This window comes from Leucopleurus acutus (assembly GCF_964270905.1).
Source record: "Leucopleurus acutus genome assembly, chromosome: 3".
Taxonomy (NCBI): domain Eukaryota; kingdom Metazoa; phylum Chordata; class Mammalia; order Artiodactyla; family Delphinidae; genus Leucopleurus; species Leucopleurus acutus.
In genome coordinates, this window is record NC_139145.1 from 123,857,698 (window position 1) to 124,357,367 (window position 499,670).

A 499,670-nucleotide genomic window follows, 5' to 3' on the forward strand; every position below is an offset into this window, starting at 1 on the left:
TGATGGTATCCTATAAGTCCCTCAGGCTCTCTTCATTTTTCTTCATTATTGTTTCTTTTTTTCTGTTCTGCCTCAGTAATTTCAAAATCCTGTCTATGAATTTGCTGATTCTTTCTTTTGCCTGGTCAAGGCTGCTGTTGAGTCCCTCTAGTAAATTTTCTTTCAGTTATTGTATGCTACGTTTCAGAATTTTCGTTTGATTCTTCTTCATTGTTTCTCTTTGTTGATATTCTCATTTTGTTCATGCATCATTTTTCTGATTTTATTTAGTTGCCTACCTGTGCTCTCTTTTAATTCATTGAGCACCCCTATAATGATAGTTTCGAATTATTTGTCTGGTAATTCATGTATCTCCATTTCTTTAGGGTCACTTTGTGAAGATTTCATTTGTTCCATTAAATGTGCCATGTTTCCTTGTTTCTCTGCATGTTTCTTGTTGGGATTTTGGCATTTGACAAATCTGTCACCTCTTTCAGACTTGCAGTTTGGTTCTGTATAGGAAGGGCTTTCTCCATTCAACCTGGTTAGAGATTCTGGAGACCTCTCAAGCATTCTCTGTGGATGCATTCTCTCTGGGCGTGTGTTTGTAATCTCCTAAATGAAGAGTTTAGCTGGTTTCTACTCAGGAGTTCTTCCTCTTGTCTGTCTGCACTACTGGGACTCTCTGGTGCTACAGTAAGCAGTCATACCACTGTTTACTGGAGCTCCACATGTCTATCTGTGGTACTGCACTCTGGTGTATGATAATTGCCTTTGTTCTTAGAGACCTGCAAGTATGCACCTTGTTCCTGCCTGTGCTTGGATTCAGGCAAGACAGAAACCAGTCCTTCATACAGCACCCACTAAAAGTCAGAATTTTAGATGTGTGGGCTTCCCTGGTGACACAGTGGTTGAGAATCCACCTGCCAATGCAGGGGACATGGGTTCGAGCCCTAGTCTGGGAAGATCCCACGTCCCGCGAAGCAACTAAGCCCATGCGCCACAATTACTGAGCCTGTGCTCTAGAACCTGCGAGCCACAAGTACTGAAGCCCACACACCTAGAGCCTGTGCTCCACAAGAAGAGAAGCCACAGCAATGAAAAGCCTGCGCACCACATTGAAGAGTAGCTCCCACTCGCCGCAACTAGAGAAAAGCCTGCGCGCAGCAACAAAGACCCAACACAGCCAAAAATAAATAAATTTGTTAAAAAAAAGAATGTTAGATGTATGTCCTACCCCTTTCTCTCCCCAGAGAGTAGATGGGAGTTGGGGGTTTCCTCCCAATCACACTGCACAGCATGAAGGGCTCTGGCAAAATAAAGTGTCCCAAATTTTCCTACCAGGATTTGATATGGTTGCTTTTGCACTTGCCTGAGGTGCAGGAATCTTTTAACTGGTTTCTTTCTCTCTCACATTAAGTATTTGACCCAAGAACTGTTGTTAAATCTGTGTCTCCACAGAGGCATGAGGGTCTAGGGCTTCCTGTTCCACCACTTTGCTGATATCATTCTGTGCTTGACCCTCTTTTAAAGGTCTTATCTGATTAGATTGGGTCCATACAGGATAGTCCCCCTTTTGATTCATTCAAAGTCACCTGATTAGGTATCTTAACTTCATCCACAAAATCCTTACAAATTTGCCATATTCTATTGGTTGGAAGCAAGTCACAGGTTCTACCCATATTCAAGGGGAAGGGATTACACATCAAGGGTCAGGAATCATGGAGACTATGTGAGAATTCTGCCTACCATACTAGTCCTATCTTAGTTGGTGGTATGGGTACTTACAGAGAGGCTAGAACCTAACCTCAAGTGCTTCCAGGACCTATATTAAATCTTGGCATAGAAGTGTTTTGACTCCACTTACTGGTAAAAATGGGACTCTTGTTCTGATGCCAGCCTCTTCTCTCATTAGCTAAGGACCTGACAAAGGCTAAAGGTACATGAGGTAGGCTCTTATCAAAGATTTTATTTTCCAGTAAATGACTACATTTAAATTTCCTGGTGCTTCACAACCCAAGAGCTTCACTCATTGTTCCCTGAATGTTCCACATCTTCTGAGCCTTTGTTTGGTAAGTCTTAGGTATCACTGAGTGGTACAAAACTCAACTGAGCTTCAGAAAAAAAATGAGAGGATTTTTAGTGTGGATCTAGAGGAATCGCCCAGAATCCAAGAATATTAATTGGGCTTTATCAGGAACTGAAACCAATAACTGGAAATCTCTCAATCTCTGTGTAATGTTACCTTCTGGAGCTACTTCATTCTTTCTACTTTTTCAGCTTCTCAAAGCATACAGTAGAAAATGGCTTTGTTACAATAGAAATTTTAGTACCTACTTACCATGTTTATACAAGTCTAGTACCTGCTCTTGTCTAGAATCACTACCCCGATTCCAAATTCTTGAGAAAGAGAATCTAATTAGTCCAATTTGAGAAAGAGGCACAATCAATTATGACCAAGGAGATAATGGTCCACCAGGTTGATTTCAGCTAAAGCCTCTTATTAGTTCTGTAAAAGTTTTGTTAAATACATAAATAAATAATTTTCTACATTATGATGTGTGGAAAAATAAATTTGTTCTCTATTTTTCAAATATCTATATTACATTTATTTACTTATTTATCTAATACTTTATATCATGTTAGGTTAGCTACAATCCCACTACAGTACTGAGTAGTGGTGGTAATGATGGGTATCTTCATTTTCCCTGTGTTTAGTGGGAATGCTTCTACAATTTCACCAGGATGTCTTTTTGATTTACCTCCTGACCCATTAGTTGTTCAAGATTATGTTGTTTAATGTCCACACATTTGTGAATTTTCCAGTAAAGGTGTTATCAGCTTAAGATAGACTTTATATCTATAAGATGTTTTATGGGAGCTTCATGGTAAGCACAAAACAAAAATATACAGTAGATTCATAAAAGATAAAGGAAATCAAAGCATACCACTATGAAAAACAATGAATTCCAGTGGTACTAGAGCAGTCTTTAATCTACGGCTAATTGTTCCCCATTACTGAGGCAAGACTATTCTATGTACTCTACCTGATGCCTGTGACTCATGAGGTTTTCCACATTTGCTGATGGAAATGGGCATTTTTATTCATTTTTTGTGAGCACAGGGCACTGTTACCTCAAATCCTTTCAGGCAATTTTTTATCCTGCCCTGAGGACTTTCCACACACATGTGCTGATCAGTACTCAGCTGAATTGAAAACGGGGACCCTACACAGATCTCTGGAGTTCTTTCTGTGCAGCTCTCTCCACTTCATTATTCTGCCCTGTGAACTACACCTCCCTTGCTGTCCTGGACTCTGAGCTCCATCTCCTCAATTTAGGGAGTCTGCCAGGCTTGCCTGGGCTCCCCTTCCATGATCCATGGCCTGGAAATTCTCTCAAGGTAGTAGTAAGCTAGAGACAATTGTAGACTTCACCTCTTTTTTCCCCCTTGTCCCTCAGGGATCACTGTCCTTCACTGCCTGATGTCCAGTATTTGAAGATCATGATTTCTTATATTTTATCTGTTTTGGGTATTTTTAGGAGAGAGGATAAATCCATCATGGCCAGAATAATCAGTACCAACAAACTTACTCTGAAACATACATGGAAAAATAAAAATGTACATATACCTGAGCCAGTTTTGAAAATAGGAGCAAAAAGGGAAGATGATTCTCTGAGTGTTATCTCCATACCATAAGCATCAGCATCACCTAGGAACTTGCTAGAAATGAAAATTCGTGGGCATCAACCCAAACCTACTTAATCAAAAGCCCTTTAGGTGAGGCCGAACAAGCCCTTCAGGTGACTGATGTGGCAAAGCTTGACAATCACTGATATATACATATATATATATATATATGAAGTTTTAGTTAAAAAAGAAACATAGTACATAAAAGCAAATATAGAAAAATGTTAATGGAAGACGCTAGATGATAGATGTTCCTTATAAAGCTTTCAAATTTGCTGAAAAAAAAGGTATAGGTATAAGAACAGAAAAACAGATCAAAAGAACACTATAGAGAACTCAGAAAGTCTGTGTATACAGAGGTATTTGATATACAATAAAGATTGCATCACAGATCAACAGAAAGAAGTAGGCCTGTTTAGTAAATGATGTAAAGAAAACAAGGAATTGATCCCAACATTAGGCCATAAACCATGGTGGACTCTAAATGGATTAAAATCTAAATAATAAATATATATATCTAGTAGAAGTAAATGTGAGAAAATAGCTTTTTGACTCAGCAATGGGGAAGACTTAAGAACAATAAAGCATAATGATATACTTTATTGTTGACAAGTTGATAGATTCATCTTCATCTACGTTAAACTTTTTTGTAAACAAAATACACCATAAACAAAGTTAAACAGACTGGACCAGGAACACATATTTGCAAATGTCCAAAAGGAAAGGAGAGTAATATCAAGAATGGACAAGGAACTACTAAAAATCAGCCTTGAAAACATCAGAAAAATGGGAAAAGGGAATAGGACAATTACAGAATGGTAAACCTTAATGGCTAACAAGTATATGTACTTGTCAAACCACGGGTAATTAAAGGAATGAAATTTAAACCAATGTCAAAATACAATGTTATATTCATCAAACATGCAAAAGTTAGAAAGTCACATAGTACTATTTGCAAATGTGGAGAAATGAGATCCATGTTTAGCTAGTGAGAGCATAAACTGGTGCAGACTGTGGAAAAGTATTTTTACTGGTATTTTGTGAAATTAATAGTATCTATGACCTAGCAATTGTACTCCTAGGTACATATTCTAGACAAATTTTCACACAGGTTCAAAAAAGTGAAATAAGGATACTCACCACTGTGGTGTTTATGGCAACACGGGGTGAAGTGGAGGCATCAAAAGTGTTCATCACTATAAAAATGGATAAGTCAAATGCAGTGGAGTCAACTATATGTATACACATCATTGTGTGACCAAAAAAAAAAAAAAAACCCTAGAGCCTGTTGCATTTACTTGTATAAATAAAAAACACATAATACTGAATGTCTATTCTTTGTATAATCATTATTCACCACATGAATTCCAACTTAAGATTTTTCTAATATTTTACATCCACATTATTTATCAATACTAAGGACATTTATTTCTGCTCTACAAGTGGTTTTGGTCACATTATTTCTTGGATCCCAAATTTACTTTTGAGATTAAATTTTCATTTTATTCCAATATATCCCCTGGTACCTCTTCTGGAGAGGCTATATGGGAGGTAAATTTTGAAACCTTGAATTCCTGAAACTGTATTTTGCTTTCAGACTTAAATAACCTTAAAGTTTTGGATATATTGCTTTACTGTATCCTTGCATCCAATGATGCTGATGAAAATTGTTAGTCAATCTGATTTTATTCACTTTGCAAGTAATTTCCTTCACATTTTGGAACTTTGCATGGTGTCCTGATCTGAAATTTCATGAAGATCTATTTATAAGTGTGTTCATGTTACAGTTTTTGTTATGAATGGACCCACTGATCTGAGGACCTATGCTGTTCTTCAGATCTAGGACATTTTTTTGAGCATTTTTTCTCATTCTGTATCTATCTCCTGCCTTCTCCCTTTGAACTCCTATTGGATCCAAGTTGGAACATGAAGACTATTCCTGTCTCACTTCACACTATTTCTTAGTTCTTTTGCATTACATTCTATGGAATCCAAATCTAAGAGAGAGAGTTGATTTGCTCTTTAGGTGTATACTTCCTACTTAGCACAGTTGTTGAATTTGTGACAAATTCTACTTTACATTATGAAGATATTTAAATACTTTCATAAGTTTCAGAAGATATTGCTTTTAAATAGTGATTTCTTTGGTGATATTCATGGTGATGCTTTTCTTCAATTGTTCAGTAACTCTTGTTATCATCGTAGTATGAGCTTGACTGCAGTAAGCGAATAACCTTCTCAAACTACCTGCACTGATGGTGAGTGAAGGCGATATTACACTGGGTAGGCCACGCCACTTCAAAATGGCCGCACTATTTTTTTCTAATCTAAGCATCCATACGCATTGCTCCTGCCTTGGGCCAGACATCTCCTGCACATTGCTTGGCATAAAAAAGGTGGTTGTCCTAACCAGTTTCTCATGATGCAGCACCCAACCATCACTAGAACTCCTGCTTGATCCACTGTCCTGTCTCTACTTTTGAGGTATCCCTGAAGCCAAATTCACCTTTTGTGGTAGAATCTTCTGGCCCTACCTGCCCTAGGTCTTCCAACAATTCCTTGAAGTTTATCCAGTGTACACCTTTATTTTCCAAAACTTTGGAAATTAAATACTTTTACCTATCATAGTATTAAATCTTCTTTTGTCACTTCTAGGGATATGGATGGGAAGGGGAGCATGAAGGATGAGCCAGTGTACAACCTTGAACAATTTACTTTGGGAGATAAGCCTGCACATGGTTCTCGGGAAAACAAATGCTCCTTTGAAGGATGATCCAAATGTGAAGGAAATGTTTTAATATCCATTCTGGGATGGCATTAGTTCTGAGTATTAGGTTTGGCCCTTCATGAAGATGGGGAGTCCTACAATCATCTACCCTAAGAACTCATGCTCCACATACTAATTTTTCTTCAATTTTATTTCTTCATTTTTAGCTTATTTTTCTTTAAGTTTCCTGACAAGGAAATTAGTTGGGAAGAACATATTAAAAAAAGATCCTTCTAAAGCTCTGCCTTGGAGGAACAAAACTGGTTTGATTAGATTAAAGCAAGGCCAGTTGAGGAAAAATATTTATCGACAATGTTCTTCATACAAAACAAAAATAGCTTTATTGAATCACAGGACTGGGGGCAGGAAAGCATACATGAGCTTTTCATATTTCATCCTGAAATCAGATTGAGGGCTGACTGAGAAGCTAGGTTGGCCAGATGAAATCCCATGAAAGTTTGTAACTGTCCCTAGTTGTTATATTTGAAAAAGGGAATTATAATAGTAGCATCATTTTTCAGTCTCTTTCTTAAAAATTCTACTGAGGTATTTTTTCCCCAAATAAACCTTCTCAGTTTAGAATGCTGCTTGGATTTTAGGACTGTACATTTTTGGAGACCGTAAATTTTAATTCTGCAAATTGCTTCACAAAGAGTATGCAAAGTCCTAAAAAGAAAATGGCATTCTCTTAAGATTTTTCCAAAACTATAAATGACTGTGTTTGCTACCCTGCTGGGCTTAAAATTCTGCAGAGGTAAAGAAACAGCAGCTTTAGATATAAGATAGTCAACCTTTTCTGAATTCTATTATTAGAAACAAAAGGATTACCTAAAGGTTTGAGCTGGCTACTTATATAATCTAGACTACCTTTTAAAAGTAATTGCTTGTTCCCTTGTTCATCATCAATTATGTGTATTCATTAACTCTTTTAATGAAACAAAATTGTTTTAATTTTGATTTCAATATATCGTTCATAAGAAATCTATTTACTATACATTAAACCAAAAGTATAAGCTAATAAGAACTTCAACAAAGAATGAAAAAAATACCTTTTCAAGTAGATGTTACTGATCACCAGTCCTGAACTGAAAAACATTTCCATCCCAAAGGCTTCCTTCAGAAGTAAAAAATAAGGTAAACCTACACTTCTTCCATACCCAGAAATACGAGGGATTAAATGTTCTTAAAGAATTTTTCAAGTATATACACAGCTTCAAGTCCAAAGAGGTCAGAAAAATATTTACAAAATAAATGTGTAGGGAATTTTAGAATTTCATGGACTCAGAGGAACCAGTGATTCCTTAATGAATCAGCATAAAACTTTAGTTTGTGTAAACAATTTTGTGCTGGACGTATAATTTTTAACGGTTTAAAATTTTAGGGTGGTCAATTTTAAATGCTGTTACTAAAAATAAGACAGTTTTGGTTTTGATGGTTTGCTACATAATACTTATTAAAAATAAGTATATCAATTATGGGCATGGGCCTTAACTACAGATTACTCAATAATATATAAACTAAAAATGTCTTTTCTATTTCCTCAAAAGATTTAAATTATTACTCTTTTATTCAAATTTTGAAATTTCATCATTACCAAAACAAAAATTCTAATGAAGAATTCTTGTTATTTAATTTTAATTTTCCAGTATTTTAGGAGAAAACTTTGGCTATTTAAGTGCAAAACTATTTTGCTATTAGTTTTTTAAGTTATGTGTCATGTTACTCATCTTGTAACAAACTTTCTTACTTGACTTTGTGTGTTACGAGAACATTAAAATTTTTTTTAATTAACTAGAATAGAAGAAAATACTAGTGTATATAACATTTGTTGTACTTGTAATATTTCAATATAATGTGCAGACAACTAATTTAAGGTTAGATCATTGATGAATCAATTGTTCTTTGTGGCTTATTTCCTTTTCCAAAATCACAGTCTGTGTATCTGATTCAAGGTAAAGAAGTTGAAAATGTCAGAATTATACCTATTTTTTGTATTCCTTATTAAAAGCAGAATGTGACTGTGAGAAGTTGACCGAAACCAATAAAAAATGATGGGAGTAATTTTAGAATGCCAAAATTAATATTTTAAAATAAACTATGAATAAAGGGAACACCAAGGCTTGTCTTAAAGAAGCTGTTTGTCATTTTTTAGAGATTACAACACACATACAATAAATGAATTTTATCAAAATACAGCACATTTTGTCTACTATATCCATAAAAATCAATTCCTATGTAAATAGTACTGAAAATCAACTAAAATGAGTTAAAATTTACAAAGAGTTGTTAAAGGGCTTCAATCAATATTATTAAAACTATACAGTACAATAACCAATTGATAACATCTTGAAAGAAGTGCAGTATTGGAGTTCACATCTTTTTAAAAGTACTGCCTATTTACTCTGACTAGCAAGAAACAAACGAGTCCAACTCACTTTTGCAAAAATAATGCAGATTGCTGTTTTTGCTAGTCTTATAGAAGACTTAACCTTAAAACAAGGTTGAAGAACAAAGCGTAACAGATTCAAAATTCCAAAATTATATTTCTTAGTAATTAAAAATGAATTGCAATAACTGAATATTGCTCTAATGAAACGCTCAGACTAGCCTCGACTAAAAACAGTTATTGGTCTTCTATGGCACTTTTTTCTGGTCCAAATAACCATGCATTAATTCTTACCATTGCATGTCACTCAAATTTTATTTGATTACATAGACAGAACAAAAACAAATAAAATTAATGGTTTGAACAAAATTAATAAACCTCTATCAAATAATTGTTACACTAACGAGGAACAAAGGCAGTTGGTGGTAAAACACTATTACACTGATACACTTAGAAACCCTTTAAAGACTCTGAAGTGTCGAGTTCACATTTAATGTTACCTGTAGGAACAGCCCTTTATCTGAACACCATTACACACTGGTAGGCCTCCAGGACCCATCCCTTTGCTCTACAACTCTCCACAGCAATTCTCTATCACTGTGCCAGTTTCACAAACTTGCTTTGGTTTCCTAGCTCCATGCGTACTGTTTCCTTTTACTTTACCAAGGCAATGTTGAGGCCAAACAAAATCAAGAGGCTTTCCTAAATCTTACATTTTGTGTTACAGCAACACAATCTTAAAACTGGCCATTTCAGTTTCATTTGTTGCTTAAAATAAAAATTATAAATTAAGATTAAAATGGAGTACTAATTATAAAACAAATTGCAAGTACCACCATTTGCAAAAAATCAAGGAATTTCTGCATCACGGAAAATGCATGGACCAAAAAAAAAAAAAAAAAAAAAGGAAAGAAAATGCATGGACATGCATCTACAGAAGAGTTAAAAATTTCCTGTGACTACAAAATTGAAACTTGATTCACTAGTAGCAGATGTAGAGTAATGGCTATGACAAGAACAGATCCTGAAGAGCTCATAAAATGCAATTATTGTCTTTTTTATTTCTTTAAAAAGACATCACATTTTTTATTGCATTATTCTATTAATAAAAACACATTAACAGCTGTTTTTTTTTCATTCTTTGCTTCCAGATTTTTATAGGAAATAACTGTTTTAATCTGGCCTTGGAAAGTGAACCCACCAGCACCACCTTCACCTACTCATTCTTCAATTCAATATGCACATAGCAAAAGCCAACACTTTGAATCTCTTGCCCACATAAAAAAAAAAGTTTCAGCAGAAAAACATTAATACCAGTTGAATAAAAATAAGGGCATAAAAGCTATGAGATAGATAGCTCTGCCATCTGTCTCTGGGCTACAATCAAGGCTAACTAGAGCCTTGCACAGAGTTCAATCATGTGTATGAAATCCAAAAATAAACCTACACTCTATACAAAAACAACATACATTTGTTTTTGTAGCCTTGACTGCTATGTTTAAAAACCTAAAAGTTTTATATGGTATGAATTCAACAGTCTCCCCTATATACTGTACAGTGGTTCTTTCCCTCTAACCACAAATTCCATTATTTCATTAATGTACAAATTTGAACATATTTGAGTTCTTTATATATAAAAATAGTCAAAATATTAATTTCCCCTGCAAGTATCTTCCAATAAATCTTGCTGTCTCTCCATTTTTTAGTCCACAGCTCTTATGAGGAAACCTCTCGTACAATGATGAGTTCTACTGTGTTCTGGAAAGTTTTTAGCAAGGACACTGCTTGTCCATGTTCAATATTGATAAAACTGTAGCCATTAGCCTAGAAGAAAGAAGAAAAAAGCTTAAAAAAAAATTTCATAGTCATTTATTTGCATTTGTGCATTTGAATTTCTGCCAGCTCACAAACCTGGCAGAAAATAAGCATCATTTTGGCAATTTAAAACAACATCTAGACTCCTGGGCCCTACCCCATCTCTATGGAAATAAAATCTCTGAAGGTGGGACCCAGGGCCTGTATCTTGCCCACATTTTCAGATGATTCTTACATAGCAACCTGACATTAGGAAGCACTTGTCTAAGACAGTGTCAGACATGGTGTTGTGTGTATACGCTAAGGTACAACTGAGGTCACCAAGCTGCAAGGGTAAAAGAGGTCAAGGCCTAGTCTTTCCATTGCTTAGGAGCCACCAGATCAAGGACACTACACTTCTTATAATTTAAGCTAAACATCTAATGATGTTTTACTATACATCAGACACACAGTTCTAAGTGCTTCTTGTGAATTAAATCCTTTAATTCTCGTAACACACAGGGGAGATTCTTTCATCATCTTATTTTAGAAGAAGTTAACATTCGTAAACTTAAACAAAAGGCTAAGATATATTCCAAAAAATGCTAAGGTTTATTTAAAAATATCAGTATGATCTTCCAAGGTACAAGGTGGAACTATTTTAAGCTATGAAAGCACTGGAGAGTAGCCTATAAGAAACGCCACTGTTTTCATCCACAAGTATTTAAAGATATCTTCATAAAATGCTTACTTTCAAATCTGGCATTTAATAATCCCTTGATGAGGAAGGCAGATGTTATAAAACAAAAAGTAATAAAAAAAAGTATCTTAGTTACCTGAATAATTTTATCACCTGGTTGCAGTAATTTTGATGCTGGCCCTTCAGGCTGTACCCTTGTTACAAATATACCCTTTAATAACAACAAAAAAGATAATTATTTGATGGAAAGCAGTATGCATAAATAAAACAGTACCAAGGAGCAATCTTTTTTTTAATAGTATGCAAATATTTGAATTGTGGTGCAAGTTTTCTCCCTGTCTCCTCTGAATAATATTGTGACCACGCTATGTTATTTGTGCTTCTGGTAATTCTTACTTTAGTGATTTTTATTAAAGTGATAAAAAAGTTACTTCTATAGATGTGAAGAAAAGTATTAACAATTAAAAAATCACTTCACAATATAATGAACATTAAAAATTTTTGGTTAAATTTGTAGCCTTTAAACAATTTGAGCTGATCACATTTCAAAACAAAAAGCTGAACAATACAGGGGGAAATCACAAGGTGATGTCTGTCTATATCTATATAAATATGTTAGATTTTTACTTATACATAAAAGGTACTAATTTAGTGAATAAAAATTAATGAGCATTTCAAGGATATATAAACAAAACTCACATCGTCATCAGGTCTGAATGGGTTTCCTCTTCCCCCAACCCCTCCTGATATGCTAAATCCAAGTTCTGGATCCTTGTCAACTCTCACTCGAATCTGAGTTAATATGGAAATAAACTTATTACTAGTATCAGAAAAAGCTATAATACAATAATAACCACACTGGTAAATTAAGTTCAAGAAAACATAAATATGTAAGAATTCAACTAAAATAAATATTTGGGCAGATGAAATGAAACTACAATGTGAAATATTATGTTAATGAGTTAGTGAGTTAAAGGCACAGCTGGGATTATAAAGCATAGCTCCTAAATTAACCTATTGCTATCTTATGAGGATATGCAACAAGTTAATGTTGACTTTATATATTTTGGACAGCACGGACTTTAATGACATAGAGCATACACACAAAACATGTATTTTATTATCAGTTTCCATTTGTAGAACATCTAAATTACATAGTATTTCTGACTACTGGATGTTTCATAAGACATCTAAAAGATCCCTGGGTGGTTGTTGGATATTAACTCATTTCCTAAATCTGTTTATATGCTTCAAAGGAGTTGGGATTGATGATCAATCAATACTATTTTTTACAACCAAGCTATAGAAAAAGATGCAAGAACTAAACTTTTGTTATAAAACACTCCCTTTCCCCAGAGACCAAAACAAAATGAATGAAGCATTTGTTCTCTAAGTTTCTAATAATAATATTTTATTAATAAACTATCAAAATATATGAATATATAACTGTTGACTTTTTAAGTACTTTGTAAGATTTAATTCTCAAAGTAGTCTGGAGACTATAGGCCAGTTTCAAAAGCTAACTATCAAATAACAATTAGCAAACTATAATATGCCATTCAAGTTTAACGGTCTACTATTTTTATTCCTGAAGAAGGTCTGATTACTGGAGTATCATCATCAACCAGTTTTGGAAATACAACCACCTTAGGAAAAAAAAAAATCATGCCCTCAATACTATCCTATATCAATTTATCAGAACAGGGGGGATCATACTGTCAAGTTAAACCACAAAGTTTAATACCTTATAAACTTAACATGAAACCAAGCCATTAAACAAAACAGTAAAAACTATGTTAAAATTCTGTATGGATTTATTGCTATAATTAAATAACCTATAAAATACATTAAAAGCTTAGTCTCATATTCCAAATATTCTTGATCATTCTTACCTCTTGCCTTGCCAGTTCATGGCCTTGTCTAGGAGAACAATGGGGCTGTGTGTATGGAGGCTGGTGGGCCACTTTCAGCATCAAGTAATCAATTAGTTGTTCTCTAGAGGGATGCCTTGCCACAGATGCCTGAGGAAGGGGGTGATGTATTTGACTATAATTTGCCTGAGGCCTGAGAGGCTGGCCCATCTGTCCATTACTCAAAGGCATCTAAGAAAAACATGAAGTCTCTTAAAATGACCAATAATAATGCCTTGTTACAAATATTTGGATGTTCTTCTTGGAGCAATACAAAAGCACTAGAGTTTAACATTCTAAATCACACAGTATCACGCCATGTGTGCCATTTTTTCTAATTTTACACTTTTAAAAGAAAAAAAACTGTTAATGTCTTAATTCTAAGCTTGTCTGAGTGCTCGCTGATAGATTCACTCTTCAAAAGTTTCAAATTAAAGTACATCATATCTACATTTAAAATTATTTGCTTTTCTGTAAGTTTAACCCAATGTTAAAATGGTAAACAGTATGTCAAATTTTAACATTTAAGTAAGCCCATTAAAAGGGCATCTCTTCCCATACTATACTTAATCTCTCACATACACTCAAAATATGCATTTGCTGATGCTTTTCTTTAGAATGAAAGTATAAGTAGTTTTGTGGTAGAAGTTTTTCATAATCTGAGTATATTCTTCTACCTCTATTCCTTCCTCTCCAGAATTAAAAAGCCAATCTAGCTATGCAGTAGAAAATTGATTTATTCCGTGTGTGTGTGTGTGTGTGTGTGTGTGTGTGTGTGTGTGTGTGTGTATCAAGTTAGGAATTTTTAAACTCTCTAAGTATTAATTCCATAGAATGTTAACCACAAAAATTAAACCATGACATTTTATTTTGCTTTTTTCACAAGCTAAACAAAAACTCCAGATTATTCTGTTGCTGTTAAAGAAATATCTTTGTCTTAAAGTCTCTTGTTTTTTAGATTTAAAAATAACCTTTATGGAAATGTGATAATAGCTTACTTCTGTTAATGTGAGGAATCTATCTGAAAAATAAGAGGTTATATTTACATTACAAATATTTGCATATAAAGAAATTTTTGTGTAGAAGAAGAAATAAGTACATTTAAGCGATTCAGTCATTTAAAACTTCATTGTTAACTATTAACCCACAAGGAAATTAGAGAAAAACTGTGATGATTTGCGTCCCATTTCCCTAAAATTATCCAAAGTAGAAAAGTTTGGGAAAACATTATGGCAATAGTTTCAGAACTATGTATTATCTTCTTATGTTCATCTTGCTGAGGAATACGAAGTTTGGTTTTGGTGAATAATATTTTTACTTTAAAAAAAAGTTCTCTTTTTCATTTTATTATACTTGAGAACTTAGTTAATTCTGAGGCCTGGGAATATACATGAGTGTTTCATGACAGGGCACAAAGATATTATTCTCTCACAAATTTTATGTTGGTTGGAGAGAAGAGGTGCTATATTATCTCTTTTTTAAAAATATTGTGGTTGTTTCCCACTTGATCACTGTAGATTTGAAGCAATTAATCCTCCTAGGAGTACTTAAATAGTTGTGCAATTATTTTATTACTTTTGCATAACTCTGTAGACAGCACTTACTTTTCTTCATGTTAGCACAATTTATTCCTACATGCAGATTTAATACCTTTCTCCTGGGGAGAATACTCTGGACAATAACTACTTCTGACCCATTCTTAAGACTCCCTGACACCTAGAAATTAGACATACCTGAATGTGTAGAACACATTCTACATCAGTGTTAAACATAGCCATGGAATATACTAAGCTATGATTAGCAGATAACTCAGGAGAATAAAAAGCATAAAACAAACTCAGTAACCCAAACCAGAAAATGGATATTAAAAAGAAAAAAGAAATTGGATAGCAGAAAAAGAAACTCGACAGCAATTAAAAGAAAAACAACAAAAAAAGGGTAAAATAAATAAATACGTACAAACTTACATGGCTGGATTCCTACTCTCAAGAACAATGTAGAAGTTTATATAATACATAACTATGCTTCACAATTATAACTGGTTATACTAGGGATATGGGCTTAGTTAAGATGAAGAACAGCTGAGGAAAATACTAAAGAAAAGAATTATCTATCCAGCATTGGTGACAAAAAAGTAAACTCTCTAAATGAGTGATGCTTTAGTTATAAAAGTAGTAAGAATACAACCATCATCTATTCTACCATATACAAAAGTCTTTCAAGGTGATTTCTAATTACATTTAAAGTATGTTAAAATGCCTTCATCCTCCAATGAAGAATTTAAGACGGGTTCATATTTAACTCTCCAAACAGTTTTACTATCAGGAATGCCAAAAAGTAGGAGATACTACAGAAATCCAAAAATAACAAAATGATTCTTCAGTGTGGAAGAAATCATGGAATAAACTAAGAAACAGCAGAGTGAAATTTCATTTCATATTTCTCAATTATTAAAAAAAAACCCTTACTAATCAAGAGGTGAAGGCCCTCAAAAAAGCATTTTCAGCGTTAAAGCATATATGGTATTTCTTAGTTCAAAAGCTGTAAAACACAATAAGCTCACAGATACTACTTCATTCCCTGAGCACCTACTTTCATCAAGCTGTCTGGAAGAACATCTTTGTGACTAAGTGTAGCTGACGGGTAGTTCTGCTGTCCTGAAATGAATATATCATCTTGACAAGGATCTCCTGCACAGGATGTCTGGGGATGCTTCAAATGAGGGGGAAATAAAAAATAAACAAATAATGATCTTTAAGATGTGAAACCAAAATGATGATGACACTTGAGAGGAGATACTGCTAGACAATGGAAAGATGAAGAACCAAATCAAACATTACCATCATAACTACCATCGATATTAGCACCTTTATAATGGGTGTTAACTATATTTATTTATTATTGTGGTAATCACTTTGTAATACATACATATATCAAACCATCATTACGTATACCTTGAACTAATGTAATGTTATATATCAGTTATATCGCAATAAAACTGGAAAAAATATTAGTACCTTTAACAGTCTTTCAAAGTTACATGGCAAAATGTTTGTTCTTATAATGTGTGAAAAGTACATACGAACATATACTGTTAAGATATTCCTTTATAATACTTTTAGTTTTATTTACAATAATACCTAGCTTTTAACACTTTGAGCAATAAATTTAGTTATTAATCCAAGTTATTACCCAAATTTTAAGAGAAACTAAAATATATGCACTCCTGTTGAGCACAGCAAAAAGTTTTTTGGTAAAAAAATTAACTGCTGTTTTTTTTAACAGCACAGTATCACCCAGGATTTCCTTATTAATGATGAGCAATATCAATAAACATACAGTCTTATAAAACTTGCTTTAGCCTAATTGTATCATACTAATATTAGCTCAGTATTTTCAAAAGCACTGCTCTGATGAAATGCTTTTAAATTTTATTAGAGTTCATATTTTTATATATCAAATAACATCCTTACATTATAGTTTATTTCACTGATACCTTTAGAGAAAAAACAGACTCAATATCTCATTATCTCTGAATATTTCTTATAAATATGCTGGGAGGCAAGATGCTTATTTTTCATCTTAATTTAGTTCTAAACACACCTAGCTATATTTTAGAAAACTACAGAGACTGTGATAAATAGCAGTACTGTTACCTTCAAAACAGTGTATGGCTGGCAACACATATAAGCAAACTATATCATCATGTTGAAAAATAATCTGAAATCCAGTTCATTATGATATGCCATAGGATACATGTAAATCTAAGGGTTTATAATTTAGTCTTAGGAACCATATCTGCAACAAAGCTATCATGTGCAGTTTGTTGCTAGTTCAAACCATGGCTTAGCATTTTTAGATGTAGTTTGATCTAATTTTGTTTATTTATACAATGAATACTTTATTACTTTATTTTCCTTTTCCGTTTTTGAGATGTGCTTTCAGAATGCATAATAATCAACTCAGCTCACAGCTTGAAGTTTAAACTCAAGCGTGAATGTACGACTATGTCTTTAAATGAACAAGTGCATTATGGATGAAAAAGTTACTAAACGCAACAGACTCAAAGACTCTGACTTGAATAAAAACAAGCAAAAGATATTACTGTTCAAGAATTTGTAAAGAACAATTGTTCCACATGATTATAAAGATTATCCCTGAGTTAATAAAAGCCCCTGGTCTTTACCCCATGGCTTCAGCTGGAATGAGTGCCAGAAATGCAGGGCTTACTTGCCATCATCTCCTCTCTGTTTCAAACTGCTAAGTTACAAAACGATGGTTGCCACTATTATGTAACACAGAAACCAGGTGGTGGCAGGTGACAGAAGGCAAAGCAAGATGGGTGAGGCCCAGCCAGAACAAAGTGAATCGAGGATACTGCTCCTATCCTAGAACAGAGTTAAGCCAGGAGTATATTAAAAAGTAGTAGGAGATTGGGGGTGGTGGGGAAGGAGACACTCAGGAAAAAGCAAAGGACCCAGAAGCAGGGTCACTATGGAAATAAAATTATGGGGGAGAGAATGCAGCTTTACAACGGGAGAAAGGTCTTTTCAGGATGGAGGAAGAGGGGCAGAGGAAACATTTACTTAGAGGCCATGCTACCACCTCAGTTGTCACGGAAAGAAAAATCTTAAAACAGCCACACAGAGTTTTTCTGTTCTTTCTCCGTTTCTGTCATTCTTATCCCCTACCCTTAACTTTCATTAAAAGAATAAACCTTTCTTCTTCCCCACTAACGATTACGTGGGTAATAACGGATTTGGGTTTTGCCTTTTCACTGGTACTTAATGCAATTTCTCCAGGCTCACATTTAATCATATTCTGCAAATTATGATTAAACTTAGTTCCAAGTATTCATTTGCCAACCCTCAATCACTAAAGTGAAAATTATTCTTTCCCACAACCCCTCTTTGTATTACACATGGCATAGCCTTAAAACCTTGAGTTAGGGAAAGGAAGCTAATTTTAAGAGAAAGCATTGCGAAGAAAAATAATTTTTTAAAAAACCTCTTAGATTCCTATCGCTCACCCCTTTTTATATAAGAGCTGACTACATCCTTAGTTATGACCACAGAAACGTAAGAGATAAAAACTAAATCAGCTTTGCAGAGTTTTAGAACTAAGCCATGGAAGAACTGGGAGGTAAACAAGATATTTAACCCACAGCACAAATTTATTTTCTAGAATTGTTAAAACATCAAAATGTGGGGTTTCTTCCTCTTCTATGTACTAAAGGTACTGATCTACTACAGGTACTCACTCGAAAAATGTGCCCACCAGAATCTCTTCCGTCTGCAATACTCAAGGCAAGACTGCCTTGGCTGCCATGCAGATCCCTAGAGCTGCCATAGTGACAGTGGCTTACAGCAGTAAAATTGGAATTAAAGGACCTTGACAGCATGCTCTGAATAAAGAGGGGATAGATTTAACAGAGATTAGTGTAGCATGCAAAATTCACAAGACATGTTATGTACATAGACATATATACAAGTAACCCCAATACCACGCAGAAATATCAGGCAACACTGAATTTTCAGTGCCACTGAAAGAAATTGGCACTATTTACCATATATTTACATGAAAACATACATGTACACACATAATTATATGTAAACCCAACCATTCGCATGTTTAAACACCAAAAAAGAAAGTGCAAACATACAGCTGCTTTTATAATGCGATTATTTCTTTTACTCCTAACATATTTTACTAGAAGGTTGTCGGAAGATAGGAATTCATGTTATACCCAGATATACCTGTACGTATATAGTTACACACAGAACACAAACTAGTTTCTTTATAAAGATAAACTTTACCAACATTCAGTTATTTCTAAGTCAAAATGGGTTTCTAGAGAGTCTGCTTCATTTTATAGAAATTAATTCTGTCTTATTAAGTAAATGGAGAGTTTAGACATACATAATACAGCACAAAATATATTTGCAAAAAAAAATACCTGGCTCTTGGCTATTGCAATTTCTAATAAAAATTATCTTCCACATTTAGGAAAATGTCTTAACATCAGAGAAAAGTTTAACATACACACAGAGTTTTAGGATATAACATTTAAAAGGCTCCTACTGCTTTACAATTACCAGGAAAAAAATTTCAATAAATCTAGAAAATGCACATGTAAAACTTTTTTTCCCATTCAAATAGATAGGTATTAAAGATTATTATATTTTAGTAGTTAGTAGTGACTTTGCTGCTTAAACTTGAAGAACCCTTCAAGTTTCACTGATGGAATCCTTCCACGACTGAGTTTACTATAAATGCCTAATTGCCAATCCCAGAGCTGCCTGAGAAATGTACTTCAATAAAAGCACTGCCTGATTCTCATTGTTCCTGCTTGCTTATTCCCAGAGTTAACTACTGTTCTTTCACACGTGGATGCTTTTAGTCATGTCCCTAAACTTTAAGGGTCTGATGGTCAAACCGAGAGAAACCATATTTTGGGCATGACTTATTAGTAAGAAATGCACAAATCCACAAATACTTGTTATGACATTTACAACAAGCATTTATATATATGTTATGACATATATAATAAGCATTTCTGTATTACTCTTAGAAAATACAGATTTTCTCCAGATTATGAAGTTGATCTCTAATACCAAGAAACATTAACATGACATTCCAGAATGAAAAGAATCTGTAAAATTACAATGTACACATTTAGTTATTTTGTGGATTCTGAAGTAAAGACTAAAGAAAAAGCTGAATTTAACAGACCAGGCCTGTACTTTCCCAAACCATCTCACAAAGAATAAGAATTTGGCAGAGGCAGTTCAGAGGTTCCCCAAACACCTCATTAGAATGTAAAAATAAATTATACACATAACCACACACACAGAGAAACATTTCAGCAACACACCCTCACGTGTTACACACAGTTTTAACGTGTCAACTAGAGTGGTCTGATTGACCCTTTTTAATAATATGTTGATCTTGGAACAAAGCCTTTGCTGTCATCTTTGAACATACATGAGGTTTTTGTAAATATTTCACTGATTAAAAAGGCTAAAGTTTGGAATAGGTCTGACTTTGAATTCAGGCTTGTACAGAGACAGCCACATAAAACTGCACTCTGTCACAACACATCAACACATTGTGCAAAGCTCAATTAAGTGCTGGGCAAACGTCCTGGGCACTGTTTTTCACTACATGCTAATAGCTGTATAATAGCAAGTGAACATGGAAATCATCATGTTTTGTTAATCATATTCTGGTTGAGTGCTTATCAGTTTTTAATATAATAAGGAATATTGGCAAATGCTGATATATTAGAAATAATTTTAATTTTGAAATAAATTTTTATTCCTTTTCAATCTCTGTTGATTAGTTTAATTAAATAAGTCTTGAGATTTCTGAGGTGGGATTTATTTTATACATTTGTGTTCCAGGTACAGTTTGCTGCAGCGGTTGGGAAGGAGGGGTTACTACTACAAGGTTAAAAAAAACCAAGTAAGCTTCAATAACTTATTTCTTTGTGTGTTACTACTAAACTCCTCAGCTGGGCAAAGTAGCAACTCTTCCTCTAGAGGTACGGCAGGCATTGTGAAATCCCCTGAGGAAAATTTTCAAATGTCTACCACACCATTAGAATTATGTTTAAGGGAGAGAGGAGGAGATGCAGAGGAGCAAATAGAGATCTTCCATCACAGTCTAAATCTTGTTGCCCTGTGTCCTCAAACGGCTTTTCCAAATTTCACTGAATTGATTCTCACCTATAAATTACCAGTAAGCACAACAGGGAAACTACTGTCATGCATTCTCTAAGCAATCATACGGTAAATTCTAAACATGAGGTTTAGAATTTAGAGAGATACAGTGAACAATGAGATGGCTGCTACTTGCTTCCTATTTACTAAAGTCCAGGTGTGTCTGTGTCAGACAGGAAAGTAGTGGAGAATAGCCATCTGAGACGCCAACTAAAAATATAATGATAACCAAACTCATCTCTTCCTCCAAACCTGCTATTCCTCTTCAATATCCAGTTAACAGCAGTCCCAAAAAACAGTTATTCAAGGTACCAATCTCAAGCTTAATCCCTTTTCCTCAATGAATGATTACAGGAATATTCCCATCAGAAGTAAACTCTTATAATCTATTTCAGAATTGACTCTTGAATTTGTTCCTTTGCCTCAATTCCACTGATATATTTTTCATTCCATTTATTTTCTGGACCATTAGACAGCCTCATAACTCAATCAATTTGACTATAGCCTCTTCCTCCTCAAATCCAGTTCCACACCATCACCAGAAATTTATTTATAAAAGTTATGTTACCCTTTACTTAAGAATTTTCCAAATTCCATAGATAAGGCACACAAATTTAAAGAGCCTCAACAGTATGTAGAGAATTACAGCCGAAACAAAATGGAGAGCTGACAACAAAGTCGCCTAATGCTATAGATGCTCAGCTATTTAAAGCTAAGAACAGAATTAAAAAGAGCTAACAATTACAGACAGAGGTTCAATGTGAATTGACATAAGGTATTAATCACATTTTAGACACTGATTTCTGAAAAACTTAAAGAATTTTTAAAAAATAATGATTAATTGAGGTTGTATACGCTCAGCTGTTTTTAAAAATATCTTATATCAATAAACAAAGTTAAAACAATCCTTGGATAAAATCCACTGAGAGATATGAAGCTAAATCTTGAAGAACGAATATGCCTTATATACTTGGGCCATGGAACTGCCCCAAAGTATCAGTCTTAAGCATAATTAAAAAAAATTTTATCTCCTGTCAAAAAAGGAATATCTATACATAAGGTTATAAACTGAACATGAGCTTATTTCCAAACTACATTACACTACACTAGAGCCACAGACACCTGAGTTCAAATAGGTCAGAAATGCAATTCAGGAAAGTCAAGAGTAAATGCCATGCCAGAAGCCATCTGAGTCAGTGACAGTGTTAGTCATACAACATGAACTGAGGAAAAAAATCTTAGGTGAAAGATATACATTTACAATACATTTCTTGTTATTCTGTTAACTATATGGTAAATTGCTATTTCTGTAAACATATTTACATAATTAATTATTAATAGAGAGCAGGAAGCCAGAAAATAAGAGGTAAACATGTATATATGTGTATTATTTGTAGTATGACACAATCTAAACAAGATACACAGCTAAATATATAAAATGAAGGTAAGCCCATTAGAAAACACTAAGGAGTAAGAGAAGGGAAAGAAGTTTATATTGACATCCCAACTGTTTTGAGACTGGCTAAGTCTAAACTTGGACCTCTAATCTCACTACCAAAGAAAAACTTCTAGAATATAGGTATATATTCAATAATTCAGAGTATCTTGGTTCATCAACAAAGACTGCCAAATATTTTAAAGGAAAATTAGTAAATTCATAAATAGGAGATTGAAAAATTCATGTTTAATTACCTTTTCTAACTTTTTGGCCTCAATGTGTCGTAGTACTTGTTCTCGCCAATCGTGAGGAACTTTACTTTTTCCTGGAGGATCTAATAATGAATGTTCAGAACCAACCCTTGCATTTGGTCTTTTTGAAGGACTAGTCCGTGAATAATTGAAATCACTAACTGACATAGTTCTCTCTGGTATTTCACTAACAGAGGGTCGAGCACTCTGAGGCCTTGATGCATTTGGACCATCAATGCTGTATGTTCGTGCAGAAAGAGGTCTCTGTGATCCTGACATTATTGGAGGAGTTCTTCCCACTGAATGTAACTCTCTGTATGATAAATAATCTCCTTCAGGAACTTGGGCCCGCCTCGTGGGACCTGGCTCACCAAGATTTACAGAGGCTGTAGAGGACACACTACTCTGTCGCTGAATCGTAGTTCGCGATGCTCCAGGAATGAGTCGGTCATTTGGTGAGATGGCCCACATTTCCCCATGTCTTCCTGGACCAAGTCTCTGATGTAAATGGTATCCAGTATTAGCTCGAACATTGTTATGATTAGAGAAATTCATATTGGCAGAATGTTTAGCATAACTGTGATTTTCTGTACTCTCTGATCTAGGAAAGCGCTGCAGAGGAAAATTGACATGGTCTACTTGGGGATTTTGTTTGGAGTGCCACAAAGTGTCCTTGACTGTAGCACTGCTACTGTACTGGATATTATACTGTGGAGGACCATATATTTGAGGCGTGGACTGTGGGCCACTTGTTGTGGGGCCTCTTATTATATTTGGTTCTTCAGGATTATAATTTGAATCAAACTTGAAAACTGCCTTTGTACCTGCTATTAAATCAGAAGATGAAGAAGAACCAGTAAATACTTGCAATGGTTGATCATACAAAAGCGTAGCTGACTTGCTCCTGACTATGTTTTTTCCATCAATAGTAGATGTTACTTTAACTGTTGCACTTGGCTGCTGAGGTCCATTATCACTAAGTATGTCATAGATTTTTAGCCCGCCAGTCTCCATATTAGTTATGCTATGAGATTTCACAACAGATCCAATTGGCCCACTTCTCTGAGGGGAGAGATCTTCAGTGCTTTTGGAAAGACCTGCATCAACAGAAGAACTGGTGTCATGTGGTTCAGTCCTCCTAGGAGACTGTGGAGTTCCCTCAGAACGTCCATTTACCTTATTTATGCATTCAAGAGTAGGATACTTGTTTCCATTATCCAAGTGCTCAGCCTCTCCTTTAGCATTATTGCTTAAAAAGCCTGTTTCAAGCACTGTATCCTCTGTCTTTGATCTTTCCACTATCTCTGGTTGAAATGTATCATTAGTTACAAGTTTATTAAGATTCATATTGATATGGTCTAATTTGTGAGATTCATTAGATATGGCTGTTGAGTCAACACCTTTTTCAATAAGAACTAATTGCTCTTCAATATTCAAATCATATTCAGGTAAGTTAAAATCTTTTTTATCAGGAACCTCGGTTTTTTCCTCTGTTGAATGATTTAAAATATCTCCATTTTGTAAAAGGCTGTTAAAATTTTCATCTTCTTGCCTAAAACAAAGAAAATTTTATCACAAACATCATAAAGCCCAGTTTTCTTAGTAATGGGGAACATTAACAACTAATTAATTAATGTGTAGGTACATAAAGATAAGAGCATTGATGGGAGTTACAGATAAAAGGCCTTTATTATCAAGCATGTAATTTAAAAATATTATTGTAACAGTCAAATAATATAGATTTATATTAAATGGAGACAAGGTAAAGCATACTAATTAAAATTCATAGATAAGATTAATTTTCATCAATATCATCAATCTATCACAATAGTTTAATAGAGCTAAACAATGAAGAAAAATGTGATTATGTAATGAAATAATTCTCTTCTACTTCTGCATCTTTTCATGACTGTGTTAAAACATGAAATGCTTGAAAGATGGGCACATACATGGAGGAAAGGCAAGTTGAATAGTTAAGTAAAAAGCACACAATATTTATACAAATGGTTCTGAAACCTCACATTATTGATCAGTTAATCATATTAACTAAGTAGGTATTATTAGATTCAAATATATATAAGGAAATTATACAAAAAACTAAACAATCACTCAAAGATCTACAAAATATGAAGAAAGATCAAAAGAGAACCTAAATCTAATCATTTTTCTGTGACTACACTGTATTTGGCAAATATTTATAAAATGTACCATTCCAAAATTATAGAAGATATTTTATTTCTATTTGGTGATATGAAAACATATCTGTGTCCTCTTTGTAAATATTCAAGTTACGTTTCAACAAATTCTTTAATACTGATCTTCCCATTAGGTAACAAAAAATATTACTAGAAATACAACAAAAAAGGTGTGGCTATATCCCTTTCTTAGCCTTTATTTCATTACAAAAAACATGACTTAGACTAAACTACTTCCCAACAATATCAGTAAAATTTTACTATTTGACAAATTAATCATTATCTTAACCTCTAAGAGGTTTTAAAATTAATATTTTACCATACTGATCTTAGCCTCAAATTCAGAGGATAGATATAAATGATTAATCATAACTACAACTACATAATAGTTAAGCTCAATTTGAGACATAAAATTCATCTTTCTTTTAAAGCAATGCAAATCAATGCATAGAAAAATTTGACTTAAATATACCTGGAATTTAAGAACTATTTAACTCTAAAAATTAGTTAACAATATCCATACAATAAGCTTTAGATTCAGTAGTAACCCAAATCTTTCTATTAAGCACTCTAGCTGATACAATAACATGAAAGTAAAATGATATAGTCTCACTTTGATAACAAAACTTCTTGAGAACCCTAGTAATAAATTTGTTTTAAGATTCACCCAAATTCAAGCCTGTAGGAAGTAAATCTTGTTTCAGTGAGTTTGACCTACAAATTTAACTCTAAACCAAAAATACAGCACTAATCAGAAATATCTGATTGAACCCTTTAATGATAACCCCCAAAGTGACTCTGCATTTCTAACTCTAGAAATACCCCTTTTAATTTGAATTATTCCGAACAGGCTCTTTATGTTGTAATACCTAGAAATATTATAAAACTGTTCAACCTTTTAATGAAGAGAATTAGAATATATTTTAAATCTTTTCTCCCCCATTTAAAAGACTGATTTAAAATGGAAATGTATAAAAGTTAAATAATTAGTAGTAAAGTGGGGAAGAAACCATATACACTGCCTGAACCATTTCTATAATATTAATTTGTAAAATCTTTTATGTTTTAATAATATATATTTCTTTGCCTTACCACTTCTATTTATTGTACAAATAAATTATTTTGTTAAGATGTTCACAAACCTGATTTTGGAATTAATACCAATATGAGTTTGTTTCACTGGAGAGCAGAGTGAGGTATCTTGACTACTATCAGTATTAAGAGAAACTGAATCAGACATCCGAGATGGAGAAGAACAGTTGCTGTTATTCTGATTGCTATTGTGTGTAACTTCATCTGATAAAGAATCTGTATCCTTTGTATCATCTGAAACAAAAAAAAACCTTAAGCTATTGATAAAGCCAAGAAGAATTTCCAGTGATGACATATGGCATTTATATTGTCCTGGTTCAATATATAAGGTAAAGAATTATATGGTTAAGAAGATAACCAGAGGCTCACCTCTGAAAACTCAGTCCTAATACATAAAAAGATTAAAGAATTTAGAAATAGTGATACCTTCAATTAGTTTGTTTTTAGTAATACCTGTAGTTTTTTAAAAAAATATGACCAATGTTAGTTACCCAGAATTTGATTTAGTTTAAACTACTGACAAGATGATATCACACAATGTTTAAGGCCATCAATTAGTTTTAGTGAATATGCTTTTCCACACATCTTTAAACAGTCATAATAGTAAGAAATACATAGTACAGTTCATAACCTTGGTAAACTTTTCTGGGGTAGAAATTATTTCATACATGTATGGAATTGTTTTCATCTATTCTGATAATAAAAATGAGCAGCACAATCAACCAAAAAACAAACACCAAACAAATTCAGAAATTTTCACAAGGTCAGTTTTCCACTTTTTAAAATCATTTCAAAGAATTGTATATGAATAGTGAACTCTCAATATGTGAGATGGATTTGTAACAACTATATAAACAGAAATAGATTGTTGTAAATATCTTTACAACCCTAAAGGCTGTTTTTAACTAACTCAATTCTAGCCAAATCATAGAAATAGTACATACAGACATGTAGTCATAGGTGATTATATGAATTTTTTGCTGTTCCAAATATCTCAGTTCAAGTAGTCTGGATTGTGTTTACAGTTGAAAACAGTAGCACATGGGGCTCTGTAACTTCAACTTTAAGGTATTTGGGTTTTGGATTCTGAATTTTTAAAATACTGTTAAACTATATGGCACTTAAGTTCTCTCCTAGACATATTCTTCTTCTTCTACCTCCTTATCATGGGGCAATTGTGACAATTAGATAATAACATGTATACTATTTAGCACAGTAATTAACAATTAGTAACAAATATCAGTACCATTATTATTATGAAACCCCAAGCTATCCTCCAAAGGGCCACCCTGATAGTAAGTTTCATTAATGCCATAAAGGTAAAGGCTGGATAAACCTCTAGTGGAGATAATGTAGAGATGTTCAGACATTTGGTGGAGAGGAGTGAGGGAAGGATAAAAGGAAGGGATAGAGACTCTTCAAGTTCTCTTTCCTTTCCAAGAGTCTGAGATTCCGTGTCAGGTGGGGGTGGGGGTGGGGATGTTAAAAAGAAGTACTGGGAGAGAGAAAGTAACAAGCAGCATCTGTTATACATCAGGTACTATGCTAGGTCTGAGGGCACTAATCCGATATATTTCAGAGTCACAAAACCCTTCATTAGCCTTATTGTATGTCTAATATATACACACACAAAACTAAGGAGCGCAAAGATCATACAGCAAATAAGTGGTAGAGATGGAATCATAATCTAGGCTTATTTGCCTATAAAATCTATGACATGTAAGTAAACTTGCACAAATGAGGGAAGAGAAAAGATCCATCAAGATTTTTCTTTAAAAACGAGAGGTAAGGAATAGACCTTTTAGAAAGGCATGTTTTAAAAATTGTTTCTAAGAAGTGTTTTAAATAACATAATGACATTTAGTGAAATTTATGTGAAAAAATGTATAAACTTATTCAGCCCATTTCTATTCTTAGTGCTTTCCTTTAACACCTAACCTTTTTTGTTATTACTAAGTGCTACCACTTTGGGCTGGTTAATAGAGGTTTCAATTAATGGTGGTCGCATCTCTGCCATTTTCATCTCTTCATCAGAAGAAAGTTCTTCAGATTCCTAATTTAAAGAAAAAAGAGAGAAAATATTTACAAAAATAAATTTTGGTTTCTTTAAATATTAAGTCATAAGAACTTCAGAGAAACGAATACTTAGAACAGGTAAAAAAAACCTTTGTAAGGTAATAGTGAATAAAACTAGTATATGACTTAAATTTTTCAAGACATGGCTGTAAACCTATGGAAATTATTAACAGTACACCAAAGTGCCTAAGGTATAATTTTCTGTGCAGTCCTTAATCCAACTGTATTAATGATTGGTATGTACCTGGTAATATGTCAAGTGCCAGAGAAACAAAAATGAGTAAATAAAACACAATCCCTGCCATCGAAAAACTCAAGTTTAGTGAAGGTACTCTAATAAAAAGTCTATTCCTAACCCTCAAATTTATTCCCTCAAGTATCACTGGGTTCCAATGGTAGACTGTCCCAGACTATCTACCATTGAATGCTGTTAGCACACAAAAAAGACCTTGTCATCAACAAATATTAAAAGAAAAATTTTAACACTGTATATAGTGTATATAAAATCAGATCTACTACAGGTTAAATTATTCCTAGTTAATATGATAAAAATAAATAAAAGCTCTTAAAAGGGTGTTCTATTAAAAATACTAAGATTTCTAGGTGCTTTAAGAGTGCCATAATAAGACATGGACTGGAGTCAGAAAACTTGTTTCAGTAAGAAGGCCAGAGAGTAAATATTTTACACTTTGAAAGCCATACAGTCTCTTGTTTCAACCAACCAATTCTGCTGCTGTGGCACAAGAGTAGCCACAGGCAATATGTAAACAAACTACCATGGCTGTGTGCCAGTAAAACTAAATTTTATCTAATTTTTCACATTTCACGAAATACTTTCTCTTTTGAATTTTATTCAACCATTCAATAATGTAAAAGCTGTTCTTAGCTTGCAAGCCACACAAAAAGAGGCAGTGGGCTGGATTTGGGCCATAGGCCATAGTTTGCCAACCCTGTTCCAAACTGCACTACAACAGATTTAGACTGCTAAGTAGATTAGGGAGAGAATGTAAATTGGATTTAGTCTTGAAGGGTGAGTTAAGAGGGAAATGACATTCTGAGTAGGGGAAAGCATGGAAGTAAGAAAAGGTATGCCAAGTCAGCTCCATGCAGCTGGAACTTAAGATAAGTGGCAGGAGACAGAAAAGGCAGACTGGAACGGATCGTAAAAGGTTATGCTCTGAGTATGAACTCAATTAAGTATGTATTGGTCATTACTGAAAGTTGACAAGCCAGGAACTCACAAGATCAGATTCTTTTAAAATAGTAACTCTGGTATTAAAGATGTATGAAAAGAAAAAGAGACTGGCAGAAAAGAAACTAGCTATACTGATAGTCCTGAAGAAAAAAAGACTACATCTGTCCTGCAATGGCAGTGATGGATAGTAAAGAAAAAAAGAATTTGACAGAAATTTTGCAATTAACAGGACTTGATTGATAGAATGAATGCGAAGAATGAGATAAAAGGACAAGGAGGTCTGTCTCAATCTTTGACATCTGCAGCATTTAAACTGCTGACCAGGCCTTCTCCTTCATGAAATTATATTACACCTGGGCTTCTGGGAACTGTAGTCTCCTAAATCTCCTCCCATCTTTCTGTTTCCTTTGCTCATCTCAATTAATCTTCCTGCAGTTAGCTTATATTCTTTCCTTTCTTACTCTTTCTCCCTGGATATTGCATTTTCTCCAATGATTATGTTTAATGTAGATAATTCTGCTAATAAGTCTTCAGTGGCTCCCTAAAGATTACAGTGTAGAACATCAAGTCCAAACTTCTTAGCAGAGGTATTAAGGGCTTCAGAATCAGGATCCAACCTACCTTACTAATTTTATTCATATACTATAACCCCTGACATATTCAGTCAGATGGAACATGCTCTTTTCTACATTTTCTAAATACCATGCTTTTGCTCTCATTATTCCTTCCATTTCATTCAATTCTCCTATTTCTGCTAATTGAAACACTTCAAAATACAGGTTAAATGCTTCCTTCACTTAAAGCATCCACGGTTCTTCGTAGCCAGAAAATATCTCCTTTCTAAATTTCTGTAGCACTTAATATCTCCAGCAGTGTATGAAGGGAATATAAAATGGTGTAATCACTTTTGGAAAACTGTCTGGCAGGTAAACATAAAGTTACATACAATCTAGCAATTCTACTCTGAGGTATATACCCAAGAGAAAAGAAAATATATATCCACACAAAAACTTGTATACAAAGATTCAAAGAAGCCTTATTCATTATAGCCAAAACGTGGAAATAACCCAAATGTTCATAATGGATGATTACAATGAAATATTATTCAGATATTAAAAAATGCAGGAAGTACTGATTCATGCTACAACATGAATAGTCTTGACATTATGTTAAGTGAAGGAAACAGTTACAAAGACCACATATCAGATGATTACATTTATATGAAACGCCAAGGACAGCCAAATCTAGAGATGCAGATAAAGTATATTACTAGTTGTCTAAAACTTGGGGGGATGGAGAAGTTATAGGGAGACGACTAAGAAGTACCGGCTTTCTCTTGGGGTAATGACAATGTTCTAAAAGTGACTGTGGTGAGGGCTGCACAACTTTTATTAAACTGAAAAACCACTGAACTGCACCCTTTATTTAAATGAGTGAATTGTATAATATATGAGTCATATCTCAATAAAGCTGTTTTTTTAAAAAAAAGTTACAGTTTTTATTGATCCACGGGAAGAATCTCTTTAAAAAAAGTCTCAGGGGCTTCCCTGGTGGCACAGTGGTTGAGAGTCCGCCTGCCGATGCAGGGGACACGGGTTCGTGCCCCGGTCCGGGAAGATCCCACATGCCGCGGAGCGGCTGGGCCCGTGAGCCATGGCCGCTGAGCCTGTGCGTCCGGAGCCTGTGCTCCGCAACGGGAGAGGCCACAACAGTGAGAGGCCCGCGTACCGCAAAAAAAAAAAAAAAAGTCTCAGATATTCAAGAAAAAAATTACTTCATAAGCAATGATACATGCCTAAAGAAGTCAAATAATTGAAGTACACCTACAGCAACTTTTCATTTTTTTTTAACATCTTTATTGGAGTATAATTAACAATGGTGTGTTAGTTTCTGCTGTATAACAAAGTGAATCAGTTATACATATACATATGTCCCCATATTTCTTCCCTCTTGCATCTCCCTTCCTCGCACCCTCCCTATCCCACCCCTCTACGTGGTCACAAAGCAGCGAGCTGATCTCCCTGTGCTATGCGGCTACTTCCCACTAGCTATCTATTTTATGTTTGGTAGTGTATATATGTCCATGCCACTCTCTCACTTTGTCACAGCTTACCCTTCCCCCTCCCCGTGTCCTCAAGTCCATTCTCTATGTCTGTGTCTTTATTCCTGTCCTGCCCCTAGCTTCTTCAGAAGCAATTTTTTTTTTTTTTAGATTCCATATATATGTGTTAGCATACGATATTTGTTTTTCTCTTTCTGACTTACTTCACTCTGTATGACAGACTCTAGGTCCATCCACCTCACTACAAATAACTCAATTTTGTTTCTTTTTATGGCTGAGTAATATTCCATTGTATATATGTAACCTTTTCATTTTTAAGTTACAGAAATAAAAGCAATTGCCGTTATGAATTTTACAGAATTAGAACAACACTGCCACAATCTGATTTACATAGTAGGGACTTCCCTGGTGGTCCAGTGGGTTAGACTCCGCACTCCCAATGCAGGAGGCCCAGGTTCAATCCTTCCTCAGGGAACTAGATCCCACCTGCATGCCGCAACTAAGAAGGAGTCCGCATGCCAAAACTAAAGATCTTGCATGCCACAACTAAGACCTGGCGCAACCAAAATAAATAAATATTTTTTTAAAAGACATAATTTACATAGTAAAAATTTTATATCCACTGTACTCCAATTTTTAAAGTGATAAATTAATGGTATAGAAAATATTATGAGATTTCTCAATGACAAATGCATTAGCATATTTTCTGCTACCAGTATCAGGTTTCTCCTATCTTTATTTGGCAACAATATTAAATTCTTACCATTTATCACTACTCCAGAATAATCATAAAGCCATACCTCAAAAACATCATCATGATTAACAATATGCTTCAAGTTCTCAGAGGCTTTCATATTTGCAGTCACTGGCGGATTCCCAGGACTGACCTCAGCTTCAGGTTCACTGGTCTTCGGTATAGAGTTTCCTATCATATACTTTTCTCTTTCATCAGCTTTGCTTCTTACTGGAGTAATACTTTCTGAAGTCTAAGTAAAAGAAAAGATAAAGAATTCACATTCTTTATATCTATTCTTGTATTAAAGTTCAGATGAAATTTTAACAGTAATTTAGTATCTTCCTATTCTGGATAAACTGAAGAAACTTTAAACATGGAAATCTGTAGGACTCACAGATAAAATGCTCATTTGGGGAACAGGTGGTCCCAAAGGTCCACGAGCCACATTAAACTTTACAATTTAGCTGAGGCTACATTTCATCCTAGAAGTTGCAAAGCTGGTATTTATGAGTGAGTCACTTAGCTCAGCATGCTCAAAATCAGGATGGCTAGATATTTTCCTGCTCATTGTGGAATATATAGTAACTCTAGTGACTTCTGTTTCTGTGATACAATGGCAGGGGGGAGGAGGGGTGTCAATTAAAGAACACACAATTTAGGGATTAGTGTAGGTTTCAGGAACATCCCGAGGAAATGTCAATGGTCTGTCATAGCAATTACATTTAAAATTAAAACTGGGTAGAGTGAATCAATATTACCAGGGGAAAAAGTATTTCTATAAGAATGAATTTTCTGACATTTGTTATCTTATTCTTTGTTCAGGCAATGATTTTTCAAAGGCTACGCTGACACTCCCCTGCCCATATGGACAGTCTGTAACCACACTGAAGTGGTAATAATAGCAATTAGGGAGTTTGCTCACTATTAAAGCTTTTAGTTCAGATATTTGAGAACACTGCCCTAAGTTTGGAAGTACATTTTCTTGTAAACAAAAAGGATCATTATATCATTTATCATTTAAAAATTTTAAAGAACCTGAAACAGGTTTTGGTCAATGCTTTTGAATTTTCTAACCTTTACACCCACATCATTATTTATAACTTGCTGATCTTCATGTGGTTTCAAATCTTTTCCAGAGTCTTCATTAGTCTCTTCATCTTTTAATCTATGTACAATGGTTTGAACAGTTTTAACCATATTCTTAAGCTCATCTGGGTATGGTGTTGGATATCTCTTTAAATTTCCCTCCTAGAGAAATAAAATAAGCACAATTTAAAATACAGATAAATATTTCTTTTTTTAAACATTTTTATTGGAGTATAGTTGATTTACAATGTTGTGTTAGTTTCAGGTGTACAGCAAAGTGAATCAGTTATACATACACATAAACCCACTCTTTTTTAGATTCCTCTTTTCCCATATAGGCCATTACAGAGTACTGACTAGAGTTTCCTGTGCTATACAGTAGGTCCTTATTAGTTATCTACAGATAAATATTTCTAATGTCAATCTCAAAATTTAATCTATAATCCATCTTAATTACATTGCTCATAGGGGTAACTGTGAAGACAGATGATAGGCCTTTGAAAGCATTTTAGACTCAATAAAAGTATGGTTTTATCGATAATCGAAAACTTCACAGTTACAGATTTCAATGTTTTAAAAGCTTTTTTTTTAGTAGACTTAAATATATTCCATTTGGAGATATATGGTGTGGATATTGCCAACACCACCTCTTGGCTTTGAAACAGATATACGTTTTCCAGCTAGATGTTTATGCAAACATACATAAAATTCCTAGATTATTATGACTTATGTGCTGGGAACCACACACTTCTAAGGTTAATCCAATTATCATTTTCTGGGATTCAGTTAGTTTTATTATATAAGGGGAAAAAATTACATCCATAAGTAACTAGGAAATGTGTATTTGCTACTTCTATCACTGCAACACAGTCTAACAAAGAAACAAAATGTTCATATCAAAGAGTTCTTTATCCCTATAAATCACTAAAGAAAGGAAAGGGGGAAATAATAACCTGTTTTTCTCTTATATTTATACACACTATGAAATTTGGCTTTTAATTGCATAATTTTATATTGTTCTCGAATACTTTCACATGATAAATGTATTGGATTAATAAAATTTCAAGTGCCTTGAGGGCAAAATAGCACAGATTAGCTATATAGTACCCAATAAATATCAGCAGACCTGTTCAAAATTTGAAGGAAAAAAGAATAGACTCACTCTAGGAGGTGCTTCCCTTTCATCTTTGTCTTCATCACATTCAAATGCCACTTGAGCCCGCTGTTTTCTCTGTTCCTCCCACAATGAAGGATTAAAACTTTCATTATCTGATATGAACATAACTAGAGAAAAACAAACAAAACCCCACTGTATTTTACTATAATTATGAAAAACTATTACTTGCTCATAATTTTCTTTATGAGGTATGTTCATTAAGATAAATCAAGACCGGTCAATGTCAGCAGCTATAAATGCTACACTAACAACTAGGCTGTGTTTCCAACATTTCTTCACAATATCAATGACATATCTTTTCTTCCTTAAAGCTGATTTGTCTTGTTTTGTTACCAGAAGGATTCCTGAAGAGAATATAACAATTAAGACACTATAGATATGTGATTGTGTGCAGTTCCCTACAAAAAGTAACATGGTAATATATAAATTATTTCATCCAGGTTCTGGCATTCAGAAACCTTCCTAATTCCAACATTGTTCATTATGTACTGGGGGAGGGGTGTTAAGTCAGAAAGAGGGAAATATTTTGGTAAAAAATGACTACCCCGATGGCATGTAAGTACATCTTTGCATGAAACATTATATATAGCTTTACTATGTAAATAAAGTAATTACAAGATATTCTCTATCAAAACTAAGGAAAATTGAAAATTTAACATAACCTCAATACTTACATATCCTGCTGTCTGATATTAATATTAAAGGTGTGACAACTGTCACATCTTTTTGCTTATTAGGCAACTAAAAAAAGCTTAAAAATTAATCCACCTATTATATATCACCTTATAGAAGTTTGTGTAGTACAAAATAAAGCCACAACTTATTTTCTGCCCATTAGAAGAAAACAAAAGGGATTAAAAGCACCTAAAATTAGTTAATATAAAAACTGAAATTCCTGGAATACCCAAATATGGTAAGTTTGATTATTTATGCAAAACTAGCCATAATTATCATTTATTTTTAGCCCTTATTTTGGGCTTCTTAACCTTCTTTAATCTCATATCCAAAGTAAGAATGCCATGAAACCAAATACTAACAACAGGAATAAAGCTTTGAGATGCACCTTTTTCTTTGTTTTCATTACTTGACTCAAAACTTTAATTGCTTTGTGTTGTTGCTTAATATTAAATGAATTAGAGTGTTTGCTCTTGTTTGTTTGTCCAACGTGGTTCAAACTCCTGGGAAACCCTATTGACATACTTTTTGTGGTATACTTGGAAAGGCAAGCAGAGTCAACAGTTTCCAACAAAGTCTATTTCCAGGATCGAGAAGATTTCTCCTCCCAACCTCAGGCTTTTTTGTTACCAGAAGGATTCCTGAAGAGAATCTAACAATTAAAACACTATAGATATGTGATTTTGTGCAGTTCCCTCAGTTCCCTACAAAAAGTAACATGGTAATATATAAATTATTTCATTCAAGGTTTGGCATTCGGAAATAATCTTCCAAATCCCAATACTGTTCATTATGTACTGGGGGTGGGGATGGGGGTTAAGACTCCACCAGCCTAGCCCAGAAATCTCTAAGAGTTTTAGATTACATCAAAGCAATTTTACACCAGAATTTTTTCAGAACCCCAAAGGAAACTTTTACCATGCCTCTCACTCCTGTCAACTTCTGGTCACCTACACTTTCTACCCTTTAGTGTAAATCTCACATCTTTTGCGATTCAGGGCATCAGGTAGTAACATCACTTTTTCTGCATTTCAGATGCCACTAGATCTGATCACACTGGCATATTCATTGAGGACTCTAGTATTTGCCTAAAGTGTTTCTCTCTACCTACGACCTGCCAAAATCCTGAATGATGAAAATGTGCGATGAACCCACCTCAACCCTATAATTTCGTAATTCCTCGATGCCCTCAATTCCAATGTCCATCTGCATTTCACCCATGTGATTCACAATCACGGTAATACTCAAGACCTTAGCTTCTGTAATACTTTTCCACCTCCCTGACCACTACACTTGTCCTTCTAAATCATTCACTTCCTTATTATTGCTGGTAAACATCAAGTTCCTTAACCTCATTTCTTTTTCTTCCTGTAAAAGCACTCTAGGTTTTATTTCCTTCTCTATTCACCTTAGATTTCATGATATATTATTTGCACCATTCTCACCTTTCTTGCCCCCTTTTCATACCTATGCAATAAGTCTGTAACGTGGTACTTCAATCACCTACCTTCTTTGCCCTGGAATTTAACCAGAGAAAAATGACATAACCTTGTTGCTTAGAACCACTGCAAATTTATGGTATTCCCTCTTCCTTGCTCCATCTTCAATGCTGCTCAGGAATTCTATTTATTCTAAGTCAGTCTGCTCTGCCACTCCAAATCACTACCACTTCCCTCAAATGCCTTTTCCCCAGTCTTTAGAGGCAATTTTCTCTTTGACTTCACTGAGAAAATAAATGCAATGAAAACTCTCAGACTGATATTGCTCCCCGATACCTTGTTTCCCTCAGTTATGAATTTATTGTTAGGTGGATCCATACTTCGCCTTTTCCTGTTTAAGACTGATTCTTCTAACTAGGCTCAAGATACCATGCCTTTCTTTCAAATTTATTCATCATTATCCCCTTCTTACATCATAAGCTTCTTGAAAGCAAGGATTTAAGATCTTAAATACTCAGATCTGAGACTTCCCTGGCAGTCCAGTGGTTAAGACTCCACGCTCCCAATGCAGGGGGCGCAGGTTTGATCCCTGGTCGGGGAGCTAAGATCCCACATGCCATGCGGCACGGCCAAGAACAACAACAAAGACCAAAAACTTAGATCTAACACAATGCCTAGCACATAGGTGGTAATAAAAATGGAATGAACTAAATGTGAAGCATCTACTCTCGAAGTATTAAAAAATTCCGCCTCAAGGACATTGTTTTCTGACTCATCTATTTCTTAGAGACACTGTGATAAAGGAAAAAGCTTTTCTTGCAGTTGAAAGGAAATTCACCTGCCTGACCATACCAAATGTAGTTTCTGATTCAGTATTTTAAGTATACTACTTACAGTGCTCTCCTTATAATACCCATAGTGAAATACTTTAAAAAACACATGAACTCTAGAAGGACTCAGAATATTATAAACTTATACTTTCCTGTTGAAGCCTCTCCCACACTAAAATGCATCTAACAAAATCAAAGGAGTCATTTAAGGAAACATATGGTATACACATACTTCTAAATTCAACTATCTATAATGCTGAGATATTGCCTCTTTTTCCCATTTTCAGAGAACTTCATTAACCAATTCTCCAAATTTTCTTCAAATTAGTAAAAGTCTTTGAGACTTAAAATTCACTTTACACCTTTGCTGTAATTTGTATTTATTTTTTAAAAGAAAAGAGATTCTTAAATTCCTACCATCCTCAGTCCTTGGCTGCTGAGGGAACATGTAGTTAGTAAGCACCATTTTCTGGGTCTCTGAATCAGTCTCTTTTTGAAGAGGTATCAGGGGTTTGGACTAGGGAAAGAAAATAAATGTTTAGTTTTCAATAATCCTAAAGCAAATACATATCCAGCAATACCTCTGAATAAGTACTCACCATTTTTTCTATAAAGTATCAATGTGTAGGTTACCCCCAAAAATGTTTTTAACATACATAATAAAACTTTAAGATTTGAAACAATATACAAATCTAAAAAATAAAATTTAGCTTTTAATACAAAGCAAACTCATACTGTATTGCAATTATCACTGATCACCAATACAGTTTTAAAAGTTCTCATATATTAAGTACATCCAGAGTCCAATAATTACTTATCATAGTGATTTTAATAACACCAAAAACTAAGCCTTTCCATTTTATATTATTTTGCCCCTTCTAGTATTCCCCTTTGGGAAGATGCTTTTGTAGAAATGATTTAGAAGGTTTAGTCTAGTTATCTGCAGGTTTATTTTAGCTGAAAACAGAGTACTTAAACACTAAGTTGTAACCTCTTTTCTGCCCTGTGTCTCCTTTCTCCATTAAAGACACAAGTTACTAAGTGGCAGAACTAGAAAACCCAATTATTTTGGACCTCATTTTTCCTTACGACTCTTTTCCTAACTGGTTATTGTTTTCAATTTACTTCTTAATATAACTCATACTTTTTTGCCAGCCTACTGACCTAACATCCTACCAATCCAAGCCTCGGCTAACTCCAGACAAGCAGGAACTACCAAATCCTCCCCTCACCTGCCACCCTATCAATTAATTCTTTGGACTTACTCTTGTGAAAACTGTGCAGCTAGTTAATGCCATCCTATAATCTTACTCCCATTCAAACATTTTCTCTGTGCCCCTATCCTTCTTCTACAGTAGAGATACTGCCCTGCATCTCAAACATCTTCACTGAAAACTTTCCTTGACCTCCTCAGATAATGAAAATGGTAGATCTACTCCTTTCCCAAGGACAGCACTTCCCTGAAGCCTTCTCAGATACAGGTTGCTTCTTCTCCCACACCTCATTAAACTCTAGTTCAGGTGGTAGAGTTAGTGTTTACAAATGCTATGAGATCATTACTCCTCTCTCAATTATAAACACCTCTTCTTTTGAGGGAGATCAAACCCTGCCCCAACCATTCTAGCTCCTTTCCTAATATCCACTGACCTCCTGATAGTATCCAACTATTTCTGACTCTTTTATGCCAAATCTTTCCACAGTAATGGGTAATTCCACAGATATAAAATGTAGATGACATAGCCATACTTTTAGCCCAGTGATTTCTCAGTAGATGAAGAGTGGGTTGGAACGAGGAAAGAAGTCTACTTAGATAGACACAATAATCTGGGAGGGAGTTCCCTGGTGGCCTAGTGGTTAGGATGCCGGGCTTTCACTGCCATGGCCTGGGTTCAATCTCTAGTCGGGGAACTGAGATCCTGCAAGTCACGCGGCATAGCCAAAAAAAAGAAAAAGAAAAAAAAAAGAACATCACTAAATATAACTACATAGGTAAATATAAAAGTTAAAAAAAACAAAAATTATCTGGGAAGGGGAATTCCCTGGCAGTCCAGTGGTTAGGGCTCCAGGTTCGATCCCTGGAACCTGGATCCAGGGATAGTTGGGGAACTATGATCCTGCATGCCATGCGGCACGGCCAAAATAAATAAATTAATTTTTAAAAAATTAAATAAATAAATAAATTAATTAATTAAAAAAAGGAACGGTAAATTCTATGTTTTTTTAAAAAAAAAAAAAAAGAATGGGGCTTCCCTGGTGGCGCAGTGGTTGAGAGTCCGCCTGCTGATGCAGGGGACACGGGTTTGTGCCCCGGTCTGGGAAGAACCCACAGGCCGCGGAGCGGCTGGGCCCATGAGCCATGGCCGCAGAGCCTGCGCGTCCGGAGCCTGTGCTCCGCAACGGGAGAGGCCACAACAGTGAGAGGCCCGCGTACTGCAAAAAAAAAAAGAACTGCTAAGAGTTTGGAAACTGCGACATTCTAAGAGTTTTACCATGTAGATTATTAGCCCTCCCTCTCACAAACTTCATACCCAGGATCCCTTCAAGAACGTTAAGAATCCCTGCCAGAGCTTTTGATTCCATCAGCTTCCATTCCAGTTATCCATCACTCTCTAATATCCTTAATCTCATTCTCCATAGAGCCTCTTTCCAACAACCTATAAACATGCTCTTATCTTGTGCCTAGCTACCAATTTATGTTCCACTCCTGTTCTTTCTTATCCAATCTTCTTAAAAGACTAATCAACATTCATATGTCTCCATTCTCTCATTTATTTATTCCTTAAACTACTTCAATCTGGTATTTGACATATACTTCTAAAACTGCATTAGCTATAGTCAAGATAAGTTGGCAAGATAGGTATAACTTGCCAAAATATAATGGATATTTTTCAGACTTCATTTGAATGAACCTCTCATTGGCATTTATCCTGTTGCAACTCCTTCCTTTAGGCCAGTTGCTTCACCCTTAACGTAAAAACACCATCATATAGTTTTCCTTGTAAAGAGCAGCCATAGAGGTATGGCCACTCTTTCTAAGCCTATTAACCCGCCTGCCACTTAAATGTTAGTATTCCTCAGGATTAATCCATCCCTAACATATAAAAATATAATCTGACAATAACCCCTTTTGACAAAATAATAAAAAGCTATGAAACCACTTTCAAGAAAAAGTGATTAAGATGATGGACTGAACACACATCTCATGCTACAAGTCTTTTAAATACATTTTACAAATGAAAGGAATATATCTATAATAGTACTGGGGAAAAATCATGCCTTCAGGAGCAATTTTGAGAACCCCTGGAGGTTAAAAATTTAGAAAGTGGAAAAACCAAGAGCACAGAAACCACAGCCTAAAACAAGGCGATGGGTGTGGGTGCGGGTGGGGATGGGGGTGGTCCAAGGCCACCTGAACTGTTCTATGCGTGCCTACCTGGATACACCAAAGGTACTTCAAACTCAATAAACCTAACCAGAACTTCACATCTTCCCATAAACAGATTTCTTTCTCTTGTGGTTCTCTATCTTGGTTATGGCAACAATATCCACCTAGTCACTCAAGCCACATCTCTGAGGCTCATCTTTGCTTTTACTTTCTTCTCACATACATGCATTCCTCACATGTTCCACTGATGTGACCTTTTAAGTTATGCCCTAAATAGACAGTATTTTCCTGGGCCCTGTTATCATTACTCTACTTCAGCCAACACTTTCTGTTGCCTTGAGTATGGCAATGCCCTCCAATAGGTCTTCTCTGGCCTTCCCGCTTGGCACCACCTCCTGCTAAATCCATCTTTCATAATGCAGCCTGCAAAGCCTTTCTAATGTATCAGTCTGATCATGCCACTTGCCTGCTCATGTGTTACACAGCTTTCTTACCTCCTGTAGTAGGGTTGACATGTAATCCCAGGACCACTTCTCTTAAACTGATAACATATATGAATAATTGACCATGACAATAATGACCAAACATCCAGGTTGCCTGGGACATTCCCATTTTACACCTGCTATTCTGACACTTATCAAAGAGGCCCCTTTCACTAACAAGTATCCTAAAATAGACAATAAATTAGTCACCCTAATCACAACAATTTTCCACTGAGCCTGAATATGACCTTAGAATCCATTAAAAAAATCATAATTTATCAAAGTTGACATGCAAGATTAAAAAAATCTATTTGCCATCCTTGAAATATAATGTGAGTTCCTTTGTATGGCATATGTGATCCTCCATGACCTGATCTGTGTCCACCTCTGTGGCCTCACATCCCACTCTTCCATCTCACAAGTTATGCTCTAGTTATAAAACCACTTGTAGAGGTACTGAATATACTACACTGCTTCACTAATAAGTGCTTAGGCTCATGATATTCCTTCTAACCAGAACACTCTTCCCCTTTCTTTAATCCTATTACTCTTTTTTTTTTTGAAAGGAGCTGTAAGTTATTTTATTTTTTAAATAAATTTATTTATTTTTGGCTGCGTTGGGTCTTCGTTGCTGCACGTGGGCTTTCTCTAGCTGTGATGAGCGGGGACTACTCTTCGTTGCGGTGTGCAGGCTTCTCATTGCGGTGGCTTCTCTTTGTTGCAGAGCACGGGCTCTAGGCGCGTGGGCTCAGTAGTTGTGGCTCACGGGCTCTAGAGCGCATGGGCTTAGTTGCTCAGTAGTTGTGGTGCACGGGCTTAGTTGCTCCACAGCATGTGGGATCTTCCTGGATCAGGGCTCAAACCCGTGTCCCCCTGCATTGGCAGGCAGATTCTTAACCTCAGCGCCATGAGGGAAGTCCCAGCATGGCTCACTCTTAATTTCAGTTGAGAATCTGCTTTACTGTTCCCTTCTTCAGACAGATACTTCCTAAATCACTCTATCTAAAATAGGATGTTTACTCCAACCCTGCTATCAGGGTTCCAATAGCAGGGTTGTTCCAATGCCTATCAAACTTTATTTTTCTCTGTAGTTCTGAAACATTATTATGTAGTTACTTATTTGTCTCTGTCTCCCATGAGAATGTAAACTCAATGAGAATGTAAGAAGATTCTATTTGCTTCATCAGTATAACTCCAGCTCCCAGAGCTGTAAGCTTTCAATAAATTTGTCAAAGGGAAGTCCAAGGAACAAGTCTAAATTCCTTAGAAATACTTTTTCAAGGTTTGTCAAAGTGCTTGATTAGAAGCATAACAATCAAATTTATACAGATATAAGCCACAGAGAGTCTCTATAAAAATGTTAAAAAGTTAGGGAGAATTCTGTCCTAATCTATCTTTTTACAGATACAGAAGTTAGACAAGCCCCAAAGGACTTACCGTTCATGAATCTACACATATTTCACAAAAAATTATCTGTATCTAAGTATTTTCCAGTATTTTCCTTATACATGTGTCTTTACATGTGTACCAGATTAGAACTGCTGTTAAATAATCCTAAGTAAATTAGAATGCATAATCATATAGAATAACTGGAATTCTATCAATTTACAAAATCAGAATGTCTACCTGATTATCTGAGAGCCACATAGCAGTCAATTGCTGTAGCTTTGTAAAGCTAAAGGGCAAATTTTTTAATCTGTGGGAAAAAATACAAACAAAAATTAAACTTTAAAAATGAGAAATGTTAAAATGAGAGCTAGATCTAATGGTCTTCTAAACAATGTTATATTATTGCATATGAAAATAGGAGAAAAACATTTAATTCAGGAGAAAACCCAGTAGAGGTCTTTGAACAGGATATAAGACAAAATACTATTCAGTTTTATAAGAATTAATTTTAAAAATATAATTCTTCAATTGAATCAATTTTACTGGGGGAAGAAATGGATAATCTAATAACCTCAAAAAAAATTATCTGCCAAGAAAAACTAGCAACTATCCCTACCTTACTGCAAAGGCAAGGACAAATTAAACAATATCTCATAAAATTGGTTTGGATGTTTTACTTGCCTTTACAGAGAACAAACTGTTATAGGAACCACTCTGAGTAAGAGCTTGTTATAAATACTGCACTCTTTTTATTTCATTGTGACCCAGCACTTTCATACTCAAGAAGACTATTTTAACACTATAATGAGTAAAAACAAAGTAATAGCAATACTCAGTAGAATGCTAAATTGGAACAGCACCCTACTTAAACCTTCTGTCTTATGCCTATCTATTCTATGCCTAACTTTCAAGGAACCTAGGGCATCTAGGTCTCTAGAAACCTAGGGTGCTGGAACTTAGGGATCTAGTTTTAGGGGACAAAGTATGGGCTGAAACAAGGATTTAATTTTAAAAGGGATTTAATTTTAATGATTTAGTTTTCAACCACACTGGATAGCTATAATTAATAATTTAAAAGGAGGGGCAGGGACAGTAGTTCTTCTTAAATAAAATGGAACAGTCTAAATACCCTAACTAGTCAGAAAACTGAGTTTACATTAAAGCTCTATCTTACAAGCTATGTGAATCACCTTAAATCTGAGTCTTAATTTTCTCCTCCATAAAATGGGAATATCCATTTATTATTTTATAGGGCTGTTTTGAATACTTTGTAAGATACTACAAAAGCAAAATGTAAAAATGCCATTACAATGTTCTTTTATCACTATTAGTATCTTTACATCAGAAAAAATTATGGACAATCTGTTAACTTAAACACTGTTCCAGTTTGTGATCTATTTTGCTCTATACCTTGGCTGTGTTGTCCAAAATTATTTGAGTGGGTGTCTAATCACACCTTTGCCCACATTAATACAAGGAGTAGATTAGATTAAAAGCTGCTTTGTTCAACAGCAGTATTAAGGTGAAGATCTGACTTTAGAAATAAAAATGGCTACTATAAGGAGATAATTAACACTATATAGCTAAAGTCAACATAAAATGAACTGTGACAAATAACCACAGTACGATAATTAACATCAGGTAAAATTAAATCATTCTTTCAAATGAAAATTCTACACAAAAAACCAAAAATATATATGAAAAGAAAAACATGCATTAGATTTTCTAACACATATAATGAAATTTTAATTTCATCCAATAGATGTCTTCTACAAACCAAATGATGAATTACATTGTTACAAACCTATTGTCACTCAAATTAATGACTTTTAATTTTTGCATATCACCCATTTCCTCTGGAAGTGTCTCAAGTTTATTGGAATGGAGAAACAGCACAGTTATATTTTTCCAGCTTCCAATCTGAAAGAGAAACAGACTTGTGGATCAAAACTTCGCCTACTGCTTAACAGACATTAAGTAAAGTATCATTTTCAAAAGTTATAAAAAATACTCAAAAAAAAAATACTCTTCTCATTTATAAAAGGAATTATATTTTCCCTTTTCAATTATTAACTTCCATGTATGAAGAAAAGTATTTAGGTATCTCTTGAAAATCAATATAGCTAATTATTATTCAGAAAATAAATAACTTAGTTACAAAATTATTTCTGAAAATAAAGAAAACCACACTGGATAGCTATAATTAATAATTAGAAATACAAAAATTCAAAATAAATTTTAAATACAGTACCTCTGGGGGTAACTGTTGTAAGTAATTATGATCTGCAGCAAACGTTCTTATATTAGTAAGCTGCCCAATAGATGAAGGCAAAGCTTCAAGTTCATTGAAGCTACAATCCAGTTCTTCTATTGACACTAACCTTTAATTAAAAAAGAAAGCACATATTTTAACAAATGATTTCCTGTATATCATTCAAAACTTAAGAACATATGACTATTTGAACTTGACTTTAACAAACGTAGAGAAAATCTACTTCCACTACAGTTCACCTATAAAAAAATCAGCCTGTCTTCATTATAAATAAACCCAACCTGCCACCAACTGCTTATTTAAATGTTTTTGGAATCTCCTTTAGGTGTTAACAATTATCTGAAAACAATATATGGCATGCTGAACCGAAAGAAAAATCTTCTAGTTCTATTAATACACAAAAATCTTACCCTCCTATAGAATCTGGCAGATACATTAACTGATTTTCATCTATTTTAAGAGTTGTTACATTCTTCAATGAACCTATTGAGGGAAGAAATAATATACAATTTTCCATCTTGAACTAGAATCAAGTCAACCAACAGTCAATGTGAGCACATATTACATTTGACATGAATCATAAAGAACTTTTAAAAACCAACATATCTAAAAAAGATACCACCCCAACCCCACCAATTCTCTATTCCCTCACCCTGTATTTACAATTTTCACATACATACTACCTCTTAACAGTAGTGTATATTTATCGATTTAACCCTCACTAAAATGTAAGCTTCATAAAAGTATGTACTTTTTGTCTCCCTTTGCTAACTGTGGTAGCCATGCTCCTTAAAACAATGCCGTGATGGCACAGTGAAGATACACAATACAAACTTATGGTATCAATGGATTAAAGAAGTGGTACTATGACCATAGTTTTCTTAAGTGTATAACAAACTATTCTACATATTGTACATATACTAAATACTAAAACAATAAAAACGGAGTTTAATTTAAAATTAAAAGTGTTGAATAAATTATGGTAGAGTTTGCAAAATGAAACCTGAGCTAAAACAGTTATGTAATTCAATTGAAAAATATGTAAAAATAATTCTGATTTTTATATTTAAACAACGTGAAGATGCCAGGATTTAAGTTTTTGGTTCTTTAAGATAATTCAATTTCCTTGATGCATCATCAGACACACAATTACACAAACACAGTTGACCCTTGAACACACAGGTTTAAAGTGCACGGATCCACTTACATGCAGATTTTTTTCAATAGTAAATACTACAGTACTACATGACCCACAGTTGGTTGAACACATGGATGCAGAACCATGGATAGGGAGGATATGAATGCAGATACAAAGGTGCAACTATACATTATATGAGATTTTCCCACTGCGCAGAGGGTTGGCCCCCTAACCATCGTTGTTCAAGGGTTAACTGCATAGATTTTCGTAGGATTTTGCTTATCTGGCTGTCTTCTTGTGAGTCTAAAATGTAGGTAAGATTGAAAAAAGTTACTAGATAATGGCCACGATCAAGAGTTAAACCAAATTTGGGTAAATTAAACTCTTTTAAAGAATTTAAACTTTATTGCAGTGATAAAAATGACATTTCCTTAAAGTAAAGAAAAACAGTAATGTCAACAAAAGCGTAAACTGTATAACTGATCGCATCAGAAAAAAATTCAAATAAGATCTATGACTTCAGAGAACAGTAAAACTATCTCATAACAAATGAAATTTGATATATGGAAGGTCTGAATCAAACAATGGCATTAAGTTTCTCATATTTTATATTAGCAAACATTAATTACATGATTTAGAGAGCAATACAAACCAACAGTCTCAGGCAGTTGTTGAAGTGAATTGCTTGATAATAGGAGGTCTTGAAGGTTTTCACATGCTGAAATTCCTTCTTCAACCATTTCAATATTATTTTTAGAAACATCCAAATATGTGAGCTGTTTCAAGCTACCGATAAACTGTAAGTAAAAAAAAAAGGAAATCTAATGACTCCATCAACAGTAAGTGGTGAAAAGTTTAGATAATAAATCTAATGCCAAGTTATAATTTAAAATTAAGTATTTATATGAGAGGATTCATAATTTTTTTTAATGCTATTAGTAAAGTATTCAGTAATAAAGCTAAGAGCTCCTACTAATGTTAGCCCAGCAGAGTGACAACAGACATATACTTTTCTTTGGGAACTTAGCTGCCCATCATTTGAAAGGGGAAGAGCAAATATGGGGATTCGTATGTCTTTAGTTCTGAGAATGAACACAATGTCAGCTGCTAAGAAACTACATGGAAAATAGCTTACTTCAACAATTCCCTGGGCAAAATGAAATAAGATATAAAGTCAACTGCAACCGCTAGGCAGGACACACTCCATGGCATTAAAAGAGAGTGACAGTTGACCCTTAACAACACAGGTTTGAACTTCACAAATCTATTTACACATGGATGTTTTTCAACAGTAAATACTACAATACCATACTATTTGTGGTTGGTTCAATCTGTGGATGTAGAACCGCAGATCCAGAAGAGGAACCCCATAACAATGAAGGAATCTTGGATAGGGAGGGCTGACTATAAGTTATACACAGATTTTTTTTTTTTTTTTTTTTTTTTTTGCGGTACGCGGGCCTCTCACTGCCGTGGCCTCTCCCATTGCGGAGCACACGCTCCGGACGCACAGGCTCAGCAGCCATGGCGCACGGGCCCAGCCGCTCCGCAGCATGTGGGATCTTCCCAGACCGGGGCACGAACCCGTGTCCCCTGCATCGGCAGGCGGACCCTCAACCACTGCGCCACCAGGGAAGCCCTATACACAGATTTTTGACTGCACAGAGGGTCAGTGCCCCCAACCCCTGAGTTGTTCATGGGTCAACTGTGTTTTACAAAAATTTATTACAGAAATTTTAAAATTTTAATCAAGAATGTGTTTGACAAACCCAATCAAAAAAAGGGTGGAAGATCTAAATGGACATTTCTCCAAAAAAGACATACAAATGACCAAAAAGCACATGAAAAGATGCTCAACATCACTAATTATTAGAGAAATGCAAATCAAAACTACAATTTTGATTGTACAAAGCCATTTCTACAAAACCGGTTTTGATTCTACAAAACCGGTCAGAATGGCCATCATCAAAAAATCTATAAACAATATATGCTGGAGAGGGTGTGGAGAAAAGGGAACCCTCCTACACTGTTGGTGGGAATGTAAATTGGTACAACCATTATGGAGAACAGTATGGAGGTTGCTTAAAAAACTAAATATAGAACTACCATATTTTGCTCTATAAATATGGTATAGATCCAGCAATCCCACTCCTGGGCATATATCCAGAGAAAACCATAATTCAAAAAGATACATGGGGATTTCCCTGGTGGCGCAGTGGTTAAGAACCCGCCTGCCAATGCAGGGGACATGGGTTCGAGCCCTGGTCCGGGAAGATCCCACATGCCGCACAGTAACTAAGCCCATGCGCCGCAACTACTGAGCCTGTGCTCTAGAGCCCACGTGCCACAAGTACTGGAGCCCGCGTGCCTAGAGCCTGTGCTCTGCAACAAGAGAAGCCACTGCAATGAGAAGCCCACACACCACAACAAAGAGTCGCCTCCACTTGCCACAGCTAGAGAAAGCATGCGTGCAGCAGCAAAGACCCAACGCAGCCAAATAAATAAATTTATAAAAAAAAAGATACGTGCACCCCAATGTTCACTGCAGCACTATTTACAATAGCCAAGACATGGAAGCAACCTAAATGTCCATCAACAGAGGAATGGATAAAGAAAATGTGGTACATATATACAATGGAATATTACTCAGCCATAAAAAAGAATGAAACAATGGCATTTGCAGCAACATGGATGGACCTAGAGATTGTCACACTCAGTGAACTAAGTCAGACAGAGAAAGACAAATATCATATAAGGACCTACTGATTAGCACAGGGAACTCTATTCAATGCTCTGTGATGACCTATATGGGAAAAGAATCTAAAAAAGAGTGGATATACATATAGGTATAACTGACTCACTTTACTATACACCTGAAACTAATACAACACTGTAAAAAAAAAAAAAAGGAACATGTTGACAATTTTAAAAAATGTAATTTGTTTCTATCTAACAGTATTAAGAATTAAGTAATCATTTTTAAACTAATTAAAACTTATTTGAAAATGTATAATTCATAAAAATGCAAAGGATAGACAGCAATAAGGAAAGTCTTTAAAATTTGATATACGTACCCCTGGAATAAAAGTCAGTCTATTACCATCCATCCAAAATTCTTTCAATCCACTTAGCTGCTCAAGTACTTCAGGCTATTTAGATTGGGGGGAGGGGGAAATATATTAATTTACTTGAATATATTTATTTGGCAAAAGAAGCTCCCCTGGGAATTTCTAATGATAAGTTTCACTTTAAAAAATGAGGAAAAAAAAAGCAGAGCCAAGACTCAAGCCTTTCCACTATATTATAGCTATCACACAAATATTACTCAATAGATATTCCATAACAGATTACAGAAAACTCCTTTAAGCTTTTGATTACATAACAGGCTCAAGTATTTATACAATTAATAAATAAAACAAGACCCATTACTTTCAAGAATACAATAAAAAGATACTCTCAATCATTATCTGTAAAAAGATGTAGACTTTTAGGGACTCTTAAAAAAAAAAAAAAGATATTCTCTGATGACCTAGAGGGAGGAAAAAATAAGGCAATATACATCCTAAAAGTCCAATAATAAGCGAAAGGTAAGTAAACCAAGGCATAATCATATGATAAGTGTATTGTGTTATTTTCAGCTTCCAGCAATTACATGGTAGAATACTGTTCATAACATGACGTTGAGGACCAAAAAATTAAAAAGATGTAGTAGACTCTGGCATTCAGGCAAAATTTGCTCTTAGGTATTCACCCTTGGAGGCTCTTCTGAATGCATCATTTGAAGATATTTCTGTCATCCCACAAACCTGTGTCCAATCATTGACAGTATGATGGCATGGAGTGTCATCATATCTAATCACCATAATAACATGAGTAATATATAAAAGGCATGTCATTCAGATTTACTGTTAACATTAAGTATAGGTAAGAATTCTAGGCTTAAATTGTATTAAAAGAAATCTCTTTCTGTGCTTTACCTGTTACAATTCTAACAGTAATTTTTTTTTAAATGTGTAATGTTGGAAGATGGAAATGGTACAAAAATTAATGATGCTGTATGATGCTCTGATTCATAAAATAAATAATTTAGAATTTTCAAATAGTTAATATGGAAATAGATTAACACATATAAGACAAATATTGAGAAAATGTACAACAGTTAGATAATTTAGGAAGCAAAGAATATTCATTTTTTCACAAGGAGTAAAAACTTCTACAACACAGAGTAAAAGTCATCATATACCAGCTTCAATTAAAATATAATAAAGAATATAAAATAGCATATTTTAGAAAAAAACATGTGATACCCAAAACCACCATGCTCCTCCAGTGACTTCAGCTGAAAAGCTGTCTATTTAGTGAGCAAATGTACAATACAGTATCCAAAGGGCAATCATGCAGCTGGTGGTGCTGAGAAATTCTTGTTCTTAAGACTATCACTTGTAACTTAACAGCAATTTAAAAAAACAAGCTTGTAAACATAATGTAAAAATTTTAATGATGATGATATTGTTAATGAATTCCTCTTCAAAAGAATATCTAGCTTATTTTTCTGAGTTCTCTTGGAGCAATGACTGAAGACAAAAAACTGCTTACATACTTCTTTCCTTTTTGATTTAGCATCATACTCCTTTGCATACAAAGCAAAAACACGATCCTGAGGTCTCATTACCAACTCAAAAATAATAGTTGTTTCACTCAATGTTTTCCTTTTAGCTATTAAGTAAAATTATAGAGAAGTACTTTATCACTGAGTAAATTCCTAAGCAATACTCCCATGGAGTTATTTTTGACTCACAAGTACTTTTCCTGATGCATTCTAGTCTGATGAAACTTTTTCCCTTATAATCTTTCAAAGTTTCTACTTCCTGTGCCTAAAAACTTTTCAATACCTTTTCTATGGGTTTCCCATTAATTTTACATTTTTACCCTCACTCCTTTCAGATGTTATCTGTTTAATTTTCCCTGTTAAAAATTTTCATATCTTGTCTCCCTAAAATATGTGTGTATCTTTACCCAATTTTATACTTTACAAATGCAGAGAAATAAACACATTAATTTTCACATTTTGCTCTTGATCAAATGAAGACTTATGGATAGTGAGGTTGGTGAGAACTTACCACTTCTGTGAATTCATTACTTCCCAAATCCAGTCTTTCCAGCTGGGTCAGTCTATTCATGGTTCTATGCACAATGGATTAATAAAGAATTAAGTACACAAAAATATCAATTACATGGAATCTTTTAAAATTTATAGTGTAAAATATTCTTATGTATTATCTAATAACATACAAGCTTTCAAATGTTGATAAAATAAAATTTTTCTAAGAAAAAAAGTCATATTTAATTTCTAAATAAAATGAAATAAGTTATCAATTATTCTCTAATTTTGCCTTCTCATCAGGTTATTTCTATTCTTAAGAAGTAATTGCAGTAAATTTAAACCCCCAGTCCAGAATACGAGTAACTGATTTTCCATTTTTTCCACAAAATAAATTTTCAGATAGTATAAATTAACTAATGATTAGATTGTTTGGCAGCTTCATATGAATTACCATTTTTCAAGACTGGTGATATATTTGTAAAACTTTAAGATAATTAACTGAAAATTAACATTCAAAATTCCAAGAACAGTAAATATTACATTGTTCCCCACATTTTCAAATTAAATTCAATACAAATCAAAATAAAGTTTTAAATGAATCACAAATATAATTCGTAGACTGCATTTATTTTAAATTAAACTACAATATACCATTTTTAACTTCCAACTTAATACCAACATATCTCTGCAACTACAGAAACTTGAAGAATGTACAAACTGATTTCATGATGAAATAAACTAAGTTGTATTTTTATAGCTCCTTCAATGAAGGCACTTTTTAAACTAAACTAATTTCTAATTAATTCAAACACATATTATTTTTAGAAAAACCTATTATTTAATAGGTTGAGGTGCTACCAGCTACCCAGATAAAGAATTACATTAATTTTTTTTTCTAATTTTTAATTTTTAAATTTTTTTTGGCAGTGCCACATGGCTTGCAGGAGTTCCCCAACCAGGGATTGAACCTGGGCCACGGCAGTGAAAGCACTGAATCCTAACCACTAGACCACCAGGGAACTCCATAGGAACACATTAAATTTTTTTTAGGATATGGCAAAAGTATGGCAAAATACAATCATCATATTATCAATATTAATTAGGAAATTAACACCATTAAAACCCAACAGACTCCTTAAATTATGACACAAGAACACAGATTATTTTTATCTTCTCTTGAAATTCAACAAATTAGTAATAATAAGTAAAATAAAACTTGATTAAATTTATCTGGCTTTTTAGTGAAAAAAAATAAGAATACATATCATAATTGTAATGTAATTATGTTACTGACCTACCATTAGAGAAAGCTAATTTTCCCTAACCCTTCCATTTAAAATATGCCATTCTATCAACACTAATTTAATTCATCTCCCAACACCAATTTTTCTCAAAGCTGCTTTATTTAACTCTGATTTACTGAGTGCCTATTCTCAGGTTCTACGAGGTACTATAATTCTACCTCCCTTACTCACATCTGTCTTTGTCCTGAAAACCTGTAAATTAGTTCCAATTTGCTTTGTAACAAAGCAAAAAGGTGTTTCCAGGATCTTCCTCAAGAAAGATTAGATACTAACTTCTATGTCCATAATACTATACCAGGTCGACGTTTGAGAAAGGTAAAGAGGGCTGTGAGGAGGGGGTAAGATTGAAAGACGAAAACATGGTCTTATTTTTCTTAATTCAGTATTCTTATAATGACAAGATAACAGAAAATTCACATGCAGCAATTAAACACTTTATATCAACAAGGGTAACTTATTTTTTAAAAAGGGTACAAAAAGAAAAGCAGTGCAAGGCTTCCCTGGTGGCACAGTGGTTGAGAGTCCGCCTGCTGATGCAGGGGACACACGGGTTCGTGCCCCGGTCCGGGAAGATCCCACATGCCGCGGAGCGGCTAGGCCCGTGAGCCATGGCCGCTGAGTCTGAGCGTCCGGAGCCTGTGCTCCGCAACGGGAGAGGCCACAACAGTGAGAGGCCTGTGTACCGCAAAAAAAAAAAAAAAGAAAAAAGAAAAGCAGTGCACTAGAAAATTCAATTACAAACAATATCGTTAGAAATTTAAGTTTTAAAACTGATTTAGGAAAATGTGAATGACACAGATATGTAATAAAAAAGAGGAAATACATTGGTAAATTCTAAAAGCATCTCCATCACAACTTGCTGTAGCTAACACTGGCAACTCTGGTCCTACTCATACACCTGAAAAATCTAAGACACAAAATTTCATCTTTTCATTTTATTTTTACATCTATTCATTTAAGATCCAGCTTCCTACTTCACGGAGAAAGTAAAAACAATATCCCTCAAATTTCATCCTGTTTGTCTCTAAAATTCCTTTGTATCTAACTCATTTTTACCTTCTCTTCTGTCTCAGAGGAAAAATATACATTCTTTGTGTTCTTTGTACTGTGCTCTCCAGTATTAAGACGGTATTAAATTTCATTTAACTGCGTATTTAAAACAGCTTTCCCACTGTTCTAATCCTGGATCATAAAAAGGTCCACTCATATAACCTGAATGCACATGACTTTCCTAACACGTAAAACTGTGGCCTCTTTACAGTTTGTGAGGCCTCAAATATTTTAATCATGTCTTAAAAAGAAAGCAGTAAAGAATTATATTTGCAAATACACTGAGAGAGCCCAATCTGAAGTTAAATAAAGACTTAAAATAGAAGGAGTTAAAATAAGTGAATTACCTATGATATCAGAGACACCATATTAATTGTAGGCTTAGATGTTTCAGTAAACAATTTACACCTTGTTTATTCAAATCTCTTAGCAGTCAAGTTCTGAGCTAAGGAGTCATCAATGCCAATACCAAATCTGTAAAAATTTAAACCTTTTTGAATTTCAATATGGAGAATTCCCACTTTATACTCACAACCATTACCATAAACTCTAAGCAATCCAGTCTTTTGGGAATCAAAACCAGATATGCTCCTTGCCCTCAAAGCCTTACATTCATGGGGGGGTGGGGGTGGAGGTGGGGAGGAGGAAGGACCAAGTACATGTGCCAGTGGGAATATGCTGGCCAGGTAAGATAAGAGTAAAATGTATTTTAAAAATTAGGCTAATGTAGTAAATGTCATAACAGATATAAGTAAGATGCTACAGAAGTTGAGTAAACAGAACAACTAACTCCTGGAGAACTGAAGATGCTTCTATCAAGAGGTGACAACTCTTGACAAATAAACTACAACAGAAGTCTGAGAAGTTTTCTGTAAGGGTCAGATATTTTAGGCTTTGCATAAAGTCTCTGTCACAACTACTTGACTCTACCACTGTAGAGCAAAAGCAGCCACAGACAATATGTAAATGAATGAATGTGGTTCTGGTGAAACTATTTACAAAAAGTAGTCTCTGGGACAGATTTAACCAGTCTGTAGTTTGCCATTACCTAAACTGTAAAAATGGACCAGTGAATCAGGGTGTTTTAAGACGTTTCTTTAATAAATGGACATAGACCAGTGCATTTTGAGTTTGTATATCTGTTTTAGTTTTATCTTATTTGCTCTTGGACTGCCATCTCCTCTTGATGTTAGCTTACCAGTAGGGGGCCCTCCATCCCATTTCCAATTTACAACAGACTAAAACCAAACAAGTTCTGAAAACTTAAAAAGAGTTACCAGACTTTACATGAAGACCTTATGAGTCTCTCTAATGAGTACTATGTAAGAGCTCTACTATAGAAACGGGGATCTTAATTTGGGACTCAGGTGGGCTTTACATACTTATTATTCTGACTTTTGTCACACAAGACTGAGTTCCAGAGAGCTATGAAATCACTACTAAATACCAACAGATATACAGATTTTTATATTGAACACCACTAATTAATATACAAAGACCACAAATGTCAGTCTTTTAAAATAATTTGCACTCACATTTTAGATATTAAAAAGTTAATATTTCTCTAAGGATTTAAGAATTTAAAATTCTAAACTAAATTTCACAAAGGATAGCACGTTTACTTACTTTGGCAACATTTTCAACTGGTTTTCTCTAAGTTCTAATATCTGAAGTTTAGTTAATCTGCAAAACAAATAAAATAAATCAAGCATGTATAACAAAGATAAAGAATTTAACAAATTAATGCAATCCTCTAAAATTTTAAAGCAACCAATATTTATTGTGTAATTACAACGTGCAGAATATTGTATTAAAAATTACACAGAAATATAAAGGAAGAAAAGACTATTTTTGCTCCTCAGAATTAATGGGGGGGGGGATAAACACTTCTTGACATATCCAAAGCACAAAATAACTGCCCCAATATCCATCCTAACGAATTTCATGCATTTTTCTGAAAAAACCTCCCCAGATTATTAGTCATTAGTAGATTAGAGAACAATAATTTAACTCTAGGGTTGAGCTCTGAGAGAGAAAAATAAAGAAACACAAGGGGACATGGAAAAGGAGAAAATCCTCTGGCACTTCAGTGACGCACATTCCAATAAAATTAGAGGATAAATGAGCAGATGAACTGGTCCAGAGGTGCTCACTAATGCTACAACAGCAATCATATTACAACATACAACGTATGAAGTCAGCAGGCTGTATACTTTAAACTTACACAGTGTTACATGTCAAATACATTTCAATTTTAAAAAGTGATCCAGATACAGAAATCTGACAAGTACACGACATGCATATATGTATACACATACATACACATTTGTGTATATACATATATGTGTGTACATACATACATACATATGTGTATGTATGTAAATATATAAAGCACTATAATGTGGTTCCCATAGGACAGAATTCTTTTTTCTTTTTTGAAATACAATTGACAAACAACATTGTTAGTTTCAGGTGTACAACATAATTATTCGATATTTTTATGTACGGTTGACCCTTGAACAACATAGGCATCAGAAGTCCAATGGGACAGAGTAACCGCTTGAGCTAAAGCCAGCCCATAGCTGACCCTTGAAGAACATGGGTTTGAACTGTGCGAATCCACTTATACACAGATTTTTTTCAACAGTAAATACTATGGTACCACACGATCTGTGGTTGGTTCAATCTGTGGATTTGGAACCTTGGATACTAAGGAACTACAGATATGGAGGGCCAACTCTAAGTTATATGTGGATTTTTGACTGTGTGGAAGATCAGCACCCCTAATCCATGCATTGTTCCAGGGTCAACTGTATTGTGAAATGGTCACCACAAAAAGTCTAGTTAACATCTGTCACTATACACAGTTACAAAATTTTTTTTTTCTTGAGATGAGAACTTTTAAGATCTATTCTCTTAGAAACTTTCAAATACCACACAATACAATATGGTTAACTATAGTCACCATGCTGTACATTACATCCCCATGATTTATTTATTTCATAACTGGAAGTTTGTACCTTTTGACCACCTTCACCCATTTTGCCCACCCCCGCCCCCTCACCTCTGGCAACCACCAATCTTTTCTCTGGTGTCTATGAGCTTGGGGTTTTGGTGGTTTTTTTTAAGATTTCACATACAAGTGAGATCATATGGTATTTGTCTTCAAGACAAGAAGATGACTACCATATTAACATGTATTTGGATAGCATTTTCTCTAGCAATTAATCTAAACACAATAATAATTTGATACCTATTGTTCACTTACTGATTCATTTTTCCACTAGAAAAATTACTCAGGGACTACAGTATGACAAGAATCGGTCTAAGTTCAAGCAGGGAGCAATGGGGTGGACCCCAGAAACACATTTTTCTTTTCTCCAGAACTTTGATTCCAGTGAAGACAGATAAACCAATAATTAGATCATTTTAAAAAATGTGTAAGTGCTAAGTGCATTCTATCTCAAATATGCAAAAATTATCCCGATTTAAATAAACTCCCTATTTTTACATACTTTAAAACCAAGTGTTAAATTACATTTTTCTTTTAAATTTTCACTGCTTATTTCTACTTGGGAAAATAAATTCCAAGACAAAATAACAAGTTCTAAAGAAACTATAAAAACTACAATGCTTGGAAATAATTACAAAAGAAGAGCCTATGAAACTGTAATTAATAGTATTACTAAAGCAACCTGTAGTTTTGTAAACTTTACAAGAGCTAACAAGAGAAGGTTTTAGAAGAAACTGTAACTTACCTGCCAAAATTAGCTGGCAAGAACTCAAGGAAAGCGTCATTCAGATATAACTGGGTTAGGTTTAACAGCTGAGAAAATCCATCAGGAAGCCTATGTAAAATAAACCAGAATTTAAATTTAATTCATATACAGAATTTTAGTTTCTTATTAAAATCTGTCTAAGAAACTGTCTAACCAACACATGTTAACAGATAACAGTCACCTCTTCACTTTTATGAGTGATCCTCAAATTGAGATTTGCTTTTTATAATAACTTACCTGTTTCAATGTTTACACCTTCATCATTTTTTAAAAGGAAGTGAGGCAATATTTGTCTCAATAAGATAAAATCTGCACATAACAGTCAACTATGAATGAGCCACAACACACAGAAATGTATTCAGGCCATGACTATGATATATCAGCAGACACTCTTGAAATTCACCTTATCTAACACCAATCCAAAGGACTAGACAAAGAATTCTAAACTTTGACAGTATTGACTTTTGGGGCTGGATAATTCTGTGTTGTCAGGAGGCTGTCTTCTGCATTGTAGAATGTTTAACAGCAACCCTAGCCTCTGACCCACTAGAAGCCAGCAGCACTGTCCACCACCACAAGTTGTGAAAACCAAAAAATGTCTCTAGAATTTACCAAATAGCCATAAGAGCAAAACAGTCCCTATTTGAGAAACACTGGTTTAGATTATTTTCAATTTCAATATTTGGTCCCTAAAAAATCAAAGAAAGATTGTATAATTTTATAATGACCAAATGGAAAGAAATAACATTAAAAGCTGAATGACATTTAAGATCATATAAGAGCCTGTAAGTAGCTTTACTTTTATTTCCTCTGGCTTACAAAAGAAATTACAAATCTAGAACTTGATGCTACAGCAAAATTTTCAGATGAAGGTAAAACATCATCTTTACATGTTTGTCCTTTACATGTTTGCCTATGTTTGGAAAAACTCGTTAAATACAATACTGTAATATGTGAAAGCTGGTTTCAACTTTCAACTTAGCTATACTAAGCTATGCTTCACACTATTCACCTTTTGCTTCATCATTCCATTTTTGCAAAATTTAACAGCTTTGGTGCTAAGAAAGCATTCTGCTTAAAGCCATTACCATCATAAAAGAATATATGTGACCTCTGGTATATAGTACAACCAATCACATGGCTTTTCCCTTTTTTTGTTGTTTTTACCTTTTTGACCCTTCGGTTTCTTTTATTCTTTTCAAAAGTTTGAGTGTGCCACATACATTGGATTTGCAGGTGAAGACATTTTTATATTGTTCAAGTAACATTGAGCTAGGAGACCTGGATTCTAGTCTCATTTCTGACATTCACTATCTGTGAGATTTGGGGAAAAGCACTTGCCTTATCTGTATGGACGTCAAATTTACCTCTGTAATATATGGAGTTAGAAAGAGTAATTAAAAGGCTCCTTTTTAATCTAACTAAAATTTTGTGCAGATTTCAGATTGGTATTAACTGTTCATTAAAATGTAGAAAGTAATATTCTACTATATCATACTTGCTTTATTCACAAAGGTAACTTTTAAGTCAACAGAGAAGAACTCACTTGGAAATAGGATTTACACTGGCCTCCACAATTGTCAAAACTTTACAATTTTTTATATTTTCTGGAAACTCCTGTATTCCTAGAAAATGAACAAATAATCAATGATCAAGTGAAAAGAATCTATTACAAAGGAAAAAATCATAATAATATTAATAATTAATGTACACTTTTCAGATTCAAAATTTACCAACTGAGCAGATTCTTGATAAATTGACAACACCAACGTCAAACGAACAGAACCATCTGCACAACAATTTCTCTTCGCTCTTTTGCCTCTTTATGACTACTGCTAATTATCTTGTTTAGTTCTGCCTTCCTTTCCTTCTCCCAGCTCTTCTGAAAATCAGTGCCTTCTCTATGTGGTATTAAGGACACAAAATTCAAAACAATTAAGCATTCTTTGTTTTTTCACATAAAAAGATGCATTAATTTTTTTAAAATTTTTATTGGAGTATAGTCGATTTACATGTTGTGTCAGTTTCTGCTGTACAGTAAAATAAGTCAGTTATACATATACATATATCTACTCTTTTTTAGATTCTTTTCCCATATAGGTCATTACAGAGTATTAAGAAGAGTTCCCTGTGCTATACAGTAGGCTCTTATTGGTTATCTATTTTTTATATAGTAGTGTGTATAAAAGAGGCATTACTTCTTAATTGCTGGGCTCCAGATTGAGCTGGTCCCTAATACATACAGGACAACAAAGCTGAAAGCAAAGCTGAAGATAGAAGAGGTAGAAAATATGTATCAGATATGCCAGTGGATATGCCTGACGCAGTTGTACACCAATACTTCTGTAAAATACAACACAAATGTGACAAGTCAAATTATGGTAGAAGTTTCTTAGCACTTAATCTTATCTCTTCAACTTATCTTAGCAAAAATATAGCAACAATAATTTGTGAACTAGCAACAATCCATAGAGAAACTTTAAGTAGTACTGTTCTAATCTAGACTAGGAGTGCGAATTAGTAACTTTTAAAAATATTCAAAAAATTCTGTGTTATAAGACTCATTCCTCCACTAACATAACATGTATATCAAAGGGGCTGACACTAAAGGATCATTTAAGGCTCTTTCAACTTCATTGATGTATGATTCTAAGCAAGTTTACTACAGTGCCCAAGTACAGAATTTCAGATCATGAAAAATGAATGATACAAAATCATCAACTGGCAAATATTACAGTAATAACTGATCAGTCAAAACTCATCAATGGATGCTAAAATTAGTGGGTTAAAGAATGAAGAAAAACAGTATACATTTATATAGTCTCAAAGTTTCTCTCCCCAAAATACTTATTAATTTTAAGAGGGGGAAAAAGTGAAGAAATCTCATACGCACCACTTAAACTGTTTCAAAGTTAGCATCAGCAGTTAACAGCATCATCACGGGGCAACTAATCTTAAGACACACTGACAAGGGGTGCAGCATCTACTGTCGTGTTCCTGCCCCAAACACCCAACCTGAATTGAATCATAAGCAAACATCAAACAAATCCAAATTAAGGGAAATCCTATACACCTGGCCAGTAATCTTCAAAACTCTCCACGTCTAAAAAGATAAAGACAAAGAAAAACTGAACAACTACCCAGGTAAGAGGAGATCAAAGAGAACTGACCGTGGTAAATATCCAAATCTACTTCACACACACACACACACACACACACGCGCGCGCGCGCGCGCGAAAAATCTGAGTAAGACTGGGGGGCTGTATTAATGTCAATATTATTACTGTTCTATAATAACTGCAAACATTACCATTGGGGGAAACTAGGTGACAAATACAAGAGTACCACTCTGTAATGTTTCTTAAAACTGCATGTGAATCTACAATTATCTCAATAAAAATTTCAATTTAAAAAATCTGGGCTTAATGATCCTTAAGGAAAGGTTTTATCGTTGTTTTTTTAAAATTCAATTTCCCTAACAGTTTCAAGATGATTCTTTTTTTTTTTCAATTTTAGTTTAAGGAACTTTTGCTGGAATTTACAGGGTTCATGTAAAGCTTCAAATCAGAAAATGTTAACATTGATGGATATCTAATGATATTAAGGAATTACTGTCAGCTGGTTCTCTTTTTTAAGTGAGATAATAGAGAGTTTCATCTTAACATATTTATACATGAAAGAGGTTGTCTTATTTGCCTTAAAACAATCAGAGGTGGCAAAACAGGAGGTATAAGTGAAACTATAACATACTGATAAATTTTGAAGCTGGTTGGTAGGCACATCAGGTTTATTGTATTATTCTCTCTACTTAGATAACAAGATTAACAAAAAAAGGACTTTAAAACAGCTATTGTACTTAAAGGAAAAAAAAATGAACAAAATGGAGAGGAAAAGATTAAATGTAAGAAATAGAAACTTTACAAATGATAAATACAATATGTGAATGAAAAATCCAAAGGACAGGATTAAAAGATTAGTCACTGTAGGAGAACATGTCAGAGAGACAGGAAGACATGGCAACAGAAAACAGCCATTCTGAAACATAGAGGGGAAAAAAATATATGAAAACCCAGGGATACATGGGACAATGTAAAGCAGATTAACATATATTTACCTATCTTTAGAAGTTTGCTTATCAGGCACCACTAAGAGTACATGCTCTGTGAGGGGAGAATCTTTGCCTCTCTTGTTCACTACTGGAATAGGACATGGCACATAGTTATCAGTATCACTAGATAACGTCCAAATTCTTTTCCAGGGTGGTAATATCAATTTTCATACTACAGTACCTATTTATATTCTTGTTGACATTTGATAATGTCTTTACTTTTTGCTAGTATAAGGGGTTGAACCTCACCAGAAATAATAGAAATATTAATTAAAACTAGATATTTTCCTGATATTTCCTAGAGATGCTGAACACATTTTCACGTGTTTAATGATCTATTTAAATTGAAGTACAGCTGATTCACAACATTATGCAAGTTTTAGGTGTACAGTATAGTGATTCCGTATTTTTTTACAGATTATACTCCATTAAAAGTTATTACAAGGCAATGGTTATAATTCTCTGTGCTGTACAATGTATCTTTTTTTTTTTTTTTTTGCAGTACGCAGGCCTCTCACCACTGTGGCCTCTCCCGCTGCGGAGCACAGGCTCTGAACACGCAGGCTCAGCGGCCATGGCTCACGGGCCCAGCCGCTCCGCGGCATGCGGGATCCTCCCGGACCGGGACACTAACCCGTGTCCCCTGCCTCGGCAGGCGGACTCTCAACCACTGCGCCACCAGGGAAGCCCTACAATATATCTTTGATGCTTATCTATTTTATACATAGTAGATCATATTTCCTAATCTCATGCCCCTATCTAGTCCCTCTCCCCTTCCTGGAGGAATCAAGCTCCCTGACTTCACACCATACTACAAAGCTACAGTAATCAAAACAGTATGGTACTGGCACAAAAACAGAAATACAGATCAAAGGAACAGGGGAGAAAGCCCAGAAATAAACCCACACACCTGTGGTCAATCAATCTACAACAAAAGAGGCAAGAATATACAATGGAGAAAAGACAGTCTCTTCAATAAGTGGTGCTGGGAAAACTAGACAGCTACATGTAAAAGAATAAAATTAGAACATCCTCTAACACCATACACAAAAACAAAATCCAAATGAATTAAAGACCTAAATGTAAGACCAAATGGTATAACAATCCTAGAGGAAGACATAGGCAGAAGACTCTTTGACATAAATCACAGTAATATCTTTCTGAAACCATCTCCTAGAGTAATGGAACTAAAACCAAAAATGAACAAATGGGACCTAATTAAACTTAAAAAGCTTTTGCACAGCAAAGGAAACCATAAACAAAACAAAAAAGACAACCCACAGAATGGGAGAAAATATTTGCAAACAATACGACCGACGTGGGATTAATCTCCAAAATATATCAACAGCTCATACAGCTCAATGTTAAAAAAACAACAAACAATCCAATCAAAAAATGGGCAGAAGATCTAAACAGACATTTCTCCAAAGAAGACATACAGATGGCCAAAAGGCACATGAAAAGACTCAACATCGCTAATTATTAGAGAAATGCAAATCAAAACTACAATGAGGTATCACCTCACATGGGTCAGAATGGCCATCATGAAAAAGTCTACATAAAAATGCTGGAGAGGGTGTGGAGAAAAAGGAACCCTACTCCACTGTTGGTGGGAATGTAAATTGGTACAGCTACTATGGAGAGCAGCACAGAGGTTCCTTAAAAAACTAAAAATGGAGCTACCATATGATCCTGCAATCCCACTCCTGGGCATATATCCAGAGAAAACTATAATTCAAAAGGATACATGCACCCCAGTGTTCACTGCAGCACTATTTGCAATAGCCAAGACATGGAAGCAACCTAAATGTCCATCGACAGAGGAATGGATAACAATGTGGTATATATATACAACAGAATATTACTCAGCCATAGAAAAGAATGAAATAAGGCCATTTGCAGCAACATGGATGGACCTAGAGATTATCATACTAAATGAAGACAGATAGAAAGAGACAAATATATGATATCGCTTATATGTGGAATCTTTAAGAAAAAGAAAAAAGATACAAATGAACTTATATACAAAACAGAAATAGTTTTGTAAAGCTACAAGGGAAAAAATCTGAAAAAGAATATGTATACACACACACACACACTTACACATAAACACATACACAAATGTATATGCATAACTGAATCACTTTGCTGTACAACTGAAACTAACACAACACTGTAAATCAACTATACTTGAACTTAAAAAATCTTTTAAAAAAAGGACTTCCCTGGTGGTCCAGTGGTTAAGACTCTGCGCTTCCACCGCAGGGGGCATGGGTTTGATCCCTGGTCAGAGAACTAAGATTGAGCTAAGATCCTGCATGCCGCATGTCACAGAAAACAAGAAACAAAAAACAAAAAACTCTAGCTCCATCCACATTGCTGCAAATGTCAGAATGTCATTCCTTTTTACGGCTGATTAATATTTCATCATGCACACACACCCACACACGTATAAAACATGTCTTCTCTATCCATCTGCTGATAGACGCTCGCATTGCTTCCTACTGATCATTTTTATTTCTTCTTCTTTGAATTCTCTGTTCACTGCACATTTTTTATTGGATTTTTTAAATTATTGATTGTAAGCATTCTTTAGAAATACTAGTATATCAAATGTTTTCTCACAGTCTGTCATGAATTTTTACTTTATATTTTGTCATGTAGAAATTTCATTCCTTTACTGCTGTGCTTTTAATATTTGAATAAGACATCTTTTCTACTCCAAAGTCGTAAAAATAGTTTTCTACATTTTCTAATAATAGTAATTTTTGTTTTTCATATTACTTAATCTGCAATTTATTTTAGTATATACTGTGAAGTAAGGCTCTCTTTGTTTTTACTATTTCCCATATAAAAACACTGTGCCAACACTTATGAAATATTTGTTTTCCTTATTCCACTGATTTGTAGAGGCATTTCTGTGTGTCATATTCCATTTGTAGAGGAATTTTTGTGTGTCATATTCCATGGTTATGCTTCTGGACAGTCTTTTCTGTTACCCTCTTCTACTGATCTATTCCATAGTTTTATGTCTTCCTGTTTAGATCATGCTGCACTTTTTTTTTTTTTTTTTGCGGTACGCAGGCCTCTCACTGTTGTGGTCTCTCCCATTGCGGAGCACAGGTTCCGGACGCGCAGGTCAGCGGCCATGGCTCAGGGGCCCAGCCGCTCCGCGGCATGTGGGATCTTCCCGGACCGGGGCACGAACCCGTGTCCCCTGCATCGGCAGGCGGACTCTCAACCACTGCGCCACCAGGGAAGCCCATACTGCACATTTTCTGTTAAGTTTATTTCTAGGTATATGTGATAGATGGATTACATTAATGACCGCTCACTACTCCCTATTACCACTCTCTGAATGTGATGTACCAGCTCCTCCCAACAAAATGCGAAGTATAATTTCCCTAATCCTGATTCTGGGCTCAGCCATCTGTTTTGGTTTGGCCACTAAACTGTTAACACAATTGATGAAATCAAGGGTTTAAAAAAGCCCTGCCTAATTTCCACTAGATCTCAGGTTCCCCTAACTGTCCTATGAGGACATGCCTGGGATGCCTGGGCTAGCCTGAGAGAGGATGAGATCTACAGCAGAGCTACTCCTGTCATCCCAGCAGAGAATTTCCAACATTTTAATTTAGACAGTCTTTATCTATTTCTGTTATTAAAGTTTTATTACCCTTATAAGTTGAGTCAAGTACTTTCCTCCCTTTCTAATCTCTAGAATAGATTTTATAAATTAAGGATTATCCCATTCCATGAAGGTTTGGTCCAACTTTTCCCTAAAATTAGGTCTAACAGTTTTTCTGACCACTAATTTGATTTAGTATTTTCAGTTTTCCATTTCTTCTTAAGTTGATTTTGGAAATTTTTCATTTCATGTAAGTTTTAAACTTCAGTGGCTTTATAGCATTCATTTTCTTTTGAGTGAAAAGTCAGTTTTAAATAAAATTATGGTAATAGGAATGAATGTGAGAGATGTTGCTTTTTGGAGGGAATGAGGGATAAGAATTTTCTTAATGCTGAAATAAAAACTTGACAACCCTGTTACAAGTCCCCAAAATGGAACAACTGATCTACAAAGCGTTCCTTTACCTGCACATTTAATACTTCAAATATATATTTTAGGGCATTTATACAATGAATTACTTAATAGTATCTGTATGCTTCTTATATTACTGCTAATAGGTCTTATTTAGGCTGACTCAATTCTCTATTCTAAACACATGTAACTACTTAGTATACTGTACTTTTGTACAACTCGTTAACTTTGACTTACCCACTAATAATAACATTGATTTTTTACACTAATTTTTCTTCTTTCTTTTCTCTCATTTATTTACACACAAAATATTTAGTGTTACTGAATCCTATAAATTTAGGAGTTAAATTCTTATCAGTTTTTCAACTAACAAATAATTTGCCTCAAGTGATAATGCTACTGAGGATACATTAAAATAACTCTCCTAGGTGGCAGGCCCTAAGGAATATCTGGTAGCAGCAGGGCGCCCATGGTAGATGTGGGAGACACTGAAGAATAGGGCAAAAAAAGGAAGGAGGTTTCAATAATTATGAAAAAGGTATAATGAACTTAAAAAAAATCACTGTATTTAATTTCAAATGACATGTATTTCATTTCTCTTGAGTAAACACCAAGGAATGGAATTACCAAGTTCATTATATGTCTATTGATGTGTTGAATAACACTGATTTATTTTCAAATATCAAACTTGAATGCCCAGAATGAGTCCCACTTGGTTGTGGTGAATAATTCTTATCATATACTTAAAAAAAAAAAAAATCCACATCTAGAGGAAAGGTGGGAGGACATTCTACACTGTCCTCATTAGAGCCTGACTTCATTTTCATACTCAGCTTTACATATCATTTCATTGGTTTTTATTAAAGTCTATAATGTATCTTGAAATAGTCTACGTAAATGACATTATTCCAAGAACTGTAATATTTTTAGTACATAATAAAGTCTATCTAAGGAGAAAAAGACGAAAGACTACAGTATGTTCTACTGACCTAAAATTTTATATGGAGAAAGATAATTTTAAGAGTTCTAGGACTTCCCTGGTGGCACAGTGGTTAAGAATCTGCCTGCCAATGCAGGGGACACGGGTTCGAGCCCTGGTCTGGGAAGATCCCACATGCCGTGCAGCAACTAAGCCTGTGCACCACAACTACTGAGCCTGAGCTCTAGAGCCTGAGAGCCACAATTACTGAGCCCGTGTGCCACAACTACTGAAGCCTGCGCGCCTGGAGCCCGTGTTCTGCAACAAGAGAAGCCACCGCAGGTGAGAAGCCTGGGCACCACAACGAAGAGTAGCCCCCGCTCGCCACAACCAGAGAAAAGCCCACGCGCAGCAACGAAGACCCAACACAGCCAAAAATAAATAAATAAATAAATTTATTTTAAAAAAAAAAGAGTTCTATGTTAGACTTCTGCAATTTAAATTTTTAATGGACAGTAATGGTTATAACATCTTCCACAAATACATATACTTCATATTTTTTAAAGTACTTTATTTCATAGCATGTGGTTTATAAAAATTAACCAACCAGTATCTATGAAATAGTAACTCTAATTTCAGATACATCGTAGTAATTTTTTCCTAAGCAAGTAGTTTTGAAGTACTCACTGGTTTCCTGCTTTTACAAATTGCTAGCAATGTATTCACTGTGATTTCAATTCTTACCATATATATGTTCAGGTTCCAAATCTGTATCTCCGGTTCCCCCCTCTCTCCTTAACTCCAAATAAGAATTTTCAAATGCCCTTTAGGTACTGGTTAGGTACCTTAAATAAAACATGTCTCGAACTGAAATTATTTATTCTCTATATTATTCAGCAAATATGTACCCATGCTATGGACTGTAGATACTGAGACATAGTTCCTTTTCTTGAAAGCTAAAATGTAGCAAGAAAAACAAATATTTTCATTCTATTGGCTTCCTTCCTTCCTCAGTAGTGTTCCTTCTCAGTATCTTTTGTACCTTTCTCTCCTTCCTCCAGATCTCTTAATGTTGGGTTGCCACCAGGGCTCATTCTTTAGTCCTCTTTCATATTCATGGCCTTGTTGACTGTATCTAATCTCAGGCTCTATATACCATCTACATGCTGGCAATTCTCAAATATGTATAGCTAGCACATTTCCCTTTCGACTGAACTCCAAACCCCTATGAACATCTGTATATCTTATTTTAAATGTAACATGTCCAAAAATGAGCCCCTGATTTTTTTCCACTAAAAATTACGAGTCCCAGAGATGTCCCCATCTCAGCTGGCAGCACTCTATCCTTCCACATGCACAGACCAATACCACTGAGATCATTCTTGACTCTTATCTCACATCCCACATCCAAACCATCATGAAATCTTGTTGACTCAACCTTCAAATGTATCTAGAGTCTGTCTACATCTCACTACTTCCACCACTATCACTAGAGGCGACTGAAATAGCACCTAAACTGGTTACTTTTCACCCTTGTACCATACTGTTTCTACACATAACCAGAGTAAACCTTTAAAATGCAAGTCATTTCATGCTCTGAATGACCTGACTCAAACTCTTCCAAATGATTCCATTTCACTGAGAATAAATGTCAAAGTACATACAAATGCCTACCAGGATCTACATTACCTGCTGCTCCATATCCCTACCTTTCTGACCTCTACTCCTATCACTCTCCCATCTTGCTCACTATATTTTAGCTACCATAGCCTTCTGTTTCTCATACATGCTATGGATACTCACACCTTATAAACTTTACACTGGCTGTTTCTTCTTTCTGGTACATTCTTACCTTAGAAATCTACATGGCTAACTTCCTCAAGTCCTTGCTCAAGCCACTTTCTCAATGAGGCCTACCCTCAATGCTTGTAGGCTTGTCTCCAAAGAGAACTCTTTTTATCCTTGTACATAAAGTATGCAGAACCTGAATTTTATCATGAGTTACTTCTTAATTCTCTGACAATTTCAGCTACCTGTTCCTTTTTCATTCTCCCTTAACTTCAATAGTGTTCCTTCTTTGTCATATACTCTTTTTATAAGAATTTGACTCTTGCTAAAACTCAGTAAAATGAAGATACTATAAAACATGGCTATCCTTCTCATATTAATCTATTTTGGTTACAGAAGAATTCTCCCTATACTGCTGAGAAAGAGAAAATACCTCCTGAAATCTAGGAACTGGTCTTGTACTATCAGCTAGTCCTTGTCTTACTATGAACAAGCTGCATTCAAAGGGAGGCCTTGGCATTTTCCTGTTGAACTAAGCAATTTCACTGAATACCAATATTAGAAAAGGCCATTCTTTAACCATGACAGATCAAGACAAAAGCAAATTTGTAATCATGTCTTGACAAAGATAAAGTATGAACCTTGTCCAAGCCACCCCTTATCCTAATGAGTGACAGCTGCTTTTTTACTGATTATAGTTTTAGCCTTGCTCTAATCTGCCCTCCCTATAGATGAGATTTATTAATATTCTCAATCACAGAATTACTCCTACTTCTTGATGGCATTCCATCCATAGCAAACCCTCATATTCTTAAACCTTCTTCCAATCACCAAGTACAAGCCCAAATCCTATAAGTCTTTTAGCACCCCCTGAGACTCCCCTTCCACCCCCATGGCTCAATCACATGTAATCCTGGTGATCTCTGTTTGGAGGGCATCAACACTCCTCCAATGCCCTAAATGTACAATATAAGTTAATAGTGGCTCCTTACTTAGTGGTTTATGTATTTTAAAGGCTAAGGTAATTAAATAGTACAGAATGTAACACTGAGTTCCAGTCAAAACAGGCTAAAGGAGGAACTGCAAACTGAGATGATTATATTGGCTAGGGGATAACAGGTGTATGGTTTGGATCAGTTATAACACAGTGAATGGTAAGGCCTATGGCAAGGCACAGTGACTGCACACCCCACTTATAGTCTTCATTAACAACACACTTAGCAGTGACCAGTGATCACCAGCCTACATTTTTTAAGTTCCATGTCAGTTTAACACACGGTTTTTCTTCTTTCATTATCTTAAATAAGCTAATTTATTAAAACAGCTGAACTTAAACATTAACTATTAAGCAAATTAGCAATTTTAGAAATTTTAAAACACAGAGAAAAATAGGGACTTCCCCAGCAATCTATAATTTCCCTTGTAATCAATATAACTTCTTTGAACTTAAAGTGAAGAGGCTTTTCCAACATTTTGTCCTCAATCATCAGATTTTCTCAGGTTCAAGGAACTGCTTTCTGTACTGACCCACAAACTTTCAACCCATTTTTTCTGGACTTTTGGACTCGATTTTTAAAAAAGGCCTAATTAACCTCTCTAGCATTCCCATATCAGACAGAAAGATCTGAGCTACTCTTTCTGGTTTCTTTGCCTTACAATTCCTAACTTTTAATCAGTGTGCTTATATAGAGAATTAACAACTAGATAGCCTTCATTTCTTTTTTCTCTCCTCTCCATCAGCTTTCTCTATCAACCCCTTTGGCAAATTGTTTTAATCATCATCCCCTACTGGTCTTCTCAAGAAGACAGGCCATTTGAACACCACGGATGATAATTTCTCTAACACCAGTTGCCATCTGCAATGGCTTGGAATAGCAGCTTGGTGAGCTTTTCATTTCTTTAAAAAGCTAACAACAAATCAAAACTTTAGACATGAAAGGAAAGAGCAAATTAAGACTCATAAATTAACACTCTAGTTTTATCATAGAATATAAATGATAAAAAAAGAATTCCACACAAAATGAAGACAAATATTAATACCTCAAATTTATATACATCCTATACATAGACTAGTCCACAATTTGGTCACCAGTCTCATGAGGCAAGACAGGAAGTGGTAATATTGATAATGTTATGTATAGTCTAACCGAGAATGAGATTAATTCCCCAATATAACAACAGGGCAAATAAACAGAGAAGCATCGATTAGAGTACAATTCTTCTTTTTCCTAAATAAATGTTTTAATCACTAAACCATGTTACTTGCCAGTTGAAAAACACTGGAAGAAATATGTGAAAGATCAGAAACTAAGAAAATGTGAAAGTAAAAATCCTAAAACAAGTGCTTTTAAATAAATACAGCTTGCTGAAACACTAATAAAGTATGCCACAATGTTTCCTGCCTCCTTCCAAGCAGGGCATGTAGATAATAAATATGAAAACAGCATCTGGTATATTAAGATAAACTAGAATATTATTAGACTGAACTGATAAAAACACCTAAAAGGAAAAAATAGTAGAGCTTGGATACAAGATTAAAGCATCTTATGCAAGATTTAACATGATGAGATGTAGTAACAGAGAAAAAATTTAGGGACAGTTCAATTTTCTCATTCAGAATATAAGATGAAACTCCCATCCTTCTCTAATATAGTGGTCATCTTAATACTAAATGTAATTTTAATACTTCCAAAATCTGATAAACACTACTTTCAGTTAGTGTGCTATCCTTTCTTTTAAGCAAGTTGTTAATCAAATACGCAACTAGCAAAACTCAAATTTCTCATAACCAACCACATCAACTATAATATGCATGCTATTTTCTTGTTTTCAGTAACGTAGCTGGAGTTCCCTGGTTGCCTAGAGGTTAGAATTCTAGGCTTTCACTGCTGTGGCCCAGGTTGAATCTCTGGTCGGGGAACTGAGACCCCACAAGCCACAGCCAATAAATAAATAAATAACATAGACTTGTATAAACATACACTTTAGGGTTACATATTACAAGTTAATTAAAATAATCTCAACTCTCTAAAAGTAAAGTGGGTTAATTACATCAGTTGTAATGATGACTATCAGATTAAGAATTAGGAATACAAGAATTTTTATCAGTCAAGGTAATGGTTCTGACATTATCATAGTTTCTTGTCTCTCCTCACTAGCTTTTTTCACCATCAATGAAATGCGGTTGCATTTAGACATCAGTTTAAGACTAAAAAGAGAAAAAAAAAAAAACAAGGAAACAAGTAAAAGGCAAGGGACTGATTCTGCCGTTTAAAAAACAGATGAGATCACACAGAAAGAGAAGAACAGATAAATCAACTTAATTTTCAATGAAAATAAATTGTAAGGTTTTGTTGGCAACAATTATTAAAGCCATTCTCTTTCAGGGCAGAATATTTAAGTGCTTATCCTAAATCTTTTGGTCACATAGAAATTATCTCCAACTCCTCAAAAACACAAGCTGACACAGTTGTACAAAGCAGGTTTTCAATATAAGCAAGAAGGAACTGCTGAAACTAGAATGAAAAAAAGAAACACTACAGTTCAATAGGTTGTCTTAACTCAAACACATTATTCTTCAAGAAGTTGCATGAAAGTCTAAGATATTAATTTAATGATGCTACAGGGCCATAACTGCACCATTCTCAATTTAGAGTAATAAGTCTGGAGTGAGTGCATTTTCAGGAGGATATATGTAAGCGTGTTCATTATTGAGCCAAGTAATAGTTTTATATCATGAAGACTAGTTACGTGGGTTACTAGCCTTTCCCAGGTGCATAGAGTTTTATCAATAACACCCAGATTATTTCAGGTCTCTTTCCTTACACCTTAACATCTCTCATTCTAAAAGACCAAAAAGTAGAAAAGATACCCCTTTGGAGTGGAAGGTTACACTTGATGACTTCTAATGTCACAACAGTTCCGGAAGTTCTATAACGCTACTTAACTGTCAGCATATGCAGAGCACAATGTAATGGATCAAGTTCATTTACTTTGGAATTTATCAAGCAATACTTGCCAATCTATTAAGCACAAGGAATGGAAACAAATTTCAAACTGCCCTTAAAGAGAAGTTTCAAGCTGAGGAAATTTATTTAACCTAAAATAAAATCATGAGAAGAAAACTCACACAAATTAAAAACCAAATGACCCGAACTCCACAAAAATGACAATGTCACAAAAACATGGGCAAAGTATTCTTGGTTTTGAAAGATCAAAGAGACACAACTGAATGCTATATGTGATCTTTAACTTGAAGGTGGGGGTAGGGTGAGCAAATAGCTGAAAAGGGAAAATGTGATGTCAGATTTCTTGAGCGTGATAATGATATTGTGGTTATGTATAAGGATTTCCTTGCTCTTGGGAAATGCTTATTCCAATATTATTCCAATATATTGGAATATATGCTCATTCTAAAATTTTCAAGTGTCTACTTCTCTCTCCCTCCAAGGTAAGCACTTAACATTTTGGAATATATCTTCCATACTTTCTTCAACGTTTATCAAACTAAACAAACAAAACCAAGACTGTGTGCCCAGGAGAACAGTGACCATGTCCTTTTACTTTTCATCGTTAATTGTAATCCAACTCCTAATAAAATATTTGGCACAGAGTGGTCTCTCAATAAATATTTGTTGATGTTCAATTCGTTTATGTTGCACAACTTTTTTTTTTAACCTTTACCACTACACTGTGAATATTTTATGTCTATTGATGGAGCTACATTACACTCCACTCTTACGGATGCATCAAATTATGTAATCAACAACAGACATTAGAGTTAGTTGTTACTAGTTTCTCACCATCACAAACAGGGCTGTAAATATATATAAAAAAATAGATATAAGGATATATAAATATATACATGCATTTACCCACAGCATTTTAATTAAAGTCATTTAAAATTGTTTATACTTACTCTCTGCCTTTAAATTCTCATAGATCATTTATATATATATGAAAGTTAATTATGGTAGTACATTACAATCTAACTTTTTAATTCTTTTTATTTGCTAAAACACAATAGAAATTTTAATAATATAACATGTTCCCAAGTACAAAAAGTTAGGGGGAAAAAAATCTTACCATTCTTGCTGACATCCAGTTCCCTGAGATTAATGAGATTTGCAATAGATGCTGGTAATGTTGTTAAATCATTATCTGGTAAACTCAGTTTATGTAGAGATTGACAGTTAAAAAGTTGCTGTTGAAACAAGGTAGAGAAGTATTTTGATTATTCCTTAAGTTTCCTTAAATATTTCATTTATTAACCTTTACACAAACAAATATTATTAATATCATTAAAACTGAATGAGTTATACCTACACAAATACCAGGGAAGATCTCTTATTCTTTTACGCTATTATGGATCTGAACACAATTGGACTACTCAGAATGATTTATATCCTCACACTTCTGCCCTGGGTGAAATGCACTTAGTGAAAATAAGCATATGGTGTATTTTCTGCTAAGGTCATAAAAAATAAGTGGCTGTTAAATATGGTAAACTTTGGATCTTGTATTCCAAGCATCCTTATTCCAAAATGAAAGTTTATATAAATTAAATTCAAATATGTACAACTGATTTTAAATGACTTAAAATATAGAATTCTGATTTGGGAGCACAAAATAAATAAGGGAGCAAATATACTGTTATGCTAAAATCACAATAATGAAATGTGATCAAAATATATTTAACCAAAAGCAGTAAGTAAATGGGCTACTTCTAAGCCCCATACCAAAAAACTGTACAGAGCATAGAGGATTTTTAGGGCACTGAAAATACTCTGTTTGACAGCATAATGATGAATACGTGTCGTTATATATTTGTTCAAACCCACAGAATGCACAACACCAAGAGCAAATCATAATGTAAACTATGAACTTTGGGTGATTATGATTTTTCAACATAGGTTCATCGGTTTTAACTACTCTGGTGGTTTAACCACTCTGGTGGGGGATGCTGATAAGGGTGGAGGCCATCCATGTGTGGGGACAGGCTATGTATTTGGGAAATCTCTGTACCTTCCTCTTAATTTTGCTGTGAATTTAGAATTATTCCGAAAAAGAAGAGTCTTTAGAAAAAAACAAAACTATGCACAGGATGGCACTGAATAAGTCCTATTGAAGAAGAGCATTCTTGGGGCTTCCCTGGTGGCACAGTGGTTGAGAGTCCGCCTGCCGATGCAGGAGACACGGGTTCGTGCCCCGGTCCGGGAAGATCCCACATGCCGCGGAGCAGCTGGGCCCGTGAGCCATGGCCGCTGGGCCTGCACGTCCGGAGCCTGTGCTTCTCAATGGGAGAGGCCACAACAGTGAGAGGCCCGCGTACCGCAAAAAAAAAAAAAAAAAAAAAAAAGAAAAGAAGAGCATTCTTCCAAAAATGGAAAATTGCTAGGCATGATAAGTGATTCAGTTATTTTCACTATCATAGCAAGCCTCTCTTTTCAACACAGTCCCCAGACTGAGACCTTGCTGGTGGTGATTAGAAAAAGGGACTAATTTTAGTCTTCCATTTACTCTAGGAGAACTAGCTAAGGAAGATAAATTACTTGCTGAAAAACAATATACAAGGGAACAGTCAATTACAAAGCACCCTATTACAACTTAGGGGAGAAATTCATGAACATGCAACCCACAACCTTTAATATTTTATCCACATCTATACACAGATTTTTTTTATAAGACAATCTTGGATAGCACTACTTTCAAAATGATTTTACTACTGGCCACCCAAAGAAAACCTTTTTCAAAACACTGCTGCCGGGCTTCCCTGGTGGCGCAGTGGTTGAGAGTCTGCCTGCCGATGCAGGGGACACGGGTTCGTGCCCCGGTCCGGGAAGATCCCACATGCCGCGGAGCGGCTGGGCCCGTGAGCCATGGCCGCTAAGCCTGCGCGTCCGGAGCCTGTGCTCCGCAGCGGGAGAGGCCACAACAGTGAGAGGCCTGCATACCGCAAAAAAAAAAACCCCCAAAAACCAAAAAACCCTGCTGCCATCTGGTATGTATATGTACACACACACAAATCTAAAACAAATACTTTAAGTTACGATACATGCAACCCTCTTTATTTTCTACTCTATGACAGTTAAGGTTGCCAGATAAAATACAAGATGCCTGATTAAACTTGGATTTCAGATAAACAATAATTTTTTAGTGAAAGTATGTCCTATATACTGCATGAGATACACTTATACTAAGAAATTATTCACTGTTTATCTGAAAAGTGTAATTTAATTGGGTATCCTGTATTTTTTATTTTCTAAATCTGCCAGTCCAAATAATAGTTCATTATTTGGAAATGCCCCATATATTAAATTGATTTTTATGAGCCACTAATGAGTCTTCACCCACAGCTTGAAAACCACTGCTGTGTGGGTGGTAAAGCTCTCTGACAAAACTATGGTAGCTTTCCGCACAACAATAAGAAACTGAGGGGCTTCCCTGGTGGCGCAGTGGTTGAGGGTCCGCCTGCCAATGCAGGGGACGCGGTTTCGTGCCCTGGTCCGGGAAGATCCCACATGCTGCGGACCGTCTGGGCCCGTGAGCCATGGCCACTGGGCCTGCACTCCGCAACGGGAGAGGCCACAACAGTGAGAGGCCCGCGTACCGCAAAAAAAAAAAAAAAAGAAACTGAGTAGAGGATGAAGACAGGTTAGAATTTAAGGGAAAAAAAGTAGCCGCCACAAAAAAAATTTTAGCAAAGAAGTTGTTAATGTGAGATGATGTTTCATGGCAACAAACCTATTTTCTCCTGCTAGTTGCTCCTACATTTCAGAAATGTTAAGTCCTCCAAAACTTTTCCAAATAAACTGAAATGGGGAAAACAGAATACTACCTCTACAAAGCTGTTAAAAAGCAAAATTCTGATGTGATAACCGAAAAGACAATTTATCCTCAATAACTATAATGTAGATCAATGTCTCAGGAAAATCAGAAAAACATTAATTTCAATTCTTTGTCTAGTTAAATCTATTGGCTGCAGAAATTGTGCAGTCTTATTGTCTACCTTAGTGCCTAAGGTACTGGAATTAAATACAAAATTTTAAATTATTTGCACAAGTATTTAAGCAATTAACTTGAAGAGATAAAGGTTAAAAATTCTATCTAAAAAAATTTGAGTCATGTTGCACACGCTAAGGTGAAATTAAACCAAAAAAACGGGAAACAATGCACACATATATATATATATATATATATATATATATACACAGCATTATGGCAACATTGGGAATATCATATTTCTAGGCATAAAAATAAGCAAAGGCAATTCTTGAAAGACTGGATTAACATACCTTTGGAAGCTCTTCAATCTGATTAGCATCTAAGTAGAGCTCCTCCAGAGTTTTTTCAAAAGTAAAAATCTCTTTGGGAACCTGTTCCAAACTGCAATGAGAATAATCAAGAGTAGTGACGGTCTCCTCTTCTCCTCGTAGACAACGACATGGTACCAACCGCACAAACAAACTTCGTTTTGTAGTCATTTTTAGACACTGCAATATACAAACAAAATTAAATTTAGTGAAAACATGTATTATAACAATTTTTCAAAACAAATTATTCCAATTCAATTCTCACAGTTTACATATCACAGATAAATACCTCCTCCCCAACACATTAAATAGAATGCATTTAACATTGCTTTATTATCAAATTTTATATATAGTGAAGTTCAAATTAAACTCAAGCACTTCTGTACTTCACAAAGTGATCCATTAAGTAACCAATTATATGCTTCTATAAGCATATAGGCCCACCTCCCAGAGTAATGAAAGTAAAAACAAAAATAAACAAATGGGACCTAATGAAACTTAAAAGCTTTTGCAGAACAAAGGAAACCATATCGAAAAGACAACCCTCAGAATGGGAGAAAATATTTGCAAACGAAGCAAAAGACAAAGGATTAATCTCCAAAATATACAAAACAGCTCATGGAGCTCAATATCAAAAAAACAAACTAATCAAAAAATGGGCAGAAGACCTAAATAAACATCTCTCCAAGGAGGACATACAGATGGCCTAGGGGCACGTGAAGGATGCTCAACATCACTAATTATTAGAGAAATGCAAATCAAAACTACAATGAGGTGGGACTTCCCTGGTGGCACAGTGGTTAAGAATATGCCTGCCAATGCAGGGGACACGGGTTTGAGCCCTGGTGCGGGAAGATCCCACATGCCGTGGAGCAACTAAGCCCGTGCACCATAACTACTGAGCCTGCGCTCTACAGCCTGCGAGCCACAACTACTGAAGCCCACGGGCCTAGAGTCTGTACTCTGCAACAAGAGAAGCCACCACAATGAGAAGCCTGGGCACCACAACAAAGAGTAGCCCCCGCTTGCCACAACTAGAAAAAGCCTGTGTGCAGCAACAAAGACCCAATGTAGCCAAAAATTAATTAATTAATTTAAAAAAAAAAAACTACAATGAGGTTATCACCTCACACTGGTCAGAATGGCCATCATCAGAAAATCTATAAACAACAAATGCTGGAGAGGGTGTGGAGAAAAGGGAACCCCACTGTGGAGAACACTATAGAGGTTCCTTAAAAAACTAAAAATAGAACTACCATATGACCCAGCAATGCCACTACTAGGCATATACCCTAAGAAAACCATAATTCAAAAGGACACATGTACCCCAATGTTCACTGCAGCACCATTTACAAGAGCCAGGACATGGAAACAACCTAAATGTCCAATGACAGATGAACGGATAAAGAAGATGTGGTACATGTATACAATGTAATATTACTCAGCCATAAAAAGGAATGAAATTAGGTCATTTGTAGAGATGTGGATGGACCTAGAGTCTGTCTTACAGAGTGCAGTAAGCCAGAAAGAGAAAAACAAATATCGTACATTAACACATATATGTGGAATCTAGAAAATGGTACAGATGAACCTATTAACAGGGCAGGAATGAGACAAAGACGTAGAGAATGGACATGTGGACATGGGGGTGGGAAAGGGAGGGTGGGATGAATTGGGAGATTAGGATTGACATATATACACTACCATGCGTAAAACAGACAGCTAGTGGGAACACGCTATAAAGCACAGGAAGCTCAGCTCAGTGTTCTGTGATGTCCTTAGATGGGTGGGATGGGGGGTGGTGGGAGGGAGGTCCAAGACGGAGGGGATATACATATACATATAGCTAATTCACTTCGTTGTACAGCAGAATATAACACAACACTGTAAAGCAATTATAAGCTAATTTAAAAACAATTTTTTTAAAAAGAAACATGCTTTATTAGTCTGCTCATCCTCAACAAGAAAAACCCTAATACAACAAAGATATTTCTTTAATTTCTGACTAAGAGCTGTTTCTCAATTAAGAACTTGACTCTATGTAGTTCTGAGTAGAAAGTGGGAGTGCAAAGATATTTTCAGGTCTTCTAACCAGCCATTAACTTTCCTGTAACTCTCCCACATCAAAATTCCAATCTAAGCCAAGTATATTTTGTTTCAATTAATATTGTTCTTTTAATTTTTCTAAAGTTTATAGGTCTTATATGTGTATAAGTTTACACAATAGAGAAGAAATTTGCTCCAGTAAAGTGCAGACTTCATTATTTCGATCTAATTGGGGGGAAAGGCTCAATTCTGAATTAGTGAAAATTCTCAAGGCTAATTTTATTAAGAACACAATGTTCATACAGCGATTAATTCCAACTAGGAGGCTAACATTATACTACCAAAGAAAAGCCTACATCAATAAATGATTGCTAATTAATGTTATCAATTCTTTGTAAAAGAATAATAAATTCTTGCCCTAAGCAGAAGACTCTATGAGAGTATTAGATTACTTCTACCCAGAGCCAAGGCTAGGTTGAAGCCAGTGCAGCAAATGCCTCAGGCGCACACACACACACACACACACACACACACACACACACACACACACACACACAAACTCAGTAATCAAGTTCAATATCTTTTAAAAAAATCCAAATCACTGAAAAATAATCCATTAATGACCAAAATGGTAAATTTAAAAATAAAGACAGAATCAGTATGACTAATTTTTTTTCTTTTGCCTCAGGCTCCAATGTGGCTCTGCAAGGCACTGCTTCTAACTCTTCTAATTATATCATATTCTTAAAGAGTTTGACAATAGGATAAGTATTTCCCTTGCAATTAAAAAAAAAAATCTGACTATTCTTACCATGTGTGCCAGGCACTGTGCTAAATTCTTTATATAAACTGTATGTTTCAGGACTTTCCTGGTGGTCCAGTGGTTAAGAATCTGCCTTCCAATGCAGGAGACATGGATTGATCCCTGGTCGGGAAACTTAAGATCCCACATGCCGTGGGGTAAATAAGCCTGCGCACTGCAACTACTGAACCCACATGCCACAACTAGAGAGCCCTCATGCCTCAACAAAACATAAAATAAAATAAAATATTTAAAAAAAACTATGGGCTTCCCTGGTGGTGCAGTGGTTGAGAGTCCGCCTGCCGATGCAGGGGACACGGGTTTGTGCCCCGGTCCGGGAAGATCCCACATGCCACAGAGTGGCTGGGCCCGTGAGCCATGGCCGCTGAGCCTGCGTGTCCGGACCCTGTGCTCCACAACGGGAGAGGCCACAACAGTGAGAGGCCCGCGTACCACACACACACACAAAAAAACCTATATGCTTATTCTCATTTCATCCTCGTGTATCTTTCTAAGGCATGTATTATTATTATCCCTATTTTTCCAAAAAGAAACTGATTCTGTGCTTGTAGTGCACTATACTGCTTCTCAATATATAATGATATACTTGAACTCAGATTCATGAAATAATTCAAATATCAGTAAGTCTTTACTACATACTTTTCCTTTAGGGTTTACAAAAACAAGCTACCGATGGGGTTCAGGACAAACCACCCCAAAATATGGCACCCCAAAATATGGCATACTGAATATTTTAAGCTAAAGGAGTTTGATAAAATAGCAGAAGCAGGAAGGTCACTCTGACCTTCCACGCCGTTCTCCCCTGAAACAGGTAATAAAATCCTCCTGTGAAAGGTGCCCTCCCTATACCAGGAGGTATCTCTGAAGACAAAGGAAGAAGAATTCTAATGAACAGGACTTGTTAAATCTCCCCCAGTTTACTACAGTTACTTCATACTCTTTGATTTAACGTATTTCTACACAACTGTCCACTTCATCAAACACAGCATAAAAATACTCAGGTTTAACTGTTTCTTTGGGTCTTCCTTTCCTTACAAAGGCTCCCTGTGTCACTTAAAACTTACATTAAATAAATGTATATATTTTTCTCCTTTTAATCTGTCTTTGTCAGTTTAATTTTCACACCCAGCCAGGAACCCTAAGAGGGTGAAGGAAAAATTTTTCCTCCTTTACACTATGATGTCAAACATCAAATGATTCTATCTAAAATTTTTGTCTCATGGGGATGTAATGTACAGCAAGGTGACTATACTTAATAATACTGTACTTTATTTTTTAAAGTTGCTAAGAGAGTAGATCCAAAGCTCTCATCACAAGAAAAAAAATTGTTACTATGTATGGTGACGGATGTTAACTAGACATACTGTGAGGATCATTTTGCAACATATACAAATACTGAATCGTTACGTTGTATTACTTGAAACTAATACAATGTTATATGTCAATTATTACCTCAAGAAAAACAAAAAATTACTTTGTCAATAAAGTTTACTGAATATGCTTAATCTATGTTTATATGAAGGTGTATTTTACTGATAAGAATAAGCAGTCTTATTGATCTAATAAGAATTTAATCCCTAAAGGGGAATTTAGCTTATACTTGTGTTTAATGAGATAATAAAAAATATTCTAAAAATGAATATACACTTCCTTTTTCAAGAGATTCTAAGACTTCAACTGATAATGAGTTAGGGGGACACTTAAGAAAAACGGGAAAAAAACTCTATCTGCTCTGTCCAATCTGGTAGCCACTAACCTGAAAATTCAAGTTAAATCAGACAAAATTTTAAATCTGGTTTCAGTCACACTGACCATATTTTAAATGCTCAATAGCCACACGTGGCTAATGGATACCATACTAAATAACAGAAGATACAGAACATTTCTATCACTGCAGAAAGTTCTAGGAGGCAGCACTAATACAATATTTCAAACTATTATTCTGGTTCATATTATAACTACTGTATGCTTATATTTATATGATAGTATGCAATAACTTGCAAGATATGGCCTAAAAAATCCATTTTCCAGAAATCATAATGGATTTGGAAGTATAACTCCCAGCTGAGAATAAGGGACATGAAATGTTATTACCAAATGTACATGGTTTAAGAGTGTAGGGACTTCCCTGGTGGTCCAGTGGTTAAGACTCTGCACTCCCAATGCAGGGGGCACGGGTTCAATCCCTGGTCGGGGAACTAAGATCTTGCATGCGGCACAGTGTGGCCAAAAAAAAAAAAGTGTATTTATTTTACTATATTTTTATTTTTATTTTTTTGTGGTACGCGAGCCTCTCACTGCTGTGGCCTCTCCCATTGTGGAGCACAGGCTCCAGACGCGCAGACTCAGCAGCCATGGCTCACGGGCCCAGCCGCTCCGTGGCATGTGGGATCTTCCCGGACCGGGACACGAACCCGTGTCCCCTGCATCGGCAGGCGGACTCTCAACCACTGCGCCATCAGGGAAGCCCCTATTTTACTATATTTAAGTCATCTGTGCAGGGCACTTGAGGTAGGAGGCAATTTACAAGGCAGAATTGTTAATAAAGGTAAAAAGACTTCCAAGACTTTTCTGTAGTGGTAATCATACTGCAGAACTTCTCAGAAGAGACCATGAATTCAGAAAAAGATTAGACACTCAGCTCTAGGAAACTGCAAAGAGTTTACATCTCAAGTGAAAACTTCCTCAAAAAAACAAAAACAAAATAAAACTTCCCCCCCAAAAAACAAAAGAAAACAAAACTTCCTGTGGACAGAGACAGTGGAAAGAGCAACTTAGACCTCAGAATTCAGTGGGCCTGAACCAATACAAAAATGGATCCCAATTTAGACTAAAAACTTCTGATTGATAAGAAAGGAGGGGGACCTTAATTATTGAGGTCACAAGAGGAAAGCACCATATGAAAGGGAATGAATAACAAGACCCAAAGAGATCCTCCCTTACACAATACTACAAAGAAGTAATAAACCAAAGGGAGAAAGACTGGCCTGATAGGAACAGGAAGTGATCAACATGGGACCGCTAATTAGAATTTTAGTGCTGTGATATAAGAGCCACTTAGAAATCAGACTTAAAACGGCAGACACAAAAACATTCTAATCAAATGGAGGAAGAGAAGCCAACCAAAAAAAAGGCATAATAACCCAAACATTTTCTAACAAAAGAAATTAAAACTACTTACCACTGGGTTGAATTTATCTCCCTGATGTTTCTTAATTGAGCCAACATTCTATGGAAACCATAAAAAGAAACAAAATTAACAATAAAAATAGATCTTTATGACTTTAAGGAATATCTCTTCTAATTTCTTATTTACCTCAAAATGTAAATTAAAATTCTCAATAATTCAGCCCCATAAACTGACACACACAAATTTGCTAACTTCTAAATACATGGCTACCTTCTCAACCAGTCACTGGATTTACTGTTCATCACACATTTGTAAACTATTGAGAGCCCTCATCTATATCAAATAATAAATACCTCTCTATCTACCATTAAAACCCCATTTATTTGCCCTTACTGAAAAATAATAAAGTTTTCCCAAGCAAATAAACTCTAATCACCAATTTAAATTTAGTAATTTTTGATGGTTCTATGCAGCAGACACTGTTAATTGCTTACCAGTCTTTTCCCCCTTTCCAGAATTTTCCTTATTCAGGGTGGTAATAGACCCAGCTAAAAACCCACTTTTGAGCTTTCCAAGAAGGGTGAACAGGTAATGGATGACACAGTTAAGATCAACGACATATACTTAGAAGTCTAATTTGGGGGTGCGATGGGGGTTGGCCCTGGAAAAACATTTGCTTTCCTTATCCAGGGACAGATGTGAACATGCCTACTTCTATCCTATGACCATGAGTCAACAAGCATGAGGATTAAAAACCTACCAAAAAGGCTAACAGAGTAGAAAGACAAAACAAGCTGGGGGTCTCTAATAGCACACTTGAGTAGCTGAACTACAATATCTGGATTTCTTGGTTTATAAGAAAACTAAACCCCTATTTGCTTAAACCATTGCTAGGTTTTCTGTACCTGTAACCATTCCAAAATAAGACAGCCCAAAACCCAAAATAACAGCATTAATGTATATACATCATAAATAATCTTTTTTTAAAGATACTAATAAGTGTGTTTCAGAATTTACAGGGTCACTTTAAATATATTGGGCTATATGTCTCTATGTTAAATTGTTTAGGACTGCTGAGTTGTTTAACCTTCTCCACAAATTCCACCCATAGTACATGCCACAAAAAATACCTTTGCATATATCAAGCAAAGATGGCCACTTAATCTGTCACTCAAGGTACTTCCACATACATAGTTGTCTGGTAAAATGGCATTGCCAATGAACTGAGATGGAATAAGGCTACAGAAGGAGCAGGTTAGAGAGAAGAGAGAAGGAAGTTTGTGTTTAAAGACTTTAGCTTGAAATACCTGAAAGCTTTCCTACTGCGATCCTACATAGGCAGTTGGATATGGGTATTCAGAGATGTGGGGAGAAATCCAAACTGAGGATATAAATTTGTAAGTTATCTGTTTAGAGATGATATTTAAAGTAATGAAATTAGATGAAAGAATCAAGGGCATGAATGTGGACAGAAGAGTACAGGTTCAAAAAAGAAAGAAAAGAAGAAGGGAAGGAAGGAAGGGAGGGAAGAAAACAGATTCAATGACTGAGCCCTGAGATATTATAAAAATAGGTCATAAAGAAGAAATAGAACCAGAAATAGAACATTGAAGAGAAGCAGTCAGTGAGTCAAGAGAAACTACCCCCCAACCACCCACCCAAAGTGTGATATCCTAAAAGCTAAGTGGAAAAAAATGTTTCAAGGAGGAAGTTATCAACTATCTTAGTAAGAACTTAACTGTCACTGTGTAATAATGTAAAGGTCATTGATTATCTTACTGGGCAGTGGTAAGACAAAACACTGTTTGGAGGGGATTCAAGAAATAGGAAGAGGATAATCTGACATAGCAAATACAGGCAACTCGGGTAGTTTCGCTAAAAAAGACACTGGAAAAATAGAGCAGTAGAGAGAGCAGAATGTGAATCAAGAGTCACAGCAGTGGATTTGTAGGCAGATGCGAATAATCTAGCAAGAGAAAGAGATATTTTTATAAAGAGATTTGGAAAACCATTCATAGACCATCCTAACAAAGTTTCCCATCAGTTTCCAAAAAAAAAGCTGCTCATGAGGAAGAGAACAAAACGAAAGAAACCTCGGGTGCCATGGTACAACTAGCTGAACGATATTCACTTAGGGTATTTTTAAAATTACTACTAGATTACCGTAGCTTCTCCCTAGAGATTCTGATTTAGGAGATGAGATATAAAACTGAAGATTCTTTATCATACACAAAATGCTGATGTGATACTTTTTTCTAACAGTTTCAACAATAATCAATCCATAGTCAATATTATTTCATCTATACTCAAACCGCCATCTTTTCCCCTTTCCATCCTTTTTTGATAAACTCTCATTTGGGGGATTACTGTACCAACTGAAAAGTGAAATCACTATAAAGGTTTTCTAAAATATAGTATGTTATACTTCCCTATGGATCTGAAGAGATCACAAGTTATACTTGGCTAGATTTAAGAGAAATCTTATGTTGGAACCATCTTTTTAAATGAGTTCAGAAGTTGAAATGCACAACAAAGGCTCCTCAGGCATGCCCATAGCCATTAGATGGTATTTAGTGGTTGTGTACGATCATTTTAGTTTAATCATGGCTATCACAGTATTTGTTAATCTGTATTTGGTACAACCTGTGCTTAATTCTAAGGCATTTTATGGACATTATTAACCCGTTACCGGTAAGTACATGAATAGTAAACAATGAAAATAGTTATGTGCAAAAGAGCAAAAATAAAAACGTAAAAAAAGCTATGTAATGAAAAAAACAAATACTGTATAGGAGCATTTGATTGTGAAGGACAAAAATAACTGAATGTATAAAATGTGCTATGCCTACAACATATACAGCAAGAAATGAGGAAAGGAGGCTGGTGAAATAGCTAAATTTCACACTTACAAGGTCAATGTTGCTGTCTGACCCCTGCTAGCCTAATTCTAATTCAGCAGAAAGCTGAGAGCTTCTTCAATGTCAGCACTGTTAATCAAACTTTCACATCAAACCATGGTTAGCCTAAATATGCCAAAAAAAAAATCTTAATGTGGAATAAAATAGTTGACATACATACTAAAGTTATACGGAGTTCCCACATTTGCAGAAACTTCCACTTTATATTTTTACAAATAACTTAACATAATAAAAAAGACCTTTAGAGTAAAGTTTGGCAAATGCATACATCCATATAACCAAAAGCAACCAAGACATAAAATCTTTCTATCACCCCAGAAAGTTCCCATGTGCTAATTTCCAGTCAACACCCTGGCCAAGGCAACCTATCCTAAATAAGAGTGCTATGACATTTGTGTACAAGTATTAGGAGAATGCAGGCTTCAGTTCTTGTGGGTAAATATGGGAGTGAAATTGCTAGATCAAAGTCTATAAGCATGTTTAATTTTATTTTTTTTAAAAAAAGGAATAAACAAACAAGTCATTTTACAAAGTGGTTTTAACACTCCCAGAGTTCCAATCAATTCCTCACCAACACTCGATATTCTCAGTCTTTCTTAACATTAACCTATGTAGTAGGTGCAGACAAGTAGCTCACTGTATTTGTGTTTTGCATTTCTCTAATTACAAAATGGCATAGCAGAGCCTCATCTGTACTTGGAACTCAGTGAGATGATAAGATACTGGACTCAAGCCTTACATGACCACTCTACTGGGAAAAGACTTTTGTAGAAAAGAATGACGAAATTTTGTATACGGGAGGATTGCAAATTATTGTACAAGAGGATGTACTATATTAGAAAACAATTCTCCATGAACATCTCACATTTCTGCATGGTCTGGGTCCACTGAGCAATGTCATTTACAGCCAATTTAAGATGTTTATACAAGGATACATTCCAGATAATAACACTTAGCAACACTGAGACAGTTCAATGTCCTCTCTCCAGAGACAATTTGTTTAAATTCCAGAGTAAAAATAAGGTTTCTATCTTCCACTCTCCTGAGGAGAGGACAGACAGGTCATAAGTGGTCCTATGAAAGATCAGAGTTTTCTAATTTGGGGTTCCCCTTCTGTAATGCACACTACTATCTGTGCAGGTACCATCTGACCCTCACTGTGAAGCCCTATGAAGATTTCGGCTCAGGTAACTGACACAAAATATTGCCCTGGTTGCTGATTTTCAGGGAGTAATAAACCCTTTGTTTCTGGTCTAGAAGTCTTGTGTTTTCTGGCAAGTTAACATTTTAGATTGTAAGTAGGGTAAAACCTCAGACTCTTTACTGTTTCTGATTTAACCAGCATAAATTAAGAAACATGGCCACAATGTTTTATACCACCTGAGATCAAGAGATGCAGAGTCTATTTCCCCACTCTTTGAATTTGGGCTGAACTGTGACTTATACCAACTCAATGTGGCAGAAGTTAGGCAAGTAACAGTGCCTATGCCTCAAGAAGATTTACAACTTCTGCTTTTACCTTCCTTGAATGCAGCCCTGAGGACATGATGCTGTAATTCTTTATAGGATAAAAGACCACTTGCTGATTCACAAATTTAAGAGCTATATAAATTGCTGTAGTTTTAAGCTTAAGTTTACCAACTGTATTGATTTTTTCAAAGAGAAAACTTCATAATTTGTTCATTTACTTATGGGACATTTTCCATTTCCCTGATTTCACTTTTCTCTATTTTTTCGGCCTTTTATTTATTTTGAATTTGTCTTTTTCTGACTCTTAGGGTAAAGCTTATTAAGTAATTGATTCTAATACTTTATTCTTCAAGATTTAAAGCTATAAATTCTGAGATGCACTTCATAAAATTTGGTATGTTGTCTTTTTGCTGGATTTGTTTAAAATGCTAATTTCCCATTTGATTTATTATTTTACCCATGAGTTATTCAGAATCACCTTAATTTCAAAACATTCAGGGATTGGGAATTCCCTGGTAGTCCAGTTGTTAGGACTTGGAGCTCCCACTGCCGAGGGCCCCGGGTTCAATCCCTGGTTGAAGAACTAAGATCCCACAAGCTGCGTGGTACAGCCAAAAAAAAAAAAGAATTCAGGGCTCTACTAAACCTCATTTTGTTACTGATTTCTAATTTAATTCCACTGTAATCAGAAAAAATAATATTATGATTTCAAGTCTTCACAATATGTTGAAGTTTTGACAGCCCCACATGAGATCTACTGAGGTGAGTGTTTCATGTATATTTAAATGTCACATTCTGCATCTCTTGGGTTTAGTGTTCAAAAAATGTCAGGTTAAACTGATTGAGAGTGGTGTTCAAATCTTCTGTACCCTTACTAATTTATGGGATTCTTTTTCTACTAATTACTGAAAAGTACTGCAATCTCTAACCGTAAGTGTAAATATGTTTTATTTCTGTCAATTTTTATTTCATGTATTTTGAATCTCTTATAAAGTATCAATAAATACACATTTAGGGTTCTTGTACCTTCTAGAGGAATGGATCCTTTTATCATATAAAATGTCCTTTCTCTCTGCTAATAATCCTTGTCTTGAAGTATAGTTTGCCTGATATCACTATAGCCATAGGAACTTTCTTTTGGTAAGTGTTAATGTATATTTTTCCAACTATTACTTTTAACCAAATTTGTCTTTAAATTGCCTATTTATATGAAGCATATAGTTGGGTCTTACTATTTTATCCAATCTGACAATTTCTATGTTTTGATGGTAGGCGTAGACCATATATATTTAATATAATTACTGGTGTGATTTAATTTAAGTTTATTACATTACTATTTATTTATTTGTTCTTTGTTCCTTTTTTTCCTGCCTTCAAATATAGTTATTTTTCCTATATTATCTCATTTTATGGACTTTAAGCTATACATATTTTGTGGTTGCTCTAGGAATGTACAGTATGTATTCTTAATTCATCATAGTCCACCATCAAATAATATTATACTATTCTAATTATACTATGTAATTTTATATATGATGTAACAAATGTAAGAGCATAATTTATTTACGTCTACTCTCGCTCATATTTCATGCTATTGTCATAAACTTTACTTCTACATATTATAAATCCCACAATTTCTTTTTGTTTTACACTATTCAACTGTCATATACATAAATTTAAAAACCAGAAAAGACTTTCATATTTATTCACACATTCACCATTTCTTAGTCTATTTCTTACTACTATCAAGCCCATTTGAATAGTTTTTTTAAAAGATACTGCATTTTTCAGTTCTAGAAAACATCTGGTGTTGGTACAAAGTTCCCAATACTCTCCTGAAATACTCAACCCCTCACATGTTATCCTGTAAATTGTTTTAAAATCACTGTCTCCTAACTCATTGACTTCTAACTCTGGGTCATCTAATAAGTCTGGTTTTCTTAACTGTTTTCTCTTAATTATACAATCATATTTTCCTTTTTCTTTGTATATTTCATAATTTTTCACAGTATTCTAGATGCTTTTTATAAAATAACAGTTGAGAACTGAATGTAATATTGTTAAGTTTCACTTTTTACCCAGAGAGTCTATGCTCTTCTCTCAGTTAGGATGAGTGACTGATAATTCAGTTTCCTATTAGAACCAATTTGAGCTGGGACTGGCTGCAGCTTTAATTACAGTGAATTCTTCTGTGATCAATTCAACCGCCAACTTCCCATCTTCAACCACAGCCATATCTTTTTCATCTTGTCAAAATCTGAGATAGGAAGAATTTGGGCTGCAATTCCAGATATTTTTGGTTCGGTTTACCTTTAGATTCAACCCCAGCAGTGTCCCATAATTTAAGAAACATTAGAATTTGCAGAACTATACATTTCTATAGGTATTTTTCAACTAAGCTTCTACTCCTCTTTACAGCAAAATTCAAGGTGGATAAAATTATCAGGTTTAATGATTTAATTTTGCCTTTGGGGCTCTGTCAGATTCCAATCCCTTCACAAAAGCCCACACTGTCACTTGAGGACTGGATGATTTATATTCATCCCTTCAGTCTTTCCATTTATGGTAAGTCCTGCTTCATCCTATACTGAAATCTGGCTGCGAAACTGCCACACTCTTGACTCACCTATGAGAGGTTCATGTATCTATGGAAGTCAGTTCACTAAGGCTTCCCTGATTCCATTGATTTTTTGCTAGCTCTATTTTTTTTTTTAAGTGTGATTTTTATTCTTTACAGGTTTTTCTTATTCTTACCAGGGGACAAAAAATTTTTGTGCCCTCCTATATGCTAACTAGAAGCAGAAATACTAGGAGAAAGTGCAATAAAATTTCTGGGGAAAAAAACAAACAAACAAACAAAAAGAAATACTAGGAGATTGCCAGTGTAGATAAAACAGTTCTGTTTATAGAAAAGATACTCCCATGGAAGACATCCAGTCTGACTCACCCCTTTGTGAAACAAACTTGGTCAAGGTAGAAGACAAATCTTCAGAATTCTCCTCCATCTTAGTTTAGAAGGAATGACAATTTATGGGACAAAAAGAGGGCCTAAGTATTTTTACAGAAAAATCTTTCATTCCACAATTAGAAATAAGACTACAAATGCAAACATCCCAGCTAGAATTGGTTTATTTAACTCTGAAAACCTAACATTAGATCATTCTATAATCAGAGGGAGGAAGCAGAGGGAGAATGAGGAAAGAAAGCAGCTCAGTATGGCTCATAACCAAACTCAGAGAAGGTGAAACTGTGCCAAAAAGGAATACTGAAGGTCTGTGAGTAAATTTCAACTTCTTCTAACACAGAGTTATTTCTGTTATTTTCAACAATAGGTCAATAAAGCTGTGCAAAGAGACGTTTGTTGGCAATATGCATCACAAACATATATTCACAATGATGTTGTGCTTAACATGGTAGGAAATTAAATCTTGGCATTATTTCAAACTTAAAAATACTTTCTCATACAGTCTTACCCGGATTCTAAACTATTCCCATAACACAATCCAGCAGTAGGACTAATTTCTTCGTGTGTATTCCCTTATTTCTCTTTACTTCCTAGTATTCATCTCTATGCCAGAGTAAATCCCAATCTTCTTAGTTTCTGCTAATGACTTATAACAACTTCTTTTCCTCCATGAACTCATCACAGATGATTTGGGAAGCCTTGATGGGTACAGAACAAGATGCTCAAATAAACCAAGTAGAGCCCTAGTTCTCTAAGATATTCTAAGGAACAACTGATTTTGATCATATGCAGAAATACAAGACACAGAGTGGTGTTATTTTTCCTCCCTTAAAAAGGACCTCTCCTGAGGATATCTCTCCAGTTACTAACCCATTTCTCTGCTCCCTTTTACAGCAAAATTCCAAACAAGTTGTCTATATGCACTGACTTCAATTCTTTCATCAACAGTTCTCAAACCCACTCCAATCACACTTTTGTCCCAATCACTTCAATGGAAACTGTTCTTTCTAGATTATTAATGGCCTACCTATTGCCCAATCCAACAGACAATTCTAAGTTCATCTCTCACTTTACTTAGTAGTAGCATTACTCCCCACTACTTTACCCATTTTCTTCACTTAGCTTCCAAGACACCACATCCTCCTGATTTTGTTCCTACACCACTGGCCAGACCTCAGTCTCCTTTGCTAATTGCTCCACTTTATGTCAACCTCTTAACACATTATAGTGACTGAGAATACAGATGTTGGCCCTCTTCTCTATCTATACTCATACCTTTGGTGATCATCCAGTTTCAAATCTTGAAATATTATCAACTCTTTCAATACTAAGTACTCTACCGACACCTGTCTTAGTTTGGGTTCTCTCAAAAACAAAGGCTGAGGTAAAGACTTGAATGCAGATAGTCTGTCTAAGAAATGACCTGAGGGAGCAGTGAGAGAATGAGATACGGAGGAAAAGCCAATATAAGAAATGGTATATTATCAAAGTCATCCCTAAAGACAACTGGGGTTCATTCTACTTAAACTCCCTGAGACAGGCACACAGGAGGTCTCAGAACTGTCTGCCTATGGGATGAGAGGCAAGCTGTTATCCATCTGCTCCTGTCTCCCACTAGTTAAGGACTGCTTCTATGGACATTAACTTTCCCAAACCACCAGCCCATGCTTGCTTTCTGGTATAGATGGCCTCCTACAGCAGAGAAATCACTGGGGCTCACTTTCACTAAAAAGACAAATAACAAAACTTAACAATGGGCAAAGGATTTGAAGAGGCATTTCTCCAAAGAAATACCAATGGCCAATAAGCACATAAAAAGATGATCAACATCATTAGTCATTAGGGAAATATAAATGAAAACCACAAAGAGATAAAACTTTACACCAACTAGGGATGGCTACAATAAAAAAGGTAGGTATCAAGACAGATGTGGAGAAATTGAAACCCTCATACATTGCTGATGTAAATGTAAATTGTTGTAGTCACTTTTGAAAAACAATTTGGCAGTTCCTCCAAAAAGTTAAACATAGTTACCATATGACCCATCAATTCCACTCCTAGGTATAAAACCAAGAGGACTGAAAACACCTGCTTTCAGAAAAACTTGTAACTAATGTTCATAGCAGCATTATCCATAGTGGCCAAAAAGTAGAAACAATCTAATATCTATCAACTAATGAATGGAGAAACAAAATGTTTTATATCCATACAATGAAATGCGTATTATTCAGCTATATAAAGAGATGAACTACTGATAAAGGATATAACATGGATGAACCTTGGAAACTTTATGCTATGGTAAAGAAGCCAGACACGAAAGGCCATATACTGTACGATTCCATTTTTATGAAATGTCTCAAACAGGCAAATTTATAGAAACAGAAAGCAGATTAGTGGTTCAGGGTCATGGGGCAGTGGGAAACAGGAGTGACTGCTCATGGGTATGGAGTCTGGGGAAATGATGAGATTTTTTGGACTCAGATGATGAGGATGGTTGCAGGGCCCTGTAAATGTACTAAAAATTACTGGATTGTACACTTTAAACAGGTGAACTTTATTGTACGTGAATTAGAGCTCGATGGAAAAATAGCTTAAAAACAAGAAAAAATATCAGGACATTGGTTAATGCCACTATGATGTATTAATACAAAAGATTCCAAACTGATTTCCTAATCCCATTCAGTTAGCACCTGACTTTTCATTTCAATTTATTTTACCACCTTCCTTCTCCCTTTAAAACCTTAAAATAAGTTACTTATACCCAACCCCATAATCTAATCCCAACTAAAGTTTTACAACTTTACTGAGCCAAATCCTTTGCTCAGGTGAGGCCCTTTACCTTACCACAGACTCCTCCTTTCCACCTAACACTTCAATATGCTAATTACTTCTTTGTTCTTTAAGTGGCATTTTAAATGAAGCTGTCTATCAATAAAATGTTTTTATGCAGCATGTACAGTGCCCTAGAAACTGAGCCAAACCTGTTGAAGAGCATGACCTGATTTGCAAATCCTGGACACAAGGGCCCTAGTGCTTGAAATTCCACCATTATTTATTTTGGACACTCTCCAAACAACCTCTATTAAAATGCAAATCCACCTGGTGAAGACAAGGCCCTAATTTCTTAAGGTAAATTTCCTTACAGTATTTCCTAAGTTCAAGAGAAAAGGAGCTATAGAGAAGGAACCACGAGCAAAGAGCAGAAAAAGATAGAAACCAGCAAATGTGAGCACGCACGCGCACACACACACACACACACACACACGCACGCGCGCGCGCACACACACACACACGAGGCAGGTTTGAAATCATCATTTTTCTGTACAGCTACTGTGTTTGTTTTGAGGTTAACTTAGCCTAATTATGATTATAAACACCACAAACCTTCCAAAGGAAACCAGATCAATCTTAACACCTTGTTACAGAAGGATTTTAAAAGCTTAATTAACACTTATAAGTAAAAGCTTAAAAATACCACCACTTGATCAAAGTCTTATGTATAAAAAGTTTCACTTTTAGCAGGATTCAGGTTAATATTTTAGGTATATTTATAATTTTATTAACTCATTCTAAAAATCCCTTAGGGCTGAAGACATTTATTTTTTAAGTAAAATAGCATCATATATGTAGAGAAGAGAAGCAAACCCAAATTTTAAGCTGCTTCTACTTCTAAATGTCCCACCTATACCTAAATCCTCTTGTGCTTATCTAATAGACAATGTATGGAATTAGCCTTAATTTGTCAAACATTACTTCTGAAAGTACTTTTTTTAAGTAACAAATTTCTTTAAAATTCTCTGTAGAAAAGGAAGTGGGAAAATTTGAGAACAGCTAAGAACTGCCAGGTGCTTTGTGCCAAATTCATTCACATACTGAACTCTGACATCCCTCTAAATTAGCTATTATATACACATTTAAATATAAACAAAGATCACAGGACAAACAAGAGGCAAATCTTAAAGCTCCAAGTATAATAGTGTTCCATATCATCAATGATTCTCAATGAATGAAAGGACACCTTAGGTCCAAAAACATCAAGAACCAACATGATAATAATTACACTTTCAATATTCCTGTTGAGAAAACATTTATAGGCATATGTATGAATCTGGAAGTCTCTCGCAATAAAACCCCATGGCGTATGGGTGGAAACAATTCTAAAATTTCAACAGAGATATTCTATCTATCCCAAAATGGATGACAAGGAAAAATGACACAGACACCATTAGAATAACTTCCCAGTTCACAATGACCCTTTCTTTCTCTGAGAAAAAGTGACCGCAAATCCAAAAAATATTACAGTCAATGCAATTTTAAAAAATATAGCCCTTAAGGCAATACAACAGCACTAAACACAGTCTTCTCAACAGATGGTGCCAGAACAACCAATCACACTCAAAGGAATGAACCTCGACACTGAACTTATACCTGTCACAAAAATTAACTCAAAATTGATCACAGGCCTAAATGTAAAACATGAAACTATAAAACTCCTAGAAGACAACATAGAAGAAAACCTAGATGACCTTGGGTATGGTGATGATTTTTTAGATACAACACCCAAGGCACAATCCATGAAAGAAATAATTGATAATAAACTAAACTTTGTTAAAACTATAAACCTGTTCTGCAATGTAAAGAGAATGACAGGCAACAGACTGGCACAAAATATAACCGGCCCTCCATATTTGCAGGTTCTGCATCCTAAGATTCAACCAACCTTGGATCAAAAATATTTGAAAAAAATCCCAGAAAGTTTCAAAAAGCAAAACTTGAATTTGCCACAAGCTGGAAACAATTTACATAGTATTTTCATCGTACTTACAACTATTTACAAAGCATTTACATTGTATTAGGTATTATAAGTAACCCAAGGTGATTTAAAGTACATGGGGAAGGCTTCCCTGGTGGTGCAGTGGTTGAGAATCCACCTGCCAATGCAGGGGACACGGGTTCGAGCCCTGGTCTGGGAAGATTCCACATGCCATGGAGCAACTAAGCCTGTGCGCCACCAACTACTGAGCCTGCGCTCTAGAGCCTGCATGCCACAACTACTGAAGACCGCATGCCTAGTGCCCATGCTCTGCAACAAGACAAGTCACCGCAGTGAGAAGCCCGTGCACCGCAACGATGAGTAGCCCCTGCTCGCTGCAACTAGAGAGAAGCCTACGCACAGCAATGAAGACCCAACGCAGCCAAAAATTTTAAATAAATTTTTAAAAATAAAAAATATATAGGCAAGATATGCCTTGGTTACATGCAAATACTATGCCATTTTACATAAGGGACTTGAGCATCATCAGGTTTTGGTATCCTGGGACAAGGGAGGGTCCTCGAACCAATCCCGCCCCCTCCCCCATATGTGGGAGCACTGTGTTTGCAAAAGATACATCTGATAAAGGACTGTTATCCAAAATACACAAAGAACTCTGAAAACCCAACAAGAAAACAAACAATCCAATTAAAAAATTGCAAAGATCCTAACATTCTCACATCACCAAAGAAGATATACAGATGGCAAATAAGCACATGAAAAGATGCTCCACATCATAAGTCATCAGGGAAATGCAAATTAAAACAACAAGATATCACTGTAAACCTATTAGAATGGCCAAAATCTGGAACACTGACAACACCAAAGGCTGGTGAGGATGTGAAACTCTCACTCAATGCTGGTGGAAATGCAAAATGGTACAGCCATTTTGGAAGACAGCTTGGCAGTTTCTTACAAAACTTAACGTACTCTTACCATACAATCCAGCAATCATGCTCTTTGGTATTTATCCAAAGGAACTGGAAACTTATGACCACAAAAAAACCCTGCAGGGGTATGCTTATAGCAGCTTTATTCATAACTGCCACTACTTGAAAGCAATCAAGATGTCCTTCAGTAGGTGAATGGATAAATAAACTGTGGTACATATTCAGAGATTAAGAAGAAATGTGCTATCAAGCCATGGAGGAACCTTAGAGGCATACTGCAAAGAAGAAGAAGCCTGAAAAAAACATACACACATATGTGATTCCAACCACATGATATTCCAGAAAAGGGAAAACTATGGAGACAGTGAATAGATCAGAGGTTTCCAGGGGTTGGGCGTGGAAGGAGGATGAACAGGCAGAACACGGAGGATTTTTAGGGCAGTGAATCTACTCTGTAAGATACTATAATGATGAATACATGCCATTATACATTTGTCCAAATCCATAGAATGTGCAACACCAAGAGTGAACCTAAATGTAAACTATGGACTGTGGGTGATAGTTATGTGTCAATGTAGGTTCACTAACTTCAACAAACATACCACTCTAGTGGGGGATGATGATAATAGGAGAGGCTATGCATATGTGGGAACAAGGTTGTATATAGGAAATCTCTGTACCTTAGGCTCAATTTGGCTGTGAACCTAAAACTGCTCTGGAAAAAAAAAAAAAAAGTATATTTTAAGAAAAGAACTAGTCCTGATATTTTACTTATTATGAAAAAAGAATGGATGCATATGAACTGGAAGACTTACAATCTCTGTCAGTGGTACTCATATTTCAACATGCAACCACTTAGTTTTAAATAATACCTCAAAGTCACCTCTTTTAACTATCTGAAAAAAAAATTTTTTTAAGCTAACTCAATCAAGCAAACCGGGGACACCATGCTGCCCAAAATTTGACATTTCCTGGGACTATGAGGATTTTTTTTATAGCAGACATGTGATTGGTTATACACTTGGAAATCCTGAAAATCTGTTAAGCCAGAATCATCTGTACCATATTCTTTGGTATTTTAGTGGTCTCAGTAAAGCATTTGCATTAGGTGCCTATTAACAGCTCTAAATCTGCCTCCTGAGGAAACTACAAGCTTTATAATAGCAAGTACCCCTGCAGAGAAGGAATGCTTGGCTAGTCAGACATAAATACTTATCACTTTCTTAATCTGACAATAAACATACCATTCTCTCAACTGATTTCCAGAGCATCAATAAGCAAAATAGAATTCTGATATGCCGTTCTTTCATTAGAAAGCAAAATCCTGAAACTGCCTGCTACTCGGCTAGATAAACTCCAAATTAGAACAGTGATGGTTAGAGGAGAATAAAAAATACTATCTCCATCCATGTCTATTTTACCCTTAGATCAAGTAAGAGTACCAAAAAATATATATATATATATGTGTGTGTGTGCGTGTGTGTATACATATATGTGTGATATATATGAATATATATAATATTTCGAAACACATTAGCCTACCCTCATGTATGATCCATCTTTGCTGAGTTTTTTGAATATTATATCATCCTATTTTTATTAAAATACATATATATTAAAAAAGAGCCTGAGAGCCATGGAATATGTGTTGTTAAATTATTGTCAACAATACTGTCCATTCATTACTCAACAGCTCTTATATAAGGGAATTTACATTTTAGAAATCATTTAGAAATTAATGCAAGGAAAATCTTTGAATCCTTTGGAGAACTTGATATGTATTTCTTTATTCAGGGTAATGAGAACCTTGGCTCCCAGGAAGCTTAGCTAAATCTGATGTTCTATCATAGCTAAATTACTTTAACGTTATACATTTCCTCACTCCTTTCCTTGGATCTGATTTTGTATTTCTATTAACTAGTATTCACATCCTATTAAAAGTCATCTCGAATCTTATTTTTAAGAAGAAATAGTTAAAAAAAAAAAGTCAAACTGAACACACAGGGATCTTAATAAATAACTCTATCATATGGTGAAAAAAATAAAAGAAAAACTGTTAAGGCTGCCCTTGAATTATCATTTGAAAATATCTCCAAATAGACCCCCAAAGTGCTAGAAAGTTACACAGAAAGCTAACTGCATAAGTATAGAGGCTGAATGGCATAATAGATCCTGGCAAAAGAATGCCTATGTGTCTCAGCTTATTCGTTTATCAGAATAAAGGTAGGGCTACTTATAGACTAGGAAAGTAGGACCTCAAATATTTATTCTTTGCCCTCACTTGAGCCTAGAACAGTTCTTAGCACAAGGTAGGTGCTTAAATGCCGTTGTTATATCTAACTTCTAAGCTAGAAGAGAACAGAATCTAGATTCTACATTATCCTCCAAAAATCTACCTCCAATCCTTGCTCCTACATGGTAAGCAGACTATATAGGTGAGATACTGTAGTGCAGGAAAAAACTATACTCCATAAACTGATACACTGGAACCTCTTCACCTTGTATACAATTCAAAGAACTAAACACTCTACTCTGAAGAAAGTGCCTAATACTAGTATATACGCCAATGCACGGCAGAAGATAGCAGATTAAAAGTAGAACTTTGTTTCGTCTTTTTAAGGTATGATGAGTAGGTCTAAATTAATTTGTCAAGTATATGCTGAGAATCTATTCATTATGTGTTAAGTACTATGCTATGAAAATAACAGATGGAATCACTATAAAATCCCATCAATAATAAACTACAGCAGAGCTACATAAAATTACAAAACCATGAAAATGCTATCTTTTTATGCAGAAATGGATAACTGCTCATAATAAAAAGAGGACAAAGAACAATTTTTTTAAACAAAAAGTAATCTTATGCATATATACACAGGCTTAAGAAAAAACTAGAAACACAACAAAATATAACAGTAATTATCTCAGAGGTGGAACTGCATGTAATTTTTATTTTCTATTTTGAACCTCTCCTTATGTTAAAAAAATGTCTACACACACAAATATTCCCAACTGATTTTCAACAAAGATGCAAAGCAATTCAATAGAGGAAGAATACAGCCTTTTCAAGAAATGGTGCTGGAGCAGCTGGATACCCAGAGGCCAAAAAGATATCCTTGACCTAAATCTCACACCTATACAAGAACTGACTCAAAATGGATTACAGATTTAAATGTAAAATGATAGAACTTTCAGAAGAACACACAGAAAATTTTCAGAATACAGGGATAGGCAAAGAGTATTAAGCACCAACCATAAAGAGTGATAAATTGGACCTCATGAAACTAAAAACTTTTGCTCTGCAAAAGACCCTGTTAAAAAAATATTTGCAAATCGCATATCAAGAAAGGATCAGTATCTAGAATATATAAAGAACACTCAAAATGCAACTGTAAAATACATATATATATATAACTAGAAAGTGGACGAAAAACAAGAACAGACATTGCAGTGAAGAGATATACAGATGGTGAATAATCATATAAAGGATATTCACCATCATTAACCATCAGGGAAATGAAAATTAAAATATGATGAGATACCACTATGTACCAAAAAGAACGGCTAAAATAAAAAGTAGTAAGAAAGTAAGAAATAGTAACACCATCAAATACTGGCAAGGATATGGAAAAACTGGATCTCTCATACACTGCTGGTGAGAATAATGCAAACTAGTACGGCCACTCTGGAAAGCACTCTGACAGCTTCTTTTAAAATTAAACTACACGACACAGCATTACACTCAGACATTTATCCCAGAAAAATGAGAGCTTATCTCCACAGAAAAACCCGTACATGAATGTTCATAGCCCAAAACTGGAAACAACCTAGATGTCCTTCAACATGAAAGAGTTAAACAAACTGGTAGTACATCCATACTGTGGAATATCACTCAGCAATAAAAGTCAATGAGCTATTACTATAAGCAACAACTTTGATGAATTTCCAGCGAATTAGGCAATTAGCCAATCCCAAAAGTTATATACTATATGACTCTATTTACACAGTTTTGAAAAGACAAAAAGGGAGGGAGGGAAGTATGGGAAGGAGATGTTATTTTAGTAATAAAAGGGCAACAACAGGGATTCTTGTGATGATGGAACTATTTTGTATCCTATCAATTTCAATATCCTGGTTGTGATACTGTACTATAATTCTTCAAGATGTTCCCTCAAGGGGAAAAATCTCACTATATTATTTCTTAAAACTGCATGTGAATCTACAATTATCTCAAAATAAAAGGCTTAGCTCCAAAGAGAAGCCCGAAATGCAACATTAATAAACTAGGGGAAGAGAGAAAAATGCTAGCATTTTTAATTTTTACTTTTATTTAAAAAAGAAAAAATTTAGTTAAGCTAACCAAAATATCCAAAAATAATTAAAAGAGTTTATATATTTAAGTTTTAAATTAAATAGCTAAGCACTTTTTAAAAGTTACAATCCAAACTAAACTCTTAGAAGAAAACATAGGGAAAAATTTCATGACACTGGATTTGGCAGTGAGTTCCTGGCTATGACACAAAAAGCAGAGGCAACAAAAGAAAAATTAGACAACTGGATTTCATCAACATTAAAAAAATTTTGTGCCTCAAGTCACTATCAACAGAGAAAAAGGTAACCCACGAAATGGGAGAAAATATTTGCAAATCATATATCTGGGTAAGGGATTAACATCCAGAATACAGAGAACTCCTAAAGCTCAACAACAACAGAACAACCAGATTCAAAAATGGGCGAAGACATCTCTCCAAAGAAAACATATAAACAAGCATACAAAAAGATGTTCAAAATCACTCGTCATTAAGAAATGTAAATCAAAATGATGAGATACCACCTTCACAGGCATCAGGATAGCTACTATCCAAAAAACAAAACTAAACAGAAAGGGAGTGTTGGCAAGGATGTACTGAAATTAGATCTCTCATTAGACCACTTGGGCTCTGTTGGTGGAAATGTAAAATAAAATAGTACAGGTAACTGTGGAAAACAATATGGCAGTTCATCAAAAAACTAAAAATGAAATTATCATATGTTCCAGCAATTCCATTTCTGCGTATATACCCAAAAGAATTGAAAGCAGGGTCTTGAAGAGTAGTATCTGTACACCCATAATTATGGCAGCATTATTCACAATAGCTAAAACATGGATGCAACCCAAGTGTCCATGACAGATGAATAGTGAAGCAAAATGCGGTTACATACAAAGGAATATTCAGCCTTAAAAAGGAAATCCTGACATATGCTACAACACAAATGAACTTTGAGGACATTAAGCTAAGTGAAATATGCTGGAAGCAAAAGGACAAATATTATACGATTCTATTTTTATGAGGCACTTAAAGTAGTGAAAATCATAGAGAAAATTAAGTAGAATGGTGGCTGCCAGCAGCGGGGAGGAGGAGGAATGGAACAGGGAGTTATTGTTTAATGCGCAGAATTGCAATTTTGCAAGATGAAGAGTTCTGGAGATGGATGGTGGTGACTGATGCACAACAATATGTACTTAATACCACTAAACTGTACACTTAAAAATGGTTAAGACAGTAAAGTTTATGTTATGTGAACTTTTATCATAATCTAAAAAAAAATTTAAGTTATAAATCCAAAGAAGGGAAAACTTCTCAAATATTTGGGGAAGCTTCAGTGGAAACAATGGGGTTGGGCTGGATGGATGAGTAGAAAGAGGCAAAAAAAAAAGTATATTTTTTAAAATGTGAGATTACAAATTGCATGCTGCTTTAGTACAACTCTTTCCATGAAACTTCTTGGCTCAAATATTGATGCTTTTTTTTTTTGTAAACTGAGCTGTATTCCAGTTATTTCTAAAATTAAAAACAATCATCTATGACAAACTAGAATGTGCCAAAGGAAAAAGAAAAGGTGTATTAACTCAAGGTGTCCTCACTTACATGAACCCAGAACTTTTTTTCTATAACACCTATTAAAAATATTTGGAAAATAGTGCTGTTCTAGCTGCAGTTAGAAGTATAGTTCTGGGGAGGGGGGGTGACGAGAAACAAAGGAAAGAAGGATTTAGATTTAGGGATCTAATGCACAGCATTATGATTGACTATAGTTAACAAGTATTATATACTTGAAAGTTGCTAAGTGAGTAGATCTTAAATGCTCTCACCACAAAAAGGAAAAGGTGAGTATGTGAGGTGATGGAAGTGTTAGCTACCCCAAAGGTAGTAATCATATGGCAATACATGTGTATCAAATCAACCCATTATACACCTTAAACTTACACAATGTTACATGTCAACTGTATCTCAATAAAGCTGGGGGAGGGGTAGGGAAGATGAGAATTGAAAGGAGGCACAAAATAAACATTCAGCAAATTTTTAAAAAAATAGTGCTATTCTACAGAAACTATCCACTTCAGAACATACCAAGTAAAATTCTGGTATAAGGGAAAAAAAAGCCAGAGTCAGGAAACCGAGATTTTTTTTTTTGGCCGTGCCACGCAGCTTGTGGGATATTGGTTCCTCAACCAGGGATCAAACCCAGGGCCATGGCAGTGAAAGAGCCAAGTCTTAACCACTGGACCACCAGGGAACTCCCTGGATTTATTTTTTGAATCTCACTTATGTCACTAATAAACTAAATGACCTCTAGGATTTCACCTCTCCCTCTGGGCCAAAAGTTTCCCCTTCTGTTAACTGAAAAGAAAAGAGTGGTTACTTAGACTAGACTGTTTCTAAGTCGCTTTCAGTGATAAAATCCACTGAATATGAGGAAAATATCAGCATTCTGGGGAACGTCTTTCATGTATACCAAATTATCTATTAAATATATTAAAAGGAAGGATATGATCAAGGTCAGTGAAACATGTAAATTGACAAAAATAAACTAGGGTGTAAGCAGTGGCAAAGATCTCTTGGGAAACATTTACTATGTGTATGAACTACATAGCTAGAAGAGTTTACTATTATGATCAAATAAAGGACCAAAATAACTATCATTAAAAGATATACAGGGGCTTCCCTGGTGGCACAGTGGTTGAGAGTCCGCCTGCCAATGCAGGGGACACGGGTTCATGCCCCGGTCCGGGAGGATCCCACATGCCACGGAGCGGCTGGGCCCGTGAGCCATGGCCACTGAGCCTGCGCATCCGGAGCCTGTGCTCCGCAACGGGAGACGCCACAACAGTGAGAGGCCCGCGTACCGCAAAAAAAAAAAAAAAAAAAAAAGATATACATAATACTACTGTGCGTCACACTAAATACTAAGAGTTGAAGGAAAATGTTTGTAAGTAGTAGCATTTTTCTCAGAAATAAATCAAAAAGCAGTGAAGGAACAAGGTTCAAGAAGTCATTCTCATACCACTGAAGTCACCTTCGAGAGACAGTTACGGGGCAGAATAGTGATAGAAGGAACCAACTTCTACTTAAATCAAGCTCAGAATTTAGCAAGTTTTCTTGTTCCCTTTCCAATTCCCCCAGCCAGACAATGCTAGAGAAAGATAGTATGATTAAATGAAAACTCCTGGGCAACAATAAAAATCCCCTCGTTGAAGACTAAATTAATCAGACTGCTATCCTAATGTTGGAGGATGATCTCAAGCAACAAAAGGAAATGAGGAAACAGACATTTCTCCAAAGAAGACACACAGATGACCAAGAGGCACATGAAAAGCTGCTCAACATCACTAATTATTAGAGAAATGCAAATCAAAACGACAATGAGGTATCACCTCACACCGGTCAGCATGGCCATCATCAGAAAATCTACAAACAACAAATGCTGGAGAGGGTGTGGAGAAAAGGGAACCCTGTTGCACTGCTTGTGGGAATGTAAATTGATACAGCCACTATGGAGAACAGTATGGAGGTTCCTTAAAAAACTAAAAATACAATTACCATATGACCCAGCAATCCCACTACTGGGCATATACCCTGAGAAAACCATAATTCAAAGACACATGAACCCCCATGATCACTGCAGCACTATTTACAACAGCCAGGTCATGGAAGCAACCTAAATACCCATCGACAGATGAATGGATAAAGAGGATGCAGTACATATACATACAATGGAATATTACTCAGCCATGAAAAGGAATGAAATTGGGTCATTTGTAGAGACGTGGATGGACCTAGAGACTGTCATACAGAGTGAAGTAAATCAGAAAGAGAAAAACAAATATTGTATATTAACGCATATATGTACAATCTAGAAAAATGGTACAGATGAACCGGTTTGCAATGCAGAAATAGAGACACAGATGTAGAGAACAAATGTATGGACACCAAGGGGCGAAAGCGGGCAGGGGGTGGTGATGGTGGGATGAATTGGGAGATTGGGATTGACATATATATACTAATATGTGTAAAATAGATAACTAATAAGAACCTGCTGTATTAAAAGAAAAAGGATATGAGGGAAGAATTTTACAGTTGAAAAGATAGGTTACTAAGTACTTGTCAGGATGCATATTAAATTATAATACATGACTATACAATTTAGTATATTTATAATTCAATTTTCACAAAGGTGCTGTTACTCGTTCATCTATAATTATAAACCTAGAAGACATACCACACCATCTAAAAATCTATTAGCAATTTTTAAAAAGTCCTCAGTAGAATGCAGTAGGTAATAAATATGAAAAATCAATCTCTTCCCTCCATTTAAGTATCCAGATAAAAATACAATGAAAGAAATAGCCCCATTCATAACAGCAGCAGCTCTCACCTTCCCTCCATTAAGTTTTTTGGAAATAAGCTTAATGAAAAAATATACATAATTCTTAACAATAACAAAAAATATGCATACTAATAAGAAACATGGATATGACAAGAAGAAAATCATAAAATCCACTGAAGGGCATAAAGTATTCAATAAATGGAAAATTTACTTTCCTAGAAAGAGACATGCTATTGTAAAGGTATCAATTACTTCTTAAACTATCTATAAATTCAAGCACTCTCAATCAACATACCAACAAGTAGTATTTTTAGAACTTAATGATTCAAGTCCACCTGGAAAATTTTTTCAAAAGTAGAGTAATAAAGTGACACTTCCAGATATTAAGCATACTATAATGAGGAGAGGAGGGAAAATGAAGATAGCATAACAGAAACACAATAAATAAAAAAGAAGACTTTCATATAGATTAAGTATATTTGGGAATTTTCTATTGATAAAGATAGAATTTTAGAAGTAAAAAAGGTGATTTATTCAATAAAGGTGTTACAACAACCGGTTAGAAATTTGGAGAGAATCAATCTAGATAATTATTTCACTCCTTAAGCCAAAGTAAGAAAACTTAGGTTATTATTTTTATAATCTTGGCATTAATCCTTTCTAAGAATACCCTTAAGCCCAAAAATACACAGACTGACAAATATGACTACATTAAAATTTAAACTTCTAAATGGCAAACACCATAACCAAAGCATATAAGTAACAAGTCAACTAAATCCATGTAGAACACAAAAGGCATACAAATATGTAATATTCCTAAAAGAATTTTTACATTTAACTTGCCAACATCACAGTTAGTAAGTTGCAATCTGACTCCAAAGCCTATGTTATATATATACTACTATGCTGCCTGTCTCAGATTTGCACAAGTACTTTAGCTAATATCCAATTTGTTCAAGAATGCTCATAAAGAGGTACTCTCATATATAATTGGTGGAAGTATAAATGGATACAAACTCTTCTGAGGGAATTTGATTCTATCAATTTCAACTACACACATAGCAAATGCACTTTAGGTATTTATCCACCAGAAAAAATTCATACAAGTGTAAAAATTTACATGCAAAGAATACAAGAATAAACCTATATTCTGTACAGCACTGTCATGTATATGAAACAAAATTCATATTTATGGCAAGACAAGAGAAATTTAAATGTAAAATTTTTCTCTGCCCTCTCCTCACACTGTACATTGTGTATCCACATTATGCATTGACCAAGCCTCCCCCATCAGCAGGAATACCTGCTCAACCATAAACAGCAACATTCTGCCAGCATCAACACGACAACTCAAAGGATACCATTCCTTCTTGACCCTGTAAAGGGTCACAGGACCCACCACAATGGCACTTATATCTGGATTATGTAAACTGTCAATAATTTATCGTACAGCCCTCTGTCTCAAAAAAAACTTATATACTATGTGTTGACTTCTAATAGGTGGAATAGTTCTCAGAGCTTTCTGAGATGCTCTTCCCAGGTTATAATCCTCAAATTTGGCTCAAATATAATTTTCCAATTCTTAGATGGACTGATTAATTTTTCATCAACATGTATAACAACCTAGAAACAATTCTAATGCTAATTAACACATATACATACCTACTATATCCCCTTAAATATAAATGAAATATATCTTCCATTTTTGTTTAAAGATACTTACACATGTATGCACACTTACATGTTTGAATACATACAGAAGTCTTCAGAAGAATAAAAAACACACTGAGGATCTCTGGGAAGTGGAATTATAGGGAATTTTCATCTTCTATATTATAAATTTCTGTATTTGAATTTGTACAACGAGTAAAAAAAAAAAAAATTAAGGTAATTATTTTAGCCCTTTACCTAAAAAAAGCCTCTCAGTGCTTGTACCTTGTCCAGCCTTCCAAGCCTACCCTAAAGTATGTCACTCTATAGATACCTAAAAGACAGAATTGATAGAAATGGTACTGATTTCAATAACCAAGTTCAAAAAAGATAAAGAAGATAGACTCTCAGGGTTTCTAGCTTGGGAACAATTTTCAAAAGAAAGAGCATACAGAACGTTATGTTGCTATCAGGTATCTCTGACCCATCGAACTGCATCTACTATACAAAGTCTCTGATATTCTTCAGCTAGCCCCAGGACAATTAACTAAATCTTTTCAAGTACCCAGAGATTAACAGGGCACCCAAAGAATCCGTTTGTTGCCACCAGGATCCTTATCTTTTCCTAAAAGACTGAGAGTAAATCTATTCTAGCCACAAAAAGATATCCCAATATGCCTCTATAATCACTTCCAAAATCTTCAGGGATGGGGGAAGTCAAACCAACTTATTCTAGACTGGGTGATAGCCTCGGTAAGGAGATTCATTTTTAGATTACACGTTTCTTGTGTCGGCCCTAATACAAATGACACAACTTTCTCTTACCCCAGCCCACAGCATTCTAGAATTGGTCTAAGGTTTGAAATTCCAAGGACACAATTATCAAGAAAATAAGATACACGCTCCAAACTTTGGGATTATATAAACAATAAAGCCTTCATATGGAAAAATACAATTGCACCAAAATCACTGCATTCATACTAAAATAGAGCCCCAACATTATCTCCATAAGGAACCTATCCAACATAGACCATAAACGTACTGATTCATTCCATCCACCTTTCATATAGTAACCTGGAATTACTAAGGAATGAAATATTTCACCTAAGTATATTTTACCACGTGCTACATTTTAGAATTTTATCCCTTTAGAAATACGTCAAAAATTAACTGGACTACAGGGACTTCTGGCTGAAAATGTCTCATCAAATGTTTAACTCATCTCCCTCACCAAAAAAAAAAAAAAAGTACAGAAACAAAACTAGTTCTCACTATCAGAAAAAGTTACAAATATGGAAAGGGAAAACACTAGAATGAACTCTGTGGTGCTGGATTAGAACCAGAAGTACCACTGCAAAATCATTCTGTATTTATAGAAATATAGATGTAAATGTGAATGTGTACGTGTGCGCACATAAAAATATCCCCTACCTCTATATACTAAGAAGGCCAGGTGCAGCAACACTCCAAGAGCAATGAGCACAAGAAGTGCCCCGATCTTGGCTTCTAAGTACCATTTTCCACTAAAAATAACTGGCGCAAGTTTGAAGGTAAGTCTGGAACAGCATATTGTGCTAGATACAAAAAAGTGCTCAAAGAAGGAAGAGGTATGTCAAAAAGAAAATAAACCAGATGGAAGGGGTTCTACTAGCCTAATCAACAACAATTTGAGTACCAAAATAAATGATAGTAGATTATAACTCAGTGAATATAATAGGTAATCATGAATAGAGATGTAAATAAAGGAATACATTAAAAATCTGATGAGGAACAAAATATTTACATAGTTTCAACACCTAGCCCAAAAATATTAATTACAAATGAGAAAGGAGTACCTTGACATAGGTAATGTCTGGCACTTACAACCTTAATCACATAACCAATTCCTATCAATAATGGGACAACTGAAATTGCCTGGCACCTGGTAAGATACAGGAGAAGAATGCAACACCACTTCCATGATAATCCTGCCAAAGATCTAATAATGAAAATCTAATTAAAATGTCAGAGAAATGCAAATTAAGGGTTATTCTACAAAATAGCTAGAGCTATAATCTTCAAAGTATCAAGTCAGTCCCCTGAAAGTAAAGATAAAAACTGTTCCAGATTAAAGAAGACTAAAGAGACATGACGACTAAATGCAATACATGATTCTAAACTACTTTTAATCTAAAAGACATTGGGACGATTTGTCAGATTCAGATGTTAGTAATGTATTCTTGTTAACTTCCTAATTTAATAGTTATGATGTTATTATGTAGGAGAATGCCCTTGTTTGTAGGAAATAAACATTAAAGTATCTGGGGGTGATGAGGCATCAGAGGTGGACAGCTTACTATCAAATGGTTCAGGAACAAAAAAAATTCTTTGTACTATGCTACTAACTTTCCTGTGTATCTGTCATTGTTCCAAACTTTAAAATATGAAAAAAAAAATTACAAAAAAAAACCTATAGTGGCACTAAAAAACCTAGGAGGGGTACATCTACAGATAAGAACAGAAAGGAATTTGTAGAGAATAAAAAGTGGATTGGGGCGGGGTGGGGGTGGTGGTGGAGAGGGCGGATGACAACAAAACACATCTGAAGAACCAGATACACAAGACAAGTATAAAGTGGGATCTCCAAAAAGGATAAGTTTTCTTAGCAAGAACCATTGGAAGAAGTGTGTGTCCCGGGCGGTCAGCCAGGTAATAAAACCATAGTAGAACAGCTGCATGGCTAAGGCCTCCAGCACAGCTCTCAATACTGTGGGAGATCTGACATTTGGACAGTATAACTGTGAAACAAGGGAATATCATCTCCTGAGGGACAAGAAATATGTGTAAGAGGACAAGCTACCCTAAGGAGAAACCCATTAGCTAAATATACCAAAGACAGAAAAACTGGGATTCACTTGGGCTGGGGAAATACACTTAATTGACCAATACAGTACAGTCTGGACCATCATATAAAACTTTACAATGAAAAATCTAACATTTGAGGAAAAACCAAAAGCATGATGGACATACCAAGCACAAGAACAAACTTCCTATATTTTTAACAGAGCAAACAGAAGTCAATGTAAAAGTAATATATATCTCAGAGATTCAAGAGCTTATGTGTGGACCAAAAATACAACCAAAAAATAAAAATCAACTCCTATGAAAATGCAAAGCAAGAGTTCTTAGAAATTCTATTTTCCTTCCCAAAAAAGTAATGAAATAATTGAAAAGAAATGAAGACCAAATTAATGAGCTAAACAATCAAGCCTCAGGATTCTCCCAGAATGGAAAAAAAAAAAAAAAAAATCAAAGCAAGTAACAAAAGCTCCACAAATACCAACATCCAGCTAAGTTCTCAAAGTGTGGTCAATGGGCCCTGGAAGTCCTGGGAGACTTTCAAGGACTTTTCAAGGTCAATACTATTTTCATCGTAATATTAAAACATCATTTGCCCTTTCCCACTATACTGACAGCAACGGTGGGTAAAATCACTAGCATCTTAGCACACAGTGACATCAAGCTCGACTAGCACCATTACATACTCCCAGATTTCTTTTCAAATGCCACTTTCACTTAAGTATATCTTTTTTTTTTTTTTTTTTTTGCGGTACGTGGGCCTCTCACTGTTGTGGCCTCTCCCATCGCGGAGCACAGGCTCCGGATGCGCAGGCTCAGCAGCCATGTCTCACGGGCCTAGCCGCTCCGCGGCATGTGGGATCTTCCCAGACCGGGGCACAAACCCATGTCCCCTGCATCGGCAGGCGGACTCTCAACCACTGTGCCACCAGGGAAGCCCAAGTATATCTTTAATGAAGCAATAAAAAAAAAAATTTTTTTTTTAATTTGGCCGTGCCGCGTGACTTGCGAGATCCTAGTTCCCTGACCAGGGATCGAACCCCGGCCCTCTGCAGTGAGTCCTAACCACTGGACCGCCAGAGAATCCCCCTCCCAAAATAATAATTTTATTAAGTCTCAACTCTTCGATACATGTCTTCTTCATATTCTATGTGGAGAAATAGCAACCTTGAGGAAGAGCACTTGTGTAAATTACTTTGAGTTGTGAACTAAATTAGCCTTTTTTTAATGGAACAACATTTTGACCTTAAAGAGAGAATGAGAAATTATGGTCATATAGACTTAGGAATTTGGCAGACATTTTCTCAAAAATAAACCGAGTAAGCCTGTAACTTCAAGGGAAAAACACTGACAGTATCTGTTACTAATGATTAATATTCGAGCTTCCAAGTGAAAATTTAGAATTGTGGAAAAGTTATATCTGCCACCCTGAGCTTTACAGCTTTGTATTAAGGACTTCTGATGAGATTACTGGTGACATTAACAACTTTTTTGGTTTTGTTACTGCATAATGAAATGTGTCAACTTTGGGGAAAAAATGTGTAACTCAATGAACCTGTATTTCCCAAACAACCAATACACGGTGTTACGAAATCATAAACAGGTGAAAGATTCAAAGTGCAAGATACACCACGGATTTTCAGATAACAAGAAATGGAAAATTCAGTGATATGGTTTCAGATTCAACACTGCAGCTCTCCTTTAAAAAACTACCACTTGGGCTTCCCTGGTGGCGCAGTGGTTGAGAGTCTGCCTGCCAATGCAGGGGACACGGGTTCGTGCCCCGGTCCGGGAAGATCCCACATGCCGCGGAGCGGCTGGGCCCGTGAGACATGGCCGCTGAGCCTGCGCATCCAGAGCCTGTGCTCCGCAACGGGAGAGGCCACAACAGTGAGAGGCCCATGTACCGCAAAAAAAAAAAAAAACAAAAAACTACCACTTGTCAAATGTTGGCTAAAATACCTCTTCCTTTTCCAACCATGTGTCTGTATAATACAAGATTTCTTCATATACTTCAACCAACACAATATATTGCAAGATTGAATGCAGAAGCAGATATGAGAATCAAGCTGTTCTCTATTCAACCAAACACAAGAGACTTCCAAATACATATAACAATGCCACTCTTTGCTAAAGATTTGTTCTGGAAAACAGGTTTTTTTAAAAAAACCTAATTTAATTTTTTAAAAATATTTGTATTAAAAGAGCGTTATACTAACAGGCAATGGTTTATTATTTTTTAATTAATTTTTAAAATTTTGTAGTACAGGAAATATAATAAATATAACCCACATAAACTAAAGCTCTGTGGGGTTCTTAGTAAATTTTAAGAGAGTAAAGGGATTCTAAGACCAAAAAGTTTGAGAACAGCTGCCTTAGGGCTAGTTACTATTACTTGTAATTATACTATGCTATAATAGAGTGAATCCTCCTAAGGACAAATAAAATGTATAAGGCACTCATCCGCAAAGCAAGCTGTCTGAGACTACTCTATTTTTTTTTTTAACTTTTTATTTGTATACAATTTTTAAAGGTTACTTTCCATTTATACTTATTACAAAATATGGGCTATATTTCCCGTGTTGTGAGACTACTCTGTTTTCTAAGTTACTCAGTCTTCTTTTCCACTCTTCTATTCCCTCATTGTATTGGGTTGGCCAAGAAGTTTGTTTGGGTTTTTCTGCAACATCTTATGAAAAACCTGAATGAACATTTTGGCCCACCCAATATCATAGGCCCTAGCTTCATGATGCTGTCAGTGTGCTTCCTCACCTCTTCTAGTACATCAAAAAGGCAGGAAACAGCTCAGTATAATCAAAAACAAATGGGCGGGCTTCCCTGGTGGCGCAGTGGTTGAGAGTCCGCCTGCCGATGCAGGGGACACGGGTTCGTGCCCCGGTCCGGTAAGATCCCACATGTCGCGGAGCGGCTGGGCCCGTGAGCCATGGCCGCTGAGCCTGTGTGTCCAGAGCCTGTGCTCCGCAACGGGAGAGGCCGCGGCAGTGAGGCCCGCGCACTGCAAAAAAAAAAAAAAAAAACAACAAAAAACAAATGGGCTCTGAATAAGGATGTCCCTATGAATGAAGTCCCCAGATTTTATTACATCTATTTTGATTACTTAAATGTCTCTTTTATTATTTTCTAGTTCTTCTACCACACTCTATATACCTAAAGTCATAGGTAGATAAATAACCTCCAGATAAGTAGAATCTTCTTTTATTAACTTAATTTTTAGATATTCTTTCCTATTGTCTCACATACTATCAATTATAAAGCCTGGCGTGGCCTTAATCCAATGGTACCTGGAACAAAATCTGAAGTGAGAAGAATAAAGTGAGTGATAGAATTCCACTCTGTTTATTTCATAAAAACAGACAAAAGAAGGCAATTTCAAAAATTTAGGGACACTGACAGAGAAGACACCTAATTTGAGAGGTAGGACAGGAAGGAAAGGAACAAATAGAGAAGGGAGGTATAGAGGTATAAGCTTGTGTGTTTTAAGAGGCTGAAAGCATAATAAAGCAAGAAGGTATTGGGGGGAGGGTTAATTAATATAAGAATACATAACACCATGATATTATCTTAACAGGTAAATCTGGTGATATTAAAGAGAAAAAAAAGAATTGAAACAAAACATAAATAAAAACAAATACACTGATGAGTATTAGGTTAATACTGACATGTAAACTGAGTTGGAATGAAAAGGGATATTCAGAGTTCAATAGAGCTGAGCAAATAAATATTTTCTACTGTTTTAAACAACTTTTTAAGTGATAAGCATAGACTAGTAAAGTTCAAAAAGCGGAGAAGGGCAAAATATAATTAAAAAGCAAGAACTGAACATGGAGAAAATAGGGGAAGTAAATGAAGCTAACTATAAAAATAGGAAGATAAAGGAATTAGAAGAGAAAGCTGAATAACAGCTAGATTTCTTTTTTTATAAAGACAGAAAAAGTTAAATATGAAAAATGATGTAGTACATTTCAAGTGATGATAGGCACCAAGAAATAAACAAAAAATAATAGGGAGTAAATCACAGAAAAGTAGAAGGCAGAAGCGCTGAGCTTATTTCCTTAGACAATTCAAAAGTAGATATTATCGAGCATAATTCACATACACATTTTCATGGCAAACAGTGCGCATTTAAAAACTGAATAATCGGGACTTCCCTGGTGGCACAGTAGTTAAGAATCCACCTGCCAATGCAGGGGACACGGGTTCGAGCCCTGGCTCGGGAAGATCCCACATGCCACAGAGCAACCAAGCCCATGCGCCACAACTACTGAGCCCGTTCGCCTAGAGCCCAAGCTCCGCAACAAGAGAAGCCACTGCAATGAGAAGCCCGCGCACCACAATGAAGAGTAGCTCCTGCTCGCCGCAACCAGAGAAAGCTCGCGCAGAGCAACAAAGACCCAACGCAGCCAAAAATAAAAAATAAATAAAATAATTTAAAAAAAAGAATCCGCATGGGACACGGGTTCGAGCCCTGGTGCAGGAAGATCCCACATGCTGTGCAGCAACTAAGCCCACGAGCCACAACTAAGCCTGCGCTCTAGAGCCCGCGAGCCAAAACTACTGAGCCTGTGCGCCACAACTACTGAAGCCCACGCGCCCAGAGCCCGTGCTCCGCAACAAGAGAAGCCATGGCAACTAGAGAAAGCGCGTGTGCAGCAACGAAGACCTACCGCAGCCAAAAAATAAACTAATTAATTTTTTTAAAAAACTGAATAATCTATTATTAACAGCTAAACACGGGTACAATATATGTTAAAAGGAAAACAGAAAGGCATCTTTAGGACTTTATAACACAGGTGTTCCCAGAATAAAAACAAGACATGTGACAGAGAAATGGATGAGCAACAGAAAAAAACGTAAGCAACAAAGTCTGTTTAAAGAGAATCTAGGTAAGCAGCAATTACAAAAAAAGATTACTTTCCTATCCAACATCACTAAAATCTGCATAATCCCAAATACTTTGTAAACACTGCCATAATCTATTTCTAAGCGAAAAACAGCTTACACTCTAAACCATGTCATCTATAAGCAATTATTTAAAATAAATTCCCAAATATGCACCTAATTTTCTGAAATTTTCATGTGTTTCTTAAAGGTATCATTTACTACCAAGAGCTCAATACCAATATTCCTAAAATACCTGAATTTTAGAGATTTACCAATGATACATGCAAAATGTCTCTATAATTATCACTTCATTAATTTAAAAAATGCAATAAAAATTTGCTTTCCATATTTGAACCTCTGTAAGCTTTTTATACATGAAGTTTGTAATAGTTTGTTCTCAAACAGCAGGCAGACTTCATAACATAATATTTGAATTAATTAGTTGAAAGATTAAGTTTATCACTATGGAATACTCTTAAGTACCTTCAATAAACAGTGCCATTAAGAGAGCATTTTGCGCAAACACCTTGGACATACTCTAGATTTGCCAATTTAATCTAAGAAAACCCATACAATGTTAACAGTATCCAAAATTTGAAGCCATTTTAAAATATTTTAATTATCATCTTTTTTAAACCTCTTTTCACTGTCACATTTTAAACAAGACTTTGAAAAATATTTATAGTTTGACAATAGTATAAAACTTAAAATTCATTGCGTTAATTCAGTGCTAACCTAATAAAATTCTAAGTAAACTGAAAAGTAAATTTTGCCTTGTTAAGGGGAAAAAATGGACTCAAAGGCAACTACAAAGGTGAACATCTCACTTTTAAAAATGTGTTGTCTGCATTTAAACATACTATTGCTCCCTCAAGGAAAAAAAAAAATCAAGAGCTATATTTAAAAACAGGGATTTATTTAAGCAGGTATTTTCGAGGGCTATAATACTTTTTATAAGTAAAATTCACTAATGCAGAGAAACATTTTCGCAAAGTGATAATTCTCTATAAAAGACTTGCTCTATTAAGGTTTTGCTCCTCGGAAGCCAAGTATAAACCATATAAGGAAACCAAAGTTCAATGCCATTTATTTTGTTCCCCTCTTTCAGATGCCCAAGAATAATAACCTCTTTTGTTGCCTAATGATACGTCCCAAAATCATAAAGTAGATTAGTTATACGCTTTAAATTTCTGGATAAAGCCACTTTGACCTAACAGGAATTACCTGATGGGTCACAAATCTTACCAACAATTTAAAAAATTAAAAAAATTTTAAAAAGGAGCTCCAGAGACTAAGCTCTAGGGAAAAATTCAAAACAGTACAGGGTAAGACTTAAAAGATTCCCATTCTGAAATATACTTGTGAAATAATTTGATCCTGTCCTTTAAGACCTACATTTTCTCGTCTTTGAACTAAAGAAAGCCACCTATTTTTCCTTGAGGTAGGATGGGCAAATAAACATCAGTTTATATTTAAGATACACCTACCAACAAAATACCATATTTATTTAAAAGCACAGTACTATCTTTCACCTCCCTTTACCACAAAAGTACTGGGGGAAAAAACAACCTTAAAAAGACACACATTAAAACACCACTGAAGAAACCGTTTGTGTTTGCTGCGACCAAAACTAGTTTCATCTATACAGACTACGGACTGGTTCAGAAGTGTTTACATCTATAACTGACTGGTGGAATGTCCCCCCTGCTTCACTAATCCCTGCCCCCAAGGCAGATACTCATCACTTTCTGGGCGGCAGAACCGGCCAAAACACTTGGGCCAACACAAAAATGTAAATACTGTACTATTCAAAAAGCACAGCTGTTTATCACAATCAACGTGATGATGCCCATGAAAATTGTTTTAAGCGTTTTACTTCCCTTCCTGTATCTTCTGTTCTGAACTGCACAGAAGTCCTAACAAGCCAAACCACTTACAGGTGTTCACGTTTGTTTTTTAATTATAACTGTCTCTTTGTCCATAATACTTACTCCCTCCTTTTCCTTTCTACTAAGTCAGTGACAAGAAAAACCTAGACAACAGTTGCTTTCAATTAATTAACCCAACAAGTATTATCAAGTTCTAAATGTCTGAAAGGAACAAGTTATTGAAGAAATGTATTACCTACCTAGGAAAACGACTAAGAATGGAAAAGTTTTTGGCTTATAAGATCCAAATGAAATATACCCATAAAGGCTGGTACAATTAAACACAAAAGCCAAGTAATCGGTAACAGTATAAACAAATGTGGCAGCCATCTCAGCAGCAGCAAATCCCTCCCCGCAGTGACCTAACTTTCTTCCAAAACAATAAGTTGCCGGATTCAGCAACTTAATAAATCAGAAATATATACATCGTATATGTTCCGGGAAACTAAAACTTCTGGACCTTGTGCCGAACAAAGGCACTCCTTCCTCGGATTGCTGAAAACTTTTCGACCCACCGCACTCTTACAACCTCTTCTAAAATAACCAGAGTCCAGATGGTAGAAGAAGGAATAAAATCAGTTCTACTATTCAGCACCCAAAACACTATCCAGTTCGACATCAGAAAGGGAGAATCTAGGTGAACTTCAGAAAAAGTGAAAAACGCTAAGTTCCCTCACTTTCCTGGCCCGGGAGCTTTGTGACTCGTAGACACTTGTGAAAATTACCTTTCGGTCGGGCAGTGTCTCAGGGCCGCTTTTTCAAGGCTTCGCCTGACATGATTTCCTTCCCTTCATTAGTCACTTCGGATCCAGCCGAATTTCTCTCTCTGGTGAGAGCGGATGTGAAGTGGCCTCCCGCAGTAGGAAGAGTAGGTGGCTTTGGTGGGGGCTGGGACGCGGACTGGTTTCCTGGTCTCGAGTTCTGCAGGAGTTTCCCAGACCCAACTAGGATCTCCGCCGAAAAACAAAAACTTTTCACTCGTGACACCGCCCGGAATTACCGTGCGAAACTCACTTCCTGCCGTGGCGAGCAGCAGGATCCAACTCGGTCCAGAGGAACCCGGAAAACCAGCTCCACGCGCGCCGGGGAGGGGGAGGGCAGGGGGCGTCAGCTGCGAACCTGGGACTCCGGGCGACCCGCGCGCCCCGACACCCGACGGCGGCAGAACCTGGCCGGCGGGGGGCGAAGACGCGGCCGGTGCGCTGGGCGAGCCTCGGCCGCGCTAGGCCGCCACCTCCTTCTCGCCGCCGCCCCCGGAGCCGGGCGGCGGGGTTATTGTCTCGATAGCGCCTGCCGCGCCCTTCGCCTGCGCCGCCGCCGCGGCCGCCCCGAGCTAGAGCCGAGGGGCCGGACAGGCTCGATGGCGGCCCCCTCCCCGGGCCGTCCGTCGGGCCGTCCGTCCTTCCGTCCGTCACTCCCCGCTTTCCCTTCTCGCCCTCGAGCCCTCTTTTCCTCCCTCTCCCGTTTCCCCGCCGCCGTCCCCTCGCTCCCCTCCTCGTTCTTCTTCCCCGGCGGCGGCGGCTCCCCCGGGAAGCGCAGGGGGTGGGGGCAGGCGGCAGCTTCGTCTCCTCACGAGCTCGCGGGGCCGCGGCAGGGGCCGAGGCTGCGTCCCGCGCCACCGCGCCACATTCACTCGAGCGAGAGAGTGCGAGGGGCGGGGAGGGGAGGGAGGGAGAGGAGAGAATGGAGGAGGAAGGGGGCTGGGGCGGAGGGGAGTTACTGCCTCACAGGCCGCGGCGGCAACAGCGCCACCGCCCCGGCGGCGAGGGGGGAAGAGACTGCGCGCGGCGGCGGCTCCGCGGCGGGGGCGGGGCGGCCTCCCGCGGGCTTCGCCCCAACCGCCAACAGTCGGGCTGGAGGCCGGCGCGAGCCAGTCACCGCGCGCGGGGGCGGTGCGGGCCGACGTCGGCAGGGTGGGGGTGGGGGGGGCTGCGGGCCCAGGGCCGTGGGCCGGGGACCGGGGGGTGGGGTCGGCGGCGGCTGGGGGTTCGCTTTCGAAGCGCGGCATGAGGCCCGCTCAGGCCCAGGCCTGGGAGGCCTTCCTGCGGCTTCCCGGCTGCCCAAGGTGGGGGACTCGGATGAAGCCGACCCCGGCTGCCCCCGCCCAGCCTGGGAGACCGAGAGTCCCCAAGCCTCCTCCACCCCAGCCGATTGAGTTTCTTTGTACGACAGTAATCGGTGCGAAGGGTTCATGTCCAAACCGATTTTAAGGCTGCAGGTATCTTTTTCAACTGCAGCACTCCAACTTCCTCTAATGGCACGCTCAGTTTGCAAGAAACCACAGCGGCAGCGCGGTGGAGCTTCCCACGCCAGCCCTTGCTCCGAGCTTTCTCGGACAGCAACGCAGCTGAGGCTCCTCCAAGTCTCAACCTCACACCGGCGGGGAGACAAAGCTGGCACTGGGAGGGGGGAAATGGCCCGCGAAATTGCCTCGAGATAGTGCCTTTGTTAGAGGAAACATTGTATACACTCCGAACGCAACGTAGGCTTCCAACCCCGGCGGTTTCGGTGATGCAGTCGTTGAATTACGCTGGCCCTAGTGAAACTCAGCCTGGCAGGGTTTGCGTTTATTGCGGAGAGAGCTGCTTAGGCATTCCTATCAACACATATGGCATAAAACGCCTCAACCATAACATTGCAGTTTTTGCAGTTACCGCTTTAAATATGTTAACAGACAAGACGGCCTTGTTTTACCCCGAGAAGGAGCGCAGTAGATAACGAAACAAACCATTCCCCGCCCCCAGTCTCTGCTGTACTTAACCGTGTACAATGACGGTAATTACTCTCTGTGTCCCTGAAGTCACTGCTTCAGTTCTTCCGTCTGTGTTCCAAAGATAATTATTTATTACCAAGTTTGAATAAAGAGCTGTGTGCCCTACAGATGATTTTTGGCTTGCATCCAAAGGAAGGAGTTGATAAAGTCCATCAAAGAATTATTTACCAAAGTAAATTGTACGCTAGTGATAAACACTTGAAATAACTCCAAAGATATTCAAGACATTCTGTTAGGGGTGGGAGCTTTTAACTACTTCAGCACTGGTAGAATTAACGCAGGTAGTGCCTTAGCCTAGAGCAGAAGTTGAAGGTTCACAGACAGTACAAAGTGTTCAGGCTTATTCAGTGCTGAACTAGACGTAAAAGCATTAAGCTGGAAGTTAGAAGAAACGGCAGCCAGGTATACTAGTAAGCTAGTTATCCATTTTATGTGAATATGAATCTTGGCAATTGTATAAAAGCATATAAACTATTTTTAATCGACACAAGAAAGATTTCCTACCCCACTTTCAAAAACTGCTTTGAGTTTGACCAGAATCAGTGGTATATCTCTCTCTCGTAAAGCAGAGTCTCCCACACCAGCGGGAGACCAGATGGATGGTGAAATTCCAATGTTGCATTTCATCTCAGGTTGATTCAAGACCCCTTTAAATGTGGCATCATAGATTCAAGTAAACCTAACCTCCTCCCTTCCCCGCCCCACTCCCAAACCTAAATAAATAGGACTGGACCAGTCGCTAGGCTAGAACCTGCCCTGGCCCCCAGCCTTTTTTTTTTTTTTTTTTAACTTAGACTCTTACTAGGACCTATCTGCCGATTACCATTTAGGCTAGAAAAGTACCTATAACGAAAAACCCCTCCTCCAATTCACCTGAAATTTTGCCACTAGAGTGGCAAACCATAAATAAAAAATAAACCACACAATAAACCCTTTGAGTGGTTTATTTCTCTAGCACAAAGCCATAATCCTGGGAAAGGTAATATTTTAAGCCTTATTAGTCATTTATACCACTTCATCAGATTGTTTCCCCAAAGCAGCTTTTGGTGGGAGGGAATATAGAGATAGCATATGCTGATGTTGAGTAGGTAGGAGACGGGAATGTGGTTTCATTTTTTGGGGCCATCTGCAGACAGTAGAGTGTATAGTATAGACAGTAAAGTGCCCCTCATTTGATTGTTAAATAAGTCCTACTTATACTGTAAGAATGAACCCTGAAACACTGGCCTTAAGAGGATGGAAGCCAGGATACACTCATCAATATTACCTATTTGAGGGCGTTCCCTGGCAGTCCAGTGGTTAGGACTCAGCACTTTCACTGTGGGAGCCACATTGGATCCCTGGTTGGAGAGCTAAGATCCCTCAAACTGTGTGGCTCCGCCAAAGCAATAAAAAAAAATTACATATTTTGACAAATATTTCTTTAATAGCCCCTTGGTAAAGTATCTTCAGCAGAAATTCTACATCCGTGCTCATACAGAAAGGTGAAATGACAGCTATATGATCAGGGTACTCAGTAATCAAAAGTAGTGATTCATCTTAATTATTCATCACTTACTACTTAGTTCTAACTCATATGAGCAGAACATACAGATATAGCTAAATCTTCCATTTGTTCTTTTTATACAAGGCATTTCTGTTCTGTGCTTTACAGATTAGTTTCCTTTGAAAATCCTCCTACAGTTGAACTAATATGGACTTAACGTTTCTTTCAATTGTGATTAAAAGGAGAACTAAAACCCCACTTTAAACAAGGCTGCCTAATTGTGATTCTGTAATAATTAACTGAATTCCAGGACCACCTTAGAGAGTTAACTAATAAATATTTGTTGATAATATAGCTTAATCTTCCCCATTGTGATTCTCTAAATAATTCTCTGTGAAAGTAGGAATTCCTTCTTAGGGATTCCCCTTCCCAATGGCTGGGTTCTGGAAAGGGCTACTGGAGATAAGCCACATACCTGAAGGAAAGCTTTAAGACCTTAAGCATTCCAGGGAATGCACACAGCAGCCATCAGGGAAAAAAGCAGAGTTTTAAAAAGGATTCCCCTGTCATTTCCCCATGCCTGCCCAGCAGCTGTGCAGAAGCATTGTGCGGACAAAGTTAGCAGAGGGCAAGGAAAAGTTCAGGGTGCTCATTCTTCTTTTCTTTTGTTCTTAACACCTAGTAAATAATTAGTTACCTAAAACCAAAGTTTTTATCACAGCAGCTTTGGGAAAACTTAATATTTGGGCTAGAATAGAGTTATATTTGAAAAAAAAAGTCTAGAAGCATTAGATTAAGTGGATCAAAATGCATTATAACATGTGTTTTTAATAGGAATTGACTTTCCTATTTTCACTTCCATCTTAGCCCCTAGATAGAGAGGGCAAGAGGTTAGGGTGGCAAGTGTGTGGGAAAGGGACGTTTGAGCTCAAAAGAGGCAGTCCATACAGGAACTAAAATTAAGGATTTTATAATATATTGGGAATGGAATCATCCCTGCCATAGCATATTTCTTTCAGACATATTTTCAGTAATACTTTATGAATCACAAGGAAGTCTGCCTTGAGTTATGAAAAGCTTTTTTAAAATTTTGAAGTTTTGCCCCCTACTATATGCTTGAAAAATTTTTTTCTATCCTATACATTTTGTAGCCCATCAAAGTTAAAATTTTCAGATGTCTTATGAATTTTTTTAAAGTATGGAGAAAATAAATGGTGCATGGTGATTATTTTTGTGACCTCTGAAACAAGACTGCTTGAATTAGAAACGGCTACTGCGTAACCTTGGTCAAGTTCCTGAACAGCTATAAACATAAACTTGAGCTTCCTCATCTCTAGAATGGGGACTATAATACTAACTGTCTCATAGACTATTGGGAGGACTACATGCGACAATACTCATCAAGCGCTGGGCGGACTCAAAAGTGTTAGCTATTATTAGTAGTACAATTAAAATGCACTGATAATATGTACCATGCTGCCACCATTTCTAAGGTGACCATATAGTGTATCACCCAATGTAGAACACTTCTGAGAGTGAAAGCAGACCTTAATAATAATTACACAGGGACAAGAAATGTAAAACCAGGGCTGTCCCAGCCAACTGAGACAAATAGTCACTCTAATAATTTCCAACTCTATTACCATCTTCTGATGCACTTCCCCTTCAGATCTTCCCTGGTATGAATAATAATGTTTCAATCATATTACAATATGCACACTTCTTTCTAAATTATAACAATATTAAATCAACAAAAGGTTAAATGCTGCTTATTGTCCTTTGATGTAGGCCTTCAACTAAGAATATTTTCTTTGGGTAATGAAACTGCTGTTTTCCTACTCACTTAAGCCCACTTATAACTTTACATTTTTTTTCTATAGTATTTTGTTTTTTAAAAAAAAACTGTTTAGGGCTTCCCCAGTGGCACAGTGGTTGAGAGTCCACCTGCCGATGCAGGGGACACGGGTTCGTGCCCCGGTCCGGGAAGATCCCACATGCCGCGGAGCGGCTAGGCCCGTGAGCCATGGCTGCTGAGCCTGCGTGTCCGGAGCCTGTGCTGCGCAACGGGAGAGGCCACAACAGTGAGAGGCCCGCGTACCATAAAACAAAAAACAAAAAACTATTTAACATCAAACATGCCATAAAAATAGCCAATACATGAGTATTATGCATAACTTGAGCTGTAGTAAGAGGCTAAATGCCCTGCTCTAAAATGCCAACTATGTTCCATAAAACCTTGTTTTTTTGTTTTTTAGTTAAGCAGCATATCATTCCTATTTCAAAGTAAAAATAAATGATCTGTATTTGTCGATCATGGCCATATCATAATCAGAATACTGAGTAAATCTCACCTAAATCTGGTTTAATTAGTATTTGGAAAATAATATATCTCAACTGGATTTTCCAAAATAATTCCGAATATACTTTAACTCATAATTTCTTTCCTTGGAAAGAAATTTATTTTCTAGGAATTGACTACAATTATCCTTCAAAAATGCTGATCTAAATAATAACATATTTTAAAATGTTTCCTCTCCTATTTTCATTGTCCAATCTCTTTGTTTTTATGCCATTAAATTTATGTCAACCATCAGATTAGTCATAGAGTATTTTAGTTTTCTTAGTTTTTAATTACTTTGAATTTTCTTGTTCTTCCATTTTTCCTTTAAAACAGATGCTGAATTTCCCTTCCTTCTACCTCGGGAAACTCCCTCTGAGGGTTTTTGCTTTCTTATAGAAAACTTTATATAATATATTTTTCATATTTCCTGCTATACAGCATACCAAACTATTAATAGAAATGCCATTTCTTTCCAAAAGGTTTATACTTCTTTATGTAGAAATAAATACATAAAGAAGAAATAGCCTACAAATATTTTTATAATTTTCAATGTAATTTTTCTTTTTCATTCTTGACATTTTATTTCATTTACCTGATTTCTAGCCACGCTTCCTCATAGATAACTGAGATTTCTATTTTGTCTTCTGTAATAATGAAAGCTAGCCAATAAATTCTTTCTTGACAATATTGTCATCTTTCAGAAAAGTTCTGGCAGAGGCATTAGCATTTACTAGCTGGTGACCTTGGAAAAATCATTTAATCTCTCTGTGCAAATAGTTCATGATCTATCAGATGGAAAATAAAGCTCTGTCTTATCTACCTCATAGGGTTATTGTGGGTGGGCACCAAATGAGATGATGGACACGAAAGCATACTACATAAATAAAAGCTATTTTTTTCCCTTACATCGGTAGTGATACATTTCATCATTATCATCAATAAGCTATCATAAGCCATATTCAATGTCCATTGACTTAGTGGCTCTATGGTATGTATACCTTAGATTACATATTAAATGTGGTGTCTATTCTCTATAAAAGCCTATATCTATAAGAAGAGGTAGGTATAAACTCATCAAATTTTATATAAAAATTCAAGACATTAATTCAGATGCCAAAAATTCAGAAGTTTTAATAATTCAGACACTGGCTAGATTTTACACTGTGAAAATGTTGCTAGGCAAATTAGAAGTGTTAGTTTCAGGGAGAGTGTTTGGCCTAGTTAAAGAAAATAAGCTTTTAAAACTTCAGAATCTAAGAATTTTCAGTAGTGGTTGAATATGCAGGAAGTAGACCTTAGAAGTCATCTGGTGTCTATTCCCCTCCATTTTATAGGTGAGGGAACTTAGATTTGAAGACTATTAGCAGAACCATAATTAGAATCCAGTTCTCTTCCAGTTCAGTCTGTATTTAGTGTATACACTTTGCCACCACATAGTAATCCAAATATGGACAACGAGAAACCATCAAAGAAAAGTTGATAGACAGAACTACAATACTTAAATTTATAAAACTTCCATTGATAAAAGACACAATAAACAAAGTTAAAAGACAAATGACAGTTTGAGAGAAAATATATATTAGAAACAATAGCTAATATCCCTAATATATAAAGAGCTCTTATATAATAAATCTAGAAGAAAGTAACAATCCAGTATAGAAGTACTTACAAAATATATAAACCAGCAATAACCCCGCACACAAAATAAAAAGAGCCAATAAGCATTTGAAACATGTAAGGGCCTTAAAAACCAGCATAACCAAAACTCTAACCAGGTTTTGCTGTTGTTATTGTAGTTGGGGTGATAGTTCCTTTCCAGCAATCTCAGTGAGCAAAAGGAACTCCAGTGGGGTGTATCAAAGGGTACTCCTATGACCTTCACAGAAAGGGAAGTAAGCCAATCGGATGACAAGTAAATGGGAATTCCTTGTCTTTTGAAACATGGTCCCAGAAACTAGACACAATCTTTTTGGTGCCACTGTCCATGAATGTGTGTAGGGAAGCTCAGGAGCACCACCCCAAAAGGGTCAGACCTGGGCATATGCTAGTGAGCCCGTCTTCGGGTGTGTTCCCCTAGGCCAGACCACCAGGCTTCTGGACATGTATCCGCCACAGTTTGCCAAATTCCAAAGATTATACACTTTGGAAACCGTGGATTTTAAGATTGTAGTTTCCTCAAATAAGGGCTGAACATAGTGAGATGGTAGCAAATTGTTCTAGCAAATCAAAAGTACTGTTTGTGGGGGAGGGGTTGTGATAAATTAGGAGCTTTGAATTAACATGTACACACTACTGTATATAAAGTAGATAACCAACAAGGACCTACTGAAGAGCACAGGGAAGTATACTCAATATCTTGTAATAACGTATAATGGAAAAGAATATGAAAAATGAAAAAAATATATATATATCCATATCTGAATCACTTTGCTGTTCACCTGAAACTAACACAACATTGTAAATCAGTGATACTTCAATAAAAAATTTTTTAAGTGCTGTTTGTGTAATGAGTTTAAGGCTCTGAAAGGAATTAACCCCCAAATTCCCCCAGGTCCATGGAGTAAGTTTCTGTTGGGGCTGGAGAATCTTGTGAAGGATCTAAGGAGGCAAGTGCAGGAATAGCCCAGGAGTGAGGAAGGGAACAAAAGGAAGCCTCTCTCCTTCTGCTCTGTAAGGGGAACTCTCTCAACCCTTCACACTTCTTAGACTTGCTTCCTGTCAACTATTATAAAAGCAAATAATAGAGAGTAAATATGGAATCAGGTAGGGAGAAGATGACAAAAGTATGCTTAAAATAATTTCTTAAAAAAGACTAATGCAGACCTAAAACTAGGAATAGAAGTAAAATATTTTTAAAAGATTGAAATAAATTTGTACGAAACAGAACAGATTAAGGGAGAAGAAAAATGATAGTTAAAAGTCACTAAAAAGAGCAAGTAGAGAAAAAAATTTTGTTTAAATTCTCCTAAAATCAGATTCATTTCAGTATATTATATATGAAGGGGGAAAAAGTACAAAAAAAAAATCACATCGACAGTAAGAGGAGTGTGGATAAAGTAAAACAAACAATCTAGGGAATTCCCTGGCCATCCAGTGGTTAGGACTCTGCGCTGCCACTGCAGGGGGCACAGGTTTGATCCCTGGTCAGGGAACTAAGATCCCACAAGCAATCTGCCAGCGTGGCCAAAAAAATAAAAAATAAACAATCTATAATACATCCCTATATCTTTCTTTCTCTCTTTCTTTCTCTCTCTCTCTCTTTCTCCCTTTCTTTCTTTCTTTCTTTCTTTCTTTCTTTCTTCTTCCTTCCTTCCATCCTTCCTTCCATCAACAGTTGTGAATTTGTTAAAAAGAAAGAAAACAGCTAGAGACAGTTCAGTTTCTGAATGAGTCTGATATTCCCAGGAAACGGGGTCCTACTGCACCCTGGAACCAAGGGGTACTCTGAAACTGCCTTGGGACATCTGGAGGCTCATGGCTCTCTCATGGCTTCTTAGCTACTTGTGGAAGCAAGTACAGTCAGCGTCCCTGGTCCCGCATCTGCGGATAGGGAGGACCGACTATCCCATGCCATTTTATATAAAGGACTTGAGCATCCATGGATTTAGGTATCTGCAGGCATCCTGGAACCAATCCCCCACACGCCCCACCCCAGCGGATACCAAGGCGTGACTATATCTGACTTCTATAGCTGATCCAAGCATCACAACCTGGCCTCCAAAAACTTCTCTGAAGCTCTCCCCTCCCTCCTCTTCTTCCATACATCCTTATCAGAATAATAAATTATGTATCCAGTTAATAGATAACCTCCTGCACAAGATCACATAGGTAGGAAGTTGTAGAGCTGGAATACGAACCCAGCAATCTGAGACCAAAGCTTAAGTGCCAACTATTCAATTCTAGGCAGTCCTATAACTATGTTTAATACCTGTAACAGTACATTTTCCACACCTTATATAAGCCACCATTTCCACTTTTAGTCATTGGGGATTTTTTTTTCATAATTCACAACCTTCTGTCAAATAAAATCAAAAGCAACTTTAATTTCATCTCGAAATACTTCCTGTTTCTTCCTCTTCCTCTTCCTCTGTTCCTTTGAAACAAAAGCTGGTCCCTTGCTTTTCTTCTCTTTTATCTCTCTTTCTATTATAAAGGCAATGTGTATGCATTGTTGAAAAGCATACAAAATAAGAGGAAAATATCCCATCAAGTACAAACAACTAAAAATAAGACCCTGATAATAGTGTTATTCAAGTGCCTGAGTATAATTGTAGAGACTAGATGATTTCAAAATCTTTTCTCCAGAACATAATGCTCATTTTTTTGAAGCAGTAATAAATGATTGTACTAGATCTATAACTAGAGTCACATATTCTTTTCTTTTTAATTAATTTTTATTGGGGTACGTTTGCTTTACAATGCTGTGTTAGCCTCCACTGCACAACAAAATGAATCAGCCATACACATACAGATATCCCTTCCCTTTTGGACTTCCCTCCCATTTAGGTTACCACAGTGCATTAGGTAGAGTTCCCTATGCTACACAGTATGTTCCCATCAGTTGTCTATTTTATACATAGTATCAATAATGTGTATGTGTCAATCCCAGTCTCCCAATTCCTCCCATCCCACCCCTTTCCCCCTTGGTATCCATACATTTGTTCTCTATGTCTGTAGAGTCACACTTTATTCATGGGACTGAAAATGAGCCATTCCAATTTGGTACTGCCGTAGTTTACCTTGAAGTGATAATGCTGTGTTTTCTCTTAACTTCATTTATAATCATCCCATCTCATTTTACCAAAAAACAGTTGCATTGGAATCTTGCTGATAATCATTCTTTACATATATCTAATGGAATAAAACAAAAATAGAGTAAGCATGGTTTCAATACTGATATGCTAAGCGGTGTCTAACGCCTTGGTGTTCTTCTCTTTTCCTAAATGTATATATTACTCATTGATACTTCTGAGCCACCCGTAGAGAAGGTAGTTGAAAAATCATTACCAACATAAATTTTCATCCACAGACTCTACCTTTTACTTTCTCATACCACCTCATTTAAAGTCTTTTGTGTTTAAAAGTATGTAATAGCCCTAAAGGAAGGTATTATGTGTTTCATCTGTTGCTCCAAAAGAAGTGAAAAACTAGACTATTAACCCGCTGTGTAATCCCTGCACAGACTACAACGCCTTTCAGTGGGAAGTCAGGCTCTGCCAAGAGCAGGAAGATTGCAGTTTAAACATTACAGGGTCAAGTTCAACATTTGTTCCATTCACAGAACTCCCACTGACATCAATGAGCGTTTTGTGCAGAGTAGAATTTCTTCCTCAGTTAGATGATTTCTGTAATGCCTTCTATTTTTCCAGAACGTATTCCACAAAGAATGTAATAAAGAAAATACATGTAGTACTCCTCTTTTTTTTTTTTTAGGTCTACACTTGATTTCAATAAAATGTCATCTACAAAAAAGCATTTTTCTTATAGTACATGATTTAAAAGGTAAATAAGACATTTTGCAGAGAATGGAAAGACTTTTAGATCATTCTAAACTCATCTGTTTGCAATTATATATATATATATATATTTTTTTTTTGCCTGCAATATAAAAATCACAAGTGAATTCAGTCAGAAGGCTTTGAATCTCTGAAATTTCAAGCCCTATGATATATCACTGACTGATTTGGAACATGGAGTTCTTAAGATTATTAGACCAACGTATGTGGAACTAAATATCAATTCCACAAATATTCCTAGGTAAATAAAGGCTGATAAACAGGAAAAGTGAAGGCACTGAATTTTATATAATGGTTGGAAGGATAGGCAGTCTATATTAGTGAAGAGTTTGAACACACAATGTAATTTTTTGTTGATAAGTAAAACAGTAACATCAATGAAAATAAAGTATTTTAATAAATGTATATTAATAATTTATAATTAGCCCATTGCTTACATGACTTATAATTTTAAGGGACCTTTAAGGGAAAAGAAAATGTTAGAATATTAAAATATTAAATTTAAGGGAAAGAGAATATTAGATTTTCTTTCTTTGCATAGCTATAGGAATTATCCGTAACATTTGGGAAATTCAGTTTGGGAAATTACACATTAATTTACATTAGGAATGAATTTCACCATAATTTAAGGTCATCTTTGACTTTTAAGATTTAAAAAGAAAATTTGAAGCTTCTTATAGACACAGAAATCTGGTGTGTGTTTTGCTAAATCTTCAGAAATATTTTAAAACAGATTGGATTCCAAAAATCATTAGTATTCTATAAAAAGCTTTGGCATGACACATTCATACATCACATAAGGGAGATGCTCCTATTTTTCTGTTGCTCAGGAAAGTTTTTTAAAAGGCAATCTGGGGAAGAAGAAAACTGATAGAAAATAAAAACAAAATGGAAAACAAAATAGGCACTCTGGCTTATGCAATGACACCCTCCCTGTTATCTCTAACTATCGCCCAATTGCAACATTTTAGAATGAATTTTAGTTTCTACAGAGGTTCCATTCCTCCTACAAACTGTAACTATACCAAGCCTTTCAGAGAATCACGAGGTCACCCCAACTTACTACAACTTATTAATGGTGCGCTCACCATTAATAAATGCAGTAAAAACTTCCGAGGAATTTAAACATGTATCAGATATCAACAGCATTTGTGGACCCAGTACTGGGCTGGGCTTTCACATGTGACATCTCATAAGGTAATTTAAAAGATACCAAGTTATGAAGTTTTAGGTTATTCTATAAGCTATATGGGAATTTCAGAAGGAATCAGTTGTTCCATGGTCTTAGGAATCAGAAAAGTCCCTGCTTATGAGTAACCATGATAAATAGACTGTCAATTCTTTTGTGGTATTTTGAGTCGAGGACTGTTCACCAGATGTGTGGGATGATGTGGCAGTTTTTAAATATGTCTGCAAATTCTTTGGCATTCCTCTAACCAAAAATGCAATCTATGAACTCTCTCCTTGAAAATGGGCTGGCTTTTTCTTCTGCTTCAACCATGAGAATACAGAGGAAATGATACTCATGAGAATTCCCAGGTGAGGGCATAAAAGGCAATGTGCTTCCACTTTGTTCACTGGAATACTGGCTTTTTTTTTTTTTGAGGTACGTGGGCCTCTCACTGCTGTGGCCTCTCTCTCCCATTGCGGAGCACAGGCTCCGGACGTGCAGGATCAGCGACCATGGCTCACGGGCCCAGCCGCTCCGCGGCATGTGGGATCTTACCGAACCGGGGCACGAACCCGTGTCCCCTGCATCGGCAGGCAGACTCTCAACCACTGCACCACCAGGGAAGCCCCATACTGGCTTTTGAAAACATCAGCTACCAAGTAAATTCTCTGTCTGCCCTGAGACCATTAAGTGTGAGAAAGATCAAATTCACCCACATGGAGAGGCCCTATGACTACATATAGGAATTGAGAAAGAGAGGGCTGCCTGGCCAGTCTCAAGCTGTTCCAGCCTTTCTTGCCATTCTGCCCTGCCCTGCCCCTGCCTCTCACTCCCCATTCTGGTACAGCTCCTGCCATCAACACATGAGAAACTGTGAGAGCCAGGACTGCCCAGACAAGCTCTTTCCCAAGCTTCCAACCCAGAGGAAATATGAGATACAATGTGACGATTACTGCATTTAAGCCTGTGCATTTGGGGATGACACGTTGCATAGCAATAGTAACCAAAACAGATACAATTTTTTTTTTTTGTTTAAAACAATTTTTTGTATTGAAAAATTTCAAAGACATTCTAGAGTAGAGAAACTATACAATAAACTTTCATGTACATTACCCAGATTCAATACATTAAAATTTTTGCCACATTTGCTTCATCTGTTCCCTCTTTTTTTTTTCTTTGCTGAAATATTGTAAACTGCATCCCAGACACTGTGTCATGTCAAGTGTCATATGATGCTTTGGTATGAATACCTAAAAAAATAGACATTTTCTTACATAACCAATATGTCATTATCACACTTAACAAAATTAACAGTAATTCTCTGGCATCATCTAAAATCCAGACCATAATCAAATGTGCTGATGGCCTCAAAAATGTGTTTTTACAATTCTTAGAATAAGGATCCAAACAATGTCAACACACAGTATTTGGTTGCTGTGGCTCTTTGCCTCTTTTCTTCTAAAAGAGTCACTCCCTCTCCTCCCCTTTCCCTTCTGCCATTAACTAGTTGCAGAAACCAGATAAGTAGTCTGAGGAATGCTTGTTTTTTTGTGGTGTCCTTTAACTTGCTCCTTTATCCCCTGCAGTTCCTGTAAATGAACGTTGGATCAAAAGAATTGATTAGATTCAGAGTCAATTCCCCCCACCCCCAGGGACACCTGATAAGTGCTCTATGCTTTGCAATGCATCACATCAGGAGGCACGCAATATCTGCTTGTTCTACTTTTAGAGATTCTAAGATTGATCAGTCATGTGCAGAGGGCCTTATTATCCCTCACGGTAAAGTTCTCATTCACCTTTCAACTAACAGTTTCATTCAATGGTGATTGTTGCCTGGGCCAAGTATTTCATCATTGCTACTGGGGTGTCACTGCTTCTAGGCCTTTTCAGTAGATAGTAGTAAGAAATATCTGTACTTGAAAAGGAAAAAATACTGACAGTAATATTTATAATTCAAATATTACATTGTAACAAGGTAATCCTGTAGGATTTTTTTTTTTTTTTACTTAGGTTCTTTGACTTTCTTTTTGTTTCTCTTACACTGAAAACTTTGTTCCTAATGTCAACATAGTTACTTATTGGCATTAATCTATAGTATATTTTAAATAGTTTCAAAATAATAATAGCAATATTGCCTCTACCAAGTAGATACAGAATACAGTTTGTGATTTCTTTGTACCTCTATTTGTTCTTAGAATATGTTCTGGTAAGGTGTGCCCTTGAAATAATTATTTTTCTTGTATCTTTTTAGTTGTGTCTTTTTGTCTTACTGACTTGATATTGAGTTCATTTGCTTCAATTCATTAATTTACTTTGGTTCAAGTTAGGTTTTTTTGTTTCAGTCTGTTTTGAATTTTTATAGATTGATTTAAATTTTTAATTTTAGAATACATGAAACATTTATATACATTATATGATCAAACTATATAACAAGATTTATTCAGAGAAGTCATTTCATTTCTTTTCCCACTACTCTGTTCATTCCTTTTTGAGATAGTCATTGTTAGGTTGGGTTTGAGTGTTACGTTTTTAAAAGATTTTCATTTATTTATGCTATTTTGAGAGACTATGAGGGATGGCAATTAGGCTTTAGGCTGAGTTACTATAGGAATTCTTAGGATCATGACAGCTGTAGATTGAGGAAGAATTAGTCTTCAGATGAAGTGGTCTTCATAAAAACAAGTCATTTTTGCCTTTCTCTCCTCACGGCTTCCCTATCAAAGCCTTTTTTAAGTGGAGAAGTAGTTCTCTGCCTCTCTTCTTAATGGTCATTTGCCACATCTGCTGAAATGTGCATTACTAAGTTAAAAGATTTCTTTTTCTTAATGGCTAGAAAATAGAACTCATAATAGCATTCCATTTTACATGTATATGTTTGCAAGAGGAAAACTAGTGACATGATACACCAAAATACTAATGTTAATTGTGAGGAGTGACATTTCAGATGATCTATTTTCATTTTTATTTTTATCTATATTTCCTAATTTTCTATAGTAATGATTACATACTTGAATAATATTAAAGGGACATGTGCTTCCCATTATATAAAAAGATTTTAAAAACAGCTTAAAAATGACTACATAAATTATTGTTAGGTATAGAATTTTTGTTTGGGATGATGAAAAAGTTCTAGAAATGGATTGTGGTAATGTCTGCACAACATTGTGAATGTACTTAATACAGTGAATTGTACTCTTAAAAATGGTTAAAATGGGCTTCCCTGGTAGGCAGTGGTTAAGAATCCACCTGCCAGTGCAAAGGACATGGGTTTGAGCCCTGGTCCGGGAAGGTCCCACATGCCACGGAGCAACTAACCCCGTGTGTCACGACTACTGAGCCTGTGCTCTAGAGCCCACGAGCCACAACTACTGAACCGGTGCGCCTAGAGCCCGTGCTCTACAACAAGAGAAGCTACTGCAGTGAGAAGCCTGTGCACCTCAATGAAGAGTAGCCCCTGCTCGTCACAACTACAGAAAAGCTCCCACGCAGCAATGAAGACCCAATGCAGCAATAAATAAATAAATTAAAAAGAAGTTACTGATGATCTATATATATATATATAATAATAATAATTATTATTATTATTTTTTGTACGCGGGCCTCTCACTGTTGTGGCCGCTTCCGTTGCGGAGCACAGGCTCCGGACGCACGGGCTCAGCGGCCATGGCTCACGGGTCCCTGATGATATTTGAGCTAACAATTCAGTTGACAGGTCAGGCAGAAATGCTCACTATGTATGCATTTGAAAAAAAATGGTTAAAATGGTAAGTTTTATGATATGTATATTTTACTACAATAAAAAAAATAAAGTAGGGCCTTCCCTGGTGGCGCAGTGGTTGAGAGTCCGCCTGCCGATGCGGGGGACACGGGTTCGTGCCCCGGTCCGGGAAGATCCCACATGCCGCGGAGCAGCTGGGCCCGTGAGCCATGGCTGCTGAGCCTGCGCGTCCAGAGCCTGTGCTCCGCAAAACAAAGCAGGTAAAAAATTACTCCAGATGATCCCTAGTATTAAATTAAACTTACTAAATACCATGATCTTGCCTTACTTCAGTTATGTTCGGTAAACAGGTATCCAAAACATTATTACTTGCTTGGTGTCTAGGAATAATAAATATAAACATATTTATTGAGGGACTGAATAAGGATTTTACACACAATATGTCATTTAATATTCTCAAAAGTCCATGAGATAAGTACCATTATTATCTCCATTTTGAACGTGAAGTTAAGGCTCAGAAAGCTGAAGTCATTTGTAAAAGTCCACTCAGATAGTAAGTGGCAAAATCAAGGCTTGACTCGCGGTCTGTTTGACACCAAATCACTGCTCTTAACTACCAAGTTATAGCAGTTTGACTCTACTGGCTCTATATTGCCATCTGGGACTTGCAACACAGCATCTTTGTGATTATAAAGTGTTTCAAAACTTTCCAGCTATGGGTTTACTTAAGAAGTCTCCCACATTTACTTTTAAGATTTTGTGTTTCTGCTATGTTTAAAATTGGTTAATTGAGCTTTCATGGAAATCATTGCAGTGATTATAATTATTTTTATAGTCATGTCAAATAATGATAATCATGGTACATTTACTCTATTTTAGCTAAAGAGAGAGTCAACAAGAAGGTACAATTTAGGATGCATCTTGAACACATTTTTCCAAGGTGGGGTCAGCAGCTTTCTGGAAATGCCAGAAGAAAAAAATCACATAATTATCTTTCTACACCCAGTACTTTCCGAGTCTCCAGGCTCTGGGGAGAGGACCAGGGTTCAGGTTAGGCCTGAATTTAAGACACACAGTCACAGATGGACCTAAAGATTATCATACTAAGTGAAATATGTCAGAAAGAGAAAGAAAAATACCTCATGATATCACTTATATGTAGAATCTGAAGACACAAATGAACATATCGATGAAACAGAAACAGACTCACAGATATAGAGAACAGACTTGTGGTTGCCAAGGGGCAGGGAGCATGGGGGAGAGAAGGATTAGGAGTTTGGGATTAGCAGATGCAAACTATTATATATAGGATGGACAAAAAACAAAGTCCTACTGTATAGCACAGGGAACTATATTCAACTATACTTCAAAAAAATTTTTTAAAAAAAGAAAGAAAGAAAGAAAGCTCACACATTTTCCTTCCAGCTTGGAAGCTTAAAGTGTATTTTGTTAGTATATTCCCAGGGCAGCACACTGGTCCTAAGACCCACTCCCTACTTCTTCCTCATACTCCAAAATCATCAGAAGTGAGGTCTGGTTAAGAGTTGGTAGAATTTGGGGCCCCTCCTTTTTTTTTTTTTTTTTTTCAGGCATGGCTTAGAGCTCCTGCAGGGATCCTGGAACCAATCCATTCCTTTAGATGCCATTATGAATTTCAAATCTGAACACCAGTCCTGGATGGACTGTTAATAGCAGCACATTTCTTTGGGCCTTTCAACTGGCCCTTCAGACACTGAAGGCTCAACTTTGGAATGCAGTAAGCTACCTAGGGTTTGAAGTGCAGAAGAACAGCCACGAAATGAAAAAATGTCTCTACAAGGAGCCAGCTTATAGCTTTGCATTGTATTGACTTAATTTTCCCCAATAAAATTTAATTTATTTGTTTAAAAGAAGAAATGTTGTTTCTAGAACTGTTGAGACAAATGTAAATTTAAGAGCACCATCAGCTCACTTCTGAAAGAAGTGTTAAAAGCAATTAAAAATCATCAATATTAACAAAACTTTTAGAATGAGGATGAGAAAGTAAGGTTCATTCCAAGAATTTGTCCAGGCATGCAGAACTGAAGTCTGAGCATGCAAGTAACTCAGTTAATCAGGGTCAAAAATGGAGACTGAAACAGACCTTTGAGGTATGGAAAGAATACATAAAAATTGCATGAACATTCAGAAACCAAAATACCCAGAGAACTGACCTTTTTGAAGTCCAAAAGATCTGACATTGAGAATATTTTCCACACTCTTGGTTAAGACTCTATGGAATGTTCTTCACACAAATTTCTACTGCCCATAAATATGCCTCAGCCATTGTGCAGATGCCCAGCATTAGACATTCTCCTTTGAAAAGAAGAGGTATCTCCCACTGAAGGGCATGCATGAGGAATGATGCATCAGTGTCCATTTTCCTTGTTCATAGAGGAAAGCTGTGGAATAGAGAATCCAAAACAGAGGATAACCCCCAAGTAACTCATACTTTAGTTTGAAATGTACTTGTTAATTGTAAATCACTCCCTATTTTATCCTTATTTACCAGGATTTCTCAACTTTAAGACTACTGACCTTTTGGAACTGAAACTCTTTGCTGTGGGTACCCTGTGCATTATGTGATGTTACCAGCATCCCTGGCTTCTATCACTAGATGCCAGTTGTGACAACCAAAAATGTCCCCTGGGGAGGCAAAATCAATCCCAGTTGAAAAGCACTGATTTACACCAGTATCAAAACTAGTTTGTGGGTTTCCCTGGTGGCGCAGTGGTTGAGAGTCCACCTGCCGATGCAGGGGACACGGGTTCGTGCCCTGGTCCGGGAAGATCCCACATGCCGCAGAGCAACTGGGCCCGTGAGCCATGGCCACTGGGCCTGCGAGCCATGGCCACTGGGCCTGTGCGTCCGGAGCCTGTGCTCCACAATGGGAGAGGCCACAACAGTGAGAGGCCCGCGTACAGAAAAAAACAAAAAACTAGTTTGTTATTTCTGCTGGCACATACCAGCTAGATGGGAGGGAACGTGGTATAAGAGACTACAAGAAGAAGCTGGCCCAGGAAAAAGAAAATTTATTGCAGATAATTTGCAGTGTAGATAATCAACATGTAATTTATGGAAATTAAATATAAGGCTGGGACCAACTTATTAGAACCAAGGTTCTCAACTGGTACACAGTGAATGATTAAGGTTGATATAAATACCAGACTTAGTTATAACCACCTTCCGGCCGCCAGACCCCAGCCACTGAAGATCAAATCAGTATTCCTTTTATAGAACTGAATTACTTGATACACATTGTGCAATGAGAGCTTGCTTGTTTTTCATTCATTGACAGCTGGTCTAGCAGAAGGGCTGCCAGATGCTTGGGTCATGCAACCAAATCTCAAAAAGCAGATTGGGCCTGAGAAGATATAGAGGTGATGAGAAGGGATTTTAAGAAAGAAGTAGTAATCACTTCTAACTTAAACATAAATTTGATGGTGTTGCTGACACATTTATGCAAAATATGGTTTAGTCTCTTTTACATGCCTTGTATATATTTTATGGACAAAATCTTATTTCTATCGGAAAGACTTAAGCAGGACGGTATATGAGTTAGTACTCTGAAGACCAGTACTACAAAATACAGGCTAAACCTCCTCAGGCTTCCTAATCACTACCTCCCCCAAGGATACCGCTCGACTGATTCTTAACAGTATAGATAACTTTTGCCTGTTTTTGTGATGTATTTAAGTGGAATAATATAATGTGTGTTATTTTGTGTCTGGCTTCTCTCACTCGACATTATTTTGTGAAATTCATCCAGGTTGTTGTGTGTAACTGTAATTTGTTTTTTGTGTTTTATTGGCTGCATTTGGGTCTTCTTTGCTGCACGCGGGCTTTTCTCTAGTTGCGGCAAGCAAGGGCTACTCTTCGTTGTGGTGTGAAGGCTTCTCATTGCGGTGGCTTCTCTTGTTGCGGTGCACGGGCTCTAGGTGTGTGGACTTCAGTAGTTGTGGCATTTGGGCTCAGTAGTTCTGGCTCACTGGCTCTAGAGCTCAGGCTCAGTAGTTGTGGCACACGGGCTTCGCTGCTCCGCGGCATGTGGGATCTTCCTGGACCAGGGCTCGAACCATGTCCCCTGCATTGACAGGTGGATCTTAACCACTGCACCGCCAGAGAAACCCTGTTCTTTTCATTGCTATGTATTATGTCAATGAGTTAATATACCACAATTAATTTCTCTACTGTTTGGTTGTTTCCAGTTTGGGATTATTAAAAATAGAGATTCTATGAACATAACACAGGCTAGAAAAGGTACATTTTTAAGGAGACTACATCTGTTAATGCATTTCTTCTTGTTCTTCCATTAATCACACTGACTGGGTCCTGAACTCTGTTGTGTGTGAAGCATTTAACAAAATGTTGTACAGATGTGCCTGTGGATTGGGAAAAAGTTTACTCAGTTGTACTTATATCAGGTTCAACAACCATACTCTTTGCATGTTCAGCAACAGATTTCTATCTACTTCATCACCTAGAGACAAAGCTAGGCTTAAGAGATATGTCTTAACATATCAAGGGGTGGATCCTTGAATCTGAGTGTATGCAACAATTTTAACAGCTAATTTAATGAAGACCTCTGAAAAAGGCATTTATTGTACACCTAACACAGTACCTGGCACAAGGAAAGCACATATTTATTGAATGAATGAATAGATGAATGGATGGATGCCAAAGTGGGACAAAGTCAACATGGTTAGTAGGAAAAAAATGTTACTTAAGAAAATTATAATATTAACAATGTAAAGTAGTTTGCCCAAGAAAGAGAGCCAGAAAATGGATGAGCTGGGTTCTGAGCTCAGGCTGTCCAACTTCAAAGCATTTTACCTCTAAACCAGGTAAAATGATCAGAAAAGAAAGGCTAATAAGGATGAATATAAATTCCCAAATTTAAGAGGAAAAAATAAATTGTACAAGTGCAGAATTGTGTGCTGCTAAGAGCCACAGTTCATATATGAGACCCGATGGCTTTGGTTGACCACAGTCTCAGCTGAGCCCACAATGTAATGCACTACTAAGAAAGTGACTGCTGTCTGAGGCTACATTAATCAACATAGAATATCCCATTCGAAGCAGTAAAAGTTCTGTTCAAACCAGCTCAGCACCTTTCATTTTTCTCTCCCTGACCAAAGTCTTGGATAGGATGTGGTAAAAAGATTCAGCTCCTTGCCCCTGTGTTTCTGTGCTTTATTGTCACTGGAAACATGTAGGCTTCACTTCATACAGACAAGAAACCAAGAACAGATTTAGAAACTCCAATTTAACCATTCTGGATTATTAATCTTTTATTTCAGGTCCAATTCTTGCCCCCGACTATTCCCCTTACATGACATTTTGGATTGTCTCTTACTTCTGGTTCACACTTACATGGGAAGTGGCCATTGAATGTCTGTTTATAACTCACAGGCCCAAGCCAGCAAGGTTCCCTCCCACAGCCAACCTAAAAATCCTGGCCTGGGTCAAGCCCTGTGCTGTACTAGTGTGGAAAGGGGACTTACTCTGTGATGGAACATTGTATTTAGTCACGGGAGTGTTGCAAAGACAGATATTGATAAGCAAGGATATAAGATAATCAAGATGATGAAATATCTAGAAACACCATACCACAACAGATCTTAGCCAAAAGACAAAAAAGGAAGTGTTATCCAAGGAAAAGCTGAAGAAACTGAAAGAGTTTTACTTGGACAAGAAAAGGCAATGATGTGCGGTGGGCATGTTTGTGTTCTGCACGTGAACAGCTGTTATACAGAAAAGGGAATAGTCTTAATCTTATTCTATAAGCAGGAAATGCAAACGGGTGGAAGCTTTTAGGGGGCACTTTGGGTTAATGAGAGGAAGAACTTAACAATTAAGAGGTATCTATTGCAGTCATGTTTACACACTGAAGAGAAGGTATTGTCCTTTGAAAAATTCAGAGGGAGAGTTGGCTTCAGGCTTGAGAGGAAAATGGAGTAAAAATAAAACAGGTAAGGAATCCAAAACATATTTGAGTCACTTTAAATCTCCAGAGGTTGGAGTGTTTTAGGGTCAATTTCTTGGAAGAGGTTGGTTTTCTAAGTATTTTGAAGAATAGAATGGAGATGAGGGACTTTCCTGGTGGCTCAGTGGTTAAGAATCCACCTGCCAATGCAGGGGACACAGGTTCGAGCTCCGGTCTGGGAAGATCCCACATGCCACCGAGCAACTAAGCCCACGAGCACAACTACTGAAGCCCGCACACCTAGAGTCTGTGCTCCACAACAAGAGAAGCCACTGCAATGAGAAGCCCGTGCACCACAATGAAGAGTAGCCCCCGGTCACCACAACTAGAGAAAGCCTGTGCACAGCAACGAAGACCCAGTGCAGCCAAAAATAAATAAATAATATAAATAAATTTATTTTAAAAAATAATTTCTAAAAAAAATAAGAATGGAGATGATTTTCAGGGAAACAGTGGTAGACTGTTCAACACAATATAGCTGGGGTTGAGAGAAGAGAATACTGGGTGTAGTAAGGGGCTCTCTGACTAGAATTGAACAAGAAGTGTACAAAAGGTTGAAAGGATACAAAATTCAAGACAGTGGCAGAGCAACTGATAAGTCTTATTCTAGCTCTCAAGGTATTTACAAAACACTTTAGTTCACAGAATCCTAAAATTTCCTAAATGTTTATTTAAATGTAAAATAAGATCTGCTTATCTGGAAAAGAATTATTATATTGTTTACAAAAATATACTGATATGTTATTAAAACATCAGGTCATTGAATAATTTGTCAAAAAGTTTATGAGAATATTTATAGACCTGACTTCTCTAAAGAAAATATTGAGGACTTCCCTGGTGGTGCAGTGGTTAAGAATCCGCCTCCCAATGCAGGGGGCACGGGTTCAGTCCCTGGTCCGGGAAGATCCCACATGCCATGGAGCTACTAATCCCGCGAGCCACAACTACTGAGCCCATGTACCACAGCTACTGAAGCCTGCGCACCACAACTACTGAAGCCCATGTGCCTAGAGCCCGTGCTCTGCAACGAGAGAAGCCACGGCAATGAGAAACCCGTGCACTGCAACGAAGAGTAGCCCCTGCTCGCCACAACTAGAAAAAGCCCGCATGCAGCAACGAAAACCCAATGAAGCCCCAAATAAATAAATTTATAAATAAATCGAATATCAAGATACTATGCTATAAGGACTTCCCTGGTGGTCCAGTGGTTAAGAATCGCTCTTGCAATGCAGGGGACTCCAGTTTGATCCCTGGTGAGGGAACTAAGATCCCACATGCCACCGAGCAATCAATCCCTCATGCTGCAACTACTGAGCCTGCATGCCACAACTAGACAGAAGCCAGTGCACCACAACAAGGAGCCAGCCTGCCGCAACAAAAGATCCTGCGTGCCACAACTAATACCGCACACAGCCAAAAAAGTGAAATAAATATTTTTTTAAAAAGATACTATGCTATAACATATGTTTCTTTATGTACAGCACATCTTTGGGAAAAGATACAAGGAATTGGTAGTAATTACCTCTAGGAGGGAGCCCTAAAGAGCACGTAGGTGTTGAGGTGGGAAGGAGAATCTTCATTTCATACCTTTTGAAACTACTTGAAATTTTATAACATATTACTTACTCAACTTGAAATTATTAATAAAATAGTAACCTTTTATTCCTGCTTAAATCAATATCAAAAGTTTGAAAGACTATATACATTTTCCCATCCATCTGACTGTTGGTTTTAATTTCCCTCCCTTTCCACATAATTTGGATCCTGTTTTAACATGTTCCTTTTGACAAGGAACATGGCTAAATAAAATCGCTATTTGATCTAATTTGTTATTTGAGGGCAAGCCCTTGAACCAGACTTATCTTCTTTTCCTTGCTATCGGTCACTGTGGCACCTAGATAGGAAAATTACTGAGGCAGAAGTGACTAGAAGTAATATAAGTGAACACCTTTCAATGTGTCCAGTCTTCTCTGCTCCCACTGCAACTACCTTAACCTGGCGCATCACATAATCTCTCATGGTTACCTCCGCAGTCTCCTCACTGGCCTCTCTATCTTTAGTCCTTTCTCTCTCCAATTTGTTCTCCACATTGTGGCCAGTGATCTAATCATGTTACCATCATTCTTAGGAAGAAGTCCAGACCTCAGCCTTTCAGGATGTGGTCCCTGCCTGTTCATCATCATCTCTTGCCACTCCAGCCTTCCCATCCTTGGCCCTCTCTTACTTCTGGAATGGTCGGCTACACCATCTTCACCTGGCTAACTCTTATTTTTGAGTTCACATAGATATCACATCCCCTGGAAAGCCTCTCAGCCCCCCAACTCTGTGTTAAGAAACCCTCCCAGTTACTTCCAGAGCATTCTGTACTTCCTTTCATTGTCTATTATTTCACTGCACTGGACTTACTTTACTTTCCCTGCTTCCCACATGACTCTCACCTCCAAGAAGACAGGGACTGTATGCATGTGCTCACAGGTATACCCCCAGACTTTAGCACAAATCTCGGAATGGATAAACACTTAAGTCAATTAGAGGAATATTCAGGAGAGAGGAACTATTCTCTCTTATGTGTTGAAAAATAAGATTATCATATTTGGTAATGAAGACTCGCCTGACAGGAACATCAGATAAGAGGGATCTTATCAGTTTAATTTATTGTGTTAATATAGTTTTGTTCATGAATATTGTCTTTACTGAATTCCTGGAAGGAAGACATTAGAATGTTTCCTCTAGGTTGAGGGTATATTTGTGTCCAGGACATGTATTAATAAGGCTGGCTCTGCTATTAGAGAATTCTATGGTTTAAGAATACCTGGATATCTAATTGTATTTGATTAGAACTTCATTAAATTTTCCTAAAAATTGCCTTTTGCTCGCCACTGCTCTTTTTCTTCTTTTTTTTAAAAATTTTTTTACAGTGGGTCCTTGTCTGTTATCTATTTTAAATATAGCAGTGTGTACATGTCAATCCCAAACTCCCAGTCTCCCCACCACCACTCTTTTTCTTATAGCTCCTACTTCTCCACAAAATACTCCTAAATAACCTCTTTCCAGTTTATAGTATTTTATCCTAATATGAACACATGCTTTTACCTCTGAATAAAATAGTTGAAATTCAATTCTGATAAAATAATACACTTGTAGTTTCTCAATTTTAAGATGACAAAGATTTTTTTTCTTTACAAGAAGAAGCAAACATGAAATTAAATGTAGCCAACAATTTTGAGACTCATCACAATTTCAGATACATTATAATCTGTCTTAAGTACATGCATATACACACACAAACGTTCATTTGAAGAAATAAATGGAAGAAAATACAGCAAAATATTAACATTGCTGGGATGTAGAATTATGATGAATTTTTCTTTTCTTCTTTCACTTTTTCCCAATGTTTCTACAAGAGGGAGGGCTACATTCTCTGCATCATCAACAAAAATTAATAAACTTAAGAAAATAGGTTTGAATACGTTTTCTCCTTTTCTGCCCGATGCTTGAGGTCTCTGAGTTCTAAATGAAATGAATCTCAGAAAATGAATTAGGGCCTCTGACCTAACTGCACATTCTAATACAAATAGGACATTACAGAAATCACTTTCTGAGAGCCTACAGATAGTACGAGATTTTGTGACTAATTGATTAAATTTGTTAATGGTGGAAAACTTGTTTAGTGGGTGTTCAGTAAATGTTCTTCTTTCCTTCTCAAGCTCGTGATGCCCAAGAAAAGAACAAAACAGCTCAGGAACAGTGTTTTCCTTCTATTTCTTTTACCTGTAACATTTCTTGCCCAAACAAAAGTCTCCAGATCTTACGGATCCCTTTTCTTTACAAAAATGTAAACAAACATCTTGGAAAATGGCACTTTGAACAAAGCAAAGTTAACTTCAGTTCTTGACAGTGTGCCTGAGTGCTGCCTCACTGGTTTACAGGAGCACTGAATTCCCAGAAGGGACAGGATAGAGGTTTTACCTTAGGAGAAATACCCCATACAATTCACATTTGTACATTTCAAAGCAATTTTTAAAAAGCTCATTAGGTAGAAGAAACATGGGAAAAAGCATGGGCTCCCTCAGTTAGTAGTACAGAGCTCCCCAAAAAGAAAAAACTATTTTTTCCTGTTTAATGATTTCTTTTATTGAAGTATAATTGATGTATAACATTATATGTTTCAGGTGTACAACAGAGTGATTCACAATTTTTAAAGCTTATACTCCATTCACAGTTATTATAAAATATTAGCTATATTGCCTGTGCAAGAAAATATTCTGACCTGCTCACCGCATGGTCTTTTAATACTTGCCTAATCTTGGGCACTTAACCTTGAACTTAAAAGCCTGTAAATTCTGATAGCAATAATGATACACTGCTTCAGTGTTGTCTTTTTGATTGCATATTTATATATTTTTAGCCTTTTTCAAGAAAGAAGTCAATTGCTTTTTAAAAAAATTAACCGATTCTTTTTTTCCCAACATACCTCCATAAAGTAGCTCTTACCCACCTCCATGGCTCCAGCCACCATCTCTATGCCAAGGGCTCCCCGTTCTACATCTCTTGCTCAGATCCCTCTCCTGAGCCCAAGATGATCGACTGCCAGCTAGATATATCAACTTGGATATAACAGAACCACTTTGTGCTATATATTCAAAACTTATCATCTTCTTCCCATACCTCCTCTCATCTTTAGTTTCCTACCTAAGTGAATGGCCTTACCATCGACCTAGTTTCCCAAGCCAGCCACCTGTCATCTTTGATCTATCCCTGTCCATCATTTCTCGCATCCAAATGCCAAGTCTTGCTGCTTTTACTTGCTAACATATCTCAAATCACTTCTCTCCATCACCACTGCCACTAACAGTCCAGGCCATTTCTCACCTCAGTAACTGCAAAAAGCTTCCAAATCACTTCCTTGCCTTTGGTCTCTATCCTTGAAAATCCAATCTACACATTGTGGCTAGAGTGATCGTTCTAAAACACAAACCTAATCATGTCTCTCTCCTGCTATAAATAGATAGTACTTGATAGCCACTACCCTTGGAATTAAGTCCAAATTTCTCAACCTAGCTTTATAAAATTTTCATGATCTGGTCCCAACTTATTTCTATAGCTTCATCCCCTCCAATCTCCCCTTCTCCCAAACCTTGCTGTAGTCAGTGAGTTTCTTTTTTGTGGGCTCAATTATTTCCTGGTCTTTGTCTATACTACACTCACCACTTGGAACACTCTGGCTTCCCTGCATCACCTGATATTGGTTATCAACTACACTCAGTCTCAGATCTCGGTGTAAGTGCCATGCTCCCCAGAAAGCATTTTCAGCATTACACCCACCCTAGACTAAGATGCCCCTTCTTACTCCTGACGCCCCATACTTATTCTCGTATTTTAATTTTTTGTTTATTTGTCTAGGTCCCCCTACTAGATTGTTAGCCCCCTAAAGACAAATACAATATCTTGTTTACTTTTATATCTCTTGTAAAGTGATCTTGTCTTGCAAAGAACCCACTAAAGTTCTGGAACCAGTAAGCAAGCTCTCAATTAACATTTATTGAGCTAATGAATAAAGTAGGAGTAACAGGTTCCCTGGCTACTAGAACATTTATAAATAAAGCTTGAGTTACATTGACTGCTTGCATTAGCAAGTAAACCTTCAGATGTAGACCAGATTGGGGAAAATCAGGACTCTGACTTTTGATGGAGGGCCTAGTCTAGATTAAGTTCCCTCATCAGTTTGAAGCATGTGACTTAAAAAGCTCCTAATCCCTGATTCTGACAGAAGTAACTTCATCTTTAAAATGGGTTATAGGTGAAAAACTGAAGGCATTTCCATTAAGATCAGGAATAAGACAAGGTTGCCCACTCTCACCACCCTTTTTCAACATAGTTTTGGAAGTTTTAGCCACAGCAATCAGAGAAGAAAAGGAAATAAAAGGAATCCAGATCGGAAAAGAAGAAGTAAAGCTGTCACTGTTTGCAGATGACATGATACTATACATAGAGAATCCTAAAGATGCTACCAGAAAACTACTAGAGCTAATCAATGAATTTGGTAAAGTAGCAGGATAGAAAATTAATGCACACAAATCTCAGGCATTCCTACACACTAATGATGAAAAATCTGAAAGTAAAATCAAGAAAACACTCCCATTTACCATTGCAACAAAAAGAATAAAATATCTAGGAATAAACCTACCTAAGGAGAAAAAAGACCTGTATGCAGAAAATTATAAGACACTGATGAAAGAAATTAAAGATGATACAAATAGATGGAGAGATATACCATGTTCTTGGATTGGAAGAATCAACATTGTGAAAATGACTCTACTACCCAAAGCAATCTACAGATTCAATGCAATCCCTACCAAACTACCACTGGCATTTTTCATGGAACTAGAACAAAAAATTTCACAATTTGTATGGAAACACAAAAGACTCCGAATAGCCAAAGAAATCTTGAGAACAAAAAACAGAGCTGGAGGAATCAGGCTCCCTGACTGCAGACTATACTACAAAGCTACAGTAATCAAGACAGTATGGTACTGGCACAAAAACAGAAAGATAGATCAATGGAACAGGATAGAAAGCCCAGAAATAAACCCACACACATATGGTCACCTTATCTTTGATAAAGGAGGCAGGAATGTACAGTGGAGAAAGGACAGCCTCTTCAATAAGTGGTGCTGGGAAAACTGGACAGGTACATGTAAAAATATGAGATTAGATCACTCCCTAACACCATACACAAAAATAAGCTCAAAATGGATTAAAGACCTAAATGTAAGGCCAGAAACTATCAAACTCTTAGAGGAAAACATAGGCAGAACACTATGACATAAATCACAGCAAGATACTTTTGACCCACCTCCTAGAGAAATGGAAATAAAAACAAAAATAAACAAATGGGACCTAATGAAACTTCAAAGCTTTTGCACAGCAAAGGAAACCATAAACAAGACCAAAAGACAACCCTTAGAATGGAAGAAAATATTTGCAAATGAAGCAACTGACAAAGGATTAATCTCCAAAATTTATAAGCAGCTCATGCAGCTCAATAACTAAAAAACAAACAACCTAATCCAAAAATGGGCAGAAGACCTAAATAGACATTTCTCCAAAGAAGATATACAGACTGCCAACAAACACATGAAAGAATGCTCAACTTCATTAATCATTAGAGAAATGCAAATCAAAACTACAATGAGATATCATCTCACAACAGTCAGAATGGCCATCATCAAAAAGTCTAGAAACAATAAATGCTGGAGAGGGTGTGGAGAAAAGGGAACCCTCTTGCACTGTGGGTGGGAATGTAAATTGATACAGCCACTGTGGAGAACAGTATGCAGGTTCCTTAAAAAACTACAACTAGAACTACCATATGACCCAGCAATCCCACTACTGGGCATATACCCTGAGAAAACCATAATTCAAAAACAGTCATGTACCAAAATGTTCATTGCAGCTCTATTTACAATAGCCCGAAGATGGAAACAACCTAAGTGTCCATCATCGGATGAATGGATAAAGAAGATGTGGCACATATATACAATGGAATATTACTCAGCCATAAAAAGAAACGAAATTGAGCTATTTGTAAAGAGGTGGATAGACCTAGAGTCTGTCATGTAGAGTGAAGTAAGTCAGAAAGAGAAAGACAAATACCGTATGCTAACACATATATATGGAATTTAAGAAAAAAAAATGTCATGAAGAACCTAGGGGTAAGACAGGAATAAAGACACAGACCTACTAGAGAATGGACTTGAGGATATGGGGAGGGGGAAGGGTATGCTCTGACAAAGCGAGAGAGAGGCATGGACATATATACACTACCAAACGTAAGGTAGATAGCTAGTGGGAAGCAGCCGCATAGCACAGGGAGATCAGCTCGGTGCTTTGTGACCTCCTGGAGGGGTGGGATGGGGAGGGTGGGAGGGAGGGAGACGCAAGAGGGAAGAGATATGGGAAGATGTGTATATGTATAACTGATTCACTTTGTTGTAGAGCAGAAGCTAACACACCATTGTAGAGCAATTATACTCCAATAAAGATGTAAAAAAAAAAAAAAGGGTTATAAACTAGGCAAAGTGAGTTGCCTATTCTCTTCTCTGGAGCATTCTTCTAGGGATTAGACGGTTTCAACCTTAGATTCCAGAAAAACAGATAGGGAAGAGAAGATGAAGATTATTGCTAGAGAACAATGCAGTGACTGAATTTCTGAATGCATGGATTGAACAGTTGGGATATGGGATTGAACAGTTTTTATGGGAATATACCAGAAACAGAGGTGAACAAGAGACAATGCCTCTGCTGAATGAAAGGGAAGAGTCAGACAACAAACAAACAAATAAATCAACAAGATAAAATCAGAAAGTGATCAATGCTATGATGCCAAAACAGGGTGATGTGCTAGGAGGTAAGGTTGGGAGGCGGCTGCTGACAATAGGGGGTGAGCAAAGGCCTCTTTGAAGGGGTGACTTTTGAGCTGAGATCTGAATGGTGAAAAGGAGGCTGGCATGTAAAGAAATGAAGGAAGAACAATCCTGCTGGAAGGAATAGCAAGTGCAAAGACTAAATCTGCAAGTTCAAGGAACAGAGGTAAGAACAGTATGAACGAGGGTGCGTGGGTGCAGATGAGAGCAAGGAGGTGGGCAGGGGCTGACTGAGCAAGGCCTATGGCCTGTGGTGGGGAGTTTGGGTTTAATCATCAGCACACTGGGAAACCACTGGAGGGTCCTCACACGTAATTGACTTTACCTGAATATCCTTGAATTTATAGACTGAGGATGAAGGAGTTAAAAAGTGAAAAAAGAAAAAAAGTATTTTTTTAACCTCTCCTATTTAAACTAAAACCATACACCTGTGCTTTTCAGCATTTCAATACTCAGAATGAATTGCTGACATATTAAAATGCATTTATTATATATTTTATTTCCTTAATTGAAGGAAACTTAGAATATCCCTGTCATTAGTGAGTCTAGCTAAAGAATCAATATTCCCTGCACACTTTTATTTTTTCACCGTTACTACCCAATGGGAGATTAGAAAGTAATTTTGTTTAAGAACTAAAATTAATTACTAATTTTAACCTATTCTGCTCCCATGTGGTTATCACAATTAAAATCAGAATTTATAACAGTCACATCCAACCAGAATTCAGGTTTTAAAACCTTTCATTCTAGACGTTTAAGTGAACAGCTGAAATCTTGAAAATCTTCTCTGTTTAGTTACAATTTTCACAGCCTTTCTAGTGAAACTATGAGATTTAAAGGTGAATTGAATCTGAGTGCAATTAAAAAGTTGTTTGGACGGCATTCCTTGCTAGGAAATGTTATCTACATAGTGTTTGTTGCTGATTATAAAGCTTGGTTTGTTATCTAAAAATCAGAAACTTTATGTGGTTCTGTCAAAATAAAAATGTAATAATATACTGTAGGACTGAAAAAATATTTGTTTTCCTGAGGAGCTCAAAGCACTTCACCAATGTTTTCTCATTAGTCCTCACCATTTCCCCAAGGTAAGTAGATGGAAATTGTTATGTACATTCAATAGATGGGGGAACAAGGCCAAGAGAAATGAATGAACATGGCCAAGGTCATAGAATACGTCAGAGGCAGGGGAGGGATGAATCTCAGGTCTTCTAATTCCCAGAGATCTGGCATTTTGTAATGTAGGGCAAGGTACCAAAACCAGTGCTTGTTTGGTTTGGTACATTTACATTTCCATGTATACAATTACAGTGAACTAATAATAAGACATCTGTTCTAGGGCATATCTATATTTGTTTGGTGTTTACACTGGCAATAACTCTTAACTGTTATTTTTAAATGAATATTTATTCCTTTAAGGGTCTAAAAAAATGCAGTAAGATTAAAATATTTGTTTCATATATTGCATGTGCGTTGTCTGCTAGGAACCTATCTGGCTATACGATCATTTTGCTAAAGACTACATTTGTTGCCTGCTATTTAAGGAATTAGAAATATACAAATACACATACACACACACACACACACACACACACTTCATTGCATCATTTTCTCATGAAATGTTTTTCCTCCATAATAGGATATTTGAAACTTTGAAACTTGTGGGCTCCTAGAAAGCTAGGATTTTGTCTAAGCTTTGGATTTTAGGTTTTAAAGTTTATACGTCCTTTCATATTAGTATATATTTGTACTTCTTTGCCTTTTTCTCTCTCTTCCATGTCTGAATCTTTATTGTAAAACAATTCCAAACACATATAAGCATAGCAAGATAGTACAGTAAACCTCCATTTACACCCTGATTACAATTATATGTAATTATAATTATAAAAACTTTGCAACCTTTATTGCCTCTGCTGAACTTTCAAAAAATAAACCTTAGACTTCGTTATCTCACTCCTGTATACTTTACCTATGAATCTCCAAAAATAAAACTTTAAGATCATAGTCATAATGCCATTATCACACCGAATACTTAAAAATAGTGCCTTTGTATTATCTAAAATCCATTCCTTAATAAAATTTCTCAGATTGTTCAAATCAGGATCCAAACACGTGGCATTTGGTTGTTGTTCCAGCTCTCTCCCTTTTTCTTCATCCACTGCTGTTGACTACAGTGGGCTCTCCGTATCTGTGGGTTCTGCATCTGAGGATTCAACTAACCATGGATCAAGAATATTTAGGAAAAAAATTCCAGAAAGTTCTAAAAAGCAAAACTTGAATTTGGCATGCACTGGCAACTATTTACATAGCATTTACAACTATTTACATAGCATTTACCTTGTACTAGGTATTATAAGTAATCTAGAGATGAATTAAAGTATACAGAAGGATGTGCGTAGGTTATATGCCAATTCTACACCATATTAAATAAGGGATTTGAGCTTTCTTGAATTTTGGTGTCCTTGGGTGTCCTTGAACCAATCCCCTGCAGATACCAAGAGACTGTAGTTGCAGAAATCAGTTAAGTTGCCCTGAAGAACGTCCCACGTTCTGAAGTTATCTGTTTGCTTCTTTGTGGTATTATTCAATTTATTCTCTATCTCCCGTATTTACTAACTCTAGAGTCTTGTTTATATTCAAGTTCATTTTAAAAAAATTGTTGCTCCAAGAACACTTCATGGAGGTACTGTGAGCATTCTATTATATCATATGAGGAGGCCCACAATGTCTGGTTGTTCCACTCTTAGTAATGCCACGATTATTAGAGGGTTCATATGGTGACAGGCTGATTCCTCCATTGTTAAGTTCCCCATCAGCTTTTCAACTAATGGTAGCAACCATAGATGATCTTTGCCTGAATCAGTTATTCATGGGTTTCAAATAATTATTTCCTATCTTTCCTTTCACATTTATTAGTAGAAATTCTTCTGTAAGGAAGAAACTTTCCTCATCAACTAAGCCTGTTAGGTTAAAGAAAGTATTAATTCTTAATTCTTTCCTTTTATTTGACAACGGGTTGGTATCCTAGTTACATTCATTGGTGTCCAATGAGGTAGGTTTCAATTAATTGCATTCATGATTTTTCTTGATACTGAAATTCATGCACTGAATTTTTATTTCTAACAACAGCAAATAGTGAAAGAAAGTAATACAGGTGGAGTACTTGCTACATATAAGTTTTGGGGGAAATCAATGGAACAGCACATAGACCTCTGTCTCTAGTGCAAAGTATTTCACCATCTCAACCGAACTTTTGCTTTCTTGGGCTTTCTTCTACTCATGGGTATGAATGGGATATAGAACCAAAGAGGAGGGAAAAGCAGAAAAGAAGCCAGGTAGAAACAAGAGGGGGAGAACTGCGATTAATGGTCCAAAGCCAAGTATACTGGAAAAAAAGAAATACAATTAAACAAGCATTTCAGAAAATACTTCTATACAATCCAGGATCTCTTGAAGGGAATGAACAACTACAGAAAGTTCTTTATACCTCTGTTCAAGGCATATGTAATGAGCTTTATCAGTATTTTGCTTTAATAATTGTATAATTAATTGGTGAAAGTAGCTAAAATGGGGAGATGCTGGTGACCAGGACTTCTTGCAACGCCGAAATCTTTCACATATCAAAGCAAGATCACTAGGGAGAAATGCCCTTATAAACTCATGAGCCAAGGCCGATTGTACTTTTGGTTTACCTATGAGCCCACAGGGTTTGTGGAATGCTAACATTAAAAGGGAACATAGTCCTGTTTACGCAGCCACCACAGGCCTAACTGGTTGGATAACTTCTTTCTAGTAACAATGCTTTAATCTACAACAGTATATTTTTTATTGTAGGTGTCAGAGATAATTTTATCTTTTGTTCATGTACAAAATGAGGTCAGAGACTAGCTTTCAGCAATGAAATTTATAACATTTTAAAACTTTAACATTAGAGGCGTTTACATAATATGAGATATTTTAAAAAATGTAAAAGGTAAGGTTAATTCACAATATTTTTTGAATGGTCCAGAAATTCATGTTGAAAATCTTCCCTCAGAATAAGAACACTTTGTTTTTAGCTCACCTTCCGTTATTGGATATTAATCCCTTAAGGTGTAAAACTTTTCTCTGACCTGCCAAGTTACACATTCTAAAATCAAAGCTTATAAAACAGCTTGACATTCCTCAAAGATAAACAGCATTAGGGACAAAGGCTTTAGAATATTTAAAGACAAGGTAGGAGTCGTAAATTACTGACCTTTTATAGAGAACAGTCTTAAATAGTGTCTTTTTCTAAAAACAGTTGAAAAGAATCTTGACACTCAATTCTGCTATCAAGTTAGCAGTAGCCCTTTTGTGGAAAGTTATCCAAAGGTTAGACTGGGAAAGTTTGAATAATGAGTTCCCAGAGGTTAAAGTGGGAATAATTGATTTGGGTGTCTTGACAGTATTTCTCATTCAGTAGCATATACATTTGTGGATGGACAGATGAGAGTGCACATGAAGTGTAAAGATCTTTGTACCACATATTAATGCCCACTTCACCATACAAGAGGTACTAAGCAACCGAATAACTTGGCTGTTTGATGTCAGTCAGCCTACGTCATCTGCCAGACCAGCTATGGTGTAACGGGCACATGAACACAGAGCCATGGAGGAAGATGGAGGCTAGGTATGAGCCCGAGTTCATGGGCTGCCACTTGCCAGAGCTGATCTAAGTGTCACTGCCAAATGGGCAACATGTCAGCAACAGAAACCAATGCTGAGTCACTAGTGCAACACTATCCCCAAAGAGACAAAAGAGCTACTCGGTAAGAAGTTGAACACACAGGGCCCCTTCCACTCAATATTTTCCTGATAAGAGGCAAATATTCTGGCTATATGTTAGCTTTTCCTGCCTACAGAACCTCTGCCAGTGTAACTATCCAAGAGCTTATGGAGTGTTTGCTCCACCAACACGAGATCCCTCATAACAGCTGTGAGACCAGGGGACCCACTTTACAGCAAAGAAAGTGTGAGAGTGGGCCCATGACCATGGAATTCTCCTGACTACTTAGCACTTACCATTCATGCCGTCCATCCCCATTACAGTTGGCTCTGCAGGGTCAGAGCCTCTGATCCCCAAAGGGGGAATACTTCTCCCAGGAAACACAATAAGAGTCCCATTGAACCATTAGCAGGTTGTGCCTGAGCATTTCAAGCTCCTTGTGTAGAGAGACCAGCAAGCAAGCAGAGGAGTCTCTATTTAGGGAGCAATAATTGACACTGGTAGTCAATAGGAGGCAGGGCCTCTATTACACAACCGGGGCATGGAGGAACATGTTGTGGAACGTAGGTGATCTGCTTGAACACCTCTTGTTATACCCTCAGCAAAGTGTGATGACAATAGATGAGAGAAGTATCCCTAGCCAGAGAAGTGCATAGAGATGAGGAGCTCATTCCCCTTAGGGATGAGAACTGGATCAGGCCACCATGTAAGCCAGCAAAACCAGCAGAGATGCTGGCTGAGAACAAGGGGGTTCTCTAATGGTTAGTGGAGGAGAGATAGAGTATCAGTTGTAGGGCCAAGACCAGTCTCAGCAGCAGGGGTATTGTTTGTTCCACCAGCCTTGCCATTCTAAGGAGGAGAGGCCCACTGGAGGCACAGGAAGCAGTGAATCCAAGCAGCACAAGGAATAGTCTTGCAGGGATTGCCTCAGCTGCAGAGATCCACCTTACCCAAGGTCACATCCTTCTGGGGGTACCCATATCCAATGACTAATGGAGGTGAGAAGATAAAGGCCTGGCTGATGTGGCCCAGTGTGGGACAACTCGGGGAGATGATTTCAGCTCCAGAGCTCCCCAAGGAATGGGCTGACGCTGCCAGGCTTGCATCACAGCTTGACTTCTCTCTCTGCCCAATTCTTTTTCTCCTTATCTAATAAATATTCCTAACACTAAGCTCTGCCTCAGAGTCCACCTCTCAGAGTACCCAAAGTGTGAGTACCAGTTACAGAGAATCCTGCTTTCATGACTCTTCCTCAGTCTGCCAACATCTTTTGTTAGTCATGTCCACGTGGGGCCTACAGATTGCGCAGGCAAAATTGGCCCCTGGCTTCTCTGTGCCACCACAGCCCTGAGTTTATTCCTTTCACTATAGCACTCACTATGTCGTGCTGAATTGTCATTTATGTCAGAGTGTCAGCTGCCTCTCCAGACTGTCAGTCTCCCTCTTGAAACCAAGGATCCTTTCCTCACCAACCTTTGTCTTCCCAGTGCCTAGTGCATAATCAGTGCTCGGACAACGTGTTTGAATAGTAATGAATAAAGGGGGAAGCGTTAACTTTCAACAAGGTATTTCACTCCTTCTTGAAGTCCTAAGCCCTTCATGAAATGACAAAAAAAGATCTTCATTAGAGTGTCTTCTCTGTTTGACTCTATGTCAAGGAAAGTCATACTGATCACATCAGAATTTATTTTCCCTTCGTGTTGGGTATGAATCAAGTGACTAATGGCTACCCGCAGCAAAGCAGCCATAGATTTTCCAAGCAGGGGGAAAGGGTGAATGAGCTCTGTCTGCTCCTCTGGTCCACATCCTGGAAGTCCCTACCTTTCTGCTGACATAAGAAGCTGTCGTGTACTGAGAAGCTGATTTTCACCAAGCACACAGCTAGGTCAGGGGTCAGACAGGAAAGACAGTCCTATCCTAGGAAGGCTAATCTAATGAGGAAGACAGACGGGTAAATACAGCTTGGGTGTAGATAAGCCAAGTTCTTCCTAAAACACCTGTAGACAGTATCAATACCAGGATGAGAATGAAATGTGAAGTATTCTTTTTTTTTTTTGGCTGTGTTGGGTCTTCGTTGCTGCCTGTGGGCTTTCTCTAGTTGCAGCGAGAGGGGGCTACTCTGCATTGGGGTGCGCAGGCTTCTCATTGCAGTGGCTTCTCTTGTTGCAGAGCACAGCCTCTAGGCACGCCGGCTTCAGTAGTTGTGGCACGCGGGCTCAGTAGCTGTGGCTCACAGGCTCTAGAGTGCAGGCTCAGTAGTTGTGGCACACGGGCTTAGTTGCTCCATGGCACGTGGGGTCTTCCTGGACCAGGGCTCGAACCCGTGTCGCCTGCATTGGCAGGCGGATTCTTAACCACTGCACCACCAGGGAAGTCCCGGAGTTTTTGAAATGAAATAATAAAAGCCAACAATAACTAGAGTTTCACTGGAGATACACACCCATACCCACCACCACTCCCCACCTCCTCAACACACACACATTTTCTCCATAAGTAAGTGGCTAAGGAATCACAAACCTTTCCAGCAGAAGATAGTTGTAGAAAGGGCAGATTATTTACTGGGAAAATAAATTAATGACGAAGTGATAATGAAGAATTTGTGCATCAGAAGCTCTAGGAAGATTGTACCAAATATGAACTAAGGGACCAAAAGGGGATGCCAGAGGGCTCATGTTCTTTCTTTCTTCTCTCCACTTAGAGGGGGATATGGAGTCAGCGGATAGACAGAGAAAAGAGTGGATTCATAGTTCTTTCTTATAAAATGAGAAGCTATCAAAATAGTATTATCCAACAGTTTTAAATGCATAGGATAGGAGGAATAAAAAGCTTTTTACCAGGATATCAATTAATTACTTACACAAGGAAAAAGAATGAAGTGTCAGAAAGCTAATGCATCTTCTGGAAGACTAGAACAAGAGCTGACATCAAGATAACAAATTTTACACTAAATTAATGTGCTGCACTTTGTCCACAATAAGGATGCTACAGCACTACCACCCACATCAGTAGGACTTCCTCTTTGAAGAATAACAGTGCATTTGACCTAAACCAGTTCTACTCTTTGACTCCTTGGTTAGGAGTGAGAACAGTAAGCAGGTTAGAAATTAGCAGGATCTAGAGTTAGATATTCACAGAAGATCACATGCTCATGGGAGAGCCCTGTCTAGGCAAGTGTCACTTTCAGAGGAACGTAATAAGGGAATATGCCAGAAGATAAACGGAACGTAGCTCTGATGGTTACCATGCAGGTGCCTACTGCCACGCTCCAGGAAAGTTGCTATTAAGCTTTGGTCCTAAAGCTTACATTGGAACTGTAAGTCTTACAGCTGGGTAAATGGTGGGGAACCAGAGACCACTTCTCTTCTGACCTAGGGTCTACCCTGAAAGCATGCTCTCTCCGCTGAGCCCAGAACTGAATCTTGGTTTCCTCACCCCAATGGGGAAATGAGCCAAGGGGAGATAAGCCCAAGGAAAATTAACCAATTGAAAGAACATAGACTAACAACATGGATGAATCTCACAGACATAACAATGAGCAAAAGAAGCCAGACATAAACAGAGCATACTGTATGATTCCATTTATATCAAAGTTCAAGAACAGCAAAACTAACATATGGTGATAAAAGTCAGAATAGTAGTTATCTCTGGGTCCCGGCTGGTGGGGGTGGTAGACACTCCCTGGGAAGGAATTCAGGGCATCTTTCTGGAGTGTGGGAAACGTGCCATATCTTGACTTGGGTAGGGGTTACATGGGTGTATCCAATATGTAAAAATTCATTAAACCATACATTTAAATTTGTATACTTTATGTATGCTGCACCTCAAAAAGTAGAAAAAACTTATTTTTTTAACATCTTTATTGGAGTATAATTGCTTTACAATGGTGTGTTAATTTCTGCTTTATAACAAAGTGAATCAGCTATACATATATACCTATCCCTATATCTCCTCCCTCTTGTGTCTCCCTCCCACCTTCCCTGTTCCACCCCTCTAGGTGGTCACAAAGCACCGAGCTGATCTCCCTGTGCTATGCGGCTGCTTCCCACTAGCTATCTATTTTACATTTGGTAGTGTATATATGTCTATGCCACTCTCTCACTTCGTCCCAGCTAACCCTTCCCCCTCCCCGTGTCCCCAAGTCCATTCTCTATGTCTGCATCTTTATTCCTGTCCTGCCCCTAGGTTCTTCATAACCGTTTTTTTTTTTTAGATTCAAAACGACTTATTTTTAACTCCATTTCTTTTTCCTTACACACACACACACACACACACACACACACACACACACACACTCACAGTACACAAGTTATATAGGCCAAATACCATGAGTTTATATCTGAGCTCCTCTTCCTCAGGAAACAGAGTGTGGTAGGGAGGGACAGCCTGGTGTTTCCCCTAGTGGTTGGTGCCAGGGATGTAGCAGCACATAACACAGTCCCAGACAAGGGGGCTGAATATGGGTAGAACTTCATTTCCTGGAACTTGGGAATGAGGGGGGCAGATCTGGAACGCTAAAAGAAAGGGGTATCTACAGAGACAAGACTAGGTACTTACAGGAACTAAAGAGACTTGCTAATGAACACTGGGGTGCATATGTTCTTTCAAACCAAGTTTTTCTCAGGATATATGCCCAGGAGTGTAATAACCTAAAAGGGAAAAGAATTTGAAAAAGAATAGATACATGTATATGTATAACTGAGTCACTTTGCTGTACACCTGAAACTAACACAATATTGTTAATCAACTATACTCCAATATAAAATAAAATAAAGAGAGAGAGATACTTGGCCACAAAAAGCTAGACCAGAGCTCTTTTCTGCCTGGAAGTTGCCAGAAGAAAAGAGGATCAGAAACAGCAATGATTTTGCAGAACACCCTGGAGCTAAGAGCCAGGTTCAGTGATTCCCCTGGTCTAAGAACAGGATTAGCCCCAGAATCTGCAGTGGAATTAAACTACAGGTAAGAATTGTTCTGTGGCCCCATTTTTGTGAAAGGAGCCAGAGCAGTGATTAGAAATACCATCTGTAGCCAGAGAAACCAAAGGAAACTAACTCTCACCAAGGGATTAACCTGAAACCTTAGGCCCATTAGCATTGTATTTTAATCAAGAGTCTTCCAAAGAGGTAACAGGCACTCAAAACAAAAGCAATATTGAATCTTTTCAGGATATGAGACCTTGTGCATTAACTTTATAGCTTTCAGATTTGAGAAAAATGTAATGTGTCAGTGGCACAGTGCACATAATGGGATGGCAGAATGGCATCTCGCACTGCAATCAGTAGATCCATGAATAGAAGCATGGCTTGTCTCAGATCAGACATAGATGCTATTGTAACCAGAAGGACAGAGTGGCTCTCCGTGCAGTCATTTAAGGACAACGTTAACCATTTTAGCATGCAGAGACAACAATGCCGTCAGAAACAACAGCTGCATCAGAGAATGCACTACTCATCAGAGACAAGCACCGAACTGGGTAATCAAATAGAAGTCCAGTAAGTAATTTAGAGATTGTCCCAAGCTAGCTGCTGGTCTTATTCATCAATGCCATTTATTAGAAGCATTTATTTTTCAGCCTGGACAAGAGTACGTGTTTATGAAGGTGAAAATACTACTCCCAGGGATAGGAACTGCTGCTGGATTTCCCTTCCTGAAATACCATTTCCAGGAAGCTCCTCCTCTGCTCACAATTGTTCATGGCTCTTCTTTCTGACATATCAGATATGCATCATTTCAAATGGTTTTCAGGATACTCCATTTCCAGCCTCATTCTCTGTAGCAATATTCTGACTGCTTAAGTGACTCCTTCTGCTTTGACCAGTTTAGAAAGCATTTGCTGGTGCTGTTTCCTTACCTGGACCACCCTCTCAGCTTCCCTCTCATCTGTTCAAACCCTGAGCATGATGCAGAACCCATTTCTAGATTCCCCTTCTACGGATGTGGAACTGGTCTTTATTCAATCAACCTTCACTGAGTTCACCAAGTCCCTCAGCCCTTAGCCTTCCCAGACAAATTAACCCTTCATTTTATAGGAACAATCTTTTGGTTTTTGTTCTTGTTTGAGCTAGTCTTTTCCAGGACCTTAGAAGCCCCCATATGGCACCTATCCTACCTCTCCCCACCAAGAAGAACCCTATTGTAAATTTTTGTGGAAGAGTTTCTCTAGAGTATATAACTAGGAATGGAATTGTAGGTTGTAAGGTATATGCAACTTCAACTTTACCAAGTAATTTCAAACTGTTTTATAAAGTACTCATATCAATTTACATTCCTATCAGGGAAGTAGACTTTGAGACAGAGATTTCATGCAGAAAGGTTATTAGGGAGTACTCTTAGAATCACCATGTGTGGAGGGGAAGGGAATGAAGCAGAATTGGACAGAGGGAGAAGTTGGACTGTGATGCGATCTCAAGGAAAGCCTCAGCTCACCCGACCAGGAGCTGTGAAGCTGAGACACTTAGGAGCTGACCTATTTGGGCTAGAGGGCTAGACCTTTATAATTCCACATGAACAGGGAGAATACACAACTTAGGGCAAGACAATTCTTTTTAGCTGTTTTATGACACTTTGTCATAAATCAGTTTTCCATAATGTGTAATGTTGTTTCTGGGCTCACCAGTCTGTCTGTCTATTCCTCTACCAATACCATGTTGTCATAATCACTATTCCTGCATTGTAGCTATAAATCAATCTCGTGAGAATATTCTTAAAATATTGAGTCTTCCTATCTAAAAAGATGGTTTATATTGAAGTCTTCCTTAATGTCATTCAGTAAGTTTATAATCATCTCCATACAGGCACTTTATAATTTTTATTGCTATTGTAAATGGTGTGTTCCAACATCTTGTTGCTGGTGCTTACAGATACAAAATAAATTTTGAGTTTTCTCTAGCAATCTTACTAAATTCTTCTATTAATTCTAATAATTTTTCTGTAGATTCTTTTTAGTTTTCTGATCATCACATCTATTTCATATTATCGAACTGACAACAATACATTTCAACAATAATTCATTGTAATACAAAGATGTCTAAAAACAAAGCTAATTATTCCCCTCCTCCCCTGCCACAGTCCACATTCTTCATCCTCCTGAGTTTCCAACCTTCTGTGCTTTTCTCCTTGTTCATTCACTGTGTGTATCAATATGCAGGTGGGTTTGTGGGCTTTTGCTGGAATAGGACTATAACAAACATTATTCGGCAACCTGGTTTTTTTCACCTATCTATTGTGAGGTTCCCTACCTCCACTTTTTTTTTTTTTTTTTTTTTTTCCGGTTTGCGGGCTTCTCACTGTTGTGGCCTCTCCCATTGCGGAGCACAGGCTCTGGACGCGCAGGCTCAGCGGCCATGGCTCACGGGCCCAGCTGCTCCGCAGCATGTGGGATCCTCCCAGACCGGGGCACGAACCCGCGTCCCCTGCATCGGCAAGTGGACTCTCAACCACTGCGCCACCAGGGAAGCCCTCTACCTCCACCTTTTATTCTAATATCTTTATACATTTTGCATAAATGATCTCATATCATGTATGCTGGCTGGGGTTTTATTTGTTTGTTTGTTTATTTGGTTGGTTGGTTTGAGTGCCTCACTCTTTAAAGAAACAAAAAACTGATTGTGGTTAATGAGCAGACCAAATATGAAGGATTTGACTCTCAATCAAAAGATTGCTGAACTAGTTACACATATAAGTTTTAAGGTTTTTAAAAAATTTTTATTGGAGTGTAGTTGATTTATAATGTTGTGTTAGTTTCAGGTGTACAGCAAAGTGAATCAGTTATACATATATATACATCCACTCTTATTTAGATTCTTTTCCCATATAGGCCATTACAGAGTATTGAGTAGAGTTCCCTGTGTTACACAGTAGGTCCTTATTAGTTATCTATTTTATATACAGTAGACTGCATATGTCAATCCCAATCTCCCAATTTATCCCTCCCCCAAGTTTTAAGTAAAATATTTAAGGCATCTATGTATCTTATTTAAATGATTCACACTTTGACTTTTTGGATTACTGGACACAATTAGAGTTACACACTGATGAGGGACAAAGTCGGTTTAACTATAAAGTACTGAGCAGACACACAGACCAAACAAGAAGCCATGATCAGAAAAATACGTTTTAGGCCTCCAAAGACTCCAATCTGACTTTCTTGTTCTAGGGTAATGTACTGTATCAGGTGACTCCAGTTGTTTCAGTGGCACTGTGCCGTGCCACCCAGATCATGTCTGTCCGGTGGGATTAAGCGGGAACAGAAGCTGATCCAATCAAGCTGCCAGTAAATTGACTGAAATTTGAAGGCTGTAATGTAGCAGTGATTTTGGACTGGAACAATGTGAGGAACTAAACATAACAAGACTTGGTCACTCCTGCTATGTCTTTGCAGTAAAGCATTCTATTTCTATGACAGTTTACAAAGTCCTATTACATCAAAATTCTAGAACACATGGAGCTTCTGTAGAAGCAAGATGGGTTATCTGCCAACAAGATATTAAACAAACCAAATTCGTCTGGTGTTTTCCGTAAATAATTCACTACTCTCGTCTGGCATCTAGTAAGTGTTGACTACGTTTTTGAAAATAGAATTCTAGGAATGACCTATCCTATTTTCTGTGATTTCACTGAAGAAAGAACATATTTTTTTTTTTTTTTTTAACATCTTTATTGGGGTATAATTGCTTTACAATGGTGTGTTAGTTTCTGCTTTATAACAAAGTGAATCAGTCATACATAAACATATGTTCCCATATGTCTTCCCTGTTGCGTCTCCCTCCCTCCCACCCTCCCTATCCCACCCCTCCAGGCTGTCACAAAGCACCGAGCCAATATCCCTGTGCCATGCGGCTGCTTCCCACTAGCTATCTACCTTACTACGTTTGTTAGTGTGTATATGCCCAGAACATATTGTTTTATTTGTATATTTCATCTCAGTGATGTTTTACTATTATAATTCCATGTTAATATGTTGTTCTTGGTACCATGAAGTCATAGTACTTTCCAAACTAAGTGATTTGTTATTTATTTGAAAGTTAGTGGTATATTTCTTTCATAATCTTCATTGTCACCATTAACAATAAATATGAAGTGTGTATCACATAGAAAGCTCTACTACATAGAGTTTAAAGAAGAATGCTAGAATATATGGTGTGCAGTTTCTGTCATCCAGGATTTGATCATCTATATGGAGAGAGGACAGGTCAACAGATGAAAAAAAGATAATCATAATGCCAGCTTCTTTGAACTATGAATTACTATGTTCTGGTGTTGTGTTAAGTGCTTTTCATAATTATCACAATCCTCACAATAACCTAATATGATGAGTAGTATGTCCCTATTTTACAAATGAGAAAACTAAACAGAAACTTGAAGATTCATTTCTTCATTTGATAATGATCACTTCTTGAGTATCATATATTATATTATATAATATAGGAATTCAAGAGAGGGTGAGAGCTACTTGATCTGAGCTTCATAGCTTCGTTGGATTTTAGTGAATAGAGAGAAGGAGAGAGAGCATTCCAAGCAAAGGACACTCCCAAAGGCTGAAAACATGAGAGCAAATTTGGTGAGAATAGTTGGGCTCAAGTGAGTATAAGTAGGACAGTGAAGGTGAAACTCAATTCTATCCACAAACATTTCTTAAAGATTGGCAAAAGTGGTTTAGAGACAAATTGTTGAGTGCTTTAAGTATAAAGCTAAGGAGTTTAGATTTTGTTTTACAGAAAGTGGTGAGTCAAAAGTGATTTAACATGTGTTTAAATTACATAAATTATAATAGTAACATGTACATTAAAACTATACAGGGACTTCCCTGGTGGCACAGCGGTTAAGACTCCACGCTCACAATGCAGGAGGCCTGAGTTTGATCCTTGGTCAGGGAACTAGATCCCACATGTCTGGCGCAACTAAGAGTTTGTACGCCACAACTAAGAAGTCCATGTGCCGCAACTAAGGAGCCTGCCTGCAGCAACTAAGAAGCCTATGTGATGCAACTAAGCAGCCAGAGAGCTGCAACTAAGGAGCCTGCCTGTTGCAACTAAGATACAATGCAACTAGATAAATAAATAAATATTAAAAAAAAAAAACTAAACAATACAGAACATAGAAAGAATAGGCAAAAGTTCTCCTCCCTCCCATCAGACCGTAATATTACTTCCCAGAAATAATCACTGTTAATAGTTTGGGTATTACCTTCCAACCTTTTACAATTAATAAAAATATAGATTTACTTTTAAACATAAGTGGAATTATACTACACATGCTTTTTGGCCACCTGTTTTTTTTTTTCACTGAGTAATGCATCATGAACACCTTTGCATGTTAATACATGCTACGAAGACCTTTGTACTGCTTCAAGCATTTCAAAACTTGGATGCACTAAAATGAAAAAATCTAGAAAATATACGTTAACATAACCAATGTTGCAATAAATATCTTTGGTTATCTTCCTACACTTGTCCAATTATTCCTTTAGGCTAAATTCCTAAAAGTGGAATTGCTGGATATACATATTAAAACTTGATATAAATTTTCAACTTGTCCTCTGAGAATTTTATCAGTTTATGCTCTCAAAGAAGGTGTTTGAATGCTTTTTTCTCTGTACCTTCACCAATACCAGATCTTATCAACAAAGAAGCTTTTTGAGTGAGAATGTGACATGATCATAGCTGTGGTATGTGAAGTAGCTGCCCTATTCCAGATCATTGTTTGTAATGCATGATTCATTGTCTATTTAAAGTCTTAAAGCCAACAACTGGGTAATCAGACACTAAGGAAATGAAGGTTTCTAATGTATTAGGAAGGTGACTAAACAGAATAAATCTCACCTGGCAGAAAATTAATCTTATTGCTTTAAGTCAGTGGTTCGCAACCTTGGTGCACATATAGATCATCTGGAGAGCTTTAAAAACTATCAGTGTCTGAGTCCTATGCCCCAAATTCTCATTTAATTGGTCTAAGCCTCAGCACTGAGGTTTTTTTAAAGCCCCTTAGGTGATTCTAATGTGAACCACAATCAAGAATTCCTGCTTTAACTGACAAGGGCTTAATATCTAAAATATAAAAACAGCTCATACAACTCAACAACAAAAAAAACCAAACAACACAATCTAAAAGTGGGCAGAAAAAAAAAATAAATAAATAAAAGTGGGCAGAAGACCTTAATAGACATTTCTCCAAAGACATACAAATGGCCAATAGACACATGAAAAGGCATTCAACATGGCTAATTATTAGAGAAATGCAAATGAAAACTACAATGAGGTACCCCCTCACACCGGTCAGAATGGCCATCATTAAAAACTCTACAAATAACAAATGCTGGAGAGGGTGTGGAGAAAAGGGAACCCTCCTACACTGTTCGTGGGAATGAAAGTTTGCGCAGCCACTATGGAAAACAGTATGGAGGTTCCTCAAAAAACTAAAATTAGAGTTGCCATATGATCCAGAAATCCCTTTCCTGGGCATATATCCCAACAAAACTCCCCCTCTTGTTTCTACCTGGACTTTTTCCCTCTTTGGTTTCTACATCCCATTCATACCTATGAGTGGAAGGAAGCAAAGGAAAAGATTTGGTTGAGATAGGGAAATACCAATACTTTGTACTAGAGACAGAGGTCTATGTGTTTTTCCATTGATTTCCCCTAAAACTTATACATAGCAAGTACTCCACCTGTATTATTTTCTTTCACTATTTGCTGTTGTTAGAAATAAAAATTCAGTGCATGAATTTGAGTATCAAGAAAGATCAAGAATGCAATTAACTGAAACCTACTTCATTGGACACCAACGAATGTAACTAGGATACCAACCCCTTGTCAAATAAAAGGAAAGAATTAAGAGTTAATTCTTTCAATTACTATAGGATCCAGCAATCCCACTCCTGAGCATATATCTGGACAAAATTATGATCCAAAAAGATACATGCACCCCCCAATGTTCAGAGCAGCGCTATTCACAATAGCCAAGACATGTAAACAACCTAAATGTCCATTGACAGATGAATGGATAAAGAAGATGTGGTACATGTATACAACGGAATGCTACTCAGTCATAAAAAAGAATGAAATAGGGCTTCCCTGGTGGTGCAGTGGTTGAGAGTCCGCCTGCCGATGCAGGGGACACGGGTTCGTGCCCCGGTCCGGGAAGATCCCACATGCCGCGGAGCGGCTGGGCCCGTGAGCCATGGCCGCTGAGCCTGCGTGTCCGGAGCCTGTGCTCCGCAACGGGAGAGGCCACAACAGTGAGAGGCCCGTGTACCACAAAAAAAACCGAACCAAACCAAAACAAACAAACAAAAAACTTAGCCCAAATAAGAATGCCAGTGTCACTGTGGGGGGAAAAAAAAAAAAGAATTCCTGCTTTAAATGTTAATTTGAAAAGCTTCTGAACTCCATGCCCACCCATCTCAGAAAGATGCCTGTTTTCTGAGACTCCTGGAAAGTATGATATAGGTTCTACGTTTGGGGGATGTCTCACTAGATTCAAACCAGGCACTTTATAGTAATTGTCTGAAGAAATTTTTATTTCTTTTCTTGGCAAAGACCCTGGATTGTATTCCAGTGCTTAATTTCATTTCTATACTTTAAGTCACAAAGACTAAGATACGTAAGTATTCTTGGGCTTAAGTCAGACAGTATGTTAGGCCTCAGGTGAATTAAATAGAGGCCTGGTAAATCTGCAAAAAACAAACAAAATAAACATCATTCTTAGAACATTCCCTGGAAGATGAAATGTACAAGTTAGAACAGCTTTGGCCTGGCTGAAATGCAGAGAAGGCAGGATTTACACAAGGCAGTATTAGCAGAATAATGAATGACCTAGCCCAGTGGAGAATTTTTCTTCAAGTATTTTAACTGTATGAGATCTAATTTCTCCCATCTTATTACAATATAATCTTTAAACATATTCATTGTGATGAATAATACTGGAAGGAAAATCCCATAATATTTTGAGGAATGAATGTGCCCTCACTTTGCTGGCCAGGTGAATGAGTCATTCACTTCCCACAGACCTCAGGATATTTTGGTGCTCTGTGTCAACCCATCACTGCTAAGCAGCAGCTGACACTTTAAAGTGAACTTCTCCCCTTCACAGATGGAAACTGAGCTCTAAATATTGGTATTCTGAGTTTCACATTTGCCTGGGTTGGTAACTTTCTAGGTATGATAAGAAGCAGGTTGCCGATAAATGGCAGCAAAACGTCACGCCTGGGGTTCATTTCCTGACATCTCACTGGATACTGGATGGCTCAACCCAGGGTGTGATGGTAAACCAGCTCTTTGGGGTGGAAGCCAGGTGTGAGGGGGTTGATTTGCAGCATTTGCCAATTTCTGTGGTGTAAATACTCCGATCATGGCTGATTTCAGGCTACCAAGTTTTAAAAATCAGCGTTCAAACTGCTGAATATTTTACAATCGGCTCTCTCCAGCTGGTTCCAGCATGCTGCTGGTTCTACCTCACTAAAAACCAGGTCTTGGTTTTCTGGTGGTTAATTATAGATTGACAGCTAAAATATAGTGTAATTATTAGACTTGAGGCCTTTTTGTTGTTCAAAATTCAGCCCAAGTGAGCAGCAAAGCCCAGTACTGACCTAGATCACAAGTTTCATAGTATCTACTTTCAAAGGCTCTAAGGGTCTAACAATGTGAAAGCTCAGCCATTAGCACTTTAGAAAGGTTTACTTACAAAAATATTTATAAGAATTAGAGCCTAAAGCAAAATAGTTATTTTGGGCTGGGACCGTGGAATGGATTGAAAATTAAAAGATATTTAATCTAATAACTAAATCAACTTCTCAGCAGTAATGGTTGCATGCTTGACCACACTCCTTTTCTCATGAAGTTCAAATGCTCTTTTAGGACTGAGCGGCTGTTCCAGACCCCATTTTATTTGACCCAAATAAGAGTTGTAATCTCTTTGGAAGAAAGGACTCCTCTGTTTCCCTTGTGAAGGCCTATGTCCATCAAGTGGATGGCTTCTAGAATAGAAAGAGGCACTGACTGGCCTGGCCCCTATTTGGACCAGTCCCGTCTTCCTAGAAAATGATCATTTTTATACACATGTATGTAGGAGGTAGTCATTCTTTTTATTTAGCACTGTTCCTTCAAAAACATCAGAAATGCGTGTGTAAAACATGTCAGTAAATAACTATTTGAAATAATCACCTGTATGTTCTTTCTGTACCACCATGTCACAGAAGCCACTTAATGTTATTAACATACAAAAATAATAATAACACCTTGCATTTGTAGAGAGGTTAAGAGCAATCTGGAGTCTGAACAGACGTTAGCGCGTATCCTCACTTGTACCCTCAATTTGTCAATTAGTATCTTCATTTGTAAACAAACGTAAAAATAGTAACTGCTTCATGGGGTTACTGTGAGGATTAAATGAGATCATGTAAATGAAGCACTTAACGTAGGCTTGATGTTTAGTAGATGCACAATAAATCAAGAAATTATTTTTATGCTGTTATTCTTTTGACCTTTTGCAAAGTTCTTTAATTAACCCAATCTCATGAGATCTTTTACTATAGTCATGTGAAGTATGAAAGTTAAGCATTATTATAGCCCCTTTTAAAGATAAGGAATTGAATTAAGAATTTCCCAAGATGGAATAGCTGCTAAATGGCAGAGCCAGCATGTGCTTTTCATTGTGTTATGTATAAAAAATAGCAGTAAAACTGATATTCTAGTCAGAAGACTTTTTCATGCACGAATAGGGTAAATATTGCTAGCTACTGATTTGGGAAATACTATTATACCTTGAAAACAACCACAAATTTATTCTATTAGTAGCAGCAGCAACAGAAACTATTTCTAAGTGTTTTCTATGTGCCAAACACTATGTTAAACATTTTCTATGTTTCATCCCCTTCGAACCTCAGAATAACCCTCTATAGTAGGTATTATATCCCTTTCACAGATAATCATAAAAGCTAACATTTATGCACTTGGTCTGTGCCAGACATTGTGCCAAGTATTTTAGATGCATTAACCTCATTTTACTCAACCCAACAAACTTCTGAGATAGTGAGCCACTATTGTTATTAGTATTCCAGTTTGCTAATAAAGATAATATATAGACGAATTTGCTGATAGAATTATAGAGCAGGAAACTTTTAATTAGATATTATGTCTGTGTAATTATATAGTTTAAAGGTCCTGCCAGAATTATCTTGCTAGAGCCAGTCCCATTAAATATAATCATTGAGGTAGATATCGGAAAGAAAACAGATGTTGGGGCAAAATTATGTTCAAAGTGTGTTTGTGCATTCCTTTGATACTACCCGCCCCCCAGAGTTGTAAATTAAAAGATATGCTGTGGAAAACAAATTCTGGGGAGTCATTGTATTTGTCAGGTCCTATCCAGTTTCAGTAGAAATAAATTCAGTTTGGCAACTGCACCCTGTAAACTATTCTTAACACCTGGTAACTCATCATAGCCGTTCTGAAGATAAACACAGTGATGGGGTCAAAGAAGGATGTTGTTTCGGGCGTATGTTGCTAATAATAAAACAGTCTCTCTGCAGGAAGTATACACAGACAGCTCACAAAAACAGGAAAGTCACTCAGGAACCTGCTGTAAAACTCCTGGTCTGAACTCATGAAACTGCCCTAAAGTCACAAGGAAGGGATACCACACATTAGAAGTCAAAGAGAAGAATGCAGTTTTTCTCATACTGTAACTCCGACAATACTGTATTTTCAATCCCCTGAAGACTGATCTAGGCAGACTAAGGAATAGACCCTTTTACACAAAACCCAACGTTTTTCAGATAAAGAAACTAAGATCACAGTCGGATATGATGGACATCTAGTGTTTTTGCCTGCCCAGAATCTATTTCCCCTTTTGGTAATAATCCATCCCATGGAATTTTCTTTGGTACTCCTCCCTGACTCATGATCTTTGGGTTTGGAGAGGGCCGATCACACCCGCAGTTCCAGGGGTGGGCACAGAGCAGGCATGGACAAACAGGGTGACAGTAGAGCATTCAGTGACAGGCATGAGGCAGGATCTGAATTGATTTAATACAGAGGTTAAAGGAAATCCAAGATCACACAGTTAATGCCAAAGTTAGGACTATATTCCAAGGCCAATGCTCTTTTCATACTATGATGCCACATAACTTGTGTAAGTTTTAAAAAATTCTTACTAATTTAAAAAATAGTTGTGGGTTCCATTTCATTGCTAATAATCCAGACTGTCTCAGGGTCTATGCTACTTCCTGTTCATATATTAAGTACCTGCAACATATGCCCCCATTTTCTTCTATTTCCTTAAAGAGAGTAATAATTTATACCAGGGTAAGGAGAGGACAATGATAATTTACTTTATATTCAATTTCCTCTAAGGCCATTAAAATATTATATTATGCCCCTAGGATACCACTGTATATTTTATTCTATTAATGATTGTGGTATGGTTTATAGCTATGTGAAAAAGGGGCTAGGAAAGAAATGGAGAGGGTATAGTATTCCATGATGCTTACGTGGTTGCACTGTAGTGACTGCGTTATAATTCCCCTCATACTTTAATTTTCCCATTTTGGGGGTAAAATTATATTAAAAAAATAAACTTATACTTTTCTAATAATCTAATTATTCAAAGATCAATTATCTGTGCTTCAAATTATGTTTTACTCTCTTACAGCTGTTTCTATTTTGGCTATTAGTCTCCTCCTTAATTCTGCTGGCAGAAAAAGATATGAGACTCAAATTAAACAATAATCTGCCTACCCCAGGGCGTAATTTTCCTAAGAGCGCCGGTGTGAAAGGATAGCTGGATCAGGGCTGGTGCATCAGGGCTCCCAGGAAATCAGTGAGCTGTGAAGAGCAGGTTTAGGAATTACCCAAATCAATTAGCTCTATCAATATGATTTTTCATTACTTCAGGAAAATTAGAGTCAGCATTTCTTAAAATTATATTTGGGAGTCACACACAAAATGTCTGAGCTGAATTCCTTATCTTCCCCTTTCCAAAACAGTTATACACTCTACACACCCATATCTGTCAACCCTTCCTCACTGCCCACATTTAGTAGTCATCAAGTACTCATGTGTTTTCGTCACCATTCTCATACTGCTACAACAAGTGCTGTTTGGACTAATTGTTTCACAGTCACAGTCTCCTCTTCCTCCCTTTAATCCTCCACAAAGATCTTTAAAATCACAAATCTAATCCTGCCATTCCCCTGCCCCACCTCCATCTCCACTCAAAATCATTCAATGGGGACTTCCCTGGTGGTGCAGTGGTTAAGAATCTGCCTGCCAATGCAGGGGACACAGGTTCGATCCCTGGTCTGGGAAGATCCCACCTGCCGCAGAGCAATTAAGCCCATGAGCCACAACTACTGAGCCTGAGCTCTAGAGCCATTGTGCCACAAGTACTGAAGCCCGCACACGTGTAGAGCCCGTGCTCCGCAACAAGAGAAGCCACCGCAATGAGAAGCCCATGCACCACAATGAAGAGTAGCCCCTGCTTGCTGTGACTAGAGAAAACCCACGTGCAGCAACAAAGACCCAATGCAGCCAAAAAAATAATAAATTAAAAAAATAAATTAAAAAAAATCATTCGATGGTTCCTTATTTCCTTCAGGATAAGACCCAAACTTCTTAGAATGTCATTCAAAGCCTTTCAGGATCTGGCATCTGGCTATCATTTTAGCATCCTCTCTCACCAGCCCCTGTACACTCAATGACTTCACTTCAGTCACATCAAGCTATCTGAATTACTTAGCTGCAGTTCTACATTCCACTCTGCACAAACTATTGCCTCTATCTGAAATACCTTGACCATTTTTTTCTGGGGTTGATTAATTCACAGTTGTCTACAAAAGAGTTTGTATGGTGTTGTGGCTTTGGTGTAAACATGAGACTATTTATATATATATGCTTCTACATGTAGAGTGTGTTTCTAGAGGAATATACAAGAAACTGGTAATATTGGTTGCCTCTGGAAAAGAGAACTGTGAAACTGAGTTGTAGGAATGGGAACAAGACTTTTCACTAGATGCTCTTTTGTGCCTTTGCAATTTTGTGCTATGTAAACACACCAACAATTTGACTAAAGCTGAAGATATGTCCACTCTGTGACCCAGCAATTCCACTCCTTGGTATATACCCAAGAGAAATGAATGCATATGTCCACCAAAAAACATGTACAGGGATATTCATAGCACCTTTTCTCATAATAGATAAAAACTGAAAACAGCACAAAAGTCCATCAATGGGAGAAAGGACATATAAGTTAAAGTATATTTATTTAATGAAATACCATGTAGCAATGAAAAGAACAAACTATGATATAATCCATCAGGGACGTAGTGTTGAGCTAAAAGATCCAACATAAAAAAGTAAATAATGGATGATTCTAGTTATTTCAAGTTCAAAGACAGGCAAAACTAATCAATTGTGATAGAAACCAGAATAGTGATTACCTCAGGCAAGTGTGGGGCATGGGGAACTAGGAGGGTGGGGTGAAAGCATATTGACTAGGAAGGGATAATTCTGGGGTTGTAGGACTGTTCTGTATCTCAGGTTGGGTGGTATATGGTAAATGGGTGTATACCTATGTAAAATATACATATCCAATGGGATAGATACAACTGTAAAATATAATTGAGCTTTACACTGTAGATTAGCATATTTTATACTCTATGTATATTGATAAAATTTTTCAGAGTTTTAAAAAGACATAACAAGTATACATAACCAATTTGAAAAAAGTAGCTAAAATAATTAAAAAAAAAATCTCACCCAAATGTCAAATGATTTCTCCCTTTGCATTGATAAAAGTCAGTGCAACTTCCATACTAAAGGTCAATTAAAAAAAAAAGAATAGGGAAAATAGTAAGAATTTCTTTATATTAAGAGTAAAGAGAAAAGTTCGAAGCAACTATTGATTGTAAGAATAAAATTTTGATTAAACCAATTATAAAACAAACAAAGAACCCCCAGAATTTTCCATCATGATCTTACTGCCTCAAAGACTATAATGGAATGTTTCAGCCCACCAGGAGCAAAAATGTTCTTTTACAAATTTGCTAAGCAACTTTTAGAAATGTAAGTGAATAAGATTCAGTTTAGACTGGCATTCTATCAGGGAACACCATGGTAACCTGGAGAGAGAGTTCAGTTTGCGGGAAAGTGGAAGCTAGAAATGCAAGTGACAAGTGCAATATTGAGTAAATAAGGTTTATCTGGTCCACAGAGAGGCAGAACAATGGTGATCTTTGTAGGTAAAAGGACAGAAAAACCAGGTAGTCAAGAGAAAGAGAAAGAAGCAAGGAAGAGAGAGGGCTCTAGGCATTCCAAATATTTACATACCTTATTAAATTCAAAAGTGAATTTAAAAAGGTATGTGAAACTGTAAAATAAGCTGTTTAGAATATATCAGATGAGCTGGAGAATAAGAAAAGGGAGGGGTAGAGTCACTCAAAGTGAAAGCAACATGGCTGCTTTTTAAAAAGACTCCTTTTCAGTTCAGGAGAGGCAGTAAGGTACCAGGAGGAAGTGTTTAGGTCAGCCCTCCCTACTCGCAAGATTTAATACTCTGAACATCGAATTTGTCAGGTCTTTTTCCTCTTAATAAGTTGTTTTTTTTTTTTAATTAAAAAGAGTCTTATTGTAGAAAATTTGGAAAATACAAAAAAATTTTAAGGAGCGACCAAAAATCACTCAAGAGATGATCACTGTAGCATTTCGGCATAGGACAATTTCTAATTGGCAGAGAGCTGCCAAAAAAGGAGCAGGTCAGAGGCCCTCCTGCCTTAGGAACCCAGATGAGCTTATTACTGGAGATGTGTCATTTTTATTTTATTTGTACATTTTTTCACTAGAAGCTCTGTGAGGGCAGAGATTTTTGTCTGTGCTGCTCATGGCTGTAACCCGGTGTCTGGCACATAATAGACACTCCAGAAATATTTGTTGAATTAGCTATCTTTTTTTCCACACTTACTTATGAAGATTAGTAGCTACTTTTTTTCCCCCTTAATTATTAAAGCAGTTAAAATCCTTTTCCCGTTCTATTTCATGACTTTATCAGAACAAGCTAGTTATTAAATGAAAATGTCTATTGAAGTTTAGGAAAATGTCAAAAGTAAGCAAAAGCTTCATGATTCATATTAATATCACACTGTATTTCTTCTGTGATGCCCTGCTGTGCACTCTCCCTGAATACTCATAGAAACAATTCCTTCCACTCCTTATGTTAATCTATTGTCCACATAACTTATTAAATAGAATTTGAAAACAAATTTAACATTTAGGGCTTTGTAGCTCCTTTTTCCTTAAAAACCAGGATTTCTTTTTAAAATATGAGTTAGAATATTAAATTTTTTCCCCCCAATTTAGGACTTGTCTTTGAACAGTGAAAAATGATGGAGAAGATTCTATGATGGTTAGAAGTAAAGGAAGTTAAGAATATTGAATATTCTTGTAGTAAAAATTTTCAGGGAGGGCAGATGGAATTAATCAAGCTTGAAATGTAGCCAGAATTCTGTAGTCAACATTCCCACTCTTGGAGTTATTGATAAAACGAGACCCTTGGAATCTTTCATAATAAGAGGTAGCCAGGGACTTTCAATCATTCCAAGGCAACCAAGGCCTCCAGGGGCTACAACACAGTTATTTTGGAAAAAAAACCATGCCACATAGTTAAGCAAAAGGAGGTTATATTGGTTCACATAACTGGGAAGTCTGGAGGAGGAACTAAGCGGGGCAGGCTGGGTCCAGGGGCTTTCACAATGTCAGGGTTCTCTCAGCATCCATGTGATCAAGTCTAGGAGACCCATTGGTCCTACCTGGATCATGTACTCTATGCTGGATCACTGACAGTAACCAGAAATTAAGACATTTGAAGTGGCAGGGCATGGGCCAGGCCTGGACCACACACCCTTCCATATAAGGAACAAAGTGGGATCACCCTCACCCAAACCAAGTGAAGAAGTGGATTCTCCACAAGGGACGTTTTGTCACCACATGGACTGGCAAAGGATATTGTGACAATGTTGAAATCACCTGAGCCCTGTGCTCCTGGAACACAACCCCCTCATACATGCGCCCATTCACTTTTGTGTTCCAAGAAATGGCTTATGGCAAAACCCCTTACCCTCATGACTTAGATAAGACTCATGGCGACCCCCTTGTCTACCTATGACAAGGCCAGACATAGACCCTCTAAATTCCCATTCTTTGTCTCAAACTGATTGGCTGAACTGTTGGTTCCACTGACCAAGCTGGACAAAATGTCGGCTAACTCGACTTGAATAAACTTTAGTCAGGCTTCTCTCCTTCTCCCTGAACTTGGTCCTGGAGCTCAGCCTACCTTTGAGCATGAGAACAAGGAATAACCCTTCCTAAACTGCCCCTTCTGACAATCAGCTGACCTTTGGGGAAAAATTCTCTGATCAACCACCTGATGACTCCACTTACCATCCCAATCCCCACACCTAGTTCCTTCCATCCTTGTTTACTCCTGGCTATAAAACGACTGATCAGTGTGACCTTTGAGATGCTTGCAGATCTCATGGCCTATGATCAACGCACTCTCCCTACTACAATAGTCCTCCACCCCTTGTTGCAATAATCCTTTTGAATAAAGTCTCTCCTTACCTCAGTTTGTATTTGTGTTTTGACACTGGCCAGACAAAAGAATATTCTACCACAACACTCTGTTATCCAGTATGATGGATCTCGAGGGGATTAAAATTAACTATACGCCTCCTTCCTACTCTCAGTTTTGAATCAATTGAGGGATAGAAATGGAAACCCAAATCAAGCAGGTAAGAATTCAGAATGTCATCTTAATTGAGGGATGAATGGATATACATGGATTGGAATATCATTTAGCCCTAAAAAGGATGGTAATGTTAACACATGCTATGGCATGGATGAACCTTGAGGATATCATGCTGAGTGAAATGAGACAGTTACAAAAGGACAAATACTGTATAATTCCACTTATCTGAGCTATCTAGAGTAATCCAATTAACAGAAACAGAAAATATAATGGTGGGTTGCCAGAGCTGGGAGAAGGGGGGAAATGGGGAGTTGTTGATTAAGGGGTAGAGAATTTCAGTTTTGCAAGACAAAAAAAGTTCTGGAGACTGTTCACACAGCAATGTGAATATAAATAAAACTACTAAATTGTACACTTAGACATGGTTAAGATGGTATATTTTGTTATGTGCTTTTTTTACCACAATAAAAAATAATTTTTAAAAAAGTCAGCTTCATTACTAATAAAGCTGGTTGGAGAATGTGACATAGATCTGTGGTCATACGGCTCAGTAATACTTCCTGAATTGAAATAAATTGCCTTAAACTTCAGGCCTTCTCTCAGGACAGGGCTTACTCTAGTAAGCTTATCACAAAAGTCTTCAAGGACAGGCCGTCCTGAAAGAACGGAAGGACTGAGTGACACATTAATAATTCCCTCCTTCAGTCTTACCAAAGAAAGTGTTTTTTCCCCAAGGAGTGAGTGAGCAAAGGGGGAGAGGCCTGAGGGGTTGTCCTGGGGAGTGGACAGATCTGAGGGGATAAGCATTTACTCCTAACAAGTCCAATACAAGAAAAACATAGTAGAATATAGACTGGGAGGGAATATGAAAAACTGTGAACTCTTTTGTAGTTTTGTTGCTAGGATAACAGAATTTGGAGTGAGTGTTCTCTTCTCTAAACAATTTTATTGGTATGCCTTTTTAAAAATATAATTTGTTAACATTGGAAGTATCACATTTATAATAATTTGATGTACTCAATTTATTAAATGACTGAAAGGGAAAAAATAAAAGGGATTATTAATGTACAGTTCACATTTTATAATTATCTTAACTATTTTCTGGCTTTTTGTCATGTCAGTTTCATTAATACAATCAGTGAAGCTGAACAATTTTTCAAAATGCTTTAAATTGATATTAATGCCAAAACAAGAGGATAATTTTGCATAGTAAAGCATACATCTGACTTATATGTTTTCATTTGAAAAAGAAAGACACTCCCTTGGGCATCAAAACTTCAAGGTCAGATACAAGTAAATTAGATATATTTGACTGGATACATATATTTTTTAATGTGTAATTCAATTCACTAGAGTACTGGGACATTCTTTTCCGCATCTCTCTGGAGAAGTTGAGCAGTTTTCATTTTTCTAGGTTATCAGATGAGAAAACAGCATATTAGGTTATGTGCTTGGGATCTTATATTTGGGGTGTGAAATAGCTGAATTTAAAACTATATACTCCTCTCTCATTAATTTGTGGTGAAAGGACTATCTTAAAAAGTTGCAGTTATTTGCAATCAGATTTTAAAGAGAAAAATTTATTCACATTGAGTGTAAATTATGCCTCAATCTAAAAATTAAAAAATCATAAAACAAGGTTGGGGGAAAAATTCCTCTGTAGGAACTTCAGACAAATAAATGAGTACATTCAGAATAAGCTGTGGTATGGCGCTTTGGATAGTATAAAAACACTTTGCATCTTTTAAAGAAAGATGGATACTGTTATGTCAAAAAAAATGTATCTCCTCTATCAACCCAAAGCACATTTGGTTTGAATAATTTCTACATCCTTAGAGACATTCTCTCTCTAAGGAATCAATCCATTTAGGAAATTACTTCCTAGAACTTGTACTAAAAAATGAAGAGGGCTTATCTATCACATTTGCTTTGAGGGGAAAATGGTGCACTTTAGATAAAACAGTACAGTGACCAAAATACCTCCCATCTGTCAACTTTATATTCCTCTCATTTAGTTTCACATCATGCATGTTGGCAAGATTCATAGGAGAAAAACAGAAAGAACCTATTTTTACCATTCCTGAAAGCATGCCAATTTGGCACGGGTATATAACAATGGGCATTCTCATACACAGTGAAGACTGTCAACGGGTTCAGCCTTTCTGGAAGGTAATTTGGCAATAAACAGGCTATCAAAAATTTAAATATGCATATCATTTGCCCCAGAAACTCAACTTCTGGGAATTTATCCCAAGTGAATGAACTGGACAAATATGTAAGACATACATGCCTACATGAAGCATCGTTTACAAGGATGAGTTAGGAACCACCTAAATCTTTTATCATTGGTGGACTGATTAAATACATTATGATATATCTATTCAATGGAGTACTTTGTAGTGCATTAGAACAATTATGAATACCTGTGTTTATTGTTATGGAAAAGTTATAAAATAGCATATATAATTTGTGTTGTAAAATTTTTTCTATATGTTTAGGGAAAAGCCTGGAAGGGTATATAGCAAAATATGGTTTTCTCTCTGAGTTGTGGGGTTTCAAATATTTTTTACTTTTTCATTCCTTTTATGTTTTTTGAAACTACACCATGAGCATGTGTCATTTATTTAGTTATAAAATACATGTGTTCTGGCTTGAAAAAAATGTAAAACGTCAAATTAAACAATTGTTTTTCAGGGGAAAATATTTGCAAATCATATATCTAATAAGGAATTAATATCCAGAATATATAAGAAAACTCCTACAGCTCAACAACAACAAAAACCCCAAACAACCCAATTTAAAAATGGGCTAAGGACCTAAATAGATATTTCCTCAAAGAAGATATATACAAATGGACAGTAGATACATGAAAAGATGCTCAATATCACTAATCATTAGGGAAATGCAAATCAAACCCACAGTGAGACATCACTTCACACCTATTAGGATGGTCATTATAAACAAACAAACAGAAAATAACAAGTGTTGGTGAGGATGTAGAGAAATTGGAATCCTTCTGCATTACTGGTGGGAATGTTGCTGTGGAAAACAATATGGCGGTTTCTCAAAAAAACCCAAAAAATATACCACTTGATCTAGCAATTCCACTTCTGGATATATACCCAAAAGAACTGAAAGCAGGAACTTGAGCAAATATTTGCACACTAATGTTCACAGCAGTATTATTTATAATAGGCAAAAGGTGAAAACAACCCAAATGTCCACTGACAAAATGAATGGATAAACAAAATGTGGTATACATATACAATGTGATATTATTCAGTCTTAAAAAGGAAGGAAATTCTGATACATGTTACAACATGGATGAAATATGAGGACATTATGCTAAGTAAAATAAGCCAGACACTAAAAAACAAATACTGTGTGATTTTACTTATATGAGCTATATGGAGAGGTTAAATTCTTAGAGTCAGAAAGTAGGTTGGTGGTTGCCAGGGGGTGGGGGAGGGTGGAATGGGGTGTTGCTGTTTAATTCATATAGTGGTGATGGTTTCACAACAAACAATGTGAAGGTACTAAACACACTGAACTATACACTTAAAAATGGTTAAAATGGTAAAGTTTATGTCATATATTATTTTAGCACAATTTACAAAAAAACAGGGAACTATACTCAATATTTTGTAATAACCTTTAAGGGAAAAGAATCTGAAAAAGAAAATATATATAAAATATACATGGATATTATATATATAACTGAATCACTGTGTGGTACACCTGCAACACAATATCGTAAATCAACCATACTTCGATTAAAAAGAAAATAACTGTTTTCTACATATAGGTATTTATTTCTATCATGACTAAGGAAGATCTAACTCGTCAGAGAAATATCTATAGACTTTAAAAAACAGAAAACATATATTCATTCCAATTCATATTCTCTGGGACTTCACTGGTGGTGCAGCAGTTAAGAATCCACCTGCCAATGCAGGGGACACAGGTTTGAGCCGTGGTCCAGGACAATCCCACATGCCACGGAGCAACTAAGCAAGGGTTCCACAACTACTGAGCCTGTGTGCCACAACTAATGAAGCCCGTGTGCCTAGAGCCCACTCACCACAACGAAGAGTAGCCCCCACTCACCGCAACTAGAGAAAGCCCGCACACAGCAACGAAGACCCAACACAGCCAAAAATAAATAAATAAATAAATTAAAAAAAATTCATATTCTCTTACACATTGGCCTACATTGGAAGATATGTGACATTAATCCAAATTAATAAGTATTGAGTTAATCTTCTTTGTTTCCCTTAATCCAATTAGGTTTATTTATATGTGACCCTTATTTCTCCAGATTGTACCAGATACCTGAAAGACGAGGAGAGACTGTGGGGTAATGACAGGCAGATACGTACTCGAGATATGTCAGCTCTTTCAGCCCACCCGAAGTAGTCTGGCTTGTAAGTGATTATAGATCTTCAGGTTCTCAGAAGTATATGCAGGCTTCCTACCTTTTGCTGAGTCCCTTGTGGCGGTCTTTGCCTTGATCCAGCTCTTCCCTGTGTTAAGGCAGCCACCAGCAGAGTGGCCTGTTGTTTATTCTTCACTGTCCCCTTTTCTCCTGAACCTGGTCCCCGCCATTAAGAACTTTGAAGGCAATGTCAAGGTGAAACATAGGCATCCTTAAAGCCCTTCTACCTTTTGCAGTTTCTTTTGTATATTGGGGGTGTTCTGACCAATAAAAGTCATATTGACCATCTTTAAATTCTCTGGGGCCTCAGGATCTATATCTGTATGATGCCTATAGGTTTTATTATTATCTTTTTCTGGTTTAATTTAATTTTTTTTGGCCACACCTTGTCGCATGTGGGATCTTAGTTCCCCGACCAGGGATCAAACCCGTGTCCTGTGCATTGGGAGCACTGAGTCTTAACCACTGGACCTCCAGGGAAGTCCCTGTATGTTGCCTATAGGCTTTAAAAACGCTTTTTAGAAATTCTGAAGAATCCTCATTTGGTTTCTGTCATACCTCCTGTACTTTATTAAGGCTTCTTTGTTTTGGCATCCCTCTTCGCAATCCCGCAAGAATGCAATCTTGATGATGTTCAAGTTTTGGCCTATCCCCAGCATTCACATCCCAATTAGGATCAGCTGTTGGTATAGCTACATTTGCTGCAACTCCTACGGGGTTGCCAGGGGTTTCTGTACGAGGTGGATCTGCGTCTTCCCTAGCTTTATTGAGCACCATTCTACATTCTTCTGAAGTGAGGAGAGTATTTAATAAATTATTAAAATCTGCCCAGGTCGAGTTGTGGGTTGCAAATATCGATGAAAAAACATTTTCCATTCTCTTTGAGTCATCTTTAAAAGCTGGCATATTGTTCTGCTAATTAAATACATCCGAAGTTGAAAAGGAGTGGGACCCAGATCAATCCTACTGGCGGCCCAGTCTCAGCACTCACACCCGCATTGGGGACTTGCCTTAATGGCTATTGTCCCCCATGGGCTTGGGTAGCTCTCTGGCCATAACGAGTGCCCTGGTGGGTATGAGAGGAGAAGACCATTCCTATTTTTCTGATCCTCAGAGCCTGAGGTGGGTGTGGCAGGGGGATCAGCCTGAGGCTGTGGCTTACTTAGGTGCTGCAATGAAGGAGCAGCAGCACCATTGCATGGGGGGGTGGAGGAGAAGCAGCTGGACTGTTTGAATCAACAGCAAGTCATCCTCCTTTTCATTAAAATCAAGCAAAACAGGTTTCTTTGCCTTCTCTCCTGTTGTACCCTAACCTTACAACTTCTCTGCCCAAATTTATTCCAATACAATAACACAAAAGACTGTACACAAGGTATTTCATCCCATTTTTCCTCCCTTTACAAAATAAATCCAGCTGCAAAAATTGTACTGTAATTTAAGGATCCATTTTCAGGCCATTTTGCTCCAGAATCTAAAGGATATGCAGTGTTAACAAAAAAATACCATCTTTTAATTTTCTATGGATTTGTAACTGAAAGTCACCCAGTTTTGGAGAACGCAGCCGAGAAGGGATGCAAGAGAGAATTGAATTAACATTTCCTATTTTGAAGGGGCTTTGCTTCCAGGTGGTTGAAGCAATGAAATCTCTCTACAGGTCCTTGCTATTGGGCACCAAGAAGCTCAGTCCCCTATAGCCCATTCTTATTTTTTTATTTTTATTTTTTTTTAGATGTACGTGGGCCTCTCACTGTTGTGGCCTCTCCCGTTGCGAAGCAACAGGCTCCGGACGCGCAGGCTCAGCGGCCGTGGCTCACGGGCCCAGCCGCTCCGCGGCATGTGGGATCTTCCCGGACCGGGGCACGAACCCGTGTCCCCTGCATCGGCAGGCGGACCCCCAACCACTGCGCCACCAGGGAAACCTTCTTATTTTTTTTTTAACACCTTTATTGGAGTATAATTGCTTTACAATGGTGTGTTACTTTCTGCTTTATAACAAAGTGAATCAGCTGTACATATACATATATCCCCATATCTCCTCCCTCTTGCGTCTCCCTCCCACCCTCCCTATCCCACCCCTCTAGGTGGTCACAAAGCACAGAACTGATCTCCCTGTGCTATGCAGCTGCTTCCCACTAGCTATCTATTTTACATTTGGTAGTGTATATATGTCTATGCCACTCTCCCACTTCATCCCAGCTTACCCTTCCCCCTCCCTGTGTCCTCAGGACCATTATCTATGTCTGTGTAAGACAAACAGACATAGAGGGGCCAAAGCCTGGGGCCTCTAACCTGAGTATGCAGTACCTTAGCAGATGTAATAATCATTACCCACGGTTTCACTCTCCTATTCTCATGGATATTTAAGTTTACAGAATTTAGCATATACTTGCAATTAGCTACATGAACAGAATTGTTAAGCACTATGAATAATACAGCAAAACAGCTAGTTGAAAAATAATTTACTTTCTGAAAATAAAGTCACAAAGTTAGTTGTGTACACACACACACAATATTTTCAGTCTCAGTTTTGGAAAACTGGGTCCTACTTGCTTTTGGAAAAAGCCTTATTCTCTATGGTTAAGCCATTCATGGTTAATTGGAATTGGTCGTTCTAACCATCTTTTACAGTGTATATCATGAAAGTTGGAAGCTTGATGCTTTCCTGGTGGCTGCATGAAGCTGGTAAGATGGAAAAAGTTTAAGATCTGCCTGTCATGGTTGGACAGCAAGTTGGACCTGGCTGCAAAAGTCGACTCCAGAAGCCTAGCCAGCTGGGACAGGCAAAGCTACTTATTCAGTGTTCAAAGGAAACAGTCATGTTAATTCCAGATATGGTGACCACTGATTTCCTAATAAAGCAGGCTGTGTACAGTACTAGGAAACTCAGATGATACTCACTACTCAGGACTCAGACTAAAGGGTGACATAGTGGCAAGGGTTAGAAGGATAGGGAAGGGCTTAAGTCTGGGATCATTTGGGTGTAGAAAGCAATACAAAGCCCACTCCATCACAGGCAGGGAACGGGAAGAGATGTAACATATCCATAATGATTCATGTAGATACCTTAAGTCCAGCTAACAACATGAATACCTAGGGACTAATTAGTCCCAGGGATTATCATCAGAACACTAATAGCTGGAAGAACTCACATTCTTTCAGCACTCCTGCATGCTTTTCATATCACACACACACACACACACACACACACACACACACACACACACACACACAAAGAGAAAGAGAGAGATTTATTGCAAGGAATTGGCTTATGTAACTGTGGGGGCTATGTAGGCAAGTCTGGAATCCGCAGAGCAGGCCATCAGGAAGGGTAGGCTGGAAACTCTCAGGAAGGAGTTGACATTTCAGTCCACTGGCAGAATTTCTTCTTGTTTAGGGACCTCAATTCTGTTTTTAGGCCTTTCAACTGATTGGATCAAGTCCACCCAGATTATGGAGTATAATCTCCTTTCCTTAAAGTCAACTGATTGTAGATGTTTATCACATCTGCAAAATATCTTCATAACAACACCTATATTAGTATTTGATTGAAGAACTAGGTATAGCTTAGCCAAGTTGACAAAATTGGACCATCACACCAGTTAAATATCATCGAGTAGCTGTCAAGTATCTGATTTTAGATTTGGAATCTGAGCCTCTGAAAGGTAATGACTGTGGGTTTTTTTTGTGTTCTACCATGTCTCCCATAGGGAGACAAATACATTCTAATCATCTATGTGATTAATGTTCCTAAGATCTTAAAGGCGTGGGAGAGACAGAACCAGAGATCTGTCTTGTATCTCAGAGATATATAAATCTGAAAACAAGTGAGACTGAGCCTTCTGGTGAAGAACTCACTGGGGCCAGCTGTGGAAACTAGGTAGGGCAGAGATGAGGGGAGGTGGCATAATTTCATAAAAAGATGACAGACTTTGGAATCAGACACACTTGGGTTTGAATTATAGCTTTACTACTTTGCAAATGCTGAGACCTTAAGCAAATTGCTAGTTTAAAAAAATTCCCTTTATTAAAATTATTTTTAATTGAATATAAAAATTAAAAATTTTATTTTAAAAAGCAGAAAAAAGATAAGACCATTGTTAGGGGAGCTAATAAATTAATATAAAAGGGGGCTTCCCTGGTGGCACAGTGGTTGAGAGTCTGCCTGCCGATGCAGGGGACACGGGTTCGTGCCCCAGTCCAGGAAGATCCCACATGCCGCGGAGCGGCTGGGCCCGTGAGCCATGGCCGCTGAGCCTGCGCGTCCGGAGCCTGTGCTCCGTAGCAGGAGAGGCCACAACAGTGAGAGGCCCACGTACCGCAAAAAAAAAAAAAATTAATATGAGAAATATTAGGTAGGAATAAGTACTTATGATGAAAAAATGATGATGTGCTGTGACTGAAGGGCTACTTTAAATTAAAAAAAACTTAAGACCAGTAAAAAAAAAAAGTAAGTATGACCCTGTTTATATAAAGATGCATTGATATTTAGGTGTCTGTGGCCTGTCTAGACCCTACTTACTTACAAGAAATATCCCAAATAAAATGAAAAAGTCTTATTTCTTTTATTCCCTAGGTTGTAGAACCAACTATATAGTTTAAAAAGTAATGCCTTTTTTGTCTTACTAAAAATAGATATGTACATATATGTTATATGCACGCACACACATGCTTGTGCATATGTGTACACATATGTACATACGTGTACATGCCATGTTAAACAGAGAAGTGCCTAGTTACTTATCCAGCATCCAGGTAATAAGATGTAATTTTGGGTGTCTTTCATTTCATTTTTGTACTTTTCTGAATTGTTTGAATTTTTAAAATAATAGGAATGTAATACTTTCTTGAAAAGCATAAATCTACTTTAAAAATTAAAACTACAACAACACAGCAATACAGTTCTATTGCATGAACTGACGAATGTGAAGTGCTTGGAACATGTCTGGAATACACAAAATGCTAAATAAGTATTGGCTGTTTTCATTCTGATTGTTACCATGTGGCAGGCCCTGGTCTAAGTATGTTATGGTATTTTTCTCTCTTAACCCTTACAGATATCACACGTACTGAGACACAGACAGGTTATGACAAAGATCACATAGCCTTTAAGTAAGGATATCACATTTTACAGACAAATATCTTTTAATTCCTTTAACATAAATGGCTATTTATAGTCCCTTGGTCCTGTACTTGTGTAAAAACTCATTGCTAAAGATGTTCTTAACTTATACTATAAATATGTAACTGTTTTATATGATTCAAAAGAATGATGTATAAATTTTCACAAGGTTTCTGGAAGTATCTATTACTTTAAAATAAATGAGCTAGGGACTTCCCTGGTGGCGCAGTGGTTAAGAATCTGCCTGCCTATGCAGGGGACACTGGTTCGAGCCCTGGTCCAGGAAGATTCCACATGCCACGGAGCAACTAAGCCCGTGTGCCACAACTATTGAGCTTGCACTCTAGAGCCCGTGAGCCACAACTACTGAAGCCCGTGCACCACAACTACCGAAGCCCACACACCTAGAGCGCATGCTTTGCAACAAGAGAAGCCACCACAATGAGAAGGCTGCACACTGCAACGAAGAGTAGCCCCTGCTCACTGCAACTAGAGAAAGCCTGCGCGCAGCAATGCAGAACCAACGCAGCCCAAAATAAATAAATTTTAAAAATAAAATAAATGAGTTAAATAACTCTACATTCTAAGACATACATAATTCTTATAGTAAACAAAAGATTTGTACCTCAATATATGGAATCTAAAAAAAAAATAAAATGGTTCTGAAGAACCTAGGGGTAGGACAGGAATAAAGATGCAGATGTAGAGAATGGACCTGAGGACATGGGGAGGGGGAAGGGTAAGCTGGGATGAAGTGACAGAGTGGCATGGACATATATACACTACCAAATGTAAAATAGATAGCTAGTGGGGAAGCAGCCGCATAGCACAGGGAGATCAGCTCGGTGCTTTGTGACCACCTAGAGGGGTGGGATAGGGAGGGTGGGAGGGAGGGAGACGCAAGAGGGAGGAAATATGGGGATATGGGGATATGTATAGCTGATTCACTTTGTTATACAGCAGAAACTAACACACCATTGTAAAGCAATTATACTCCAATAAAGATGTTAAAAAAAATTTGTACCCCAAACTTCATAGCAAAATCATTAATGATAGTACCAGTTTGCCCTTGAATAGTAATTTATAGTTTACAAAGCACATTCACATAATTGGCTCATCATGATCTCCGAAAACCATTGAGTGAACTAGGAGGGCAGGGCAGACAATATCTCTGCTTACAGCTGAGGAAGCTGAATCATATATGTGTGCTTCATTCAGTAAGAATGTCTTTGGCCACAAGTAAGAAAAACCCAACTCTAACTAGTTTAAACAATACAGAACTAGATTGGCTTGCTTACTTGGAGACCACCTTGCCCAGAGGTGAGGTGGTCTTTGACATAATCTAGCTGCACTTACTCTAATGTTTTTAACTCTTTTGGTTCTGCCCTTCACCAAGTGTTGGCTTTTTCTTCAGCCTGATAGTTAAACGGCTGCTACAGTTCTGGGTTTCAAATCTATACCAACAATGCCAGAGGAAAAGACCCTTTCTTTCTGTAGCTTTATCCTGAGAACAAGGGAAGTGTCCTCAGATGTCCTTAGCAAACTTCTCCTCACTTTTTATTGGCGCAGGTTAATTTATATGACCATCCCTGAATCAATTATTGGCAAGGGTCTTGGCATAACCCTTAGATGAATCAAGATACCTGGTGAAAATCTGGGCTCTGTTAGGAAGAAAGAAAAGGGGGAATGATAATTCATACTAGTTGAGCTCCACAACCTTGGGATGAGTAGTCAGGAGTCTAACCAAACTCTTAGATTAAGCCTTGGGGCCAAGAGTACCACTGAGGCTAAGATGGCAGGACTCAGGCCCCTCAACTCCCATGCTTTTCATATAACAACCTTAACTGTTTCAGATTTACATTAGATTAGGATGCTCCTTTTGGGCATTTATGGGGGCATCCAAGGGGCATTCTTAAGCAAAAAGTTTGAATGTGGGAATTCCATATGCCTCAGTTTTGCAAGATTGCAGTTGGATGGATTGGCAAAAATTTACTTTGAAAGCTACATTCTGACAAATCTTTCATAAGTATTTTTTTTTTTTTTTTTTTTGCGGTACGTGGGCCTCTCACTGCTGTGGCCTCTCCCGTTGCGGAGCACAGGCTCCAGATGCACAGGCTCAGTGGCCATGGCTCACGGGCCTAGCCGCTCCATGGCATGTGGGATCCTCCCGGACCGGGGCACGAACCCGTGTCCCCTGCATTGGCAGGCGGACTCTCAACCACTGCGCCACCAGGGAAGCCCAAGTATTATTTTTTAATAAAATATTTCAAGCCAATAAACAACAAAGCTTTAAAAAGTCTTATAACATATTTGCATTGGATTTTTAAAGAAAACAAATTGCAGTTATAGTTGAAGCTCCTTGAATATCTTTCCTACAACCCCTTCTTCTTTCTCCCTCACCAGAGGGAACCACAGTCCTGAATTTGGTGTCCATTTTCATGTGGACGTTTTTATACTTTTACTACTATGTATAGATCCAAGTTATCTATTGTGTTGAATACATATATGTATATGTATATAAAGATATATATATATTACCCCAAACATATTCTTCTGCAGTGGTACTTTTTGCTCAACATTGTTCTTGAATTATATCTATATTGATGTATGTAGCTTAGTTCACTCATCCTAATTGCAGTATAGCCCATCGTTCGAATACACCACAATGCATTATCCACTCTTAGGTCGGCGGGTATTTTGTTGGTTTTCACTGTCTTACTATTCCAAACAAAGATATTGTGAATGCTCTAGAAGACATCTCATGGTACACATGTTGAAGAGTTTGTCTCGTGGTACATATGTGGGAGTGGAATTACTGGATGTGCACTTCTTCAACCTTAATAGATATTGTCAGGTTGCTGCCAGTCTGATGGCTGTGAATGGAAGTATAATAATTTCTTTTTTCCATGATATTTCCTATGCATTTGAAACTCTTCAGTTTCTTAAATTTAATCCCATTTTCCATATTGGAAACTTTCTTTCCTTTACAATGGGAAATTGCAGTGGCTATTATGAATCTCTTCATTTTGATGTATCTTACTTAAGTTAGCCTGTTTTGTCCTTTGAAATGTATTTTATTGCTTACTGGACATAGAGAAATGACACTGAGAGAAAAGAAGTAAACACACATATATGGACACTTGTTTTCTCTCTAAATTGTTATTTGAGATAGGGTAATTTTTTCTTGATAATTTCTTGCTCACTTAAGTGTATAATGTGATTGAAATTTTTTAATTTTATATGGGGAATGGAATATAGCTCCCTTTCTTCTCACTGGAGAAATTCCAAGATCAGAAGATTTAAGAATAACCTTGGTAACCAATTAGTCTGATTAGTATTTGGCAACCCTGTCTGGTAGAATACTTGGGCTTGCTGTTGGAGTGTGGCGATGACACTACTGAATGATGTCCCTTTAGCATCTTAAAGCATCACTCTAGTTTTATACAGTGTCTACCTAAGAGATTCAGCTGCACTTGGAGACGCTTACAGCAAGCTCCCTGAAGAATTTCCCTGTGTTTGGGGGACGAAGTAATGTCAGGAAATCAAAATTTGCCCCCTATTGGCCTAGGAAATACAAAGGCACCACAATAAACACACATGAGATCATATTTCCATTTTGGTTGAGCACAAGGGGAACATTTAATCCTGAGCAGAATGAGAGAGACAGGAGGGAACAAATGCACACTGACTGTTTTCTCTTGTAGTTTGCTTTGTAAAATCCAGATGGGAAAGGAATAAACATTTAGTTCTCTCATTTTCTACACTTACCTTTTAAGCATCTTAGCATCAAAAGAAACACCCAACCTGAAACTGTATTTTCTTTCCTCAAAGAATGCGGTGTAAGTGAGAACGTGTAGGAGAGGGTAGAGGTGCAGTGTGAGCTTTGTGGGCAAAAAGAAATATTCAAGATCAAAGTCATGATAAAAATGACAATTTCCGAATACTACTCAGCCATAAGAATGAAATAGGGCTTCCCTGGCGGTGCAGTGGTTGACAGTCCGCCTGCTGATGCAGGGGACACGGGTTCGTGCCCTGGTCCAGGAAGATCCCACATGCCGCGGAGCGGCTAGGCCTGTGAGCCATGGCCGCTGAGCCTGCGCGTCCGGAGCCTGTGCTCCGCAACGGGAGAGGCCACAACAGTGAGAGGCCCGCGTACCGCAAAAAAAAAAAAAAAAAAAAAAAAAGAATGAAATAATGCAATTTGCAGCAACATGGATGCAACTAGAGATTATCATACTAAGTGAAGTAAGTCAGAAAGAGAAAGACAAATACCATATGATATCACTTATATGTGGAATCTGAAATATGGCACAAATGAACCAATCTACAAAACAGAAACAGACTCACAGACATAGAGAACAGACTTCTGGTTGACAAGGGGGAGGGGGTGGGGGAGGGATGGATTGGGAGTTTTGGGTTAGTAGGTGCAAACTATTACATATAGAATGGATAAACAAGGTCCTACTGTATAGCACAGAGAACTATATCCAATATCCTGAGATAAACCATGATGGAAAAGAACAGGAAAAAGAATGTGTGTGTGTGTGTGTGTGTGTATATATATATATATATATATATATATATATATATATATATATAAACTGAGTCACTTTGCTGTACAGCAGAAATTAATACAACATTGTAAATCAACTATACTTCACTTTTAAAAAAAGGATAATTTCTGAGTTTTTTATGTTGATTATAGGTTCCTAGAGGGTTCAGCGACACCATTTTGTCCTTTTACTTATTGATTAGGCTGTTTAGGAATGTTACAAACTGTTGTCGAGTTTGCCCAATAGCTCCTTTTATGCTTCCTCTGGAGTCTCAAGATGACAGCTAGATTTTTCTGGCACACACAGTAAAGGTCACCTTTGGTAATGTTCCATTAAAACATGACTACAGGGCTTCCCTGGTGGGGCAGTGGTTAAGAATCCACCTGCCACTTCAGGGGACGTGGGTTTCAGCCCTGGTCTGGGAAGATCCCACATGCCGGAAGATCCCACATGCCACAAGATCCCACGTGCCGCGGAGTAACTAAGCCTGTGCGCCACAACTACTGAGCCCGTGCGCCTAGAGCCCATGCTCCGCAACATGAGAAGCCACTGCAATGAGAAGCCCGCGCACTGCAGCTAGAGAATGCCCGCGTGCAGCAACGAAGACCCAATGCTGCCAAAAAGAAAAAAAAGAAAAAAGAAAAAAAAGTCGGGGTCTTCACATGACCTTTGGGGAGAAAAAAAACATGACTACAAAACTTTTAATACATAACAGGTAATAAGGTAGTATTTAGGAGTTCCTTCTAATTCATACCTTTTATTATTAAAGCTTAGCAAGACCTGAAAAAATTTTGGTTTTAGATATTCTCCTATATTATTTTTGAAAAGTAAAACTTCCCCTACTCCTCTTGAATTATAATAATAGTTTGTTAATCAAGCAGGTCCTTGAAACACAATACTTTCTTCTCTTGAATATTAGTGCTCCCCCTTTGATGTCTAAAATTGCCCTGGCCTCTCAGCATTTACCCTCTGATAGACACATTTAAACTTCAGCCTCCACACCAACCACTGTCATTACCATCTCAAATATCATAAACCTCAATGCTCCTTGAGTGACACTTCCACCTCACTCTCTTCTGGCTACTTCCAGCTGACGGATTAGTGACCTTAACCCGGGAGAGTCAGTGTGTTCAGAGTGAGAAGTGTACCTTAGGCACATGATTCATTTTCTAATGTAATGACTTCATTTCTATTACCCCAGAGGAATGCAGCAGGCGTATTGACATTTTGTCTACTGGCACCACAGAAAACAGTATGTTCTTGAACTAACACACCCTGGCTGGATTCTGATAGGGCCCTGAGATATTTATTAGGTAGTCAGAGCGACTAATAAGATCTTTGTAGACTTTAACCCAAATACACAGCACCCTTATAACACAGGTTGGTTTTAACTAGGGAAAAGTTAAACTACGGCTTAAAAAGTTTAACCAGGGCTTAGTGATTTTTTTCCCCCTTAATCTGAACTTCAGCGGCTAAGGGTCAACCAGGTAGCAGTCTGGCTTTCCTGGAACAAGTTTGTAACCTTACTTAAAGTTTGGTTGATGAGTTATGCAAGAAGCCAAATCTTTGAGAGCTCTCATGTATTCTGCACAGACATATAAGGAGTTTCCACAATCAGGGGCCCCCCAAAGGAGGAAATGTCCTGGGGTGTATAAAAGCTTGAGAGATGAAGTGTGAGAAATTTCTCTCTTGCCACCTGATCCCAGTTGGAAATTCACTGGCTAACTGTGTCACTGACAGAACAAAACAGAGGATAATAGCCTCTGGCTAAAGATTTTATAATCGAAGCTGAGACAGAGTGGGCCATGTACATGTTTAGAACAGTGACTGCATTGTGAATTACAACAGAGGTCCCACTTATCAGTCACACAAACGTTTAAGACCACAGAAAGGCATCTGATTTGAGACAGGGATGACAAAATGGATCTTTTGGTTTTCCCCACTTTGCCCTGAATACAAAAGGACTGATGATGGCTTTGTTCTGGGATAAAGTCTTACATTCCTTTTGGGACCTACCCAATCATTGATAGAGAAAGAAAATTCCTGTCTGGAATCACTCCTACCATTTTCTAAAAGAAGTAACCTTTAGTCCTCATCACTCAATGGGGAAAGAAAGCAATATAAATGGTGTCACACCAGATATTTTGCTTTGCTGGCTAATCACTTTTCCTCATTTATCTTTTGTGACTGCCTCAACGTTAAACAATTGTAGTAAACAGTATTAAGAAACAGGGCTCTAATTTGACAATATATGTCAACATTTAAAGTGTTTCTACCCTTTGAATCAGGAATTACACTTTTAAGAATTTAATAGCTAAATTGACAGATGTGTCCAAAGAGTGAAAACGACATAAAAGTTCATTGACAGGGAATTGATTAAGTAAATTACTGTACATTTACACAAGAAAATGAGGTGTAAGTTGAAAGTCTAGTTCCAGTCCTTGTCACGAACCCTGGAACTCTGAAGTTTTTACAGTCTTTCATTGATCTAATGCTTAATTAGCTGCTATCCTCATATAAGGAGGTTACAAATAATAGTGAGGGATTGAAGAGTTGGGTGCTTTTCCTTTGGCTCTTATTGGTAGTAAACAAACATTAACAACACTGATGGGAGAAGAAAGTAAGGAATCTTGACTAATTCTGGACCTTCTCTAAACAGCTCAATGGTCATCTTAGCCTGTCTTCTAGGATGTACCAATGCCTCTTGGGTATACAACATCTATCAGGTCAAGAAGAGTCCCACACTCATTCCTCTAATGTCTAGAGGTTTATACGCATTTAATCACAATACATAAAAATGGTTAAAGTGAACATTTTCATCTCTTATTTATGAGTTCTTTAGCCACAGAGTCTAAAAAACTCTTGGAAAACAGATAGAAGAACACCATTTAATCCCACTGTTGACATGCTGAAAAGAGAAAATCAACCATTATGTTAGAAATAAGTCTCTGGTGGCAGTTGGCATGGTAATTGTAAAATTTTGTGGCACAAAGTTCTAATTGTACAATGGAGTCAACCAGTGTTGGGGAAAAACAGCAGAAAAGCTTTTTAAACATACCTTTCTTTTATAATTTCTCGATGAATTATGAACTTAATTGCCTTCCTCATAAATTGTGAGCAACTTGAGTTCAAGGTTGTCTGTCATTTTTGTATCCTCATTACCAGGCACAGCACCTGATACATAATGGGTACTTTATAGTCTTCAAATTGAATTAAAAAACAAAAGTCTGAAAAAAATTAAGACAGTAGTTCTTAAAATTTTCTGATTAATGCTAGGGATCCTTTCCCCAGAAAAGTTGCACTTATCCATGTACACAAAAATTTCAACATAATTTCAGGGCAGTCATGGACATCTGTTCTCTTCCTCCTTTCGTAGATCTTCTAGGGAACCAGGGCTTCTACATTAAGAAATTCCGAGGTTTAGAACATAATTACAGAGAGAAGTGGAGGAATCTTTAGAAACACTCTCCACTCCTTAATTTTTCTTTTACAAAATGCATGTTTCTTCCATCTACTTCACACAGAAACTTTTTCAGTATACTAAGGAAAAGAGCCTCTTCTTGTGGAAGGTGTAAAAAGAATCTATGTAGTTTTAGATTCATTTGTAAATTAGGTATTTTGCAGTAGAAAAATGTATCCTTATATCAAAAAGTAATCTTAAAGAAGGTATGTTTACTTAACAAACATTTATGGCCTATTCCCTATGAGCCAAGGACTGTGGAGGACAGGGGATAGAAATAATGACCCAAAGAGATGGCAATGTGGTGGAATGCATGCATAATAAACTGGATATTTGAGTTAGATTTTTGCCTCTGTGTATGTGTGTGATGAAGATAGCAGTGGGTGGAAAGGACAGAGAGCAACTGTAAATTCTCTAAAAGGGAGAAAAAGAACCTTATTCATTCTGTGAGAGCTTTTGGCTTTCTTACGGTCAAATACGGCTCTTAACCTCCCATTCTCAGTTACCAGATTACCCACCAGAAAACTGATAATAATGTCTGGATAAACACTGGCTGATCATGAATGAGGAATAAGGCAATGCTTAAACTACATCCCTATAGTATAAAGGAGCTGCAATCATCTAAATGCCATTTCTAAGATCCAGCATTGTAAACATTTCTTTCACCTGAGTGATGTTTTTCTGATGATTATTTGTTGCATCTTAAACTTTGGAGGAGACCTCAAAGCTGATCTGGTACGAACATCTACTCAAAGGAGGAATTCCCTCTTTAACACTCCTGGCGGCCACAGGCTTTGTTTGAACACTCATTAATAGCAGCGGAATGTATTTGTAATCAACAATAATTATTAGAAACTGCTTCCTCATACTGAGCTAAAGTCTCCTTATATTTTCCAACCATTTCTCTAAAGCTTTGGCGATTGAAACAGTGAAGAATAACTCTATTCTCTCTTCCATATTCTTCAAGTATTTGAAAACAGTTATCATTTGTATGTCTGAATTCATCTCCAGATTGAATTTCCCTAATTCTTTCATGTATTGCTCTTGAGAAGTGTTTTCTAATCACCCTCCTTTTCCTACTCTTCCAAACATGGTAATACTTGGCCAAAGTCTGATTAAAATGAAACACCTCAATTAGAACACGATATTCTAGCCATGATTGATCTTAACACATTGGAGTCCAGTGGGACTTTTCTTTTGATCTGGACACATTCTTCCATCAACCCACTTTTACAAGGCTTTAGTTCTCACCTCCTGTCCTCTCCCAAGGTGTGCAGTACTGTGAGCTTATACTAGAACTTAGTCAAATAAAAATTTCAGTTTTTTTTTTTTCTTGAGTATACCACTATCAAGTCAGGTTTCCCCTCCTATCACCTTGGCAATGTAATGGGTCCAATTTCATCTTAAATTTGTCTCAGCACTGAAATAGTTTCAAATGTCATCATATGTAATCATTCCAGCTCTGTTATCTGTAAATTTGATAATACCTTCTATAGGATGCTTTATGTCTTCATACAAAGGACTGGAAATTTCCCTCAGTGTAATGTGAATCATTATTCAGCTCGTTCAGGTTGTTTCAATAGCTGGAAATCCAGCTGGCTAAAGATTATCCTGTCATATCCTTCATCTTAGTCTTAAAGACATCCATCTAGATGTCAAGTGTCTTGTTGGATTCAGTGAACACCATACCTTTAAACCATTCTAAGCCATACAGTGTCTCTGACAACAAATGCTAGTGACATTTTATCATGGCAGTAAAATTTCAGGTGAGCCCCCAAGCTCTATGCAATAAGCAGCTAGAATGGGTTTCAGCTCATATGGGCAGAAACAAGAGAGCCTGGGTCATATTTACCTCTCCCCTTGTACATACATAGTGGACCAGATGCACTGGACCTATATTTTATCAGGAAAGGGAACTACAAGGTAAATGCAGTGAAATAAAAACTCAAGAATCATTCACTGGAGAGGGGTGTTTGAAGGGTTGTTGTGTTCATTACCCCAATTTTTCAAAAAAAATTTTAACAAGTATCCATTTATATAGCATTATTGTGGGTATGTTGGAAAAGGCTACCTTAACCTAGTACTTAGATTTTATAACTTTTACCCTTTGCCTTGATACAGTTGGTACTAGATAATCACTTAGGTGGATTTGTTTCTAGTGGAAATTTCTCCATTAAAACTGAACTGAAAAAGTAAACTTCGGACATTGACTGCTTTTCAAAGAAAATGAAAGCATGTATGTCTTTTTTGCTTTTATTCTCATCAAGTGTTCATAAGAGAAGGCATATTCAATTTTGAAGGGCTATCCAGTTTCAGATGAGAGACATAACTGTAATAATGTTGTGTTGAGGGAAGAAAGAAACCTTGGTCATTGCATCTAGTCAGATGGGACAGGGTTTCTCTTTTAACACTCTTTGGGGATCAGCTAACTATGCCGAAACCCAATTTGGGGGATTAGTATTTTAATTAAATTTTCTCCAAGCATGAAAAATTCTTCTTTTAAATGACAGAAAAGGAAAAAATTAAAAATGGTCATAAACAAACCAGCAGATTCACTGGGGAGGCAGGATCACTATACACCTTAATTCCTACACAAAGGCTAAAGGCAAAATGGTAAAGTAGAAAGTTAAGTCATTCCCTACTAATTAAGGTAAATTCCCTACAAATAAAAAATCATGGTATCAAAAACTTTTAAGAGCTGTTTTCTGCTATTTTTTTTGATTTTGGTCTCTTACACAATGCTGTTTGTCAGGTGTAAAGAGCTACCCTTCATCATAGTAGTTTAGAAAGGCAAGATTTTGGTGTAAATACTCTTCAAGAGAATTTTTAGTTCTTTATCTAGGTAACATGCAACATCTGTACTAGAGGAAAAAAAATCTATATTAGGTGGCGTTACATTAGGACTTTTCTTTCTCTTCTCTGTAGCATCTTAAAATTAAACCTTTAGGAACCAAGCCTACCACACCTAAGATGTTTAAGAACTTGCCCTCAGTGAAATGACAACTGTCCTAAAACCTGAAACAGGCCCAAATCTTCTGGATCATTAAACAAGGAGACTTTATTATGTGTCAGTCCATAAATCTAAAGTGTAGGTTGGTGAATTACAATTTTTATAGTTTTCCACCATTCAGAATACTCACCGACACTCTATGTTCTGATCTAGGAAAAAAAGAAGCAGATGGATGGCCACATTCAAAAAGGCTTTAAAAAATATGTCCTTAGTTTTACTATGTTAGAGAATATTTCTTGATGAATATTTGATTTTATTGCTGTTCTTTGGTAGATTTTATTTTTAAAGATTTTTTTACTTTTTTATTGGAGTATAGTTGATTTACAATGTTGTGTTAATTTCTGCTGTATAGCAAAATGATTCAGTTATATATATATATATTCTTTTTTTTAATATTCTTTTCCATTATGGTTTATCATAGGATATTGAATATAGTTCTCTATGCTATACAGTAGGACTTTGTTGTTTATCCATTCTATATATAAAAGCTTACATCTGCTAACCCCAACTTCTCACTCCACCCCTCCCCCAACCCCCTCCCCCTTGGCAACCACCAGTCTGTTCTCTATGTCCGTGATTCTGTTTCTGTTTCATAGGTTCATTTATGTCATATTTTAGATTCCACCTATAAGTCATATTATGTGGTATTTGTCTTTGTCTTTCTGACTTACTTCACTTACTATGATAATCTCTAGTTGCATCCATGTTGCTGCAAATGGCATTATTTCGTTCTTTTTTATGGCTGAGTAGTATTCCATTGTATATATGTACCACATCTTCTTTATCCATTCATCTGTTGATGGACATTATGTTCTTCGGTAGATTCTAAATACTGGATGTGAACCCTAAATAAAAAGAACACCACAGCACTTTTGTTTTCTTATGCATTTCAGTTTTAACATTAAAGTATGAAAGAAATGTGAGTTCATTCTCATGGATAATAATGTAATTTTATTGTGTGCAGCCTTTTTCACACCAAGTATTAGTTTTTCCATGTGAAATAAGTTAAGATTTAAAATGATAAAGTTATTGTTAAGGAGATGCATTGGGCGATAGAAAAAGCTGAAGAGAGTTTTTGCCTGAAACTGGAAGACAGAACAGTCCGGAAAAAAACAAATGTGAGAAAAGTATCATACATTGCTCAGACCAACCCTCCCCCCCAAAAAAAAAACCCAGCTTCACGGACCTGAGGTGGTGATGCTGAACAAATGTCGGGGAGAGAGGGCCAGGCAATTGTCTCAGAAGGGAGGGTGGGATTTCCTTGATGTTAAGGGTATTTGCTTGACAATAATAATCTGAATTTTCTTCTGTGTCTCTATAGCTCTTGATTTTTCCTGCTGTCTACAGTTTGACTATGCAGCATAATATTTTTTTTTTTTATTTAGCACAAAGTCCATTTGGACTAGAGAATGGAAAGGTTCTAATTTTGTTCCTGGCCAGCAAAGTCATACCTCAGGTACACACTGGACAACAATTAGAAGTCCTGTGAAGAATGCACACATTCAAAATTAGTTTTTTTTAATTAAAAAAAAAATTATCCTGTTTTGGTTTCTTCATTGAGTAGACTCCTAGAGGAAAAATAAGTACGTGAGTTTCCTGGTCTGCTGAAGAATTGGAATTTAGGCCCACAGTAAAGAGAATTAAAGTGATCCAAAGGTTCACTTACAATCACCAGACAAAATAAGCCATGGAAGAGCCTCCTTGCCATGGCTGAGATGAAGCACACATAACACTTGGGGCAGCCGTCCTCAAACACTTCTGTGCAGAACCCACTCCTCTCCTGGAGTTTCTGGACCCTTTATGCTCCATATCAGCTTCAGCTTTCTTCCTGTGGCACTCGGGATAGACCTCGTGACATGCCTACCTGCCACTTCGGGTGAGGGGTAGAGTAAAGGAGGCAAAGTCCCTACCACTTATTAGAAACATGAGAAGAGAAAAATGTCCTTGGACTTGCTTTAGTGTTCTAATTGGCAAATATGCAGAAAGGCTGACACTCTTGTATGCTGAAGTGGAAATGAACCTCTAATCCAAGATCCAAAATTCTCTAATACAAGATATTAAAACCTGCAATATGCATTAAGTAATTTCAGCTAAAACTCATAATTTTCTGGTGTTCTCTGACTGGACGTTAGACAGAAAAGACTAAACCAACTGGAGTAACATTATTCAAGTGTGGCAGAAAGTTAGAAATCATGAGGCCTGAAATACAGATAAATGCATTACTGAGGCATATTCCCCTGGCCCTGAGATATGCAGGCAAAGAGCTGAGTCACACTTTACTGGGAGACAGAGTCAAAGTGGATGCAAGGCTCTGAGGCAATATTTAACAGAGGAACGTGGTGATTCATTTATCAGTTCAGAAATCCCAAGTACAAAACTTCAAGATATAAGAAGGATCAAAGTATATAATGTATATGATTCAATTTAAAAATTCCTAATTATAATAGTAATCTAGATTACAACAGTAAAAAAATCAAATTACATTCATATGAAACTTTTATAAAACGAAATCAAATCCATTTTTATGAAATTTTATAGTACAATTATTTTCTAATGGGTCTTTTTCTTAGGTCACCGTATTTATAATTCCATTTACATCTGTATAATTTTTCAAATCAAAAAACAAAAGGAAGTCAATAGAAATCTACATTTTCATTTGCAAAACTCCCTTCAGTTTCCAGGCCAGTAATACAAGATGATGTCAGCTTGTCCTCCAGACATGGACTGCTCCCAAAGATCCCCAGTTTACGGAGCATGCAGGCCTCTACTCATTAGGAACGCTTTTTGGTTTGGCTCACGTTTCAAGAAATTCTGGAGCATGTCCATGCCGTCCATAGATCCCCCAGGTTTCAGGATTAGGTTTCTGTATTTCATTCCAACCTGATAAAATAAAACACGCCTAATAATTCATGGTTATAGCAATTTCCCAAATCTCTCGATACGAAAGAGAAGAGAAAAAGGGACTTCAGCTTTGTCTGGATGTTCTCCCTCATAGACTGCAGCTCTGCATTATTTATTTACTTCGGTAGCTAAGAGATCTGGAGCTTAGACCTCGGTCTTCCGCACTCCCCTTTATTGCTGTCTTGTCTCCTTAGACTCTCAGCAGCATGTTGACTATGTGAGCAAACAGACAAACGAAAAATAGCCAAATGGAAGACAGAACAGGCTCCTATTTGCCATCCCATCCCAAATGCGATTTCAAAAGGGTTAGTAAAGCAAGTGTTCAATTAGGCTACAAATAGGGGTTCAGTATACTTGGAAACAGTAGCCCAGCTACTGTCAAAATGGCTTCTGCTATATTTTTATGAGGGGCTCATTAAAAAAACCCTTTTTACTTATGGGGTAAGGCAACAGCACATGTCCCGTGGTATAGGGTAGGACATTTCTGTGGGCCCAGCATGGGGAAGGAGGACCTTTGCAAAGTTTTCTTTGGGGACAAGGTCTGGAATTTTAAAACACATCCTAGTTCCTCTGCCTTTATTTACACACATACATGAGCAGATAAAGCAAACAACTGTAATTCAGTATCAGCATTATTCAATATTTTCACTTCCTTTTCACCGTCCTTTTAGGAAAGAAAGGCAAGACAATTCAGTGCAGCCTAATTCTAAATCTACGCATAAAATAGTTCACAGAGTAACACTCAAATTTATATCCATTATATCATTTGAACCGTCATTAATAGTCTCTCCAAGTACATAAATAGCTTGAGAATTTCTGGAGACAAAAGTAATCTCATTTTTGACTTATGACAATGATTCTGCTTGGTACAACCATCAGAGATAAGTCTAGTCAAACTGTTAAAGAAAATAAAATGTTGATGAATGAAATCCACCAGGTTAGATACAAAACTACTTAATGTTTTACAAGGGTCATGAAATCAAAACTTTCCGGGTTATCTTTCAGTTATAAACAGAAATAATCTTCAACTTATTAATGATCTACAGGCGAAGAGCTAACTTCACCGATGGGCCTTCATCAGGAGTAAACAATTAGTCAAACTTACTTCCTATAAACTCTAGAGAGCACTGTCCAGTACAAATATAATGTGGTCCATATATATCTTTAAATGCTCTAGTAATTGCATTAAAAAAGGGAGGAAAATTAATTTTAATAAAATATTTTATTTAAACCAGTATATCTATAATGTTATCATTTCAACATGTATCAATATAGGCTGCTATTGAGATTTATTTTTTATGTCTTCAAAATCTAGTGTGTTTTTTACATTTACAGCACATCTCAATTCAATTCTTCAGTAGCACTGGCCACATTTCAATGGCTCAGTAGCTACATGTGGCTACTATACAGGTCTGGGGCCTAGCGAGTAGCAATCTTGTTGCCTTATTTACAAGCTTTGAGTAAATTTTCTTAAAAAGTGCCGGCCTGTAATCACTGATATTGGACTTCCTGAAAACCCTGGTAATGACAGTTTAGAGCTAGATCTAATTTTGTTTAGGAAGAAAAAAAAAGATGTGTCATTTCTTGCTTGGTCTGCATCAATTAATTACTGTTAGAATAGCGATCTAGAACCTAAAATGTGAGTGATGGCTATTCTCATCATGGACTTTATTATTCTAAGAAGTAGCAGATCAGAGCTCTTGAGCCGAACACAGCTTACCCCACTTCCCTTTCTTTCAATCCCCAATGTGTCTAAATTTGACCAGTGTTAGATTAGTGGGTGGGGCAAGGAAGGGCAGTTATCTCTGGACAAAGCAGTATAGGAAGAACTTAGAAATGTGAATTAAATTGATCTGAATGATAAAAATATTTTAAACCACTTATTACGGAAAAATTTTGAATATATACTAATAGTAGAGAGAACAGTATACTGAACCCTCTTGTACCTATCATGTAACCTCAATTATTAATATTTACCTGCAGAAATTCTTAATGCTCAAGATCTGAGAGTCTTTTATTTAGTAAAAAGACATATTTCATTGCACAAATATTATAGGAACAGTAATGAAAATTTAAATAAAGTAAAAAAAATTATCACCAAAATGTGGACATCTGCCAGAATATTCTCATTTTGTACAGAGAACTGTAAATGTTGGTAGTAAAGAAAAGCAAGCATTAGAGGAGCTGCACGTTGCTGTGAAGAGCCAGCTCATGCCTCCTCTGCCGTACAGTCACTGTGGAGCAGGGCACTGTTTGGTCTCACAATATGTGGCTCAGGGCAGTGCAAGTCCTCCCCTGTTTATAGCTCCAAACAAGTTAATTCAATTTCCTGAATTACAGAGCAATTGTCTTTTAATAGTTTCATTTCTTTTGCAATGAAGTTTGGAGAAGAGTTTAAGAGTCATTTTGGTAATCGGATCTTGCTTTTCTTTAAAAAAAAAAAAAAGTTAAGCAAATTTGTGTGTTAGGAAGGTACCGGCTTCTCTGGGCGAGAGAACACTGCTTGGGAGACATATGCCACAGGTGGAAGGAGTCTTTGCTGTGAATTGTTCTACTCTGTTTATATAATTAAGGAACTGTAACTGTGAGCAAAGCAGGAAGAGAAGCTCTAAGGCAACCACTACAAGTTTTCATGCTAAAAAAATTGTTCAGGGGGATCTGCATAGCGTAGGAGCTCCTATTAGTTCAGGGAAGGAAAATCAGCATCAGTCACTTCTGTGGTTTTTACTCCTGGAAGGTTAACATGTGTCTTTTGGCAACTGTGCAAGTCCTCTCTAACACTGATGTCTTCTTTCCTTCTTTTCTTTTTCTTTATCTACTTATTTATTTTTAAAACTTTATTTATTTTTGGCTGCGTTGGGTCTTTGTTGCTGCACGCCGGATTTCTCTAGTTGCGGCAAGTGGAGGCTACTCTTCGTTGCGGTGTGCGGGCTTCTCCTTGCGGTGGCTTCTCTTGTTTCGGAGCATGGGCTCAAGGTGTGCAGGCTTCAGTAGTTGTGGCATGTGGGCTCAGTAGCTGTGGCTCACGGGCTCTAGAGCGCAGGCTCAGTAGTTGTGGCGCATGGGCTTAGCTGCTCCGTGGCATGTGGGATCTTCCCAGACCAGGGCTCAAACCTGTGACTCTTGCATTGGCAGGAGGATTCTTAACCACTGCGCCACCACGGAAGTACCTCTTTTTCTTTTTTTAAAAATGTTCAGATGATTGATTGATTGATTGCCATGCCATGCAGCAATGTGGGGTCTTACTTCCCTGACCAGGGATCGAACCTGTGCCCCCTGCAGTGGAAGCATGGAGTCCTAACCACTGGACTGCCAGGGAATTCCCCAACACTGATTTTTCTAAAGCAGGATCAGGAGTTTTGGAGTCAGGCCCAGGTTTGAATCTCGGCTTCATTCTCAGCTATGTGGCCTTGGGCCTTGGTTTCCTTACCTGTAAAGTGGGAATATGCCTACCTCCCTCAGTGTATGAGGAATTAGAGGAGATGATTTTAGTACCTTGCCTGCTGCCTAGAATCATTCCTGCCATATGCTGGTATTCAATAAACCTGAGTAGTCATCCATCCCTCCTTTCATTTCCCTTCTCCTCACACCGCCCCTAAGTTCAGTCACTTATACACAGTCAGGGAAACAAATGCATTCCTGTTTTCAGCATTTCCTTAAAATTAGTTCTGTCTCCTAATAAAGCTAGAAAAAAGCACAAGAGATTTCATCTCCACTATTAGTATAAAATAGAATATATAGTTTAGTAGGAATACTAAGAAGAGACAAGGCACTCATTTTATGCAAGAATCTATGCCCTTTATTTGAGGTAATATTTTAAGAGCAATCATAATTATCCGAATGAAGGACACCCATCATCTACCAACAATGAGAACACATAAATTGGGAAACAGATTGGGTCTCCTGCCATCTCTGGCTTCTCTGAAGGAGCACATGCAAGCTCCCACAGCCTTCCAACCCTCCCTTCTTTCTCCTTCCTCTTGTGACAGACTATAGGGAGTGGAGCCAGGTATCTCCTTCGGACGCTGAGTAACAGGCAACAGGGCAGAAAGCATCCGCCCAAGGACAGGTGATGACGATCAGGTATCTCCCAGCCTCACCAGCCCGCTTTTAAAGTGGACTTTGAAACCTTTCCTTCCGCAACTCATCTGTAAACTTTCCAACAGCACATACTTTGTTTTTTTATGAGTGACGGTGGGGAGGTTGAGGGCAGAAAAAGAATACCTTTGATAACAAACAGGAAGGAGGGAGAGAGTGAAAGATTGGTGGCGACGGAAACAAAGAATGGTGGTAGGAATCTTCCCTTGTGTGAAAGAGGTCTTCTGGAAACCTTAAGCGAAGTTTCAATTTGTGAGGATGGAAGAATAAATAACTATGGGGAGGGAGGAGATCTGGACAAAAAAGGAAGGGAAGTCGTGTGTAGTAGGGGGACAGAAGAGTGGAAGCAGTTGGAGCAACTACCAGTTGGGCCCAATAATAGTTAAATGTTCTGAAGCAGAGGACGAACACCAAGATGAACAAAACAGTTCCTATTACAAGAGCCTTATGATCTAGGAGGTGAGATAAAGAAATAGACAATTAACAAAGCAGATTATTAGAGCTCTAAGAGAAACACAAAGAAGGGCTGTAGGAACACAAAAAGGAAGAAAAACTGCTTCCAGCTGGTTGGGATTCAAGGCTTAGAAGGTCTGGCATTGTAAATATTCAAGAAGTAGGTTGGAAATCAATCCCATTTCCTTCCTTTGTCCCTTAAATCAGGCAAAATTTAATGCTGTTAGAAAAGGTTGAAGTGTAAGAAAAATCAGCTTTGGGGTGGTAGATCGGGGAAGCTGAAGCAGAATTTAATCCATTTGTAAGGACTGTCAGGAGAAGAATTTCATATTCTCTCTTAGCAACATATTATAGCAGGAACTGGTCCTAGGATTCTGTTTGAAGGGTCCTGGAATACTTAGCTTTATAAAACACTTTCTGTCAGGTAATTCTTTTTCTTGTTTAACCAAGATTCTTCCTATGTTTCTGTGTCTGTTATTGCATGTAAGATCTAGCTCCTTTCATATGGCATTGTGGATAGTTACACTTAACTGTCTTGACTTTCTCAGTATTCCTTTCTGCATGTGATACTTGTTTGTATTTCTTCTTCACTGATGGAAAAAAACGAAGCTTAGCAATTACTCTAAATGCAGAAGAGGAGGAACATCATTCTAGCGCAACAATATAATTGCCTTTGAATCCACAATGTCTATTAACTTTTAGGAAATTTTCCCACAATGAAGTTGCCTTATAAAAAGAAATGGCCCAGGCTTCCCTAGTGGTGCAGTGGTTAGGAATCCGCCTGCCAGTGCAGGGGACACGGGTTCGAGCCCTGGTCCGGGAAGATCCCACATGTCACTGAGCAACTAAGCCCGTGCGCCACAACTACTGAACCTGCGCTCTAGAGCCCACAAGCCACAACTACTGAAGTCCGTGTGCCACAACTCCTGAAGCCTGCGCTCCTAGAGCCCGTGCTCCACAAGAGAAGCCACCACAGTGAGAAGCCTGCACACTGCAATGAAGAGTAGCCCCCACTTGCTGCAATTAGAGAAAGCCTGCCTGCAGCAACGAAGACCCAATGCAGCCAAAAACAATTAATTAATTAATTAATTTTAAAAAAAGAGAAAAAGGGCTTCCCTGGTGGTGCAGCGGTTGAGAGTCCGTCTGCCGGTGCGGGGGACGCGGGTTTGTGTCCCGGTCTGGGAGGATCCCGCGTGCCGCGGAGCGGCTAGGCCCGTGAGCCATGGCCTCTGAGCCTGCGCGTCGGGAGCCTGTGCTGCACAACGGGAGAGGCCACAGCGGTGAGAGGCCCGCGTATCACAAAAATAAATAAATAAATAAATAAATAAATAAATAAAAAAAGAGAAAAAAAGAAATGGCCCTAGTTAAAATGCCCTTATTCTTGCAACACTATGATTAGCTGCTAGATTTTGAAACTACATTTGGCAACCTTAAAGGGCTCCTGAAAGAGCTAGAGTTTGCTGGAAAAGTGTTACTCCCAAGCAGCTCCCTTTCATAGTTATTTAAGAGAGAAGTTGGAAAAGTAAAAGGTATGTCTGTTGAGACAACTTCTCCATGTTTACTAGAAACGAAGGCTTTAGGTAATATTTAACAAACTGATTAAACAGTCAAGATGTTACACCTATTTACTATGAAGAACATAGAAAATTACAGATAAAACCAGAGGTATCAAACTTTTAGGCTATTACAGGTAAGTGGCCAGTTCTAACACTTTGATAGAGGCCATCGAAACAATAAAAACGATTGTACTGTAAAATATTCTATTGCTAACATTTGATATTCAGAAGCCTGCAGGTTTGTATTTGACCCTTCCCATTACTGTTTTCCCAGTGAGTAGCACACTTTCTATAGTTCTGCTTGTTAAGATCTGAAATGGTTCTCAACCAGACCCTGGGCTTTGCAGGATGGTAAGAGGTTACAGAGGGAGGGCCTGGAGGTGTTCTTTTGTCGATACTAATGACCATGAACAATAATGTCAACAATACATCATCTTTCAGCCCCGAGCCTCTCTAGAGCTGGGGACTAAGAATAGCAGGCACTGACTCCTTGAAGGGGCATCCTGCTATCTTCTCAAAATGCTCCAAATATACACTAGGGAGTGTGAGGGACCTTGAGACAACAAAGTCTGCATGATATATTGTGACTGATCTGATTCCCATGACTTCAGATCAAATTCAGTATTTCTTTATACCACAAAAATTCTTTCCCTTCATCACAACATAGTTGTAATAATGACTGAAGTTTTTTGTAGAACAGGATTGTTATTCCAAAGTGTTAATTTTAAATAAATGGATATTTAAATTGTGTATATTGGGTGTTATTTTAGAGCAAACATTTGTAAAAATAATAAAAAAAAATTAAAACAAAACCAAACAAGCAGTACACTGTAGGAGGGTATAGAATGGCTATTTAAAAAGCTGTTCCTGGGCTTCCCTGGTGGTGCAGTGGTTAAGAATCCACCTGCCATGCAGGAGACACGGGTTCGAGCCCTGGTCCGGGAAGATCCTACATGCCGCAGAGCAACTAAGCCTGTGCGCCACAACTACTGAGCGTGAGCTCTAGAGTCTGCGAGCCACAACTACTGAAGCCCGTGCGCCTAGAGCCCGTGCTCTGCAACAAGAGAAGCCACTGCAGTGAGAAGCCTGCACACCACAACGAAGAGTAGACCCCGCTCACCACAACTAGAGAAAGCCCACGTGCAGCAATGAAGACTCAATGCAGCCAAAAATAAATAAATAAATAATTAATTTAAAAAATAAAAAAATAAAAAGCTATTCCCATAACTGCCACTGCAGTGAAGAGCGTGAGGATGGGTGCAATGGGATTCTCCTTGGCCACTGGAGCCAGACTCACTATTGCTGTGACAGCAGGGGAGCAAGAAATGACGATATTCCAGAGTATTTAATAGGAAGGAAAAAAGAAGGGATTAAAGCCAGCTTCCTGGCATAAGATGAGTAATAATACATAGTACAGCTGAATTCAGAATTTTAGTAAAACTGAAAACTGTTTTTAACCTCACAAGGCAACAACTCCAAGTTGTAGGGAATCTTGCTTTCTCCACATTCAACCCAGCCCTTTTGTCTGAATTAAGAGTAGCCTGGCTGCCTGCCAAGCTGTGAAGCCTGAGATAAAAGGAGGTACATAGAAGCATAATGGCAGGGATGGCTCCTGCTGGACCTGCAAGTTCCTTGGGATCCACTGGGATCAGTACTTTGGCTGTTACCTTGACAGCGGGAAGAAGAGAGGAGACAGTGGAGGCTCCTGGGGATGTGGTCATGTGAGCGGACCAGGGGCGGTGAAAGAGGTGCTGTAGCAATTACGCCAGGAAGCCTCGCCAACTACTAAGCGTGAGTGGAGGTCATAATTGTACCTCTGCATCTCTGGACCTTGTGTCTCTCTAAACATTGTTTTCTGATTTCTACAATAATTCATGCTCTATGTAAAAATATGAAAAAACTCCATAAAAAGTACAGAAAAATATTTAATACTCAGAAACTTACCACTCAGAGATAACAATTGACAACATTTTGATGTACTTTTTTTTCCTGAATGTATATTTTAAAATCAAAATTCGCATTCTATGGTGTAAAATATTTTATAACCTGATTTTTTTCATTTTGTATAATAGTTATATTAAACATTCCAGACACAAGAAAAAGCTTATTGAAACCCTTACCCCATGCCCAAGTTCACTCTTCTGTTCAGAGAATGGAAATATCACTTCTGGTTTCGATGATCTGGAAGATTTCATTTGAATAGGGCCTTTATGAATGGTACGATTTTGGAGAGGCACAGACAAGGAAGGCATACGTTTTAGGTGGAAGAAGTACAATGAATAAATTTGTGAAGGAGGAAAGACACAAGGGAACATACAAATTTGGCTGACACACTGCGAGTTCTGGGAAGTGCAGAGGGATTTGTTTGCTAAGCTAAGGGCTGTGACAAAGAGAGGAATACCAAGAAGCATAAAGTAAAACAAAAGGTAGATGAGGGCCTTTGGGAGTTGGCGATTGGATCATCAGTAGTAGGTAACTCTGGAGGGAGGGTAACTTTCCAGTTCAGTTGGTGGAGGCAAAAGCCGGGAAACAGAGGTTTGCAGAAACTGTTTCTTACACCTAGAGAGTAGGCTGTGAAAGGAAGAACAACTGAGTAGTAGCACTGAAATTATCAGAGTCAGTGGTAAGTTTTTTTCCTGAGATGGCAAACCAGTAAGTCTTAGTATTATAGACATGTCTCCTGAGACAGGAGGAAAGAAGATAAATATTGAAGTACAGAAAGAGAAAGAAAGATGAAGGTACTCACTGTCAATAATCTTAATGTTCTTAGTAGAGAGGAGAGAGCATCTGCTGAGAGAGAGAGAGAGGGTGGGGACCCCAATAAGGTAAGTAGAGCAGGACTGTGGAGTCACACTGGGGGTCCAGTGCAGGTTCGACAGCATGACTGCAGTGGGGCATTAAGTGGAGCCGCAAGATCTTCCCCAGAAGACTGAATTCCAAGGTCACCATCTCTAAATGAGATGGTAGAGGAATCCAGGGCTGGGCACTGGCTGAAGGTCATGCAGGAGTCAGGGTATTTATGAGAACAAATTAGTGGTTGATCGTTTTAAGTGGGGTGGCCAGGGAATAGAAAGAGACTTACAGGGACCTAACAGCCTGGGTAGGGTGGGACTGAAGATGCAGGGATTGGAAAGGTTAGTCTATAGAATGTAAGTGTCCTGGAGGTGGTGTTTTGGGGGCGAAGGGTTGGGGGAAGGGACGGTGGCCCAAATTACATCAATGTCTTTCAGTGCATATGTGTAAGGTAGTATGCAATAAAGTCTGGAGAACAGATCAGTTGGTTGAAATAAGCACAGAGAACCTGATTTTGATAATTTGTTCTTCTAATTTCTAAATCAAACAGAATGAAAAACACACTGGAAAATCCATCAGCCCTAGAAATAATCTGACAGCTGAGTCTTCAGCAAGAGTGGAGACTGTGAGGGACTGTAACTCAGGAAGGTTTGGCTGGCAGCCACCTGGCAGCCAATTCACTGTACTCAGAAAGGAATGGCTCAGGTTAATGAAGCAGCTTAAATTACTTAAAGGCATTTAGGTTACAAACCATGTAGTAGGCGGCGCATGCCAATCACAGAAAGAAGGGTGCCTTCCACAGCACATATATAATGAAAGTGTGTAGAGTATATCAAAACATAGGCAGACCATTTATATCAGGAAGGAGTTTACCTTTCTTTCCCAACCTCCTATAAAACTAAAACACTGTATGGCACATGTCAAAACTGGCAGCTATAAATGCTCAAATGCATAAACAAAGCTTTGAATCTTAATTATGCAATATATTGGAATGTTAATAAGCAAGAAAATGCAGTAGGGTTTTTCTTTAACTTATAGGATTAATCACTTACACAAAGCAACTTAATGATGTATGATGATGTGAGAAGATGCCAGACTTTCAAGTTAAGATTTGTTATCAGATCTCTTACTCTAAAAGTCTAGGTGTAATAAATATTTTTTTTTACTAGGAGTTAAAGGGGAGGGGGCAACTACAGAAGTAACAAAAGGAGGAAAAAAAATACAATACCTCTGGATTCATTATCCCTTCTTTTTTAAAACAGCTGTAAAACATGTCCATGGAAAATACTTCACTCCAAAGATATCCGTAATATTGGCCATCATATCCCCCCGCCAAATGTCCAAAAGTTGCTGGCATATTTGTGCCTTTAAAGAAAGATACATTTCAATCAGTGTGATGGCAAATGTTAAATAGCAGGGTCTCAGCTAGCTAAGGTTTCCCTATGGGGAGTCCAGCTGTGGGAGGAGACAGTGGTAGGTCCTCACCTCTAGTACTCCCGTTGGCCAAGATGTTTACATACTTCTCTCCTACGACAGCTCCGCCTCAGAGCTGGTTTCGGCCCTAAGCTCTGGAATGCCTAACAATAGATTCAGAGGCTTTGTCCACACCTATCAGACAACTCGCTCCTTTCTTATCCCTTAGACACATATGTGTCTTACAAATACTCTAATAATATTAAGCCTACTCTTTGTCACACCTATTTATATCTGAAACAGTATCAGTATGGCACTTATTTGAGGTTCATAATTACTGAAAAAGAACTCTTTATGTGAAGAGCTAAAAAGGTCTTACCAATTCAATCTACCTCTAGGGCTACTTTACAAAAGGATTTTGTCCAAGTGGCCTGAGGCACAAAGTTGCTGTTCAGTCTACTAGAAACAGATCACAAAAGGAAGCGAGGAGCCTGGATGAACTCAATGGGCTATTCTGACCTTTAATATGGGTATAAATGTGACTGATTCAATTAAACAACAATTTCTTTGATAGAAAAAACTCACCTTTCCAACTACGTATACACGTACAGCTACATATTTGCTTAAAATATACAAATATAAATGTAACATAGCATATGTCTGAGCATCTCCCACCCACTCACACGAATCTCATAAATAATACCAGGTTAGAAACTGCTGGTCAAACTGCCTTAACTGACCTCAGAAGCAGAATCAGACACAAGGTAGAAGCTTGCGCCTTTCTCTCAAACTGCCCCTTCTGGCAACATCTTACCGAAACCCTAGGAAAGTCACGGTGCATACAGGGAGGGCAGAGCCAGGCGGTGCTGCCAAACGGGAGTGGCTTTCTCTGCTCTGGGGTGGAGGCCGACTGCTCACGCCTGATCACACTAAAATGCTGCAAAGCTGGCGCCGCCTCCCCGTCAAGCACATTTGGACAGGATAACTCTGAGGACAGAGTATGCTGACCTGAAAGTCATGGTCTGATTTCAGAAATCAGAAGCAAATTATATTAGGCAACCTGCCTGACAAACTCTACCTTCTCTGGCAGTGTTAGGAGTATACCCTGTGCTTCACAGGAAGAGTGAACTTTTAGTGATCGTATTTACGTACCTGGAGTAGCTGCAACACCTAAAATTTCTGTGCAGTATTTGGCATATTCACTTGCAGCATCCAGTGAAGTGTTCGTATGGAGAGACTGATCAACTTTGCTCAAAACAATCTGGCGTAAGGTCAGGAGACCTAATAACATAAGAATGTTGGACATGTTTTGGAGAAGAGAGAACTATGTGTTCTAATCATACATCATAGATTTCAAAAACTGATTCCTGTAGTACTCATTGCAAAATCGGAGCAAGACATCTCATTCTATTTAAGATTTAAAAGATGTATTTTTTTTTTCTTGGACATAATTTCAGGGTTCAGTATTCCAATATACTTAGCAGTCTTCCCTTCTCATATTAACACTCTGGGGGTACTATCATTACAAAAGACGAAATAAGTTCTATAGAAGAAGATGCAGCAGGCCTCTTGGCTTCTGAGATGGCCCACACTCAGTCTGTGGAGTGTGGTTCTCTCATGGCCGCTCTCACTTTCTGAGACGACCCCATGCTCTGGTGCCGCTCTTGCCTTTTGAGACGGTCCACGTTCTGTCTATGGAATGTGTATCTCTCTAAATAAATCCACTTCTTACCTAAAAAAAAAAAAAAAAGAAAAAAGATGCCACCAATTCTCCATTAAGCAATTCTAGTTTATTTTCTAAAATTATAAGTCATACCTGTGTTGACCAGTCTAGAAGCAACAAGTTTTTCAAGCAGATCATCTGTAATAGGGCTTCCATCTTTATAATGTTTTGACAGTCTTCGGAGGGAATCAGCGTCCCACACCCAATTTTCAAGCATTTGTGATGGCACCTCTACGAAGTCAGTTTCCACATTTGTTCCACTAAATCGTGCAAAGTCGGTCTAAAAAGTAAACATAAAGGTCTTTTTTAAAAAGCACTGAATGAAAACTACATATATGATGAATTATAATTAAGACTCACCAAAACTTAAATCAGAATCAGAGTCAACTGCTTCTTTGAATGGTTAGGATAACCTCAAATTTATATTGAAAATAAAACACAGTAGCCAAGCAGCCTGAAAAATAACCCCCAAATACCCTTTGTTAAACTAATATTTCATTCTTTTGAATCACAGAACACACTTGGAACAATCATTAAGAAATCATAACTGAAAAAAAATCAGTCTAAGTTAAAAGAAGCCTTAAGCTTTGAAAGTAAAAATATTTTAAAAGAATTTCCCATTAGAATTCCCTGGCAGTCCAGTTAATAAGACTCTGCGCTTTCACTGCTGAGAGCGCGGGTTCGATCCCTGGTTGGGGAACTAAGATCCCACAAGGCACTCAGGGCAGCCAAAAAGACCCAAAACAAAACAAAACAAAACCCGAAAGGAATTTCCCACTAAAAATGAAGAGATCCAAGAGATCTAAGACAAATCTCTCCCTAGCTCCCCTTTCTATTTGCATATCTTTGTTTACTCAATACATGCCTTTCTGGGGCATTCATCAGTCTATTATTTAACTACTCAAGTTTCCATCTAAATCAGTTAAAGAGTTAAATTACAACATTACAGACAGATGCCCTTTTCATGTGTGTGGTGTTTTGTGTTCTAAACTTTAAATAAGTGTTTCTAAGACAACCGTGTTGTAGAAAGCCAGAGCTGTACCTCTCAGATTGGGTAGAAGATGTTACCTTAAAACAAGAAGCCCCTTCAGTGGGATTTAGCACTATAATAGTTGGCAAGTGAGGTGAGTTAAATGCAGCTATGAGAAAAGAGAAACAACTGATATACTCAGAAGTTAAAGTACCCACTGTAAAAATAAAGGACTTATTCTGAGGGTGTGGGCTAAGCGTTAAAAAAAAAAGTTTTATTTAAAAAACGAAAGTTTAGTAAATTGTTGAATCAGATGTTAGAAAGCTCTTGAGTAGAAAGATGGGAATTCACTAGACAGGCTGGTGTTTTTCAACCTTCACACCGTCCAGAGAACTCATGTAAAACTGCCATTGGCAGAGGAATATTTAGCATTTACCCAACTGGGTCAGCAGCAGAATGGGGGTTATTCTGTTATCTTTCCCTGAACCTCTGTCCTGTTTCCCTATTTAGATGCTTCACATCCCAGTCTTCTCTCTCTGACTTCATCATCCCTGGGGCTCTAAATGGAAGAAAGGGAAAGGAAGGCGACTTAACCACTGGAGAAGGCAGCAGACTGGTTGCCAAATCAGAAGCAAATAACCATTCTGTTTTTGGCCCAGGGCAGAGGCACAGATGTCAACGCCACCTCACATTCTGCCTTCCTCTCTTTATGAAAAAAAATGTTTTGCTTGACTTCCTATTATAATTGTGCTGATTCTAGATATGAAGAGCTGCAACTACTGAAGGGCCAAGGGAAACTAAATTCACTAGGCACTGGAATGAGGTAAACTCTGTTTGAGGACAGGTAAATAATTTTTTATCCCCATAAAAAATTCTTACAGGTAAAGAGTCAAGGGCTCCAGAAAACTGAGTATTTTGCCACTTTCTTGTATATAATCTTCTAAAAATAACTACATCCAACATGATAGATAAAATAATTTTATACAATAATAGCCAACATCTATGGAGACTTTACTATGTCAGGCATTTTGCTAGGCTCTTTGCATGGATTATCTGATTTAAATTCCAAAACAACTGTATAAAGCACGGTAATCTCCATTTATGAGATAAGGAAATTGAGGTATACTGAGATTAATGGTAGAACTAGGATTTTAAACCAGGTGGTCGGACTACAGAACCCCAATTTTAACCACAAATGCTATTATACCGCTCTATCTCAGAGAAAAATCAAAGAAAAAAAGGCTAAATTACGATGTGACAAATTGATGAAATCATCTTGGATCTAGTCTTATATCAAACTTGCCTTTATGTGAATAGTAAAAGCGAGGTTTCAGTGTGCTTCCTTAAAAATCTGATTTCCTCTATATACTGGAAGATTTTTCAAAGTTCACACATGAGATTGAGGTGTAAAGGCCAGCCTCTATAACCATCTATCCTGGATTTGGGATTCTGTAATACTAACTGCATAACTTTCTAAATATTATAGTTGTAAAATAAGTAAATAAAGACAAAATCACACCATCAACTATCACTGTACAATATTTTGAAAAAAATATAAATTTTGTATATCCTGCTTGTGTGAACATTTTTTGGTTAGTGTTTGCTGATGAGAGGGAAAATCAACCCCAAATAACAATAAAATGTATGTGTGTATGTGGTGGTGGCAGTGGTATTTCAGAACCTAGAAAAACATGAACAAATGAATAACTCATGAGTTAAAATTAAATGAGAATTAACACAATTCTGTCACGCAGAGTAGAGAAGAGAGGGCTTATTCTCTCTGAAGCCACCCTGTAGTTGGGGAGAGAGCACAGCACATGAATGAACAGATCAACAATGTCTTCTAAAGAACAAAAGGAAATGTTTGCTAGGAGTAAAAGCTAAAAATAACTCTACTGCTTACTAATTTCCCGAAAGTCATGCTGTTTCTCCGTGTGCCCTTTGGGCAATACCATTTAAATACTTTTCAAATGAGGAGGACAAAGAACTTACAAAATCCAAAAGCTCAATTTCCAGCAAATGACTAAATTTGAACATGCTAAGGAACTCACAGTCAGTCACTGTGTATGTCCACAGGGAAACCATGGGCAAGTCTTAGGATCCAGCAGCCTGATGGGGGCCTGACGTGCAAAACAGCCTGGCTGTTGAATTCCATTACTCGTTGATGACCAGCCGGCAAATACCACTCCCCAGTTTTCAACTGTATGTTCCAAAGAACCCAAGAAGTACTTTATACAGTTTTCAACACGAATAATTCAATGGTGTTGAATACAGTACCTTATGAGCATTATTGCTGCAGGAAATATTTTGACAATAAAAGCCTAGAAAACAAGGTAAACTAGATTCCTGTTTAGTTAGAAGTTCTCGAGAGGAAGAAAGTTGTCTAAAACTATGAGACTTTTCTATATTATCTTTTAAAACAGACAGTTGGATGCCTAAAATATATTCCGTTATAGATTTTTACAACAAATGACTTGATGCTACAGAGATTAATTTCTCAATTGATACAACACAGTGAGAGCTGGAGCAAAATTATTAAACTAAAGCTCAAAAAGTTATGCAAGCTTTAAAGACCAAATCCTATATGGGTTATTGTTCTAATTGAGACTGGTTGCTTTTAGCATTTACAACTAAAGTGTTATTTTCATGAAAGCAAATCTCAGCTCAAAGAAAAGGCAGTTGCTGAAGTCAATAAGTGTACTGTGCTGAGGAAAAAGAACAGGGCTCAGGAGAGCGGACCTTGGCTGTCTGAGATGATCCCCTATTGATTTCTTAGCAGTCATTCCATGTCCCCTGTCTGATCTACTCCTAAATCCAGGGATGATGAAGTTTAAGTAACAAGTCATTGGAGAAAAAAAGTGCCACTGTCTCCTAGGCTTTGCTATAAACAGAAGGTTAAAGGTCATACTTTTAACTTCACATATACCTAGCAATCACTGGCAATGAAAACAGTAATAAAGAGAACCTGAATAACATTTTGTTAACTTTTACAACAGCCCTATAGTTCCACAGGTCAGTATTACCACCATCATTTAAGACACGTGAAGCAACACATTATCTGCAGAAGATTTTTCTAATCTAATCTTCCACCTTTGCCAATACTCTAAACTGCTCATTCTGTTGAACTCCCTGGTGTTCCAGTGGTTAGGACTCTGTGCTCTCACTGCCGAAGGCCCGGGTTCAATCCTTGGTCAGGGATCTAAGACCCCTCAAGCTGTGTGGCTCGGACAAAAAGAAAAAAAAAAAGGATACTTTCAAAAATAAATAAATACATAAATAAAGTGCTCATTCTGCTCCAGCTCCAGGAATCAAACTTCTAAGTAGCAGGTAATCATTAAAACAAAACAAAAATACAAATGTGATGTTTTCCAATCACCTTCCACAGATCTTCACCCAAAACCCGTGGAGGGTAAGCATTTGTGAACTCTTTAAAATCTGAAGTGACAGTGCTTTTCCTCATGGCAATCTTTTCCCCCGTCTCAAATTATGACCTGTATGCTACTTAGTGATTTCAAAAGAGCTGAATTATATATAAGCATAGTTACAAGAACACTTCAAACATGTATGGCACTTTATTCTTTCCCAAGTACCTTTCCACACATTATTTAATCTCAGCACTCTAGGGAAGCAGATATGAGAACTGTTGTTGTTTCTTATTTTAGGAATAAGAAAAAAGAGGTGGCCCAAGGAGGTCAGAAAATGTGCCAAAAGTCACATAGCCAGGCCTACAAATACACGGATGATTTTTAATCCAGTGCTCTTTTCATAACACTAGGGTGCCTTCCTAACTGATATAGGCTACATTTATTTAAAACAGCATCTAGTCCACAATATTTAAAGCAGACAAGATGCTCTACTAGTCTTTAGATGAAATTAACAGATTATTTGAAATGTGAAGTTTTTCTTTCACTTTAATAAGGCTTTATTGTGGTTCTCATGTGTTGCTTTAAAATAACGATATCTAACAGTCCAAAACTCATTACTGCTCTTAATGCACAACCAACACAGAGACATCACAATGGAGGCTGTTAAGAAGCATTACTCTTCTTTTCTACAGGAAGTTCGAAAGTCCAGCGATTACTGACGCCCAAACCACAATAAAGCCATGAAACAGGAACAGATACTAAGGATGCCACTTCCTGACTGCTATCTTCAAAATTATCTACGCTGTAGTGTAAACACAAAAATATGAGTGAAACTCATTCTCTTGAATGATGAGATAGTAGACACCTTGAACTAGTCCATCTACATGTTTGAAAACTGGATGTTCCTGCTGACATATTTAAATATTACTATGACAAGCTCTAGCAAGCTCTTCTGGTCATCAAACTTGCAAACTGCCACAGTGGAGAACTCAAACACTTGGCTGTCATATCTTAAAACCAATCTACTGAACATGTATGGCAAACTTATAAATTCACTATATATTTCTCAGATAAGTCAGAAGTATTACTGAACACAGAAACTATTAAACTCCTTTTTCACTGCCATCTACTTTAGGTCAGTACAAAAGGTTTTGAGATCATTATAAAGCTGCAAATATATGGATCTGCATCTGTTACTTGTAAGACAAAAGCAGTGATCACTGGTTTCAAATACATTACTTTAAAAGATCTTAAAACGTTACAGGACATTTGAAAGGATTAACAGACAAGCAAGAGATTTTTCGAAGATTATGTCATTAGGTGATGACCAGATAAGGGACTGTACTAATACACCATTCATCTGTATGACACATTTCGTGTTCAAGAAGGAGGTTAGGCAAATTCTAAGAATTGAATATAATCTACTGTTTCAAGAAAGAGACATCATTCATCATCAGTATATACACTGATTCATGTATATATTCATATGTATAGTTGTCATATATATAATTGTATGTTCATATATATAGCTGATTCATATATATGTGTATATATGAAACACACATATATTTCGTTCATCAGTATATATATTGATCAACAGTAAATATGCTATCAGCAGAATATCAGTATATATATTATCATCAGTATATCAGTATACATACTGATTCATATATATTCATGTGTGTAGTTCAGTCATATATATGTTTGGTCATATATATAATTATATATTCATATATAGTTCATTTATATATATATATATATATATATATATATGTATATACATTTCATTCATGAGTTACAGAGCTTTAAAATGAAATAATACCAGGACAGTTATTTTCCAGTACTAAAATGAGTATTTCAAAGAATCAAGATTAATGTCAGAAATAATGAGAATAACAGAGTTGTAGAGAACTGTATCGTGAACACATGATAAGCATACAATATTAAGGTTACAAGAGGGCTGTGTTTGAAAACAAGAACATGCATCAAAAGCATGGAAAACCCTATCTGAGGATCAGTATTATTTTAATAAACGTGATTAAGACACCAAATTACTTCCTCAGAAATCACTAGCTGATAATCAACACCCAAATAAAGGAGGAAACTACTCTAACCCAGTTTTTAACTTGGAATTCAGTATGGTCTGGGCTTCAGGGGGTCAGTGTGCCCTTTGAAATTCCAGGTAGAAATCTGACTGTATAAGTGAATGTGCATTTTTCTGGAAGAGGTATCTATAGCTTAAATCATATTTTCATAGGTTCTCAGATCCAAAGAAGTTAAGATCCACTGTTCTAAAAGCAGACTATTGTTTATCTGTGTACAAATACATAACTAAGATCTTAGATAATCTAAGTAACCTAAGTCTGAAATTAAGAAAAATATTTGGCTTTCCCAAATTATTCATAAAAACACTTGAGAGAAATGGAACCTAGACTTATCCTAATTAAAGGAAATGTCAGTCATAGAATGAACACTGATGGAAAAGAAATATTTCAGGAAACCTATTGCTGTGAAAATAGACTTTAAAATTACCTAAGAAAGAAAGTTTAGGTTATTCTGAAAGCTTTATTTTCCTTGGATTAAACAGAGAGTAGAAATGGCTATATCAGTATATTAGGATTTATTTATCTGAATAGATTCATACCGGAGTCCCCTCTGTTTTTTAAAATAAAACATGGAAACACCAGGATGTAAAGATAAAATGTTGAAAGAACTAAATACTTTTTTTTTTAACAAAAGTGATAGTAGTATTCTGGAAAAGAGTGGGTACATTTTTGGTTATTACAATGATTAGGGGCTGCTCTGGGGGTGGGATGCTGGATGTCCAGGACTGAACTGCACATGTCAAGACAATGAAAAATTGTCCCCTATTCTGCATGTCATTCATATGCCCTGCTGGACACTCATATCAATGAAAAATCTGTAATTAAGTGAGCCTAGAAACTAACTCCATTGCACATATTTTTACAAAATTTTTTTTGCACATTTAAAGTTTCCAAGACTCTAACTACTAGAATCAATTGTGTAAATCAAAGTAAGATTACTTTCTATTTGGAAGTGTCCCAAGAGATAGTCACCATTTTGGAAAATCATGTCACTATTGAGGCCTGAATGTTTGTGTCCCACCCCTAAATTCATATGTTGACACCTAACCCCCAGTATGATGGTAGGAGGTGGGGCCTTTGGGAGATGATGAAGTCATGAAGGTGAAGTCCTATGGCTGGGATTAGTGCCTTATAAAAGAGATCCCAGAGAGCTCCTTTCTGCTATGTGAAGACACAGTGAGAGGGTGCTATATCTGAACCAGAAAGCAGGTCCTCAGCAGACATCAAATCTGCCAGCACCTTGATCTTGGACTTCAGCTCCCAGAACTGTGAGAAATTTCTGTTATTTTTAAGTCACCCAATCTATGGTATTCTGTTTTAGCAATCTGAACTAAGACAACTGGCTATACCATTCTTGGACTTGAATGGACAAAACAAACCGCTTAAGTATCAGTCTGCAGTTTTTGCTGCAAGATTCGGGGTCATTCACGTATAACCTGACTACTTCCTTATGTCTTACTACACAGCCATGCCCAGGCATTACAATTTGAAAAACATAAACAAAATGCTTTCTTTTATGCAGTGAGGATATTGCATAGATTAAAAAAAATTATCTGTATAGAAAAAGACCTTTAGGGAAAAACTAGTTAAATCCAAATAAAGTGTTGAGTTTAGTTAGGAGTACTGTACCAATGCTGTTAGCTTCTTAGTTATGGCAAATGTACTATAAGATGTTAACAGTAGGGGAAACAGGGTGAGGAGTACTGTCTTTGCAACTTTTCTGTAAATCTAAAACTATTCTGATAAAGAGGTTATTTCTAAAAAGTTCATCTTTAGAGATGCATGGAGATTTCAAATTTTGAAAACTGTCCCTCTACTTCTGTAAATATCAGTTTTTAAACTGTTAGGCTGAACAACTGAACTAGATGTTTTCGTATGTCAACAGCGGTTAAATATTGGCATGTTCATATGGTTCATCCTAGAATAGTGTGGGCCTAGTTTACTGGACTGTGTTACAAAGTTTAGAATAAATACACTTTTCATTTTTAAAAATAAAGAGAAATTAGTTGCAATCCACTGCACACACACATTTTCTTTCTTAGTAAATTCTCCCCATGGTTATACCATGCTATCTGTGATTTTAATTGAAGGCTAGTAAAGGAAGGTGTTACAAAATATTTATTATTAAAAAAGGAGTACAGAGTCTGGATGATTGAAAACCATTGAACTAAACAAAGCATTAATAAGCAGAAGAGACAGATTATAGCAGTTTATCTCTGAAGCTTACACCAAATTCCTATGAGGAAAAGATTTGAAAGGAAAAAACACAGTATTTGTAACCCTTCCTTAACGACAGCTTTCTTTTTTTTTCATAGGGTGGTATTCAATGAAGCTCTTTCATTAGTGGATCAATCTCTGAGTAAAGGTATGTTGTGAAAACATAGTAAGAAAAATTTCGTGTTTTTGCAGAAGGCCTATGAAATTTTTGAACATGTTCAGCTTCTGAGAAAACATGTTAAGAAACATGTTGAGAAACCTGACATTGGTGGAAAAAAAAATCTGGAAAAGCAATTAGTAGGTCTACCATAAAAAAAAAAAAATCACTCACCTGTGCACAAATCTGATGCATGACGTGACCAAATTCATGGAAGTAAGTCCTCACCTCATCGTGTCTCAGGAGAGAGGGACGACCTGCTAGTGGCTGTGAGAAGTTCACCACGAGGGCAGCCACAGATATCATGCGGCTCCCATCAGGCAGGAGGCAGCCAGGCTGGAGACCAAAGCAGGCTGCGTGGTTATATTTTCCTTCCCTAAGGAACCAGAAGCACAGTTGGTGAGATACAAACACTCTTCTCTAGCAACAACATTGGCATGGCCTCTCTCAGTCATTTAACCATATTTGATAACAGGAGATGCTTTGAAACATTTAATTCACCTTTTACAAAGTGGGTCGATGTTTTGTTGAAATGAAACAACGAAAACTAGACAAACAAAAACCCCACTATCACTTGATATGAGTTATATTTCCAAGGTTTCTTTTGTTGAAATCTTAATATAAGAATTAAGAATATACACCACAAGTAGGGTACAGCTGAATGTCCAATTTATTGTAACAAGCTCTTGCTTTTTGTCTTCAAAGATAGAGTCAATGAACACTAAATAGTGTTGAAGCAAAAGTGAAATAATGGAGTTTGACGTACTAGGTAGTTTTTCCTTAAAGTTAAAATTGATTAAAAAAAACTGATAAAAACTAAAATCCAGACAGTAATATTGTTCTTTTATTCAAGGAGGGAACAATCAGTACTCATAATTAAATGAGCTCCTTTTATAAGCCAGACAGGCCTTTTTTGAAACAGAATGCTTTTATTTAGCCTTGGAAAAAGCATAAATTATACTATAAAGTCATCTATTCTAGGATAATGTGATACCAGTGATGGTAGCTCTCAAAAGCTATGGGCCATTAGACTTTATTACAGGGATAGGTTTCCTCCTTTTTTCTTTGCTCAGAACATGAACGTACATTCAGGTTTAGTGTGAATTTTTTAGTTTGATGTTTTGATTTGTATATCTTTTTCTGTATTATCTTTTCTTGGCGACTCATAACTTTTTTCCTGCTGAAGTTATTCAGGTAAAATAAAAACAAAAACAAACTAGTCTTTTTACTGCTTCCTATTAAGATGTAGAAAGCTGAAAAGGGCATTGCTCCTATTCTTACAACAACATGCTGGACAATTTGCAAATCACAACTTTTCTTGAACCCATCGGAAAGTGAAGGTTGAAGGGCAACCAACCTACAATCCATCTAAGACAGATGCCTCCAAGGAGAAAGAGAAAGGAAACAAGCACTTTTTGGGTTTTTGGTTTGTTTGTTTTTAACGTGGGGCAGACACTACAGACACCAGTAAGAAAATTTTTAACAAATTGATAAAGATTGATGGTGAACCAGCAAAAATACGGAACCACTAGGAGTTATTAGATAAGGGAAATTTTGCATCCATTTGCAGGGTCTTCTCCTTAGACCTCACTGAGTACACACAAAAAAGACAGGGGCAGGATGAGAGCTCTGGGAAAGAATCAGTGCTGATGCAAGCCTGGTGGAAGGGAGCATTGCCTAGATCCATTTCACCTCTCTCCTAGTGGACACGAGCCTTGAACTTCTCATGGAAAGGCAACAAACCCTGTTGCCCTAAGAGAACTGGTGAAAACCCACTGCCGCTGGGGGGATGGTAACACAAAAACACACTCTACTCCTGAAGGTAGGGCAGGAAAACATCCTGGGCCCAGACCTACAGCTGAGGGTGGGGCAGTATCAGTATATAGGTCTACTCCTCAGACCCAGGGTAAGACTGAACAGAAAAGACCCCCACCCCACCTTTCCAGGCTAATAGGCATCCAGTAATAAACAATAGCAGTCTACTGCAGGGAGAGGAACAAGAGCATGAAGAGACCTGCTCTAAGGCACAGCACAAATGAACAACCTCAAACTAAGTGGAACAGACACTGAGAAAAACTCTGGCAAATAAGCTCTTATCCTAAACACATACAGGAATCTGAAGCTTTGGGTTCACTGAGGTTAACCATAGCAATAACAAGGTCCAAACCCAGCTCAACTACTAAATGGAATGAGTTAAAGACTCACATTAAAGGCCTAGCAGAAGTACATATGTGCCCACTGCCAGGTATAAAAACTATTTACCTTAGTCTTTTCTGTCTTATATTAGTGTCTGACTTAAAAAAAAATTATAAGGCACATGGAGATGCAAGGAAAAAAGACACAATGTCAAGAGGCAAAGAGGGCAAGAAAAATAGACTCAGATATGACAAAGATGTTGGAGCTATCAGACAGAATATTTACAATAACTTAAATGTTAAATGTTAAAGGTTTTGGAGGAAAATGCACAGTCAGATGGATAATTTTGGGAGAGAGCTGGAAACTATGAGAATAAAATGAAAATGCTAGAAATAAAAAGCACAGTAATGGGGATGAAGAATGCCTTTGATAGTCTCATTGATAGACTTCCCATAGCCATGGGAAGAATCACTGAACCAAAAGATAGGCCAATAGAAATTACCCTAAAACACAAAGATTTTTAAAAGGGTGCCAAAAACAAAAAACAAAACAAAACAAACAAAGACTCAAGAGCTGCAGGACAATATCAAATGATCTATTATATATGTAAGTGGAATTTCAGAAGGAGAATAGAGAACAGGATAGAAGAAATATTTGAAGAATAGCTGAGAATTTTCCAAAATTAGGGAACTCCCTGGTGGTCCTGTGGTTAGGATTCTGCGCTTTCAATGCCGAGGGCCTGGGTTCAATCCCTGGTTGGGGAACTAAAAGCCTGCAAGCTGCGGGCCAAAAAAACCCCCCAAAAACCAAAAGAATAGCTCAGAATTTTCCAAAATTAACAACACTAAACCACAGATCCAACAAGTTCAAAGAACACCAAGGAAGACAAATACAAAGCAAACAACCAATAAAAGAAAAAAGAAAAAATTATCCCATATACCTAAGTGTATGGAACTGATGAAAGAGAGGAACAAAGAGAAAATCTTGAAGGCAGTCAGAGGAAAAGAACGCAGTACAGAACACAGTAAGAACACAAAAAGAACACAGTAAGAATTACAGCCAATCTCTTGTCAGAAACTCTGCAAGCCAGAAGACAATGGAATGCCATCTTTAAAGTACTGATAGAAAATACCTGTGAACCCAGAATTCTATAAATAGTAAAAAATACATTTCACAAAAGAAAGTAAAGGAAAGACTTTCTCAAAAAAACTGGTATATATGGGCTTCCCTGGTGGCGCAGTGGTTGAGGGTCCGCCTGCAGATGCAGGGGACGCGGGTTCGTGCCCCGGTCCGGGAAGATCCCACATGCCACGGAGTGGCTGGGCCCATGAGCCATGGCTGCTGAGCCTGCGTGTCCGGAGCCTGCGCTCCGCAACGGGAGAGGCCACAACAGTGAGAGGCCCGCGTACCGCAAAAAAAAAAACAAAAAACAAAAAACAAAAAAAAAACTGGTATATATTACCAACAGACGTGAACTACAAGAGATTTTAAAGGAAGTTCTTCAGGCAGAAGGGATGTGATACCACTCTAAACTTGTAACTACAAAGCAATTAGTGCTGAAAATATAATAAATGAAGATATATTACAATCTATTTTGAATTGCTGTGAATAATAGTTGACTAATCAATAATACTAACAACGCACTGGGTGTTAAGCATATGTGAAAATAACATGTAGGCCAACGATAGCACAAATGATAAGAAATATAATATAACTTGAAGGTAGACTGTGATTGAAGATATTGATATATACTTTAAACCCTTAGGCAATTTTTTAATTTAAAAATATTAAAAGGAGATGTAAATAATAAGCCAACAGTAGAGACAAAAATAAATCATAAAAAAACCTATCAACCCAAAAGAAGTCAGAAAAGTGGGGAAAGTATAGATGGGACAAAAAGTAAGATGGTTATACTAAATGTAAGTTTCCTAAGCATGTCAATTAAAACATTATTAGAGTGGATAAAAAAGCAAGCACCAAGTACAGTGTCTATAAGAAACCCACTCTAAATAAAAAGGCAAAGGTAAAAAGTTAAAGGATGGAAAAAGATACACTGCAAATGCTAATCAGATGAAAGCTGAATGGCTATAGTAATAGCAGACAAACAGAACAAGGAATATTACTAAAGATAATAAGGAACATTATATAACGATAAAGGGGACAGTTCTCTAAGTAGATATAACAATTCTAAATATGTGTATAACTAAAAGCAGAGCTTCAAAATATACTAAACAATTCAATATCCTGTGACAAATCATAATAGAAACGAGTATAAAAAAGATAGTGTATATATATGTATAACTGAATCACTTTGCTGTACAGCAGAAATTAACACAACATTGTAAATCAACTATACTTCAATTAAAAAAAATACATGAAGCAAAAGCCGGCAGAATTGAAAGAAGAAATAGACAAATCACTTAGAGACTTCATTCCTTTCTCAGTAATTAAATGAACAGGCTGAGAGAATATCAGCTCAGATATAGAACACCTGAACAACATTATTGGTCATCTTCACCTAACTGACATTTACAGAACCCTCAACCTAACAACAGAAAACAAATACTCAAGTGCACATGGAACATTCACCAAGACTAATTACATATTGGCTGTAAATCAAAACAACTTAAAAGAATTCAAAGGATATAAAGTACATTCTCCAATAATAACAGAACCAAACTAGAAATAACAGAAGGCTAGCTGGAAAATATCCAAATATTTGGAAATTAAAAATATACTTCTATAAATATAGTCAACTTCTCTTTGACTAAAGGGCAAAGGCACAGATAAAGACAATGGAGCACAGACAGTTTTTTCAACAAATGATGCTGGAACAACTAGGAGTCCACATGCAAAAAAATGAGTCGAGACACAGACCTTATACCCTTCACAAAAAACAACTCAAAAATGGATCACAGACCTAAATGCAAAATGTAAAACTACAAAATTCCTAGAATATAATGTAGGAGGAAATCTAGATGACCCTGGGTTTGGCAATGACTTTTTAGATGAAACACTGAAGGCACAATCCATGAAAGAAAAAAAATCAATAAGCTGGATTTCATTAAACACTGTCAAGAAATTGATAAGACAAGCCATAGACTGTGAGGAAATATTTACAAAAGAGACATCTGATAAAAGACTGTTATCCAAATACACGAAGAACTCTTAAAATTCACCAATAAGAAAACAAACAATCAGATTAAAAAATATACCAAAAACCTTAACAGACACCTCCTCAAAGGAGATACAGAGATGGTAGTAAGTATATGAAAAGTTGTTCCACATCATATGTCATCAGGGAAATGCAAATTAAAACAACAATGAAATACCACTACACACCTATTAGAGTGACCAAAATCCAGAATACTGACAACACCAAATGCTGACAGGGATGTGGAACAATAGAAACTCTCATTCATCACTGGTGGGAATGCAAAAATGGTACATGCACTCTGGAAGACAGTTTGGTGGTTTCTTACAAAACTAAACATACTCTTACCATACAATCTAGCAATTGCACTCCTCGGTATTTACCCAAAGGGACTGGAAATTTATGTCCACACAAAAACCTGCACATGTTTATAACAGCTTTATTCATAATTGCCAAAACTTGGAAGCAACCAAAATGTCCTTTAGTAGATGAATAGGTAAATAAACTGTGGTATATCCAGACAATGGAATATTATTCAGTGCTAAAAAGAAAAGAAATGAGCTATTAAGTCATGAAAAGACATGGAGGAACTTTAAATGCATAATGCTAAATGAAAGAAGCCAATCTGAGAAGGCTACATACTGTATAATTCCATCTGTATGACATTTCAGAAAAGGCAAAACTATGGAGAAAGTAAAAAGATCAGTGGTCGCCAGGGGCTGGGGTGGTGGGGGAAGGGATGAAGAGGCCAAGCACAGGGGATTTTTAGGGCAGTGAAACTACTCTGTCTGATACTATAATGGTAGATACACATTATATATGTTTTCTCAAATCCCAAGAAAGTATAACATCAACAGTGAACCCGAATATAATTTGGGTGACAATGATGTGTCAACGTAGGTTATAACAAATGTACCACTCTGGTGGGGGACGTTGATAATGGGGGAAACTGTGCGTGTGCGGGGCAGGGGATATACGGGAAATCTCTTTACTTTAGGGTCAGTTTTGTTGTGAATCTAAAACTGCTCTAAAAGATAAAGTCTGTTTAAAATAAATAAGTAAAAATAAGTAAATAACAACAACAACAACAGAAAAGAACTGTGTCAGGCTGAGCTAGGAGTGAGCAGGGACATGGGAAGGGAAGGCAGACAGAGGAGGGGAGAGAAGGGAAGAGAACCCATGGACATGTACACCAGAAACCGTGCACTGAATCTGATAACATTTTCAGCCAGTCCAGCCTCTGGATGTTCAATGGGCCCATCAGTGTTTCTGGAATGATTTCATGTAGTTAGACTGAATTGTTTAAACAGGTAAACAGATCTATAAATATTATTTTACCGGGGAAAACAAACTAATCTGCAAGGTGTTTATCCTGTTATATTTTATACATCTTGGTCCATTATGAAACACCATAAGGACTTTCGACCAATTTAAAAATCAGTGCCATTGAGAGGTTTTTATCTTTCTTTTTAAAAAATAAATTTGATTTATTTAATATCAGAGGTTTCCTTACTCTGAGAGTATGTCTTTTTTACGTTGTGTTTATAAAATGATGGTGATTTTTTTTTTTTTTTTTTTTTTTTGCGGTACGTGGGCCTCTCACTGTTGTGGCCGCTCCCGTTGCGGAGCACAAGCTCCGGACGCGCAGGCTCAGCGGCCATGGCTCACGGGCCCAGCCGCTCCGCAGCACGTGGGATCTTCCTGGACCGGGGCACGAACCCGTGTCCCCTGCATCGGCAGGCAGAGTCTCAACCACTGCGCCACCAGGGAAGCCCAAAATGATGGTGATTTTAAAAGATGCCCTTACCTGGCAATCTTATGTTGGAACCATTAGAGGTTTTTTTCCTGTTGTTTGACAATCTCAGTGTTTGATGAATAAAAATTGATACGTGATTTAAAAAAAGAAGAAACTGGTCTTTCCTAATCTACTACAAATATCCTTTTTTTGAGTCAAGTAGACAAAGAAAACAAGAAGCAAGCACGTCAGGAGACAGAAAGTGAATATTAACTAGGTCACTACCCTCACAAAACATCACTCTCTGGTCCCCATACCTGAGTGCTGGTAGCAGTGGCCAGATCTCTGAGCACAAAAGACACCAGTTATATCTTGGCAAAGAAACAGCAGGATGGGGTAGCTAGACTTGCTATCTTTGGCCATGGAAAGAGAATCCGGGGACAGTTATAGGAGGCTCCAATGCTGAAGGAGTTCCCCTGAAAGAATTCTTGGCCTAAAACTGTATCCTGACACTCTTCAATTAAAAATAGACTTATCCAATTTGACATGGGTTTATTTTTAGATCATATCAGAAGTGAAAGTAAGTCCATAAAGCAGTGGGATCAGACAACTCTGCCTCCTGTCTGGTTGACAATAGTTAACCAGCCTCCTTCCTGAAGTCATGCAAAATCAGTAGGTTACAAAGTTGCATGTGCTGCTGATCTAGAGAGATGCTATTGATATAATTTACTCTGGCCTAGTTAGTAAAATTGCAACAAGCTGGCTTTGTTTTAGAAAGCAGCCTACAGAGAAAGTAATCCAAATCCTTTCATGTCTGATGAAACACTGTGGAGTACATAGTTACTACATGCTACAGAGACAATAATAATAATATTTTTAAGTCTTACTACTGATTGAATGCCCAGGCTGGGTGATTAGCATATATAGTCTAATGCACAAAACAAACCTGTAAAGCAAACATTATTCCCATATAATAGAGGTGGATATAGAGACTCATAAAGGTTATGTCACACAAGCATTCCAACTCAAGTTTGACTGACCGCTAAGATTTTGCTATTCCTTTATACTGTGCTGCCTTTCAGCCAGACTGAAGGGAGTGGACATAGATTTAAGAGCACTGGCAGACAGATCACCTGAATAATAAACATTCTGAAGTCAATTTTAAATTAAGAAATGCAGGGAATTCCCTGGCAGTCCAGTGGTCTGCACTCTGTGCTTCCACTGCCGTGGGCCCAGGTTCAATCCTAGATAATGATGATGATAATGATAATAGTGATGATAATAGCAGCTCACATTTACTAAGCACTTGCTGTGTGCTGGGTAGTCTTCTAAAAGCTTTGCATGTAATTAACCATTTTAGTCCTTACAATGACCTTACAAAGCAGGTATGATTGGTATTCCCATTTCATAGGACTGTAATATAGGTAAGGAAACTGAGGCAGAGAAAAATTAAGTAACCTGCCTAGTAAGTCATGGAGCCAGACATTCTGGCTTCAGATCCCACATTTTTAATCCCTATACTAGGAATCACATATGAGAATTATGAAAGACAAGAATCTTAATCTGGGTAGGAGTTGAATCCCTAAGGTCCCTTCCAACACGGTGATCCTCAGTACCTTGGATAGAGGTCCAAGTAGAACTGTCCTAATACTTCTCCCGTAGCTTTATCTTTCACAGTGTAAAGTGTAACACTCTTATGCCAAACATGAGCATCTGTCACTTGCTCAAATGAAAGTCCCAACAGCTCCTGGTAGATGTTCAGTAAGCCTTCAGTGACCACTTCAATTGGGAAGTATTCCTTGAGGATCTCTTGGTCTACAGAGTACTTGAGTTCTTCTGTCTGAGTCATGTAGTAATATAGATCCCAGGCATTGATTTTCCCATCGTATTCAAGACCTCTCTCTTCACATTCCTTTTTCTTCAAATTCAAAATAAACTCTCGTTCTGCTTCACCCAAGGGTTTTAATTTCTGGCTTAAATCATCTGTGAGGAGAGGGAAAAGTTGGCAATCCATTGCTCTTGGAAGCAAGCATATTCCTACATACCACCAGTATTTTAGCATTGTGCTTCCTCCTTTGTCACACGCAATACAGATACATCAGGAAAAAAGAAGGAAGGAAGGGTGGAAGGAAGGGGAGAGGAAGGGAGGGAGGGAGAGAGGAAAGCAGGCTTTATTATGACAGCACTGCTGTTCTCTTCAGGGTAATTTATTTTATGGCTCCTCACCCTTCTTCTTCTTTTTTTTTTTTTTGCACCACCCAAGTCAGGCCACAACTTCCTTACATCATCAACAAAGCTGAAGTTTATCTCAGAGAACTCTGCCTTAAGAACATTATAATTCAGGGAATGAAGCGATAGTGAAACTAAACTCATGTACGTGATTATTCTTCAATGAGGTTAGGCTCCTCAGAGACCTAGGGAAAACAAATCAGGTGTGACCTGAGGTCAGAATTACTGAAAACTGTTCATCGCCTTTGAGAGCCATGGGTTTAGTTAATCACTATCCCATTCCTATGAAGAAGGTCTATTGGGACATGGCAATTCTACTTTTTAGATGGATAATGCAATTTAACACTGTGGTCCGTTTTTGACTATTGCACTGTATTTGGCTAAAGGAGTATGCTTTTATTATGTATTTATTTTCCACAATTTGCTACATATGTAAGATAAAAAGCATTGCTCCTGTAAGGGGCATCCCCATAGTGTGAGGTGAAGGCAGCAGCTTGAGCAGTGCTGTGAAACAAAAAGAGGAAAATCATGGAAGATACAGAGAGATGTAATTCTTATTAGAGAGAAAACTGCTTTTAAAAAATTAAGTTAATGAGGTATTGTTAAGGAAAATTTTCAGTATACACAATCACCACTAAAGGAAACATTCTCACCCAAACTATTAACTCCCCAAGCCAATCTCTTGTATACAATACATCAGAACAGATGGCAACTACTGGTTCACATCTCTGTTGTTTCCGCTCAGCGGAAAATTCATTGAGTAAAGAAACTTGTCTTAGCCCTTTCTATAGTCCAACTGTGTAGCACGCACACTAATACAGGGCAGTTATTTCATAAATGTCTCATGAATGAATAAATGAATTATATAATAATGAATAGCTACTATTTGTACAACACCTGCTACATGTCATATGTGACGTCAGCATATACATTAATAATTCAAGGTGCGGCCATAGAGAACACAGAGGACTAAAGTGCAGGCTGCATGCTGATTTTGACACATTATTAATCATCTCCAACTTTAAGCTAATAAAATTATACACTAGTTGTTAAAGGTGAATAAACTCTGAAAGGGGTCAATGAGAAAGTTAAAAAATAAATCATACTCTGGTAAACTCTGATTAGAGAAGATTAAAACAAAAATTAGTAGTTTTGCAATGGTTATGTTATGCAACCATTTTCACTAAAATGAAAGAGAAAACCAGAGTGACTTGGAATAGTGACACTGAGATTGAGAGGGGTAAGGGTGATAGAGTGTCACTGACTAAATGTCATGGATATAAGCTCTATGGTTTTAAAAAGATTAATGAAAAAGTGATTTTAAATGAATGTGAAGATAGTTATTAGATAACAATTTTGATGCTTATTATTTTATATTCTTTTATGTATTAACAAGTGGCTTCTGGAATATAAAATATTTTTTTGTTTCTATATGCTCTATTTTCATTTATGTCCTGTCAGCTTGTTTCATACAACAGGCTAATCCTCTCTCTGTAGGTCCCTAGACATCTTCTTAGAAATTAATATAAAAATCCCCATCAAGATACAAATAGAATGAAGCAAGGACCATAATAGGAATATAAACAATGAGCAACTCTTAGGGCCAAGCACAGTATCTAACGTATAGTAGGTGACCAGTACATTTCTCTTGCATGAATGAAAAGCAGAATGTTCTCAAGGGCACATTAAGTTCTGAGGCTCTCTGTCAAGTTGGTACTATGCAGCAAAACAGTCACGGAAAAAGAGAAATGGCAATATACAAGGGATTAAGAAAAGAAGACTAACCTAGAAAGGCTGTTACGTGGCCTGTACTCTTCGCAGTGTTCATTTCAAGGACAAAGTCAGCATGTGTGCTATAGCCGAGCAGTTTGGCTGCTTTGGCCCGCAGTGGGAGTAGCTGATGCAGGATTATGGTGTTTTCCTGGTAATAGACAACAATAGTAAAAACCAAAATACACAGTAATCAGAGGAGAGAGGGGGAAGATGGCGGAAGGGTAAGACGCAGAGATCACCTTCCTCCCCACAGATACACCAGAAATACATCTACACGTGGAACAACTCCTACAGAACACCTACTGAAGGCTGGCAGAAGACCTCAGACCTCCTAAAAGGCAAGAAACTCCCCACGTACCTGGGTAGGGCAAAAGAAAAAAAAAAAAAAAGAAAAAACAGAGACAAAAGAATAGGGACGTCACCTGCACCAGTGGGAGGGAGCTGTGGAGGAAAGGTTTCCACACACTAGAAGCCCCTTTGCGGGTGGAGACTGCGGGTGGCGGAGGGGGGAAGCTTCGGAGCTGTGGAGGAGGGCACAGCCACGGGGTGCCGAGGGCAAAGCGGAGAGATTCCCGCACAGAGGATCGGTGCCGACCGGCACTCACCAGCCCGAGAGGGTTGTCTGCTCACCCGCCAGGGCGGGCGGGTCTGGAAGCTGAGGCTCGGGCTTCGGTCGGATCGCAGGGAGAGGACTGGCGGCATCAACACAGCCTGCAGGGGGTTAGTGCGCCACGGCTACCCGGGAGGGAGTCCGGGGAAAAGTCTGGACCTGCCAAAGAGGCAAGAGACTTTTTCTTCCCTCTTTGTTTCCCGGTGCGCGAGGAGAGGGGATTAAGAGCACTGCTTAAAGGAGCTCCAGAGACAGACGCAAGCCGCGGCTAACAGCGCGGACCCCAGAGACGTGCATGAGACGCTAAGGCTGCTGCTGCCACCACCAAGAAGCCTGTGTGCGAGCACAGGTCACTCTCCACACCTCCCGTCCGGGGAGCCTGTGCAGCCCGCCACTGCCAGGATCCCGGGATCCAGGGACAACCCCCCGGGAGAATGCACGGCGCGCCTCAGGCTGGTGCAACGTCACGCTGGCCTCTGCCGCCGCAGGCTCGCCCAGCACTCCGTACCCCTCCCTCCCCCCGGCCTGAGTGAGCCAGAGCCCCCGAATCAACTGCTCCTTTAACCCCGTCCTGTCTGAGCGAAGAACAGACACACTCCGGCGACCTACACACAGAGGCAGGGCCAATTCCAAAGCTGAACCCCAGGAGCTGTGCGAACAAAGAAGAAAAAGGGAAATCTCTCCCAGCAGCCTCAGGAGCAGCGGATTAAAGCTCCACAATCAACTTGATGTACCCTGCATCTGTGGAATACCTGAATAGACAACGAATCATCCCAAATTGAGGAGGTGGACTTTGAGAGCAAGATTTATTTTTTCCCCTTTTCCTCTTTTTGTGAGTGTGTATGCTTCTGTGTGAGATTTTGTCTGTATAGCTTTGCTTTCACCATTTGTCCTAGGGTTCTATCTGTCCGATTTTCTTTTGTTTTTCTTACTTAAAAAATTTTTTTTCTTAATAATTATTTTTTTATTTTAATAACTTTATTTTATTTTCTTTTATCCTCTTTCTTTCTTTCTACTTTTTCTCCCTTTTATTCTAAGCCATGTGGATAAAGGCTCTTGGTGCTGCAGCCAGGAGTCAGTGCTGTGCCTCTGAGGTGGGAGAGCCAACTTCAGGACACTGGTCCACAAGAGACCTCCCAGCACCACGTAATATCAAACGGTGAAAATCTCCCAGAGATCTCCTTCTCAACACCAACACCCAGCTTCACTCAACGACCAGCAAGCTACAGTGATGGACACCCTATGCCTAACAACTAGCAAGACAGGAACACAACCCCACCATTAGCAGAGAGGCTGCCTAAAATCATAATAAGTCCACAGACTCACCAAAACACACCACCAGACGTGGACCTGCCAACCAGAAAGACAAGATCCAGCCTCATCCACCAGAACATAGGCACTAGTCCGCTCCACCAGGAAGCCTACACAACCCACTGAACCAACTTTAGCCACTGGGGACTGACACCAAAAACAACGGGGGGCTTCCCTGGAGGCACAGTGGTTGAGAGTCCACCTGCTGATCCAGGGGACACAGATTCGTTTCCCGGTCCAGGAAGATCCCACGTGCCGCAGAGTGGCTGGGCCCGTGAGCCATGGCCGCTGAGCCTGCGTGTCCAGAGCCTGTGCTCCGCAACAGGAGAGGCCACAGCAGTGAGGGGCCCGCATACTGCAAAAAAAAACCCCAAAAACCAAAAAACAAAAACGGGAACTACGAACCTGCAGCCTGCAAACAGGAGACCCCAAACGCAGTAAGATAGGCAAAATGAGAAGACAGGAAAACACACAGCAGATGAAGGAGCAAGATAAAAACCCATCAGACCTAACAAGTGAAGAGGAAATAGGCAGTCTACCTGAAGAAGAATTCAGAATAATGATAGTAAAGATGATCCCAAATCTTGGAAATAGAATAGACAAAACGCAAGAAACATTTAACAAGGACCTAGAAGGACTAAAGATGAAACAAGCAATGATAAACAACACAATAAATGAAATTTAAAATACTCTAGAAGGGATCAATAGCAGAATAACTGAGGCAGAAGAACGGATAAGTGACTTGGAAGATAAAATAGTGGAAATAACTACTGCAGAGCAGAATAAAGAAAAAAGAATGAAAAGAACTGAGGACAGTCTCAGAGAATTCTGGGACAACAGTAAATGCACCAACATTCAAATTATAGGGGTTCCAGAAGAAGAAGAGAAAAAGAAACAGACTGAGAAAATATTTGAAGAGATTATAGTTGAAAACTTCCCTAATATGGGAAAGGAAAAAGTTAATCAAGTCCAGGAAGCACAGAGAATCCCATACAGGATAAATCCAAGGAGAAACACATCAAGACACATATTAATCAAACTGCAAAAAATTAAATACAAAGAAAACATATTAAAAGCAGCAAGAGAAAAACAACAGATAACACACAAGGGAATCCCCATAAGGTTAACAGCTGATCTTTCAGCAGAAACTCTGCAAGCCAGAAGGGACTGGCAGGACATATTTAAAGTGATGAAGGAGAAAAAACTACAACCAAGATCACTATACCCAGCAAGGATCTCTTTCAGATTTGATGGAGAAATTAAAACCTTTACAGACAAGCAAAAGCTGAGAGAGTTCAGCACCACCAAACCAGCTTTACAACAAATGCTAAAGTATCTTCTCTAGGCAAGAAACACAAGAGAAGGAAAAGCCCTAAAATAAAAAACCCAAAACAGTTAAGAAAATGGTAACAGGAACATACATATCGATAATTACCTTAAATGTAAATGGACTAAATGCTCCCACCAAAAGACACAGATTGGCTGAATGGATACAAAAACAAGACCCATATATATGCTGTCTACAAGAGACCCACTTCAGACCTAGAGAAATGTACAGACTGAAAGTGAGGGGCTGGAAAAAGATATTCCATGCAAATGTAAACCAAAAGAAAGCTGGAGTAGCAATTCTCATATCAGACAAAATAGATTTTAAAATAAAGACTATTAGAAGAGACAAAGAAGGACACTACAAAATGATCAAGGGATCGATCCAAGAAGAAGATATAACAATTGTAAATATTTATGCAACCAACATAGGAGCACCTCAAAACATAAGGCAAATACTAACAGCCATAAAAGGGGAAATCGACAGTAATACATTCATAGTAGGGGACTTTAACACCCCACTTTCACCAATGGACAGATCATCCAAAATGAAAATAAATAAGGAAACGCAAGCTTTAAATGCTACATTAAACAAGATGAACTTAATTGATATTTATAGGACATTCCATCCAAAAACAACAGAATACACATTGTTCTCAAGTGCTCATGGAACATTCTCCAGGATAGATCATATCTTAAGTCACAAATCAAGCCTTGGTAAATTTAAGAAAATTGAAATTGTATCAAGTATCTTTTCCGAGCACAACGCTATGAGACTAGATATCAATTACAGGAAAAGATCTGTAAAAAATATAAACACATGGAGGCTAAACAATACACTACTTAATAACCAAGTGATCACTGAAGAAATCGAAGAGGAAATCAAAAAATACCTAGAAACAAATGACATTGGAGACAAGACAACCCAAAACCTATGGGATGCAGCAAAAGCAGTTCTAAGAGGGAAGTTTATAGCAATACAATCCTACCTTAAGAAACAGGAAACATCTCGAATAAACAACCTAACCTTGCACCTAAAGCAATTAGAGAAAGAAGAACAAAAAAACCCCAAAGTTAGCAGCAGGAAAGAAATCATAAAGAGCAGATCAGAAATAAATGAAAAAGAAATGAAGGAAACGATAGCAAAGATCATTAAAACTAAAAGCTGGTTGTTTGAGAAGATAAACAAAATTGATAAACCATTAGCCAGACTCATCAAGAAAAAAAGAGAGAAGACTCAAATCAATAGAATTAGAAATGAAAAAGGAGAAGTAACAACTGACACTGCAGAAATACAAAAGATCATGAGAGATTACTACAAGCAACTCTATGGCAATAAAATGGACAACCTGGCAGAAATGGACAAATTCTTAGAAATGCACAACCTGCCAAGACTGAATCAGGAAGAAATGGAAAATATGAACAGACCAATCACAAGCACTGAAATTGAAGCTGTGATTAAAAATCTTCCAACAAACAAAAGCCCAGGACCAGATGGCTTCACAGGCGAATTCTATGAAACATTTAGAGAAGAGCTAACAACTATCCTTCTCAAACTCTTCTAAAATATAGCAGAGGGAGGAACACTCCCAAACTTATTCTACGAGGCCACTATCACCCTGATACCAAAACCAGACAAGGATGTCACAAAGAGAGAAAACTACAGGCCAATATCACTGATTAACACAGATGCAAAAATCCTCAACAAAATACTAGCAAACAGAATCCAACAGCACATTAAAAGGATCATACACCATGATCAAGTGGGGTTTATTCCAGGAATGCAAGGATTCTTCAATATAGGCAAATCAATCAACGTGATACACCATATTAACAAATTGAAGGAGAAAAACCATATGGTCATCTCAATAGATGCAGAGAAAGCTTTCGACAAAATTCAACACCCATTTATGATAAAAACCCCGCAGAAAGTAGGCATAGAGGGAACTTTCCTCAACATAATAAAGGCCATATATCACAAACCCACAGCCAACATCGTCCTCAATGGTGAAAAACTGAAAGCATTTCCACTAAGATCAGGAACAAGTCAAGGTTGCCCACTCTCACCACTCTTATTCAACATAGTTCTGGAAGTTTTAGCCACAGCAATCAGAGAAGAAAAGGAAATAAAAGGAATCCAAATGGGAAAAGAAGAAGTAAAGCTGTCACTGTTTGCAGATGACATGATACTATACATAGAGAATCCTAAAGATGCTACCAGAAAACTACTAGAGCTAATCAATGAATTTGGTAAAGTAGCAGGATAGAAAATTAATGCACAGAAATCTGTGGCATTCCTGTAAACTAATGATGAAAAATCTGAAAGTGAAATCAAGAAAACACTCCCATTTACCACTGCAACAAAAATAATAAAATATCTAGCAATAAACCTACCTAAAGAGACAAAAGACCTGTATACAGAAAATTATAAGACACTGATGAAGGAAATTAAGGATGATACAAATAGATGGAGAGATATACCATGTTCTTATATTGGAAGAATCAACATTGTGAAAATGACTCTACTACCCAAAGCAATCTACAGATTCAATGCAATCGCTATCAAACTACCACTGGCCTTTTTCACGGGACTAGAACAAAAAATTTCACAATTTGTATGGAAACACAAAAGACCCCGAATAGCCAAAGCAATCTTGAGAACGAAAAACAGAGCTGGAGGAATCAGGCTCCCTGACTTCAGACTATACTACAAATCTACAGTAATCAAGACAGTATGGTACTGGCACAAAAACAGAAAGATAGATCAATGGAACAGGATAAAGCCCAGAGACAAACCCACGCACATATGGTCACCTTATCTTTGATAAAGGAGGTAGGTATGTACAGTGGAGAAAGGACAACCTCTTCAATAAGTGGTGCTGGGAAAACTGGACAGGTACATGTAATAGTATGAGTTTAGATCACTCCCTAACACCATACATAAAAATAAGCTCAAAATGGATTAAAGACCTAAATGTAAGGCCAGATACTATAAAACTCTTAGAGGAAAACATAGGCAGAACACTCTATGACATAAATCACAGCAAGATCCTTTTTGACCCACCTCCTAGAGAAATGGAAATAAAAACAAAAATAAACAAATGGGACCTAATGAAACTGCAAAGCTTTTGCACAGCAAAGGAAACCATAAACAAGATCAAAAGACAACCCTCAGAATGGGAGAAAATATTTGCAAATGAAGCAACTGACAAAGGATTAATCTCCAAAATTTACAAGCAGCTCATGCAGCTCAACAACAAAAAAACAAACAACCCAATCCAAAAATGGGCAGAAGACCTAAATAGACATTTCTCCAAAGAACATACACATACTGCCAACAAACACATGAAAGAATGCTCAACATCATTAATCATTTGAGAAATGCAAATCAAAACTACAATGAGAAATCATCTCACACCAGTCAAAATGGCCATGATCAAAAAATCTAGAAATAATAAATGCTGGAGAGGGTGTGGAGAAAAGGGAACCCTCTTGCACTGTGGGTGGGAATGTGAATTGTTACAGCCACTATGGAGAACAGTATGGAGGTTCCTTAGAAAACTACGAATAGAACTACCATATGACCCAGCAATCCCACTACTGGGCATATACCCTGAGAAAACCATAATTCAAAAACAGTCATGTACCAAAATGTTCATTGCAGCTCTATTTACAATAGCCAGGAGATGGAAACAATCTAAGTGTCCATCATCGGATGAATGGATAAAGATGTGGCACATATATACAATGGAATATTACTCAGCCATGAAAAGAAACGAAATTGAGCTATTTGTAATGAGGTGGATGGACCTAGAGTCTGTCATACAGAGTGAAGTAAGTCAGAAAGAGAAAGACAAATACCGTATGCTAACACATATATATGGAATCTAAGAAAAAAAAGTGTCATGAAGAACCTAGGGGTAAGACAGGAATAAAGACACAGACCTAGTAGAGAATGGACTTGAGGATATGGGGAGGGGGAAGGGTAAGCTGTGACAAAGTGAGAGAGTGGCATGGACATATATACACTACCAAACGTAAAGTAGAGAGCTAGTGGGAAGCAGCGGCATAGCACAGGGAGATGAGCTCGGTGCTTTGTGACCACCTAGAGCAGTGGGTTAGGGAGGGTGGGAGGGAGGGAGACGCAAGAGGGAAGAGATACGGGAACATATGTATATGTATAACTGATTCACTTTGTTATAAAGCAGAAACTAACACACCATTGTAAAGCAATTATACTCCAATAAAGATTAAAAAAAAATCCAGAATAAAGGTTAATACTTAACTGGATCCAAAGCACTAAAAAGAAGAGTTTCTACATTACTTTCAGGTTGGTAAAACTGTCAAATATTTTTAGACCATCTCAACTTATAGTAAATTATTCCATTTCAGTGTTGCAGACTTTTTTCTGGATTCATGATCCAATTTTATTTCTGAAATAATTGACTTTTTAAGTCTCAGGAGATAGCTATGAGGGTCTTAACAAAATTTTAGGTACTGTTAAATTTGAGTAAAAACATATTCTTTTTTTTTTTTTAACATCGTTATTGGAGTATAATTGGTTTACAATGGTATGTTAGTTTTTGCTTTATAATAAAGTGAATCAGCTATACATATACATATATCCCCATATCTCTTTCCTCTTGCGTCTCCCTCCGTCCCACCTTCCCTATCCCACCCCTCTAGGTGGTCGCAAAGCACTGAGCTGATCTCCCTGTGCTATGCGGCTGCTTCCCACTAGCTATCTATTTTACGCTTGGTAGTGTATATACGTCCATGCCACTCTCTCACTTTGTCCCAACTTACCCTTCCCCCTCCCCGTGTCCTCAAGTCCGTTCTTTAGTAGGTCTGCGTCTTTATTCTCGTCCTGCCCCTAAAAACATATTCTTAAGGACTATACTGATTCCACATTTAGTCTTGTCAATACTGCACAAAATATTGGTACTTATAATTTTTCTTTTATTGTGGTAAAATATACATAATACAAAATTTACCACTTTAACTTTGCACCCATAAGTATAGCTATTTAAAAAAAAAAGGAAGGACTTCCCTGGTGGCACAGTGGATAAGAATCCACCTGCCAATGCAGGGGACACGGGTTCGAGTCCTAGTCTGGGAAGATCCCACGTGCCGCAGAGCAACTAAGCCCGTGTGCCACAACTACTAAGCCTGTGCTCTAGAGCCCACGAGCCACAACTACTGAGCCTGCGTGCCACAACTACTGAAGCCTGTACGCTTAGAGCCTGTGCCCCACAACAAGAGAAGCCAGCGCACCGCAACAAAGAGTAGCCCCCGCTCGCCGCAAGTAGAGAAAAGCCCACGTGCAGCAATGAAGACCCAATGTAGCCAAAAATAAATAAATAAAATTTTTAAAAAAATAAAAAAAAGAGAAATAATAAATGGTGAGGATGTGGAAAATTTGGAACCTTTATATCTGATGAGAGTGTAAAATGGTACAGCTGCTGTAGAAAACAGTATTATGATTTCTCAAAAAATTAAACATAGAATTACCATATGATCCAGAAATTCCACTTCTGCGTATACATCCCAAAGAAATGGACGCAGAGACTCAAACAGGTATTTGTATACCCATGTTCACTGCAGCATTATTCATAATAGCTAAATGGTAGAAGCAACCTAAATGTCCATCAATGGATGAATGGATAAAGAAGATGTGATATATACATACAATGGAATATTATTCAGCCTTAAAAGGGAAAGAAATTTTGACACATGTGAAATTATGGATAAACTTAGAAGACATTATGCTACGTGAAATAAGTCAGTCACAAAAGGACAACTACTATATGGATTCTACTTACATGAGGTTCTTAGATTAGTAAAATTTACAGTGACAGAGAGTAGAATGATGTATGCCAGGGGCTGGGGCTGGGGGGATGGGGAGTTAGTGTTTGATGGGTACAGAGTTTCAGCTGGGAAAGATGAAAAAGCTCTGGAGATGTATGGTGGCGATGGCTGCACAACAATGTGAATACACTTAACGCCACAGAACTCTATGCTTAAAAATGTTTTAGGGATTCTGCTCAAATTATTACAAACATTTTATATATTTTATTTGTATTAAAATGCAAATAATGATATTGCTTTATTGTTTTCTTAACAATAAAGGAAAAAATAATCTCCTAGAGGAAGTAAATAAACGTTGAGGTCAAAGAAAAACTACTATTAAATCATCCAATTATTTATAGACATGCTTCTAAGGAAGATCACACTCCGAGGTCAGACTACCAGGGTTCAAAATTTGGTTCCACCATTTACTAGTTGTCTAATTATTGGCAAGTCCCTTAATCTTCCTAAGCCTCAGTTTTCTCATCTGCAAGACGTAGATAATAAAAGTAGCTACATCATAGGGTGATCATGCAGATTAAGTAAGAATATAAGTAAAATGCATAGAAAAACGCCTGGCACAAGAGCAAACACCATATAATTATATTATTATTATTTTAAAACGAGAATGGAAACATGGATATGAGAATCACATAATACAATTCTCCAAGTTCTAAAGTTAAGTAGTTTGAGTCTTTCAAACTAGTCTTGGCCCCGTTCTTCAGTTTCCCTAGACCTTCTCCCTAGACTGCCAATTTTTTCCTAACATCAATTCCCCCATTCTTCCTTTCAGTAACAGAATTCTCTGAGTTTTTGCTGGACACACAGTCTCCTGACTACCTTTCCCAGCCTTTCTTAAAGCTAGCTGTGGCCATGTGATACACAATGGGACAATGGAATACGAATGAGGTGATAAGTGAAATTTCTGGGTCATCTCTTTATAGATGCTTGTCTTGCTAGCTGTGAACTGAAGATGAGAACAATGACCTTGGAAGCCACATACTAAGGACAGCAGAGCTGTCTTCCAGCTCTGGACCCCTCACATCTGTACTGTTAGTTGCAAGAGAAATAAACCTTAAAAAAAAGTGTAGTAAAACATACCTAACACAAAATATACCATTTTAGCCCATTTTTAAGTGTACAATTCAATGGCACCAATTATAATTTACACTGTTGTGCAACCATTACCACTGTTTCCAAGACTTTTCTAACACCCTAAACAGAAACTTGGTAACCATTAAGCAATAATTCCCCAGTCTCCCAGCCCCTGGTATCCACTAATCCTTTCTGAAGAAAAATAACTTTTAGCTTATTTGAGTCACTGTGCTTTTGGTTGACCTTGCACATTTTATTTAACCTGAGGCCTAATACCCACAGAGACTAATAGTAGGAATAGGGTGCTGCTATAACCGAAATGAAAAATGTACAGGAATGGAAGGTGAGGACACAGATGCTGTCAAGCGGGAAGCTGGTAATCCTCATGATATCATGGATAACATTTGTTAAAATTGTTGCTCGCCATAACTTGGAAGGCAGGCCAGTCACCTACTGAGTCTTAGCTCTAGGGTAATTGTTTGGGAAAACTAATAATGTTGGTGTCTGTTTGTTGGTATTTGTTGCTTTTGGAAAGATTGATTACATGAGAGACAGCTCAAGTGAGCTGTCAGTTTGCAAAGATGGAGGGAAAAGAGTTCTGCTAAGAGAGCTTCTGCCTGTGGCCCCTGATGTGGGGCTTCAGGTGACTGGAAAAGGTAATTGCTCTGTTCTCCAGAGACCAGGAGAAAAGACTGCCACTCAGAGTTACTGAACTGTGAAGATTAGTGTGAGGGTGCTGCCTTCTTCCTCAAGCCTACTGTTGCAGGGGGCCCTGAAGCAGACCCCATTAAACTGAAGAACAGCAGGATGGACACCATACAGGAGCCCGTATATAAGAAAAGATATGGTGGATTTGAGGACTATGATGAAAAGCGGTATTTGGGTGTTGTTATTTTAACATGAATCTGATTGGAAGCAAACAGATAAGAAAGCGATTAAGTTTCTGAGGGAATTTTATTACCAAAGATATCATTAAGCCTGGCCTACAAAAGCAAGCCCCTGGCTTCAAAACTGGCATCAGCAGGAATCTATACCAGCAGCTGCCCAGGATATATGGTCATGGAGGGTAACGGACAAGAAAGAATTCCCTGCAGGCAAAACCAGGGGCCATGGCATACAATTGCTAAAGGATTCCTGCTAGAAAGGAGACCCAAGTAAGTCCAACGGGCTATCCCAGGAACTTCACCAGAGCTCGGAATCTTCACAATTCCTGCCAAATTGTTTCTGAAAATTGGTATGGGCTTGCTTTGTTTCCCGTTCTTTCCTTTTCCAAATGGGAGTCTTTAGTGTGGTTTTCTCTTCCTATTCTACCACTGTGTACGTGTTGGAGGTGAGCGGGCCAGACAAGTTTTCTAACCTTTCACATGCGGCCAGATCACAAGAAGGTATAACTGGGGAGGACCGTGTGCCACTCACAGATCCTGGTCTTTGAGCTAAAGGCAGTAACTGGTTGGGATCTGACATATGGTGAATGGGTTCTATGTGGGGAAAAAAGGGTGCTCAAGATTACTAGGATAGCCAGAGACGCAGACTGTGGTGAAGCTGGCTAGTTGACTCTTAGAATTCATTTCTAATTCTTCCTTTTTTTCCTTTTAGTAATAGAATGCCCTCAGCTGAGCAAATGGCTATCAACTGAAGACTATATTTCCCAGTGTCCCCTGCAGCTAGATACAGTTATATGATGGAATTTGGGTCAATGGGATGTGAGTAGAGTTGATGGATGTCACTTCCAGGTCTTCTTCTTAAAGATGCTTGCTCTGTGTTTTATTTTCCCTCTTCCCAACAGGCTGGAAAATGGTGACAACTGCCTTAGAAGTCACTTGTTGAGGAGAGAGAGGTATCCCGCCAGCCCTGGACTGTTGACTTGGAAGAAGAATACAACTTTTAGTTTCTTTAATCCATTCTATTTGTATTAGAACAGCTTAGCCTATGGCCATACCAAGCAGGTTGCCAATGAACAAGGAAAAAGGTGTCTTGTAAGTCTGAGGATTTAGGAGGCATAACCTTCACACAAATAGAAATTCACACAGAGGAATCAACCTCTGATTCAACATTGGTAAACAAAGCAAACATTTTTCTTAAAAATTTCCATAAAAACAAAAGAAAGACAAACATTTATAGTACCTCTTTGCATCTTGTATTAAAAGCCATTTCCATCTTCCTTCTGGTTTCAGGGATACAACATTTCTTCATGACAGGAAAATAGTGTGGATATTTTAAGGTAATTTTATACTTGTCATCATCTGTCTTTTCCAAACTGTCAATGAAATCATCAGGAAGAGCACCTGCAAAAAAATCATTTTCTCATACTTCAAATTTTCCACTCATTATTGGTTTATTTAGCATTGGCATGGTGCCTTTAAGAAGCTCTAGGAATTTTGTGGAGTAACTGAAATTCAAGTAAAATAATGACAATCCTTATAATATCGCTTTGACGTTATTGTAATGGGGGTGGCAGTTAGCGGACAGGTGGCCTGGGAGACGGTAATTCAAAATATGAACAGGCTTCAGTGCACTTGTATAGATGGCATTTTGATGAAGAACAGGCAAAATTAAGCCAAGAAAAATCCATCACAGAATAAGGAAAGACTAGTTTAAGTTACAATGTAGAGGACATTGCGAGGCAAAAAAAAATTCAAAGCACTGAAGGCTGTTAAACGCTAGCATGAGTTACCAAGAAAGATTATGAAATTTCTTCTGGACTGTCTCTAGAAACAGTATACATTCTTATAGCCTAAAATCTAGATGTGGTTTGGTTGTGTTTTTTTTAGAAGGGGTGGTGGGTTCTGTAGAAGGTACATTTTAAAAAGAATTCTTCTAACTTTGATTTGGCAAACTGTGAGGTGACATTATTTGCCTAAATTACAGATTTAATCTAAAAAACAACAAAACTTTACCAAGTTCAGCCTTGGAAAATTCAAGGAAAGTATCATCCTCATTGAGGTTTTTGTTAAAGTCAATACATAGCTCACTCATTCTTTTCTTCATTGCTTTAATTTCCTGAAACAAAGATACAAATACAGGACCTTAACAATAAAATGAAATTTTCATTTTTATTGCCATCAGTCAAGTAAGTTTCACTTTTAGATGAAGACTGGGTTCTGTACCCAACTCTCAGGAAGTACTTTCTTAGAGATGCGCTTGATACCATAGTTTTCTGCAATCTTCTACATTGTGTCCCTGAGTATTTGTATGTAATATGTACAAAAAAGCAATCCTGGTGATGTGTTAGAAATTACGCGTAAATTTGTAAGAACTAAATACATTGAGGAGGTATAGTCAAAGCAAAGTCTGGCATATAGCACATACACAATAAGTAGCTTGCTGAGTGAATAAATGAATCTAGTAGCCTGTTAATAATTAACACTTCTAATCTTTCCAAATTCTAAATTTTAATTTAGTAAATCAGTATTGGGTACTGAAGTAAGCCAAGAGCTAAGAACTGAGTAATTACTTCTATGGTTCCTTTGGAAAACAAGATATGTCTTAGTTTTATAGACCGTTTGCAAATAAAAGCAATTTATGGGCCCTAACATTTACATAAAAAGTACTAGGTAGGAAAAAAAGTATTAGTTGGGAGATCAAAGGAAGCAACAGAAAGAACACCACAAGAAAACACATGAGATAATTTATTAACCTGTCCCACTCTTCTAAAAGTGCTAGATAATAAAACTTACATAAACCACACACTTTCTCAAAGTATGCTTCTGACCAGAAGCATCAACATCACCTGGGAACTTGTTAGAAATGCCCTCTTTCTTTAAAAAAAAATAAATTTATTTATTTATTTATTTTTGGCTGCGTTGGGTCTTTGTTGCTGTGTGCGGGCTTTCTCTAGTTGCAGCGAGTGGGGGCTACTCTTCATTGCAGGGTGCTGGCTTCTCATTGCGGTGGCTTCTTCTGTTGCGGAGCACGGGCTCTAGGCATGTGGGCTTCAGTAGTTGTGGCACACGCGCTCAGTAGTTGTGGCACGCGGGCTCCAGAGCACAGGCTCAGAAGTTGTGGCGCACGGGCTTAGTTGCTCCGCAGCATGTGGGATCTTCCTGGACCAGGGCTCGAACCCGTGTCCCCTGCATTGGCAGGCTGATTCTTAACCACTGCACCACCCAAGTCTAAAAATGCCAATTTTGAGACCCATACCAAACCTGCTGAAACAAACTCTCAGAGGTGGGGCCCTGTATAATCAGAGCTTTAACAAGCCCTCCAGGTAATTCGTATACACAATAAATTTGAGACTTAACACATACTGTGCAGTGTCATTTTTGGACACTCTGGTCGTGTCCCCAGCTCCCTTCCACTTCTCCCCAACTCTACAGCAGCCATGCAATTTAGGTGGGACTGGATCCTATCTGAAGTCCAGGGTGTGACCTCTACACCAATCAGGTAATCCCATCCTCACTGCAGCAGTGACTGGTTCAGGGAACCCAGGCCTGGCATTCCCCTGACTAAAGAAGGATTCAGGATTAGGCATGTGATCCCATCTGGGCCATTAAGACATGAGGGGAGGTCTAATGGAGGCTTCTCTATGTCCTTCTGGATGGTGGGGTTTTTATATTTGCAGCCATTTTAATAATAAAAGGAAGCCAGCCTTTGGATAACTAACACTGAAGGAGACAGAGTAGAGAAATAGAAAAATCAGGTGGCCAATGACACCACTGAGCATCTGACTCAAACTAACCCCTGAACCCCAACTACCTCTGGATCTTCCGCTTATACAAGCAAATAAAATTCTTCTATTGTTTGGACTGTTTCAACAGGGTTGACTAATATAATGTTCATGAAGGCAAAGCGAGATCAGTCACACTTCTCCTGTAACTAGGATGAAGAAGATACAAGGTGTCTGAAGGGCATTTTGGTGGAGGAAAGGTGCCCACATCTCAGTGGTGCTTTCACATGTATCTACCATGCTTACATCACTCGGTTTGAATTTCTTTCCAACTTATTTCCAGTTCTACTGGCAAGAAGAATAACCTGGAAATATATCATGGGTTATGTATCCTGTCCAGAAGAATGAGTTAATTCTGCAGCTGAGTTTACTTCTGAAACTGAAAGATCTGAATGGTATTAGACAAAGGAGAAAGTCTGAAAAGCTAATCTCTCCGCCTTTAAGGAGCATATATCACTCACAGGGTATTCCATTCCAAAATGCTGGTTTGAAAACTCTCCATCATAGGGATTTTATTACCAGTGCCCTATCTCTTTACGAACAAGGGGGTAAGAATACAAATCAACTATTAAGATCTGAACTAGCACTAAAGCAGGGAAAATAAGCCTGGCACACATGAAACAAATAAAACCTTGACAGGATTAAAGAACAATTAAGTTATCACTTGTTTGTCAGTCATCATGAGGTTAATAGAAGTTGTGGAATTTAAAATCGTTGACTACTAAATACATTGTAAACTGATTTGTATTATGGGTTGTATCCCATATTACAAACACGTGTTTCCCTATTTCCTGTTTTTTGTTGTATTTTGTTTTATTTATTCTTTTGTTTTCTAATAAGAAAAGGAAACAAACTTACATTTTGTACTTGTTCTGGAAGATGGAGCCCATTCCTTTTCCCCATTTTCACTGATTTTTCCAAGTATCGTCTGGCTTCAGGCTTTATCTTTCCCAGATCACACGTTTCCTGAAATTAAAGAATGTGACAACCTCTGTGATTTCTGTTACAACAGTGCATGGGTAAATTATAAACTATGAGGCCACAGCAAAATTTATTCATCATCTCTGGTGGGCTATGAAGTACATAGGTGATTATGAGGCAGGTCTTTTTGAAAACCTATGTTCTTTTATGCTTTAGTGAGCTTCTGCTTATTTAAAACTGAAAAATTAAATAAATAAAAAGCTAACCAGAATTTCCTTGCCTTGCATCAGAATCAAGCGTGCCTGTACCACTTGAAAATGTGATAATAGGGAACATTTGCATAATCTCATAAAACATTCTTTATGACTGAGTAGTCCTTTTCACAAAACATATTTCTTATCACAAATCATCTGGATTTAATTTTCTATCGTTTGCTAACCTGGTTCCACTTGAGAGGCAAAAATAGAAATAATGGGCAAATTCTACAAAAATGGAGAGGACTCTTTTGCCAACATACTAAACAAGGACAGCTGGATAGAACCCCAGCAAAAGGCTTACAACATTTCAAAAATGCCTTACTGTCATTTGGTATGAGAGATCAAGGGACCACATCAAGCTGCATATGGACAAGTATCTGGGGAAAATGAGTTAGCACTGCACAAAGAGGAAGAGAGCTGGACAGTACATGTGAACCTACATGTAGCAATGCACACAACACTCACTCAAAAGGACGCAGGGCCCTAAAGGAGAGTGGAAAATTCCCCCGGCCACAGCAAGGTAGTAAACATACCAGATTTTCCCAAGTATCTTCAAAACACGTGGCAGAATATACATGGCACATCTGGGTGGCTGGTTAGTTTGTGGTCCCTGGGAGGAAAGGGGCTCCAGACAGATTCAACAGGTGCAAAGGATTCAGTGTGGTTGAGAGCCAGCGAGGGACTTCTGTCTCTAGAGCCTTAGAGCCCTCTCAGCCTCAGAGACCTACTCTGGTTGCACTCTCTCTGTGAAAGACTTGGGCTGTTCACCCCAGGCTTTATATTTTCCCACCTAATCAGATCTTTAAAAGGACTGTGCTTAGCTTTAGAGTCTGCATTTTAGACTGCTGGTAAAAGGCTCTTGCTGCAATAGGTCTGTCATTTTTTATATTTTGTTGCAGCAGGTAAACAGAGTTGTATTTTAACTGAGGGTCCTACTTAATACAACAATCTGTATCTCACTTTACCTGCCAATAAATAATTTTGTCATAGTACTAAAGCACTTGTTATGCATACATTACTCAGTTTCCTCTGAGTTTATTCTCAGTGGGGGCAGAGAACTGTTAGACCCCTTTTTCCATAATAACCCCTTCTTCCATAATAACCCCTTCTGTGCCCTTGGAGAATTTCTGAGCACGCTGGCATGAGTGGAGTGGGAACCCTCCCTAGCTGGTATTGGCACATACTGAGATCCCGGCAGCAGGTGCCTGCAATGGCAAGAAACCCAGAATGGCTAGGGAGATAGCTGGGCTGTGGGCTGATTCCCTCAGAGACGGCCAGCAGTTCAAATCACAGTGTTCATATGGATGTGATTAACGTGGGTTGACTGAGGCTGGCTTTAACAGCACCAGGAAGTCTGTTCTGAGATATGGGGCATGGCAACAGGAGTCCCTAGACAGGATGATACTCCAGGTTGTAAGATTGGGGAGAATCTAGGCAGTAGCTATATGCAGTGGAAGACAGGAAAAAAAAATCACTGGTGAGCAGGGCCCGGCAAGGGTTGGGTACACTGTGAGGACCCAAGTGATCAGGTTGAGGTCCAGAGCAGGGGACCTTCCCACCTGGGGAGTGGGCCAAGGCAGAAGCAAGGCACACAGCTGGACAGCAGCATGGGTTTTTGGGTCCCTGGCATTCACCCGGTCACATGCGGCCCTGAGCTTAGGACAGAGGCTCATCATAAGCTTCACCAGCTGATGTAAGCAGATTCTTACTCTACTCCAATGCTTGATCAGGATGGGCTCTCATACTCAGTGGGCCTGGACTTGCCGTATCTGGGAGTAGCAGGGCTGCTACTTCAGAAAGCCTGAAAGTGTACTCAGCACAGTAAACTCAAAACTCTTGGTCTAAATTAGGTAAAACTACCTATCTCCCCAAATAGGTAACCCAAGTGTAAACAGGTAGAAGGATGTTCTGAGAAAAATCAGCTCTGAATTAGGTCTAATTAAATATGAACAAATTACCTGTACTGAAATATTCGACTTACCGCAAAAATGACACTTAGCAAAAATCTGATTCAATTATATCCAGACACCCTTTGCCAGTCAGACTCTGAGGTCTTGGGAAATCTCCGGAGGGCTCTGGTAGGAGTAAAGCATGTCTAAAATGTGCTTCTAAAGCACATTCCTGTGCCAAAGCTGATCATAATAATATTCTCCCTTATAATCTCCAGGCAAGGTCAGAATTACTGCCCAAGGATTTTCTAAGAGGGAATCAGCCAACACTTCTACACTGCTCTGCCGCAGTTGCATCTTCCTTCCTGAAAAAGAATTTAATCCCCTTGAATCTGAACCAGGTCTCATGCCTCTTTGGGGGAGTAGGGAGCTAAAGTTCTCTGAAGTAATTTTCAAATTTATATAATCTGACAGCAGGGGATCTTATTTTAAACTCTGTGATGACAAGATTTAGTTTTCCCCATCTTCCTCCTGTAACTAAGAACTTTTATATAAAAGTGTGAGTGCATACACACACACGTTCTTACATGTATGTTTATATACTAATTTCACAGACAAGAAAACTGAGGTTAAATGATTTCTCCAATATCACACAGCTGTTTAGTGGTAAAAATGGGGATAGAAATAAATTCTTTTATATTTGCAGTGTCTTTCCCTTTTTTTCGTTTTGTTTTGTTTTTTCAATCACATTTGCTGTCAGGTTTCTTTCTTTTTTTTTTTTTTTGCTATCAGGTTTCTATCCTACTACTGTGAAGAGGATGTTCTTAGGCAGCTGCCTACACTCTGGACAGGAGGGCTGCAGAAAGGCCTCTTGCTGACTCCTAACTCAATACCCTATCATGAGTCTCTGCTTTTGAGTGGGCCACAGGCAGAGTGAGGACACAGAGAGGGGTACTGCACTGCATGAAGACACATTTTAACTGAGACTAGTTCTGTTCCATTCAACAACCATTTACTGAGCTCCAATTTACGTCAGGCACTAGGAAAACAAAGATGAATATCCTTGAGTCTCTTTAAGTCACATGAAGGGAAAAAAAGATATATCAGCAAATAATGTTAATATCATGTAGTGAGTGAAAAGAGAGTAAGTATTGTACTTGAGAAGCACAAAAGAGGGACAACTGGCTAACGGGGAAACTAAGGCAAGGTAGTTGATGCTTTATATAGGATCCCTTGCCTTTTAAGAGCCTGACAAAGGTACAAGGTTCAGTAGTATTATGACCAACGACTAGACTTACGCATTTCAAAATCAAGAAGGCATGGTAAGTAGAGGGAATTACCACTGCTATGTTGAAATTTGGACAGAGCTTTTCCTCTTCAAAAAAAATTTTTGTTTTTTCTCTTTTTTTTTTTTTTAAACCGTGGTTTTAAGGCACTGATTCTTCCACAGCTGGTAGATCACATGCTTAAAAGCATCTATACTTAATCCTGTGACCTATTCATTTACACTGTAACATTAAAACTTTTCTGTTTAAATTACTAATTGGCTAAGACGAACTGGCAAAGACCAAGTTCCACAGCTCTGAAAAAAATATAAATAATATTACAATAGGTAATTGTAGTTCTCAATTTAGCTTGTATAATTCACTCAATTTCACTAAAGAATCCCTTTCCTGTACTTACTACTCAGTAGGCCACTGGAATAAAATATTACAGGCCTGGATTGTTTCAACATGGAGACATTGTACATTTTTTTCTCACCAATGTGGCTTTTTTGATCTTTGCAGGCTTTTTAGCCAATGATCGAGAAGGCTTTGTCAGCCCAGGGAAACACCAAGACTTGAGTCCATACTGCTGGCTTTTGACACCTGGACATGTTTTAGCTAAAGGGATGAGGACATCCTTGTTTTTCACTTTTTTTTTCTTCTAGAAAATTCAGAATTAATTTTAGAATTAAGGATACATTAAATGTTATATGTTTTTGTAATATTTGAAATCTACAAATGACTATAACTACATATATATGTTTTGAAAACAAATTAAATCCACCCTTAAACTTATGAAATACAATATTAAAACACTATTGCCTTTATCTATGTAACAGGTAACCACTCTCTTGAATTTTGTGTTACACATTTTCTTCCAGTATTACCACTTACGTATACATTGTTTAGTTTTGCTCCTTTTTGGCCTTTTTATTATTTTTTTATTTTTATTAGTACAAACCTTTTATTTTTAAATGATATCATGTTGTATGCAGTGTTCTGCAATTTCTTTTTTCTTTCGTTGTTCCTAAGATTCAGCCATGCTGTTGCATGTTGCTGTAGTTTATTTCCTTCACTGCTATAAAACATCCCATTGTAAATCTACTACAATTTATTGCTCCATTTTCCTGTTGATGGAAATCTGAGTTGTTTCAGTGTCTTGCTATTATACATAATGTTGTTACGAATACATGTCCCATGTCACCTGTGAACAAATGCAAACCTATTTCTAGGTAAATGCTGAGGTGGGGGTGGGGAGGGTATGCTAAGTTATGGAGAATGTAAGATCCAACTTCATAATATTAGATTTTTCTCCGAATTAGTTATTATTATTATTTAAAAAATAATTTTACACCTTTACTAGCAGTGCACAAATATTCCCATTGATTCACATCCACACAGATACTTGGCATTGTCAGACTTGTTCATTTTTGCCAATCTGGTGAGTGAAAAATGGTATCTTATTGCAGTCTTTATTTGAACTTCCCTGACTTAATGAGGTTAAACATCTTTTCATATGTTTAATTGCCATTTGTGTTTCATCTGAAATACCTTTCATGTCATCTGCCCATTTTTCTATTGGGATGTTTGTCTTTTTTACTGATTACAGTAGCTCTTTATAAATCCTAGGTACTAATGCTTTGCTAGTTTCATTTTTTTTTTTTTTTTTCAGTACGCGGGCCTCTCACTGTTGTGACCTCTCCCGTTGTGGAGCACAGGCTCCGGACGCGCCGGCTCAGCGACCATGGCTCATGGGCCCAGCTGCTCCGCGGCATGTGGGATCTTCCCGGACCGGGGCACGAACCCGCGTCCTCTGCATCGGCAGGCGGACTCTCAACCACCGTGCCACCAGGGAAGCCCTAGTTTCATATTTTGTAAATTTCTTTTTTTTTTAGTATTTGAGTATTTTTTTTGTATTAGTGTCTTTTCACGTTATTAATTAAAGTTCTTTATTTTAATGTAGTCATGTTTATCAGCCTTATATTTTATAGTTAGCACTTTGGTGTCTTAAGAAATACTTCCCTGATCAGATATCATAAAGGTATATTTCTATATAAACTTCCGGAAGCTTTAAAGTTTAACTTTTTAAGACTTTAATCCATTAGGGATTGTTTTTCATTTAGTTGTGAAGAGCAATCCAGTATTTTTTACCCCACATGGATGACCCATGTCCTTGCATCAATTACTGAAGGCCTATTTTTTGGATCTGTCACTGTTTCTCACTCTAGTTTGAAGAACATTTATTAAGTGTTTACCATACTTTGTACCAGGCACTCTGCCAGAGATGCAAAATAGAATCAAATGTGACACGTCCCTCCCTTGAGGGTTTTAGTGTAAAGTCTACATGATTTCTGGCAAGCATTTACCAGCCACTTCTATGGCTCCTGGAAAGTTACCATTTCTGAGCCTCAGTTTCTCTACTAATAAAAAGGGATACTTCACAAGATTGGTATAAAAGTTAACTTAGATAACTATATTGCTATACAAATGTAAAGTAGTATTACTAGCCACACTTGGGAAGGAGGTAGGAAGACTACAGCACACTGGTTAGTCTCATGCTCTACTATGATTTCATCTATCCATTTAGTCAACAAATTGCTTATTTTAAAGGTTTTGAAACATGACTGCAAATCAGATGATACTTCCTAGACCGTGATGTGGTGGCCCTTGAATCTGGGTAGATCGTAGCGACTAGTCCATCAGTATGATATTGCAGAAATGATGCTACATGACTTCTGAGACAGGTCATAAAATGCAATGCAGCTTCTGTGTAGTTTATTGTAACATCTGCGTTGAAGCCCTCTGTCTCCATGAAAGAAGTCCTACCACCCTGACGCTGTCATGCTGTGAGGAAGTCCAAATTAGCCTACATAAAGACACTACATAGAGGTGCCCTAGGGGGACATGAAGACAGAGATAACTGGTTAGCCTCTACATGCTCCAGCTCCAGCCACCACTGCCTGAAACCACATGCAAGACCCCAGAGTTGCCCAACTAATACCTTCCTGAATTCCTGATCCACAGAAACTATGAGAGAACATAAAATGATTGTTGCTATGTTCAGCCACTAAGCTTTAGAGTTACATATTGTACATCAACAGATAAATAGGATGTTTACTGAGCACAGATTTTGCCATAAAGAACTGTGGCAAAAGTAATTTCACATTTCTATTCATCAATATTAAGTGAAAAATAACATAAGAGCTAAAATAACATTTTATCTCTAATTAAGATAATACATTTGATTATTGCCTACATTGGTGGTATCTTGAGACCTCCATATTATTCAGAGCACCCTCATTTTAGGAGAGCATGCCTGAAATTGATGACTCTACATAAATTTAAAATCCTATTACCCAGCCTAAGGAAGGCTTCATGTATTATATCATGGTAGCCCTATTTTATTTACAGTGTTACAGGAAAAATTAAATACAGGATTTAGATATATCTAACTTTGTCCTTTAGTTATGAATGGGATGAGATTTACCATCTATTAAAGTGGCCAACTCTAGCAGAAAACTGATTCTGATAGTTCTAGAGTTTTAAAAATACTGACTAAAAAATGTAACTATTTGTCAAGGAAGGTATTTAAATTCACCAAATAAGCTCCAATTCATAAACAAACACAATAGTTATTTTTAAAATTATTCTGATGTAGCCTTAACATTCTAAATGCCCCTGAAATTGTTCACACAATAATCCACATGTATGAGAATAAACTCCTGTGGAAAGAGGAACCATTATGGAACTAAATCTGAAACTATTATAAATTAATATAATAAAACACTGAAGTGAACCAGCTCAAGTAAATGAACAAATCTGATACATGCACTGGCGTTTATGAGGTCACTTACAGTGTACTAGGCTGCTGTCTCGTCTACTACGCAGGCAGCAATCTGTTCCCAAATTTAGTGGGATCAGAGGCCAATACATACAATATTTAAAAGTTTAACAAAGAAATCTAAAGCGACAAACCTCCCATATCTTGATAACATTTGTAAGAATCAGAAACAGTGGAAAAGTAACAAAAACATTAGACTCAATAACATTAAGATTGCAATACCTTTTTGAGGCTAGAAAATCCCAAATGAGAACTTAGAAGTCAGGATGAAAAAAGAATTAATCAAAGGAAATTAGAAATGTGGGGGAAAAGCTCTACAGTACATATATAATATCCAGATAGAAAAGAAATTAGATTGTTTTGGGATTAAATAAAAATAGGAGACTATAAGGGCCATGATTTGAATTGTACAGAATAACAAGTGAAGCTAAAAGTTGAAAAGAGAACAATTTAACTAGCAAAAAATAGTCATAGTTATTTTAATTTGTTATTTTTACAGTGCCAAAGATGAACAATTATGAACCATCATAGATGAACATAAATTAAGGGTGAAAAATGTTTGTCTGACATTAGAAAATAGGCAGCATGTACGTCTTACATGCCTAAATAAATTCTGGATTACATATTCTACAGTGAGTTACAAATAAAACATTTGAAATAAAACTGCTTTTTATTTCAATTCTTGTCATAACTTGCTAAAAAGAACACAAATTTTGAGATTTTGCATATACAACGTGCAAAATTAAACAAAAATGCCTAGGATTGTAAAACACTGGTTGTTTTCCAAACAAATTGCTGAGTTCCATGAAAATAAAAATTCACAGCAAAGACATGATGAAAATGCTAGGAAGCAAACCAACGTCGTTGATGAAAAGACCTGAAATACTCAAGGCAGACCCACTTAGAGCTTTCTTAATCCATAATTTCTGTGAGTCCTGAAAAATGTAAGGATGACAGATAGGAATGTCTCTGGCATGCAGCATCAACAGTATGTCATCATTATTATGGCCAAAACCACATGATATTTATAGATAACTCAACTCCATTCGCTTCTAGTTGATCTGATCTAATATAAACCTTGCAAAATTTTGAAAATTCAAAGAGGTTTTTACATCAAACCATTAAGTTCATGATGGCTAAAAAGCCTTAGATTTATGGATGTACACTCTTTTAATACTTGGTCTTAAAAATTTTAAGTGAATGTAATTAGTAACTTAACATAAACCTAAGTGATATAACACTATGTTGTGCCCACTATCATAATAATTAGACACAAAATCTAGGAACATTCAAATACTTTTTATCATTGGTCAAAGGTTTTTACTTATTTATTGTCAGGTTTTTTTTTCCTTTTAAAGGGAATTATAAGATCATTTACCTTTAAATGAACAATTCTCAGAAAGATATCTTCTCTCATGCTCATCTCGATATCAAAACGAGAAAGTCTTTTGTCTGCTTCTGTACTTGCTGCTCGTACTTCTTTGTCAGAGGAGACGTGCTGGGGAAAGTCTAGCATGGTTCGTTCCACTGTTAACAGAGGAAAAAACCATAAGGACTCATTAAGTCAGTATTAAGCAAAATACCTTGTACCTAGATGAATGATTATCTGAATATAAGTTTTTCATTACATACTTTCCATAAAGGCTCCTAGGGCTATCAAGAAACAGCATCTAACACAGGACTTGGCTATTCCTGGGGTATTGTTAGGAACAATAAGGGTGTACACTGAGTACTTACCAAAGGATGTTTAGTGTGCAATTTATTCACTGGGAATGTAGAAAAAAAAAGATGTAGTCCTTTTTAAAAAAATTTTTATTGGAGTATAGTTGATTTACAATGTTGTGTTAGTTTCAGGTGTACAGCAAAGTGAATCAGTTACACATGTACATATATCCACTCTTTTTTAGATTCTTTTCCCATATAGGCCATTACAGAGTATTGAGTAGCGTTCCCTGTGCTATACAGTAGGCTCTTATTAGTTATCTATTTTATATATAGTAGGGTGTATATGTAAATCCCAATCTCCCAATTTAAAAGATGTAGTTCTTGGGGACTTCCCTGGCGGTCCAGTGGTTGAGACTCTGTGCCTCTATGGCCGGAGGTACGGGTTCGATCCCTGGTCAGGGAACTAAGATCCTGAATGCTGAGCGGTGTGGCCAAAAATAAAGAAAAGAAAAGATGTATTGATAGTTCTTATACTGAGGCATTTTATAGTCTGGGAGTCGGGGGTAGGGAACAATACATGAAAAGATAACAATACAGGACAGAGCAGCTTAGCTGTCAAATGAATGGGACAGAAATTCAAAGTCTGCAATACCGAGGGCTGGGGCATTATGCCATGCCTTGTGGAGAAGGCTGGATCTTAGAGGATGGGCGGGGTAAGAGGAAGAGCTCAGTTGGGGACTGGAGAAGTAGAGACTGAAAGCATGGGGACTGGCAAACAAACAGGATGTTTAAGAAAGAAGTAGGCCTATTTAGTGGGATGGGGCTTGTTTAGAAAAGTTCTTAACCTTTATGACAGACTCCTTAGAAAATCTAATCCAAGTCATGGACCCTCCCCCAAATGCAAACATTCATACAAATATAAAAAGCTGCATACAATTTCAGAATTCTCAGAAATCTCAGTGGACATATTCAGTAAGCAGCTGAATACTGGGGCTATTCTTGTTAAATGATGGTAGTAATGTCATCTGCTCTTATTTTCACATATCAAAGTTGGTTGTTGGGTTTTTCAAACATTTGCATTTTGACTTTAATTAGGCAAAAATCTGATGTCAGTGAAATAATCCATACTACAGCAAAAAAAAAAAAAAATCAGTATGGTTTATAACCATAGTTGTGGTTATGCTGTGACAATGAATATATTTTAATTTTACTATCTTTAGCACTTTGAAGGTATTATAAATAGGTAACATTTACACATGTGATATATGGTAGACAGTAAAGCTATCCTTTACATACCACGGAATTGTCCAGTTAAACAAGCTACCTTATGCATATCAGTCCTCTTAAAACATTGTCACAAAGAAAGCTGTGAAAAAATTGCCACAAATCAATAAATTCATAGTGTCTGTTTTAAAAAAATCAAATTAGATAATTATTATTTTAGATTTAATATATCATTTTTGTCTCTTGATTAAAGAAAGAAAAGAATGTAAGATTTAACATTTAATACATACAGCACTTGTTTAAGTGAGTTAACTAGATAGTCAAAATTTCTGTTTACTTTTAAAAATTAGCTCAAAAAGATATTAAGAAGGAATCAAAATTGCTCAAGAACTTAAATGAGCAGAACAAAATGCAGGAGTCTAAAACTGGAAACATATTCTTAAACAAACAATAATATTGAAAACCATTTCCTTCCTTACTTTGCCACAAAGACCTGGAACCAGACTTATGTTCTCACTGCCAAACTATAAACAATGTTGATGCCCGGTACCTGACACTGGACAAATGGGGTTTTAACAGCTACTGCAGGAGGCTGAGAACATACACAGATAAGAGAAAGTTAGTCTTTAAAACTCTAATCCGAAACTCAAACATTTTTATGATTAACCCATAAAGATAAATTTACAGGAGAGGAAGAAAAAATACCACAAAACTAAAGGTATATTTAAAAGATGTATGACTGGAAGAAAAAACAGAATTTAAGATAATTCTGTTTTAAAGATTTTTTCCCCACCTATTTTTACATTTGCTAAATGCATAAGCTACTAGGCTGGCACACCGTCTTAGTCATAAGTGACTGAAGAAGTGAGTAAGTGAACCAAGGACAAACCACATACAGGGTGGGAGATGCACACGAAATTGCCTGCTGGGAAAGCTCTGCTGAATGGGGACCGCCTCCATTCCTTTGACTTTAACTACAAGACCAACCAGACTTTTTTTACTGAAGAGTTTAAGCTCAAGGCTTGTAGCAAGATTTAGTGGCTATTAATGAGAGTGAAGCAGTTGGTATTAAGAGGCAGAAACTGAAACAGAAATGCAGAGGGAAGAGAAAGTAGCCAAGTCCCTATTATGGTGGGACATAGGGTAGGGAACTCTTGGTGGGGAAAAAGAGATGACTAGGTCACTAGGGCTGTGCAGGATTTTGGACAACCTTCCAAATTCCAGAATCCATACAAATGCTTATGATAATTCAGTTCTACAGACAACCTATGTTCTTATGATGCCTGGCTACACAGCCAAGGTTGTTTAGCCATAATTATCCTACAAAATATATCCAATTCTTTGAGAAAACTGGCATGAATCTTCATTCCTTACACCTCAAAGGGTTTAATACTTATATTATTAAAATAATATATTTTAAGTGTAGGAAATATGGAAAATAGAGAAAAGCATGAAGAGTAAATGAAAAGTCAACTATAAACCTGAAAAAACAATGAATGGTTGCTTCCAAATAACACACTGTTCTTTGAGAAAGATCACTTAAAATATCAAATTTATCTTAGCTCCATTATCAATTGTTCTGAAAGTCTCCTTTGGATCATTTATCTTTGTGATCACTGTCTTAATCCATATATTAGCATTTAGACAGGTGGGACAGATGGACAATATCTTAAAAAGAAATACAAATGTATAAAAATGTACCCATTATATCCCTACTGAAATATTAATGATAAAGAAACTAAATTTAATGTGTTCATTTTTATAATAACTTTAAAGAATTCATGTTTAACCAAAAGTGATCTACAAATCACAGAAAGACTATAAACCTAGTACCAAAAATATTGGCCATTATTAAAATTTGTTTTCTTTCTCTGTCCTTTTAATGTTATTAAATACGTCTCCTAAACATGATTTTAATGGCTACATAATGTTACAGAGGGTGAATGTACCATAATTTATTTAGCTATTCTACTTGTTGACACTTAGGGGTTGTTTCCAAGCTTTTCCTATGATAGAGTACCTGTTTATACATAAGTTTATACATGATTTTTCCTATATCTGATTATTTCTTTAGATTATGCCTAGATGTGGAATTAATTACGGGGCTAGGGTATGAACTTCTCAAAAGTTTTGATATATATTGCTCTCCAGAAAGCAGTTGTAATGAGACTGTACATTTTACAGCACCTCTGCCACATAATAAAAATTTTTAACTCAGGTAATATAAATAATTCTAAGCAATTATGAATCATTAATCATTTAAGCAATTACAAATCATCATGTAAAAATCAATGTCTTGTAAAATTGGAAAATGAATTGCCAAGACAGGAAGCATAAAATGGGTTATGATGCCCACAAAATGAAATATTGATGTGCTTTTGCATCCTACCCACCTATATACTTCACTTCTATATCTGCCAGTGCCTGCAAACAGTTCGCGTAAGTTACTTCCTCAATGTCAAGCATTGCAATATTATCGTACACCTGTTTGGTCTGTGCAATGAGCTCCTCAGTTCTTGTTTTAATTTGCTCTGGTGAAAGATCCCATCTTAAAACATTTCTGCCAGCTGCAGTATAGGAAGACATTGCCTGAAGAGGAGACATCACTTCTTTTCCTAAAGTCATTCTGAACAAAATCCTGGAACCACCAATTCTACGAAGAATCAGAAAAAAGATAAAAATTAGGCATTTTGTTGGTCCAAAGTCAACACACAAATGTGTATTATCTAATTAAATTTTAAAGGAAAAAGAACTTTTTACTAAAATTGAGCAAATTTCTTTCAGGTGAATACATATGCACAAAACTAAATGCTCTTTACTTCCTTGTTTTCTTGAATAGTTACAGAGTTAATGGAATTTGGACTTTCCAAACACTGAATTGCTTATGTAATTAAATCATATAGAGAAATAAAGTTAGGTGTCAAAGATATAATAATTGTCCTTTATAAATTAAACCAGTAATTTTTCTTACTTAAACATTTTTCCTGTGCTAATATCCACCTACTATGTATGTAGAATCAATAGTTTGATATTCAGCAAGGAAACATTTTCAAAATTCTTTCTATATTGAACAACAATTTAAAAAATGTTTTACCAACATTTCACGTAAATCAACTACGGCAATTTGAATTTAAGACTTAAAAAATAAAATCTGGTATAGCTATGGTATTATCCTAAAAGATAAAGGAATGATACCAACCCTTTACCCACTTAAAACACTGAAACTAAAAACTGATGCCATATGTGTGTATATATATTTATAATATATAATTCTAGAACTTATAAATAAAAATATTATAATTAATAGCTAACATTTATTGTATTTAGGCACTGTATTAATTACTTTCCATTTATTAACTCAGTCCCCACAACAATACTATGAGACAGATACTGTGGTTGTTTCCATTTAGCCAAAGTAACTAAAACACAGAGAAGTTAAGTAACTTGCCCAAGGTCACACAGCTGGCTACATGGTGGGAACTAGGATTAAAAACCAGGTAGTACAGATCCAGAACCCACTCTCTTAACCACAATACTAAACTTAATTCCTATTATCTTACAAGACCCCCAAACAACCATAGGCAGGACAATATTCCCTTTTAACAGATGATGCAGTTGAGACTCAGAGAGGCTAACTGACTTGTTTAATGTCATTTGTTCAACAGATATTTATGAGCATGCACTGTGTCTGGTCATTGTGACAGGCACAAAGGATAAAAAGGCAAATTGACTGGGACCCTGCTATTTATATCATGGAGAAGACTAATTGATAAATGGGTAATTGTACTGCATTGAGATGAGTGCCAACATGGAGAACTCTGAAAGAGCACAGAAGGAGCTTTTCCAGAAAGATTTTCTAGAAGGAACAGTGAGCAAGCCAAGATCTGAACAATGTGCAGGTCAAAGGTTGTAAGGAAAGAAAAATCTGAAAAAGTTAAGTAGGGACTAGAGAATGAAGAGCCTTGGGAATCATTTGAGTTCAAACCTACTCTGAAGGCAATGACAGAGCCACTGAAGGGTTTTAATCAGGTGAGAGATGAGAAAAGACATGCATTTTAAAGAAATCACTCAAATTATAGTGAGTTGAAATGTTTAGAAAAGAGAGATCATTCCCAGAGAGAAGCTATAATGGTAACTGGGGCATAATATTATGGTATACCTAACTAGGAAATAGGGGGAATTGGAGTGATTTAGTAGATATTCACTAAGAAGAATCAATATGACTTGGTATTGAATGGATGTCGGGAGGAGGTGAGATACTCAAGGATGACGTCCAGGCTTCTGTCTTGGAATTGGAGGGATGGACAGAGGCTCTGTCGCCAAAACAGGGGACTCAGATGAAGGAGGAGGCTTTCTGGTGGGACAAAGGGAAATTCAGTTTTGGACGTGCCAAGTCTGAAGCGGCTATAGCACACATAAGTGGAATTCATTACTAGTAAATGTAATTGGAGGAGACTTCCCTGGTGGTCCAGTGGTTAAGAATCGGTCTTGCAATGCAGGGGACGCCGGTTCAATCCCCGGTTGGGGAACTAAGATCCCAGATGCCGTGGGGCAACTAAGCCCACGCGGCACTACACAGAGCCGGGCTTCAACTAAGACCTGACGCAACCAAAAAAAGATAGATATTAAAAAGACCTGACGCAACCAAAAACTAAGACCTGACGCAACCAAAAAAAGATAGATATTAAAAAGAAATGTAATTGGAGTTACATGGGTGGTTGAACTAGCCCAAGGGAATTTGCAGAGTGAGAACAGAAGAACAACAGAGCTCTAACTCTAGTTTAAGCATTGAGGTAGAAAGAAAACCAAGTAGGTTGGGTTCTAGGAATTGTGAAAAGTAAGCACTGAAAAAGGGAGTGAATAACAGTATGAAATGTTGTACAAATCTCAAGAAAGACACAAGAGTCTCTGTTGAATTCAGCAACAGGAACGTCATTGATGACTGGCAAGAGCAGTGTTAGGGGGGTGGCCGAAGTGCAAGTCAGATTACTATGATCGAGGGCTACGGAGATGGTGAAGAACTGGAGAGAGTGCACCTCAGCAACTCTCCATAGAGCTGGCTGTGACAACAAGGAGAGCTAACGCAGTATAAGGGGCTGAGACATACAAGGGTGCATTTTTAACACAGGAGAAGCCAGAATACTGACCCCCTTTAACTGTCTCTCTACAATAACTGATACTGTCTATGTGAAACATACTGGTTGATGGTTACACTCAAGGCTGGCAGATTATTTTCCAATGTATTTCCACATTTCTCCTTCAACCAGTTGAGTTATATACTCACCAAGAGTCAAGTTTAATTGCTCCAAAACCTGTTTATGCTTACTATACTCATTTCCTTTTAATTATTTTATTTTATATCAGTTTTTTATTGGAGTATAATTGCTTTACAATGTTGTGTTAGTTTCTGCTGTACAATGAAATGAATCAGCTATATGTATACCTGTATCCCCTCCCTCTTGAACCTCCCTCCCTACCCCCATCCCACCCATCTAGGTCATCACAGATCACTGAGCTGAGCTCCCTGTGCTATACAGCAGGTTCCCACTAGCTATCTATTTTACACATGGTAGTGTATTTATGTCAAACCTAACCTCCCAATTCATCCCACCCTACTCTTCCCCCCGTGTCCACATGCCTGTTCTCTATGTCTGTGTTTCTACTCCTGCCCTGCAAATAGGTTCATCCATCTGTAGCATTTTTCTAGATTCCACATATATGCATTAATATACAATATTTGTTTTTCTGACATTTCACTCTGTAAGACAAACTCATCCCTATATTCGCAGAGATGTGGATGTAGGTCTCTACGTCCACATCTCTACGAATGACCCAATTTCACTCCTTTTTATGGCTAAGTAATATTCCATTATATATATGTACCACATCTTCTTTATCCACTCATCTGTTGATGGACATTTAGGTTGTTTCCATGTCCTGGCTATTGTAAATAGTGCTGCAGTGAACACTGGGTACATGTGTCCTTTTGAATTATGGTTTTCTCAGGGTGTATGGCCAGTAGTGGGATTGCTGAGTCATATGGTAGTTCTATTTTTAGTTTTTTAAGGAACCTCCATACTGTTCTCCACAGTGGCTGTATCAATTTACATTCCCACCAACAATGCAATAGGGTTCCCTTTTCTCCACACCCTCTGCAGCATTTATTTTTTGTAGATTTTTTGATGAAGGCCATTCTGACCAGTGTGAGGTGTAGTTTTGATCTGCATTTCTCTAATAATTAGTGATGTTGTGCAGCTTTTCATGTGCCTCTTGGCCATCTGTATGTCTCCTTTCGTGAAATGTCTATTTAGGTCTTCTGCCCATTTTTTGTTTGGGTTGTTTTTTTGGTATTGAGCTGCATGGGTTGTTTGTATATTTCGGAGATTAATCCTTCGTACGTTGATTAGTTTGCAAATATTTTCTCCCATTCTGAGGGTTCTCTTTTTGTCTTGTTTATAGTTTCCTTTGCTGTGCAAAAGTCATTAGGTCCCATTTGCTTATTTTTGTTTTTATTTTCATTACTCTAGGAGGTGGTTCATAAAAGATCTTGCTGAGATTTATGTCAAAGAATGTTTTTCCCATGTTTTCCTCTAAGAGTTTTACATTTAGGTCTTGAATCCATTCTGAGTTTATTTTTGTGTATGGTGTTAGGGAGTGCTCTAATTTCATTCTTTTACATGTAGCTGTCCAGTTTTCCCAGCACCACTTATTGAAGAAGCTTTCTTTTCTCCATTGTATGTTCTTGCCTCCTTTGTTATAGATTAGGTGACCATAGATGAGTGGGTTTATCACTGGGTTTTCTATCCTATACCATGGATCTATATTTCTGTTTTTGTACCAGTACACTACTGCCTTGATTACTGTAGCTTTGTAGTATAGTCTGAAGTCCAGGAGCCTGATTCCTCTAGCTCCATTTTTCTTTCTCAAGATTGCTTTCGCTATTAGGGGTATTTTTTGTTTCCATACAATTGTAAAATTTTTTGTTCTAATTCTGTGAAAAATGCCATTGGTAATTTGATAGGGATTGCACTGAACCTGTAGATTCCTTTGGGTAGTATAGTAATTTTCACAATATTGATTCTTCCATCCAGGAACATGGCATATCTCTCCCTCTGTTTGTCATCTTTGATTTCTTTCTCAGTGTTTTATAGTTTTCTGAGTACAGGTCTTTTGCCTCCTTAGGTATTATTCCTACCTAAGGTATTTTATTTATTCCTCCTTAGGTATTTTAATCTTTTTGTTGAAATGGTAAATGGGATTGTTTCCTTAATTTCTCTTTCTGATCTTTTGTTTTTAGTGTATAGGAATGCAAGAGATTTCTGTTTGTTAATTTTGTATCCTGCAACCTTACCAACTTCATTGGTTAGCTCTATTAGTTTTCTAGTGGCATCCTTAAAATTTTCTATGTACAGTATCATGTCATCTGCAAACAGTGACAGTTTTACTTCTTCTTTTCCAATTTGTATTCCTTTTATTTCTTTTTCTGCTCTGATTGCCATGGATAGGACTTCCAAAACTATGTTGAATAACAGTGGCAAGAATGGACATCCTTGTTTTGATGTTCCTGATCTTAGAGGAAATGCTTTAAGTTTTTCACCATTGAGAATGATGTTTGCTGTGGGTTTGTCATACATGGCCTTTATTATGCTGAGGTAGATTCCCTCTACGCCCACTTTCTGGAGAGTCTTTTTATCATAAATGGGCGTTGAATTCTGTCAAAAACTTTTTCTGCATCTGTTGATATGATCATATGGTTTTGATTCTTTAACTTGTTAATATGGTGTATCACATTGATTGATTTGTGTATGCTAAAGAATCCTTGCATTCCTGGGATAAATCTCACTCGATCATGGTGCATGACCTTTTTAATGTGTTGTTGGATTCTGTTTGCTAGTATTTTGTTGAGGATTTTTGTGTCTAAATTCATCAGTGACATTGGTCTGTAATTTTCCTTTTTTGTGATATCTTTGTCTGGTTTTAGTATCAGGGTGATGGTGGCCTCCTTGAACGAGTTTGGGAGTGTTCCTCCCTCTGCAATTTTTTGAACGAGTTTGAGAAAGATAGGTGTTAGCTCTTCTCTAAATGTTTAATAGAATTTGCCTGTGAATCCGTCTGGTCCTGGACTTTTGTTTGTTGGAAAATTTTAAATCACAGTTCCAATTCCATTACTTGTGATTGGTCTGTTCATATTTTCTATTTCTTCCTGGTTCAGTCTTGGAAGGTTATACCTTTCTAAGGATTTGTCCATTTCTTCCAGGTTGTCCATTTTATTGGCATAGAGTTGCTTGTAGTAGTCTCTTATGATGCTTTGTGTTTCTGTGGTGTCAGCTGTAATTTCTCCTTTTTCATTTCTAAGTTTATTGATTTGAGTCCTCTCCCTTTTTTTCTTGATGAGTCTGGCTAATGGTTTATCAATTTTGTTTATCTTCTCAAAGAACTAATTCTGAGTTTTACTGATCTTTGCTATTGCTTTCTTTGTTTCTATTTCATTGATTTCTGCTCTGATCTTTATGATTTCTTTCCTTCTATTAATTTTTGGTTTGCTTTGTTCTTCTTTTACTAGTTGCTTTAGGTGTAAGTTTAGATTGTTTATTTGAGATTTTTCTTGTTTCTTGAGGTGAGATTGAATTGCTATAAACTTCCCTCTTAGAACTGCTTTTGCTGCATCCCATAGGTTTTGGGTTGTCATGTTTTTGTTGTCATTTATCTCTAGGTATTTTTTGATTTCCTCTTTGACTTCTTCAGCAATCTCTTGGTTATTCAGCAGTGCACTGTTTAGCCTCCATGTATCTGTGTTTTTTACAGTTTTTTTCCTGTAATTGATTTCTAATCTCATAGCATTGTGGTCGGAAAAGATGCTTGATACAATTTCAATTTTCTTAAATGTTCCGAGGCTTGATTTGTGACCGAAGATGTGATTTATCCTGGAGAATGTTCCGTGTGCACTTGAGAAGAAAGTGTATTCTGCATTTGGATGGAATGTCTTATAAATATCAATTAACTCTATCTGGTCTATTGTGTCATTTAAAGCTTGTTTCCTTATTTATTTTCTGTCTGAATGATCTGTCCATTGGTGTAAGTGGGGTGTTAAAGTCCCCCACTATTATTGTGTTACTGTCCATTTCCCCTTTTATGGCTGTTAGCATTTGCCTTAGGTACTGAGGTGCTCCTACGTTGGGTGCATAAATATTTATAATTGTTATATCTTCTTCTTGGATTGATCCCTTGATCACTATGTATTGTCCTTCCTTATCTCTTGTTACAGTCTTTATTTTTTTAATTATTATTATTTTTTACGCTACGCGGGCCTCTCACTGTTGTGGCCTCTCCCGTTGCGGAGCATAGGCTCTGGACGCGCAGGCTCAGCGGCCATGGCTCATGGGCCCAGCCACTCTGCGGCATGTGGGATCTTCCCAGACCGTGGCACGAACCCATGTCCCCTGCATCGGCAGGTGGACTCTCAACCACTGCGACACCAGGGAAGCCCAACAGTCTTTATTTTAAAGTCTATTTTATCTGATATGAGTATTGCTACTCCAGCTTTCTTGTTATTTCCATTTGCATGGAATATCTTTTTCCATCCTCTCACTTTCAGTCTGTATGTGTCCCTAGGTCTGAAGTGGGTGTCTTGTAGGCAGCATATATACAGGTCTTATTTTTGTAGCCATTCAGCCAGTTTGTGTCTTTTGGTTGGAGCAGTTAATCCATTTACATTCAAGGTGATTACTGATACATATGTTCCTATTACCATTTTCTTAATTGTTTTGGGTTTGTTTTTGTGGGTCTTTTTCTCCTCTTGTGTTTCCCTCCTAGAGGTTTAGTGGTGCTGAACTCTCTTAGCTTTTGCTTGTCTGTAAAGCTTTTGATTTCTCCGTTGAATCTGAATGAGATCCTTGTGGAGTAGAGTGTAGACTTTTTCCCTTTCATCACTTTATATATATCCTGCCACTCCCTTCTGGCCTACAGTTTCTGCTGAAAAATCAGCTGATAACCTTATGGGGATTCCCTTGTATGTTATTTGTTGCTTTTCCCTTGCTGATTTTAATATTTTTTCTTTGAATTTAATTTTTGCCAGTTTGATTAATATGTGTCTTGATGTGTTTCTCTTAGGGTTTATCCTGTACGGGGCTTTCTGCACTTCCTGGACTTGGGTGGTTATTTCCTTTCCCATGTTAGGGGAAACATTTCTTGTATTTTCTTGATTTGTGCCTCCATTCCATTTCTGAGATTTTGGATCATCTTTACTATCATTACTCTGAATTCTTTCTCCGGTAGGTTGCCTATTTCCTCTTCATTTATTTGGTCTCGTAGGTTTTTACCTTGCTCCTTCGTCTGTAACATATTTTTTTGTTTTCTCATTCTTTTTGATGGGTGGGGCTGTGTTCCTGTCTTACTGGTTGTTTGCCCTGCGACATCCCGCACTGGAGTTTGCAGGCAGTTGGGTAGAGCCAGGTTCTGGTGCCGAGATGAGGACCTCCAGGAGACCTCACTCTGCTTAATATTCCCTGGAGTCTGAGGTTCTCTGGTAGTCTAGCAGTTTGGACTCGATGCTCCCACCATAGGAGCTCAGGTATGACCCCCAGCCTGGGAACCAAGATCCTGCAAGCCATGTGGCATAGTGAAAGAAAAAAAAAAAAAAAAAAAAAGGAGCAGTAAAATAACAAAGAATAAAAAATAAAATTAGAAAAATGAAAAATATATTAGGAAAAACAAAAATATAAGAGAAGTAACAACAACAAGATAAAACAGAACAACAGAAAAAAAAATGGGGTGGGGGGAGCAAGCCAAAAGGAACAGAACAACAACAAAGAATAGAGAATAACATAAAAGTAGAAAAATAAAAAACTTATTAGAAAAAATAAAAATATAAAACAGAACCACAGCCTAAAAAGAAAAGAAAAGAAAAGAAAAAAAGGCCAGGGGCTTCCCTGGTGGCACAGTGGTTAAGAATCCACCTGCCAATGCAGGGGACGTGGGTTTGAGCTGTGGTCCAGAAGGATCCCGCATGCCACGGAGCAGCTGAGCCTGTGCGCCACAGCGGCTGAGCCTGCGCTCTAGAGCCTGCGAGCCACAAGTCCTGAGCCTGCATGCCACAACTACTGAAGCCCACGTGCCTGGAGCCCATGCTCCACAGCGGGAGAGGCCACCGCAATGAGAGGTCCATGCACCGCGGCGAGGAGTGGCCCCCACATGCCGGAACTGGAGAGGGCCCGCATGCAGCAGTGGAGACCCAACACAGCAAAAATAAAATAAATAAGATAAGTAAATAAATTTATGAAAAAAAAGAAAAAAAGGCCAGAAAAGGCCTTGGCTGTGGGGGTGGAGTTTAGGCAGGGGACAGGGCTTAGGCAGGGGCGGGGCCTAGGCTAGGGGCCCACACAGCTGGAGGGAGGTAAGGCCCTGAGTGGAAATGTGGGGGTGGGGCTTAGGCTTAGCATGGTGAAAGGGAGCCTTACAGGGAAGACGATCAGGCCTGGGACCCACCTCCCATCCCACTTCCACTTCTCCTCCCCCCATCCACCCCCCCCACGTCCTACCCAGTCGCTCAGGGGTTCCTCCCACCCCCTTAGGTGTCCATGGTCCCCCACCAGTGCCTGGTAGGTGCCCTAGTTGTGAGGAGACTCGAACTCCACATCCTCCTGGTCTTCCATCTCGACTCCACCCCTCTATACTCATTTTAACGTAAGTTAAATATTTAACTGATTAAATGCATGCAAAAAGAATGATCTGTTTTTCTGGTAAACTATCTTGGGAATACTTTAAAAAAGACAGTTACTAAAAAGCCAACCAAAAAACTGCTGTTATAGAAGATTGAGAAAAGAATTACAAAGATTCAGAAGGCTTCTGAATTCAGATTACTTATGTGTGTCTGGAGTGTTCTTGCTTCACTTTAAAGAAACTGAAACTGGAAATGAAAATAATGCATTTCTGGTAGAGTTTATTCAAGGACAGTGAGGAATGCCAATCCAGCGATTCACCCGTAACCAAAAGGCCTTGGTCTTACCTCAAAATATTTGAAAATAAATACTCATTTATGTTTTCTTTGAATACATTGAGCAATTTAACATTTTTTATGATTCTATTTGAAACAAATTTTAAAAATTAATTATTAAATGGCATAAGCACTGGGACTTCCCTGGTGGTCCAGTGGTTAAGACTCTGTGCTTCCATGCATGGGGGCATGTGTTTGATTCCTGGTCAGGGAACTATGATCCTGCATCCGCATGCTGCATGGTGCTGCCAAAAAAAAAAAAAAAAAAAAAAAAGACATATGGAGGAAGGTCTTAATGGAGGTAGGAAGAAATGGCATATATACCACGAGCAGAGCAAATTGTTTTAGATAGGAAGAGACTACAGTCTCAGTAAAATCAATGAAACAGGTAAAATGGAAGTAGTTAGGTTATAGTAAAAAAGAAAAAAAGAGATATGTTTGAATTTAAGAAATCAAAGATTAAGCCTGACAAGAACCAGGATACTTTCTTGGAAGGGGACTGATATAAATGAGTTGAAGAGTGCAAAGAACCGACCGTCTATGTGAACACTGGCATCAGCAGCTTGATGGCTGGGCCTGGGAGTAGAAAGGAAGACTGAACCAGGAACCAAAACCTTCAAAGAATGGAGGGGACCAACCAGACGGGTGGGAGAGGACATCATGAGCAGGGTCCCGTGAGCCTTGAAGGTGTTTTTACACCATGGTGAAGAAGTGTTGGTCTGGGAGTATAACGGGAGACATGGTGGGAGTCGGGCAACAAAGAAGATGTGGATCTTTCCTCCTTACTTAGTGGTATGGGGTGTAGAAGAAACAGAGATGGGGAAAACTTTCCTCAGAGTTGAGTGGATTTCAGTAAAGGTTAAGAGGAGAAGAGAGGATCCAGAGAATATGAAGAAATGGAGGAGTCTGTTTACTATGGGACAAGGGCTCCAGAAATAACAAAGGAGGAGTCCGAGTACAACCAATAGCTAAATATGTGTTGGCTGTCCAGTCATTCACCTCTTCCCCATCTGATTACATACACATTTTCTTCCCAGTACCCATGCCTCCCCAGCAAAGTCCATGAACTTTGAAGGTGGCTGCCCCCACCCTCAGAACTCCTGTGAGAGAAAGGGGTCTCATTCCTATTGAATGTAACTGAGCAAGCTGGTGTCCTTGACTGTAGCTGGCATCTATCTTATGAGAAAGAGTGGAACCTGACTTATGATGAAATAAACACTGTGACTGGAAGAATAAAGGAAACCAAATATTTACTGACATCACTGATCACTTAGATCAACTAATTCTGAAGGCTGACCTACAGCCAGACTTTCTAGTTATGTGAGCATATTGTTTAAAGGCAGTTTGAATGTGTTTTTATGTTATTTGCCTCATACAGGATCCTAACGGAAAAAGGAATGAAAACTGATAAAGGAATGAGCACAGAAAAAACAAGTAAGGAGGTCAGAATATAAGAAATGATGGATGACTGGAGGGTCTCACAGGCTTGGTGGTGACCTAAAATAATAGGGATGTGAAGTTCAGTGTGTTGGCTGAAAATTTCCAAAATAATTATTCCCACAATCCCTCATGGATACACAGAACTGAGGCCTTAAACAAGGAGTCAGCCAAGAAAGTTGCAGTACAGGTGAAGGGACTGGCCGTGGGATTACTGAGGTAGGGAACAGCAAGAGGGAGACTGATGAATAAAACATAAGACTTCTGCATCTCAATACCCTGCTTTTTTCACCACTCCTCTTAGTACAAACCAATTACTATGAACAAATTTTCATTATTGTTAAACATTATTGTTAAGCTTTAAAAGAAAATTATGTCAAACATTTCACTGATAAGATGACCTCCACTGGTTTTCATTTACTTCTGAACATTTATCAAAAGGTTGAGTGTTTGGCCACGGCACACCTCAGTTAAACTGATAAAGATGTCAGCAGCAAAAAACAAAACAAAACAAAACAAAAAGATGTCAGCAGCTCTACCTTGGCTGAACAGCTATATCAATAATCACCCTTGTACAGTTCTACTGCAACTAATATAAAGCTACCCCTTCCTTAAAGTAGTATTGTTCCCTAAATGTAGAAGGGGTAAGAAGAAAGGAACAGAAGTTAGAAATCATGATTTCATGGGTCAACAGAACACATGAAAATTTTTATCTTATACGTTCTTTTCTTGCCTCCTGGGATTTTGTCTTAATTCCTTTCAGGATTTATAATTCTTGTTACCAAAGAAAAGAAATGGAGACAGAAGGATTCCCTTATACTTCTAACTAAAACATTTTGATCTATTGAGAATTTTTCTCCCTGCACGGTCTCCGCTTTCCCTCTCGCACAGTTTTTTTTTGCTGAGTATCCCTCCTTTTCTCCTTTATTACGATTTCAAGCTCATCCAGTACTTCGGATGCTGGTACACTGATCTCTTCCTCCCCTTCAGTGTCTCTGCGGCCCTGGAGAACTGCACTTGGGTGGGAAAACCAGTGCACCTGCAGTCATTCTAGCAACTGTGCTTGTACCCTTGAGAATCTGGTGAGGATTTTTTATTGACTTTTTGCAACTGAGAGCTACAAAATTTGAAAGCAGGCAATACACCATGATCTTGTCTTTCTCTACAGGAGTTATTACCTGCAATTATGTGAACATGAAAATCTAGATTAAATCCGAGATTCCTACTGTCTGATTAAACTCTAGGCTTTTTTTCCCCCCTACAAACTCCCAGGCTCTATTATTTCAGTCCCAACTACACCTTCATTTTCTCCTGTCTTTAAAGCACTTTCAACACACAACTCTGAATTTCTAACCAAGAAATAATACAGAATACGCTACTAGAATTGACAAGAAGATGCATTTGTTAGGGTTCTAGTCTCCTATGTCCAAAAACCAAATAAAGTATTTAGGCAAAGAAAGCAAGTAGTACAGATTTTGACTGAGATCACCAGGCTAAAGAATTTCGTTTGGACAAATGAGCATGCTACAGTTACTGTGAGTTAATTAGTGTCCTAAAACTTTAGCAAAACATCTTATGGAATGTAGTTTCAGAAATGTTCTGATTTGCTTGATTCATTTTCTTCTGAAGTATAGTTTAAAGGCCTCCAAGTCCTCCCATCAAGGCGTCTTTGACCGTTCCAGTTCATACAGATCTGAGCTTCTATCACCTTTTATCTGTGCCGTTCATTTTAGACATTTAAATTACTGTCATCCACCTGTTCAACTGGTTTGTGTATGCCAAATCAGACTAGGACTTGTCCAGCACGATAACCATTGTACATACCTTGTGTCACAACCCTAGCACATTGCTGAGCAAATAGAAGATGCTTTATGTATTTGAAACGAGATGGTATTGACGTGGCTAAAACATTACCGCAACACCATCTCCCTTCATCATCACAAATAAACATCCATACAGGAAAGTGTGTCTTATTAGGGCCAGGACTAGAGTGAAACTCCACTACATAAAATGTCACAACTTCCCTTTCCCCAGACTTTACATTTAATCCATGCTCCCATCCTTTCCCTATAGTGTTACTGTGTTGTAGTACACATTTTGCATGGCATAACCTGAAATTTGCCCCAATTCTTTAAAATACTTGGCAAATATTCCTAGTATTTACTTGGAACTAATGTTTCTCTACAAGCTATGAAGGTTGCATTTCATCAACCCTTTCGACTGGAATTTCTATACATTTCTTTTAGTTATTTCTCATCTGGCTATTATGTCAGAACCATTTCTTTTTAATCTTGATCCCTACTGATCACAAAGTTGTCATTTTCAGCCACTGATTTAACTAAATCGCCCCTCTCTTTACAACTTACAGGGCACAGCTCAAGTCCAGGTTCCTTTCATCAGAGCACACGGGGCTCCGTAGTTTTGGATTTCACCAGTGCCAAAGCCTAGTCATGCACCTCCCCAAGGCTCACCTGTTCTTTTAGGCACTTAGCCTACTTCCACCTTGAAGCCTCCAGCCAAGGAGCACTTTATCCACTACATCTATGTTTACTAATACAGTAGCCACCTGTGGTTACTTAAATTTAAAGTAAATAAAATTAAAAATTCAGTTCTTCAGTTGCACTCGGCACATTTCAAATACTCAATAGCCACCATGGCAAGTGGCTCCCATAGTGGACAGCACAGATAGAGAACATTATCATCAATGTAGAAAGTTCTAATTAACAGTGCTGCGCTAGATGATCTCACTGTAGGAATGAGATGTACGCCTGTATCCTCCTATGGGTATCCTTTCTCTTTTCCACTTGCAAAGCAGTTCCCCTGGTGTCTTCTTTGGAGGGAAGAAAGAACAGAGAAAGTGAGGAAGGGAGAACTCATTTACTGAGTAGTTCCTATGTGCCAGGCAGTGTTAAAAACACTTATTGGGCTTCCCTGGTGGCGCAGTGGTTGAGAGTCCGCCTGCCGATGCAGGGGACGCGGGTTTGTGCCCCGGTCCGGGAGGATCCCACAAGCTGCGGAGCAGCTGGGCCCGTGAGCCATGGCTGCTGAGCCTGCGCGTCTGGAGCCTGTGCTCCGCAACGGGAGAGGCCACAACAGTGAGAGGCCCGCATACTGCAAAAACAAAAAACAAACAAACAAAAAAAACACTTATTTAATCCTAACAACATTCTGAGAAATATGTCTGAGGAAGCACTATTTTTAAGAACATCAGTGTAGAAGAAAAGACTTTTAGTTCTTTCTACAAGAAGCAGGGCCAAAAGGTATCGACAATATCATTAAAATATAAAAAACACGTTTTTACAAGATAGTTTAAATTCCACAAATCCTTTATTTTTACAACTGAGAATCAATCTTAATAAGCTGTGCTTACCAAGATAGAAAATTCAAGTTACAAAATTTTACCTGAAGGTTCTTGGTACTAGTCCCTCAACGTATCAAACATATGTGAACTTACTGCTTTCTCTCTGCTGTAAGTGTCCTGTTATGTCTCACATTCCTGCCAATGTCCCAAACGTTAAAGCATCTCCAACTGGTGAACCCATCCCAGACTCCCAGTCTCTCTCCTGATACTCAAGTTTCTGTATATCCTCAACCTCTTCAGAGCACGGTCTATTCCACTGTCTTAATTGAAACCTGGATCCGTGCAGAACCCATCGCCTTCCCCAGGATGTGTGCTCATTCTCTCAAGCTCCTCATGCTACTGGGCCTTGTGACAGGGTGAACTTTCTCCTAGATTCCCAACATAGTTTCCAAATCATTACTGTGCTACAACCGTATTCCTCTGAGGCTGCTGCCTTCCTGCAATACTACTTGCTATTATCAACCAACCTCTTTGCCACCCCCTCACATTTATCAAGATTTGGCTCTACACTCTTTTCCATCTTAAGCTCCAAAATCATCCCGGGAAGACTCTAAGGAGAGATGGATGAGCTATACCACTCCCTTAACTTCAGTTTCTTGACCTACTTCACTCCAAGAACCTTCATGCTTACTCTGCTTACCACCACTTGGAGATGCTCCTAAGAGATGATAAATTCTGATATTCTACTCTCTGATCACAACCTTCTATCTTTTCAGCTTCCATTTCTCTACTCCTATGATTCTTATTTTTCTATCTCCTTTAGACCTCAGGTCCTTTGATCCTTCTCTTTCCTCACTCTACTAGGTATCTCCTGTAGCTCCCCTTAGACCTGGGAAATTACTGCACTTTAGAGGGGCTCACTTTGGCCCTCTTGCATCTGCACTCTGATCAAGAGAGCTGAGAGGAGGTGCCCAGGCAGAGCCTCACACCTGCTGACCACACAACCATGCTTTGAGTACCCAGGATTCCAGAATCCCTTGCTCAAATGGCTCCCAGAGCCTATGCGGGTCTCTTCCCTGGATCAGTCCTCCAGAAGTTGAACTGTACCATTGGTGTGTACATCTCTTGGACTGAGGGGTGGTCATAGGTAAGAGAGGGTGTGGTTGGAGCTTGGACTTACAGGTGGAGATACCCATGCACATGTGAGGCCCCTCAAGGTAGAGGAGGGAGCCTGGGTGGTCTTCCAATTGGACTGTTCTCCCACGTTGCACAAATGTCAAAGCGAGCCTCATCTATCAATCCAACATCTTTCACTAAAACCCCAACTGCCCTGCTCCTAGTCCTTCTGCTATATCCACCTTCAACACCTCTGCCCAGGACCATTTTAACCAGCCACCTTCCCTATTCTTGCATCCAGATTTCTGAACAGGGCTATGGATTTTGACGTTATTATATCATGGTCTCTAATTTGAGCTGAACACTCAAGGCTTCAGGAAATCCATCCATAAAGGTCTGCCTCCCATTTCCCACACCAGTTACTTCAAACCATGACCAGCCTCCCCAAATTTCTCCTCTCACTGTCACTAGCTGACCTTGCTGCCTACATTCCTGAGGCCATCAGTCAGAAACTCCCTCAGCTTGCCACCTACAAACATAGCTACATCTGTATCATCTTCTCCTCTGTACTCCTAACTAGTATAATGGGCACCTTGTTCAAAGCCAATTTCTCACTCTGTGCTTGGGTCCTATCCCATCTCCTCAAGGACATCACTCTGAAATATTATCTCTTTTAGTAGAATCTTAAATGTCTCATTTGTATTGCCTCTTTATACACATATACATGCTTGAGCGCTTAGGTTTCTTCATCTAAATAAATCAAAATCTTCCTTGATACTGGGTGCCCCACTAGAAAACACCCTATTTCTCCCCTTTCCTTCATCCCCAAGATTTTTCAGAGTGGTCTAGCCAGCCCTTGCTGTCTTCATGTCCTCAACTCTCTTTGACTCTTCAACCTACTTCAGTCTGGGTCCTGGCCTCATAAAAGATGAAAACTGCTCTCAGCAGGGTCCCCAGTGATTTCTAATAAACCCAACTGACATTCTTCAGTACTTACCTATCCTGACTTTTTGTGATATTTGAGTGTTGTAATTCCTTCTTTTTTTACTCCCTCTGTTTTGGAATTTTTTTCTCCCTTAGCATCTGTGATAATGATACCTCTTTTCATTCTATGTCTCTGGCTGTATCTTTACAATCTCGATCATCTGCTCTTTTTTTATCCTCTTCCTTACAATTCTTTAGTGATCCTCAGGATTCAGTTCCATGCCCTCTTTTCTTCTCTTTTCATTTTGTACACACTTCCTGGGTATTCTGGTCCACTTGCATGGCCACATATACCACCTGTAGCTAAAGACTTCCACATCTATATCTCTAGCCCACATCTCCTAAGTTTTAGACCCATATAGCTAACCCTATTGGACAGCTCCACTTGGATGTCAATGGTCACATCAAACTCAGTATGTCTAAAATTAAAGTGACCATCTTCCTTATTTCCCAGAACCAAACCTGTCTTCCTCATCCCAGTGAAGGTCACCAGTGTGCATTCAATTGCCCAAGTCTAGGAGACCTTTCTGGACGTTTCTGGATGCCTTCTGATCGATTTTCCAGATTGCCTGCAGAGTAATCTTCCTGAAGGGTAAGTCTGATCATGGCACTCCTTCAGTGGCGTGGTTCAGGATCAAGTTTTGACTTCACTGACTTCAGGATCGAGTTCAAGCTACTTAACAGGGCCCTCTGGATCTGCCCCTATTTTGCTGGCTTTCTCAGTGCCACCTTTCTGCCCTCAAATCTATGCTCTAGGCATCAATAACTACTTTCACATCTCCCTAAAATTGTTAGGCTTTCTTCAGGCCTTTGCAGCATTTTCCCTCTCCCTGGAACACCTTTCTTCTTCCTTACCTGAGGAACATCACCTCTTTCATGTCTCACTTATCTTTCAAATCTCAGTTTAGACGTCATCTTCTCCAGGAAGGCTTCTTTGACTACCTCCAGCTGTTTCAGAAATTCTTTCTCTGTGCTACTAAACTATCCTGCATGTACATTGATCAAAGCACTTATCGCACTGGAGAGTATTCATCTACTTACTCAGCTGTGTCTCCAGTATACCCTGACCAGGCACTGGGTTTTAGTGATATTTGTAGACCCTGAACCTAACATAGTTTGTGGTACATGTATATTTTAACTGTGACAAGTTTACCCAAAAAATTCCACTTAAAGTTATTTGTTTAATACTTCTATTATCTACATGTCTAATACACAAGTAGTTCCATCTGAGAACATTTAACTTCCATGGAGCATTATACAGATCCCTGATCTGCAATGAGGGAATACAGACTGGATACAATGGCATATATTGGATACTTAAGTATCCTGAATATTGCTAATAATTCTTCTTCTGAATGGACTGCTGCACTAGGGAATCAGACTCAGGAGTAGTATGCACCAGTTACTGAGCCTCCCAGTTTGCATACTTATAGCCTCCTAACAAAGCTAAGCATCTGGTATTTGAGCCACTAGTGTTCCAGACAACAGCTTTTTCATTTGCGGACCTTTTAATCTGACTTAGGATCAAACTGTTTTATGAACAGAATGCTCTGGAATTAAATGCCTTAGAATAAGTCAACTTTAACAGCAAACAGAGAATCACATTCTTAGCCAAGACTGTTTCTTTTAATGTTCTTTAGTAGAATTAATGCCCAGAAAGGTCATACCAGCTTGGTTTCTAAGTTTATAGAAAATGTAATTAAAATAAAATTAAAATAAATTAAAATTAATTAAAATAAAAAAATTAATTAAAATAAAATAAATGACATAATATGTCACAAAATAAAATGACAAAATATATTTACATCTCTACTCATTCCCATCTTCTTTCTCTCAGTTTTAAAGAAAGATGTGTTCCCCAACCTATGGTCTTCAGCTTTGAGTCCTGTAATTTTCTCAGGTACTGACTACACTGCCTTGCCCATCACTAATTCTTCCACATCATTCCACCAAAAGTGCTCTGGCAAACGTCACTTTGCTATTTTCCTAGTCCTTCTTCCACTTTTCTGACCATTTCTTCTCAGTCTCCTTTGCTGGCTTCTCTTCCCGTACCCATTCAAAAAAGTTGGGTGTTTCCCATGAGTCCATCTAGATGTCAAGCTGGAACTCCAGACCCACAGATATCTCAAATGCAACATGTTCAAAACTTGGTCTTTCTCACGACTTCCCAATCTCAGTTTACCACTCTTCACCTATGCTCCTAAACTAGAAAGTTGTCACACATATGAATGATGAGTATTAGCATCACCCCTAAAATTTATTAACAATTAATGTGCCAGGCACTATACCAAGAGTTTACATCCATTTTCTTATTCAATCCTCCCAACAAGCCAAGAGGTAGGCATTATTAACACAATTTTACTGGGCAGAGAGAAGTAGCTTGCTCAAGGTCACACAGCAGGTGTGGAGCTGGGATTTAAACCGAGGCCTGATTACAGAGCCCACATTCTTTTTTTTTTTTTTGCGGTACGCGGGCCTCTCACCGTTGTGGCCTCTCCCGTTGCGGAGCACAGGTTCCGGACGCGCAGGCTCAGCGGCCATGGCTCACGGGCCCAGCCGCTCCGCGGCATGTGGGATCTTCCCGGACCGGGGCACGAACCCGCGTCCCCTGCATCGGCAGGCAGACTCTCAACCACTGCGCCACCAGGGAAGCCCCAGAGCCCACATTCTTAACTACTATGCTATATTCATGTTGCACCTGAATCCTAAAAAAGGAAAACATCAGATGTGTCACCAACTGCACCTCCCTGATCTTCCACCCCGCTTGTAATGGGGAGAGAATAAGGTAGGTAGTTAAAGCATATATACTGACATCACTAGTCTGATCTGTTGTCTATACCACTCCGTGAAGGATTGCTGCAAGGGCTGTGGAGAAATGCTCCACTTCAGCTTTCATCCAGCTCTGAAAAACAGGCCAGCTAGGCATGGGCACCTTTTTTTTTTTTTATAGAACTTTTTAATTTTTTAAAATAAATTTATTTATTAATTTTTGGCTGCATTGAGTCTTCATTGCTGTGCATGGGCTTTCTCTAGTTGCGGTGAGCGGGGGCTACTCTTTGTTGAGGTGCGGTGCATGGGCTTCTCATTGCGGTGGCTTGTTGTTGCAAAGCATAGGCTCTAGGTGCACAGTTTCAGTAGTTGTGGCACGCGGGCTCAGTAGTTGTGGCTCACGGGCTCTAGAGCACAGGCTCAGTAGTTGTGGTGCACGGGCTTAGTTGCTCCACAGCATGTGGGATCTTCCCGGACCAGGGCTCGAACCCGTGTCCTCTGCATTGGCAGGCGGATATTCAACCACTGTACCACCAGGGAAGTCCCCATGGGCACCTTTTAGTCACCCATTTCCAAAGAGTAAAACAACTCAAACAACTCAAACAACTCAACTCATTGGACAACCTGATGGCGACCCTTTGCACCCAGGTCTCACTTTTTCCAGAGCCCTTTGATTAACTACTTGTAGGTAAGCAGTAAACCACTTGATAAAGTGTATTCCTAGGAAGTTGCAAATGCCTTCTTAAAGTACTCAGGCAAACGAATAACCTACATTTCTTGCGGATAAGGTTCAGCTGAGGCATTCTAAGAAAACTTTCTATACAACAAATGCTAGTTCTCTATTCCCTGGTGATTTCTCAGATAAAGATATTGACTTGTTACCATCCTCTGTGATTATGCCTACATTGCAGATTATATTCCTCCCCCAAAAGGGCTCATTACAAAGGGCTTTCCCATGAAGTATATTAGTTGACTCAGTCACTCCTTCAGTAAACAATGAGGTTACAAAGATGAATAAGACAGTTACTGCCTTCCAGGAGCTTATAGACTTGTGAAGAGACACAGAGATGGATTAGAATATCAGGCAGCAAATTTTTTAAAAATATATATGTATATTATTTATTTTTGGCTGCGTTGGGTCTTCGTTGCTGTGCGCGGGCTTTCTCTAGTTGCGGCGAGTGGGGGCTTCTCACTGCGGTGGCTTCTCTTGTTGGGGAGCATGGGCTCTAGGTGTGCGGGCTTCAGTAGTTGTGGCACATGGGCTCAGAAGTTGTGTCTCATGGGCTCTACAGCGCAGGTTCAGTAGTTGTGGTGCACGGGCTTAGTTGTTCCACAGCATGTGGGGTCTTCCACGACCAGGGCTCAAACCCGTGTCCCCTGCATTGGCAGGTGGATTCTTAACCACTGTACCACCAGGGAAGCCCCAGGCAACAAATTTTATATGAATAAAGCAATGGGGAATTTAGAAGACAGAGCAAGTAACTCTACCTTGGGGAGGTTCTTATATTTCTCTCACTCTGCACACACACACAACCTTAAAACTTGGTTCTCCTCTTTCTTTTATATTCTTTGTATAAAATACTTTATTATTATTATTATTACTACTTCTACTATTATTAGATGTCAGTAAACAGCTAACAGAATTGATCTAGAATAGCTTACTTTAATTTTATTTTGACTAGCGTTTGTGGAAGGTCTTCTAAGTATATTCCAGGGAATGTTACTCACATTAACTACTTCTAAACCCTTAAGTTCAATGTTTTAGTGTCTATATGTCAACCTGATCTATATAATCTGAATTGAAAAAATTTTAAATGAATGATACTTCTCCTGAAGAGCGTTTCAGTCTTTTTAAAAAAAACTCTGTTAGGAAAAAAGCACAAGTTTATTAATTAAGTCCCTACATAGTACCTGGTACCCAGTAAATATCTGTTGAATGAATTAAAATTTCTGTGAATACTGAATGCCAGCCACAGGTTACTTGGAGATACACTAGGAAGGCTGAATGATCTGTTCTCCCAGGTCAGGGGAAGAATGAAGAAGACATTCTCCTTGTCATTCCACTAGAAAGTAAGTTCTTTGAGAATGCAGACCGTGTCTTAGTCATCTTTTTACTCGTTGGCAAATGTGGAAGAATGTATCAGCGCATAGCGTATATGTTGTAACTTGAATGAAGTATAAGAAAGCAATGAAAAATCTAAATTAGCCTGTCTTAGAATGACTATTAGTTTTGGCCCCAGACACTAATAAGGGGATAAAGCAATCAAGAGAATGTGCTAAGACACTAAAGTTGTTAAAGAAAAGTAATTAAAGTGATATATCAAAGATACTCTGAGTCATGGATAGATTATCTACAGGACATGCTGGTACACTTAGAAAGCAAAGTACTACAATTTGACTGCTCTTGCTTCCACCTGCTGGTATAGGAAAGTAATTTTTAGATTGGGCAGAAAATGTTTAGCAGCTCTAGAAAGAAACCTTATGAAAAGACTGAACTTTCAAAGTGCTCTTGCCAAAGTTACACAGTACACTGCCCATAAAACAGCCATTCACAAAAATGTACACCATGAACTCAGCTACAAACATATTGAGAACAGAGCAGATCTATCCTAAACATGGAGACATTCCAGTGGTCTTTATTCTGAGTAGCCTCCAGCATCTGATAAAGCCAAAAGCATTACCCATTTTCTTTTATTGGGCCATCCCGTTTTGGTATTCACAAATGTAGCATTTAAATTGGATGACTAATGTGACCAGTGCAACAATAATGGTCCAATCTTGGTCTTACACAGTGAAAACATACTATTTTGGAAACAGTACCACATAAAATCTCAGTTGTGTACAATTTCCTATATCAACAAGGCTTAAAAGTACAATTAATTATATTATACAAAGGCTCCCCTAGGAATGAATGATTTACTTTCAACTCTTTCTTAAAATGTTAGTGACCCATTTAAAAAAAGGAAAAAAGGCAATTTTATTTTGGATTTTGGAATGTAATAGAAATAAGTTCTTGTTTCCAAATTTCATTGTAAATAAATGAAAAGGGCCTCTTCAAAGTCATCTTTTCCAAGAAATAGAAATAAAAAATTTTAAAATGTTAGAAAGAAACAGCTTAAGGTTTTTTTTTAAACATTTTTATTGGAGTATAATTGCTTTACAATGGTGTATTAGTTTCTGCTTCATAACACAGTGAATCTGTGTGACACTATAAATGTTTGTAATATTTCTACTCTTAATAAATAGAACTTTTAGGGCCTCCCTGGTGGTGCAGTGGTTAAGAATCTGCCTGCTAATGCTCGACCACGGATTCGAGCCCTGATGGTCCGGGAAGATCTCACCTGTGGCGGAGCAACTAAGCCCACGAGCCACAATTACTGAAGCCCGCGCGCCTAGTGCCCGTGCTCCGCAACAAGAGAAGCCACCGCAATGAGAAGCCCGCACACCGCAACGAAGAGTAGCCCCTGCTCGCCGCAACTAGAGAAAGCCAGCACGCAGCAACAAAGACCCAACACAGCCAAAAATATATAAGAATAAATTTATAAAAAAAAATACAACTTTTACAAAAGGTTCATATCACTAAGTTATAAAGAATGAAGTAGAAAAATCTCAGGTTCTGAAAATAAGAAACAGAAGATAATAGTCTAATTGACTTGTATAGGACAAGTGGTTTAATAATTACAGGTTTTAAATAAAGTTATAATAAATGAACATGCACAGATTTCTTTTCTTAAATCCTTTAACTGGCTTAAGAAAAGCCACCTGAGACCACAGAGCATCTAAAATCAAGTACTTTGTCACAAATGAAATCAAGACTTCCTCAATAATTCATTAGTAAAGGGTGTACCCACATACATGGAAAAACCACAACTCAAAAAGACATTCCACTTTTATTTTTCTCTAGGCGGATGAATAAATTGCTTCTGGCACATTTAATTGGTGTTTGGGGCATAATTTTCAGAATTGAAATGCTTAGTAAATTACTCAGGAGAGAGACTTCTCTCCTCAGTACAGTATTTAATACTTAGCCTTTTTTTTGTTTTTTTTGGGTCATCTATGCATGGGTATTTTGTTGAGTGAATGATGATGCCCAAATCCTCTTCCTAGGCCTGGCTAATAACTAGTTTGCTTTTATTTTTAAAAACTGGTTCAACCACAAATGGGTGTTTATTATTTTTACATGTGACAATGGTATTGTGATTATTTTTGAAAAAAGTTTTTATCTCTTAGAGCTATTTATATACCGAAATACTTATGATTAAAGTAGTATCAATAAAATGTTGGGCAAATGTTTAAAAATAATTGGAGGGGACTTCCCTGGTAGCGCAGTGGTTGGGAGTCCGCCTGCCGGTGCGGGGGACACGGGTTCGTGCCCCGGTCCGGATGGATCCCACATGCCGCGTAGCGGCTGGTCCCGTGAGCCATGGCCGCTGAGCCTGTGCGTCCGGAGCCTGTGCTCCGCAACTGGAGAGGCCATGAGCAGTGAGAGGCCCGTGTACCGCAAAAAAAAAATAAAAATAAAAATAAAAATAAAAAATAAAAAAATAAAAATAATTGGAGGATGAAGAGGCATATGAAAAGAGATTGGCCATGAGTTAGTAATTTTAAACCTATACTAATTTCATGACTTCTATTTGTGGCTGAAAATTTACATAATAAAAAGTAAAATTTTAAATTAAAAATAGCTCTAGTTGCTATTCTAACCTCAGACATGTGGTTTGAAAAACATAATAACTCAACATTAAAACAATACTCATGCTGACAAGCAGATTAAAAGGGATAAGAATGGAGCAAACCCCAAGGGAAAACTAGAGCACACGTAAGAAGAAGCTAGAAGAAACTACAGCGCAAAATATATTTGACCAGTAAATGAAGGTTCATAAATTCACAGCTGGAAGGGGCCTAAGAAACCAGCTGGTTCAAATCCTTTAATTTAGGATGAAGCTCAGTGATGTTAAGTCAAGTAATTAACTATATTTCACTGCAGATACAGTGAATATTACATTATAAATGGATTATTAGAGAAGATTCAAAGTGATACTGCTTTCTAGTGTATCTAAAACTTGAGGCTGACAACTTTGGACATAGCTATCAGATGGCTGGCTTCCTACTTCATCTAGTTAATGAATAAGCTTCTAGTTGCTGTTTGGCCACTGCCACTACCATCAATAGAAACAGTGTCAAACATTTACACAGCAGGCACTGCTTTGCATATACTAACTCATTTAATCCTTTGAATAACACTGTGACAGAGACTCTATTTTATCTCCATTTCTAGAAATGATTAAACTGAGGCACAGAGAGGTCAAATAACTTACCCAAGGTCACACAGCTATAAGTGGTAACTCCGGCAGTCTTGCTCTGGAGTCAATGTTGTTAAATACTAAATCACCAATCACACCATTCACTTTGACAGTTCTGCCATTCTTTTCAAGTTGCCCACAGTTATTAACCTAACACCTTGTCAGTGTCTGCTACTTTTCTTTACTCTTTCCTGTCCTTGTTGAGACAGACAGAGACATAATCAGAGGGCATGGTCCATGTGGCTCTGTGTTGACCCATGCCATATCCCAATTCTCCTGCTGGTCTGGCCAGCAACCCCTAGAAGCCAACTGTCATTTACTTATGTGAGAAATAAGTAAATCAACAGACTATGTGAGAAAGGAAAACAACAATGACACATATTTAATTTACTTCAAGATGGTAAAAATGATTTCAAATTCTTTGACATGTCTGTATATCAGAAGGCTACTCTTTAAAGCAGAGAAGAGAGTTTCCTCACCGATAAAAGACAAAAGGCAGGTTTTAAAAACACTTCCTAACAAAGATGAAGGATGAATAACTACCAACCTTAGGTCCTTGAGGTTTGGAAGTCACACTGAAAGCAAAGAAAAGCACCTACCTGAATATAATACAAAGTCATTTACGCACTTATGAAGTGCTAATTATGTCCATGCACTGTGCTGTTTTTTTAATGCATTATCTCATTTAATCCTCATTGTATAGATGAAGAACCGAGGCAGAGAACGGTTGACAATCATGCCAGAGTCACACAACTAAGTAAGTGGCAGATCTGGGATGTGAACCAGGCAATCTTATTCCAGAGTCTGAAATCTTAACTATTTACTAAGCTGCTTCTTTCAACCCCCCAAAGTTATATTATTTTGTATAAGCCAAGCTGCTGCTTACCAACAGAACAACAGAGTTTCAGAACTGGAGGGTCTAGACTGAATCTTTCAACAGCAGCCCCACAAGACTTGGTGAGACGAGGGTGGGAGGAGAGAGGAAGTCTAAGATGACCACTTTTGGCTTTGCATGGATGTTGAGTGATAGCTAGAGGGTTCAGGAGGAGAAGCAGATTAGAATGTTTCCTTCTTTTTCTTTTTTGGGGAGAGAGTGGGAAGACTGGGGGAAATTGGAGCTTTATAGGCATTCAATTATAGACATGCTGAGTTTATAATGTCAGCAAGATATCCAAGTAGAGAAGTGGAGCATGCATTTGGAGCTCTGGGGAAAGTAAGCACAGAGCTAGCTGCTAAAGATAAAAGATGAATAAGGCTAGTATGGCAGAAAAACATACTAAAATGAATGTAGCAGATACCTATTGATCTTATGTGTATCAGACACAGATAACAACAATATCATGTAAATGCAATTACAGAATTATATACAAGATGTTACAGTTGGACAGAGAAACAATACTCAGACTGGGAAATCAGAGCAATCTTCTTGGGGAGGGGGCATCAACAGGAATTATCCAGGGAAGGATGGGATGTGGTATGTGAAGAAGCATAAGGGCAAGCCTGGAATAGAAGACAGGATTAGCAAAGGCACATTTTCAATCACTGGTAGAGTGTATTGCAAGAATTACAACCAATTTGGAAGTTAGAAATGGGAATCAGAGAAAGATGAGGCTGGTGAGGTTGATAGGCAAGATTCCATGGGTTTATTTATGTCACGCTGGAGACCTTAAACTTTGTATCGAAGCCCTGAGTGAGAAGGTAAGATCTGTATTTTATTTATTTTTTGTATTGAAGTACAGTTAATTTACAATGTTGTGTTAGTTTCTGGTATACAGCAAAGTTATTCAGTTATACATATATATTCTTTTTCATTATGGTTTATTATAGGATATTGAATATAGTTCCCTGTGCTATACAACAGGACCTTGTTGTTTATCCACTCTTTATATAAGAGTTTGCATCTGCTAATCCCAAACTCCCAATCCATCCCTCCCCCACCCCCCTCCGCCTTGGCAACCGTAAGCTTGTTCTCTATGTGAATCTGTTTCTGTTTCACAGATAAGTTCATTTGTGTCATATTTTAGATTTCACATATAAGTGATATATGGTATTTGTCTTTCTCTTTCTGACTTACTTTCACTTGGTATGATAATCTCTAGGTCCATCCATGTAGCTGCAAGTGGCATTATTTCATTCTTTTTTTATGGCTGAATAAGATTCCACTGCATATATGTACCATGTCTTCTTTATCCATTCATCTGTTGATGGACATTTAGGTTGTTTCCATGTCTTGGATATTATAAATAGTGCTGCTGTGAACACAGGTGTGTATGTACAAGATGTGCATTTTAGCTAGGTACTCTAACAGCTGTGGGAAGTATGAAAGGTCCATTTTAGGAGGCAAAGGAGGTCAGTTAGGAGGCTTCAGTAATATGGATGAACAACTAAATTAAAAGTGGTAGTAGGGAGCCTTCCCTGGTGGGCCAGTGGTTAAGACTCTGCACTCCCAATGCAGGGGGCCCGGGTTTGATCCCTGATCAGGGAACTAGATCCTGCATGCTGCAACTAAGAGCCTGCATGCTGCAACTAAGAGCCCACATGCCACAACTAAGATCCCGAAGATCCCGCACATAGCAACGAAGATCCCACGTGCCGCAACTAAGACCCGGCACAGCCAAATAAATAAATACATATTTTTTAAAAAAGTGGTAGTGGGAGTGGAAGAGGAAACAATGGGTTCAAGAAATATTCAAGAGGTAAAACTCGCAAAGACGGGATGTCATAGTTTCCAGTTTGGGTGGGTGGGTTGGTGGGTGGGACCGTAGCAAATGAACATAGCACATTTACCCTTGCAAATAGAAAATGCAAGGTCAGGTTTGGGGAAACACTACTAGGTAAGTTTCGGAAATGTTGGTTTTTTTCAGTGCTTATGACATACGCCAGGGTATGAAACTGTGGTGATATGGCAGTTGGAGATATGAACCTGAAGGCAAGGAGAGGGCTCCAGGTGGGAGACATAGCTGTAGATGTATTCAGATGTACAATTCTTAGAATGGACTGGGGCATCTAAGAACAGCATGTAGATAAGAACACTGGGGAAGTCTAGAAAAGTATGGAAAGGAAAAGTGCATACCAGGTGGGTTGAGGGAAGGTTTCAGACAGCAGGGTGTGTGGGAGAGACTCCAGCATGTATGCCTGCTCAAAGAAAGGAGACAAAAAAAGGGATTTACAGTAGAAGTTAAGAATAGAAACTTGAGAAAAACTAGGGCTTGAGAGGCAAGTGTCAGGAAAAGGAAGCTTGAAAGAAATTTGAGGATTCCTTGTAATAAAGGAAAATTAGGAATTTGATTCTCTGGAAGTCAAGAAATCATGTGTGGCCAACAGTGTAAATGTTACATGGAGACCAAGCAAAATCAGGACTGAAAAGTATCCACTGCATTTGGCAACTAACACCCAAGACTTAAAGTGTCATCTGATTAGTGGCTCTTTCCTCTCTTGTTCTTTGGCAGCCACATCAAGCTGCTAATTCATACTGAAACCGAAAACAACTCAAGGTTCTAAGTTTTTCCCATGTGCTGCTCTTACATCATCCTGCTCTCAGATAGGTGATGTGTTTAGCTTAAATATAAGACTTCATATTTGATACTATTAAGAATCTCCTCCCGATTAGAATGGTGTTATAGTGAGTTGAGATCCTCTGGAACTTTAATTTTTCACTACTAATTTCATTAGTAGGTCATTTATAGCCTCCCCCCAGTCACTGATAAAGCATTTGTGACTTTCAATATTCACAAGTATAGACAGTCCTTGAATTACAATGGCTAGACTTAAGATTTTTGACTTCATGATGCTGTGAAAGCGATACGCATTCAGTAGAAACTATATTTCAAACTCTGAATTTTGATCTTTTCCCAGACTTGAGATACATGGGACGATACTCTGTCATGATGCTGGGCAGTGGCAGTGGGCCGCAGCTTCCAGTCTGCCATGCAGTTATGAGGGTAAACACCAATACACATACAACTATTCTGTAACCACACATTTCTGTTTTTTACTTTCAGTACAGTATTCAACAAATTACACGAGACATTCAACACATTATTATAAAATAGGCTTTTGCTAATGTAAGTGCTCTGAAAACATTTAAGGTAGGCTAGGCTAAACTATGATGTTTGGTAGGTAGGTGTATTAAAAGTATTTTGACTTTTCAACTTAAGATGCGTTCATGGCGACATAACCCCACTATAAGTTGAAGAAGATCCCTAGTCAGTTCTTAATTATCCAAGTCCTTAGGGCTTCCCTGGTGGCACAGTGGTTAAGAATCCACCTGACAATGCAGGGGACACGGGTTTGAGCCCTGGTCCGGGAAGGTCCCACATGCCACGGAGCAACTAAGCCCATGCGCCACAAGTACTGAGCCTGCGCTCTAGAACCTGCAAGCCACAACTACTGAGCCCATGTGCTACAACTACGGAAGCCCTCGCGCCTAGACCCTGTACTCCGCAACAAGAGAAGCCACTGCAATGAGAAGCCTGCACACTGCAACGAAGAGTAGCCTCCACTCGCCGCAGCTAGAGAAAGCCCGCACACAGCAATGAAGACCTAACACAGCCAAAAAAAAAAAAAAAAGAAAAAAAAATCCAAGCCCTTAGAACTACTTTCTTTTACCTTGAATGGAAGGGAGCAAATTATAAGTTATTATGGACTCACTTGGTATCAAACACTGTGCTAGATGTTCTCACATACAATGGTTCCTGCGCTCCTTACAAAAACTGTAGGAGGTAGTAAATGTTATCTCTATTTTAGGGTTGAAGAAACTGAAGCTTAGTGAGATTACACAAGCATTTGAAACCAGGTCTGCCTCCAACGCCATGTGGTTTGCAAATTTTCTCTCTTTTTTATTAAATGTATTTTTTTTTAAATATTTTTTTTTATGTGGTCCATTTTTATTTTTTTTTGCGGTACGCGAGCCTCTCACTATTGTGGCCTCTCCCGTTGCGGAGCACAGGCTCCGGACGCGCAGGCTCAGCAGCCATGGCTCATGGGCCTAGCCGCTCCGCGGCATTTGGGATCTTCCCGGACCGGGGCACGAACCCGTGTCCCCTGCATCGGCAGACGGACTCTCAACCACTGCGCCACCAGGGAAGCCCTGATGGACCATTTTAAAAGTCGTTATTGAATTCGTTACAATACTGTTTCTGTTTTATGTTTTGATTCTTTGGCCCTGAGGCATGTGGGATCTTAGCTCCCCTACCAGGGATCGAACCCGCACCCTCTGAATTGGAAGGTGAAATCTTAACCACTGGACTGCCAGGGAAGTCCCTGCAGATTCTCTTTCCCTTTTTTTTTTTTTTTTTGGTGTAAATCTCTACATACTGAGCTTTGTTCTTTTTCCAGCTTTATTGAGCTATAATTCCCATATAACATTGTATAAATTTAAGGTGTAGTACATTCTCTTTCTTGGAGTCATTTCATTAGTTTTTAGCATGTTTGCCTTGGACACTCAACTTACTCAATGTGCCTATTTCTAAATTCAGGTAAACAGTCTGAGGGGAAGAGAACTCCCTCCCCTGGTCTTCACACGTCCAAATCCTACCACTCTTCCAGGACCAATTATGACCTTGCCGCTTCCTTTTATCCTGAAAATAATCTCTCCTTCCTCTGAACTCCCATATCAATTTCTCTATTACTCTCTGTGGTACTTATCACCCTCCATCTTGTATTATAATTATTTATGTATGTGCCTTATCATCCTTACTAGCCTGTACTGCCTTGGTCTTTTAAGAAAGATCAGAATAAGAAATTGCCCATACAAAGTCTACTTATGCATTTACTATGTAAGTATTATTGAGGCTATTATTCATTGCATTCACTCAATTTCCCCTGTATAATGCACCCACATGATAAATTTATCTCATGAACAGTACCAGGAAAAACTCTGTTTCTGATAATTTTTAATGGTATGTTTTCCCTTTGCCTTTACTGCCAGAAAGTTAACAGTTCTGAACCCAGTTAAAAGAATTAGACTGACTCTAATGTTTAAACATTTTTTTTGCCTAATATTCTTTTCCCTTGATTAATCTTAAGGTGTATTTTTAAGGTAAGCAATCACAAATTAATTATGGTAAAGAGGGGGAGTACAAAATAAATTTCAACAAGCAAATATTGGGCTGGCCAATATTTGTGACATGAGTGAATGAAGATTTGAAAGTTATGTATAGGTTTCAATCAACCACATTCTACTATCCATCATTTCTGTAAGTTTACAATTTTTCAGTGTCATTAAAAACATTTTGATGAGCTGTTATACATCTTACTGAGTCGCCTTGGTCCTTTTTGCCATTCTAAGCAAGTTTTTTTTGTTTTTACTTCCCTTCAGTTTCTTTTGTGCAGTTATGGGAGTATAGTACTTATAGCACAGGGTCTAGATCTAGCAGAGCAGGAATGAGATGTGTTCCAGTATATGAATCCACCATCATGGCATTTTTGGGTTCTCCTGGGTACTTCTTCCACCAAGTAGGGCAAGCTGCATGTCATTACCTTCCTGGTCTGTACAACAAGTTAAGTATTTTGGCTTTTCTCAGGATTATACTCTGCTTAATGTCATGTGTTTCCCCAGTACCAAGTAACTCCCAGGTCATACAAGTCCAGAGAGTCTGGTTTCTCTGCCCTGGGCTGACCCCACACCCACTCATGAGAAGTTCACCTTTGTTAACTTCTCAGCTTGGTTGCTTCTGACCCAGTACTTCAGAAACTAGCACCTCTTTCAACTTCTTTCATATCCAGGTTGACAATGTAGAATGAGCTTTGCTATTAATATATTAATGTATATTAATATACAGAGTATTCATTAGTTAGACTATTACTCTACAGATCCACCAACTGGTCTGTAAGGCACCAAGTCACTATTTGAATGCCCTCAGTGGTGACAAGGGAATATGACAAAGATCATGTCTTTTAACATATGGCTTCTCTTCTGCCTCAAATCACCTAGTATATACTCAAAATTCCTATGAGTCTGTTGGTTAGGTTAGCTTCCTACTGCACTCTACTCTGTAATTTTTTATTACATGACTAGATCTAAATTAATACTTAGACATAAATTTCCTCTTGCAACTTTTTTTTTTGCATAAAGAAATTCACAATGAGCTATTTCCTATAGGGTTTGAAATATTTACTTCCTACTAGAAGTTATACTGTCATTGTCAATATAAAAATGTCAAATCTAGGCCTATACTCCTTAGATATCAGGAATGAATGCTGAATTTTCAGTTATTACCACTGATGACATCTTTTCATCCATCCAGTCACTACATATGGTTGTTAAGCAACTACTCTGGGAACAACACCATGCTAAATGCTGGAGGTACAGACATGAACAACAACAAAAAAACAGGCTCCTGATCTCAGAAAACTTGTGAACTACTGTGGAAGACAAACACTATTAATAATAACGTGTATGCTACGGAATTACTTACAGTATTCAGAGGGATCAAATTTAGTAGGAGTCAGGCAAGTTGACCCTGAGGAAGTGCAAACTAAGCTAATATTAACAGCATCTATCCCAATCTGTTTTAGAGATATGTTTGATTACTTTCTGAGTCCTTAAACAGAGTAAGGGCATGAACCCTTGTGGACAGGGATAATTTGTCGTGTCCACAGCTCCATTCTCAGAGTTAGCTCAGTGGCTGGCATAGGTAAAATACACTATAAATATGTACTTCTGAATGGAAATCAAATGAAACGTATCTAGAATATATAAATAGTACTTAAATTCAATATGAAAAAAATAAACAAGCAAATAAGAAAATGGGCAAAAGACACTAACAGGCATAAAATACAAATGGCATATAAACATGAAAACAGCTCCAATGCATTAGTAAACACCGCAATACATAAAAAAACAAGAGGTACCATTTTACAACCTTGGATTGGTAAAAGGTCTGACAACACCAAGAATTGCTAAGGATGGAGGATCAATGGCTACTCATGAAGGATATACAGCGAGAGGGAGTAAATTAGCATCACCACTTTGGAAAAGAATTGGACATCATTTGGTAAAGTTGAGAATGTACATATGTCCTACAAACCCAGCAATTTTTCTTAGGTCTTCCCCTTGCACATATGTATCAGGAGAAAATACAAGAATATTCATAGCAGTATTGCTTATAATAGCAAATAACTGGGAACAACCCACTGACAAGAAAATGGATAATAAATTTTGGAATGGTCACACAAGGAAAGACCTAACAACCGAAAAAATGAACCACAGCCATGTCAAACTAGTTCCATCATGTGAAACTAAACCATATATTGCTTAGGGAAACATGCATTTGGGATAACATTTTTTTTTTTTGGGGGGGGGTACGCGGGCCTCTCACTGTTGTGGCCTCTCCCGTTGCGGAGCACAGGCTCTGGACGTGCAGGCTCAGCGGCCATGGCTCACAGGCCCAGCTGCTCCGCGGCATGTGGGATCTTCCCAGACCGGGGCACGAACCCGTGTCCCCTGCATCGGCAGGCGGATTTTAAACCACTGCGCCACCAGGGAAGCCCTATAATAAGTTTTCAGTTGAATGACAAGTATTAGCTAGGCTGTGGAAAGGTAGGGGAAGAGAAGCATACTCCAAATAAGATATTAACATGTGTTAATTTAACGCCAGGAGATGAGGATATGAATTCTCTGGCTGAAACATTGAGTTAAGAGAAGCCGGGAGAGCTAAGTCATGGTCAGACTGTATAGGGCTTTATAAACCATATGAAAGAGTTTTGATTTTATCCTAAGATTCATGGCAATCAAAAGAAGAATTTTAAACTGGAGTGTGACACATCACATTTGCGTTTCATAAAGATCTCTGTTTTCATAAGGAAAGTATATTAGTAGGAAGCAAAAATTGAGGCTGAGACTGATGATAAAGATTTGGATTATAGCGGTGGTACCTCGAATAGAGAAAAGAGAAAGAATTTGAAGACTTGGGAGTTGACGGAAACGTTACAGAGAGAAGGCCAGGAACAGCTCCAAGGCTTTTGACTTGGGTAACTGGTGACATTCACTGAGACAGAGGACAATGGCAAAAGAGAGGATTTACAAGGGAATGCTGTATAGTTTAGAATAAAGTGGTGCTGAGATTAAACAATAACTTAACAGATGTTCAGTAAATATTTGTAAAATGAAAAAGTGACTGAATATGAGACCTCCAAAAAAGCTGTACAACTGGTAGTTGGAATCTACTATCATTCATTTTCTTCTCGTTTACATAAATAATTTGTGTTTCTTTATGCTGTGTCTTGCCAGAAAATTCCTATGAGGATGTGAAAGCTGTATAAATATATAATTTTCAGTGTTAGAATGATAAGATCTAACAATGTAGCCTTATAGTATACATGTCATGCTTTGTGGCAAGCAGCCATCAACTGTTTCAGTCCCTACAACCCTGTCTACAATGTGAGGCAGAAAAAGAATTTTCTCTTTGTCTTGACAGCAAGTAAGATTAGGTATCAAAGATACCAGCTAAGTGTGTCTAAGAAATAAAGAGGGTGCCCTTTTGAACGCTAAGCAGGAGGTATAGATAATCTCAGAGTAGGTGGAAAAGGACAGGGTCTTCCAAAATAAGCTATGGTAAGTCAGAAATCCATATTTTGCAAGCTGGACTATCTCTTATACTTACTGCAGTTTCTGTGTTGATTTCCTTTTTGTTTCACTTAATAAGAAGAAAAAGTCTTTCAAAAAAATGTCAGTCTTGGGGCTTCCCTGGTGGCGCAGTGGTTGAGAGTTCGCCTGCCGATGCAGGGGGCACGGGTTTGTGCCCCGGTCTGCGAAGATCCCAGATGCCGCGGAGCGGCTGAGCCCATGAGCCACGGCCGCTGAGCCTGCGCGTCCGGAGCCTGTGCTCCGCAACGGGAGAGGCCACAACAGTGAGAGGCCCGCGTACGGCAAAAAAAAAAAAAAAAAAAAAAAAAGGAATTCAAGAGAAATCCGAGAAATTGGGTGATTTAATTAAGGTCACAAGGTTAGTTGAACAGCAAGTACAATTCAATCGTCAGATCCCCAGTCTACTTATTCCCAAGAAATTGGCTAAATACCCCCATCAATGATCCTGGCTGCAAACCTGGATTTGGGAAACGAGTATACAGGAACTATAACAACAGGAAAACCCAAGAGAAATCATAAGCCAGTTGAGTAAAAACCTAGTTACTCATATAACACTAAAATGAATTCCCAAGTGTCAAAGGAAACAGGAAATCAGGAGTACATAGAGGGCCTTCCATGTGGTCGGTCAAGTACTGACTCCTTTAGGAAGATACAGATTTTGAAACAGAGATTCTGTGATTAAGTCACTCACAAGAACCATGGGTGGATGACTACTACTACTGTAGAGTATGTTGATTAACTGCAATATATGCCCTTAAGTAACAAAATAGTTAATATATTTATGGTAGATTGCTAGCTTCTAAAAAAGTAATAATTGTATGGCTTTTTACATTTATTTTCTTCCATGCATAAACAAAGAATATGCATAACACACCAGTGGTTCTCAAAATGTGGTCTGCAATCCTATGGGGAGTGGTTCTTGAGACCATTTCAAGGAGTATGTGAGGTTGAAAGTATTTCATAAAAATACTAAGACATTATTTACCTTTTTCACTTGGTTGACGTCTGCACTGATGGTGAAAAGCAATGGTAGATAAAACTGTTGGCACCTTAGAACAAATCAAGGCAATGACACCAAACTGTCCTAGTAGTCATTATATTCTTCACTGTCACTCCCTCATGCTAAAAATAATGTAAATTCCACTTTAGAATGTCCTTGATGAGACAGTAAAAATTATTAATTTTATTAAATCTCAATCATTAAATATATGTGTGGCAAAGTAGGGATAAAGTGCACTGGCTGAATACCTGAGTACAATGGTTGTCCAGAGAATTTGGTTGTGCAAATTAAAAGCACTTGTGCAATTGACTGAATTGTGAACTGAAATAGCTGCTTTTCTCATGGAACACCATTTATACTTGAAAAAATGACTGACAGACAAACCATGGTTACTCAGACTTAAGTGTTTTGCAGAAATCCTCTCAAAAATGTAACATAGTAAGGCTGTCACTTCAAGGAAAACAACTGATAGTATTTGTTACCGATGATAAAATTTCAGCTTTCAAATGAAAATTAGAATTTTGAACAAGTGTATCTGCCACCATGAGCTTGCCAGCTTTCTAGTATTTGAAGACTTTTATGATGGGATGATGATATTAAGGAATATGATTATTTGATAATGTAAAATATGTCAACATTAGGAAGCTATGTATAACACAGTGAGCCACTATTTTCCAAATGAATAGTGTTTGATATTACAAAATCATGCATAGTCTAAGAGACTCATTACAAGTGTAAAACAGACCTATGGATTTTAACGTAACAGTAAGAAAAAGTACGTTGATAGTTTCATATTTCACATTGCAACCATTCTTATAAAAACTACACCTTGTCAAACTTTGATGTGATATCAAAGAACACCCATGATTATCTAAAACGTCTATTAAAATTAAAATAGTTTTCTTTTTCCAACTACATATGACAGGTGGGATTTTCTTCATCTTCTTAAACCAAAACGAACCAGTGCAACAGAATAAACGTGTTAGCAGATGTAAGAATCCAGCTACCTTCTATTAAGTCACATATTTGTTTTGCAAAAACGCAAAACAATGCCACTCGTAGGATGGTTCTTATTTAAAAATAAATAAATAAATAAAACAAGTGTTGAAGATGTGGAAAAACTGGAACTCTTGTTCTTTGCCAATAGCTGCCAATACAGCTGCTGTGGAAAACAGTAAGGTGGTTCCTCAAAAATTACACAAAGAATTATCCTGTGATCCAGTAATCCCCCTTCTAGGTACCTATCCCAGAGAATTGAAATTAGAGACTTAACAGAAATGTGCATGCCAATGATCATAGCAGCATTACTCAAAGTAGCCAAAACAAAGTAGTGGAAACAACCCAAAGTCCATGGATGAATGAGTGGACAAATAAAATGTGGTATATCCATACAACAGAATACGACTCAGCCCTAAAAAAGAAGGAAATTCTGACGCATGCTACAACACGGATGAAACTTAAAGACATTATGCTAAGTGAAATAAGCCAGTCTCAGAAGAACAGATATTTTAAGATTCCCCTAGTATCAAGTACCTAAAATAGTCGAATTCAAAGAGACAGAAAGAATAGTGGTTACCAGGTACTGGAAGAGGGGATAATGAGGAGTTTCAGTTTGGGATGATGAAAAAGTTCTGGAGATGGATAGTGGTAATGATTACATAACAATGTGAATGTACTTAATGCCACTGAATTGTGCACTTAAAATGATTAAAACGGTAAATTTTATGTATATTTTACCACAATTAAAAATAAAAACCCAAAGGAAAAAAATCCACAATACCATCTTCTCACTGACTGTTTTGGAGATGTTTTGTAAAATAGTTATTTTTTGTTAAAAATGTTATTTATGCATGTAATGAATTTATTACTGTTTTAAAAATAAACTAATAAATACTTAAAAAATCTCCCTGGTTTCATTTCTAATATGGTAAATAAGGAAAGCTATAACCCACATAAACAGAAGCTCTTAGGTCCTCAGTAATTTTTGAGTGGTAAAGAGGTCCTGAGACTAAAAAGTTTGAGAACTGCTGTCAAATATGAAATTTATTCTCTCTTCTCACACCTGCGTTATAGGAAGATATATATTTCTTCATTTGTTGGTATAGCTTCATTTGAGAGCTATACCACTTGCAGCCTGCAGACTAAAAGGACAGTCTGAAATATGGTCAAAATCATCACACTAACTCTTTATGATCACTACTGTCCCCAGATGCGCCAAAACTGTAAGGACGGAGTAGCCTAAAGCTCCACACAGATGAGTGGCAACGTACAACAGAAAACTGTTAAAAAGCTTACAGGCTGATTGCTAGGTTCTAAAGGTTTTATAAGGATCTAGCAAGAAACACATATTTCCCTTTTTCTGTTGGTTCTTCATTCAGATTTTCAGTTCAAAGCTAGATTTGGGAATGCGGGTGGTAGTGGCATTGTTTCTGAAAACCATTCCATCCAGCGCATCCGTGCAAAGAATTTAATTCTCTCACCATGTTGCTACTGGTCTATGGCACAGGGGTGTGGCGAGGGCGCTAAGGAAGCAGTCCAAAACAGCAGCTGGGGCTGCACCAAACCGTGTCCAAGCAATCATTTCCTCCATTTGGGGCCAAGTCAATTAGCCCCGGCCAGAGGCCGAATGTTTTATGCGAAGTAAATAAAAAGGAAATTAGAAAGCATGGACGGAAATAAGCAGCAAAACCATAGCGGCTGCATCTTGTGCGAGTGTTAAACGATGTGTATGCTAACGATGTGCATGAGGGGTAAATGAGAATTGTTATTCGAGTCTACAGCTGCCGGCACTGTTAACGACAGGTCTGCAGTTCTGGATGGGGACGAAAGTCAAATGATTTTCTTATCCCGACCATCTTTCTGCATTCGTTTTGGGCTGGGCCCGGGACCAGTCTCACTGCTTGCAGCTGAGGCAGTCCCAAACAAAGGGGAATGGACGCCCTCTCAAGGGAGCGGATGAAGAAAAGGTGGCCCCAAGTTCCCGCGCCAGGTGTCCCTCGGGGTAGACCATGCGGACTGTGGGAAGGGAGGGTTCCAGGAGCGTCGGAGGGGTGCTGTTTGGAAAGGCTGGGCGGAGGCGCCTGGCAGTGACGGGGCAGAAGACCCCGCTCTGCCCAAGGTCAAGGTTAACACGCGCACGGGAGGTACCTGTGGAGGCTTCGCACAGCCGAAAAGCACTGTGATATCATGGGAGCGCCGAAAGGCGACGGCGGCTGAGGGCGCGCTGTCCTCCGGTTTGGGGGTGAGGGATTCGGGACTCCGGGAAGCCGCGCGGCGGCCTAGCAGAAGAGACAAGAGCGGCGGCGGCGGCAAGCTCCGCCTGAACCCTCCCACGTGCGTCAGCCCCAAGCCGGCGCCCACTTCAGCCCCGCCCCGGCCCCGCCCCGGCCTGCGCCCGGCCCCGCCCCGCCCCGCGCCCGCTCCGCGTCCCGCCCTGTGCGTCTTGCACCGCCCCGGGGGCGGTTCTGGCGAGGCTCCTCAGCTGGGTTGAAGCGCACAGCTGGGTGGGCTAAGGGGCGGCGGCGGTCTGGGAGCCGGGGAAGTTTGGGCCACCGTTCGCAGTGCTGCGCTTCGAAGCCAGGCTCAAGCCCGGAGAATCAGCGGGGCGGCGGACCGACTTACCGACGCCCTCGGGCCCGCTGCCACCGTCTCGCGTCCTCTTCCCTGGTAAGGGGCTTCTGTATGGGAGGGGTCCGTCTCCCGCCGCCCCAGACCGGGCCTGCACCGCGCACCCGCAGCAAACCCCGTCAGGGCCAAGGCGAGGCCTGGGTACCGAAGGGAGGGAGATGGAGGTCGATGTGCTCTGGGGAGAGGAAGGGGGAGAAGCCCGGAGGAGGTTGCCCTTCTCCATTTCCCCTCGCACCCCCGCTCCCCTCCCCCCCCACCATTCTTTTTTCACCCTTCTGCCCTGGGGCCTTATTTAGTACTTGCAACCCCGTGGCCTATTGGCTGGGCTCGCTTTTAAAATAAGCACACAAATAATAAACGTCCTAGTGGTGGGTACCACACCCTGGCTTTGAATTAGGTAACCTGGGGAGCAGATGGATGATTCGATTTATTGGAAATAAGCCATTAATGCATGATGGCCCTGCGCCACTGTTTGGATGCGATAGTATTCCATGTGAATGAACATGACCCAGAGCTTCCAGTTTGTCCACGAGAGCACAGCTACTGCAGAGAGCATTGGTCGGTTTGTAGTATCCATCGACTTAGGCAATGATTTTCTGACATGTCTTGATTAAATAGAAATGCCATTTTTATTAAAAATGACACCCAATGGCTGAACAACCTTTCCCTAATATATTTTCTCATCACATAACTGTCTCCACCTACAAAAGTAGGTGGAGTGTAAATTGTGCATACATTTGAAAAAAATCTCATGAAACAGAGGAAAATACTCAGCGTGGATCAGCTTCTGAGTCAGCAGTATGAAATCTCCTTCAACTTAGTACTAAAGCCTTTTGGAGATTTCTATATCTGCATCTGTACCCCTGTCCTTTTCTGGATCTGTACCATATAAACTGTTAAGATACAGTGAACTATTCAGTGAGAATTTAAGCTATGTTGTACATGTTTTGAGAAAGATTTTACTTTTGCAAGTTTTAACATAACCTAATATTACTGGGTGTAAATGAAAATGTCATACATTAGCATATCTATACTTTGTGCTCTCTTGACTCTTTAAAAAGAAAGGAGTGAAGATAATACAGACTTTACTTTTAATGTAATTTATGACCCTTGTGATTTATAATCTTCTTCACTGATTCTTTAAAATTACTTATTTCAGTGTTTTCCTTTTTCTTATCAAGGAAAAGTGTTTAAACTTTAAAAATGTCATCTATCAAGCACCTAGTTTATGCAGTTATTCGTTTCTTACGGGAACAAAGTCAGATGGATGCTTATACTTCAGATGAGCAAGAGAGTTTGGAAGGTAGGTACCTGTTCTCTATGTTCATTTGTGTTATAATTATAAATAAACACTAAAATAGCTATAAGCTATTTTTGTTGTATCAAAATCAGAACATTTTGTAGATTTTTCAAGGAGAGAGACCTTACAATAAGGTTATGGTGTTTTCATTCTCTGAGGCTTGTTTTGTGTTTTACAATTAACAACAAGAGGACTATTGTTTTTTATTTATTTTAAAAATTATTTTATTTTATTTATTTTTGGCTGCATTGGGTCTTAGTTGCTGCACGTGGGCTTTTGGCGAGTGGGGGCTACTCTTCGTTGCAGTGCGCTGGCTTCTCATTGCGGTGGCTTCTTTTGTTGTGGAGCACGGGCACTAGGGCACGCAGGCTTCAGTAGTTTTGGCTCGTGGGCTCAGTAGTCGTGGCTTGCGGGCTCCAGAGCACAGGCTCAGCAGTTGTGGCACACGGACTTAGTTGCTCCGTCACATGTGGGATCTTCCCAGACCAGGGTTCGAACCCGTTTCCCCTGCATTGGCAGGTGGATTCTTAACCACTGCGCCACCAGGGAAGCCCAACTACTGTTTATTTATTGAACAACTATTATGTGTCAGAACTATGCTATTCATATTGTAGGGAAATTTTTCTCCACAGTAACTGTTAAGTTAGTTATTATCCGCATTCAACAGATAAGTAAATGAAAGCAGATAAAGTAATATAACACAGCTAATATGTGACAAAGCTGAGATTTAAATCCTGGTTCTTGGGGCTTCCCTGGTGGCGCAGTGGTTGAGAGTCCGCCTGCCGATGCAGGGGGCGCGGGTTCGTGCCCCGGTCCGGGAGGATCCCACATGCCGCGGAGCGGCTGGGCCCGTGAGCCATGGCCGCCGAGCCTGCGCATCCGGAGCCTGTGCTCCGCAACCGGAGAGGCCACAACAGTGAGAGGCCCGCGTACCGCAAAAAACAAACAAACAAACAAACAAACAAAAATCCTGGTTCTTACTTTGAAGATCTTGTTGTCTTTTCCTAATAGGAAAGCATCCAGTTTAGAGTCAATATATGAAAACACCTTAGTCATCATAAAAGCACTATGCAAGTCTAATAATTATATCACTATTAAGCTCTGATAACTTCCTCTTGGAGGACTTGAAATAAGAGGATTTCACCCTTATCTATGTTAGCTTTAAATATTAGATTCAGTAATCTGTAAAGTTGAGCAGGACTTGGATGATAGCATCGCATGTTTCCTTGACACCATCTTTTCTGCTTCATGTTTATGCATTAGAAAATTTAAATTCAGTATAACCATAATAAGATAGAATTTTGCAGCTGGACTTGTGGAGGTTCAATGAGCCCAGCTTCCTTGTGGCCTAAAGATTTAATTATTGCAATGAGACAGTACATTTGAGAGAATTTAATAAAAGTACAATTTGAATTGCCCATCTCGAGCTGTTTCATGTCTAAAGGGGACACATCTATTAATTTCAACAAGTACTTCCCTTGTGAATATGCTTTTAGGAAGTTGGGATGAAAATTCGGCATTTGCTCTAAATCTGCTTGCAATCTGGTGAGATTATCTTTCCAGGTGGCAGTGAGAGGAGCTGGTGACACATAGTTGGAGATTGCAATCAGTCCATTAGGGTCTTTTTGTCCTTTTCGATGGTTAGACTATGTGAAGATAAAAGCGACTGGTTATCTAAGGAAAATGTTGTTTATGGTGCTCTGTAGCAAACAGATAAATGGAATCATTTAATAAAAGATGTTTTTTTTCTCATCAAAGGCAGTATAATACTTTTAAGGGCCAGAAAGAAAATTGAGAGTTTTTTAAAAACCAAGATGTTGTGTCCTATTTTTAGGATGGTATTTGGCCAAAACTATGTGCCTTCAGTTGTGTGTTATATATGGCATTCAGAAGTGGTGCCAATTGTTTTTGACCAGCCCCTATTTTTGACTCTCTGAGTCTAATTTAATTGAACATGAAATCATGTGGAAATGTCTGCCCACCTTCTAGACATTTAAAAAAGCCCTAGGAGGACTTCCCTGGTGGCGCAGTGGTTAAGAATCCGCCTACCAGTGCAGGGGACACAGGTTTGAGCCCTGGTCCAGGAAGATCCCACATGCCGAGGAGCAGCTCAGCCTGTGTGCCACAACTACTGAGCCTGCGCTCTAGAGCCTGCGTGCCACAACTACTGAGCCCATGTGCCACAACTACTGAAGCCCGCATGCCCTAGTGCCCGTACTCCGCAACAAGAGAAGCTACTCCGCAAGCAATGAGAAGCCTGTGCACCGCAAGGAAGACTAGCTCCCACTCGTTGCAACTAGAGAAAGCCTGCGTGCAGCAGTGAAGATCCAACGCAGCCAAAAGTAAATAAATAAATAATAAATAAAATAAAAAAGCCCTAGGAGAGGAGCCTAAGTTCTCATACCAGCTTTACCGCTACAGTGAAGCTGATGTATTATCAGCTTTGAGCCTTGTCATCAGGTTATGTCACTCACTCCTAATTATTGTCATCTGCTGACATCTGCTTCATGTTTTGACTATCGTGGCTCCTGTGCACTGTCTCTCTGGCAGTACTCCTATCTTAATTCTTGGCAATTGTAATACATTCATACCTGATTCTTCCAGTTCTCTCCCACTTGGTTTCTTGACCTTCTGTACTCCAGTGATCTCAACCACTTTCACTTGCTTGGTCATACCCTAGACCAGTGGTTCTCAATTTGGGGCAATTTTGTATTATCTGGAGGTATTTTGGTTGTTACGACTGGGGGGCTGGTATTATTGACATCTAGTTGGTAGAGGCCGTGGATGCTGCTAAAGATACTACAAATGCTCAGGACAGTCCTGAACAGTAAAGAATTGTCTAGTCCAAAATGTCAGTAGTTGCTGAGGTTGAGAAACTCTTCCCTAGACCTTGTTATTGTTATCCTCCCTAATCTCTATCTTAAACATTTCACTTCTGCTGCCTGTCTTTCCAGCTCACTCCCTATAGAATCCCTACCCCAACAATTCTTTGACCTACCAATACCTCCAAGCTATTGATCCCTTACCTTTTCACACCCCTCTTCTTACCCAGCTTAAATTCCATTGTTGATCATTATAATCATGCTGGTGTATATGGCTCCCTTTCTTGTAAAACCCAGCCTTGTATGAATCCAGCTCTCCACCTACTCCATGCCCATATCCATGTGACTTTGTATAGATGGAATGAAACACCCAGCTTTACTGACTAGTCCCACTTTGAGTTCATGATCGTGAGCCTCAAGTGGACCTTTAATGCTGCCCTCTGTTCCAAGTTCATTCATATTTCTGCTCTCTAGATGAGCACTTTAACACTTTCTCATGCCTTCTCAAAACCCCAAACCTCCTCCCCCGTACTCACTTTTTGTTAATGACCTTGGTTCTTACTCCATCAAGAAAATTGAAGTAATAAGAAAACAACTTCCACAGACTCTCTCTGCCCCATCTACCCACCTACCAGCATCTGTACTCACATACTCTGCCTGTCTGCCTGTCTTAACTATTACCATATACTATGGATTAAATATTTGTGTCCTCCCAAAATTCGTATGTTGAAACCTGATGCCCAGTGTGATGGTATTAAGAGGTGGGGTCCTCATGACTGGGATTAGTGCCTTTATGAAAGAGACCCCAGAGAGCTCCCTCACTCTTTCTACCATGTGAGGACACAACAAGAAGGTGCTGTCTGTGAACCAGAAAGCAGGTCCTTACCAGATGTTGAGTCTGCTGGCACCTTGATCTTGCACTTCCCAGTCTCCAGAACTATCAGCCACCCAGTCTATGGTATTCTGTCATAGAAGCCCAGGCTAAGATACCATAGATGAACTATCCATTGTCCTTTCTAACTGAAACCCCTCTACTCGCAGACTGGATTCTATCCTGTCTCACCTACTCCAGGCTCTCACTCTAGTTATTTTACCCTCCTTGTCTTACATGAGCAAATTTTCAATCTCTTCTAGATCATTTCCATCAGAATATAAACTTTCTCCCTTCTTAAAAATTCAAAAACAACAATTAATTACTCTTGCCATACTACTACCTACCCCTCCCCCCACTGAAATATTGCCTGCTTTTTTTGTCTCTTGCTGGAAAGCTCTTTGAAAGAATTGTCTGTACTTGCTTTCTGCAATTCCTCTCCTGTCCTTCCTTCCTTCCTAATATTTATTTATTTATTTATTTTTGGCTGCGTCGTGTCTTAGTTGCAGCATGCAGGATCTTTTGTTGTGGCGTGTGGGCTCTTCGTTGTGGCTCGCAGGCTTTTCTCTAGTTGTGGCATGTGGGCTCCAGAGCTCGTGGCGCATGGGCTCAGTAGTTGCGGTGCGTAGGCTTAGTTGCCCTGTGGCATGTGGGATCTTAGTTCCCCAACCAGGGATCGAGCCTGCATCCCCTGCATTGGAAGGCAGATTCTTAACCACTGGACCACCAAGGGAAGTCCCATCTCCTACTCTTTCTTAAGCACTCCAGATAGGCCTTTGCCTCCATCTCTCCACTCATACTGTTCTCATCAAGGTCATCAACAATTTCTGTGTTAGGTAGTTCACTGGTCAGTTTTCAGTCTTCATCTGATTTATTAGCTGCCTCTGATAAAGCTCCACCCATATACTTTATTTATTTATTTATTCACTTGGCTTCCAGGATACCTCATGCTCTCTTGGTTTTCTTCTAATCTCATTGTTTGCTCTTTCTCTGTTTCCTTTGCTTGTTCCTCTTGTTTTCCCTCACCTGGAATATCCAGGGTCCAGTACTTGATCTTCTTCTCTTCATTATCTGCATTCACTTTTTTGATGATACAGTTAAGCTTCTTGGCCTTAAATGTTCTTTTTTATATGCTGATATCTCTCAAATGTATATGCTGATATCTCAAATGTATACTCTCAGGTCAGACCTTTCTTCTGAACTCCAGGCTTCTATATCTAACTGCCTACTAGCTATCTCCACTTATATGTCTAACAGGCACCTCAAGTTGAACATTTCCAAGACTGAACTCCTGATCCTCCCACCCAAAATCTGTTCTATTCCACAACTTCCCCAACTCAGTTGATGACAACTCCATCTTTTCAGTTCCGGCCAAAAGTTTTGTTATCATTCTGGACTCTTGTCTTTCTCTTAGACTCTGCATCTAACTGTTCAATAAATCTTGTTGGCTGTGACTTCAAAGGATATCTTGACTTTTTCCCACTTCCACTGATATTACCCCTGGATAGAACTAAGTATTTATTTTACTGTGATGGCCTCTAACTGGTCTCTCTGCTTCTATAATTGCTGCTTCATTGACTTTTCTAAATGCAGCAACCAGTGATCCTTTAAAACAAACTGTGTCAGATTCCATCATTTTTCCACTCAAAATCTTGCAGTGACTCTTCATGTTACTCAGTCATTGTTTGAAGGATCTATATAATTTGGACTTCTGTGATGTGTTGTTCACAGACTCCTCCTCTTTCTCATTTGACTTTAGTCAAATTAGCTTCCTCACTCTGAATGCACCAAATGAAATGCACCAAATTCTCTTTCCTAAAGGCTTTTGCTCCAGTTGTTTTCTCTGCCTGGAATGTTCTTCCCCCAGATAACGGTAATATCCCCATCTCCTTCAAGTCCTCTTTTCTGAATGAGGCCTTCCCTGAGCATGCCATTAAATCTGCAGCCTGCGTCCCTGCTCTGCTCCCCACGCTCCCATCCTCTTCACCCTGTTCTACTTTGTATAGTATATTGTTTACAGTCTGCCTCTCCATCCCCCACTGCAATGGCAGCCCCAAGCAGTCAGGAATCTTTTGTTTTATTCACTGTTATATACAAAGCTCCTAGAAAAGTGCCTGACACATGATAGGTGCTCAAAAAATATTTGTTCAATTGAATTGATGAATTGAATCAAGTGATCCTGGGCATCTCACTCATTTGGTCTGTATCTTAATTTCTAAGTCTGTTAGGTGGAGATCTCTGCCCCCTCTATCTAATAGATTTGTCAAGACAATTAGATTTGTCAAGAATTAGTGATGGCAGGTAATATAGCATATGGAAGCTTTAGTATAAAGTGCTATATAGATGGGATATGGTATTATTGAGAATTCTTCGCTTGTCCCTCTCCTTATCAGTACCAGACTATTATTGTTTGGTGTTAAAGTGGAGCAAAATTGTATATAGAATTTCTTTAGATTTTTATGATTTATTCCTGAGTATAACCTTCTGAAAGGAGGATCACATATAATAATCCCTGTTTCATAAATGAAAATCTTGAGGTAAAAGTAAGATAAATTATTGCACCCAGGTTATTAGATTTTTTTCTAGATTAATAATGATAATGAGAGTCCTGAGTTCCAAGGCTGTGGTGGGTTTTTTCACTAAACCATTTATCTCTCTAAATATGTGTTAGTGTTGAACACTAAACATTTTGGCAGCAAGTTTATGTATCCAAACAATTGTGTTTACTTAATGTGGAATCTAAAATAGTCAAACGCATAGAAGCACAGAGCAGAATGGTGGTTGGCAGGGGCTGGGATAAGAGGAAATGGGGCGGTAATGGTCAAAGGGTACAGAGTTTCAGTTATGCAAAATAAATAAGTTCTAGAGACCTACTGTTCAGCACAGTGCCTATAGCTAACTGGATTGTATACTGAAAATCTAGTAAGAGGGCAGATCTTACGTTAAGTGTTCTTAACACACACACACACACACATACACACACCAATAAAGGGGACAAGAGGAAATGTTGGGAAGTGATGGGTATGTATATGTCTGTGGCCTTGATGGTGGTGACGGTTTCACGGGTGTATACTTATCCCCAAGCTTGCTGAGTTGTGTCCATTAAATATGTGCCGCTTCTTACATGTCAATCATACTTCAGTAAAGTGATTTTAAAACAAACGAACAATTGTGTTTAAAAAAACCCCAAAGAGCCACCTCCTTTAGTAATACTTGATTGTGTCTAGAATGTGCCAGATCTGTGTTCTAAGGTTAGTGGCAGCAGAGGTAAAGGAGCTGGACTGGATTGCCTCAACAAGTTAGAGTGTAAAAATCCCTCATATTTTTATGTGGACTTTTCCCCTGTCAGTGTGATGTTCCATACTCTGATTCTGGTTCAGGCCTCGGTTGGGTTCTATCCACCTTTCACAAGGCTGTGAATTAATGTTTTGGGGGGAATAAGTGCTCTCTTCTGCAGATTTTATTGTTTCTATTTCCTCTGAAATTAAACTGTTACTACCACTGTAAACAAAGACGTAGATTAAATTTATTGAGCATCTATTATTTGCCAGGCTGTGTTAAAGTCAAAAGATAAGTAAAATGTAGGCCTTATCGTCAAGGAGACAGTCTAATATGGGAGACCGATGTTTTAAGTGCATATAATGTAGTATGTGTGATAAGTACGATACTAGAAACATGTACCAGCTAGATACATGGCACAGTAAATGACCAATATGATAAGGAAAGAAAGATGCCGATCAAAAAGAAATTTATACATATACATACATGTATTATTATTAATAATAATTGATTTTTAATTGTCTTCATGGCAATGAGAGTCTATTTTCTTATGGCCCAGTGTGTTTAGTAAAAGTACAACTGAAGTAAAAGAACAACTACTTAGCAAGGATAGAAAGGGAGAGAATGAGGGTTGGGTAAACAGTGCATTATTTTCTTTCTAAAAGACACTTTGACTTTTGGTAGTTGGTAACTCAGTTTGTTATTCAGTCCCTTTTCTAAGGAGAATTGATCTGTGGATAGTGACAGTAATAGTGTTTCTTTTATGATAGAGGTAATTTTCTCAGGACCATAATGTGTCTTTTAAAACTCATACACAAATGTAATTGGATCTATAATAAGTCAGAGTAAGACAGATACCCTATGATCTCTCTTATATGTAGAATCTAAAAAATAAATAATAATAATAATAAAAACCCAAGCTCATAGATACAGAGAACAGATTGGTGGTTGCCAGAGACAGGGAGTGGGGAATGGGAGAATGTGTGACCTGTTTTTAATTTTTGTTTTTGGTTTAAACAAACTGAATTAAAAAAAAAAGTCATACACAAATGTAAGTGAATCTATTCCACACTGTCTAGAAGCACACTGGACACTTTGGCTACATCCCCATCTTGTTGAGCCAGAAGAGAATTCTTGTTCAAAGGAGAGCACTCTCAGGATAAGAATCTGCCTCCGTTCCCCTCAGTGAGGACTTGTAAAAAGGGCAGGATATGCCTTCTTCACTGTTTTTGCCCTAGTTTAGGCTCCTTGTTTGTTTAGGTCATTGATGTAGGAACCCATAAATGGGTTCCTGCTTTTTTGCTTCCATTTTCTCCCTCAGCTTCCCTCTCTAATTCATTCTCAGCATTCTTACTAGACTATACTTAACTAGTATTTTAGTTCTAAACACAAATCCAGTTATGTTGTTCTCCTTCACGAAAATCATTAATGGCTCTCCATTTGCCCATAGCATCAAATCCATGTCCTTTAAAAATATTATTTAAGGTGCCTTGTCATCCAGCAACAGACTTTGTTCTAGCGTAATCGCCCACCATGTCTTTCCACCCAGTCTGTATCCTAGCCATACTGGTTATCTTGTCATACATCAATGTAGAGGAGGCACCTGTCAACATTTAACATGCCATGTACTTTACTTACTGTGTTTGTCTGCCTCCTTCTATTAAGGGTGAGCTTCATCACGTGGATCGTGATTTTTGTGTTAGGTTAACTGTTGTATCTCTACCACCTTATAACAGCACCTTTCACATAGTAGGTGCTTGGTAAATTTGCATGCCTGAATGAATTTTTAAAAGCCAAACTATTTTAACATAAGTAAGTACACCAGGATTAATATTTAGTGTTTCCTATGTGCCATAGACTGTTTCTCTTACTATTTTTAATCAGGTTGAGAATTCTGTTTCTCACATTAAAAAAGATAATTTTTAAAGTTTTATTCAAGATACTGGTAATGGGGAATATGTTGTTAATGACCTGCTTTAAAAAGAATATGATGTAATACATATACTGAGAAATTATATTCTAGGTAACATTTTTCTTTAAGTGAGGAATAAGAAACTAAGTTGTCTTCCCTCAATAGCTGGTCTATAAACAGAAATCTTTATGCAGATGAACCATTTAGTTTTCCATATGTTCTGTGATCAAAATGCTGAATTACCACAGATTGCAGAGTGCAGATTTCTACCAGAAAAAAAGGTTGTTTCTTTTTTTAGGTTGCTAATTTTTTTTCACTATTAAAATTTATTTCAAGTTGCAATTCAGTGCTTGGAGACAGTTTTTAAAATCAGCGCAGAAGATACACATCTAGCAGTTTCACAGCCTTTGACAGAAATGTTCACAAATTCCTTCTGTAAGGTAAGCTGTCTTTGTTTTCTCATTAGTATCTCATTTTCTAAGTATGACTGCAGTATTATGTTGGATTGTTAATATTTGAGGGGCCAGGCTTTAAGTAACTAACTTCTTCCTGGGTATGAGATAGTTGGTCCACATGGATGATTTGGGACCTAAAATATAACTTTTAATATGCTTTAGATTTTCATATTAGTAACTCTTCTCATCCTCTCACCTTCTTTTATATTTAATGATATATCGTAGTTGACTTCTTAAGTCCTTTACAGTATCCGGGTGTTTTTAGATTTCTGACATCTGAATTGATATTCCCCGAAAACATGAAATACAAGTTAAAAGTAAAAGTCTTAATGTTTGGGAAGAAACCATATAGAAGAGGAATCATCAGGAATTGCATCATCATTTTGAAGCAGATTTTATCAAATTTGGCCATTGATGGGGCTGTTTAAACAGGGAAAGTTTCAGGGTCAGTGTGCAAAACCAAGACTGAAATCCAAGTGTTCTGATCTCTGCTCCCTAGGACTGTTTACATGGTCTCTGGTTTCTGGCCTTTTCAGGAAATATGGACTATAAGATTGAAAAATCTTAAGGCTAGTGAGTTTAGGGCCACAGGCGGTCTGCCCAGGTGGTTTTTCATTACATTTTGGTGCCACGTGAACCTCTTTTATTATTCTAACTCTGTATTCAAGCTTCAGTACAGAATGAGGAACTCAGGAGAGGAGCTGAAACATGCAGGGTATACTTCAACTTGGCAGGGACATGGCTGAGAATACTGCACAGACTGTTTTTAGAATTTGTTGGGAAGAGGTTCTTAGAGTTGCAATGAAAATGGTAATTTGGCAGTAAACTGCTCCCTCTTTTTATACTTGGAAAAAGGATAATACAGTTATACATTAGTTCATCAAACAGATGAATTCTAATTATCTGACAAGATGCAAGGAGATAGTGGAATGTCTCCGTGGTCCTTTTGTTTTCTTTGGTTTCTGTGGTTCTTTCATTTTCTGAGCTTGTGGCATCCTTAGGGAGCCCTATTTCAGAGGCTGGGCATGGCTATGGCAGAAGACGACCTTCTTTACTCCGAGAGGCTTGTGGGTGAGACGGCACTTGGATTTGCTCACTCTTTAGCGCCTGTTATCATTGACTAGTACTGAAGAGATCAATACTTCTTTTTTTCCTCCTAGGAAGCTCAGATTGATTGAATAGAGCTCTTTTTTTTCTTCTTCTATTTCTCTCTGATTGTACTTAATTGTAAAAATTCGTTGCTTACTATTTTAAAAATATAGTTTCTTAAAACTGGCTCCAGGGCTTCCCTGGTGGCGCAGTGGTTGAGTGTCCGCCTGCCGATGTAGGGGACACAGGTTCATGTCCTGGTCCAGGAAGATTCCCACATGCTGCAGAGCAGCTAGACCCGTGAGCCATGGCCACTGAGCCTGCGCGTCCGGAGCCTGTGCTCCGCAACAGGAGAGGCCACAACAGTGAGAGGCCCGCGTACCGCAAAAAATAAATAAATAAATATGGTACATAGGTATATTGACTACAAATTATACTTTTTTGAAAATTATAAACATTTATGAACTTCGGAGTCAAGTTTAACAACAACACAATTTAAAAAGAATCTTCCAAAAATGGAAAAATACACTGTTTCCAGTGCCACTCAAGACATTTCTAAATTTTCATTTAGTTTTCATAAGCACTTTTGTTTGAACCTTATTGAAAAAGCGGTTTGAGGATGATAGTAGGTGCTAAAAACAGGAATCTTATACTGCTTATTATCTTTTTTTTTTTTTTTTTTGCTTTACGCGGACCTCTCACTGTTGTGGCCTCTCCCGTTGCGGAGCACAGGCTCCAGACACGCAGGCTCAGCGGCGATGGCTCACGGGCCCAGCTGCTCCGCGGCATGTGGGATCTTCCCGGACCGGGGCATGAACCCGTGTCCCCTGCATCGGCAGGCAGACTGTCAACCACTGCGCCACCAGCGAAGCCCATGCTTATTATCTTAATGAGGAAATAAATCTATGACCATTGTTTTAAAAAGTTTGGACAAATATGAAAGGATATAAAGAAGAGACTGAAAATCCTACTTCCAAATATTCCTACTGTTAACCTTTTGTGTATACCTTTCCAGTCTTTGATTTTCAGCCTGTGTGCATGTGAATGTATGTGCATATATTTAAACAATAAGATCATATTATAAATGCTTGTTTTGGTACCTGTGGATTTGACTTTCTCATAGGATATTAACATTATGTTTCAAAATTTTCACTAAACAATCCTTTGAGCATAATTCTATTACTACTCTTTGTATACTGATTCTGTTTTTGTTTATGAAGTAGGATTTCTAGATACAGCGAAAGCAAATAAAAAAAATTGATTCACAGTTGCCCGTTTTTTTCTAGAAAAAATTCCACATATTTGTTTTTCTAATAAAAGTATGTTGGGGGACTTTTTCCCTATTTCTTGCAGACAGTGTTATTTAGATGTTAGATGTCATGACATAGATTTACAGATGATGTACTAAATAATTATTACTTTATAGTTATCTGGGATGACTCTTTATGTAGCTAAATGGAAGTACATTGTATTTTATTTAATTTCAGAATGACATTCTGCCTCTCTCAAACTCAGTGCCTGAAGATGTGGGAAAAGCTGACCAATTAAAAGATGAAGGTGAATATTTCATAGAAAAATTACTTAGTAAAGCTTTCTGAAACTCTAGGGAAAGTGACTCTGTCACCCAATAAGATTCTGGTTTGTACTGCCAAGACAGGGCTGTCGTAAGTCCTTGTGGCATTTGTGAAACAGAAATGAGCATGGAAATAGAGAATGGCTTGTGAACAATATAGGTATGGCTTGCTTCAAGAGAAGCAGATCTGTTGTGAGTAAAACTTGCAAAACAAGTCACTGAAGGGTTGATTATTTGCAACTGTATTTGCTGTGTGTACTCTAGGATCCCAAATTCTTTATGCTTAATCAAAGACATGAAAATGATTTTCAATATTATTTTTAACTTTTGTATATTTAGCATTTTTGAGTTCTTTGAAATTTAATATATGTATATGGCACTTAAGGATTTATTAACTAGCACACATGATTACTGTTATTAAATTTTCTAATAGTGACTATTGAAGCATACTTGATTCTAATAAATAAGTCACCATTGAGGATCTGTGTTCAGTTTTTATATCATGTCAGTTTTGTTGAGCTATAGAGGCAAGCCAGGTCAGGCCTACAAGATTTGTACTAAGGAGCTGTAGGGCAGAGTCCTGATCTTTACCAGTGAATGAGAGCCAACAAAGACCCTGTCCTATAGGCAGAGAGTTATTAGGGAATGTGCAATGTTCTGAAGCTGTACACAAATGGTTCAGAACCATTTTCTGGCCTTTTCTTTAGTTTATACTCTGAAGAAGGCAGTTGAGTTTTTTCTTTAAAAAATTGGTTGTTGTGTAAAAAGGTAGATATGGAAAAGAGTATGCTTTTCCTATTCCTCGGGCATGGTCCTTTCTATTAGGTCTATAAATTACACTATATCACTGCTTTTAATGGCTGCATAGTGTTCCATGGTACTGTTAGACTGTGATTTGCTTACCTAGACAGATAATTTTGTAATCCTAAGTAAAGCTGTCTTAATATCTTTGTCTATATTTATTTTCACTATTGTGTGATTATCTTCTTTGGATTACATTAGAAAATGCTGTGTTTCCTACAAATAGACTGGTTTCAGTTTTCAATTTTTTATTTCCTCTAAGAAATCTTATCACTACAGTGACTTAAAATTTTAGAATTAGGACTTTCGTAAATTACATGTAAAATAAAGTAACCAGATCCTCATTGTCATTTGAATTATAGTATTCTCCAAAGAATTTGCATTTGAACTATCCAGATACAAATGCATTTTTCATATATTATTCTCACTGAAACAAGTTAATCTGATGTTTCTTTTTCCTTCTACTTAGACTTTTGTAGTGTGTGAAATCCTCAGTGATGTAATATATGCTCCACTAACATTTTGCTTTTGCAGCTCTCTTGTTTTAGCTCTAGTACTAAATGGCAAATTGAAATTTTATTTTTGTCCCTCATATTTACTCCCTGTGCATGGCAGAACATTGGGAGACTGCATTCCCTGTAGAGTTTGTTTTGATATAATGAATGTTAGTAAGTTGAGGGTTGGAAGGAGATGCAGAATGAGGCTCATTTACTCTGGCAGCATGGGTAAACTGAATTACTTACTGTTTGTGGCTTTAACCAAAAGCTCTTAATCTTTGTTTTCACTAAGACATGTCACATCTAAGACATGTTACACATAAAGTTAAAGCAATTGTCATACAGATTTTGCTATTCGTGTGAAAACAAATGGCCACGGTAGACTGTCAAGCATAGGGTTATTACAGGCTGCATGTTATACTTACCTGTGTTAATCAGGGCTTCTGGCCAGCTAGTACCTTCCTGGAAGGTTGCTTTCAAATATTTTTGTGTGCTTTGCTTCTGAAGAGCTGCAATAAGATCAGAAAAAACCAAGAAGGGTTCATTGCTGTAATTCCCTGCCATGTCACAGAAGTAAAGGCATATCTCAAAGGGTTGTCTTGAGGATTAAAGGAGACAGGAGAGTTCTGTGTATAAATATAGAGTGCTGTGCAGTGCCTAGTTATATTTATCTTCACAAATATCTGTGTCCTGAGTTTTTGTATATTGAATATTTTCTGACTTAAAGCTTTTTATCATTAATATCGCTATATGTATATTTAGTATCTGTACACTTAGTGTGGTTTACGGGAAAAGACATACACTAGGTTTTACTACTACCCAAGAAATGCCATCCCAAGGCAAAAAGACCCAATGGCAACAAGAAAATCCACGTAACCCAGAGAATTTAAATCTTTTACATGGAAGAAGCAAATCTATTTAAGTACTGAGGCTAATGTAGTTAATTTCTTGCTCAATCATAAAAGCTATGTAACCTTTTAGCTTCATTTCTTTTTGGGGGTGGAGATGTAAATTAATTTTTTTAGCTTTAAAAATACAGCTTTATTGAGCTATAATTGACGTACCATGCGATTTACTGTAACATGTATGAATTCATTGGTTTTTAGTATGTACACAGAGTTGTGTAGCCATCACCACAATTTTAGAACATTTTATCATCCCAAAGAGAAATTATGTAGAAATCACTTTTTATATTCATTTAGCAATCACTCTTTATATTCATTTCTGCTTCTTAATTTGAAGTAACGTTTGTATGATTTTAGGTACTCTTATCTACATGTCTTTCCTTTAATCTTACTGTTATCTGCAAATTTACACTCTCCTCCCATTAAGTAGCTAATGATCTGTTAAGAAAACAAGGCTAATAGGAGAGCTTCTGGTTCAGAGAAAGCTGGAAGGAATAATAGAGGCTTTTGAGATGTAAACACTTCCTCGTAATCCCAGTGTTTTAAAAATTTCAATTTTGAGCATTGGTTCTTATTAGTGATCATGACACTTTTTTTCGGTTTAATGGATTACAGAAGATAGCCACAAGAAATCCCTTATTTTGCCGACCAGTCGTTAATGTAGCTAAATTATTGCCAGGTGTGTCTGCAGAAGCCCTTCCTGAAGATCAGTATGCTGTGGGCTAGCTGTGGTATCTGAAATTCTGTCTTTCTAGAAATTAATCCCCAATAATCTTCTTTAAGAGAGAATCTATCTCTGGAAGGGATAGCACATAAAAATATCTGCCAATGACATTGACATGAGTAGTTTTACTAGCTTACCCTCACCACATGTTCTGAGGGCTTGCTCATCAGCAGGTGCATGTTTTGACCGGGAAGGAATGGAGGACCAGGTCCAGACTGAGATAGTGATTGTGGAGGGTGGTCCACCTGGAATGGGGTGGGGCAGCTCTAATAGGAAAGAGAGAGATGAAGATAAGGAAGGTGAGAAGAGATTAGGTTTTGCCAAGAGGTAATCATAATTGTTACACTTACTCACTTATTGAAGTCTGGTTTTATAAGATATTAAAAGATTAATTTTGTTTTTCATCTTTATTGGAGTACAATTGCTTTACAATGGTGTGTTAGTTTCTGCTTTATAACAAAGTGAATCAGTTATACATATACATATGTTCCCATATCTCTTCCCTCTTGCGTCTCCCTCCCTCCCACCCTCCCTATCCCACCCCTCCAGATGGTCACAAAGCACCGAGCTGATCTCCCTGTGCTATGCGGCTGCTTCCCACTAGCTATCTATTTTACTTTTGGTAGTGTATAGAGTCTTTAAAAAATTAATTTTTGAGAGTGGCATGGTCAAAGGTTAATTTTTTAAAGACTCTCCGTTGTTAAAAATCATTCAAACACACCGAAAGCTAAGGGGTATCAACTCTATAGTACAATATAAAATTTATTTCCAGTATGAATGAAAAATCATGTTGCTGACCTTCGTATTACTGTAGTTTCTATGATTAAAATTTATCTTCCAGACTTTTTTTTTCTGTATATTGTACTTACTGTACCTATTGGTTATTTTAGGCAATAACCACATGAAAGAAGAAAATTACGCTGCTGCAGTGGATTGTTACACACAGGCGATAGAATTGGATCCAAATAATGCAGTTTATTATTGTAACAGGTAAACTGGCACTGTTGTGGCAGGTTTACAGTTGTTAAACATTTGAGTTAATAGCTCTGAAGGAGTTTTTTATAGCTCCGTAAAATTTGTTTTTTTATTTAGAAAATTTTGAACGTTTGGAAACATATAAAAGAAGGAAAAAATAAGCTTATAAATTTACCACTTAGAGGCAACCACTGTTACTAATAACCTTTTGGCATATGTTGTTTGATGTAAGAGTAATCAATTTCAGATTAATCTTTATTCACTAGGCATATCACAAACACGTTCTTATTTTATTTAAACCCTTCATAAACATTATTTAAATGAATACAAATTAGTCTATCATTACCTCTTAATCTTTTTTATATATCTAGTACCTTTCATTGTGGCTGGCAAACAAGCAGTATTATTTTTTAATAAATTGATAGATGTACCTTACTTTGCCTTACTTTGCTTTGTCCTACTGGTGGACATTGAAGCTGTTCCTTTTTTTTTCAATATTATAAAGCTGCAATGAACATCTTTGTTTCTAATATTATTTTCTGGACTTAAGATTTTCTAGACTTTGTATCTGTCCTTGGAAATGCACTGAGTTGGTCTAACAGTATAAACATTTAAAAATTTATTGATGCTAATTTCAAAATTGTTCCGGCTTCTTTGAAAATATTTTGAAAATTCTTTTCTTCCCCTAGGATATGTGAGTGTATCTGTTTTTACCACACCCTTATCAGCACTAAGTACTTGAATTATTATTTATTATTGTTAATTTAATATTATTCTTATTTTAATAGTGATTTGTAATTTACATTTAATTACTGGTGAGGTTGGGCATTTTTCAAATGTTGGCCATTTGTGTTTTTTTTTTTTTCTCTCTAAATTATTTGTACCTGTGCCAGGCCTCATCCTGTTTGACCTCAGACATTTCTTCCCTTCCCTTTTCTGCCCTTTTTAACAGAGGGTCTGACCCCTGCAGACTATGTTTCCCAGGCTCCTTTGACACCTGGGTTTTGTCTGTGTTCAGCCGTGGGAGGTACTGGCAGGAGATTGGAGGGCAGAAGGAAGGCAGAAGTTGGGTATTTCTTCCCCTCTTTTTACATCAGGGTGTTTATCCAGCAGGGGCTGCTTCTCCTCCTTGTCTCCAGCTCCCACCCAAGATACCCGCTATGGTCCCAGCTTTTTCCAGGTGACATTGGGTTTTGGGCTCTGCACTCTGTTCTGTCTTAGGGACGGTAACGGCTTCCTGCTGTTGCTAATCTCTGCATTGATGCACAACCCCCTGTTTGGCATCTCAGCTCTTCCATCAGCTATGTAATTAATTCCCTGCACTAAATTTTTTAAATATTAAAATTCCAATAGAACTTTCTGCAGTGATGGAAATGTTCTGTATCTGCATTGTCCAGTACAGTAGCCACTAACCACAGTGGCTGTTAAGAACTTGAAATGTGGCTAGTGCAATGGAGAAACTAAAATTTTAATGGTTAATTAATTTAAGGTCAATTTAAATTAATTAAATTTAAATAGCCATATGTGGCTTGTGGCTGCTGTACTGGACACCATAGCTCTATATTAAAGATAAAATTCCTTTGTCCTAATTGCATAGCTTATTGTTTGCCTTTTAATGTTTTTCATATGTAAAAGTTTTAAATATTTATGTAGACAAATTTGTTTATCTTTTCTTTTGCATTTTATTACAGTGTTTTTAGGCTGAAAGCTCTCTGCATTTACAGACTTGGCAAATAACTTTTATTTTTTCCTTTACGTTTAAATTTTGTCATGCCAAGTCTATTTTAATCAATCTGAAGCTTTTTATGACAGATTTATAAAAATTACCTTTTATTATATAGTAAATTCTTAGATTTGAAAGAGATCTTTAGGTTAATTTGGTCCAATCTTTCATTGAGTTATTTTTATCATAGTTAGGGTATTCATACCCTTATGAGATAGTCCCTTCTCTCCCACCTTTTCTTTTGTGGTTATATCTGTTAGAAAAGTCTTCCTTGACACTGATTTTGTTTCCCTGAAGCTCCTGTAGCTTCTCTCAATTGACTTTATTTTTATTCTTATGGACAATTATAGAATAAGTGTGACTCTTCTTTTTCATGACAGTACCTTACATTTTGAAGTTTGCTACTGTGTTCATTTAATTCTTTTCTCCACATTAAATGTTCACAGCTTTTTCCATTGTACCTCACATAGGTCAGTTTTAAATCTTACACTTTTGTTCTAAACTTGTTCCAGGTTACCTGTGTCTTTACTCTGTAGTTCCCAGAAGTTAGCACAGCATATCTGGCATTGGTCTGACTAGAACAGACTTGTAGAGTGCTCATTTAACCTACTTCTAGATAACATAGTTATATATTAGTGTTTTGTAGCATTATCTATTAAATTTATATTTTGCTTTGGTTTTATTAAAACCTGTCCTTTTTCACACACTCTCTCTCCCCTGCCACTCAGTCGTACATTCATTTGACAGGTTCTTGCCCAACACCTGCTGTGCACCAGTGTTGTCACAGGAGGTAAAGTTGGTTGTTTGGACTCAAATGCAGGATCTTATATTTTATCCCTATGGGATTTTATCTTGTTAGTCTTTTATTTATATGTCCCTAATCGTTTGGGATAAATTGTAAAGTACTATATTTGCTTTTGCTCCTAGCTTCATGTCAGCCACAAACTTGACAAGAGCACCTATATGACATTGTATCAGTTACAGAGTCAACTAGGGGAACAGTCATGGGGAAGTGGTTAAGAGCAGGGTTTCTGACCCACACTCTTTGGATTCTAATTTCTGGCTCTTCCTCTTACATGTATGTGACCTTGAGCAAATTATCCTAACATCTTAGTTTCCCCATTGGTATAATGTGGATAATAGTATTTATCTCATCGCATTGTTGTCGAGATCAAATAGTTAATATATATAGAGTGCTAGGAAAGTGTCTAGTAAAGAGTATTGTACACAGCAGTAGCTATTATCATTATTATTTATGTAATCTGGGGTTTTTGCCTTAATCAGATTATGAAGAGAGATCCAAATTTATCGGGGTCCAAATACATTGTCAATTGTTTTTCTCTGAGTTACCAGTCTGGTGGTAATCCCGACAAAATAGAAAGGAAATGATGTTAGCCTCATAGGACTTGTTCTGAATTAATCTAATGTTATTTTCCTTCTTTTTTATCTGATCTCTAACATTTTTTTAGTGAAGATTTAGAAAAATCAAAGAGGTTTACAGTGAATATGCATATATCCACACCAAGATTTTGCCATTAATATTTTAGTATATTTGCTATATCAATATTTATTCATCTATCTGTGCCTATCTTATTTTTGATGGATTTCAAGGTAAATTGCAGCCATCAGTACACTTTCCCCCTAAATATTTTAGTATGCATGTCATTGACTACAGTTCAATATTTTACATTCTTTTCTTTTGAGGTAAAGTTTACATGCAATAAAAAGCACAGATCTCAACTGTATGTTCACTAACTTTTGACAAATGCATACACCTATATAACTTACCACCCCTATCAAGATAGTGAAGATTACCACCCGGGAAGTTTTCCTTGCCGCTTCAGAGTCAGTTGCCTAAAACACTCGCCAGAGAAAACCACTGTTTTGTTTTGTTTTTCCACCATAGATTAGATTTGTCTCTGTTAGAATTTCACATAAAAGGAATCATACTATGTATACCCTTGTGTGTGAGACCTTTTTTACTTGACATAATGGTTTTGACATTCAGTCCTGTTGTTGCATGGTTCTTTTTTTTAAACTGCTCAGTATTGGTTGTTTGAACGCATCACTGTTTGTTTAGGCATTTTCCTATTCATAGGCACCCAGGCTGCCTTTAGTTGTTGTTGTTTTTGTTTTTTGTATTTTGTCCAGAATTTAGAGTTGTTATTTCTGGAAGCATTGGATCCATAAGGAATTTAGTTGGCCATACTGAAAACCTACATTTTCTCTCTTCACATACATACACACACACACACACACACACACACACACACAAATCACTTTGTTAATCTGTTCTAATAATCCAGCTCAGAAAAATAGAAAATCCAAATAATTTGTGGAGAATTAATTTCCCAAGCTCTGCTTTTATGTTTGGATTTTATTCTCTGTAATAAGATGACTAGACATGTTTCCATTTAGCGTATGAAATCTTGAAATAAATACATTTAATACTGCACAGAATGCTATGACCAGGTGTAAATGTTATCAGAAAATTGATTATTTATAGAGCTCCGTAAGCCATATACTTTTAACTATGAATATGATGAATCTGAGCCTAGATAAATCATTTATTTTTAATGAGATTAGTGTTTGTTAATAGTCGCATGTCCACTAGTACAGTATTAGAAGAGATTCTTGGCAGTACCTGTACTTGCTTTTCATTTAATTATTGTTAAATTGAAATGAATAATTATGCTTCTTTTTCGCATTTAAATAGTATCTTCTTCCCTGAGGAGTTCAGTAGTAGAGTATGCAATTTAATATTAAATAATTAGAAAACTTTATTTGCAAATATTAAATAAAGCTTTAGGAATTTTTTTTAGACTCAAGTGATTATAAATATCTCAATAGCCTGTAGTTTGCCAGCTACCCCTTGCCATTTTTCTTAGCCAGCTGACTGCCATGAGTTGGAAGCTCAGAATAGCAGATCTAAATCTTTCTTTTGAGATTCATTTTCACAGTTTATTACTAATCAAAATATTGTTTGCATATTAAACTTGCTAGGATGAACCAAAGTTTACTTTTTATAGAAGTGACTTTTTTATTTGATTAGAGAACAATAAATTGGTATATTTCTTAAGCATGAATCTTTCTTTTCCAGACTTAATCTTCTATTTTGGGCTTTTAGGATCCTAATGATGCTTTAGGCTCAGCTCAGATACCAGGACAACATGAGTCCTTCCTTGAAAAACTATTATTTAGTTTTGCTTTTATTCTATGTTCCTAGCACTTACTATGATATATAACACTTACATAAGTTTATCATATATGTTCTGCCTTATAATTATATGCATACTTGTTTTATTTCTTCAGCTGAAGGGCAGAGATTGCATCTTGTATCTATTCGTATTCCCTGTAGTACCTAACACTGTGCCTCACAAGAGTTCAGCCAATTTTTTTGGATGCATGGAAGGCTATAGAAGAAATATAAGAAATTTCCGGTGATGTTGAAGTGACCAGACACTCAAATTAACACTTGTATACATAAAACAACAAATGATTTATAGGTCTAAAATATTTCCAAGTATTTTATAATATGAAATGATATTTCATATTAAACTCGCTAGTTTTCCATGTCTTCCGTCCCCAAACAGTACAGATCTTCCTCGACTTACGATGTTACATCCCGATAAACTTGAACATGTCATAAGTCGAAAATGCATTTAATACACCTAACCTACTGACACAGCTTAGCCTAGCCTATCTTAAATATGCTCAGAACACTTACATTAGCCTCACAGTTGGGCGGAATCATCTAACACAAAGCCTATTTTATAATAAAGTGTTGAATGTCTTGTGTAATTTATTGAATACTGTACTGAAAGTGAAAAGCAGAATGGTTGCATGGGTACAGAATGATTGTAAGTGTGTCATTGTTTACCCCCGTGATTGCATGGTTGACTGGGAAATGCAGCTCGCTGCCACTGCCCAGCATCACGAGGGAGAATCATGCCACTTATCACTAGCCCTGGAAAAGATCAACCTTCAAAATTTGGAGTATGGTTTCTACTGTATGAGTATTGCTTTTGCACCATCGTAAAGTCAAAAAATTGTAAGTTAAGCCATTGTAAGTCAGGGCCCATCTGTATTCTTATAGGTATTTCTTTTGTACAGCCTCATTGCTGAATACATTACCTTACACAGAATCATCTCCTGTTCCTGGGATGGATAGGTGGTTCAATGACTGAGTCCATAAATGGAATTAAAGATATTGGGAAAGAGAGTGCATGATGGAAAGAATTTGTCTGGAAGGCCTCTCACGTGATGGGGAATTTGAATTGAAGGTGGATTTGGTGGACAGGTAGAACTGGGATAAACAGAGGGGAGGGGAAGGCATTTTAGGTTGTAGAGCGTAGTTTAAAAGGCAAAATTAGGAAGCATCAGGGCATTGTACCAAGGAATGCTGGTGACAGCGTGAGCTCTCAGAAAGATGGGAACAGAGACCTCATTGTTTTGTATTTTGTTTTCTTCCACCTCCATAAGCAGCATATAGTCATTGGGTTCAGTGGGACTTGACTTTGGTTTGTTGAACTTAGAGTTGAATCTCAGTTCAGCCACTAACTAGCTGTGTGACCTTGGGTAGCCACTAAACCTTTCTGAGCCTCAATTTCCTCACTTGTAAAATAGAGATAATACTAACCACTTTCACAGGGTAGTTGTGAAGAGTAATGATATGTGTGTGTGTATGTATATATATATATATATGTCATAGTTCTAGGCTTTCAATATTTGTTTCTTTCAAAAACAATGTAATTCTTAGTTGTAGGAGTAGGCTTTTGCTATAATTTATTTATATGTGACTTACAGTATGGGAAATGTTAGGTACCTGTAAATTTTTTTTGCCTTATTTCCTATAAAAACAGAGCACAAGTTATATTCATGCTCTCGCTCTAACAAGGTAAAGAAAGCGAGGGTGTCTGAAAACATGATGACTCTGACTGTTTTGTTCTGCTGGAGTTTCATTAGTTATGCCCTGATAACTAGACAGCAGGGTCAGAGAGAGCAGACCACATTGTTATTCAGTTCAGACACTGGCGTGTTTGGCTGCATCTCACAGAAGCTTCAGATATAACCTGATTTCTCTTCCGTTTCCTGGATGCAGATTCAGACGCCTCTTCTCTTTTGTGAGCTGCACATTCTGCTTTCATCCCAGCTTGCAGTTTGTGATCTAAAGCTAAAGCTATCAGTATTGAAACATAGTCATACTCTTTCCTTCTGCCCACTCGTCTTTCTGGGTCTGATTCTCCCTGCTTTATTTCTGTTTTATTATCAGTATCAGAAGCTAAATATCAGGGAGTCTTCCTCTTTGTTTCCCTTTTCCATATACCTCCCAAATAGCTCATTTGTTCCCACTTTCATTTCCATCCAGATTCTTAACTTTTGCTAAACTAGTGCAATAGTAACTTCAGTTGGCTTCCCGTTTCTACTTGCAGTCTCCACTCCAGTCTTCTGTCAAAATGATCGTTCTAAAATATGAAATTAATTGTTTAACTCTTGCTTTCTGTTTGCTAGTTCCAAATACCGTGATCAGATTTAAGCTCCTCTGGATGATACATCAGATCTTTTATAATATAAGCTCTCTCTTTTCTTTTAACTTTATTATCCTCACTCTTCTTCTTACCCCATTCCTCTCCTCTGCTCTCTATGCCCATGTAACGTGAAATTTACTGATTTCCTAAAAATGCCGTGTTGGGACATCTCTTCATACTTTTATGTGCTTCTTTATCTGCATAGAATATTTCCTACCTTATCTAATTGGGCAAATTCCTGTCATCCTTCAAAACCCTGTTAGATGTTGCATCTTTTGGGAAAACTTTCTTAATTTCTTCTCTCTTCAACCTCCCCTTCCCTGCCATGCCCTATGGAGTGGTGCTGTTCAATATGGTAGCTTCTATCCACATTTGGCTGTTCAAATGTAAATTAATTACAATAAATAAAATAAAAAATTCAGTTCCTCAATTGCAGTAGCATATTTCCAGTGCTCTTTAGTCACATGTGGCTAGGGACTGCTGTATTGGATAGCACAGGTAAAGAACTTGTCTATCACAGAAAGTTCTATTAGACAGCTCTGCATACAGTTAACCATATCTTTCTCTGTGTTGCCTCTTTCTTTGATGTCTCCACTGTTGCACTTATCATACTATTTATTTATTTACATGTCTGTTTCCCTATTAGACAGTGAATGTTTGAGGGCAAAGATATAGCCTCTTCATTTCTGTATACTTGATTTTGAGCTGGATTTAGCATATTGCAGGTGTTCAACAAAATTTTGAGTTGAATTGATTCAGTGAATTTTAGAAGGGAGAATTGCCTCTACTTGAAGACTTCTAATGGTGAAACAGTCACATGGCAGCATGTTGCATATATATATTCACAAATAATACATATTTATTATATATAATAATTTTATATGATATATATTTATTTAGGGAAACAAATTTCAACATATTTTAAACCTATTTTAACATATTTTAAACTTACTGGAAAAGAAATACAATGAACATCCATATATGTTTACCCTAGAGTCAATAGTAGCTAATACTTTGCTGTGTTTACTTCCTCTCTCTTTCTTGCTCTCTGTCTCTCTACAAGGGTGTGTTTGTGTGTATGTGTGTGTGTGTGTGTATGTGTGTACACACATATAAAATTTTCTTGCTGATCCCAAATACTTTAGTTATATCTCCTAAGACATACCCTGCATAACTACCCTACCATTCACATGTAAGAAAATTAGCATTAATTTTCTAATTAATTTCATTAGTATTGAAATTTCTCCACTTGTCCCCCAAATACCATCTATAGCTATGTTTTTCGATCCAGAATCCAATCAAGGACCACACGTTGCATTTTGATATATCACTTTAGTCTCTTTTAATCTAGAAAGTATTCCTGTCTTTTTTGGTTGTTTATTTTTCATGACATAGACTTTTCCAAAGAGTTAAGGCCAGTGATTTTATAGAATGTGTCATATTCTGGATATGTGTGATGGCTTCCTCATGATTAAATTTAGGTTACATTTTGGCATGAAGCCTACATAAATAATTTGTATACCATTTATTGCATTATATTAGGAGGCCCATAATTTCAAACTGTCCCACTGATGGTGATTCTGAAATTTATATCTTAAGGTGGTGACTACCATATCTTTCTATTACTCCTTTTATAATTAAAAATAATGTATGAGGGCTTCCCTGGCGGCGCAATGGTTGAGAGTCCGCCTGCCGATGCAGGGGACACGGGTTCGTGCCCTGGTCCGGGAAGATCCCACATGCCGCGGAGCTGTTGGGCCCGTGAGCCATGGCCACTGACCCTGCGTGTCTGGAGCCTGTGCTTCACAACGGGAGAGGCCACAACAGTGAGAGGCCCACGTACCGCAAAAAAAAAAAAAAAAAAAAATAAAGAGTGAGGAGCTTCCCTAAGATGGCTGAGTAGGAAGACCCTGAACTCGCCTCCTCCCATAGGCACACCCAAATTAGAACTGCTTACAGAGCAAATATCTAGGAGGATGACCTGAAGACTAGCAGAAAAGATTTTCCACAACTGAAGATACAAAGAAGGAGCCACATTGAGGAGGGGCAGAGATGTGGTATAGGCAGGATACACAACCTCAGGTTGATGACCCACAGACAAGAAAGATACTTCAACTGCAGATGTCCTCCTCAAGGAGTGAGCAGTCCAAGCTCCACCTTGTGTTCCTCAGCCTAGAGGTTCTGAACCAGGAAGGCGAGTCCCCAGAAAGTCTGGCTTTGAAAACTACCAGGGCTTACATTTGGGAGAGCTGGAGGGCTGTAGGAAAGAGGGACTCCACTCTTACTGGGCACATGCAAAATCTAACACCCTCAGGGTCCCAGTGCAGAGGCAGTAGTTTGAAAGGAGCCTGGGTTAGACCCACCTGATGGTCTTAGAGAGCCTCCCAGAGAGACAGGAGGCAACTGTCTGTCTGGGGACAGAGACACTGGCAGCAGCCATTTTGGGGAGCTTGTTCTACTGTGATGAGACTGGCACTGGGAAGTGCCATTTTGGAATCCTCCCTCCAGCCTGTTAATGCTGGAGGCTAGCACTGCCTACCAGCATGCCCACAGTAGTCAGCCCACCACAATAAAAGAGTGCCCACGGCCCACATAGAGGGCACTCTTAGCTCATATAGCCTGGTGATCAGAAGGGAGCATGATGTTGGGCCCCATAGCACGTCTCCTACATAAAGCTACTTCTCCAAGATTGGGAGATATAAGTGACCTACCTAATACATAGAAATAAGCAGAGAGAATTAGGCAAAATGAGGAGACGAATATGTTCCAAACAAAGGAACAAGACAAAACCTCAAAAAAAGAACTAAAGGAAGTGGAGATAAGCAATCTACATGATAAAGAATTCAAGGTAATTATCATAAAGATGCTTACTGCACTTGGGAGAAGAATGGATGAACACAATGAGAATTTCAACAAAGACTTAGAAAATATAAAAGAATGAAACAGTTGAATAATAAAATACAATAACTAGAATAAAAAATACATTAGAAAGAATCAACAATAAATTAGATGATAAAGAAAAATGGATCAGCAATCTGAAAGACAGAGTAGTGCAAATCACCCAAGCTGAACAGGAAAAGAGAAAAACATAATTTTAAAAAATGAGGATAATTTAAGGTACAATCAAGTGTACTAACATTTGCATTAAAGGGGTACAAGAAGGAAAAGAGAGCGGGAAGGGGGCAGGTAACTTATTTGAAGAAATAAGTTAGCTGAAAATTTCCCTAACCTGGGGAAGGAAACAGGAAAGAAACAGGTCCAGGAAGCACAGAGTCCCAAACAACATGAACCCAAAGAAATTCACAGCAAGACACATTATAAATAAAATGGCAGAAAATAAAGGTAGAGGGAGAATCTTAAAAGCAACAAGAGAAGCTACTAGTTACATACAATGGAACTCCCATAAGGTTATGAGCTGCCTTTTCAGCACAAACTTTGCAGGCCAGAAGGGAGTGGCATGATATGTTCAAAATGCTGAAAGGAAAAAAACCTACAACCAAGAATACTTGGCAAGATTATCATTCAGAATTGAAGGAGAGATAAAAAGTTTTACAGACAAGCAAAGATAAGAGAGTTCAGCACTACTAAACTGGCTTTACAAGAAATGTTAAAGGGACTGCTCTAAGTGGAAAAGAAAAGGCCACAACTAGAAATATGAAAATTATGGAAGGAAAAATCTCATTGGTATAGGCAAACACACACTAAAGGTAGTGGATCAGCAGTCTATAAAGCTACTATGAAGCTTAAAAGACAAAAGTAGTAAAATTATCTATATCTAAATTACTTAAGTGAATCACAAAAAGATGTAAAATATGACTTCCAAAACATCAAATGTTGGTGGAGAGGATTAAAAATGTAGTGCTTTTAGAACGCACTTGAACTTAAGCAACCATCAACTTAAAATAGACTACAGTGTACAAAGGTTGTTGTATATGAACCTCATGGTAAACACAAACAAAAAACCTATACAGATACAAAAAAATTAAAAGGAATAAAGAAACAACACCAAAGAAAGCAATCATATCACAAGGAAAGAGAATAAGAGAAGAAAAAAGAAACAGGAACTACAAATACAACTAGAAAACAATTAACAAAATGGCAGTAAGTACGTACCTATCAATAATTACTTTAAATGTAAGTGGACTCTGTGCTCCAGTCAGAAGACTTAGGGTGGCTAAATAGAGAAAAGAACAAGACCCATATACATGCTGCCTACAAGAGACTCAATTCACATATAAAAACACACACAGACTGAAAGTGAAGGGATGGCAAAAGGTATTCAATGAAAATGGAAATGAAAAGAAAGTTGGGGTAGTAATACAAATGCAAGACAAAATAGACTTTAATACAAAGGCTGTAACTAGAGACAGGAAAGGACATTACATAATGATAAAGAAATCAACCCACCAAGAAGATATAATTGTGAATATATATGCACCCAACATAGGAGCACCTAAATTCATAATGTAAATATTAACATAAAGGGAGAAATTGTTAGTAATACAATAATAGTAGAGGACTTTAACACCCCACTTACATCAATGGACAGATCATCCAGACAGAAAATAAGGAAACACTGGCCATAAGTGACATATTAGACCAGATAAACTTAAATGATATATATAGAACACTCCATCCAAAAGCAGCAGAATACACATTCTTTTCAAGTGCACATGGAACATTCTCCAGGCTAGGCCACAAAACAAGTCTCAGTAAATTTAACAAACTTGAAATCGTATCAAGCATCTTTGCTGATCACAATGCTATGAGATGAGAAATCAACTGCCAGGAATAAGCTGCAAAAAACACAAGCTTGTAGAGGCCAAATAATTTGCTACTAAGCAACCAGTGGGTCACTGAAGAAATAAAAGAGGAAATAAAAAATACCTGACAAATGAAAATTGAAACACAGTGATCTAAAAACTATGGGACTCAGCAAAAGCAGTTCTAAGAGGGAAGTCTGTAGTGATACACACCTATCTCAGGAAATTTAAAAAATCTCAAACAATCTAACCTTACACTTAATGGAAATAATAAAGAAGAACAAACAAAACCCAAAGTTAGTAGAAGGAAAGAAGTAATAAAGATATGAGCAGAAATTAATGACGTAGAGACTTTAAAAAAAGAAAAAAATCAATGAAACTAAGAGCTGGTTCTTTGAAAAGATAAAATTAATAAACCTTTATCCAGACTTACCAAGAAAAAAAAGAGAGATGGCCCAAAGAAATAAAATCAGAAATGAAAGAGAAGTTACAACAGACACCACAGAAATACAAAGAATTATATTATTATGAACAAATATACACTGATGAATTGGACAACCTAGAAAAAATGGATAAATTCCTAGAAATATACAATCTTCCAAGACTGAACTAGGAAGAAATAAAAAATATGAACAGACCAATTACCAGTAATGGAATTGCATCAGTAATTAAAAAACAAAAAAACCAAAAACTCCCAACAAACAAAAGTCTAGGACCAGGAGATTTTCAGGTAAATTCTACCAAACATTTAAAGAAGAGTTAACAGCTGTCCTTCTCAAAAATTTGAAGAGAAAGGAATGCTTCTGAACTTATGAGGCCAGCATCACCAAAACCTGATACCAAAACCAGACAAAGACACCACAGAAAAAGAAAACTACCTGCCAATATCACTGATGAACATAGATGTAAAAATTCTCAACAAGATGTTAGCAATTTGACTTCAACAAGACATTAAAAGGATCATACACCATGATCAAGTGGGATTTATCCCAGTGATGCAAGGATGGTTCAATGTCTGGAAATCAATCACTATGATATACCACATAAAAAGATTGAAGAATAAAAGTCATATGATCATCTCAATAGATGCAGAAAAAGCTTTTGACAAAATTCAACATCCACTTATGATAAAAAGTTTCTACAAAGTGGCTATAGAGGGAACATACCTCAACACAATTAAGCCTATATGTAGCAAACCCACAGCCAGCATCATCCTTAATGGTGAAAAGCTGAAGTCATTTCTTCTACAGTCAGGAACAAGACAAGGATACCCACTCTCACCACTTTTATTCAACATAGTTTTGGAAGTCCTAGCCAGGTCAGTCAAACAAGAAAAAGAAATAATAGGAATCCAAATTGGAAAGGAACAGGTAAAACTGTCACTGTTTACAGATGACATGATACTATATATAGAAAGCCCTCAAGACACCACCAAAAACTATTAGAACTAATAAATGAATTCATTAAAGTTGCAAGATCCAGAATTAATATATGGAAGTCTGTTGCATTTCCATACGCTAAAGATGGACTAACAGAGAGATTAAGAAAACAATCCAATGTATAATTGCATAAAAAAGAATAAAATACATAGGAATAATTCTAACTAAGGAGGTGTAAAAGACCTGCACTTGGGAAACTGTAAGACATTGATGAAAGAAATTGAAGATGACACTAACAGATGGAAGGATATACTGTGCTCATGGATTGGAAGAATTAGTATTGTTAAAATGACCACACTACCCAAAGCGATCTACAGGTTGAGTGCAATCCCTATCAAAATGCCAATGGCATTTTCTACAGGACTAGAACAAATAATTTTAAAATTTGTATCCAAAAGACCCTGGATAGCCAAAGCAATCTTGAGAAAAAGGAACAAATCTAGAGGTATCATGCTTCCTGTTTTCAAACTAAACCACAAAGCTAAAGTAATCAAAACAGTATGGTACTGAAACAAAACCAGACACAGATCAATGGAACAGTATAGAGAGCCCAGAAATAAACCCACACTTACATGGTCAATTAATCTACATCAAAGAAGGTAAGAATATACAATGGGGAAGAGGCAGCCTCTTTAATAAATTGTATTGGGAAAACTGGACCAGTTTCTCACACTGTATATCAATACAAAAATAAACTCAAAATGAATCAAAGAATTAAACATAAGACCTGAAATCATGAAACTCCTGGAAGAAAACATAGGCAGTACACTCTTTGATATTGATCTTAGCAATATATTTTTGGATCTGTCTCTTTGAGCTAGGGAAACAAAAGCAAAAGTAAGCAGATGGGACTATATCAAACTAAAAATCCATTGCAGAGCAAAGGATACCATCAACAAAATGAAAAAGCAGTCTACTGAATGGGAGAAGGTAATTTGCAAATGATATATCAGATAATGGGTTACTATTCTAAACATACAAAAAAACTCATACAATTCAGCATCATAAAAACAAACCAATTAACAAATGGGCAGAGGACCTGAATAAACATTTTTCCAAAGAAGATACACAGTTGGCCAACAGACACGTGAAAAGATGCTCAACATCGTCAGGTAATCGTCAGGTAATTGCAAATCAAAACTACAATGAGGTACCACCTCACACCTGTCAGAATGGCTATCATCAAAAAGACAGCATATAAAAAGTGTTGGTGAGTATGTGTACAAAAGGGAATCCTCATGCACTGTTACTGAGAGTGTAATTTGGTACAGCCACTATGGAGAACAACAGTATGGAGGTTCCTCAAAAAATTAAAACTAGAACTACTGTACAGTCCACCAATTTCAGTTCTGGGTATTTACCCAAAGAAAACAAAAACAGTCATTTGAAGAGATATATGTAACCCAGTATTCATTGTAGCATTATATACAATAGTCAAGATATGGGAGCAACCTAAGTGTTCATCGATAGATGAATGGATAAAGAAGATGTTTTATATATACATATATATATATATATATATATATATATATATATATATATATACACATATACACACACACACACACACAATGGAATATTACTCAGCCATATAAAACCCCAAATCTTGCCATTTGTGACAGTGTGGATGGATCTAGAGGGTATCATGCTAAGTGGAATAAGTCAGATAGAGAAAGACAAATATTGTATCTCACTTATATGTGGAATCTAAAAAACAAAACAAACAAAATGAGAACAGATTCATTGATACAGAGAACAAACGGGTGTTTGCCAGAGGAGAGTGGAGTGGTGGGTTGGGTGAAATAGATGAAGGGAATTAAGAGGTGCAAGCTTCCAATTATAAAATAAATAAGCCAGAGGATGTAATATACAGCATAAGGAATATGGTATACAATATTGTAATAACTTTGTATGGGGAAAGTTGGATACTATAATTATTGTGATCATTCTGTAATGGATGTAAATGTTCAATCACTATGTAGTTCACCTGAAACTAACATAAAATTGTACATCAACTGTATTTCAATTTTAAAAAAGGAAAAAAATTATCTATATGGTCAGATCATGTAAATATCCTGTTCCCCAGCAATCTTTTAATGTTTTTTCGGCTGCACCGTGCAGCATGCAAGATCTTAGCTCCCCGACCAGAGATTGAACCTGGGCCCTGGCAGTGAAAGTGCCGAGTCCTAACCACTGGACCGCCAGAGAATTCTCCACAACAATCTTTTACTCAGTGTTTTATCATCCACTGATGATTTGTCCCTGAATCATTAATACATTGATGGTTACAAAATGGTGATTTTTCTAATTTTATCATTTCCTTTACATAATATTTTCTCACATATTTCTGAAATGAAGAGTTTTCTTTCCTTTTCACTCTTTTTGGCTTTCCTCCTCCTTTGTCCTCTGAAAGTATTGTATGGACTCATGAATTTTAAAAAATTTACTATTCAGTGTATTATAATAAATTGCCATAATTATTATTTTGACCCTTAAATTAGCCTATACAGTAAGTCCTCTACATTCGAACGAGTTCCATTCCAAGAGCGCATTCTTAAGTCCAATTTGTTCATAAGTCCAGCAGAGTTAGCCTAGGTACCGACTAACACAATCAGCTATATAGTACTGTACTATAAGAGGTTTATAATACTTTTCACACAAATAATACATAAGAAACAGGGCTTCCCTGGTGGCGCAGTGGTTGAGAGTCCGCCTGCCGATGCAGGGGACACGGGTTCGCGCCCCGGTCTGGGAGGATCCCACATGCCGCGGAGAGGCTGGGCCCGTGAGCCATGGCTGCTGAGCCTGCGCGTCCGGAGCCTGTGCTCTGCAACGGGAGAGGCCACAACAGTGAGAGGTCTGCGTACCACAAAAGAAAAAGAAAGAAAGAAAACAAACACACAGAAAACATTTTTAATCTTACAGTACAGTACCTTGGAAAGTACAGTAGTCCAGTACAACAGCTGGCATACAGGGGCTGGCACCGAGTGAACAGGCAAGAAAAGTTACTGACTGGAGGAGGGACAGGAGGCAGGAGATGGTAGAGCTGAAGGGTCGTCAGCAATAGGAGACAGAGGGTGAGCTGCAATTTCACTCATGCCTGGTGTTGATGGCACAGGTTCTGGTTCTTTGCTGGAATCAATTCTATCTACCTTGAAAAAATGATCCAGTGATGTCTGGGTAGTAGCTTTTTTTTTTCTCATCATGGATAACACAGTAGCACTGGATTGCATTTTGAACAGCTGCTGCCACCTTCGTGTACGTGTACTGTTCTACATTTGGGTCTTGTGCCTCAAAAACTAACAGTGCTTCCTCAAATAAAGAAAATCCCCTTGAAATTTCCTGCATCATTAATCTCTTTGGTTCTTCAGTTACTTCTTCCTCTTGTCTCTCTTCATCCTTTCTCTGGGCCTCCAATCCTAGAGCTTCCTAGCAGTACCAGCTACATCACCGCTGCTTTTACACTTGCCTCCTGACATCCTGGGCTTGAAATAAAGATACCGTACTACTGTACTGTATACAGTACTGTACAGTAAAATACACAAAAGCAAAATCACTTGTAGAGGATGCACGCACGTGACAGTGTAAGCCAGACACATGAACTAATTTATGGGATTGGACATGCAGACGCATGTTCACATCTTTGAAAGTTCTCAACTTGAAGGTTCATATGTAGGGGACTTACTGTATTTGTCTAGTGGGAGTCCCTTTAAACTGGCTGTGTGTCCTCTTACATACCTTCATTTGTTTTTTGAACACTTTCTTGCTTTCTGGGAGAACAGGGTATTCCAGATTTGCCTTGTACTTTCTCTGCCCCTAGACCTGGGCTCAGCTGTTTCTGCAAGGAGCTCCTGTTCCTTTTAGTGCAGAAACCAAGATCTGATTGCAAGACCTGATCATTGCTACTGAAGTGTTACTTCTTCTAGGTCCTTTTAAAGGACAGAGCTAGGAAATATATTTTTGGAAAAGTCATCACTTTATCCAGATACCCTCAATTCATATCCAGTGTCACAGAGGTTATCCTTACTTTCCCCCATTTTATATTTGTATCTCTCTCTCACAAGAGAGCCCTGCTTTCCAACAGCACCAGAGTACTTACTCATTAGCTCTATCCTTCAGCTGATATTACAACACCAGTGTTACACCACAAGCAAGCCTACTAAGGAAACTTAAGGATTTCTTTGCAATTTATTTTTTATTCTTAGAATGCATCTCACTAAGGATATATACTCAGAATTCTGTGTTTGAAAGTTACCGGGTTGTCCAAAAAGTTCATTCGGGTTTTTCCATTAACATCTTATGGAAAAACCCAAACGAACTTTTTGGCCAACCCAATACTTGAATTCTTTCTTTTTGACATACAGTTAGGATCATTTGTTTCTGTTTTATTCCATTTGAAGGTTTTCTTTTTCATCCTTTTTGAAGTGTCATTCTCGTTTCTATCCCATTTACCCCATTCCCACCCATCCTCTAGAGGATGAGAGTGAGGCTTTTAATATAGGTTTGACTTCTGAGTCATGGAAATGTTTTTCATAAAATTAAACTAAAAAGAATGTTAATATATGATGACTTTGTATCCTTAATAATGTTCTTTGCCTTATGTCTGATATTAATGTTCCTACACTTGCTTTGTTTTGCTTGGTTTTCAGTTTGTCTCATTGTCTTTTTCTACCCCTTTAACTTCAGCCTTTGTGTGCTTATGTTGTAGGTGATATCTTATGTATACAGTTTTAGAATCTGATGTTTATCTAGGCAACTTTGTGATTACTTACATATTTGAATTATTTTCTGCTATCTTATATTTTGTCTTCTTCTCCCTCTCCTCTGTTTTTTTTTCTTTTGCCTTCTATTGTTAGTGATTGTTATTTTTACTTCATTTTTTCTTTCTAATTATTTGGAAGTGATACATTCTGTATTTCTTCTTTTAATGGTCATTTTTAAATGATATTTATTTATTTATTTATTTATTTATGGCTGTACGCGGACCTCTCACTGTTGTGGCCTCTCCCGTTGCGGAGCACAGGCTCAGCGGCCATGGCTCACAGGCCCAGCCGCTCCGCGGCATGTGGGATCTTCCCAGACCAGGGCACGAACCCATGTCCCCTGCATCGGCAGGCGGACTCTCAACCACTGCGCCACCAGGGAAGCCCTTAATGGTCATTTTTAATGGACATTCTTGTCATCCTGTTAGTTTTTTGTTTTTTCTTTTTTATAAATTTATTTATTTCTGTTTTTGGCTGTGTTGTGTCTTTGTTGCTGCACACAGGCTTTCTCTAGTTGCGGCGAGTGGGGGCTACCCTTCCTTGCAGTGCGCGGGCTTCTCATTGTGGTGGCTTCTCCTGTTGCAGAGCACGGCCTCTAGGTGCATGTGCTTCAGTAGTTGTGGCACGGGGGCTCAGTAGTTGTGGCTCGTGGGCTCTAGAGCGCAGGCTCAGTAGTTGTGGCGCACGGGCTTAGATGTTCCGCAGCATGTGGGATCTCCCTGGACCAGGGCTCGAACCCATGTCCCCTGCATTGGCAGGCAGATTCTTAACCACTATACCACCAGGGAAGCCCCATCCTGTTAGTTTTGTGTTGAGTATTCAGTCAAATAAACTCATAGCATTTTTCCACATGAACTACCAAAATGGGTTTATTGAATCATCTACTTTCATATTTATATTTTTTAACTCAAGCAAAGAAGACTATGTGTTTATTTTTTTCAAATTTTATAATCTTAGTTTGAGAAGTAGTCTCCGTCATTCGGTATAAACAAAGGTTGACAGAAAACTGGACTCACCACAACCTTTTCTTTACAGTCTGCCAGCCCTCAGCCATCACCCTTGCCCCTGCCCCAGAATCTAAGCGCTATTAAGGCCAGGAATATTATTTTGATTACTGTTCTGTCCATTATGTCTAGAAAAGTATCTATGCATTAGCTCACCCTTAATAGATATATTAGTTGAATGTGTAAGGTAGAAATACTTATTCTGGAGAAGAAGGAATGGGGTAATGGTGGGATGGAGGGTAGGAGACATTACGGAACCTTCTAGTTTGAAGGACTTGCATGTTGAACAGTAATTCTACTTGTTTAGTATGGCCCTGAGGGTTGAGGTGAACACTACTACAGGGAAACAGAGAGCTGTATACTATCAGGATTGTGTGGAGGCGGGTAAGTAGCTTCATTGTCAAGTCCCAGTTATTTCAGGAGAGTTTTGTTAGAGGTAACTTAGACGGGTTTAAATAGTCCTTAATTGCTCTGAGATTCTATGCTAAGTAGATGGAATACATTGCCATACTTAATTTACAGTCAGATTTAGACACACAGGTTAAGTTTCATTTTTCATCTTAGACTTGTAGATGATCTTAACTTTACTAATAAAGTGATCATTTAACAGCACAGCACTCTGAGTGGCCATTCACAGCAATCAATCACTCTGTGTGCCTCCCCAGTAATTCCAAATGTCCTGGTGTTTTCAGTTTTCTGTTTGGGCAAATTAGAAAGGCAATAAGCAGGTAGATCAGTTGATCGGTTGTAGGGTTCTCATATTTATCTTTTCTATAGCAAAGCAAACTGGGAAAAGCAGACTGCATATTTTCTCTGAATTTTGTTTCTGAGTTTTCATTTGATTACAGAATTATCTTAGTTTGATTTAGATATTTACTGGGAATGATACACAAATTGGGACAAGTTAAATGTAGTTTTATTAGCACCTGGAAATCTAAATTAGTGCCTTGAATGCTCCTTATAATAAAAATCTCTTCTCTTTCTCTTAGGGCTGCTGCTCAGAGTAAATTAGGTCACTACACAGATGCAGTAAAGGATTGTGAAAAAGCAATAGCGATTGATTCAAAGTACAGCAAGGCCTATGGGAGAATGGGGTAAGTTTTGGGAGAACGTTCAAAGTACAGAACAGAACTGATATGCTGTTCTTAATGGCTTGGTTTTGAATTTCCTGCTTTATATTGTACCCTCTGAACTAATAAGAAGATAAATATAACATTTAGGTAGGAAATGACTGCAGTTTCTGACTTGGGAGAGAGATGATTAGTGTATGATGAGTGGTTGGTTTTGGAGAAAATCATAACAACCATACTGAATAGACCTGCTTCATATTCAAGGCTACAAATCTCAAGTAAGCACTCAGTATTTTGGCAGATAATGCTACTACACGTCCTTCTAGATTCACCTTACTACTCTCTGAGTTGACTGTTTCACACCTACTCTTTGCAAATTTCCACTGAACATTCCATGGTGACTCTCAACTTTTTACTCAATTGAAAAACAGAATGTATTTAGAAGAAAAGTGATTCATCTTCTTACTCGCAAATCTACCAGTCTACTTGCGCTTGTATCTACACAGATTATCTTTTTTCTGTTAAAATGGAAGGGTTCTTATCTAAGACTACTGCATTCATTCATGCTTGAGATCTCATTCCTTTGTACCTTCTCCAGGACTTTACACTTGTAATCATCTCCTTTATCTTCTACAACACCAGCTTTCCTATCTCTAACAGTGCTAATGACTGCATGTGAAAAGATCATAAAAAGTCATCTGTTAGAACCATCTTTCACACAGCTACATCATTCCTTAGTTCCACTTTCTCTGCAAAGACCCTAATAATTGTCTGTACTTGCCGTCTCGTCTTCATCTCTTATTCTCTCTTCAGCTCACTCCAGTAGGACATTTGTCTGTATCACTCTGTTGAGAACTCTATTCAAAGTCACCAGTTGTCTATATTTTTCCAAGGTCAGTATTCAGTTCTGTATCCTTACCCTTCCCCATCTTTTAGTATTTGGCATGATTAACCTTTTTTTTTTTTTTTTTTTGGCAGCAAGGCTTGAGGGATCTTAGTTCCCCAACCAGGGATTGAACCTGGGCCATGGCAATGAAAGCGCCAAGTCCTAATCACTGGACTGCCAGGGAATTCCCATGATTAACCTCTTTTTGAAATACTTCATTCTCTAGGCTTCTGTGACACCACACTTCGTGGTTTTCCTTCTATTTCACTGGACACTCTTTTCCAGTCTCTCTTACTAGTTCTTCCTCCTCTGCCACGTGTAAATAATGGTGTGCTTCAGGGCTCTTTCCTCTGCTGCTGCTGTTTCTCTTTTCTCTTTGATTTCAAACTGTCCCATGCTTTTAAATTCCATCTACAGTCAGTACTCTGTATTAATGAATACTGTATTTAAGATTCACCTACTTGCTAAAATTTTTTTTGTAACTCCAAATCTGTACTCAGTATGCTTTGTGGTCATCTACAGAGTGGTGAAAAACTTGAGTCATCTGATGTGCAAGATCTCAGCTGAGGTCAGATAAGGCAATGCTCTACCTTTTCGTTTCAGCTCTCATGCTGTAAAATGAGTGTCCTTTTCACAGTCTATTTAGTGCTATATTTTTTGCATTTATGTGCTTTTTGTTGTTGGTTTCTGTTTACAGTGGCCTGCAGACATAGGCTGAAGTGTTGTCTATTGTTTTCGCATGCAAGAAGGCTGCAATGTGCCTCACCAAGAAAATACATGTGTTAGATAAGTTTTGTTCAGGCATGAGTTAGTGCACTTGGCTGTGAATCAGTGATATGTGTTACATAAGGTTTCTTTAAACAGAAACATACATAAATCAAGGTTATGTATGGATTGGTTGATGAAAATGTTGTTGACCAGAGGCTCACAGGAACACAACTTTTATTTCCCCTAGAACCAATTGTTCCGTATTTGCTAATTTAGTATTTGCAGTGACCTCTTAGAGCATAATTACTATGGATAAAGAGAATCAACTGTATATGTTGATGGATCTCTTAAGTTATATGTCTGAACTCCATACTCATATATTCAGCTATTTTTCATCTCTACCTAGATGTTTAATAGGCATTTTAAACTTAACATGTCCCAAACAGAACCCTTGTTCTCTTCTTAAATCTTTCTCACCTCAGTAAATATACTGTCATTCTACCTACCCAGTGCTCCAGTCTAGGAATCATCCTTCATTCTTATTACACCTGACACATCTAATCTATCAGCAAGTCCTACGAATTCTAGTTTCTACATATTCCTTGAATTCAAGTATTGATTGCTCTCTTGCTTACAACTGTAGTCCAAATTACCATCTTGTACCTAGGCTGCTGCAATAGCTTCTTAACTGGTCTCCCTGCCTTCACTTCACTCTCCCCAGAGAAGCCAGAGTGAGCTTTCTAAAGCATAAATCACATTATGTCATTCTGTTACAACCAGAGTAAAATCCAGACTCCAAACCACGGTCCTATGATATTCCCTGACGTCGTCTCTTCCCACACTTTGTTTTCTGTGCTCCCTCCTCAACCTTTGTCCTGTTCCTTAAGCATACCAAGCTTGCAACGTTCTCAGGGCCTTGGTGCTTATTGTTGCTTCTATTTAGAATGTCTCTCCTCTAATTTTCATGACTGCTTTCTTCTCATTGTTCAGGTCCTTTCAATATGGCTGCCTTTGAGCAGCTCCCCTATTCATTCTCTTTAAGATTACTGGTTTTTTATTTGCATGTTTATTGCTTATCCTCCCCTGTAGAATGAAACTTTCTTAAACTTAAGGACTTTTCCTTTTTCACTGAGGAATCTAAAATAGTGCCTGGTACCTAGTAGGATTCCAGTAAATATATGTTGACTTAATTAAGTGAGGACTCTGATGAAGTATCTTTCATGGTTGACTGGTAGAAAACTAATTAGGTTCTGAGATTTTTTTCTATGATTAGGCATTATATTTTATCTAGATCAGAAGTCTTTGAGATAAGTTGGCCAAGAAAGAATTGGAGTAATTTGTTAAAAATAAACTTAGGAAAAAAACACTCTATACTGTCTCTTCATATATACCATTATTGTTTAGTTCTGAAGTAATATTCCAATAAAAAAATTCTAACTAGGTGGAGGAAAACATTAAATTTAGTAACTAACTCTTTGACCTGTGCTTGGGATAATGTGTTATTGAAGTATAAAGGTTGCCAATTTAGTTAGTTGTTTAACAACTAACAAGTCTTATTCAGGAGTAGTTAGCTAATACCCCACAGCCTACTTTCATTTTTTATTTTTCATGGTAAATTGATATTTATTGTGGCTCAATGTCTCTGCTAAGAAGGAAGAAAGAAAGTGGGACATAGTGAAGGGCAAATCTAGTTCAGAGTTCTTTAAATGGTTTTAGCATCATGGAGTTATATGACCACAGAATTGTTAGCTCACATCTTTATGGAGCTTAATCATTCATAAAGCAAATTACTTTACATATTAGGCTTAAAAATGGAAGGGTATGTAAGGTTCATTTCTAATCATTAAGTTCTTTTAAAAAATTATTTTTATTAAAGTATAGTTGATTTACAGTGTTATGTTAGTTTCAGGTGTACAACAAAGTGATTCAGTTATACATATATACATATCTATTTTTTTTCAGATTCTTTTCCCTTTCTAATCATTAAGTTCTTGATTCATGTAGGACAGCCGAGGTTGTCACCAAGGAGAATGGAGAGAGTCCAGACTTACAGAATCTTGGAATTAGAAGGAAGTGATACTCCTGTGAGCCATAGTACGGTTGGCCCTTGAACAATGTGGGTGTTAGGGGTGCCAACCCTCTGCTCTCAAAAATCTGTGTATAACTTATAGGCAACCCTTTGTACCCACAATTCCTCCACATCTGTGGTTCCTCTGTATCTGCAGATTTAGCCAATCTCAGATCGTGTAGTACTTCTATATTTACTATTGAAAAAACTCCATGTATAAGTGGACCCATGCTGTTCAAGCCCTTGTTGTTCAGGGGGCAACTGTTCAATGAATAAATTTAGTGTAATCTGGATTCAAATTGAATACAAGATAGATATTTGACTACATTTGTGGTGTCTTGATGTTCTTTAATCATATATCTTACACTGTATTCTTTTCAGGCTGGCCCTCACTGCCATGAATAAATTTGAAGAAGCAGTTACAAGTTATCAGAAGGCATTAGATCTTGATCCTGAAAATGATTCCTATAAGTCAAATCTGAAAATAGCAGAACAGAAGTTAAGAGAGGTATCTAGTCCTGTAAGTTACTAATGCCAAATGAGTGAAATATTTTGTCATTCACAATTTATTGTAATCAAATTGTAGTGTTTAGAGTAATTTTCATATATAATTGTTTTACAGACAGGAACTGGATTGAGTTTTGACATGGCCAGCTTAATAAATAATCCAGCCTTCATTAGTATGGTGAGTATATTTCCTTTTCTGCTTTGCTGGCTCTATTTTCCATTAGAACTATATAGTTCCAAACTTTTTAGAAACAAGTAAGAGAGCTTTTGTGATGGCGGTGGTAGGAGAGTGGTGATATAAAGCTATGGCTGAGGTTTTAACCTGCCCCTGTACTGCTTCGTGAAAAAGCCATGGGTGGACTTCAGGAAGCCCATGGATTCCCTAGAATTGTAGATGAAAATTTGTGTACATGTGGATATGTGCATTTTTCTAGGGAGAGAACCATATTTTTCATCAGATTGGCAAAGGGGTCTGCAAATCTACAAAAGGTTAAAAACCACCCTCTTATATGAAAGTGACCCTAGAAAGGTCTAGTAATCAGACTTCTAATAGGATTTTGGCTATTGTGGTTTCCTAAGCTCTTTTGGTTTTATTGATCTGATAGTAGGAAGTAAACTGCTGTCAATATCCTTAGTTTATAGTGTTTGTAATCTCTTTATCCTTGCAATGATGTATTTTTAATACCAATTTTTCCTAGTACCTCCTCTTTTTTACATTCCCACTCACTTTGTATAGCACACTAAAACTCTAAAAAATGTTAGTATATACACGGTTTAGCTTTCACTCCTCTGCTTAAAAAAAAAAAAGAAATCCTTGTTAAAGATCCCTAAATATTAACTGCCTTTAACGGGAGATGCCATTTTTCAATTCTAGGCAGCAAGTTTAATGCAGAATCCTCAAGTTCAACAGCTGTAAGTATATAGAAAGAGCGTATTACGTTTCTCCCTTCCACTTGCCAGCCTCCTAATTTGAGCACAGCAGCTCCAAAATGATAAAACTGGCCCAAATGCCAGTCAGTTGGAACTTAAAGCCACACCCAATTGGCCTAACCTACACAATGTGGGTATATCTACCTGCTTTTCCTTGGCCAGTATCCTACTTGTTAAGAATATATGCCAATTCTTTTTAAGTGCTTTGACTCAGAAAAGAATAATAGACCATTATTACTAGGGGTTATTTAGGTTTATGAGATTGGGTTTCCACTTGATATGCATAATGATTTTTGGGTTCTTATTGTGAAGGGTAGAAAAGATGCCAAAAACTGACTGACTCCACACAGAGTTGCCTTTTTTTTTTTTAAATTTAGTCTTGGCTGCGTTGGGTCTTCGTTGCTGTGCGCGGGCTTTCTCTAGTGGTGAGCAGGGGCTACTCTTCTTTCTGGTGCACAGGCTTCTCATTGTGGTGGCTTCTCTTGTCACGGAGCACGGGTTCTAGGTACACGGGCTTCAGTAGTTGCAGCACGCGGGCTCAGTAGTTGCAGCCTGCGGGCCTTAGAGTGCACGGGCTTCAGTAGTTGTGGCACGTGGGCTCAGTAGTTGCAGTGCGTGGGCTCTAGGGTGTGCGGGCTTCAGTAGTTGTGGCTTGTGGGCTCTAGAGCACAGGCTCAGTAGTTGTGGTGCACGGGCTTAGATTCTCCCTGGCATGTGAGATCTTCCCAGACCAGGGCTCAAACCAGTGTCTCCTGCATTGGCAGGCAGATTCTTAACCACTGTGCCACCAGGGAAGTCCTGCCTTTTTAAAAAAAATTAACATTCTAAAAATATCAATCAGTGAACCAATTTTTAAAAATACACTAATTGGGCTTCCCTGGTGGTGCAGTGGTTGAGAGTCCACCTGCCGATGCAGGGGACACGGGTTCCTGCCCCGGTCTGGGAAGATCCCACATGCCGCGAAGCGCCTGGGCCCGTAAGCCATGGCCACTGAGCCTGCGCGTCCAGAGCCTGTGCTCCGCAACGGGAGAGGCCACAACAGTGAGAAGCCTGCGTACCGCAAAAAAACAAAACAAAACAAAACAAAACTACTTTATTAATAAAGTTTTTTAATAAAACTAATTTATTCCAGCAAAAAAAAATATATATATATATATGCCAATTTGAGTGATATATCTCTTGCCTACTCTAGAATGTCAGGAATGATGACAAATGCTATTGGGGGACCTGCTGCTGGAGTTGGGGGTCTAACTGACCTGTCTAGCCTCATCCAAGCGTAAGTATTATTTAAAATAGAAATAGTAAAAAAGTATTTTATATTTTACAGTTTGTCTCTAAGGTAAGGGGACCAAGGCTTTCTTTTTAAATTTTTATCTTTGTTAGTATCAGTTACCTCATTAGTCATTAAATTTAAAAGTGGTTCATAAATTGAAATTTTCAGACTGAAGGGTAGGAAGCCAGAAGATCTGGATCCAAGAAAAACTTTTTCAGCAGACTTGAATAGCTACTCAAGAATATATATGAATGTCAAATATTAACTTAAAGTAGGTATGAATTTAGGTACGCGTATATATTTAAAAATCATATATTGCATATATTAGTGTTCAGACAACTTAGGCAGCTGTTTTATTCAAACTCTGCAGTGCACTTCATTGCTAAGGGAACTCGTTTCATCTTCTCATTACTTGAACACATTACCTCCACCTCCATCCAAGTTGCATAAATTCTGTGCTTTTTGAGTCTGTGTGATGCTGTCACTGGAAATATTATATGAAGCAACAAGTATCATTTTCTGTTTGTGATCACAGCTGTGTAAACTTACTCGAAATATGGCATTTTTAGAGTGATATTTAAGTGGCATGATTATAGTGATACCTAACACTTGCAGTTGGGAGGCACACACTCAGGAATTTGGATTAAATTTCTTTGCCTTTCCCAAAATCAGTTCTGTTGGGTGACTTCATAAGCATCCCAAAATGGGTGTGACACCTGTTGTATGAGAGACTAAGACTTGACTATAAGAACAAATACCCTGCATTATATTTGTGCACATACAATAAAAGCATACACTTTTTAGCCCTTCATTTATCTGTAGTTAAGCCCTGGGTGGGGGGTGGATTTCACTCAATTCAGGAACTCACTTTTTTTTTTGTGGTACGTGGGCCTCTCACTGTCGTGGCCTCTCCCGTTGCGGAGCACAGGCTCTGGACGCGCAGGCTCAGCGGCCATGGCTCACGGGCCCAGCCGCTCCGCGGCATGCGGGATCTGCCCGGACCGGGGCACGAACCCGTGTCCCCTGCATCGGCAGGCGGACTCTCAACCACTGCGCCACCAGGGAAGCCCTAAGAACTCACTTTTTAGCTTGGGTCTTTCATTTCTCATGAAGAACACTGCACTGTAGTAATACTATATGGAGGCACTAGTAAACTTGCAGATGCTAAAGTCATGAATCTAAAACTTGCTTTAATAGAAAAAGTTCCCTTTGGGTAGTACCCACATCTTCTGCAGTTCTTTTTGCATTGGTATTGTGTGATTGGAAATTCCCTAATTCATATAACTTTGCCTCTTTACTACAGGGGACAGCAGTTTGCTCAGCAGATACAGCAGCAGAATCCTGAACTTATAGAGCAACTTAGAAATCACATCCGGAGCAGGTCATTCAGCAGCAGTACTGAAGAACATTCCTGACTTGACCAGGGGCCCTAGCCCAGAATGCAAATGGCGATGGCTCTGAAGTGTTTGCTGTAGATAGTGGCCAAAACAAAAACAAACCTAAAAAATAAATCTGTCTAGACAATAGGTTTATCACAAACAGACTTGAACATAACATGATTCCTTCGTAAACGAGTGATCATCAGTAACCTTGTTAAGTGCCAGTACAGCACTTAACTGGACAGGGTTCCATTTTCAAATCTTCATCATATTTGTATACTAGATTTAATAGCAGAGTATATTTATTGAACAGTAAGGCTGTTTACTGGTGAATTCTCTAGCACCAAATTCCTGTAGGCAAACTTTTTGAAAGGGGAGATGACTAAGAGGAAAGGTTTCTCACGCTGATTTAAGGGAAATATACTTGCCACTGAGCAACATCTCTAGAGAGAAGAAATTCGTTACTGGGTTTAGCTTTGATAGTGCAAGCAGTAATGAATAGATGATATGATATGGACCAGTACTATCTTTAATGCTGCTTGTTCTGTTGGGTGATGAAATCTTAAGAGTTGGTGGAAAGCAGTATTCAGTGTTGTTTAGAAAAGCAAAAAATAGATGCTGTGAATGTATAGAAAGTGAATGTAGGGTGCTCAGGTTTTTTGCGTAGTTCTTAACTAATCTTGCCTACAGTTTGGTATTGATAACATTAGCATGGCCACTTATGCTAAGTACATAATAAAATACATTTAGAAACCCTTAATGATACTGGTTAGGTCAGTTGTGTAACTATTCAGTTTAATTAGCACAATTTCCCCAGTGGTGACCTTACCATGGAAACTCTCAAATATATCTACATTTAAATAAACCAATGGCTTGGCCCTTAAGGATTTTCTAGGTGGCATTTAATTATGTGCCTGTAAACACTGATTTTTTTAAACTCGGTAATTATTTGATCGGTTATAAAAAGCATCCATCACTATCACTGCTTGTTCATGTTAATCCTCTGCTATAATTTGGCTTGGCATGTCACTTTTATGCTTAACCTTAATTTGATGTAGCTTAAACGTAACAGGGGACTTGAAATATTTTATTGAAATTAGAATACATATTAGTGGAGAGACGTGGCACTAAGTATTAGTGGAATGGCTTTAACTATAGTGATGGATGAGACTGTTCTAATTCCAACTGGAATTTCTTTGGTTTGTTATTATGAAATTGGTAAGGTTGGCGGACACATAAATTTCACAAGTGTTGTGAGAGAAAACTGAAATAGAAAGTAATATAAAATTAAATCAGTAATACCGATGATGATCAGGGCTTTACTATAACTGTTCTCCTCAAAAGGCTAATTACTTGGTATTTTGAAGTTTAAAAGCCAACTTTCCCTTTTTTTCCTTTGTGAGATTAGAACAGTAGTTCTGTAATTTCACTGTAAGAGTCACCTGGGGATTTGTTAAAAATGCAGATTCAGGGGCACACTTTTCAATTTTTATTTAGTAGGTCCTGTAATGAGGTCTGGGAATCACCATTTCAAATAGCACACCAAGTGGTTCTGATGTAGGTCCAAAGGACTCAATTTAATGCAACACTAGATTAAAGATTTCTCTCTTTTAGGCCAGCAGACACCTAACTGCCTGGGTTCAGGCTACAAGGAAGAGCTACATGAACCTACAGTTCTGGTCAGAGCAGAGTGGGACTTAAATCTAAGCTAAGCCTTCTGAATTAAGTCTCCTATATTGCATCTAAATCAACTTAAATTTTCATGAAGTTAAATTCAGATCCTGGTGTTCAAATGTTACACAGAATAAAGTACTAACTAATCATAGGAAAGTGATGACTGTAAAAAAAAAAAGCAAAGTTGATCCTTAATTAAAAGTTAGTCACTCTTGGGAATTCCCTGGTGGTCCAATGGTTAAGGCTCAGTGCTTTCACTGCTGAGGGCCCAGGTTCAAATCCCTGGTCAGGGTATTAAGATCCCACAAGCTGTGCGGCACGGCCAAAAAACCCCAAAAAACACTCTTATCCAGTGTTGAGTAAGAAAAGGTTCCTAGCATAACTATCTTGAGCATATTAAAAATGCTTTCAAATAAGTAAAATTGGTAAGCCTCTAACTGACTAGGAAAATAGAGAAAATATGAATCAACAGTATCAGAAGTGAAAGAGGGGATATCACTGCTGACCCTGTAGACATTAAAAAGATTATTAGAAAATACTATGACCAACTTTACAGCCATGTATTTAACAACTTAGATGAAACAGACAAATTCCTTGTAAGATGCAAACTACCAAAGCTCACTGAAGAAATAAAGATATCCTCCAGAAAAGAAAGATACAGGCCCAGTTTCAATGGTGAGTTCTACCAAACACTTAATACCAATTCTACACAATCTCTTCCAGAAAACAGAAGAGGAAACACTTCCCAACTCATTTTATTTCACCATTACTTTGATACCAAAATTGAAGACATTATAAGAAAAAAGTTTAAAACAAATGTTTTGATTTACTAATATCTGTAGTTAAGGTAGCCATTCTTTTTACATGAAGTAATACAAATTGGTGTATTCCATTTCATCCTTCTAGTTTGTTTCTCTTCTAATATACCATCCATAACAAATTAAACCTAGATAATCTGTCCACTTACCTGGATTTCCATTCTATTCAAGCCATTTTTGCTTTTTAAGTACTTTCATCACTTTGGAATTACTGCATTGCACGCTATTGCAAGAAGGTTTTGTGTAGCTGTATTGTGTTAGCTACTCTTAAAATGATAAACAGTGCTCCAAAAGTTATTTTGCTTGTCTGAAACAAGAGAGCGTTAAAGTAAATCTTTATATACATTCTACTTAGGAATAACTGACTTCCATTAACCACTTTTCATTATAGTAGCTGTAGCTGTTATGATGCTATGTAAAATTTACAGTGTCCTTTTTACACAAATGACATTTCCACTTAATGTACCAAATTGTTTAGCTAATTTTTATAACATGGTTTAAACAGATCCTTTCTAAGATGACATTTTCTAACCTTTACTTAAAGAAGGAACATTATGTGTCTAGGTATTGCTTATAAAAGGAGTCTTTGTAATTATAAGTCAAATTATATAGCAGATTGCAAGTGACCATTGTATGTTACTTTTAAAATTTGAAACAGAATGAAACAGAAGGTTCAGTCATGAGAAGATGCTTGAAAAGTTATTGCAGTACCCAGTGCAGTGGCTATAAAGTCTTATTTCATCATTTAATCAATTGTACTCATTTTGGAGGAAACACAGACTTCAATTTTATACTGCTTGCACTTTATTTTGCACAGACATTTCATTGATTACCTCTCCAATTTAAGGGCAAATCTCATTCTGAATATAGCTTTCATTTTGGACCAAACAGTTTGTCATGGCAATAAATAATTAATGCATTTAAGAAAAACCAACTTTTGTATTTGACTTTATGCACTCTTTACATGTAAGCAATTATATATACATCCTTGAATTTCAACTTAGCAAAATAAGTTTTATTTAACAGTATTAGCTTTTGTTTTCAAAATATTGAAACTTTTATTACATTCATGTTGTAAAGTTGTTTATAGTCTTAACTTTCTCATTGTTTTGTATATGGCATAAGTAAATTAGTGTGATTACATGCAGAGATAGAAAGTTTTGTAATATTAATACATGATGTAGAGTTCAAAAGCAAATATCAGAAGCTGGAAATCCTTTAATCCTTATGAAAATAAGGGAAAAAAAAATAAGGAAAATAAGTGGCTTATTTTTCAATGGGGAAAAAAAACCAGGACTTTTTTGGCTTAGAATTATCAGACTTCTTAGTTAACAGAGTAATCAACAATTTAAGAAATAAAACCAATTCTGATCTGCTGTTAGTAACTGAAACTTAGACGTGTGTGTTTGTATGTACACACAAACACAGATACCAATACGATAATTTTGAAAACAACTAGAAAAACTCATATTGTGTTAGCAAATACAAGATTACATGAGGACCACCCCGGTTATTTTAAACTTTTTTTATTGACTGACGGAAAAAACTGAGGTTAACGGAAATACTTCTAAGTAAAGTATGATAAGAATTCTAAAATTTTAAGAAACAACTGTATCTTCTAGATTGAGATCAGCAAACTACGGCCCGCAGACCAAATCTGGCAAGCTGTCTGTTTTTGTAAACGCTGCTGTGCAATTTTTGCCTACTGGCTGCTTTTGCACTATAACAGCAGAGTTGAGCATTTTCAATAGAAACCACATGGACTGCAAGATCTAAAATATGTAGTATCTGGCCCTTTACATGAAAAGTTTGCTGACCATTATTCAAGATCCCTGCTAGGGACAAATGGCCTCAAATATAGAGCTTTTGGAGAACAAAGTCCAATGGTCATTTAAAATGAAACAAAATAGCATATGTGTGGAAAGTATACAAATGTTCATCTAGACTGTAACTCACAAGATAAAATCAGTAAATGGTTCTTTTCAAAACAAATATTTTAACTGTTTTACAGGAAAGAAATTTAAATAATATATACTTATTTTTACTGTTGACTTGATCATTTTACAAAAGTGACAAAAACACAGAAAGTTCTGGGAAACTCAATGACAAGCATCACATTGGAAATTTTCTTCAGCTTTCCACTTTAATGGCCGAAGATACCACGCAGACTTGTGCGATGTCATCATATTCATATGTTCTCTTTAAGAACGTGTCTGTTAGTCTTAAGCCGGAGACACTCTATTGAGAGAAACATATAGACCTAAGTTTTCATTCATTGGTAATGACCAGAGAAAGAATGGATATAATAAATGACTATGGATTAATAGCCCCCAAATACCGAAATTATTGAAAAGAGAGCATACTTGCAGCCCCTGTACTGAAGACAGTAGAGTGAGGGCAAGGCAGAGAGAGGAACTTGGATGGAGCTTTCCAAGCTGTCTTCCTGAAATGCCACACCAGTGGATAGAACTGGTATTGCACATTTCCAAAACGAGATCCATCGTCCTTTCACTGCTGGAGGAATCAGAAAAACAGGAATAAATCTTGTTCCTTTCACAAAGAGGTACTGCAATATTTCTTCCACTATTGTGGGTGAATTTCTTTTCTGGGTGTCCAACAGAAAACCAGGAACAAATGAAAAGCTATCATATTTTTATGTCACTTAAGGTAGAATCAGGAAAATGAAAGGAGGTGGTGTCTTCTGGGATTTACAGTGACACTGAGACTAATCTGCCTGTCTGGGTGTAGGCTTTCTGGTTCTGTTATTGAACACTGGCTCCCTGGTGCTGATCTGTTAACAGTTTTGCCATTTCTCTGGAAGACGTCCAGACATCTGTGTCTAATCTTGTTGCTATGCATCCTTCCTATTTCTGTAGGGCACTCTACAGGAAAGAAAAAGATAAACTGAGTCTGGTCCAGTGCTTTTTCTATTTAATCTATGTTCCTTTACCATGTAGATAACATAGAAAATGGCAAGATTTGTAAGTAAAACTATTCAGATGTTCAATTAACACGAAAAGACTACCTCTGCTTATAATTGATACCACCAGTTCAACTTAAACTTAAGCTAAAAAAAAAGCTTTTAATGAAAGTATGCACATTGTTTTTAAAACCAAAACCAAAACCAAAAGGCTCATAATGAAAACGGTCTGCTATTCTACCACCATTCATGACTTGCTTTCAACTCTTTAAAGCTATTTTTTTCTCCTTGGAGTTGGCTTCACATTTTAAATACTTATTTAATTTTAAACTCAAACTTGATTTTTAGACATGTTGATTTAATGATATTTAGCTTTTATATGTCTCCATCTCCCACCCCCGCCAAATTTGAAATGTTCACTGTGTGCCACAGACCAGTTTAGGTGCAATGCATGAATTTTCTCGTTACGTTTCACAAAACTCCGGTAAGTGTATGTTGTGTGTATGTGTCTTTGTGTGTTGGGGGAAGTCGAAATCCCATTTTTATAGATGAGGAAACTGAATATCTAAGAAACAAGTGCTTTTTAGAAAACTTACTTGAATCGCCAAAAGGTAAAGTGAATACCCAAATAAACTTCTTTATTACAGCACTTTGTCATTTGGTCAATAACTGATTTGTTATAACTCAAAAATGCAAAACAAACCAAAAATCCAAAAGCACACCCTATATGCACAGGGTCTTTATCCTGTGTGTGTTGTCTACTGAGCTCCTATGATGTGGCAGGCACTGCATTTATAATGCTGGGTAAGACATGATCCCTTTTCTTGAATTATTCACAATTCAGTGAGGAAGAGACTAATGATTATAGCCATATACTAATACCACTAAAAAACTATATTACAATTTGCTATGACAGAGAAAAGGATGATTGTGCACAGGAGGGTCTAGGAAGCTTCACAGGGGAAGTAGGTATTTTTGTAATTCTGAAGGATGAATACTTCTTATCTCCCTAATATAAAGTTGTAAGGGATATAGGATTAAAAAGGATTATACATTTGGACTAAGGATAGGGATTCATCATTGCAATATTATCAAAATGCCCCAATTAATAATACATACCAAGTAGTAATACAAGTAGTAGAAAAGTGATAGGACTGGGATTTAATCCTAGGTTTTTCTGGCTTCAAAGCCCTGTGCTCTTTGCTTCACAATAGCTAGATTATACTCTATTATCAAAGCCCTGTTTTCCAATCTATGGTTATCCCCTATATTAAATTCATAACCACTTCTAACTTTCTTAATACTTAAGATACAGGTCAGGTATAAGTATGGCTCAGAAAAATCTACCTTATTACAGTAAATCTATAATGTATTATTCCATAAGAAACTGCTAGTTCATGTTTTAGTAATCTGAAGTGTGTAAATGAGGAAAAGAACATGGACTTTGAAGTCAAATACACCCGGTTTCAGATTCTGATCCCATCTTTTCTAGCTCTCTGAGAGTGAATAAGCCACATCCTCTGAATTGGCTTTCTCTTGCAAAGAATGTGAATAATTAATACCTACCTCATAGGTATGGAAACAAAATACAAAAAATGCCTAATACAGTAGGACCTCTAAAATATGTAATATACAGCTACCAGATGAAGAACTTTACAGTGTTCAATGTCAACGTCAGAGAAGACTATATGGCAAGAGGAAACTTACAAGGAGGTAGCATATTTAAAAGATTTTAAAATTCTCTCAAGTAGGTAAGGAAGAAAGGACATCCATCCACAAATACTGGCATTACCTGCAGTTTGTTATTTTACAAGTAATATGAAAAGGTTCTTCTAGGTTTACAGTATCTGGGATTGCCTCCAAAGACAACCTAACATCTCCATAACCTGGAGCCTAAGAGAAAAAGCAATACAGTTAACATACATCTATTACAAAACCTTTCCATTTTAGTGAGGGTACCACAGTCATTCTAACTTCTTTTGCTGCTACTGCCTACAGCATAGCACTACAGACCCCGACTGTTTTTGTTATAATTACTCCGTGTTTAGTAGAGTTAAAATGAATCTCACAGGTAAATAGTAAAGGAATTTCAGGGGGTCTGATCTTAAAGGGATACTTTCCAAAGATACTGTAGCTTATACATACGTAACTCTTCATAGGTAAAACAGGAAAAGGAAGGTCACTGAAATGATCCAAGAAGAAAATGTCTGTTCACAAGACACACTGGCAGGGACAGACAACAGAATCAACATGCCATGGCAGGATGATAGCTAATGGCTATATTTAAAAATAGGCCCAGTGATAATCTCTCTCTCTTTTTTTTTCAATTTTTACCTCAAACAGTAAAAGAAAAGTAAATTTTAGAATATATCACAGTAGGTGATATTCAGTATAAACAGATGATTCTGTAGTATATTCTCACTAGCACAAGAAAAAGAAGGCTGGTAGCTTATCCATACTCTCGGAGTAGAAATTAGGTAAAATATCCAACCTATGTTTACAAGATAATTTGAGTGGGACTCACCTGAGTTTCAGATGACCCACATTTTAAATATCTTTAAAAAAGGTATGAACTGAATAGATAAATGTAGTATAAGTCCAAGAGTTCCAAGACATTGCAAGAAAAGAAAACTTTAATATAGTGGAAGTCAGATAACGGTGAGGACAAATTACCACAGGAGGAAACAATTGATATGCAGTTATTTTAATTTGGTAAAGTAAAAAACCATGTATAATGCATAAATTAACATTTGAAAATTTCCCATTCATATCAATACCAATTTTCTACCTAGATATTGGTGAAATTATTAGTCTTTTATTCTCCAGTAATATCAATGTCTTTTATAGTGCTCTGATTTTTAGTGACAGACCTGGGAAAATTTAAGTTGTTCTAACTATCTGCACACCACACACAAAAACCCCCATCAGTGTTTTTTCTAGACTCACCATTCTTTGAAGTTGGCTGGTCTGTAATCTTCCCCTTTCACCTAGATTTGTTTTCCATACTATATCCAATTTTCCAATTACCGTTACTCCCTTAATGATGCCTGCTTTTTCTGCAAACTCCTTCTTGGGTTTTAGGCAGTACAAGTACTGGCGTGTATCCATTGGCTGCAGATATGCTCTTGACCCAAATGTAGTTACACTGTAGGGTGGAGACAGAGATGGAAAAAATTCTCTAGAACCTTTTAGAAGAAAAACCATAGCTGTGATTGTTCCTTTGGACAGGAACTGAATGATTTACCATCTAAAGATCCAGAATACAACAGGTCGGTGGTTTCAACACAATGAAAAGGACTTGCACTGAGAGGACTTGTTTTTCTTTATTTTTTTCAGTTGATATGGAAAATCTTGAGATTCTTTATAATATAATGCAATATATTACCTGAAGCATTGGATATACATCGACTAACTGAAAAAAAGCAATAGAAATCAGAAACTTAAGTATCCGGTCTCTTCTCTAAAATTATGAAAGCAAATAGTTTAGAATAAAAAGAAACATACCATTCTAAACTAATGATTTTTCAAAATTAATTAAAGATCAGGAAAAGAGTGGAAAATTATTGTTTTCCTCTGTGGGAATATGAGAGGCTATGAATTTTACTGTAAGACCCATAATAAGTAAAAGTAAATTTTTCATTCTTATTAAAATCAGGTACTTTCTCCAGCTATTACCTTCTTATCCATATTAATATCAACCCTACATTTATTTGTTCTTCTTTTTCTAAGTTACCTATAAAGATGTGTATTTCATTTTCATGAAAAATTAAATCATCTATTCCTATCCTCACTCCTTTTGATGTTAAGAGAATACTCCTTAAAACTCACTGCTTACTCTTACCCCTTCTAACTTCTCCATCATTTCTTACAATGCCTCAGTTTTATCATTTGCAGGATAAGGATGAAATGTTCCATATTTATCTCACTGAATTGTTATAAAAATTTAAAAGAATACGTGCTTCAAGTACAAATGGCTAGGATCTTATTTTCATGTGAAGGGAGGGCTGAACAGGTGGACCATAGATTTTTAGGGCAGTGAAACTTTTATATCCTACAGTCAGGATGGCTACGTGTCACCACATTTGTCAAAACCCACAGAATGCACAACACAAAGAGTGAACCCTAATGTAAACTATGGACTTCAGTTGATAATAAGTATCAGTATTAGTTCATCGATTGTAAAAAATGTGCCACATTGGGGGGCTTCCCTGGGCGCAGGGGTTGAGAGTCCACCTGCTGATGCAGGGGACGCGGGTTTGTGCCGGTCCGGGAAGATCCCACATGCCGCGGAGCGACTGGGCCCGTGAGCCATGGCCGCTGAGCCTGCGCGTCTGGAGCCTGTGCTCCGCAACGGGAGAGGCCACAACAGTGAGAGGCCCGCGTACCGCAAAAAAAGGAAAAAAAAAAAAAGTGCCACATTAAACAAGATGTAAATAACAGGGGATCCTGTAAGTGGGGAGGAGGGCATGTGGGAATGTTGTGCTTTCTGGTCAATTTTTCTGTGAATTTAAAACTTCTCTAATAAAATAATGTCTATCCCTTAAAACAAATTTTAAACCACCCAAGAGTAACAATGTTAGAAAAGTTCATATCTTTCAAAATAAAAGCAAACACTTCATAATCCATATTTACCATTCTCCAGCTTGGTTGACTGAATTTAATTCTGCTACATTGTACATTATAGATGGCTCCAATGAAACTTTCTCCATAAACATGGGTGAGGTTGTAATGTTCTGAATCTGGGCTTCAAGAAATACTTCATCAGTCTGAAAATATGAAAGAAAAATCCACCAAAGTATGCTGGTGTTTAAAGTACTCTACCACCACAACAATATCTGATTTATATGAAGAAAAAACATTAACCACAAATGTGATTAGTTCATGCCTGCAAATCAAAGTTATCATAATTAATGCAAGAAAAGAAATTGTCCTCCTAACATAATTCACAGGGGCAAAGTCAAGTGTTAGTCAACTGGTAAGTTGTCAAACAATGGATGGGGGATAACTATAATATTTTTTGTATTGATATCCAAAAACGCTTAACTGGAATTTCATTTACATATATAAATATATATATAAATTTTCTAGTAAGTCATTAAAATGTGAAAATGCAATTTAGTATAATGAATTTACCTGTGCACCTATCATTTCAGAGATGTGTTAAGATAATTAGGTCTTTGTTATAATATTCCAGCATAATTTATTAATTTCAATTTTCATGTTACTTCAATTTAGATAGTACAGCAAATAATCTATTTTATAATCTTATAAGAATTTAACTTTTTAATTAAAGCATTTTTTAAGTAGTCATTAGTGATTTCTCGGTTCATTGAAAATGTATATTTAGAGCAAAAATATATGTGAATTATACTTGAAATCTTTAAGTTTTTAAATCAAACAAAAGGTATTTTGTGGTCTTAGTGAGTTAGTGAAAACTGGTGCTATACAGCAGTATTTCAGTCAATGGGTAACTTACATATGTACTTTTACATAATATTTTAAATTCCCTAATTATTTACGTTAAACATTCTTCTTTTTATGCTATTTGGTTATTTTGGGGGGTATATATTGGAGGATAACAGAAAACTTGGCTCATTTTTGATAAAAACCTATACATAAAATGGTATACTAAGGATATTCTAGAATTATTTTATTCAGAAGTTTCATAGTAATATATATACAGAAATAAAGTAAACTATGACCAAAAATTTTTGGCACTTATGAGCTTTTTTAACACTAAATCCAGGAAAGTAGAAATCATTTGCAAAAATATAATGATGAAGTTATAATTTAATGTATTATTATCTAAAACAAAACAGATTCTTTAGTCCTTGGCACATGTGCTCTAATGAAAATAGAAATACGATTTATCAGTTTAAAAGAAGTACACATTCAAAGGCATTATTCTGTTACTTTTTCTCAAAAAAAAAATATCCCATCGATCCATTGCTTTCAAAAAAAAAACCATAGACCCACATTTCAAATTTAAAAATGAAATTTCTGCATAAGTTTAGAAGAGCTTAGATAAAATGAAAGAAAAGCTGCATAATGGAAAATTAAGCTAGTTTGAACAGTTAGCATGAAATAACTTGACATTTAAAAAATTAAGATAAGAATTCAGTGCTAAGGCAGTTGATGTTTTTATCATGTATATATTGTGTTATAAGCAAATGCTGCTTATATTAAATAGAAATTTGAAAATATGATTTTAGTCAACGTGGGAAAATTTAATTTTCTTCTGTTTACTGTTGTCAAAGGGCCATCTTTACCTGACCCAGACTTAAAACTAAAACCACTGCTCATTTGAAGATGAATTTCAACTACACAGTTTACTCAAAGAATTGAAGTATAGTAGGATATTTTATATTAAGAGGTTGAAAATCTCGAGGCTATTTTAAACAAGGTTAACATGCCTCTTTTTAAAAGTAGCTACAGGAAACACACTAAAAATAAGAATATAATTGTTTCAATATGCCAATTTAATCTTTGATGTATTTTTTCCCATAGAATAAGATGATCAATATAAAAAGTACAAATTATATACATATTTTTGAAGTCACTAAGTATATCCACAACTAACTTTGTTTTTCCACTATGTTTTGTAAAGAGAGATTAATTAGGCAGAGTCAAAAAGTGGTAAGTAAGAAAAGCATATAAATTTATAATAAAAAATCAAATTACCACAGAACTGAGGTCACTCTAATGGAAAAATAAAAAAGAAAAATTAGAAAAATCAGATTAAATGTTAAAGAAAAAGAATAACTAACTTTAAAATAAAATGCATTTCTGCATTTTTTTTAATTTACTAAACAAGACAGCATTAGTAAAACAAGGAAGTAAACAGAAAGTAATACAAAGAAATATGACAAATCATTCTTCTAAAAAGGTGAAACTGCTAAGGTTAAATGAATAGAGAAGAACACTATAGGTGAATACTTAAACAGGAGCAAATATTCAAGGGCATATCTTGGGGGAGAGAGGTATATTCCATGCCTTTCTAGTTCTATTAATTCTTTACTCACTTTGTAACTTCTTCATAGAATACTTAGGTTGGGTATATACTATCTGCCACATTCAGAATAGATATACACTGTATAGCTTCTCTTAAATTTATCTAATAATGGAATCATTTTTTCAAGGAGGATCTTGGGTGATTACAGTTCCACTGATCACACTTCAGGGAATGCTGGGCTAGACCACTTCAGACAACTGAGAGTTAACAGATTTCACAGTTTGTCTTTTTTTCACATATATATTGCTAAAGCTACTTATTTACCAAGGGCCATCTCAAATGTCAGCTCTTTCATCAAACACATAGCTGGAAATCTTTTTCACCTATGTTCCCAGAGAATAAGTACACTTATGATCGGGGTGGGCGGGGATGCTTACACTGTATTTATGTCATGTCAGTCTCCTTCACTAGATCTAAGTACCGTGAGGACTGGGAAGATGTTCAGTTTATATTTATTTCTCTTCAGTACCTGGCATGGAGCTGTGACCAAAGGTTTGACACCTAGCTTCTAATGTCACCAATTTTTTTTTTTTTTTACAAGGCTTTCTTATATTAGAAGACTACAACAAAGTTTCTCACAAAACTTGTTTTCCGTTAGGTGATTCACACAGTATTAGAATTTTTAGAAGCAGCATAAAAAACATGTTTGAGACAAATGTGGGGCTAATAACAGTTGTTGTGTAAGGACTATGGCATAGTGTAATAAAAATAAACTACTGATATCAGTGTGGTTAACTAACTCCTACAATTTACCTGAATTTCCTAGATGGAGTCCATAGAATCTGCTTCATGTTACAGGCAGAACAGTATTTGTTTGCCTAATAGGTAATACCAAATATCTTAGAGAGATCCTAAATGCTATTTGTTCACTCCTCATTTTTAAAAAAATGTCTATTTTCAAAAGTTCAGAATTTTACTAAAATTTTTTAGCTGAAGTTTGTTGGCAAAGTTTAGACTAAAAATTATGTCTATACTTAATGTTAACTGAAAAAGCAAACAAAATTGTTACTATGATTATAAAAACAGAATATTATATATAAATGAGTAAAGACTGAAAGAAAACGGGTTAATGAAGAACCAATTACTTTTTTAGTGTGGTGGACTTGTGGGTTTTTTCCTTTCTTTTTGGGGAGTATATTACTTATATGTTATTTATGGAATAACTAGCAATTTAAAAAACAATTTGCAACTCACTCTGAATATTGGTGTGATAAAACTACTTGACAAGTATCTTAATGTACCACCATACTTCAACAAAGAAAACCTGAAATAGTTTAATATGTGCCTTCCTATATGTGCCTTTAAACATCTAGTTATCTCCTTGATGAGACTGTATCCTCGCATCAAATACGTATACTCTTCACTACATGCTGTATGTTCCACTTGTATTTCCAACTTGGCTTGGAATGCCTTCACTGCTCTGACACTTAGACGTTTCTAACACCTATTCCTTCTAGACACTGATGCAGTTCTCTTCCTTTTCCATGAAGCTTCTTTAGACTACTCCAAAATCTCATCCCCTGAGTTCCTGTAGCACATCTTTTTGCGCCATGCTCTTTAATCTCACTATATACTATACTAGTTACTTTTGTTATTTTATGCACTTTTCTCGTTTCTCCTAATAGGTTTTTACTTTAAGGTTAGGTTCCTTATCTTAGATGTTTTAGCATGCCCAGCTGTAGTACAAACTTTATAGTGAATAAAAATTCAGATGCTGATGGTAAAAATATGTATCAAATTTGACATGTGACTACAAATTTCTGATCACCTGGTTTTGGAGTAATAGACAAAATTTTCATTTCAAAATACTGCATTTGAATATCTTTGAGTTTATCACTGTGATATGAAACACATGATTTTGGGGGAGTAAAAGGCCCATTAGGAAATCTGCTTTTTCTGGACCTCTAGATACCAGGATAAAATAGAACTGTAAAAGAAATCCAAGCCATAAAACCTTTTCCTTATGGAAAATTCTATTTTATCTCTTTTGTTAGGAAAGAAGATAATCTTCTATTCTAAAAGTTACTTCCTTCTATAGTTTTGCCAAATTTGTTACTCCCAAGGAGCATTTCAAACCATTCACTAAACTTAGCAACCTAACTCTGGCTGGCACACTGACTTCTCAGGACAAAGAATTTAATGTACTGAACTCTACTTAATATTTTTCTAGGTGAATATTAAATCTTCTTTGCAGGGTTGGATCTACCACTTCAATTTTTGTAATATCACAACCACATTTATAAAATATTTAACAGATTGCTAATGTTTTTAGACGGTAACAACAACTATTAAATGGAAGCACAGGGCAATCATTTAATGAAAGACGGTGAAAGCCTCACAAAATTAATGAGAATAAAAATCAAGGCATACTGATTTCATGTCAGTTGAAAAAGCAGACTAAAAGAGATCTGCAGTGAAATTATTCACTTTCAATTGAACTTTATGCTCATTTTTCACAAGTAATTCACAGTCATATCAGCAATTTACTCTGATATGAAAAGAAATGTAATACATGAGAATTTTAGTCAAATAAGATCTTAATGTTGAACCTGAAATCCCATTAAGTGCTCAACACTTACCTCTGCATTGTAAAATTTGGTTTTCACATCCAATGGTTTGAGAACCTAGTTGAATAAAGCATATCAATCAAAGGAGATTATTATCATTTGACCATTTATTTTGTTTATCTGTTTTAAACCATAGAGCTTAAATTTGTCAAAGGCATTTTCCAATTTTAATTGTAATAGACTTTTCTAATGGGTATGCAGTACTCTTGTAAAAACAAAAACAATCCCAAATGCATTTTTAAAACAGCCACCGTAATTTCTTGACTGGGTAATAGTTACATGAGTTATATGGATCTGTACTTCATAATAGTTTGTTAAACTGGACACATATATTTTTGTGTATTTCTCTCTATATATTTTACAAAGCATGTTTATCAAAATAAGCAATCAAACCTTCTATTTTCTTTTAAAAGACATGCAAAATCTTAAACAGATGAGTGATAACAAAAGCAATAGAATAAAGCAAAATTTTTCTTCCTATTGCTGGTACTTTTTCTTCCACTTACAAACAGAGGAATGAAAAATATACATAGTATCATATCTAGATCTACATAACTGTATATGGTCATCTCATTTCCCTATCTACACACATACATGTGTTAAAACAGTGGTTTTTAACTATTTTTGATTATGGACTTCGAAAATTGTGTATAAATAAAAAATTCTAACTACAATTTCAGTGACTCATGAAGTCTCTGAAAGGAAGCTTGGTCCACTTAGCCCAAGGCAATAATCTCTCATTTAAATATTTCTTTAGAAATCTGATATTATTTACACTTATTTTGTCTGGACTTTACACTCATTTTATCCATCTTCTAGATTCTTTTGTGTTTTGTCAAGGCATGAAAACACAACCAATTGTTTTCTGGATAAAACATTACATTTCCAATGATAATTTCTCTTTTATTTAACTTACTTTAGTCCAACTTTAGATTGCTAGTAACCACAATGATAATTTCTCTGCTTTTATTTAACTTACTTTAGGCCAACTTTAGATTGCTAGTAATAAGACAAATCAAAAAATATTAAGCTATTTGCTTTATTTGGAGTTTGTTTTTACTGCAGATAAATAGTAGTAATCTCCTAGGGGGAAAAAGGGCATCTAAACACTATTTACCACTGCCGTATTCAATACCTGAAATTTGAAGAATTTTCTAAAATACATTTTTTCTCCACCCTGAGTTGTATAACTCACTGCACACACCAAGCTGAAACAGAAAGATGTTTTAATGATTTTGAATCACTATCAATTTTGTTTTTTAATAGTTAATCTACTAACCTTCAATTCTACCAACAAATCTGGAAAATATTTATACTATGACACGAAAGTGTAGCCAAATGAGCCTAGAGCAGGAGAAAAAGAGTTCCAGTAGATATGGATATAATTCCATGAACAAGAAAGCTGATTAGTAAAATAAGATATACCATTTTTAAGGCAGGAAGTCAGAAACTTTTTTCTTCAGAAAGTAAAGCATAAGCCAAAATAAATCACAGGATAACTAAATAGTTGAATGTAAAAAGTTAAGTTCATATAAACTAGAAGAAAATACAAATTTAAAAAAAAGTCCAGGATGAAGAAAGACTTTTTAATATAAATGCAATGGAAAGGAAAAGACTTCCACAAATTTAGAAATTGGATAAATCAAAAACACTAAAACAAAATTTTAAGAAGGACAACAAACTGGGAAAAAATGCTTCTAACAATATGAAGAGAAATTTTTATAAGCAAAACAATATCTCATTCAAAATAGAAGAAAAGGATATACACATAAATTGTAGTACCATAATCGACTAACAAAAATGTGGAAATGTTCAGCCTCACAAGTAGTCAAAGAAACAAATTAAAATAATGAAATAAGATTTTTCCTTATCTTAGGATTTGGCAAAAATTCTTTCCAAGAAATATCAGGGTTGGTGAGAGTTTAGAGAAACTGACTCTTTATACTGTTGGTGGTTATGAGAAATTTAGAAAAGAATCCTTCAGGGGCTTCCCTGGTGGCGCAGCGGTTAAGAATCCGCCTGCTGATGCAGGGGACGCGGGTTCGTGCCCCGGTCCGGGCGGATCCCACGTGCCGCGGAGCAGCTGGGCCCGCGAGCCATGGTCGCTGAGCCTGCGCGTCCGGAGCCTGTTGCTCCGCAACGGGAGAGGCCACAACAGTGAGAGGCCCGCGTACCACACATAAAAAAAAAATAAAAGAATGTTTTCAAAGAATACTGACTAAACTGGGTTCCTGGTGTATTAACAAAGATAAAACCATGCATAACATGATCAAAATTCTATAAAATATTATTTAAGTTACTTATACACATCTGTTTTATATATATATGCACATAAAGGATTGAAATATACCAATATTATAATAGTGGCTATACTAGGTGGTGATATTACAGGTAATTTAATTTCTACTTTATACTTGTACCTAGTACTAAACTAGGTGCTAGGTATTTAGAGTTCATCAAAACTCAACACCTGCTCTCCAAGTGCTCACAGTTGGAAGCAGTGTAGCAAGGTACAGGTTATGAAGTTAGATTTAGATTTGAGTTCTATGCCATTATGTGCTGGCTATTAAATTCTCTAAGAGTCTCATTTTCTGTAAAATGGGGATTTTACACATTTAATATCATTTCAATAAAAACAATTTCAACAAATGTTGACCATTGTTCTCGCTAAATCCCAGGGATGCAGGTGACTTTGTGGAACTCATACTTTAATGGGAACGCAGGCACTCAGTAAGTAATGTCAAGCATAAAAGACATAGAAAAAAATGACAAGTTGTGGATGCTATAAAAAGACAAGAAGGGGGATTTTATCTAGTCTAGGAGGTCAAAAAGTCTCTTTGAGAAAGTCATGATGAATCTGAGATATGACAAAGTAGAAGAAAACTAAACAAAATGACACAGGCATTCCTTTGTAAGGGAAGGATACATTTCAAGTCACAGAGCAGTTCAGAGGTAAAAGAACTGCAGAGTAGAGAGGGAGGGAGGGAAGCATGATGAAAGGTGAGAACTAGAGTATGTAGTTGGTAAGGATTAGTTGTGGAGAGCTCTGCAAAACCTATACAGTTAGAATTTCATAAGGGTAGTAGGAGATCACTGAAGCGTTAAGTGACTTATCCGAGATCACATAATTAAATAAATAATCAAGGTAAAATTTGAACTCTAGAAAATCTGACTCAAAGCTCATACCAACCACAGAATATATATTAAAAAGTGCCTACAACAGAGCTTGTCACCAAAATGAATTAAATAATAGATAATATTACATAATTCTTTAAGACAAAGAAGAGAAGCAAAAATGGTGACGTTAAGTGGAGATGAAGAGAGGCTACTGAGAGATAGTTAACAAGAACTAACAGTTGTAAAGCAATTATACTCCAATAAAGATGTTAAAAAAAAAAAAAAGACACTTGTGAAAATTAAAAGAAATCATGTAATTTAAATAAAAAAAAAAAAAAAAGAACTAACAGGACTTTGTGAATCAACTGGATATGGGGGTGGTAAGGCAGATAGAGAAGTCTAAAATTACTTTAGATGGCTGAAATTTTCATATTTGCCTCTCAGACAAAGAAAAACACAGCATTCACATTCAAATACATACACAGGCCAGGAATACAGAATTTGAGATTTTTTTTCCTCATACCTTTACTTTGGTTCTCTGTTTTTGAACTCTCAGGGTAGAGTATATTTATACAGTTAAATACAGAACTGAAAAATTGTGAATTTAAAAATAAATGTTATTAACATCAGTTAGCATTTCAAAAGAATAAATGTACTTTTAGAGTGCTACCTGGGTTTTAAAGGTTTGCATGGATTTTTATTTTTAAGTAAGATTGTAGATGCAAAAATGAAACTAGAGATAAGTGAAGATAAATTAAGATATTTTTTCCTTTCAAAAATAAACATTTTGTTTAAAGTTTGTTTCTGGCAAGCATGTAAACATGGTACATAAAATTCCTTCTGAAGTAGGTTCTTAGGCTTAGTAACAAGTGGCATAAGTGGAAATAAAGCAAAAATTTCAAATAAAGGCATATATAAGTAAAAGCCTCTGAGATCTAGTAAAATTAATTCTTACATGTGTGTTCCAATCTCCTTTACTTCATGGTGTATGACATCATCTATACAACAATCGGGTTTAAGTTCAGCCACTGCAGCATTGGAGGCTGAAAGATTTAAACGCTGAGAACTTGTCTGAAGATCAGCCTTGAAAGAGAGAATAAAATCCAAATGAGACTGGTTACCTACAGGGTGTGGATAAGTATGGGTGGAAAGAATAGGGGAACAAGAACAAGAAAGTAGGGATGAAGAGGGAGCAACACGTCTCTGTGTACATCTTTTTGTATAGCTCTGATGCTCAGGAACAGGGTAATGGTTCACACACACACACACACACACACACACACACACACCCCTAAAAATAAATACTGATAAAATCAGCTATAAAGTAGGGGGAATCCAAAATGTAATACAAACAGTACCACATGAACCTAACTGTATTACAAATGAACACAACCATACTGGGAGGAGGAAACAGAAAAAAGGAACTAACTTAAGTTTGGCAAACAAAAGCTAAAAATGGAAAGAGCGGCACACAAATGTTTTACTCTAGCTAGCTCATTTGCTGTTTTGCAGGGGAATGGATTAGCAGTTCTGAAACTTCTACATGTATACTAGGACAAAACAAAAAATATATATATTATGGATAACAAGAGACAAGTTTCTTACCTTTGGAGAAAAAAAGGTACAGATAAGGAAAGAGAGAAGCCTGCAATGAAACCTTTGGTGCTGGACTGGAATTTGGGGCATCAGTATGAACACACGGTTTTGAAATTTATACATATACAGATGGATATTACAGAAACATATATAGATGTGTACACATGTGTTAGTATATAACACTAAAAGGTAAAAGGTAAATAATCATTCAAAACAGTATTAGATGTCAGAGACCAGCTGATTTGTAGAACTAGAGATCAGCATTAAAGTCATCAACTAAGAAAGGACCATTTTCTCTCTTGCCCCTACCAAGTTACTTTCTAACATATTCCCTCCCTTATTCCTTTTGAACATCGATCATTTTCTCTAATTCTCTTAAATGGCATCCTCCTTTAAGCTCAGCTACTTTCTATCACATTCAATTTTAACTTTCTTTGTAACATTTATTATGATCTATAATTACCTTATTTATGATTTTGTTTACCTGTTTCCTTCTGTCTCCCCTACCAAAGATGTAAGGTCTGTTGAGGCAGGAACCGCTTGCCTTCTCTTGTTCACCACTATAACATGGTGCCTGGCACACAGTAGGCAATTAATAAATGTTTGTTGCATACTGAATGAAGTTATGATAAACTTCAAGGCAAATGTCAAGACAAATTCAGAGAAAGCAAAGATCACATTAAGTCATGGGGATTAGGGGAGGTTTTGTCCATAAGAGTGCAGATTTTTTAAAAGCTTTTTGTTTTTTTTTTAAATCAGTTAACAGGTTTTCTGCAGTTAATTCTAATCTAACATTCTTAATGCAGCACTTCCAAGTGGAATATCTATTAGTGCTGTCTTTTTTTAAATTATATTCAGTTATTAAACAGTAGTAGCTCACATTTATTGGGCACCTACTATGTGCAAGGCCCTGTTCTAAGCACGTTACTCATTTAATGCCCACAACCCTGAAGTAGGTCATTATACTGTCCCTAATTTACAGACAAACCAAGGCACATAGAAAGAACAACTCCCCTTAGGTTATACAACTAATAAGTAATGAAGCTGAAATTCAAAATTCTTTAACAAACATTTCAGAAATTAGAGAAGAGGGGGAAAATAAACAGTCAAATCCATGGGCTTTCTGTCCAATGTGTTTTCCTATGTATCATTTTTTAAACATTAATCATAACTACAGCATGTATCATATATGGCTGAACACTTTTACTTTTCTCCTTTTTCATCTTATAAACACTGCTGCACTTAACATTTATTTCCTAATTACCTATGAGGGCTTTCCCAGGAGCTGGAGATACACCAGTGAACAACAGACCAAAATCCCTGCCCCTAGGGAATTTAAATGTTTGGGGAAAATAATATAGAGTAAAGGAGGAATGGAGGGCTGGCTTGAGGTAAGGGAATACAATTTAAATTACAGGGTTGGCTTCATGCTACAAATTGGTTTTTGGATGAGCAGGATTTAAAAAGGGAGAGAGGAAAGGGGAAATGGAGAATCATTTTAAGTAAGTTAAAAAAAGCAAAACACCTTAAGTGTGTAAAAGCTAAAGATCAAGAAAGAGTTTGGAATAATTAAGGAATTCATGTTAAAAAATAAGAAAAAAGCATTTAAAAACATCTAGACTAAACTTCAAACGAATAGAGGCCTTGTCTCTTTTGTTTCCTGCTATAACCCCAGTATCTAGAATTGTGCCTGGAATATATACTTGTTGAATGAATGAGCAAATGCCTATTACTCACCATTGGTTCTCAAAGTATGGTTCCCAGACTAACAGAATCAGCATCACCTGAGAACATGTTAGAAATGTAAATTCTGGGAATTCCCTGGTGGTCCAGTGGTTAGGACTTTGCGCTTCCACTGTCAGGGGCGTGGGTTTGATCCCTGGTTGGGGAACTAAGCTCCCACAAGCCCCGTGGTGTGGCCAAAAAAAAAGGTAAATTCTTGGGCACCATTTCAGATTGATTAAATCAGAAACACTGGAAGTGAGGTTCAGCAATCAGTGTTTTAAAAAGTCCTCCAGATGATTTTAATACCTTCTAAAGTTTAAGAACCAATAGTACAGGGACTTCCCTGGTGGTATCGTGGTTAAGAATCCATCTTGTAGTGCAGGGGATACCAGTTTGATCCCTGGTCGGGGAATTAAGATCCCACATGCTGCGGGGTTACTGAGCCTGCGTGCCACAACTACAGAGCCTGTGCACTCTGGAGCCCATGCAACGTAACTAGAGAGAAGGCTGCAAGCTGCAACTAAGACCTGATGCAGCCAAAAATAAATAAATAAAATAAAAATAAACCACCAATGGTACAGATCATTAAAGTTATTTATTTATTTTATTATTTTTTTTTGTGGTATGCAGGCCTCTCACTGTTGTGGCCTCTCCCGTTGCGGAGCACAGGTTCCGGATGCGCAGGCTCAGCGGCCATGGCTCACGGGCCCAGCTGCTCCGCGGCATGTGGGATCTTCCCAGACCGGGGCATGAACCCGTGTCCCCTGCATCGGCAGGCGGACTCTCAACCACTGCGCCACCAGGGAAGCCCTAAAGTTATTTTTTTAAAAATAAATTTATTTACTTATTTATTTTTGGCTGCGTTGGGTCTTTGTTGTGCATGGGCTTTCTCTAGTTGCGGCGAGCGGGGGCTACTCTTCGTTGTGGTGCACGGGCTACTCATTGCGGTGGCTTCTCTTGCTGCAGAGCACGGGATCTAGGCGCATGGGCTTCAGTAGTTGTGGCACGCGGGCTCAGTAGTTGTGGCTCACGGACTTGGTTGCTCCCCAGCATGGGGGATCTTCCTGGACCAGAGCTCGAACCTGTGTCCCCTGAATTGGCAGGTGGACTTCCAACCACTGCACCACCAAGGAAGTCCCTACTATTTTTTTATTTATAGTACACTACGCTGTTTTTTGTTTATAGAACATTTCATTTTTTGGTAGCATGCTAAGGTTTTCAGACTTACTGCTGAAAACTATTTTTCAGTTAAAAAACAAACAAAAAACCCCCTAGTGGTTTCCAGTTAAACATGACAGATTATATAGCATTTTTATTCTCAAAAACAACACTAAGATGTCAGTAAAGGAATTAAAAGAGTACAGATTCATAATCTCTTTTCCACATTCCAAAATTCCAAGAGCTATAAAAAATTAAACTTTTGAGAGCAGAATTCTGAGTAGCTGAAGTAATGGCAGTAGAGTAACTGAATCTCCTGAGTCATCCTCAAATAAATAAATAAAATTTAAAAACTATATAAACTCAGTGTTAGTATAGCTAGAGAGCAGCAAATGTCTAAACTTCAAATTTCTGCAAGCTATTTCTCATGCTCTCGTCATAAGCCTTTGCAAAGAACAAGAGAAGTTCATGAAAAATTGAGCTTAAGAGAGAAAAGGAAGGTAGAGACAGGCCTAAGAATGATGAAAAGTACTGCCAGAAAGACAAAGTCTATCCTAAGTGTCAAAATACTGAGAAAGTGCATTACTGGAAGATGAGAGCACAGCCTACAGGAGATATAACAGTATGTTTAATGGTGAAGAGGCAATTCTGGCAAGATAACAATTCAGGGGAAGAAGAGAGTTAAAAAGGAGAAGAACCTTCTGGACACTGTCAGTGAAGAGAAAATGAAGCAGGAGGAGAAAATTGAGGATGCTGTCACTCAAAAGAAAGAGAAAAACTGAGGAACACTCAACCTTTCTTCTTCCACCACCCTCCCAAAAGCCACCCGATAAAGAAATGACACTTTGCTTGCAAGGCTCTAATAGAGTATTATTGAACTAAGAATATCAAAGCACCCCAAACTGCATTTCACAGAATGCAAAGCTAGCAAGAGTCTTAATCCATACAAAAATACTATTAAAAAAGACCACACAATGATAATTTAAACAATTCACTGATCCAAACTGCCACCCAAAACCAATAGTGAAACAGAAGAAAACTGCAACACAATATTCAAAGTGAATTAAATACCCTCAAAAAAACATTTGGAGATAATTATAAAGCACCCAAGGAAATACAGATTTGAATGAAAATTTACTAAGGAAAACTAAAGAAAAGCAGGCAAAGAAGAGCCAATTTGTATGTAATTGGAGTTTGTAAAATGATAAACAAAATGCTAGTTCTTAGTTAAGAGTAAGAAGACTCTTGGTGGGCACTGTACTGCTCAATAAACATTAGCTATCTCTGTTATTATGCCAAACACCACTGCCTTTATAGAAATTAAAACTGAGCAGAGCCCACAGAAATATAATCACATATTTTATAAGAAATACACTATGGTAATATTTGTTCTTTTTAACATTGACTTAAATTACACACATTTGCTGATTTATTCATCTTACAAAAATAAATTCAACATTTACTGAATGCGAACTGTATGACAGGAAAAAAGTATACATTCTCGAAGTTCTGAAAGTCAGTCCTTTTCATAATCAAATGCAAAAGTCAGCAGACTTTTTCTTTAAAAGGTCAGATAGCAAATATTTTAGACTTTGCAGGTCATACAGTTTGTTGCAACTACACAATTCTGATGTTATAGCTTGAAATCTGCCACAGATAATACACAAACGGATGAGTGTGGCTATATGTCAATAAAATTTTACTTACGGACTGAAATTTGAATTTTATATAATTTTCACATCACAAAATAAGCTTTTGTTTCTTTTCAATCATTTAAAAATGTAGGGCTTCCCTGGTGGCGCAGTGGTTGAGAGTCCGCCTGCCGATGCAGGGGACACGGGTTCGTGCCCTGGTCCGGGAAGATCCCACATGCCGCAGAGCGGCTGAGCCTGTGAGCCATGGCCGCTGAGCCTGCGTGTCCGGAGCCTGTGCTCCGCAACGGGAGAGGCCACAACAGTGAGAGGCCCGCGTACTGCAAAAAGTTACAAACATATGTTGTACAACACAGAAAATACAGCCAATAAAAAAAAAAAAAAAAAAAAATGTAAAACCTTTCTTAGCTCATTCTTATCATAGCTTCATACTGTCTTGCAAAAACAGGCAATGGATCAAATTTGGCCTGCAAGCTGTAGTTTGCCGACTCCTGATCTAATGAAAGGCAGAAACCCTAACCATAGAGTGACAAACATATGTACATGTATGCAAAAATTTGCATCCAGTTTCTGGAAGTTGGGTCATATACGGAACTTGGAATATTTTCTCTCTGAGATCCTTTTCAATTCTCGTACTTGCTGATCATTTTTCAATCTCATTCTAACTGGACTTCCCTTTCCCTTCCATAGGCGATGCTCTAGTGACCTAAACTCACCACTGGAAGACAGCTTTGACCACTTCTCAACAACATACGATGAATTTTTCCTTTTTTTTATGCCCTTTCTTTTTGGGAATAAATTTCCAGTTGTTTAACTGAGCTAGCATATTCTCTCTCTTGATTTCTCAAAACTGCAAGAATATTCTAATTGGCCTATTTCCTACAAACCATCCCATACAATGCTTTCATGACAGTCTTCCAACATAGCCTGAATACCTCTGCTCAAAAGTCTCCACTGACTGCACACTGTCTTAAAATAACCTTAGCCTTAGTCTTGCTTTTAAGATGCTCCACTGTATGGCTACTACATATCTCTACAACCGTACCTACTCTTACTAAGTGAATTCTGTTCACTGCTACAAGAACACATTACGTATTCCTATGTCTCTGCTTCCGATTACCATGTCCCTCTTTGTCTTTTCTTCTAAATCCTGCCATTCTTTTGAGATCCTCTTGTGCTCCCTCTCCGTCAATAAGCCTTCCTGAATGATGCAATCCCCAGTGATCTCTCCTCCTCTTTCAAATTTTATTATGTTAATCACAAATTATTAACAAAAATTTAAAGTGTTATTTACCTTTGGTACATTTTCTCATCCAAGCTATCACAAATTTTGAGGATAAGGAAAAATGATTCTGTGCACAGCATATCTTAGAACTTAGGTGTTCAGTTAATACTTGTTATTAATGACAATTAAAAAGTCCAGTATCAAGCAGGCATTTTAATGAAGTTTCAAAGCATAAGAAGAGAAATTAAAAAGTTAAAAAAAATTCTCCCAAATAAGAATGCCACTTACTTTAACCAATATATCTTTTACAACTTGATTGCTATCATTATGAACGCTGATATAACTGGAAAAGGTCTCTCCCAAAAATATATTCCTGTGAAATAAAATAAATTTTTAGGCAGAAATCCATTCAACTTTTATCATAAATCTTCTATTTGTACACCACTGAGAACGTCAAATGGAGAAATTACTAAAGGATAGAGATCAGGTGAAATACTATTTCAATATTTCTTTGTTTACACTAGGCTGCTCACTCATTACCTAGTGCAATTAAAAATACAGATTTAATCTATAAAACATGCTATATATCTTGACCCTCAACTACTGCCAAAACTGCCAGCCCTCCTAAAAATGTCATTGAGATCAGATCCATGTTAAGAGTCTGAAGATTTGATACTGAGGAGGCTAGAGAAAGGCAGTTTTTGAAATAACTTATGCCCCGAACCTAGAAGAGACCAAGTTATTGATCTCAGAGTATTTTTTACCAATTTATTTTATTTTTCTTTTTCTAAATCATTCTAATAAAAATAATGACTAGTGGCATTACTTTATAAGTATATGTTATATATATAATGCATATAAACATATAAATATATGTAGATATATTTATAAAAATATTTCAATATGAATACGTTTTTTACTTGAATATATTTCTAAGCTTTCAAGACACTAGTCAATGACCACATTCTGTAAACCTTTTGAAAAAACCTGAAAAATTCCTTTTGGTCTCAAATTGTCTCAGTTGCAAACAGAATGGAACCAGGGACTTCTACCTCAGTAATAATCTAGAGTAAGAGAATAGCTAAGAGCAAGAGAAGGAATAAAATATTTAGAACTCCTAATGAGCTGACAAGTCCAATAACTTAAGTTGGTAAAGGGCTGTGATGGTGAATAAAAGAGCTGCTTCTGAAAGACACTGAGATTAAATCAGTTAAAATAAAAGGAATATGTAGGCATTAAAAAATATAATAAGATCTAAAGAAGAAAGTTAAAATTCTACCACCCTAGGAATTAATATTTTGGTATGCATCTTATTTTTTTAATTAAAAAAAACCCCAGAATCACATAGTATAATTTTGGTAAAACTTTTTTTTTGTTTTCAGCCACATACATGTATCATGAGCATTTTCCCATCCCATAGTTACTTTTTGAAAACATGATTTGTAATGGCTTCAGAGTATTGTTGTGTTTCTAATGTGAACATATCATTCTTACCCAAAATTCTGTGGTAAAGTCAACATTTCTCCCAACATTAAAATCTCTGCACCATTTACAGTTGAAGGATCATCTCTCATGAGCTGGTTGAAGAGGTCTCCTGTAGAAAGAGAAAAACATCAAATTCTAACACCTACCATGTAAATAACTTTTATTTATGTGAAGAAACAGCTGGGAGAGATATTTAAAAAAATAATCTCATAACAAAAATTATATTAAAAAAAATCTAATTTCTAATCTTTACTACAACAAATGCATGCCAAAAAAATTGTTTCTACAGAAAATGAACACTTCAGGAACAAAGGAAAATGTAGGTCATGAGATATATAGAAAGCTCCAATGATTTTTAAATAAAGGGAATGCTAACATACATTGATGGAACATCTGAGGATAAATGAAATTTTAATAGTGTCATTATGAGCAATGCATTTTTACTAAAACTAAAAGTCTCTAGTTGCCACGGGATATCAGTAGTATTTTGATGTATAAATTATGACTGAGACCTATTACTCAGATGGCCACCATTCACACGTACAAAAACAGGCAACAAATAATGCAGCAAAGAGTTAGCATAAGATTTGCAAGGTTAGGCTTATTCCAAGGTAAGGTAATCCAGGTTTCAACTTTTCCCTAGGTGCAAGTAGGATAAAGCATGTGTCATACCAGGCAAGTCTTTCTCTTCACATGTTACTGGAATATTGGTGAATAAAGTAGGCTTAGTCAACCGCATCACTGTGAATTGGGAAAGTAGAAAAAAAAAGAAAGAAAGAAAGAAAATATTAATATCATTTTATGCCAGTATTCGCAAGTTGAATGTATGGTATTCATCAATTTTATACTAGTATAAAATATAATCTAAATACTTCCTAAACAATATAAATATTAAGTATTTCCTAAGATTATTACACAGCAATGATTTACTAATAAAAATGTTAGGATATAACAAAAAGAATTTTATATATGACAAAAAGAAAGAACAATTTTGCTTTTATTTACAACCTAATGAATTATAAAAATTAAATGCAAATGAAATATGGCTCATTATACAAAAAGTAGAAAATAAAATAATTTCAAAGCTTACGGTATATTACAAGAATAAGGCTTTAAAAAAATCTTGAATGACTTCACTGTAAACAATATCAACAAAATATTAACCAATGTTAGTCTGATAGGGACAAGAATTTAGACGCGCCATTCTGAATATGAAACAATAATTTTATGCCAAAAGGATTTTTGTTAACTTTATTCCTTGGTTATAATCACAGGCCACTGAAGTTCAGTAAGTGGCCCTTTAAGTAATATTAATTCTTTGTAAAAATTATGAAAGTGTCAGTTAATTTTAGAATTCCAACCAAAACTAGCATTTGTTCTCGGAACATGACAGAATGTATCTAAAGTTTATCTAGAAAAACAAATAAATAAAAATAAGCTATAGAAATTAATAGGAAACAATGATAAAAAACTGGACATAACATGTAGTAAAACATTTAAGTCCATAATCAACTAATTGGCTTATTAATACAAGACCATACTGACATGTTAGATAATTTAAAAAATTTATTAGGATGCAGCAAAAACAAATCAACATTATAAGGTCCTAGGACAACTGGTTCACTATCTGGGAAAAATGAAATTTAGTTTACAAATTCATTTCAAATATCAAGCTGCATATGTATCAAATAGATGGACAAAAATTAAGGAAGAGAAAACTAGAAAAAGTGAAAATTAAACCTAGTCTAGCGGGGATAGGACATTCTAATTAAAAAATATTTTTCAATTTTTTGTTAAGATTGACATTTGACCACATCAAAATAAAGACAAATCAGCTCAGTGCTTTGTGACCACCTAGAGGGGTGGGATAGGGAGGGTGGGAGGGAGGGAGACGCAAGAGGGAAGAGATATGGGAACATATGTATAACTGATTCACTTTGTAATAAAGCAGAAACTAACACACCATTGTAAAGCAATTATACTCCAATAAAGATGTTAAAAAAAAAAGATTGACATTTGACCACATCAAAATAAAGACAAAAATATAGAAGTAAAAATCATACAAACTCATAAAACATTTCAGAAAATGAATCCCAGAAGACTGTTTCTTTATAGTGTATTAAGATGTTCATTCAACTCAAAACTCAAATCTTTAAAGACTATTGATCTAAATGGTCAGTGCACAATATGTGGTATTCGTTAATGTATGTAAAAATGTACCACCTAACTACTAATTAACTAGCTATATCATTCATATCAAATTTAGTGCCTGGGCTTCCCTGGTGGCGCAGTGGTTGAGTCCGCCTGCCGATGCAGGGGACACGGTTCGTGCCCCGGTCCGGGAAGATCCCACATGTCGCGGAGCGGCTGGGCCCGTGAGCCATGGCCGCTGAGCCTGCGCATCCGGAGCCTGTGCTCCGCAACGGGAGAGGCCACAACACTGAGAGGCTCGCGTACCGCAAAAAAAACCCAAAACAAACAAACAAAAAATTTAGTGCCTTTCTCATTTTGGTCTTAGCTTATATGTCATCTTTCTCAGAAAAGAAGTACAGGTCACCCTGTTTCTCTCATAGCACCTTGTATTTATCATGAATTATGTTTATTCACTTATAAGTTTATAGCACTCCTATCCAAACTCCTTTAAGTTTAGGCTCGTATGTGTCATGTTAAGTTTTATGGGCTCGGTGCTTGACACAGGTTCTGGCACATAGTATTAACGCCTCACCAAACTCTTCAAGTAAGTGGTATTTTTGAAGATGTAAAGTTTCAAGAACTGAGGCCATTAAACAATGTTATATTAAATAGATGGCCGCAGACTTCACTTTGCTCAAAAATAATTTTCCCTATTCTTAATTATAAGCCCAGGGTCATAAACCTGGAATGTCATGCTTTATTAGAAACATCCCATGGGCATTCCAAGTCCGACTATTTCAAACAGAACATTAACCAGCTACGCATCAATGATGTGGGTGGCGGACTGAATGGGGAAGTGTTTCAAACCTCTTTCACTCTTACTTTTAACCAGGAAAACATTAAAATTAAGTACAATCTGCAGGGGATAAAAAGGTGTTCTGAAAATGACACACAGGAAACAGTTTTTTTCACAATCTTTCAAGACTCTAAGCTCAATTTTAACACCAATTGGTGCTCTATTTCTCTCTCTCTTTTTTTTTTCATTTCAAGTGAGACCAAATCTTAATAAAGAGGAAATACACTCTCAAAGGAATCCTGAAACACTTTTTTTTTGTTTGTTTGTTTTTGCGGTACGCGGGCCTCTCACTGTTGTGGCCTCTCCCGGTGCGGAGCAGAGGCTCCGGATGCGCAGGCTCAGCAGTCATGGCTCACGGGCCCAGCCCGCTCCGCGGCATGTGTGATCTTCCCGGACCGGGGCACAAACCCGTGTCCCCTGCATCGGCAGGCGGACTCTCAACCACTGCGCCACCAGGGAAGCCCCTGAAACAATTTTTAAAAAGTGTTCTTCACAACACTGTAAATCAACTATATACCCCAATAAAAATTTTATACCCTAATAAAATTTTTTTTAAAAAGTTATACTCAGTTAATAGTAAAAAGTAAACAAGTTAAAATAAACATAAATTTGGAGTGATCAAAAAAAAAAGTGTTCTTAATTCACCTAGATGTGTAGCCAGCTTATTTGCTTATTATATGCTCAAACTTCCATTATGTACAAAAGCCCTTTAAAGCTTAGCTTTTACTGATGCTATGGTTTTCTAGGGGATGAGACAGTAGAGGGTGGGTAAAGAACAACCCTCCATTAAAAATAAAAACATCCCAAGCTGGTATTTAAAGTACCAGTTTTCTTCCTATTTTCAAAAGAGGGTAAAAAATCAGCAAGAGGGGATAGCAGTTGGTAAGAAATACTATCATCCTGTGGAGGCAAAGAAAATTACTATAAAGCACAATTCGTCATACTGCATATTTTTAAACACAAACTGAGAAAGCCAAATTTGTAACATAAAACTATCTCATTCCTTTAAAGAAGATGTGGCACATATATACAATGGAATAGTACTCAGCCATAAAAAGAAATGAAATTGAGTTATCTGCAGTGAGGTGGATGGACCTAGAGTCTGTCATACAGAGTGAAGTAAGTCAGAAAGAGAAAGACAAATACTGTATGCTAACACATATAGGGAATCTAAAAAAAAAATATGGAGACGCAAGAGGGAGGAGATACGGGGATATACGTATAGGTATAGCTGATTCATTTTGTTATAAAGCAGAAACTAACACACCATTGTAAAGCAATTATACTCCAATAAAGATGTTAAAAACAAACAAACAAAAAACTATCTCTTTCCTTGAAGGATGATCCAAAGTATGTCCATAACAAGTATAGATTTAAACCTTAGTATTTCCTGTCTTATAATGAATTAATGAAACTCAAAAATTAAACACAATGTTAGAAAAGAGCAAATATCAACAAAAAAACAGCGTTTTAAAAAAACTGGCAGAGAAACTACAATAAAGCACTGGTTATTAAATGGTAATTATGTATCCAGTCTTGAAGTTAAAGCAGGTTCTTGGTCAAAAATTAAGGAGGCAAAAAAGAATATGTGATTTTTAGTCGAGTGACAAATATTCACTACACACAATACACAGTTAGTGCCATGTGTAGAAACACTCTCAGTGGAACTCACAAAATACATACATTTGATTTACTTATGAAATTCAGGTTTCATCTAAAATCTTATAAAAAAAAGTTTTGAAAGTCTTCAGTAAATTAAAAAAAAGATAGGCTTGAGGTTATAAACTAATGAATTAGGCCAGTTCAACTTACATATACATTTTGCTTGGTCACAACATTAAAAAAAATTATGTCAAATCTTCTTCACTTTCAGAGTCCTTACCACATCCTAGTCTTACTTTTCTAGTTCCTGAAGGCATTCAAGTTTGTGAACCTTGGAATAATCTGGGGCATTTTGAGCAGATTAAATCAAAGTGAACCATTATGCAGGAGCTCATCTTAGAAATTTTCAAAAAATGGTCTTTAAATTATTTGCTAAGTTGGCAAATAATTTAGTTAAATTCATGTGATGCCCTTCACATCTTTTTTCTTAGAATTTGAGTTAACATTTATTTGAAAGTGGATAGCTCGTCAGGGAAAAATAAAATTATGGCACTGTTGCCACTTTCCTAGAGTAAATGCTTTGGCATTTTACCAAATGCCCTCAGATTCACCTTCCTGCATATGTCTTTGTTTCCCCAATTTATTCATGTCTGTGACTTAACAGTGGAACCCAGAAATACTGGTGAGCTCTACTATTAACTAGTGCTAGAATCATCAGTCCTAAGGTTCTCAATACTCTAAGAAGGCTTCAAAGACATGGCAGTGGATTCTAAATTCTTAGCCCTTAATTACTGCCTAAGCATTGTCTAGGTAGATGAGAAATGAATCGCTTCTTCCTTTAAGATCACGGCACTAGTTGCAGTAAAACTCAATCTTCATTTTCCCAGTTCTGATTCACCTTTTCATTGTTTCTCAGAGGGGTAGAAAGCAATTTATACAGAGTAAATTAGAGAAATTTAAATCTGCCACATATGAAGACAAAGAAGCTCTTTTTAATGTGTGATTCTTGAATTAAAAAACTGCTCATAAGAAGCCCATAAGAAAATAATCATAAGAATATTTTCAGTTCTGTGTATAATCATTTCAAAATAATAAAAATGTATCATAAAAGAAATGCTGTGGTCTATGTAAGTGACCCTGTCTTATGATTACCTAACTTTTAACCCTTGATTAGCAACCTAATGCTAAATAAAACCTGAACAACAAAAAAAACAAATCCACCATTTATGATTGCCTAATAACATTAGCCAACTCTTATTTGCAAAGCTCGCTAGTAATAATGAATAACTTGTTGAGTTTTCTCCAGCACTCTTCATTGAAAAGTAAGATGACTAATGAATGAAAGAAGAAGTAATTACTGATGAAGTTACCTTGGAAACTCCCCCTACACCTGGTGATTTTTCATTTAAAGACTTTTGGAAGCATTCATGCACATGATGATTATTTTCTACAGCGCAGTCTCATTTGAGACAATAAGAAAGGTATTAAAAGTTAAAAACAAAACAGTGTTTGGATAGTGTGAAACCTAATTAGAAAAGATAACCTCTTTAGTTAAAAATTGGTAGACTCGGGCTTCCCTGGTGGTGCAGTGGTTGAGAGTCGCCTGCCGATGCAGGGACATGGGTTCGTGCCCTGGTCTGGTAAGATCCCACATGCCACGGAGCAGCTGGGCCCGTGAGCCATGGCCACTGAACCTGCGCGTCCAGAGCCTGTGCTCTGCAACAGGAGAGGCCACAACAGTGAGAGGCCCGCGTACCGCAAAAAAAAAAAAAAAAAAAAAAAAAAAATTGGTAGACTCCTTATGTATCAAGGAACCTCAGCCAGCTCAGGCTATGAGAAACCCCCCAAAGGGCACATTTACCATGTAGTATTGAGCCTCTACCACGCCAGGCACTGTGCCACAAGGCAAATGTGTTTCTGCCTTCCTAATGAGTACAGTCTTACAGGTTTTTTATCAGGGATGTAGTTTAACTACTTAAGAATAGTGACTCTATGTTAGCTCTGTGAGGGCAGGATCCATGTTTGTCTCCTTCCCTACTTTAGCACCTAGCTCATGGTACGCATTCAAATTTGTTAAATAAATATACTTTTTAATAAAACTTTTATTATATAATCACTTTGAATATTTTTATAAAATGATGTGTAAACCCAATTTACAACATTTTGCTATGGGAAACCCATGACTCCAAGAACCAGAGCATTAGTAATCAGCAATAACAGTCATTAAGATTGAATTATCTGTATTAAATAAAGAATAACTTGATCTCTTACCCATACTTGATACTTTACTTCAAAAGAGCTTATTGCCTTAAAGATATATTAGGGTCTTAGACAAATTATACATTTTATACTTTTGTTTCAGAACAACACATCAACTATTGTCTATTACATATCTTTGGAAATATCAGCAGAATCTGGGCTGGTCTCTCAACTTGAATACCACATTCATGGCACTTGAATACCATTCCCAACAGAACTGGTTTTAGTTTTATTTTTTAAAAAATCATTACACTTTAGGTGAGTAAAGAAAAAATACTGTCAAATTAGATTTTGGGGATTTACCAAAATCCAAACTAGTCACTGTAATTCATAGGAATATCTAATTTAACCACTGGATAAGTAAGAGAACAAAAGAAATAGAACATTTTACCTTTAAATTCAGTAAAAATAATAATTTATCACAATTCATTTAAAAGAAGGCTGCTCAAAGTAGAACGCAGAAAGTTCCTGACTTAAGTGACAAGCCTAGGAATTCACCTGATATTTATTTCTGGGATACAAACTGTACATATATTACCACACAATTAAACATTTATTCATTTGTTTCAGTTCCTACTCAGTTTATTCAGAATATTTTTCTTTTTGACAATTAGTGGTATTCATTACATACTAAAGATAAGACCATATTTATGCACAAATAAGTTAATCTTCCCAGTAAGAGCTAATCTTCCTTTAAGAAGACTTCCCACATATTCACAGTACATAACATCACAGAACACCCATATCTGGCCTAAATGTCTCTGAATTGTAGCATTACAAGATGGAAGTTCATTGCACCTGATAATTCGATTGAGTTTTTCCCAAATGTCTTCCAGAGTTTGGTTGTTACAAATAGTGTGCTCTATTGTCCATCTTGCTCTATAAAATGAGTGCAAATTTAGTGCCTTTAAACTATCTTGCAATTTTTCAGACAAAGGAAAAATGTTTTCAGTACAATTACTGCTGGGAAGTGAAACACTCCAAGACCTCTTCTTGTGCCGTTTTCTTTTTTCTGATTGTTTATCCAGACTTCCAGAATTAGTCTGTTCATTCAGTGTATGTGATCGGATTAAGTGCTTCTTTTTTTTCAAATTAGGTTGAAACTCCAGTAGATCTACTGTGCAATCATAACTCTGCAATTTAATATCATGTTCTGAAATGGTTAAGTACTGTCTTACATCTTCAGTTGCCTCTTCAGAAATCACAGGTGGTAATCTTTTAGGTTTGAGTGGAAGTCTGGACCCATCATGAGGAAACCAAGGAATAAATCTTGATAGTGGACGTGTAGGAAAGTCTTGAATTGCTTTCTCTGCAATTTTTGGCAGTTGTGTGGTTTCACTCTCATATGGTCGATAATGTAATATTACTTCTGTAGTCATTCTGCAGTAATCCAGTTACTCTTAATGAAGAGAATATTTCTTAGCTGAGCTCCTCAGAGCTAGAATGCAATTTATAATTACAAGACTCTCTCTCTTTCCAAATCAGAGGGAAACAGGACCTAAAGTGGAAGTATTGCAAAGAATAAGATATGGTAGGGATAGCCTGTATACAGATAGGCAGGGAAAAAAGAAAAAAAAAAACCAATTCCAATATGATATATTACCAAAGTGCTATTGGTAAATGTGAATGTAATCCACAAAACTGGAAATCCCTTCTCTTACCAAAATAAGGATCTGGATTAGATGCCCTATCATATCCTTTCAGCCTAAAACTGCTAGTAGTCAACATGTTTAACTGAAGAGATATAATGGATTTGGAAGTACTGATATTAATATGTTAGATAATAATAATCTTAAGACTATAGCAGAAATAAAAAGTAAATTAGTGATTTTTAAAATACAAGATTCATATGAAGATAATGAACAAAAACGTAATAATACTAAAAAATTTGAGACGTGAATTGAGGACAATGAAAATCATTGTAATTTTTAATCTTTTTGAAGAAAATGGATCATTTTATACTTTAAAATTACATGAATTCTGCCAAACAAATATATAGACAGAATACTTAATGATTTTATTTCATTCTCAGTAGTAAATACTGAAAACATGAAAATGGTTTAACTTTGCATTTTAACCATGCTAGAAACTGGTTTCCTGACAAAGTCTCATTTGTATAAATGAGGCACTTAAGCAGTGTCAAAACCTTAGTAGCATGGCTTCTGAATTCCAATTTGGAGGATGAACAAGAAGACTAGAGCCTTACTTTTTTTCCTCTTAGAACACAGACGTCTTCAAGTTGCCCCAAATTAAGTCATCAATAATAAGTTCCAGCATACAGTACACAGGCTTAAGAATGGAGCCTACCAGGATCTGCAAGTTAGGTTTCCTAATCGGGCCCAAAGTTGCCTGAGCCATAATGCAGGTTCTTTCAAATCCTAGCTACCAGAGAAAAAAACAAGAGGTCAAATCCCTTCTTCCAAAAATCATTAGAGAACTACTTGACGGGGGTTCTCCCATTGCCGGGATGACTGTGAGTGGGGTCTCTTTGGCATGATGTCACAATACTCATTTAACTACTGACTCTGAAAGTCAAAAGAAGTAACTAATCTCATAATAATTCTTTTCCTTACTGTTAATGTCCACTGACTGACAGATTTGGCAACTCAAATTCAGAAATGACTGTGTTCCTTAACATCCATAATTTTAATATGGATCTAAATATAGATAGCATATTCTTTCAAGAATTAATAATGTTTTTATTTTTTCTTCCCTTTTCCTTACATTTTCACATTTTAAGACATGCCACTGAGAATTCTTTCATTGTTGTCTGAACTCACTCAGTGTTGTATTCCAGGGATACTGATGTTGTGAGAGCTCCTTAATACTTTACATACATATGAAAGTAAACTTATATGACAAGACAAATTGATATATTTGGCATCCAACATAGGTAAAATTAAAACTTGTGAAAACTCTTGGATAGCTTGAACAGTGGGGAAGAATGGGGCCAAAGAGCTTTAAGAAAGCTGAAACTAACACTGAATTTCAAAGCACTTGTCCTTTTAGGTTGCTAAAATACTCTTCTCCAGGAACCTTCTGTTTTGGAAAATAGAAGATACCTGGGGAAGACTACTGTAGCAGCCTAAAAGGACTACGGCAGTCAGCCTGCACATCACTGGAATTTAACTGTATTTAATAGCTTCCAATTTGTATAAAATGATACCTAGCAGCTAACAGAACTGCTCTAAATTTCCATCAAACTACTAATGGAATGATATCTGAAAATGCTCTTTCCTTCATTAGGAGGCAACATGGAGTCTTGGAAAGATGAAGGCCTTGTGTTGAAATATTACCTCAATCACTTACTAGCTGTGCGATCTTGAAAAAGTTTAACTTCTGAGAGTTAAGTAATATATATTTCACATACTACATATGAGTCTGAGGTAAAGAACATGACAATTTCTCTTCTTTCTTCAGGAATAAGCCATTTCAGTCCAGGCTAAGCTCACAGGTCCTATTGCTATTACATTAGTTAATATTTTAGTTTCTTAGTTCTACAGTCAGAGACAGTTCTGATAACCCCAACTATCAGCATATGATTTTATGCTTCAAATGAAACTGGTGAGCTTCTGGAAGGTTTGATGCTTACAACATAACTAAGGGGATAAGGGTCCCTCAAAATGGATCCCACAAGGAAGGTTAAGTGCTATTCACTTGAGTTCACATGTCTATCGAGCATCTTTTCAGCTCAGTCCAAGAAGATATTGGTAACTACTGAGTAGGGCATCCAAGAAATAAGTGCATTTGCGGTAGTAGAAAACCGATGAAATAAAGCTGAAAGCGTTTCAAATAAAAGGTTTCACAAAACAACAGGAATTCCAGAAAAAGAATGCCCTGCTCATTTCCCCTAAATAATGATCCAATTAAATCATCAAACTTACTCAAAACTGTTTGCTGTGTATGCAAACCGACATGAACTTCCGACATGCACTTCCCCCTATACACAATACTTTGACGTAAACAGTGAGTTTTAACATACCTAAATTATATGTTGTAGTACTATGTACTTCTAAATCCTTGGCACAATACTAGACTAATTTCACAGATGAAGCTGAAGCCTGGTAACTTTGTCATTGCCACATGAAGAGACAAGAGACAGAAGGAAAAACCACTTTCTATACCCGCTGTTAATCATCTCGGTTCACAAGGCTCTCCCCGGGTAGGGTGGGGACATCAGCATCTGCGGCTAAAATCTGAGCAGCATGTAACAGAGTAAGTAATTTACCAGGTATCTATTCCATTCTAACGGGGGCTCTCAAACCTGAAAAGCAAAGAGGAGAAATAGTTTCCTTTCGCTCGGCGCCAAGGAACCAAGCAGGAGGGCAAGCATTGACAGTGTTTAAGAAGGAAGAGGCCTATATCCCAGAGGCCAGGTCTATGTGTCAAAGGCTTCGAGAACTAGTGAGAGAAAGGGAGAAAACAGATTAAAGGGAGTCGGGTTCGCAAAAGTTTACCTTTCAGGGCCAGCAGGTGCTCCTGTTTGGGGGGATTCACTTCCATTTTGACCGGTACTTTGGACCCACTGCCTACGGGGGCTGAAAAGGGTCAATCAGCTCGGAAGAAGACAGAAAAGCGCACGTTCGGGAAGACAGGGCGTCAAACACACTCCCAAGTTTCTCTCTGCCGGTGGTGCCTTAAATTCTCTTCTTACCAAGTCCTTTAGGAACCCAACGGCTTTTTTACCAAAGCCATCTCTTGCCTCTTAGAGACCTATACATAAAATACTTCTCTATTTTCCAGTCACAATCACACACCGCGACTTCAAAAAACCACTCCTCGGTGACAATTCACGGCCTCCCAAATACCTACATTGCAGTAAATGATAAAGATGTGGCATGCTGGGACTTGTAGTTCAAAAGCCGCAGGGCATGCAGGGACATGTAGTCCCCTCTCGCCCCGTCCGTTTTGCAGCTGGGGAGGTCGTTTCTGGAGCGGGAATTTCACCCCAAAACTTTACTTTTGTTTTATCCCTTCTTTTTTCTCTTAATTTTACTCCTTCCATCTATTTCAGACTCCTCAATAATAACAATTAAAAAAATAACAAAGTGCCCACGCACAGGCCTGCGAACCCAAACACCTAGCGGCTGGCGGGAGGATGCTCGAAGAGACCGTCCCAGCAGTTCCCCGCGTGGTACTGCGCCTGTGCCCCAGCGTCGAGCGCCGAGGCTTCTGGGTAGGTGGCTCTACCCCGCCCATCAGGTGAAGGCCTTGAGGGCTGCGCTGCTCCTCCTAGGATGGCTGCCCTGGTTGTAAACAAGCCTGGAGCGGGACTAGACAGTGGTCGTCAGGGCAGCCGGGGGACGGCCGTGGTGAAGGTGAGGGACCTTGCGTGCTCTGTTCTCCACCATCGGCCTCCCTTCTGTTTATCCCGGAGATCTGGCGGCAGCACCGCGGCCCTGGCATTTTTGGGGCGGGATGCGCGGCCTCTGGCCCTTCTCGGCTTTACAAGCCTATCCCTCACCTCCGGACCTTTATCCCAGCAGGCCTGAGGTTACCTGGTCTTCGCTAGTCCTCTGCTTGGAGTCGCCAACGGGGACCTTTGTGAAAAGGAGCTCATGGGCCTCGGAGACCTGGGCTGGTCTTTCCCCAGGCCCTCTGTTTTTAGTTAAGCCCAACAGGTATTAATTAGCTTATTTTTAGGAAATTGAGCCGTTATTATCGCCAGGTACAAAGTTAGGTATTTTAGCTTGTTAATATCTGTTGAGGAGGTAAGTGTTGATTACAGTTTTACAGGTGAGGAGACTCAGGTTTCAGTTAACACTGTGTAGCAGAACCAGAGTTGACTGGCCGTAAAGTATGCTTTTCACTATCGCACTACTTCTGTAATCAGACCTCTATTATTGGTTGACCCGCCTCCTCTTTTGGGAGTACGGTCTGTCAACAATTTTGAGAAGTCTCCAACAGCCCCATTAACGCTGGGGGATATGAATTACTCTGTGCTTGAAGTTTGAAATTCTAATATGTGTAAATGCTGTAAAGTGGGTTTACTAAAAATTCAGATGAAGTATGTAGAATTCACTTTTCCATAGGTAGATAGATCTGAAAGGGAGAACTGATCTTAAAGGTTTGTAGAATAACCTTCAGGATCATCTGTAATCTGAGATATTGGCAATTCTTATTCCTGGCTACATATTAGAATCACTGAGGACTTAAAAAAGAAAAAGGAACTACTTAATCCCACATTTCTGAGTGAGTTGACATCAGTATTTTTTTGCAGTCCCAGAGTGATTTTAATGTGCATCTAGGATTCAGAACCACTGGACCAGATATCTTAAGTTCTTTTAAGCTCTTGAGTAATAGACACCTATGGTTTTTCACCTAATGTTGGTTTTATGTGACAACAAATGATACATTTCTGCTTACAAGTGTATTATCAATTAGTATTGGTGGTGGTTGATTTATCTGACCTTTATATATTAATGAAGTTATTCTGAAGGTACATAGCATATCTGAGATGCAGACGAGCCTTCTTATTATTCAGCTTGTTGTATGGTTGAGATTTTATTTATTGAATTGTGCTTTTTCTATGTAGAGAATACCTGAAGGTTATTTTGTGAATTAACTTCAATTAAGAAGTAATTGGAATGGATATTATTGCTGTATTTACTTTTGTTACCCTGTTTGCCTTAAAATCTGAAAAATATACCAAAGCCTGATGTAACTCCAGTTTATTATAGCACAGAGTTTGATAAATTAGAGGCTTATTTTGTTAATCTTCATTTTTATGTGTAAATTGTAACTGAGATGTGCAGTAGGATAGTCCTTTTTGGCAAGATCCTCATGCTGTCATTTGTAAGAAATACAGTGGCATAAATTTAAAAAAATCTCACAGATGAAAGCAAGACGTGTTCGTTGGAAGGTAAAAGTTGAAGTATATAATGGTTTTATATATATATGTGTGTATATATATATATATATGTAAAATGGCTTCTTGCTTAATGAACAAGTAGATGATGACAGGGTTTTTATCGTTAGGAAAAAAAGACCAAAATTGGTCTATACGTTCACAAAAGACTAGTGAGCTTTCTTAGTCCTTTGAAAATATGGCTTGGTGTATTAAAATTTGATTTACACGTAATAAGTTTGAAGCCCTCTTTGGCATATTGTGAAGTTTGTAAAATAAAGAGCTTTTTTCCTATCTAGGACTTAATTTCTTATGCTGTTAGCCACAATTCCTATTCATAAATACTGAAGAAAAATTTTCTTACTCTTATTTGCTGAGTTGATGCAAAATAGTCTAATAACTGTTTTTGGAATTATGTTTGGTTTACTAATCAGTGGGATTTTACTAGTGCTCTTTGGAAAAAACCTATGGTCTCAACATGAGTAAGTTCTCTTATCTTGTGTAATGATGGGGTTAGAGATGAATGAAAAAAGTAAAATTTTAATTTGGTTCTTTGGAGTTTATTGTCATATAAGTTTAATATGTTGTCACTATAGTGAGGACATTTATTTAAAATGTTGCGTTTATAATATCTAATTCTGTTGTGAATATCTTTTCTGTATTTAGTTGAATTTGTTACTTAAGTGAAGATTTTTTTTCTTTTGTTCTTTTTTTTTAAAGTGAGGATATTTAAGTGAAACTTTTTTCCTGCTTTTTTAAAAGATACAGGATAATTTGAAGTGTGTGTATTGTGTGTGTGTGTATGTGTGTGTATATATATATATATATGATTTATGTGTAGCTGTTCCCCAGCTGTTTCCCTTCCTCAAAGAGAACTACAATTCCAATGTAATGTTTCCTGTATGTCTTGCCAGAAAGATAGTATGCTTGTAAAACAATATATATGAAAATATATGCTCTCTTTATTTCCTCTCCTTTATGCAAAAGTTAAATATTCTATGTCATTTTCACTTTGCTTTGCTGATATGAAATCATTCTGTGTTTGTACATAAAAAATTTCCTAACTTTTCCTCATCAGATTGCACAGTTTTGTAGTATATGAATGTGCCATAATTTATTTTCCATATATATTTACTTTGTTTCTAATCTTTTGCTAATGCAAAAGGTGCTCTAAGGAATAGCATATAGATCTTTTCACACATGTGATATTTGTAGGATAAACTCCTGGAGGTAGAATTACTAAGCTATTCAAACTTTTGATAGGTATTGCCAAATTGCCTTCCATAGAGGCTATATCAGTCAATAAACGTTTCACAGCAACCAGCAATTTATTCTCCCACACTTCCACTAGCACAAAGTGTTATCAACTTTTAAAAATCTAATCTGAAAAACAGTATATTGGGATAGCTTCAACTGACTTCAAAATGTTTCGGGTGAGATTGGACACCTTTTCATATAATTAACAAGCTGTTTTCTTTTCCTGTTCTGTGAACTATGTGTTACACTTCAGCTTCTTTTGAACCGTACTGAGATGTGAGCCAGTTATGAATTATCAGTTTATTTACAGTGAAAGGTGTTTACATTTCAAGCACTGACTCCAGTTTAATTGCGGAGTTAAGATTAAAATTTTAATGGATTAAGTCTGACTTCCACTCTGGGTTTTCTGGTTTTTTACCTTGTATTATGTATTTGTTGGGGGATGGTGGTTGGCTGTTTTAAAAATTTTATTTTGTTGGACTTCATTAATATAAGCACATAGGAGCTTGATATTTGGAATACTCTGTTCCTGAGGGCTTTTTCGTCTAACAGGGAAAGACAGGCTGGAACGCCAATAAAAGTATTAAAGTGTTTTGGGTGTTAAGATTGACACTTATCCATGGTACATGGGGGCCCAAAGGATAGTGTGTTCATTTATGAATTTGTTGGTTTATTAATGTAAAAAAAGAATCCACTAGGAAAATGTCTATTTAGCTGTTTCTTTAGCATTAGCATAAAGAAAGAGGCAAAAGCAGTTTGTTATGTGCTGTGAACTACAAATTGTTCGATATAGTTTGAGAATAGAGTTTGGAAGGGAAGAGAAGCAATAGGACAGGGGCCAGATTGTAGTAGGTCGTGGATGGTGGGCACCGAGTTTGGGGTACAATCAAACAGTTCAGTGTGGGTATTTTTATTTTTAATTATTTATTTATTTATTTATTTATTTTGCGGTACGTGGGCCTCTCACTGTTGTGGCCTCTCCTGTTGCAGAGCACAGGCTCCGGACGCGCAGGCTCAGCGGCCATGGCTCACGGGCCCAGCCACTCCGCGGCATATGGGATCTTCCCAGACCGGGGCACGAACCGTGTCCCCTGCATTGGCAGGCGGACTCTCAACCACTGTGCCACCAGGGAAGCCCCACTTCGGGTATTTTTTAAAAATTAATTAAATTGTGAAACACTTCAGGTATATTAAGAAGTAAAAGTACCTTCATTGATATAAATATAGTTTGTTGACTAATTATAAAACAAACTGATGGGCCGGGGAATCAGAATATGCCGATTCTTGTCACCTTTCTTTTTTTTAGTTGAAGTATAGTTGATTTTTTTTTTAAAATTGAAGTATAGTTGATTTGTCACCTTTCTTTTGACTATGTGGCCTTGAGCAAGTCATGTACTTGTAATTGGAACTAGATAAACAAAATATTTTCTATTTTCTAACCCAGGGGCATATTTATTAATCGAGAACAAGGAATTGAAATTTAAGTCTAATTGCATTCTTTACATTGTATGATGTAAATGAATAGTATAAGACACTTGAAAATTACTTATAGTCTCTTCTTAACAAGTTCTTTATCATTTACAAGGTAAGTTGTCATCCTAGCACATATTTCAAATTATTTTTGTCCAAATTAATGATGGTTTTTTGAGGGTTAGGTAATTGCAGAGAAATTGTTTAAGAACCCAACTTTGGTAGAGTTACATATGGTTATGGATTCTGATGTAATAAATCATGTCATAATTTTCAAAAGCTAAAGATGTTAGTTTACAACGTTATCTTGATCCCTAACACCCTTTCAAGGAGATTTCACTATGATATAATTGTGGTAAGATCTGTCAGATGAAAGAATAAAAGGTGATTTAAGATTTTATACCTAGACAGTTTTTTTCATGGAGGAATAAAGTAATTTAACAAGATTGATTCATTAAATTAGATCAGGTTTTTCTTTTTAGCCTAAAATATTTATGCTTTTAAAGTCATTTAAAGAGCACATGTGTCCTTTCCAAATATTAGGTGCTGGAGTGTGGAGTTTGTGAAGATGTCTTTTCTTTGCAAGGAGACAAAGTTCCTCGCCTTCTGCTTTGTGGCCACACAGTCTGTCATGACTGTCTCACTCGGCTGCCTCTTCACGGAAGAGCAATCCGTTGCCCTTTTGATCGACAAGTAACAGACCTAGGTAGGAAAAGATATATATAAAATTGTTTACATAATACAAATATCATAGAAAACAATTTTTTTCTCCTTGGTTTTAAAAATCATAAAATTCTGGGAATTCCCTGGCGGTCCAGTGGTTAGGACTCTGGGCTTCCACTGCAGGGGCCACGGGTTTGATCCCTAGTTGGGGAGCATGCTGTGGTGCAGCCAAAAAAAAAAAAGAAAAATTATAAAATTCCAAGGAGGTTTCAGTTTCTATTAAAGCCAGTAGTCTTGAAGCTATAAACTAGCCCACTCTTAGGTACTAATTTTATTTCATCTTCTGAAATTTTTATATTCAGTACTTATAGATCAGTAGTTTTAAGACACCTGAGAAAAACATACTAACCTTTTTCATTTGCCTGCAAAACAGCGTTTATCTCAGACATGAATAGGCCAATAATGAAAATACAGGTAAGTAATTTGAGTTTCAGCATGTTGTTATTTACTGATATCTGAGGCAGAAGTGTTTGCAGCTAGTGATAACTACTAACTACTCCTTGTTTTCTGTTAAAATGAATTTAAAGGTCTGGTGGATTTTTTTCAGTTTCCTGCGTACTTTTATTTATTTCTTTAGTAAATTTATTTATTTATTTTTGGCTACGTTGGGTCTTTGTTGCTGTGTGTGGACTTTCTCTAGTTGAGGTGAGCAGGGGGCTACTCTTCCTTGTGCATGGGCTTCTCGTTGTGGAGCACAGGCTCTAAGTGCGTGGGCTTCAGCAGTTGGGGCACGCGGGCTCGGTAGTTCTGTCTCGTGGGCTTTGAAGCACAGGCTCAGTAGTTGTAGTGCATGGGCTTAGTTGCTCCATGGCATGTGGGATCTTCCTGGACCAGGGAACAAACCCATGTTCCCTGCATTGGCGGGCGGATTCTTAACCACTGCACCACCAGGGAAGTCCCCCTACATACTTTTAAAACTTCACTTTATATTTTTCAAAATGAATTAATTACTGTGGGATACCAGATTTGGAAATAACATTTATTAACATTTGAACAGTTATTTTACAACCATGAATTCTATGTTTATTCTTTTTAATGATCGAATTTCTCCAAAAGTAATAGTTTAAGTTTGTCCATTTTTTTCAGGTCAGTAGCACTAATTGTTTTAAGACTGTTTTAATGTATTCATACTATATGTCAAGTGGAACACATTTAAAACAATGTAACCACCAAAAAAAGGAAGCAAGAGTACCCAGATTTTTAGACTGAAAAGCTTTAAAATGCTAAGAAGCACGGTTGTAAAATATTTTCTTGTAAGGAAAGAATGGGTTTCTTAAGGTTTTGGTAGTCCTTGATTTAAGTAATTAGTATGCCCATTTGCCAGAAAACTAATATAGGAAAGTGTTAGCATTAACTTACTGTTAGCCAAGAAATAATAAAGTGGAGGGGGGAGATGTCTATTTTGACATTCTTTTATTTGGCCTTTTATTCTGTAATTTATATATATCATACCATCTTCTTTATATAAAACTATATAGAAGTAGTAATATTTTGCAAACAGAGGACGGACCCTTCCACCATCTTGAAGAGTACTATCTTCTCTACATAAATACCACAACATCCTCACTGTGTTATCATCCTCACTGTGATAAACTAGGAATTTATGACAGGTAATGGTTAGTTGTATCCTAGGTTGAAATCAAACATGATTGCTATCATATCAACATTAGAAAAAACAAGCAAACCAACAACTCTGCCTCGGATATAGGTTGTAATTAATATAGGTAATTACTATAGCTTGTAGGTTAGATTTTTGCCGTGATTCCAGCCTATGGAATATGTGTTAATGACCCTTGATATAGTTTGCTGTTATTGTTCTTTAATCTCTTTTTAAATGTATTATAGAAATAATATATATATACATTGCAGAAAATTTGAAAAATCTATTAAAAAGTATAAAGAAAAAAAAATCATATTTTGCTTCTAAAGAAGCAAATTACTGGGGTTTTTTTCCATTATGGTTTATTACAGGATATTGAATATAGTTCCCTGTGCTGTATAGTAGCACCTTGTTTATCCATTCTATATATAATAGTTTGCATCTGCTAATGCCAAACTCCCAGTCTCCCGCCCCCCACACCCTAATCCCCCAAACTATTGTTAATGTGAGAGAATCAGAATTAGAATTCTTCTCTAGTTCAAGAATAGTATCAGAGTCAGAGAGAGGATGGGGCTGGGGCGGGGGTGGGTGCAGGCAGGGGTCTGGGGCTGGGTATTAGGAAGGGAGGGGCGGGGGAATAAAAAGGGCGGAGGTGGAGAAGGGAGCACGTGAGGCAAAGTGATGGCCCACCAGGGAGGAGCAATGGCTGAGATGCCCACAGTGGCAGCCGGGCCTGGCGAGGAGACCACGCACGTGCACCTCAGCCTCCAGGGGCCTGCCCGCCAGGGTCCCCGCTCCAGACCCCGAACCCGAGGAGGTGCCGGGTCTGGGCCAACTGCCCATGGAGCTGCTCGAGATGGTGCTGAGCCACGTGCCCCCACACATGCTGCTCGGGCACTGCCGCCGGGTGTGCCAGTGCTGGTGTGACCTGGTGGACTGCCAGGACCTGAGGCTGAGCATCCTGGCCCAAGACTGTGCCGCCCTGTCACCTGTCCTCCACACCTACCTGCCCTCCGCCGACGACCTCAGGCCCTGCATCCTGGGCTGCTTCTGCGAGTGAAGACCGATAGGACGCAGCCTCCTCCAGAACCCCAAGGGCCTAGAAGGCTTCCGGGACTGGATGATGCAGAGCAGTGGAGGCGGCTGGGGAGAGGAGGAAAACTGGGAGGTCAGGCCTGGGGCCACTTCCCAGGACTCCTTCCTGTCTACCTACAAGGTGGTGTCACAAGAAGGAAATGTTGGACCTGGAGGAGGAGGGTCTGTGGCCAGAGCTCCTGTATAGTGGAAAGATTGAGATTTGTGTCTCTGCTGGGTGGACAGACCAACAAGGCACGGCCTGTGTATATGAGCTAACTGTCCAACTTCTAGATGCCAACCAGACCATGCTGCATAATTTCTCTCCTATGCCTGTTTCCATCCGGCAGGGTAGAAACAGTGTCCGCTTTGAGGTCAACCATGTGTTCTTCAGCTTCAAGATTGGTGTCCGCTTTGTGTCTGTTGAACACTGGGTTTGGGACTTGGGGTTCTGGCCTGAACAAAATGGAATCTATCTGCCCAATGCCAGGGTGATTCCACGGGTACATCTGTTCAAGTGAAGGACTGTCCTTGTAAAACAACCTGACCGTACTTTCCAGGAGCTGGGACCATTAGCTGGGCCATCTCATTAATCAGGCGCTTATAGCTCCTGGCATCCTCGGATCTGCTGGGGCCCATCGAAGGTCCTACTGGGCCCTGTCTTTAGAATCTGGAAGCTACTAGAAGAATGTTCTTCCGTCAAATTTACAGCTGCCGCTGCTGTAAGGCAGCCCCTGGTCTATTGAGTGGAAACCCACAGTGAGCACAGGGAAATGCTGGATTGGGAGAGGCCCTCACCCTCCCCTCATACCAGGCCCTTGAAACCACCTTTTTGGTTTCAAGACTGGGACCAGGACTCAGAGCTCATTGCTCACCCTGTGAAGAATGAAGTAGTCCCCTGAGCCCAACCCTACCCTGAATTGTATGGTGTCTAAAATCATTTTGGTGTTTTGAAATTCTTTTCAAACATGGAGAGAATAAATATATTTTATTTATAAAATATCTGCCAATCATAGGTAATAAAGGTATTATTTTGCCAAAAAAAAAAAGAATAGTTTCAATAGTTGTTTGTCATGGTTATTAATACTGGTCAGCATTACTTATGGTTCTTCTCTTCTGTTCTCATGGTAAAATTACCCTTCCCTGCCCTCTTATGATTAGGTAGGAAGAGCTGTGTGATTTCCCTTTAACCAGTGAAATTATGAGTAGAAGTGAAGTGTTAACTTCCAGGTAGAAGCTGTTAAGAATGGATTTATGATGGTTTGCAGTAAATCCCTCTCCCTGCTGTAGTGAGGTGGTCCAAGGGGTTGGAACATCAGTGGCCTGTGCCCCCTGATCGTGGACAGTAGGGAACAGAGCCTCTCTTGTCTTCACCAACCCTTGAGATGCTGCGTGAGCAAAAAGCAAATCTTTGTTGCTTTAAGCCATTGAGATTTTAGAGTTATTTTGACAGTTACAGGAGTATTTAGTGATATACTAGGCAGTAGATAGATACTGCCTAGATACTGCTAGGAGTTTACGTGTATGTGTTTACTATATAATGACAGTATTTGGATATCGTCAAGTTAATACTTTTAAATAAAGGACTCAGTCTACTTCTTAATCTTTTATAAATAAAGTGGATAGAACTCAGCTTGAGGTAGAATATGTGTGAAAAATTAAAACAGTTGAGGAAGCCCTGTGGGGTGGCAAGGCTGAGGCCCTTCCCTTCTCTTCCCTTCCCTTCATCTTCCTTTTTTTCTTCCCTCCCTTCCTCCCTTAGAAAAGAGGGGCCGAGAGGAAGGGGAGCCATGTAGCCAATGACACCATCATCCTTTTATTTATTTGCTTTTTCAGTGAATATGTATTAGGTGGCAGCTTTGTGTCAGATGGTATTTGTTGTATAGAAGCTCATCATAACAGATATTCCTTCTAATTGCTGAAGGATCTGGCTCTTATTTATAGGCTTAGGAAGAGTTTGTGTGTGTGTTTGCGCATGTGCATGTGTGTATGCACATGCCCATATTGTGTAGGCACACATGCGTGCACATATGAATGCTCACCTGGCCTTTTATGGTCAGTTCTGGGGAAAAGAAGCATTGGTCCTTATTCAAATGTGCCTAGATTCTTATCTACCTAAAAGGGACTATTGTCATGCCTTAGTGTGAAGCTCTGTGTATTTGTGTGAGAAAGAGTTTATATGTTCACTGACTGCTATTAGGTTCTAGGTTAGATGAGGGGTGGGGAAAATATTATCTTTAGCTGTTCTAGTTTCAGTTTACTCAGAGACGGACTTATTTTTGGTTAAGTGTATCTTTCATACAGTGGTTTTCAAACATGAGTCATAGCTTATTTGTGGTCATAAAATCAATTTAATTGGTTGTGAATAGGATTTTTAAAAAAGAAATAGAACAAGAACCATCAGAGTGTGTCGCAAACTGAGGGTGAATATTGGTGTGTTAATCTTTTGTTTCAGGTGTGTGTGTGTGTGTGCGTGTGTGTGTGTGTGTGTTATCCTGGGTTGCAATGTGAAATATATTTCTTACTGTAGGTTGCTGTTAAAAATATTTAAAGCACTTGTTTTAGTATATGTAGTCAAAGTCGGTGACAAAATAGGATTTATAAAGTTAAATTATAGAAAAATAATAGAACTTTAAAATATGTTTCTACTTAGAATGCTAAGGAGTTCTGTATTTTAAAGAGAATATTAAGACAACTGATATAGCATTAACAGAAAATGGAGAAATTTTGAATTTTTAAAATTTAGACATTATTAATGATTGAACTATGAGACATAGAAGTTACCATTGAGATTTGAGGTAAAATAAATAATATTCCATTTTGTTAGATTTAGTTTTTATTTTTATATTCTAGGAGATTCAGGTGTCTGGGGATTGAAAAAAAATTTTGCTTTATTGGAGCTTTTGGAACGACTACAGAATGGACATATTGGTCAGTATGGAGCTGCAGAAGAAGCCATTGGGATATCTGGAGAGGTACTGATTGAACTTGTTGAAATTTTTGTTATGAGCATGACATTTTTCTTTTAGTTTAAAATATTTGCTATTAGATGCACAATATTACCTTACTTACCCCAGCAGGTAGGATTCCAGAAACACAACTTTTCATTACATTATAGTTCTGAAGGCAACAAAATCCCCAACCAAACAAAAGTAAAACTGAAATTTGAATTCTCTGAAAATGCTGTACCCAAAGTATGTTTAGTGTATAAACTTGTTTCCTTATCATCATTAATTCTATCTAAGGGTAAAGTGAAAAAGTAAGAAGATTTTGGATGAATAAGAAGGATGTGTAAGCTACATTAAAGCAGAGGATGCAAAAGTGAATCATTCAACAGTAAAGCACAGAGAGAGAAAGAGGAACTCCATGAAAGGCGCCTTTTAGTGTAGAGGCAGAATGCCTTAAAGATAGCAGTAGCTCCTGAGGGAATTACTATTAAATATCTTCATGAAAAGTTAAATTGTGCATAGATGTACTCTCTTTATCCAGACAGGTAAGTATCCAGTAAATATTAGAAGACCATTAACACAAATTAAAGTACATTTTTTTTTTTTTTTTCTGTGCGTGGGCCTCTCACTGTTGTGGCCTCTCTCGCTGTGGAGCACAGGCTCAGGATGCGCAGGCTCAGCGGCCATGGCTCACGGGCCCAGCTGCTCTGCAGCATGTGGGATCTTCCCGGACCGGGGCACGAACCCGCGTCCCCTGCATCAGCAGGGGGACTCTCAACCACTGCGCCACCAGGGAAAGCCCCTAAAATACATTTTTAACACATAAAATTGTCTGCATAGCTCATAGACTGTTCTGATTATAGGAATAGTTGTAGTAAATAAGCAGTTAATAGTTTTGATGATCAACTTTAAAACCACATGTTTAGTATGAAGGAAAACATGTCAGATTGCTTTTTACTTCTCTTTTATTAGATTACTATTTCCTTATATAAAGCGAATTAGTGAAATGGATTTCAAGATGAAGCACTGTTTTCTAAAATTTGCACTTTTTTTCCCATGATTTATCTTTTATCTTTATTTTGAAAGCCATTGAGTATTATCTGATGTTGGTCCGTAAATTATTTATCAGGTCTGGAAAACAAGACACGACTTTTAATTTTACACGTATATATTTCTCATAATTGCAAACAAAACTGTTTAACTTTGGGTTCACTTTTTTATTTAGTGTGATATTGAATGACATCATTGATGTATTTTCTAATTTTTATTTCTGCAAAAATTTATACTAAATCTTTCCCTTTCGAATGATGGCCTTCTATATGCAGAAAAGTTTTCAGAGGTTCTTGAATATCTGACATGTAAAATTTACAACTCATAATGCTTTTTACTAATTCATAAAAATTATAAATATTTAAAAGGTTACATATAACATAGGGTTTTTGTTGTTGTTGTTTCTTAAATCAGTGATTTTCAACCAGGATAGTGCAGTGGACTCACCTGTGGAGTTTTAGAAAAAATACACAGCTTCCACTTCATCTCTACCTATTGAGAAATAAGTGTTTCTCAGGTTGGGGTCTAGGCATCTGTGTTTTTAAAAGCTTCACTTGGTTATCTAAATAACATTTGTGCTTCTCTTCTTCTGTACATCATGCTGACAAGTAATATTTAAAGCAGTGAGGATGTATTTACTATCAGTTTTTTCAGTCTTAAAAAAAAAGACTTCTATCCTCTATTGTCAGTTTCTTGCGTGTAAAGTGAGGGGATTTTGCAGAAGATATCTTTGCACTGACTGTGAATCTATAACAATGGTTTTATTTTTGACCTCAAATTCATAGCATATATTGATAATCAATTTTGGAAATACCTTCTCACTTACCTATAGAAATGAGTAGCAAATGACCTTTGTACTTAATTACCAGTATATTTTTATGTATAAAGTCTGGTCAGTTAAAAAAAAGATTATGGGCTTTTATATTTTAAAATTTGGCATGTTATTTATTTATTTTTTTTGGTTGAACAACAGAAATTTATTTATCTTGTCACAGTTCTGGAGGCTGGTAAGTCCAAGATCAAGGTGTTGGCATTCTGAGACCTCTTCTTTTGGCTTGTAGGCCACGGCTACCTCACTGTGTGCTCACCTGGCCTTTCCTTAGGACATGTGCACAGGGAGAGAGGGAGGGAGATCGGTCTCTTCCTCTTCTTATGATGCCACCTACTAGATTAAGACCACATCCTTATGACCTTATTTAACCCTAATTACCTCCTAAAGACCATATCTCCAAATGCAGTAACACTGGGGGCTGGGGCTTCAATATATGAATTTTGGAAGAACACAGTTCAGTCCGTAGACCTGGGAAAGTCTATTCTAGGAAGGAAATAAAGATGAATGGGAAGGAGGTAAAGGAGACAGTAGAAGAAGAGAGACATCCTGTGATGCTTACTCAGATGTTTTAGAAGTCTGACACTGAGGTGAGGGTAAAAGATTGAAATAGGATCCTAAAAGTACACAAGGAGCTACTTTTATTAATACTAAAATTACCTATTGGGAGGCAGGTCCTGTGCTCAGTGCTGTAAATGCAGAAAACAGTAAGACAATGTTCTTGCCTTCATGCAGCTTATACCTAGTTGATGACACAAACAAGTAGATGATTTCATTATCATGAAAAGTTCCAAGAGACTATCTCAGTAATGGTAGGCTTGGTTATAGACACTATCTCGTCTACTGAAAATAAATAAAGTGGAATGAATTCACTAAAAATTATTTTAAAAGCATTAAAGACCTGATAAGTTAGGAACAAAAAATCGGGCCAAATCTGAAGGGAAAATGGAAATTCACTGAGATACAGGAGCAAAGAATGTGCTTTTGCCCTGAGGGAATTAGCCTATTCAGGAAAATGTCTGGGTTTTTTAATGGCCTTCAGTGGTGAGGAGGCATAAGTCAAATACCAAACCCACACCTAGATGAGACATCCAGCAGAAGACATTCACAATAAGCCAGGACACCAGTTGAAACAGACATGCTATTGCATAGAATCAAATTCAGAGTTTGAATCTTTGGATTGTCCAAGTAATACCCATTTTTGCACTCATATTAAGGTGGCCCACTATTGATAATACCATAAAATCATGAAAAAATAAATATGAATCCCTTTCTAGAGTAAACTACCTTCATCCTAGGTCTCAGTTACCTCTCTAAATAATTTTTTTTGTCTTTCCTTGTATTTTCTTTTTTTTCTTTTAATTGGGGTATAATTGTTTTACAATGTTGTGTTTCTACTGTACAGCGAAGTGGAGTTCCTTGTGCTATACAGCAGGTTCTTATTAGTTAACTACTTTATACATATTAGTGTATATATGTCAATGCCAATCTCCCAGTTCATCACACCCCCCACCCCCTGCTTTCCCCCCTTGGTGTCCGTACGTTTGTTCTCTACATCTTTATCTCAATTTCTGCCCTGCAAACCCGTTCATCTGTACCATTTTTCTAGATTCCACATATATGCGTTAGTATACAATATTTGTTTTTCTCTTTCTGACTTATTTCACTCTGTATGACAGTCTCTCCATCCACGTCTCTACAAATGACCCAATTTCATTCCTTTTTATGGCTGAATAATCTTGCATTGTATATATGTACCACGTCTTCTTTAACCATTCTTCTGTCAATGGGCATTTAGGTTGCTTCCATGACCTGGCTATTGTAAATAGTGTTGCAATGAACATTGGGGTGCATGTGTGTTTTTAAAATTATTAGTAAATAGGAATTGCTGTTTTTTTAAAATTTATTATTTATTTATTTGGCTGTGTTGGGTCTTCGCTGCTGAGAGCGGGCCTTCTCTAGTTGCAGCGAGTGGGCTTCTCATTGCGGTGGCCTCTCGTTGTGGAGCATGGGCTCCAGGCGCGTGGGCTTCAGTACTTGTGGTTCACAGACTTTAGAGCACAGGCTCAGCAGCTGTAGCACATGGGCTTAGTTGTTACACGGCATGTGGGATCCTCCCAGACCAGGGCTTGAACCTGTGTCCGCTGCTCTGGCAGGCAGATTCTCAACCACCATGCCACCAGGGAAGCCCGCGTGTGTGTTTTTGAATTATGGTTTTCTCTGGGTATATGCCCAGGCTTGGGATTGCTGGGTCATATGGTAATTCTATTTTTAGTGTTTTTAAGGAAACTCCATACTGTACTCCATAGTGGCTGTATCGATTTACATTCCCACCAGCAGTGCAAGAGGGTTCCCTTTTCTCCACACCCTCTGCAGCATTTGTTGTTTCTAGATTTTCTGATGCCCATTCTAACCAGTGTGAGGTGATACCTCATTGTAGTTTTGATTTGCATTTCTCTAATGATTAGTGATGTTGAGCAGCTTTTCATGTGCCTCTTGGCCATCTGTATGTCTTCTTTGGAGAAATGACTGTTTAGGCCTTCTGCTCATTTTTTGATTGGGTTGTTTGTTTTTTTGATATTGAGCTGCGTGAGCTGTTTATATATTTTGGAAATTGATCCTTTGTCCATTGATTTGTTTGCAAATATTTCCCCCCATTCTGAGGGTTGTCTTTTTGTCTTGTTTATAGTTTCTTTTGCTGTGCAAAAGCTTTTAAGTTTAAGTCTGCTGATCTTTTTTGACCCACCTCCTAGAGTAATGGAAATAAAACCAAAAATAAGCATGGTGTATCACATGATTGCTTTGTGAATATTGAAGAATCCTTGCATCCCTGGGATAAATCTAACTTGGTCATGGAGTATGATCATTTTAATGTATTGTTGGAGTCAGTTTGCTAGTATTTTGTTGAGGATTTTTGCATCTGTATTCATCAGTGATATTGGTCTGTAATTTTCTTTTTTTGTAGTATCTTTGTCTGGTTTTGGTATCTGGGTGGTGGTGGCCTCATAGAATGAGTTTGGGAGTGTTCCTTCCCCAGCAATTTTTTTGGGAGAGTTTGAGAAGGATGGGTGTTAGCTCTTCTCTAAATGTTTGATAGAATTCACCTGTGAATCCATCTGGACCTGGACTTTTGTTTGTTGGAAGATTTTTAATCACAGTTTCAATTTCATTACTTGTGATTGGTCTGTTCATATTTTCTATTTCTTCCTGGTTCAGTCTTGTAAGGTTATACCTTTCTAAGAATTTGTCCATTTCTTCCAGGTTGTCCATTTTATTGGCATAGAGTTGCTTGTAGTAGTCTCTTATGATGCTTTGTGTTTCTGTGGTGTCCGTTGTAACTTCTCCTTTTTCATTTCTAATTTTATTGATTTGAGTCCTCTCCCTCTTTTTCTTGATGAGTCCAGGTAAAGGTTTATCAATTATGTTTATTTCTCAAAGAACCAGTTTTTAGTTTTATTGATCTTTGCTATTGTTTTCTTTGTTTCTATTTCATTTATTTCTGCTCGGATGTTTATGATTCTTTCCTTCTGCTGACTTTGGGTTTTTTTTGTTCTTCTTTATCTAATTGCTTTAGGTGTAAGTTTAGGTTGTTTATTTGAGATGTTTCTTGTTTCTTGAGGTAGGATTGTATTGCGATAAACTTCCCTCTTAGAACTCTTTTGCTGCATTCCATAGGTTTTGGGTCATCGTGTTTTCTTTGTCATTTGTTTCTAGGTATTTATTTTTTAACATCCTTATTGGAGTATAATTGCTTTACAGTGGTGTCTCTAGGTATTTTTTGATTTCCTCTTTGAGTTCTTCAGTGATCTCTTGGTTATTTTGTAGCATATTGTTTACCCTCCACTTGTTTGTGTTTTTCACATTTTTTTCCTGTAATTGATTTCTAATCTCATAGCACTGTGGTCAGAAAAGATGCTTGATACGATTTCAAGTTTCTTATATTTACCAGGGCTTGATTTGTGACCCAAGATGTGATCTATCCTGGAGAATGTTCCATGTGCACTTGAGAGGAAAGTGTAATCTCCTGCTTTCAGATGGAATGTCCTATAAATATCAATTAAATCTATCTGGTTTATTGTGTCATTTAAAGCATGTGTTTCGTTATTAATTTTCTGTCTGGAATTTCTGTCCATTAGTGTAAGTGAGGTGTTAAAGTCCCCCACTATTATTGTGTTACTGTTGATTTCCCCTTTTATAGCTGTTAGCATTTGCCTTATGTATTGAGGTGCTCCTATGTTGGGTGCGTGTATGTTTATAATTGTTATATCTTCCTTTTAGACTGATCCCTTGATCATTATGTAGTGTCCTTCCTTGTCTCTTGTAACATCCTTTATGTTAAAGTCTATTTTATCTGATATGAGTATTGCTACTCCAGCTTTCTTTTTATTTCCATTTGCATGGACTATTTTTTCCATCCCCTCACTTTCTGTCTGTATGTGTCCCTAGGTCTGAAGTGGGTCTCTTGTAGACAGCATCTATATGGGTCTTGTTTTTGTATCCATTCAGCAAGCCTGTGTCTTTTGGTTAGAGCATTTAATCCATTCACTTTTAAGGTAATTATCGATATGTATGTTCCTATGACCATTTTCTTAATTGTTTTGGGTTTGTTTTTTTAGGTCCTTTTCTTCTCTTGTGTTTCCCGCTTAGAGAAGTTCCTTTGGCATTTGTTGTAGAGCTGGTTTGGTGGTGCTGAATTCTCTTAGCTTTTGCTTGTCTGTAAAGCTTTTGATTTCTCCATCGAATCTGAATGAGATCCTTGCTGGCTAGAGTAATCTTGGTTGCAGCTTCCTTCCTTTCATCACTTTAAGTATATTGTACCACTCCCTTCTGGTTTGCTGCGTTTCTGCTGATAAATCAGTGGTTAACCTTACGGGGAGTTCCCTTATATGTTATTTTTTGTTTTTCCCCTGTTGCTTTTAATAATTTTTCTTTGTCTTTAATTTTTGTCAATTTGATTACTATGTGTCTGGTTGTGTTTTTCCTTTGGATTATCCTGCCTGGGACTCCTTGTGCTTCCTGGACTTGGGTGGCTATTTCCTTTCCCATGTTAGGGAAGTTTTCAACTATAATCTCTTCAAATATTTTCTCAGGTCCTTTCTCTCTCTGTTCTCCTTATGGAACCCCTATAATGTGAATGTTGGTGCATTTAATGTTGTTCCAGCGGTCTCTTAGGCTGTCTTCATTTCTTTCCATTCTTTTTTCTTTATTCTGTTCTGCAGCAGTGATTTCCACCATTTTCTCTTCCAGGTCACTTAACTGGTCTTCTGCCTCAGTTATTCTGCTGTTGATTCCTTCTAGTGTATTTTTCATTTCAGTTATTGTATTGTTCATCTCTGTTTGTTTGTTCTTTAATTCTTCTAGGTCTTTGTTAAACATTTCTTGCATCATCTCGATCTTTGCCTCCATTTTTTTTTTCTGAGGTCCTGGATCTTCTTCACTATCATTATTCTGAATTCTTTTTCTGGAAGGTTGCCTATCTCCCCTTCATTTAGTTGTTTTTCTGGGGTTTTATCTTGTTCCTTCATCTGCTACATAGCCCTCTGCCTTTTCATCTTGTCTATCTTTCTGTGAATGTGGTTTTTGTTCCACAGGCTGCGGGATTGTAGTTCTTCTTGCTTCTGCTATCTGCCCTCTGGTGGATGAGGTTATCTAAGAGGCTTGTGCAAGCTTCCTGATGGGAGGGACTGGTGGTGGGTAGAGCTTGGTGTTGCTCTGGTGGGCAGAGCTCAGTAAAACTTTAATCTGCTTGTCTGCTGCTGGGTGGGTCTGTGTTCCCTCCCTGTTGGTTGTTTGGCCTGAGGTGACCCAGCACTGGAGCCTGCAGGCTCTTTGGTGGGGCTAATGGCGGATTCTGGGAGGGCTTGTGCCAGTGAGTACTTCCCAGAACTTCTGCTGCCAGTGTCCTTGTCCTGAAGGTGAGCCTTAGCTGCCCCCGACTCTGCAGGAGACCCTCCAACACTAGCAGGTAGGTCTGGTTCAGTCTCCTGTGGGGTCACTGCTCCTTCCCCCTGGGTCCTGGTGCACAGACTACTTTGTGTGTGCCCTCCAAGAGTGGAGCCTCTGTTTCCCCCAGTCCTGTCTAAGTCTTGCAGTCAAATCCTGCTGTCCTTCCAAGTCCAGTTCTCTGGGGATTACTTTTCCTATTTCCAGCCCCCCAGGCTGGGAAGCCTGACGTGGGGCTGAGAACCTTCACTCCACTGGGTGGACTTCTGTGGTGTAAGTGTTCTCCAGTTTGTGATTTTCTCACCTAGCGGTTATGGGAGTTGATTTTATTGTGATTGCGCCCTCCTACTGTCTCACTGCAGTTTCTCCTTTGTCTTTGGATGTGGGGTATGTTCTCTGGTGAGTTCCAGTGTCTTCCTGTCGATGATTGTTCAGCAGTTAGTTGTGATTCCGGTGCTCTCACAGGAGGGAGTGAGCGCATGTCCTTCTACTCCACCATCTTGAACCAATCTCTCAAAATTTGGCATGTTATGATGACTGGGGTTGAGTTTTTAAAAATTTTTTGAATTGAAGTATAGTTAATTTACAGTGCTATGTTAGTTTCAAGTGTACAGCAACATGATTCGGTTGCTGTACACCTGAACCATGATACATATATTCATATACATGATACATATATTGTTTTTCAGATTCTTTTCCTTTATAGGTATTACAAGATATTGAGTATAGTTCCCTGTGCTGTACAGTAGGTCCTTGTTGTTTACCTGTTTTATATATAGTAGTGTGTATTTGTTAATCCCAAACTCCTAATTTATTTCTCCTCCCCCTCCCTTGCTATCTATCCCCTTTGGTAACCATAAGTTTGTTTTCTATGTCTGTGAGTCATTTTCTGTTTGGTAAAGGGGTTCAGTTTTAATACGTTACTTTTTTGTTCATCAGAGCATCATTCGTTGTGATGAAGATGAAGCTCACGTTGCATCTGTATATTGCACTGTATGTGCAACTCACTTGTGCTCAGAGTGTTCCCAAGTTACCCATTCAACAAAGACATTAGCAAAGCACAGGAGAGTGCCTCTAGCTGATAAACCTCATGAGAAAACCATGTGCTCTCAGCATCAGGTGCATGCCATTGAGTTTGTTTGCTTGGAAGATGGCTGTCAAACTAGCCCACTCATGTGCTGTGTCTGCAAAGAATATGGAAAACACCAAGGTCACAAGGTATGAATATAGTTAAACTGGATGACTCTACCTAGTTCATCAGCCCAAGCACTGACTTGTTTTTTTATGCTAAGAGTAGAGATCAAAGAAGAGCTAAATGATGAATGAGTTGAGCTTGGTAGCATGAAAAGAAATGAGAGATTTATTTTCTGAATATTATAACAAAAATTTCAGAGTCCTCATGATTCTTTCTTCATTGAAAAATGGCTTTCCAGCATGAAACAAAAGTTCTTTTCTTTGTGTGCCTGTTTTTGTAATGCACTGGATTATTTTGATAATAATTATGTCTGTTGATGAACTAATGCTTGTGGTAAAATTTTAGAGAGGGTTTCTTGGATTCTTGTTTAGCAATAAATTGACTTCCTAATTTTAAATTTTTTCTTTGGAAGGTAAATAGTTTTGGGGCGAGGGCAAATTAGTATTTTTTATGCTGTGTTTTTTGTAAATGTGTTATAAAAGCCTCTTGCGGCTGATGGTTTTTTATTAATAGGAGCCATTTAAGTAGCATTTTATATCATTAGTCAATACTGTGAGTTCTTTTCTATAATTATGTTGCATCTTATAGCATTCAGTATTGGAACCAGAAGCTAACCAGATCCGAGCATCAATTTTAGATATGGCTCATTGCATACGAACCTTCACTGAGGAAATCTCAGATTATTCCAGAAAATTAGTTGGAATCGTTCAGCACATTGAAGGAGGAGAACAAATAGTGGAAGATGGAATTGGAATGGCCCACACAGAACATGTATGGGTTTTTTTCTTCCTCACCCTTTTCCTTGTCACTTTTTCACCTTGTAGGATTTGTTGAGCAATTATATTGTGCCAGTACTGCACTGGTCACTGGAAATAAGTTTTTTAAAAAGTCTTTGTCTTTATGGAAATTTATAATCCATCATGGAAGAGAGCCAGTTTCAAGTGTGGTAACTGTTACTTTGTGGGGGAAGTACAGGATGCCCTGGCAGTGTGCATAAAAACAGCAATAATTTGGGTAACTCGTAGAAGGCTTTCTAGAAGATGTGATGTCTAAACTGAGATTTGAAGGAATTTAGTCAGGGAGAAGAGTGGGGTGGGGAGTGAGTTGTTCCAGAGAGGGAAGCATATGTTAAAATACATGGAAGTGAGAATTGGACATATTGTAGAAACTTAACTAAGTTCACTATGGTTGAAGCTTTGAGTATTGGGGTGGGGTGTGGCAAGAAAAGATGTTGGAGAGTTAAGGGCCAAATCCTGCAGCATCTTGTTAGACATGTTAAAGAGTTTGGACTTTATCTTACAGGCAGTGATGAGCTGTTGAAGAATTGGCATAGGAATAACATAATCAGGGTTGCATTAAGAAAGGTTGCTCTTTAATATAAAAAATGAATTGGAGGAGCAACAAGATTGGAAGCAAGGAGACCTATTGTGAGGTTGCTGAAATTATCTACTTGAGAAATGTTTATGGCCCATAATACTGGAGTAGTGAGAGGAGTACATGGATTTGAGATTTTAAAGAAGTAGAATAGTGATTTACTGATAATATTATTGATTCATTGATAACATTGATTGGATAGGTACTTTGCAGGGTCAGGCATAATGCCTAGATTTCTACCTTGCCCAACCTGGTGGATGGTGATATTGTGCTCTAATGGAGAAGGAGGAAGAATTTGGGAGGGGATAATGGGACCAAGGTAATAAGTTTAATTTGGATGTTGAATTTGTTATTTCTGTGAGATAAAAGGAGAATACCCTTCGGTAAAATGAAGAGTCAGTGGGTGTTAGGAAGTGTGTCTAACTTTTAAGAAGTTTGGCTGTGGAGAGAAGGAAGGAACTTAGGTGGTAGTGGTAATTGCATTTTAAAATTGAATTATAGAGGAGAAAGGGATATTTTCAGATGGGAATATAAAGTACAGGGACAGACACAATGTAGTGTTTTTCTTTTGTAAAGAAACAAAGTTAAGCTAAGTCATTGGGGAATAATGCTAGAACTGCTCTCTGTCAAATATAGTAGCCATTAGCCTCAGGTGGCTATTTAAGTTTAAATTATTTAACAGTTCAAGAAAATACAGAATTTACTTCCTCAGTCTCACTAGCTACATTTCAAGTACATTTTACATGCATGTAGCTGGTGGCTACCATATTAGTCAGCACAGATATAGAATATGTCTATCATCACATAAAATTCTATTGGACATTTTTGTGCTACAGTGGAAATATTTTATTTATTCCCTCAGCAAATATTTATTGAACACATCCAAAGTGCCAGACACTGTTGAAGTCAAAAATACCTGCTTTTGCAAAGTTTACATTCTAATGTGGAGAGAGAGACAGTACATAAGTAAAATACAGAAGTATGTTATTAGATACTTTGGAGAAAAATAAGGGAAAGGGGGAATGCACTTTTATATGGGGTGTTTGAGGACAGGCTCCCTGAGAAGGGGCATTAAGCAGAGACCTAAAGGAGATGAGAAAGGGAACCATGCTAATATTTGGGGGAAGAGCATTCTAGGCAGAGAGAAGAGCAAGTACAGAGGCCCTGAAGTTGGAGTGTGCCTCGTGTGCTTAAGAAACTTTGAGGAGGTTGAGTTAGATAAATTAGAATGATTGATGGGGAGCATAGCAGGAGTTGAGGTCAGAAAGGTCCTTAAAGGCACTTGCTTTACTTTCTTCCAGGAATGCCCTTGAAGATATTCACATGGTTCCCTCTCTTACCTCTTTCAGGTCTTAGCTCAGATGTCTCTTTCCCAGGGAGTCTGTCGTTGAACATCCCCTATAAAGGACTTTGGCATTTACTCTGAGTGGGAAGCCACTGGAGAGTTTTGAGCAAAAGAATAATTATCATTCTGACTTAACATTTAAAAAGGATCAGTCTGGCTTCTGGGTGGAGAATACATTATAGGCAGCAGAGGTAAATCTATTGAGTCCAATTAGGAGGCTATTATAATAATCAGGTGAGAGATGATAATGGCTTCAATCAGGTTGGCAGAGGTGAAGGTGGTGAGGCATGATCAGATTCTAGATATATTTTGAAGTCAGCAGAATTTGTTGAGAAACTAGTAGTGAGATATGAAAGAGAAGTGTTAAGGGTGACTCCAATTTTTTTAACTTGAATAACCTGGAAGATGGAGTTGCCATTTATTGAGATGGAGGAAACTAGGTTCAGGGTTGGGAGAGACTGGAGATTAGGTATTCCTTGTTGCTTGAAATGTCATTTAAACAGTTGGATATCCAAAGGCTGTGGTTAAGGGGAAAAATTTAGTGTGGAGATAAACATTTTGGGATTTTAAGGATATAGATTGTATTTAAATTTTCATTATTTCACATATAAAACCTTCGTTAAGGTTACAGTTGTTTAAAACTTATTTTTATTGCCTTAGGTACCAGGTACTGCGGAGAATGCCCGGTCATGTGTCCGAGCTTATTTTTCTGATCTACATGAAACTCTGTGTCGTCAAGAAGAAATGGCTCTAAGTGTTGTTGATGCTCATGTTCGAGAAAAACTGATTTGGCTCAGACAGCAGCAAGAAGATATGACTATTTTGTTATCCCAGGTTTCAACAGCCTGTCTCCATTGTGAAAAGACTTTGCAACAGGTATGTGGTTTAAACATGATTAGGACATAGTTTAAGAAGGAGAATTTGTAAGCTTAAGTATATCATTACCAGAGGTACACACTAGTTTATTTTATTAATTTAATAAATATTTTTATATTATTACTCTGTGTTACTGTGGGCATTAACATTGTGCTTAGGACATGGTCTCTAACCTCAAATTGCTCCACTCAACCACATCAATGTCCTCTCTTTCATGTGTCTTCCCCACCATAAAACCATAGGTTCTAGAACCTCTCTAACTTCCTGTCATTCTTCAGTCATCCCAAGCCCTTTAACCCTTCTTTGCCAAGCATATACTATTCTTTCTGCTTGATGGGCTTATGTCTCCCTTTTCTGATATTGGAAATCCTTCTTCAAATGTTTGCTGTTCTTTGAAGCTACTTACCCTTCCTTGCTCTTTTTGTTTTTGTTTTTGGTGGTGGAGGTGGGGTGCCTCTCTAGCATGTACTCCCTATCTCTGCTGTAATTTATTGGTTCTTAACTTTGATGTCACAGAAAACCCGTGTTTTTTCATGGTTGACGTATCATAAGCAATTTGTTACCCAGTTTGCAGATAATGTGCTTTTAAAATAGATTTAAGGTTATTCTAACAAAAATGCCAGTCTTACTCATTACTGTTTTGGATCTGCCTTCATGAATGTGCAATTTAAGGCTAATTATTGCCCTAGGAATTCCTGATAAGCTTCAGTCACTCTCATCTTTTGCTATATTGCTAATGATTGTGTTGATATCAAATCATCATAGAGCTAAACTTTTTACTGTTGTAGAGCTTTTTCTCTTAAATATCTGATTAGACTTAAATGAATGTGGCCAGGCTGTAACCATATCAGTCTTGAGTCCTTTAGTCCTTATCACATTGAATTGTAATAATTGATGTTTATGCCATTTATTAAGTTGTCTTTGAGCTCCAGTCCTGTTCTGTCCTCTGCTTTGTGATGCTGATACTGGAACTCTGCAAACCACATACCAGCTCTGCCAGCTGCCTCCATGTGATTTTAGGCTCTGCCAATAGGGGACAGTAGAAGGAAGCTGAAAGGTGGAGGTGGTTTCCTGTGCGTTCCCATTTGCTTGGGGTTCCTGTGAATGACACTGCTCATACTACGAGACCACTTTCCTTAGAGATCTGAATTTCAGCTCCATGAGATCCCTCCTATAAGTTTTTAAGTTTTAATAATTCTAGCATCTCTCCTTTATTCTCCCAGCTCTGAGGGTGGTAGCTGTTTCCGACAGTTGTTTGCTCCATGATACCTCAGAGTTCTTTTTACCCTTTCAGTTGCCTACTTAATAACTACACCTAGTTAACAGTTCTTCATATTAATTTTTTTCTATTCATATGACTATTGTGGTTTTTATCTCCTGATTTGAACCTAATGATACAATATGCACATTTGTCCTTCTGGATGTATCTATCCAGATACAAAGAATTTAGAGATACAAAGAGCCTAATAAATACTTGTTCAGCTCAAGCTATACAGCAAAATTAGAAATGGATCATGTCCTAAATCATACTTAAGTGAATACTTCAAAGTATTTTTATATTTATTTTATTAAAAAGAAAGCTCATAGTTAACTGAAGTATTTAGAAGTATTTTAGAGTTTCTGAAGCATTTTGTCAAAGTGACTGATAATTGTTAATGACATGGTATTATCTCACTGTGTTAACGCAGATGAAATTGGGGTCTTAGATTCATTCTTCATATGGACCTATTAGTTTTGTTCTGATTTATAGACAGAGAACCCTAATCTCAATCAATATTCTTAAGAGTTCCTGCCACAGAGATAACTGAACAGAGGAATGGATGGAACATCACATATATATTACCAATTTTGAGAACAAAATCATCCCTCCCCTCCAGAAAAAATTGATGCATCATCTAAGTTCAAGGCATAATACTGAGTGGTTAGGATTTGTTTATTAGGCAAATATTTGTTGTGTGCCTACTATGTGCCATGTATATTCTAGGTACATATTCTAGGAATATGTCAGTAAACAAAGCAAGCAAAAAGCCATAATCTTGTGGAATTAGCATCCTAACAAGGAGAAGGCAGACAATAAGCCATAACCATATCTAATAAGTAAATTATATAGTATGTTAAAAAGTGATAAGAGCTAAGGGAAAAAGAAAAAGTATGAGGGTACAGCAGATTGTATTTTTAAATAGGGTAAGCATCACTGAGAGAAGGTGAGATTTGAACAGAGACTCAAAGGGAAAGAAGGTGAAGGGAACTAGCTCACACCTTAATGAAGAAGATTTCAGCTGAGGAACTGGTTAGAGCAAAAACCCTAGGGTGACATGCCTGGTGTATTTGAGGAACAGCAAAAGAGGGCACTGTTGCTGGAATAGAGTAAGCGATGGAGAGAGTAATAGGAGCTGAAATTAGAGATAATAGGGAATTATATGTAAGGAGGGCCTTGTGGGCCATTGGAAGGACTTCAGTTTTTACTGATTGAATTGGGGAAACCATTGTGGGGTTTTGAGCGCAAGAATGATTTGATCTTACTTAAAAGGATCTGGCTGATGTGTAAAAAACAGATTGAAGGAGGGCAAAGATGGAAGGAAGGAGCTCAATGGTTAGAAGACTGTTGTAGAATTCCACGTGAGAGAGAATAGTAGCTTGGATCGTGAGGGCTAGAGTACCCAAATTTTGGATATCCAGTAGGATTTGTTGACAAATTGTATGTGGGAATAAGGGAGGAGAAGGCAAAAATGACTCAAAGTTTTTGTTCTGGCAATTGGAACAACCAAATTGCTATCACCTAATTTGAATATGCAACTGTGAGCAAAAACTGACAACACCGCTTCTCTCATGGAGCTTAAATATTGTTGGGAGATCTCTGTCTTATGAAGAATACATTGGTATATGTATAGAATATCTGTGGAATAATATTTGAGAAACTGAAAAGTGCTTAGCTTTGAGGAGAGGGCCTGGGAATCTAAAGTGAGAGGGAGACATCACAGTTTGACCTTTAGTCTTTTTTTTTTAAACCAATACATGTATATCTTAAATTATTTAAAAAACTTTTTATAGGAGTACAATATATATATACAGAAGTATGTGCATAAGTGTTCAGCTTGCTGAATTTTCAGACTGGACATTACTGTGTAACGAGCATCCAGATCAAGTAACAGAACATTACCAACCCCAGAAGCCCCTCAGACTCTCTTCTAGTAACTACGCGCCTTTCCTCCTAAGGATAAACCGCTATCCTGATTTCTAATATATACCTTGTTTTGGCCTGTTTTGGTAATTAATAAAAGTGGGAATCATGCAGTACAAACTCTTCATGTCATTTCTTCCCTTACCGTATGTTTGTGAAATTCATATCATCACATGTAATTGTAGTTCATTCTTACCTGAATGAACCTGTAGTTCATTCAACCATGCATTTTGGTTGTGTTGCATTTGTGAATATACCATACTTTATTTATCTATTCTTCTATTGATGGGCTCTTAAATTATTTATTAATGCCTGATTATTGTTAACTTAGTCAAATTTATACATAAGTTAACTTTCAATACTGTAATGTTAAATGAGCTTTTCTTGAGTTTTAGTGATATCTCTGTTTTCGTTGTTTCTTTAAAAAGTTTATAAGAAATATCATCTTCTCTTTTCTAGGATGATTGTAGAGTTGTCTTAGCAAAACAAGAAATTACAAGGTTACTGGAAACATTGCAAAAGCAGCAGCAGCAGTTTACAGAGGTTGCAGATCACATTCAGTTAGATGCCAGCATCCCTGTCACTTTTACAAAGGTAATATATTCTATACTTTGTTTCTAGGTGTGTTTTTGAATAAATCATAATTGTTTTACATTCCATGATAATCAACTAGAGACAACTAAGAAATTAATGAACCACAGAATTAGGGGAAAAAAATTACTGTATCAGTGGAAAATAGAAGGTGGTATAATGAGTCTCCCTGTATTATCACCTACTTGAACAATTAAAAACTTTTTATTTCATCTACCCTTTCCCCTAGTCTCTTTCTACCTACAGTCTCCCAGGTTATTTTGAAACAAATCCCAACATATTTCATCCTAATATATCATTTCATCTATGTAATATTTTCACATGTTTCTAAAACACGGGTTCTGTTCTCTTTTTCAAAACACAACAAAATTAGAAATGGATCATGTCCTAAATCATACTCTCTAATAATATCTATTAGATTTCCCAGATTGTTAAAAAAAATTTTTTTAGGTTTGAGACAAAATCCAGCAAGGTGTGTATTTGGCATTTGGTTAATATGTTTTGGTCTCTTTTCAAGTGGATTCCCCCTAATTTAAAAAGGTACATGTGTTCCATTTTGCTATCTATTTTTAGAGAGTGGCTTTTTTTATTTTTTTTATTTTTGGCTGCGTTGGGTCTTGGTTACTGTGTGCAGGCTTTTTCTAGTTGCAGCGAGCGGGGGCTACTCTTCGTTGTGGTGCGCGGGCTTTTCACTGCAGTGTCTTCTCTTGTTTCGGAGCACGGGCTCTAGGCGCGTGGGCTTCAGTAGTTGTGGCTCGCGGGCTCTAGAGCGCAGGTTCAGTAGTTGTGGTGCCCAGGCTTAGTTGCTCCACGGCATGTGGGATCTTCCCGGACCAGGGCTCTAACCCGTGTCCCCTGCATTGGCAGGAGGATTCCTAACCACTGCCCCACCAGGGAAGTCCTAGGGAGTGGCTTTTAAAACTTTTTTAATCTCGTTTTATAATTATGTGAAACATTCACATGGTCCAGAATCAAATCTACAAAGCAAGGTTCATTCAGAGAAGTCTAACTTATATTCCTGACCCTGCCACCCTTTTCTTCCCTTCTCCATAGAAAATCATTAGGAATTTTTCTTAGTTTTATTTGTCATTTAAAAAAAATAGAGAAATATATTTGCATGCACACTCCCCATTTTTTTTTTTTTTTTTTTTTTTTTGCGGTACGCGGGCGTCTCACTGCTGTGGCCTCTCCCATTGCGGAGCACAGGCTCCAGACGCGCAGGCTCAGTGGCCGTGACTCACGGGCCTAGCTGCTCCGTGGCATGTGGGATCCTCCCAGACCGGGGCACGAACCCGTGTGCCCTGCATCAGCAGGCGGACTCTCAACCACTGCGCCACCAGGGAAGCCCCACACTCCCCATATTTAAAGGTAGAATACTGTACCTACTTCTCCAGCTTGTACTTTTCACTGAAGTTTACATCCTGGAGGTCAGTCCATAGCAGTATATAGTGACATTTTCTGTTCCCTTTTACAGCTGCAAGGTACTTTATTGTGAGGATGTATATATTTTTTTATTATGGTGAAAAACACATAATATAAAATTTATCATCTTAACCATTTTTTAAGTGTTTAGTTCAGTATTGTTAAGTATGTTCACATTGTGTGAAACATTTCCAGAAATTTTTCATCTTGAAAAACTGAAACTATACCTTATAAACAATGACTCCCCTATTCCCCCCTTCTCACTAGCTCCTGGTAACCACCACTCTACTTTCTATTTCTTTGTATTTGACTACTCTAAATTTATCATGCAAGTGGAATCATATAGTATTTGTCTTTTTGTGACTGGCTTATTTCACTTAGCATTATGTCCTTACAAGTTCACCCATGTTGTAGCATGTGACACAATTTCCTTCTATTTTGTCTAAATAATATTCCATTGTTTGTATATACCACATTTTGTATCCATTCATCTATCGATGGATATTTGGGTTACTTCACCTCTTGGCTATTGTGAATAGTGCTGCTATGAACATGGGTGTACAGATATCTCTTTGAGGCTTTGCTTTCAATTCTTTTGGATAAATTCCCAGAAGTGGGACTACTGGATGATATGGTAGTTCTATTTTTAATTTTCTGAGGAAATGCTATACTGTTTTCCATAGTGGTTGCATCATATTACGTAAATCCCACCAAAAGTGCATGAGGGTTCCAATTTCTCCACATTTTCACCAACACTTGTTATTTTCTGTTTGTTCTGGGGGGTTTTTTTTGATAGTAAAACAGGATGGCTTACACTAGTAGCCATCCTAATTGGTGTAAGGTGATATCTCATTGTGGTTTTGATTTGCATTTCTCTGATGATAGTGATGTTGAGTATCATTTTCATATGCCTCTTGGCCAGTTCTTTGGAGAATTTTGTACAAGTCCTTTGCCTGTTTTTCTATTGAGTTATTTGATTTTTTTGTTGTTGAGTTGCAGGAGTTCTTTTTATATTCTGGATATGAATCTATTATCAGATACATGATTTGCAAGTATCTTCTCCCATTCTGTAGTTTGCTTCTTCACTCTACTGATTATGTCCTTTTATTCACAAAAATTTTTAAGGTTGATCTAGTCCCATTTGTTTATTTTTGCTCTTGTTGATTGTGCTTTTGATGTCGTATCCAGGAAATCATTGCCAAATCCAATGTTATGGAGCCTTTCTTCTGTGTTTTCTTCTAGGAGTTTTATAGCTTTGGTTCTTATGTTTAGGGCTTTAATTCATTTATTTATAATCCAAGTATTTATAATTGTTATATATTCTTTCTGTATTTGCCCTTTTATCATTATCTAATGAACTTCTTTGTCTCTTATAACAGTTTCTGACTTAAAATCTATTTTGTCTGATATTAGGATAGCCACCCCTGCTCTCTTTTGGGTATGATTTGCATCTCAAAGATTTGCATCTCTTTCCATCCTTTCACTTTCAGACTATGTATTTTCTTAGCTATAAAATGAGACTCTTGTAGATAGCATATTTTTGGATCTTGGTTTTTCACGCATTTAGTCAAGTTGTGTCTTTTGAGTGGAGAGTTAAGTCTGTTTAAAGTAATTATTGATAGGTAAATACTGTTGTCATTTTGTTCATTGTTTTCTGCATAACTTGATAGTTTTTTTTGTTTCACCTTTCCTCTTTCATTGCCTTCTTTTGTGTTTTATTGATTTTTTTATAGTGTCACATTTGATGCCCTTCTCTTTTCCTTTGGTGTATATTCTGTGGATTCTTTTTGTGTGTGTGGTTACCATTGCAATTACATAAAACATCTTAGTTATAACATTCTATTTTAAACTGACAGCAGTTTAACTTCAATTGCATACGAAAACCCTATTCTTTCACAGCTCCATCCCCCTGTACTTTATGTTATTGATGTCACAAATTACATCTTTATTGTACACCTATTAGCACAGGCTTATAGTTTTTTTCATGTGTTTGTTATTTCAATTCTGTGAAGAATTAAATTTATGCACCCAAATTATAATACAGGTTACTTTTTTTCCATGTAGTTATTGTTATCATTTTAGATTTTCATATGGCTTCATGTTGCTGTCTAGCGTCCTTTCATTTCAACTTGAAGGACTCCTTTAGCATTTCTTATAAAGCAGGTCTAGTGGTAATGACTCCCTCAGATTTTGTTTTTCTGGGAAAGTCTTGATTTTTCCTTCATTTCGAAGGACAGTTTTGCCATATATAGCATTCTTGGTTGACAGTTTTTTTCTTTCAGCACTTTGAATGTATCATCCCACTCTTTCTGGCCTGCAGTGTTTCTGCTGAGAAATTTGTTAATAATCAAATTTATGTGATGAGTCACTTTTCTCTTGCTGCTTTCAAGATTATCCTGTTTTTGACTTTTGACAGTTGGATTATAATGTGTCTCAGTGTGGGTCTCTTTGGACTTATCTGAGTTGGAACTGAGCTTCTAGAATTTTTATGTCCATTTCTTTCCTCAGATTGGGAAGTTTTCAGCCATTGTATCTTCAAGTAAGATCTCTTTGCCCCTTTATTTCTGTATCCTCCTTCTGGGACTCCCATTCCCATATGTCTCTTAGGGTCTTTTCACTTTTCTTCATTCTTTTTTCTTTTTCCTCCTCTAACTCCATTAGTTCAGATTACATGTCTTTTAAAAAACTAATCCTTGCAAAAATCCTATGTAAGTTTGGTACAATTTTTAATCCCCATTTTACAGATGGGAGAAGTCAGGCAGAGAGGTCATGCAGCTAGCAATATATACAAGTATGTTCATTGCAGCATTATTTGTAATATTAAAAAATCAGAGATGACCTAATATCTCTCAGTTGGTGATTGGTTAAATAGTGGTACATGGAATATAATAAAGCAATTAAAAGAAAAAGGTAGGTCTATATGTTTTGAAATGAAAGGATTCCATAATGTACTATTGAGTGCAAAAAGTAGTTGCAGTGTGTATTTTTTTTTTTTTAAGTATATCTGCTTTGTGTATGTCAACCAATGTCTGCACAGGAAGATATCTTGAGGGATATATGTGAAATTGTTAACAGTGGATATTTATGGGAAGTGAGTATCACTTTTCATTTTTAATTAATATAGTTAACACAGAATGAAAAATCTTATTTAAAGAAGATTCAGTTGAGTTAGAAAATCTGGGAAAAATAAGTGGGTATGTGTATTTTTTTAACTTATATAAAAACAAAGTAAGTAGTAAGTTTTACTAAGCTAAGATTTAGCAAAGCAATGAGGATTGATTTCCTCTTTCTAAAGATCAGAATAAGGGTATTTTAATAGGGGACTATAACTTTGATTTTAATGGATTAAGGAATGAGTAGGAGACACAATAATTAACAAAGGTATTTTATAAATAAAAGTGTAAGTACTAATACTTTTAACTCCATATCAAAATAAAAAGATTAATTTTTTAAAAAATTATAGGACAATAGAGTTCACATTGGACCCAAAATGGAAATTCGAGTTGTTACGTTAGGATTAGATGGTGCTGGAAAAACTACTATTTTGTTTAAATTAAAACAGGATGAGTTCATGCAGCCTATTCCAACAATTGGTAAGTATAAGTATTGCTTTTACCTTAATGGACATTTTACAGACAAACCCTAGCTTACAGCTGAGTTCTTTGGGACTTATTTTATGTCAATCTGGTTTGGAGATTGGCTCTAAGACACCAGCATTTCAGAGAAAAAATGCAAGATTCAGTGGCTGTGGGATTGAAATGTGGATGGGGAGGATAGCAAGAAGGAACAGAATATTGGTGGGACAGTTGGAAGGAAAAAAGGATTGATAACCCTGCTGAGGATTAGGGTAGTGATGCAGATCTGGTACTTGGGTGTCAAGGTCTTAAGGACTCTGGTGGATTAGAGGGCTAACCCTGGTTAAAGGTATACATTTCCCCACGCATGTTTGTCACGAGTGGAGTTGGTTGCAGAGCAGTAGATAGTGCTGTATGCAGATAATTTGTAAGTCACAGTTATAAACAGGGTTGCCTGTGTTTGGTGTGTAAATGTAAGTTCAGTATTAAAGTAAGTTTTTTTAAAAACAGGTTTTAATGTGGAAACTGTAGAATATAAAAATCTAAAGTTCACCATTTGGGATGTAGGTGGAAAACATAAATTAAGACCATTGTGGAAACATTATTACCTCAATACCCAAGGTAAGAGTGTAAAAATTACATCTTAATTTTTCAAATTTTTAGGATGCCAGTTCAGTTTTCAATTCATTGATTTAGCTAATAAAACTGATATTTTAGCATTGATTAAAAACATGACTATACCTTTAAATATTGGTAGCAAGCTCCACATTATTAAGAAAATTAAGGTGGATAGACTGCGTTACGTACTCTGGTTTATTTCATGAAAAACCATAATTTAGCATAAAGACCAAATTTATCTTATATATGTAGGTAATTAAGGGTACTTTCCTCTTGCTGCTCTTAACAGTTAAAGTATATTATTAGTGTTCATATGAGCATGATCACTGGCAATATTGTGTTATAGGGTTGAATTTGTGGTATATAGTTCTCTTGCTCTATTCAATTAAATTCAACTCAACAGTTATCCCATTATAATCTCTCAATAGCTCCACTCCTTCATTTCTATTCACAATTAGTTATTATCTGCAGAAGAAACTACAGTGGTTTGCTTTTGACCAAACTGTGTTATATCACATATATTCCACTTAGCATTTATTCACACTTGGGCCCCATTCTACACTTTGCCTCTTGTACCCCAACATAAAGCTTATTATGTTCATGCTACCTGTTGCATATGTCATCCTATTTTCCACCTAGAAGAAAGACTAGATAATTTTTACTTTGGGATTCTTGATATTAAGTTTAGTATGAGACAGTGATTTAGGGGACAAAATGGAATTTTGAACATGAGGAATGGTTGAAAGTCTGGGATGTTTAGCTACCATAAGGAAGCTGGAAAGATTGCAAAAGAGAATTAATTCAGTAGATATTTATGAAGTTTCTGCTGTGTATTTTGAGTACAATCTGTGGAAAGTGCTGTGCCGGGCACCTAGAGAGAATACTTGGGAGAGATAAAGATGGTGATTTATTTATTTTTAAAACACTATCTTTTGGTAAAGCAAGTAGTAATCGAAGAAATAACATCAGTAGGTAGATCATAAGAGCTACATTTTCATTCATTAAGAGAAATATATTAAATCATATGCACAACAACCTGTGTTTGGTAGGCAAGCATTGTAAATCCTGTTACAGATGGGGAAACAACAGCTGAAAAGTTAGGCGAACTGTTTGAGATTATATCATTAATTATTGCTAGGTGTTCCTGTAATAAGCAGCCTTTCTGTGAAAATAATGATGGTAAACTAACCATAATATATTAATGAGAACATTAAAATATTTAGTCCATTTACTGAAATTTAACAAGTGACTAAATGAATATTTTTCTCTTTTTTTGGTAGCTGTTGTATTTGTTGTTGATAGCAGTCATAGAGACAGAGTTAGTGAAGCACACAGTGAACTTGCAAAGTTGTTAACAGAAAAAGAACTCCGAGATGCTTTGCTACTGATTTTTGCTAACAAACAGGTAACACATTTTTATTTCAGAATATTTATTTTAGCATTCCACATTATAAGTAGCTGTTAAGATTTCAAGGGAAATAATTCAGTAGATATAAAATTTCTGCTCTGTATTTTGAGTACAATCTATATGGAAGGTGCTGTACTTGGTACCTTGGAATATACAGAAGGAAATAAAGTAGTTAATGCTCACTAGAAACTCCTATGTATTTAGGTAAGCATGTTGTGTATATTTTTAATACAAAGAAAATTGCTAAGTGACTTCAGTAATATTAACAGTGTTAAGGAAAATTGGAGAGTAGTTCTAGAGGTGGTATTTTGTAAGATTTGTAAAAGGTAGGATTTGAATTGAAACTATAAGAGTTGAAATTATGGATAAGACTTTGAGTTAATTTGTGAAGGAAAGAACACTGCAGGCAGGAAAAAGTATTTTTAGGGAGCACCAAGGATATCTGTATGTGAGGGGTAGGTAGAGGATGAAGAAATTCTAGAGTAACAGAGGAGGTTGTGTGATAAAGGCCTGACAGGGCCGGGCTGAGAAATTTAGGTTATATTCTATGAGTAAAGGAGAACCATTAAAAGTTGGTGATAAGGGCTTCCCTGGTGGCGCAGTGGTTGAGAGTCCGCCTGCCGATGCAGGGGACACGGGTTCGTGCCCCGGCCCGGGAAGATCCCACATGCCGCGGAGCGGCTGGGCCCGTGAGCCATGGCCGCTGAGCCTGCGCGTCCGGAGCCTGTGCTCCGCAATGGGAGAGGCCACAATGGTGAGAGGCCCGCATACCGAAAAAAAAAATAAATTAATTAAAAAAAAAGTTGGTGATAAGATCATATTAGTGTTTTAGGATTGTAATTTTGGGGGTAGGATGTAGAATTAATCAGGGGCAAGGGAATAGAGACAGGCAGATGCAGTACATTGCTGCAGTAATTCAAGTGACAGTTAACAAGATCCTGAATTAAAGGAATGGAAGGGTAGAAGCAGACTGAAGAAACTTTATGGACATAGAATAGTTAGAATTTGGTGACCGAATGGAGAGGATGAAGGATGGGGAGTAGCTGAAGATTCTTAGATTTTGGGACTAAGCTTCTGGGAGGATGAGAATGCTTTTCTTTAGTGCAATAGGGGGGCTTAGATGTCATAAGAAGGAAGAGTAGGATGGACAGGGAATCTCCCCTTAATAAAAAAAAAAGCAAACCATTAAGAGCTGATATACTTCACTTTATTTATGATTAAAGATATGCAAATAAGACAGAGTGAAATACCATTTTCCACTTATCATATTGTTAAAGATGAAAATGTTTGATAATCCTCAGACCTGCATACACTGCTGGTGTGGTTATTAAAAGGAGACATTTTCTTGGAGGGCAATATGGCAGTACTTTGTCAAGGTTTTAGGTGCATATACCCTTCTACCCTGTAATTCTATCTCTAGTAATGTATTCTGCAAAGAGATATCCTAAGGTTATCTTAGAGATAATTTTGTAAATGTATGTATGTAAAAATACATGTTTATATGAATGTGTATGCATATGTAATAGCACATAAGCACACATCTTCAATCTAAATATTCGGTATAGGACTGGTTAAGAAAATTATGTTGCACCTACAGTGGAATGCAATACAGATGTTAAAAATAATATGGAAAATCTGCTTGTCCTGATAATGGAAAGATATCTTTATTTTCAAGATATGTGTTAAGTAAAAAACAAAAAAAGAGAGTATGTTCCTGTTTATTTGCGTGAGTGTGCGTGGAAGTTTTCTGAAAAATATGAAAGAAATTGTTACTGATGATTGCTTCTGGGAAGAAGGGGTATGTGGAGAGCTTTTTTTTTTTTTTTTTTTTTTGCTGATAGTTGCTTCTGAGAAGAAGGGGTATTCAGAGGTATTTGGAGAGGTTTTTATTTTTATTTTTTGGCTGCGTAACGTCTTAGTGTCCTGCACCAGGATCTTAGTGTCCTGACTAAGGGATTGAACCCAGGCCCCTGGGAGCGAGAGTGCTGAGTCCTAACCACTGGACCACCAGGGAATTCCGTGGAGAGTTTAATAAACTCTTTACTGTATAAACCCTATGTAAAAGCCATTTCTTACAATGTACATGTATTAATTTTTTTTTAATTGATGCCTTATAATGACCTCGGCAGTTTTTCCACTCAGGGGGCACAGCCTTTATTGATTTCATTGCAAGACTTCTTACAGACTATCTATATTATAACCAAAACTCAAATTTTTTCTCATTAATCTCAAAATAATTACTGAAAGTTGAATTTAGGTTTTAACTTTAGTATAGGCTTCTGTTGGAATGGTACCAACAGAACTGTAAATAAATAACAATAATTACAAATATGATAATTTTGATGGACTGATTAAAATTCTGATGTGTATATATCTTTCAGGACGTTGCTGGAGCTCTGTCAGTAGAAGAAATCACTGAACTTCTTAGTCTCCATAAATTGTGCTGTGGCCGAAGCTGGTATATTCAGGGCTGTGATGCTCGAAGTGGTATGGGACTGTATGAAGGGTTGGACTGGCTCTCACGGCAACTCGTGGCTGCTGGAGTATTGGATGTTGCCTGATTTTAAATGCAGCAGTTGTTTAAAGTTTTGTGGTTAAGAGTTATTTTGCACGTAATATGATGTAAGAAATTATACATCTCAAAGGTAGTTAATTTACGATGTATACATAAAAGGAATTTTAGTTTGGGAATTCAGTACAATATCACTTTTAAAAAACTGTAGTAAAATTTAAATATCTGATGGAGCAGATTAAATTGGATTAAATAGGGACTTACTGGGTATACATTTTTTTTCAACGTACAATAGTTTTTCAGATTATATGTGACCCATATATTGGGAAAGTAGTAGTCACAAAGAGTAGGTGAAAGTTTATTCTTTCAAAGGAAAAAGGATAGCCAACTGAATGCCTAATGGAACCTCTGTATGAAGCAAGTGAAGCATGGCTTCTTCAACTTGGCTTTTCACTGGATTTTGGCAGTATTTAGTAGCAAAACTGGCAGTGACTTAATGAAATACAATTCAAACTATCTTTGAGTAATAGGATTACTTTAACGTTCAGTATAACAGAACACGTTTAATGCTAAGAACTATAAGCTATAGAAAATTAATATTTTATAGTGTTTTATTAAAGCTATCCTAAAGCCTTTTGTATAAAACCCAGTGAGTCAGAATGAAATGTAATCTAACTAGGCCTGATGTTCGATTAGTGCTACACTGAAGAACAATTAATAATAAAATTGTGAAAGTCAGTTATATTCTAGTTGATCTTCACTTATGAAGATTATAAGGCTGAACCTGAAAGTATTATTTCCCAGGTCAGAGCTCTAAATTCGTCCTTCTGTTTTTCAGTATATTTAAAGTACTTAGCATTGTGTCTTTTAAAAATAATATTGCATCTTCAGTGAGAATGACTATAGGTAAAATGTAGTAAGTTACACACAGAAACGAGGGTTGGTTTTACATAAAAGGTAGAGATATAAGTAGAAAACTACCTCTACCACAGAGAAGTTATTTATGCAGTGGAAAATGCTTATTACAATTACTTTAAAATGTTTTCCCAAAATAAGTGTATTTATGTTAACAATAAATGTGATCAAGGCTTTTCATGACAAGGCCTTGAGAAGTTGTTTGAGAAACAACATGTCTAAGGAAAAGAAATTTCAAAAAGTTTACATCACATTTATTATGTAGTGTTGAGTAGAAGTTTAAAAAGTTTGTGCTCTTTACTGTTTTTCATTTTTTAAGGAAACTCCCTTATTATGGCAGTACGATTTATATTTAAACATACCTAGATTGAATTTTATGGTTTTTGTTTTTCTTTTTAAATGCTCTTTATACTTTAGGATGAGGTTAAATCCTAAATCTTATTATTTGAAACGCTATGAGGACATTGATGTCTGATGGTAAGATGTGACTCCTGGGTGGCACTGTTTTGGTTCAGTCTCTTCAAATGTACTTTTGTTTAAAAACAACAAAACTTTTAGAAAACAAAGCATTAAAAAAAAAGTCTGTCAGTATTATGGGCAGTGTGTAAATAAGTAATATTACATCCTTTGTTTTTCAAGTAAAAGGTCATGCTGTTACAAGTGTAGTTTGTGCATATAAGTTAATACTTCTGAATTAAATTAACATTTGACTGATTGCAATAACTGTGAAAAATAAAAAAGGTGTTACATTTGCCTGTGAGCCCTTGAACTGTTTTCTCTACTAGGTAATTGGAAAAAAGAAGTCTAACACTAACATGTAAACTTGCATTTTCCTTGTAAATTAAGTTTATTTTACCAATTTTGCTTAACTTTTAAATTCACATTCCTAGCATATTTCTAAAACACAATTTAAAAATTGTGTTTAGACTTGATTATAACATACATGATAGTACTGTTTGTTACTATTTTTTTAAGAAATACTTTTCTCAGGCTCTTATTACTATTTGTGGTTGTATTCTTTCACTAATTATTAGTTAAGATTGTGCTTGCTAGTTCCCTCTGGGAAATGTCAAACTTCAGAGAGGTTTTAAATACAGTCTATTTGGATTTGCCTCCTGGCACTGAATTTCTGTATCAAGCCTAAATATTATTGTATGGTTTATGTAAAGCAGGTTTTTCAAGTGTATAGTCTTGGTCTGTAATTCTGGAATGCTTTATAATTACTAGAAGCCGTTATTTGCATTACACATATGATCAGTATAGACAGCAATAAAATGTTAAAATCATTTTAAAGAAGTCCTATTATTCTAAAAATTCTGTTTCTTGAACCATCTATATAGTAGTATTGCTAGTAACCAATTAAAGTTATATTTGTGCTATGGTTAAGAGAAAACAAAATGGGATAGGGATTGACTTGTATGACAAATTTGAGATATACTTTATTAAAAATTTAGAAATACCATTCTGTCATTCCGTATTTGCAATTTGTCAAATTTAAGTAAGTATTATAACTAGTGTTTTTAAAGGAGAGCTAAAATTTTGCATTGAACAAAGTGAAATTATTGCTTTTTAAATTTAACCTTGTTTCACACAAGAACATAGCATTTCAAATAACTTTTTGTAAGAGGGCTTGGAAAACTGAAGCTATATCCTATGAGCTAATGTTGCTAAAACACTTTTTTTTTTTTTTTTTTTTTTTTGCGGTACGAGGGCCTCTCACTGTTGTGGCTTCTCCCGTTGCGGAGCACAGGCTCCGGACGCACAGGCTCAGCGGCCATGGTTCACGGGCCCAGCCGCTCCGCGGCATGTGGGATCTTCCCGGACCGGGGCATGAACCCGTGTCCCCTGCATCGACAGGCGGACTCTCAACCACTGCGTCACCAGGGAAGCCCCTAAAACACTTATGTGACACTGAGATACTTCTCAATTTGCAAAGTGGTAATAAGGAAGAAGATAGCTGTACTTTTCCCTAAAAGAATAATGAATGAAAAGGACTAATAAGTATCAGATGGTATCTTGCTAATAATTTAAAACATGCTTTAAAAAAAGACATCTGGCAGTGTAGGTTTTTAGGTCTACTGATTATATTAAATTTGTGACATGGAATGGAAAAATTCATTAATCAAATATGATTTTCACTCAAAGCAAAATAATTTTATTTTGGGAAGAATGAGGCATCACTACCACCACTTGGTGGCAGTATTACCAAAAATTTAGGATTAAGCTTTTACGAATGAATTGATAGGTAGGTAAGTCTGAACACCTAAAATTAGGGAGAAAAGGTAAATGTCATAGTGAAGAGTCATTTTCTGTCCATAATTTAGTTCTTTTTAAAAGGAGGATACAATATTAATTTAAAGTTAGCACAGTTTGGCATGTTCTTCCATCACAGTTTATGGTACAAAAATAGGTAAAGGAAATAATCCTGCTGATCAGTAGAAGGAAAAATGTAAGCTTAGATATAAAGCATAAGAATGTGAATTCCCTAAACACGTCTGTTGAATGTGTTCCTCTTATAAGTTCTTAAGAGTCTGTCTGGAAAGTAGAAGCAGTGATTCTGAAGTAATTTATGAGGGTAAATGAATAAATGAATTGGACTCATAAGACGTGGACTCATATTGTTTTATTGCTCCAATTTCTACTAATCTCTTCATTGTTAGATATTAACATTTTTACTCAATATATACTTTCTTGATGGTATATTTAGTAAGGTAAGAAAAGATATACTACATAAACTGAAGACAAAAACTGTTTAGCTACATTAGAAAAACGATGTGAAAATAGTAAATGAATCAGTATATAAAACCAAGGACTCAGGTGTTCATTTATTCTGATTTTTATATTTGAAGAATATTTCCTAATGATTAAGGAATTAGAACACTTTTGACCAAAGGCACTTCCTATTTATTTATTGAAGTTTTACTTACCACTACTTACTACTTAACAGTGATCAAAGGACAAAACTATTTGGCATGTAACACAAACCTTTTGTAAAAGGAAATGGTATATCACTGTCACATCTTGACCTTTTCTTATTGGATCTAAAGAAACATTTGAGGGCAGACTATCTGGCATATTTTTAAAAAACTAAGGAACAAATGCATACCATTCTCATTGTTTAATATGGTTTTAAGTCTCATGAGAAATTATGTGTAAGGAGTGCTATTTGCCTGAATTTTGGTACATTTCAGTTTATCACCTCAGGATGAGAAATACTGCAAGAAAACTCAAAGGCAGAGTTTTTAAAAAATGGCCTTTAATGAAAAATATAAAAATAAATCTCAAGAGCTTCCTTATGTAAAATAATCCTGTGTTTAATATGTGTATTTTTATTTACAAAGACAATGAGACAAATCTTATTTTACTTGACAGTAATATTTATGATGCTGACATCCTCATAGGGCTTATCTGTTTTGGGATTGACTTTGACGTTGGAGATCCTCTGTACAACTTCCATTCCTTTAGTCACTCGTCCAAACACTGTGTGCTTATTATCAAGCCAAGGCTATGTTGGAAGACAAATAGAAAATCTTGGTGAACTCCAAATTCTTAAATCACACCCTCTGGGTGAGCAAATTAAAGAGAATTTAAACTTCAGCTTCATTTAAAAATATAATTAAAAAATACTTTCACTTAGCAGCTTTTAAGAGTAATTTCCATGTTATATTAAAAAATATAAAAGCATAATCTAATGTTTAATTAAATATCTGCATCTTTCAGACCAAACAGCACTTGAAGATGTTTGCTGAAGCTAAGTTCTTTGCATGGCTTAAAGAATTATGGCTAAGGCTTTAAAAGTTTTCTGCACGAATCTTACCCTGCACAAGAGGCAGTTTGGAATAGTTTAGGCAGCATGTGCTTTGGCATCAGAGAGATAGGAGCTCAAACTCTGGCTCTGCTACTTACTTGACGTTTGTCAAGTTAATCAGGTCTCACTGTTTCCTCATCCGTTTTTTAAAACTGGGTATAGTGATAATAGAAGTATTGTGAATATTACATGAGATCATGTGCCTGGCAGACAATAGTTATAAGTATTTTTCCTTTACTGCTCGGTGCCTATGTCTAAAAAATAAAATGTGTAATTTTTATAATTTTGTGGAACTGCACAGCAATAGAGCTAGATATTCTTACACTGTATTTCATTAAATCTACAATGTCATTGATTAAGGGCTGCACTCTGATTTCAGAGACATAAAAATGTGGAAAAAAATATCTTAAAATTGGGAATTCTTACACTCTAATCCTCTCATTCTAAAGATGAGGAAACAAGTCCAGAGGTAAAATAATTTGTTTTGGATTGTCCAATTAATAGTGGCAGAGTTGACTTAAACTGCAGTGTCCTGAATTACAAAAGAACTGTTTTACAAAGTAAAATCTGATTTGTTAGGTAATTTTACATTTTCTTCTCTAAATTGTTTTCATTTTTATATCCTGGCATATATAAATAATGTAGAGAATAATAAAGCTCTCTTTTCTACTAAATTCACTCTCTTAGATCAAAACCTATGAATCTTTGGCTTATAGACAATGCTGTTCTACTTACCGTTGGTACTACTGTTATGAAAAACTGGGATCCATTAGTATTCGAGCCAGCGTTGGCCATGCTGAGTGTATATGGTCTGTCATGTCGTAATGTTGAATGAAATTCATCTTCAAATTCTCCTCCCCATATGCTTTCTCCTCCCATACCAGTACCTGTTGGATCTCCTGTCTGAATCATGAAGCCCTTAACAGAAAGGAGATAAAATCACATTACACGTGTTACATATATGTATGCTTTGGAGTCTTATGTTTGTCAAGAGTGCTTTGTAGTCAATAAAATCTTAACTTTATTAACAGTCATTCTATAAAGTGATTTTATTAAACTCTTAGTTATACTTTAATTTGGATGATATATTTCCATTGCTTAACTGCTACCTTATTTCAATGATGGAAACAAAAATGTAAAGTCTTTCCATTTATAGATAGGTACTATCTTGCTCAGTAATCTAAAGCCAATTAATAATTTAGATAAGTTTTAGGATCTTACATAATGTGTTAGGTCTTAACATAATTGCCCCGTTCTTCTCTCTTCCCTTTCCCTAAACACTGGATTTTCTGGTGAGTCACTTCACTAATTCCTTCAGAACCCTGAAATCTGATTTTTCCTTCTGGCGTTTCTCCTGCCATTTCTTTCTTTTTAAATTTTTTCTTTAAATTTATTTATTTATTTTTATTTTTGGCTGCCTTGGGTCTTTGTTGTTGCACCTGGGCTTTTTCTCTAGTTGCGGCGAGCGGGGGCTACTCTTCGTTGCGGTTTGCGGGCTTCTCACTGGGTGGCTTCTCGTTGTGGAGCACAGGCTCTAGGCACGCGGGCTTCAGTAGTTGTGGCACTTGGGCTCAGTAACTGTGGCTCGTGGGCTCTAGAGTGCAGGCTCAGTAGTTGTGGTGCACAGGCTTAGTTGCTCTGCAGCATGTGAGATCTTCCCAGAGCAGGGCTTGAACCCGTGTGCCCTGCATTCGCAGGCAGATTCTTAACCACTGCGCCACCAGGGAAGACCTCTCCTGACATTTCTGACCTGCCAGTAATCAAGAACTACATCACTGCTCCATCCATTTTATGGAATGCTGCTCAACAAAATTGTGGGCTGAGTTCATTCTGCTCGTCAGGTATTAATGGTAGTTTTCACAGATAAAGTGGCAACATGGCTCTTCTATTATTTAATCTTATCCTCTAAATCCAGACCTTATCTAGCCACTAGGAACTGGTTACCTTGGCTGTTGGTCTTATCTCAGCAACATCCTTTATTCATTATCTGACCCTTTGCTTTAACTGCTTTAATTGCTGCAGTGTTTCTAAAAAGGTAACCATGCTATTATTCTTATCCTTGATTCTAGATCTGATTCATGACCATCCATTCTTCTTTTGACTTCCATAGTCCATTTTTCCTATTCCTAATAAACTGCTAAGTGTGAGAGAACAAGATTCCTTAGGTTTTAAACCTCTTGTTATGCAATAACATACTATTCCTTAAATCACATAAAATTTGCATAACTGACCTTAATTATGCGATGAAATGTATGTCCATTATAATAACCGTTTCTGCTGTGAACACAGAAGTTTTCCACTGTCTTAGGGCACCTAGTAAGACATATATTAAAAACATGAAAATTAATTGGAGCACCTTATGACAGTTGTCTTTGTAGTTCAGCTTCCTAATGGTGTTTTCAGAATCTTCTGTTTCAGAAGGACAGTCTTTTTTTCATAATTTCTTCTGATCTCAGGACAAACAAGAGTTGACAGGGCATATAAGCAGTAGCCTATTCTTACAGCTTAATAGACTATCTTTAGATCATGACTGCTTATTATATTTGAGTTTGACAGTATTTAGATTCCAAAGTCATTGAGGAGTTTTAAAAAAAACAACCATAACACCTTAACCCACTGCACATAGTGGGTTCAGTTCCTGGAAAAGGTAATTTTCTTATTAAAAAAATGATATAGGGCTTCCCTGGTGGTGCAGTGGTTGAGAGTCCGCCTGCCGATGCAGGGGACACGGGTTCGTGCCCGGGTCTGGGAGGATCCCACATGCCGCGGAGCGGCTGGGCCCGTGAGCCATGGCCGCTGAGCCTGCGCGTCCAGAGCCTGTGCTCCGCAACGGGAGAGGCCACAGCAGTGAGAGGCCCGCGTACCGCAAAAAAAAAAAAAAAAAAAGTATGGTGATATTTCCTGACCAATGACTAATTCACTGATATGACAGCTACTAAATTTAATAAACTTTAAATGACAATCACACATTCAGATACACTTCCTAAATAATATTCACTAATCTCATGAGATGATTTAATACAGTACTTTATCATGTAATAGCTCCTAAAGCTGGGAATGGCAGAGGGAGTCAGGAGAATCTGTACCAAGCACATCAGGGAATAGGCTTAATGGATGCATGGGTTCTGAATGCTTAAAATGAGATGGTCCAGGAGTCTAGAACTGCCTAGTTTTTTGTTCAATGCCATGATATGGTAAAACACTGGACATAAAACATTCATATCCAAAATAACTAAGTACTTTTAAGTCAAGGAATTGTAAAAGATGTCATCTTTTGGATCAAGAATAGCCAGCCATACTGTATCGTATTTAGTATTGTATGTTAATTCTGCAAACTTTTCAAACATCAGGAAGGAAAAATAATTATCCTCCGCTTAAAGATGTGCTTTGAGAGGAAAGCCAGTTATAACAAGTGACCCACAAAACCTATAGTTGGAATGTGTAGTTGATGGTGGTAATATATATTTATCACTTTACAGTTACATTCAGCACTGTCATAGCTACGATATTCTGTCCTTATAATAATAAACCCGTGAAGTATGTATATTGAAGTATGTGTATATATTTATAAAATTTTCCCATTTCCTAGCTTAACAGTTATCAGAAAGCTCAGGAAAGATGCTCTAACATTTCAATTCTTCTAAATTCCTTAAGTCAAAATAGCAAGAATTTTAAAGTTGCATAGTTTCTTCAAATATACACATTTACACTGGTGTTTATTTATGACAACAAAAACAGTACATACTCAACAGGAAAAAGTTTGATGTGAATATCTCCCATGCTCGTGTGGATAATGGCACTATCTGACACTCGTTTAGGTCCCTCAGCTTGAGTAGCTGCCATGACTTCTTCTTTAGAAGGTTTCTCATTAAAAACATCTCGGTCAGAATCTGCACTTTTTGTATCTTCTGGTTCTCGTTTAGTAAACTCAAGGAGGAAAATAAAAAGTGAGTAAATGAATTAAATTTTTCATCTGGTTAAAATTTACGAACAAGAAAATTTCATTTCTAATGAAGTATTTGAGGAAACTAAGAATTCACATCAGAATAAATGCTTATTTCAGTAATCACTTCCTATCATAGGATGTGTAAGGCAGCTAAATTATTTCTACACTTGTCTAATATGAAAATTAATATGACAAAGATGTATGATTTCAAATGGAATTTTTTTGGTGGAAATTTTTATGGGTACCCATTTAACAAGATGCAGTTTTATTTGAGGTAGCTCTCTGCTTCTGCCTTCTATTATGTCCTACCTAACCTGCAATTTATTGCTTACTTTTCTCTATTTAGATTGCCTGAGTTTGAATTCCAGCTCTGCCACTTAACTAGTTATGTGACTTTGGGGAAGTAAATTGATTACTTTCATTTCCTCATTCATAAATGGGGATAATAATAAAAACTACCTCAAAATGGCACCTGATATGAAGATTAAATGAAGGGATGTAAGGTGCTTAGAAAACAGTGCCTAACATATAGAAGGCACTATATACATATTAATAATTGTTATTTCTATGAGTAGGACCTTGTGCTGGTAGGATGAGGATTCAAAGATGAATCAGTAATGGATCGTGATTTTTTTTTTTTGGTCAGAGCCCATCTGATCTATCTAAACTCTGAAGCTTGGAAGAAAGGATTACATTTTGAGTGAAGTTGTAGAAATCTCAGGATCCTCGGGGTCTACGGAGAATTGAGAAAAATCTTTCAGTTGTTGAAATTCTGGACTTCTCAAGGCCTGTTTCTTTTATTTGACTCTCAATAAGCAGAAATCTTTTCCCCCAAGAAAGTTCTACTGGATGTCAACTAAGTTCCAGGAAGGTAAAGCTAGTGCCCAGGCCCTGTCTCGCCTAATGTCATTCCTTGATCTACTTGGATCAATTCCAAATAAAGGAACAACTAAGCTAGGATGTTACTGCCTTAACATATTATTCTCCAGTTATCAAAGGAATGGCATGTCTGTTGTACTATTTAATTATGTGAATTTTTTTTTTTAATTATGTGAATTTTAAAAGTTATCTTGATTTAGTTAACATGTGGAACTATTAAAGTTCAAATTCTGTAAAATTTTACTTTTATTTCATGATAGTGGATTTGAAAAAAGGGATACGAAATTTGTGCATATGTTTACCATTTTAGGTTTGCTTAAGAATATGTACATCTAATAAAAAAATTCATGAAAATGTTAGCAGTATAAATACACAGTGAGTGACTTAACATTTTGTTTTTCTATTTCTTCAAAGTTTCCAAGGAACATGTATGGTTTAATCAACATAAGCATGAACTCTGAGGAAAGATTAAGAAAGAAAATTTGTTAAAGTTTTTAAATAAAGTGGATGGAAAATTAGTATATGTGTTTTTAGTGTATATCAAGAATTATCTTTTATGATTTATTTTTACCTTCAAAACAGTTAAATTACAGGTAAAAACAAGAAAAATTATTTTCCTTTAACATATATTAAGAAATCTTTAACAATGACTTTGAAAGTTATAAGCAAAATTCTCATCTTAAAAGAATATACCCATTTTAGGCTAAAAGCTTGGTTGGAGGAGATAAACTGCTATTCCTACATTTACCAAATGCTGGTATCCTTCATAGCATCACAGCGGCTTCTAATGTGTCAGATGAACGAATGAGTATACTATAATGGGCCAGATACTTTACCAAATTCTGTGGAGTTTGCTATGTGAAGAAAACATAGTGCCCTGTAATTATGGATTTTATATTATCTTGAGGAAGAGAGGATAGTGTCAGAGACACCCCCTCCCCAAAAATCAGCAAATTATTCCAAAAAGTATGACACATTACACAAGCAGGCACACCTAATCCAGACTTAATGTCAAGAGAAGGCTTCCAAGCTGAGACCTGAAGTATGAGTAGGAACTGGGGAGAGGTGTGTGGCTGGTAGAAGGAATAACCTGTGCAAACACCTACCAGTAAAAAGAACACTCAAATCTTGTAAGTGGGATCAAGTTCAGTATGGTCAGTATAGCAAATGAACTAAAAATGAAGAAAGATAAACTAGGAGGGCAGCTGATATAGATAGCTGGGGAGTTATTAAAGGATTTCAGGCAGAGAAATAATCACATTTGGGTCTTAGAAAGTCTCTGACTGATTGTGAAGGATAGAATGCAAGCACAGAAGTGTCTACACTTCAGATTTTTCTGTTTGAATAATCAGAACGGTGCTACTCCTAGATAGCTTAGTAGTTTGATTTTGAGTCCAATCTTAGTTAACACTGCAAAGTACTTTTAGTTCTCCAGAAAAAAAAAAAATCCCTCAGGAATGTACAATTCCAAGGTAGCATCATTACAATGGAATCAAAAGGTAAAAATATGTATGTAGAGAGGGAGGTGTGCAAGTTATGTTCAAGAGTAAAAGGTGAAAAATACTGAAACAAGAATTTTAAAAACTCCACAGCAAAAACTATCATAGCCACTTACTATCATCTTAGCACAAATCGTTGTAGAAGCCAGGTTGAAAAATGTTCAAAACAGGATGTAAAACAGTACAAAAATACTTAAAATCAAACCCTAGTTAAAAATTCTACAATATTAATGTTATAAGATGGTATTCTGGTTGTTTAGAAAGTCTGCTATTATTGCCAACATTTTCTTCAGTTGAAAGCACAAGCTAAAAAAATAAAACTCCAACTAAACTGGAAGAAACATTAAAGTCTATCTCCTAGTACTTCCACATACCATATAAAATCTATTCTTTTTGAAAGATGTACAGACTATTGTTGGGTCAGCTTGAATATTCTGAAGAACAGGGTTTTCAGAAGCTTTCATTTCTATAGTAGTTGCAGCACGATGTTTTTTGGCTATTCCCTGGAACAACGCCAATTGCATCACTCTAATATTTTCTTGCTTGCCTAAGATCCGCACACACCTGGAAAATACAACAATATTTTATTCAACAAAATTATCAGGATTAACTCCAGTTATAATAACTTTACAGATAAAAGCTAGGAATCAACTATATTCTTTATCTTTGTACAAAATAACTAGTGAAAGGTTTTTAAAGTGTTTTTCTACCTCTCCTTCTCCCCCAAAAAAGTTATTTTAAATTGGTAGCTATCTATAATTTTCAGATTAAAACAATAACAATCATTCAGTCATACAGTTTTAACCTATCCCTATCATTTTAATCTTTCTGCAAGTCTTCAAAGATTTTGTATTGCCAAGAACTACAATATAAATTTGTTTATATGTGAGAATGTATAGCACAAGATTTTTTTCCTTTAAATATACTTTAAGTTCTTTTCATTTACATTCTGTGATAGTATCTGATTATAGCAATTTTGTTCTAAGACCAAATGGGTTGTTTGCACAAAAGGCTTTTTGTGGTTTCATACATTTTAACTTCTGATTTTATGTCTAGCAGGATGTAATGCTGAATTCTGTGGTTAAAATATTTGGCAACATTTAACATGAACCAGGCTAATTTAAATCAATAAGCAAAAGACAGACTGAAACTTGTTAAAAAAAAAAATTGAAACTATGCATATCTTCCTTCCATTTCTTTTACAAACATGAGTGGAAACTTTTTACATAAGATTATACACAACCAAAAGACCACAGAAAAATCCAGTCAAAACATTTGGTTAAGCTTAGACATTTGGGACCATTCCACTTGTCTTAGAACAAACAAAACTCCCATTGTTTCCCAAAAGGAGGAAATGGTCCCTTAAAAGTACATTTTTAAAAAGCATAAATTATATTAAAGCTTACCGGTTTGTTTCTACATTTATAACTTTAATGCCCAGCATTGTTCCATAGAGTACAAAGTGTCCAGTTTCATCAAAAACTATATTAATTAATCTTACTGCATCCACCTTCTCCAATTCACGTTCTACAGCCATGCGTCGGCCAAATTCCATGTCTGGTAGCTGTTGCCTCATCTGCTGCAGTTCAGTAAACATCTAGGAAACAAACCATTTATTAACAAAAAATGTTACATGATAAAGGGAAAGAGAATTTAAATAAAAGCAGAGTATACATTAAGAGCCACTAACAGTTTATGTACTTACATATCTTCTTAAGGAGTATTCTAAACACTTGAAGCAGGAAATCAAAAGATGTTAGTAAGTTCAATCATAAAAAATAGTATTTATACTAACTGGTTCTTCTAATGAAAAAAATAAAAGAGTAAACATAACTACTGCTTTCTCTGCAGAAACAATATATCTGCTGCATTTTATAAGCCACAGACTAACACTTTCCAATAGAAATAAAATGCAAACCACATATATAATTTAAAACTTTTTAGTAGCTACATTAAACAAAGTAAAAATAAACAGATAAAATTAATCTTAATGTTTTATTCAACCCAATATATCTAAAATATTATCAGACGATTTAAATTTAAGTAACAAAAAATATAAAAAAGCAAAATAAAGATATTAAAACATTAAGCAGTATTTAAAAATTGAGATATATTCTTTTTTTCTTATATTGTCTTTGAAGTCCAGTGTGTATTTTATACTCAGTCCAGCTCAATTTGGACCAGTCACATACCAAGTGTTCAACAGCCATATGTGGTTAGTGGCTATTAAACTGGACAGTGCAGCTATGGACTGTGAGGTCCTTGTACAAGGATCATGGGCCTGCCATATAACAAGCACTCCATTTTTGTTGAATGAATGAACTCTTTTATGATTTCACTAATTTATAACAATTTCATAGTTCAGAAAATGTTTCAAGTTATTTTGGAGCACCATTACAGTTAATTATCATTAGGAATATGTGGTTTAGGATAGACGAATATTTTTATGAGTGCCCTTTATTTTGGACATTTGGTTTACTTTTCTTTAGATATTTAATACACAGCTTTCAAGATGGAGGTCACATCTCAATTACTATGTACTATCACACTACCAGCCTCCCCAAAGATGTGATCTTTACAGTTTTCTAGATATTTAGGGCATCAAACTGCAGAAATCAAAAGTAGCTCTCTATTGCAGATGAAAAGAAGTCAGGCTTATGTCCCATCTACTTCTTTTTTTCATGCTTGCATTAACGAAATATCCAGTTTTTCTAGATATGGAAAGAACAACATACATAACTCCAAAAATGTAAAGGAGGTATGTGTTAGGGAACAAGATGAGGCCAAGTTCTTAAAGAATAGCTAAAAAGCTTGGTCATTAGGGTTTCTTGTCTCCAGTCTCTGAAACTGATATATTGCTTTACTCATTTGCCAGAAATAGCCTAGATGCCAGACTACATTTTTGTAGTGTGGGACCCTTGATTATTTTTGCTAGAGAGAAGATTCATTTTCAAGACTTAAAGTCTGTACATGGCCATCTGCCCATATATATGTATTTAATAAATTTAATCCAACCTTTTAAGCACATCAGTATCTTTTTTTTTATATTATTCTAGCTTTAATAATTGGACCTCTGTAATACACAACTGCATGGCCATATGCAGTGCTCCTGATTAATAAAATACCAGAAGATACAACTTCATACCATCTAATTAAATTTGTCTATTAAACCAGGGCTCTAACTAGTTAGAAGCTCCCTCCCTTAACATGGGACTATGAGAGTCTAGTCATTAACCAGTCATTAGCATTGTACATAATTTAATTGGCATTTGCCTTTTTTTTTTCCCAAACTCTCTCATTCTGAATTTCAACTTCTATCATACACTTTGCTACTGACCTTCTCGTATTACCTCAGTCCTATAATTTCAACAAATGTTAAAGACAACAGTGAAGAAATAGTGGATTAAACATCTCAGAGTATATGTGTTAAGAGATTTATATCCAGAGAATAGATTTTAAGTATTTCTTTTCTTAAGGAATCTGGGAAGAGCCGTAAGTTGTAAAGAGTTTTAAAATTATATTTAAGTTGAAACCAATATGTAGTCACCAGCCACCATCAAAGAAGAAAATATCACAAGGAAAGGTTTCTCCTTCTCCTAAAAGCATAATGGAAAGCTATATTCTTCCAATAAGAAAATGAGTTATGAGGATGATTTGATTAGCAAACAAATCTTCCCTTTTGTCTGGATTCATATTCCTTCAGGCAGATGATCAACCCAACTTATTACTACTTGCCACCAAACAAGAGTATCACTAATAAGGGTCATAACATTTTTGAAGCACTTAATTCAGGGAATCTAATGTAAACTGGTGACTACCAAGATTGTAGAATTGACACTGTCATACAGTAAACATTATCACTACAAAGGTTCAACCCACAGCCTTTCAAGAGGATTCAACATACCATTAGCAGTTAGAGAACCACATGATGGAAACACGTGATGAGACTCAAATATCCACAAAAAGCAATTACCTTAGCATGGATAAAAACTCTTATTCTACAACTACATGCTCTAATAAATTTTTTTTTTTTTTTTTTTTTTTTATTGGCCACACTGCGCAGCATGCAGGATCTTAGTTCCCCAACCAGGGATCGAACCCACGCCGCCTGCAGTGGAAGTGCGGTGTCTTAACCACTGGACCGCCAGGGAAGTCCCAATAAATTCTTGTTAGCAGTAATTATGTGTCAAGTATTGTTCTTAATGCTGGAAATACAATCATAAGCAAAACAGATACAGGACCATAAATCACACACAGTTTAGTTTACTGGGGGCTGATACAAATTAATCATATAATAAGACCAAATATTCTAAAAGAAAATAAACAGTGATACAAGAACCACATAAAAAAAAAAAGTTGTCTGAGACTCTAAGCACAGTGGAAGATTACCAGGGAAAATGACTCTTCAAGATTTGAAGGATGAGTTCAATAGGTAATAGGAGGAATGGGGAGAGGGGTCACTCCATACATGAGGGACAGCATATGCAAAGGCCCTGTGGTGGAAGACACAGTCAAGAACTGAAAGAAGGCCTGACTGGCTAGAGTAAGAGGTAGTAGAGGTAGGTTGAAGGCACAATATGGCAGGCCACGGTTTGGTCTTGATCCTAAGAACAACAGGTAGTCACTAAGAGATTCAAAGTATGACAAGATCAGATATGTGCTTTGAAAACATTCCTTTGGGTGTAGCATGGATAACAGATTAGGAGGAAGCCAGAATAGATGCAGGGAGTAGTCCAGGCAATAGACCAGGCAAAAGATCATGAGCTAGGGTAGTGACAGCTGTGCTAAAAGAAGTGTATGTAAAGTATATGCAGAAAGTAAAATTAACAGGACTCATGATGAATTAAATAGAGCGGTAAGGACAAACAGGTAAAGATGACTCAGATTCTGGCTTGTGCAAGCAGATGGATATTTGTGCCATTCATGAAGACAGCAAAAATAAATAAATGAAATAAAAGGATAGGACCAGGTCTGTTTATAATAGAAAGCTGGAAAAATAAATTTGGAAGTAGTCATACAGACAGACAGGAGTGTAGAGTGAGAAGAGAAGGGGGCCTAGCATGGGTTTTGAGGATCTCAAAAGAAGGAACTTGCAAACAAAACAAAACTGAAAAAAAAGACACATAAGTATAAGAAAAACTGGCTCAGAATTTATCAAATCATAAACCTAGGGAAGGCAGTTTTGAAGAGCAACAATGCAAGACAGCAGACAGTTGAATAATATCTTTAATGTGCTAAGAGAAAATGATCATCAATCTAAATGTCCATATCCAGAAAAAAAATATCTTTTAAGAAATAGCACAAAATAAAGACATTTTCACAAAAGTAAAATCTGATTAAATTTATATGGCACTTACACTTAGTGATTCATCGAAGACTCTCATGAGTTTTCCAGTTAAAAATCTGAAAATTCTAACCTTTCTATCAGAACCAATAGTAGCTATTTTCTTCCCATCAGGTGAAAAACATATGCTGGTTGGATAAGCCTTGCACTTGGCAAATTCATATAAATCTGTGTCAGTTTTATATTCCCAGTTCACATTTTTGGGGAATTTATATTCATGAAGAGGACCGGTCCAGTATTCAATCATTCCAGATTTGTCAGAAGACACTATTGCTTTGTAAACTGGGTTTAGCCGTATCTGAGTAAGAGGTGATGTATGGAGTTTGTCAAAAATATGTAGCGGCTGGTTATCTCCTCGACCGTCATAAATGAAAATTTTTCCTGTACTCTTCTCAGAAGCAGCAACTGAAGATATGGCATCCCCTGGGCAATAGATCCACTCACACTGTCCAGGAAAATAGCTAAAATAGTAAAGAATTGAGGGGGAAGAAAAGAGGTCAATACAAGAAGTAAGCATCCTTCCTCATTCTCATCACCAAAAAATGTCCTGGCCAGTGATTTACTTGTTTTGGATTCTTTGCTCAGAAGTAGCAGACAGAGACACAGAATGGGGAAGAATAAGAATAGCTACTGATTTTTCTCTTTCTGACTTCATCAATGCAATGATAATAACTTCTGAGGATTTATCAAACCACAAGAAGAGAACTGCATACAGCAGATTATTTACAAGGAAACCTGAACAGACGTGGGCCTTAAAATACTCCAAGGCATTGTTTTTTGGATCTTTGTCTATGTCTCCTCTCCATCTATGTATAACTTACTTTTAAAGGTTAGCATGTAACAGTATACTTCATAAATCCATTCTTCAAATACTTAAGATAAAAAAATTTTAGTTATGACTGTGCTCAACAGAAAAACATTCTGATATCACACTCTCGTGATCAGTAGCTTGATCTTACAACTATGAGCTTTGAACATGCTACCTGATAAAGTGTAAAACAACTGGACATATTTCATCAACATACAAAACTTATATATTCAATTGTGTGTTGTCTCCTTCAAAATAGTCAGTCGGAGAAGTTACACAGTTATTCCAATGATTGAGATAGTGCTCAAAACCTTTTAAGGACTCTTAGAATTTCTATCAAAGCTTAAAAAATATAGGCATACCTTGGAGATATTGCAGGTTTGGTTCCAGACCACTGCAATAAAGTGAAAACTGCAACAAAGCAAGTCACATGGATATTTTGGTTTCCCAGGGCATATAAAAGTTTATGTTTACACTACCTGTAGTCTATTAAGTGTGCAATCGCACTAGGTCTAAAAATATAAATATATATATATATATATATATATGGATATACGTACCTTAATTAAAAAATATTTTATTGACTCCCTCTTGCGAGAGCACCAGAATCACAACTACCTGCTGAAAAATCAACGACAGGAAGACACTGGAACTCACCAAAAAAGATAACCCACATCCAAAGACAAAGGAGAAGCCACAATGAGATGGTAGGAGGGGGCGCAATCACAATAAAATCAAATCCCATAACTGCTGGGTGGGTGACTCACAAACTGGAGAACACTTATACCACAGAAGTCCACCCACTGGAGTGAAGGTTCTGAGCCCCACGCCAGGCTTCCCAACCTGGGGATCCGGCAACAGGAGGAGGAATTCCTGGAGAATCAGACTTTGAAGGCTAGTGGGATTTGATTGCAGTACTTCGACAGGACTGGGGTAAACAGACTGCACTCTTGGAGGGCACACACAAAGTAGTGTGTGCATGCGGACCCAGGGGAAGGAGCAGTGACCCCATAGGAGACTGAACCAGACCTACCTACTAGTGTTGGAGGGTGTCCTGCAGAGGCAGGAGATGGCTGTGTCTCACCGTGAGGACAAGGACACAGGCTGCAGAAGTTCTGAAGTACTCATTGGCACAAGCCCTCCCAGAGTCTGCCATTAGCCTCACCAAAGAGCCCCTGCAGGCTCCAGTGTTGGGTCTCCTGAGGCCAAACAACCAACAGGGAGGGAACACAGACCCACCCAGAAGCAGAAAAAACAGATTAAAGTTTTGCTGAGCTCTGCCCACCACAGCAACAGCCAGCTCTACCCACCACCAGTCCCTCCCATCAGGAAACTTGTACAAGCCTCTTAGATAGCCTCATCCACCAGAGGGCAGACAGCAGAAGCAAGAAGAACTACAACCCTGCAGCCTGTGAAACAAACACCACATTCACAGAAAGATAGACAAGATGAAAAGGCAGAGGGCTATGTACCAGATGAAGGAACAAGATAAAATCGCAGAAAAACAACTAAAGGAAGTGGAGATAGGCAACCTTCCAGAAGAAGAATTCAGAATAATGATAGTGAAGATGATCCAGGACCTCGGAAAAAGAATGGAAGCAAAGATCAAGAAGGTGCAAGAAATGTTTAACAAAGACCTAGAAGAATTAAAGAACAAACACCTAGAAGAATTAAAGAACAAACAAACAGAGATGAACAATACAATAACTGAAATGAAAAATACACTAGAAGGAATCAATAGCAGAATAACTGAGGCAGAAGAACGGATAAGTGACCTGGAACAGAGTGGTGGAATTCACTGCTGCAACAGAATAAAGAAAAAACAATGAAAAGAAATGAAGACAGCCTGAGAAACCTCTGGGACAACATTAAACGTAACATTTATATTATAGGGGTCCCAGAAGGAGAAGTGAGAGAGAAAGGACCTGAGAAAATATTTGAAGAGATTATAGTTGAAAACTTCCCTAACATGGGAAATGAAATAGCCACCTAAGTCCAGGAAGCGCAGAGAGTGCCAGGCAGGATAAACCCAAGGAGAAACATGCCTAGACACATAGTAATCAAATTGGCAAAAATTAAAGACAAAGAAAAATTATTGAATACAACAAGGGAAAAATGACAAATAACATACAAGTGAGTTCCCATAACGTTAACAGCTGATTTCCCAGCAGAAACTCTACAAGCCAGATGGGAGTGGCATGACATTTTAAAGTGATGAAAGGGAAGAACCTACAACCAAGATTACTCTACCCCACAAGGATCTCATTCAGATTCGATGGAGAAATCAAAAGCTAAGAGAATTCAGAACCACCAAACCAGCTCTACAACAAATGCTCAAGGAACTTCTCTAAGTGGGAAACACAAGAGAAGAAAAGGACCTACAAAAACAAACCCATAACAATTAAGAAAACAGGAATAGGAACATACATATTGATAATTACCTTAAACATGAATGGATTAAATGCTCCAACCAAAAGACACAGGCTTGCTGAATGGATACGAAAACAAGACCCATATATATGCTGTCTACAAGAGACCCACTTCAGACCTAGGGACACATACAGACTGAAAGTGAGGAGATGGAAAAAGATATTCCATGCAAATGTAAATCAAAAGAAAGCTGGAGTAGCAATACTCATATCAGATAAAATAGAGTTTAAAAGTAATGAATGTTACAAGAGACAAGGAAGGACACTACATAATGATCAAGGGATCAATCCAAGAAGAAGATATCACAATTATAAATATATATGCACCCAACATAGGAGCACCTTAATACATAAGGCAAAACTGCTAACAGCTATACAAGAGGAAATTGACAGTAACACAATAATAGTGGGGGACTTTAACACCTCACTTACACCAGTGGACAGATCATCCAAACAGAAAATTAATAAGGAGACACAAGCTTTAAATGACACAATGGAGCAGACAGATTTAATTTATAGGACATTCCATCCAAAAACAGCAGATTATACTTTCTTGTCAATTGCGCATGGAACATTCTCCAGGATAGATCACATCTTGGGTCACAAATCAAGCCTCAGTAAATTTAAGAAAACTGAAATCATATCAAGCATCTTTTCTGACCACAACACTATGAGATTAGAAATCAATTACAGGGGAAAAACATAAAAAACACAAACATGTGGAGGGTAAACAATATGCTATGAAACATCCAGGAGATCACTGAAGAAATCAAAGAGGAAATCAAAAAAGTACCTAGAGACAAATGACAACAAAAACACGACAATCCAAAACCTATGGGATGCAGCAAAAGCAGTTCTAAGAGGGAAGTTTATAGCAATACAAGCCTACCTCAAGGAACAAGAAAAATCTCAAATAAACAATCTAACCTTTCACCTAAAGGAACTATAGAAAGAAGAACAAACAAAATCCAAAGTTAGTAGAAGATCAGAGCAGAAATAAATGAAATAGAAACAAAACAATAGCAAAGATCAACAAAACTAAAATCTGGTTCTTTGAGAAGATAAACAAAATTGATAAACCATTAGCTAGACTCATCAAGAGGGAGAGGACTCAAATCAATAAAATTAGAAAAGAAAAAGGAGAAGTTACAACAGACACCGCAGAAATACAAAGCATCATAAGAGACTACTACAAGCAACTCTATGCCAATAAAATGGACAACCTGGAAGGAATGGACAAATTCTTAGAAAGGTATTACCTTTCAAGACTGAAACAGGAAGGAATAAAAAATATCAACAGACCAATCACAATAATGAAATTGAAACTGTGATTAAAAATCTTCCAACAAATAAAAGTCCAGGACCAGATGGATTCACAGGTGAATTCTATCAAACATTGAGAGAAGAGCTAACACCCATCCTTCTCAAACTGTTCCAAAAAATTGCTGAGGAAGGAACACTCCCAAACTCACTCTATGAGGCCACCATCACCCTAATACCAAAACCAGACAAAGATACTAGAAAAAAAGAAAATTACAGACCAATATCACTGATGAATACAGATGCAAAAATCCTCAACAAAATACTAGCAAACACAATCCAACAACACATTAAAAGGATGATACACCATGATCAGGTGGGATTTATCCCAGGGATGCAAGGATTCTTTAATATACACAAATCAATCCATGTGATACACCATATTAACAAACTGAAGAATAAAAACCATATGATCATCTCAATAGATGCAGAAAAAGCTTTGGACAAAATTCAACACCCATTTATGATAAAAACTCTCCAGAAAGTGGGCACAGAGGGAACCTACCTCAGCATAATAAAGCCCATATATGACAAATGTACAGCAAACATCATTGTCAATGGTGAAAAACTGAAAGCATTTCCTCTAAGATCAGGAACAAGACAAGGATGTCCACTCTCGCCACTATTATTCAACAGAGTTTTGGAAGTCCTAGCCATGGCAATCAGAGAAGAAAAAGAAATAAAAGGAATACAAATTGGAAAAAAGAAGTAAAACTGTCACTGTTTGCAGATGACATACTATACATAGAGAATCCTAAAGATGCCACCAGAAAACTACTAGACCTAATCAATGAATTTGGTAAAGTTGCAGGATACAAAATTAATGCACAGAAATCTCTTGCATTCCTATACACCAATGATGAAAAATCTGAAGGAGAAGTTAAGGAAACACTCCCATTTACCAGTACAAAAAAACCCAATAAATACCTAGGAATAAACCTAGCTAGGAAGACAAAAGACCTGTATGCAGAAAACTATAAGACACTGATGAAAGAAATTAAAGATGATACAAACAGATGCAGAGATATACCATGTCCTTGGATTGCAAGAATCAATATTGTGAAAATTACTATACTACCCAAAGCAATCTACAGATTCAATGCAATCCCTATCAAATTACCAATGGCATTTTTTACAGAGCTAGAACAAAAAAATCTTAAAATGTGTATGGAGACACAAAAGACCCCAAATAGCCAGAGCAGTCTTGAGGGAACAAAACAGAGCTGGAGGAATCAGACTCCCGGACTTCAAACTATACTACAAAGCTACAGTTATCAAGATAGTATCGTACTGGCACAAAAACAGAAATATAGATCAATGGAACAGGATAGAAAGCCCAGAGATAAACCCACGCACCTATGGTCAACTAATCTACGACAAAGTAGGCAAGGATATACAATGGAGAAAAGATAGTGTCTTCAATAAGTGGTGCTGGGAAAACTGGACAGCTACATCTAAAGGAATGAAATTAGAACACTCCCTAGCACCATACACAAAAATAAACTCAAAATGGATTAGAGACCTAAATGTAAGACTGGACATTATAAAACTCTTAGAGGAAAACACAGGAAGAACACTCTTTGACATAAATCACAGCAAGACCTTTTCTGACCCACCTCCTAGAGAAATGGAAATAAAAACAAAAATAAACAAATGGGTCCTAATGAAATTTAAAAGCTTTTGCACAGCAAAGGAAACTACAAACAAGATGAAAAGGCAACCCTAAGAATGGGATAAAATATTTGCAAATGAATCAATGGACAAAGGATTAATCCCCCAAATATATAAACAGCTCATGCAGCTCAATATTAAAAAAGCAAACAACCCAATCCAAAAATCCAAAGAAGACACAAAGATGGCCAAGAAGTACATGAAAAGCTGCTCAACATCACTAATTATTAGAGAAATGCAAATCAAAACTACAACGAGGTATCACCTCACACCAGTTAGAATGGGCATCATCAGAAAATCTACAAACAACAAATGCTGCAGAGGGTGTGGAGAAAAGGGAACACTCTTGCACTGTTGGTGGGAATGTAAATTGATACAGCCACTATGGAGAACAGTATGGAGGTTCCTTAAAAAACTAAAAATAGAATTACCATATTACCCAGTAATCCCACTACTGGGCATATACCCAGAGAAAACCATAATTCAAAAAGACACATGCACCCCAATGTTCACTGCAGCGCTATTTACAATAGCTAGGTCATGGGAGCAACCTAAGCGTCCATCTACAGATGAATGGATAAAGAAGATGTCGTATATATATACAATGGAATATTATTCAGCCATAAAAAGGAACGAAATTGGGTCATTTGTTGAGACGTGGATGGATCTAGAGACTGTCATACAGAGTGAAGTAAGGCAGAAAGAGAAAAGCAAATATCGTATATTAACGCATATATGTGGAACCTAGAAAAATGGTACAGATGAACCAGTCTGCAGGGCAGAAATTGAGACACAGATGTAGAGAACAAACGTATAGACACCAAGGGGGGAAAGTGGTGGGGGGGAGGGGAGAGGGTGGGGGTGTGATGAATTGGGAGATTGGGATTGACATATATACACTAATATGTATAAAATGGATAACTAATAAGAACCTGCTGTATAAAAAAATAAAAATTCAAAAAAAATATTTTATTGCTAAAAATAATGCTAATTGTCATCTGAGCCTTCAGCAAGTCATAATCTTTTTGTAATAGTAACATCAGAGATCACTGACCACCGTAACAAATACAAAAATAATGAAAAAGTTGAAATATTATATGAGAATTTCCAAAATGTGAAATAATGACACAAACTGAGCAAATGCTTTTGGGAAAATGGTGAGTGTAGACTTGTTCATGCAGGGTTGCCACAAACTTCTATTTGCCCAAAATCCCACAGTATCTGTGAAGCACAATAAAACAAGATATGCCTGGTTCTCTTTCAATATCCTCAAAGGGGGCAAATGTTCAACATTTATGAATAGATTTGATTTTTTTTTTTTTTTTTTTTGTGGTACGTGGGCCTCTCACTGCTGTGGCCTCTCCCGTTGCAGAGCACAGGCTCCAGACGCACAGGCCCAGTGGCCATGGCTCATGGGCCCAGCCACTCTGCGGCATGTGGGATCTTCCCGGACCGGGGCACGAACCCGTGTCCCCTGCATCGGCAGGCGGACTCTCCACCACTGCGCCACCAGGGAAGCCCCAGATTTGATTTTTTAAAATAGCTAAAGTCTGAGGGAAACAAAGCTGGGGAATAAGACACATGATCAATAGGTCAATAGGTATTTCTATTTGTAGTCAAAAAATAAGTTCTGACCACAAATAATTAGACTGATTTCCTTCAGTGTCTCATAAACTGATTCTGAAGGAAATTCCAAAGAATTCCTGCTACATACTGAATTGTGTAATTCCAATCCCCTACTCCTCCAATTCATATGGTGAAGCCCACATCTCCAAAGTGACTGTATCTGGAGAAAGGGTTTTAAAGAGGTAATTAAGGTTAAATGAGGTCATAAAGGTGGGGCCCTAATCCCACAGGCCTGTGGCCTTCTAAGAAGTGGAAGAGTAAAATATTCCCCACTCTTTCCCCTGTCCCTAATGAGGACAAAGTGTGAAACCTGGAAGAGAGTCCTCATCAAAACCACATCCTGCTGGAACCTTGATTTTGGACCTTCCAGGCTCCGAAACTGTGAGAAAACAAATTTCTGTTGCTTAAGCTACCCAGGGTATGGTCTTTTGTTTAATCTCATTACTGTACAGTCTAAACACATAGTTTGGATGTCAATATACTTCAAAGTTAAAATAACCAACAACTCCAAAATTGTGCATAAGCCTTATAGAAACACAATGCCATATTAGTGGAATAAGCATAACAAGGAAGTTAATTCTACGTACCAGTAAATTAGACACGATGGATACTCATTAATTTATTAAGTAGTGTCAAATGGATATAATGAATCCTTGTTGTGGCGCTGTTGTGACATTTCTGCTGTAATTAATGACAAAAACCACAGCAGGAGCCCCCAAACAGCATCATAACAAGGATTCATAATATTTAATTTTCCCAAGTAAAATCAAAAGTCACATTTTTTAATGGAATGATAATATATTCTGTTTAGAAATACCTATGGAACAGGGAAGTTTAGTTCAAGAATTCTTCCACTAAGTTAAAAAATATATATACTTTAAAACAGACTCACCCAAGCTTCAGCATATTGATCATGTCAAAGTTCACTACATCAAACACCTTCATTGCTTTATCATCACCCACGGAACAGAACAATGCTCCCTCAGAGCTAATTGCAATACTCTCAATAACTCCTATTTAAATAAATCAAATTAAAACATTCTAGTAAACACCAATGAAATGGACATAATTGAAAGAAAAAAATATTTTAAAAGGAACTTTAATCAGTACAGTTTAAAAGAGAGCCAAAAAAAAAAAAAAAGTGAAATTCTTACCTAGGTGACTGCGAAAATGTTTAACAAATTCAATCCCCTCTTCTACTTTTTTCCAGAATTTAACATGTCCATCATGACTGGCAGTAATAATAAAGTCTGTCCTGCATATATAAAATTGTAGAAGTTAATTTCTAAAACAGATCTATGAATCACTTAGGACTCCCAAAGCAATCATTCACTGAGAATCTTGGACTCTTAAATAACAGGTTAAAAAAAAAAAACCTTCCTTTATGCAGACCACTATATCACTATACTAGGGTAGACAGAACATTGCAAAATTTGATGCTCTTTTTTGGATATCATAACAGCTTCTGCTGCACTAATTTTAAATCCAAGAACTAGGATCAGAATTGAGCTAGAACTTGACATTAAAAAAAAAAAGAAAAAGAAAAAGAAAAATCTCACCAGGAATCACTAGATCTTAGGGTCCTTTAATGCTAAAATTACCCTATAGGCAGTTTTTTCACAGGGAAAATGTACTATCTTTCAGAAGTTGATAAATAATTAAATTCCAACATACTACTTACATATACAGCAAAATTCAATGTAAGTTTGTTTCAGATACTATCCAAGGTATTTTGGTTGTTTAAGTATCAAAATCTTGTACAGTATAGCCTCCTCTGTCAGGTATATAAAAATAGAAACCATTTGTTGAAACCTAGTGTATGTCAAGTACTCCACATACATTATCTTAGTTACAACTGCCTTTACAGCAACTCTGTTAGGGTGAATATTTTTTACCACCTTTTTAAAAATTAGGAAATAGTTTTACAATGTTAAATGTATTTGTCACAGGTCCATAGCTGGAGAGCAGCATTCAGTATTGGGTCTGCCTAACTTCAAAATCTGGGTTTCTATAAAATCTTCAAAAATCTTTCTATTACATCCTGCTACTTAGGTTAAACAAAGAAACTTGGAGTGATGGAATGCTAGTTCTATATGCAGCTTTATACACTGACAACTTTGGACTAGGAAAAAAGAGTTAATATTTGGTTAAAATTATCCCATAAATGAAATATAAAGATATTTAATTTAAATCTTTAACTGTCTCCAAGAGATCAAGAATAGACTGATCCAAAGAGCAACAACTCATCTTCTTTCCATGCTCACTGCCAATATCATCCCAGCCACCATCATATCTCATCTAGGTTTCTGTATTGGCTTCCTAACTGCTTTCTCTGTATCCATTCTTGCTCTATTTGAATCCATTCATCTCACTACAGCCAGAGTGATCTTAAAATAAATAAATTATATATATATATATATATATATACACACACACACACACACACACACATATGGTGTTACTCTCCCAATCAGGTTCAAATTCCATATAAGAAATAGAAAACCCTCTGGGGTTTAGTCCTTGCCTTTTTCCTCCACCCTCATCCGCCATTTAACCCCTCTAAACCTGCTTCCTTTCCTGTAAAATGTAGATGATACTACCTTATAAGATTGTTAAGATAAATGAAACAATTTATGAAAAAGCCTTGGCACTGTACCTGGACATAATATGCACTCAACAAAGAGCAATATTACTATTATTATTATTATCCTTCTACAAATCCCTATTCAGTTTTTTTTTTTTTTTTTTTTTTTTTTTTGCGGTACGCGGGCCTCTCACTGCTGTGGCCTCTCCCGCTGCGGAGCACAGGCCCCGGACGCGCAGCCCCAGCAGCCATGGCTCACGGGCATAGCCGCTCCGCGGCATGTGGGATCCTCCCGGACCAGGGCCCGAACCCGTGTCCCCTGCATTGGCAGGCAGACTCCCAACCACTGTGCCACAAGGGAAGCCCCTTATTCAGCTATTTTGAAGGTCCTGTGACAGTTCCAGAATGTCTTAGATCTCATCATTTTCCCCATTAGTACTGAAGAGGCCAGCTACCAATTACTCCCATCTTAACTAATAGACTCTTCTTCATGGAAGCTCAGATACTACCTGGATCATCCCCGTTTGGCATTTATCTCCAAAAGACATGTACACAAACTAGGGAATTTTGTCTTAGAGAATGCATTCCTTGTATGATATAGGAAAGACCATGTAGGTCTTTATTTAACATAAACTATTACAAAACCTATGGAATGAAATAGAAATCCTTAATATCCTAAAGCTACTTCTACAAATCCATCTCAAAACGGAAGCATTTTTAAAAAGGATACACTTCTTAGAAAAAAATTAAGATGTGATAGACTTACTTGGTGCACACCACATGGGTGATAACATCTCTATGCATGTAACTGCGCTCATACATGGATGCACTGGGGAGATTATCAAGATAGACTCTTTCAAACTCTAGAACTAAGGAAAAAAAGGGAAAGAAAAGTATTTTTTAACAACTGGAATGCTATTTTGTATTTTCTTCTAGATTTTAATTTCTCTCAATTCACGTATAATGAAAGAAAAATCCAGTGTCAGTTATGTCAGTTGTAACTTATTTCACAGTACTGAATAGCACCATTATTTAGTTGGTCATAACAGGTTTTCAAGTACTATATAGACGTTTAACTGTTCCCAGAACTTAAGAATTGAGTGGTTCTGGCTTAATATAAAGGTTCCATTAAAAACCAAAAATCTTAAAGTTTCATGAAAATATCACAACCATATTTCTAACCATGTAGATCCAATCATTAGTGCTCATTTAAATAAGTAATAAGAGGCCAGTGACAATCTAGAATGTCTCAGTTTATCTTGAAGGCAATAATCCTCTTTGAAGTCACTGATACTAGGTTTGAAACAGGTAAACACGATAAATGCTTAGATTTCTGGAGCTGAGAAAATCCTAGAGAATATCCAGTTGAGTGCTTCTCAAACCTTTCCCAAGGGTGAAACATTTTTAAGAGTGGTAATCTGAGGAAATATTTCATTATAGGAGCTATAAAAATTTACTAGTAAAAAATGCCATTATACTTGTAACCAACAAAACAATCAATGATGGCCAAACATGCCTATAAATAGTTCCTAAATTAAGCATGACTGTTCCTAAATTAAGCATGGTTTTTCGTAACTACTATATAGCAGACTCAAAGTTGTGTCCAACAAATTACTTTACTCTTCATTTTTAGTAACAGAACCCCTGTTTTTATATGGGAGTATTGACATCCAGCCACAAGATCTTTCTCACCATCTCTGCAATTAGGTGTGACCAAATGCCAATGAGATAAAAGTGAAAGTGTTGTGCAACAGTCAAGAAGTCTCCTTGAAGAGTTGTGCCCTTCTTCCCTTATTCAGTCCTACAGCTGGGAACTGGGAGATAAGCACTGTTAATTCTAACAAACACTAAGGACAAAGATGAGGTCCATACCCTAGTGATGTCTGGGCATGAAGTTGGAAAGAACCTAGGTCCCCTTGGAGCCTCCACACCAATCCTAGATTGTCTACTTTAGGACTTTTATCTTTTTAATGTTACTGTCATATTGAAGTTTTCTGTAATATGCAGCTAAATTTAATCCCATCTGATGCATATTCATTTTGCTGTTTGTTAGTTCACTTGTTGAACAGATATTTATTGAAAACAAACTAGGTTCCAAGAGACATGGACATAAAGAAGAATTAACACATAGTTCCTGTCCTTGAGAAACCATCGGTTTAATTAAAGGTAATGCCATATCATTTATAGTGTCTTTCTGAAAATGTGTACAAAAATCCCATGTCCAAAGAACATGTTAAAGGGGATGGTTCCATTTCTAGAAAGTTTTAAACCCCTGTCCTTTTAGATAAAATCTTCAATGATATTTTTCTAACATTTCATGCATGTTTTTAAATTTCAACTTTTTCTTCAAACTGAACACACTACTGACTGGTTTAAATAGAATGAACATCTAATTGTCTCAATTGTATCGCATTTATAAGCTTTTTGTCTCCTAATGCTAATATCAGCACTTTGATATTTTTGGATTTTTCCATTCCCTCCACTCATTTCCACAAAAAAAGGACATGAAATCTAGTGCAAGAAAATAATTACGAGCATAAACATTATAATATTCAATCATTCAATACTTATTGAGTATCTGCTATATGCAAAGCACTGTACCAAGCACTGGAGCAAAACAGGCATGTTCTTTGCTCTTATATGTTTACAGTCTTAACAGTGAAGAGAAACATTAATCAGACAATCACATGAATAAATATACAATTAAAAATGTAGCAAGTGTAATGAGGAAACAATTGCTACGGAAACATTTAACAGAAAGACTTAGTAGTAAAAAAAAGGTAATGCACTTTAAGGGTGTTAATGTACAATGTTCAAAAAAATAGCTTCTTCAAAATTAGGATACATAAAATTTGAAGGCTACCTATAAATTCAGTGTGATAAACACACCTCAGATTTATGATCAATGTGCTTTAGAAACCTAGCCCAGACTGGAAGAAGTCACAGGTTTCCCAGAGGAGGTGCTAGCTGAGCTGAGTGTTAAAGGTTGAACAATAGTAGGTTAAGTGAAATGGGTGAGCGAAATTATTCCAGGTAGAGACACCATGACAGCCACGCAGGCATTCACAGGAGAAAAAGGGCATGCCCAATTCTCAAGTGTTTTAGTATGGCTGGATCACAGAGTAAGAAGGAACTACAAGGGTTTGGTAGAGGGAAGTAATGGAAATGCGCTGAGGGAGGTAAGGAGAAATCATATCAAGAAGGACCTTGTATGCTATGTTAGGGAGTTTGGACTTTGTTTTGAAAATAATGAGAAATCACTTAAAATTTTTAAGTAGGGAGAGTAATAAAGATTTGAACTTTCAGAAAGATAACATTTTAATTGTCTTATACGTTTAAGGAAAAAATTTCAAAAACTTGAAAAATAAGTAAATTTAATCTGTCCCTTTCACCACTGCCCCCCCGCCCTTTTTTGGACCACCCTTTTTAGTTGATAAAATTTTGTCACTAATCCACGTTAGTGGAAAAATGCTTCAGGCCATGGTATCTCACGAGTATGGTTTGAAAACCACAGACCTTGGTTTTTAGATGAAAGATTTGTGATCCAGGAAATTTATGTAACTATATCAGAAAACTCATTAGTGGAAGAGTCAGGATTGAAATTATCTTTACCTATTCTTTACCACTCTAAATAGGCACCGCCTGCCCCGGCGGCCCAACACACTACACCACTCTTGAACTGAAAACCTTAAATAGAACCAGTATTCTTATCCACATCTGCTAAACGGGGTTAAAAATTCCAACCTCATACGGCTGCTGTACGGATTAAATGAGAGGCGCCAAACACGTAAGTACCGGCATAAATTAGCTTTAGCATCCATTTTAACAAATCAGAGATTAATTGTGTTAGATATTATCAAAACGACGCTTTACTCAAACCAAATAACTATTTCGGGAGTAAAGAACGGCCAGAAGTGAGAAGACGACCCTCTGTTCCGAGGGCACAAATCCTCCGTTTTGGGGTCTGGCTTGAACTCTCCTACTCGGGGGACACAGCATTCCAACCTGCCCTGTGTCTATCTCTGTAGCTACCTTTCCTCTTCTTGACCAGCGCTGCTTCTACAGGTAAGGGCCCAACCCAGCGCTCTTCATTTTCTTCTTCGTTCTCTTGGGCCACAGCCACTACCAGCTCTCCCTCGTCGAGTTTCCTTTTTTCAGGTTCCTCCGTGTCCCGGTGCCTTCTCCTTCTCAGCTGTGACTCGCTACCACCTTCGGCCGCCATGTTGTCCGAATCGTCAGAAAAAGCGCGACACCCACAAGCTCTGCTACCAATCCCGAAGCAGCGGCGCGGCCTGTTTGTCAGCGGCAGAGCAAGTTCCGGGATTGGCTGGGAGCAGAACCAATCAGAAATCAGCGCGCGTGAGTCCTCGGCCGCAGAGCCGCGTCTCCGGTAGGCTGAGAGGACCTGAAGTTCGGGTCTCTGCGTGGTGGTAAGCGATGCGGAGGGGAGAGCGCCATAACAGTTGAAACTTGCTCCGGGGTTGGCAACTCCCAGGATATGGAGCTGCAGTCCCAGTGGTGGGACCCTTACCTCCGAGGAACTGAATACCTGACGTCTAGCCAGGCCTTGAGTCCCGTTCTTTTCCGGCTCTAGAATCCCACCTGTTAGGACAGAAAGACACAGGGGTGGGGAATTGAAAGAATTGGTTAACTTGCGGGCTTCCCTTCAGGTGCTCCAAACATGTCTTTTTTCCTGAGCTTCTTGTTTCTTTCACACAGTCTCTGAAGAAGGTAGTGAGCGCTTGTTACTGTGGGGCGTGGGGCGTAGGGGGTGGGGAGGGATGGGGCAGAAAACCAGTCATGGCTGGTAACCTAAGTGGCCCAGGCAGGACCATTCACCCTTCTGCCTTCATTCTGGTCTAGGTTTCCATCTCTTAATGGCTTTCTGGACTTAAACTCTCTTCTTTAAAAAGAACAAAAAAATTTTTTATTGTGGTAAAAACACAAAATTTACCATTAAAAAAAATTGAGGGGCTTCCCTGGTGGCGCAGTGGTTGAGAGTCCACCTGCCGATGCAGGGGACACGGGTTCGTGCCCCGGTCTGGGAAGATCCCACATGGCGCGGAGCGGCTGGGCCCGTGAACCATGGCCGCTGAGCCTGCGCGTCTGGAGCCTGTGCTCCGCAACAGGAGAGGCCCCAACAGTGAGAGGCCCGCGTACCGCAAAAGAAAAAAAAAAATTGAGCTATAATTGGCATATGTTATATTAGTTTTAGGTGTACAGCATAATGATTCAATATTTGTATATATTGCGAAACGATCACCACAGTTAGTCTGGTTAACATCCATGACTATACATAGTTACAGAATTGTTTTTTTCCCCCTGTGGTGAGAAATTTTTATGTCTCCTCTCTTAGCAACTTGTAAATATGCAATACAGTATTATTAACTGTAGTCACCATGCTGTACATTATATTCCCATGACTTACTTATTTTACGTTTGTACCTTTCAACCCTCTTCACCCATTCGCCCCCACCACTGCCATCTTTGGCAACCACCAATCTGTTCTCTGTATCTCTGAGCTTGGCTTTTTTTTTTTTTAGGTCCCCCATATAAGTGAGATCATGTGGTACATCTTTCTCTGTCTGACTTATTTCACCTAGCATAACACCCCCAAGGTCCATCCATATTGTTGCAAGTGACAAGATTTCATTCCTTTTTAAGGCTGGATAAAATTTACCTATCCATTTGTTATCTGTCTGTATTACACTTTCTTTATTCATCAGTTGATGGACGCTTAGGTTGTTTCCATATCTTGGCTATTGTAAATAATGCTGCAATGAACATGGGACTGCTTGTTTCTTTTTGAATTAGTGTTTTTGTTTTCTTTGGATAAACACCCAGAAGTGGAATTGCTGGATCATATGGTAGTTCTATTTTTACCTTTTTGAAGAACCTTCATTAATTTCCCATAGTGGCCACACCAATTTACATTTTCACCAGCAGTGAACAGGGGATCCTTTTTTTTTTCCACATCCTGGCCAACACTTGTTTTTCTTATCTTTTTGATAATTGCCGTTCTAACAGGTGTGAGGTGATATCTCATTGTGGTTTTGATTTGCATTTACTTGATGGTGTTGAGTACCTTTTCACATAACTGTTGGCCATCTGTATGTCTTCTTTGCAACAATGTCTGTTTAGATCTTTTCAGTTTTAAATAAGATTGCTTTTTGGTATTGAGTTGTATGAGTTCTTTATGCATTTTGGGTAGTAACCTCCTATCAGATATATGATTTGCAAATATTTTCTCACATTCATAGGTTGCCTTTTCATTTTCTTAATAGTTTCCTTTGCTGTGCAGAGGCTTTATAGTTTGATATAGTCCTACTTGTTTATTTTTGCTTTTCTTGCCGTACCCCCAAAATCATTACCAAGACCGATGTCAAGGAGCTTACCACTTATGTTTTCTTCTAGAAGTCTTGCGGTTTTAAGTCTTACATTCAAGTCTTTTAACCTTTTGGAGTTAATTTTTGTGTATGGTGTAAGATAGTGATCCAGTTTCATTCTGTCCAGTTTTCCCAACACCATTTATTGAGGAGACTGTCTTTTTCCCATCATATATTCTTGGCTCATTTGTCATAAATTATTTGACCATATATGTGTGGGCTTATTTCAAGGCTCTTTATTCTGTTTCGTTGATCTATGTGTAAAATTTACAACCTTAATCTCTTCTTTTTTATCCAATAAATATAACTTGTCTAATACCCTCCTTAAAACACTGCTTCCAAAAGCCTACTGAAAGCCTTCTGGTTGCCTATTTCAAACCAGATAAGTCTCTTCTTTACTTTTGCTTTGAGGTGGATCCCAGATACAGGGAAGTAACTGCCCACAGGAAATACTTCTTAAAGTTTTTTTCCCTAAATTTTAAAGGTTCCCATTATTTGACACGTCCTACTTTGCAAGTCTTGTTTCTTCTTTGTCTTCTGCTCTAATCAGACCAGTTTCTTTTGTGTCTCACAAATTTTACATGTTCATACTTGCCTCCAATCTTGTTTCTAATGCCTTGAGAGCATCTCCACAGCAAATCTAGCCCTAATCATTATCATTCTAGGGAGTTAGTACTGTGTACTGAGCACTGTACTAAGCCATTCGTTCTTACAGGTAGATTTCTTTGATCTCCTCTATTGTGAATTCTGAAAGCACTTGCAGTCTTTGTTGTATAATTTACCACATCATAGCACTTCTAACTACCTGAAATCGTATCAGGTATTTAGTTGTCCATTTGTTTATATTGTCTCTTTTCAGTGAAAATGTATGCTCCATGAGGACAGAGACTTTTTCACCTACACAGCTAAAGCCATAGTGTCTGACAAACAGCACACATTAAGATGATGTGTTGGATAAATGAATACAGCTTAGAGTTACATGGGTACTTTCTGTTACTTGATTTCATGTGTATTACTCTTTTTCCAATGATAGTATGAGGTTCTTTAATTAGTATTAGGTCTTGGCATTAGATCTTTTAAGTTTGTATGCCATAGTATCCCTAAATATAGCACTATTGTTCTTTAGTAAATGATTCAAAATTGTAGTACCAACTGAGGATCTCAAAAGATTGACTTGTTGTCTTTACAGAAAGGTAGATTTAAGGATACAAATTGTGGGGAAAGGATAAATTTAAACCCTTAAGCGATTTTATTTATTTGTATTCTAATGCTACATTGAGCTGCACATTCAGCTAACTTGTTGTATATCTATATACACATACATACACACACACAGACTTTCACATTTTGCATGCTGATAATGTATTTTATTGGTTAGTATTCTACAAAGCAGGGAAAGTTCAATTTGCACTTAATTTCTAAATTAAGGTATATTTAAACCAAATATTTATATAATGTTAGAATATTTTTAAGCAAAAAAGTCAAAAATTGTTAATGACTGTTTATGGCTTTGTGAACTTAACTATATCTTTTGTGTGTAGCAAGGAAGATGTTTAGTGTAAACATTTTTGGATATGGCGTAAGTTATTTAACCAGCTTTCTACTAGTTGACATTCAGTGTTGGCTATTAACATTAATATTAATGTTAATAGCCAATACCGATATAGTTTTTTATATGCTAGGCACAGTTCTAAGAGCTTTACGTATATTAACTCATTTAATTGTCATAACAATCCTATAGAGTAATATTATCTTCATTTTACAGATAAGGAAACCAAGGCACAGATAGTTTAAGTGACTTGTCCAAGGTCATACAGCTTGTAAGTATTGAAGCCAGAATTTAATCCAAGACAGTCTGATTGAAGAGTTCACTCCCATAAAGTTTTTTTATAGATAATGTTGCAGTAAGCATACCTGTGTAGACTTATGCAAATGTATCTATCTGTAGGATTATTCCTAGGAGTAGAATTTCTGGGTCAAAAGATAAATGCATTTAAAATTTTGATGGATATTGCTAATTATCCTACAAAGGGATTGGTCTACAAACAGTGCATGCCTTTTGTTCTACACTCTTGCCAATATTGTTTTTTATTAATTTTTTCATTATTGCTAATCTGAATGAAAAATAACTTTTGTTTAATTTGCATTTTTATGACTTATGAGTAAGGACAAGTGCATTTTTCTATATTCAAAAGATAATTTTTTTTAATTCCGCATTTGTGTTCTTTACTCATTTCTATTAGATTGTTTTTATTGTTTGCCTTTTTATTGCAAATACCATACAGATGTGAAAAGCCCCACACAAAATAAATATAAAGTTTATAAATTGTTATAAGGCGAACACCTTTATCACCATGCAGATTAAGAAATAAAATTTTGATAATCACTTCGGAAGTCTCTCCACTTGACCCATCCGAATCAGAGCTCCCCATCTCCTTTTATCGCCTCTCTCCCTCCCTCCAAAAGTATTGGGTTGGCCAAAAGATTTGTTCGGTTTTTTTCCCTACGATGGCCCTATAGTGCTTAGTTGTCTTTTGAAACAATTTTGTTAGATTGTATTGTGACAGCTGTCATATCTACGTGCATTTAAAAAAAAGCTTAACAAAATTGGTGAATTTTTGTGTAGCCATTTTAATATTGAAGATGGAAGAAAAAAAAGCAACATTTTATTATTTCAAGAAAGGTAAAAACGCAACTGAAACACAGAAAAAGATTTGTGCAGTTTATGGAGAAGGTGCTGTGACTGATTGAACATGTCAAAAGTGGTTTGTAAAGTTTCATGCTGGAGATTTCTCGCTGGACGATGTTTCACAGTCGGGTAGACCAGTTGAAGTTGATAGCAATCAAATTGAGACATTGAGAACAGTCAACGTCATACCATGCAGGAGATAGATGACATACTCAAAATATCCAAATCAAGCGCTGAAAATAATTTGCACCAGCTTGGTTATGTTAATTGCTTTAATGTTTGGGTTCCACATAAGTTAAACGAAAAAAACCTTCTTGACCGTATTTCCCCATGTGATTCCCTACTTACACATTATGAAAACATTCTGTTTTTAAAACAAATTGTGACAGGTGATGAAAAGTGGATACTGTACAAAATGTGGAACGGAAGAGATGGTGGAGCAAGCTAAATGAACCACCACCAACCACACCAAAGGCTGGTCTTCATCCAGAGAAGCTGATGTTGTGTATTTGGTGGGATTGGAAGGGAGTCCTCTATGATGAGCTCCTTCCGGAAAACCAAACAATTAATTCCAGCAAGTACTGCTCCCAATTAGACCAACTGAAAGCAGCACTCAACAAAAAGTGTCCAGAATTAGTCAACAGAAAATGCATAACCTTCCATCAGGGTAACACAAGACTGTATGTTTCTTTGATGACCAGGCAAAAACTGTTACAGCTTGGCTGGGAAGTTCAGATTCATCTGCCATATTCACCAGACATTGCACCTTCAAATTTCCATTTATTTCGGTCTTTACAAAATTCTCTTAATGGAGAAAATTTCAATTCCCTGGAACACTGTAAAGGCACCTGGAACAGTTCTTTGCTCAAAAAGGTAAAAAGTTTTGGGAAGATGGAATTATGAAGTTGCCTGAAAAATGGCAGAAGGTAGTGGAACAAAAGGGTGAATATGTTGTTCAATAAAGTTCTTGGTAAAAGTGAAAAATGTTCTTTTTTTTTACTTAAAAACCAAAGGAACTTTTTGGCCAACCCAATAATTAATAGCCTGACTTTTATAGTGATCACTATTTTTAGTTATTTTTTTTTTCTTTTATGATTGGTTGTTGGTTTTTTCTTATTAATTTGTGGGCATTCATTATTCATTAAGGAAATTAGGTCTTGGGTGCCAAGTATATACAAATTTCTTAAGTTTTTGGGTTTTAAATTTTAACTTTTTAATGATATTTTTGTCCATTTGGAATTTAAAAAATTTTATACAGTGATTTTACTTAGTTTTGTCTAGAAAGGCCTTTCCTAATCCAAGATCTAAAAAATGTTTTCTCCTTGTTCTTTTTTATGGTTTGGATTTTTTGAGGGATGGAGGAGTAGTATAAAGATTGAGACATATATCTAGGCTTATTTTTCCCCACAAATACTATGCATTTGTTAAAAAGAATGAGGGAGGTGTGTTTGGGCCAAAATATACCTGAAAAAAAAAAAGCAGTGTATATCATAGGTTTGTAAATGTGTGACTCTAGAAAGGCTTTGTATTGTGTTCCATTGTTCAATTGCCTGTCTATGTGCTGATTGAACACTATCATAATTAGTATAGTTTTTAAATAAGTTTAACACGTGGTAAGGCAAGTCTTCCCATCTTAATCTTCATGAGTGTCTTGGCTGTTTTTGGTCATTTGTACGTCCATATGAATTAGAATTAGTTTGTCAAGTGCCACAAAAACAAACAAAAACTCTTAGAATTTTGAAATAAGATTGAATAGATCAACTTGGGAGGAATTTACATCTTTACAAAATGGAGTCCTCCAATGTATGACATATCTATTTACGTTTTTAAAAGCTCTCTGTTGATAAGTCATATATTAAGCAATATAAAATTTAAGTTTCATATGAAAGAAGTATTTTTGGGGGGTGGGTTATTCTGGTTTGCGTTTGGTGTTGTGGGATAGACATCCTCATTGTTTTTTATTGCTCTGTCCACCTCCTTAAAGTTACCCAACATTGAACCTTATGCCATCAGACTGTACCACCGATCATTTATCCTTGCAGCAGTTATCTAGCAGGATTATGTCAGGCTCCTTCATTCCTTGATTTTTAGCTCCTCTCCTGCAATACTGTTGTAATGCTGTCCCTCTCCTGCAATACTGTCGTAATTCTTGGTGATTTTAATATCCATATAGATGATCTTTCAAATAACCTGGCCTCTCTTTTTCTTGACCTCCTTTTCTCCAGTGGTTATATTCTCCATCTTATCTTAGCTACTCACTCCTCTGGTCATACCTGAGAGACTTTGTCATTCTTTCACTTTGTCTCTGTCTTCACCTATGCTGTTACACTATAGAGGAAAACATACAACTATGTTCTACTTTCACTTTAAATTCATGACTACTAATCTCAAGTGGGCGTTTAATGTTATCTAGTAATCCTACTGTTTTACCCTCTTCCACTCTCTTATATATCTATTTTATACATTTTTTTGTTCTTAAATCTCCAATGCTTTTTCCCCATCTTCATTTATAGCTGATGACTTTAGTTACCATTTCATTAATAAAAGAGAAGCAATCCAAGTAGAACTTGCACAAGCTTCTACCAACACATTTATTCACCTACCTGTCTGTATCTGTGCCCCTAATATTCTGCCTGCCTTCCCATTAAAATAGATGAACTGTATGTATATCTATCTTAAGCCAACCCCTCTACTCGTGTATTAGATCTAATTCTTCTCTTTCCTCTCCTTTCTCTTCAGCATCAGCAATGTTTGCTTCTCTTACTGTATCATATAAAGATACTGTATTTCCTCCTAACTTAAAAAATAAAGCAAAAAACTCCAACCCATATCTCACTACAGCTGGTACCTCACTTCTTCCCTTTAGAGAAAAAAATTCTTGAAAATGTTTTATATACTGGATATGTCAAATTCTTTGCCTTCTATTCTCTCTTGAGTCTACTTCAGTCAGGCTTTCACTTCCACCATTCTCCTGAAACTACTTTTATGAAGGTTAACAATGACCTCCATTTTTATTATTTACTTTAATGAAATTGTGTGACAAGTTACTCCAAAACTTATGTAATAGGAGTGGGGCAGGTGTGCAGCCATTGGGGCACGACTATTAGCATGGCGGTTAGAGTTCTTGCTCCAGCAATGGTCAGTCTTGCAGTGGTCCTCGCGGCAGAGAGTGCAGTATCAGGTGGACTGTAGGCTTCTCCCCAGACCCTCGGGCCTCAGGCTGGTGGGTGAGCTGGGGGGCCCAGGACAGGCTAAGGGCTGTGTCCCATTGAGCTCCAGAGCCCTCGCCCTGGCCACCCACTGGCCAGGCCCAGGCCTTGAAGCAGCAGTGAACCTCTGCTTTATCCCTACCTCCTTGACCTAATGGTGGTGGCAGTCTCCATGGGTCACGGTCCGAGGAACCTGGTTTGGATGGCCTGAGGAGCCTGAGGGCAGGTTGGGTCCTGGGCACCTTGCTCCCTCGGTGACGATGGCTGGGCAGGGTCTGGGGACCTGGCCCTGAGGGCGCCGCCAGCTGAGATCTGTCTTTTCAGCCAGGCCTGGGCACTGGCGGGAGGGCCCAGACTGTGTGCAGGATGGATGCTCCTGGGCAGGATAACTGGCCTGCTCCTGGGCAGGATACACGCCCTCACACAGCGGGGCTGGATAACCCCCTTCTCTTAGCCAGGGCCTGGACCTTGGAGGGTGAAAGTTGAGCCTTGGGACCTTGCCCTCTCTTGCCAGAACAGAGAATAACGTTTGTTTTGTTGGAGGTTTATGGGAACATCGTGACCTGACCATGACCTGACCTCAAGAACAAAGGACCTGACTTGAAAAAGTTTGCAACAACTAACCATGCCCATCCCTCACCTTTCCTATAAAAGGGCTTTGCTGAAACTTTTCAGGGAGTTCCGGGTTCTTAAGGATGAGCCACCAGTCTCCTTGCATGGCCCCGTAATAAACCTTTCTCTGCTCCGAACTCTGACGTTTGGGTATTGTTTGGCCTCACTGTGTGTCTGGCACACAGACTTGCATTCATTAACAGAGATGTAAAACAACCATTTATTGTGCTCCATGATTCTTGCATCAGGAGTTTAGACAGGACATAGCAGGGACAGCTTGTCTCTGCTCCACAATGTCTGGGTTCTTATCTAGAAGACTCAAAGCCTGGGGGCTGAATCATCAGAAAATTTGTTCACATGCGTGTCTGACGGTTGATGCTAGCTTTTGGCTGGGAACCACAGTGTTTCAGTGTGGGCTTCTCCAAGTGGTCCCTTTATTTGTGCTAGTTTGGGCTTCCTTATAGCATGGCTGGGTTGCAAGTGTGAGTATTCTGAGAGAGAGCGACAGATGTAAGCCTTTTATGACTTAGTCTTGGAAGTCATGTGACATCACTTTCATTGTATTCTATTCATATAAGTAGTCAGAAAGGCATACTCAGGTTCAAGGGGGAGGGTAAAGAGGCTCTGCCTCTTGTTGGGGAGTGACAACCTGAAATATTGCTGACTATTTTTGGAAAATACAGTCCCTTAACCCTATTGCCAAGTAAATTGTCAATTCTCTGTTTTTATCTTACTTGACCTATCACTAGTAGTTGATAGTTCATCACTCCTTCCTTGAACACTGATCTTGGAGTTCAGGATATCATACTCTTTTTTTCCTTTTACCTTATGCGTCACTCCTTCTCAGACTATTTAGGTCACTCCTTCTCAGACTATTTCCTCATCTCTTCAGTCTCTCCAGGTCTGGAACTCTTCTCATTTCTATCTGTACACTCTTCCTTTTCTGATCTCACCTAGCCTCATGGCTTTAAATATTTGTATGGGGGTGACTCTCAAATTCTAGCTCGAAACTTTCCCATGAACTGCGAACATGTATATCCAGTTGCCTAAATAGCGGCTCCACTAATAGATACCTTAAATTTAGCACGTCCTGAACTGGATTCTTAATCAGCATCACCTCATGCCTTCCTGAATCTGTTTCTTGTATCATCTTCCCCATCTCAGTAACTGGCAGCTCCATCTTTCCAATTGCTTAGGCCCAAACTTTTAAAATAATAATTGATTCATCTCTTTCTTTGACGCTCTATAAACAGACTGCTAGGAAATCCTTTTGGCTCTATTTTGGAAATATATTTAGAATTGGACATTTTGTACTCTCTCAATATTATGCTGGTCCCCATCTTACTTGGATCATTGCAGTAACTTTCTAACTGGTTTTCCTACTTCTCTCCTTACTGGCTGTAGTTATCCAGAGTTATAATGTTAAAATACAATTCAAATCATGTCATCCCTCTGTTCAAAACTCTCTAATCACTTAACATCCCAGCCTATATCGTTAAAATGACTTACAAAGCCCACATGATCTCATCCTTATTATCTCTCTGACTTCATCTTGTATTCTCTGCCTTACTCTGCTCTAATCACCGTGGCTACTTTACTGCTTTAGGACACAGCAGTCATGTTCCTTCCCCAAGGCTTTTGTACTTACATTTCCCTCTGCCTGGAGCCTCTTTCCCTAAATATCCACAGGTCTTACTTCCTTGTTTCCTTCATGTTTTGGCTAAGTTGTCAACCTCTCATTGACCTTATATGACCACCTTACGTAAAATTACATTGCCCCTGTCTCAGCACTCCCTGTGTTTCTTCCTTGTCTTGCTTTTCTTCATTGTACTTACAAATTATTTGATATGCAACACTATATTTTTAAAATCTTTTTATTATAGCTTCTTTATATTTATTTTAATCTTTTTAGTTTATTCTGTTTTCCTCACCTAGAATGTAAGCTCCATGGTTGGAGGAATTTTTGCCTATTTTCTTCACTGTTACATCATTAGCGCCTAGGTGAGTATCTGACAGGTAATGGGTATTCAACAAATATTATTAAATGACTATTTTTTATACTTTAGTTTTTCTCACAAGGCTAAGAAAATCACAAGGCACATGTCAGTGAATCAGCAACATCTAGATCCAGATAGTACTACGGATGTGGAAGATGTTACAGATGCTGAAGAAGAGCTTATTAAAAAATGTGAAGAAATGTGGAAAGATATGGAAGAAGTAAGTATCAAGACATGAAAGTGATATCCCAATTACTTACTATAAGATTGAATTCCATTTCAATAATAGACTTAGGAAAGAAATAATTATGCTGGATTCTGAAAGCCATTATATGATAAATACTTATATATTTTTTAGACCTATAAGCATTCATTTAAGAAACTTTATACTAGGTGAGCTGTAGAAAGAGAAAATTATGGCAGTCCCTACCCTGAAGAAGATTATCATCTAATGGAGGCAATAACAAATTATATTAGAAGTGTGGTGGTAAAGTTCAAAGACTATACTTAGGAGGAGTACTAAGCCTAGACTGAAGGGGCCAAAGATAGCTTTCTAAAAGAGGAAATAACTGAGTTCATTTCTAAAGAATAAATAGGAGTTAGCCTGTGAAAGTGGAAGAGGTATACAAAGCAGAAAGAACAAAATATATAAATGTTGGGAGAGTTTAGAGAACTCTAAGTAGAATAGTATGACATGTAAATTAGGAGAAGAAGGATATGTAGAGTGAGACTGGAGAGGTAATTAGGGGCAACACATGAAGGATTTTGTTGAATGTATATTATGGGGAATGATTAAAGGATTATAGACATGAAGTGACCTGATGAGATATCTTGATTGAGAAAATAACTGGTGGTTTTGAAGAAGATGGAATGCAGAAGAGTGAGACTATACAAAGAAAGAATATTTAGGAGTCTCTAGTAGTAGTCCTGTAAGAAGTACTGAAGCCTAAGTTTTGTCATTGCAAATAGGAAAATGGATTCAAGAGATGCTAAGAAGTTTGGACCAAAAGGACCTGGAGGTTAATTGTTGTGAAATGGGGAGGGGGAATTACAGATAGTTTCAGGTTCCTGGTTTGGGCTATTGAGTGGTTGGTGAGGTTATTTCCCAAGATAGAGAATATAAAGGGGGAGAACATATACTTATGGAGTTTGAGTGAAAATATGAATTAATTTAGAAAACGTTGTGTTTGAAGCATATGTACATTTTCTGAGTTACTGGGGTAGAATCACTTCTGGTGCACTATAGTATGCTGGTAAAAATTTGTTTTACTTAAAATAGTGTAATGTATAATATAGGCCACAGACATTTTTTTACATCCTATTCTTCCCAGTAAGGTTTCAGATCAAGGCAGGTTAGTGGGGTTTTTTTCTTTAAAAAAAAATTTTTTTTTAACATATATCCTTGGTACTCTGTATTATTACTGTATTTTCAAGATAATTTGTATTGCTTTGGAAATTTTTTCGATATAGAAATTTGAATTAAAAAAACTGAAATTTTTTTTTGATGGAAAAATACTGCACCTAGAAATAAGCACAAATAAAATTTTAATTGCTCATATTTTTACTCAGATATAATCACTATTAACAATTATGGATTTTTTTTAATGGCATAGTAACAATGTCTCCTGATGGCTTTATTTTCTTATGATCTTAACTATCTTCTTACCTCTTTTGTTATCTTTCTGTAATGTTTTCCCCCTTGTTCTTTTATTTCCCATTTTTCCGTTATCTCGTTTCTAATTCACCCTAGCTATTAATTTTTGTTTTTGTTTTTCTTATGCTTATCTTTTCATTCTGTGTTGAGTTAAGCATCCACTTTTACCTTTTTTTTTTTTTTTTTTTTTTTGCGGTACGCAGGCCTCTCACTGTTGTGGCCTCTCCCGTTGTGGAGCACAGGCTCCAGACGCGCAGGCTCAGCGGCCATGGCTCACGGGCCCAGCCGCTCCGCGGCATGTGGGATCCTCTCGGACCGGGGCACGAACCCGTGTCCCCTGCATCAGCAGGCGGACTCCCAACCACTGTGCCACCAGGGAAGCCCCACTTTTACTTTTGATCTGTTCACTCTGGGTCCTGTTTGGCTGCCTTCCTGATCCTCTTGCTTAGGAAGTAAAGAATTTAAACAAACTCTTCTCATATATCAGATATTTGTATATTGTTTTAGAGGAATATTACATTGGTATAAAACGACAAGGAAAAGGAATTGTTTGTGGTGTATAGTGTGTGACTTGTTTTTCTTTACTTTTTAAATCAAGTGTCAGAACAAATTATCGCTTGTTGGAACTGAGACACTCACTGATTCAAATGCTCAGGTATGATTCTTTTTGTTCTTTCGAAAAGTAGGTAAGTGGAATTTATTGTTTTAGATAAGAAGTGTGTCATCTATATTTATGCCAAGTATAATAGCTTTGTTAATACCTGTATGCTTAATGATTTGGAAAATTTTCTACTCTTTCTGATTTAAGAGGAGTATTTTAAAAACTTTTTGAATAATCTGTTATAAATAAATTCTTTATCATTTATCTTTTAACAACTACACATACATTCAACTTTGAGTGAATTACTCATTGGCTGCTATTATGATACCGTGTTAAAAATTAGAACAAATACTGTTGTACTTTGTGTTAGGTGCAGTAGCCACAGTTATTTTACTGTCTGTGTGGAATCTTAACTGATTTTACCCTAAGCTTAATAAAAGGATTAAAATATTCATTTCAAAATGCAAAGACCTATGGAATTGGTTTAGAGATAAACCAGTGGTTCAGTGCAACAGATTAAGAATTTAAAATATGACAAAGATGATAGTTCCAATCTTTGGGAAAGGGATGAATTAGTTAATAAATGATAGTGATACAACTGTATATCCATCTGGGAGAAAATAAAATTGGACTTCTATCTTTCATTATATAAACATAAATTCTGGATGAATTGCTATGAAAATCTTACAAGAAAAGCTGGAGACTATTTGTGCAATCTAGTTAGAGACCAGGGGAAAATGTCTCGGCTGATAATAGAAATTTAGACATGATAAAAGAAAACTTAGATGCATTTGACCATATAAAAAGTTAAAAATGTTTTAGTGATAACAATTCTAAGAACAGATTTAAATATACAAATAATTCCAATGAAAGTTCTCCAAAACTAGTGGGAGCATGTCAAAAGACATTGGAACCAATTGAAGGCACTTGGCTGTCCAAATTTAGTATCATGTGAGCATTAAAAGAAATAATGGCTTCAATTGATTATAATGATGTGAAAACATAAAAACCTGTGAGCATAATAATACTCAGTAATAAATGAGAATGAGAGAGAAAGAGGAAAAAACTAATTTGTCACTTTTGGAAGTGCCTATTACACCAGATCTTTAAAAATTGTTGATAAAAAAATTAAGCCATCTTTTGTAAAAAGCTTTTTATCCATCAATAAATAAATAGTGTTCTTTTATACAGGGTAAAACTGAATGTTTTATTTGGAAAAATATTGTACCATAAATAAATAATTATCTGGTTTCCTTGGGAATGTGGTTCTTATGTTGTAGAAATTGAGACCTACTGAATCAGAGTCACTAGGGATGAAGTCTGTAAGTTTCCTGAATGATTTTCAGGTAGTAAGCCAAACACTTGGTTTTGAGGGAAGTGCTTATGTAGTTGTAAATAATCAGTATCCTGAGATAGTCAATAATAGCATTATCTAAAGAATCCACAAAATGTCTTTTCCTATTTTGTTAGAGATCCCTAATATTCCTCCCAGGTTTGATGATTCTCTAGGAACATTCACAGTACTCATAGTCATACTCATGGCCGGGATTTATTGCACTGAAATGATACAGAGTAAAATCAGCAAAGGGAAAAGAAGCATGGGTTGAAGTTCAGAGGAAACCAGGCACAAGCTTTCAGGAGCCTTTCCCAGTGGAGTCACACAAGACGTGCTTAATTACCCCAATGAGTTATGACAAGGAGTGTGAAATGTTGTCTACCAGGGAACCTCATTAGAGACTTAGAGCCCAGAGTTTCTTGTGGGGGATAGTCACATAGGCACCCCTTGCCTAGCAGTTATCAAAATACCAGACTCTCAGGAGGAAAGCAGGTGTTTAGCATAAATTGTATTTTCTCACACTTTAGGCACAGAGAGCCACTCTTGTGAGTTAGGTTGGTGGGAACCTTCTGAAGCCAGATGCCAGCCAAGGGCCAACCTTCCAAGCGGCCTTTAAGCATAATTTCAGGCTTGCTTTGTTAACTCTTTTTGATATATCTGTTAACTTCAAAACTTCAATATTAAAACTCAATCCATTTTCCAAAGCAAGAAGTTAGATATTTAAATGAAAAAATGGCAGGATTTCTCAAATATGTGTGTTTAAATCACTTTAGAAATACTACTGTTATTTTTTTTTCAGAAAGGGTTTAATTTTATATCAGTATCAAATAATTTGGGTGTTTGCTTTAGCTGGGCTTTAGAAGGTAAGAGCTGAGTTTCGTCAGTATAGTATGAGGTTAAATTACAGTTTTTTAATAGGTTCAAAAATAAGTATCAGTAATTTTATATATTTCAATCTAATATGTTCAGGAAAAGTGATATAGATACCTTATCATTATGATAGTTTTGCCTAGTTTAAATAGTACTTTTTAAGTATTTGTTATCCTTTTCTAGTAATAATAATAATAATTAACATTTATAAATCACTGTATAGTTCACAAAAAACTTTTTTACATTCTTATTTAATTATCTCTAAGAAAATAATGTTAAACTCTTTTTTGGTAAAAATTTTAATACCTGTAAATGCATTTTTATATCATTATATAAATCTTTCAAAGAGACTAGGGTTTTTTTCTCTGACTGTTCAACAGCCAGTGTTATGATCCAGAGCAGGGTCTTTGAGCTCCCCACTCTGCATCATAAAAATTTGTTAAAAAAGAGTACTTGGTGTCCTTTTAGTATAAATATTACAGGAATACCTATTGCATTTTTGAAATGTGAATTTTTGATCTGTCTATGTATAAAAATTATATAGAGGAGATAAAAAATGTTCTGAAATTTAAGCATGCATAAGTTTTAATTTTATGGTCTAATCAGGCAACAGATTTATCACACAGATTTATAATTATCAAATTTACAATGATTGGAATCACCTAATATTAGAAACATTTATCCTAATTTATTTTTGGCTAAAGGGGTACACAGTTTACAAACTATTGTGTAGTAAAACTGGTTTTTATATGTGATTTGTGGAACCAGTCTCATTTTATAATTGTCTTTATATATGTATTGATATTTAAACTTATTTTTAACTGCTCAGCTAAACATACTTGCAATTTTTCTGAAAGTGCATAGAAAGGAAAAAAAAGCATATTTAAAGCAAATTTGTTTAAAAAATGTTGGCAAGAAATAACATTCTTTTTTTAAAAGAATATTAATTTAGGGAATAAACTTAATGTACTTACGTTTTTTTAGGTTGAATGGTGAAGTTAGAATTGATCATTTTTAATACTGTATTGCTGGTGTAGTGGCAACTTATAAGCCATTTAAAGGAAAATTCTGTTAGGAGTGATAATTTTTTATAGTTTTGATGGCTATTGTGTTAACCATTTATGTTAGGAACTTGTGTTAAAGTATTAAGACTGTCTGCACTTTCATCTATGAATAAATATGAATATTCCACAAGAAATGACTTTTATTCTCTTGTTCTTTTTTTTAAATAGCTGTCATTATTAATTATTCAAGTGAAATGTTTGACTGCTGAACTCAGTCAATGGCAGAAAGAAACTCCTGAAAGTAAGATTCTTATTTTTAGGCTTATATTTTTGTAAACAAATTAATGGTGAATTAATTTAATGTTCACAAGAAGAATTCAAGGTCCATTTACCCTCTTGAAATTGCCTAATAATTTCCATTGCTATTAGGAAGTCACGTTATTTTTCTTTTTTTACACACATTATTTCATACTTCATTATTATTATAGATGAACATATCTGCCTCACATTAGAATATAGTAATCTTGATTATGGAGATTTTATTACAGCCATCATTGTATCCTCATAGACACTTTTTTTTTTTTTTTTGTGGTACGCGGGCCCCTCACTGCTGTGGCCTCTCCCATTGCGGAGCACAGGCTCCGGACGTGCAGGCTCAGTGGCCATGGCTCATGGGCCCAGCCGCTCCGCAGCATGTGAGATCTTCCCAGACTGGGGCACGAACCCGTGTCCCCTGCATCAGCAGGCGGAGACACTGTTTTATATGCTCAGTAGAAACTGTAAATTGTTTCTTAATGAATGAAACTTACTTAGTGGAAGAGAGAAATTATTTTAGATACTTACTTACATAAGGGCCACATAGATTTTATGTTACCTTTTGACTTGTCCAACTGAGGCCAACTATATTTTTGCCTTTGGTTGAGCAATAGAAAATGGCTTAAAAGGGACTTCCCTGCTGGTCCAGTAGTTAAGACGCCACACTCCCAATGCAGGGGTCCCAGGTTCAATCTCTAGTCAGGGAACTAGATCCCGCATGCTGCAACTAAAGATCTTGAATGCCTCATCTAAAGATCCTGCATCCTGCTATGAAGATCCTGCATGCCACAACTAATACCCGGTGCAGCCAAATAAATTAAAAAAAAAAAAAAAGCCTTAAAAATCTGTAGTTATAATACCCAACTAGGAGATATTTTTCTATTATTAAAGCCTACATTCCTTTATGTGGTATGTATGTCTGTATTTGGTCTTATATATGGATTGTACCCTCTTTTTTCATTTACGTCTCCCTTCTGCTTTCTCCTGCCCCGCTGTCCTGTTTCTTTTAGGTCCCCCCCATCCCTTCTTAGTTAACTCTCCATTCTCTATCCCAGTTATTGGGATTCTTTTCTCCTCATTCTCTTCCCAATTTTATCTGCATTCTTGTTTTAAACTACTATATTCATGCCAATGTCCACCATTGTTTTGTGTCTTCACTACCACCTAGTAGTCTTTTTTTTTTTTTTTTTGGCTGCATTGGGTCTTCGTTGCTGCGTGTGGGCTTTCTCTAGTTGCAGTGAGCAGGGGCTACTCTTCGTTGCAGTGTGCTGGCTTTTCATTGCGGTGGCTTCTCTTTTTGCCGAGCTCAGGCTCTAGGTGCACAGGCTTCAGTAGTTGCAGCATGCAGGCTCAGTAGTTGTGGTGCACGGGCTTAGTTGCTCTGCGGCATGTGGGATCTTCCTGGACCAGAGCTCGAACCTGTGTCCCCTGCATTGGCAGGCGGATTCTTAACCACTGCACCACCAGCGAAGTCCTCACCTTGTAGTTTTTTTAATTTTAGCACATCAGATAGGTATGTGTATACAATTTTTATTTTAATTTGCATTCAACTGTTTATCTTATTGCCTCCTCTAGCATTATATTGGGCATCTCAGAGACTGCTCATACTCTGCTATTAAAATGTTGGTGTTCTCCAGTTGACTGTGTTCAGCGATTTTTGCTTCTTACTCTATATGCTATTTCAACATTATATTTTCTGCTCCTGTTTTTATGGATTATATCTGTATTAATGACTTCTATATTAGTTTGCTAGTGCTGCCATAACAAAGTAGCATGACTGAGTTGCTTAAACAACAGAAGATTTTTTTTTCCTTCACAATTCTGGAGGCTAGAAGTCCAAGATCAAGGTGTTGGCAGGGTTGGTTTCTTCTGAGGCCTCTCTCCTTGCCTAATAGATTATCATCTTTCTGGGTCTTCACATGGTTACCTGTCTGTGTTCTAATCTCTTTGTATAAGAATGCCATTCATAATGGAGTAAGGCCCATCCCGATGACCTTGTTTTAACTTAATTACCTCTTTAAAGATCCAGCCCCAATATAGTCACATTTTGAGGTACTGGAGATTAGGGCATCAAAATCTGATTTTGGGTGGGGTGGGAGAGGTTGGGGGGATAGGGAGAGGACACACAATTTCCACAGCAACTTTCAAGTCTGTATATCCAAACCAGACTTCTCTGTAATATCACACTTATATATCTTTCTACCTTCTAGACTTCTTTTCCAAATTATTCTACAGATGCCTTAGATTCATGAACTGATTGCCATTCCCTGACACATTGAATGGAATCTATTTGATCAGCTACAAATTTAAGAGTCCTTTTAGATTCTTCTAGATTTTCCCATTTCACATATAGCTGGTCATTAAATATTGAGCCCTACTGCCACAGATTTACTTTAGGCCTTTATCATCAATCCACTAGTTTTATTAAAATAGACTTTTTACCTCTTGATCAAGAATTTTTTTTATTAATTTTAGAAATTTTCAAACTTAATGAAAAGTTGAAAGTCCAGCTTCATTCTTTTGCATGTGTATTATCTAGTTTTCCCAGCACCATTTGTTGAGAAAACTGTTCTCTCCCCCATTGAACTGTCCTGACACCATTGTCAAAAATCAATTGATGGTGTGGGGGGGAGGCGGGGTGGCAGTGTGATGAGTTGGGAGATTGGGATTGACATATATACACTAATATGTATAAAATGGATAACTAATAAGAACCTGCTGTATTAAAAATAAATTCAAAAAAAATCAATTGATCATACAGTGAGGATTTTTAAAAATATTTATTTATTTAATTTATTTTTTTGTCTGTGTCGGGTCTTTGTTGTGGTGCATGGGCTTCTCTCTAGTTGTGGCCTATGGGTTTTCTCTCTCTAGTTGTGGCGTGCGGGCTCCAGGGCACATGGGCTCTGTAGTTGTGGCGCATGGGCTCCAGAGCATGTGGGCTCTGTAGTTTGAGGCACGTGGGCCCTCTCGTTGGGGTGCTCTAGCTCAGTAATTGTGGCGTGCTGGCTTAGTTGCCCCGCGACATGTGGGATCTTCCTGGACCAGGACTCGAACCTGCATCCCCTGCACTGTAAGGCAGATTCTTTACCACTGGACCACCAGGGAAGTCCCCACAGTGAGGATTTTTATTCCTGGGCTCTCTATTCTATTGGTCTATATCTCTGTCTCTATGCCAGTAGCACACTGTTTTGATTATTGTAGCTTTGTAGTAAGTTTTGAAATTAGGAAGTGTGAGACCTCCAAATTTGTTCTTTTTCAAGATTGTTTTGGCTATTTGGAGTCCCTTGAGATTCCATGTGAATTTTAGGATGGATTTTTCTATTTCTACAAAAACATCATTGGGATTTTGATAGAGATTACATTGAATCTGTAGATTGCTTTGGGTGTTATTGGCATCTTAATAACATTAAGTTTTAACAGTCCTTGAACACAGGCTGTTTTTTTCTTTTCATTGGTGTGTCTTTAATTTCTTTCAGCAACATTTTGTAGTTTTCAGCATATAAGTTCTTTGCTTCCTAAATTAAATTTGTTCTTGAGTATTTTATTCTTTTTGATGCTATATGTCAGGGAATTTAAAATTTTTATTTTTCTTATTTTCATAATCTTTTACGTACAAACCTTGTACTGCCAGCACTGAACACACTGACCTGTTGGTCAAATACCCACCTTGCTTAAGGTTGTGAATCCTGTACACTGCCACACTGGAAAGATTATTAAAATCTTTATATTCTTAGAGCCTGTCATATTGTATCTGTTGAAATGATTGTTTTAGCATTGAAGTGCTACTTTTGGCCACACTCGCCAAGCGGGAGATTTTTGAACTTATGTTTCTAGAATCCTTTTCATTGTATAGCCATCCTAGGGCTACCTATAATTAGTTCTAATACAGGGCCTATGAAGTACATAGCTCTTTTCTATTAGAAAACCCTCTAGAATGGCAAATAGCTTAGAAAGTTTCAGTAGCATATCATTTGAGAAATTTAAATAGCACTTCATTAGGAAAGATAAACTTTTCTTAGTATGAGTTGAACTTTTCTAAGTATAAGGGATTTGATTTTGCTATGTAAATTAATTAAGGAATATTAGTTTATACTCATTAGACTGGCAAAAATTTTAGAAGATTTTATAGTATCTTTTGCTGTTTCTTGTTCATTGCTTCTAGAAAAATTAAAAGAATCTAGCATCCTGTTTTAAAATTCAAAATACACATTTCCTTCTATGAAATTCACTTTCTGAGAATCTATCCCACAGGAATGAGAGCACCAATATATAAAGACATAAATAAAAGAATGCTTCCTGTGTCATTGTTTTTTGAGGCTAAAAACTAGACACAAAGTCAATGCTCAATCAGTAGTGAAATCCCTGAACACATTTGGTGTATTTACCCTGCAGAATATTATACAGTGATTTAAAATTATGAATTAGACTTATACCAGATGAATATACAGGATTTCCATGGGGGTTTTTTTGGGTGAAAATAAGAATAATATGTATGATATTATCTCATTCTTGTAAAACCAGCAATAAGAAAATTAATAACACTTGCATGTATATGTATAAATATGTACGAATATGTATATATGTATGCATAGAATCATGTAACCACAGAAATATTTAAGGAACACACTGTAGATTATTAATTTTGTTTTTGATGGATTAGGAAAATAAAATGAGAAGAGAAAAAGGCACTGAAAACAAAAGGCATAAATATCACATTTGTCTAAAATGATATATAAGTTGGCTATATAAGATGTTAAATTAAAAAATTTCATAAAAACTGTACGCATCTCATAAAAAGTTCTGTAATATATAAATGGAAAGGGAAAGGGGTATCTCAGAAACCATAAAATCAAATTCTTGATTTTTGAGACTTAACTAAGCATATGTATAATTTTGGTTTGTTTTGTTCCTGTAGTGATTCCACTGAATGAAGAAGTTCTGGTAACATTAGGAAAAGAAGAGGTAAGTTACTGAATTTATAGTAATCCAAAATAACTTATAACTAGAAGCGTTTTGGATAAGCTCATGCCATAACGAGTAAGATGAAACCACTTTAAAATTGTATTAATTACGTTTTATTGAACAGGATATTTTAGATGATTTGAATTAAATATGTAAACCTTACTCTTGTACTTAATTTTTAGTTGATTAAACTCTTCATAATCAAAGTGAAAAGGTTAAACATAGCTAAATGATCATACATGTATATCTTTCCCCAAAACTTAACATAAATGTCAATAAAGATTTTTTTAAAGTGTCAGTTTATTAGATCAAAGTATAGGAGAGAAGATAGAGGCAAAGAAGAATTTTAAACAAGGTTGTAGAGCATGGAAATAGATAAGTATCTGTGTTCCAAGAGACAGAAGTAATGATAACAAGAGAGATTATCTGCCCTACAGAACTGAAGAGAAAGGCTTTGAATTTGTAGGAACCTTGTACTTCAAAATTCAGGGTTCAAGTGTGGAGCTAAAAACAAGGAAATTTTTTTAAAGTAAGAACAGACTACTAGACCTTCTCCCTCTCTCTTTTGCAATCAAGAGACTAACTTTTACCCACACACCTAAAAACTGGAGGTATATGGAGTAGAGACATTAAACTATTGAGGCTTTGGACTCAGCACACCAAGTTGGGTCTTTAGTAGGGGTGGTGTGAGGTCAAAATTCAAAGTTCAAGTTAACATTTTTATACTGTGTGGTGAAGTACCAGCTTCTTCCCTTGATCTGTCTCCAGGGGTCCTACAGTATGGTATAAAAGTAGCTTCAGACTGGAGCTAAAATAATCTCTGGAAAATCTAAATGGCCTGAGAAAAAAGGTCTGTAAGTATTAATATATGGGGGATCCCAGTGAAAAGCAGGATGGCCATCCATCAAAAAGCCATTTATAAACAAAGTTTGTTTTTGAGCTTTAAATGAGAATACCAACTTTTATTCAACATAGTGTTGGAGGTCCTAGCCACAGCCATCAGACAAGAAAAAGAAATAGAAGGAATCCAAATTAGAAAGGAAGAACTAAAACTGTCACTGTTTGCAGATGACATGATCCTATACATAGAAAATCCTAAAGATACTACCAGAAAACTACTAGCACTCATCAATGAATTTGGTTAAGTTTTAGGATACAAAATTAATATACAGAAATATGTTGCATTTCTATACAATAACAATGAACTATCAGAAAGAGAAATTAAGGAAACAGTTCCATCTACCATTGCATCAAAAAGAATAAGGTAAGCTAGGAATAAAGCCACCTAAGGAGGTAAAAGACCTGTAATCAGAAAACTGTAAGACACTGATGAAAGTAATTGAAGGTGACACAAACAGATTAAAAGATGTACCATGTTCTTAGATTGGAAGAATTAATATTGTTAAAATGACCATAATTTCCCAAGTCAATCTACAGATTCAGTGCAATCCCTATCAAAATACCAATGGCATTTTTCACAGAACTAGAACAAAAAAATCTTAAAATTTTTATGGAAACACAAAAGATCCCCAATAGCCAAAACAATCTTGAGAAAGAATGGAGCTGGAGGAATCATGCTCCCTGACTTCAGACTATGCAGCAAAGCTACAGTAATCAAAACAGTTTGGTCCTGGCACAAAAACAGACACATAGCTCAATAGAACAGAATAGAGAGCCCAGAAATAAACCCACACACTTACGGTCTATTAATCTACAACAAAGGAGGCAAGAATTTACAATGGAGAAAAGACAGTCTCTTCAATAAGTGATGCTGGGAAAACTGGACAGCTACATGTAAAAGAAGGAAATTAGAACATTCGCTAACACCATATACAAAAACTAAAGACGGATTAAAGACATAAGTGTAAGACCAGAAACCATAAATTCCCTAGGAGAAAACTTAGGCAGAGCACTCTTTGACATAAATCATAGCAATATGTTTTTAGATTTGTCTCCTCAAACGAAGTAAAACAGAAATATACAAATGGGACCTTATTAAACTTAAAATCTTTTGCACAGCGAAGGAGCCATCAACAAAATGAAAAGACAACGTACTGAATGGGAGAAAACATTTGCAAATGCTATGACTGATAAGGGGTTAATATCCAACATATATAAATGACTCGCAGCTCAACATCAAAAAAACAAACAAGCTGGGACTTCCCTGGCAGTCCAGTGGTTAAGACTCCATGCTTCCACTGCAGGGGGCATGCGTTCAATCTCTGGTTAAGGAACTAAGATCCTGCATGCATGTGGTGTGGCCCCCACAAAACAAAACAAAAAAACAAGCCAATTAAAAACTGGGCAGAAGTCCTGAATAGACATTTTTCCAAAGGGGATATTCAGATGACCAATAGGCACGTGAAAAGATTCTCAGTATCGCTAATCATCAGGGAAATGCAAGTCAAAACCACAGTGAGGTAACACCTCACACCTGTCACAATGACTGTTGTCAAAAAGAACACAAATAACAAGTGTTGGTGAGGATGCGGAGAAAAGGGAACCCTCATACACTGTTGAGAATGTAAATTGGTGCAGCGTCTGTGGAAAACAGTATGGAGTTTTCTCCAAAAACTAAAAATAGAACTGCCATATTACCCATCAGTCCCCCTGCTGGGTATATATCCAAAAAAAAAAAAAAACTAATTCAAAAAGATACATGCACCTCATTGTTCATAGCGGCATTATTTACAGTTGCCAAGATATGGAAGCAACCTAAGTGTCCGTCAACAGATGAATGGATAAAGAAGATGTGGTGTATATATGTAATGGAATACTACTGAAGCATAAAAAAATGCAGTTTTGCTGTTTACAGCCTCATGGATGGACTTGAAGAGCATTATGCTAAGTGAAAGAAGTCAGGCAGAGAAAGACAAATACTGTATGATATCTAAAAATGGAATCTAAAAAAGTACAGCAAACTAGCGAATATCACAAAAAAGCAGACTCACAGATAAAGAGAACAAACTAGTGGTTACCAGTGGGGAGAGGGCAGTGGAGAGGGGCAATATAGGGGTAGGGAATTAAGAGATACAAACTATTAGGTATAAAATAATCTACAATGTTATACAACAGAGGGAATATAGTCAATATTTTATAATAACTATAAATGAAGTATAACCTTTAAAAAATAAAACTAAATAAAAAATACAAAAAACTAGTGAATATAACAAAAAAGAAACAGACTCAGAGATATAGTCAACAAACTAGCAGTTATCAGTGGGGAGAGGGAAAGAGGAAGGGCAATATAGGGGTAGGGGATTATGAGGTACAAACTGTTATGTATAAAATAAGCTATAAGGGGACTTCCCTGGCAGTCCTGTGGTTAAGACTCTGCACTTCCACTGCAGAGGGACGTAGGTTCGATCCCTGATTGGGGAACTAGGATCCTGCATGCAGTGCGATGCGGTGGGGGGCAGTGGGGGGGAAGCTATAAGGATATATTGTACAACATAGGGAATGTAGCTGATATTTTATAATAATTATAAATAGAATATAATCTTTAAAAATTGTGAATCACTGTATTTTACACCTGTAACATACGGTATTGTATGTCATCTATACTTCAATTAAAAGAAAATGTTGACAGACTCTAGGTCCATCCACCTCATTACTCTAGGTCCATCCACCTCATTACATTATTACTAGGCTGAGTAATATTCCATTGTATATATGTGCCACATCTTCCTTATCCATTCATCCGATGATGGACACTTAGGTTGTTTCCATCTCCGGGCTATTGTAAATAGAGCTGCAATGAACATTTTGGTACCTGACTCTTTTTGAATTATGGTTTTCTCAGGGTATATGCCCAGTAGTGGGATTGCTGGGTCATATGGTTAGTTCTACTTGTAGTTTTTTAAGGAACCTCCATACTGTTCTCCATAGTGGCTGTACCAATTCACATTATTCCCACCAGCAGTGCAAGAGTGTTCCCTTTTCTCCACACCCTCTCCAGCATTTATTGTTTCTAGATTTTTTGATGATGGCCATTCTGACTGGTGTGAGATGATATCTCATTGTAGTTTTGATTTGCATTTCTCTAATGATTAATGATGTTGAGCATTCTTTCATGTGTTTGTTGGCAGTCTGTATATCTTCTTTGGAGAAATGTCTATTTAGGTCTTCTGCCCATTTTTGGATTGGGTTGTTTGTTTTTTTGTTATTGAGCTGCATGAGCTGCTTATAAATTTTGGAGATTAATCCTTTGTCAGTTACTTCATTTGCAAATATTTTCTCCCATTCTGAGGGTTGTCTTTTGGTCTTGTTTATAGTTTCCTTTGCTGTGCAAAAGCTTTGAAGTTTCATTAGGTCCCATTTGTTTATTTTTGTTTTTGTTTCCATTTCTCTAGGAGGTGGGTCAAAAAGGATCTTGCTGTGATTTATGTCACAGAGTGTTCTGCCTATGTTTTCCTCTAAGAGTTTGATAGTTTCTGACCTTACATTTAGGTCTTTAATCCATTTTGAGCTTATTTTTGTGTATGGTGTTAGGGAGTGATCTAATCTCATACTTTTACATGTACCTGTCCAGTTTTCCCAGCACCACTTATTGAAGAGGCTGTCCTTTCTGAAGTAAGTCAGAAAGAGAAAGACAAAAACTGTATGCTAACACATATATATGGAATTTAAGAAGAAAAAAAAAATGTCATGAAGAACCTAGGGGTAAGACAAGAATAAAGACACAGACCTACTAGAGAATGGACTTGAGGATATGGGGAGGGGGAAGGGTAAGCTGTGACAAAGCGGGAGAGTGGCATGGACATATATACACTACCAAATGTAAGGTAGATAGCTAGTGGGAAGCAGCCGCATAGCACAGGGAGATCAGCTCGGTGCTTTGTGACCACCTGGAAGGGTGGGATAGGGACGGTGGGAGGGAGGGAGACGCAAGAGGGAAGAGATATGGGAACATATGTATATGTATAACTGATTCACTTTGTTATAAAGCAGAAACTAACACACCATTGTAAAGCAATTATACTCCAATAAAGATGTAAAAAAAGAAATGAACTTTAAAAAAATAAAAATAAATGGTTTTGGACTTACAAAATAAAAAAAAAAAGAAAATGTTGAATGGCCAGCCTATGATCATTGACATTTGTGAAATGCCTCCAAATGGAAAGGCGGAAACCCAAAACAATTTATGAAGATGAATCTTAAGAAAATAGAGGCAATTCAGGGAACAAAGAGAATTTAATAAAATAATATCTTCCTAATTTGATTAACTCTACTTTATCAAGTTTTATTTTAAGGCAGCAGTCCCCGACCTTTTTGGCACCAGGGACCAGTTTCGTGGAAGACAATTTTTCCACAGACCGGGGTTGGGGGTGGGATGGTAATGTGAGCATTGGGGAGCAATGGAGAGTGGCAGTGAAGGAAGCTTCATTTGCTCACCCACCACTCACCTCCTGCTGTGCAGTTCCTCTCCGTGGCCCAGGGATTGGGGACCCCTATTTTAAGGTTTGTACTCAAATATAAGAAATACTTGCCCAACTTAAGGTCACAAAGAGTTTCTTTCATTTTTTTTTTAGAAATTTTAATATTTTAGGTTTCACATTTAGATCTATGATCCATTTTAGAATAACGTTTGCATGTGGAATGAGTTACTGATAAAGGTTCTTTTTTCTTTCACGTGGATACTAATTATTCTAGCACAAATTGTTGAATAAACTATCTTTTTCTTTTGAATTTCCTTTGCATATGTGTTGAAAATTAATTGATCATATATGTGTGGATCTATTTCTAGACTCTCCATTTGTTCTCCATCCTATGTGGTGGATATATCTTTTCCTTTGTTCTGTATTTCTGTCTTTAGGCCAATACTGTGTTGGTTTGTTTACTGAAGCTTTGTCATGTCTTGAAATTAAGTAGTATGATTTCTCTAACTTTGTTTTTTACCAAAATTGTTTCATATTTTCATATAAATTAGAGTTGGCTTGTCATTCTATCCCATAAAGAAGCTTACTGGAATTTTGACTGAGATTGCCCTGAATCTATAGTTCAAATTGAGAAGAGACATACTGAGTCTCAGTCCAGTTCCATGAGCACTATATGGTCTCTGCATTTATTTAGGCCTCCGTTTATTTGTTATTTACAAAATTTATCTCACCAATGTTTTGTAATTCACTATATCAACAGACTAAAAAAGAAAAAAAGCATTTTATCATTTCAATAAATTCAGAAAGAATTAAGTGACAAAATTCCATATTAATTCATGATTCAAAAAAAGACTTTATAAATTGTGATAGAAGTGTGCAGGTCATGAGGGACTTCCCTGTCATTCCAGTGGTTAAGACTCTGCACTTCCACTGCAGGGGGCACAGTTTCGATCCCTGGTCGGGGAACTAAGATTCTGCGTGCCGCAAGGTGCGCGCAAAAAAAAAAGCAAAAAGATGTGTGCAGGTCTTGTATATGTTTGTCAGATTCATCCCTTTAGTATTTCATATTTTTGGTGCTATTAAAATGATATTCTTTTTTAAAATTTCAATTTCCAATTATTTATTGCTGGTACATTCAAATACAATTAATATTTATATGTCAATCTTGTATCTAGTGAGCATGATAAACTCCTTTATTCTAGTAGCTTTTTTGTAGATTATGTAGAATTTTCTTTTATATTTAATTAATTAATGTATTTATTAATTTTTTAATTTATTTGGCTGCATGGGGTCTTTAGTTGTGGTAGGCAAACTCTAGTTGCGGCATACATGTGGGATCTAGACCAGGGATTGAACCCGGGACCCCTGTGTTGGGAGCACAGAGTCTTCACCACTGGAACACCAGGGAAGTCCTCTGTAAGATTTTCTACATAGCTAGTCATGTCATCTGAGAACAAAGGGAGTTTTACTTATTTCTTTCCATCTGGATGCTTTTTATCTCTTTTTCTTGGCTTATTGTACTGTCCTAGAATATTTAGTAATGTATTGAATAAACGTGGGGAAAATGAACATTTTTGCCTTGTTCCTGATCTTAGTGGATAGCATTCACTCTTTGACCATTAAGTGTGATGTTAGCAGTAGGTTTTTCATAGATGCCATTAATAAAGTTGAGAAAATTACCTTTTATTAGAATTTATGAAGAATTTCTCAAATCATGAATTAATATTGAATTTTGTCATTTATTTCTTTTTTTTTTTTAAAGAAAACATTTTTAATCTTACAGTACAGTACCTTGAAAAGTACAGTAGTACAGTACAACATCTGGCATACAGGGGCTGACATCGAGTGAACAGGCAAGAAGAGCTACTGACTGGAGGAGGGGAAGAAGGTGGGAGATGGTAGAGCTGAAGGATCGTCAGCAATAGGAGACGGAGGGCAAGCTGCAATTTCACTCATGCCTGACATTGATGGAACGCATGTTCTCATCTTTGAAAGTTTGCAGCTTGAAGGTTCATACGTAGGGGACTTACTGTAATCAGTTTATGTCGTGTCCTCGGGCTATGTCATTCTTTTTTTTTTTTTCTGACATCTTTATTGGGGTATAATTGCTTTACAATGGTGTGTTAGTTTCTGCTTTATAACAAAGTGAATCAGTTGTACATATACATATATTCCCATATCTCTTGCCTCTTGCGTTTCCCTCCCTCCCACCGTCCCTATCCCACCCCTCTAGATGCTCACAAAGCACCGAGCTGATCTCCCTGTGCTATGCGGCTGCTTCCCACTAGCTATCTACCTTACGTTTGGTAGTGTATATATGCCCATGCCTCTCTCTCGCTTTGTCACAGCTCCCCCTTCCCCCTCCCCATATCCTCAAGTCTGTTCTCTAGTAGGTCTGTGTCTTTATTCCTTGTCACTTATTTCTAAATTCATTGATTTCAACTATTAACTTGATTCCTAAGATAAACCCCACATTGCTATAATGTATTAATCTTTTTTATTTATTGATGGATTTAATTTGCTAAAATTTTATTAAGAGTTTTGTGTCTATGTTTTTGAGAGATATTGGTCTGTGGTTTTCTTTTTTGGTGACATCTTTTTCAGGCTTTGGTATCAGGGTAATACTAAGCTGATAGAATGATTTCAGAAGTATTCTCTCTTCAAAAGAGCTTGTATGGAATCAGTATTATTTATTCCTTAAATGTTTCTTAGAATTTATAGGTGAAGTTGTCTGAGGTTAGAAATTTTTTGGTGGGAAAATGTTTAACTATATATTCAGTTTCTTTATGGCTAGTCAGGCTATCTTTCTCTGAATGAACCTTGGTAGTTTGTGACTTTGAAAGAGTTTGTCTCATCTAGTTTGTCAAATTTATTGACAGAAAATTGTTCATAGTATTCCCCCATTACTATTTTAATATTTGTAGCAGCGCCCCCTCTCTTATTCCTGATGTTGGTAATTTGTGTTCTTTTTTTCTCCTTTAATTAGTCTGGGTAATTTTATTGATCTTCTCAAAGAATTAGCTTTGGGTTTCATTGATTTTTCCCTATTTTTCTTTTTGTTTTTCTATTTCATTGATTTAAAACTTTTACATTATATTTTCTTCAGCTTACCTTTGGTTTTATTTGCTCTTTTTCTAGTTTCTTGTGGTGGAAGCTGAGGTCATTAATTTGAGAGCTTTCTTTTTTCTAATACAGGCTTTTAGTGGTGTAAATTTTTATCTGAGTACTTCTTTTGCTTTATTCCAGAAAATTTAACCTTTTCATTTTCAGACAGTTCATAGTAATTTCTTATTTTCCTGCTGATTGCATCTTTGACCCATGGATTATTTAGAAGTGTGTTTTTAGTATCCAAATATTTGCACATTTTTCCAGGTACCTTTCTATGATTGATTATTTTTTTGAACTTTTTAAAAGTTTTATTGGTACAGTTATTATAGTGAATTGCAATTTATATACTGAACTATTTCTTTTTCTTTTCTTTTTTTTTAAGTATGGGCTCTGACACTTTTTATTTGTGAAACCTCAGGCAAGTTACCTAGCTCTTTTTTTTTCATACATCTTTATTGGAGTATAATTGCTTCACAATGTTGTATTTATTAGTTTCTGCCTTACAACAAAGTGAATCAGTTGTATGCACACACATATCCCCATATTCCCTCCCTCTTGAGCCTCCCTTCCACCCTCTCTATCCCACCCCTCTAGGTGGTCAAAGAGCACCAAGCTGATCTCCCCGTGCTATGCAGCAGCTTCCCACCAGCCATCCATTTTACATTTGGTAGTGTATGTGGGTCAATGCAACTCTCTCACTACATCCCAGCCTCCCCTTTCCCTCTGTGTCCTCAAGTCCATTCTCAATGTCTGCATCTTTATTCCTGCCCTACCACTAGGTTCATCATTTTTCTAGATTCTATATATATATGCATTAGCATACGGTATTAGTTTTTCTCTTTCTGACTTACTTCACTGTGTGTGACAGACTCTAGGTGCATCCACCTCACTACAAATAACTTGATTAGTAATTTAACTTAATTCCATTATTGGATCATATTTAATGTAATATCATTATGGTTGCATTAAAATGTACATATTTGATTTTTCTTTCATATTTGTCCTACATTTTCTCTGTTCCTATTCTCCTCTCTTCCCACTTTCTTGGATTAATTGTGTATTTTTCAAAATAAATGCATTTTATTTACATTATTAGCTTATTAGGTATATCTCTTCATTTTTTTTCATGGTTGCTCTAGGGTTTATAATATACAATTTTATATTATTACAGATTTAGAATTATAAGAAGCTAATGGAAACGCTTAATATCAGGAGAATGGAACACTAGCTAATGTGTTCTAGAAACAAAAGGATACTAGAAAAAGTTTAGCTTATTGTAATCCCCTATAGCCACACAGTCTTCTTATATGTTCCTCAGATACCTCATACTTCTGCCTCAGGGCCTTTGTACTTAAAATTCCCTTTGCCTAGAACATTCTTTTGCTAGATGGTGACATGACTTATCTTTTGCTGTCTTTCTCTGTTGCTAAACTGTTAGTTAACCTGATCAGAAAGGTCTTTCCATATCATACTACCTACCTAAAAGAGCCATCCCTGCTCCTCATTTCTATACTCTCGTTTTGACCTATTTTTACTTTATGGTATTTATCCCTTTCTGGAGTTACAAGTTTGTTTCTTTGTTTGGATTCGCCTCTTTGTTCTGTTCATCTTTGCATCCCTGACTCCTTCATCAATGCCTGGTGGTCAACAACTGATCAATAAGTATTTGTTGAATGAGTGATATTCATTTGTGTCTGTTTTGTATAGTCTCCTTAGAAAAGAGACCTAATCTGCCTGGTTACTGAAAATTCACCATTAAATTGCCTTTCAGTATGAAATTAGAAATTATTGCTCAAAACCCCTTATATTTTTTAATTTAACAATGAAATATTACAAAGAACTTAGTACCTGCTGTATAATTTCCCTTTTAAAGATTTTTTGCTAGGATTTTTTTTGCTGTTGATTTCTGAATATATATCCTAGTATGTAAATTTCACTCTCATTCAGAAATATCACTATTTACAGGAGTAAAGACTAAGCAATTAATTTTAATTATTTTGTTCTAGTTCCAAAAATTGAGGCATGATCTTGAATTGGCACTATCTACTATTCAGTCAAAGAATGAAAAGTTAAAGGAAGACTTAGAAAGGTATATTTGTATTATAATTACTACTAATCATTGATATATATTGAATTGGCATTATGTTTTATTTGAATACTGTTTTGTTTTTCCATGTTTAAAGGGAGCAAAAATGGTTGGATGAACAGCAACAAATATTGGAATCTCTTAATGTACTACACAATGATTTGAAACAGCAGGTTGTGACATTTTCTGAATCAAGGTATTGATTTTGTGTTCTAGGTTTTCATAATAGGAAAAATTATTTCCTTTTTTATGTTATATGAAATACATAGCTGAAAAGAAGGTAAATTTTACCAGAAATTGTGAGTCTTACCCTGACTTTTGCCAATTGTTAAGTTACCTAATCTTTTATGAATAATTTGACTTTTAGTTTTCCTACATGTTAAATAGAGACTATTTATCTCATAAAGCTAGTTATTTTGAGCAATGAAGTTTGAACAAAGTTTTTGATTAATTTTATGAGTAACCAGTTATATATACTTAAGTATTTTATCAGCAAATTAATTCTCTTAAATTTAAAAAAATCTTTTAGAATCTTTAATGAGCTGAAAACGAAAATGCGTGATATAAAAGAATATAAGGAGAAACTCTTGGTTACCTTGGGTGAATTTCTAGAAGACCATTTTCCTCTGCCTGATAGAAATGTTAAAAAGAAAAAGGTAAGTTTTAGAGAAGACATTCATGTAGATATTCACATATGAAATTGTTTTAGATAGGTTCACAGGTAAATTTTCTGATAAATTTTTATGTTAAATATACACTTCAAAGACATACACAAATAGGTACATGCACAGAAATATTCCATCATCACATTATAATAATGAAAAATTAGAAGCAACCTAGTTATGTAATAAAATAAGATTAAATACATTTTTTACATTGTATTCATATTGATGGAAAAATGCAGCTTTTAAAAATGTATTGAACACTATCAAAAGAGTTTATGAAATCTCACAAATTATTGATTGTTAGAAGATAAAACACAGATGATTAAATTGTGTGAGTCTAATTTGTACCAAAGAACGTAATAGTGCTTATGCCTGGGGCTAAGATTGTAGGTAAGATTTGTTTTTGTTTTCATTGTTTTTCAAATTTTCTATGATAAACATATGTAACTTTTAAAATCAGAAGGTACCTGTAGTTAAGGTAAGTTATTGACTATTTTAATAACAGTTATGATGGAATAAACCTTTTTCTCAAAAGCAAATATTTCATCGAGTGACAGAAGGTTGGGAACAAGCACTTTAATTCCTTTTTTAAAAATAGTATAGGTATAGGGCTTCCCTGGTGGCGCAGTGGTTGAGAGTCTGCCTGCCGATGCAGTGGACACGGGTTCGTACCCCAGTCCGGGGAGATCCCACATGCTGTGGAGCAGCTGGGCCCGTGAGCTATGGCCGCTGAGCCTGTGCATCCGGAGCCTGTGCTCCACAATGGGAGAGGCCACAACAGTGAGAGGCCCACGTACCGCAAAAAAAAAAAAAAAAAAATAGTATAGGTATAAATAAATAGAACTTGTGGAAGTGGAATAGGCATTGAAACTGGGACCAGAACAATCTTTCTAAAAATATACATATTTAACAATTTATTTAATCATGTATTTTAAAATATACATATTTAAATCATTTTTCAACATAAAACTTTTGATGCCTCCCTCTGGGATGAAGTCTATAAACTCCTTAGAGGAATGAATTTATATTCTGGACTTTGTCTATCTCTTTAGCCTCCTTTTCAGCCATTCTTTATTCATCTCTTGCATGAGTCCATTCAACAATAGTACTACAGTTCCAACAGATATGCAATGACCTGTCACTTTTTTGTGCCTTATACATTCTATTCCCTCTGGTTACGAAACAATTTCTATCTGGTGAAAATAGTAAATTCTTTCTTAAAGCAACTCAAACATCATCTTTTGTGTGATGCATTGAATGAAGTTTTGGTGTCATTTTATTAGCATTTATTACATGATTTTGTAGTAATCATTTATTTCTCTTTCTCTGTTGACCCACCACGCTCTGTGAGCTCCTTGGTTTGTTTAATTCATCTTTGTGTCTGTACTGTCTTGCATACCTATTGTAGTACCTTCTGAGTTCATATTTCTTGAATGACTGTGAGCATACTAGGAAAAGGAGAAAAAAGTTTGTTTTCTTATAATCTGTGTTTATTTATTCTTCCCTATCTTCTTTGTAATTATCAGTAGGCTTTACATTTGTTATGGACAATTTCTCCCATTCTGTCCATTGTTATTTATGCCCCTTAGTCATTTGTGAAATTGTTAACGGCCTTCTGTTAATGATTTCAGTAAATTCATGATCCCTTACCTATTAATGATCATAATCTTAAAATAACTTAATGATTTATTTTCTGATTCCAGTCTTTTTTTCAACTTTTTTTTTTTAACCTATTAAGGTTCTCCACTATTAGAACCAGAGGTTTGAGACACTCCTAAACAAAAGCATTGATTACCAGAAGCCACCATGAGTTTATTCAGTCATATTGGATAAGCTCACTTTTTTTAAATGAAGTATATGAACTGTTGATACATATTACAAACTGATAGGTTACTCTCTCTCCCTCTCTCTCTCTCTCTCTCTCTCTGTCAAGCAATAATAATGGATGTATCAGTGGGCTCAAGCTGCCATAGCAAAATACCAAAGAATAGGTGGCTTAAACAAAATAAATTTATTTTGTCATAGTTTTGGAGGCCAAATTCCAAGATCAAGGTGCCATCAGAGTTTTATTTAAAATAAATAAATTGTGTTATTTATTTTAACTTTGGTAGTTTCATTGCATTTATATTCTGTTCTGATACCATCATTCATGTATACATTTAGTCTTTATTGTACATTATGTTGGATTCAATCCTTATCATCTTTTACCATTCATTTTTGAGTTTTTAAGTTTAATCCATTGTTTGATATGATGGGTTTGTTTGACAAGTAATGTGTTCAAGAAGAATTCCTGGGTGTTTTATTTTTTGAATTCTTAAATGCTGAACATATTTTGCTGTATACTTAAACGCTTATCTTAGGCAGAGATTTTAAAAGTCACAAGACTTGGTAAGGGGTTTCTCCATTCTTCTCAGATTGAATGTGCTGTGGAGAAGTCTGAGGCCAGCCTGTAGATGTCTTGCTGCTTCTGACTATTTGCCTGAAGGATTCTTTATCTCTGAACTTCAGTAACTTAACAGGGATATGTCACAATGTTGATCATTCAATATCAGTTTTGCTTTGAAGATGATGCATTGTTTCCAGGGGCAGATTTAGGTCACATTGCATTTCATGGCAATTTTATTTTATTATATTTTACATTGTTTATCATATCCTTATGTTGAAACTTTTTTTTTGTTTTCTTTCATTATATTTTTCTTCTGCATTTTCTTTGATTGTCTCAAACCTTTATATTTTAATCTGTGCCTTGCTGCTTGTTTCTTTAATATATTTGTATTTCTGTAAAACCTTAGGAGGACTCCATTGCTAATCTTTGATTATTGTCAGGAAGGTACTAGATGTCACAATAGTAGGAGACCTTGTAGTTAATTGAATGTCTGAACTCAAAAGCTGCTGATTAGCTTTAGTATTATCCTAGAAGATTTCCCTTAGAACCTTATCCTATGGAACATTTTTAACAGTAATTTGGATAAAGAGGTAGAGGACATAGTCATCAAAGTTTACAAATGATATGAAATTGAGAGAGGACTGGATAGTAAACTTATTGGATGACAGAATTAGAACTGTATTTTTTAACTGGCCAAGATAAAATAGGACGGTCCAAATAAAATAGGACGATATTTAGTGGAGGTACATAGAATATCTTTCTTGAGTTTAAAACATTGAAGAACGAAGGAGACATATCTTAGCTATATACAATGAAGGAAACTTTTGGCACTTTAGATGATAGTGTTCTCAGATAGAGGTCAGCAGTGCAGAATAGATGTCCAAAAGCTAATGCAATCTTAAACTTATTGAATAGAATTCCAGCTTCTACACGTATGGAAGTGAGTCTTCCATTTCATCTTCGATTTTCTAATCACAGCTATATCATTGTGGAGACTGGATTTTTTTAAAAAGGTAAATTAGAACACATTTAGAGAACAACCATGCTATTGAGAGGCTGCAAGTCTATGAGAAATAATTGAAGAAACTCATGATGATTAATATGGAGAAGGCAAGGAGCTCATAATAGCTGTCTTCAGATATTTGAGAACTCTAGGGTGGAATTGGAATGAGATTTATTCTCTGTCATTCCAAGAAAAAAGGAACTAGTGAGTTGAGTTAATATTAGGAACTGTCAAGAACTATAGAAAGATGAACAAACCTCCCTGGGAAGCAAGTTTCCTGTCCCGAAGCTGTATCAATACAGTCTGGAATGTCATTTGTTTGGGATATTTTGATTGGGAAGGTTCAAACATTAGATTTTCATTTATATGAATATATATAATATGTGTAATATAATTTATCCATTTATATAAATTTATAATTTATCTCCATATTTAGAGATAGGTAGATAGATAGATAGGTGGATACTCTGAATTGTATCTTCTAGTAATTGCAGAAGATTTCCCTGTCTAAGAGGTTGTTCCAACTATTTTTGTGAACCTTAGTGTTTAGTACAGCAGGTTGTTTTCTTTCAGAATGCTTTTTAAATCATCTCATTATAAATGTTTGGTTTTAGTATATCTTGTACCACTGCAATTGAGGAATATTAATTTTTGAAATTTTGTAATAAATACAGTGTAATATTCTGCCATTAGAATTGAAATGTTAATTCTTTGTTATTCACACTTCTCTCAAAGAAAAACATTCAAGAATCAACTGCACAGCTGATAACACTGCATGAAATGTTAGAGGTAAGTGTTTTGTGTAGTTGTTTTGTCTTGAAGATATCTCTTCACTAGTGATTTGTGAACAATTATACATAGGCTTGAAAAAGAAAAAAATGCTGCTTTAGTTCTTAAGGTATACACCAAACTTTATTATATATATTAATTTATCTTAGTATAAAATTAGTTTCTATGTAGTAAGAAAATATTATTTTTTAGAAGAAGATGAAACTGAAGTCTTACTCTTAATCGTGTTCCCGATTATTACTTTAAGAAAAATTTTATGATGTTGTTTAGTATCTACACAGTAAAAGCCTATGCTGTTACATTGATGTAATCTTTAGTTGGCCAGTCTGTATTCTATCTAAAATACACAATTGAGTTTAAGGATTCTTTCCACAAAGTTGCAGAACTTCATTCACAGATTTTCCTTAAATAACATCAGCTTCTTTTTTCATAATGTAAGGACTCATTACACCTTTTTCTGCCTGACATTTGCTTTTTATTTTATTTACAAATATCTCTGACCTTTAAAAAAAAGAAGTTTTTGAACTTCAGCCAAATTACCAACTATATTAAATACTTAAATCTTTATATGATGACCTATTGCAGATTGGGTGGAGAGGAAGGTAGTCTATGAAGAGCTATTTAACAATTAATGTGATTTTTTAAAGTCATTGGTAAGTTTAGAATAAAGTGATTTCAGAAAACTTGTTTCACATTGTAATTTTATGCATTGGATGCTAAAGTCTCTATGTATCTAGCTAAATGGTTTTGGTGCCTCAGGATATCTTAATATAGAATATTATTACTTTGGAAAGCAAAATACAATTATTTTTTAGATTGTGATTTGAATCTTTTAACATATTCCTATTTAGTCCAGTTTATACCGAAACTACTGTTTCTCATGGATGACTTGACTTTTTTTTAATAAAAGTTGTTATATATGTGGCAAATATTGACAGTTGTTAACTGGGAAGTACATGTGTAATTTTTGAATAGCGCACTATGAGATACCATGTAAAACTTAGATTTAGAAACTATTTTTGTCTCCAAGGCTTGTATTATCAATAATAAATATAAACAGAATTTAAACTGCAGTTCAGTGAAGAATAAACCAATATACATGTTCATGTTAAAGTAGAATTTTTAGCATTTAATTATTTCTGGCATCTATTAGAAGTTTGATTAATATAACTGAAGTTAGAAATGAAAAGAAAAATTTTAAATTATATTAAAATAAGCAGTTGCTCTAAAATGGGAATAATATTTAATTATTTTATTATCATACCTAAAAGAAATGAGACCAAGAGCTTTTTTCTCCAGGATGTGGTTCTGAAGTAGCTAAAGTTAGGGAGTTCCCTGGTGGCCTGGTGGTTATGGTTCTGAGCTTTCACTGCCACGGCCCACATTCAATCCCTGGTTGAGGAACTGAGATCCCACAAGCCACATGTTGCAGCTAAAAAAAAAAAAAAAAAAAGAAATAGCTAAAGTTAATGGCAGATGAAATTATTTCAAGAATTGAGATGTTAAAAAAAAAAAAAAGAATTGAAATGTTGATATTATTATGAAATGTGCTTGAGATGAGAGCTTTATAGTTTTGATTTTATTTCTATGGTACTTTATATTTGTATAAATTGTATTTTTCCTTTTCTGTGTTTCTTAATATAATATATTTAAAGCTTTGGCTTGGCAATTCAGAGATACGGAGTCTAATCCATGATCTATTACTAATTATGTGCCCCTTGAGGAATCTTTTAACCCTTCTGGATTCTGGTTTTGTAATTTGTAAAGGCACTGTGTGGGAGCTGAGGAGGTAGAGTAATAATTGATACATATTTAACATTTATCAGTATGTTTCATAAAACATTAGTGTTTGAAGAATTTTAAATGTGTGTTTCTTAAAAAAACTTTTTTAATGCCAGTGGATCTGGGATATACAGGTGATTCTGAGTGCACATTGGCAGTCTTTCTCCAGCTTATATAACCATAGAACCCTGTTTCTCCACACTAAGAGCATCCTTAGGGAGACCAATTCCATGGAATGTAGTTTGGGAAATGTTAGTCTTATATAATTTACTGCAGATACTCAAAACGTCCCAATTTGTGGTTGTAACCCCTCAATATCCTTAGTGAAGAAATCAAAGATATTTAAGATAATTTGAAGGAAATGATGATGATAGAATTGTTGTTTCAAAGATTTATCAGATGAATAGGTGTTTTTGGGGGGAAGAGTAGCATTGGTGATTTCTCTTTCCCCCAAATATTAAGATATGTATGCTGTTTTTGAACTTTTTGAGTACTTAAGTTTTTTATTTTTAAGAAATGGTTATAACCAATCTTGTAACATAAGCAAATTATTAATCCTAAGAGAAGTGAGAGAATTGTAAGTGCCTTTTAACTAGTTTTTAGGAATTTTAAAAGTTAAGGTGCAAAGATTCATTTTAAAGCTATTTCCATTCACTAATATTTGTTTTTTTAAAAAAGAAAATCAACTATTTAAGTTAATACATAGAAATTATGATATAAACAATTAAAGAGAAAAGACATTAACATTCTTTGGTAAGAAACTTCATTAATGTTTTATTATAGCTGTATCAATTTTTTTCCAAGTAAGGTATATTTTGAATGATTTTTTTTCTAGATTCTTTTAAATAGATTATTTGATGTTCCACATGACCCATATGTCAAAATTAGTGATTCTTTTTGGCCACCTTATATTGAGCTGCTCCTGCGTAATGGAATTGCCTTGAGACATCCAGAAGATCCAACCCGAATAAGATTAGAAGCCTTCCATCAGTAAAAAGGTGGTCTTTTTTTCACACGTACTTAAAGAATCTTGTCATTCAAGGATAATGGAAACACTGAGAATTACTTGGATAAGGAACATTATTTGCAAATCAAAGCACATAGTCCATCTTCCTTTTGTGCTTAAAATGACTCATGCTGCCATCCACTATTCATTTAAAAATGGTCCTTTCGCAGTCAGTCATTGCTTTGGTATTTTCAACTGGGTGGACAAGAATGCAAGTGAAAAATATTCTAGACTTAATTATTACAAAACTTTAAATATACCTTACTTCTGCAATATTCTTTGGAAAATTCGTTGTTAATTTATGATATTGATAATGTAATATTTTTCTTTTAAAATTTATGACAGTTTCTTTTATGCATTTGATTTCCATTTGGTGCTTACATCATTTAAATTTACAAATTGTAATGGAAAGGCCATTTAATTTGCAGGAGGTTTAAAAATTGACTTAGTATCTTAATGTAGAAGGAAGCATAATTTAAAAGCATTTAGTAAATCTGTTCCATGTATAATGCCATATTTCTAGATTTGTTAAAAATTTGAATGTTAAAAAAACTAATGGATAAAGGTAGCATGAAAACTATATTTTAATGTGTATTATATTACAAGTGATGATATATATTAAATCATTCTTGATTCTGTTAATTATTACTAACAATACTGTGTTCATAAAATTTTGTTAATCCTCTGTGACTTTCCTGTAAATAAAATTCTCATTTAAAAACTCTAGCTTTTTGGGGGATGTGGCATGATATTTTAATAAACTAAATAGACTTTTTCATAGGTAGATAAATGATGATATTATAGAACTACATATAAGCTAAACTAGAGAATTCCAAATACTTTTTGTATCATTAGTTTTCTAAGACGACTTAATGTATACTTTTATTTTTGAAAATGCTTTCTACTGCATTATAGTATCCAAGTTTCTTGTTTACCTTAAATACTTCATCTTTTTTAAAGTAGGCAAAAACTATTCCAAGTATACCATGTTCCATTTATAGAAAATACAAATACTGTTATATTTTAGAAAATGTGTAAGTTCTTTTATGGGAAGATGACATACAAAAGTACCTTCCTAGAATACTCTAGTTGAGAGTCAAAGGATTGAGCAACTTATTATTCCTCAGAGTTACTGGAGAAAGGAAAAATGGTGCTAGCAGTATAAGTCTGACAATAATTCTGTCTGACAAGAGCAGATAATACTGTTGTCTGTGAACTTCTCTGTGTTGCAAATTACAGTAAGAAATAGATAAAGGCAATAAACAACTTGATGATTTATTTGGCAAGTCTTGATTTCACATACATCTATTGGTTTGAATCTTTTTACTGTAGCATCTTGTGTAAAGTTTTAAAGAAAACTGTGATGATTGCATCCTACTTTTTAATTTGTTAACTCAGCCTTCTAACATAGCATGATTTTTTTGCCCACTTTTCATCTCAATTATAAACAACGTAAATTATAGCAGAATTAGTCTTGATTTGTACTCCATCTAAGCTTACAACCCTTGAAGGGTTTTTTTTTTGTGGCTTTGAGTATGCTGGAGAAAAGGTTTCAAGTTCTGAGAACCTATATGTGGGGGCCATCACTACAGATCCCAGGAACATTGAGGGTAATAAAAGAATATTTTGAATAACTCTGTGCCCAGATGTTATAACTTAGATGAAATGGACCAATTCTGTGAAAGACACAATCTACTAAAACTCACACAAGGAAAAATAGCCACTTTGCATAGCCTATATATTAAAGAAATTGTATCAATAATTAATAAGCTTTCAAAACAGAAGACATCAGGCCCAATGGTTTCACTGGTGCATTCAAGAAGAAAGTGATGACAATTCTGTGTTCCGAAAAATAGAAACTAATTCATTCTACGAGGCCAGCATTATCCTAATACCAAAACCAGACAAAAACATTACATTACCCTAATACCAAAACCAGACAAAAACATTACATTACCCTAATACCAAAACCAGACAAAGGCATTGCAAGAAAGGAAAACTACAAACAGATACCTTTCATGAACATAGGTACAAACATCCTCAACAAAATAATCAAATTCAACAATGTAGTACAAAAAATTATGCATAACAGCCAAGTGGTATTTATTCCAAATATCCAAAACTGGTTCAGCATTCAAAGATCAATTAATGAAATCCAACATATCATCAGACTAAAATAGAAAAATCATATGACCATACCAATAGATTACAAAAAAGCTATATGACAAAATCAGATAACACATTCATGATGAAAACTCTCAGCAAGCTAGGAATAGAGAGGAACTTCCTTAGCTTGATAAAGAACATCTACAATCTGATGCATTATTACTTATTCTTTAAAAAAAAAATTCAGAAAACTTACAGCTAACATACTTAATTGTGGGAAACTAGATGCTTTCCCTCTAAGATCAGGAAGAAGGCAAGAATGTCTCCTCTCATCAGTGCTAGTCAACATTGTACTGGAAGTTCCACCTAATGCAGCAAGACAAAAAAACATCCCAAGAACCAACAAAAAATCTCTTGGAACTAAAGACCAATTACAGCAAGGTTGCAGGATACAAAGTTAGCATAGTAAAGTCATTTGTTACCTATATACCTGAAATTCGAAACATTATTACATTAACATCAAAAATATGTACAAGACTTATATGAGGAAACCTACCGAAGTTATAAAAGAAATCAAAGAAGATCTAAATAAATGGAAACATATTCCATGTTTATGGGTAGTGAAACTCCATATTGTTAAAAGTCTCAATTCTTTTCCAAATTGATTTATAGGTCTAATGTAATCCCAATCAAAATGCCAGCAAGTTACTTTGTGGAAATCAACAAATTGATTCTAAATTTATATGGAAGGACAAAAGACCCAGAATAGCTGCCGTAATATTGAAGAAGAACAAAGTGGAAGGACTGACAGCAACCTTAAGACTCACTATAAAGCTATAGTAACCGATACTGTGAAATTGGTGAAAAATCAGACAATAGATCACTGGAACAGAATAGAGAGCTCAGAAGTAGACCCATACAAATATGGTCAGCTGATCTTTGACAAAGAGGAAAGGCAAGCAACGCAATGGAGAAAGCTTAGTCTTTTTCAACAAATGGTGGTAGAACAACTGTACATGCACTTGCAAAAAAAGGAAGAAAAACTGGTCACTGATAATACTGACATTATACCTTTAACAAAAATTAACTAAAAATGGATCATAGACCTAAATGTAAAATGCACAACTATAAAACTTCTAGAAAATAACATAAGAGAAAATCTAGTCTGACCTTGAGTTTGGTGAAGACTTTTTAGATAAAACACCAAAAGCACAATCCATGAAAGAAAAAAATTGATAAGTTGGATTTTATTAAAATTAAAACATTGTACTCTGTTAAAGACACTGGTAGAATGAAAAAAATAAGCCACAGATTGGGAGAAAATGTGCAAAACACATATCTAAAAAGATAACACAGAACTCACCAAAATATACAAAGAACTCTTAAAACTCAACAATGAGACAACAAACATCCCAATTAAAAAGAGGGGAAAATGACTAAATTGACACCTCACCAAACAAGATAAACAGATGGCAAATAAGCAGGTGAAAAGATCTCCACATTGTGTGTCATCAGGGAAATGCAAATTAAACAAAAGTGAGATGCCACTACACACCTATCAAAATGACCAAAACTCAGAACATTAACAACATCAAATGCTGAGAAGAATGTGGAGCAACAGGAACTCTCATTGATTGCTGGTGGGAATGCAAAATGATACAGTCACTTTGGAAAAAAAAGTATATTCTAAGCATACTCTTACTATACAACCCACAAATTGTGCTTCTTGGTATTTACCCAAATGAGTTGAAAACTTATGTTCACACAAAATCCTGCACACCAATGTGTATAGCAGCCTTTTTCATAATTGCCAAAAATTGGAAGCAATCCAGATGTTCTTCAATAAGTGAATGGACAAATCGTGGGACATCCATATAATGGTTTATTCAGACATGAAAAGAAATGAGCTATCAAGCCACGAAAAAACAGAGGAAACATTAATACATATTCCTAAGTGAAAGAAGCCAATCTGAAAAGGCTACATACTATATGATTCCAGCTGTATGATATTCTCGAAAAGACAAAAGTATGGAGACAGTTAAAAAATCAGTGGTTGCCAGAGGTTGTGGTTTTGGAGGATTTGTAGGAAGGAGGGCAGGGAAGGGTGGGATGAATAGGTGGAGTACAGGGGAGTTTTAGGACAGTGAAACTATTCTTTATGATACTGTAATGGTGGATACATAACATTATGCATTTGTCAAAATCCATAGAACTATAATACAAAGAATGAATCTTAATGTAAACTATGGACTTTAGTTAATAATAATGTATCGGTATTAGTTCATCGGTTGTAACAAGTGTAACACAAATACAAGATGTTAATGATAGTGGAAACTATAGGCAAGGGGAAAGGGGGTATATGGGAACTAAGGAATTTGGGGAAAGAATTTTCTTACTGATTAAAAAAATTCTCAGGAAGAGATGGCTTCTCTTGTTCTGGTGAATGTTATTTGGTCTGCATGAAACATCTGGAACTCTTTAGCCATTCTGTAATCATTAGAAGAGCTGCCATGGACAAATCTGGCATACTTAGTATGGCAGAGTCTCAAAAAAGAGCAAATCGTAATGTTATTGAACTGGGGAATTAATTGACCCTAGAGCTGCCATACTGGGGAGCATGATTTACAAGATAATAAAATTTCCTTCTGGTTTAATCAATTGAGACAGGTTTTTCATGTTTCTTGAAACTGAAGACATTCTATCTGGTAGCAACATTCCACCAAACCATTAAATGGAACTTTCACTCTCGCTGAAATTAATTTTATGGAACAGTCTGACAAAGACTTTAAAATGTGTATTTTGAGGTTGCTGGAAGAAATAAATTTCTTCCATTTAAAAAGGGCTAGTCATTGTAACACAAAAATAGGAACAAATGAAACAACAGTTGGTTATGAAAAGGAATTAATTACAAATCCCATATCTGATTAAATATAATAATTTAAATACAAATTCTACAAGTAGGATAAACTCTTGACTGGATAAAGAGTGAATTAATGAAAGATAATTTGAAGAATTCATCCAGAAAAATAAAGAGAAAAAAATTATGAAGCACAGACAAAAGAGATAGAGAACAAATTGAGGCACTTCACCAACATAGAAGTTCCTGATGAAAAGAATAGCAGGAATGATAGATAAGCAATATTTGAATAGATAATAGCTCAAAATTTTTCTGCAGAGCAGCCAAAAACCTCAGAAAAACATGCATACTGAATACTGTGTAGGATAAACCACACCATCAAACGGTTTAGTGAAGCTATAGAATATCAAGAAGAAAGAATTTTCAAAGATACTAAAGAGAAAAGATAGTTTACCAAGATGGAAATAGCAATTATATTGTTCACCTGCAAAAATAAATGTTGGTGCTGAGGGAAAAGAAAGACCATCAGCCTAAAATTCCATAACCAGCTAAACTACTATTCAAGAATGAAGACAAAATAAATTTTCTGACAAATAAAAACTAAAAACCTTTCCCACAACGTACTCTCCCTGAAAGAACTGTTAGCAGACATACTTCTATAAGAAGAAAAGTTAATCTAGGAGGAGGATGGGGCATAAACAGTCATGAACGTGTCAATTTATTTAATGTCAGTTATGAAAGGAAGACATTTAGAAAGAAAATGTTTCTGGAAAAGATGTTGCGAAGATATCATACTTCAGAATATCTGGCTATTCAAATTAAAAAATACAACCTATGTTTAAAGGAAAAATCCCTACAGGGTTACCACGTTTGTATTAGCCTGTTCATAGTGGGGAAAAATAGCAATTTTTTTTACATCATCATATGCATGTATCTTTAGGCATCAGTATTGCAGAAGTAAGGAATAAAAATTTGGTAGGAAGTTAATTTGGGGGAAATATTCAAGGTTTTTTGAAGATGAGATAGGATTTCCCTCTTAATTTTGGCTTATCTTAGGGTATAAAGTGTTTGTTTTGACTGTGGAGCATGATATGCGTTCTTACTGTTAATGGCAGCAGAGCAAAGGGTTGTTTCTGCTTCAGGACCATTGCATACTATAAAGAAACCAATGACTTTTGCTTTTTTGTAAGAAAAAAATGTATAGCAAGTAGGCAAAAAATTTCTTGAGGAGAATGTAAAGAGCTCTAAACATAAAAGAACAAGAATTGAAATAGATTATATTAAAATTCGGAATTTCTGTCTATAAAAAAGGAAAACACCTTGAGAGAGAGTTGGAAGGCAACCCATAAAATGGGAGAAATTATTTACAACAAAGAACTCTAATCTGAGATATATAAAGTGTGCCCCCAAATCAACAAATAGAAGATATTCATCCCAATTAAAAATTACATTGGTAAAAAGACTTAAGAGACGCTTCATAGTAGAGAATAAATATCTTTTTTTTTTGAGAATGAGTATCTTGAAAATGTTTTTAAAAGCAAGGAGAAAGAGCTTCTTAGTTCATTCTGGCTGCCTTAAGAAAACACCAAAAATTGGGTAACTTATAAACAAGACATTTATTTCTCACCGTTCTGGAGGGTGGAAGTCTGAGATCAAGGTGCCAACATGGTCAGGTGAGGGCCTTCTTCCTGGATCACAGCCAGTGACTTCTTGCTATCTCCTCATATGGTGGAAGGGCTGAGGGATCTCTGTATGGTCTGTTTTATAAGAACACTCATCCCTTTTATGAGGGTTTTACCCTCATGACCTAAGCACCTCCCAAAAGCCCTAGCTCCTAATACCATCACATTGGGCATTAGGATTTCCAGAGGTTGGGAGTGATCAACTGAATTGAATGTTGTTGGGAGATCAAGTAAGCACTACAAAATTGACCACAAGATTTCTCAACATGGATGTCCGAAAAATCATTATTTAGACTTCACTGAGTTCTCTATTATTTGGAGCACATAGTACTTACAATATATGTCACTAAATTATGTAACTTATTGCAGTTTGTCTGTAACTTTATTGGGGGAAGGAACCTTGCCTTTTATCTTTATACTTCTTTGCCCTTCACACAATGCTAAAGAGTAGGCAATGGCTATTGGCATATCAAGGTCTTTGCTGTTAGCTCAGTGATATCTTTCTTTCTTTCTTTCTTTCTTTCTTTCTTTCTTTCTTTCTCTTTCTTTCTTTCTTTCTCTTTCTTTCTTTCTTTCTTTCTCTCTCTCTCTCCCCCCTCCCCCTCTCTCTCCCTCCCTCCCTCCCTCCCTCTCTCTCCCTATCTCTCTCACACTCTCTCTCTCTCTCCCTCCCTCCCTCCCTCCTTCCCTTCCTTCCTTTCTTTCTTCATTCATTTTTGGCTGCATTGGGTCTTCATTGCTGCTCGTGCGCTTTCTCTACTTGTGGCAAGCAGGGACTACTCTTCATTGTGGTGCGCAGGCTTCTCATTGAGTGGCTTCTCTTGTTGTGGAGCACGGGATTTAGGAGTGTGGTCTTCAGTAGTTGTGGCACGCAGGCTCAGTAGTTGTGGCTTACAGGCTCTAGAGCACAGGCTCAGCAGTTGTGGAACATGGGCTTAGTTGCTCCGTGGCATGCAGGATCCCCCCAGACGAGGGCTCAAACCCGTGTCTCCTGCATTGGCAGGCGGATTCCCAACCACTGAGCCACCAGGGAAGTACTAGCAGGTGTTAACATTTTATGATAATAATTCAGGTTGTTTTGTTTCTCAAACAAAATTTTATAGATTTAGCTGATTCTCACTTTGTGCTCTTCCTTAATTGCATCCTCTTCTCTTTCTCTGCCAGATAACTATGATCAAGATACCATATGTTCTTCCTCTGCATACTTTGGTAAGTTTGAGATATATATTTGGTGTTAAAAATATTTATAATTAAAACTTTATATAAATTATCATATATATACAGCCTATCCCAGTTTGAATCATAATGTATCCTATTGCAGCATTTCAAATTAATGTTATATAATTTACCCATGTTGACATGTGTGGATTTTGTTCATCATTTAACTGCCAAATAATACTCCATTGTAGAAATGGATCACAGCTGTTTTTTGTCCCCTATTGATAATCATTTAGGTTGTTTCCATTTATTCACTGCTACACATAGTGTTGCCTTAATTATTAATGGGGATTCTCATGTGCAAGAATCTTGTAAGGTTATATATTTAAAAATGAAATAGCTGGGTCAAAGGTGCACATCTTCCTCTGTATTAGATATTGCCAAAATTGTTCTTTGTGGTGTTTGCACTTAATTTACACTTCCATCAACGCTATGTTAGATATCACCTCACACCAGTCAGAATGGCCATCATCAAAAAGTCTACAAACAATAAATGCTGGAGAGAGTGTCAAGAAAAGGGGACCCTCCTACACTGTTGGTGGGAATGTAAATTGGAGAACAGTATGGAGGTTCCTTAAAAAACTAAAAACAGAGCTACCATATGACCCAGCAATCCCACTCCTGGGCATATATATGAAGAAAACTATAATTCAGAAGGATACATGCACCCACAATGTTCGTTGCAGCACTGTTTTCAATAGCCAAGACATGGAAGCAACCTAAATGTCTATCGACAGATGAATGGATGAAGAAGATGTGGTATATATATACAATGGAATATTACTCAACCATTAAAAAGAATGAAATGATGCTATTTGCAGCAACATGGATGGACGTGGAGATAATCATACTAAGTGAAGTTAAGTCACACAGAGAAAGACAAATATCATATATCACTTATATGCAGAATCTAAAAAAAATGATACAAATGAACTTATTTACAAAACAGAAACGGACTCACAGACTTAGAGGATGAACTTACAGTTACCAGGGAGGGAGGGTGGGTAGGTGGGATAGATTGGGAGTTTGGGATTGACATATACACACTGCTATATTTAAAATAGATAACCAACAAGGACCTACTGTATAGCATAGGGCACTTTGCTCAATATTCTGTAATAACCTAAATGGGAAAAGAACTTGGAAAAAGAATAGATACATGTATATGTATAACTGAATCACTTTGCTGTATACCTGAAACTAACACAACATTGTTAATCAACTATACTCCAGTATAAAATAAAAATTAAAATAAATAAATAAATAAATAAGAAAAAAAGAAAGGGAAAAAACCAAACAACAATATACTAGATATTCCATTTGCCCAATCCTCCCAAACAGTTGCTATTATCAAATTTTAACATTTTTGCCACTCTGATGAAAGAGAAACATTTCCATTTCCATGATTGCTAGCAAAATTGAACATTTCATTCTCATTTATTCGTCATTAGGTTTTTTCTCCTGCAACTCTCCTGTTTATGCCATTTTCTTATTTTTTATTTTTTTGGGGCTGTCCCTTATAGATTTGTGAGAGTTCCTTCAATATTCTCGATATTTATTATGATTCATTTATATGTGTTACAAATTTTTCTCCCACTTTCTGGCTTATATTTTCACTTTTTAATGTTTTTAAAATTTTGATTTAATAAATTTAAACTTATCAATCTTTTTCTTTATGCTTTGAGCCTTTGCACATTACTTAAGAAACCCTATAATAGTCTTTCAAAAGATTAGAAAATATTTATTTTAACTATGTCAAATTCAAATCCAGTCTCATTGAAAGAATAAAATATTTTGTGTATTGAATCTGGTTTTAATGTCTGGGAGGTAAATTCAAAACTCATCATCTTTAGAGATAGTCACCTGCTCCAATTTAATAATTTCAAACAAGCATAAAATCAGAATTCTTCATCTCATTTTTTTCTGAAAATACAAGAGAACAGTCTAATTTTAAGACATGCCTTGGTTTTTAACTAAAAAAAAATTAAAGTGCATGCTAATATATTAAAAATTGTAAGGTAGAAGTTTATTCTTACCTGTAAAATGTTCTCAGTCCCTATTCTTTGACTTTCAGTCTCTTCTGCCTTTCTGTTTCTCAGTCTCTGAAATAAATACACACATGCATTCAGGCATACATATATACAAGTTCCTTCCTCTCCCATATTTCCACTTATTCCATCTTTGATTTCCTGAAAGGGCCCATTCATTTATATTTAATTTGATTTCTAAAGACTGATAGCAAAGCTTTTTTTAGGTAGGGGGTTTCCTATCACCTCCACTTTGCCCATAATCTTCATTTCTTTTTTAAATTTATTTTTATTATTTTTTTTAAAGCCAAGGTGTCTCCCACTGAGAGGTGAGTGCTTTAATTGTATACACTCTTTTTCTATTCTTTTCCATTACGGTTTATCACAGGATGTTGAATGTAGTTCCCTGTGCTATACAGTAGGACCGGGTTGTTTATCCATTCTATATGTAATAGTTTGCATCTACCAAACCCCAAACTCCCAGTCCATCCCTCCCCCACCCCCACACCCCCTTCATTTCTTAATTAAACAGAGAATGAGAAGGAAAGCTGGAGGAAAATTTTTTCAAAGAATTTCTATTGCAACTTAAATTCATTCAGGGTTTGATTTAAATTTGTTTCATATAATTCAATTAAGAAATAATGCCTGTGTAGTGCACTAAAACACTTCCATGCTGTATATAATATTAGGATGGCAAGATATTAATATAGCATTTGTATTGCAAGATAAGAAATGAGGAGGAGCCAATAGATTGAGTTAGACGGATACATGGGCAGGTTCTGTTTGTGAAAATTCATTACACAAAACTTTTCATCAAATTATATATTTATGTACTTTATGAATATTCTACTTCAATAAGAAGTTTTTAAAGACATAAGAGATCAACCTAATGCAATGTATAGATCCTGATTCCAATAAAAATAGTTTTTTAAGCCTTTATTTGCAATTGAGGAAATCTAATATTTGACAAAATTAAGGAATTATTATTGTTTTAAGAGTCATAATGGTATAGTAGTGGTTATTTTTTTAGTCCTTATATTTTAGAAATACAGGTAAATATTTAATGGATGCAACAAAATGTTATCTGACATTGGCTTTAAGGTAATCCAGTGGGGTGGAACAAGTAATGGGGAAAAACTGGTCTGGTTTGACACTTATTGAAACTGGAAAATGGATACATTGGGATTCATTGTACTATTTTTCTTCTTTTGAATGTGTCTGAATTTTCTGTAATGCAGTGAAAATGTACACTTACACACACACATATACACACATACAAAGTTAAATTGAGAATTCATCATTTCTCATGCTGATAATTTTTCACCCTAACTCATAGTTTTTCTTGATTTAGTCATTTGGAGAAAAGGAATCTCTGGGAAATTTTTCATTACTCTGTTTAGACACAGGATGGCACTCTTTGAATAAGTAATTAGCCAAAGTCCACTTCTCATTGAATAAGCTCCTTTCCTTTACAATGCTGCTACTTCCTAAGGTAGTTTGTCTTAGTTGAGAGTAAAAACTTTTCAGTCAGCTTATACAGATGATTACTACTCACACATTAATTTTAGTTTTCTCTGCTGGCTATGTCTATCTACTACCAGTTTTTAAAAAATTACGGATAAGTTTCAACAACTATTTAAAGGGTGGTTTGATGCTAAACCAGCTCTGTGCCCGCACTTATTTTTAGTATTTACAACTATTGCTATGAGATTAGCCATCTTGTGTATTTTAATGCAAATATCTATATCTATATATCTATATCCATATCTCTCCATGTGAATCACCTTTATTTAAAACTGTTAATTCCAACCACAGGTCATATTTCTACATTTTAAATAGAATTGAGCTAGATACTACAGATTAAGGTCAAGGTGAGGACTATTGACTGTGGACAGATGCTTTCCCCTTTCAGTCCTCAAAAAAGAATGGAAATAACTGTATTCTTGGATGTTCTCAGCCTGATTCATGCCTTCTTTTAGCCAACTATTCATGTATTCACCAGAAGAATTACACCTACTACCTCCGGTGTAGGAAGGGAAAAAAAATCAAATAAGCAATAATGTTAACAGAAGCTTGAAACTTAAGAGCTGGTATTCAGAAAGGTCCTCCTCCCTGTCCCCTTCCCTCCGGTCCAATTCCCCTTTCTGGTTCTGGCCATCGGAAATTGACTTGGCGTTAACTGCTGGAATTTCAAGCGTCAATTCCGAGCCCCTCCCCCCCGCCCCCCCCCCTCGGAAACTTTTAAACCTCTCCCTACCCTACTCTCAACCGTAGAGGCAGATAAATGATGCAGCAGATTACACCGCTGAAAGGCAACATTTGTCCTGAGCTATTTTCACATTTTTTCCTGTTTCCGATTTGTGTGCCAGACTTTGTTTGCTTGCTTAGGACATGGAAAACATATTTGGGCATTTCCCCACAGTTTAATGCTAGTAGCTTTCTCCCAGCAAATGAAAGTGAAAGTGCTACGTAGTAGCCGTGTTTTATCCTTAAAGTATGGACTGGCAGCTGGTGTGTATGGAGTTGGGGGGGAGGGGTGGGATTGGGAAGCTTGAAAAACCAGTTTTGAGGTTTTGTTTGTTTATCTTGAGATAGTAGCAGGGTTCCTGCCCCCCCCACCCTTGGGGTCTGATTT

At 37.0% G+C, this 499,670-nt stretch overlaps 9 protein-coding genes across 22 annotated transcripts; 4 read left to right on the plus strand and 5 right to left on the minus strand.

Annotated features, from left to right (window-relative positions):
- Positions 1-8,556: 8,556 nt before the first annotated feature.
- On the minus strand, positions 8,557-116,740 carry ERBIN (erbb2 interacting protein). Of its 9 annotated transcripts, XM_082835752.1 has the most exons (28): positions 116,016-116,740; positions 89,603-89,660; positions 82,319-82,366; positions 76,251-76,448; positions 73,042-73,159; positions 58,649-58,727; positions 57,082-57,171; positions 54,950-55,006; positions 50,986-51,049; positions 48,940-49,014; positions 46,518-46,662; positions 45,138-45,210; positions 44,707-44,836; positions 44,260-44,375; positions 42,693-42,762; positions 37,617-37,716; positions 34,241-34,362; positions 33,067-33,240; positions 32,057-32,242; positions 27,862-27,976; positions 25,974-26,157; positions 22,640-24,188; positions 18,487-18,630; positions 15,819-15,938; positions 13,209-13,418; positions 12,016-12,108; positions 11,453-11,527; positions 8,557-10,646 (listed from the first exon to the last, which is right to left on the minus strand). In XM_082835752.1, exons 4-28 carry the CDS (start codon positions 76,437-76,439, stop codon positions 10,539-10,541), a joined length of 4,386 nt encoding a protein of 1,461 aa, XP_082691878.1. In that variant the 5' UTR covers positions 76,440-76,448; positions 82,319-82,366; positions 89,603-89,660; positions 116,016-116,740; the 3' UTR covers positions 8,557-10,538. The 9 variants fall into 9 exon arrangements, with proteins under 9 accessions (XP_082691878.1, XP_082691879.1, XP_082691880.1 ...); XM_082835753.1 differs by lacking the exon at positions 89,603-89,660 and having other exon boundaries at positions 33,079-33,240; XM_082835754.1 differs by lacking the exon at positions 89,603-89,660 and having other exon boundaries at positions 13,209-13,337.
- A 78,008-nt stretch (positions 116,741-194,748) lies between these two features.
- Positions 194,749-295,250, minus strand: NLN (neurolysin). 2 transcript variants are annotated; one of them, XM_082836602.1, is made up of 13 exons: positions 295,115-295,250; positions 256,870-257,129; positions 252,966-253,114; positions 244,273-244,380; positions 241,646-241,748; positions 240,873-241,033; positions 228,572-228,707; positions 226,174-226,540; positions 217,707-217,908; positions 208,812-208,998; positions 208,148-208,276; positions 206,811-206,947; positions 194,749-196,661 (listed from the first exon to the last, which is right to left on the minus strand). In XM_082836602.1, exons 1-13 carry the CDS (start codon positions 295,153-295,155, stop codon positions 196,527-196,529), a joined length of 2,115 nt encoding a protein of 704 aa, XP_082692728.1. In that variant the 5' UTR covers positions 295,156-295,250; the 3' UTR covers positions 194,749-196,526. The 2 variants fall into 2 exon arrangements, with proteins under 2 accessions (XP_082692728.1, XP_082692729.1); XM_082836603.1 differs by lacking the exon at positions 295,115-295,250 and having other exon boundaries at positions 256,961-257,071.
- Positions 295,251-295,499: 249 nt separating this feature from the next.
- SGTB (small glutamine rich tetratricopeptide repeat co-chaperone beta) lies at positions 295,500-342,836 on the plus strand. Its single transcript, XM_082837387.1, has 11 exons — positions 295,500-295,633; positions 296,776-296,897; positions 306,115-306,218; positions 308,810-308,879; positions 312,713-312,812; positions 333,007-333,111; positions 337,131-337,269; positions 337,372-337,434; positions 338,131-338,168; positions 339,379-339,462; positions 340,763-342,836. Exons 2-11 carry the CDS (start codon positions 296,798-296,800, stop codon positions 340,872-340,874), a joined length of 915 nt encoding a protein of 304 aa, XP_082693513.1. The 5' UTR covers positions 295,500-295,633; positions 296,776-296,797; the 3' UTR covers positions 340,875-342,836.
- A 1,753-nt stretch (positions 342,837-344,589) lies between these two features.
- Positions 344,590-379,661, minus strand: TRAPPC13 (trafficking protein particle complex subunit 13). 5 transcript variants are annotated; one of them, XM_082837383.1, is made up of 13 exons: positions 379,450-379,661; positions 368,460-368,528; positions 367,797-367,896; positions 366,591-366,675; positions 359,902-360,029; positions 356,965-357,037; positions 355,842-355,886; positions 352,932-352,949; positions 350,883-351,016; positions 349,197-349,395; positions 348,043-348,143; positions 345,694-345,844; positions 344,590-345,568 (listed from the first exon to the last, which is right to left on the minus strand). In XM_082837383.1, the coding sequence occupies exons 1-13, from the start codon at positions 379,475-379,477 to the stop codon at positions 345,461-345,463; spliced, it is 1,239 nt and encodes a 412-aa protein (XP_082693509.1). In that variant the 5' UTR covers positions 379,478-379,661; the 3' UTR covers positions 344,590-345,460. The 5 variants fall into 5 exon arrangements, with proteins under 5 accessions (XP_082693509.1, XP_082693507.1, XP_082693506.1 ...); XM_082837381.1 differs by lacking the exon at positions 379,450-379,661 and adding an exon at positions 379,095-379,414 and having other exon boundaries at positions 345,694-345,841; XM_082837380.1 differs by lacking the exon at positions 379,450-379,661 and adding an exon at positions 379,095-379,414.
- Positions 374,497-379,142, minus strand: SHLD3 (shieldin complex subunit 3). Its single transcript, XM_082837388.1, has 2 exons — positions 379,095-379,142; positions 374,497-376,135 (listed from the first exon to the last, which is right to left on the minus strand). Exon 2 carries the CDS (start codon positions 376,014-376,016, stop codon positions 375,261-375,263), a length of 756 nt encoding a protein of 251 aa, XP_082693514.1. The 5' UTR covers positions 376,017-376,135; positions 379,095-379,142; the 3' UTR covers positions 374,497-375,260.
- Positions 379,662-379,865: 204 nt separating the features above from the next.
- TRIM23 (tripartite motif containing 23) lies at positions 379,866-418,804 on the plus strand. The gene is made up of 11 exons (XM_082837377.1): positions 379,866-379,955; positions 384,755-384,917; positions 390,462-390,583; positions 399,318-399,596; positions 400,162-400,344; positions 402,953-403,168; positions 406,809-406,943; positions 411,826-411,955; positions 412,448-412,558; positions 413,836-413,960; positions 416,345-418,804. Exons 1-11 carry the CDS (start codon positions 379,875-379,877, stop codon positions 416,522-416,524), a joined length of 1,725 nt encoding a protein of 574 aa, XP_082693503.1. The 5' UTR covers positions 379,866-379,874; the 3' UTR covers positions 416,525-418,804.
- Positions 385,322-388,129, plus strand: LOC309959920 (F-box only protein 27-like; the record flags this gene model as incomplete). Its single annotated transcript, XM_082836475.1, has 3 exons — positions 385,322-385,348; positions 387,256-387,590; positions 387,664-388,129. The coding sequence occupies 3 exons, from the start codon at positions 385,322-385,324 to the stop codon at positions 388,127-388,129; spliced, it is 828 nt and encodes a 275-aa protein (XP_082692601.1).
- Positions 418,805-420,649: 1,845 nt separating the features above from the next.
- On the minus strand, positions 420,650-447,550 carry PPWD1 (peptidylprolyl isomerase domain and WD repeat containing 1). The gene is made up of 11 exons (XM_082837379.1): positions 447,337-447,550; positions 444,071-444,173; positions 441,875-441,975; positions 441,613-441,733; positions 432,880-433,327; positions 428,929-429,119; positions 427,897-428,086; positions 424,944-425,125; positions 423,430-423,511; positions 421,934-422,116; positions 420,650-420,895 (listed from the first exon to the last, which is right to left on the minus strand). The coding sequence occupies exons 1-11, from the start codon at positions 447,524-447,526 to the stop codon at positions 420,752-420,754; spliced, it is 1,935 nt and encodes a 644-aa protein (XP_082693505.1). The 5' UTR covers positions 447,527-447,550; the 3' UTR covers positions 420,650-420,751.
- A 3,909-nt stretch (positions 447,551-451,459) lies between these two features.
- CENPK (centromere protein K) lies at positions 451,460-487,133 on the plus strand (the record flags this gene model as incomplete). The annotated part of the gene is made up of 11 exons (XM_082837389.1): positions 451,460-451,510; positions 458,267-458,417; positions 460,450-460,506; positions 461,733-461,774; positions 463,891-463,963; positions 468,896-468,942; positions 479,435-479,517; positions 479,612-479,710; positions 480,044-480,170; positions 484,304-484,357; positions 486,975-487,133. The coding sequence occupies exons 2-11, from the start codon at positions 458,301-458,303 to the stop codon at positions 487,131-487,133; spliced, it is 858 nt and encodes a 285-aa protein (XP_082693515.1). The 5' UTR covers positions 451,460-451,510; positions 458,267-458,300.
- Between the last annotated feature and the right edge of the window lie 12,537 nt (positions 487,134-499,670).

What these genes read in the sequence shown, in the direction of transcription:
- ERBIN (XM_082835751.1), bottom strand. Translation starts at nt 76,439, where the DNA reads ATGACTACAAAACGAAGTTTGTTTGTGCGGTTGGTACCATGTCGTTGT. An exon ending in GACTGACTTTTATTCCAGGG is followed by an intron (nt 46,663 to 48,939) that starts GTACGTATATCA and finishes TTTTACTTACAG; the next exon opens with TTTATCGGTAGCTTGAAACA. An exon ending in TACAACAGTTACCCCCAGAG is followed by an intron (nt 44,376 to 44,706) that starts GTACTGTATTTA and finishes TTTCTCTTTCAG; the next exon opens with ATTGGAAGCTGGAAAAATAT.
- NLN (XM_082836602.1), bottom strand. Translation starts at nt 295,155, where the DNA reads ATGATATCACAGTGCTTTTCGGCTGTGCGAAGCCTCCACAG. An exon ending in TGCATCAGATTTGTGCACAG is followed by an intron (nt 208,999 to 217,706) that starts GTGAGTGATTTT and finishes TTTACTTTTTAG; the next exon opens with ACCGACTTTGCACGATTTAG. An exon ending in TTCTAGACTGGTCAACACAG is followed by an intron (nt 208,277 to 208,811) that starts GTATGACTTATA and finishes TTATGTTATTAG; the next exon opens with GTCTCCTGACCTTACGCCAG.
- SGTB (XM_082837387.1), top strand. Translation starts at nt 296,798, where the DNA reads ATGTCATCTATCAAGCACCTAGTTTATGCAGTTATTCGTTTCTTACGG. An exon ending in TCACAAATTCCTTCTGTAAG is followed by an intron (nt 306,219 to 308,809) that starts GTAAGCTGTCTT and finishes ATTTAATTTCAG; the next exon opens with AATGACATTCTGCCTCTCTC. An exon ending in ATCCAGCCTTCATTAGTATG is followed by an intron (nt 337,435 to 338,130) that starts GTGAGTATATTT and finishes TTTCAATTCTAG; the next exon opens with GCAGCAAGTTTAATGCAGAA.
- SHLD3 (XM_082837388.1), bottom strand. Translation starts at nt 376,016, where the DNA reads ATGACTACAGAAGTAATATTACATTATCGACCATATGAGAGTGAAACC.
- TRAPPC13 (XM_082837380.1), bottom strand. Translation starts at nt 379,140, where the DNA reads ATGGAAGTGAATCCCCCCAAACAGGAGCACCTGCTGGCCCTGAAAG. An exon ending in GCACCTGCTGGCCCTGAAAG is followed by an intron (nt 368,529 to 379,094) that starts GTAAACTTTTGC and finishes CCCAATTCACAG; the next exon opens with TGATGCGGTTGACTAAGCCT. An exon ending in GAAAATTCTTCAAATTTCAG is followed by an intron (nt 355,887 to 356,964) that starts GTATTGAATACG and finishes TTATTCAACTAG; the next exon opens with GTTCTCAAACCATTGGATGT.
- TRIM23 (XM_082837377.1), top strand. Translation starts at nt 379,875, where the DNA reads ATGGCTGCCCTGGTTGTAAACAAGCCTGGAGCGGGACTAGACAGTGGT. An exon ending in TCGACAAGTAACAGACCTAG is followed by an intron (nt 384,918 to 390,461) that starts GTAGGAAAAGAT and finishes TTTATATTCTAG; the next exon opens with GAGATTCAGGTGTCTGGGGA. An exon ending in CCATTGGGATATCTGGAGAG is followed by an intron (nt 390,584 to 399,317) that starts GTACTGATTGAA and finishes TTTGTTCATCAG; the next exon opens with AGCATCATTCGTTGTGATGA.
- PPWD1 (XM_082837379.1), bottom strand. Translation starts at nt 447,526, where the DNA reads ATGGCGGCCGAAGGTGGTAGCGAGTCACAGCTGAGAAGGAGAAGGCAC. An exon ending in TCTTCGATGAATCACTAAGT is followed by an intron (nt 429,120 to 432,879) that starts GTAAGTGCCATA and finishes TTTGTTTCCTAG; the next exon opens with ATGTTTACTGAACTGCAGCA. An exon ending in AAAAGAATAGATTTTATATG is followed by an intron (nt 425,126 to 427,896) that starts GTATGTGGAAGT and finishes TTCCTCCTTGAG; the next exon opens with TTTACTAAACGAGAACCAGA.